The 523,130-nt window shown below is 44.8% G+C and overlaps 1 protein-coding gene, 2 long non-coding RNA genes, 2 other non-coding genes and 1 pseudogene across 8 annotated transcripts; 3 read left to right on the forward strand and 3 right to left on the reverse strand.

The window, feature by feature from the left end:
• Positions 1-14,043: 14,043 nt before the first annotated feature.
• Positions 14,044-451,951, reverse strand: CAMK1D (calcium/calmodulin dependent protein kinase ID). Of its 4 annotated transcripts, none has more exons than XM_086714936.1 (11): positions 451,482-451,951; positions 288,502-288,633; positions 180,775-180,849; positions 81,042-81,180; positions 73,506-73,632; positions 56,388-56,463; positions 33,783-33,895; positions 32,422-32,500; positions 23,093-23,180; positions 21,821-21,942; positions 14,044-20,322 (listed from the first exon to the last, which is right to left on the reverse strand). In XM_086714936.1, the coding sequence occupies exons 1-11, from the start codon at positions 451,571-451,573 to the stop codon at positions 20,298-20,300; spliced, it is 1,068 nt and encodes a 355-aa protein (XP_086571062.1). In that variant the 5' UTR covers positions 451,574-451,951; the 3' UTR covers positions 14,044-20,297. The 4 variants fall into 4 exon arrangements, with proteins under 4 accessions (XP_086571062.1, XP_025785894.1, XP_086571060.1 ...); XM_025930109.2 differs by having other exon boundaries at positions 21,825-21,942; positions 451,482-451,950; XM_086714934.1 differs by lacking the exon at positions 451,482-451,951 and adding an exon at positions 450,643-450,864 and having other exon boundaries at positions 21,825-21,942.
• TRNAK-UUU (transfer RNA lysine (anticodon UUU)) lies at positions 364,959-365,031 on the forward strand. Its single transcript has one exon. It is a non-coding gene; the product is annotated as a tRNA-Lys (tRNA).
• Positions 369,922-370,051, reverse strand: LOC112868044 (U6atac minor spliceosomal RNA). Its single transcript, XR_003224239.1, has one exon. It is a non-coding gene; the product is annotated as a U6atac minor spliceosomal RNA (small nuclear RNA).
• Positions 417,644-418,576, forward strand: LOC112867437 (small ribosomal subunit protein RACK1 pseudogene; annotated as a pseudogene).
• LOC147579514 (uncharacterized) lies at positions 429,306-435,711 on the reverse strand. The gene is made up of 2 exons (XR_015254029.1): positions 433,945-435,711; positions 429,306-433,888 (listed from the first exon to the last, which is right to left on the reverse strand). It is a non-coding gene; the product is annotated as an uncharacterized LOC147579514 (long non-coding RNA).
• Positions 450,916-454,254, forward strand: LOC147579515 (uncharacterized). Its single transcript, XR_015254028.1, has 2 exons — positions 450,916-451,112; positions 453,375-454,254. It is a non-coding gene; the product is annotated as an uncharacterized LOC147579515 (long non-coding RNA).
• The last annotated feature ends 68,876 nt before the right edge of the window (positions 454,255-523,130 follow it).

Consider the following 523,130-nt stretch of genomic DNA (forward strand, 5'->3'; position numbering starts at 1 on the left):
CCCAGCCTTGACTGTGGTCTGCTCCGGAACGAATAAAGCATCGGAGAGGACAAGTTTCCTGCCAACACGCAGTTCAGTGCATGTGCCCAGAGCAAAGATAAACCACATTCTCAAGCTGAGGGAGGGAGGGGCAGGCGCAGCAGGTTGGGGGCAAGGTGCCCGAGATGAGCTTCTGTGATAACAACAGCATTTCTTTCCTGCCCCTTTCCCACTCTCAACCCACCCTTCAGGTAAAGGTCTGCCTGAGCACAGCCCTGCCAGCTCTGGGTTCTAGTTTATGGCTCTCTATTCCTGTACCTCATTCTCACAGGAGAACTTCCTCAGAATCACAGAAGACACCTGGGGAGAGGGCTCCTCAACTACCCCCAAGTCTGCCTCACCCAGTTTTTCACCTGCCAACATGGTCAACCCTATCATACCCTTACACCCTTAAGGGAGGAAATCAGGTGTATTCTCTAAGACCTTATTTGCTAGAGCAGTTTTAGGTCTGCAGCAAAATTGAGAGCAAAATACAGAGATTTCCCACACATCTCTTGCCCCCACACGTGCACAGTCTCCCTCCTTAACCAACATCCCCTGTCAGAGAGGAACATTTGATACAACTGACGATCCCACATGGACACATCATCATCACCCAAAGTCCAAAGCAGACACTAGGTTCAGTCTTGGCATTGCACACCCTGGGGGTTTGGACAAATATATGACATGTATCCATCATTATAGTATCACAGAGTATTTTCACTGCTCTGAAAAAAGTCCTCTCTGTCCACCTGTTCATTCCTCCCTCCCAGCTAATCCTTGGCAATCACTGCCTGGCCATGTCTATTCTTAATTAGGTCCTCAAAGCCCCTGGCATCTTTCTAGCCATCCTGAATGCATCAGATACACCCAATTGGCCAACTGAAAGGAAACATCTGGAACTGTCTCTGATTAAATTGACTTGGAACACAGCCTCTTCTGGCTGTTATGAATATCACCAGGGGGCCAGGCATGGTTAAAACTGAATACTGGGTCAACATCCATCCTAGTGGTGGGATGACATTATGTTGACCCTAAGATGACACTTTGCTGACACTGGGCAAAGTCCAGGGCAGGCTAGTGGACTCATGTCCCTAGTGGCTCCAAGCAGGCTCTGGCCATTTCCCAGAAGTCATTTCTGCCCTTCTATGCCAAGCTGGGATGCTCAGTTCTTAACCAATACCTTTCAAGTTTTTAATGTTTGTTTATTTTTTTGAGAGAGAGAGACAGAATGAGAGCAGGGGAGGGACAGAGAGAGAGGGAGACACAGAATCCGAAGCAGGATCCAGGCTCCGAGCTGTCAACTGAGTACAACAGGGAGCTCAAACCCATGAACCATGAAATCATGACCTGAGCCAAAGTCAGATGCTTAACCGACTGAGCCACCCAGTTGCCCCTACTTTTCAAGTTTTAAAGCCGTTCTTCCTGGACACAAGAGGAAAGACAAACAGGATAAAGCAGTACAAGGAGGGTTCTGAACCCTACCGCAGCTGGGCCTCAAGGTAAATGTGGAAAAGCCCTACCTTCCAGGAACCCCGCCTCTCACAGCCTTCATGAGCAGGTTCATGCAGACACGGGGCTGGTGACACATGCTTAGTGAGAGATCTGTGACAAGTCTCCTCCTGCCTGTCCTCTGTAAGCAGGGAAGCAGACCAAGTGTCCAGGCAGTTCCTAAGAGGGACCTAAATCTGGCAGGCCAATGACCAGCCAGAGGGAGAACGGAGTGTGGACAAAGGGAAACAGAACCAGGACAGCAGAGACTAGCAATGCCCAAACATGTGTGCTCCAGGGAGTGCCCTGAGGTGAGCGGCATTATGGGAGTGCGGGCATTCATCCAGCACACGCAATTGGCAGAGAGGCTGACCCGCTAGGAGACACAGAAGGCGTCCCATTGGCTGGCCCGGTAATTTGGTGATTCATTAACTCATCCAACAAACAGCTGTATGGTGCTGCCCGGTGTGTGCTGGGGATAACAGGGTGAGTGGAAAAGTCACAGCCCTTGCCCTCATTCATTCATATCCACCCTCTGCTATTGCCATTTGTAACCAAATAGGGGGTAGGTAGGGAGAGACAAGGGGCTCCCAGAGCTCACCCTCAACAGGGAAATTAACCTGGCAGCTTCCTCAAGTGATTCATCAGTAAGTCTGCTCAAAGTGTGAATCTGTGGGAGGATGTTTTTAAGAGCATTGCAAGAATTCACTGTCACTTTAAAACTGTTCAAAACCATCTCACTTCCTGTGATAAAAAGAGGATTGCACACATTCACATTTCCCTAGGGGCCGGGATGGTCAGGGTGCTTTGGTTCCCTTTAGCCAGGTTTAACAGTTTTTCTCACTGTAGAGGGGACACCCCCCACCCCCACCGGAGCACAGATTAATCTTTCATCTTCTCTGCTTTTAAAGACAATAGAAGTTTCCAGTTATTTCATAGTAATGTGGGGGCCTGGGTATCACGGTGGAATCACAGAAGGTAGTTTCTTTTAGGAAATGAGACGATGGGGAGAGCCATGTAGTCTTGAGAGAGATAGAAATGGCTGATCCCTGTGGCCCCTGAGTCTTCAAGTTCAGGGTGCTGGAATCAGCCCTGCCCTGCAGTCCAGAGCCAACTTATTTCTCCTGGGGCTGTGACATGGGTGGCTCAGGTGACAGAGGACTTTCTATGAAGAGCAGCAGTGGAAGGGTTGTGGGCTGACACTCAAGGGCTTCATTCGCCTGTAGCCTTCAACTTCAGACACTCAGCCGCTGGCTCTTCTCTAAAGCGTGGCTGGGCTCCCGTTGGGGTTCCTTCCAAGAAGCAGGGCTCCTTCTTGGCTTTACTGCTACATCTGCTCTTTGGAGGCGATGGAATTGGAAGTTAAAGAGGTTTAGCCCAAAGATGCCATCTGATTTGGCTGGAGGCAATGCTGAGGAGCTGTGACTTGTGTGGGCAGCCACCCTCCTGATCACGAGCTTCTATACTTCATAGGCAGCTGCCCCGGGCCAGCCGCTATAGGATTCCCACCTGTTGGCTGCTGCCAGCAAATTGAGAGAGACTCAAGAAAGACTGTCAAAGACACATATTCTAGGGCCTGGTCATTCATGGTATAGTCTTCAACCAGCAGCACCTGTGTCTCTTGGGAGCTTGTTAGCAATGCAGATGATCAGCCCATCCAGGTCCTGTTGAATCATAGCCTGCAGCTCAACAAGGCACCTGGGTGTTCCCTGTGACCAGTTCAGTTTGAGGACTACTGCACAAGGGGACATCTTTGCATCTCAATTCTAGCACAGATGGTTCTTATTCCGTGCAAGTGTTTTATCTGTGTCCGTCTCTCTTTTCTTTCTTCATTTTCCTTTTGGCTCCACGAGGTCACAAGTATCAATCAGCACAATGCCTGCTTTACTCTAAGGTCCTTTGGTTAGAAGGTTTGACTCAACGTAATACGTTTGAGTTTTCAAGACAACCACTCAGAAGTCTGGATATTTATTCCTAAGTAATTGCCCTCCCACTAGGGGATGTGATCAAGGGGTCTTGGCTATGGTCAAGGATAGCAGACTGGTTGCAAGGGTTACTTAATTCCTATATCCTCCAAGCTTTGCCTATAGATTGATGAAATAGGTCTCCTACATGTATTTATTATTGCTTAACAGACACAGGTGCCTCTGAGGAGTAAAACACAAACTCAATTTTTACAGCTTTATTGGGGTAGGATTGATACACAAAGGATGGTACATACTGAGTGTGTACAATGTGATGAGTCTGGACTTCTATAAACACCTGTGATACTGGGGCGCCTGGGTGGCTCAGTCGGTTAAGCATCCGACTTCAGCTCAGGTCATGATCTCATGGTCCGGGAGTTCGAGCCCCACGTCGGGCTCTGTGCTGACAGCTCAGAGCCTGGAGCCTGTTTCAGATTCTGTGTCTCCCTCTCTCTCTGACCCTCCCCCGTTCATACTCTGTCTCTCTCTGTCTCAAAAATAAATAAACGTTAAAAAAAAATTTTTAACACCTATGATACTACCACCATGATCAAAGAACAGACATTAAACACCTCCCAGAGTCCCTTTGGGGTTCTTTTTTGTTATTTTATCTTTGTTTTGGTAATAACACTTAGTATGAGATCTACTCTCTTAGCAGCACAATGTTGCACAACAGGTCTCTAGAATATATTCATCTTGCTTGACTTAAAGTTTATACTCATTGAATAACTTGCCATTCCCCCCAGGCCCTGCCAACCGTGACCATATTTTCTGCTTCTGTGAATTTGTCTATTTCAGATCCCTCATATAGGTAGAATCCTGTGGTATCTGTCCTTCTATGACTGATTCATTTCACTTAGCATAATGTCCTCCATGTTGTCACAAATGGTGGGATTTTTTAAGACTGGGTAATATTTCATCGAATGTATATATCACCTTTTCTTTACACATTCATTTTTTTTTTTTAATTTGAGAGAGAGGGAGAGAGAGGGAGCGAGCACAGGCACGAGTGGGGGAGGAGAAGAGAGAGCGGGAGAGAGAGAGAGAATCTTAAGCAGGCTCCCCACTCAGCTTAGAGCCCAATGTGGGGCTCTATCCCACAACCTTGAGATCATGATCTAAGCCAGAATCAAGGGTCAGATGCTCAACCGACTGAGACACCAAGGTGCCCCTATACATTCATTTTTTTTTTAAGTTTTTTTCATTGTGTCTTTTCTTAGCCAATTCTATTTGCTAATGTGCTGAGTTCCATGAAAAGAGGCCACATTCTTCAAGGGTTTGAGGACCATTGCTCTAAACAGTCTGAATCCCCAAGCTCCCTGGAATGCTTTAATTAAGAGACAGGCATTAGTACATATTTTTATTCACTTATGACTTTTCAAAAAATTTAAGTGTTTATTACAAGTTAAAATATATAGGGGCACCTGGGTGACTCAGTCAGTTAAGCGTCTGACTTAGGCTCAGGTCATGATCTTGTGGTTCGTGGGTTCGAGTCCCATATCAGGCTGTGTTGACAGCTCAGAGCCTGGATCCTGCTTTGGATTCTGTGTGTTCTCTTTCTCTGCCCCTCCCCTACTCATGCTCTGTCTCTCTCTCTGAATTAAATAAACATTAAAAAAATTTTTTAAGTTAAAATATAAACACTGACCCATCATTTTACCTTAGAAATAAAGTCTTTAAGGAACTTTTTGCACCTGGATTATAGTGATGGTTGTGTAACATGACCTAGAGGGGTTCAAGGGTCATTGGCAGGAAGGGTAGAAGGCCGATTGGCTGTATTGTCATTACTTGGGGTCATGTAAGTTTCCAGTTTGGATTTGGCCAAGTCCCCAATAACAACCACCCCAACAATAATTCTCTCCCATTTAGATCTATGTATTTTTGCTTTGCAACTTTTCAGTTACAACAATGCTTAGAAGCCAAGGATGTGGATAAACTAGACTTAAAATCAGATTTTCATACTGTGTTACAAAAATAGTAGCCTGCTAAATCACATTGATCTAACAAAGATAAAACTTTCTTCTGTGAAAGTGTTTCTTTTGTTTTGATCTTGCCTTTTTGATTTTTCCCTTTGTGTAGGTTTTATAGGTTCATAGGTACATATGATACTACATGCCTATAATTTCCAAATATATAAATATTCATATGTTTGGAGCGCTTGCATGCTCAAACAAATTTATCAGAAGGGTGCACTATCAAACCTGTTTAGAGATCACAGAACTAGATTAATGATACCTTACTGTCTTTTGTCAACCAATGGATCAGAAAAGTTCTTTTGCTGCAATTAGTTAAAGCCAGTGTCATGCTACCACATTCTCCAGGCCTGAGTCATCCTTGTTAACATTCATATTTGAGCTTGTTAATTTAACACCAGACTTGGAAAGAAATTACAGTAAATGTGGGTTTCATAAGTCCTAGAAACAATTCTACCTCACGCTCTTCCTTGCCTCTGGGCTGGGATCCAAGTTTGGAAAAGCCTGAAATTCACAGGTTCATCTGAGATCCTTCTCCACGTTTCTCGGGAAGCAAATGGGATACACTTGACATGGCAACAACCTTTTCCAGGCAAAGAGCAAAACCCAAAGAGAGGCACCAGAATCCAGTGCAATCATGACATGAAGATTCAGAGGTGTCTGAGTGTCAGAGAGTTCCAGAGCTTGAAGCTGCCTTTGGGATCCATCACTGTATAATTGAGGACACAGAAGGCCAAAGATTCACCCAAGATTATACAGCTTGTTAGTGGCATGTCTGAGACCATGACCAAGTCTTTGGGCTCCACTTGAGGGGACATCAGAGGGTTTGAGAGCTCAGCGTTAATGCGGGGTAGTGGCACCATGAGAAACATGGGGAATTGTTGGCTTATGATGCCAGATAATGTCTGGTATTCCCTGATCCCAGCTGGTGATTTGATAGCAATCTTCCACACACACTAGCTCAGTGCCTCTATGTGGGATCCATTACAAGGGAGTCATGGAGCCCACCTGCCTGGGAAAGGTTGCTTGGCATAGCCTGGCCTCTGGAGAGTAGGAAAGTTGCTTGCTACCTCTTCAACCCTGGGTGACAGACACACACTCCAGCTCTCTGATCACACCTGCAGCTCCAGTACACACTGAAGGGCTGACAAGACAGCAATGAAAGGGGGTGGGGGAGCACGACGCTCAGGGAGGACTGAGGTCTGTGGGTATGTTGCTCACTGCCACACCCTAGTGCCTAGAATGGTGCCTAGCACACAGGAGGTGCTCAGGAAATTTTTGTTGAGTGAAAAAGGCCTCACCCAAGAAGGTGGGACAAGTGCAGAGGACCATGTTTTCAGCCCTCATCGTGCTGGGCTTGTGGGTGGCCATAGAAGCAAGAATGTAAGTCCAACCAAGAGAGTAGGCCAGGAAGGACCCAAGCAACAGTCCGGTAGTGACCCACTCGGGGGCTGCGTTATATCAACTGTTGGCCCAGGAGGGCTTGGTGAAAACTATTCTTATTTTTATTCTAAAGCCATTACCCTCTGCTTAGCTATTGTCTTTCCTAATTTGCTCAGACGAGGGAGAGAGAAACTGGGCTGGGATCTGTGGAGAGCAGGTCTGCGCCCCAGGCCCGCCTCTGGCCCTTGTGCAAGTAAGTCACTTCCTCTCTCCGACACTCAGTTTTCTCATATACAAAGCAGAAATAATGATGTACACCATTTCCACTCACCTCATGGCTGTGTGAAGAGTGAATGAAAATTATCTTCAGACACTGGAAACCCCTCTGCACATGTGTGTTGGTTCTAGAAGAAGGGGCCACATCTGCTGGATCCAGTGGTGAATTTTCGCCTGGGAGCTTGTTGCTGTTCCTCTACAGGTACAGGGATCCATGTTTAACTGGCCCGGGAGAAAACCTCCTTCCAGCCAGTCTCAGCGCATGGGTTTAATCTTAGCTAGCTAGGAGGACCAGCTGCTTCAGGGCACGACTTCATTTCCTGTCTCCCTGTGGAGCATCAGAACTCATGAGTTCTTTAAAAAGGAACTTGTTGGGGCGCCTGGGTGGCGCAGTCAGTTAAGCGTCCGACTTCAGCCAGGTCCCGATCTCGCGGTCCGTGAGTTCGAGCCCCGCGTCGGGCTCTGGGCTGATGGCTCAGAGCCTGGAGCCTGTTTCCGATTCTGTGTCTCTCTCTCTGCCCCTCCCCCGTTCATGCTCTGTCTCTCTCTGTCCCAAAAATAAATAAACGTTGAAAAAAAAAAAAATTTAAAAAGGAACTTGTTGACATCATTTGGTAGATAGCGTTTGCCTGTGGATTTGAGGTGTTTGGCCAAAGCTTATTTTCCTTCCGAGGAATTAAAAGCTCCTTGTTAGCACAAGTAGGAAATGCTGTGTCTTATAGGTTGAAGCTTCTCCTCAGGGCAGTTTGCTAATACTTTGGTATGTTGTCCTATATATATATTTTTTTTACAACAAATAAAAGACTTTAAAGACATTACTTGTAGGTATATAGTTTGAGAACACCGTGGTTCTTTCCAACACCAAGTGAGTCTGTCCCCATACTGACTGTCTCTTACTGCTCATACTTGTACCCCAAATCTGAGTCCAGATCCCACCCCCTCTCCCAGTCAGCAAGGGTGACTGAGTGGTTGTTGAGTGGACCCCCAGAGGGAGTATGGTATGGCAGGCAGCCTTCTAGAGGCCCCAGTGATCCCCACATCCTGTCACTCACACCCTTGGGTAATCCTTCTTCTAATGAATAGAATATGGCAGAAGCAGTGGGGTATCATGTCCAAGATTAGGTTATAAGAAGACTGGTTTCCATCCTGGGTACTTGCCCTCTCTCTGTCCTCCTTGGATCACTCATGTTATAGGTGGTCCAATGAAGAGACCCACATGGTATGACGAGGAGGGAGGCCCCCAACCCAATAGTCTATGCAGCATCAAACCTGTCACAACCACATGAGTGAGCTTCAAAGCAGATCCCTCAGTCCCAGCCAGGACCTGAGATGTCCCAGCGCCAGCTGACAGCAGCTGGACAACATCTCATTAGCAACCTGGAGCCACAGCAACCAGCTAGGCCGTACCCCAACTCCTGAAGCACAAACACTGTGAGATAGCCAGTGTTTGCTACTGTAGGTCTCCCTTTGCACTATTTTGTTGCATAGCCAATAGATAACTAACACATGTGGAAAGAATTAAAAGCAGAAATGGTACAGCTAGAGAAAGTAAAGAGAAGAGGGAGAGATAAGAGAACAAAGGAAGAAAGACGAAGAGTGGCTATGTCTCTGCAGGACAGAACACCCCCAACCACCACCATGCAGAGTGGTAAGAGCCTGGGTTCTGGCACCAGATGGCCTGCGTTTAAATCCTGGTTCTGTCACTGTATGAGTCTCCTTGAGCTGACGTAACAAAGTCCCACACGCTAGGTGACTTCAACCACAGAAATCGATTGTCTCACAGTTCCAGAGGCAAGAAGTCTGAGATGAAGGTGTTGGTATGGTTGGTTCCTTCTGAGGGTTGTGAGGTCAAAAATCTGCTCATGCCTCTTCCCTAACTTCTGGGGATTTCTGGAAATCCTTGGAATCCTTGCCTTGTAGACCTCTATTTTCATCTTTACATTGCATTCTTCCTGTGTGTTTGTCTGTCACTGTTCAAATTTCCCTTTTAAAAAGATAAAAACGTCAGTCATACTGGATTAGGGCCCACCCTAAAATCCTATTTTTAAATCAGGTCATGCTTTGAGGTACTGAGGGTTAGTACTTCAGTATATGAATTTGGGGGCGGGGAGGACACAATTCATCCCATAACAGCCATTTGCTAGAGGTATGTCTGGGAGAAGTCACCTAAGCTACCTCAGTCTCCTCTTCTATAACATTTAGATAATTATAGTACCCATACAATAAAGTTGTTATAAGGATGGAACAAGTTAATATTTGACAAGTGTTTGAAACAGTGGCTGGCACGCAGTACTATAAGTGTTTGTTGCATGAGTTACTCAATCTCTTATATCATGTGATACTAGGCACGAGAAATGGGGGGCTATCTAGTTTACAGCAGTTCCTTCAATGGCCAGGTCTGTGGGTGTCTTTCTGCTGTGTGTAGAAATGGTTCCTTGTCCCTCTCCACCTACATGTAGAATATAAGGGATTTTGCTGATGAGAGACAGTGAGTTCTGGAAAGCACAGTGGGAATGCCTCAGAGTGATGGGAAGAACAGAGGTTGGTTCAGATAAGAGGAGGCACCACGTGCTTGTTGAAGCTGTACCTGAAGGCCGGGGCTAGAGTTGACCCTGGGCCCTCAGAGGAAGGTGGGTTATCACTTATGGTCCAGATGTGTTTCGTTGCAAGCTATGAAGTGTCTCAGCTCAAGGTGGCAGGATGACTAGGCTGTCATGGTTTTGCACTTGACCATCACGAAGTGCACCTTTCCCCCACATATCCTGGTTCAGTTGACCTGGGCATCATTATTTTCAAATGGTCCCCAAGGTGATTCGAATACACAGGTAGGCATGAGAACCTTGAAGAGGCTCCTTCAGATCCCTCACTCCTTAAAGTGGGGTCCAGGGATCAGCGGCAGTAGGAACTTATTAGAAATGCAGATGCTCCAGCCCCAGCCTAGACCTGCTGGATAGGAGTCTGCATCTTGGCAAGATTCCCCAAGAAAACGAGTGAGAAGTGCTGGGATGTGGCTTTTTGAGCAGTGGCAGGCTGGAGGTCTCTAGCCAGAAGGATAGCTGAAGAGGAGAGGCTCTCCTCTAGGACAGTCTGACTCACCTGAGCCAGAAGTGATGCCAAGTTTCCCCCCACTTGCTGTGCCCTTGAGACATTCTTTCCTGGTGGGGATTACTGTCCAGATACAAGACAATTAATTTTAAAGACTTACTCTCTGAGTAAGCTTCTTTTCTCCCTCAAGGGTGCCATGTGACAAGCACCTTGGGCCAGGTGAGTACAGAAGTCAGCTGTTCTCCAGGTCCGTGCTGGGGAACAGCTGGCCCTCATTAGAGGGGTCTGTAGGTACGCTCTTCTATGTGAATGCTGGTGGCTCAGCATCCCGAGTGAATTTCTCCATGAGCTGACAGAAACAGTATGGCCCACATAAATAGATCTTGATGCACTCAAGAAAGAAGATGGAGTGTTGAAGCTAAGGCCATGTTATAGAGAGAGGAGAAGAGGGACAAAGAGGTAGGCAAGAGGAAAAGGGTTAATAAATTGGCCACGAGCGGCATTTTCCTGGCCCACTGTCTTTCTGGAAAGAGTCCCCTTGCTGATGGAAACATATTAGGTGGATGAGCTCATGCTAAATACAGTTCCTCTCAAGGGAGGCTGGAAGAAAACAAGAGATCTGAGACACTTTCTTGAAAATAAATCAGGAGCTTTGAAGATGGTCTGCAGGAAAACAGCAGATGACAGGGAAGTCTGCATGTCAGGGATGAAACTCTATGTGTATGAACAGAACTTTCCAGAGATAATAATCAGAGCAGGAGGATAGACTAATTTAAAAAAATCCAGCAGTGTTATGATTATTGTTTACATCTCTCACTCTAGATCAAATCCAGCTTCTGTGACATTTGTCCTTGAGACATGGAACAACAGAACAGCAGAAAACATATGGGCTGCTTACACAGTGACGCCTATGTCCCTTCTCTGGTTCCTCATTTGTTGGATGACATGTAGCACCAAGCGGAGCTATTAAAGATGAATTTCTCTTGGAGATGTGGAATGGACCCTAATAATGGTGATGTAATGTTAACTGATTTGATTGTGTCAATCCCCAACTCAATAACTGTCAGTGGTCCCCAGTTACCTACTAAATAAAGTCCAGATTTCATGGTTTGGAATTCAGTGGCCTGGACAAAATCATGAGAGGCGATGTGGCAGGATAGCCTTTGATCTTAGTCCCAGCTGAGTTGAATCAGCTGACCTTGGGAAAATCACTGAAAATTTCTGAACCCAACTGTGTACTAAGCACACCTTCTTTGTCAGGATCATGGTTAAATGAGATGTCAAATGGAGTGTGCTTAGCACTATTCTACAGCTCAGTAAATGATGGATACATGACATCATCATTACTATTCATTATTGTTCATGATACTAACAACAAGCCTCCTCCAACCTGCCTTTCTCTCCCTGTGGCTTGCCCACACCTAAGGCTCCTGCCCAGGGAGATATGTACGATTCCAGCCACATAGTGTGTGTCCAGCTTCCATGCTCTTGCTCATGCCATTCCTATTAACTTCTTCCCATCAAACACTACCCTTCCTTCCAGGCTCGTTCCAGAACTCCGTTTGTCATGCAACCTTTGAGGGTAGGGTCCATGTCAGGTTTACCTTGTTTTTTTCAGTATACATAAAAATCCTTGAAGATAGCAGGTGCTCAAAACATGTTGAATGAATGAATGAATGAATGAATGAATGAATGAATGAAAGCTTATCACAGGGTCCACCTAAAAGGCCTTGCAGGGAATGGGTGAGGGAGAGTTTGAGGGTTCTGTAGGCACTGCAGTCTAATTTCTCTGCTCAAGGAGGTAAACTCTCCTTGAGACCCTTGCATGTGACAAAGGAGGCTAACACGTTTTCCTACAGCTATGAAGCCACCTCATGTCTGTAAAGTGTTTTTATATGTACCAACTCTCTGCAATAGCCTCTTGAAGGCTCATGCTCCTCTCCTCCTCTCACATCTCTGGATGAACCCTCCCCCCATCCCCCAAGAGCCCGTGCCAGGTCCTGAGCTCTCAGCTGGCAGCTCTCCTCAGCCTTGGAAACCTGATAAAAGTTCTGGGTTGTCCCACCACTCAGTCCGATGCCCCATGGTCTGCTGGGAACATGCAAGCCAGCAGGCACCGGATGGCACCCTTGTGTGGACTGGGCAGAAAAACAAGCACCCTTTTCCCTGCGCCAGGGTGCAGGGCCTGGTGTGGAGGGTGTAGACCAGCAATCGGCCCCCACTACTTACTCCCTCAACTGGAAGACCCTGTATGGTGGGTTCAAGAGCGTGTGTGTGTGCCCACACAGACACTCTTCATGAACAGCTAATATGACAGGGGAAATTATACACTCTAGGGGCTCAGCATAGACTTTGCAACCAAATATGTTAAAAAAAAAAAAAAGGAACTAATCACAACTTCTCTTTCTTGGTCTTTCTCAACTAGAGAGTGCTGGCATAGCCAAGTACATACATGCCCCCAAGACCACAACTAGCCCAGCCAGACGGCTCAGCACGCGTGTGAACTGAAGACATCCTGTTTTCAGAAGCTTTCTCTATGAAGTAGTTTCATTTCAGCCGCTGTTCTTGGGGGCGTGGAGAGTCAGGATTGGGGTGTACACAATCTGTACCCCCTTTTGCCATTAAGCTCTGTGCCTGCTGTGATCAGGCGTAGCTCTTTTCCGAAGGCACAATCCTGTAACTATGTAAGAAGTCTTTCCTTTTTCTTGTACTGTTGGCTCCTAAGTGCATTATGATCAATGATTCACAAGAGAATGTGTAAGACCAAATGTTAGCTGGAAAATATAGGAAATTTGGGGTGAACTTCAGTGCCTGGAGGCTAGGTAAATCTAGGAAGGACAGAGAAACTTGCTTGGTCAATGTGCCTGGAGCCAAGTACAAAAAAAAATTGACCTGAAACATTTCAACTCTAAGGCATTTATAAACACCAGCTTTCTGTCAGGATTCATTTTATACTTCAGCGCATTTGCTTTGGCTAAATTTTCAGTCACACTTGGCAAGTCCTCTCTTTAATAAATCCTTACAAAGAGTTTTCAAAGGTGGTTAGGTTACCAAAGTTCTTTTTGGTCCAAAAATTTGCATCAACAATGTCACCTATGAACCCCCTGAATGATCCGTTTGCTTTCATATGCTTTATAGTTAGGGTCTGGGCTAAGAGATGCCATAATCAAATCAGAAAAGACTAGACGTCCGATGGTGTGCACCATATTTCTTTGGGGCTCACTTAGATCCACAATGGCCCATGCCGTCTCATCTGATATGGCTGCTGGGACAGCGTTAATTCTACATTTCTTTAACACACCTCCGGTTCATTTCCCCCTGCAAATAGCCACTTACCATTTAGATAGAAGGAATTGTCTGGTCATCAGAGCTAGTCCCCACCATATGTTTGGTGACCTATGAAGTGCAGCCTCACCCCCCACACCCCCAAGAAAGAAAGATAGCAGGCAGCCTTCTGCTCAGAATGAATCTTTTTGGGGGCATGGAGAACTCCAAAGCTGTGCTGAGCAAAAATACAGGTATAGGCGTGTGCCCGCTCACCCCCTACTCAGAGAGGGGTTCCCAGAAATCAGATTTCCTCTAAGCAACTCAATATCCAGCTAGTGCGATTTGAGTTAATGGGCGCACACCAGCCATTTTCTGCAGCAGCAATGAAAAGGAGAGCTTTGTAAAGCGGGGACCCTCCCTGGGTCCTGAAGCCAAGATCTGCCCGTCCCTTCCTGTCCCTGGCACTTCGGGCTCATTGGGCGGGTGACATAAAATATTTAGGGAACCCTATGTGTTTCCAGGGGTTCAAACTCCCTTCCCTCCAATCCAAACTCTGCAAAGAGGAGAAGAGAGCTGTTAGCACAACCCCCTCCTGCTCTTTATGAAGAAAACAAACCACGTACATCTGAAGGTGATTAATTGTCTTTATTGGAGGAAAACAAGAAGTCATCAATCTCGTTATCATTATGATAGAAATCTTGATATGTGTACATGATTGTCAAGGCAGAGAATCATTTGCTACATAGGCCCATGAACAATTTTGCAGTGCCGCAAACCTAGGTGGGTTAAACTTCTTGCAGAGTGTTACATGCATGGAATAAATGCACAGTTTCCCTTCTTTGGGACGAACGTGTTTTTTATGGAAAAATTGAACCAATCACAAGCCTCATAATAATAGACGCAGGGACATTCCTGGATTCGTCGCTGTAAGCTTTTGGAAAACATGCTCGCTCGCTGGTGGGAGGGCTCCGAGAAGGGCAGTGACATTATGTGTAGTTGACTACAGCCAATTTAGAAATTGTTCCAAATTTTATTCTGGACGGAACGTGTCTTTTATGTTGTCCAACTTGAATGTGGCACTCAGCTAAATGTTCTCTGAAACAAGCCACCCGTCTTTTGAAACAAAGATGCTGTAGTCTCTCTGCTGTCATTGGATGGCATGTCATAACTCTGATGCCAGGGCCCCGGAAGGAGGGGACAGGCCTCTGTGTGTATGACCAATGTCCAAACAAGCGATGCGCTCCAGTTCCTTCCTTCTCTCTCTGCAAAGCCCGGCTGCCTGCCCTGCCCCGTCCCCTGCCTGTCAAGTGCAAGGCTGGAAGGACGGCCTGACAATCTCAGTCTGTCCAGATGAAGGTTTCCCTTTGAGGAGTAATTTACTTAGTGTTTGGGGCTTTGGGGTCCCTGGTGGTGACTCATCTCTATGACCGAAGCCTCACACACTCCTCTTTTTTTTTTTCCTGTCCATAAGAAAATAAAATCACCTCTAAGTAAAATAATTCAGTAAATAATCAGAAGACATAATCACTGTATGAGAAGTTCCCTGGGGACCAAAAGGTTAAAAGTAGATCTGGCAAATGCAGAAGCAGCATTAGTACAAAGGGTGAACGGAACAGTTTGTCCCTTTGGTGTAGAAAGATACAGACACCGAGAAGCCATTCCACACTTTGTCCACGAAACCAGACCTGGCAGCCACATGCAGTGGGCTTGGCTGCTGAATGCACAGCCTTTGGGTTTGCAGAAGCGGAGCCCCCCACCCCCCCACCCCGGAGCCAAAAGCCGAGCCGCTGCAGCCGCAGCCGCAGGTGGTGGGGAAGGCCGGCCTGGAAGGGCTGCTGCTCCTTCAGGTCGGGGTCAGCACGGAGCAGGCGGCGGGCCGGGCCTTGGCCGGCATGCGGGGCCGACTTCACAGTGGGGCCGGGCTCTTGCGCCCTGGCCCAGGCTGCGGACCGTGATGCACTTGGGGCCACAAGGACGGTAGGGGCGGAAGGGGGCCTGGGCTTCTGTCTTCCTCCTTCTCCTCCCTGCCCGCCGTCCACAGGAGAGCTCTTCAGGCTAGCTCATCTGCAGGCTGCCTTTCTTGGGGTCTTCAGGAAATAAGCCCCCTCCCCCTTTTCGGACTTTGTCCAATTCACCTTTGCTATCTCAACATTTTCAACTCTGAAAACCAAAGGGTTGGAACCCTTGTGTGCAAATGTCAGGTACGTTTGCAGCCGGGTGCCCCCTCCCCACAAAAAATGGTGGGTTCCATACAGGTATACACTTTTTCTTTTTTTTTGAAACAAACTGAACAGTGTTTGGTCTGGAATGTGTTTAAGGAAAAGGCAAACTCTGCCGAGGGAGGGGGGACAGAACGCGGAATAGTACTGGTTCAGAAGAACATGCAAAGGTTTCGTGCATCGGTTGAATCAGAGGGCCTTCGTTTCATTTGCCAGAAGTGAGCGTGTGACCCTGGGAAAGAGTACATCTTAGTTCTGCTTATGAAATGGGAGGACCTGCCCTTTGCTGGCCCTTGCTTTCCTTTTGCACAGCCAAAGGAAACCCTGGGAGTCACACAGAGGAGGGGGTGTTGCTGGCTGTAACACAGAGGCAGTCACCCTAGCTCTCCTGTCTCCAGCTCTGGGGCCATGGTTCCTGCCTGGCTTCTCCAGTGCAAGGAAGCAACCCTACCTAAAGCTCTGGGTGGGCCGCAGAGCCCTGGTGTCCAGAGCCTTAACATGCTGAGTCATCCCCACTGGATATAGTCTTTTCTTTCTGTTGAAAATTACTCATAGAATGTCAAATCCCAATGGGTAAATCAGATGAAGCTGTCACTCCTCGAGAGAGAGATGGTCAACCCCCTTTCAGGAGGGGTCAGTTGGGCTCCCTCCCCTTTGTCCCTGGTGTTCTTGACCTTTGTTCTAAAGGGGAGTTCCCCTCTCCCACCCACAACCCATCCAGGATAGGCTGGACACCAAGGTAGGTAAATGAACAGGATGAGGTCAGTGCTGGGCAGGTAAATGAGTTTGAGGGTCATATGCCAAGTCCCTGCCATCAGATGGCCAATGCTTCCTAAGTGCCAGAGTCTTGCCCATTGAGCCAAAGCCATCTTGCTTTGCCCCACGGTGGACTACTGAGTTCCTTGGACATTGTGCTGACAGCTAGTTGGAGAGTGGGACCCTCTCAAAGGAGATAAGCTCTTGTGTGGGGATATGAAACTGCTCCCTGCTTGTGAGGTGGGATTTTAGAAGTGACCAGAATCATTGCCATAGTCAACAACACTAAGCCACACATGCTTTTTGGTTTTTTGTTTGTTTGTTCATTTGTTTTTTGGTATGCTTTCTACATGGCTCTTATCTTTAAAAAGGAGACATGAAGGGGAACATTATCCTGCTGTTCTCTTACGGGGTCAGAGGCAGTAGGAGATGGTAAGCCCTGCTGCCACAATGGCCATGCGCTGTCCTGGACTAGTTGTCAATCTATCTGGGCACCTTCTTCTTTTCCCAAGGGCTTTAAGTGGCCCTGTGTGCTCCCTGTAGGCATTCCCTGCCCTCTCAGATCCAGCTGCCTTTACCCCATCTCAACCCAATACCCCAGGCCGCAGTGTACTCGCCGAGGGAAAGCAGTGAGCAGTCCAGACCCCAGGGTACCCTGCTTAAGAGCAGAAAGCAGCTGGTCATGTGGGGGCTCCGTGTGGGTGAGCACTCACTGCTCATTTCAGACCAGTGATGGCTTTGCCTATTGCCTCACTGATGAGATGAAAAGTGGGGAAGAGGAGGAGGGACAGACAGGGCAGCTGAGAGAAAGACCACTCAAGGATAGTTCAAAATGTCATATTCAAATGAAAAAAAATAATCCACTAGCTCTGAGAAGCTGAGGAGACCAATGGTTGGGGGAGGGGCTGGGGTTGAAAGGAAGCCTGTGATGGAGCTGGTGGCCATCTGTTAGCCTCGGCCACATGCTGGCTTCCACAGTGAGTGGAAGCTGTGGGCACGTATGAAAGGCTCAGTTACGACTGGTGGGACCTGACTTCAGCGAGGGTCCTGGGATTTAGCCACCCCACTCGGCAGGTCTTAACAAAAGGCACATTCTGGGTTTATTTTCCTCTCTTCCTAAAACGATAGGAAATAACCTAAGTCCAGTGGCACTGAGACAGAATGGATTTGCCTGATGTCAAGTTCAACAGAGTTGGCTTTTGAGCTAAAACCAGTCCCTACACATCACACTGCGTTGTTGACACATTCCAGGCCAAGTGCAGCCACAGGCTCATCTGAACCACAAAGAGGACGCTGGCCACAGGGCCTCATCTCCTGCCTGTTCTGCACTTCTTGGTGAGACATACCTTCAAACTAATTGAATAGAAGGTACACCCCAAATATCAGCTCTAGGAAATAATCTAATCACCCATGAGAGAATTTGCCTTCAGAAGTTGCCCTCCAAATGCAACTGACTGCACCTAGTACAAGGTGCAAAGAACTGATAGCCAGTCAGGCACACATCACAGGTACCAGATTTGGGCACATTATCACCCCGTTACATCTAATTCCTTGTTTTCTTGTACTGTAGAAACAAGAATGTTCCATTATACTTGTTCGTAAGCAACACCCTTAATAAAGCCCCTGGAGAGAGACCACAGTTTTCTGATACTCTGTAATATTCATGCCATTTTCCTTCTGCGGGCATGGCATTGACACTTATCCAACTCACACAACACCTGCTTCTCAACTCGGTCTGTGGTCATTTTATAGACTTTTTTAGTTTTTTTTTTTTATTAATCGTGAAGAGCGACGGCCTGATTTTCACTCTGGATGCATGTGTGGCAGATGCCAAGTGGGATTCCTGCCAAGGGGCTGGGGGCATATGATGCATGTTGGGAACAGGGTAGACCAGCTGTCTGTCTTCCTGTCTGCTCTTATACGTACCTGCACTGCCATACTAATGGAGGCAGAATGGAGCTGCTGAGCCTAGAAACATGGTGTGTATGTGTGTGTGTGTGTGGGGGGGGGGGGGTGACTATCACTAAACATTTGGCCTGGACATAGGCATAGGTGTGGCTTGACCACAAGACGGCTTGACCAACAGGACCTGCTGAATGTGGCTAGCTATAGGAGAAGGGCAGGAGGACCACAGCCAGTAGAGTTGTTGGGCCATCAGGCAGACCTACAGGGACTCATGGCAGGCTTGAGGCTGACGGTGTGAAATGCAGACTCATGGTATTATGGTGGGCAGGGGGTCAAGGGAGGGCTTTTGCAAACCTAGCATTTGGAGCCACCTGCAAGCCTCTGCAAGACAGCATCCTCAAAGCCCCCTTGGGAAGTGGTTTGCCCTGGGTTTCACGCCATGCTCTACCCTGCACACCTATGCATCACGTGGGTAAACAACGCTGCCGCTTTGCCTGGGACATTGCCAGTTTTAGAAATGAAAGTTCTACTTCCCAAGAAGTTCTTAAATCCCAGGCAACTGGCACCTTTGGTGACACCACCACTACGGGTCTTTGGTTTTCAGACTGCCCCGGTCAGAGGGAGGGCTGCGAGTGCTGGCTGGCCATCACCACGCTGGCCAGTGTCCTGCTTGCCTGGCAGGTCACCTCTCCTTACCACCCCAGATAAATGGACTCTTTTCCAAGGCCACTTCCCTCTCCTCGCCTGGGTAACATTCATAGAAGAACAGGGTAAAAATCTGCAGAAACAACTTGTGTGAGTTGGAGGCCATTTTAAGTGTAAGATTAGAAATGCATTTTTAAAAAACAGAGAGAGAGAGAGCGCGAGACAGATTAACTTTAAAACTGCATAGCTGAGAGCAGACTTTTCTGTGTTACCCTCGTGAGAAATATAAGCTGTGTGAGACATTCCCTTTAACCAAAATGGCGTCTGGTTCCTTCTGGAAGGGAGGCTCTTATATCTTTGCTGGGTGGGCAACTCCTTCACAGCAAGTGAAGCCTCTGAAGTTTAGCCTTAGTCTTGGGGGAGCAGGCTTCTTTATTTCTGACCACTGACGGTGAAGGCCCCTAGGGTCTCTGGTTGGCCAGGGGCATGCTGGAGGGGGTGTTGGAAAAGGTCTTCTGCAGGTTCCCTCCCCAGGTGGCCCTGGAGACAAGGCAGCCTCACTGGACTGCTGAGTTGTTTTCTTAAAGAGCTGCCTCTCCAGGGAAGGGGAGAGAAAGAGGAAAAAATAGAAGTAAAGTGCACTCTTCGCCTTGGAGACAGATTCTCGATCCTCTTATTAGAATTTTTAAAAATACCTTTACATTCCCCTTGGAGGGAAAAAAAAACAAAACTAAACACCTCTCTTAAAGGTTAACATAAAACTCAACTACTGATAAGCAAAAGATACAGGTCATGTGACTAAGAAGTAAAGATCAGAAGGGCATATTTCTTAAAGGGTAAAAAATAAAACCCTAATGCGCAATATTTACCAAGACTTAAATAATCCAGTTGAAACCTTTTTTGTCATTAATGAAAAAATACAACATAGACGGTTCCCCACACCTAGAAGAGCAGAAGTGACGACGGTTGGGAAAGAGGACGAGGGAGGTCCGTTCTATCAGAGCTTTGCAAGATTCGTATGTACAGCACCAGATCCTATCACGTCAGCTCCCTTGAGTCAGTACAGTTTGTGAGAAACGAACACTTCAGAATTGCAGTATAAAATATGGCCATAAAAAACTTCTGTCTTCCAGTCCTGTGCAGGAAGGCGCACCATGCAAGGTGGGATCACTCTGGAGCGGCTGGTGGTGCTGGCGGCCCCGCGGGGGCGGTGGGGGCCCCCTTCCCCGGCCCCGCCCTTGGGCCCCACCTCCAGAGCCAGTCACTTGCTCCCGGAGTGCACTGTGGTCACAGTGGCGGGCCTCGGTCTCCGCTCCGCCCCCACTCCTGAGACCCCGGATGAAGAAGAAATGAAACTACAGAGCGTGGAGGGTGCCAGACCTGCAAGGGGGACAGTGGACACAAGGGGGTCGAAGCTTCAGAAGAAAGTATTCGCTCCCCTTTCCCACTCCAGGGTTTGGGGGGACGGCGAACTCTTACACTCCTGTCTCTAAATGTTCACCTACCTGTAGGAAAACCTTTGCAATGTGTCCTTGAAATGCTTTCTTCCTAGACACAACTCTTCCCTCCTGTTCTAGCTCTGACGCTGCTGACTGCTTTGTATTTGAACATGACATGGTTTGGCATCCGTAACAGGGTAGGTACCACTCACCGAGCACTCACTATGTACTAGGCTGCAGGCTAGGTGTTGAATACATACTGTTGTTTGTAACAGCCCCATGAGTAGAAGCTTGAGGAGTGAAGACAGAATGTGATCCCCCTGCCGACCCATTTCGTGTGTGGTCTGTACTCCTGGCTAAGGACCATCTGTGACACAGAGCACATCGAAATGGGGCCGTTTGCCTCTTCCTCCAATTCCAGCAGCCCCGGCCTAGAAATACTGCTCACACACCGCCCTACTATGCTCCCTGAGAGTATGCGGTGGCATCAGAAAACCCTGATGTGGGACGAATGTCCTGGAGCTCAGCTCCGGTAGCATAGTTCCCGGTGACCTTTATAGGCTCCGACGCAGGGAGATCCATTAAATGTGGGTCTACCACAGCGTGCGGTTGGGTCAGGGGACGCGCATGGAGATTTCCAGGCAAAACGGCCGGGCTCACATTCCCAAATGAGATGGGATGACTATTTAGAGAGGGAGGAAACCCTTTTCTGAGGGTCATGGGATGGAATGTGATGCCCAGAGGGGGACCAAGCTGAAGGGTTCCGGTGATCAGGGAGATGAGGGCCAACAGGGACCATCAAGGCAACTGGCCTGAGGGGGACAGAAGCCCCTGAGATGGCCTACTATGGGATTAAGATAAATAGACCGGGGAGCAGTGGGGAGTAGGGGAGAGAAATAGAGTATGTTACATGCCCTCAATGATGTAACAGCCTAACACAAAGATGAAAGTGAAATATTCTTACTATCACTCTGACTGCAAAGCCAGTGCACATCATATAATTCAGCTCCAAGCATCATCCTCCTCATCAAAAAGTAGGTATTAAAAGCCAATGAGATCAGGCTGTCACGAGTCTCTGCCACCCCTTCCTCAACCCCTGAGAATGACACGCGGTGACAAGTGAGTCTCGGGGGAAGGAGACGGATCCGAAAGTGTCTGGGCTCTTGTCCAGACAGGTATGGCTGTGCAGCGCGTGAGCCACAGATTTCCCATCTAAAAATGGAACTCATCATACCTACGGTTGTGTGTGTATCGAATAATTAAACGTTTCGAAAACATTCTTTAAAATTAAATAACGTCCCAGGGTTGCTGGGGGACATGCAACGAGAGGAATTAAATCAGAAGTGCCTGACACCAGGAGCTCACAAAGGACCGTGCTCGCCTCCCCACCCCAGATCTGTCTGACACGCCAGTTGGAAAGTTCTGTCTTTGCTACATACGCACAATCTTTTTGGCTGGCCAAACTGAGGCTGCTTGAAACGCTTGCATTTGAACTGTCCAGGCTGCTGCCGAGATGGAGTTTCCTCATATGTCTCACAACGGCCGTGGCATTAAATGCTTGCTGAAATTTAAGAAAGGGGAAAAAGGCAGACACAATAGTCCAGCTAATTAGAAAAGACTCAGACTGTGTCTGGTTGTTTCTTCTTACTTACCCCAACCATTTCCAGCTTCTTAAAACGTTCTCATGATACTTTAGAAAGGAAGCTTGTCTTGCCCCTTCTTCCAAAATGATGCTAATGTTTTGCACCCCTCGCCCCCACCGAAATGTTTTTTGGAGATTTAAACAAATACTCCTCTTTAGACATAGTAAACGTAGAGGATAAATGTAAACCAATACTCTCCGTCATTTAAGGGAAGTGACTTTTAGAATAAAACGTGTATTCTAGTAAGATGGTCTCTTAAAAGGTGATGCTTTAAGGTAGTTTTAATTTTCCTATTATGAGTGCTTGTGTCCTAACTAATAGCATTTCCTCTGAATAAAGCGGGTCAGTGGAATTAATTTTGTTTCCCCGCACTGATTAGAACATAGGGTTTAGGTAACCAGTTGATGACCAGGAAAGCTCAGTGGTATAACTCCATCACATTTTTAGCTGAAAATATCGATGAGTTCAACTCAGATTCCCTGTCTTTCCCCACCCCCCTTTCCTATCACTTTCATAAAAGTCAGCTAGTCAAAGTTCCAGCAGCAGAAAGGAAGACAACAGGAATTATGTTCTTAAGAAACAGCAAATGAGTAAGGGCTGACACTATTGCTATTTTTGAATCACAGAAGGGAAATATTAAAGCCATACTTCATCCCTCCCACACCATGACATCCCCTTTGAGTCTTAATGGTTATCAGTTAAAATTAGCAAGATTATTTGGGTGAGGCTCTGGGGACTTTCATCAAACTCGGGTGATAGTAACCTTGAGAAATAATAAATGCTCCAACTGTAGGGCAAGTTTCATGGGGGTGGTTCAATTCATCGCAAAACAATTTTTTTTGAGGTGGGGGAAGGGCAGAGGGGGAAGAGAGAGAGACACACACAGAGTGAGAGAGCGAGAGAGAGAGAATCCTAAGCAGTCTCCAGTGCTGTCAGCTCAGAGCCCGACGCAGGGTTCGATCCTATGCCCTTGGGATCATGACCTAAGCTGAACTCAAGAGTTGGACGCTTAACTGACTGAGCCACCCAGGTACCCTTCATTGTAAATGTAATGAGCCCAAGACTTACTCTCCATTTGCTTTTTGCGAAGTTCTTCCGGATCTGGGCACTGACAGACTCGTGGATGTTTTTGTTGAGGGCTGTGTCACCAGCGATCCTGAAACAGAGGCAAAGATGCTTCTTCAAAAGGGTTTCTTGAGGGGGGCAGGGTGCTCTGACACCGGGTCGCACGCTGCTTTCCCAGGGAAGCCCCAACTCTGTCCCTGTCCTGAGGTTCACTGAGAGGGTGGCTTCCCGCTGCCCTTCCAGGCTGTGTGGCTCTTGTCTTACATGCACACCATCTGCCACCACCGCCAAGTCCTGTCCCCCTTCTATACTCAGCACCCTCCCAGAGATTCGTTGACCTCTCTGCCTGGTTCCCACTTCTTCCCTTTCGGCCCCAATTCCTGCGACATCAGAAGCCACAAGGCAACTTGAATCCAGTTTTCCCTTTCCCTCTGTCTCCATCTCACCAGCTCTCCACCTGCAGTTCTGAGGTCCCACATGTGTTTCCTGCCTGGTCTGACCACCAGATCCCTGCCCAGGGCCGTCTTCCCAGCTTTCTCCTGCTAGAGGCCCCTTCCTTCTGCCCTTTCCAGGCCCTCTGCATCACGGACCTGCTCACATCCCGGGCCCAGAGCAGCCTTCTGGTCCTTTCCAGCAGAGTTAAGCTCTGCCATGTTCTCGCCTATACTTCCTCCATGCTCAGGGAGAGGGTGCCCAGCCTCAGCTCAGCCCTGCTTGCCAAATCTTCCCTTGCATTTCCCATAAGAATTCTCTGAACTGCTGGGACTGGATCCACTCTGCATTCAGCTGGGTCCCTGATGTTACTGGGCATTAGTTCTTGCTTGCTCCATAGCCTTCCACCAGCAGGGAAGAGGGTGGGTCTGCTCTTCACCTCTGTCCTTAGAAACTACCTAGGAATTCTCCTCCTGTCCTGTGACTTCCTCCTCCTGCTTTACCACCTCTCCTTCCCTCCCTCCCTCCTCTCTCTCGGCTTACAATCTCCAGGCTCATTTGGTCACCTGGAGGTCACTTGCAGCTCATTCTTCTCCCACACACTCCCCTCAACCTCGACACCACCCCTGCTCTACATTTAATCACCTGGCCTTCTCCCCTAGTTTCAGAGGAAGCTGTGTTTTGCTCTCATTCTTTTTTGCACTTAGAACCTCCCGTATCTTCTCTTTCATTTTTTAAAAAGTTTTTAATGTTTATTTTTGGAGGAGAGAGAGACAGAGCATGAGTGGGGAAGGGGAAGAAAGAGAGAGGGAGACACAGAATCCAAAATAGGCTCCAGGCTCTGAGCTGTCAGCACAGAGCCCGACGCAAGGCTTGAACTCACGAAGCGTGAGATCATGACCTGAGCCGAAGTCGGACGCTTAACCCACTGAGCCACCCAGGCGCCCCATCTTCCCTTTCATTTAACACCAAACTGTTAAATTCTAGGCTGGTATCTGTTACCTATGAAATCATTTTTTGCATCTGAAAAGTTAAGGGGCAGAGAGAGAGATGCCAGGAACACTGACCATCCTTTCTGGCTGGAAGGTGACTGGTTAGTGAGGAAGTGAGGAAACCTGTCATCTCCCAGACCCAGATGGCCCTGAACCCCAAACAGCCTAGATGCCACAGTATTATGTCCAACTGTTTTGGGGACATGAAAAGAATAAGCTTAGGACTTCTTCAGACAGATTACCCCCGAGGAAAAATCTGTCCCCACTCACCCAGCCTTTCACTTTAAAATTGAAAACATGGTTGATGGATGTGATGTTTAGTCTGTGCCAGGCAGGGCCCAACTTTGGAATGTGGTCTGATATTCCCGCTCCTCCAACCATAGACTCTGTCTTTTTCCCAGCGGGGCTGCAAATCCTTAGTCAAGGGGACACTCAGAAACTGACTCAAGAGAACCAAGTTTCCAATTCCAATGACTGCTAGTCGCCACCTGTCCCCAGACACACATCAATGACACAGAAACAGACTAGCGGGCAAATCCAAGGAACAAGGTTAGCGGACTGCAGACATCTTTATTAAGCTCTTCCTGCTAGACGATTCATGTGAGTGTTTCCTCCTGCACCGTTTTTAAATGCTACATCCTCAGAAAAGAAGGCCAATTCCAACTCATTGGTGGCCAGTGCTTTCTTGGAAACTAGCAGGCAGAAGTGGTAGGAATACGGGGTTCCTTGGGCTGAGCACCACCGCAGGGCAGAGCGACGCTCCAAACCAAACAGACCCGCGAGGGGGTCAGGGAAACTCCGTTCTCTGTGGGCTAGCATGGGCCGAGATGTAAGGAAAATGCAAACTTCCAATTATTTTAGGAATGTTCCATGCTCGCTTCCCACAGTCCCGGGGTGTGCTGTAGCTGAGTAAGACCAGGCAGGGCAGATGTGGCCCAGAGGCCCCCATTGGGGCACTCTCCTTGGGGAAGCGAGGCCACCTTGGCCCATGACCGCACACGATCTTCCTCAAATGGGCACCACCATGGAAATGGTTACTGCTGCTCACAAGCCAGCGACATTACAATGACAATATATGACATTCACAATGCTCGGTGCTCCTGGCTTTAGCATGATTCATCAGCAACACCAGAGGCACAGAATCCTAGAATTTAGAATTGGAAGGGACTCTAGTACCTTGATGGTCCTAGGAATTGAATGATGCCTCTGACACAGAGGAATCTTCTTATAAATCTGTGCGCGCGCGCACACACACACACACACACACACACACACACAAAGCTATGGCGCCCACATTCCATTCCTATCTCCCTTGTTTCTACTTTTTTAAATATTTGATTTTTTAGTAATCTCTACACACAGCATGGGGCTTGAACTCACACACCCAAGATCGAGAGTTGCGTGCTCTACCGACTGAGCCGGCCAGGCACCCCACCTTGCTTTCCAGTTTTAACCTCATGCTAACAATGCAGATGGCATTCGTATAAATCGCACTTTGTGAGGTCTCTCTTGCTCTCTTTCTCCACACCCAAATCATCAAACTCCCCTCTCCTTGCCTTCTGGTGTTTTTGTGTTCTGTACGTGGTCTGCTGTACCTCCATAGGTCTGATTTTGCATTTTTCTAGCCACTTTCTCAGGACAGGCTTGGTGATGCTGCTGTGTACCCCCAGAGACCAGTTTCCCAGACTCCTGGGCTGCTTCCCAATTCCTACGGTCAACCAGAGCTCGGCTGGCTGGAGCCCAGAAGAGGGGAGGGGACCCAGGAACACTGAGGAGAGGGCTGCAGATGCCACCCTGGCCTGGCCAACACACGATGTCCCCTCCCAGGTGGACACATTGCCAAGTGTTGCCTGGGGCATGGATGCCCAAGAGTCACCACTTTGGTTTCCTTGTCAACGCAACTAGAGACAGAGGTTCAGAACTCTCCGAACCAGATGAACAAACCCCATCAAGATGCCTCCCTGTAAGAAGGAACGGCTCCCATCCTGCCACTTGCCAGTTCCTACCTTCGGCCAGCAGCTGCAGGCTGCTGGTTCCTCACCATGTGCCGCCACGAGAAAGCCGCAGCCTCTCATGGCCGGGGCTTGGGAGGGGACCTGGGTGGCTCAGTCGGTTAAGCGTCCAATTTCAGCTCAGGTCATAATCTCCTGGCTCGTGAGTTCCAGCCACATGTCAGGCTCTGTGCTGACAGCTCAGAGCCTGGAGTCTGCTTCGGATTCTGTGTCTCCCTCTCTCTCTCTGCCCCTCCCCCACTCACAAAAGCAGATGTCTCCCTCTCTCAAAAATGAACAAACATTTAAAATTTTTAAAAGACCAGGGGGGCACAGGAAAGACCTGGCAAGATGGGCCGACCACCCTACCCACAGACAGCTCTGAAAGGAACCCTGTCCTGCCTGGCACGGTCTGTTTTGAGTCTGAGGAAGGGGGTCTGGGACTTCCAGAGCCCCTCCTGGCTCTTGGTAGCCTTGGTTCAGCCGGAAGAGTGAGTGCAGAATAAGAGATCATGTTCTCTGGATATAATCGATGTGCCAAGAGCACAGCTTCTAGAATGGTAGTGTTGATAAAGCTGTGCTCCCTGGAATAATTACCCCACTTTCTGCCAGCTCTCGGTTGAATCAGGTGCTCTCAGCCCGAGCAATTTTACATAAAAGAAACAGGCATATCATAAATGCAGGCAGTGGGGCATTTCAATGATGTCTGAGTCAAGTGCATTCATTGGTACCATTTTCTAATGTTTGACTTCCTGGGATTTTTGAAATGCACATAAAAAAAATTGTAAAGCGTTGGCAAAAACCCAGCTCTACAGTACAAAGGCATTAATTTGTGCAGTTTACACGTGGATACGCGGATACATCGTACCGTGACCCAGGCAGACAACTGTGAAGTCTCTGTCTCTAGCCCGACCCCCTTCCTGGGCTCCAGACTCACTCGGCAAAGGGCCCCCACCTTCAGCACCGGGACAGAGGGCTCCTGGGCCCTCCCTCCTGCTCCTCACAGTGGAGGCATCTCACCCGCCCAGGCCCTCCCCCTGGCACCTCGGGAAGGACTTCAGACCCCTCTGTCCCAGCAGCGCTCTGCCCCAAGCTGCGGCTCCCCACCCCTCAGTGTGTTCTCCATCCTGCTTCCTCCCTGTGGCTCCGGACAGGCCCCCTCCACCCTTCTCTGGGCCATCCCCCACTCCGCCTCCACTCTGCACCTCCCCGCCAGCCTCCCTTGCCCCGTGGCCAGCAATTCGGCCTCTCTTCTGCAACCGGTGGAGCTTTCTGAGACACAAATCTCATCACCTGGCTTAAAACCTGTGAGGGGCCCCCACCGCCCAAAGGGAAAATACAAATTACTTCCTACAGTCGTAAATTAAGGGCAACTCCTATAGATCAGAGATCTGTTAGGTGCTAGGTCCTCTTCTTATTTGTATTATTTGTATGTCACGAATCCCTTGAAAAGCCCTGCAGGATATACACTGCTGTCATTTATGATTTCAGTCCGACACAGGGGCCCACAGAGCTCAGGAGCCCGCAGATGCAGTAACACATATTCTACCATTCCTGGTCTTTGGGAGGGGGGTAGCTGGGACCTGCCCTCGAGCAGGCTACCCCAGAGAACTCTGCCGGCCATGTCTTCCTTCTCGTGCCCTCCCGCCTCGCTCCTGTGCCCACGCCCCCTCCAGGAACCTGAGAGTGGTGGCTCCAGGACAGAGGTGGGTTTAGGCTCCTGAGTGAGGCCCAGGCCGCTTGCCCCGCCTGGAACACCTCCCCTCCCTGGACAGTCTGGGAAGGCCTTCTCTCAGGGAGACTCGGCCCCTCTGGAAGGCCTCTGCCAGACCCTCTCCCTTCTTTTGTTCGTCAAAAACACCTGGTGAAGGAGAGACCAGGTCTCAGCGGGGATCCTTCCTGTCTTCCACACAGCGAGGCCAGATTAGTGGACAAGTCCTAGGAAGGAAATTGCTTCCCTTCTTTAGAGGTTCTCTTTCCTCTTCTGTCAGATCATCTCCAACGTCTTGTATGTACAAAATAAGCACGCGCTGGGGTGTCATGTACAACACGATGGCTATGGTTCTAAGAGAGTAACTCCTAAAAGGTCTCATCACAGGGAAAAGAAACTGGGGGGGGGTACCTATGTAAGCGGATGGATGTTAAACTTATCGTGGTAATCACTTGACAATACATAGAAATGCCAAATCCTTACGCTATATGATAGACACTTTCCTTAAACTTATACAGTGTCCGTCAACTATATCTCAACAAAACTGGGAGAAAACGGAGTTTCATACAGCTTTAAAGGCCGTATGACTTCAGGAGAAATTCCCCTTAACAGCACGCAAGAAAACTGCCCTGCCCCCTACTCTCATCCCAAGCATTTCCTCCAATTGTTGATAAAGTAAGAAAAAGCTTTACTAACTTTATTGCCTCATACTTTAACCTGCTGTCCAATGTAACTTATTAAAAACTATCATTTATATAAGCTGATTAAAATATGTACAATCAAATCTACCTCCTTATTCAGAAACATCTTCTCCTTCCCTGCGGCCCTTCCTGTCTTCCTTTTACTGGTCTTTACAGGGTGGTGGTGAAGAACACTTATTTTGAAGTCAGTTCTGGCCGGAAACCATTCTGGCTTCACCACTAGGTAGTGGTTGTGCAGTCTTGGCTAAGGATAAGTTAGTTACCTTGTCTCTCTAAATTGATTCTCTTATCTCTGAAATGGAGATAAAACCTACCTTACGGAGCCATTATAAAGAAAAACATGAGATGATATGTTAACGCAATGAGAACAGTACCTGAACCAGAACTCATGCTCCATAAATGACAACTGTTGTTATACATTAAGTTCAGATCTTCCTTGACTTACAGTGGGGCCAAGTCCCAATAAATCCATCAGATGTTGAAAATACCATGTATTGAATGTGCATTTTAAGACACCTCACCTACCAAACATCAGAGCTCAGCCCAGCCTACCCTAACCGTACTCAGACCACTCACTTTAGCTTATAGTACAGCTTCTACTGAATGTGTATCTCTTTCACACCATCGTAAAGTCAAAAAAATCATCGGGTTGGGGACCGTCTGTGAAACCAGGTCATGAAGCTCCCCTGAGCAGGTCCCCTTTGGAAGACTAACCAGCGTGTGAGACTCTGGAGGAAATGCTACAGGGTAGAATAGACAAGGGGGCAGTTTTCTCGAACGCTTTTTAGGGGAATTTCTCCTGAAGTCGAAGTCTGCTTGTTTTCATCAGACCATATATTCTGCCATTCCTGGTCTTTGTTGTCAGATGGCTGCTCCTGGCAGTTTAATGAAAATATCTTAATGAAACATTTACTATGTGCCAGACATTGTGTTAAACCCTTCACAGGCACAATCTCAATTATTTCTTACATCAGCCCCGTAAACTGGGTATCGCTGTTCTCATTGTAAGGTAAAGAAAATGGAGGCTCAGAGAAGTAAAGTATAAATGCAGAGTAACACCTAGGGGATCGTGAAGCTGGGTTCAAACCTGGTAAGTGGCTTCAAGGGCACTGCGGAGAAATGTAGTCATACACAACACCATGCACTAGCGATAAATGCCTCTGGGGTTGAAGGCACATGAAGATGAAAAGCATCTTACGAGGAGAAGAATAACATCAATTCACTTCCCTATTGAACGGTAAGCTCAAGGAATCAAACTCCAATCTGAATGACTCCTTGAAGAATGACCTTCAATAAAAATGATCCTAAAATACTTGATGTAAAATGAAAACCCTAAAGCTACTTTTTGTACGCTTCGCTTGTCCCCCATGCATTCAGAAGACTGTGGCCTGAGGGAACAGAGTAGCTCAAGTGTTGCCACGAGGACAGGGTGAAAGCCACTGGTTGGAGATGAAATCATTCCACAATTAAGAGCAGCTAAGAGGGACATGATATTATACATGGAAAATCCGATAGACTCCACCAGAAGCCTGCCAGAACTGATACATGAATTCAGCAAAGTCGCAGGATACAAAATCAACGTACAGAAATCAGTTGCATTCTTATACACTAATAATGAAGCAACAGAAAGATAAATAAAGAAACTGATCCCATTCACAATTGCACCAAGAAGCATAAAATACCTAGGAATAAATCTAACCAAAGATGTACAAGATCTGTATGCTGAAAACTCTAGAAAGCTTATGAAGGAAATTGAAGAAGACATAAAGAAATGGAAAAACATTCGGTGCTCATGGATTGGAAGAATAAATATTGTCAAAATGTCAATACTACCCAAAGCTATCTACACATTCAATGCAATCCCAATCAAAATTGCACCAGCATTCTTCTCGAAACTAGAACAAGCAATCCTAAAATTCATATGGAACCACAAAAGGCCCCAAATAGCCAAAGTAATTTTGAAGAAGACCAAAGCAGGAGGCATCACAATCCCAGACTTTAGCCTCTACTGCAAAGCTGTAATCATCAAGACAGCATGGTATTGGCACAAAAACAGACACATAGACCAATGGAATAGAATAGAAACCCCAGAACTAGACACACAAACGTATGGCCAACTAATCTTTGACAAAGTAGGAAAGACTATCCAATGGAAAAAAGTCTCTTTAACAAATGGTGCTGGGAGAACTGGACAGCAACATGCAGAAGATTGAAACTAGACCACTTTCTCACACCATTCACAAAAATAAACTCAAAATGGATAAAGGACCTGAATGTGAGATAGGAAACCATCGAAACCCTAGCGGAGAAAGCAGGAAAAGACCTCTCTGACCTCAGCTGTAGCAATTTCTTACTAGACACATCCCCAAAGGCAAGGGAATTAAAAGCAAAAATGAACTATTGGGACCTCATCAAGATAAAAAGCTTCTGCACAGCAAAGGAAACAACCAACAAAACAAAAACGCAACCAATGGAATGGTAAAAGATATTTGCAAATGACATATAGGACAAAGGGCTAGTATCCAAAATCTATAAAGAGCTCACCAAACTCCACACCCGAAAAACAAATAATCCAGTGAAGAAATGGCAGAAAACATGAATAGACACTTCTCTAAAGAAGACATCCAGATGGCCAACAGGCACATGAAAAGATGCTCAACATCGTTCCTCATCAGGGAAATACAAATCAAAACCACACTCAGATATCACCTCACGCCAGTCAGAGTGGCCAAAATGAACAAATCAGGAGACTATAGATGCTGGAGAGGATGTGGAGAAACGGGAACCCTCTTGCACTGTTGGTGGGAATGCAAATTGGTGCAGCCACTCTGGAAAACAGTGTGGAGGTTCCTCAAAAAATTAAAAATAGACCTACCCTATGACCCAGCAAAAGCACTGCTAGGAATTTACCCAAGGGATACAGGAGTACTGACACATAGGGGCATTTGTACCCCAATGTTTATAGCAGCATTCTCAACAATAGACAAATTATGGAAAGAGCCTAAATGACTATCAACTGATGAATGGATAAAGAAATTGTGGTTTATATACACAATGGAGTACTACGTGGCAATGAGAAAGAATGAAATATGGCCCTTTGTAGCAACGTGGATGGAACTGGAGAGTGTTACGCTAAGTGAAATAAGTCATACAGAGAAAGACAGATACCATATGGTTTCACTCTTATGTGGGTCCTAAGAAACTAACAGAAACCCATGGGGGAGGGGAAGGAAAAACAAAAAGGTTAGAGAGGAAGAGAGCCAAAGCATAAGAGACTCTTAAAAACTGAGAACAAACTGAGGGTTGATGGGGGGTGGGAGGGAGGGGAGGGTGGGAGATGGGTATTGAGGAGGGCACCTTTTGGGATGAGCACTGGGTGTTGTATGGAAACCAATTTGACAATAAACTTCAGATACTGAAAAAAAAAAAAGAGCAGCTAAGAGGGACTTTACTCTGAGAAGCCATCAGATGGCATTAGGTCCTTCTACTGGGTCATTTTTCTTACCATGGGTGCCGAGCGGCTTGCTCACAGGTGTATCTTTTATTTGGATCTTTCTCCATCAGATTCCGAATGAAATCTTTTGCTGTTCAAAAAGAAAGCACAAGGGGTGGAATCAGTCTGTGGCTTGTGATGTGACAATCTGATGCCACCAGGCCTTCAGGAACATTGTGTGGCACATGAAAAACAGACCAGCCCCTCCCATGCCCCCCAACCCTCTTGGGTACCTGGACATGGGAGGCGGGCGGGAATCAGTGTTTGGGGGAAAGGGAAGCCAAGACTTGGCACTCTTAAGGGGTGACAGTGCGAACGAGGAGGCAGCCAAGCCAGGCGTCGGACCCAGCCTTCCCAAGTCAAAGCCCTTCTCTTTGGCAGCTGGTGACCTCTTCGGTTCAGAGATCAAACGTCTTTGTTATCATATGCCTCTCCCTGAGCTCATTGCTGCCAAGAGAGCTGCCTTGTTGACGTCCTCTCTGTGTTTCAGACATCACTGATTCAACAAAATCCCCAAGGCCTCTACCAAGGCCACCAGGTCCTGGGCAGGCCCTGCGGATACACAGCCCTCAAGGAGCCCCCTCGCGGCCCACTTAGCCGATCACGATGAACACGCGATTTTGCTGAGGAATAAAGCAGGTGTTTCCAGTTAGGAGGAAATAACTCAAATAATAAAATGCCGTATCTGAACAGCTCACCGGTAAGTGCAGGGCTCTGCCCTATTTATTATTTCATTTAATCCTTGCACCACCCACTTTGGTAGGGAGGAGTATTATTATCATCCTGACCTCCTCAGGAAGACACTGAGGCTCGAGAGATTCGTCAGTTTACGTGAGCCTTGGTTTTGATCTTTATCCCTGAGGAGGAAATGGTGAACGGCTCTGGGAACGTTTCAGTGTGGCACAGGAGCTGAGACGTGGGCTATGGCATGAGGGCTTGGGTTCAAATCCCAGATCTGCCACTTACTAGCTGTGTGGTTTCAGTCAAGGCATTTTACCTTCTGGGGCGTCAGTTAATTCACCTGTCAAGTGGGGATAATAGTAACACCTATGGGATAGGTTGTCCTGAGGACCAAGTAAGCTAGCAGGTGGGCACAATAAGCACTCAATAAACGTTAGCTGATACGGGTTCAGTCCTGGAGCGCCCAGATCAGGGCACGGCTAAGAGTGGTGGAGGAGTCAGTCCCGTCCCTCAATCTGGCTCGGGTCAGACGTCCCCAGCGTATCTTCCACGTGGCAGGTCAAGTCCAAGTACGAAGCTAAGGAAACGTCCTTGGGAGCCTCAGGACCGCTCCGAACCCCCCAGGCCTGTCACAGTCAGGTGGTCTGGACGTAGGGTCCCAGGGGCCACCCATGGGGAGTGGAGATACCTACCAGAGTCAGAGATGTCGTCCCAATAGGGCGAGTCAAACTCATATTCCGCCTTGAGGATCTGCTCAAAGAGCTTGGAGTCATTTTCATCGTAAAAGGGAGGGTAGCCGCAGAGCCTGGAAGACAAGACAGTGTAAGGATCTGTAGTGGCTGCACGTCCATGGCGGCGGCTGGACATTCTGCACGGAAGGAAGAGCCATTTCCACCCAAACTGAGAAAACCTGCTGTGTGTATGTTACAAGTACCATGTGAGCAAAGAAATCACACATTCTATGGGCAGAGGCGGCACAGAGCTAAAACTGTGATTTGATAAGTGGCAAAGAGGTGATGATCTAAAGTAAACACGCATGTAAATCCACCTTTCCATGTTATTAACCAGAGCCCCGTATACTCCCAAACCAACCCTCAAACCTTCTGTGTGCAAGTGCTTCTCATCTTATTGTCTGTAATACTATCCCCAGCAGATGATGGGTTGGTAACCAATTTGCCACAAGTTCCCCTAAAATGCACATTACCAACCTACCATGCCCAAACTGGGTATTTGGAAGGTCACAGTTTGGGCCATTAATATACAACAAATATAAAAGCAGAAGTTGGCACAAATCATAATGCTATCACCCCTCTTCCTCCGAACCCTTTCAAAATTGATCTTTACGAGATTATATTAGGGTGTTGGTGCAAGCCACATACAGTTCTGGAGGTACCAACAGTCAGCTGACCAACCTAACAGGAGTGAAAATGTTTCTTAGATGCTCCAAATACAATTCATCCCATAAGACCATGGGTTCTCAGGCAGTCCTGCTTTCTGCTCTGATGTGCATTACCAGGCCATGATGCATTTTGTGGACCAAGATTTCCTCATTTGAACATGAGGAGGCCAGACTAGAAATTCCTAATGTTCTTCCTGGCTTTAAGATGCTGTGGCTCTATGATCCCCCCCCCGTTTCAACTTGTTTGCATGGCTAGGACACCTAGGGAAGGATCCAGTACATGCTTGAGACCCACATGGGGCAGGGGCAGGCTCTGGTCGGGACTGGACATCCAGGAAGGGGTAAGATAGAGTCTGGAGCTGCAAGGGATGGGCAGAGCAGGAGGCAGGGCTGGATTCTAGAAGTCCCGGACACAGAGCCGCATGGCTGGTTCTGGGCCCACATCAGCCTGGCGGGTGACAGCTGCAGTGGGAGTTCTGCCCCCAGACGAGCCCTGAACCTCCCCACATAGCTGAACTTTGTTCAAAACACGGCTCCAGCATAGAGATCCATTTAATGAGAACAAATGAACAGGAATCAACAGGCCTATGAGGGATTAGGCTGTCGGCAAAGAAGAAACTTAATAAAGGTTCAAAACGCTGGGTTGGTACATTCATTTTCAGCTGCTCGGGCTGTGACACAGGGTGTCACCGGCCACACTACCCAGGGGGAAGGCTGATGACATTTTTAAAGGCTGTGAGACATTTTGTGGGCCGATAAGTTTCAAACTCATCTATCCCCACAAGGTTGATTTAGGGGCTAAGTGCCTGGAAAATTTCATTTTTAAAGATTTGCTGCTTTTGGCAAAATGAGTAAGAACCAGGGTTCTGAAACCACGGAGCACATATTTCACTGCCCAGGAAATGCTGGAGCCGCGAGATGGATATGTAAATGTTTCCCATAATGAGGATTTGGGCTAAATGAAATGTGCATAGTAGGAAAAACAGACAGAGCAAATGTTAGTTCGTCTTGGAAAATAACTGAATTTTAGATATGATAGGTTTTTGTTTATTAACAGCTGAGTGTGTTTTACTTTACAGTTTGGCTTTCTTTCCAAGGGAAAAAAAAACCTTTAAGAAAATTCCAGGAAAGATTTATTCTTCTTATGCCAATTTTGTTAATGTATATCCCAATTTCTTGTATTTCTTCTGGTTTTTAAGCTCTTTTGGGCAGGGGATAGAATACCGCTTATGTGGGTATACTGAGGATATAAGGAAAGGACGCAGATCTAGCTTGGAGATGGAGTTAACATTAAGAAAGAGGATTTTAAAATAAGGATTGTAAAGGAAGAGAAGGACAAATAGAAGTTGTCGAATCTTCCTCAGATCTAGAAATTTCACAGAGCTCCCTGGCCAGGCTATTTCATTAGTAGGTTTGTGTGGAGGGTCCAAATAGGAGAACAAACAACTCTGAGTGGTTTATCTATAAACACTGACTTCTGCAGTCTAGACCTACTGGCAAGTGGAATCTTTGTGTTCTTATTTTATATATCATACCATTTAAATAATGTACAAGTTATCTCACCATGCATAGTCAAAGACAATAAAGCCATTCCCAATGTTCTAGACCTAAAAGTCTGTGGTTCAGAATGAACATCTGGGGCGCCTGCGTGGTTCAGTCCATTAAGAGTCCAACTCTTGGTTTCAGCTCAGGTCATGATCTCATGGCTCCTGGGATCGAGCCCCACATTGGGTTCTACACTGACAGCACAGAGACTGCTTGGGATTTTCTCTCTCCCTCCCTCTCTTTCTGGCCCTTTCCTGCTCACTCATGCCCCCTCTCTCTCCCCCTCTCTCTCTCAAAATAAAAAAATAAATAAACTGAAAAAAGAAAAAAAAATGGGAATGACATCTAAACTTACCAACCCAACGACTGATGGTCATGCCCAATTATAGGCAACACACAATTATAGGCAACACACCGTCCTGAGGCTGGGATGGAGGAAATCGATGAGCCCCGGGCTCATCGATTTCCTCCATCCCAGCCTCAGGACGGTCATCCAAGGGGAACCCTTATATCTTCAGTCTTTCTTACTATGCCGTCTTGTCTACCTGTGGCACCTTCATGCAAATGTACTGCTAGATTCTACTTTAGTCTTGACTGAGCACTTGTTTTAGGTAAAAAATGCCTCTAAGAGCTTTGCTGTATGATCTCATTCAAACTTCAACTCCCCCAGGAGGTGTGGGTCCCCAACACCTCTGTTCACCCTTTAGAGCCACTTTCCACTCTGCTGTGTGCCCTGGGAGGCTGACCTGTATGGATACTTGAACGAGGGGTGAACTCTGACATCTGATAGGAGGTGGCCAATGGGGCCTCCAGGGGAGATGGTGAAGGAAGGGGGGGGGGTCAGGGATGGGATATGTGTTGGCCTGGTTGCTCTCATCCAACACTCAGGCTGGCTACACCTGCTGACTGAGGGCCACTGCTCCCTCTCAGGGAGCAGACTCTACCAGGCACTCCGCCTCGGATTCTGGAAACTGTTCCCCATCTCCCTTCGTCACCTTGGATCTAGGGGTGTTTACGTCTCAGTCGCTAAGAAGCCTGGGGTCACAGTCCCCTGCACAATTGTCATTTTAAAGGCAAAGAAACTAATATGCAGCAAAGTCAGGACTCGAGGCCTATCCATCTGATTCCAGCTTTGTGTTCTTAAATATTTTGCTTTTTCACTCAAGGGAAGAGAACTGAGAATTGAACCGTATGCTGCAGCCTTGACTTTGAATCCTCTCTGTAGGTCATTTAGTTTGCCCACCTGCCCCTTCATCTGCAAGTAGAACCCAGTGATTGGACCCTACCTTTCCAACCCCCTTTCCTATGCTCTGGGTCTTGTGTGCTAAGGTGTTCAGAGTTGGCTCCCCACTGGGAACTTTTTATTTCTGGACCAAGGTAAAGGCATGTACTTTAACTGGGCTACCCTCCCCCTTCACTTGCCTCTGGTACACCCTTGAAGACCAGTGGAGCTATTACTAGGAAGACCTAGCCCCTTTCTGCCAGGTGGGGTAGGTGCTCTGCTCTGTGCCCCAGTGACAGTGGGCAACACCCCCAGTGACACCTCCTACACTGCACACTGCCCTGACCTGTCCTGAAGGTAGGACCATGTCTTAGGTCTCACTCTTGTCTTTGGATTCCCAGTGGCCAGCCCCGAGTCCACTCATAGCAGATGCCGAGTAAATGCTTGGATGAACAAATGTGCTCTGGAAGAAGAGGCTGCACCGTTGGCTGTTGAGCCCCCTGGTTGGGCTTTGAAACAGAGATAAGGATCTAAGATGTAGGACAGCCCCCCACGCCCCCAGCCCAGAGAGTCCTCGAAGATCCCACCTACCCTGACTCCTGTCTCCTTTACCTTCCCCTGCAGGAGGCAGTATGCTCTGCATCATTCCAGAAGAACTCAGTGTGCAAGGCCCGGTGTTGGGAGCAACCTGGACTGTCTTTGTAGAGAGAATGCAATGTGGTTTGGTTGACCTAAAATGCCCCTGTTGGGCGTGGACACAGCTCATCGGGGAGATGATTTTCCATGAAGGAGAAGGCTTTTAGCATAAACGAATGTGAAAATTGGCGATGCCCAACCATGGCTGATTCGGCAGTGCACAATTTTTCTTGGAAACCGAAATCCTGTAATAGCTTGAGAGCTCCTGCTAAGAGGCCCTGTGGGTTTAATGGCGTAATCATGTTACATATATGGTCCTCTTGATTGTCTGCCCTTGGCCATGTATCTGTGTCCCTCTGCAAATGGGTGCTTGCTTAAAAGGATTCCCATGCAATAATCAGTTGCTACCTCTTTACCCTTTTGTGTAATTTTATTTCCAAAATTCACCTCAACATATTGGGGGGAAACAGTATGGAGGTTCCTCAAAAAATTAAAAATGGGACAACCATATTATCTAGCAACATGTCTCCTGGATATATTCCCAAAGGAAATGAAGTCAGTACCTTGAAGAGTGATATACGTTCTCATGTTCACTGCAGCGTTACTCACAAGAGTCAAGACATGGAAATGACCCCAGTGCCCACTGACAGATAATGGATAAAGACATTGTGGCATATGTATAAAATGATATATTTTCAAGCCAAAAAATAAGGTGATCCTGTCATTTGCAACAACATGAATGAAATTGGAGGACATGATGCTAAGTGAAATAAGCCAGGCACAGAAATTTTAAAAACCTGCATGACCCCACCTATACAGGGAATCTAAAAAAGTCAAATACGCAGAAGCACAGAATGGTGGCTGCCAGGGGTCAGGGGGGAGTGGTGAGGGAAATGGGGAGATGGTGGTCAAAGGTCAAAATCACAGATCTGTAGGGCAAGTAAGTTAGAGATTAAGGTACAGTGTGAAAGCAATAGTTAACACAGCACTGAATACTGGACATTGGTTAAGAGAGTAGATCTCAGGTACTCTCATCACAAGAAAACATGGTAACATGTCAGAATATATGTTAACTAGCTTGACTAGCAATCATTTCACTACGTATAGTAAATCATCATGTTTCATACCTTAAATATATACAATTTCTACTGAAAAAAGAGAAAGGATCAGCCACGTTTAACATAAGGCAGTGACTTTGAAAAAGGTCACTTCTTGAAGCTTAAAAGAAAACTTAACATGAGATCTACTCTTTTAACAAGCTGTAAGTGTAGAGTCAAGTACTGTTGACTACAGGCACGATGTCGCACAGATCTCCCGAGTTTACTCATTTTATGTAACCGAAACGTTACATCCATTGCTTCCCCATTTCTCCCTCCTTCCAGCCCCTGTCAGTCACCATTCCACTCTTTGATTCTATGAATTTGACTATTTTAGACACTTCATGTGAGTAGAATCATGCAGTATTTCTCTTGCTGTGACTGACTTCATTTCACTTCGTGTAATGTCCTAAAGGTTTATCTGTGTTGTCGCATATTGCAGAATTCCCATCTTTCAAAAGGCTGAATAATATTCCATTTCTACATATTCTACATTGCTTTTAAAATTTTTTTAATGTTTATTTATTTTTGAGAGAGAGAGAGAGAGAGAGCAAGTGGGGGAGGGGCAGAGAGCAAGGGAGCCACAGAATCCGAAGCAGCCTCCAGGCTCCAAGCTGTCAGCCCCAATGCGGGGCTTGAACTCATTAACGGTGAGATCATGACCTGGGCCGAAGTCAGACGCTTCACCAACTGAGCCACCCAGGCGCCCCTACATTTTCTTTATCCAGTCATCTATTGATGGACATTTACACTGTCGCCATGTCTTGACTCCTGTGAGTTATGCTGCAGTGAACATGAGAGAGCTAATAACTCTTTGAGATCCTAATTTCAATTCTTTTGGATATACACCCAGAAGTGGGATTGCTAACTTTCTGAGGAACCTCCATTTTTTTCCACTGTTTTCCACGGTGGCTGCGCCATTTTGCATTCCCACCAACAGCACATGAGGGTTCCCTTTTCTCCACAGTCCCACCAACACTTTCTCTTGTTTTTTGTTTTTTTTCTTTTGTTTTTTCCTCCAAAGAAGAGACACACATGGCTGACAGGTACTCACCATTTCTAATCATCAGGGAAATGCAAATCAAAACCACAATGAGATATCACCTCACACCTGTCAGGGTGGCTATCATCAGGCAGCGACTTCGACAAAGTACTTCCATGTGGACGTTATCGTAATTCACTGTCAGTTTTAATCAGCCAACATACACATACTCACTTAGCGTCTTACGTATACCGAGCACTCATGCATTCATCAAATACTGATTTTGGACCTACTGCATATCAGGTCCTGGGTTTGATACTGAAGATAGGATGATACATAAGAACACGGACATCGTCTCCAAACTCTTCTGGGGAGGCAGAAACAGCAGATGTCTACGCTTTATCTCAGAGGATGAGCAGGAGTTTTACAGGAGACACAGGGGCTACTGGTGGGGGTGGCTAACCGGGAATAAAGACGTGGGGACAGAAAAGAATCGTGTGTTCCAAAGCCTCGGAGCAGTTTGCTGCTGCTGCAGTGTGAAATGGAAGCCCATGGGCAGTGGGAGATGAAGCTGGCAGAATGCACAGTGGCCAGACCCCATGCTGCTGGGCTCCCCCACTAAGGCAGGTAGGCTATGGGAAGTCCCCCCAAAAGGCCCAGCCACAGGAGCCACAAGGGCAAGTGGCTTTGCAGCTGGAGTGGGGTGGATTTGAGGCAGGAAGACAAGTTGGTATTTAGGCAAAGGAAAAGCAGGAGGGCGCGGGCAGTGGAGTTCGATCAGTGGGGGATTCCACTGATCAGGTGGAATCTGATTCCACTGATCACTGATTCCACTTTGGTCAGGTAGATTCCAAAAGGAGTTGAGAGATAGGATTGGGGGGGTCTGGAGTCTGGGACCGTGGCCCATGCAGGCCAGCACGATGCCCAGCCCTGCAACAGGATGCCTGGAGCTGCTGTGTGGACCGTGACGGTGGCAAAGAGTGCAAGGGAGGGGAGCAGGCCCGGGAGGCAGCCCGACACCAGTGCACCCCGGGTCTCACCTCCGTTTGGGATGAAGACTAAGAGGCTAGCAAGAGGGAGGCTGACGGTGTGGACGTGGAGAGAGAAGCAGAGATGCTGGGAGGGAAGGACCAGCTCAGTAGGCAGGGCTGCCTTCCCTGAGTACCCCACTCGGGTCCCCCACTGAGGACAGCGGATAAAAAACCACCCATCAGGTCCTCCTCTGACTGTCCCCAAATACTGACTGGGCATCGGCCGTGTCCTAGGCCTGGGGATATAGTGTACAAGGAGACGGTGAGTCCTACTCTCATGATGTTTACATTCTATCTGGGGGATGGGGGAAAGAGACACTCAACACTAAGCTTCCAAATAAACAGGAAATTTTAAAAAGAAACAGGATGTATAAAAATAGACAGGAAAGATAATGGGAAGGTTTGCAAGTATTCCTTGTCATACACTGTTCCCTGCGCCAGGAATGCTCTTCTTCCTGGGTGCACTGTTGTGGCTCCTCCTTTCTCCCAGAGCTCTGTGTGTGTGGCCTTATTCCATGATATCTCTCCTGACCCCCACCCTGGCCAGGCAGAACCCTTCCTCTGAGCTCCCCAGCCTCTAAGATACAGTCATCATGGTGCACGTACGGGTTGATATCTGTGTCCCACCATCTCCTCCGTTAGACTCTGAGCTCCCTGAGGGAGGTGACAGTGCCTCATTCACTTTTGTGATCCCAGTACCCAGCCCAGTATGTGTTCCACAAAAATCTGCCAGATGAATGAGCCCATAAACACCTCCCGATGTTTCTGGGACTACCACCCCATGCACTCAACCCCTCTCTGAACACTCGCCATTCTTCCTACTCTACTTCAATCCCGTCTCTTTCTTGGGTCCTCTCAAAGAATTTCGAAAGGATCTCTTCGTGGCTATTGCATGTGTCTTACCACCTTGATTGTGAGTTCTTAGAGGAGAGAAGACTTTGTCATATATTGTATTTCCTTTGTATGTTTCATTAGCATTCAGTAACAATCAATACATATTTGTTGGCTGATTATTCTTTGATAAGTGGGAAATATTTACATGAAAAATGCTTGTGCATGTTTGTGTGCACAGTGGCACACACTCCAGTTGACTTACAAAGTAGTGTTGATCATCCTGAAATGGATGAATAGTTTCCGGAGAAAATAATTCAACTAAACTTTCTCATGTGTTACAATTTTTCAGTCATTTTTACAGTGAAACCTCCTAATGCCCAGTAGCATCTTCAAAGCAGACTGGAATAAGCACAACTAATCATCAACAACCATTTAGCTCACATTTATCCTGTGCCCTGAAGGTTTCCTCCATGTAATGTCTCCCAGGTCTGTCTGCCCTCCAACCAGGAAATGCCCATAAGAGGACATAACCCATAGACTATACCCCCTGCTTATTCCCAGTATGAATCCTCAAACCAGAAGCTGAAATGTATGACTGGAGAAGGACTTTACATAGTAGGGGGATTGGCACAGAATCAAATTTTATTCTGGGGTCCAGCAGTCATCGCCTGGCCTAGCGCCTCAGTTAGGAGCCTGGGAAAGTGGGCCCCAGTGGGAGAGGTGGTCTCAACCACAGCAAGTGGCAGGCCCGGGCATCTATCTGCCCAGGGCTCTTGTTTAGAGAAACAAAAGCAACTTCAGTCCAATTCTACGGAGATTTATGGAGCACCAATGTTTGAGCCAAACGCTGATCACATGGTCGTGAAGACCAGCCCTGTTCCTGTTCCTCAGATTTCAGAGTCCGGCCATATGTGAGTGAGACAAGTAGGGCCCTGACTCTTCTATAGAAGAGGGACTTCGTTGTGTGTGTCCTGTAAACTTAAAATCAATGGCCACTATGTGTTGAGTATTTACTGTGTATCAGACACTAGGCTATGCAATTTACACGTTCTGTCTCATTTATGAGCCATGTGTACTTAGGACGTAAGCGTGTTCATCTTCCATTTCCAGGTGAGGAAATGCATGTGAGATTAGGCAACTTTCTCACACTTAAGGGGCAGAACAGAATTTTAACTTTACTCATCCAATTCCAGAGCCAAGTCATCTTAACCTTTAATAGGAGCCCTGCAGCTGGATAGGTCAAGGCAAAGACGAGGAAATGCCACACACGTCCTCTTCCTAAACCTGTCTCTGAAGTCAGGGTGCTGTGTTTTTGTACATGATGAAACAGAGCCAGAAACAAGGCTATATGACCTGCCAAAGAGATAAAGAACAGCTCCGAGTCCTTGCACTCAGAAAATCAACACCTACCCTTCTACTCAGCCTGCTTTCTGGAAAGACAGAAGGAGGGGAACAGCTGGGACTATTATGGCCTGTCCATGGGAGACAGGGATTGGAGAAAAATGAACCTGAGTCTATATTGAACCGGATTCCAATATGATCATGTCCAGTAGCCTTGTTGAGTGCTTTGCTCCCACATGGAGCCTAGAAAGGAAGTAAAGTTTAGAAACCCTTCTGTCAAGACATCATGGAGCCCGGCAGGACTGGGAAAGAGTTCAGGCATCCCTCACTGACCCAGAGCAGGTGGGAAATCAAATAACATACATAAGTGAATTTTCTAAGCACTTGAAATGTGCTTAAGTGCCAAAACTTATTTTCAATATTTTATGCAAAAAGCATTTGGGGTGCAACAGTCCATACTGACAATTGAATTGTCATCAGAAAATAGCAACCCAGAATTTGCTGTTTAGTTTAACTGGATAAAAGGGCTCTGAAGGAGAATGGAGAAGTGACTTTTCAAGGAAAGGTTGGTATTGTCCTCTGAGAGCCAACCACCATTCGCTTTGTTTTCAGAGAGGTTTCATGGTGTAGTTTCCTCAGCCTGGGATTTAGAGAAACAAAGACACAGATTTCAGGGGCACCTGGGTGGCTCAGTCGGTTAAGTGTCCGACTTCAGCTCAGGTCATGATCTCGTGGTTTGTGGGTTCCGGCCCTGTGTCGGGCTCTGTGCTGACAGCTCAGAGCCTGGAGCCTGCTTCTGATTCTGTGTCTCCCTCTCTCTCCATCCCTCCCCTTCTTGCACTCGGTCTGTCTCTCTCTCTCAAAAATAAATTAAAAAAAAAAAAACATTAAAAAAAAAAAAAGGACACAAAATCCAATCTTGGCTCCAACAAGTACTGGTTGAGTGACCTTGGGAAAATGACATATCCTCTCTGAGGCTCAGTTTCTTCTGTGAAATGGGAATAATAACACCCACCTTATAGAGGGATATGACATGTATAGCACATACTATATAATAATATGCATTATATACAAACACACACAAAGATGGATAGACAGATGGATGCAGAGACATGAAGGTAACAGGTATACCACCGGAAAGTGCTGTCACACAGTGATCACTAAATGTAAGCTCCCTCTCCTTTATCCTGTCTTGTCTTTTCCATCCCACCAATGCTCTGTAATCCCTTTCAGGCTCCTTCAGCTGAAGCACCGACGTGGATCGTTGCTCACCACCAGGAAGAACAATGGGGCGGGGGGAGGAGGGCTGGGGGCAGAGGAGCAGACGTGGCCCGAGGGACTCAGTCCAGTGGCCTCAACGTGAAAATGAAGCGACATACCCTTAAACTTTGTGCAAAGTCTCAGAATCATCCACGAAGGCCCATCCCTCCTGACCTAAACTATAAAGCTTGCTACAGAAAAGGAGGAAGAGCCATGATCGAATTCTGGTCATAACTTCGTGCCCTGTGTGGTGAAGATAAGGGTAGAGTGTACCAGAGATCAGGTTTTCACTCTGCTCTTTGTATCCCACTGTTTCCAAGCATTTAGCCCGGGAGCCCTCAATTCCAGGAAGAGCTCAAGATTTCCAGAGAACATTTACGCAAAGGCATTATTTGTGAAGAAGAATATTTTGATGGAGTTAGGCCAAGGTGCCATGGAAATGGCGAAAACAACAAACCCCTATGTATATTATTGCAAACTAGGTAAGCCACATAAGGTCAACCCAGGCCCAAAGAGTCTCTGGAAAACATTCACAAAACCAATCAAATCTGGGTATCCTCCATTGGAAACCAGGGTCTGTCTGATATGCAATAACTCTGGTAAGCCCCCGTTTGCCTTTTTGTCTCGGCACTTGGTGTGTATTTATGAATGTCTGGGTCCGGTGCTAAGGAATCTGAGTTTTATTCATCTTACTCTGGGTAATATAACTTTCATAAAATAAAGCAAAGCTTTTTAAGCTGATAAACCTCTTGTACTTAGCTGCAAGGCCCACTTAGTGAACAAAACAGGTTTCAGCGTATCATGCGGATTTACAAAACAGAATGACCAATGAGACCTGAATCATTACAGAGATGTAATCCAATGATTTCAGCGACCATATGTTTGACCATGCACACTCCAGAACTTTCTCCTCACAAACTTGGAAGAGATCAGGCTGGAGAAAGCAGGAATGGTTTCACGTATTAAAACCATGTGCAGGCTGACTTCGGCAAAACACTGTTGATGAAAATGTAACAGACAAGTGTCCCATGTCATCCCCGGAGATTTGGATAAGGCCTTGAAAGCTGAGAATGTGTAAGCAGATCAGGGAAAGATCTAGGGGAGAAAGGAAACACATTTCTTGGACAGTTTATATACAACTGGGGCTGAAGACTGGGAACCGCCGGGAAGGGTCGGGGGGAAGGAGATTCAGCACTTCTCCAAGCGTGAGAAGAGAGTAGCATACTCCATTTGGAGTAAAAGAGTTTGTAAAGGAGCGGACCAGACAATGCAGCATCCACAGCTGTTGGATCGTGATCCACAGTGCCGCTTCCAAGTGTATCACTTTTTGATTCTTGCGTTAGCCACATGGACAGCACCTTGAGGCTGTCTGGGGGACGGACACAGAGGCACTGAGCCCCCTGCTGCAGGTGAAACACAGCCAAAGGAAGCCCAGACTAAGCCACTTTGCACTCCGCTCGCGCTGACCACGGAAGGGAGGGCAGGCGGGGAGGAAGATGAGCAGGGAGAGCTTCAAACAGCCAGGACTGTTGTGTTAGGAAAAACCCAGCGAAACTTCCAGCAGCTAAAATTAGTTCTCACGAGTAATGAATTTCATCCCGAAGCTCTGAGGGGTGCAGACATCCAGTCTGGAGGTGATTAACACCAGCGCTAACTGATGATTCTGAACCCGGGCGGATTTCCAATTCGACTTTTGCATCTTGACTTTTTTTTTTTTTTTGGTTGCAGGGCTCTTGCTTCCTCCCTCTCGGCTTGTTTCCTTCCTTTTCTCTCTCCTGTTCTGATGGGCATGCAGTTACGATTCTGCAGGTGAAAAGCAGACCAGCTGCTGCACCTGGGAAGTGTCAGTACAGCCACGCCATGGGCTGTCCACTTGTCCCCTGGCCTCTGCTTACTCGCGTACGAAGCGCTGCTGAGAATGCCTAGCCGGCAAGCCCTCGGAGCACAGCAAGGGGATTAGAGGGCTGAAGACGGTCCCCGGGTGCTGTCTCGCCAACGCATAGTGCAGTGTTCGGTGCAGAGTCACGGGCTTTGGCGTGTCCTTCCGTGGGTCCCCTTACCACCTCCACGAGCGTTTCCTCACTTGCTCGTGGAAATCAGGGACTGTCCCCTTCTCACTTTCATCATCTGCACCTCCTGGTCACAAACCCAGCTCAGAGTAAGTGGTCCAAACTCATGACTTGCTCCTACACCCCCCATGCACTTTCTATAGCTTTACGCTATAGCTGTGTGCTGCCTCCTTCCTGCCTCTGGGCTGCTGTGCTACGTTCCAGACGGTAAACATGGTAAAACATAATAAGGGCCTCTTTTGAGTCTTCCGTTTGCTCAGTATGGTGATAGGTGAGTTAAAAATCCCGATTCAGGGGCGCCTGGGTGGCTCACTCGGTTAAACATCCAACTCGTGGTTTTGGCTCAGGTCATGATCTCATGGTTCCTGAGTTTGAGCCCCCCACCAGGCTCCGTGCTGACAGTGTAGAGCCTGCTTGGGATTCTCTCTCTCTCCCTCTCTCTCTCTGCCCCTCCCCCACTTATACACTCACTCTCTCTCTCTCTCAAAATAAATAAACTTGGAAAAAATCCTGATAATTCAAAGATTATATTTTCCCCATCATCAAGTTTTAGACATCAGAAGGTCAAAGCTGGATCACATCTTTCAAGTTCTATTTCAAAAATTATGTTTCAGACAGAATAGTACATCTTCTCTCCAACACAGTAAGCACATCGTTATCTTCAGATAATTGGTCTTGAAGGATAAACCATCAATCTCCCTGCATGATGGCCCTGCCAATATTTGAAGACAGTCTGTCCAAACCCAGATCACCATCACCTTGTGGAGACTTCCTCAAGGCCAGGACAGGGTTTACAGCTCTGCCCTGGGAACTCTTGCCTCTCATTTCGGTGACAGCCACCAAGACTGGATTTTAACTGATCTGTTTACTATCTGTCCCCTCCAGCAGACAGTGAGCACCCCCAAGTCCGAGTTGGTAACGAATCCATCTCTGCAACCCCGTCGTATTGCCTGACACATATTCCGCTCAATAAATGTTAGTTAAGTGAATGCATGTCAATCCTCTGCCTTCTGTTCTCCAGGAGAAATATCCTGAAGCGTTAAATGACAGTTTCCAGGAGAGGATACTGATGATGCTGACGTGAACAGAAGAGAGCAGAGGAAGTGAAATGTTTTTCCATCTGGCCTGAAGCCCTGCCATTGAGTGTAAAGGTGATGTAGGTGAGACATTCCCTATGAGCTTCTCCCTGAGGTGTCCTTTCTACCCCAGGGCCTTTGCGAGACAAAGACATTAGTGGATTCCACCTTCCCTGAAATGACTGGCAGGAAGTTGCTCTCCCTCCCCCAACTAAAGTGCAGAATTTCTTGACCTCCATTGCGCTGCTTGTAAAATTTCCTCCATCACCTCCGTGCATACCCCTCCACCCACTTTCTGAAACCAGACAATATTTGTTTGACTATTTCCTAAGGGTTGAGAAGTGAACCAACCATCAACAGACAACCAATAAAGTCTTTCCCCAGAAGCAGCAGGGAGAGGGTCACAGGCCCACAGCAAAGCAGGAATATGGTCAAGCAGTACTTGTGTCTGAGACTAAAGGTAACCAAAAGGCATTTAGCCACATGCAGAATCCACTCAGTGTAGACTATGGAGGGGAGATGAAGCACCTTTCTGGAAATCCTTGGAAAGCACCATAGTGAAATGCAGTCAGTGAAATAAAGTCAGTAAGTCTGAGAATTATGACAACCAAAGCCTGCTCAAACACCGATAATAATGCCTGAATGATAGAAGATAGAGAAGGCTGGAGGCTGATCTTTAGGGCAGGAGGGAGGAGAGGGAGGCGTAAGCCCTGGCCAGTCTGTGGCCACTCTGACCAGCCACCAGGGACAGCTGTGTCACAGAGGGACAGAAATACCCTTGGATATAGAGAAGAACCCTGGAGAGGACTCTAGGCTTTGGGAAAACATGTAAGGCCATCCAGCTTTAGGCTCTGATTCCTTGTTTGTAAAGGCAACTTCTGCTTTTAATCTGCTTTCTCATGGAGCATTTCCTCTTGTGGGGAGAACATGCTAGTTTGATGACATGTGTATCCAATTACCCTGCAGGGCACGGATCTCATGATTTAGTAAACTGACACTCCAGGTTGTTTTTTTTTTTTTTTTAATCTCTTTTGAGTCTGGCTAGTGTGAACCAATTCACTGGGACTGTCTGAGCAAGATGAATAAATAGATTAATTTAGTTCCTGAACTTCGAAAGCCAAAGGGCAGCCCATGGGCCCAAGGCAGCCTAAACAAGGCAATGTGTCCCATCCCACAAAGTTTATGAATATAACAAGATGATTGCTGCCTGCTGGCAATGCCAGTTAATTATTCTTATTAGTGCTAACACTTTTCATACTAATGGTAGTAACCACCATCATAATGCCCCATGCTTGGCTCTTTCCCTGGGGCTGAGTAATTACACCACATTCTCTCCTACTGGAGCTTGGGTTCCGGGGCTCTCTCCCTGGGACATGTGTATCCACAAAGCCGCATCTGTCAATGGTTTAAAATGATGATGACTACCTTGACAAGGAACATTCTTTGTCTCCAAAAATGGACCTACCATACAGATTAGGCACTCTTATCACCACTCTTTACAAAGCCAATTACACTGAGTACCAGCTGGCCGATAGATATTTATGTGACCTCGTTTTAAAGACTGAACCATGTAGGAGGCCAGTCAAAAAGTAAGGGGATTACTGTAAGTATTTTGCCTGGAGTTTCTGCTAGGCAGAGAGGTCAAAGGCCACAACAAGGGTAGGGGCCCTCCCCACCCACAGCAGACCCACCCTAACTCTCTGGCCTTCCCAAACGTTCTCATGCCCAAACTCCGTAAGGCCTTGCTCGATTCTTAGACTGACATACATCCACTGTGTTTCTCCATAGTACAGAGCATGCTGTATCCCTGAGCATAAGTGAGGCAAGCCATCATTAACTCATCTCCTTGAAATTTCGAGAAAGAAAGGCAGTGTGCACATGATGGCAAAATTCAGTCTTGTCAATGAAATGCTGATTCTCATCTCCAGTGGGCACATTTATTTCCTTGGAACTTGCGGGATCTTGGCTGACCACACCTCCAGGCTGGACACTGACATGCCCACCAGGGTGTCCCTCACATTCTCCTCATTCTTCTCAGTAGCTTAAGTGATGCAGGCAAAGATGTTTTTCCTAAGTCCAGATCCCTAGAGGGACTCCTGATAAGGACCCATTAAATGTGTTTTTAAAAATGAGTACCCTTCATAGGAAAAAATATTTCTCCTTCCAACATGATGGATAACATAGAAATGAGTGCAGAGATCAAAAGAGAAGGAATACATCAAGTATCTGCACTGACAAAATACAGAATGTCTGCATGCAGAGGGGATGTTTGGTACATGGCCGGTCACAGCCGCTTTTGCTGTGATCTGATTTCTCAGTGTGACAGGTTTAGCAAATGAAAATAACGCTGCACTTCAAAAAACTGCAGAGGCTAACCTTTTTTCCATTACAGGTGATATGAAGAACAGGGGTTCAGCACAGACCCCCGCAGGACAGCTGCCTTCCCCTGTGCGCTGCCTGTGCGTCATGACCCGCTCAACAGCCTTGCTCACTGGTCTCCCGACAAAAGATGAAAGCAGGGAGTCGGGGTGCAGTAGGAAGGTCAAAAGTCCCAACATGGGTAGGGGCCCTCCCCACCTACGGCAGACCCACCCTAACCCTCCAGCCGGTCAGCAGGAAGTAGCAAGAGTCTGAGACTGAGATCCATGAGTTCTAACTGCTAACCCTAGTTCAACATGGAGCCAGCCTTGCACCAGGAACCCCAACCAAGGCCAGGGGCCTTTTACTGAGTATTTTCATCAGCGCTCGAATGTGCCTCAGGCAACCTTGATCCTGTGCCTGCAAGCATCCCTCTCCCCTCTCTGAAATGCTAGTCTTATCCAGCCTCCTAGACATACCTGGCATGGTGCCTCCTCCTTCCCGAACACCCTTGTCCCCATTGGTGGCTTCAGCCCAGGAATTCCTACAGCTGCACACAAGCCCCTCCACATGTCACTTAATCTACTTTATGAACCTTCTTGTCCCACCATATACACTGTTAATATTCTCATGGGAGGCAACATGCTTTTGTCATCTTGGCATCTTTAGCACCTAACACAGTGCCTGGAATAGAGAAAGTACTCAAGAAATGCTAGTTGTTGGCACTAATAATGATAAATTTGAAGTGAGTGGTTCTCCAAGCATAGCCATATTATGTAGAAAAATTTTATCTAGAATGTGGCCTATCAGCCATAAAGATCTGAACATCTTGGAAGGTATAAGAGAGAGGCTCACAGTCTCCATTTATTCTCTGCTTGAGACTCTCAGAGCTCTGGAAGGCACCAAGGAAAACAGGCACCCTAGCTGCCATTTTGAAATATGACACAGCTGATAAATCAACCGGAGACTAATCCCTGGAGCAAAACTAGTGGTGACCAGGTGACCACCAAGTTTGAGCTTATCAATTTATACTTAAAGTAGAAATAAAGAAATACAGTATTGCTTTACTTAATACTATATTTTAACCCAGACAAGTATTGTATTGTATACTGTAATTATAAGGCTTTGGATATACTACATTCAAACGATACCCAGATATATATGCCAAGCATCTCTATCCCAGACTTCTGACCTCCACATGTGCATACACAATTACATGAATATCTCAAAGTTTATCTCAAATTTAACATGCCCCAAATGAAATTCTTGATCTCACTGATCCCCCTAGACTTGCTCCTTCACCACCCTCTATCCTTTTTTCTTAGCCATCTACATGAATGCTTATGCCAAAAACTTGGATTTACACCTGAAACTTCTCTCTCCTTTAACCCCATATCCAAAATACACCTGCCACTCGATCACCATCACTGCCTCCCTGGTGGAAGCAACTGTCACTGCTCACCTGACAAAGCCTCCCAACAGTCACCACCCTCCACTCCTGCTTTGTCTAACCCCCGTTCACAGAGTAGCTGGAATAATACTTGAGTGAAAATCAGATCAGTTCATATCTTTGGCCAAAATCCTTCTTTGGCTTCCCACTACATTTGTTAAACCTAAACTTTCTGCCACGTCTCTCCTTCCCCAGGCTCTTGCATATAACTTTCTGATATCCTGTCTTGATATCATACTCTAACCATGTTGGACTTAAAAAAAATTTTTTTTTAACATTTATTTATTTTTGAGAGAGAGACAGACAGACAGACAGACAAAGGGCGAGCGGGGAAGAGGCAGAGAGAGAGGGAGACACAGAATCCGAAGCAGGCTCCAGGCTTTGGGCTGTCAGCACCGTGCCCGGTGCAGGGCTCGATCCCATGAACCGTGAGATCATGACCTAACCCAAGTCATACATTTAACCAACTGAGCCACCTGGGTGCCCCCTTGCTGTCCTTCCTGGTGTTCTCCTACCTATTGGGCCATGGCAGACATGTTCTTTACCTACTGCAAATCCATTTCCTGCTTTCCTCTTCACCAGCAGAGGTCACCTGCTTCATTTGGCCAACCAGCGATAATCCCATCTTCTCTGCCTGGGACTCCTTTAGAAACGAGCATGGGAGGCATTTCTGGCCAATCAGACATGAGGGAAAGTTGCCTGAGGGGCTTCTGGGGAAGATATTCTAGCTCTTCCAGGAACGTGGGGATAAACATCACCTCTTCTTCCACCAGTCAATGCTGTGTCTGTCCAAGATGCCCGACGCTGCGGTGGCCATCTTGTGTGGTTGTGGGGGGTGGGGGGGGCGGTCGCAAGGAAAGATTAACGTAGTAAGGATGGTGAAGAGCAGTACCATCCCAGATGGATACCATCTGGGAGTGACATTCTGACCTAGGCAGTCTTGTGGCTCCCCTAGATCCACACTTGTTATTATGTGAGGTATGACTTGTTTTCTTGTTTTAAATGCTTAAGCCAGAATTTTCTGTTACTTGCAGCTGAAAGCCTCCTCTGTGCATGCTATTCACTCTGCCTGGAACACTTTCTCCTCACTCTATCTGCTGAACACTCACACATCATTTAGGTTTTGTTTTAAGGCCCCTTTTTCAAAGAAGTCCTCCTCAGCCATTTACCCCAGTGGAAACGAGGCAACCTCTGTTCCACTTTACTAGGGCACCTCATGCTCTTCCTTTAAGGCACTCTGCACGTTTTGAAATGTGTTGCACATGTTGCACATGTTTAAATGTTCATTTATGAGGTTTCTCTGAATGCGTGTCTCTTCCATGAGACTGAGAGCCAGCTTCACAAACCCAGGGACTGTGTATGTTTTGTTTAACGCTCATTCCCAGGATCTAGCATAGTGACAGGTGCATGGTACGTACTCAGTAAACATTTGCAGAAAGAAAGAAACAAACACAAGCTGGATGTCACAGGGAAAGAAACATCCTGTCTTCTCTCACTGACATGGCCACGTCTGCATGTGGAGGGCATGTGGCGTAGCAGAAAGAGCTGGACTGGAAGTCAGAGCTGGGCTTGGGTTCAAATGTCAATTCTGACACCAAGTTATATTACTTAATGTCCTTGAACTGAAGTTTCATCTTCTCTCAGTGGGTTTAATAATAACTACACCTATCTTGTAGGATTGCAGGGAGGTGAAGGGAGATAAAACCTGTGAGAATATTTATATCCTTGCACTGTTAAACAGATGTTTGATGTAATATATATGTGTATATGTAATATATATGTGTATATATAATATAGATATATACGTATTTATTATATATACATCATTGATATTATAAAGTAGGTACTATGTCTATCCTGAAATGTCCATGTTTTGAGGAGATTCTGCTATAAGAATTTTATCAAGCACAACACAACCAAATCAGTTACTATGGACTGAATAGCATCCCCCTCAAATTCGTATGTTGAAGCCCTAACCCCCACTGTGATGGTGTTTGAAAATTGGGCCTTTGAGAGGTAATTAGGTTGGGATGAGGTCATGAGGATGGGGTCTCCATAATGGGATTAGTGCCTTTATGAGAAGAGACAGGAGACACGAGAGAGCTTGAACATTCCCCTTCTGCCTTGTGAGGACACAATAGGAAGGTGGCAACCTAGGCAGAAAGAAGGTCCTCACCAGGAACTGAATCAGCAGGCACCTAGATCTTGGACTTCCCAGCCTTCTAAACTGTGAGAAATGAATGTCTGCCTATTAAGTCACCCAGTCCATAGTGTTTTGTTATAGCAGCCAGAGCTAAGACACCAATGCCCATCCCAGTAAAGCTGTATGTACCTCCTTCTAGCTGTGCAGATATCCTACCCCAATGCCAAGACCATTATACATACAAAGGGAATCTATAGACATTAGTGTAGACCAGACTGTTGGGTCAAGATTCAGAAGAAGTGTGAAGGCACAAACAAGCAGAAGCCCAGATGAAGGGACACTTGTGCCTAGTCTCAGATTTCTCGAGATGATGCCAGCTTTGGTCCTCTGCAGGAAGAACAGTGGCCCATCATTCATTTCTTCTCATCTTTCATGTCAAGTTTGTCAAGGCATGACTTCTGATGTGAATTTCAGCTGAGAGTTTAGGGGGCCAGAGTAAATAACACACGGCCTGTGTCTGATATCTACCTACACAGGAAGCCCCCTAATGAGGTATGCTAAAGTGTGGTGTGTGTGTGTGTGTGTGTGTGTGTGTGTGTGTGTGTGTGAATTTATTAGGGGACAGGGTCCAGAGCTTCCACCAGATTCTCAAAAGGGTCTGTAACTCCCCCCGACACACACACTAAAAAGGATGAAACTACTATAGAAGATGGTCAAGATGCTTTAAAAGTAAAACCACTATGTAAATGCAATGTTAGTTTTATAGCTCAGATGAATCTGCCCTTTACCTATTTCCATAAGTGGGAGTCCTACGGGCCAAGGATATCAGAATGGATAAATCCTGTGATAATGGCAGGAATCTACAGGAGCTGTCAACTAAATCCACTTTAAATTACAAAAGCTGCCCGGTTGAATGTATGCTGTAGAAAGACCGCTTGCTTTCCAGATAATGAGACAATGCCAATACAGGGAGGATGTTTCCAGCAGTCCCTGAGGATGCCACATACTGTCAGACCTTTCTCTGATCACAATCCCCCACGGTCTTTCATTGTGTGTAGCAGACTCTGTCTGCTAGAAAGCCTTCCCTTCCTTGGGAAGAAATTCATTTCCTATCAATTACAGACACCAGTTGGCCTAAACCCAGCCTAGCAGTGTGCTCCATTTTAAGTGTTTGAAAGTATCACTGCCAAAAGAAATTGTAATTAAAAAACAACTTTACAGTGGACTGAAGCAAAACAAACAATAATAACCAAAACTGATCACCGTGAAAACAACTGCAACAACCCTATGCCTATGACAGCCCTTCCTGGGTTGTGGAGATGAGGCACCTGAGAAGAAATGAGGTACCTAAAGGCTAAAGTTTGGTTTTCACCATATTTTTCTCATTTTGATTTCTTTTGAAGATGTCCTAATATTTTCATAGTCATCTGTATCCCCAGGAAAGCCAAGGTGGCACATGAAGAATGCTCAACATCATTAGCCATAAGATAAATGCACTGAGGCATTATTCATAACAGCCAAGATATGAGAACAATCCAAGTGTCCATTGATAAAGAAGAGGTGATACACACATGCACACACGCATGCATACACATACACACACACTGGAATATTACTCAGCTATAAAAAGGATGGGATGTTGTCATTTGCAACAACAGGGATGGACTTAGAGGGTATTATGCAATGTGAAATAAATCAGACCTAGAAAGACAAATACTATATGATCTCACTCGTATGTGGAATCTAAAAAAACAAATGAATAAATAAACAAAAAGCAGAACTGGACCTATAAATACAGAGAACAGATTGATGGTTTGCCAGAAGGGAGGGTGGAGGGGTAAAATGGGTGAAGAGGAGTGGGAGGTACAGGCCTCCAGTGATGGAATGAATATGTCACAGGAGTAAAAGGTACAGCATGGGGAAAAGAGCCAACAGTATTGGAATAGCGTCGTATGGTGACAGAGGGTAAGCTACACTTGCTGTGAGCACAACCTAACGTATAGAATTATGAAATCACTATGTTGTATGCCTGAATCGAATGTAACATTGTGTGTCAACTGCACTCAAAAACGTTAGAAATACATTTTAAGAAAGAGAAACGCAAATCACACGCACGACAAAAGCACTTCATACCAATTAGGACGGCTGTTATGAAAAGTCGGGAAGGATGTGGTGAGACTGGAACGTTTGTGCATTGCTTTTGGGAATGTAAAGTGGGGGTGCTGCTATGGAAAACAGCGTGGAGCTTCCTCCAAACGTTAAAACGTAGAATTACCGTATGATCCAGCCATCCCACATCCCGGTAGACACCCAAAGGCAGACATCTGAACACCCATGTTCACAGCAACATTATGTATAACGGCCACAAGGTAGAAATCGCCAGGTGTCCACTGAGGGATGAATGGATAAACAAAATGTGTCATATGCATATAACGGACTGTTCGTCAGCCTTAAAAAGAATGAAATTCCGGCACCTGCTCCCACATGGATGAACGCTGAGGACGTTATAAGCGAGAAAGCCAGTCACGAAAGCACAAATGCCATATGACTCCACTTACGTGAGGAACCTAGAATGGCCGACTTCACAGAGATAGAAGGAAGAATGGAGTGTATCTGGGACTACAGGGAGGGGACAACAGGAGTCAGAGTTTAATGGGGACAGAATTTCAGTTTGGGGAAGATGAAAACATTCTGGAGATGGGTGGTGGTGACTGCACGACAGGGTGAATGAACTGGACGCCACTGACCTGTGCATTTAAAAAGGGTTAAGATGGTAAATCCTGTGTTAAGTATATTTCATGACAATAAAAAAGAAAGAAAGAAAAAAGAAGCCAAGGTAGCGAGCAATACTCACAAGATATAGGCAATCACCCCGATGGACCAGCAGTCCACAGCTTTGCTGTACGGTTTCTGGGCCAGGACCTCAGGAGCTGTGAAATGACAAAGGAGAGACACAAGCCTGACAACTCAAAAGCTGAAGACATAAAACATTTCTTAGATTTTTCTTTTCTTTTTCTCTTTGCGCCTCAGGATGAACTTTCTGTCATTCTAAAAACTGAGTAGAGATAGAGGACCTATTTCGGGTGTTGGCTTTCTTAACCAGAAAAAAGTGACAGCATTTGTGCGTGCGTGTGTGTGTGTGTGTGTGTGTGTGTGTGTGTGTGTGTGTGTGTAACTGGAGATTATCAGTCAAATTCAATCAGTCAATCAACAAATAGGAATAGGTAGCTCTCTTATGTCAGTGCTGTGTTAAGTACTACAGCTCAGCTGAGACTGAGTCGGGGACAGGTACACTTCACGGGAGCCTGGGGTGTGACTCCACCTAAAATTAACTCAGGGAAGCCTCTCTGGGCCCAGCACAGGGCCTCCCTGGGTGCCGTAGGGCATGAACAGGAAGCCTCTTCCTAATGCCTTCACAGAGCTCACAATCCAGGGCAGTGAAGACCTGAAATCTGGCCCCTGGGGGGCCTGGCCCAGGCCCGCTCTCAGCTCATTCTCTAAGGTTTGGGGTGGGTCTCCCGTCAATACAGACAGTTCAGCCTCTCCCCTGTCAAACAGCAAAAACGCTCCTTAATCTCAACTCCTCGCTTCTAACCCGAGGGTCCTCTAGCCCAGGGGTCTCAGCTTATTCTGTCCCTGTTCTCACACTTGCTATTCCAGGCCTTGCGTGCTTTCCTAAGCAGGACTAGGAACGCATACAAACTATTGTTGAATGTTTCTGGTTACGACGGTAAGAAATACCAACCACAGACAATCCCCAAATCTGCTTGTAGGTTTCGGCCCCAATTCCTCCAAACTTCTGATGAGACTTTATTTTTTTCCTTTTTTCCCAAGAGCAAAATAAATAGGTCGGTATGTCTTTTATTGGCTACATTCAGCCTCAACATGATAGCAGAAGGAGACCCAGAACTGTAACGCTGGGCAGCTCACAAACTGGAGAAGCGGTCCCTGGATACTTGGGAGCTGGCTGCATCTTCCTTGTCCCCACTTGTCCCCACTTCCTTGTCCCCGTGCCTACTAAGAGCAGATTTCTCAGATGCTTCTATTATGGCAACTGACGAAAGGGAGCCGTTTACCACAGTAAGTTTCTCGCTGATTTAGGAGGCATGCTCTCCATGAGCTGATGTTTTGGTATGAGTGGCTACAAGACAACAGATGGAAACATCTGCAAGGAGCTTAGTTCTAAGCCTCCAGGGCCATCCACGTGGGCTGGTGGAAAGTTCAAAGGAGACAGAGAAGGCTCACTGGTGACGCCTGACCCAGTGTCATTCCCCCAGCAGAACAGACGGCAGAATATCCTGAGCCCACAGCCAGGCTGGCAGGCAGGAGCCCTGGCTTCCACGTCACAGGGTCCGCAGGGCTCTTTAGGAAGACGGCAAGCCAGCCCGGCCCAGCCACTCCATGACACCAGATGTCAAACAGTGATGCAGGGGCAGCTAGAGCTCAGGGCAGGATTGGGGGCACAAGCTCTTGTGTCACACCAGGTATGACATGGCGACAGACATGCGGAAGGAGCCCTGAGAAGGTGCGAAGGCACCTCCAACAGCTGATTCCACAGTTTATAAGCAAAGATTGAGACGATCCCCTGAGCCACGGTGTGTGGAGGGTAAGCGTCACAGCACCTGCAAAGCAGGCTTCACTCCTGGGAAGAGCTGATACTGTCTGTGTTCTTTTGCACACCCCATCCTCAGTTCTCTAGCGCTGTGGGTGTGGGAGGGAGGACTCCTTAGAGCACCCCCTCCTCCCTCCTTCTCCTCCTTCCTCCTCCTCCTTCTCCTTCCTCTCTTCCCGCCCCCCGCCCACCCTCCCTGACTGTTAGAAAGAAATTCTGGTCGCCATCCATTACTCAGAAAACAAAAGAATAAAGAACACGATGGCCCTCCAGGAATCTGTACATCCGAAGGCACCTGCACATTCAGCAGATCTACCTTCAGCCCGGCAAACAGACCTACGTTTTGGAGAACCGTGCGAGACATGGCACGCGCTTGAAAAGCAACTGGCTGATTTTTAGGCAGCTTGGAACCGGGATGTTCCTTCCGATGTTTAGATTCTTGAAGCCACAGATGACATATACACAATTTTCAAAACCAGAGATTTTGTTTAAATGGTAAAGTTTATAACATCAAACATACGGTTTAAAAAAAAAAGATAGGGGCGCCTGGGTGGCGCAGTCGGTTGAGCGTCCGACTTCAGCCAGGTCACGATCTCGCGGTCCGTGAGTTTGAGCCCCGCGTCGGGCTCTGGGCTGATGGCTCGGAGCCTGGAGCCTGTTTCCGATTCTGTGTCTCCCTCTCTCTCTGCCCCTCCCCCGTTCATGCTCTGTCTCTCTCTGTCCGAAAAATAAATAAACGTTGAAAAAAAAAAATTAAAAAAAAAAAAAAAAAAAAAAAAAAAAAAGATAAAGAAACGGTGTCTGGATCGTTCTCAGATGCTTCTATTCTCGCAACGGACAAAAGGGAGCCACTGACGGAGAGATGCCAGATCAGTAGCATGGGTGTTGGGGGGAAGTTCTCAATGGTTAACAAGCAAATATCAAGGTAGCGATACTGGGGTACTGGGGGTGGAGGTCTGTCTACCTGTGCCAAACATTTCTTGTTCTTCCTGGTGTTGTGTCTTACCTAGGTCCTATCAGCAACACAATAAACATTGTTTAACCAACTGTTGGCAGGTAAATCACTTGCCTTGGGGGTGAAGTTCTGAACTGCACTTGAAACACACAGAGAGTGAAAGTCCTTGGATGTGTAATGTGACAATAAACAAGAGAAAGTAGATTGATTTGGAAATGATATTCTCACCAACCTAAAATAATTAAAGAATTACGCAATGGCAAACCACACTAATGTGTGTTGATTCCAACTGCTCTTTTGATTTGATTCGTGAAACCAAATGTTCTCAGGACATTGAACAAGCCTGCCTACATCCCTATAAATAGCTACTTTTCATCTCGCAGTGATTCTTGGAAAACACCGATTCTCAGGCAATATTCAAAACCCTCCTGACGATTTGAAACGGCCACCCAAATCGTGACGAACCTCTGGGATCTGCTGGGATATTTTCTCTCCTGCTCTCCTCTGGGTCCTACAGTGGGCTCCCCTTGTTTGGCCAACCTGTTGAATTCTCCTCACCTCCTACCCTCTCCCCGATCCTTTCAGCCTGGGGCCTGCAGCCTGTAGTTCTGCAAGAGGCCACTCTCGCTCTGATCTTGGGAGAGGCCAGGTTTCACTTTGAGAACTGGCCACACTCCCTTGTATTATGTTATTAATCTTATACCACTGGCAAGAATTTGGTTGTATTTCTTTTTTGTTAATGTTTATTTATTTTAGAGAGAGAGAGAGAGAGAGAGAGAGAGCAAGCACAAGTGGTGGAGGGGCAGAGAGAGGGGGAGACACAGAATCCGAAGCAGGCTCCAGGCCCCGAGCTGTCAGCACAGAGCCCGACATGGGGCTTGAACTCACGAACCGTGAGATCATGACCTGAGCCAAAGTTGGATGCTTAACCGACTGAGCCACCCAGGCGCCCCTCGGCTGTAATTCTAAAATGTCACAGCCTCCAAGGTACAAACTCTCAGACAACAAATGCACACAGTCCCCGCGGGGCCTCGGAGAGAGAGTGGGAAGGGTTCTCAGTCACACCCACCACAAATCCATTTCTCCCCCCAACACCAGTCAGATGCCGAAGAACTTCCTAATGAAGGAGAAACAATTTTCTCTCCTGACTGTACCCAGCACAACTCACGTGCAGTGGGAGGGTGACAATGACTCTCGCCACCCCCACACCTCCTCACAGAGGGAGGCTCTGCACGGAAATAACTTAATTGGTGTTACTGACACTTGACAAAGAGAGCCGTCATTAACGGGCACTGCGGCTCGTTCGAGATGCCATCAGCGCCCAGGCAGAGCGGGAAAGGGCTCAGTCTCCTGGTACAGCGGAGACAGAAGGACAAGACTCCAGGCCGGAGGACACAGACGTTCCTCTAGTGCATCTCAAGGCACAGTCCTGGGGGCCGTGAGCGGCAACAGACCGACCCGGAGGCGCCGAAAAGGACACACACAAGATAGGTAGCAGCCGAGTGGGAACAGCTCTACCTGGGTGACACGTGTCGGTTTCCCAGGTTTCATCACCAAACTCCCGTGACACGCCAGCCTCCTGGACCTCCTCCCCTCCCCTCTGTATCTCCTCCCTACTGTGTGAATCACACTGCCGACCACCACACTTGGTACCGCTGGACAGCGGGGACGTATCTCTGGTCTGGATATTCAGGGCTTAGCACATTCTGTTTGGTTAACCAATGGTTACTCCTGACACGAAGTGAGGGGACGAAACGGGCAGAATTAGCCCTATGCCTCTGTCTGTGGCTGACTGTGTAGTTCATGCCACTTTCCTTTTAAGACCTTTTCTCAAAGGGATTTCGGAATCACTACTTCTAGGGCTAATGGACAGGAAAGACCTTCGGGGAAGTGATCTCTCAGAACCTCCTTCTCGGTCAGACCTTGGGGGTTAACGATTCCGTTTTCTTAGCTCTCCCTGGTAGAAAGAGCATTCCATTGGCCGGGTCGGTTTACTCCAGCAAATAGAAGTCAATCACGTGAACCACGCTGTCTCAGCAGGGCAGCCCGAGCTGCTGGAGATCTGTGTGGACAGACGGGGCCCTCCTTCTGAGCCCCACGCTCGTCTCATGCTGTTCAGCGAAACAGTTGGTTCAAAATTTGAAATAATTGAATTTACTGCTGTGAGACTCACGACCAACCCACTGTGGAAAATTCCACTTGGTGGGAAGCGTCCTCCAGGCCAAGCTGTTTTATATTGGTTGAAAGCAAGGGTTCCTGGTAAAGGAATTCACAGATTCCAAGAGGAAAAAAAAAAAAAAAATTCAGAAACCTTTCATCTTGTTTTTGAAACAATTAAATTGCCCATTTTCCTTCCGGAAAGAGAGAGGAGCAAAAGGCTTAACCAAGTCCCAAGTCTAACTGGGAGCAGGAAGAGGGGCTCTGTTGAAGCAGGGGCGGCACTCAACCCCCAGGCTCACAGAAACCAGAAAAAGAATTTTCCCTTTCCCTGTGCTCTCAAGGGAGTGCCGAAGAGCAGTTTCTACAGAGGGAGAGGAGGAGATTGAGAATATCTCCCCCTGTTACCAGGTTCACGGTCAAGGCCGTCTGTTCTCCTCCATGGAAGTCTAAGTACCACTGTACTCAGTACCTCAAAGTTGACCACCTCCAGTGGGTGAAGCAGAGGACACGCAGGAGGGGTGGCCTGGGGTGGGGAGCAGCCCTCCATGCCAGAAAGCGGCAGCCCGGGACCCAGAACCATGGGACCCAGGCAGTGTTTCTTGCGTTCCTCAGTTATTTAACAGCTTGGGTTCCATTTCAGGCACTGGCTTTGTGGTGTGAGGGAAGCAGACGTGGGCCCTATGCCACGGAGCACCTGTTCTCCTGGGGGCTCCGGCTGGGTGGACACAGCTGCAGAAGTGACGCCAGCCACGGCTGCCTTCTTAAGGAGACGATCAGACTAAGCCAGACAAGAGTGTGGCAAGATGGCACAGGTGTTGATCTTTAACCCTGAATACAGCCCTGAAAATATTGAACCTACTCTAAATAAAACCCCAAGTATCCAGGAAAGGCTATATTACCTCCAACAGTCAAACAGTGGAGAAGGTGCAAATAAAAAGACTAGAGAACAGGAAAGACACGGGGTGGAGAAGAAAGGCTGTGGCTAGTACGTTTTGAGCATATGCCCTTGTGTTGTGCTCTAAGAAGAAATTAACAGGCTTAAAGACGAAAGAGTGGGAAAGGTAAGAAGGACTGTTTTGTCATTAAATGGCAGGTAAAGATGTGAAATGGTTTCCTTTAAATGTGAAATGGATTTAGGTGGTTGTAACTTGAAACAACTTTAGCTGTCCGGAGTTAAGAATTTTTTTTAAGCGTATTTATTTATTTTGAGAGAGCTGGAGAGAGGGCATGTGCTTAGGGGAGGGGCAGAGAGAGAGGATCTCAAGCAGGCTCCTTGTTGTCAGTACAGAGCCCTATGCAGGGCTCAAGTCGCACGAACCAGGAGATCATGATGATCACGACCTGAGCCGGCAGCAAGAGTCAGATACTCAACTGACTGAGCCACCCAGGTGCCGCTGGATTTAAGAAGTTTTATTTATTTTTTAGGTTTTTTTTTTCTTTTAATGCTATTTTATTTTATTTTTGAGAGAGAGAATCTGAAGCAGGCTCCAGGCTCTGAGTTGTCAGCACAGAGCCCAATGCAGGGCTTGAACTCATGAACCATGAGATTGTGACCCGAGCCAAAGTCGGACACTTCACCGAGCCACCCAGGTGCCCCGGATTTAAGAAGTTTTAAATAGCCATGCACACTGGCTTTGCAGTGAAAGAAATCTAGGATCTCCCACTTACTACACCTGTGGATTTGGGCCAGTCATTTAATTTTGTTAAGCCTCCATTTTGTTCATCTGTAAAATGGGAACATTAACAGAGCCCAACCTTCAGGACTGTAATGAGGCTTAATGGAAACAATAAACATAATAAGGTATAGTCAGAGCTAGTAGTAGTTATTATGTAAGGATGAAGGGTTGAGAGAACCATAGGATAAAAACAGAATGCAGGTTTTATTATTTGTTAGAGTGAAGGATGGACAGTTCCTTGACATCACTTGGTACTTTCCCTTCATTCTTGCTTTACATAATGGAAATGATTCGTAAATGGAGATTTCCACCCTTTTGATCAGAGCCTTTGGAAATCAGAATTGAACTGGGTCCACAAGTGATGGGAGGGCATGTCTGAGTATTTGAATCTTGGAGTCGGAAGGAGACTTACAACCCCCATACCAACCTCCTGCGCACTTGGGTCCCTTTGTTCACCGAGGTGTCGATCCTTTTATTCGCTTATTCACCGACACAGTCATACATCCCCTCTAGGTCCAGGCACCGTTCTAGACACCACAACCCAGGAACTGCCTGTTGATCATTACTGACGGTGCCCGGGCATGGGAACAGTCCACCATAATATCAAAGATTCCCGGGATGGCTGACGAACACTGGCTGGCCGTGGTACCTTCATGGTTCTGCATTTATTGAGAGAAGAGAGTGACTGTACTCCTTCTATATTCTCTCTCCCTGGCCCTCTGCCTCCCCCCACAGCATCCCACCCTCTCCTACCTCCAGGCCAGGTGTATCAAGATTACCTTCCCCATCACCCTAAGCTCTTTCCAATCTTTTAACCAGCAGCAAGGGGGCACTGCCCAGATCCAATCAATTCTTTCCATTGGCCCCAATTATAATTCTTTTTTAAAGGGGAGTTAGAAAAATGTGTTCCAGAAGACTACTTATAAAAATGGGCATATCCTAATTTTTTCCCTAATTCTTTGCAGTGTATGAAACTCCTGCCTTCCCCCTATCTGCAGAGACAGAGCCGATGGGACACTAAGATTAGCGGCACTCTACCTTTCCTCGAATGTGCTTCTGTCTTTGGAAATGTGTCGGAAATGTCCAACCTGCCTGTGACATCAGCAAGAAGAGGCTGGCAGACAGGCTGCTTGCCATCCTGTGACCTAGTCCAAGGTTCCTTTGTGCCTCTTGCTGGCTGACCTCACCTCTCTGTGGAGGTCAAGGAGAAAGGCCCTCGACTTGAACTTCGTGTGTGTCACGACGAAAAGGCCCTAAGAGATGGGAGTCAGTCGTGGTCAGAGGTAGTGGAGACTTCTTTTACTATCACGGCTTTCCCCCAAGTGGCTCGTGGAAGGAGATGGGAGGGCCTGGATTCAAGTTCGGCTGTGCTAGCCAGGTTAGGCAATGTGATAGGGTCTTTACAGGGAGGAGCTTAACAGAGAAGTAGTGAGAAGAGTGATCTTCTAGCAGAGGGCTTTTAAAATCATTAGATTGCACACACAGAGTGGTGCCACATCTCTGCCATCTCAGGTCCAGCAGTGAGTTAGAGGACAGAATTACAGGCTGAGCCCTGAGCCAATGTATCTCAAAGAATTTGTTATCTTTCTTTTTTCTTTTCTTTTTTTTTTTTTTCAACGTTTATTTATTTTTGGGACAGAGAGAGACAGAGCATGAACGGGGGAGGGGCAGAGAGAGAGGGAGACACAGAATCAGAAACAGGCTCCAGGCTCTGAGCCATCAGCCCAGAGCCCGACGCGGGGCTCGAACTCACGGACCGCGAGATCGTGACCTGGCTGAAGTCGGACGCTTAACCGACTGCGCCACCCAGGCGCCCCTCTTTTTTCTTTTAAAGTTTATTGTTATTTTGAGAGAGAGAGAGAGAGAGAGAGAAAGAGAGAGAGAGAGAGAGAGAGAAGGGGCAGAGAGAGGGAGAGAGAGAATCCCAAGCAGGCTCCACGCTGCCAGTGTAGAGCCCAACTTGGGGCTTGAACTCACCAACCATGAGCTCATGACCCAAGCCGAAATCAAGAGTCAAACGCTCAACCAACGGAGCCACTCAGGCACTCCAGATGTGTTATCTTTCTATGCCTCAGTCTCTTGTCCTGAAGGTCACCTGCTATTTTGTCCTGAAGTTACGCCTTTGTGGAAAATAATCTGAGCTCAAGTGAAGAGCTGCATGGGACTCTGCGTTTTAGGGAATTTCCACAGGTGGGGAGAAGGAATCCGTGCAGCACCAATTCATGTGGTGGATTAGTACAGAAGGCCTTAAATTGAACTGTAATCCAGTTGCAACGAGTTGGAGAAGTTGCATGTTGGAGAAGTGGTGAGAAGGCTTTCTTTTAATTTTTTTCTTGATGTTTATTTATCTTGGGGAGAGAGACAGAGGATGAGCAGGGGAGGGGTAGAGAGAGAGGGAGACGGAATCCAAAGCAGGCTCCAGGCTCTGAACTGTCAGCACAGAGCCCGACGCGGGGCTCAAACTCATGAACCGCAAGATCATGACCTGAGCCGAAGTCGAAAGCTTAACCGACTGAGTCACCCACACACCCCGAGAAGGCTTTCTTTGAAACACTGGGAGAGAAAAATGACATTTCTGCCCAGCGGCTGCCTGTTCGGAGATGATAAATAAAATTCTACACATCAAGGAAAAGAAAATTCGGGCATCCATTTCAGGGTGGAGTTTGGCTTCAGGAAGAACTGATTACAACAGGCAATATGAGCAACCATGCTTAGTCACAACTCTTTCTGTAAGCGGACTCTGCAGCAGGTGGGATTAGACAAGAAAAAACCAGTTAATGAGGGGCTTTACTACAAGCCTCTCCATAAACCGTGTGGCTTCACCAAGGTTTGGAGAACTGTAGCCTGGATTGCCGGCAATTAAAAATTCAGCTGAAACACAGACTCATTCTTTGCCTGTGGTTTGCCTTCAACCCAAAGTCACGGAAGTTAAGAGGAGTAGGGCTCTCTTTGGCTAGCTCTGTCCTCGGCCGGACAAGTTCCCTTGGAAAGCTTTCTCATCCTTCCCTCAGAGTTGTAATTTACTAAAAATGCATCGCAAAACAGTGGCTTGCTCTGATTTTCCTAGTAGCCTCTTGAATTTTACCACAGGCATGAAAAGTCCCCACGAAAGCGCCGTCCTGGTTTATAATTACCGTTCCGATCTGAGCTGGAGTACTATTCAAATGCTACCAAAGCCAGAATGTGGCCAGTGGGTGGAGGGGTGAGGCTAAGGAATGGGAAGGGAGTGGAAAATGGGAGGGCAGCTGGTGTTCTAAAATGTGGGAGAGACCTGGAATTCAGTGGGAGGGAGGAAAGGAAATGTTCGGAGTTAAGGCAATTCAGGGCAACGTGGCAAGAAATAACCCTGTGATGTCGCCCTCAAAGGTCGTCCTGAGATCCGGCCTCTGCCCTCATGGGTTTGTGACCACAGTGGGATGGCTACTTCGCTCCTCCTGAAGGCTGACAAGCTTCACTTCAAGATTAAGAGGACCTTTACAGGCATTCCAGTGTTTTGGGTTTTAGTCATTAAAAGAAAAAAAAAAAAAAAAGAGTAAGTTCCAAAATGCTGCAAGGTTTCTTTCCCTCCTTGACACCACAGTGAAGTTTAGAAACCATGATACTCCATCACAGTATCCAGTATTTAGAGAGGAGCCGTTCAGAAACTGCAGAAGGGTGGAGGCCCCTGGGTGGCTCAATCGGTTGAGCATCTGACTCTTGGTCCGAGTCCTTGTTTGGGCAAGCCCCCTCTCCAAGCCAAACGAGTCTGCATATTTCTTCCACACTCGATAAGAAGCAGCTGGGGACTCTGAGCCTTTGTTCTTCTGCTTGCCCACATCCATTACTCTCCTTGTCTTGGCCTGGTATTCTACTCTTCCTGCAAATCATGCCTCCTCCAAGAGTTTTTCCCTGGTCGTTCCAGGCCTTGTTGATTCCTCTCTCACCTGTATTTGTAATGTTGCTTCTGAAATATGTCGGTTACTTCATACTGCACACATGCTACCAAATATGGGTCTGTATCACCACTGGTCATACACCATTGGAGGGGCCCTCGGTGTTGGAGCGGCTCTAAGAGATGCCTGCAGTGGGACCCCCATACACAGGGATGGAGCGAGGCCCACATTCTCCTGCCATCAGTGATGTGATGTTCTGCAAGGACCCTTGTTCTTTTAAAGGACATGTAACATCAGGGCAGCTGTTCAGGGTAAAGGATGAATTCAAGGGTGATCAGATCCCTTTGCCTTTTCAGGCACCGTGTGTGTGCTGGGATACATGGGATAAACAGCCCTTTTTTCACTATTTATTCATAGCTAGAGAGCTGATTTAAATTGAAGTAATCTTGGGGCGCCTGGGTGGCTCAGTCGGTTAAGCATCCGACCTAGGTCATGATCTCACAGTTAGTGGAATCAAGCTCCACATTGGACTCTGTGCTGACAGCCCAAGGCCTGCTTGGGATTCTCTGTCCCCCTTTCTCTGACCCTCCCCACTTGCATATATTCTCTCTCTCTCAAAATAAATAGATAAATAAAATAAATAAATAAATAAATAAATAAACTAAAAAAAAAAACTGAAGTCATTTTGACATTGCCAAAGTTCACTATTTAGCTGAACAGTCATTTAGGCAACAGCCGTAAGAACAACAAAAACAAAACAACAGTGCCCGTAAATTGAAATCAATACTTCTACCGAGAAGGGGTCTGAAGTCTGAACTATGGCTAAAAGCAGACAGCAACACTCTGCACCTGGCTGGGGCTCCTGGACAGCATGGCCCCCAGAATCAGAGGAGTGCTGACTGGGACTGGGCTCTGCCCTGTTTAGGTCGAGACCGGCCAGTAGGGATGAGGCCACGGTTTTTTTGTCCAAGATCCCAACAGCATCCTGATCTTGCAGAGATAAGCCAGTGTTGGGGGACGGGTGGGGGGGGGTGGTGTCCAACCCCAGGGTTGACAGCACGCTGGGGTCCTCTTACAAAAAGCCACTTCACAGCATTACTCTGGCTGTCGGGCTCCCACTGGCTTAATTAATTAATGGTTCAATTAATCCATAATTCAAGGCCCCAAAGCCAACGATCAACACCCAGTCAGCATCTTACTTGACTTAATAGCAACTGACACAAGGTACTTTCTCCAACTCAAAGTGCTTCCCAGGATACCACACCACTCTGGTTCCCTTCCTGTTTCACATGCTGCCTCTTCAGAGTCCCCGGGGCTCCAGGACTCAGCCCTGGGACCTTTCTTCTCCTCCATCCTTCCCTGTCTCCCCCTTAGCCACTTCATCCAGGTTCACAGCTTCAAAATACCTCAGCCTCTTGGGGCGCCTGGGTGGCTCAATCAGTTGAGTGTCCGACTCCTGATTTTAGCTCAGATCATGATCTCATGGTTTGTGAGGTTGAGCCCCGTGTCAGGCTCTGTGCTGACAATGTGTAGCCTGCTTGGATTCTCTCTCTCCCTCTCTCTCTGCCCCTCCCCTGCTCTCTCTTTCTCTCTCTCCCTAAAAATAAATAAACATTTAAAAAAAAATACATCAGCCTCCAAATATGGTCCATCCTCATTACTCACAGATTCTGCACTTTTAATTCGCCTACTCACTAAAATTTATTTGTAGCCCCCAAATCAATACTTGCCGTGCTTTTGTGGTCACGTGTGGACATGAGCAGAGAGGCTCAAACTGAGTTTCCAAAGCTCACGTTCCCTGCTTAGAGGTCAGACAAGGTGACACTCTGCCCTCCTGTTTCGGCTCTCACACTACAAACAAGTATCATTTTCATGGTCTAGCTGCTGTCATGTTTTTTACATTTTTGTGCATTTTGTAGATTCATGGTTTAAAACAGCCCCCAAGTGCAGCGATGAAGTGCCGTCTAGTGTTCCTGGCACAAGAAAGTGGAAATGTGCCTACAGAGAAAATGTGTGGCTAGACCAGCTTCACTTAGGTGTAAGTTATGGTGCTGTTAGCCATGAGTTCATCGTTCACGAATCAAGAATATATATTAGGGGCGCCTGGGTGGCTCAGTCACTTAAGCATCTGACTCCAGCTCAGGTCATGATCTCGCAGTTCGTGAGTTTAAGCCCTGCATCGGGCTCTGTGCTGATGGCTTGGAGCCTGGAGCCTGCTTTGGATGCTGTGTCTCCCTCTCTCTCGGCCCCTCCTCTGCTCATGCTCGGTCTCTCTCTCAAAAATAAAATCAACATTAAAAAAATAATATATGGTAAATAAGATGTCGTTAAATAGAAATACGTATAAAACAAGGTCATGTATCCATCAGTAGATGACAATGCTGTGACCAGAGACTCACAAGGACCCTAAACCTCTATTTCCCGGGTAACAGTAGGTCAGTATTTACTAGTTCAGCGCTGGTGGTGACGTTACAGAGCATAACTACTACGTGTGATGAGAATCAACTATATCTTGTTGCAGACAGGACCTCTTGAGAGAACTCCAGACTTACAGTCCAACCGCCTTCTGGACCTTGCAAACTTTAACAAATTAAAATCCGAACCCCTGGTGATACTTCTGTAGCCTGCTCTTTCCACAGACTTTGACATCTAAAGTAAAGGTAACAGCCTCCTTTCAGAGGCTCAGGCCAAAAAGTAACTTAGAACTATCATTGGCTTCTCTCTCTCAAGCCCTACTTTTAATTTTTCAGAAAATCTTCATGAAATTACCTTCAAATTTTTTTCTGGAATCTGATACTTTCTTACCACTTCCACTCTGCCAACCTAGCCCAGCTCCCACCATTTCTCACTTGAATAATTCCAGAGCCTTCTAACTGGTCTCCCTTCTTCCACCCTGGCCCTGCACCCTGGCATCTCTCCTAATCCCCACCTGTCTCCTAGAGGGATCCTGGTACAGGTCAGATCATGCCATGCCTTGTCTCAGAACCCTCCAATGGCTCCCCACCACCCTGAGTAAAAGTCAGGGTCTTGACAATGACTTCTAAGTCCTGGTCTGCACATGCTCTGCCTATTAGTTCTCTGACTTCATCTTCTACTGCTCTTCTCTTTGTTCACCCCACTCCTGTTGTTCTCCCACATACCCCTGCCTCAGGGCCTTTGCACCATCCTTGGAATGCTTTTCCTCCAAATAATAACATGGCCAGCTCCTTCACTTCTATCAAACCTTGACCCCACTGTCACCCTCTCAGTGAGGGCTGCCTTGATTACTACATTTAAAATTGCCACCCCCTACACACACACACACACACACAACTATTCTCTTTCCTGCTTTATTTTTCTTCATAGCACTTGTCAACCTAAGATATTAACAGACTTAGCTGTTTGCATACAGTCTGTCTCCTTCTCGCTCAAATATAAGTACCTTGATTGAGGGCAGGGACTTTTATCTGTTTTTCTTTTCTTGTTTTTTTAATGTTTTATTTATTTTTGAGGGAGAAAGAGCATGAGCAGGGGAGTGGCAGAAAGAGGGAGACAGAGGATCCGAAATGGGCTCTGTGCCCAATGTGGGGCTCGAACTCATGGACCACGAGATCACGACCTGACCTGAAGTCAGAAGCTCAACTGACCAGGCCACCCAGGTGCCCCCTGTGTTTCTTTTCCTTTCTACTGATGCATCCCCAGTCTCTAGAACAGCAGGTAGGCACTAAATACATAATCCTTGAATGATGAATAACGTAGCACTTACCAGACATTATTCAATTTACTGGTTTTTCCCTCTTTTTCTCACAACACTGTGAGCATTTTAAAGTCTGAAACTCTGGCCCTACACATTCATATTCTTAACACCAAACCACTGAGCACAGCACATAAACTTAATAAATGCATGCTGAATGAATGGGAAAAGAGGAGACAGAGAGAAATGCTAATTTCTGCAAACCTTGGGTTTTTACCAGTTTAACAAGCATCTGTGCAAAGATGAGTAAGATAGTCCCTGCCCGAGAAAAACGTGTGGTGCGGTGGGAAAGGGACCCCGATGCAATGATGTAAAAAGGGTCAGGAAAAGAAGTAGGATGACAAAAGAGAGAATGGGTGTTGGGAAAGCAACCAAAAGGGGGCAACATGTAAGTTGGGCTTTGATGGCTGAATATCAGGAGTTGGCCATGCAGACTGAGGGGGCAGGGGAGGAAACAGCCCGATCTCTGTTGCTCACTGCCCGAGGTACGTCTACAGGTCATAAGCTCCCCCAGTGTCGCCCCTTCCTTGCTCTAAGAGGCCTTCCTAGGCAGCTCGGTGCTCAACACACATGAATGAGCAGAACCACTACATTCGCACCCCTCCCCACTCAGAGAAAACTCCGTATCTGACAACAGCGTTACCTGATGGCCCCACTGGCCACCATTTAGGGTAGAAAGAGCAAGGGCCACATCTAAACATGCTTCCCAGTTCCAAGACTCGTCAGTGTCTGACATCTAAGCAGAACCAGACCACTCGAATGACAGCCACTTAGAAACCCAGAGAAAGTGCCATTCCTGGGTTCTGCCAAGACGCAAAGAAGCAAAAATCCATTTAGAAAGTGCTGGAGCTTTCCAACATCAGAGCCAAATATGAGAACAGTGCGATGCATATGTAAATACGGACACTTCTGCCGGAACATTTGAACTGCAGCCCGAGAGTCGGCCTCCTGCAGGGGGGAAGCGGGGCGGCCACAGAGCCCTCAGCTTCTCGGCCGCAGTGGCCAGGGCAGCGGACCGCACAGAAGGTGGCAAAGCCATCCTGGCAAGGAGCGTGGACAGCGCGCCCTCACAGTCCTTTTCATTTTCTGGGGTCTGGGAATTGCCACTGTTGGAACGGGCCTTCTCCCTCCCCATCTTTGAGGACAAACGAGAAGAAGCACATCTTCACTTTTATCTGCCACCCGCCTGGCGGCCGGGACTGACCCGGAGAGAGTCCACATACCTGCCGCACACGCTCCTGCTCCCGTCACACCCCCACGCCCCTGGGGCACACACGTGCGCTCTCGCGTGCATCTCCCACCACGGCCGTGATTCCGAGTCCCCCCGACGGGGTCCACTCCGCTGGCCCAGAGCCGAGAGCACTCAGGGTACTGCTAATCTCATCAAAGCCTGTGCCACACCGGCTCCTCTGCCATCAGAAGAACCTCCCCGGCTCTGCCCAGCGCACACACCCGCCAGGGACATGATCCCCGCCTGTGCCGGTCACACCATGGCCACCTCCTCCCCCGGCCCCCGCCCCCGAGTCCATGGCTTCCCTTCCTGTTATTCTCCGTTCCCCTCAGCCTGCTCTTCTCCCTTCTCCTTTGAGCACCTTTGCAAATGAACCGGCTGCGACATAACACCCGTGTTATGCCAGCACCTGAAGGGCCAGGAAGGGCCCCAAAGGGCGTTTGGAGTTTCCCACAATGCTCTGGGGCCCAGGCTCATCAGGTGGGAGGACTGCTTTCCTCAGCCTGCCTGGGGGGATCACGCGGTTGCACCTAATACCAAACAGGAATGATGCCAGTCACAGAACATTCCCTCTCCTCTTTCAGGGCGAGGTTCCTGTTCTCATTAGGAAAAGCCATCATGGTTTGTACATTGAGAATTCAGCCTCGGTCTCTGTTTTCCAGAAGTCTTTTCCAACCCCATTTTTTTCCTGCCCTCAGACATTCCCGTTTTATACCCTTTTCCCAGGATTTTCCCACTTGAGTGCTTTAGCACAAATGGATGCTTCTGCCTGGAACACTCTGTCCCCTAACATTCCCAAGGCTGTCTGCTTCTCCACATTCAAGCCAATACCCAGGTCTCATTCCTGTGCCCTTAACCGTCCTAGTCCCCCACCCCGCCATCACCTTGCTGCTCTGTGGCATGTCCTCATTTGAGTTTCTCCATAGCACTTACCGTGGCCTGAAACAACCCTGTTCTTTGTCTGTTGTCTGTGACTCCCGACTACAACATAAGCTTCATGAGGGCAGGCCTGCTGTCTGACTCATGCACAGCCTTCACCCCAGTGCCCATAACAGCAGCTGGTCCATAGCATGCGCTTCAGTACACATTTGCTGAGTGAATGAATACATTCATGTAAGTCAACGTCTCGAAAACACAAACGGCACTGATGGCCTTTCTCCAGGTCCCCAGAAGACACAAGATGATTCTCAGTATGCGAGTGTTCAGTTCTTGTAGCATTTTCTGCTCTCTGTATGTTTGGTACGAGGGCCCTGGGGTTCTGATTTTAGGAAAGACTTTAATTCTTGGCTTCTCCAGTACAGATCAGGACTGGCTACTTCAAGAGAGTGACTTCGACAAGGCATGAACCAGATTCCTCCTATCGATACTCTCTTTCTGGCCGCTTCTATCTCAACATTTTACATGTTCTGTTTGTGTCTGCACTTCATGGTTATCTCAGTGTCTCACTGTAAATCATTTGAAAACACAGATATGGAGGCACTATTTCTGGCATCAGAACGTGGGAATTCATCCAATCAACTCCTGGCTTCCACCCAGGCCCACACCCCAATGAGACAGGATTTCTGCCCGACTATTAAAAGGTTTCAGGGGAAATCGCCTCTCTTCTAACTCGTTCCAATGTCTCTTGGCCTTTTTATTCTCCCCTTAAGGGGAATGAAGGCAGCTGCGATCATGCGCCAGGGCTGAAGTGCTTAAGACCAAAGAAGCTGATACGACACCCACGCTGTGCTTACCAACATAGCCCGGGGTGCCACAGGCTGTGGACATCACATCTCCTTTGCCCTCCATTTTTGACAGTCCAAAGTCACTGATCATTATTTTCGATTCCTCATCTTGACTGTAGTACAAGAGGTTTTCAGGCTAGAAAGAAAAAAAGAAAAAAAAACACTGACAAAGTGTGTTTAAATATGGGTTAATTGTGGGAGAGTCACGAAGCCACAAAGCCTAATCACAATTTAAGGATACGCTTGACTCGGGACACAGAGAATGCAGTAAGAAAAGCCGTGTTTAATAGGAGTGATGAAGGGGACACTGCACAGTTTGGGGAGCTTAGAGGTTTTCAAGAAAAGTGAGTCCCTTTGTCTACTTTCAAAAAGTGAACCATAAATTGGGGCCGCCTAGAGAGCCCCTAAGACTTGTCAATTTATTTCCTGGGTCAGGGGAAAGGGAGTTCCCAGAAATGAAGTCACTTCTGTAGGTGCTCTTCCATTTCCTTGTTCTTTCTTTCTTTTTTTAACGTTTATTTCTGAGAGAGACAGAGACAGAGACAGAGCGCCAGTGGGGGAGGGACAGAGAGAGAGGGAGACACAGAATCTGAAGCAGGCTCCAGGCTCCGAGCTGTCAGCACAGAGTCCAATGTGGGGCTTGAACTCATGAACCCTGAGATCATGACCTGAGCAGAAGTTGGATGCTTCACCAACTGAGCCACCCAGGCGTCCCCCACCCCTGCCCCATTCCTTTTTCCTGACCCCTTTAGCAACCTTTCTCGAACCCAGGGTCTCTCTCCCTGCCCTCCATAACGGCCCGTGTCCTGCGGCTCTGGCAGATGCGTTGCGTTTTCCCCTTTACTGAGCCAGCTGACCCCTGCTCGCTGGGCTCCCTGGGAAACAGAGGGATGTCATCATGGATGAATCGTGTCCAGAGATCCAGCCCTTTGTAGCCACGTGTCCTTAAGTGCCCTGAGCTTCTGGTTGCCTTTTCGGGAAAACATGGGTCGTGGTGGTTCCTCGTTTGCTTCCCTGAATGGGGAAGCTGGAGCTGGATGGAATGGGGAATGCTGGAGCCCAGACGGTAGTAACTCAGGACACATGGCTGAGGCCTGACCACAGCTCCTGTCTCTGCTACAGTCCTGCACAGCAGGGGCACCTCCATGGCAGCTATACAGGAGGGGTAAGGGGAGGCAGACGGGTGGAGCGTGGAGCGGGGAGACAATGAAGCTTTATTTGCATAGTGTTTTATGAAAAGTCAAGGTATCATTCTTAGGAAAAAAAAGGGGGGGGGGTGGAGCTCGTGGAGACCAAGGGAGATGTCCCAGCCTCAGGGCTGCACCTGTCCTGCCCAGGCAGAGCCTGACCACAGAAAGCCTGCCTCAATTAACGATGCTGTCCCTGAGAGACACAATGTTGAGGACGGACACCACTCCTTCCCCCGACTCAGGAAATTCCAAAGATTTGCCCAGTGAAGAAGCAATCACTTCTCTGATTTATGTTCAACCTTAAAAGAAACACAACAGGGGGCACCTGGGGGGTGGCTCAGTTGGTTAAGCATCTAACTCTTGATTTCGGCTCAGGTCATGATCTCGGGGTCAGTGGGATGGAGTCCTGCATGGGGCTCTGTGCTGACAGTGGGGTCTGTTTGGGATTCTCTCTATCTCTGTCTCTCTCTGCCCCTTCCCCACTCACTCACTCTCTCTCTCTCTGTCCCCCAAAATAAATAAATACACACATACACACATGTAACACACCAGGAGGAATCTGAACTGGGCAAGCCACTTCCCCACAGTTTCCTGTCTGGCTCTCCTCCCATCCCCAAGAGTGATTGAAGCAAGAGTGTCTCTTGTCAGTGGTTTGCGGTAGATCTTTGGTTTCTGAGTTATTGAATTTTACCAACTCTTCTCTCATTCTCTCATCTGGTGGCGAGGGCTATTTAGATTTGAGATGGGCCTGGAACTTCTGGATTTTAGAATTCACGGGGCAATTCTGAGCTGTAGCCATTTCTGTGAGGACATTCTGAGAAGTGTTCAAGACCCATCCCCCTGCCCCGCCTTGACCAAACTATAGTCGGGCTCCCCTGAGCCCTCTTCTAGGCCTCGGTTTTGGCCTTCTGTGTCCCTCCTGTCTTGCTGGGGCTGCAGAGTCCAGTCTTAGCAAGAAACCTGTAAGTCAGAATAGAGAGAACCCCTCACTCTTGATATCTGGCCAAGCTCTTTACCTTCCACCTTGGATGTTGTTAAAGAAAATGTATTCACACACTTGGTAAAGACAGTAAGGAAGACTTTATTCGGGGGGGGGGGGGGGGACCACTGCAATGGGATTCTGCAGTAGGAGAGGAAGAGTGGACTCAAGACCTAATACAACAAGGAAAAGTGGAGATTTATAGCCCAGGATCAGGGTGAGGGTCAGTGAACAGAAAATTACTAAGAGGTGGGGCGCCTGGGTGGCTCAGTGGGTTAAGTGCCAACTTCAGCTCAGGTCATGATCTCACGGTTTGGGAGTTCAAGCCCTGTGCTGACAGCTCAGAGTCTGGAGCCTGCTTCAGATCCTGTGTCTCCCTCTCTCTCTCTGCCCCTCTCCCACTCATACTCGGTCTCTCTTAAAAATAAAATAAACATTTTACAAAAATTAAAAAAAAAAAGAAAATTACTAAGAGGGAACGTCAAGGGTGGGGGGATCCTGGCTATGCCAATTTCAGAGGATCCTTGCTGAAGGCAGGCCAGGGTGGGCAGATATGAAAGGTGGAAGATAAAGAATTTGATCAGATATCAAGGGTGGGGGATGTTCACCAAAGTGGCTCAGTGGGATTCTTTTTTTTTTTTTAATATTTGTTTATTTTTGAGAAAGCGCAAGCGGGGACAGGCAGAGAGCAGAGACAGAAGATGTGAAGTGGGCTCTGTGCTGACGGCAGTTAGCCCAATATGGGGCTTGAACTCACTAACTGAGAGATCATGACCTGAGCTGAAGTCAGATGCTCAACCCACTGAGCCACCCAGGTGCCCTGGCTCAGTAGGATTCTTGGTCAGCCTGGACTACATGGGCAGAGCCAGTGCACTAAGGACAGAGCCCAGGGATGGAACCTGGTCAGAAGGAAGAGAACCTGGTCAATGGAGAGAGACTGCCAATGTCTAAGTTCTTGGCCAGGCTTTAGGAAGGATCCCTCCATCCTTGATATCCCCTCTTAGTAGGTTTCTATCCACAACCCTCATTCTGGTCAATGGCTATAAGTCCTCACATGCCCTTGATGATTTTGGAGTTGAACCCAATTCTCTCCCCTATTGTGATACCCTTCTTGCAGTAGTCTTAAATAAAGTCTTGTCTTAACAAGTGTCAAAATAACTTTAACAGAACCCAAAAGAAAAAAAAAATACTACCCTTCTCCTAAAATCATAACACAAAAAGGAATGACACTTTACATTCACAGTGACGTCGATCCTGTGGATGAAGCATGAGATTAGAAGAAAATCAAATGCACACTTGAAGGTGCTTTAATGAGTTTGAAAAGAGAATAAAATGGCCCAATCAATAATCAAAATAAGAATATGCTTAAAAAGCAGGCCAAAATAATCTAATCAAAAGGTGCCTGTGGTTCATGATTTGTCTGAATGTTGAGATCATCCTTTGATGAACAGTAAGGATCTGATCATGGGGGCAGAGAGGACTTTTCTTAAGTTTCTGATTTTTTTTTCAAGTTTATTTATCTTGAGAGAGGAAGAGCACACACACGTGTGTGCATGTGCATGTGAGTGGGAGGTGGGGTAGAGAGAAAGGGAGAGAGAGAACCCAAGCAGCCTCCACAATGTCAGCATGGGACTCCTCTCATGAACCATGAGATCATGACCCGAACCCAAATCAAGAATCGGATGCTTAGCTAACTGGGCCACCCAGACGCTCCTTAAGTTTCTGACTTTTAATCTTCCTGTCCCAATGATCTCATGCTCTTAAACAAGGTTGCATCTAGGCAAGAGACTGCATGGAATCAAATATCCCTCCTTTGGGTCAATTACCAAGGAGGGTTAAATCGGCTGGTCATTCACAACTTAGATAGATACTTGTCTACAACCATCTCAAGACTCAGTCAAGGCAGCAGGGCTTTTCTTGAGGGGAGTCAGGCAACAGGAAAGTGGGAGAGAAGACAGGCTCAAGGGCAATCCAGATGGAGGCCCCCAGCTGGCAGTAGGAGTGCTCGGTCAGGTGGGAGGCACAGAGGGCATCTCACAATTCTGCCTGAGGTCCCAAGAGGCCCAGGACGCACCTGAAAAAATATTATTCTTTATTTTGTGACATCGTTGCAAGACAACTGATGGACAATACTGGAATTGGGAGGTCAATACCAACCCGTTAACAGTTCGCATAATAAGAGGGGCACCTGGGCGACTCAGTTGGTTAAGTATCTGACTCTTGGTTTTGTGTCAGGTCATGATCTCAAGGTTCATAAGTTCAAGCTCCACATCAGACTCCATGCTGACAGTGCATAGCCTGCTTGGGATTCTCTCTCTCCCTTCCTCTCTCTCTGACCCTCCCTTGCTGCGCTCTCTCTCTCTCTTAAAATAAATAAACTTTTGGGGCGCCTGGGTGGCGCAGTCGGTTAAGCGTCCGACTTCAGCCAGGTCACGATCTCACGGTCCGTTGAGTTCGAGCCCCGCGTCAGGCTCTGGGCTGATGGCTCGGAGCCTGGAGCCTGTTTCCGATTCTGTGTCTCCCTCTCTCTCTGCCCCTCCCCTGTTCATGCTCTGTCTCTGTCCCATAAATAAATAAAAACGTTGAAAAAAAATTAAAAAAAAAAAATAAATAAACTTTTTTAAAAGTTCACATAACAATCTTTAATTAAAAAAAATTTTTTTTAATGTTTATTCATTTTTGAGAGAGACAGAGTGCAAGCGGGGATGGAGCAGAGAGAGAGAGGAACACAGAATCTGAACCAGGCTCCAGGTTCTGAGCTGTCAGCACAGAGCCTGACATGGGTGGGGCTCAATCTCCAGAACTGTGAGATCATGACCTAAGCCGAAGTTGGACGCTTAACCAACTGAGCCACCCAGGTGCCCCAACAGGCTTTTAAAAGATCTGAATCAACACTTCCTATAAAGTTTATATTATACATAATCACCCTCCTAATCCAGTGATTCTCAACTGGGGGCAATTTGGCATCCCAGGGGGACATTTGGCAATGTCTTTGGTTGTCACAACTGCAGGAGTCTATGGGCATCTAGTGGGTAGCAGTCAGGGATGCGGCTACACATCCAACAATGCATAGAACAGCCCCCCCGCGGCAAAGGACACACTGCAGGGGCTGAGAAGCCCTGTCCTAATCTGAGGGGTCAGTTAGTGGGCACTTCCTGTCCGTCTCTCATTATCTCTAGTAGCTTCCTGGGGCAAGATGACACAAGAGTACCTTGCTGGAGGGAGGTGGAGGTGTATTTGCAGGGGCATGGCGGTATCCCAGACTGCGACCTAATCTTATATTAGTCTGATCATGTTCTCTATTGCTCTGACCTGGATCATACAGTTTGTTTTCATTTTCTAAGATATTTGTGAAAATTTACTATCCCAACCCCAACTCCTGCCACGTAGGTCAAACTCCCTTGTGCCTCTGAAAAGCAATGACGAACAGTCCTAACATGGCAATGTTCTCTCTGCGGGGACAAGCCTGGCGTTCTCACAGCTGCACCAGCTGGGAGCTACAAGCACTTCTCTGAAAGTGCCATGTGGGCGTAGACAGCTATAACTCCTGCACAGCCCATCTGCCTTTCGAAGGGGGAATAAACACAGTCACGCATAACATGGCCCCTCTAGGAATGTCATCTGCATGGGAATTATTTCTATCAAGTACACACAGCCAGCGCATCGCATCACACCTCTGTGGTCATCGCACTAACTTGTTCAGAGACCTGCCTCCTGTGTTCTGGAAGCAGAGAATCGGCATTTGGTGAGGGCACAGGAGAGCAGAGCAGGCACAGAGGCGCCAAGTGGGCTTAGTGAGCCCTTACTTAGCCCGGGAAAGGACCTCCGGGTCCTGAAGATTAGCTAATTTGTGCCCACAGCCATTTCAGCCATCAAGAAGCCTGCAAAGGGCAAAGTCTGTAAGGACCCCATCGACATTCACAAACACCCTTGTCCGGAAGTTCTCCACGAGTAATCCCAGGGCAACATCAGGATCACCCAGAAATCCCTTAGAAATGCACATTCCCAGGCCCACTGCAGACCTATAGAATCGGAACCTCTGGGGTGGGGCAAGCAATGGCCCTCCAGACAATTCTTATGCAGGCTAACATTTGGGAGCCACTATTCTGGTTGCTGGAAAATAATATAGAGAAGACAAAACTTCACAGTGAGACCTTATGAAGAGAAAAGCTACACCATGTTATACCTTCACACCCAGTACTAGATAACGGGCAGATGCCGAAATTCTGTTTTAACAAATGTTTATGGTTTGTTCTTTAAATTGATTTAGATTTCACACAGTCACGCATAGCATGGCTTCAGTACATTATAATCCCTGTGTTTTTGATGTGAGCAGCAGGTATGTGGGCTGGGGTGGAGTTTCTATCTTGACAGGTGCAGGGAGCCCTGGGGCCTGGACCTGTGTCCGCTGTCGCATGAAGCCACATTACAGCCTTGGTGAACAATGTTGCCTTTTGCTGTTCTTCAAATCAATGTGTTCGATATCTACTCTTGATAGCATATGTTGGATATCTGCCCTTTGGTATCTATACTGATCCGGGGAGGGATGTGATGCCAAGATGCCCAAGTAAGGCCCAGGTCCTTCAGTGCTATTGGGTGAAGGGTCAGTATGCCAACACCTCATCAAGGACAAGTAAGACTGGGGCGCCTGGGTGGCTCGGTGGGTTAAGCATCCAACTTCGGCTCAGGTCATGATCTCCCAGTTTGTGAGTTTGAGGCCCGCATCGGGCTCTCTGCTATCAGCATAGAGGCCACTTCAGATCCTCTGTTCCCTCCCCACTCTCTGCCCCTCCTCTGTTCTACCTCTCTCTAAAATAAATAAACGTTAAAACAATCTTTTATACAAAAAAAAAAAAAAAAAAGAACAGGTAAGCCTGTGACCTACAGGACGCTGGGGGATGGCTGTGATTGTAGGTCGTTTAACCCATCTTTCCCAATAACCTTCCATTTCCTTTCTCGTGTTATGCCCTCCACTTACTTGCTCCCTTTCTTTCACACAGTGTACTGTGCTGAAATGGGGCCAGAACTGGGAGAACACTGTGAAAAATAGTATTGGGAGAAGGGTTATCATGGCCTCTGTGTCTTGAACAAAATTACCCTTCAGGTGGGCTTGAAGCAATACACAACCTATCTCCCTGTGGCCCTTTGGCTGCATAGCAGTTATAAAATCTCCCAAATGGTGGCCAGCCCCTCATCATCTTTCAAGCTACCTCTGGCTCCCAATGGCCCTGACAACTAACAACACAAATGCCTCCCATTCATTCCACCCACATCTCCATCAAGGCAACCTCAGCCATCTTCTGGAGCCAATCCCCTTGGACAGGTGTACTGTGGGTAGAAGAGCTGCTGGAGGATGTTGCTAGGCGACCGCCTTACCTTGAGGTCCCTGTGGACAATGCCCATTCTATGGAGATAGTAGACAGCATCCAAGACCTGGCGGATGAGGGTGCTGGCATCTTTCTCTGTGTAAAATCCTTTCTCCACTATCCGATCAAACAGCTCTCCACCGGATACGCTGTTGTTGTTTAAAAAAAAAAAAAAAAGGAATAAGAAGTTTGAGAGGACCTGTTGAATTGTTCAGGGAAAGCCATCATTAAGAGATGTCAATATGACAGAAGAACCAAATTGGCTTCCAAAAATATTCATTTTCAGATTTAGGTTTTGCCCCATCTATGCCCCAGAAGCCATACCAGGGAAGTGTTTCTATTTCACGATGGTATAAGCATCCAGAATGAAATAAAGAGAATAAAAATAAACCAGGACCCATGGACTAGCCCGGCCTGAGAAGTCTTCTGGTCTTTGCATCCATCCTGCTATGACAATGTAAAGTCAGAATAACTTTCTAGAATATTGGCATCATCAGATATAGGGGGATGATGGATAGGATGCCTCCTTTGCATAAGAGAATATCCTTAAAGGTCTGGAAGAATAGGGGGTATGGGGGCAGTGTTGTGGGCAAAGCAGTAAACAGCCAACAGGATGTTTGGGCTCTTGACCAAGTTCCGCCCCTAATATGCTGAAGGCATAGGCATTCCTTGAATCTTTGGACCTCAGTCTTTTTATCTGTAAAATAAGGGGGTTAACTTAGTCAACCATATCCAACACTAAGCTAATTGTCATTTACAAAAAAAAGAAAGAAGAATGACACCCCATTACATCATCTGCACTGGTTTTTTTGGTGACAATATTTAATTTTAATTTGCTTTGAGTTTCACATTGCACTTAACATTTTCTTCGTGTTTATTATTTATTGCCTAGGTTGTCAAAAGTCAAAATGCCCTGGAGGGCAACCCTTATAGCCCCCTTCAGCTCTGATAGCTAATGCTGCTCTGGGTTTAACAAAGTAACAGAATCGTGCAATTCTGAATAGGAACAATTGAACACTTTAGCCTTCAAATTCTTAGAACATATACTTCTCTAAGAAAAACAGTGCTTCTTTCAGATAATTACGCCATCTTGAATATTAGCTTCAAGAGATATATTAATACTATTCTCTTTTATAAAAAGAAACAATTTCCAAAAACAAAATGAAGACTTATTTGAAATATTAAACTCATAAAACAGTTTCACAAACCACTCTTTCAGCTTTAAGAGATGTAGTATAAGCCATGCCCTAGCAGTAACACACCCACACATACACAAACACATGAAGCTAGGATTCATTTTCTGCAATTCATGACAATTAATGTGCAATATCTGATCCATCAAAACCTTCCTCTTAAAAAGCCAACAAAGAAAACCAATTATAGCCATAAAAGGCCTAGGTGTTCGAGTCTCTCCCATTACCTAGAGTCATTCTAAGCGATGTTGTGCTTGAATAATGTCTCGTTTCCAAAGCAAACAGCAATCGAAATAAGAAAAGGAAAGATGCTCAGGAGAAATAAGAAGCAATTCAAAGAGTGAAAAGAAATGGAAACATCAGGGGAGAAATTACCTTTTGATGACCGGGTTGTCCAAATGGTGCATCCTTAAGGAAACCAAAATCCCAAGACATCCCCTCTTGGCAGCTATACATCAAGCCCTCCCCAGTCTTCGTGTTTCTAGACCCTTCATGCAATGAGTTTCAGTGGAAGAACTCTGGAGACCTTGAGGATGTACTCTGGAAGACGCCCAGCTGCCAGGGCAAGGGGGAACCTGTGCACATTCACCTGGAGGCATTCACTTCAGGTGATGATCTGTTCGAGCATTCATTTAAGATTTACTGGGTGCCCACTATGTGCCACCTACCATGAACCACAGGTGCCAATCAAGGCAGCAGCAGCTGTGAAGAAGGAAAGGTCTGTTTTGATCGTGCCCCTCCTCATTCTCCACCATTGGCCCACCTTCCAATAATGGCTCCCCTTCTGAGTGTTCCAGTGCTTTCTTACCACTGGTTCTGCTCACACCCTCTGCTCTGCAGGCTACCAGAAGACCTCAGGCAAGAATGCGCACCCCTTCCTCTACCCCTGCCTCCCGCCCTTGTTACCCTATGACCCACCTTTACCAGATTCCCTCCTTCAAAACTGATCTTTCCTGCTTCCCATTCTCTCAAAGTCCTCTTTTCTCCAATGTGATAAGTAAGGTATTAACAGAGGCTATTGAATCAAATACTTGTACCCTGATAGGGCAGCCATGCAGTAAGAATGGAAGCATCAGAGTTGAAGGGTAAGGTCCAGCTATGGCATGTACTGTCACAGCCTCAATGCTCCGCACATTTGCTATTTCACTTCTGAAAGTTCAAACGGCACCAGGGTTTCATCGTTCTGAACACTGCTCAGAAAGTATTTGGTTTCCTTAGAAACCAAGGCACAGGAGAGAAGTCTAAACACTTGCCAAAACATAACAATACTCATAAAAATGCCTTAAAACTTGCAAATCGCTTTATACTCTTCAAAAATCTCCTTAAGCATACACTTCGAATGGCTACTGTTACAGACTGAATGCTTATGCCCACCCCACCCCCCATATTCATATGTCAAAGCCCTACCCCCCAGTGTGATGGTATTTGAAGACGGGGGCCTTTGGCAGGTATTTAGTTTAAATTTTTTTTAATGTTTATTTATTTTTGAGACAGAGAGAGACAGAGAATGAGTATGGGAGGGGCAGACAGAGAAGGAGACACAGAATCCGAAGCAGGCTCCAGGCTCTGAGCTGTCAGCACAGAGCCTGATGCAGGGCTCAAACTCACGAACCACGAGATCATGACCTGAGTCAAAGTCAGACGCTTAACTGACTGAGCCACCCAGGCGCCCCGGCAGGTATTTAGTTTAGATGAGGTCACGAGAGTGGGGTCCCCATGAAGGGATCAGCGTTGTTATGAGAAGAGAAATCAGAAAGCCCAGTCCAGTTCTCTCCCCTCTTCTCCCTCTATCCCTCTCTCCCTCCTCTGTTCTCCCACCCCCCCTCTCTCTGCCATGTGAGGACACAGCAAGGAGAAGGCCATCTGCAAGTCAGGAAGAGAGTCCTTAAAAGGAACCACATCAGTTGGCACCTTGAGCTTGGATATGTCAGACTCCAGAACTGTGAGAAATACATGTCTGTCATTTATGCTGCCCTGTTTCCAGTATTTTGTTATGGCAGCCTGAGCTAAGACACCTGCTTATTTTGAAAGCCATTTGTGAACAACCAGAATCCCAGACTCGCTGATGGGGAAATAAGTTTGGAAGAGTGGCAAGGGGGGTGTCTCATTTTCAGGCCCCTGGATCATGAGGAGGTGGGTTGACAGGCTGCTGAGCTGACAGGCTGCTTTCTTGAATCAAAACCCTTCTCTGGCAAGTTTCCCAAGTGCAAGGGTTAAAGCTCCATGTTAGAAATGGAGTTCGCCAATGACAGCCTGCCAGGCATCAGAATGGAGTTAGAAGGGGAGCAGTCAGGTGACTGGGGAAAGGGAGGAGAACCATCATGACAGATCCACAAGTAAAATTAATTAATGGTGGCTCTGGGAGAGAGGTTCACTGGGGGATGTCCATGTAGAAAGAGACTGGCTATTCAAGATTAAGGGAGAGGACAGAGATCATCAAAAAATCTCTACTCTTCTCAATTTAAACTTTGACATTAATTAATTTTTAGTATTTTAAGGTTTATTTATTTATTTTGAGAGAGAGAGAGAGGCAGAGAGGAGACACAGAGAGACAGAGAACCCCAAGCAGGTTCCATGCTGTCAGCACGGAGCCTGACGTGGGTCTCGATTTCTTGATTTCATGAACTGTGAGATCACAACCTGAGCTGAAATCAAGAGTCTTACACTGAACCGACTGAGCCACCCAGGCACCCCATAAATTTTGACATTAATTTACAGCAACCTGCCTTTGCGTTGAACTTGGGTTTGCTCAGTCTCTGATCTTCCTCGCTTATCACATTGTATGGCTATCACTGCATGTGAATTTTAAATACGCAAATACGAAATATTTTGATGTCACAGCCTCAACAAAATTCAGGTTATTTGCAAAATTTTAAGTAATGCGAATCTCCTCACATTAAAAAATCATTGTCAAGAAACAATTTCAAAGTCGCTGGATCAAGTACACTGCAAGTTCTGATTCCACTGTGGCGCACACACCCATACAGCAACGGGACCTGGTCAGCGTATCATGCTCTATTGTTAGTACCGGGTAGACTGCGCTGTTCTTTCCATGCACTTGAACTTCTCCATGTAGTTTCCACAGATGTTATCCCGTTGTTTTAAAATTCACTGCTAATTATAATTTAAAATGTTTTCTTATCTTATAACAATATATACACGTTTGTTAAAAGACAGCACTTGTGCTAATGCTGACACATGGGCTCCAAAAACCTATTCCTCTAGAAGTTAGGTATAATAAAATATGAAGAAGGCTGAAGGAAACCAGAATATGTCACCCCAAAACATGCCTCCTTGCCATAAAATATATTCTGAGCTGAGAGCAATTAAGCAGTAGTTGTAGGAAAAAGTTCCCCCTTTTTGGTCTAAAGGCAAGAAATATGTTCTCCTTTTACTGGAGACATACTCTATCAGCCCACAGACTGCACCAGAGGAATATGGCAACAATCCTCATTCAACTTCTCCCAAGTCTCTCTACCATTTACTGCCCCCGACCCAAACTCCTTTGTTCCTGTCAAATCTTCACAAATACTGTTTGTGTAAAAGGTTACAAAGGCTTCAGGCTCTGATCACTTCCCCGGGTGAAGGATGTCAAGTACCTGCAAAAGTTCATTAGCAGGTGTTGGCTTTCCTCCCACTCATCTGTCTTTGTCAGGTTCATCTACAGAGCTGGCCAGGGACCCTACCAGGGTCAAGGAAAACTTTTTCTCCCTCTCAAAAGCCAAACAGTATAGGGCTGTGCTGTTAATTTTAGCGAGGGGTCTGAGAAATCTTCACAGTAATGCTAGGATCATTAAAAAGCAGTGTTATAGCTAATATGCCTTGAAATTCACAAAGACTGTCACATAACTAGGCAGTGACCGTGGAAAAGAGCCAGGGCCATGGTTACAAAGCAAGATGGCCTTTGTGTGCTCCAGAGCAGGGCTGGTTATAAACGTGTTTCTCCAGAACCATCTCCCCCATTCACATTTAGTCCTAAGGAGAAGACAGTCTTGAAATAAGCAGGCTGTAATTGAGTGAGGCCAGAAGTGAAGCATTTTTCGACTGTGAGACCCCAAGGTCCAGATGGCAGATGTGTGTGTTTTTTCACCCAGCCTGGAGAAAGAAAGGCCTATCTTCCCGGCCCTTTCCTCAATTAAGTCCCGGCTTGGCGGTGCCTGGGATTTCCCTCCTCCCACACAGGGCAGCCGTCCGGCTCCTGGGCCTGCGCTCTTAATTCTCACCGCTTCCCTTGGCTTTGGTACCCACACATCCTGCTCCTGGGGGCAGTCTCCCAGCCACTCTGGGAAGATTAAGGGTTTATTTCATGCAACCTCTTTTCTCTGTATTTCCTCTTTTGACAAATCCTACTCTAATAATAAAAACATCTTTTTTTCATAGAATTCAGTTTCCCAATATCTTCCTGGCTCAATCTGTTCAGAAAATTCCAAAACACAAACACATGCCTCTCCACCTTCACGGACTGGATCAGTGTAACTCCTTAGGTGCCATTATCCTTTGATTCTGGCCATTTCGCCTTCTCAATGTCAGGGTGTTATGGACTGGCTTGTATTCCACAGCCCAACTTCAGATGTGCAAGTCCTAATCCCCAGTATATATCTCAGAGGTGACTGTACTTGGAGATGGGGTCTTTAAAGAGATAAAAGTTAAATAAGGTCATATGGTTCCAATATGACTGGTGTCCTTATGAGAGAGAGAGAGAGAGAGCGCAGCATATGAGCACACAGTGACAAGACTATGAGGACACATGGTAAGAAGGTGGCTGTAAGCCAAGGAGAGAGGCCTCTGGAAAAACCGAATCTGCCAAGACCCTGATCTCAGGCTCCCAGCCTCCAAAAGTGTGAGAAAATTAGTTTTTGCTGTTTAAGCTCCCTAGTCTGTGGTATTTTTGTTACAGCATCCCTAGCAAACTAAAGACTGGGGAATATAAAGGGTATCCCATAACCATGTGGGGTATCTCTGAATTAGATTCCCTTCAAATTGTTTTCAAGATTAATGGGCGGGGGGGGGGGGACAGTTTCTTCTACTGTATTTGCATTCTATGCTTTCTTTATTCACCAAATCATCAAATAATCTTGCATCAAACCAGATGATATGTTGCCCCTGTTTCCAAGGGGCACAGAGGGCAGTGTGGCCCGGGGTGGGGTGGGGACTAAGGTACACAGACAAGTAAAGCACAGTGTAGACAGTTCCGACATTGTGGGGTAGGGGGCAATGAAGGTGCTTTGGAAAACCACAGAAAGACATGTAGAAGGGCCCAGGGGCAGGGCAGAAAGAGGAGAATCTGAGCTGTCTTAAAGAAGGGGTGATATTTAGTCCAGTGGAGAAAAGCCCAGGGGGCAGGAAGAGCCCAGTAACTTGAATTATCATGAAAGGAGTCTTTGGTGAACTAAGTATCTTCCGGGGAATACAGTCAGTGAAAGAAGTGTTGACTGAGCACCTCCGATAAGCCCAGCACTTGGCAGCAGTGTTAGTCTGTATCTGGGCAGCTACAGAAGCCCAGGTTGACAAGTCAGACCACTAGCGAGCAAGGACTTGCCAAGCCCCGACCCTGGCTGGATGACCACAGGACATTGCGGAGGGGAGAGATCCGTGATCACAGGAGGTGGCCTGCAGAACAGGTCCTAACTTCCCTTCTGCCTCCTGAGGCCAGCACAATGTTGTCTGCACTGCAGAAAAAAGGATTCCTGGAGGCAGGGCAGACAGGAGAGACCCGGAGTCAAGAGCAAGGGCCTGGCAGGCAGAAGAAAAGGGTAGAGGCAGGAAGGAACCATGTCCATGAAGAAGCCTCACTTATCTAGAAAATGCAACTGGTGAGGATGAAGTCAAACCATAAAGGATTCTGAAAATCAAGCAGTGGACCTGGAAGGGCTGCACGGGAAGACAGCAAATTCTTAGCTGCCTGGGATCTAAGGTAACCCACTTCTGAAAGGGATGCTACTGAGGGAGTTACCATCTGTGGATGTGGGTGTGGGGTGAGGGGCATCTTGGGACAAGGGCCCTTCCTAAGGCGTGCATACTGTCTTCCAACGAAGGTCTGCTTCTAGATTCTCAGTCCAGCAGGCTTCCTGCCACCATCCTCCAAATCCATGTTGTGCTGTGCTCACAAGAGCAAACCCATCCTCCAAGTCCATGTTGGCCCGGTTCTGCAGTGTGCACTGATTTCCCACCCACCCAGGCAACAACTTCCATTGTTTTCCAAGGGGCCTCAGGGATTCCTTGGAATCATCTTCCTCTGTTTCCAACTAGCCCCTTTGGTTCCCAGCTGGCTCCCCCTCAAGGCAGGCCAGGGAAAGTGTAGTTATAGCCAAAACCATAGATAAGAAACAATTGGAGGCATTTTGATTTTGTATGGGAAACTCATTTGCTGAGACCCTGATAAAGAAATTCTACTTTTGCATTACTCATGAGAAAAGGACAAAAGGATTTCTTAAGAAATTATTAGCATGTTCAAGTTTTCAAGAGAAAATAATTCATCTGTTTTAACTCGAAGCACCTGCTCACATTTCAAAAAAGATAAAAGATAATTACAAATCATTTTTAGTTTTTTTGTATTCTGAGAGGGCAAAGCATGTCTCATTCCACTTGAGTCCCCAGTATCTTGGACTATTATATTCCAGCGGGGGAAGAAGAGAAAGAAAAATAAATAAATCAACAACTAAACAAATATTAACCATTCACAGAGTCCATAATGGTGTGCAGAGAAATGAAAGCAGCCTGAGATGAGCGGTGTAGACACTTGTGAGTGGGCTCCAGCATGGACGGCAGGAAACAGCCGGCCAAGTGACCATGTAGGGGAAGAGCTTCTGGGCAAAGAGCAAAGAGCTTCTGAGCCATTCCTGAGATCTTAGGACAGGAAAGGTCTTACAATATTTGGGGACCAAAATGGAGGTCAGCAGTGTAGCAGAGACCAGAATCTGGTGGGCAATGGGTAGAATGATTGAGATAGAGGAAGGCCCAGATCATGTGGGGCCATGTGTTATGGATTGAATGCTTGTGCCCCTCCTCTCCTCAATTCACATGTTGAAATCCAATACCCAATGTGATGGTATTTGGGAGGTGGGGCCTGTGGGAGATAATTAGGCTATGAGGGTGGAGCCCACACAAATGGGATTAGTGCCCTTATAAGAGAGCCCCAGAGAGGTAGTTTGCCCTATCTCTGCCATGTGAGGATCCAACAAGAAGCTGGCAGTCTACAATCTGGAATAGGGCTCTCACTAGCACCGGACCATGCTGGCTTTCCGATCTGGGTCTTCCAGGCTCACAAATGGTGAGACATAAGTTTCTGTTATTTATAAGCCACCTGTCTATGGTACTTTGTAATGGCAGCCCAAATGGACTAAGGCACCATTCAAACTAATATTCAAATGGGGTGTGTTTATTCTAGGTTTAGTAAGAAATCATTAGAAGGTTTTCCGTTGAGGGAGAGGTGAATCTATATTTTTTAATGATCACTCCGGCTGCTATGTGGACAATGGGTTGTAGAGGTAAGAGTAGAGCTGGCAGATCACTGAGGAGCTGCTGCAAGCATCCAGATGAGAGAGGACAGTGGCTCAGCCTGGGGAACATTGGAAATGGACAGAAGTGGACACATGTGGGGTATGTTCTGGAAACACAGTAGCCAAGACTCACTGATGAGGTTGATGTGGGGCATGCAGGAAGGACACGGATCAAGAATGCCTCCTAGGGGCGCCTGGGTGGGTCAACTGGTTAAGCAGCCGACTTTGGCTCAGGTCTTGATCTCACAGTTTGTGAGTGCAAGTCCCAACATCAGGCCCTTTGCTGACAGCTCAGAGCCTGGAGCCTGCTTCGGATCTGTGTCTCCCCCTCTCTCTGCCCCTCCCTAGCTCGCACTCTGTCTGTCTCTCTCAAAAACAAATAAATGTTTAAAAAATTAAAAAAAAAGAATGCCTCCTAGATTTTTGACTTGAGGAACATCTAGATGGTACTGCCATTATTTGAAATGGGGGACCCTGGTGAAAGAAAAGGTTTGGAAGGGTAAGAACAACTAGGGCAGCAATGACCACCAGATCTTCCCACAATGCTGGAAGGCTCTTTCCCTGCAATATCCAATATGGTAGCCACTAGTTCCAGGAGGCTATTGTGCATTTGAAATATTGCTAGCACACTTGAAGAACTGCCTTTTACATTTAACTTTAGTTAATGTAAATAGCCACATGGCCCTACCACATTGGATAGCTTGGACCTAGAGCCTTGAGTACAATATGTGACGCCTTGAGTACAAATCTGAGGCGCCTTTTGGAGGAAGATGTCAAGCAGATAGCCGTGGATACAAGTCTGAAGTTCGGGGGAAAAGATCAAGGCTAGAGTTTAAGATTAACAAGTCATCAGCACGGAGATGGTCCCCAAAGCCAAGAGGCTAGATGTGACCAACCCCGGAGAGACTGCAGTTGGATAAGAGAAGGATGTCTGAGCACTGGGAATACAGACATCCAGATAAAGCAGAGCCAGCAAAGGACCAGACAGAGATGTAGGAAGCAAAGGAGGAGAGTGTGGTACCATGGAAATCAAAGAGGAGGGTCTGAGAGATCAAGCACCATGAAGACATAGAAATACTCGTTGCACTACGCAAGATGAAGGCCAGGGAAGGAGGCGGAGAGCCGAGGGTCACGGGCGTATGAGGCAGCCTCCAGACTACGGGACTGGAGATGTCGGAGACACGGAGAAGAGAAGGTACCCGGGACTGGGCTCTCTGAGCCTCGTTTTTCTCCTTTATAAAAGGGGGAACTATGTTTGCTTTGAGAAGTGAGACAATGCAAGGAAATCCCAAGGGAGACTCTTGGCATGCTTCACTGTCTTGTAAATGTCACTGCCTTCTCCCCTCCCACTGAGGACCTCGGGCAGGTGCAAGCCAGTGGCTGCCAATGCCATCCACATGTGGCAGCTGCCAGGAGCAGAGCTGCCACCAGAGGAAGGTGGCACAGGGCCCTTGGTTCTCTGGACAGAAGAACACTTGCTCCCCACAGATGCGTGGGGGATTTGGGGAAATACCCATGACCTTGATTAGGATGGAAACTTGTGAAAATTTAAGCCTGATTACATAATCTCACAGTTTAGTATTGTGGCTCCTTCTGCATTAGTTATCTTCCTCTAACCTTATATAAAGAGGATACTCAAGGGGACGGTCAGAATGCTACCAACCTAGCATGGCATAATTCCTGAGACGTTCAAGGTTAGTCGAGCACTAACTGACATGCGGTAGCTCCACATAGTGACCTTCTGGTAGAACACGCACACGCAGCACGAGCTTTGTATTAACAGATATTCTTGAATGTTTTAATTACAGTTTTTTAGAAAAATTCTGCCATGAATTGTTTGACTATTACACACTGGCTTTCCAGAATTAGCTCCAATTAGGAAGATTTTACTTGGCAATGCATTTTTCTGTTATAATTTTTCTAGTATTAAAATAGCTTTGCATTCCTGGAGCAGTAAAGTCTGAAAGAGGCAGATGATGGCTCTGGAATAGGTCTAGGAACACAGCTTGGTTACAGATAGTCCATAAATTGCTAAGTCCCGTGTAGGGAGTGGCCACTGGGCTGTAGGCACATCTTTGTCTATCTTGGATAAGGGACTATGTTCAAAGCCAATGGAGAGCAACTATGTACTTTCATACACGCTTAGAGATTCAGAATCTGAAGGCAACTGGGTAAGACCCTGATTTTATGACAAGCCTAAGTGCATTTCATTCATTCATTTAGAGAGAGAGAGAGAGAGAGAGAGAGAGAGAGAGAGAGAGAGAGAGGCAGGGAGGGACAGAAAGAGGGAGAGAGAGAATCCCAAGCAGGCCTCTGCACTGCCAGTGCAGAGCTCCATGCAGGGCTTGAATCCACCAACCATGAGATCATGACCTGAACTGAAGTCAAGAGTCAGATGCTTAACTGACTGGGCCATCCAGGTGCCCCTAAAGATGGTATCTGAAATTCTTTTTTTTGTTTTTCTACTTCTCATGAAGTTCATTATATATATTTATATTAGTTCTAGTGTTTCTCAGCCAATGAGGATCTCTACTGAAAAGCTTATAGCAGATGTGTGGGAGAGCACATGGGTTCAGGGAATGTGAGAAAGGTCTAACAATGTCTTCAAAAAGCAAAAACAAATTAAAAATTTCCCATTGCTCAGACCTGCAATATCTTCCATGTCTTTGTTGAGGAGCTCTGTGGAGTTCCCAAGTTTCCTTTCTATCAAGAGCACTGACAAAGGTCATAGTCACAGCTGCCCACTGCAGCGTGCCTGGCTCCAGGCCACCTCTGTATCTGTTGAACCCGCGCATATTTTTTAAATCTAATTCCTACTCATTGTTTGGGTCCTAGCTTGAATGTCATTACTTCAGAAAAGCCTTTCCTGACCCCCAGACCAGATTAGGCCCCCTCCCATTACATTGTCTCTTAGACCCTGTATTTTGACACGACACTCTCCTGATAGAGTTAATTATTGGTATATTCTTCTGTGTAACGTTTTGTCCTCCTACCCTGCCCCCACCTACCCCAGACGGTGAACTCCATGTGGGCAGAGGCAGCATCAGCCTCTTTGCTGCCTCTATCCAGGCCCTTGAATGGTACCCCCCACAGATGAAAAGCTAACTAAATATTTGCTGAATAAAGAAAAGATTCTGTACAAGAAACGCACAGCGAGTGGGGTCTGGATCTTGCTGCGCATGGCATCCTTAAGCAATCATGCAAATCCCCAAAGCGTCTGCCGCAGAGTGCCCCACGGAAGGGCTCTGGAGCCTCCTCCATTCAGCAGGCCGGCGGCTGAACCGATTTTCTCTCCATCTCACACATTCCCTTCCCTTATTCATTCACTTCTTCCTGGCTCTCTCAGCCACCTAAACTTGCTGCTGGTTTGCATGCTAGAGCTTTGCCTCACCCATCTTATCTTACTGGGGCCTCCTCTGCTCCGGGTCTTGACTTTTTGCTTGGAGTAGGCACCCACACTCTGAAGAATGTCCTAGCTTTGCCCAGGGACCCTGAGCAGACAAGACCTTGTGACTTCCCCTCAATAGAAGGTCATACCTACAGGTGTCTAAATAAGAGAACCCTTCATCATAGTTGTATAATCACTCATTTAAAAAATTATGCCAACAACAGACACGTGAAAAGATGCTCAACATCACTAATCCTCAGGGAAATGCAAATCAAGACCACAGTGAGATATCACCTCAGACCTATCAGAATGGCTAAAATGAAAAACACAAGAAACAACAAGCGTTGGCGAGGATGTGGAGAAAAACGAAGCCTCATGCACAGTTGGGCTGAATACAAACTGGTGGAGCCACTGTGGAAGACAGTATGGAGATTCCTTGAACAATTAAAATAGAACTGTCCTATGATCTAGTGTTCAGTACCAGATGTTTCCCCAAAGAATAAAAAAACACTAATTCGAAAGGATACATGCACCCCTATGTTTATTGCATCATTATTTACCATAGCCAAATTATGGAATCAGCCCAAGTGGCCATCAATAGATGAATAGATAAAGAAGATGTTGTATGTATATACATTTATATAATGGAACACTACTCAGCCATAAAAAAAGAATGAAATCTTGTCATTTGCAGCAGCATGGGTGGATCTAGAGGGTATGATGCTAAGTGAAATGAGTCAGTCAGGGAAAGACAAATACCATACGATTTCACTCCTATGTGGAATTTAAGAAACAAAACAAAGTGTGTGTTGTGTGTGGGGGGAAAGAGATAAGCCAAAAAAAGACCCTCAGTTATAGAGAGTATACTGATGGTTACCAGAGGGGAAGTGGGGTAGAGGGGGAACGGGTGAAATAGGTGATGGGGATTAAGGAATGCACTTGCCATGATGAGTACCGGGTGGAGTATAGAAGTGTTGAATCGCTGTATTGTACACCAGAAACTAATACAACACTGTATGCTAACTGGAATTAAAACTTTTAAAAATGCAAAAACAAACACAAAATTATGTCCCAAACCTATTTCAGATGATCTGCTAAAGGGTAAGTTAGTGAGTGATATAAAGCAGTGCATGGGGACAGCGTGATCCCCAGGGTGTGAGTGACTGGCTGGCAATGACACAGCCCCATCTGTGCACATGGACTGGACAGGGCAGATTAAAATAGACCAAAACAGGCTGCAGACAAAAGCGGTTAAGCCATGGGAGCTTGCTGTCATTTATATATTTTGATGGATAAATATCTGAAAGCATTCCCTTGTAATTGCACAAACACGCATTACATATGCACCGAAATGTCTTCTTCGATTAATGTGCTCTTTTAGGAGGAAGGTAATAAAATGAGGCAGGTGCCAGACATCCCAGGTAAGCCAGCCACTGCACTTGCTCTTTCACTCCGCTCAAAGTGCTCTAAGCTCGAGGATATAACAAAACCTTCACTCTTGGCTATGATGCCAGCGGCTTCTAGAACATAGTATTTCCTATGAGTCCTACTCCCCCACAGTGGGCAAAAATAATGCTTGCTGGTGGATTTCTTCTTTTTTTTTTTCTTTCTAGCATCCGCACACTGACCTTCCACACTTAGCACAGAGGGAAATAAGAAGCAGTAGGACACTGAAGGTAATCACTGCGACATGTTCAAGGACAACATTTAACAACCTAGAAAGCCATATTATGTTTGCATTCAGCATAAAAAAAGTGACACAGAAAGGTTTCTTCAAAGTTGAGAAGGTCCATTAAGAATGGACACCACTAACCCCAAAGAGTGGACAGCAACCTTGTGAAAATTACCATCTTGAGATTGGGGTGATAATTTAGAATTACTATATTCCAAGAGTCATGCCCGAAATTTAGAAGCAGCCTTTGGGCAAAGACTGTTGGTCAAGGCATGAATCGCTGGTAAGACCTCAAGTTCACACTGTTACAACTGAAACTGTCTCTCTGTAAAAACGTTCTGTCTCTGTCTCTTTCAAAAGTAAATAAACATAAAAAACCCCAAATTGTTAAAATAAGAGTGTAAAACCTCCTTAGTGACCATCAAATTTAATAGAGAAACAGAAGACCTGGAAAGAATCTGAACCTTTGTAGCCCACACCTTGCTCATTATCAATCACTGCTGAGGAACATTGCGGGCCTCACCTGGCCACGCCCACTGCCAGCAGGAGTTTGGGGTCACAGCACAGTAAAGAGCCCCTTCTGACAGACCGTGTAAGTAGGTGCTGTCCTTAAAGACAGAAGAGTCACTCTGGTCTGCAGATGAGCCCCAGACCAGAAGCTCAGAGCAACTTTCAGTGGCTTTTCAGATTCCAAAAAGAAAGCTCTTGCCAGAAGTGCTTTTCTTTTCCTCAAGTTCTAAAATTGTCCTAAAGGAGAACTCTGAGCCCTGTCCACCTGGTCCCTCTTCCAACACCGAGCATTCCCTCCAGCACCCAAGGTCCGGGGCTCACATGGGTTCCATGCATCCTTACTCCATTCCTTCTTCCCAATGTTCTATTTCTTTTTTAATTTTTAATTTATTTTTAGAGAGAGAGAGCATGCGAGCAGGGGAGAGGAGGAGGAGGAGGAGGAGGAGAGAGAGAGAGAGAGAGAGAGAGAGAGAGAGAGAGAGAGAGAGAGAGAGAGAGAAGAGAGAATCTTAAGCAGGCTCCACACTCAGCAAACAGCCCAACTCGGGGCTTGATCCCACGATCCTTGATCATGACCCGAGTGGAAATCAATAGTCAGAGGCTCAAGCAACTGAGCCACCCAGGCGCCCCTCCTCCCCATGTTCTAAGCACTGTATGGTTCTTCACTACTCCAGTTCCACACGAGGACTTTGAAGGAAATATTTCTTACTCAAGATTTTTCTGAAACACACATAAAGCATGCTTGCTTTTGAACCATTTTTAAATACATAGATTTTAACAAATAACAACTGTTAAATGTTAAATACCATGAGCTGCTGGGGGCTGAGGGTGAAGAGTAGGGGAGTCCCAGCAAACTAGACAGCAGGATAGTTCCTTAGCTTCTCTTTGCTGCATCTCCAACTGGCGCTGTGACAGTTCATTTTGTGTTTCAACTTGACTGGAACACATGATACTCAGATACTTGGTCAAACATTATTCTGGGTGTGTCTGTGAGGGTGGTATCTGTTTTGGCAAGATTAACATATGACCAGATACAGAGTAAAGCAGATGTCTTCCCTAATGCGGATGGGCCCCATCCAATCAGGTGAAGGCCTGGACAGAAACTCTTCCTGCCTGAGTGCCTCAGAGCTGAGACATCTGTTTTTTCTTGCCTTTTGAACTTGAACCAAAACATCAGCTCCTTCTGGGTCTTGAGCCGACTGGTCTTTCAATGAGGACTACACCATCAGCAGTCCTGTGTCTCCAGCTTGCGACTCACCCAGCAGATCTTAGGACTTGTGAGGCTCCCCAAAAGTGTGAGCCAATTCCTTACAATAAATCTCTTTATATATATTTTATAGATGTATATATTTATATAAAACATATAAAATATCATGTGTACACATATCCTGTTGGCTCTGTTCCTCTGGAGAACCCTGACTAATGCATGACTCAGACAGGGACTTTCAGCTTCCCGGTTTCTGAAGCTTCTAGAACTCCTTGGCTCAACCCCAATTAATGGCATCATCTGTGGTATTCAGAAAAATAAATGTCTGGCCTCCAAAACATAGGCACTTTCAAGGCCCTCTGGTTGAGCTCCTCGTTCTGTTGACGAGGAAAGTGGTGCCCCTGGGCTGCGGTGTGACTTATCTACGGTCACATAGTTCTCCATGGCAGGGCATTGCCTCATGTTGCCTTCTGGGAGATGCTTTTCTCTGCAACTCTACTCATGATTCTAGAAGAGAAACCAGACAGCAAAAAAAAACAATGTGGCAAAGGAAGAGGAAAGCAGTAAGAGTGGAACAGAAGAGGCAGCAAGGAACACAAAAAGAGGAAGTGTTTTCAGGAGCTGTCTGCTCAGAGACCCCCGAAATGTTCTCCAGAACAGAACGGGAGTATACACCCTGGAAAATTCACATTTATAAATAATATCCCCACAATTTCTGGTAAGCTCTTCTAAGGTACTTGAGCCCCAAGCAGACGTCTCTAAGACTCCATAACTTGTGTTCTACAGGTTAATTGTAGACATCAAGCCAAATATTAAATGTACCTTTGATGACAAAAACCCTTCAAGGACAACTACAGTCTAACAGGCCGTCCAAATGCAAAAGGGGCTCAGGACACACTTTCAGCAAAGCCACTGTCCTTGACTCACAGTTTTCTAGAAGGAGGTTCTTAGACTGTCCTCTCTTATATTTGGAAAAGCAAAAAGACAAATAAAAAATCCATATATAGAAATACCTTAAAAACCCACAAAAATCATCGTAGGCAGCGATACACTTTCTTCAGTGGGACCGGAAGTATTTACCTTTCCTATTCTCTTCAGCACATTCTGTTTCTAGTGTTTTAGTTACGGCTGAGTGTTGACAAAGACATTTATTTGAAAATAACCGTGAGCTCTGATCATTCTGGGTGTTATAAGAGAGCAGCCTCTGTTTAACGAGTGAGGCTGGAAGGGACATCCTCACAGTCCTGCAAGTGACAGGGCTCTCAGCACCAATGGCCACCAGACCTACTCACTGAGTACAAAGAATGAAGCTTTATGGGCACAGAATTGAGAGCCCCAAGCATAGAGCTTATGTTTCTAGCATTCACCATTTTTTTTTTTTTCTGCCAGAGTCTTTTGAAATGTGCCTTTCCACTTCATGCAAGCTAGGATGACTATAATTTAAATAGTTTTTAATGTTTACTTATTTTTGAGAGAGAGAGAGCGCAAGAGGGGGAGGGGCAGAGAGAGAGGGAGACAGAGACTCTGAACCAGGCTCCCGGCTCTGAGCTGTCAACACGGAACCTGACGAGGGGCTGAACCCACGAACCAGGAGATCATGACCTGAGGCAAAGTTGGTCACTTAACTTTTTTTTTAGTGTTCATTTATTTTTGAAAGAGAGAGAGAAACAGAGGATGGCTAAAACTTAAAAACAAAGCAAAACAAAACAACCAGAATGACAAGTGTTGGTGGGAATGTGGTCATACTGGAATCCACACATTGCTGGCGGGGAGGGGGGGTGGGTGGCGGAATGTAAAATGGCGCAGCCCCTCTGGGGAAAACAGTATGGCAGTTCCTGAAAATGTAAACATAGGGTTACACTAGGACCCAGCAATTGCATTGCTAGGTGCAGTAAACAAAATTGTCTATAAAAACTGGTATGTGAAGTACATACCAAAATTACTCATATTAGCCAAAAAGTGGAAACAACCTAAATGGCCGCCAATTGATGGATGGATTAACAATATGTGGTATATCTACATAATTCATACAAGGAATATTATTCAGCCATAAAAAGGAATTCAGTATTGGTACACACTACGACACTGCAACATATTGAAAACATACTAAGGGAAAGAAATGAGACATAGGGTACATGTTGCATGATTCCATTTATATGAAATATGCAGAATAGGCAAATCTATAGAGATTTGTGGTTGCCAAAGGCTGGGGGGTGGGGTGGAGATGCAAGGGTGGGTAAACACTGATGAGTATAGAGTTTATTTGGGGGGTGATGAAAAGTTTCTGGAATTATATAGTGGTGATGTTTCCACAATCTAGTGAATAAACTAAAACCACTGGATGTTATACCTTCAAAAGGTGGCTTTATGGTAGCGAATTATATTTTATCTTTAAAAAATCTTGTCTTTTGTTTTTCTAGACCCCTTATTTTATCAACAGGATGACAAATGTGCAAAGGATTTTATACAAACTCTAGAAAATGCCTTGTTTTCTACCTTGGCCACTCAACAAATGGAATTTTCCCCCTTTGTCGTGGTTTATCATTTCTGTCTTCTCCATATCCATCCCTTCTTTCTGATGCTGTACAAAGGTGGTCTCTCATTGGAACCACTATTTCCTTTTTTTAGAAAGCCCTCTCTCACTGCCTGCTGTCTCGTACACACTTAACTTGAACAGCTCCCGGTCTCTGACACAAGTTCTCTTCAGGAACGCAGTAGAACTATATGCACAGAGCCATCTGTCAGATGTGATATTCTCAGATGACCTCTGGGAATAACTCACTTAAAGGGAGTGAGAGTCATTCTCTCTGGAAAAAGCCTTCGTGACATCTCCCAAGGTCTTACATGCTGTGACCTCAAATAACTGTTAAATGGCACCTCACTCATATAAATGTGAGTCTTTTCTTTTTCCTATCAACAGATGCCTTCAGTTAAGAACTTAATTGCATTAAAACTTCACTAAAATGATTTGCTTCAAACTATACCAGGAATAATTTAAAAAAGGGAGTGTGCTGTTACAGTGATAAAGAGATTCTAAAACTGGATTGCGGGTAGGGTTACATAACTTGGTGAATTTACTGAAAATCATTGAGTTGTACACTTAAGATGAGTGAATTTTATGGTATATAAGTTACATCTTAATAAGTTGTCAAAAAAAAACCACAAAAAATAAAGAAACCATGGGGCTGAAAGGGGCACAAGTGGGTGGAGGTAGACAAAAACCAAGATGGGCTCTAGGCTAACAATCATGGAAGCTGAGTGATGGGTGAATGGAGTGGATACTGTCATGCGATGCTCTGTGCTCCCCTCCAGGCCACCCTGGATGAGGGACTGGTGGCTCTTGGCTGGGTTGCCGTAAAGGCATTTCCCTTAGCAGAAGAGTGTTTCTTGTCCAAGGCTGTGCCTCCCTCTCTGAGCCGAGACCACATGCAAAGACCAGACCCTTGCTTCAAGGAAGGAGAGATCCTTTAAGGGCCATGCCCATCCAGAGGCCCCAGAGTTGGCTGAGGCTTTTGCTGAGACCACCTTGCGGTTCAGCATCTCCCTCCACCCTGTCCTGCTTCCCTTACTCCCTGCAGATGCTAATCACAGCAGCTTTCCCCAGAAAACCACCCACACCCAAACGGGTGCTTCAGAGTCTGTTTCCAGGGAACCCGATCTAAGACTGAGGCTCATTATATATTCTTTCTATGTATGCAAACATTCAAAAATTTTTATAATAAGGAGTAAAATAAACCCTGATATTCCCCAAACGAAAATACCACAAACTCCAGGAACACTAGATTTGATGCTTCAAAGACTGTGTAGCCAATACTAAATTTATCGTTCGATGCATCCTACATCAGAACCCTGGCTCATCTTTACCAGCACTTTCCTTGCTCTTTCTTAAGGACTGAATTGCATTTACCCATCTGGGTAGACAGGGTTGTTGAATTCAGAAGGTCTTGCCCTAACTGTCTGCAATCGTTTTTAAGACTATGCAATCTCTGCCAAGCATGAAGAAAGGAAAACAAGGAATCTGAGAGTAATGAGACTCTCGGAAAGGCAATGAGATGCCAAGTAAGTCTGTACCCACACTTGAATTTAGAGTCCTACATTTATTTCCTACATTTAATATAATTGCATTCTCTGCTAGAGAGCCCACAGGCAGGAGGATAATAAGATTTCAGTGGTTAAATTATTTAAAGTCACCGATAGTCTAACATTTTACAGAACATTCCACATATTCTGTCTGTTACATCAAAAGGATCATCTGGAAAATCTCCTTTCCTTAGGGAGCCCAGGAACCAATTATCTGAAATTGCCTTGCTTAAAAGAAAAAAAAATTGCAAATCTTATTAGAAACCTCTGGTTATCTTATTGTCACTAACTCCTACTGCCCCATTTCATGAATGCTGGTACTCTACCAAGTGTCTTCAACCAAACAGATATAAATTATTGATTTTGTTATGTTAGGTCCAACTCAGTACCCAGCACTATGGAATGTGTTGTCCTATGTGAAAACAGATCTCCCCAGCGGAGGCATTGCCTTCCAAGTTCTTACAAATTGCCGCAGAACTGCCACAGTCTACCTTTTTCTGCCTTGCTCAGTCTCTTAGTTTCTCCAGTTGTAAGCCCACCTATGTTTATCCATCTGTCCTGCTTACCTTTCTGAATCCATCTCCTCCTTCCCACCTTGTCTTTCTCCCTTGATGTGGCATCTCCATGAATGAATCACTTACTCATACCACAAAGTCCTCTCCTACTTGTAAATTTCCCCCATAGGCTGCTATCTGTGTATGCCTTGCCAAAACCCCAAACCAGCTTCAGGGAACACTGCCCAAGTGGAGAACAGGGGATTTCTCGGGCACAGGCAGGGAAGTACACAGTGAGAAATCAGGAAAATTAAACCCCAGATAATGAGAAGAAATAGCAAACAGCACTACTCCTTTACCATATGCTATTTTTAAAATTGTTTATGTTTGTCTTATTTTATTTTACTTTTACCTTTTGACCCCCTTCACTCATTTTTCCACCTCCCAACCCCCTGCTCCTGCCTCTGGCAACCACCGATCTATTCCCCACACCTATGAGCTTTTTTTTTTAATTAGTCATTTTTAGATTTTACATATAAGAGAGATCATATGGTATCTGTCTTTCTCTGACCATGTTACCTATTATATAATATTCTTACAAGTTAGGAAACATTTGGCACAAATAGTACCAGGTTTCAACTCATAACTGTTGTCTTTTACTTTTTGAAAATATCTGTGAGATAAAAATGGCAAAATAGGAGTTTTCTATTATCTTCCTCCAATGAACACATATTTTGATAATCACCCACAGTGAGAATGCCTTTGTGGAAGTCTACAAGTACAGAGAAGATGTTCCAGCATACAACTGGAGCTTAAAAAAAATCTGAGATGGGACCCATTGAATAGGGTATTGGACCCATTGAAGAGGAATAGTTTAGCTTTACCAGTGTCATCCCTCTCCCAAGGTGGCACATCTCAGGGCCAAGGGAGACCTTTTGGCCCATGATTTCTCCCATTTGGGGAAATGAGAACATATGAGCAAGCATCTGGCTTCCCTAGATGTGCACGATACCACCAAAGAGACCAATTTCTTTTTTACCCTACCAGAAAACTGTGGTATGCTGTATGGCTGGAAGGCAAGAAGATGCTAGCAGACAAGTAGTCAGGGTTCTTTGATGCCCTCCAAGGGACACAGATCCTATTAACTGCTTCACCGACTCTATCAGAAGTCCACCATGAGCCTTTGGGGATGCCTTTCCTGCAGATCCTGCCAAGTGGTCAAGGGGTACCCCTAATGCTCCATGTACCTGAGCCCTCCAACTTGTGGCCAGTTCCCTATGCACATCCTGAACGGTAGCAAGAGTAAGCCTTTGCAGATGGCTAGTGAGCACATGTGAAAAGCTGGGCCAACTCTATGAAACTGAGATAGAGACCATAAACTTGAGCATTTTCACCACTGCCTGAGGGGGAAACAAACAAACGGGAGGCTGTCAGCACCTGGTATGACTTTGCAGAATTGAGAGAAGGCATACAATCTTAAGAATTCCTTCCCGGGGCGCCTGGGTGGCGCAGTCGGTTAAGCGTCCGACTTCAGCCAGGTCACGATCTCGCGGTCCATGAGTTCGAGCCCCGCGTCAGGCTCTGGGCTGATGGCTCGGAGCCTGGAGCCTGTTTCCGATTCTGTGTCTCCCTCTCTCTCTGCCCCTCCCCCGTTCATGCTCTGTCTCTCTCTGTCCCAAAAATAAAATAAAATAAAACGTTGAAAAAAAAAAATTAAAAAAAAAAAAAAAAAAAGAATTCCTTCCCAAAAAGGAACAGAAATGGGGAGCAAAAGGATCCAGAGAAAAGGTCTGGAAAAGCCTCAGAAGCTCTAGCAGGACCAGTGGAATGTTTTTCTCTCTGAAGCCAGCCAGTAAACACTGGATGAGGTAACTTCACTTCAAATGTGAAGACAGCAAAGCAAGACTTTAAGAAATACGAAAAATAAAGGAAACATGATACCCTCATAAGAAAAACAATAATTCTCCATCAACTAACCCCTAAGAAATGAAGATCTATGATTCCAAAATAGTTGTTTTAAGGAAGCTCAGTGAGCTACAAGGAAACATAGAAGGACAATTCAACAAAATTAGGAAGACAATATGCAAACACAATGAGAAGTTTAACAGCCAGAAATCATCATAAAAAAGAAACAAATTCTAGAGCCAAGGAATACAGTGAATGAAATTAAAAAATGCAATAGAAAGTATCAACATCAGACTAGATCAAGTAGAAGAAAGAATCTGTGAAGTAAAAGACAGGCCATTTTAAATGATCCAGTCAGAGGACAACAAAGGAAAAAAAAATGAAAAACAGTGAAGAAAGTCTTTGTGAACTATTGAATGGCATTAAGAGACATAATATATATGTATCATCAGAGAGCCACAAAAAGAAGTGAGGGAGAAAGGGGCAGAAAGCTTATTTGAAGGAACAGTGATGGAGAACTTCCTAAATCTGGAGAGACATTTAGATATCCAAGTTCATGATGCTTTTAAGTCTTCCCAAAATTTCAACCCAAAGTGATATTCTCCAAGATATGTTCTAATAAAACTATTTAAAATCAAAGACAAAGAGAATTTTAAAGCAGCAAAAACAAAAAAAAAAAAATCCTCTCATAGAAGCAAACTTCCATATGGCTATCAGGGGGTTTCTCTTCAGAGACTTTACAGGCCAGGAGAGAGTGATAGATTCAATACATTCTTCTAGAAAGAAAATCAATACAGAAACATTAGACTTAAACTATACTTTAGACCAAATGGACCTAACAGACATACACAGACATTCCATTCTACAGCAGCAGAATACACATTTTTCTCAAGAGCATATAAAATATTCTCCAGGATAGATCATATATTAGGTCACAAAGCAAGTCTTAGCAGATTTAAGAAGACTGAAATCATATCATCATACCAAATACCTTTTCCAATTACAGTGGTGTGAAATTAGAAAAACAGAAGGAAAACTGGAATATTCACAAATTACTGGACATTAAACAAAACATTCCTGAACAACCAATGGGTCAAAGTAAAGCCAAAACAGAAATTTAAAAAAATTTTTGAAACAAATGAAAAGTAGAAATACAATATACCAAAAGTTCTGGAACACAGTAAAAACAGTTCTGAAGGGAAGTTTTAGAAATATAGAAATAAATGCATAATTAAGAAAAAAAGAAAGGACAATACAAGAAACAAAAGACATTGGCAAGGATGTGGAGAAAGGGGAACCTTCTGGTACTGTTGGTGAGGATGCAAACTGGTGCAGCCATTCTGGAAAACAGTATGGAATTTCCTCAGAAAATTAAAAATAGGGGCACCTGAGTGGCTCAGTTGGTTAAGTGACCAACCTTTGATTTCAGCTCAGGTCATGATCTCATGGTCATGAGATTGAGCCCACATTGGGCTCCACACTGAGCTTGGGATTCTCTCTCCTTTCTCTGCCCCTCCTCCATTAGCACTTTCTCTCTCTCTCTCTCTCTCTCTCTCTCTCTCTTTCTCTCTGTCTCTGTCTCTCAAAATACATAAACATATTTTTTAGGAAAAAGTTAAAAATATAACTACCTATGCCCTTGCAATTGTACTACTAGGTATTTACCCAAATGATACAAAAATACTGAGTTGAAGGGGCACACACACCCCAATGTTCATCATGGAATTATCAACAATAGCCAAATTATGGAAAGAGTTCAAATATCCATGAACTGATGAATGGATAAAGAAGTTGTGGTATGTGTGTGTATATATACATATACATGCATACATACATACAATGGAATATTACTCAGCCATAAAACAGAATGAAATCTTGCTATTTGCAACAATGTGGATGGACCTAGACAGCATACTGCTAAGGGAAATAAGTCAGTCAGAGAAAGACAGATACCATATGATGTTACTCATATGTGGAATTTAAGAAACAAAACAGATGAACATAGGGAAACAACGGGACAGGCAAACCATAAAACAACCTTCTAACTACAGAGAACAAATTGAGTTTTGAGGGTTGATGGAGGATGGTGGGCAGGGGATGGGTGATGGGCATTGAGGAGAGCACTTGTGATGAGCAGTGGGTGTTGTATATAAGTGATGAGTCACAAAATTCTACTACTGAAACTAATATTACACTATATGCAAATTAACTGGAATTTAAATAAAACTTAAAATAAAAGAAATAGAAAAGAAATATCTTAAATAAACAAGCTAACTTCACACTTCAAGGAACAAGAGAAAAACCACAAAATTTAGCAGAAGGAAGGAAATAAAGATGATAGCAGAAATAACTGAAATAGAGCTCAGGAAAACAGTAGAAAAATTCAATGAAAACCTGAGCTGTTATTTGAAAAGATAAATGAAATTGATAAACCTTTAGTTACGCTAACTATAATAAAGGAAAAAAATCAAACAAAATCAGAAATAAAAAGAGCAGACATTACAACTGTCACCACAGAAATGAAAAGGATCATATGAGACTACTATGAACCAATATACACCAACTGATTGGATAATCTAAAAGAAATAGATAAATTCCTTGAAACACACAACCTACCAAGACTAATTCAAGAGGAAATGGAAAATCTGAACAAATAACAAGTATGGAGATTAAATTAGTGGCTAAAAACATCCTAACAAAGAAAAGCTCATAGCAGATAGTTTCCCTGGTGATTTCTATCAAACATTTAAAGAAGGGGCCGCCTGGGTGGTTCGGTCGGTTAAGTGTCTGACTTCAGCTCAGGTCATGATCTCACGGATTGTGGGCTTGAGCCCTGCGTCGGGCTTTGTGCTGACAGCTCAGAGCCTGGAGCCTGCTTCAGATTCTGTGTCTCCCTCTTTCTCTGTTCCTCCCTCGCTCTCTCTCTCTCTCTCAAAAATAAATAAACATTAAAAAAATATTTTAAAAAACATTTAAAGAAGGATTAATGTCAAGCCTTCTCGCCTTCTCAATCTCTTCCAAAATAACTGAAGAGGAGAGAACACTACCAAGTTCATTTTATGTGGTCAGTCTTACCCTGATACCAAAGCCAAAAAAGAACACAATAAGATAACTACAAGCCAACCTGATGAACATAGATGCAAAAATCCTCAACAAAATACTAGCAAACTGAATTCAAAAGCACATTAAAATGATCATACACCATGATCAAATAGAATTTATCCATGGCATGCAAGGATGGTTCAACATACACCAATGTGACATGCTACATTAACAAAATGGTAGATAAAAATCATATGATCTTCTCAATAGATGGGGAAAAAAATCATTTGACAATTTCAGCATCTTTTCATGATAAAAACTTTCAATAAACTGGGAATAGAAGGAATATACCTGAACATTATAAAAGTCATATTTGACAAGCCTACAGAAATCACATATTCAAAAAGCTTTCCCTTTAAGATAAGGATCAAGATAAAGGTGCTCACTCCTAACACTTGCCTTCAACCTAGTCCTGGGAGCCCTAGCAAGAGCTGTTAGGCAAGAAAGAGAAATAAAAGGCATTCAAATAGGTAAGGAAGAAGTAAATTTTTCTCTGTTTACAGATAATATGATCTTATGTAAATAAAACCCTAAAGACTTCACCAGAAAACTGTTACAACTAATAAAAGAATGCAGTAAAGTTGCAAATACAAATACAAAAGTCTGTTGTAGTTCAATACACTAACAATGAGCTATCCAAAAGGAAATTAAAATATTCCCATTTAAAATATCCAAAAAAATGAAATAAAATATTTAGGAACATATTTAACCTAGAAGGCAAAAGATCTGTACACTAAAACTATAAGAAATTGATAAAAGGAATTGGAGATGACACAAATAAATGGAAAGATATCCCATGTTCATGAAGCAGAAGAATTAATGTCGTTAAAATATCTATACTACCTAAAGCAATTGAATAGATTCAATACAATTCCAACCAAGGAGTACCTGGGTGGCTCAATAGGTTAAGCATCTGACTTTAGCTCAGGTCATCATCTTGCAGTTCGTAGGTTTGAGCCCCAAGTTGGGGTCTGTGCTGACAGCTCAGAGCCTGGAGCCTGCTTCAGATTCTGTGTCATTCTCTCTTCCCCTCCACTACTCATGCTCTGTCTGACTGTCTCTCTCTCTCAAAAGTAAATAAACATTTAAAAAAATTTTAAGTACAATTCCCTTCAAAATTCCCACTGATATTTTCATAGAAATAGAAAAAGCAATCTTAAAACTCATATGAAACCACAAAAGATCCCATACAACCAAAGTAATGCTGGGAAGGAAAAACAAAGCTGAAGGCATCACACTCCGCACTTTGAACCATACTGCAAAGCTACAGTAATCCAAACAGAATGGCACCAGCATCTTTTAGAATGGCTGTCAACAAAAAGATAAGCGATAATAAGTATTGGTGAGGATGTGAGAGAAGGGGACCCTAGAACACTGCTGTCAGAAATTAAATTGGTGTGGCCACTATGGAAAATAATATGGAGGGTGCCTTGAAAAATTAAAAATAGAAATACCCTATGATCCAGGAATCCCACTTCTGGATATATCTATCTGGAAGAAAAGAAATCACTTTCTCAAAGTGATATTGGCACCCCCATATTCACTGCAGCATTATTCACAACAGCCAAGAGATAGAAACAACCTACGTGTCCATGGAGAGATGAGTGGATGAAGAAAATGTGGTATATATACATAAAATGGGATATTACTGAACCATAAAGAAGAAGGAAATCCTCCCATTTGTGACAATATGGATCATCCTTGAAGGCATTAGGCTAAGTGAAATAAGTGAGACAGAGAAAGAGAATACTGTATGTTCTCACCCATGTAATCTACAAAAGCCAAACTCACAGAAATAAGAGAGTGGAATCGTGGTTTTCAGGTGCTGAGGTGTGAGGGAAATGGGCAAATGTTGGTCAAAGGGTACAAATTTCCACTGGTAAGATAAATAAGTTCTGGGGATTTAATGTACAGTGTGGTGATTACAGTTAACAATATTGTATTATACACTTGAAAGCTTCTAAGAGAGTAGATCTTAAGTGTTCTCACCACACAAAAATAAATGATAATTATGTGAGGTGAAGAATGTGTTAACTAACCTCATTCTAATCATTTCACAATACATTTTCATGTATCAAGTCACATTGTACACCTTGGATTTATACAATATCATGTGTCCATTATATTTCAAAAGCTGGGGAAAAAAGAATTTGTGCAAACATATAAATTTCATTTGCTTCTCACAAGGCCAGCTATTACCGGTGTTGTTTTAAGGGTGAAGTCCCTGGGTTACAGAAGGGATAAATGATTCGGTGGGTTAGTAGGCAAGCTGAAATGAACACAAAGTCAGAGAGTATCATACAGTTAGAGGCCTTTCAAATTTTCTGATTGCAAATAATACATGCTCATTAGAGACAATACGGAATGCACACAAAACATACAATACTTTAAAATATCACCCAAAACTACACCCTGGGGCAGCCACAATAAACACTTTGCCTTTAACCTCTCAATCTGTTATTTAAGTTATACTGAGATCAAATCACACACACACACACACACACACACACACACACACACACACACACACACGTTTTATTGACCTTTTCAAATAATATTATATAACAAATGTTTCATAAAGATATTTCATAAAATATTTTGGAGGTTTTTCACAAAACCAAGTGTGATTAAAAATATTTTAACAATATACTCCTTGGGGATATTTTGGTTATAAAAATGAGAATATCTTGGTATAAATATCTTTGTTTACATTTTTGATGATGCCTTTGGGTTCCATTCCTAGAAAGAACCAAAGCTCTTGGACAAGACACTAGGAGGAAAGAAAGTGCTCATTTTCACTCATACCAACAGTCTCCTATTGAATGCCTGATTCCTTGTCAAAATTATTTTTTTTTCATTTTATAGGTCACACACATACTCACACATGCTGCTGTAATTTGTATGTCTTTAATTGCTAGCGAGTTGGAACATTTTACATGTTTATTAGCCACGCCTCACTCATCTATGCGACTATATTTTTGTTTAGTCATTTCATGAGGTTGAGCATCTTGTGGTAGAAATTAGTGTGAACTCTTAGTATGGCAAGGATATTAACCCTGGGGTCTGTCAACTTTTGAAGTATTCTTTACAGTTTACCCTTTGACTTTTAATTTTGTCCTCATGCCTTGTCTCCTACAGGTGCTTTCAATTTGATTAGGTTTTTCAATCTGTCCACATATTCTCCATTTCTTTCACGGACGAAACGTCTTCCCTCTTTCAGAGATGTCACAAATAATTCTTCCCAGAGATTTTTGTGATTTGATTTGCTGTTCTATACGATTTATTCCATCTAGAGTTTGTTTTGGTGTGGTAGCTCAGCCTTGTGTTATATAACTGGCACATGAGGTCAATAAATCTAAAGGAGCAGTATTTTTATTTTAGGTACTATAACACCCATTCTTTATTTCTTAATTATTTGTGCTGATCTCATAGCTCATATACCCTACAAGTGAGCAGAAAGCTATAGAATCTAGGATGTGGTAATAAGTGACAATTATTGATAATTTTCAATAAATTGTACTCCATACTCAGGACTATATAAATAAACATTCACAATATAAAGCGCTGATGATAGAAATGTTATCCATCATCATAGATCTTAGTGGCGTGGCCAAATAAATCACAGAGAGAAGGCCTTGGGACTTTATTCTACTGGTGTTAGAGACAGTGTGCTAAGCACAGAGATCTCATGTCTAGGCTTATGTTCTGGGATGAGCATTCTAGTGCTGAGACTTGCCAGAAACCATCAAAAGGCTACTGCAACAAGTCAGAAGGATGAGGGAAGATGTCTAAAGGGGCAACAGGGAGCGGAGGGAAGAAAGGAGTCTGAGAGCTCGCTGGGAAAGAGGACTGTCGGTGCTCAATTGGATGTTGGGGGGACGGAAGGATGGGAGCCAGGGAGGTTTGAGAGAGTGGGGTGTGTGTCTAGCAGCCTTTCCACCAATAAGATAACACTGTAACCTCGTGTAATTCGTGAGCAAGAGATACAAAGAATCACATAGGTCACTTAGAAACAGCTAATAAGCATTTAAAATGTTCAAACTCAAAATTTACAGAACGCAGCTTTAGGCTTTGTGAGTGTCCTGTGACTTAGACTAAGCCAGGGCATGTCTTTCTGGAAGCTGCATCTCCTGAAGTTGTTCAAGGATGCTCGCTGCTGTCTTGGGCTGGTAACCCAGAAGGAGTCAAACCTGCAGCCATGGGCCCCACTGCGGGGGCAAAGCTCCTCCATGGCAGCGACAGTGAACCGACATCCCGAGAGACTGGGAGAGCAGAGATAGTGAGAGCGGCCAGGAGAGAGAATGAATGAACACGAGAGAATCAACAGTGGCTAAAGAGGCGCCATTCTGGAGCTCAGTTCTGCTTGAGGTTCCTGTCAGTGGCGAGCAAAGGAGTCTTTAACTAAACACAAATGTCATGCCGGCTTTTGGCATGAGCAACCAGGCAGACGATGGGGCCATGCATCTAGAGAAGCAATTTGCGAGGTGGAAAAAAAGGACTAGAAGGGAAAAGAAAGTCTGAAATTAAAGCATATGGATAGATCCAAGTAGCCACATACAGCCGCTCTTATACATAAGCGTATGGACTTGGCTTTCTCATTATTCACTGTCATATAGTCTTTGAGTTTTGGAAGTTACATGAACAAAACTACCCGGTCTAACCCATGGTTCTCTACTCAAACGTTAGAGACCCGGGTCTCTTGGGTCGAGGCCACTCACACACGTGCTCGTCTTGTACCCTCCATGAGGACACAGAGGGGAGGGTAGTAGCAGGAGAAAGGGCTCAGGGGCGGGGCTGGGGCATTAAGGGAGGAGAGAAGGTGAGAGGGAAGGAGGAGAGGAGGAAGGAGACAGCATGGCCTCTCTTCTCTCCATCAAGGAAGAAACTTGTAGGCTGCTTGAAGCAATAGAGGCTCCGCGGAAGTTTTGGCTTCTGGCACCATGATCTCTAGATGAAAAATGGCACATTTTGGGACTTGCTGCAGGTCTGGCTGTCCTCCGCATTAGGCCCCTCTGCCAGCACTGCCTTCTAGCCAGTGCCAGAGCTAAACAAAAGGATCCCACAGCATTCACTGGCTCAGAGATTCTTGAAAATTCCTCAAGGTGCCTTCAGTGGAATTTCAATCAAAATCAGCTTATCCTTCTTTTTCCCTTGTGATCTCAGCACCTGCCAGCCACCTACAGCAGTGGAGGATGGGGGTCAGAGGTACAGGAGTACAGCTTTTTTCTAAACACACTTTTTTTAAGAGCAGTTTTAGGTTCACAGCAACATTGAGAGGAAGGGACAGAGATTTCCCATACACCCTTAGCCTGCCCCCACACATGTAGAGCACTCTCCTCATCAACACCCCCCCACCACGGTGGGACATTTGTTACACTTGGTGAGCCTGCACAGACACAGCCTTCTCTTTCAAAGCCCACAGTTTACACTGGGGTCAGTCTTGGTGGTGTATGTTCCATGGGTTTGGAAAAATGTACAATGACATGGGCAACCACCATGTTGGCATCATGCAGAGTACCTTCACCACCCTAAAAATCCTCTTTGGGCTCCACCTATTCACCCCTCCCTCCTCAGTAACCCCTGCCAACCACCATTCCTTTCATTGTCTTCAGAGTTTTGCCTTTTCCAGAAGGTCATAGAGCTGGAAAGATACGGTATGTCACGTTTTCAGATTGACTTCCTTCACTTACTAATACGTATTTAAGTTTCGCCATGTCTTTTCGTGGTAAATGCAGCTTTCTCATTTCTTTGTTTCTTTAAACAAAAAATTTTTTAACGTTTCTTTACTTTCAGAGACAGACAGACCGAGTGTGAGCAGGGGAGGGGCAGAGAGAGAGAGAGGGAGACACAGAAACTGAAGCAGCTCCAGGCTCTGAGCTGTCAGCACAGAGCCTGATGGGGGGCGTGAACTCATGAACTGCAAGATCATGACCGGAACTGAAGGCAGACACTTAACCAACTAATCCACCCAGGGCCCCATCATTTCTTTGTTTCTTTAAAAAAAATGAAACTAAAAAACACTGACTGACTCTCCCATCCCGTGACTCTGCTGGGATTAGCACTTGCTGGGCCAGCAGCCCCGCGTGTCAGACTGCTGTTCTTGGCTCAGGCAGGGCGATCCACGTGGGGTTTGGTGACCTGAACCAAAGAGCACATTGAGGGCTGGTCCCACAGACTGGTGAGCGTCCAGCTCTATGACGTGCTTCTCCCACACCACCGAGCAATCCTCAGACACCAGCTGGATATCCTACAATTTAACTTAATTTTGACACTGTCTACCTGCAGACCATGTCATATCTCACAGGTTAACGGCCCTGTCCTACAAGACCGTGTCCTCCCCCACTCGAGATGCCAATTCCAAGTTCAGATTGTCACCTGTGCTTCTGACCAAATGACTCAAAATCAGACAGTCCCACGACCCCCTCCTTGGGTATGATGTTCGTCACTAGATCACTGGTTTATTATACATGGATATGACTCAGAAATGGCCAGATGGAAGAGACGCATAGGGCAAGGTACAGGGACAAGGGCATGGAGCTTTCTTGCGCCACTCACCCCAAATCTTCCCAAATCTCCCCGTGTTCACCAACCTGGAAGCTACTGAGCCTCATCCTTTTGGGGTTTTTGGAGGCATCATCACACAGGCATGAGTGATGAAATCATTGGCCGCTGGTGACTGAAAGTGACTGAAAGTCTCGGACCCTCTTCCCTTCCTGGAAAGTCTGGCAGGTAGAACTGAAGGCTGCAAAGCTCTCACTGCCTGGTTGGCTCCCCCTCCCCCCAGCTTTCCAAAAGTTGCCTCATTAACATAATAAAAACACTTTTGTGGCTGCTCTTGTCACTTAGAAAATTCCAATGGTTTTAGGAGCTCTGTGCCATGGGACAAAAGGCAAATATCTATTTCCTGCCTTCTATTATAAACCATAGTATTACAAAGTTCCGTCTAGGGAAACATGCTTTGGCCAGTTTATTGTGTGGATGGTGTATTGCAGGGTGGTGGTAGGATTCTGGGTGCCGGAGGCTCAATCCTTGCTCCCCTACTTCTAGCTCCCTGAATTTGGATAAGATACTTTCCACTCTGGAACTCACATCTGTAAAATGGGCACAATAATTGTGCTGGTCTCACAGGACCATTAGGATGAAGGTACTCTGAAAAACAATTAGACACAGAGAGAGCACTCTGTAAATACCAGCCATTGTCCTTCTCCTCCTTCTCCTCCTCCTCCTCCTCCCCCTCCCCCTCCTCCTCTCCTTCTAAGGCACTTCATGCTAGGCAAACACTTGAGATCATATCTCCATCACACAGATGGGATCCAGTAAACCTTCACTGATCTAGCAAATGTTTACTGAGTACATGTTTTGTGACAGCACTCTGCTAGGAGTGGGGAGGGACCAGCCCAAAGGCCCAAATCCATCAAAAGGAACTACTGTTTATGCCCAACCCTGTCCCAAAGAGCAGGCTGGGAAGAATGCCGGCAATTCAAAAAACAAAAGCATATGTAATATAAGACAAACAAAGTTAAGGAACAGAATACAGCTAAGACGGGGTGAGGGAGAGGTGAGCGCACAGACCCGTGAGGTTCTCTGTACCTGGTGGAAGCAGGTCACAATGCGGCTGTAACATTTTCTTACAGCCAAGTCCAAGAGGTGTGTGCCTATAATTGACCACAGATCAATTGCTCGCGGGAATCACGAGACATGAGGATCTGAATGGAAGCCACTGCAGGAGACTTAATCACACGCAGTCTTGGCAAGGCTCAAGGTCTGATTTTCTCACTTTTGAACCTCTGGCTTTTCAAAAACTTTAAAATAATTTATTTTTTAAATGTTCATTTATTTATTTTTGAGAGAGAGAGAGAGAATGCAAGAGGGAGGAGGGCAGAGAGAGAGGGAGACAGAGAATTGCAAGCAGGCTCCACATTGTCAGTGCAGAGCCCAAGAGTCAGACGCTTAACTGACTGAGCCACCCAAGAGCCCCTTTAAAATAATTTAGAAAGTGAGCATATGTACAATGAGTACATTTATAATAGATACGTACGGTTTTACAAGTCACAATAAAATGAATGTCTGTTTTGAACTCATTGGCTAAAGGAACAAGTTCAATTCCAGAACCATGAAACCATTTGGGCCATATGGCTCAAAGAATACTAGCATATATGATCATTACAAACCAATCGGACTGGGTCTGTGGCAGAACATAAGGAAATGTACTGAGTAAAGAGACACTGGTTAGCATTTTAATTGTGATGTTTCTAAAACACTACCCTGTGTATAATTCTTCTGTGGCTGTCTACAGTGAGGAAGTTAATTCCCAATGTGCTGAGGATTGCAGAAATGGGTCCATGCCCTGATTATTGTCAAATCTGATGGAAACTCACTCAAGTCAATGAAGCAGCTATGTGCCAGGAAGTGTTAAAAGCTCCCTTCCAAGCTTTTCTTCTCATCTGCATGGTCACCACAGCCAGAAACCTGGGAGACCATCTCTGACTCTCCATCCATCATTAATTCAGGTTTCAAATTCTGCCTACTTTTGGTCTTAATATATTTCTTTTTTTTTTTTTTTTCAACGTTTATTTATTTTTGGGACAGAGAGAGACAGAGCATGAACGGGCGAGGGGCAGAGAGAGAGGGAGACACAGAATCGGAAACAGGCTCCAGGCTCTGAGCCATCAGCCCAGAGCCCGATGCGGGGCTCGAACCCACGGACCGCGAGATCGTGACCTGGCTGAAGTCGGACGCTTAACCGACTGCGCCACCCAGGCGCCCCAGGTCTTAATATATTTCTAATCTCTCCCCTCGTCTTCATCGTCTCTCCTGCTAAGAAAGATGGCTTCTTCACCTCTCTCAGCTATTCGATATATTCTAGTGCACTCCTTTTCTTGCTGGCAGATCCTTCTCAAATCTGCCCTCCATACACCATTATGGAACAGAAACTACGAAACAAAGGCAAAGGAACCATGTTTAGCAAACAGCTGCCGCTACATAAAAATAGAAAGATAAACTGTCACTATGCTCGAAACCGGAGGCACAGGGTCTCACATGAAGATTCAAAGCAGGAGAGGGACATCACAGTGATATCTTCAGTAATTACTATATACCAGGCACTGTACGTATTAACATTTTATATACATTGTCTTATTTAACCGTCATGAATTGCCCAGCCTTTGGGGTATGTACTATTATTGTGTCCACTGAGCAGATGAAGAGACCAGGAATGAGAGGGGTTAGTACTCGCCTGGCAGTAGTGGTGGAACAAAGACCTGAGATGAGGTCCACTGTGGCACCAATGCCAATGCCTGTCAATCATATGACATAGGTGATCCCGCCCCCATGAGCTAGCACCACTGCCCCTCACTGCTGTCGTTGACTCTTGACTCCAGATCACTTTCTCTCATTTGTCAATGATTTGAGCTCCTCGTTCATGGTCACGCACTTCAAAATCATTAGTACTTAGTCATTTCAATACGCATGGAAATTACACTACCCATACATGGGACTCTTGGGTCTTAAATGGAGGTCCTCTCAGAGCATCCAAGGATTTAGGTCTCCACCCCACCTCATCATCCATTCATGCTCCCGGTTGTAACTGAGACCTTGCTTGGCATCACCGATAACACTAACCCCTTCCATAATCTCAACACCAGGCGTCCAGCCTCCTTTTTCATCTCCACCTTCAATCTTTCCAGCCCATTCTTTCTCGTACCCAGACTCCAATAATCCTTCAACCCATTGGGCTTCCTATCCATCTTTTCAATCTGCCATCTTTTCACTGTCCTTAACCAATTCCATGCTCTCTCTTGCTTCTTTAAGTAGCTTAAATTCCACAGCCACTCATTAAAATCACCCCTTCTATATGCCCTTGCTCCTCTCCTTGTCTCATTTACCCGGAAAAGTCATGACCCTGGTTAGAGCCAACCCTCTACATACTCTGTGTCTGCACCTGTGCAGCTGAACACAGAGGCAGAAAGACACCCAAGTCCATTGATGGGTCCACTTCAAATTCCTGACCATGCTGACCTTTGACAATGCCTGGCAGTCATATTCTATGTCCCTAGTCCATTTACTTTCTGAGTCCTTCTGCAGACAGTCATTTCACAACTTTTCTCCTCTCCCAATCTCTAGTTTCCAAGACTCTCAGACAAGGACCTGGTTTCCTTCTTCCTTAAGTAAATCAGAGAAGAATGTCCACAGACTCTCACCACCTAAATAAAGCATCTGCACCAAGTTATTCTGTCTTCTTCCCCTTTCATGGACAACTACATCTATCTTTCTAATACCAGCCCTTTTGCCTTTGCACCACACCTCATGCCCTCTCCACCATACAAGAGACCCATTTGAATGATTCTCCTTATTTTCCCCTATAGTACCAGCCTTCCCCTCTCTCTGCTGAATCATTGTCATTGGAACATGAATATACAGTCCTTTTTCCATTAAGACAAACACACAAACCCTCCAACTTGACCTCGCTTCCCCTCTAGCTACTCCCCTATTTCTCTATTCTCCTTGGCAGCAAAGCAGCTCAAACACACATTCTATGATTACATTGAAATCTTTTCCCCACAATTCTCTCTAAAACCTTCGCCTCCCGTCAGTCTTTTGCCCTAACACTTCACTGGAAGGCTTTCACCAGAGTCACCAATATAGCAGCCAAGACTTGGTCCTCAACCTACCTGACCCACCAGCAGCATCATGTATCAATGGCCATACCTTCCCTCCAGAAAAATTTTTCTTGACTTACCCTCCAAGATATGGATCTCATTTCCTGACTCCCTCACCAGTCACTCCTTCTCAATCTCATTTCTGACTCTTCCTCTTCTCCCAGCCCCGCCATGTCGGGGAGTCCCAGGGCTCAGTCCTCCATCCTCCTCTGTATCTATCTTCACTACTTCGGTGAGCTCATCCTGGGTTATAGATAAAAATTTAGCTGGCAATGCCAGTTCTATCTACAGCCCAGACCTCTAGCCTGAATGCACAGAACTGCTTACTCAAACTCTCCACTTGGATAGGTCTCAGGCATTTCAGACTCAGCATCTCTAAGAGTGAATTTCTGATCTTTCCCTCACATCTTCTCTAACCCCCCTCTGCCTGATCTCAGTTGATGGCAAATCCATCCTTTCCCGTTGCTCAGCTCAGAAATCCTGGCATCACTCTTGAGTCCTCTCTTTCCCTTACTGGTCCACAACCAACCTGCCAGAGAGTATTACTGACCCTCCAAATATATCCAGATTCCTATCACATCTGCCTATCTCCCTTGCAACCACCCTGGTCCAAAACACATCCTAAGTGGATCACTACAGTAGCCTTGTGATGGTCTCCCGGTGTCCACCACTGCCCCCTACAGTCTATTCTCAACATAGCAGGGCAGCCAGAGTGATTCTTTTATAAAGAAACATCACAATTCGCCTAGGCTAAAAATCTTCCAATAGCCCTGCATTCTCCTCAGCCCCAACCCAAAGTCCTATAGTCCACATAGGGCTACAAGGTCCTATAGAAGTGGTCCTACTGTTGCAGCTGGAGCCTTATGTTTGTCCATCTTTCCCTTCCCTTGCCCTGCCCCAGCCACATTAGCCTCTCCACTGTCCCTTGGCCACACTAGGCATATTCCTGCCTCAGACCTTTTTTTATTTTCCCTTCTGCCTGCAATGCTCTTGTCTTCAATATCCACTCTATTTTCTCCCTCAGCTCCTGAAGTCTCTGCTCAGATGTCACCTGCTCAATGAGGTTCATACCTGACCACCCATCTCCTCCTGGAACCCTCATCAATCCACACCACTTAATTTTCTCTAGAGTACTTACCACCTTCCACCATACTATAGACTGTATTTGCTGATTATTTTTATTGGTACTGCCCATCTCCCCTTCTCTAAAGAGGCAGAGATTTTGTCCGTTTTGAAACCTATAACCATCCCTGGCCCTCACTGCATACACAATATACACAATTTGTTGAATGAAAAATACACCCAGAACTGCCCTGTCCCATGTTCCAAAGCTCCATTATGCTGGGAATTCTTTTATACCCAACTGCAGTGACATGACAGCATGAAGGACGGCATCAGTCAAAATACCGAACCTTAGGAAGAAAGAATGATTTCGGTTACTTTTTAGTTTTTTTTATGTGTTGGAGTACCTTTTACTTTTTTTTCCCTTGTCACAGAATTTGTAGTAGTTACAATGACTTCTTTTCGGAAAAGCTGCTGCAAATGATCATCTCCAGGACTGTCATCTCTTCTAGACTTTTCTATAAGCAGGCACCTGACCAAAGAGTGAGCGAAGGCAGAAACACACACACACATATACCAAAAGCCAAACAACAGTAGGGACCTCTATGGAATCATTGACTTTGGCAGCCAACGTCTGCACCTCTGTAGCACAGGTCAGTGAGGGGAAGAAGGGAGAGTTAGAGGGCAGGTGGAAAACCCAGGCTGCCCCATCTCCTGCAACCATCAAGAGCACAGAGATAGCATCTCTTTTATAGTGATTGTACAAACAAAGTATTCTGCTTGGTCTTGTTACCACACCAGCAAGGCGACACTGGAGCACTTCTTCCAAAAGACCGTAACTCCTAGCCTACAGTTCTTAGAAAGCGGGTTGTGTTAAGCCACTTATCGCTGCTCTGATGCCAGTTCACCGTCACACACTATCTCAGCCCTGCAATGGCTATTAGCCTCAGACAGGAGCCCAGCTAATGGACTAAGATCGTCACACCTCTCAAATGCTTGCAGCCCAAGCTGCAAAGCCGTCCAGCCCAAGGATCCATACCAGCAGCCAACTGGGATCATGAAGCAGACAGGGCTGTCCCTGCGAGATGCTGGCACAAAATGGTTGCTAGAAAAGCAGGCAGTATTTCCTTAGATCTTTAATTTTAAAAATTGTCAACCTGCTGCATTTATTAAGAAACGCAACACCACGACTCTGTCAGCCCTCCGATGCACCGCGCAAGTCTGGAAACGTAACTCAGCCCTACGGAGGTGGCCTCTCTGCTTGGTTCGCAGGGAGGCATTGGAGCACATTTTCGGGGTTAAATGGCTATGATCTACTCGGAAATGCACTATGTTTGACAAAGTCTGTGGCTTTTAGATGCACACTATGATATACCGAGATGCACCAGAATCTGACCTTGAGAATAACCAATTTTTTTTTTAATTTCTTTGATGTTGGCAGTTGCATTTAAGACCGTATGCCAGGGGTCACTGCCTGGTATGGAAGAGGGCCCAAAGACACCCTCATCGCAGTGTATGTACCCTACACCTCTGGATGATGTATCATCCCAATACAGTATACACAATCCCAGGACACAAATTCCTTAGGCATTCACACACTCTGTCAGTAAAAATGCTGCCTGAAGCAAGACATCAAGAAACATTGCGAATAAGCACAGCCCCCTGATTATTTAACCTCGGCTCACAAATCACCCTGGCTTGATGGTTTTGAGTCATAACCTCTCTCATATTTCTGGACTTGAAAGGGATTGTTTAAAGTCTGCAGAGGGCTTTATGTTGTAGCCTACTCTAATCAAAACGAGCCTTATTTTTGCTTCCCTCACCTGGGTAATGAGTTTTCACACAGCGGCAAAGCCTCGGCCGCCGGCTCTTTGGTCCCGCCGCCCACGAGCCCCATGCACCTGCCAGGCGCCTGGGCCGAACAGCTGGGGACTATACAGGTGGGTCTCCATGTGGTCACAGGCTCAGCCACCAGCCGCACGGGCCTTTACTACCGGGCCTGGGTGTGCAGCTCAGAGGAAACTTGGTTCCAATGACCGCTTAGCCAGATGCACAAAGAAACGCAAAGAGTTTGAGAGAAAAAGCCCGAAAGCAACGGAGGGATATTCTGGTGGAAACAAAGGTAGGGACTCAACATCCTGCCATCTGTTTGGAAACCACAGTCGTCACAGGTACAGCTTGGGAACTGGGAGACGGGACAACAAATCCAAGCTGTGTCACTTCGGCAAGTCCCTTCTTTCTCCAACTCTCTGCACCTCAACCAGCACAGAGAGGGTGTGAGTACTTAGTAAACAATACCAAGTGTTCAGCATGGTTTGCTCTATGGACTGGAGGTCTAAAATTACTAATACCAACAGTAACATGTTCTTTAAATTTTTTTTAATGTTTATTTTTGAGAGAGAGAGACAGACAGACAGAGCATGAATGGGGAAGGGGCAGAGAGAGAGGGAGCAACAGAATCCTTGAAGCAGGCTCCAGGCTCCGAGCTGTCAGCACAGAGTTCAACGTGAGGTTCGAACCCAGGAACCATGACACCATGACCTGAGCCGAAGTCGGACGCTTAACCGACTGAGCCACCCAGGTTCCCCAACAGCAACATGTTCTGATTGTAGCTGCCATAGAACATTTTCTGGAACATGGCTCTCTTCATGCTGTGGCAGAGAAGGATCTAATTAAAGTTGATGAGATGCTGTTGATGAGAGTCTGTTTTTTATTTGACTTCAGTATTCTCTTCATAATATTAAATGTCACCAATTCTATTTTATAAGCTAGGTACGAATCCTGATGAAGTATGCAATAGCTAGAAAAAGAATTTGGCGTGTGCATAGTGGTGAAATACTGGGAAGTTCAGCCACAGAATTCTTTTCCAATGTGTTTGTTATGTGTGGGGAGAGTAATTAGTATTCATTTGATTTTGAGAAATTTAAGTGCTGCCTGTAAATCCATTATGTAAACAATGGGACTTAAAGAAAAACAAATGATAAACCATTCTGGGGGGGGGTGAGCACATCCATTTTAATTTTTTTAATGTTTATTTATTTATTTTTGAGAGAAGAGAGAAAGCACATGTGCGAGTGGGGGAGGAGCAAAGAGAGGAGGAGACAGAGAATCCCAGGCAGGTTCCACATTCAGCACAGAGCCTGACGTGGAACTCAACCCCACAAACTGTGAGATCATGACCTGAGCTGAAATCAAGAGTCAGACATTTAATAACTGAGCCACCCAGGCGCCCCAACATCGATTTAAAATATATGCAGTATCGAATATCAAAATTTCATTCTGTGATGGTCATTGATGGTAGAACAAAACTGGAAATCTTCCACAGCAAATGTTATTTTGAGTATACGTCTGACACTTAAGGAACTCAGGAGCACGTTAAAATGGCTTTCACCTCAAGTAAATAAAGAAAAAGAAAAGACTTGTTTTGACCTGCAGCATGTATGAAGAAAAGAAAAAAACTTGTTTTGACCTGAAGCATGTATGAATTAGAAATATTCGCTAAAAAGAGAAATCATCTATACAAATAAATGCACACCATACCATTCAGTAGTGTCTAATCTCCCAGGAAAACGTGACCCATTTTGGAATCCTTGACATTCTTTCCTTTTCAGGAACAGGTGTAGACGTGACTTATGCTATTAATCTCACCTGCCAGATTCCAAGATGAGAGATGGACGTTGAGAAAATAAAGCATCACTTGACATTTCCTGTGGCTACTTAGCACTTTTTAAGGGAGCTGTTAGCAGCTATATGCTTAGTCACAATTCCGGCTGAATATGCACTCTCTGAAAGAATTTTTAAAAATCCTGTTTGGATTAATATTTCTGAGAGGAGGTTACATTTTACTTTCTCTTTAAAAGGACTATTTTCACGTTCTTTTTGTTTAGGAAAAAAACACCCTATTTTCAAGTTTAGATGTCAAGGAGCTTTGCAATCCATTCACACATAGAAATATACTAACGGCTCACGTTGGTGACAATTTCCAAAGTTGTGACCACCCAGTGCTTTCACGTGCATTTTCTTATTCAAGCCCATGCTGATCTGCTGGGGACCCAGGACAGGGGTCTGCAAGCTGATTTCAGAGACAGTGGATCATGGCTCTGGGGGTGCTCCCCAGGTTCCCCCAAAACCATGTAGCTAAAGAGGAACACAGCCGGGACTCTCTTCTGTTGCAGACTACTAGACAGACATGCTTAGTTATTATCTGAGACATTTAAGTTTTTGAACCAGTTGGGTGGAAGGAAATGTGCCTTTAATACTTCCACAGTTACATCAAACATCTCTGGTGGCAGAAATCTGGACAAGAGAGCATATTATGTCACCTGGTTAGACCCGAGGGAAGGTCCAGAGAAGTATGACTGGGCAGGGCTTTATTCCAACACAGAAGGAACATCTCCTTCCAATTAGATCCCTGCCTGGGATCAAGCTCTAAACTATGAACACTTCCACAAAGAGCCTTTTATTTATTTATTTTTTATTAAAAAATTTTTAATGTTTATTTATTTTTGAGAGAGAGAGAGAGAGCAAGCAGGGGAGGGGCAGAGACAGACAGAGACACAGAATCCAAAGCAGGAGCCAAGCTCCGAGCTGTCAGCACAGAGCCCGACGTGGGGCTCAAAACCACGAACTGTGAGATCATGACTTGAGCCGAAGTCGGACCCTAAACTGACTGAGCCACCCAGGCACCCCACAACAGTGTTCTTCAAAGCCGATTTATAAAATTTTGGTTTTGTCTAACAACCACCAGAAGATACAGAGTTACAACCATAAGAAATCTGAGGCAGTGACAAGCACCGGCAATGAGAGGACTCCTACCCTTAGTTACTACAGGACACTCTCAGGGGAATAAAAGTCCCTGAGTACAAACATCAGACCTTCTCTCTTTGTACCGATGCCATTTTCCTTACACTTTTAAGATAACAGACAACCAAAGATAAAAAGATCCAGATCCAGAAATACATCTTAAAAACCTGCTCATGCATATTAAAACTACTGCAAGAACACGACCATGATAATTTGTGTATGTGAATCGAAAAAGAAAAATTACGCTGGGTTTACAGAAAAAAACGTGCTGCCTCCTGGAGGTCCTGCTAGCATTTGAGCGAGGAGCTCAAAGCGACAGAAGATGCACGTCCACCTGTGTCAGGCTGCAATTCGGCATGCTTTTGTGTAACTGATACGCCCAGGGTATTTTTAATAATTTGTTTCCTTAAGTAGAGAACCCTCCCCTTCTTTCTGAGCTAAGATGAGATGCCCTGAACATGATGCCAGGAAGGATAGGCTTGCTTTAATTCTGGGTCTTTCGTTGACCAGCTGTGTTAGGTTAGGAAAGCTACTTAACCTCTCTGAGCTGCGGACACCTCACCTTTTCCTTTTGGAGCTGAAATTCTCCAATTCTCCTGCTGAGGGTGTTCAAAAAGTGAAGAGATCTCCATCCTCCCAAACGGTGGACTGTCTCCTTTCAAATAATCGTAAGTTAAAATTGTAAATGGTAACTCTAAGTTAAGTACGACTCAATGAGATTTTGCCTGATTAACGTGTGGGCTCACACATGGGCACCCACAACAACGCAGTGTCATGGAGGCTTTGGTCTCTGCATATGCACACTTATTCTTGCCTTCATACCTGTGCCTACGTTGTTTCCCTCCTGCTATGGACTCTAGATCACCCTTCTACCTTTTGCCCCAATCTCCACTCTACCATAGCTCCAGTCCACACAGCTTCCCATGCTACTTACTGCCGTGCGAGGTGGGCTAATTAACACTTTCAGTATCCTGTCACTTATTTATTAGATAGTATCTGTGAAGGGTTTACTTTGTTTCCTCATTTTTCACTCTTGTTTCAAGTGGTCCTAATTAGACGGCATTCGTTTCAGTGATTATGTTTCTTTCGCTCCTGCCGTAAGACTGGAAACTCAGCGAGGACAGAGATTTTTATCGGAGAGGTACTGTATGGTTTCTTCAAATTTAAATGGTAAGGCCCTTAGAGGGACCTGATCCAAATGCCCCAGGAGGCTGTGGGAGAGGAGGTAACATTTGTTGAATGGGATGGTACCATCTTAGCTCAGGCTGCCATAACAAATTACCATAGACTGGGTGGCTTTAACAACAAACACTTATTTCCCACAGTTCCTGAAGTCCAAGTTCACAGTGCTGGCAGTTCTGGGTCTGGTAAGAGCCAGTTTCCTGGTTTTCATGGTTGTGCCCTCACGTGGTGAGAGCAGACAGAGGTGAAGGAAGTCCTCAGGTGCCTGTTCTTACAAGGGCACGGATTCCACTCCCGTGACCTAACTATCCCCCAAAAGACACACCTCCTAATACCATCACATTAGAGGCTAGGATTCCAATATGAATTTGGGGAGCACACATTTAGTCCATAACAGCTACAATGTGCCAAGCACTTGGGGATATATTCTTCACAACACCTCCACAGAGAATAATTTTCTCCACCGTCTATAGGAGGATACTGAAGGACATGTTTCTATTACCTCCAGGGGATGACGTACGATTTGTGCTCATTCCAGACCTCTCTGGAATGGTTTTGAAGTGTAGCCTGACGATCTTCCAGTGCCCGTGTCCCCCGATCAGAATTTGTCATCCCTGACGCCAGCCCAGACACACAACTCAGCCCTGCTTTGAATTCACCAAAAATGATCCAGCCACTGAATAGCATTAACAAGCAACGCAGACCCTGCTGAAGTCTGAGGGCACCTGGAGGATGGAGGTCACCTCTTGCTCTGCACAGACAACAAAGGAGACACACGGTCTCACAAGATAGCTCCGTTCTTGCTCCAGCGTCCTTCCTCGCCCAAGCTCTCAGCAGAGGCTTTAGTTTTCCCCCAGCTCTGCCTGCCCTTGGCCTGCCCAGATTCAGGGTTCTCTCCCCCGAATCACTTCCATTTCTCACTCCTTCCACGTACAGAGCAACTCACTCTGCCCTGAGACCCCTTCTCTACTCACGCTCCCTCATGCGCCTCTGTGATCAGTAAAATAGGGGCTGCCCGGGTTACAGAGCCCACTGCTCTTAGGAACCAAACCGGCAAGGGGTTTAAATAGCTCCTCCCAAACTTCTGTTACCGAGTATTACCGGCAGTTTTGGCCTCTAGAGAGTAGCACTGTGTCCCTAGCTGGTAGTGGTCTGCAGGACAGAAACCAACCAAAACTTTCTCCCACCATTTATTTCCCACTCAACCCAAACCTACTATTTCCCACCAGTGATCTTCCATCAGATCTTCACGGTGTTACCTCACCTGGAAGAACCTTGATCATTTATGTGTTTACCTATTACTATGAGTTTCCCTCTACTAGGCAATGGGCTCTGTGAGCACAGGGTCCTTGACTGTTTTGTTCACTGCTATATCCCTCTTGCCTAGAAAGGGCCTATCACTTAGCAGATGTTGAGTAAATATTTTTTGAATGAATGAACAAATACATGAATTTGTCCAGAGAAAGCAACATTGAATTTTGAAGCCCTGAGCTATGTAACACCAGAATCCCAGATTCGGACGTGCCACAAACAGTGCAAAATGGAGTGATAAATGATCTCCCTAACACATCTCTTCTAGAGAAATTTCCTTGTTTTTATATGGAGTTCTACAAGGTGTTTTCATAAGCTGAATGCGGAGGGAGCCAGAAGCAGAGATGCCGCTCTCATTAAGGCTGTCTACTCTGTAAGAACATGTATTGCAATCAGTCTCAAAATACTTATTGAGGGACTGAAATATCCCAGAAGCTGGGGGTGGCCAATGAGACTACATGAGTTGCAACATGGTCCCTGTCCCCATTTCATATGTTCATGTGTCCATGCTTTTCCAGACTCCCAATCCCTTGGCCTTCAAGATCCTGGTTCTGCCTGGGAAAGCCTCCTTCCTCAAGGCTGTACCCGCCTGCACCTCCCCATACCAGTCCTTCCATCCCTGATGCTGCCCAAGCACCCTGGGGATGGCTCAATGTCTGCTACTCATGTGGTGTAAATTAACCCATCTATAGTTATTCACATATAAACATCTATACCTCACCCAAAGGCAACAAGTCCACGGGCCAGGGCCTGTGTTATATCATCTCACACAGAGTCTTTGCCAAAGGTGTCTGTTGAGTGAATCGGTAAACTCCAGAAGCTAGGCACCCTATTGTTGGCTTCTGAGAACTACTCACATGCTTGGTTCGATGTATGTCTTTGGGCTGCAATTAATTCTAAGGCTGAAAGGGCTCAGGGATGATAGCACACACAATAGGTTCCTCAGCATAACCTGCCAAGAGCAGCCTCCTTTCCATGGATTTGAAAAGCCTTAGATATGAATCCTTATTGATTCTGCAGGGTCATTGAAGAGAAAAACTTTTTTTCTCCAGGGATGCAGTTTCATTCTCAAAAAAGGCTTGAAAGGCTATTTCATATCAAAATTCTGTTAAGAGAATCAGGGCTTTGTACCAGCCACTGGCTTGGGACAATGGATCTCTGTTTACTTGGCTTGAGATTAGAGAATCCGTCAGCAGTCATCTTATCTAAGATGTCACCTTTGGGTTTCATTGCCCGGAAGCAGTGTTTGGGTTGAAAGATCGGTAAGAATGCCCTGCAGTGACTTGTTGGAGGAGGCTGGTCACAGACTTGGCACGTTTCTCATCACTCGTCATGTCTCCTCACGTTCAGCAACAGGCATCAATTCTTCTGTGTTATTAATGGGATGATGTCTTGAGATGTATCTCAGTCATCTCCTTCTAGATGTAACTGAAGACATAAAACCAAGAAGGAACATTCTCTAGGATGTTCCGATGTCCTTTCTCTATCCCAAAAGTGCTCTTTGCTAGAAATTCTGGAGATGGACCAAATTAGGCTTCTTTACACCCTAATGAAATCATGAGTCCCAAGTCACATAAAATCATGCGTGGTTCAGACTGCAAATGGTTTGATGTGGCTGCACCTGTTGTTTACCTACAAAGGCACTCCTCCCTACAGGTGACAAAAACTGAGAATGAAAAGCCTATGTTCACAGGTCTTTCTGCCTAGAGGCTAGTTCCTGGACCCTCAGCATCACCTGGGAGCCCATTTGAAATGCAAATGTATACCCCCTTTCCCAACTAGATCTACTGAATGATGCAGGAAGTAGAAACATCTTGGTGACCTTGTATAGTAACCCCCTGCCAGCTCTAAACCCATAAATTCAGTTTGAAGAGCAGTTTGATTTATCTTCAGTTTTGAAGATCTGCTCACATTACCACTTTAGGGCATTATTCAAAATTTACCCAAGTAATTTTTTCAGAGAAAGCCAACTTATTTATCCAAATGGAGATTCAAAAAACTGAGGGAGCCATCTGGTGGCTTGTGTGCCTACTAACTAACACTCTTCTCTTGGGCACAAGATTGCTGTCCTGGGAGCACTGTCATTGGCACAAGCAAATGGCACAAGACAAAAGAGAGTTGACAAAAAGCATTTTGATGGTCAACGAAAACCAATTTAGAAACAATCAAACCATGGGGCACCTGGGTGGCTCGGTCGGTTAAGTGTCTGACTTTGGCTCAGGTCATGATCTCACTGCTCTTGAGTTCCAGCCCCACGTCATCATCGGGCTGTCCTGACAGCTCGAAGCCTGAAGCCTGTTTTGGATTCTGTCTCTGTCTCTCTGCCCCTCCCCGGCTCGTTCTCTCTCTCTCTCTCTAACATAAAACATAAAAAAAAAAAAAAAGTTAATAAAAAAAAGAAACAATCAAACCAAAATTAAAGCTGAATATGATTAAGAGTAATTCTGATATTATTGTCCCCACCTGCTCTGAAAAAGAAACCAAATAATGGTTATGAATAACAAAAATTGTGTTTTAACTCTATTTCAAGATAGCATTTTTCACATCGAATACAGAGACAAAAGTAGAAATCAAACCAAAAAACATCAATCAATGGCTCAGTGAAATGATGCATAGGTTTACTTAGCTTTGTATCTTTATATCTTGCTCCTACTTTGTAAGAGAAGCAGTTGAGTGGGGGCGGGAGGAGATATAGTTCCTACTCAGAAAAATTTTTTTAATTCAGATTCTGAGCACTGTAATTAAAAATACCTTAATATTTAATGCATACTTTCTTTCAGGTCTATAATGTCACACTGAAATTGTTAGTGGTTTCAAGTCAGTATCTGTTTCATCAAATACTCTTGCTCTATATTTTTTTCATGTTGAAAAATGTCTATGTATCATTTTTATTATGGAGGCAAGATCACTTCAAATTTCAGATAATTGCCTTGAATAAGAGATGGGTCTTCTATAACAATATACTTGATAAACTTTTCTTCTAAAGCTTCTATCACTCCAACCTGCCCAGTCCCAAATAAGTTACTGGAAGTGATTTTTTGCATGAGCAAAACCCAGTTCCTAACATGAAAGCCTAATTATATCAATTTTACTGGCAACCATGAAGAACAAGCAGTTAAGGGTTCCTATTATTGCCTTTATACCTCATTGTTAAAATATAAATTGGCTATAAAAATGTACTTGAAAATCAGTGTAAATGTTAAAAATCAAAATGTAATTTTCTTTTTTTTTTTTTTTCCAACGTTTATTTATTTTTGGGACAGAGAGAGACAGAGCATGAACGGGGGAGGGACAGAGAGAGAGGGAGACACAGAATAGGAAACAGGCTCCAGGCTCTGAGCCATCAGCCCAGAGCCCGACACGGGGCTCGAACTCACGGACCACGAGATCGTGACCTGGCTGAAGTCGGACGCTTAACCGACTGCGCCACCCAGGCGCCCCACAAAATGTAATTTTCAAAATGACCTACAAAACCAATACAAAGATCACTTTAAAAAAAGAGATATGTCTCCTAAACTATATTTTAAACCACATATAATATTAAAACCGTGAAATGTACTATGAAATGTACATTGTCACTGGACTATTCCAAAATTGATGGCATTCTGGGTTCTTAACATTCTGGGTTGCTTAACATTTTTGTTTATTTATTATTGTGGTTGTCTTGGATAAACTAAACATGAAGTTCATGACTAGAAGTATGTAAATTATGTATCTGTTAGTTTCACACACTCTAATTACTTTAATTGTATGTTCCACATTTTAAAAAAAATTTTTAATATTTATTTTTGAGAGAGAGCGAGAGACAGTATGAGTAGGGGAAGGGCAGAGAGAGAGGGAGACACAGAATCCAAAGCAGGCTCCAGGCTCTGAACTGTCAACACAGAGCCCGACGTGGGGCTCGAACTCACAGACCATGAGATCATGACCTGAGCTGAAGTTGGATGCTTAACTGACTGAGCCACCCAGGCGCCCCTGTATGTTCTACCTTTAATTGAATTGTTTTCTTTAAATCAGTTTTAACTCTGTTATTGCCATATATGTTTATTTCTTATGGGTATTAAAGTATAACTTGTTTCAACTTTTATTTTTAGTTTATATTCATCTTTCTGTTGTATTCAATAGGAAACTTATAATTCAGTTTTTAAAACTCAAATGATTCCTTCATATTTAAATCACAAATTCATTATTTTAAGTTTAATGAAATCCAGCCATTTTTGCTACAGCACCTGTTTTGAAAATGTGAACTTGGGAGCACCTGGGTGGCTCAGTAGGTTGAGAGACTGACTTCCGCTCAGGTCATGATCTTGCAGTTTGTGACTAAAAGCCCTACATGGGGTTGCCGTGCTGAAGCTACTGTCAGGAGGGAGACTGCTTTGAATCCTCTGTCCCCCTCTCTCTGCCCATCTCCTGCTTGCTCTTTCTCTCTCTCTCTCAAAAATAAACATTAACAAAAATTTTAAGAAAGAAATTGTGAACTTGTTCCAATGTGATTGATATATTATAGGGAATAATATACCACAAAATTTCACATTTGCCTATATGCCATTTTGTCTGTCAGAAATGCTAGATCAATTCCAAATCTGGGTGTTTTTGCCCCGTCAGAGGTCATCTGGCAATGTCAAGAGGCATCCGTGCTATGACTGAGGGGTTTGCTACCAGCATCTAGTGGGCAGAAGCCAAGGATGATAACAAACATACAATGTCCAAGACAGACCCCACAACATGAAATTATGTGGTACAAAATGTCAGCAGTGAAAAGGGTGCGAGACGTTGCCCTAGGTGGACACAGACAACTGAGCTGAGCAGGAATCTACAACACACACGCGCGCGCACGCACGCAAGCACTCACACGCACACATACACGCACATACCCAAGTACACGCACACCAACTTTTCCAGCGTATACCAGCCTCCCCCGATTACTTTGTGCTGTGAGCCCCGCCCAGCCACGTCCTCCATCACAACTTATCTCATTTCAGGTAACCTGACTTCCACCCCTTCAGGGTAACTGGCAAGCTCCACCCCTCTTTACGCCCGCTCCCACAGATCTCCGGTAGGTTTTAAGGGAATGGTTCATTTTTTCATCATTTAACATGCATAAAATTGTGCTTTCATTAGGTTCCTACCTTCCCATTTTAACGTCACTGATGAATTTACTGAGTGTTGTGTGTCTAATACCATTTTCCCCCATAAGCTCTGTGTTTGTTTGCATGCTTTCGCATCATGCTGTCTTAGAAATACACTTGATGTATTACAGAACGGAAGGCATGGTTTTGTTTCTGTGTTAAACACACTCCTTCTCTTCTCTGATTAAATTCCTTACTTTGAAAATGTTTTCCAAAACATGCTCAAAAAGCCTTCACTGTTACTTGAATTTTCAGAAGTTCAAAAGATCTAAAAAATGTACAGAGAGCACTGTAACAGGCATTCTAGGATCCACCACTGACTGAACAAATTTAACATTCTCCTTCAGATTTCCTTCTAATGAAATAGATAGAACACAACAGAGGAAACTCAAGTTCCCTCGTCCCCCTCTTCAATCCTGTTCGCAGGCTCAGTCTTGTTCTCCCTCTTCCCTAGAAACAAACATTATGATGGATGCGGTTAGCTTTTCAGTTCCTGTTTTTAATTTTCTACTACACATATGTATCCACACATAAATATGTGGTACTGCTTTGTCTTTTATGGACAAGTGCTCTCTTATACGGCAGCTTGCATTTTTCATTCGACATCTTCAAATCTGCATATTTTGTTATATACAGAACTGATTTATTTTTATTTTGTATAGAGTTTCCTTCTCTGAATAGATATGTTTAACCCATTTTCTCCACTGGCCATTTGTTTTCACTTCTGTGACGTGCCTGCTTTTTTTTGTTGCCTACATTTTTATTAGGCCACCTGTGCTTTCATTTCTAGGACAGTTTCATTTCCTCATATAACCTGTGTATTGATTATTGGTGGACTACATTAGGTTACGAATACTCTCTCCTAGTCTGTGATTTATCTTTTAATCTATGGTGTCTTACGGGAGTTTTCAATTTTGATGCAAATGTACTGACCTCTTCTTGGGTCATTTTGCTTTTTGCATTTTAAGAAATTCTTTTCTACCTTGAGGCTACAAAAATTTTCTACATTTTCTTCCAAAACGCTGAAGGTTTGCTTTTCGTGTTTGGGAATTTAATATAGCATGAATGTGGTTTTTTGATAGTAGACACTAGTGATCTACCTTCATGTTTGTTTGGTTTTTTTCCAAACAGAAAAGTCAATTGTCCCAACACCACTTTTGAAGGTTTGTGTATTAGATTCCTAGGACTGCTTAACAAACTGCCCCAAACTGGGTGGCTTAAAACACCCAGGGTATTCTCTGCCAGTCTTGGTGGCCAGAAGTCTGAAATCAAGATGTCAGCAAGGCCACGGTCCGTCTGAAGGCTGGAGGGCAGGATCCGTTCCATGCCTTTCTTTCAGCTGCTGGTGGTGGCTGTCGATCCTTGAAGCTTCCTGACTTGCAGCTGTGTAACTCCTGTGCTGTCATATGGGTTCTCCCTTCGTGTGTCTGCCTCTCTCTCTCTCTCTCTCTCTCCTTTGGAGTCAGCTCCTCTGCTGCCCTTTGAGGTCTCTCCTGGCCCTGTCCCAGCAACACTGGGCATCCTTGGTGGCTCTGCTGGGTCTTCCCTGCCATCCACTGCCCAGACCCTCAAGCCAAGTCCAACTGCCTAACCCCCAATGGGTTTTTATAATGTGTATTTTTTTTAATTGAAGTATAGTTAGTTAACATACAGTGTTGTGTTAGTGTGGGGGCACAACCTAATGATCCAATAATTCTATATACATTATTCAGGGTTCACAATAAGTATACTCCTTATCTCCTTTATCTGTTTCACCCATCCCCCACCCTCCAACTCCCCTCTGGCAACCATGAGCTTGTTCTTTGTATTTAAGAGTCTGGGTTTTTTTTGGTTTGTTTCTATTTGTTTTATTTCTTAAATTCCGCATAGGAGTGAAATCGCATGGTGTTTATCTTTCTCTGACTTATTTCATTTAGCATAATACCCTCTAGGTGTCTCCATGTCATTGCAGATGTCAAGATTTTATTTTTTTTTCATGGCTGAGAAATATTCAATTGTGTGTGTATATATGTGTGTGTGTGTATATATATGTGTGTGTGTGTCGGTCTGTATATTTATGTGTGTATATATATGTGTGTGTGTGTATGTACATATATATATCTATCTATCTTCTTTGGATGGAGTGGATGTCTTCTTTATCCATTCACCTATGGATGGACACTTGGGTGCTTCTATACCTTTTCTATTATAAAAAATGCTGCAATAAACATAAGTGTGCTTGTAGCTTTTCAAATTAGTGTTTTAATTTTATTTGGGTAAATACCCATTACTGAAATGACTGGATCATATGGTAATTCTATTTTCAATTTTTTTGAGGAAATTCTATACTGTTTTCCATAGTGGCTGAACCAATTCAAATCCCCACCAACAGTGCATAGGGATTCCTTTTTCTCCACATCCTCACCAACACCTGTTATTCCTTGTGTTTTTTATTCTGGCCTTTCTGACAGGTGTGAGGTAACATCTTGTGGTTATGATTTTCATTTCCCTGATGATGAATGATGTTGAGCACTTTTCATGTGTCCGTTGGGCATCTGTATGTCTTCTTGGGGAAAATGTCTATTCAGGTCCCCTACCCATTGGATTATTTGTTTTTATGATGTTGAGTTGTATGAATTCTTTATATATTTTGGCTATTAACCCCTTATTGAATATATCATTTGTAGATATCTTCTCCCATTCAGTAGGTTGCCTTGTTTTGTTGATGACTCCCTTTCCTGTGCAAAAGCTTTTTATGTTGGTGTCATCCCAATAGTTTAATTTTGCTTTGGTTTCCCTTGCCTTAGGAGACATATCTAGAGAAATGTTTCTATAGCCAATGTCAAAGAAATTACTGCTTTTTTTTTCTCTAGGACTTTTATGGTTTCAGGTCTCACATTTAGGTCTTTAATCTGTTTTGAGTTTATTTTTGTGTATTGTGTAAGCAAGTGGCCCAGTTTCATTCTTTTGTGTGTGACTGTCCAGTTTTCCTGGCATCATTTGTTGAAGAGATGGTATTTTCCCCATTGTATATTCTTGCCTCCTTTGTCATAGATTAATTGGCCACATAATCATGGGTTATTTTGGGGCTCTCTATTCTGTTCCAGTGATCAATCTGTCTATTTTTGTGATTGGCATTTTTTAAAAAATGTTAACCAATACACTTAACGTGAGAAATTATCAGTGCAGTCCCAGTGGATATATACCCTGGTAACTTCTGTGGTCAGAAGCACTGTTTATGGCATCTAGTGTCTGAAAGGGGGTGGAGATCGCTGCTACTCCACTCTCCCTGTCCTCTGCTCTCCTTACTCCAATAAGAGAGTCCCAAAGCTGGGGTGAGGGTGAGTGACAGTGGTGACCTGTCCTCTAATCAGTTTTGACTTGCTGCTCACTGTTGACTAATGGGATCCTGCTCTGACCAAAAGACCCGATCTTGGTATGTCAACATATCAGCTGAGGCCAAGACCTTGGACTGTGGGGAATTAAATGATCCAAGTAAAGGCCACACCTTGGGGGCTGCCTATGTGTGCAGTTGACCTTCCCAGGTCTTCCACAATCCTAATAATCCCCCTGCAGCTGAATGAATTTCAAGCTTGGGGATGGCCGGACCATCCTCTCTTCCTCTCTTTCTACTCTGGATTCTACAAACGCGATCACAGTCTGCGTTTGGGTTTTATAAAACCAAGTCTCTCCTTGGTTTTATTTTTTCACCAAGAAGCAGCAGATAAGTGAGTATCTGCTGTGCCAACACAGCACATCCAGGTGTTAATGTCACCGCTGCAAAAAAAGTCATTAGCACTTAGCACCCTGGGAATTCTTGAGAGCCACCCTTCAACCAACCTCTGGATAAAAGGCAATTCATGGAAACCCCAATGCCCAAATGAGACCCACAGTATACCTGAGGTGGCTCCCACAAGTCCCCTGTGGTTTGATTTCTTGCAGGAGGCACCCACTTGGCACCCACTTAGCAGAAGCCCTAAAAAGATCTGAAATAGGTCCGATGCCTCCAGGAATCTTAAAAGGACCTTTTCTGCACAGAAATGTATTTTTCCATGTGATGAGGCTTTTTGTTCCTTTCACAGAGAGTGGTCTTTGAAGCTCCTCAAAGTGTCAGACTGACAAGGTGGCCGGCTGCCGTTAAGCTCTGTGCCCTCTGCACTTTAGTCCTCTTGTCACTAAAGGTGTGTTTGTGCGCTGGGCAGGGAGAAAGGGATCTTAGATTCGAATAACCCCACGGCTGAATCTTCCCCTCCTTTGCCTTGCGTACCTCAATCCATGGCACTTGGTGAGCCTGGCTGTCAGTGATGGCTAGATGCATGACTATCCCAGCCCCTCTCCTGCACTGGATTCTAAGCATTCTGGAAGTAAGGGCTGCATCTTAACACCTCTGAATTCTCCACAATGACCGCTACAATGTGCCGCTTCATTAAGTGCCGGCCCTTAGCGGCTGTTGTTGCCATCTACGGTTCGAAGAGCTTCATGTGGAGAAGAGTGAGTCTTCCATTGGAGGCACCTAAACTCTGACTCCTGAGAGCTTCATGGTGAAACTCTTAAAAGTACCTTCTGCACCTGCTGTGTCCCCTGTCCCGGGCACAACAGCAGATGCTTCACAGATACTGACAAAATGTCTAAATCTGCGAATCAACCCCACTTGGCCCCTTGAAATAAACAAAACTAAACAGCTGATTCGTGGCTGAGCCTATGGGGAACATGATCAGATTGCACGGCACATAGAATATTTGAAATTAGTTTTGTCCAAGAAAAACGTGCTACCTTTATGGAAGCATGCATTTAAACAGAAGAATTCTGGTGGAAACTTGTCTTGGACCAGGTTGTTTTCCATGGCATACAGAAAAACTGATGTTTGACAATCTTCATTACCAATGTTCCCTTCATTCTCGACTAGTGCTGTTGTTTCTGTGGAATAGGTGGGTGGGTGCAGGGGGACAAGATAGTTAGGGCTCTGGAAAGGAGAGATACCAAAACAGTGTGGGGGCAGTGGGTTGAGGGCCAGTGTCCTTCCCTAACGCATCCTAACAGAGTTTGCGATAACATTCACTTTATCTTATCAAAACAAAGAATGCTTTGCTTTTTGTTAAAACATCAGCCAGCAGCAGCATGAAGCAGCAAGTTCTATGAAGGAAAATTTTAGTTTCTCCCCACGCTAAAAAAGAAAAACAAAAGGAAAGAAAATACAGGAGCGAAGGGGATTTGGCAGAACTTTTGCAAGGATGTGTCGTCACACATATTTATCGGCAAGTGATCCTGCTGAGTTCTTTGCTTTCTTTGGCTTCTTTGCCATTCTTTTTATGTTTCCTGCCTTTCCTGTAAAGCAAGGTTTGGATTCGGTTTTTTTTGTTTGTTTGGGTTTTTTTTTTCCCCATGGTGTTTTTCTCCCCTAGGCCTGCAGGTGGCGCCTCTGCTCCAGTGCGTTCAAACCGCCCAGCTATAAATAGATCTTGATTCCTCAGAAGTACTTGGCCACATCACCTTATGTAACTAAAACAGGCGGTTTTCTGTTTTGCTTTTAGCCAGAAACCAACTGTTCTGGGAATCACAGGGCCATTAGACCTTATTAAGCGGAAATTAACACAAAGGGGCCGCGAAGAAGAAAAAGAACAGGCATCCATGACTGGGAATTCTATATGACAGGTGTATGTGGGGGATGGATTTTGACTTCCTGATGAATCAGAGAAGCTAAACATACAAAAGCATATTCTGCCAAACAGAAATCCGTGTTACAGTCTGAACAAGCTGATGAAAATCCCAACTACGATTGACCAAAACACGACAGGGATTGGTGTAACTTTTTGCCTGCTGAGTGTGCTCAGGGATGCCTCAATGTACGCTTGGGGGGACATTGTCTGTGATAGGGTTCGGATCACCTCGGTTTTCTCTGTTGTCCTGGAAGTATGATGTGTGATTGTTATTTGCTCTTAATGGGATGTAGTCTGTTCTTTACAAAATCTCCCTCTGCCTGGGGCCTGTCTCTTAAAGTACTGCATTTTCACTGGCTGAGGTTGGAGAGTGTTCTGGGCTGCAGCAGGTAGATTAATCCAAGCACTGCTGGCCACACGTCACCCCACAATCTGCAGGATCTGAGCCCTAAAGAAGCCTACTGCCCTGGTCTTCCCAGTCATTGTCCAGAGTGCTAACAACTGTTATATACAAAATCAAAAGCTGGGTATCAAGAAGGATTTGGTTGCTTCTCTGTCTTTCCCACTAGTCTGCAAGCTCTTTATTTTCCTTCTGGGTATCTTCCATAGCTGCTGTTGTTCCTAGTACAGAATAGGTGCTCAGGAAACATGTGTGGAATGGCTCAAGTGTTCTGGTGAAGGTGGCATAGCACTTATTTATAAACCAGTGACATTCCATCTGGACCCAGCTACTGCACCAGTTGGCAGAAATATACCTCGAGTTCTAAGTGAGAAAACTAAGGAACAATCTGAGTGTCTTTGAATCAGTTAGCTACAAGTGATACTAGTTGGTATTTCTTTGAAAAATTATGTGACACTGTTTAAGCACTTACATACTATCTCGTTTAGTGCTCACGACAATCTGTGAAATAAGGTATTATTATCATATTTTAAAGAGAGGAGGGGCACCTGGGTGGCTCAGTTGGTTAAGTGTCCAACTTCGGTTCAGGTCATGATCTCATGGTTCATGGGTTCGAGCCCCGCATCGGGCTCTGTGCTGACATCTCAGAGCCTGGAGCCTGCTTCAGATTCTGTGTCTCCCTCTCTCTCTGCCCCTCCCCTGCTTGCACTGTCTCTCTATCTCTCTCAAATATAAATAAACATAAAAAAAAGAAAAATATTAAAGAGAGGAAACTAAGGAATGGAGAAATTGAGTGATTTGCTTAAATCACACAGTAAATTGCTGAGTCAGGGTGCAAACCCGTGCAGTCTGACTTGAGAGCTGTTTCTCTGAATCACTATGTGTCCTGCCTCCCCATACTGTGTGGGTATCTCCAGTTCCATTAATGGAAAGTCTTAAGCAGCACCCACACTAATACCAGTAGCTTCTCGCAGGGAGGTGAGGGCCTGGGGGAGGAAGTTCTTTGCAAATCTGACCTTACTCAACCCTATCAGTAGATGGTCAACCATGTTCTCTGACACATTCATCACCATCCACTAAGGGAGGTTTCTAGCACTTGGGTTCAGGATTTCTGTTGTTCTCGGAACTTTCAAGTGCTTCTTGGAGATCCTGTTTGCTCATCAGGATGAATGAAATTAACTAACGAAATTCTGATGGCAAGCTCTGTTGGGAGAAACAAACCCCAAAATGTACAATGGCTCCAATGCAGTAGAAATTTACTTCTCATGCACACAGCTCATATGTCCTCGATTATTGCTCTCCTCCCAAGAGTGACTCTAGGACCCAAGATCCCTCCTTCAGATTGATCCATATTCAGCACAAAGGGTGCGCCTCTCCATCAACCCAGCAGAAGGAGAAAGGGCACAAGGAATTCTGAAACGGTGGGCTCGATGGGCGGGGCCAAGAGGTGGCGCACATCACTTCCACTCACATACCACTGGGCAGAACACACTCCTGGGGCTGAATCTAGCTGCAGGATTAACTGGAAAAATGCAATGCAGCACTGTGCCCAGGAAGGAAAGGAAATGGGTTTGATAAGTAGCTAGCCAGCTTCTGCCACACAGGCTAATCTTAGAATTAACAGAAGATGCAATCAATAGGAGAATTTCAAACCCCTTCATTATTACAGTACATCACTTTTTTTTTTTTCAGGGAGAGAACCATGACATTGGAACTTCCAGGTTCTTTATTTTACATTAGGACTTCAAGGTTGGTTTCCGCCACGCTCTCCAAACAGGCTGTGTGTAGTCTGTGAGAGGTTATACAAAATAAAACAAAGGGAGAACCTGGAGCTTCTCGGTTGCTAATGTGTCTTCTTCCGCACAAGGGGACCAAGGCTGATCTCCTTCCACTGCCTCTCGGTCATGGCTGCTCCAGCTCCAGGAGGCTGCCCTCAGCAGTCACCGCAGGGAACACAACCACAGCCAGTATTTCATTCCATCCCCTGACGCAAGTGCCCCCACAAGTGACAGATGGCAGAGGCAAAAGTGCTGATGGTGTCAGAAATCACAAAAAAGGTGAACCTGTTCTGGGGGAAGGGAGGTTGGGGGATGGGAGCGACGCACTGGGCTCCTCCCATGTTTCCTCTCTGGACCCCACTCCCTGCATACCTTAGGACTCCGGGGTGTCAAGTCTGAAAACTTCTGCTCAGAAGCCCCATCAGCTACAGTCTGGAGCTACAGACAGACTGAAAAATAATTCTGGGCTACTGTCTTGGGAGTCAGTATTTCCACAACTACCTTCTACAGCTGTGCTTTTCTAATTAATAGACACTTTGTGATGCTCAGGTGCCCCTTTTCTAAGGATAAATGCTCTTGAATGAAAAATGATGGATGGATCCCTGTCTGTTCCTGTCGTCAGATCATCTTTCTATGCAACGCTGGAGTCTTTCAGGGGCTTAGGCTCAGAGAGCTCACAAGCCTCCACCAGCCTGGCGACCACCAGGTGCTAACCGCTGTGCCACTGCAGACAACGGAGGGTATCACACCACCTCCAGCAGCAGTCCTGAGATGAGGATTCTATTTTGGCCCCTGCCCCCACTGCTTTCTAACTGACCAAATCAACTAAGCAAGTAGGACCCCAAATTAGTTCCTGTCTAAAACTGAACACAGAGTGACTGGTAATATAAGGCAGCAAAGATATTCAACCAGGGCATTTCAATCCCTCATAAGCCTTTCTGATGAGTTATCTACCTTAAGGATTTACCTTTCAGACAATACACATAATTCTAATTCCAGAAGATAGAACAACATTGCACTGATTTGGTTTTCTCCCCTCTTTCATATTATAAGAAGGACAATGATGCTATCATGATTATATTTCATTCATATTTATATCATGATTATAAATTCATTCATTAGTTCCTTTCTCCCACAGCTATTTGTGAAATACCTCTGCCAACCACTGTGAAATTATATATATATGTATATGTATATAATATAATTATATATTATATATATATAATTTCACACATTTAACAAACATACATTTGTGTGTATATATATACATTATATATATATATATATATATATATAAAATTTCATAGATTTAACAAATAGCTGTGGAAGGAAGGAACTAATGAATGAATTTACAAACAAGGGAGGGAGAGAGGAGACCACTGTGATACAATCTAAAATACTCTCTTTTTTTTAAGTTTAATTTATTTTGAAAGAGAGAGCCCGAGCACATACGTGTGTATGCAAGTGGGGGCGGGGCAGAGAGACAGAGAGAGAACAGAGAGAGAGAATCCCAAGCAGGCTCCACAATGTGAGCGCAGAACCTGCCATGGGGCTTGATCCCATGAACCATGAGATCGTGACTTGAGCTGAAATTGAGAGTTAGATGCTTAACCGACTGAGCCACCCGGGCCCCTCACATCTGAAATACTCTTAAAGCCGTGTTAGATTTTCAAAAGAAGATACTGTAATCAGATGAGACATCCCTTTGCCCTTGACCCACAGATAAAATGAAAGTGAGTCCAAGCCCTGCAGACAGTTGGTTCCCTAGGCCTGGTTTAATGGCCTAAATCCCTGGTTAGGAACCAGGAGATCTGGAATGGGAATTTATCTTCTTTGCTAAATAGCTGATGAGTTACAATTTGGATGGAATAATGCACATCTCTTCTGGGCCTCACTGTCAGCATTTTGAAATGAAAATGATACTTCCTGGTCTTTCTCGCAGATGGTGGTGGGGGGCGGGGGGAGGGCAGGCAGGCAGGGGAGGGGCCGTGAGCAGGCTGTGGGACAACAGAAGGGTCAGCTGCTGGGAGAAGATACAAGGTCTCCGTAGATGCAAAGTGTGGCTGATGCAAATTCAGATTTTTGAAGACCACATCCATTACATTTTCATTTTCAAGTTTCAAAGTGTATTATCACCTGCATGTTCCAGGTTTTATTAAACCAAGTAACAAAGGAGTGTGCTTTTGCACTGGGGATGAGACCTCGCAAATAACAAAAACCAAGATCAGGAAACTGAAGGACTGCACAAAAATCTGCTTTTTGCCCCTTTTTCTGTTTCTGTTCTTGCTAGGACCTGCACCCCCACTCTACACATGCCTCAGAATGCAAACAGTGTCTGTCTTCCTTGTAAGGGACAAGGAGTAAATGATTTCTCTAGAAGAGGTAACATCGAAGGTAGGACCAGGTGAGAATGCCCTGATGAAGCCATCACACGCATATCCCGGACCACCCACAACAGATGTCTCAATGCCAAGACCCCCTGGCTCCAAGGAAGAACGCCTGGACCAAGGAAGAACGCCTGGACCCTGGTCTTTGTTCTAACCGGTTCCTGGATGCCTTAGGGGACACATGCACCAGACCAGCAGCCTCAGTAAAAACTCCAGGCCCTGAGCAAAGAGGAGACTCCCTCCTTTCCTGTGTCTCCCAGACACTCTGTCCGCACCTGTACTCTCTCCCTATGCCTTCAGTGAACTCTGCTTTCACCTCCTGCTGGCTCGTGTTTGATTTCTACCCCACTCTCTTCGCTGGTCCTGCGGGACCTCCTCTGGGTCCTTGGACCTGGCCTGCCTGCATTAGAACCACTGAGGACCCTGTAATAGGGGCAGATGGTTTCATGGCGGGGGCAGGGGCGGGGGGGAGCAAAACCAGTTTATAACACAGTTTGGCCGGCATCACACAGGATCAAGTAAACGGCTCTAGAAAATAATGAAAATCTCAACCGCCACGCAAGCAGTACCCATCATATAGCATTTTTTTTTTCCCATCAGGTAATGCGAAATCATCTGTGTATCCAAAATGATTAATCAATGAGTGGACTCTAAATAGAGACCACACGGTCCCAACCAGATCTTACCTTATGCCCGAGTCATTTGGAGGTGCTCCCCTTAATTCTACTCAACAGACTATCAGTGCTTTTGTTTTATTTTTTGGAAGTGCCCTAAGTGGTCTCCAGGTAAGACAAGCTTACAAACAAAAGCAAATTCAAAAAAAAAATGTTTTTTAATTATGGTCAACAGTACTTAAAGCAAGAAATTCTGGGCAGCTAATCCACTGCGTTTAATTCATTTCCTATTGGCTTCCTATCAAAATAACCTTTCCTTTGAAATGTCCCACCTGGGGCGCCTGGGTGGCGCAGTCGGTTAAGCGTCCGACTTCAGCCAGGTCACGATCTCGCGGTCCGTGAGTTCGATGAGTTCGAGCCCCGCGTCAGGCTCTGGGCTGATGGCTCAGAGCCTGGAGCCTGTTTCCGATTCTGTGTCTCCCTCTCTCTCTGCCCCTCCCCCGTTCATGCTCTGTCTCTCTCTGTCCCAAAAATAAATAAACGTTGAAATGTCCCACCTATTAAATATGCCTAAAGTCCACCAGCTACTAAAAAATTCAAAATTAATTAAAGTGAGAAAACTCTACAGAAATATTTTATTTTATTTTTTTTAACGTTTATTTATTTTTGAGACAGAGAGAGACAGAGCATGAACGGGGGAGGGGCAGAGAGGGAGACACAGAACCGGAAGCAGGCTCCAGGCTCTGAGCCATCAGCCCAGAGCCTGACGCGGGGCTCGAACTCACGGACCGTGAGATAGTGACCTGAGCTAAGTCGGCCGCTTAACCGCTTAACCGACTGAGCCACCCAGGCACCCCTCTACAGAAATATTTTAAAACCCACTGAATCATACATTCTTCTAATGTCCTCCCAAGGCAGTGGGTGAAACATATTCTCTTGGATGCTGTGTAGAGAGGACAGGGAATGACCCAATCCTGCAGCAACTGAACAATAACATGCTTCTTGCTGTTTCAGAGTTAGCAGACTCTTAGCCTCCGTTCTAGATATTTTTATCCCCCTAAAATGTAGGAATGCATTCAATTCTTTATATTCCCCATTCTTTCACTTTGCCTCCCCAGACTCCTAATTGCATTGCAAAGTCTTCTTTTCCATTTGTCTGTTTGTTTCCACAATGGCAAAGGGGTGGGGCCAGCTGGCCCCTTTCTGGGCCAGCAACAACAAAAACCCTCCAACAAAGGCCCTAGCGCTCACCCCACATTTTCTCAGCCAAGAATTTTCTTAGCTACATGTATTCCATCATTACAAACCCTCAGTGTCTTTTTTTTTTTCTCTCTCTCTTTTTACTTTCCATTTATATCATTGTGGAGGCTCCAGGCTTCACGTGGGCTTTCCCCTGAGCCTCCACAATCAGGTTCTCACCCGGCCCCCAGACAGGGTGACTCACCCAGGAGGGAGGTCTAACAATGTGCTGGGCTGCCACCACGTCCCAATATAGCCCTCCCCTCCCCCGCCACTATCCAAGCCCCCAGAGAGTCAGGGCTGCAACCTTGGCAATGTGTGGGCTGATGCTGAGAGGGGACACCTCCCCCACACCCCCACTCCCAGCTCACAGGTTCTTCCCAAAGGTCAGCGCCCCCTCACTCCTCCCCACCACCCTCCCCCACCATCTCTTAAAGGCCCTTGTGTGGCTTCTGGCTTTCAAATCTCTTAATGACAGAAGACCTGGTATTTAAATCCTGGATCACTTTAAATCTCCCATGTCTTAAGCATCACCCACAGGAACACCCAAGCTCCATATACTTTCATACTATCTAGGGTTTCTGACAACAGCTTCAAAATTGCAATTAAGTTTCAAAACTAATCATCTCCCCCCCCCCCCCCTTTCCTTAGCTCACCGGGCTCCTGAATGGCAACAAAAGAAATGCCATCCATTAGCCTAAGTCCCTCAAAGCCTGCAATTTGTGCAGCCACAAGGTGGCCCCAGTGAGGCCATGGGGGGAGGCCTGAGCAGCTCTAGCCTTTAGAGATTTTTTTGACCATGGTATTTTGAACTAATTACGTGATACAAGTTGTTACTCACCTTCTGCCTCTAAGTGTTCAGTTCGCTTCCTGAGGAGAGGAACTCGGTTTAAGTATCTCGCAGAAGCCTAGAGCCATGAACATCCATTACACTTCTCCCCCTGCAATTACTAAGCCTTCCTCCAAATCAGCATCTTAACCGGACATCAAGGCCCCATTCACTTTAATTTTACAAAGCAAAAGAATGTGCCTCTGTATGTAGTTGTATACAGAATACAGCGGTCTGTGTTGTGTATTTCCAAATATCAAACATCTGGGGGTTAACGCTGCCTAAGAAAGACCCATGGGAACCGGGAAGGGCCTGAGAAAACGAACGCTGAAGGGGAAGGTAGATTCCAGCTCAGCTTCTCACTGTGCACCTGACAGCTTCAGGACCCTGACATCTAAGTGGGGTCATTTAAAATACGCCCCAGCACATCAAACAAGTGGCCCGTAGTTAATACCCGACAATATCCTAGATCAGTAAAATTACATGTAGACTCACTACATAACAAAAATGAAAAGAAGTAAACAGGCTCCATAATCATGCAAGGCTGTTATGATTACACTAGCTTGGGAGTGGATATATATAAAATGATTCAAGGAAATCCATGCTGTTAAAGAGCACAGAGACACGCAAAATGTTTTCAAATTACGGGCAAAGGAAAAGAGCCCCAATTCTTTTGCTGAGGTCATCCAAAGATTTTATAGAAACAAGTAACGAAAGTATATCACAGAGTTTAACAAAAACCCGGTTTGCGACGATGCTGCCTTGACCACCGTTATTCTATATTTAGATCTGACTGGGATTAGGAATCAGAAAAGCAGGGAAGTAAATATATAGGCCATATTGGCCATGCTTCCTATGGTTTTTCAATCTCTATATGGAGTTAAATAAATATCTCCCTACACACCCCCAAGTCCATTATCTTTCAATGAGTGTGTAAGCACATCCAAACACCCCTGGAACTGAAGCTCCAGGCTTCCTCCAGGGGGCGCACCGCCAGCTTGACTGGAGCCTGAGTCACAAGAGGCAGAAGGCTGGCTGTGTACACATAAAACTATGGGGTAGGCCATTAAGGTCGAAGCTAAAACCATGGTACTATGTGTGCACCTCTGAAATTTACTCTGTTGTAGAAACTCATTCTGCATTTTAGACAGAAAAAGCTAAACTAAATACAACGTGTGCCCTGGTCATTGCAGTGACAATGTCACCTTAATAATTCCTAGAGAGGCTAACAGGATTACACGTTGAGGTGAGGGGTGGAGGAGGAAAACCATTTCAGGAGCACCTCCAGTGCCCCAGGCTTTGTGCTAAACACATACAAATCTTTAGGAATCTCCACCGAGCAATGGCTTGAAGGGAGTTGGTTTAGGGCTGATTTTAAACTAAGGAAGTAGGCTCAGAGAGGTTCTAGTCCTGGACTTTGAAAGCAGGTCTTCTAGAACCCAGGCTCTTTCTACTAGCCCTCATCACACTCAAAGAACAAGGGAATCCATCCCTGAGAGGCCAGAGGGAGGAAACTATGTTGAATCAATGGAACTGACCTTTGCCCTCTATGTTCTGGATTCCCCTGCTGGTCTTCACCTCTGTCGTCTGTTTTCTGATCATGCCCAGCAGACATACCCCGCTTCTTCACTGGATTTGGCCACCTTCCCTGCTGTCCACGCTTCAGTCCACCTTCTCTCTCTCTCTTCCCTTTTCAATAAACACTACAAAGTCTCGTTGGGGACAGGATATGGATGACACATTGGATTTGTAAGGGAGAACTCAAAATCAAAATGGCACAGACCAATTTCTATCCCATCCCAAACAAGCAAAAACAATAAAAAATACCTCTAGAAACAAGGAAAGTGAAACACATTATTATAATCCTGCGTTCACAGTGAACCCTTAAGTAGCCAGCCCTCCACTAACGTCTACTCTGAATAACTAGAATTACTTTTCTCTGAATTCAATTTTTAAGAGAAAGATAATCAATGCTCAAAGTTCATCATGTGCTAACTAAGCAAAACAAATTCTGGGCTGTGTTCTGGAGTCAGGGCATGCCCCACCCCTTTCTGACACCTATCTTTCTGTAGCTAGAAAACCCTTATTTGCCTGTTGGGTTTTCTTTCTATGATTTTGTGACAAGTAATGTCTTCCCACACCCCACACTTACTCCTTCTTTCTTTAAAATCCCAGATAACTTGGGGTGCCTGGGTGGCTCAGTAGGTTAAGTGTCCGACTTCGGCTCAGGTCATGATCTCGTGGTTGTTGAGTTCGAACCTTGAGTTGGGCTCTGAGCTGACAGCTCAGAGCCTGGAGCCTGCTTCAGATTCTGTGTCTCCCTCTCTCTCTGCCCCTCCCCCACTCGTGCTGTCTCTCCCTCAAAAATAAATAAGCATTAAAAATATTTTAATAAAATCCCAGGTAACTTTACACATCTTTCTGTCTCTACTCAAGCACTTACTATCCTGAATTGCCCCTGTGGATCTACACCTATGCTTCTGCCTCTGGACCAAGGGCCAAGGTGATCATCTTTGTTCTACCAAAATGCTTGTATTAAAGAACAAATGAAACTGAGAACTAACTGAGGGTTGATGGGGGGTGAGAGGGAGGGGAGAGTGGGTGATGGGTATTGAGGAGGGCACCTGTTGGGATGAGCCCTGGGTGTTGTATGGAAACCAATTTGACAATAAACTTCATATATTGAAAAATAAATAAATACATAAATTAATTAATTAAAAAAAAAAGAACAAATGAGGGAATGAAGGAAAAAGCAATCTTTTCTGCCTTTGATCTCCGCAGCTACATTGCTACACCAAGGTTCCTCATTTCGGAATGACGATGGTGTAATTTACCAAATCGGTAAGGACGAAATGACTTTAGTACAATTAAATGCTAAATAAGGAGGCTGAAGTATGATAATGTGTCTCATAAAGATGCTCAACCACTGCTGGAATCATGAAAACACGAGTTTCTAGTTAATGTCACTTTAGTTAATCCCACTGTTCAATTCACGGAAGCATTCCTGTCCTCCAGTTAGTCCAGGGAAGGGAGAGATGGCTGTTCTTAGAGCAGCACACACCATACGTCAGTGACACTTACAGATACTACGTCTCCATCCTGGGCACCAGAGCCGAAGAGACGTAGTGGTCCAAATGGACATGGACTGCCATACTCACAAGCAAAGACCAGGCTAGTCTTCTTAAACCAGCATCCATTTTACACACCCCCATGGGCAGGTTAGTGAAATAAAAGTTGCAAAAAAGAATCTTTTCTTGTCCTTACTATGTATAGTATACAGTTATTGTCTATTCTGTTCTGTTTTCTTTTTTCAAAGCCAGTTGAAATCCACCAAAATGGTTTTAGTATCCCATGGTGCGTCAAGACCAGAGTATAAAGAAATCTAAACTGCATCCAAAACCCACCAATTTAGCTGTGCACCCGTCAGCTGCCTGATCCCCTCCCCTCAACACTGCTCAGGAAAAATGGCTGTGAGCAACAGCACACCCACTACCTCTGTACTTCAGTTCTGTCCAACAGCTTTTACCAGGTCTCATTTCATGCCTCTGAAACCAAAATCACTACCAACACCACCACTTGAAGGCAGTAATTTACTAGACCAGGAAGAGAAAGAAGTACTACTTAACTCATGTTATAAAGACACACGACGGGGGATGCATGGAATGAATGCCATCCAACGTAAAGGAATTACACAAACAGTGCTTTACATCTAATGATCACCATGTCCTGCCCCACCACCAACTCACAAAGTTGGACGGAAGCCATTTTATTCCCAACTGTCATCTTGTAAATTATCAGTCATCCAGAATATTCACTTCACCTGAGTTTCGATACTTGCTGACTCATTCGCGGGGAAGTCTCTCTTCTTTTTGAGTGTTAGCAAAATAAGAGATTCTTGAAAATGTGACATCTTCTGGGAGGACTGTCTCTGGCAGACAGAGGTCTTAACTCAAAACTCCAATGGCCAGATGCAGGGTCTACGGACTTGCACCCTGCCCACATTTCCATTTGTCCCGAGCCATTATTACTCAGCGTTTCATACAAAACTAAGGTAATAGTGTACTTGTTATAATGAGCTCGTGTTTATAATCCAGCAATAGTGGGAGGCTGCTGACTGTAATCAGCTACATTTATATGAAATAATGATACCAGCAAGGGGTTTTACATAAATAATGGGTCTATTTTTTAACTTTGCCTAATGAGGCTACTTCTTAAAATTATATTTAAAAGACTAAAAATGGAGGAATAGAGTACGGCAGTGGACACGGCTGCAGGAGGAGCTCATTAATACAACGAATTGGAGGGTCAGTTAAAGTACTTATTTTGCACACATCTACACACGCTTGTGCACACTTCAAAAAAGCTAGGAAATCATTCAGAAAACAGTAGTGGTTTAATTTCTGGTTCACCGAGAAGAGTTAATCAAGTGCCAAACGTTAGATGATTCATCTATGGAATTTATACCTTTGAATAAATATAAGAACTTACTTTGTGACAGCTTTTCACTTAACTGAACTCAAACTCGGCTCAAAAGGGATCTGGGCAATGTATAAAAAGGCTGCTGTTTGACAAAGCAGCTAAATATGGATCATTTCCAGGTTGGTGCTGTGGAAGGGCCTTTCTTACAGTGTGAGCAGTTGACTTAAGTCACCAGGAGACAAGACAACCTGGGGACCCCACGTCCACCACCCGCGGGTCCTATGTCTTCCACACAGGCTGTCCCGAGCGCCACCAGCGGGACCCTTTGAGCCACTGCCACCTGCAGCATGTGACCCACCAACTTCCAGCACCACATCCCTTACCTGGCCTGATTCTGGGGCTGAGCACGTAGGTCCGAGAGGGTTAGTGTTTGTGTCCGTTCCAACTCTGGAAAGACTGAGGCATTGCTACTGACTAAAATTGCTTGTGATGTGGACAGCTATTTACCAAATGATAGATTTATTATTTTTTTTAATGGCTAACCTTGGGGATCGCACTTCTTGTAATGAGCACTGGGTGATGTATGGAATTGTTGAATCACTATACTGCACACCTGAAACTAATATTACACTATTCAAAAAAAAATTTTTAAGTGAATATGGCTAAACTTCAGGAAAATCTCAGGTTTATTTTACAACTGGTTATCTTTTTTGATGGTGATAAGCTATTGCTTAGAAGGAACCCCCAAAAATCAGATGAACTTTTTGCGAGACAGCTCTGACCTATCATGTAACTGTGGGCGAGGCATTTACTTACTGAACCTCAGTTTCTCTGTCTGTAAAGTGGGGATTATGTAACTGTAACATCCCCATTGGGCTTAGTCTCTGGCATTGTGATCCGAAAGGAACAACGGTACCTCACTGGTAGGGAATCTAAAATAACACCCAGTTCGACGACCTTCAGTCACTAGGGTGCACACTATGTGAAACCCTCGGGAAGTACCAAAGAGGGGTGATACGTCACTCTTGTTCATTCCCAGCACTGCTCATTTTCTTCATCCAGCCTCCCTCACCCTCCACAAGTGGTCTGGGTTCAAATCCTAGCTCTGCTATTCCCAGGCTATGTGCTGTGCGCAGGTTACATGTCTTGGTGCCACACGATTTCCTCTGCTGTAAAATTGGGGTCATACTAACAGAAGCTGCCTCGTAATGGTGATCTAGAGATTAAATGAGATAACAGATGTTAAGTGCTCAGCACAGGGTCTGGCCCACGGGAAAGCATGGTACACATTTTTCTAGTGTTATGTAGGGCCTCAAAAAAACCTCTTGCCTGCTTTCCTATTCATTTTCTTTTCCCTGCTACTGGCTGGATATATATATCTACTAGTCTCTGCCTGCCCGGGGGTCTGAATGACAGCTGGAGGGGAACCCCTGGCCCCCGGCTGGGCTCCCAACTGGGTATTACATGAATGAGTAATACGCTTCTATCCTATTTGGCCTCTAAGATCCGGGATTTATCCACTCGAGCAGAAAAGAACCCTAGTTTTCCTTCCTAGGAGCAGGTGAACAGGCACCATGTGTTTGGAGAAAAAGAAAACTTCCTTCATTTATACAGGGCTCCTGCAGTAAATAAATACAGGGCTTCCTTCATTTATACAGGGCTCCCCAGTAAATACTGGGGAATGACCTAAGGTTCGCGGGAAGATGGACACTTAAGAAACATCTTACAATGCAAAGCACATGGTGGTTTATCACAGAGATGTCACCTAAGAAGCCACACGATCCTAAACAAAATTAAGCTGACACAGAAGAGGCCATGCAGCTGGCCAGAAAGATCTGGCATAGCCTTCCATTCCTCTCCTGATCCCCAGCTCAGCTCTTACTGGAAGAAGTCTAAAGCCGGTTCAGGGCATACTTAAAAACAGGGACATGATGATAATTAATTGCAATTCATTTATTAGTTAAAATCCCTACACAGGATTTTTATTTTGGTGGGGTTTTAATTTGTTTTCTTTTTCTTTTTGCAAATCGGAAGTAAAAATCCTTTGGACACTAAAGACAAAGCTATTGTCACTACAACGTGGAAATGTCAGCTTTTAAATGACAGTGTATTTACCCAAGGAGGTAATCATACTGAACCTAATATAATTTATAGTTTAAAAAAAGCAAAAAGCTAACCTAGGAGTAGTGTAAGGTGAAATCCATAATACACGGATTCACCCAGTTTTAGAAAAACAGTGAAATCAGACTTGGGCTAAACTGTCCTAAAAACTCTCAAAACGATTCTTCCTTTCATGTGTTTGAGAACCAGAACTAGATTTTAGGAGTCTCCAGGCACTGTAAAATGCTTCTCTACTTTTATCTGCTAGCTTGCTTGCTACTCTATTGCTAAATGTAAAGCAGGGGAGATTGAGAGTAGAAATCTGGGCTCAACTTCCACAGTGTTGCCAAGTTTTCTGAGAATGCAATGGTGGTTTTCAAAATCAAGAACAAGGGAAAGACCCTTGATCTGGACGTACTTCCTGTATTTCCACTGATGTTACAGGGCCTCCAGCTCTGGTTTGGATTTTGGCCAGTATCAGAAAGGGGAAATGCCTAATTTTTATAAATTTGTAGAAATATGTGTAGTAAACTAAATTAAAATGCGGGTACAGTCAGTCCTCATTCTTTGTGGATTCCATATTTGTAAATTCCACCACTTGCTGAAATTTCTTTCTAACACCAAAATCAATCCTCGTGGCCCTTTTGTGGTCATCGGTGGACATGGGCAGAGGGGAGAAAACTTGAGTCCCGACTCACAGGACGCCAGGGTGGGTCAACCGAGGTGACATGTTGCCTTCTTGTTTCGGCCCTCATACTATAAATGAGTTTCTTTTTGAAATCGATTTAGTGCCAGTGTTTTCTGCTGGTGACTGTGTTGTTCAAATGGCTCCCAAGCTCCGTACTGAAATGCTGGCTAGTGTTCTTGACTACAAAAAAGATGGAATGTGTCTTCTGGCAAAAATACATGTGCTAGAGAAGCTTTGTTGAGGCATGAACTGTAGTGCTGTACTGGCCATGAGTCCAATGGCAATGCATCAGTAATACATATTGAACAGAAACACAAATAAATAAGGTTATGTCCTGATGGGTTGATGAAAAAGGTGTGACCAGAGGCTCGCAGGCACCTAACCCTGTTTTCCCCTAGGAGCAATGGCCAGGATTTGCCAATTGGGTGTTCAAGGTGACTATATATGCCTGAGAATTCCAGCAAGTAAACGGCAGAAGCATCTATTTTGCATGACACATCACGCTAAACATTTCACAAACGTGTTCGCAATTTAGGCATACTTAAAAAACTGTACCAGGCCTGACAATAGAGTAGTTCTTACAGAGTCAATATCTGGAGGAAACGAGTATCACAATTTCAATAAATAGCAGCCATTCCAGGGCCAATACAAGCTTTCCTGTCAAACAATTCTTGCCAAGTCAACCGAACAGACTTTGTGAGATTTAGTAGTTTTGGAAACTACCAGAGCCATTTCCTATGGACTGTCTACAAAGCCCTCTGACCCTTCATGCCACATGGCTGCTAAAATGAACACAGCCCACTGCCTCTATCCCAAACCCTGAGCGATGCCTGGCCGAAACCCAGACCAGAGCCAGAGGCCCGGTAACATAAGTAGAAACACAGGAAGTACGTCCAGGTCAAGGGTCTTTCCCTCGTGATTTTGAAAACCAACATTGCATTCGCCAAAAATTTGGCAACACTGAAGAAGTTGAGCCCAGGTTCTTAATCTTCTCTGCTTTACATTGAACAACAGAACAGCAAGCCAGGAGGTCAGAGTAGAGAAACATTTTCTGGTGCCTAGAGAATCCCAAATTCTAGTTCTCTGACATACGAAAAGTTAAGAACCATTTTGAGAGTTTTTAGCACAACTTAACCCAAATCCGAATCCATTGTTTCCTCTAAATTCTGGGTGAATTCAAGTATTATTCCTATAGCCTGCTTTGGGCTTATCTTCCCTTGCCCCTAAGGCAGCCTACTTTTTTCACTGTAAATTATATTGAATTCGGTATTATTTCTTTTTTCCTAAATTCAGTGAAAAGTACCATCAGTGTGACAGCAAACTGCTTAGCTGGGAACTCTGATCTACTTTCAAAGGATCCAGGCAGATAAATATTCTAGAATATCAAACGAGACTGCCAAAATGGAGCCATTTCGAACCCCAAACTGTGTATTTATAGAAAACTGACACAGCTTCATAAGCTGTTTTCTTCGAAAGTCTCATTTTCCCATGAAAGCAAGAATTTGAAATCTATTACCAGAACTACTTGTTCAACTGAGTAGAAAATTCTTACATTCCCAAATATAATGAAGAACATCATCAAGAATTATAAGTAGAATTTAGTCAGTAAATGACAGCTTTTAGAGAATGACATTTTCGTCTATTAAGACAATTACTGTTGAACATGAATATGAATGTATAACTTAAGTAGATGGATATTTCTGCAGGCATTCAGATTCCTGGGATAATTTTAAAGCTGCAGTTTTCAAGCTTTCTCACCCCAGGACAATTATTGAAAAAGTCTGGAAAACATTCCAGCTCCACATGTCTCTTTTATAAGGCAAAGCTATGGCAGGATTTCCAAAGAGATAAAATATTCCTTTATTTTTTTTAATTGACTACATTGTTACACGGATTACCTTGTAAAACTGTTCGATTTTAGAGTCGGGAACAAACTCAGTGCCTCTACTGGAGGCACAAATGGAAACCATGGCAGGTGCTCTGTCCCAGTGCCTGGACATTCAAGACCGTGGCCGAGGGGCCATAGGCAGCGACTTCACCTGCCCTGGTTTCTGCTGGAACTTTTGGGAACAAAAGGAGAATTCTTTGTGCAGGGTGGAGGGGCTGTCAGCCGGAAAAACTACCTAAAAATAAAGAACCGAAGAGGATGCGGAACTAAAAGATGAAAACAGATCTGGACTGGAATCCAACTGTGTCAAACGCTTGCTTTCCCCCCGCTGACTTTCAATTTTGAAGCAATACTTTTTGCTTAAGCCAAGGTGAATTGGGTTGCTAATACTGTAACTGAATGAGCCCTGAATCATACACCATCATTGTGAAACTTCTCTTTCTTCTTCAAATAAAAACACCCGCTCGCTGACATTTTAAAGCAGGCAAATAAATTTGGGGAGTAGGGAGGTTAGGAGAGAACAATAAAGTCCAGAATACACTAGCCATGTTCTGCCAGCCCAACAGTTTAAAAAATCTCCTCAAATAGTCTTTAAAAATTAAACAAATAATACATGGTAGTTGTATAAAACTATAAACATAGAAGAAAATACATCACTTATTATCCCACTAACATAAGACAACCTCTGTTGATGCTTTAATATATACACTTCCAAAATCTGGGGGGAGATCTATTTCTATTTATTTATTTGTTTGCTTGTTTGTTTATTTATTTATTTTAGAGGGAAAGAGCTTGAGTATGAGAGAGGGGCCGAGGGAGAGAAAGGGAGAATCTTAAGCAGGCTCCATGCTCAGTGCAGAGCTCAATGTGGGACTTGATCCCATGACGCTGGGATCGTGACCTGAGCCAAAATCAAGAGTCAGATGTTCAACTGACTGAGCCACCCTGGCACCCCAGGAAAAATCCACTTTTTAGATAAACTTTTTATTTCAGAAGTTTTAGATTTCCAGAAAAATTGCAAAGATGGTACAGCACACTCCTGTGTATCTCACAATTTCCCCCTAATATTATTCCCTGCAACTAGTCCAGAGGTTTCCCTCATCACCATCCCACTCCTTATCATCAGCCAAAGATGTTTCTTATGGGAGTTAAAAGTTACTGCACGTCCGTCCTAAACAACAGATTTGCCCTCTTCTCCCTAAAAAGGGTATATGTATGTGTGAGTCTATGTGTATCATATGATCAATAAATACATACGTAAACAAATATAACATAAGAATAATAGATAATTTTTCATATCAGTACATATCCATCCAAATACTACTGTTGTATTCAAGTTCCATAATTTATTCACCTAATCTCTAATAGCTTATTTCCACTTCTGTTTGTTCTGTTTTTTTTTTTTTTTTTTTTTTTAATCACAAATGAGGCAATAAATTGATTTGCTGGACAAATTTCTAGACTTGAAATTTTAGGGTTAAGAGAAGTATGTGCATTTATATATAAAGAACTGATACAACTCAACACCAAAAACCCCAAACAATCCAATTAAAAAATGGGCAGAGGACCTGAACAGATATTTCTCCAAAGAAGATGTACAGATGGCCAGCAGGCACATGAAAATATGTTCAACATCACTCATCATCAGGGAAATGCAAATCAAAACCAAAATGAGATGCCACCTCACACCTGTCAGAATAAGTGGCATCAAAAAGACAAGAAATAACTAGTGTTGGGGAGGGTGTGCAGAAAAGAGAACAGTTGTGCACTGTTGGTGGGAATGCAGACTGGTGCAGCCACTGTGGAAGAGTATGGAGGCTCCTCAAAAAATTAAAAATAGAAATACCAAATGACCCAATGATTTATCCCCCCCCAAGCCCAAAAATACTAATTTGAAAAGATTTATGCACCCCATGTTTATTGCAACATTTGTAATAGCCAAGATATGGAAGTGACCTAAATGTCCATCGATACATGAATGGATAAAGAAGATGTAACTGACATATATATTATATATATCTATATATGCCACATCTTTTTTAAGTTTATTTATTTATTCTAGGAGAGAGAGAGTGTGAGCAGGGGAGGGGCAGAGAGAGAGGGAGAAAATCCCAAGCAGGCTGTGCTGTCAGCTTGAGCTCAAAAACTGTGAGATCATGACCTGAGCCGAAGCTAAGAGTCAAATGCTTAACCGACAGAGCCACCCAGGAGCCCCTATATGCCATATCTTCTTATTTCATATATATATGTATATATATATACATATATATATGAAACATATATATGAAACATATATATATGAGACACATATATATGAAACATATATATATGAAACATATATATACATTCATATATATGAAACATATATATATACATATGAAACATATATATATGAAACATATATATGAAACATATATGAAACATATATATACATTCATATATATGAAACATATATACACATATGAAACATATATATGAGACATATATATATGAAACATATATATATGAAACATATATATGAAACATATATATGAAACATATATGAAACATATATATGAAACATATATGAAACATATATATATGAAACTAATATAACACTGTGTGTCAGCTATATGACATATATATAATATATTTAGTATACTATATTTAGTATACTATTATATATAGTATACTAATATATATATTTATATATACTATATATTTTATATCTATATAAAAGCAGCCATAAAAGGATAAGATCTTGCCATTTGCAACAACATGGATTGACCTAGCAGGTATTATGATAAGTAAAATAAGACCAAGAAAGATAAATATCATATGGTTTCACTCCTGGGTGGAATCTAAAAAGCAAACAAGTGAACCAACAAAATGCAGAATCAGACCTATAAACCCAGAAAACAAACTGATGGTTGCCATAGGGAAGGGAGGGAGGGGAGGGGTAAAAGGCGTGCAGGGGACTGCGAGGCACAGGCTTCCAGTGATGGGATGAATAAGCCACAGGAATCAAAGGTACAGTGCAGGGAATAGAGTCAATGGTATTGGAACAGCACTGTAAGGTAAAAGATGGGAGCTATACTTGCGCTGAGTGCAGCATAAGAGATGGTGAAACCTTATTGTACTCGTGAAACTAATGAGCCGTTGTGTGCTAGCTATACCAAGTAAAAAAAAAAAAAATTTATAGAGCATGTGTATTTAAAACCCTGAGCGATACAGCCAAACTGTCCTCCATAAAGACTGTACAAACGTCTGATCTCACTGCTAGTGCACAAGAATGTTTCCTACCCTACACTCTGTGCTCCGTGGGTATTATCAACCTTTAACATCTTTACCATGTGATCGGTTTTTTTTTGTAAGCCATTTTGTTGATTTCATCTGCAGGTCCCTGCCTGCCTCTCCAACTTCATATCTTAACATTCTTTCCAGCTCCGATTCTGCATCAAGCATACCCTCCACAGGACCTTTGCAGAAGTTCCTTCCTCTGCCTGGAATGCACTTTCCCCAGTTCTTGGCCCAGCAGGCCCCTCCTTGTCTTAAAGATCTTTATGTGAATGTCATCTCTCCCAGGAAGCCTTCTCCGATCAACAAGCCTAAGGAAACTCCAAGCCACTCTTGTGTTTTGAAATGTAGGTTTTAGGGGTGTCTGGGTGGCTCAGTCGGTTGAGCGTCCGACTTCCGCTCAGGTCATGATCTCACAGTCTGTACGGACAGCTCAGAGCCTGGAGCTTGCTTCCAATCCTGTGTCTCCCTCTCTCTCTGCCCCTCCCCCACCCTCACTTTGTTTCACTCTGTCTCTCAAAAATTAAAAAAAAAAAAAAATTTAATGTAGGTTTTAATTTTATTTAGCAAAGTGAGGCCAACAGACCAGGGGATGGTTGGCACTGAAAAGGCAGATTGCTACTGAGGATTTCCGAGAGAAGGAGGCACATGGTACCATTCGGGGGCCACGTAAGGAAAGCACCCGGAACAGTTGGGAGGCAGAAAGAGTGGGGAAATACGGACAAGAGCCTTTATTGTAGTTTCCAGGAAGAAACTGGCAAGGCAGGGCAAGGGGGTTTATGATTGGCTAGTCTGTTTTCAAGCACATTTTTTAAGTGTATTTATTTTGAGAGAGAGTGCATGCACAAGCAGGGCAGGGGTGGGGAGAGAGAGAGAGAGAGAATATCTCAAGCAGGCTCCTCACTGTCAGCACAGAGCCTGATGCGGGTCTTGAACTCAAGAACTGCAAGATCACGACCTGAGCTGAATTTGGATTCAACCGACTGAGCCACCCAGGTGCCCTACGATTAGCTAGTTTTAATCATTTCAGTCTGAATAATTTCTAGGGTACAAGGGTTGCCCTAAATTGTCTGGTACCTGGCCCTGGGGGGTTAAGCATGGGAGGAACAGCGTTCCTGAGTGTAAGAGCCCAATGGAGGAGATAGTTAGGTTGTGGCCTCTAGACTGGTTGGTGTGCATGTGCGATCACAGGTGAGTCATTTACTCTCTCTAGAAAGTGGCTAACCTGGAAGGGGCAGTCTCTCGAAGGCTATCAAGTCCCCAAGATGTCAAAACATCAGAAACACATGGTTAATACACTGTCATATTATCCCACAACACTTTATCAACTTGCTACTTCTTTGCTAATGTATTCATGTACTGTTTGCTCTCTGTTAGCTCCAACAGAATGTAAGCTCCTTTTGGGGTGCTTGGGTGGCTCAGTTGGTTAAGCATCCGACTTTCGCTCACGGTTTGTGAGTTGGAGCCTCACATCGGTCTCTGTGCTGACAGCTCAGAGCCTGGAGCCTGCTTTACAGTCTGTGTCTCCTTCTCTCTACCCCTCACCTGCCAACACTCTCTCTCTCCCTCTCCCTTTTAAATAACCATTAAAAATTAAAAAAAACACACACACAAAAGAATATAAGCTCTTTGGGCAGGATCAATGCATGTCGACTGCTAATTCCCAGCCCTACTAAAACCTACAGCAGTAGAAAACACTCATCCATGTGTGTTGAATGAATGAATGGCCATCTCTTCCCAGAATTACTTATGTATATTATTTGCCCATTTTTAAAATTTAAATGCCTTGGACTTTTCCTGTTGATTTGCACTTTGACTAACACAAAAATTTAAGTTTGGTTTGGTCAGTTACATGTTTTGCAAATATTTTTCCTTTTCCCTTCACTTTTTTAATTGCTTTTAGCTGTAAAGAAGTCCTTATTTTTATTTTCCTGTAGTCAAAGATATCATTATTTATTAAGGTTTCTTAGTTTTATGTCGAGCTCAGAAATTTTTTGCAACTCAGCATGATAAAAAGCAGTATGGGGCACCGAGGTGGCTCAGCTGGTTGACCGTGCAACTCTTGATTTTGGCTCAGGTCATGATCCCAGGGTCATGAGATCATGCTCGGCACTGAGTGTAGAGCCTGCTTATGATTCTCTCTCTGTCTTCCTCTGCCACTCTCCCCCACCCACACGCTCTCTCTCTAAAAATAAAAACATGAGGGGCGCCTGGGTGGCGCAGTCGGTTAAGCGTCCGACTTCAGCCAGGTCACGATCTCGCGGTCCGTGAGTTCGAGCCCCGCGTCAGGCTCTGGGCTGATGGCTCGGAGCCTGGAGCCTGTTTCCGATTCTGTGTCTCCCTCTCTCTCTGCCCCTCCCCCGTTCATGCTCTGTCTCTCTCTGTCCCAAAAATAAATAAACGTTGAAAAAAAAAATTTTAAAAAAAATAAATAAAAATAAAAAATGAATAAGTAAAAAGCAGTATGACATTTAGTATTTTATTATTTCAGTATTTTACAGTTTTATCTTTGGTACAACTAGAGTTTATTTTGTATGAGTTACTAAGGTAGAGATCCAAATTACTAGCAGGATTTATTAAATAATCTATCTTCCCCATTGGCCTGAAATATTTTCTTTACCATATAAATCGTGTGTGTGTGTGTGTGTGTGTGAGAGAGAGAGAGAGAGAGAGAGAGTATAATTGTGGGGGTCTATTTTCTGAACTCTCTCCTCTGTCCCTTTATCTGTCTTGCACCAATATCACATATTAAGGAAATCACTCAGTACCAATGAGCTCTACTCTATCAGCAAGAAACAGGCCACAGTCTATTATCAGATTACTGAAGGGGCTAGTTTTGCAGCTAAATTGAAAAGCTGTATCAAAATCCAGAAATACCTGTGAAGGAGAAATAAAATTAACAATGTGTGCAATAAAGTAGGTGCGTTGTTAATACAGCCCTTTGTGACAGAGGCAAAAAGTTCACGTGGTTTAGCTAACTCTGCCTTTTATAGCAAGATAGAAGTGCCAGGTCTGTATCATCTCCCTTTGGAATCAAAGGGGACGCTAACTGTCAGTTGTAGGAGCCAAAGTGAACTAGGCTCCCTGCCAGAGGTGGTCCCGCAGCTACGATGTAACTGGCGCCACTCTCCCTCCTTGTCGCTGGCAATTTCAACATCTACAGCCACACCGTGTAAATGTTGGATTGGTTATGCAAGGCCTCCCTCTCCTCTTCATTTTATTCACAGAACAGATGCACTACGTATGTTGCATATTACAATACTGAGGAACGGAGCCCATGTCAGTTCTCCCTCTTTTGCCCAAGATCCTCGAACCCCACGCTCAAGTGCCAGCCCATACCGCCACTAGACTGCCTTCCTATCTGTTCAGCTTCTCTGCTTCTCACACTGTGATAACCATGTATCAGTCCAATCTCTAGAAGGCCCTGCCTACCTTGGCTCTTCTTCTATTTCAAGCATCACTTCAGAGACAGTCTTCAAGAATTTGGAGACAAGGAAGAGGAAGTCTCTAGAGACCCTCTTTGTTATCCCAGGGAACCCTGGTTCAGCCAGACATGTGTGATCATGTGCATTACAAAGCAATGGGTCAGCCTACTGTCAGTAGAAAATATGACTTGAGTTAACTTCAGTAGGCACTGAAATATTAAAAGAGTCAAGGCACAAACAGTGCATGGACAGTGGCCGGCACAGCAAGGGCTCAATAAATGGTAACTCTTCTATATTTTTGCCAGTTCTCTCTGACTCTCTGCAAGTCTATGGTCACGTGGCATAAATGGTCAAAGCCTGAGTGAAGCTCACAGGTCCACATGGAGATCATAGGACCAACCAGTCCTCAACACACGGCATGGTGCTCAGATTAGAGGGTGAGGCTCCTGTCAAATTATAAAATACATCCATGATCTCTGCACTTTGAAGAGATCTCTGTATGTTAATGCCTTGTTCACTCTGTACACTTTACAATGAAACTGTGAATCAGAATGAACCATAAAAATGAAATGACCAAATGTCAACCTTATTTTGTTTTCCACTTAATGATAAACTGCATATAAATAGAAACTTAAATATAACTTTTCAAGTAATAAATTGCAGACTCAGCTCAGTTCAAACCGATTCCTAGTATCTACGCTTTTGTGAGAAAACCTCTTTACCCACTGCCTTTAAGTGGGTTTTCTGTTCAGAAGGATTTTAAATTTTAGATGAGGGGCAGTGAAAGAGAAGCAAAATCTCTTCATGAAGCCGGCTGTCAAGCCGCCATAAGGAAAAATAGGGTATTAGAGAGTATACTTTGTTTAGCTAATGAGTATACTTAACCAGTTAATAGAGATTACGAGGTGTTTGGAAGCCGAGAGGGTGGGAGGAGAGAAACAAATAAGTTATTCAACTAGTTGCTAAGGAACCCTTCTAAGTGCAAAAATGCAGTCACAGCTTATGGTGGTCATATCCCCCTTCCAGCTGCTTAATCCAGGTTGCACGGAAGAGGAAGTCCAAGGGGGACGCTCTCCCCCTTCCAGAGTGCATATGGGACCACTGAGAAATGGACTCCCTGCTCCGTTTCTCAGAACTGTAAACAGCCTTCCAAAACACCTTAAAGGACAAACCGAAGCTGTGAGTGTTCTGGAAATCTGAAAGTGGTGAAGGATCCTCGCCATTTCAATGACCTCTGAATCTAAAGGCTTCTGGATGAGTTTTCTACCCACATGTGGCAGGGAAAAACTGCCAAGATTATACTAAAATTGTAACATTAAGGCACCAAATTCTGTTGAGTGGTTTGTATTTCTTTAAATCTTTCTCCTCATTATTCCTCCTTGAGAACAGAGGTTAGTCATTAGGGATAGGGTTGTAACCATTCTTATTTCAATAAATTATTTATTTTTCTAAGATAAAAGCAGACACCATGACACTATGGTTCAGTCATCCATGGACAAACAGAGCTTGGCATCGCCATAAGCCACTTGTTCCCCTGGTGGCTGAGAGAGATGTCAGCCCTGGAAAGAACCAAACAGCCCTGAAGAGATATTGTGGAAGATGAGAGGGCTCAGATCACCATAGTATTTTCTCACCTTGGAAAACTAAATGAGAACTTGGGGATACCTTCCAAGCAGAGCCTGGATGAAAATGAGCTGTGCCTTATTCCCCTTCTGCTTTTCGTCATGTCCATTTATGGTGGGCAGGGACTCTTTGTTTTCAACTAATTTTTATAATCAGATGAAGGGCCCACATGTATGAAGGTCATTCATCAGCCGAATTTAGCGCCATTCTCAAAGCCAGTTGGTCACAAACACTGCAACACAACTGGTTTTGAGCTTACGTGCCACGATGTTCTTGAGAAATCGTGAGGGAAGAACATGGGATAATTGGCAAGGAAACACAACTTATTACAGCCATATAGCTCTTTGGCGGGGAAGCCAAGCTTCCCTGCTACTGCAGCACTTGGCAGCTGTCCCCTTTGGCGTTCCCCTTTTTTATTTATCCCCAGAGTTGGAAGAAGTGGCCTTTATTTCAGTCAATGGCTCTCTTGCTTGCACTGTGGCAAATGTTGCCTCCTGTCCTAGCCTGGTGCCTACACCCTTTGGTTCAGACACTGCTACGCTGTACACACAGAGGCCTTTGGTTTAGTTGAGTGATTTGATCGTGAGAAAATGTAGTTTTGTTAGCATATAGCCACCATTCACGATCATCCATCAACCACTGCACATCACCACAAAATGCGAAGCTCATAAACTCACAAAGATTCCACAATCATATATTAAAGTCATAATAAAAATTAAACAGCATCTTTAATCTACTACAAATGTAAAACCCAGTAGGGAGAGAACAGATATAAAGATTTCTGACACACAGTCGCTGGGGCACAACATAGGAGGCAACGTGTTAAAAGGCTCTTTGTCAAAACACACCGTGAAATATTTTTTTTTTCCCTGAGCACAGAATCAATAAATCAGAAAGAAAGGCTGGTCTCGAATCAACAGGAGTTGCTCAGTGAGATAATTAAAGACCCAAATCATTAAGGGCTCAGTACAAAGGCTGACATTAAAAATGAATCTGTTCTGAAAATGCATCACATCAGACTTTTTCCCATTTAGAGTCTGTTATTACCCATCAATCTCTTCCCTCCCTCTTTCAATCCCATCCCCACACAGGAAGACTTGGGCTCTGATTGTGCCAGCGAAATGAAATTGTTTGTCATGTGGACAACTGATTCTCATGTCAGAATTATTGGCAGCGGTGAAATCACTACTATTCAAAATTGGTAGTGAGAGCTCCAGTCTGCTTAAGTAACCCATGGTTCTTAAAGATCTGGTAAGCAATTTTCACAATACAGTCTTAAAGCCCTGGGAATAAAGACAGATGGGGGCTCTTTAAAGGAAATGTTTGTAGTACGGCAAAATAAGAAATTTTATTTGTACAAAAGGGTACAAAACAGGTTTTCTTGGTATTCTAAACACCCAATCTTTCCTCTGAGAATCAACCCCTATCAATTTTCAAAACATGCTTCCGGACACTTCCTGCACAGCTAAGCCTACATGTGTCTACATAACCGTATTTGAAAACAGAAATAAGAGAGTACACTACACAATGTTAGTGTTTAGTGCTTCTTCATTAATATCACATCTTTGCCACCATCCCGTATCAGTACATATAAAGTAACCTCATTCGGGACATAATATTTCCACACATGCATATGGAACTTTCAAAGTGTAAATAACGTTAACTTCGGAATAGGCTAAATGGAGAATCAATGAATCTTAGGAACGAACCGTCCCCAGGAGCTCCTGCTGTTCCAACTCGCGTCTGCCATTTGATGGGACTCACTGCTGACACCATTACTCCAATCTGGGAAACAGTGTCTCTTTCTCAGCTCTCCGGCCAGACGTGTAGTTGGGGGAATGATGGAACAGCTTAAGGTACACCTGACGGGCAGAGGCAGGCAAGGCAGGGTCCTACCTAAGCCTCATCGTCTCCTGCAAAACTTCAAGAGTCTAAAATTCCCATTACGGTCCACTCACCTGTTCTCAAGGTGTGAGTCTACCCATCCCCGGGCACTCACCTGTGCTCAATCGTCCATGACTTTCTGCCACTCAAAACTGCCATCCCCTCTCTCCCTATCAAGCCCAGGATAATTGAGAACAGGGAGAGAGTGAATCACTGCCCAGAGGGGCCTGGAGTGACTTTTCTGAATAAAAATATGTATAATTCAGTGGCTGAAGAACTATTCCTGGAGATGATGAACAACTCAGTCTTTTCACAAGGGGCCCCGGTCAAGTTGCCGTCAGTTAAACAAGCTGCACTTCGTGAGAAGGCAGGTGCTTGAGCAAAGTGAATACTGTACTTATTAGTGACTTGTGGTGGCTCTTCCAACATGGGAGGGACAGTCCCTCGGCACTGAGTCCTTGTAAAAGATGCTAAAACTCAGGCATGTTTCTTAGTTCTAACACGTCTATAGTCAAGATCACAGTTCCGGTACAGTGGAGTTAAACATGACTATTTTTAGGTAACCTTCAGAAGACAAGGCTTAGCCTTCAGGAACCCTTGGAAAACATCCCTCAGTTACAGACCCTGCTGGGATATCAGGAGGTAGTCACTCTGTTTCCATTTCCATCTGGAGTATTTCCTATGAACTACTCTACATAAAGGTTTCTCTGTTTCCCACAGTGAAAGCTAACCTATTCCAGGTTCGCTGTATTTCCTGAGTTTAGAGATCTCGACACCAAAAATATAAATAAAAATCCCAGTGACAGAAAAGGACTTTGCCCAACTCCCAACATCTTCTGGATATAATCTCTTAAGGTTATTTTTCATTATAGGGATTACCAATGAGATATATAATATATATTTACACAAGAAGGTGACAGACCACATTATCTTTAAATGCTGTGGCTATAGGAAGTTGTTCAATCCATACAGTGATGCAATTTTTTAATTAAGCAGTCATTTAAAAATATTTTAAAATAACTCCATTATTTGCATGTTTTTTGTTTAGTATTTAGACACACGAATCAATAATCTAGGATACTCAGAGATGTCTTTTAAAAATTCAGTTATCTCCCTCAAGGACTCTTACAACAAGGGCTCATAACTTAACATGGCTGGAGTCCTTTCTTCCAAAGAACTTGGCATAAATCTGTGGGAAATACCCTGGCTAGGACTGTTTCTGAGATCCTCACTTCTCTAACGCACTCACCTCATGTCTGACCCAACACACTTTCTCTGCTACCCCGATCCCATCTGACACCCTCCAGAGACGCAGTGGGAGGTCACTGATCCTTTGAAAGCGCCCAGTAACTCAAAGTACTCCACTCTCCCAGGGGGCATGATGGCTTCTTAAAATACCAAGATGGTAGCAAACTTCCTGCTGCAGCTGACTCCCTACACAGGAGCTCTCTGCCGTACTGGGAGCCACACAAACGGGCCCCTGGGCTCCGAGGTGCGTGTACTAAGGGTGTCTGTGCACATCACTCCCTTCACAGAACAAGAAATTGCTCTCCCTTCAGGTCCTGTCTTCCCTATGGCTTGCTTTGTTTGTTTTAAAGGCATCAGATGCCCCATCTGTATGCAATGCATAGGCAGCACGCCCTATGCATCCATTATGAGGGAAAACACCAGGTTTAGTTGCTTTGAAATACTTCAGTCTCATTTGCTCAGTCACTAAGAGTCTGAATAAATGGTTATCGCAGGGGTAATGAAAACAGAGGTGTAGTGCTGAAAACAAATACTTGCTGATAGTTTAATTTATTAGGGAGCTATACAAAAAATAAAACAAAACAAAAACGAAAAACAAAAAAACAAACAACAACAACAACAACCCTAGATCCGTAAATTCATTTACTTAATAATCTTATGACAGACTTATTATGTTCTGGGCATTGGCAAATGCAAAAACAAAAAAAGAAAAAGAAAAAAAGACAATGATCTTCTTCTCAAAGAGCTTAGGTAGATGAACATGTATGAGCAAATAAAGCAGAAAAAGCACGATAAAATCATATACGGTAACAGGTGGAACAGCCAGGAAGGACGGGCTTCATTCCCAGAGAGAAGGCAGGTCAGAAACAGCATTACAAAGAGAAGTGCTGTATGATTTCGTATCCAATAAGTCCATTTTGAGAGTCAACAGAACCACATAATGTCTGAAATTTTCATTTATGGACTGACAAACTGGTTTATCACATTGGTAGGCCCACAAAAGGAATTCTGTTTAAAAACTATTTTTTTTAAATAAAATTATTTCCAAAAAATTAAAATACTTTCTATCAATGTATGTGAAAACAAGAAAAAATTTAACTTCTTTCTGTTCATTGTCTGAATATCAGAAAATAATTTCAGCATCATTAATTACTCTCAGCACATATTCACATATTATAATCAATTTTTATTTCTAGCGTATCTGAAGAATTTACTTTTTTCCAATGTGGATTTATTATTTTGTATTTTTTCACAAGATTGTTTACAATCATCTTCAAAGTTGTATTTTATGATCACTGCGTTTGCACCTGTCAGCACCTTCAATGGATTCTTCTCGAGTGGCCATGATGTTTTAAACTTGGAAAACACTGTCATTTTGCTACCTTCCTTCAACAAATAATACCTTTCGTCAGTAAATCTCAAAAGATAAACCTTGTCAAAGAACATGTCTCTATTAATGGATTTTTAAATGCTTCTCCAAATTTGGGGGCTGCGAAATAGTCAGCCTTCCCAATCTCATTCCACTGCAGTATAGACATAAAATTACCCAATTCAAAATAGGGGTTCCACCAAGACACTTCCCACAGATTGAGTTATGCCAAAGCACAATTCTAGAATTTCCAAACACACTCTTATACACCATCAAGCTCTCCTCACCAAATTGGTTCCATTTCTTTCTTCCTCTCATAGGGAGACAATGCAAGTTTTGTTTTCAATAACTGCGATTTGCAAAAAGCTTCAAAGTGGCTGTTGTTTGCACTTCACTCATCGAATACTTCGACTACAGATTTCCGACTGTCTTTTAACCAACGCACCAAACTACGGGGGATTTATTTACAAAGAAGTGTGATGCTGTTTTAGTACACGTAAATTGATTTACAAAGTTCCTCCCTCAAAGGCTCATCGGGTTCTAATAGGCAACCGATGGAGCTGGCAGCTTAGGACAAACGATAAATGTGTGGAGTAAACAGAATACAAGAGAACGGGAAAGGAATCTAACCAGAATCACGTGAAAGGAGAGCTGAGCGGTGCCGGGGACTGAGAATACGTGGTCGTGGCAGAGGTAATAAAACGGGCCATCATTTCTGAGATGAGCACCATTTAATTTTCAGCAGCTCTGAGCCACCGGGCCACGTGCTGTCCTCCAGCGGTCCCCAGCAGCCCCACGTAGGAGCTGAAGATGCAGACTGCTACACTCATGTCCAGCTCTGCACCTGCAGGGTGGAGGTGGCGGGCGCAGAGGGAAGGATTCTGGCCTGGCAGGACCAGTGCCCTGGCCCGTGCCAGGGGTGAGGCTGGGTAGGGGGGGTAGGGTAGGTAGGTAGGGGTGCCCAGGGAGGGAGGCACTGGGGGGTTCTCAGCAACGTCAAAGAACCGGCAAGAAAGAAAACATTGAGCGACTGTTGTCAGCTGGGCTGAAGGCAGGTACGGAGTGGTGGAGGTTATGTCTACAGAGCTTTGGTGGCTCTGGGAGCACCTTTGTAGAGGGCAGCCAAGGGTAGGAGAAGAGCAAGGAAGGCTGGTGGGAGCACAGCTTGAGAACCTGAGCTACAAAGGAAGCAGGGCGTTTTACTTCCAGATGTAAAATTAACCATCTAGATGTGGCAACGGGGGATCCAGCAGAATTCTGAAGGCCTGCTTCAGAACAGGAACCAGAGACCCTCTGCTTAACCCAGCCATTACAGAGAGGCCCTCCTCCCATCATGTGAAATATCAAATTGCATACGGTCATCAGGGCTGCGAAGCCAGCTTCAGCACCAACGTGCCTTATGTATAAAGCCATGGATTCAAAGAGGTAAGACATGCTTTTAGAAACATCATCATGGGAAATGGAGAACCTTGGCTAGCAAAAGCAGAAAATCCAACGGCTTTCTAACATCTGTGATTATTCCACGGGGATTTACCCTGAGGAAATGGAGACAGCAAAAGACACACGAGACCACAGGACTTTAGACCAGAGGCCTTAGGCTCATCTTGAACAAATGAACAAACAACACTAAGAACTCCTCCACGTTACAGACAGACCAAGAAGACCAGGCGCTGAGCTGTCAGGGGCAGAAGGGAGCCTGGAACCCACAGCTTCTGAGTCCAATCCATGTTCTTCCCATTTCACAGCATTCCTAAGTAAATTTCTTAAATAATCCCTGTGACATCTCCCCCCCCCCCCACCCAGATCTCTTCCAGATGCCTGACAACATCTCCCAAATGGAAACATGAGAGATTTACCCCTAATAATCCCATATTTTCTCATGAAACAATCTGAAAACCATTTGAATTTCCATGATTCTAATCAAGGAGCAGTGATTCCCTCAAAAGGACAGAAGTTAGGGTGGGATTAGATCATTTCCATGCTCATGGATTGGAAGAATAAATATTGTTAAATGTCTGTACTACCCAAAACAATGTACACATTTAATACAATCACTATCAAAATGCCAACAGCATTTTTCAGAGAAGTAGAACAAATAAGCCTGAAGTTTATATGGAACCATGAAAGACCCTGAATAGCCAAAGCAATCCTGAAAAAGAAAAGCAAACTGGAGACATCAGAATTCTGGATTTCTGGGGCACCTGCGTGGCTCGGTTGAGTGTCCGACTCTTGCTTTTGGCTCGGGTCGTGATCCCACACTACTGGGATCGAGCCCCACATTGGCCTCTGCGCTGACAGTGTGGAACCTGCTTGGGATTCTCTCTCTCCCTCTCTCTCTCTGCCCCTCTCCCACTCATATTCTCTCTCTCTCTCTCTCTCTCTCTCAATAAATAAATAAACATTAAAAAAAAAGAATTCTGGATTTCAAGTTATGTACAAAGCTGTAGTAATCAAAACAGGATGGTACTGGCACAAAAACAGACACATAGACCAACAGATCAGAATAGAAAACCCAGAAATAAGCCCACAGTTATATGGTCAATTCATCTTGACAAGCTAGGAAAGAATATCCAATGAGAAAAATTCTCTACAACAAATGGTATTGGGAAAACTGGACAGCCACATGCAAAACAATTAAACAGGACCACTTTCTTACACCATACACAAAAATAAATTCAGAATGGATTGAATACTTAATGTGAGACCTAAAACCATAAAAATCTTAGAAGAGAACCCAGGCAGCAACCTCTTTGATATCAGCTGTCGCAACTGCTTTCTAGATGTCTCCTGAGACAAGGGAAGCAAAAGCAAAAATAAACTACTTGATTACATCAAAACAAAAAGCTTCTGCACAGAAAACAATCAATAAAACTAAAAGGCAGCCTATGGAATAGCAGACAATATATGCAAATGACATATCTGATAAAGGGTCACTATCCAAAATATATCAAGAACTTATACAACTCAAAACCCAAAAAACAAATAATCCAATTAGAAATGGACAGAAGACACAAACAGACACTTCTCCAAAGAAGACAGCCAGATGGCCAACACACAGGAAAAGATGCTCATCACCGTTCATCATCAGGGAAATGCAAATCAAAACTACAATGAGATATCACCTCACACCTGTCAGAATGGCTAAAATCAAAAACACAAGAAACAACAGGTGTCATATATTATTGGTAGGAATACAAACTGGTATAGCCATTGTGGAAAACAGTGTGGAAGTTCCTCAAAAAGTTAAAAATAGGGGCGCCTGGGTGGCTCAGTTGGTTAAGCGGCCGACTTTGGCTCAGGTCATGATCTCGCGGTCCGTGAGTTCGAGCCCCGCGTCGGGCTCTGTGCTGACAGCTCAGAGCCTGGAGCCTGTTTCAGACTCTGTGTCTCCCTCTCTCTGACCCTTCCCCATTCATGCTCTGTCTCTCTCTGTCTCAAAAATAAATAAACATTAAAAAAAAAATTTAAAAAAAAGAAGTTAAAAATAGAACTACCTTATGATCCAGCAATCACGCTACTGGGTATTTACCCAGTAGTCCCCTAGAGGGGAAGGGAGTCCATTTTTTTCATGACTGGATCCCTACTGGCTGACAATGACAGACACATGGAAGGGGCTCTCCCATAAGTACTTGTTGAGTAAATGAATGAATGGTTATCATGATGCATAATGATCAGTAGAGACAAAAAATTTTAGGAAAGAGTGAAATTACCCCTGGGGTCACAGAGGGCACAGCATACATTTTAGAGGGGAGCAATTAAAGCCCACAAATGCATTCTTCGAGGTTTATGCAGGTTTCTCTGGGTCACAGGGAAGGCCTCAGTGGAGGAGACACCCTCAGGGGGACAGTGAAGAGGACTTAAATGATGGGTGTGCTGGGCATGCGTGGGGTGCGGACAGTGCTCCGGGATGAAGGGCTGGTACAAAGACAGGCATTATGAGGAGCCTGGGTGTGATGATGAGGGATTTACTCTGATGCTGTGAAAGGAAAGGAAGGATCTAGAGGCCTGACAAGAGTCAAAAGAGCATTATCGAACTTGGAAAAACACGAGAGCAAACCTGAGGTTGGAAGGTACACATCCTATTTGCAGGGCATGAGGAAATTGGTTTTGCTGGAGTAGGGAGCCTGTTTGTTTTCATAAGTCATCAGAACTGTAATTCAGGAGCATCTCAGGCCAAAATGTGTATTCTGATATAGTCAGAAATGTATTACTGCGTAGGCATGTTTTTTATAAGCCCTGTTTTTTTAAAAAAATATTTATTTTTTAGAGAGAGAGAGAGAAAGCATGAGTGGGGGAGGGTGCAGAGAGAGAGGGAGACACAGAATCCAAAGCAGGCTCCAGGTTCCAAGCTGTCAGCACAGAGCCCAAAGCAGGGCTCGAACTCACAAACTGTGAGATCGTGACCCAAGCCAAAGTCAGACACTTAACCAACTGAGCCACCCAGGTGCCCCACAAGCCCTGTTTTTTATCAACTAAGGATATCAGAAACAATGAAGTCCATGGCGATACCTTCTAGATTTTTAACTTTACAAGCCTGAGATTGCTGACTTTAGAGATGTTTCCTTAAGTCAAATAAATATGGGTATAACATATAACTTAATAAATGGATAATTTCTGAAATTGATGTTTTATGTTCTAAACATGACTCTACTCTTCCATGTACTTTTATGGTTCTCAAATTTGAGTATTAATAACCAGTTGTTACTTACCAAAATTTTTATAACTGTAGGAGAGTGGGGGGGGGGGGGTAAAACAGGTGAAGGGGATTGTGATGAGCAATGAGTAATGCACAGAATTGTTAAATCACTATATTTATAGTACACCTGGAACTAATATACCACTGTATGGTAACTATACTGGAATTAAAATATAAAACTTTAAAAACAACATTTTTTGATAGTTCTATAATGTATGGGATACTTAAAGTGTGCATACTTTAAAGAACTCATTGGAAACTTAATGAGGGGCACCTCAGTGGCTCAGTCAGTTAAGTGTCCGACTTCAGCTCAGGTCATGATCTCATGGTTCATGAGTTCGAGCCCCATGTTGGGCTCTGTACTGACAGCTCAGAGCCTAGAGCCTGCTTCAGATTCTGTGTCTCCCTCTATCTCTCTAACACTACCCCACTCGTGCTCACTCGCTCTCCCTCTCTCAAAAATAAATAATAAACACTAAAAAATTAAAAAAAAAGAAATTTAATGAAAGGTGTTAAATTTCATTCAAATTGGATAGAACAGATAAGACAATATTTAGAAAAGTACTGCGAAAATATTTAAGTCAATGATTATATTAAAAGCATGGTTATAAAAAGTAAAAGCTGTTAGCAGAGATAAAGGAGGACATCATAAAATGATGGGAGGGTCAATTCACCAAGAAGATAAAAGCACCAAATATGCACGGAACATGAGATTTCCCAAATACACGAAGCAAACATTGACAGGAGTGCAGGGAGAAAAGGACAGCTCTATAAAAATAGTAGAAGACTTCCACACCCTACTCTCCATAACAGAACAACCAGGAGGAACATCAGTTAGGAAACCGAGGACTTGAACAACACCAAAGACCAGACAGACATACACAGAATGCCAACCAACAACAGCAAAGTACACATTTTTCTCAAGTTCACACAGAACATTCTCCACCATATGTTAGGAAACAAAACAAAACAAAACAAAAAAAAAAAACAAGGCTTAATACATTTTAAAAGACTGAAATCATACAAAGTATCTTTTCCAACCACAGTGGAAGGAAACTAGAAAATCAACAGCAGAAAGAACACCAGAATATTCATAAAAATGTAGAAATTAAGCAACACATTCTTAAGCAGCCATGGGGACAAAGAAGAAATCACAGGGAAATGAGAAAATATCTTGGACAAATGAAAATGAAAACATAGCATAGCAAAACTTAGAGGCTGCAGCAAAAGCAATGCTAAAAGGAAAATTAATAGTCACACATGCTTACATTAAAAGAGAAGAAAGTTCTCAGAAAACATGATTGTATATTCGAAATTTCATAGACTTGAACCTGGGTGGTTCATGATTACATTGGACCTTGGTTTTCTTTACCTTCTAAGCAATCTAAACCCTGTACATCTCAGTGGGTTTTCCAGGGGCAGGAGGGAAAAAAATAACAACATATATTAAATTACTAGCCTGGAGGATGAAAAACTAGCAGTCACAGCAGCAGCAGAGCCCAGAGTACTAAACCCGCTGCCCCCCCCCCCCCCCCACAGGCTGGACTGCTCCCAAAGACTGGACTGACCCCACACACACGGACTAAGCCCTCATAGACCGGAACCAGCCACCAACAGACTGGACCCCTTACAGTTTGGACCCCCATAGACTGGACTACCCACAGATTAAATCTTTATAGATTAGACTCACCCCATATGAGACCCGACAGACTGAACCCCCTCCCAGACTGGATCCCCAGCCCACAGACTAAACCCTCATAGACTGGAACCCATCCCCCCCTACCAGACTGGACCTCTCACAGTCTGGACCCTCACCCCACAGACTAAACCCTCATAGACTGGGCCCCCTACATATAGACTAGACCCCTTATAAACTGACCTCCCTCACAGACTGAACCCCCTCATAGAATGGACCCCCTCATAGACTGAACCCCTCATGTCTCACCCAGGCTCCTTAAAACTTCTTATATCAGCTCTTCAGCCTGGAACACAGGTCCCACTCCACCCACACCCAACACATCCATCTGGCTTGTCCTAATCACTTCCACCCAAGGGTATCTCCTCCATATAGCCTTCCCTGTGACCCAGAGTCCCTGCATGATCCCCAAGAGATGCAGTGGTTTTGCGTCATGATGGCTCTTCCACAAAGAGAACCAATGGAGGGACCAACCACGTGCCCAACCCCTTCCCGCCCACCCAGCACTCAACAAAAGTCACCCACCCCTAGGTTCTCAATGAGTGTCTGTTGTGAACAAAGGTGAGATTTTGGAAATTTATATGTAAATATATTACGGTGTCATATGCAGAAACACTTTCGTCTTCATTATTATGCTTGGCTACTTAAAAAGACTTTCTGTTGGGAGTAGTAATTTGTGTTCTAATTAAAACTGTTTCTGGGAACACACTGTATGAATTATGAGGACAATATCCACATGAAGCTAACACTGGCAAACCCCCCAAAACGGAACAGTTCAAACAGCTTCACGCACAAGCCAAGAGAGTAGATAAACCATATTTTCTCCTGGAAGCTGTATATATTTTCATGTCTTAGGCCACTCAGGAATCTACTATTCTTTAAAGAAAGTGCATTTAATCATTAGTGTTTCAAGTTCAGCAAATAACTTGTACATATCTTAATGCTACCATGAAATGAAAGAGATACTAGAAATGTTTGTATCTTACATGAAATACATGTAGTGCAACATATCATCATATCAGTAAAACACACTCATCTACTCCTTCATTAATTGACAGAATTATTTAAGAAAGAAACATGATCTTTGCTGTGTATGTTGAGATTACTTTAGTGATTTCCCGTGATATGCATCAGTAAACTTTTTCTCCTCACAAACCATGACAAAATACAGGGCATTTTCTAGTCAGCTCTGCTTTTAAAATACTTATTGAATCATAAGCAGTAATCTTTTCCAAGTAAACCAAACTGTTCACATTAGTATTACCTACAAGATTTTTTCCTAGAAAATATCATCAGTGTATTGCATCACACTGGTTAAGGGCATTCACTGGGTCACTCGCTGGCTTGGGTAAATGATTCAACATTTCTGCTCAGCTTCTTCCTGTAAAATTGGGATTAAAGTGGTTCCTAAGTGTTTTGGTTTTTGTTTTTTGTAAGGGTTAAATAAGTGAATAAATACATGTTAGCCATTAGTCTTTTTATATGTAATTATATTAATCGGACAAATATGTATTAAATGCCTATCATACTGTGCAAGCACTGTTCTAGCAGAGAACAAAGCAGGGAGACATTTTCTGATGGCAACAGGTGCTATAGAGGAAAGCGAAGTTGGGGAAGGGGGGAGGGGATAAACGTGAGCGTGGCAGGAGGTGGTTGGGGGAGAGGATATCTGATACGGGAGATCTGGGGGAATGGCTCAGTGACAAGATGCTACCTGGCAACATTTCTAATTTTTACTTCATTCTACAATAGCATTAAGATATCTATGGGAAAGTATTCCAAGCAGAGAGAACAGCAGGAACAAAGGCCCCAGTGGTGCAGGCTTGGCATCTTTGAGGAACAGCAAGGAGGCCAGTATGGTTGCGGATGAATGACATCATGAGGGAGAAGTGAAAGATGAGATCAGGGAGGTAACCAGGGGCTGGGGACACACAGTGCCCTGAAGGTGGTTCTGAGGACTTGGTCTTTTATCCTGAGATGAAAAGCCAATGGAAGTTTTCAAAAGAGGTATAAGCAAAGTCTGGCCGATCTGCTAAGAAAGAACAGTGAAGTAGAGAAGGCTGGGGGAAGAAAGATAAGTTTTATATATGATGGGGACTTTGATCAGGGTGGTGGCTGTGGAGATGGTGGGCAAGTGGTGGGATGGTCAACTGTCCCAAGTTGGGACCAGAGGATTTGCCAATGGATAGGACTGTGGGGCGTAAGAGCAAAAGACGAGTCAAGCATGACTGTGGCTTTTGGCCTGAATAAGTAGAAGAACAGAGTTGCCATTTGCTAAGATGAGGTAGACAGCAGGAGAAGCAGATTTTGTGTAAAAATCAGGAGTTTATTTTGGATCTGGTAAGTGAGTGATGCTTATTACACAGCCAAGTGGAACTCTTAAGCAGAAAATTGGATACACATCCATGGTTTCAGGGGAGGAGTCCAGGCTGATCATATAAATTCAGGAGTGACCCATATAGAAATTTAAGTCCTACTGAAAATATAATTCATTAGGGAATATAATATCTTTTTAGGGAAAAGAAGTCATTCTGATATGTCCTTTGAATTGTATCAGCCTGAAATACAGTTTACATCCCACGCTGGTACAGGCACCAAAGGGGAGGAGTTGAGGGGGCGTCCCTTATCATCTCCAAACGTATGGACGGATATTCCACAACCAAAGTCAGATGAGGAATTAACTCTAAACAAACTGACTTCTCACCTGTAACTTATCTCAGTGTCACTGACCTTATACTATCTATAGAAGAATGGTCTAAAAGAATAGCATTCTGAAAAAAAAGATAATTCTTCAAAAACCCCAAATAAAATTTTACATATAGACCAATATAAAAAATCAAGTCTCTTCTGCTGTAGCAGCAAAGGAGCAAATATGCTACAGAACTCAGACCTGATATTTCAGATATTAGCAGTTAGCTAAGTAATAAAACTAGGGTGCTGACTGCTAGGAATTTACCCAAGGGATACAGGAGTACTGATGCATAGGGGCACTTGTACCCCAATGTCTATAGCAGCACTCTCAACAATAGCCAAATTGTGGAAAGAGCCTAAATGTCCATCAACTGATGAATGGATAAAGAAGATGTGGTTTATATACACAATGGAATACTACGTGGCAATGAGAAAGAATGAAATATGGCCCTCTGTAGCAATGTGGATGGAACTGGAGAGTGTTATGCTAAGTGAAATAAGTCATACAGAAGAAGACAGATACCATATGTTTTCACTTTTATGTGGATCCTGAGAAACTTAACAGAAACCCATGGGGGAGGGGAAGGAAAAAAAAAAAAAAAAGAGGTTAGAGTGGAAGAGAGCCAAAGCATAAGAGACTCTCAAAAACTGAGAACAAACTGAGGGTTGATGGGGGGGGGGGGGGAAGGGAGGGGAGGGTAGGTGATGGGCATTGAAGAGGGCATCTTTTGGGATGAGCACTGGGTTTTGTATGGAAACCAATTTGACAATAAATTTCATATATTAAAAAAAAAAATGAGGGTGCTGAGCATCCCATTATATATGAGCATAAGTGCCCAAGATGATGTTTCCTAGGACACCAGAAACCTCCCAAGCACAAATATTATGAAACAAGTCCCCCCAAATGTTGTGTTCTAGATACTCCCCAAGTGTTTAGAAACAAAATCAAATCAAACCAGTTAAAAAAAAGAAAATATTTCAGAATAAATTCAACAAAGATATAGAAAATTTATACACGGAAAACTATATAACACTAAGAGAAATGAAAGATCTAAATAAATGAGAAATTGGTCATGTTTATGGATTGAAACACTTGAGTTTTTTAAGTTATCAGTTGTTTCCAAACTAATTTACAGATTCAATGCCATCCCAAACCAATTCCCACAAGGCTTTCTGCAAAATAAACACACATGCCGATTCTAATATTCGTATGAAAATGCAAACAATCTATAATACCCAAAGCAATTTGGAGAAAAGAATAATAAAGTTAGAGGACTCTAATACCTGATTTCAAGACTTACCAGAAAGCTACAGTAAGCAAGATGGTGTGGTATGGGCAAAAGACAGATATATAAAGTAATGGAATAGAATGAGTCCAGAAATTAAGTCAGCTGTGTAAAGGTCAATTGATTTTTGACAAAGATACAAAGGCAATTAATCGAGAAAAGAAAAGTCTTTTTAGCAAATGATGCTGAAAATGGTATATCCCAATGGAAAAATAAAAGAATATCATCCTTACCTTGCACCATACATTAAAATTAACCTGCAGGTGACCTTATATTAGACCTAAGTGGAAAACCCAAAACTATACAACTTATAGAAGAAAGAAACATTTGCAAACTTAGGGTAGGCAAAGACTTCTCATACACGACACCAAAAGCACAAACCATAAGAGAAAATAAACTGATGAGTTGAACTTTATCACCATTAAAACGTTTCCTATTCGGGGCGCCTGGGTGGCGCAGTCGGTTAAGCGTCCGACTTCAGCCAGGTCACGATCTCGCGGTCCGTGAGTTCGAGCCCCGCGTCGGGCTCTGGGCTGACAGCTCCGAGCCTGGAGCCTGTTTCAGATTCTGTGTCTCCCTCTCTCTCTGACCCTCCACCATTCATGCTCTGTCTCTCTCTGTCTCAAAAATAAATAAAACATTAAAAAAAAAAAAATTAAAAAAAAAAAAAAAAACGTTTCCTATTCAAAAGGTGTCATGAAGAATTAGGTGTTGGTTTTTTGGGTATGACACAGAACGCATAAATGACAAAAGAAAAAAATAAGCTGAACTGTGTCAACATTAAAAACTTTGGTGCTACGAGTGATGGCACCGAGAAAATAAAAGGACAGCGCTTAGGATAGGAGAAAACATTTGTAAATAATATGTCTAATAAAGGACTTATATTAGAATATATAAGGCAGTTTTATAGCTCAAAAACAAAAACCAAATGACCCAATTTTAAACTGTGTGAGGTATTTGAACAGATGTTTCTCTAAATGAGATATACAAGTGTCCAAGAAGTGCATGAAAAGATGATCAACATCACTAGTCATCAGAGAAATGTAAATCAAAACTGCACTGAGATATCACTCCACACCCACGAGCATGGCTATGAACAAAAAGACAAATAATAAACAAGTACAGGAGAGGATGTGGAGACACTGGAATCCTGACATAGTACTCATGGGATTGTAAAATGGGGCAGTCACTTTGGATCACAGTTCAGAAGTTCCTCAAAATGGTAAACACAGAGTTACCATTTGACCCAGCCATCCCACTCCTAGGTATATACCCAGGGGAAATGAAAACATATGGTCACACAAAAATTTGTACGTGGAAATGTCTAGCGTCTTTATTTATAATAGCTGAAAGTATAAACAACCTAAATGTCCATCAACCGATGAATAAATAAAATGGGATATATCCATATAATGGAATATTATTTGGCCATAAAAAGGAATTGAACTATCGACACATGCTACAACATGGATAAATCCTGAAAACATTAAGCCACATGAAAGAAGCTAGTCACAAAAGACCACACATTGTATGATCCCATTGATGTGAAATATCGAGAATAGGCAATTCTAAAGAAACAAAGTGAGAGGTTGGGAAGGGAAGACCTGAGAGTAACCGCTAATGGGTATGGATCTCTTTTAGGTGTTCTCCTTAATATTTATTTCTTTAGTTTGAGAGAGAGAGAGCGCACGAGCAGGGCAGGGACAGAGAAAGAGAGAGAGAGAGAATCCGAAGCAGGTTCCTCACTGTCAGCATGGAGCCCGATGCAGGGCTCGACACGAACCATGAGATCATGATGTGAGCTGAAATCAAGAGTCTGATGTTTAACTGACCGAGCCACCCAGGCACCCCTTACATGTTCTCCTTTAGAACATAAGATGTTCTAAAATTAGATTGTGTGATGGTTGTACAACCTTGTGACTAAAACAAAACCACTGTATACTTTAAATGCATGAATTGTTCGGTATGTGAATTATATCTCAGTAAAGCTAGTTTTTAAAAAGGCACCATTAAGAAAACGACAAAAAAAAAAAAAAAAGGCAAGCTATAGAATGGGAGAAAAATTTGTATGACATATATCTGACAAAAGACAGAATATATAAAGAACACTTAGAACCCAATAATATCATGATAAACAAGCCAATAAAAAGTGAGCAAAAGATTTGAAGAGGCAGTTTACTCAAGAAGATAAGCAAACGGCCAATCAGGATACAAAAAGATGATCATCATAATTCATCAGCAGGGAAATGCACACACCCATGGGTGTCTACCCATAAGAATGGCTAAAATTGAAAAACCAAAGTAGCAAATATTGATAAGAATGTAGAGTAACGAGAACTTACATACACTGTTGATAAAAATGTAAAAAGGTAAACCCACTTTAGAGAATGGGCAGTTTCTCAAAAAAGTTCAATCTAACACCTACTATATGGCCCACTCATTCTGCTCCTAGGTCCTCACCCAAACATATATCCACACCAAGGCTGTGTCTATAATAATCCAAGTGTCTAGCAATAATAAATGGATAAAATGTGGAACATCTGTGATGACAGAATGCTACTCAGCAGTGAAAAGGAACAAAGTACTGACCACGCTACCATATGAACGAATGTCAAGAGGTACGATGAGTGAAATAAGCCAGACACAAGATGCACCGCTGTATAATTTCATTGACATAATATTTTAGAAAATGCAAAATAATCTCTAATGAGTGTTAGTGGTTGCCTCTAGGGTTGGGGCTAAGGAAGGGAGCCCATCAAAGGGATATCTGGGGTAACGGAAATTTTCCGTTCTTGATGGTGGTGGTGGTTTCAGGAGTACGATTCACTCTCACATTCATCACTGAATTGTTCAGTTTAAATGGGTGCAGTTGATTAGGTGTAAGTTCTGTCTCAACAAAGTTGACCTTCAAAAAGTAATGAGAACCAATGGGAACAGAATTTATATACAAGTAAACAGCTCACAACCAGCAAATCCAATGTTTGTATAAATAGCGCCTCTAAACCTCTCAGTGGTGCATGTGCACATAAATAGTGTTCTCCTTAGGCACTTCAAACATCCCTTCCCACTGATTCTGTAACAAATTTGCCTGACAAACCTCATATGGTACCCCCAACAGTTAAGTCTAGGCCACCTTCTCTGTCTAATTACAAATTCTGAACAAATGGGATCCATGTCAAAGATGTTTTAGGACGATTGCAAAAGAGAGGATAAATCCCTGATGGCAAAGCTCAGTGAAGGGGTGGGACAGCTGTGTCCCCAGGAAGACTTCCAAACTTTGTTCTAAGGTTCATTCCCCTTGCAGACACTTTTATGCTCTCATGCCAACCTATCTACATAAACTTCTGCTGGTAAGCATACAGTCAAGTTGCTTCGAAAGTTAGAACTTAAATCTACTTGAACTTCATCTCATAAAATGAAAGACCATCTGTAGAGATACAGATGAAATGATACAGATGTCCACAAAGAAAGAGTCTGTATGGAGGCCCTGCTATTTATGGCACTATTTATTTCCCACACATTTTTCTCATTCAGGACTCGCTATAGCCTTCCAATGTAAATATTGTTGTTATTATGTAAATATTACTATTTCTCCCCACTAAGGAAATGGATACTCAGAGAGGCCCAGGTATTTGCCCAAACGCACCCAGCTAGGAAGAGGCAGAACTGAGATTTACATAAGGGGGACACTTTCAACCGATTTATTTAGTGACAGATCCATAGAGAACTTAAAGCAAGTGAACACATATAGCTTTGGTTTCAAGTATTAATGCCTTTTCTTTTTCTTCTTTTGCATCACTGATAAAAAAAGCACACATTGAAATATACTACTGACATTTTGTGGGCCTTAATCTTGTCACTAAAATGTCATATTCTTTCTACCGGGAAGTCAATATTTGGTGGAAAAGTGGTTCACCTGCTTTTGTAAGAACAGCCTGTATTGGTAAAAAAAGAAAACCACAGCCCCAAAATGGGCCCACTTAGGTTAAAGCCCCAAGTCAACAAACTAAGACTTAAGACCTAAACTCACCACAGTTTCAGCCTCCTAGAAGCGTAACTTTTAATTAGTCAATATAGGATTTCCTGGTCAATTCTAGGAAATTTACTGATGGATCCCTTTTACTCCCCTTAAGAGGGCAACCTTGCCTATACAATGCATTCCTTGTTAAGAAATTTCTTTCTTGCTCTCTTTTAGTGCCCTCCCTCTGCCTTCAAAAACCTTCCTTCTGTTCAGCTCAGCGGAGCTTCCCTTTACTTGCTTGATGGGACGCTGCCCAACTCACGAATCATTTGATAAAGCCAACCAGATCTTCAAATTTGCTCAGGTGAATTTTGTTTTTGAACACTCTACCAAACACAGTCACATGAGCTTCTAGGGAGTACCCCGAATCTGGGGAGAGCCATTGCTCTCAAGGAAGAACCAGAATGTGGCAAATTATAAAGCCAACGGAACAGCAAGGAACCAGGAAAGAGTGCATTTAGGTAATTGGGAATTAATGAGGAACCAGCAGTCAGAGCTGCTTAAACCGCCAGCCTCGTGGCTGACTGTAAAACTTCTGGTAACCATGCAGGACGGTCACTGGACAGAGAAAAATCGTCCATATGCTTCCAGTCTGGATACTTCAAAAAATGTCCTCCAATGTCCTATAAAAACGTTCATACAAAAAAAAAAAAAAGAAAAGAAAAAAAGAAAAAAAGCCTACTGGTCGGGAGACTAATTTCATTTAACAGTTTACATGTTAACTTTTACACAGGGCTTACATGCATGAGTCAAGTTTCAGCCCGAATATTCGGCTTTCTGATTTCTTCCCTCTTCTGGTAATCTCAAGCGTTACTGGAATGCAGAAATAATCTGCTGGGGGTGACAACGTTGCAGTCTGACCCCACTGTACTTGTCTTAACGCCTGGCAGGAGGCCAGTTCAGTCACATGTGCATTTATCTGCCGGCAGTGTAGATGGAGGAACGGAGCCCACATCTACCATCTGCTGCCCTCCCCCAGCATCCCTCGAAATGAAGACAAGGTGGGAGTTTCTCCTAGAGACGGGAGCAGAGTGTACTTCGTGGTGCACCCACTGGAGTGTTTCCAGGAAGCAACATTTGGACCCCGCACGTTAAAAAGCAAAAGAGACATCCTGAGTATGGCTTCCCCTGTGAGGATGAGAGGTCGTCGGTCTGGCGCAGATAAGACCCAGTGAGGCCCGCAGACCCCTGTCTAGATGGGTCACACACCTCCCCCGTGTGCCTGTTCCCACTCCCACGGCTCAGCTGGCCTGCCACCTCCGTTTCTTTCACCACCCCGTGGCCCCTCGGACATCTGAGTTGGCGATCCCCACTCCCAGTCCCTTCTGCGCTCCTCAGGCGGATACGGTACTTACAGCTGCATGACCAAGTACAAGTGATTTGGGCTTTCGTAAATGTCTTCCAGGGCAACGATGTTTTCATGCTTGATCCTGAAAGAGAAAAAAGCACACACACATACACACACACACACACACAGAAGAGTGAGTATAATTAGACACGAAAACTTTAAAAAACAGACATCATTAGAGCAAAAACTTCTAAGACCGAATCCAAATTCCATAAAGTGACTTTTGAGACTCTTCACAATCTTGTCCCCAAGCTTCCTTCCAGACCTATTTCCCGATATGGCTCTCCTGCTCTCTGCTCCCCTTCATCCCTGAGGTGCTATTTACAAGGTGGTGACTGCGGATTTACGGTTGTTTCGGCATGTACATCCCAGTCTCCCTGCATTCCTTCATGTGAATCCCAGCAATGGGCCAAACCTGTAAACATCCCCTTACCTTTCAGGGCCCACCTCATCCGGCTGAGCCCCCATGGGGCGTGTAACCGCTCCCTCTTCCACAGTCCCACAGCGGCCCTCACACACTGGCCTCAACAGGTCACTGTGCGCAAACCAAACCCATCCCCCTCACAGGCTAGATGTGCCGGGGAACAGATCCACTGTCAAGTTCATGACTCCAGTGCAGGCAAAGGAACACCAGACTGACCCCTCCTTGGGGTGGGTTCTAGTCACCGCCATCACCAAAGGTCAACCCAGCACCCCAAGCTAACTAGACTGGTGCTAATCAAAATAATGTTCCCAAGCACGGCAACCAGCATCTCCTGGAAGTCTGTTAGAAATGCAAATTCTCAGGCTTCACCCTGGTCCCAACAGATTCAGAATCCCTGAGGGCAGAGGCCAGGAAGTGTTTTTAGTAAGATCCTTAGATGATCTGTATACCCAAAGCAGAAATTCTGCAGTCAACCAGTGCTTCTCAAGCTTCAGTGAATCACCTGGGATTCTGGCTACACTGCGCATTCTGATTCGGTGGGTGCGGGGCGGGCCTGTGGGTCTGCATTTCTGACAAGTCCCTGGTCCGGGTAGCAAAGTCCTAACCACAGAACCAAGAGAGAAGGAAACAGCCTAAGGCCAGTCCCTGGAAATATCCATTAAGAGTAGCTGTTGCTCAGACTATAAGGCTTGCTATTTACTTAAAGCATTTGAGAGAAGAATCATTTCATTATTCTATGAGCTAATGAACTCTTACCACAAGCCTTTCACTTAAATGACTGCCGAGCCATTTAAAAGCAAGCATTTCATGTGCAGATTCCCCTGAGCCCCTGAAAGCAGGGACCACGTCTCACTTATTTTGTTCCCCCCTCATACCTAGCATCGTCTGCTTAATAAACGTCTTCTGGATGAATGACCAATACATGAAGGTTGTCCCTACTAACCAGCGAGAATCATTATTAACTTAGGGGAAATGGAGGCCATTTTCCTAAGTGTGAGATGACTTTCCCTCAAGAAGAAGCTTATTAGGTGGAACAAACCAGAATATGATCTTCCCTCTGAGCAGATGAACAAAGAGAACAAAAAAGTTAACTGAGGGTGGCAATGTTTTGCTTTGATTTCTACAGCTCTGCTTAGTCAACGCAGTTGCTCGTTCGCAGAAGCCAAGACGGCAATGCACGAAATTCACATTTCATCCGCATACAGCGCATAGAGCTCCAGCCTGCTATTTATTTCTTAGCAGTGGCTACTTTGATACCTGAGCACAATAAGATCACAGTATATTATAGGAACCAAGTAAACTATGCTACCAAGGAAACCACAACACATTAAGTGAGGACTGCTGAGATCCCAGATGTTTGTGGAATTATCATTAATGGGTCTTCTGAAAGAATTATGACCACAAAAAAAGTATACAGCATATGAGTTTTTCCCAATTTTTAAATTTTTAAAAATTCGCAGTTAGAATCATTCACAGGGGCACAAACATTGTCTTTCAGTGAAGTTAACTGGGGGGGCGGGGGGTTAAGTAAGAGCTCAGACCAATGAGAAAATGAAATAATAGGGTTCATGTGAAAGGGTGCCAGACAAAATTCAGGGTATCCTGTATGTCTAATTCTAGATAAACAACAACCACCTTTTTAGTGAAAGTCTGTCCCGAATATCGCATTGTTGTTTATCTGAAATTCAAATGTGATCGGGCACCCTCCATTTTCATGTGCTAAATCTGGCCACCCTAGTTACATGAATCACAGTCAATGAGCCTCTAAACTGAGCTTAGAGATTTGTACCTGCCGTTCTACCCTCTCTCAGAGGTTGAGCCAAGGAGGCTGTTTGAGTCCTGGAGTACAGCCATTAATACAAATTCAACTATATACAAAGGATCAACTATGCACAAAGTGCTTGCCCCGCCAGAATAGAAGACTCTCATAAATTAAGAATATAATCCCTTCTTTGGAGGCAAGGGATGGAGAAATTAAAGTGTACTTAACCTGCCATGTCTTACATGAGCTCTTGCAGTGGCCGGAATGATACGGGTCCTGGCTATCCCCCCTCAACTAATGAATCAAGTAGTCAAGCAAATGTCATTTACTGAGTTGCTTCTATGTTCCTGGAAGAACACAAGAAAAATACAAAATGAGATTTTGCTCTCAAAAACTTATCACCTAGCTGGAGACACCCACGAAAGCAGTGAGAAAAAAATTAAGAGGCAAACTCTATAGTATCACCATTAGGTTCAGAAAAAGCGAGGCCCTGGAGGGGCCAGAATTACAGAGAAGGCCTCAGAATGGACGGGCACTGGGCTGGATGGATGATGTTTGAATAAACATACTTCAGAAATTTCAAAGAAATCCTCGAATGGCCTCTTAAATGTCTCTTAAGAAAGTGGTTTAACTAACTTGTAGATATGAAGACATGATAGAAGAAAACATTCTGGCTCCCAACAGTTGTGCTTAGGTATTTTATGCCACCCTCAGACTCTTAAAATCTACAAAAATTGAGCTCAAGATTTTAAGGCTGGGGCACCTGGGTGGCTCAGTCAGTTAAGTATCTGACTCTTGGTTTTGGCTCAGGTCATGATCTCACAGTTCGTGGGTTCGAGTACCATGTCGGGCTCTGCACTGACAGCATGGAGCCTCCTTGAGATTCTCTCTCTTTCTCTCTCTGCCCCTCCCCTACTTGTGCATTCTCTATCTCTCTCTCTCTCAAAATAAATAGATTTTAACATTGTTTTAGGACTAGGTGGCCTTCGCAAATGCCATAGGAACATCCATGCACACATGTCTGGGTACCCACCAGGGACCAGGTGCAGCATGAGGAGTCCCAAGAATGCCAGGTCAGCCTGCATGGAGCTCACACGGGCGGGCTTCCAGCTGCAGCAAGGACACTTCACAGGCAACCTTCCTTATATTTACCAGAAACCAGCCTCCTTGTAATTACTAGGGACTCCTGGGAGCAACAGAGAACAAGCTTAGACCCTTGTCTCCTACTCCTACAAATATCTGAGGGATAGAACATCTGCCTACTGTTCTCTTCCTATGGCCGACCAATCATCCTCCAACGTGGTTTATTTTCCAATCATCATGCTATGGCCACTCTCACTTTTCCAGACCTGAGAGCAGTCATCCCAGTGTAAATTCTAGCACCAAGAACACGGTATTAAGTAAGAGATGTGAACTAGTAACCATTGAGAGTGGATGTTATACTTTTGCAAATAAAGCCTAATATTAGGTTCATTACAATTTTTTAACGTTTATTTACTTACTTTTGAGAGAGAAAGAGAGAGCACAAGCAAGGGAGAGACAGAGAGAGAGAGGAGACATAGAATCCGAAGCAGGCTCCAGGCTCTAAGCTGTCAGCACAGAGCCCAATGCAGGGTTCAAACTCACGGACCACGAGATTATGACCTGAGCCAAAGTGGGATGCTTCACCCACTGAGCCACCTAGGCTCTCCGGGTTCTGTTTTTTTTTTTTTTTAAGCAGCTGCACAACTGTTGGCATATAAAGAATATACGCTCCACAGGGGTAGGGATTTTTAACTGCTTTGTTCACTACCATCTCCCTAATGCCAAGAAAAGTAAACAGCAGGTAGTATTTTCAATATGTATTTGTTGAATGAATCAATGAATGAATGAATAAATATTAAGTGTTGGGTCAATTAAATGACCAGATCAGTTTTATCTGAACTTCTACCAAACAAAATCTCCTTTCTTACTCAATCTTGAGCTTTTGAGCTTAAAGTTTTCACCTTCAGCTTCATTAAATTCAATCTTTTGAGGTTCAATGGAGTGCTTCAAATGATCAAGAATATTCTGAATTTGTATCCTCTCGTCTATTATGTTTACTACCCTCCTCAACTTCGGGCGATCTACATATTTGCTTGGTACACATCCATCCCGATATGTCTGGATCCAAACTCCTAAAGTCTTAAGTGGGAAGGTTGCAAGTCAGAGCTGGGCTCTGATATCACGCCAGAGACCCTCATCAAGATAACCCATGACATGAATCAGCTGGCTTTGACTGCTGTCATGCTGTAAAAGCCCAGCAGGGCTATCATCTAGCCTATGTTTTACAACCTATCCATAAGGAAACAATTAGATTCCTTGCTGAAATGACATTCCTCAGTTTTACACACCACGTAATACTATTTAAAAGGGAAATGGAACGTTTGGGAAGATTTGTTCTTAGTAAACCCATGGTGGCTCCTAGCAACCACTACGGTCTTTACTAAACGATCACAAACCATCTGCTTAATTTACTGTTCCCGAATTGTGCTGTGCCTTGAAGCCAGACTTCCCAATCTACACATCTCATAGCCTACCTGGTTTATGTTTGGAAAACTTGCCAACACCTCTTACATTCTTTTCTTGAGCATTTCAACCGTGACTCTTTTGTGATAGTGGAATCTGCTCAGTCTCCTGGGATGTGAGACATCTAAATCTAGGGACGAATGAATATTATCACTTTCATTAGGCCCTGCTTACACAGCTGTTTGATATAGACCATTTACTGAGTGTTTACTACAGGCACACCTTGGCAGGTTGCTGGATTGGTTCCAGACCACCACAATAAAGGGCATTTCACAACAGAGAGCATCAAATAAATTTTTTGGTTTCCCAGTACATATAAAAGTCAAGTTTACACTATACTGCAGTCCAGTAAATGTGTCATACCGTTATGTCCAAAAAAAAAAAAAAAAAAAAAAACCCACCAAAAAACAATGTGCATACATTAGTAGAAAAAAATAACTTATTGCTGGGGCACGCACTGGCGCTGGCTCAGTCACTACTGCATGCAACTTTTGACAGTGGGGTCATGAGTTCAAGCCCCACGTTGGGCATAGGGCTTACTTCAAAAAGTACTTTCTTGCCAAAAAGTGCTGACCAACCATCATCTCAGCTTTCAGTGAGTCATCATCTCTTTGCTGGTGGAGGGTCCCCCCTCAATGTTAATGGCTGCTGACTGATCAGGGTGGTGGTTGCTGAAGGTTGGGGTGGCCATGGCAATTTCTTCAAATAAAACAATGAAGTTTGCTGCAAATGACTTTTCCCTTCATGAAGGATCTCTTGGTAGAAGGTGATGCTGTTTGATAGATTGTACTTCTTTCACAATCGGGAGTTCGCTCAAACGCCACTGCTGTTCTCTCAACTGGGTTCTTTCGTACAGTCTTCTAAATCCTCTGGTGTGGTTTCAACAGTCTTCACAGCATCTTCACTGGGACTAGATTCCATCTCAAGGAACTATTTTCTTCACTCGTCCAGGAGAAGCAATTCCTCGTCCATGAACATTTTATCACAAAATTGAGGTGATTCAATTCCATCTTCGGGCTTCACATCAAATTCTAGTTCTCGTGCTGTTTCCACCACATCTGCGGATACTTCCTTCACAGAAGTCTTGAGCCCCTCAAAGCCCTTTGAGACACTTAAAATCACTTTTGCCAAACTCTTGTGAATGTTGATGTTTTGACCTCTTTCCAGAATCACAAATGTTCTTCATGGCATTTACAATGGTGAATCCTTTCCAGGTTTTTCAATTTACTTTGCCCAGATCCATCAGGTGAATCACTATGGAAGCTCTAGTCTTACAAAATGTTTTTCTTAAGTAATAAAACTTGAAAGTCAAAATGCTCCTTGATCCATGGGCTGCAGAATGGATGTTGTATTAACAGGCATGAAAACACCATTAACCTCACCGTACATTTCTATTAAAGCTCTTGGGTGATCAGATGCATTGTCAATGAGCAGTCATAGTTTGAAGGAAATCCATTTTTTAGGCCTCAACAGTGGGATCAAAATATTCAATAAACCATGTTGTAAACAAATGTGCTGTCATCCAGGCTTTGTTGTTCCATTGAAAGAACACAGAGTAGACTTAGGGTAATTCTTAAAGGCCCTAGATTTTCGGAATTGTAAGGGAGCTTCATGTTAAAGTTACCAAATGCATGAGCCCCTAACAAAAGAGTCAGGCTGTCCTTTGAAGCCAGGCACTGATTTCTCCCCTGTAGCTATGACAGTCCTAGATGCACCTTCTTCCAATAGAAGGCTGTTTCATCTACATTGAAAATCGGTTGTTTAGTGTAGCCACTTTCTTTAATTATCTCAGCTAGACTTTCTGGATCACTTGCTGCAGCTTCTACGTCAGCACCTGCTGCTTCACCTTATGCTCTGATGTTATAGAGACAGCTTCTTACCTTACACTTGATCTTAGGCAAAAGGCCGAGAAGCGAGGTTTCTTACCTTAAACATCATGAAGCTATCTCTACTAGCTTCACACTTTTCTTCTGCAGGTTCCTCACCTCTCTCAGCCTTCACAGAATTGAAAAGAGTAAGGATCTTGCTCTGGGTGAAGGCTTGGCTTAAGGGACTGTTGCGGCTGATTTGATCTTCTGTCCAAACCACACAAACTTTCTCCACATCAGCAATAAGGCTGTTTTGCTTTCTTAGCATTTGTGTGTTCACTGGAGTAGCACTTTTAATTTCCTTCAAGAACTTTTACTTTTCATTTACAACTTGGCTAATTGTTTGGCACAAGAGACCTAGCTTTCAGACTATCTCGGCTTTCAGCATGCTTTCCTGACTCAGTTTAATCATGTCTAGCTTTCGATTTACAGTGAGAGATGTGTGATTCTTCTTTTCACTTTGAACACTTAGAAGCCATTCTGTGGTTATTAAGTGACCTAATTTCAACACTGTTGTGTCTCATGGAATAGGGAGGCCCGTGGAAAAGGAGAGAGGTGCAGGAAAGGCAAATCAAGAACAGACCAGTCAGAACACACACAACAGTTATCAATGAAGTCTGCCATCTTGCATGGTATGATTTGTGGGGCCCCCAAACAATTACAATAGTAACATCCAAGATCACTAGTCACAGGTCACCATAACAAATATAATAATAATGAAAAAGTTTGAAATGTTGCAGGAATTACCAAACTGTGACACAGAGACACGAAGTAGGTAAATGCTGTTGGAAAAAAATGGCACCAACAGACTTTCTCAACACAGGGTTGCCACAGCCTTCAATGTGTTAAAACCAAACAAAATCCCTCCAAAACACACACACACACACACACACACACACACACACACACACACACACCCCACAATAAATGCAAAGTGCAAATAAAATGAGGTATGCCTATATGTATCAAGACCATAGTAAGTATTTTTCATTAGTTTATTTAATACACCAATCCTATGAAGCCGCTACTGTGAGATAATGAAAATATATATTGGCCTCTGCCCCTGGTTCCTGGCACAGAGTGGTAAGAAAACTAGGAGCATCTCTTATGTTAATATTTGGCCTCTGATGCCATCCCTGACATAGGGCTTCTAAAACTTACAAATTTCTGGGTGATAGGAGTGTCTTTTTGTTTAAGTTTATTTATTTTTTGAGAGAGAGAGAGAGAGAGAGAGAGCGCACGCACATGAGTGGGGGAGGAGCAGACAGGAAGAGAGAGAACTTCAAGCAGGTTCCATGCTGTCAGCACAGAGCCCAAGGTGGGAATTCAATGTCGCGAACTGTGAGATCACGACCCGAGCCCAAATCAAGAGTTGGATGCTTAACCGACTGAGCCACCTAGGCACCCCTGGAGTGTCTTTTGTTCTAATGAAACTATCTGAGTGGGTTCCTGGATGACTCCTTGGTGAGGGCTGGTCACTGAAAAAAACCAAGTCATCATTGGAATTTTCATCCCTGTCCCCCACTTCCCTGGGGAGGGGAGAAGGGCTTAAAACAGAGTTAATGATCCATCCTACCTACATGATGAAGCTTCCACAATATCTCAAAAGTACAGGGTTCAGAGTTTCCAGGTGGGCAAACACATCCATACCAGGAGGGTGACATGCCCCCAATCCACAAAGATAAAAGGCTCTATGCTCGGGAATCTCCCAGACCTCGCCCTGCGTATCTCTTCATCTGGCTATTCATCTGTATTTTTCATCGTACCCTCTAATAAATTGGTAAACATAGTGTTTCCCGGAGTTCTGTGAGCTGCTCTAGCAAATTAATTGAACCCAAAGAGGGGGTCATTGGAACCTCTACTCTTGAGCCAGTTGGTCAGAAACACAGGTGACAACTTGGGCTTGAGACTGGCATCTGATATGCTGGGGCTGGGAGCAGTCTTGGGCTGAGCCCTTAACCTGTGGGATGTGACACTATCTGTGGGTTAGAATTGAGTTAAGTTATAGGACACCCTGCTGGTGTCCAGAGAATTGCTTGGATGTGGGAGACACCCACACATTTAGTGATCAGAAGTGAACTTTTGCAGTGTTCTGTGTTAAGTAGTAAAGGAGATACATAGGGAAGAAACACACAATAGGGAAGAACTGGGTTTTTTCCCACATATGAGATAGTAAAATGGGAAAAATTAGTTCAATATATCATTCCCCCCATTTTTAAAAGAGGAAAACTAAGACACCAAGACATTAAGTAAGTATTCCAAGGTCATACAACTGGTAACTGGAATTGCCAAGAGTCTAACTCCCAAGTCCATGTTAAAGCACTTATACTATAACTTTCTGTAAACTAAGTTATAATGAGAATATGGAAGAACTCATATAAATTCAGTTATTTGTATGAAATCATAACACCTAAAGTCAGGACATTACATTTCCTAACTAATGATACAATACCCACTTCTGGGGGTACAGAGATTTGAACTATCCTGAAATCTAATGGAAGCTCTCAAGATCCTTAGAAACATCCTGACACATGAAATCCCAGTGGGTCAAAATGAGCCCAAAGAAGAGATATTCAGAAGCAGAAGGAATAGTTAGGAGTCTAGAAATTGAAACTAGAAAGGGACTTGCATCAGTCCACATCTGCTAGTGTCATCATAAGGAACAACAGGGGCACCTGGGTGGCTCAGTTGGTTAAGTGTCCAACTCTTGATCTTGGCTAGGGTCATGATCTCATGGTTCATGAGTTCAAGCCCTGCATCGGGCTCTGCACTGACCATGCAGAGCCTGCTTGGGATTCTCTCTGTGTGTGTGTATGTGTGTGTATATGGAAAATAAATTTTTAAAAAAAGAATAAAGTGGACAAAGAGTTGGGGATGTCAGCTACAAGCAAATGGCAAACCAAGGTGCCACTAACCTTGCATAGCTTATATAGCTAAATCCTATAGTTCATCATTGTCTTTCTAAAGGCCAAACAGACCTTCATACATAAGGAACATTCATCCCCAAAAAACGTACCTTTCTAAAATGCTCATGTTTCAAAGGAACAATGTCACTAAAAGCAGCTTTAGGTGAAGATAACCTGACTTAGTTTTAATCACTTGGCATCTACCAGGCCCAAAGTAAACATCAGCTGATACATCCATGAAAGTAAATGCTTTGCATGGCAATCTATGCTAAAGTTTCCATAATCACCAATGAAAGACAGATGAGCTGGACAGAGGGAAGTGGACTCAGGCACAGAGAGAGAGCGAGAGAGAGAGAGTGAAAAAGAGAGAAACTGACTGGGAGCACAGCATACATGGGCATTGATGCAGAGGCCTGCACATGTGGTAACTGACAGCCAAGCAAGAAATCCCTAAAAAGAGCCAGGAAAACATTTGAAAGTTAATTCATGCAAAAAATTGTACCAAATGCACAAGTAGGCCCTGTTCCAAAGCCCCCAAGCTGGAGGGAGCATCGGGACCCAGAGAACAGGCACTCTATGGAACGCGCATGCGTCTTTGAAACAGCCGCACCATTTCTCCCTCCCGTTAATTCTCCACAGGTCAAAGATTCACAAATTTTGAACTCTATGTTAAAACAAGGAATGTTAGGAAAACAGAGAAGAGGAGAGAAAGGAAAGTTCCGTATATTTTCCTTTCCTTATCCTATCATGGATCGTTGATCTGGAGCGGGAGGAATGGTGGCAGCAATTATGAGTATTGCTATAATTATCAGAAGAAGGAAAAGGCAAAAAAACACCTTTCCATTGTGTGATCACTGGAAATGGTCAATCATCTACTCTGGTTAAAGGGGCCACTGGAACAGAAGAGACAGGAGACAAGGTGGTTATTAACTGAGACAGAGCAGAGGATGGTGAGGAACAGATCTCCACATGGGAGCTCAAGATGAGGAAGTTACGTCAATGAGTGGAGACAGGCTTCCTGTCCTCGTGTCTCAAACACTTACGGGTTAATTGTCCAGTCAGGAAAAGTCCCTTCTCCGGGGGAAAAGCAAGCGCCTCTTTTCAGATAAAGACCATAAAAGACTAGGTCTTTCACTACCCACCACCCCCTTTTTTCTAAACCACCTGGAAAATTTAAATGCCAGTCACAAAAAAGATCCTATAGTTCTCAGGCATGGCAAATTGCCTCAAAAACATTTGGAGAATATTGTGATGTCTTGGAAAACACTCTGGTTTGTCTAAGTAAACACAATGCTTTCAGGAAATAAAGAAAATAATTTCCTCCTTTCCTAGGTCAGATTATCTCCACCCTCACCCCCACCCCCTCCAGTTATAAGCAGCACAGGAAATAATGCTGAGAAAATCAGGATACTGTCAGTCACAAGGGAAAGTGGTAGAGTTGAAATATTTGCCAGATGGCATTAAAAAAGAATACCTTCCCTTTTTATAACTTACCAGGCACATTCACAGATGGTACTTCATTTCATTCTCACAATTCCACAAAGTAGGCATTATTTTTCTTATTTTGCAGATGATCGCTCCCAGTTTATAACCACTTAATTGTTCTCTCTCCCTCCCTTGCTCTTGCTAACCATTCTCCAGGCTGTCTCCTGAACCATCAGCCCACAAAATAAAAGTGATTAAACCTCTCAGCTTGAAATCCTTCCATAGCTCCTCATAGCGCAGGATGAAGTCCAAATGACTAGACACAACTTACGACGTCCCATGTTGCTTGGTCCTTACCTGCCCTCCCATCTCCACCATTGCACCAAAACTTTACTGGCCTCGGGCAGCTCTCACATACCTACGTACACCTTCTCTGGCCACATAGGTGGGCTCATTCCCTTTCGTATCTTCTCACCAACCGATGCATCCTCCTAGACGGGATTCGTTCTACATCATCCAATGAGGACCCTTTGCTATTCCTCACCTCATGCAGGATGGATCCTCTCTCTTCTGGACCAGCCCAGTTCTTTGATCACTTTGTTGCTGTACTGCATTGCATCCATCTGTCTGTATGTATATGTGTATCCACATTTAAATGGTTTTATGTGCAGAAAAAATGTCTAAAAGGATACACATCAACCAGCTACTAATAACCTCAGAAAGTGTGCTAAGGTAGTAGGGGATTTTCACCTTGTAGTTTTTCTGTGCCAGGATTCTTCATCTGAACCAAAGAACAGAGAAAAAGGATTCGAGGGACCATTTTCTCACTTCTCCGGAGGAAGGTACCATTCTAGCTGCATAGGAGAGAAAGTTAATTCAGAACATACCATGAACTCCTTGGGGCATTTGAGCTTGATTCTCTCACTGAACACAAGTAGAAAAACGCTCCAAGACCGCTACGCTGCCAGACTTTCACAAAGAGGTGCTTTTTCAAAAGTTCTTGATCAAAATCATTAACACCTGGTTCACCAAAATATATCCAAAATGCCGGACACAAAGAAATACATACTAATTAGTCTAACTGCTCAAGAAACCAAGAGATTAGGTTGTATCTCAGCTCTGACACATCTAACTGCAAGATTTCAGACAAGCCATTAAATACTTTCTGTCTTGATTTCCTCATTTGTTAAATGAACATTAAAGTATATGGTCTCAGGGCGCCTGGGTGGCCCAGTCGGTTCAGTGTCTGACTTCAGCTCAGGTCACGATCTCATGGCTCGTGAGTTCGAGCCCTGTGTCGGGCTCTGTGCTGACAGCTCAGAGCCTGAAGGCTGCTTCAGATTCTGTGTCTCCCTCTCTCTCTGCCCCTGCCCTGCTCACACTGTCTCCCTCTCTCTCAAAAACAAACATTAAAAAAAATTTAAAACATATGGTCTCATTTTTTTATCTGTTTACACATACATATCTATGTGTAGAGGTAAAATATGCTATGTATACACATGTATGTATCATATTACATATACGGTGAGATCTTGTCTGTTGAGAATATGGGCGGCCACAGGAAAGACCAGAATTCAAAATCCAAAGCTTCAAATCATCTCTTTGCCACCAGCAGATGGAGCTGTAATCAATGGGAGACTAAAGAGCAAAGATGGGTAAGTATATCAACTACATCTTAAGAATGCAAGGCAGTTTTATTGTTGTTGTTTTTAAGGAGTAAGTACCACATGTGATACTCTCTCATTGTGAAATAAGTTTTGCTTTGAATTCTTAAAAACAAACAAACAACAATTAAAATCCTTGTGTGCAGCTGACCACGTTTTCAAAAAAGGCATCTCCGGCATCCTTCGCACCATGTAGAATACACAGGGTGGGGGCCTGGCCAGCATTCCCTGACAGCCTTGGGAGGCAAGGCTAGCGCCTGTAACGGTACCCTGGGGTGGGGGTCAGGGCACTACCTTGACTGGCTCTGTCTCTATGGGACCCTATTCTGGTGATGTCACTTCCCAGAGTGTCAGTTTTCTCATCTAGAAATTAACTTGTCGAACAGGATCCTCTCTGAGGGCCTCTCTAGTAATCAATGAGTTTAAAATGATAATGAGGCAGAGTGAAGCAAAGTATATAGGAGCCCCCAAAGCTTGACTCTAAACTGATATTTAGGGTTCTCTAGGATAGTGCTTGCTGCACAGAAGCCTGGATGACAACTCTTGTTTCAACAGGCTCTTCTGTGTGGGTAAGTTCATCAGTTAGCCATGGAATAGAATTTCTTAAGGTAGGAAGCCATTTACATGGAAAAGACCTCCTTTTCCCTCCTCCCATAGTCAGCCTCTGCAATGCAGTGCACCAAGTGAGAAATGGCTAATTAATTTGCTCATGTCTAGAAGAGCTCCAGGAGACCCAGCTGATGCCTGGTGGTCTTTAGTATGAAAGAGAAAGAAGTTGGGTCCAAATCAGTGTGAAAAACCCAACACATACCAACATTCACTGAATGTTCTAAACAATGAATAAATGAATGCACAACGAATTCTGGCCTTCCTAAAGTCTTACAGACCAAAGATAATCAAAATCTGGATACCTGAATGGAAAACAAAACAAACCACACACACACACACACACACACACACAAACAAAAAATCATTAAAAGGTTTAACTTTATGCTTCTTTCCTACTCCTATGACCACCCAGGAGAAATTACAGTGGGTCTCAAAATCGGCTGTATGTTTGAATTACCTGAGGAGTTTGAAAGCGTACTGACTCCCAGGTCCATCCCTGGAGATTAGGATTTAATCAGCATGGGATGGGGCCTGGGCATCAGGATTTTTTAAGCCTCTCAATCGATTCAGATGCAAAGGTTGAGATCCAGTGGTAAATTACTGAGTTCGCTACAAAAACCCTGGAACACGGCACAAGAACTCCCCACGAGATACTTGGGAGGTTGGCAGTGCCACAGCTGAGGTGTCCACTTGCAGCTGTCTTGGCCGAATACACTTACTTCACAACAGGTCTGATTTAAAGGTAAGGTGTCCTGAGGATAAAGGAGCAAGTCTACCTGTAGCCAACTCAGTCCCCTCAGGAAGAGAGTATGAAAAATTAGCCGATGTCAACTGGTCAACTACGACACCAGCTTCTAATATTTCTCAGTCAGACCTTGAAACTCTAAGACATTTAGGGGAATGTTGTCCTTTCTTTCTTCTGATTTTTTGGTAACCTTTGGTCAAAGTAATATATATTTTCTGGATGTTTCAATACGAGAAGAGATGCCTGGAATCCGGGAGAACATCGAGAGGCTCGCCTGTCTCGGAACAGAGATGAGGCCTTGTAACTTTGATTTACTAGCTCCACTGATATGAAAATACAGCATCCAAAGGTGTTCCGGGTTCACTGCAGATAATTACAATGCGAACTTAGAGGCCATGCCCGTATGAAATACTGCTGACATATAAGCAGGCTCCGCCTGCCTGCACCGCATCCTGTGGCTTCATTAGACACAATTTGCACCCCAGACTGAAGACCCTGGGCTGGAATTCAAGAAGCATCTTAGATGCTTCTAGCTCTGAACACTTGGATTTATGTGAGCAAAAAGGAAAGGGGACCAAAACAGTGCATTGGAATCCTCGGGAAAGACATCATTTCCTTTTTCTTTCCGACCATAAAATCCCCATGCTTTTCCCTGCGCTGATCCCCACAGTGAGCACCCTGGGTTTCACGACTTGAACCCAAGACCATGCTGAGCCAACAGGTGCTCCGACTGACAGGTTTAGCCACTTGATCCTGGCACAGGCACAGCCTTCACACTGACAGAGAGACCCAGGGGTGAGGGCAAAGAGGCATGGGACTGTGGCCTATGCTCCCTCCAGATAATGAAGCATCTGGGGCCAGGTGAGCATCTGCCTAAGTCTGCTAGAATAGTGTGCCACTTATTTATATAGTGAGAAGCAAAATGTTAAAAAAAAAAAAAAAAAAAAAAAAGATGGGGTGGAAAAGAGTAAGAAGAAGAATAGAAAAGGAGCAAAGTCTTCTTTGGAAAACCATCTAGCATCAGTCCATTTCAGACTTCAGAGGGTTGAACATGCACCCTAAAGCATTCCTTGCTGTTCTAGGAAAGCACCCACGTTCAGAGATAGTTTTTGCACATCAGTAATTAATGCTGCCACACGGTCTGTTCAGGTCAGACCCAGGCCTTCATATCATCAGGGGCATTCAAATGGAAAACATTACTTTTTTCAAGCACTCACATGTTGGGAATTCATAAGGGTGCTTGTGGTTGGTTGTGTATAATATATACATTTCAAAAACACAGAGATCACCTCTGTTAGTGTGTATCATAAGGGCAACTCTATACTCTTTCTCGAAAAGAGCGACCTCTTCATAACTGCTACTGACTGGGGTCATGATTAGAAAGAACAGTGTGTTTCCCTTTGTTGACGATTTTTTAAAAGGTGTGTGATATACACATCATCTTTCCAAATTACAGTTTCAGGGGAGATGGATGTTAAACACCGAGGCAGTTCTGAGTTTGTAGTTTTATTATGTCCTGCTAATAAAAGATCATGATAACCCATGGGGAAATCAGTTCTCAAGAAACTTGCCAGGGTGAGCTCCAGGGCTATGTGCAATTCTCAGGAATGATAATACTAATTAACTACGGTGAATAAACCAGTTGCTAATCACCCAGCTCTCGAGTCCTGAGTTTGCAAGGGAATTAGGAAGGCAATTGTGCCATGAGGGACGACGGGGTAGGAGAAATCCAGCCACGTGGATCCAGCCGTCAGAGCCCTGACAATGACACAAAGGTAGCCAGAAAGGGGAGGATGGCAGTTGCCGAATTCCTGTGTCCCAGTGGTGTCTATGGTCTCCAAGCCAAAGAACAGGGGGGACTGGCCCAGGCTGAGGTCGGACACAGGCTACTGGGTACATCTTCGGTGATTCTGCTTTTTGCAGAACAAGGTTTAGAGATATTTATTCTCTGAGCATCAGAGCATATTGTCCACTGGCTAGACTCCACTGAGGTCACTTTTGGCCGGTGCTTCTCAATCCGGTTTCCCCCAAAGCCCCCAGGTTCTCAATAAATATTTTAGGAATTGTAATGAAATACAACTGCACAGACCCAACTGCAAGAGATACCAGATGTGAACACACAGTGGAGACCCCCAACATGTTCACCGGCAGCCTCCTTGCCAGGATCTGTAATAAAGTCATAAAACTGAACTTGCAAATTCACTCTGGTAAAATACCACACTTCTTACCTGCTTATGTTTCGGGGTTCTGTAGAAGAATTTATTTTTTACAAGGGTTCTGCTACTAAAAAATGAAGAAGGAAGGAAAACAACAGAGCAGAGTGGGGGGAAAAGGGAAGGAGACAGGAAACCAGTACAATCAAGAATTCAGAAGTAAAGAATAAAGTTTCTTCCCTAGAAGAGGACTATTAGTATATTTTCAGATACAAGGAGAAGTGCTGTCCCTCAGAAAGTTATTCCCGAAGATGCTAATGTACTTCTTCTTCCTCAATCCTTGACCTCTTTGGAGTCTTTTTAAGTTATGTTAAAATCAGGAAGAAACTAACAACGTAACAATAGGGACAGGCAGGGTGGTGAGGAGATAAAAACACAGACACATATACACACACGTGTGCATGCATGCACACACAGACACGTGCACACACATACACATACATACATACATATATACAGTCTGGAGGCCACTGTCCTTAAGCCCAGTCTCAAGTCACACTGCTGGGTCCACAGCCTTGGAGCTGCTATTTCACCAGAGGCCGGGAACAGCCCGCACCATGTAATACACTCTGTACACAGAGAACCTAGCAGAATGATTTATCTTAGGGAAAGGGTGCCAAGAACATTTGAGGAGCAAAGAAACAGAGAGAAAAAGGGCGTGTGTGGAGGAAGGAGCAAAGCGTGTGCCTCCTGAAAAGCACACACAATCCTGACTCAGGATTATTTCCCAGTCTCACTATGCAAAAGCAGAAGGCAGCCGAAGGCCCCGTGTGGCCGTGCGCTGGTGGATTTCAGGAGCTTTAGGGGGAAGCGAGCTCTACTTCCGGGAATGAAGACGGACAGTTCTAGGCTCTTGCAGTAAGGAGGTGGAGTTAGAAGAACCATCTGGCAGCTTTTCCTCTTTTCCCTTTTTTCTCTCCCTCATTTTTTCTTGGGGGGTGAGGAATGGGGCTGGCGGTAGAGGTAGCATTTGGAGATCTAACATGGTTTGATGATGAATAAATGCAGAGAAGTTCTGCTTGACAAGACAGCCATGCGATGTCACGACAGAGCACTGTGCATGACAGCCACCACTGTGCTGCAGGGTGAAGTGTGTGCGGGGAGAAGGGGAAGGGAGGGCAGAAGTGCGACTTCTGCTGTCACCACGGTCCTGTCCCAAGCTCACTGCATCCCTTATTTGCAGATAGCACGCATAAAACTCACAGACCTAGACTTCATAAAACAGTGAGAGAGTACCTACAAGAACCAGACATGGGGCTAAGTAAGCAGTGGGGAATAAAGACTAATGAGACAGTCCCTAAAGCCAAGCAACGCCCAATACAGCGTGGGAAGACAGATGTGCTTATAACCATCATGATACATCACGGCCCATGTCCTGCCAGGAAGCCAGCCAAGGGTGGGGGGGGTGGGGGAGGTGGTGAAACACAGCCAGGTTCCACGTCTTCCATGAGCTCTGGGTGCCAGCAAGTTTATCACGTAGAGGAAGACAAGGAAAAGAGCCCACCAGAGGCAGGGAACAGCATTTGCAAAGACACAGAAGAGTAGTGTGCTGTATTGGGACAGAAGAGTGCTCGGGTGGGTAGGGGTCAGGGGAGACCAGTGGATGAAGATACACTGGGGAACCTCATGAGGGGCTTTGGTGCCAAGTTCAACAGTGGGGGTTTTATGCTAAAGGAATGAAGAAGCAATTTGCAAAAGACCCAGCTCTGAAGAAAGGAAATGGAGTGTTTTGTGTTGCAGAAATTTTTAAATTGAGCAGGGTGAAAAAGCTCTTTAAAAACCATGCTTGAAGACCTACCCTATCTCTCCTGCAGACGGGGTAACTTTGAACATGAAATTCACTTTACTCCAGTCCATGTTTAATTTCCCAAGTGGAAAGTTCATATGTACATTTCTCTTTCATCATGAGCAAGTATAAAACGTCAATCTGACAACAGTGTAAATGTCTAGACTTCTTTGGGGATCGAGGCTAACTGGGAACTCTTAATAGGCAGTGATGGGAAGACTAGAGTCTTGTGAAATGTCAAGTTCATGATTCTTTCCGCTGTTTGGTTTTGTTTTGTTTTGTTTTGTTTTCTCTAAAGGAAAGGGGGGTTGTGAGAAAGAAAACGTATCTGTCATTATCTGGGGTTTTGTTCTTCAGTTTTCCTGTATCTCCAGAATTGGAATGTCATTGACTGTTGTCTCCAGAAAACACACTGTACATATTGGAAAGACTTTTTTATCTTTGACAACCACAAACACGTTGAATAGAGAACATTCGAGTTACTTAATGGAATTTCTGGTAATTCAGAAACCCGCCTAACCTTCCATGGGCTCCCAGCAAACAGCCTCGGACCATTTACCAGTTTGGCCTCTTTCCTTTCAGAGACTATCTGTTCTTTTTCTTCTTAACTGTCTTTCAAACTTGGTACCTAATAAAAACACAGACTGAAAGTCAAGGCAGTAGACCTCACAGCTGCCTCTCTGTATTAGTGTGTGTTCAAACTCGGCACAGCACAGATCTTAAGAGATACCAAATAAATAAAGCGTCTCCCAATGAGCACATGGCCCCTGATCTCCACATATATTGGAAAATAATCTTTGAAGTGGAGAATAAATAAACAGAATAACCCTAAAGTCTGTCTAGTGCAGTGGCAGAGATCAACTGATCATCAAGCTCCCCCAAGTAACAGAGAAAAAAACAACAACATACATTTGCACCTCATACCAGATTCTACTAAAACACCATTGCCAGGGACCTGGGTGGGACCTGGAAATCATGTATATTTTTTAAAGTCTCTGACAATTCTGGGATGCCTGGGTGGCTCAGTTGGGTAAGCATCTGACTTCAGCTCAGGTCATGATCTCATGATTTGTGAGTTCGAGCCCCGCGTCAGGCTCTGTGCTGACAGCTCAGAACCTGGAGCCTGCTTCGGATTCTGTGTCTCCCTCTCTCTCTGCCCCTCCCCAGCTCACCCTCTCTCCCTCAAAAATAAATAAATGCTAAAAATTTTTTAAAATAAATAAATAAATAAAGTCTCTGGCAATTCAGATGATTAGTCAAATTTGGGAACCAGTTTGTTGTAGCCAGCCCTCCATTTACAGATGGAAAAATGAGATGACTGTCCAATAAACTCTCAGCTACTTATGACAATATGTCCCGGTATATCATTTCTTTATATTCTATGAATAAACAGTTGTTGTAGAAATGAAGTGATAAATGAAGACAACAAGGTAGTAAGTAAAACACGTTCTACCTCCTACCCAGTCTGAATTTGGGGTTCTCCGATTCCTCTCAAGGTGATGGAATGGGGAGGGTCTCTGGGGGCAGAGCGGAGGGCACATGTACTGGGTGGGAATTATCTCCCTGGGCCTGCATTCCCTGCAGACACCTCACCCAGGAGAAGGGCATGGCTGGCACAGGGGCTGGAAGGGACCCGTGAGCCAGGGTTCTTCTTGCCGGGGATCAGGACAGAACCTTCCCCAGATGAAAGCCAGCCTCTTCCCCTCTCCGTATACATTCACACATGGAACTGTGTATATAAACTTCACAATGACAGCTTCTCTACTAAGTCCTGGCATACAGAACATTTTGAAGGCAATTATTATGTTTCTAAAGAAAAAGAATCCAACATGACAAAGGACAGAGAATTTGTAAAGCTTTAAAGCAGTAGAATAATTTCTGCAATTCAGTTGGATGTTGGTAGTCTCATATTTTTTTTAATCACTACCATGTACGTAGAGCTTTCTATGTGCAGGACACTGGGTTAATCACCCCTCATTTCAATGTCTTATTAGAACAACTGAGGGGTGCCTGGGTGGCTCAGTCAGTTAAGCATCCAACTTTGGCTCAGGTCATGATCTCATGGTTCATGGGTTCGAGCCCCACAACAGGCCCTGTGCTGACAACTCGGAGTCTGGAGGCTGCTTCTGATTCCGTGTCCCCCTCTCCCCTTCACACTCTGTCTCTGTCTCTCAAAAATGAATAATAAACGTTAAAAGTTAAAAAAAAATAACTGAAATGCTTGGGGAGGGGCCTATTATCCTTACGCTACAAGAAAAGAAACACATTTCAAGGGATTTAGCAATCAGCGCGGGTTACTTATGTGGCACATTCTGGATTCCAACCCATGACTCATTCCTAAACAGACTTCTTTCTACCACAGGAATTGCCTTTGAAACAAAAGCATGGATGTATCTCTCCGTATTTCTTTGAGAAAAGTTAATTTTTCCAGAGAAAGAGAACTTTGACTATTTCTGTAATAGCATGACAGTATTGGTTATATAACAAGATTTTTTTCACTTTTCTACTCTATCTATAATTGTGGTCAGAGAGGGTTCTTGAAAGCTACACAAGTCAGCTGGGCAGAAACTATGAACTATTAAAATCAAAGAATATTAAAAAGTCTCACTGACAGTTCAGGAAATTACTATCTTAACATCCTTGAAAAAACTATTTTAAAATCAATTACAAGAATGCTTTACTTCAGGGGTGCCTGGGTGGCTCAGTCAGTTAAGTGTCTGACTCTGGCTTAGGGCATGATCTCACCATTTGTGAGTTCAAGCCCCACATTGGGCTCTGTGCTGACAGCTCGGAGCCTGGAGCCTGCTTCAGATTCTGTGTCTCCCTCTCTCTCTGCTCTCTCTGTCTCTCAAAAATAAATAAACATTAAAAAAATTATTTTTAAATAAAAAAATTTAAAGAAAGACTGTTTTACTTCAGAAATCACCTTTCATACAAAGATTCAAGGTTTTACCTAGTTTCTGGATAAAAATACTTAACAGAAGAGAAAGGAATAGTAAGTCATTCTTCTTACATTTATTTTCTATTTTAGAGGAAGATCCTCAACAGAAGCTATTTATGACGTTTCAATTACTTAAAAAAAACAAAAAACAAAAAACTAAGCATGTGTGATGAATTACAGAAATTCTTCAAACAGTATGAAAATAATTTAAATAAAGCCAGGTAGCCTCATAATGAAAATGGACACATTAACTGTAACATATCCTTAGTCTTATTTACAACATAGGGAGTATTTTTAGATGAACTGTCCATAGGCTATTTTCACATGGTTGTGGCAGGCACTAGGTTGCCTCTCATTGGCCATGAAGCTCTTCCTTCATTAAGTTCTTGATTTTCACTGGGTCCACATTGCTGACTCACAGCTTGTGCTTTGGGGAAAATCACCTCTACCTCTGGCAGTAAGACTGTGTGAGGCATCTGGCTCAGGCCTGGAGCAAGGACACAACTGTTCTAGAAGATGCTGGCAGCCATCTTGTGAGCAAAGAAGAAACTCTAGAATGAAGCTGTGGACCGCACAGCAAAAAAAAAAAGGGGGGGGGCAGAAGCCAAGGTCTTGATCTCAAGTATTGTTTTACTGAATCAAACCAAATGTAACCCATCCTGTCTTTGGAGGGTCAAACACACCAACCAATCTCCCTCCTTGGTTGCTTGAGTCAATTTCAGCTTTGTTTTTTGTTGGTTACAATCAAAGGCATCCCAATTGATACAGACGGTCCAATAACTGAAGAAGTTTGCATTATTCTGAGTTGTTCCCTAAGTTTGAACAAAAATAGAAGTATAGTTCATATCTAGCTTTAGAAATCCAGTTGAAAACCATAGGGTTAGTGTAATGACAAATATGTCATTATTATGGATCCTGGCTAAAAACAGTAGGGGGTAAATGGTTGCTCCTGTCCAATAGAAAGTGTGGGGAAAGTGTTAACTGCTCCCCATACCCTTCAAGGAAGTGTTCAGCCACCGAGACTTGTGAAAATAACAAGACGGAAGATGATATCTGAGAGACATGATAAAGGTGAGATGCTAAAAGTCTGCTCTATAGAAGAAGGAAATGGATTTAAACCATTTGTGAAATTATCTAACCTTCAAACAATCCCACTTAGATTTCTGCATATCAGAAACCAAATCCTGGGCGCCGGGGTGGCTCAGTCTGTTGGGCCTCTGACTTCGGCCCAGGTCATGATCTCACAGTTCATGAGTTTAAGCCACACATCGGGCTCGGAGCCTGGCGCCTGCTTCACATTCTGTGTCTCCTCTCTCTCTGCCCCTCCCTGACTCGCTCGCTCTCTCTCTCTCTCTCAAAACTAAACATAAAAAAAAAAAAAAAGAAGTCAAATCCTAACATATGAAACTTCTATGTGAGCAACCTGACACCTATTTCCACTTTCGTCACAGATAAAGAAAAGATCCACTGAACACAGCCTTTTGGAATATTAACGTGAAATTCATAGGAACTTGTAATGGCTTATGAAAAAATAATGTAGAAAGTGATTTCTCTGCAGAGTTACAGAAGATAGGAATCAGAGCTTGCACAACCAGTAGGGAAAATACATAATTTAGTACAAAAGGCCTGGTGCTCCTTCAGAATCGGCGGAGAGCCTCCACGTCTGAGGTTACTGAGATTCTACGGGGAAAGTTCCAAAGCCCAGATGGCTGGGAAGCGCCAGGAGCTCTGAGGAAAAGGTGAAGGCAAGCCAAATGCTGAGGCAGGAGCGACAACCCGGGAGAAGAATGAAGATGAGCCAGCTTCTGAGGAGAAAGGTCATGGAGGTTTCCAGTGATGAGGCAAAAGCTTTAGGTAAGGAAATATTGAATTTGATGGCGTTGTGAGATGTTGGGTTATCTGATCTGTCACAGACATGAAAGGAATTGAATTTTGGTGTTAAAGGTTTAGTCCCTTGGCATAATCCTTGGGTCTGGCTTGCATTTATGTTTTGGACTCACACGAGTGGAAAAAAGAGACATTTATTTTTGTTGAGACATTCAAAGAGGTAACTCTGTCCTGTTTGTTTTACTCAGGCAGCTCTGGGGGAAGGGGCAATGGGTGAGAGGCCTGGGGGACAGGGGACTTTTACACCCAAAGAAGGCTGGCTTGCACAGACCACATGAAAAGAAAGCGTTGCTTGCCAAGGAGAATAAATAAGTTACCCTAGTTTTTACAGTCATTTGGGGGGAAAAAGAGAAAGAAAGAAAAGTTATGTAACTCACTCTTCCAAGACTACTTTTGACTCATTTTTTTTTAACCTCAAATATACTAGGAAAAACTCTGAAATTTTCTTCATAGAACACTCCCCTATACTCACTGGAAACGACTACAGAGCATTCTATATCCTTCTGTATTGTCAAGACCCAATCATAACTAGAAACCCTAAAATAAAGAGAGTGGGTGGAAAATCAAATTAAAAGCATACAAAACATGCAAAAAAAAAAAAAAAAAAAGAAAAGAAAAGAGACCAGTATTAGGGTAAATTTAATTTATTGTGTCATCTATTACTGGTAGAATTATTTTTGAATCTAGCCTCTGGCCATATGTAAATTTAATAAGTATGCTATTGGAAAAAATATGTTCTGAGGCAGCCCTGGGGAAAATCCCTAGAAATTTCCTTTCAGGTTCCTGCTGTCCACTGATCAACAGCGTTTGGGCATGACTGCTCAACCAAACATCCATCCATTTAAGTGTGACATTGTGTGTGTGTGTGTGTGAGTGAGAGAGAGAGAGAGAGAGAGAGAGAGAGAGAGAGAGAGAGATTCCTATCTCACCTCCAAGGATATTCACTAATTCATTCAACAATCATCTACTGAAACTTACTACACACCAGCTCATGTCAGGGCTGCACTCAATGACTCTCGGCCCATGCCTCAAGGAAATCACAGCCTAGTCCATTGATAGGTCAATAAATAATTACAACACACGGTGACAGGTACAGCATTGCCGGCACATGAAATTTCATCCAGGTCAAAATTTTGCTGAAAACTCACTGCTGCCTCAAAGTTTTTCCTGCTTCCTTTTTTTCAGGTGCTCGCAACACAGCTCTCTTCCATGACGAGTTTCACAGTCTATAAAGAATCAACTTTGTAGCTATAGATTTAGCTGTTTCTATCGTTTAAATATTCAGTCATTTTTAAGTCAAAATAATTTACGAAAACTGTATTTTAAGCCAAAGGATATCAATGATAACTGATAGCATAGTCTTTATTTTTTTTATCTTCTGTTTATTTATTTTATTTTTAAGTAAGCTCTACCCACAATGTGGGGCTTGAACTCATGACCCAGAGGTCAAGAGTCACATGATCTACTGACTGAGCCAGCCAGGCAACCCTGATAAAGCAAGCATTCTTTAAAATCGACTTGAGGGGCGCCTGGGTGGCGCAGTCGGTTGAGTGTCCGACTTCAACCAGGTCACGATCTCGCGGTCCGTGAGTTCGAGCCCCGCATCGGGCTCTGGGCTGATGGCTCAGAGCCTGGAGCCTGTTTCCGATTCTGTGTCTCCCTCTCTCTCTGCCCCTCCCCCGTTCATGCTCTGTCTCTCTCTGTCCCAAAAATAAATAAACGTTGAAAAAAAAAAAATTTAAAAAAAAAAATAAAATAAAATCGACTTGAAAGAGGGGTGTCTGGGTGGCTCAGTCAGTTAAGAGTTCGACTTTGGCTCGGGTCATGATCTCATGGTTTGTGAGTTCGGGTCATGATCTCATGGTTTGTGAGTTCCAGCCACTCGTCAGACTCTGTGCTGTCAGTTCAGAGCCTGGAGCCTGCTTCGCATTCTGTGTCAACCTCTCTCTCTGCCCCTCCCCCACTCATGATCTGTCCCTCAAAAAACGAATAAACATTAAAAAAAATTTTTTTTAATCAACTTGCAAGAATTTACCCAGAATACACAGTTAAGAGAGAGATTCCAATCTTTTTCATGTCACCACACCGAAAAAGATCCCATTTGTGGAGCACTGCAGTAAAAACAGAGCTAGGCCACGCCCAGCAAACTCAGGAGCAACACAGAGCAACACAGGAGAGCTTTGGTCAGGAATATTCTCTGAGAATGTGTAAAAAGTGTGCTCAATCTTTTTTTTTTTTTTTTAATTTTTTTAACGTTTATTTATTTTTGAGACAGAGAGAGACAGAGCATGAACGGGGGAGGGTCACAGAGAGAGGGAGGCACAGAATCTGAAACAGGCTCCAGGCTCTGAGCTGTCAGCACAGAGCCCGACGCGGGGCTCGAACCCACGGACCGTGAGATCATGACCTGAGCCGAAGTCGGACGCTTAACCGACCGAGCCACCCAGGCGCGCCTCAATCTTCTTTTCACTGAACTGCAGACAGATGCAAATAGCCCGATTTTATCTCACTTAACAACAACAACAACAACAAAAAAATGCTTTAGGTTCGTCCATTACTAACATCCTCGTGGTTTCCACAGAGAAAATAAAGTACCAACTGCCGCTGAGCTGTTGTAGCTGGTCTGTCCAATAGGTTTGCAAAGAATAAGCTCCCCAAGCCAGGTTCAATGCCGTTGATACAACACACCTTCACGAAGCACTCACACGTGGAAAGCTGTGCTAGCACGTGGGGTTGCCACGTGTGACACAGAAAGCACAACGCCCATCTCTACAGGGAGGGGGCCTGGGAACGGAGAGGCTCCCAGGTGTGCCAGATATAAAATCATTTTACTTTCTACCGCCCCCTGCTGGCAAAACCTGTAACTGACACAGAGCCTCACCTAATTGAATCGGATGGGGAGGCAAGCTGACAGCAACCAAAATCCCAAATCAGGAAAAACATACTCCCAAGCAGAGTGAACGGGAAGAGTTTTCTAGGAGCAGAAATTACTGCGTCTAGGAACACAGATTCTCCTTGGTGAGAGGAAGGAGCTGTTCTGTGGAATAATAATAAGGACATCTGTCGGTTTCTATCATTCAATACAGTTTTTTTCCCTCATTAAAGTCACAGAGTTTGAGGGACTAGTGCTATCAGAAATCATCAATGATTCCGGCACATCCACCGAGGGAGTTTTCATGTAAAATTTCAGGTGCAGGGAAGTCTCCAGGTGAACACCAGGGATGCAGACAGAATCTCCAATTAAGGAATATATATCCACGAGTCATTGGATTGTTACATAATAATCCTTTCCCACAGAGCACTGTAATGAGAACCACCTAAGGGCTTAAAGGATCTGGTAATGAGTGCAGTAATATGCAAATCAATGTAGCTAAACACATAATAAACAGATGGACAGTGAAAAACAAAATGTTAATTAAAAAGTAAATAAACATTAGATCTCTTTTAAAGCAAGTTTTCACATGAGAGTGTCCTAGAAAAAATGGAGAAGCACATTCTCCTGGGGTCTCCTGGGAGTCGGGGTGAGCAGAACAGAACAACCCCCAAAGCCCTTCCTGATTTTGATCCTACTTCTTGAAAAACTTTTTCTCCCTATTTGTAAGGCAAATAAAGGAAGAGCTGTTTTTTTCCTTCTGATGCTGAGAGTCCTGTACTTTACTGCCACCAGATGAATTAATGTGCACATTCGGCACAAGATACTGAACACCTGTGTGTCACAGGAAAAAACTGAGGGATGAGGCCCCCACCCCAGAAGAGAACGAGACAGGTGAGACCGACTGTTGTACTAAACACTGGGAGGCAACTGGCAGAGACAGAGACAGTGATGGAGACAACAGTGGCCAGAGAAGGTGTCTCTGAGAGGCTTTCCCCACCACAGTGGAGAGAAGGTACAGTCTCACCTTCCCCCTTCCACACTTCCACCACATTTAAGGATCTGATGATACAGGGGCACCTGGGGGGCTCAGTCGGGTGAGCGTCCGACTTCGGCTCGGGTCATGATCTCACGGTCTGTGGGTTTGAGCCCCGCGTCGGACTCTGTGCTGACAGTTCGGAGCCTGGAGCCTGCTTCAGATTCTGTGTCTCCCTCTCTCTCTGCCCCTCTCCCACCCGTGCTCTGTCTGTCTCTCAAAAGCAAATAAACATTAAAAAAAAAAAAAAAAAGAGGATCTGATGATAGAAAATGAGGCACGGGCAGGGAGGTCTGCACAGGCAGTGCCAGAGGGGGTAAGCCTATTCCTTCAGCAGACATTCACTGAATCTGAGGACAGAGCTATGAGCAATCCCCCTAGGTTGTCTCAGAGGACACGGAGACTGGAGTGGACAGGCTATGCTGTGAGTGGCATGTCAACTTGGGGTTGTGGGATCAAGCGGGGGTCGGGGGGGGAGCCTGAGCAGCTGCAGGGGCTTGGAAAAGACTTCCTGATGGAAATGAATGAGACAGATGAAGGACCAGTAGGCTTTACTCAAGCAAAGTGAGCTGGGCTGGGCTGGGAATAAGGCAGACAGTGTCCTCCAGGCCGAGAAGAGGCTTTGCAAAATGGGGGCCGGGGTGGGGGGGAGCAAAGAGCACTGCACGTCAAGAACAGCACGGAGGACTTGGATTATAAAGCACTGGGGGTGGGGATGGGGAAGGATGGTGGAGGTGCAGGGGTGAAGCCAAGAACGAGGGCTAGAGCATGGAGAACAGCCAGGCCAGGAGGTTGGACTTTATCCAGATGGCAACGCAGAGCCATTAAAAGTCAACTTGAGGAGGGTCATAGGATGAAAACTACGGATCTGCAAATGGGAAAAACTGAAAAATCAGCTGGGACCTTGACCTCTGTCAATCCCCAGCCCTTCACACTGACCTTCGGGTCAGTGGATGAGGAAAGCCCTACCGTGTGTGTCAGAGAAGGGAGAAGGGGAGGCGAGGCAGAGATGGAGGGTGGAGACAGAGGAGGAGGGGGCTCCTTCCATTCCCTGAGGGTTTCTCACCACAAGGATCTCGGGAGCCCCACCCACCTCCCCCCATCATTCTGCTGCCTGTGGTCACTGGAGGCACCGGCCAGCAGGAGGGGTGGTAGTGGGGGGTGAGGAGGGGATGTCACGGGGCTCCCGGTCGGGGTGCTGGGTGGCCTTCCCCTGCTCTCTAATATTAGAAGCCAGCTTCTGCCTTTGCAGTGTTTTCCCTCTTATTTGCATGTCAAACTAGAGAAAGCACATGTTTCTTTCCCTCTTCTACCATATGTTTGATGTTACCATCTGAGTGATATGCCTTAATATAGCACCACAGCCTCATAACGGGGAAGGAGCTGAGGATGCTTTACTGCTAATTCCTAACCATGTTCTCTAACAGACTGTTTCTTCCAAGAATAAAAAAGATGGCTAACATTTGCACGATTTTATGCAACTGACTTGGACCCCCCACCCCCAAAAAACGAGGGCACCTGTACATTAGCAAGTCTGGTACCAGCACCATGGGGATCTTCCCTGGACCTTCCATAGTATCAACATTTCTACCACCTACCACCGCACGCATCCCAGCCAAGGATGAGGCTAAGAAGGAAATCCTATGTCATACTTCCACGTGTTGTCACAAAAGAAAGACACAGATGCCATCGTCAACGGGCAGAAAGATACATGTAACGGGGAAGATATTTGCTGCCTCGCGTTACTTAAAAAAACCACCGCGTGACTTTTTAGAGGGGGGAATTATTCTCAGCAGAGGTACATGGTCGTCACATTTTAGGGATACGGTTCCACATCGTCTTCCAAAAGAAAGCATGGTTTTAATTTTTAGCCGTCTTTGCAGATGCCTGTTGTGTTGGCGCTCACGTTTATCCATTAGGAAAATCTGAGCACAAGAGAAACATGCCGAGCATTCTGAGAAAAATGTGAACAGTGCTCTTGTCTGTGTTGAAGACAGTGACTGCGGGGAGGCAAGATGCCAGAATCCGAACTGCAAGCTGAAAATCACCACGGAACAAGTGGGGGGGGGGGGGGGGGGGGGGAAGGCCATGTCTTTGGAGGAGCTGAGTACAAATTCCCATCCCAACCTCTACTGGCTGGGTACCCTTCAGCAGGGTAACCCCTCTCAGCCTCTTTTCTCATCATAGTGTGTATAATGTCCCCTTATAGGGGTGCCTGGGTGGCTCAGTTGGTTGAGCGTCCGACTTCGGCTCAGGTCATGATCTCGCGAAATCTCGTGTGATCTCGCGTGAGTTCGAGCCCCGCATCGGGCTCTGTGCTGACAGCTCAAAGCCTGGAGTCTGCTTCCAATTCTGTGTCTCCCTCTCTTTCTGCCCCTCCCCTGCCGGCACTCTGTCTCTGTCTCTCAAAAATAAATAAAAATGTTAATTAAAAAAAAGTCCCCTTAAAGGATTATGGTGACAATTAAATTAGACAACATATAAAATACCTGGTACCTAGGCTAAACAAAACATGCCTACTAGCAAAGGAGGCTGTACGAACATACTCCAAGGTCTTGAGCTCAAGATGGAAAGACTTTGCAGGTGATGAGTGAGAAGCAATGTGATGTATTTCATGCCACTGGGCTGTACACTTAAAAATGGCTAAGATGGTAAATTTTATGTGTACTTTACCACACACACACACACACACACACACACACACCCTCCAAGGACAATTCAGAAAGTATTTAAAATGTCTGGATGGAGGGGTGTCTGGGGGGCTCAGTCGGTTAAGCATCCAACTTCAGCTCAGGTCATGATATCACAGTTCGTAGGCTCGAGCCCCACATCAGGCTCTGCGTTGACAGCTCAGATTGTGTGTCTCCCTCTCTCTGCCCCTCCCCTACTCTCTCTATCTGTGTCTCTCTCTCAAAAATAAACATTTGAAAAATAATAAAATAAACAAAGAAATACAATGTCTGGATGGAGAAACTCACAGTAATCAAGGGAGAGATTTCTTCCACTTTAAATAGCTTGGTTTTCTTTCCAGCCTAGTAGGCTACTTATCACTAGTGAAATATGCATTTTAAATAGTGAATTGGAGGGCATCAGGGCGGAGCCCCGATGCAGTAGGATTAGTGCCATCGTGAGAGGACACACAAGACAGCCCTCTGTCTTGGCCACGTGTGGACCCTAGAAGGAGGCCATCTGCAAGCTGAGAAGAGAGCCCTCGCCAGAAACCGAACCGGCTGGCAACTTGATCATGGACTTCCAGCCTCCAGAACTGTGAGAAATAAATTTCTGTTCTAAAAATAAATAAAAATAAAAATAAAAAATTAAATAGCATATCCGCACTCATAAAGTGCTCAACGGAGCGTCACTTAACTATAAGATGAAAATGCTGGGTTTTATCAGGAATCACCCATTGTAAGAAAGAAGGAAGAAAATAATTAATCGTGATGAGATAAAAGCCTTAGTTCAGGGGCGCCTGGGTGGCGCAGTCCGTTAAGCGTCCAACTTCAGCCAGGTCACGATCTCGCGGTCCGTGAGTTCGAGCCCCGCGTCGGGCTCTGGGCTGATGGCTCAGAGCCTGGAGCCTGTTTCCGATTCTGTGTCTCCCTCTCTCTCTGCCCCTCCCCCATTCATGCTCTGTCTCTCTCTGTCCCAAAAATAAATAAAAAACGTTGAAGAAAAAAAAAAAAAAAAAAAAAAGCCTTAGTTCAACAGATCCTTGCTCCGGCTCTGAACTTCAGTTTAACATTTAAAAATAAAACCAGTTGCTGCCGCCTCATTTCTACGGACTGTGGACATTTGCAGCGCCGGGTACCAACAGACCTGAAATGCAGATGGGCCTCTTCCGGCCCCGGGAAGATCCCCTGGGCCCTCCTGCCTTTGAGAGGTGTCTACCCCTGCACCCACCCCCAGACTGGAGCTCCTGAGGGCAGGACCTCCTCGCCATCCCTCCGCGGGACACCATGGGCTCGGAGGGCGCTCGGGAAACGACTGGTGAGTGAAGACGTCACATTTACTCTAAATGGTGAAGTCTGAACAGTTTTGCACTCAGATGTTTCAGTGATTATATTTATTAAACCAACAGAGGGGGGAAAGGGGGGAAGCATCTGTGGGCTGGACATCACAGGAGATGGCACTTGTCCGTGCGGCTGTCCCCACGAGCAGATGGTGCTGGGACATCGGGCTCTCGGTGCACGGTCCACAGAGGGGCCTCCCAGCCCCCAAGCCCTCGTCCTCCACCACTGACCCCCACAGCATCCTCTCATAGCCTTCACAGCACACATCAACTTCTGAAATTATATGGTATATTGTTACCTCCCCCCCCCCCATGTGACCCCCATCAAAATGAAGACTGTCTTAGTTACTGTTGTATCTTATCTCCTTAGCTCTGTACTGGCACATGTGGAATGAATGAATGAATGAATGAATGAACGAACGGAGGATTGACCAGACCAAATCCTAATCTCCTCTTTACGCTGTCACCCACGCCCCACTGAACATGGCCACCAAAATTACCTCCAAATGCCTGGCTCATGCTATGAGGCCCCCTTCCTCCCCTGGGAACCCTGACACATTGCCTCTCAGTGGCAGGGAAGGTGACAGGGAACGGGCTGGTAGGGAGAACAGCTGCACCAGACTCTAGGTGCAAGCATGTGGCACATCGGCATCACAGAAAAGTCTAGAATCATGCTGACACTCAGTGGGGAAGGCAGCTCAAGCAGTCCCAGAGGCCCGGGCAGAGTGTCTCCTGATCACAAGGTACACAGAAGGAAACACAGAAGGAAAAGGATGTGCCGTACCAGCTGGACAGGGGACAAGAGTTCCTTGGTCCCTCATGCCACTCAGTTATGTGATGAGCCTCAAAACCTTCCATCCCGTGTCTATCCCTGTAGAACCATGCCTGAAGGACAATGGGTGGGACGACAGGCTGGCCATGTGGGGGCTATCTGATGGCTGAACACAGCTGCCAGAGGGACCCCTGGAGGCCTCTGTTTGGAGGTGTCTCCTGACAAAGCAGATGGTGGGTTCTGCGGTTATGTTTTATTTATTTTTTTCTTTTCCAAATGAATCACTGCACATTCTACGTTGTGCGGGATGAGAATAAGGTGCCTGGGAGAAAGGAGTGGGTGCCTACCCATGAGAACCTGCCAAAGAACTGGTCGAGCCCCACGGAAAACAATGGTTTTTAACCATGATGAGGTTGAAAGTCATTCCCGAAGAAACAAAACAAAAAGCTCCTCTGAGCGGATACAGCGCAAGCGAAGGCCCTCGGCAGGAGGCTGGCTCAGCCCATAGTCACGGCACCCCTGTGAGGCCGGAGGTCCGGGATCTTCTGTCCCAGGGCAGGTGGTGCCAAACCTGAAAATTCTTCTTTCCGTGTGAACATCAAACTTACCGGGATCACAGCCTCAGAGAGTCCAGCAATTGCAAAAGGTCAGAGCGTCACTGGGCCTCCCCTTTCCAGAAGAATGGCTCGGTGATTTCCATGGGACCAAGTTTCTACAACAGCCCTTGAGTAGGCCGCTTAACGATGCTCATTGCTATGAAGCTCATTATGCCTGATTGCTCCACAGTGTTACACTTGAAGTTGACCTTCTCCAATATAATCTTGTGTGGAGATGGAAGTCACTGGCCAGAAACGTCAGTTATTTGAAGATCACTGTTGCCACTCTTGCTTCTCAGGGCAAAAATGACAAACTCTTCCATTCCATTCACCTCTTCCCGTAAGACCAACAATACACTCTGTTGTCTACTTTCCTGTTGCCCCCTGGCATCTCTCCCAATCCCCTGCTTTCTCTCCCAGAATTGAATATGCCACTCTAGGGAGAGAACCAAAGAAGAAAAAAGGAGTGGCTTCTCAGATCGTAGCACACACATCACAGCCTATCTCCCTATCGGAGTGGCTCACGACCCACGCACTGCAGGTCAGCCTCGTGGGGCCTCACGGTGGGGCCTCACGATGGGGCCTACAAACCGATGCTCCCCCTTCTAGGCCAGGCTTGAGAGAGCAAACAGCGACAAGTCTCACGGGCCATCGGAAGTTCTGGGTTCCAGCCTCTGAACTTCTCAGACCCCAATTTCCTTCATCTCTACAATGGGAATAACTACCTCTGACGGACTTATTTCAGGTTGCTGTGAGGTTCAAATACACGTGGAGACCGTTACATCGGGTGCTAGCCTACAGTAGTGTCCCACGCAATTAGGATACGATCCACTCTCCCTGGGATGGCCCACAAAGCTCAACCAGCCCGGTCCCACGAGCCTTTCGGACCACTCAACCTCATTGTGCATCAGCCAGGGCTCTTCCTGTTGACCACTAACCTCCAAGGATACAGCACCCCCCACCCCCGCCACGTGAGGCTTTCACACTCCAATTTCCCCCTGAATCCGCATCCCCACATTCTTAGCTGGCTTCTCACACTTAGCGATTCTGCTCAAAAACATGACATTCTCTGATCCCCTACCCCAAACAGTCACATGGGAAATGGGGAAGGGACTGGGGCCAGGTACTTTCTGGAGGGAGGTGAATCTTAAGCTACAACATCTGCAAATCTCAGAGAAGGCTGAAATAGAGTTTGGTGTGGCCTTAATCAAATAGAGACCTCAACCATCAACCAGGGGGCAGGGGCATCATTCAGGCCAGAGACGGATCAGTTCCGCTACACTGGTGACCACCAACCTTGGCGTTGTGCTTCTGAGGGTTCTTTCATTTACTCATTCGTTCAACAAATATTTCCTGAGAACCTCCTGCATGTGGGGATAGAGACGGAGAGTTTCTGCTCTCAAGGCGCTTGTATCCTACTGGATAAAACTCTCAGAGAGTGGCAAATGCATAACCTCAAGCAGCTCTATGCCATCATATCCATTTGTCTCCTTCCTACCCCATGATCTGAACTGTTCCCTGTTGTGAACAATGATGGACAATGTCTTGATTTTTTTTTTTTACCACATTCAATAGAACAAAACCCGTTTTACTAAGATTCACCACCGCCCTTCAAATACCGACTCTCAAAACTCCTTTACTGACAAATTATTTTGCACGTGTAAAAATTGCTGTGAGATCAGCAAGAGAGAGCTTCAAGGGGTCTGTGCTGACCTCTGGAGATTTAAATCATGACACACTTTCAAAATAAAGTCTTTTTTTAAAGTGTATTTATTATTTTGAGAGAGAGAGAGAGAGAATGTGAGCAGGGACGGGCAGAGAGAGAGGAGGGACAGAGAATCCCAAGTAAGCTCTGCACTGCCAGAGCAGACCCCGACACAGGGCTCAATCCCACGAACCAGGAGGTCATGACCTGAGCTGAAATCAAGAGTCGGATGCTTGGCCGACTGAGCCACCCAGGCGCCCCTGAAAATAAAGTCCTGAATGCAACCTCAGAACAGTTCCTCTTGCGTCACAAGATAATGAACCATCAAGGACCAAGAAGGATCCTAAGAGTACAAGGCATAGTTTCAGCTCTTAGGGAATGTTCACTTGAAGGCGAGACATGCCGCAGGGGCTGCTTTATCCCCAGTGGTGCATCTTCTTGGTCCCCCCGCTTCTTCATCCACCCGTCCTCACGTGTAAACTCGGAAGGCTCTACCAACTCTCACCCTAAAGACAGCAGTTACAAAGTGCCACAGACTGTGCTATGCGGGAAGGTGGTGCAACGGGGTCTCAAAGAAGGGAGATTTGGAGGAAGCTTAGGTCATGAGGGAAAGCTCACCGGCAAGACGAAGAAAGTTGATCTCGCCGGGCAGAACGTACACAAGGAAAGAAGAGAAGCAGGGTCCTAGCCATGGTCACGGTGGGGGTGTTCATGAGGAAAAGCAAGACAGAAGGTCCAGAGGTACGCTTGCCAGTGAGGAAAAGGTGTGGGGAAGAAAAAGGGGTGTGACAGTGATGGAACGGAAAGCCAGGGGATAAATGGCTCCAAATATCAAGGTGAGGAATCTGGGCTTTGTTGTTCAAATCCTGTATCCTTAGGGTTGGAAAGGACTTCAGAGACCATTCGTCCGAAAGATACCCAAAAGCAAGAGAAAAGCCCACTTTTGGGAGCTGTCCTGGGGTCCCTGCGAGCTCACTGTCTAAGGAGCAGGTAATCAGTACACAGTGAAACAGTCCTGCCTCTGTGTCCCCTTGCTCTGGGATGGGATGTGTCCCCAACCATCCAAGCTAGGGAGCCCCTAACAGGGTCGTGGGCACCCACCTCCTCCTGTACCTGGGGTCCCTCACTTTAGATGACACTCCCAACCAACACTGGTATGAGCCCCAGAGAAATGGAACATCACAACAAAATCAGGAACCCGAATATTTCCCCAAAGAACACCTCAGATATCACTAAGAGTCACCGTTTGGCACTTTTCTGCAAGATACTGTGGAGGTTGAAACAAAACCAGAGGTAGAGAATATGTCCCCATCTGTAATGACTATAATCAAGATCTTCCCACACAATGAGCTCTTTACTTAACAGCCACACAGAAGGCCTCTAACTTCTCTCCGTGTGATGTTCTGACAGCCTCAACGTGGGAACAGCACACAAGAGTTCTGGAAGAAGGGACAAGCCTTTAGCTCTGTTTCTTTACTGGTTTTACTTCATATATAAATATGTTTATTGTCATCTTGGGCTTTCAATGCCTTGGAACAAGATGTTTCCACGACATCAAGTGGAGTGCAAAGTTTATTGCATAAAGTTACGGTTTTTGAAATCACAATAAAATAAATCCCCTGGTAAATTAAGTGGAAAGGCAGTATTTGTTGTGTGCTTTCTTTGTTTTAACTAACAAATGAGAACTCAGCATCTAATAAAAATATCCCCTTTTGAGTGCAGACCACTAACGCTCTGTTGTTTTATTTTTGTTCTATAGATCCAGAACAAATGAATTATTGTGAGGCCAAGAAAGTCTACTGGACCCTTGAATATGTTGTGGAACATTTTACCTCTTCCAAGGTTCTGCACATTTCAGAGCAACATCCTAACCCCAGGGTGCTCAAATGGGGGGAATACATCAGAACCAAGTAGAGAGAGCTTTTATTAATGCAAATTCCAGGACCCCACCCCAGACTTAATGAGGCAGGATCTCTGAAGGGGGGCCCACAGGTTTTCCTCAGTGACACCTACAGTTCAGAAGTATTGCTCAAGACACAGAAGTTATTTTCTAACTGTGAATTTTAGCCTTTAATGCGCTCTATGAAGAAAATGCAAAATATGGAAACATCCTAGTATTCCTGGAAAGAAACCAGCATAGGTTTTTGGATGTGAAGCTCTCATTTCTTAACAGAAAGGCTCCATCGGTTCACTCCAAAGGAGAAGAAAGGGCCCAGACTCTCGGAGAGAAGGCAGAGGACTGGGACAGTAAGGGGCTTTCCACAAGGGTCTAGAAGAGTCTACACTAGTTAAACTGTGCTCATTTCTTCCAACGCAAGTGGCTCAGGGCTGTGCCTCCACTAATTCTGTAACAGCAGGTGGTGAGGCCAGTCCTCAGCACGCCCTGAATAATCCGCTGCACATGCCCTGAATCAAAAACGCAAGAGGAGCCTCAAGCTATTGGAGCCCAAACCCTGGTGATAAATGTTGCGGGACAGACGAGGGGCAAGCAAGGGCTGCGATTAAGGCTGTTTCCTGGACGTGAGGCAGGATAAAGTACACTGGAGACTAATTCTGAAGGGCTCTGAAGGGCGGAGCAAAGGGTCTGAACACCTCCCAATTAACAAGCATGCAGCTACCAAGGGGTTTTGCCTGCACAGAGGCTGATGTCAAGCGGCAGAGCAGTCGTGAGGGGCACGGACTCTGGAGCCAGGCTGCCCGGAAGTGAACCCCAGCTCTACAAATGCCAGCTGTGGGCTCTCGGGCAAGTGGCTCACCCTCTCTGTGCCTGGCCTTCCCACCTACAACATGGGGATAATAGGAGTACCTACCCCCTCGGGCTGCTCTGATGACCAACTGAGCTTGTATATGTGAAGAATCTGGAACATAGTAACACAGGGGAAGCTGAGTCTGTTTAATGGCATTCAGCTTGTTCCACCGATTGATACATCAACTCATGTTATCCTGATTACACTATCCAGGAGAAGCCTCTCAGGGGGAAAGGATGTGATGGCGGCACTGGCCGAGAGAACAAGGACCTGTCGCGTATGAAGGGGAAGAGCTCAGCTGTGCATCCAGAGGCCTGGGTTTGAATCCCAGCTGGGGGCGGGGGGCGGGGGGTGGGGGGGGGTGTGGCGCTGGGCTTTACTTAACCTCTCTCTGTTCTGCTTCCCTCCACCGTCAAAACGGGGGCACTCTCAGGACACGCCATGCTGCCAGGAGGATCAAATGCATGAGCCGTACAATATAAGGTTATGTAACACAATAAAATTATATAATAATAACACAATACATATTGTTGTCCATATCACAGCAATGTCAAGTGCTCAGAGGGGTTTCTGGCCAGGAGTGAACAGTCAGCACCACTGAGGTCCTTGTTACACTGATAATGGAAGTCAGGTGTTCTGTGGTTTTTAAAAAGTCACAGAGGCGTCCAGTGTGGTTCGGTCAGTTAAGCGTCCTACTCAATCTCTGCTCATGTCATGATCTCCCGGTTCGTGAATTCGAGCCCCACGTCGCACTTGGCTGTTAGCGCAGAGCCTGCTTGGGGACCTCTTCTCTCCCTCTCTCTGCCCCTTCCCAGTTTGCACTCTCTCTGTCTCTCTCTCAAAATAAATAAATACACTTAAAGAAAAAAAAAAGTAAAAAGTCACAGAGGGAGAGGGACGCCTGAGTGGCTCAGTCGGTTAAGTGCCTGACTTCAGCTCAGGTCATGATCTCACGGTTCATGGGTTCGAGTCCCATGTCGGGCTCTGTGCTGACAGCTCTGAGCCTGCTTAGGATTCTCTCTCCCTCTCTCTCTCTCTCTTCCCCTCCCCAATTTGTGCTTTCTCTCTCTCTCAAAATAAATAAACTTAAAAAAAAAAGTCGCAGAGGGTGAGAGGGAGCTAGCTACCTGTGTTGTTTACTAACCCCCTCCTCACTCAGGAAATGCTGTAGGTGCTAGTGACCCTGTGGTGAGTCAAGGGCAGCCTGGCTTCACCACTTGGGTCTCCCCACTGAGCACAGCAGGAAGGGCATCACTGAGCTGGGGAGGAGTCATGGGGAGGATGGCCCAGGGCCCCAAGCTAGCGCATGGCTTTACTGTCACAGACATCACCTGACACCCTCCCTCCCACCTGCTGCAGAAGACAGGCTGTCCTCACTGCTCTGGGGAGGACCCGTTCACCTCTGGCGAAGCTGGGCCGCCCGTGGCCAGGATGTCAGAGAGCTCTGTGCTGCACCTAGAACCCAGTTCTGACGCTCAGCCCTCCTGCACCTCTGCCCACTGCAGGCTAAGGCCTACTTGGGATTCTCTCTCCCACCCTCTCTCTCTGCCCCTGTCCCCTGCTCTCTAAAATTAATCATCATCATAATTGTCATCATCATCCAGCAGTATGTATCAAAGCTTACTATTGAAAAAATAAAAAGTCATCTTCTAATCACAAATACACTGCTTAAAATCATACAGCGTGCTCCGCCCTCCCGGGACCCTAATTTTCTCACTTGGAAAATGAAAGGGTCTCCAGTGCTGGTGGGAGTATAAAGCGCAACCAACTTTTAGAAAATGAATCTGACGACGTCTATTCACATGCAAGACATACACACCTTGGATCCTATAATCCCATGCAGGAAAATCTTTCTGGAAATTAAAGAGCCCAGTAAGAAAGGACAGGAGTAAGAATGCAGGAGGATGTTTATCCAAGTGTTATGTGGAGAGGCTAAAACAAAAATAAAAATCAGAAGCCAACCTGAAAGTCCATCCACAAGGAAATGGTTGAATAACTGATGGTATGTTCGTTTGCAGTACACGATGCAGATCTCATTAAGGAAGATGAGTTGGGGGCTTTCATTAGGCGCAGCAAAAAGAGGAGAGGAAGAAATTACCTATTGAGACAGGTCAACAAAACTGAGGCAGCAGAAGCAGATGGTCAAGGTGCAACTGATTTGACAGACCAGCAGACCCAAACCTAAGCCCAAGGCTGGGACGGGGAGGGAGGCGTGGAAAATTAACACAATCGGGGCTGGTTTGCAACCCTGAACCCCAGAAGGCTCAGGAATTGAAGGCGCCGGGTGCCTCGAAAGGTTGGTTTAAAACCAAGGGGATGGATCCGTCTTCAGAAGGACCATATAGACCCCCGGACTGTCTCCCTTGAGCAAGCCCAGGAGGTAAAGCCGAAGGTTCGCTCTCCAGAGAGGCTGACGAGGCAGACTCGGATGTGGCTGAGGGGACACCGAGAAGACAGGAGACTGAATAAAAGTCCCAGCCTCACTCAGGTTGGCTGGGAGCCAACCTCCATCTCCGCCAAACAAAGACACGGGATGTGTATAGCAGCTTCGTTCATAACTGCCCAAACCAGAGAGCAACGAAGGTGTCCTTGAGCAGATGAATGGATAAGCCAACTGTGGTACATCCAGACAGTAGAACGTCATTCAGCACTAACAAGAAATGAGCCATCAAACCACAGAAAAGTCATGGAGAAGGCTTAACTGCATATTGCTACGTGCAGGAAGGCAATCTGCAGAGCCTGCATGCTGTGTGATTCCAACTATATGATGTTCTGGAAAAGGCAAAACTATTCTGGCAATAAAAAGATCAGTGATAGGGGATGGGTAGGGAAAGAGAGGAAGGGGGAGGAAGAGAGAACTAGAGAGATGGAGGACAGGGGACTTTTAAGGCTGTGAAACTATTCTCTGTGATGTTGTAACAGCAGATACAAGTCATTACACATTTATTAAAAATCCATAAAATACAACAGGAAGCGTTACCCCTAATGTAAACTATAGACTTTGGCTAATAATAATGTATCAATATTGACTTATCAATTGTAACAAACGTATCACACTAATGCAAGACGTTAAAAATAAGAGATACTGTCACCTGAAATTAATGTAACATTGTGTGTCGACGTTAAAAATAAGAGATACTGTCACCTGAAATTAATGTAACATTGTGTGTCAACTATACTCAAATAAAAATTTATTTTATTTTTCTAAATTTTTTTTTTAATGCTTATTTATTTTTGAGACAGAGAGAGACAGAGCATGAACGGGGGAGGGTCAGAGAGAGGGAGACACAGAATCCGAAACAGGCTCCAGGCTCCGAGCTGTCAGCACAGAGCCCGATGCAGGGCTCGAACTCACAGAGTGCGAGATAGTGACCTGAGCCGAAGTCGGCTGCTCAACCGACTGAGCCACCCAGGCGCCCCAAAATTTATTTAAAAAAAAAAAAGGGGGGGGTGCTGGGTGGTTCAGTCAGTGAAGTGTCTGACTTTATTTAGCTCAGGTCATGATCTCACGGGTTCATCGGTTGGAGCCCCGCTTTGGGCTCTCTGCTGTCAGTAGAGCCCACTTCAGATCCTCTGTCCCTCTCTCTCTCTGTCCCCGGTCTCCAAAATAAACATTTAGAAAAATAGAGTAAACCGAGGGTGAGGGTTTACGAAACTCTGTACTTTGCACTCAATTTTTCTGAAAACCAGTAACGGCTGAAACAAATAGTCTATAGATTTTTTTTTTTAACTCACAATGAGTCATGACTACACATGCACTAAAAGGGCTAAAATTAAAAATACAGACAGCACCAAATATTGATGAACAACTAGACTTCCCTTAGCTACTGGAGGCAATGAAAATGGTTCAACCACTTTGGAAAACAAACACACAACCTACCAAGTTACCCAGTCTTGCCCCTCCGAACGATTTGCCCCAGAGATGTGAAAACACATCTACACAGAGACTTGAATACAAATGTTCTATAACAGCTTTAACATAAAAGCCCCAAACTGGAAAGAACCAAACGTTCATTGACAAGTGAACAGATAAACACCCTATGGTATGTTTATACAGTGGAACACTAGCCAGCAGAAAAGAACAAATACAGTAGCATGTAATTCAGTATCATTAACATTATACTGAAGGAAAGACACCAAACAAAAAAAGCACATGCTGTTCTAGAATAGGCAAAAATAATTTATAGTGGGGGTGCCTGGCTAACTCAGCTGGTAGAGCATGTGATCTTGGGGTCATGAGTTCGAGCCCCGTGCTGGGCACAGAGCCTACTTAAAAATAATAATAATACTTTATAGTGAAAACAAAATCAAGACAAAAAACCCCCTGAGATCAATGGGTGCCTGAGACAGAAGGATTAACTGGGAAGGGACACAGCACTTTTTTTTTTTTGAGGCTATGGAAATATTCTATATTTTGATGGGGCTGGTGATTATCTGGATGTACACAATAGTCAAAAGCTCACAGAACCATATGCTTTATATGGATGCATTTTATTGTACATAAATTAAACTCCAATAGAGTTCATTAAAATGAGAAAGATAAACAAGGTAATTATTAAGTCCACAGGAAACAAACAAAAAACAAACCACAAGAAAGAAAATGTAATCCTAATGTACCTCTATGATTTTGCTGTACTATTTATGTAGTCACATAATGTAAACACTAATCTTAGATTTAATCATTTAAGACGTGTGTGTGTGTGTGTGTGTGTGTGTGTGTGTGTGTGTGAGAGAGAGAGCGAGAGAGAGAGCGAGAGAGAGAGCGCATATCTGTATTTGTGTGGTTAGGTAAAAAAGCTAAATCCTGTTCTATAAACGGATGAGTCAAGGAAAAATAGTAGAAACATGTTGCTTAGAGATTTGGGGAAAAATACCGGAAGAAACAGTTTAAAGAGTTCAAAGTGTGTTTCTCTGGGGACAGAGAATCCAACAGAAGGGGACACTGGGACAAAGGGTTGCTATTACTCATTTTTAGTCTATTGTTACTATCGATTTTCAAAACTATGTACAAGTGTCTTGCTTTGACAGAAGTAAAGTTAAATTTTAAAATAATGCAGGGGCGCCTGGGTGTTTCAGTCAGTTAAGCATCTGACTTTGGCCCAGGTCATGATCTCGAGGTTCACGAGTTCGAGCCCCACGTTGGGCTCTGTGCTGACACCTCAGAGCCTGGAGCCTGCTTCAGATCCCGTGTCTCCCTCTCTCTCTCTCTGCCCCTCGCTCACTCACACTCTTTTTCTCTCAAAAATAAAATAAATATTTTTTAAAAATGTTTAATAACGTAGAGGCCCACAAGAATGTTCGTGACATACTGTGAAATGCAGAAAGCTGATTTTGGTGTAAACAGGAGAATGACACAGCTTTCACTTAAAAACTAACAACAGAGGTAGATGAATTTAGGCGTATAAAGAAAAGAATGGTGAACAACAAAATGTTAACATTAGCTACCTCAGAGGGAAGAAATTAAAGATTACAGAGGCAGTGTGGTAGATTATTAACTTTTTCCATATACACTTCTGCATTACCCGATGTGTTATAATAAATGTATGTTAGTTTTCCTATCAAAAACTCAACAACAGCAGCAAAGCTTGAATAAAAAGGATTGAACTGGCTGATCTCTAAGAGTCATACAGGTGTAATATGATAAAAATATGGGACCCCAGCCTAATCTCTACTAAAAGTCCAGACTTACTGTAATGTGACTTTTATCCCAGACAGGTCCACGTGTAATCTTAGCAAATCGTTTAAAGCCTCCAGTGAATCCACAGATGGCTTCTACTATACTCTGACATACCAAATCCGAGCAACTGGAAAGCCAGCCCGTCACAGATTTCCAGGAGGCGTCAGACAGTTGAAGCAGAGCGTGTGTCTGCACACAGGGAGTTCTGGGTGAGGGGAAGGAAGGTTCTGGCAACCAAGGTCATGCGTCCATGGAGGCATAGTCCTGGATACTTTACCTGATATGCCATTTAATTCTCGCAACAACCATCAAAGGAGTATGATGAAGAAATTAAGGCTTAGGGGGTTCCAGATAAATGGGAAGAAACCACGTGCCACTGTCACCTCTCAGCAGAATTCACGACCAGCTGAACGAGCCTCACCTGGACCAGGAGATTTGTTTTCCCTTTTCTTTTCTTTTTTTTTTTTTTTTTTAATGTTTTACTTACTTTTGAGAGACAGAAAGAGAGAGAGGGAGAGAACACGTAGGGGAGGGGCAGAAAGAGAGAGAGACAGAATGTGAAGCAGGTTCCAGGCTCTGAGCTATGAGCACAGAGCCCAATGCGGGGCTCGAACTCGTGAACTGCAAGATCATGACCTGAGCCGAAGTCAGATGCTTAACCAACTGAGCCACCCAGGCACCTGGGGATTTGTTTCTCTAAGTGAGACAGGACCCCCTGTATAAAAGGAAGGGAGGAAGGGGGGAAGCACATTTTGGTTACTGCCATCTTTTTTTTTTTTAATTTATTTTTTTAATGTTTATTTATTTTTGAGAGAGCGAGAGAGCGTGAGGGAGGGAGGGGCAGAGAGACAGGGGGACAGATGATCCGAAGCAGGCTCCAGGCTCTGCGCTGACAGCGGTGAGCCCAATGTTGGGCTCGAACTCAGGAACCTCGAGATCACGACCTGAGCCGAAGTCAGATGCTTAACCCACTGAGCCACCCGGGCACCCCGGCTACTACTCATCTTGAGTTTGTCATCTCTAAAGCAAGGAACATTCCAGCCTAATGGGAGCACCCTGATGTCCCCACACAGCCCTCACTGCTGTGGGCCAGGTTCTTTCCTACTTTTCAAACACAACTCAGTCCTTCCTCCCTACTACTCAGGCTATTTCAGGAAGAAAAATGGACTTTGACCTTACTTCTCAAAACCCGTTTCCGGACCAACTCAAATACCTCCCTGACCAGTGCAGCCATGCTTCTCTCCTTTCCCTAGAGCGAACTGGTGAGGCACAAGGGCCCAGGTGCCAAACTGACAGGTTTTGAAACCCAGCTGTCCACCTCCGCCCCCACCCAACCCTTGCAGGAGGAAGCAGTAGACCTATTTCTTCTGCTAAGTACAAGTGAAAACCCTGGGCGTTAGATATGAAACAAACATAAAAAGATGCTGCTGGGTGGAGGGAAAAAGGCAGACTGGCTAGTCACCTCAGGATCTGAGGCACAACATGGTGGTGACCTCCCCGGGTTTTCTCTGTGCCTCATGTATCCCAGATTCAGAACTGGGAAAAGTGGCAACCCAGAAACATCAATGGGTACAGACTGAAAAAGCCCAACAAAGCCCGCTTTCTCTCTAGCCAAAGGACTAGGCTGGCAGCAAGCTAGCCAGACAAAACTTTTAGACAGTAACCACTTGACAACAGCTAAGTAGCACAGAAAAAACATGTGGCCCATCATCGCCCATACCAGCAAAGGCCGAGTAGGGAACCTAGACTTCTAACCTTGTGAGGCTATACCAAGGTGCCTCACCCACTGGCTAGTAATAAGGGCTGCTCCCATCCCCTGCCCCTATCTTCCATGCAGTGTCAGTGGAAACCATACAGATAGGCTAAACTTTCCCCCTTACCCAGCAGTAATGGTAGCCACCCTCCCAGTAAGGAAACCTAGTGGTGAACTGGGACCTCTATCTACCTCCACCTGGCAGTAATCAGGTAGCACCCACCCCCTGCACCTGCTAAAGTAGTGCCAGCAAAGCCATCTAAAATAGAAGGTTTTAGGGGCGCCTGGGTGGCTCAGTCGGTTAAGCGGTCGACTTTGGCTCAGGTCATGATCTCGCGGTCTGTGAGTTCGAGCCCCGCGTCGGGCTCTGTGCTGCCAGCTCAGAGCCTGGAGCCTGTTTCAGATTTTGTGTCTCCCTCTCTCTGACTCTCCCCCGTTCATGCTCTGTCTCAAAAATAAACAAACGTTAAAAAAAAATTTTTTTAATAAAAAAATAAAAAATAAATAAAATAGAAGGTTTTAATAATATCTAAAGCCTCATAAGACAATACAAAACTGTCCAGGAATCACCAAAAAAACAACTTTTAGAACTAAAAAGTGAGTTCAGCAAGATCTCAGGATGCAAGAAAAACTTGCAAAAGTCAATTGTACTAGCAGTGAACACATGGACACCAGTTGAAAATACAATATCATCTACAACCCCTCAGAAAAAAAATACTGAGGTAAAAATCCAACAAAACATGTGGAGGACTGGTATAATGAAAAGGACACAGTTCTGACTAAAGAAATGGAGAGACATACCATGTTCATGGAATAGCAAATTCAACATGGCAAAGATGTCAATTCTCCCCAGATCAATATACCAAATTAACACAGTGCCTATCAAAATCACAGCATGATTTCTGTCAATGTAAACAAGATTATTCTAATATTTACACGTAAAACAGCCAAAAAAAAAAAAAAAAACCTAGGATACAGCTAACTAGTAATTTTGGAAAAGGAGGATTTCTCAAGAGAAGTGGGAGGAATAATACGACTTGAAAGACTTACTATCTAGCTACACTATCAAAACAGTGTGGTACTAACAGGGCAGTAGACACACAGCCCAATGAAACAGAACAGAGAATGCTGAAATAAACCCACCTATATATACCCAATTGATTTTTGGTAAAGGTGCAAAAGCAATTCAGTGAAGAAAGCCTTTTTAACACATAGTGCTGGGGCAAATGGAGCAAAAGGCAAAAGAAGAAAATATGGAAGCAATCAATAGGCAAGAACAGCAAAAACCGTGACCAAAGTCTCAGGCCTTATACAAAAATGAACCCAAAATGGATCATGAGGTTACATGTAAAAGTTAAAAGTATAAAACTTTTAGAAAAAAAAAAGGTAAAATAAAATTTTTAGGATTTAAGTGTAGGCAAGGAGTTTTTAGATTGGACACCAAAAGCATGACAGATTTACTATATATATATTATATATATACTATATATATATTAGACTTTATTAAAATTAAAAACTTTTGCTTTGTAAAAAAAACCTTGTTAGGAGGAAGAATGACAAGCTACAGAGCGGAAAGACTATTTGTGAACCACATACCCAACAAAGGACTGTCCACCCCCTCAGTCCTATATACTGTATACAGTGTATATATATATACACACACAATATACACACAGTATATACTATATATATACAGTATATATACCCAGGCTATATACTGTCATATACTCAGAGTGTATAAAGACCTTTCAAACTCGACACTAAAAAAGCAACCAATCCAAATAGAACATGGGCACGAAGAAACATCTCATCAAAGAAGATAAATAGATGGCAAAAATACACATGACAAGATGTTCAACGGTACTGGTCATGAGAGAAATACAAATTGAAACTATAAGAGACCACTGCACACCTATCAGGATGGTTAAAATAAAAAATAGTAACATCACCGAATGCTGGTAACCCAAAGGAGGTGGATCCCTCGCTCACTGCTAGTGGGAATGCAAAATGGTACAGCTACGCAGGGAAAACAGTTTGGCAATTTCTTAAAAACCAAACATGTAACCACTATATAACCCAGCAGTTGAACTTGTGGGCATTTATCCCAGAGAAATAAAAAATTATGTTCACTCAAAAACCTGTACACTGAAGTTTATAAGCAGTTTTATTTTTAATAGTCTAAAAAATGGAAACAACCCAGATGTCCTTCAGGTGGTGGGTGGCATAAACAGACTATGGCCCACCTACTCCGTGTAGTACTTTTCAGCAATAACATGGAATGAACTACTGATACGTGTGACAACCCGGAAGAACCTCCAGAGAAGATTAAATGACAAAGAAAATCCCAAAAGTTTATATATGCAGGCATAACATTATGAAGCTAATTTATGTACATCTATACATGTTAATTACACATATAATTTCATAACATTCTTGAAAAAGTAAAACTATAAAAATGGAGAACAGATTACAGGTTGCCAGAAGTTAAGGAGAGAGAGGAAACAGAGAGAAGTGGGTATGTTACAAAAGGGTACCATAAGGGATGCTGGAACCTTCTGTATCTTGTCCGTAGCCATGTCAATATCCTGGTTGTGACACTGTAGTACAGTTTTGCAAGATGTTACCACTGGCAGAAACTGGACAAAAAGTTTCATAGGATCACTCCGTATTATTTTTTTGCAATTGCATATGAATCTATAATCGTCTCAAAATAAAATGTTTGAGGTTTATTTTTTTTACAAATCTAGCTGTGTGCATTTGGTCAAGTTATTCTAGGCCTTTCTATGCTTTTTTTCCTCGGGAGTAAAACAGAGGTAATAGAAATAACACCAGCCTCATGAAATTATTGTGATTTGTAAAAGTTCCCTAGACATTAAATATTTAAACAGAGCTTAGCAGATATTACTCAAAAAATACGAAACACTATCATTTAATCAATAATTCACAAGTATTTATTGACCACCTGCTATATGCCAAGACTCAATAATTTCTTTAAAAATGGGGATCTTCGGGCACCTCAGTTAAGTGTCCAACTTCGGCTCAGCTCATGATCTCATGGTTTGTGAGTTCCAGAACCGTGCTGGGCTCTGTGCTGACAGCTCAGAGCCTGGAGCCTGCTTCGGAGTCTGTGTCTCCTTCTCTTTCTGCCCCTCTCCTGCTTGCACTCTGTCTCTTTCTCTCTCTCTCTCTCAAAAATAAATAACATTAAAAAAATAATGAAAAATAATAAAAATGGGCATCTCATCTTGACAGGTAGTGCTACACAGTAGTGAAAGCATAGGCTTTGGCATAAGCAAGTGACCTGGATTTAGAACCCCAGCACTATCATCACTCTTGCTGTGCATCCTTGGGCAATTTACTTAACCACGCTGAACTGCTTTTTCTTTAACAGTAAAATGGAGTGAATAACACACACTCATAAGGTTATGAGGACTGACATGATGCATGTAAATGCCTGCCACATTGCAAATCATCAATAAATGGTAACTATTTGCATGATGACTCATAAAGTCTCTTTACTGTTACTTTCTTCTCGCATGCATTTTAAGATTGAGAATATATCCCTGTTTTTTTTGTCATGCATCCCTCCTGACACCTAGGATAATGTGATACACACATAAAGTGCTCAATAAGTACTTATTTAAAAAAATAGAATAAACATTGAAAATTATTAATATATGTGGTAGTAATATAATTATCAATTAATAACATAATTTATTTAAAATAATATATATTATTTTAATATGCAATACAATATATTTTATATTATATATTTCATATATAACTATTATTAATTAATAATATAAAATGATACATTATTAGAAATTAAAAACTGGCAATCCTTAATGAAATTAAGTATACGTATGCCTTCTCCTGAATATAAGACCCAAGGAAGTTCCCCCACAAGCCCACGAAGGGGCTTATACAAGGTTGAGCATTGTGATATTCCTCAAGGACGCAGGACACCAGGGCAACCCAGACATCCACCACTAGGAAGATGGAGAGTAAAATGGAGCGAAAGCAGCTGAAAATCAATGAACTAGAGGGAAATATAGTCACATGGCCAGATGTTAGAAACAGTGTGAATTAAAAATAGTAAGAGACATGGGGCGCCTGGGTGGCGCAGTCGGTTAAGCGTCCGACTTCAGCCAGGTCACGATCTTGCGGTCTGTGAGTTCGAGCCCCGCGTCAGGCTCTGGGCTGACGGCTCAGAGCCTGGAGCCTGTTTCCGATTCTGTGTCTCCCTCTCTCTCTGCCCCTCGCCCGTTCATGCTCTGTCTCTCTCTGTCCCAAAAATAAATAAACGTTGAAAAAAAAAATTAAAAAAAAAATAGTAAGAGACAGAATGGAGTTTCTTTGAGAATACCACTCATGAAAATAAAAACACAAACTCGGGGCACACTGGGCTGGCTCCATCGGAAAAGCGTGTGACTCTTGACCTCGGGGTCGTGAGTTTGAGCCCCACGTTAGATGCAGAGACTACTAAAAAATGAATAAACTTTAAAAAAAATAAACAATGAAAACACAAATTCATTCACACACACACCACAAAATGACAAATTTTAGGAGGATGCACATGTTTTAAAGAGATACATTAAATCCATCATGGTGGCTATCAGGGGATAGGAAGAACAGAGATCAAAGACGATGAAGATTTTTAAAAATCATTAACACAGAGAAGAGCCTAGAATCTGCTGCTAACGACAAGCTAGAGACTGGATGAAATACTTAAGCCACCTCTCAATATTTGGGTCCAAAACAACATGAATCCATATGAAACAAATAAATATAAACTGCTCTGTTCCAATTATTGATGTTATGCAACAAAACCAGTGGTTTGAAAAGCACATCGCTCCCTCTTCCAACTTTGAAAAGTCACTATGAGGATTTCAAGAATTTTGCCTGTGGATACAGCATTTCAGGGACACTGGTATTTTCTTCTCATTTCTGTCTTTTGCGACCATCCAATATTTTCGTCACTGGTGAATCAGAGACCTGCAATCTGGAGGAGCGAAAATGATGTCCAGGGGTCTCAGCATCTGGAAAAGCTGAAGGAAGGGTATGTGCACCACTCAGGGTCCTTTGCATTTGGTTTCAGGGTCAGAACCCAGATGCAGGTGGGACAGAAAATTACTTTTTTCCTCAAAGTTAATATACAGCTCTCCAAGAAGCAGGAGATACAAGTTGCCCGGCCATGGTTTCCTCAATTGCTGGCCATCAGCACACTTACATTTGTCTATCAACACAGTGGCTCATTCTCTCACCCCAAGGAAAGGCTGAGGCTAATTAATACATTCCAGGAGGAAAACGTGATGATTGGTAATACCTACCATAAATGATGCCAATGTGAACAGTGGGAATTTCTGGAATGTGGGATTCTGAATGTTTTTCCTCTTTCTCCCTATACCCTTATCCTAATTGGAAACACGCCTACAAAACATGCCTTGCTTTGGTCATTGTGGGAAAATTTTTTTCCAAAAAGAAATAATAGCATCAGTTTATCAGTCAGAAGGCTTAAAAGAGTCATGTTTCCTTGGCACCCTAGAACTATATTGCAAAACATAAATGCATTTTCAACCAATAACTATTCTAAATAGTTACTTAGGCCACGTGTGTCCTGAGGGAAAAAAGTCCACTACTCACCCTGCTTATGAGATGCCCATGGTGTAAAGGGCTTGGATGATTAGAAGATGCCTTGAGCTCCTGTGACGGGACACAGCCAGAAGCAATCCCAAGGTAAATCTCTGGCCACCAAGTCTCCCTGCCCTGCCCCCAAAACACACAGGTGATTGATTTAAAAATACCACCAAGTGGGTGTCATGTGACTTAGTGGTGAAGTGTGTGGACGTGGGAGGCACATTTTCCTGGGTCCCCACTCTGGGTCTCCACTCTCTCATTGTAAAGCTTTAGTCAAGATATTGGCCCGGTCTGTCCTTTGGGTTTTACTGTGATGGGTAGGTAAAAACCGTACCTATCTGAGAGGCTGATTTGAAAATTAAATGACGTAACGCATAGAAAGGATTTAGAACAGTCTGGAGAATGGGAAAATCACTGAATGTTAATTTCCATAATAACTTATCAAGACCATTTAAGTTTCATTATTCACTCAATTTCACAATATTATGTAAGAAACATAGGGGCGCCTGGGTGGCTCAGTCGGTTAAGTGTCCGACTTCAGCTCAAGCCATCTTCTCACGGTTCGTGAGTTCGAGCCCCACGCAGGACTCTGTACTGACAGCTCAGAGGCTGGAGCCTGCTTCAGTTTCTGTGTCTCCCTCTCTCTCTGCCCCTCCCTTGCTCATGCTCTGTCTCCCTCTCTCTCAAAAAATAAACATTAAAAAAAAATCAAATAAACATTTAAAAACAAAGGAATATTTGTTTGCCCATAATCCTACTTCCCAAACATGAGAACTAATTTCATTTCTTTGCATTCCCTTCCCAATTTTTAATTCTATATCAAACACACATGCAGAAAGACAGTCCTTCCCTCAGTTCCATTTCCGAAGAGGGGGAAAGAACTTGAATAATTCTCTCCTAGAAATTACACTTGATGGATTAATTACTCAAATGTATTTCTATATTTAGATTGAAAAGGAATACAAAACCCAAAAAACCTTATCCAGAGTCAAAAGCAGTGACTTGAGCTTCTTCTGAGTTTAACTATCAGTGACACTGAGTCACCCGAGGGCATCTTGCCTGTCCCATTCTGCTTCTTCCTTCCCACCCTCCAGTCACAGGCTCCTGGCTCATCCCAAATACCCTTCTAGGCTCTCGGGCTTCCTATGCGCCACTCCTCAATCCTCCCTCTCAGCTGCTTCTACCAACCCTTAAAACTGACCTCAAACGCTACATCCCCGGAGAACACCCATTGCCTTGATGATTAGTCACCAAATGAGTTTCCCTCACCACATTGTGTCGTAATTATTAGGGCACAGGCTTTCTTTTAAGATTGGAGACTTTCAGCTGACTCTTCCTGGTCAGCAGTGTTTAACACAATAGTGGTCTGGCTGCTACTCCAAGAAGCAGAGGACAAGAGATACCGCTGTCTTCTTGTATTTTTGACAGCCTGGAGCCTTAGACCACTTCCACGTGGGTTTCCGCACGGCCGATGGGCTGTGTGGGGCAGGAGCACACAAATGCGGAATCAGTCACCTTCAGGAAGGCAGGATGGAGTGTCCCGGGGGTCTCTCACAGACCCCTCTCCGTAGGCTCACTTACAACTTACAAAGCAGCCAGGCTCTCAAGTCAGCCAGAAAGGCAAAAATTATGTACATGATAGTCAAAATTTCCCTCGAAAATTCTTTCCATTGCCCATAAAGTAGGATGCACACATTTTTCTATATTCAGCCCATTAAACTAATACATATTTAGAACTCAGTAATATAGAAAACTACAGATATTGCATAATAGAGAGCACACGCTACGTGCAAAAAATAACTTCACAGTACTTTTAATCACATGAAAGAGAGATGCATATGGTTGAATTTGCTTTAGTTGAACGTGTACATAATGTAAATCCACAGTTTAGTATTTTCATCAGTGATCTCAGAGCAAGAGCAACTAAGTTTGGGCGAAACAAAAATGACATTCGTTGAGCGCCTGCTCCATGCCAAGCTCTGTGCTAAGTGCCTGTAAGTATTAACGAATGCCAGCGTCACCACCCAGTGAGGTCACAAGCACTATTATGATGCCATTTTATAGACGAGCAAACTGAGACATAGAGAGGGTCAGACAAGTGGTCAAGGGGACCCGGCTGCTATGTGGTCTGAGAACCCGGCAGTCTGGCTCCCTGGCCACGCCCTACGCTGACTGCCTCCCTTAGCGGCTGTACGTTGACGGAGACCGTGTGCGTGTGGTGGTGGTGGTGATGGAGATCCTGGGGATTTCAGTTGAAAACAAACTCAAGTAGAGCAAAAATGTGACGTGCCTGCCAAAAAAGCGTGATTCTTGGACCACTTCAACACTTGCTCCAGAAATGGCAAGAAGAGGTCCTATTGTACGTCCACTGGAAAGATCGGCTCACATCTGAAGTGCTGGGAGTCAACTCCAATGATATCTCTAAACCAAATACTGGGGAGACGAGCAGGGGTATGGAAATAATACTTGATGGGGGAAGGAAGGGACGAAGGGGGGGCGGTGTGAAATGTGGGAGAGAAACCCCAAGAAGCAGAAGAACTCAGAGTTCCAGCATACATTCTGGAATCAGCCTCCCGCACTCATTGGGCAGGACACATTTTCCTTTTTACCACTCGGTTTTCTCCCCTGTAAAATAGGGGTATTATTGCTTACTTTGAAAAATTCTTACCAAGATGGAATGAGGTGATACACTAAGTCCCACGCAGAGCACTTGACCCACAGTAAGGACTCAAAAAAATTATCCATCGCTGTCAGCATTATGACATAGTAACAATGGGAAAAGTCTGTGAAGCCAGGGATTTGAGCCTAAGAATGAATTTCCTCATAGTTAAACTGTCCCAAAATAAAGGATGCTGCCTTAGAAGATAGTAACTTCTCCGTCACTGGCCGTCCTGTCCACAACTTGGCAAGTTACACCCCGACACTGGGGGGTGTTACTCAGATGGTGGTCTAGGAACTCCTCACCTGACATTTTTATGCACGAATGATTCCACAGCATCCCAAGTACGGTTACATATCCCAACCAAAAATAGAATCAACAGAGGCATAAAATATGTAAAATTTATGCCTTTAGCTTCAGTTTGGTTTAGGTAAATACCCTCAAATCTTACCATTCTTCTAATGGTTTTTCACTTTATTTTTTATTCTTAAAAAAAAAAAAAAGACATAGCCAGTCGATTTGGAAGAAAGGGAGTTAACAAAGCTAAGTGGTCACTGTCAACAAGAAAAAAATCCCTCTGACCCTCCACAACCATATGGTTAGAAGCACTAAAGGAGATTCTAAAGTTTCAAAACAAAGTTCACAGTTTCCAAGGCCACACTTCACACATTTTAGATGATGGAAATGGGCATGAGGATTCTGATCAACACTGCCCTGTGTTCTCTGTGGCTACGGCTGTGACATTCCCGCTAAGCGGGGTGCTGTCAGGAGCACCAGCCACCCAGTTTCAGGAGCCACCTGTCACACCTAGAGACCAGTTTGGAAGGGAGACTTTACTGCATATGGATTCCCAAACCCCTGTCTGCAGAAAGAGCTTTTTAAAAGTTCCTCAAAGCCCTGAAGTTGCTAGAGGAAGGGCTTATTAAGGAGACTGAAATCTGAGCCCTTGGAGAAGGCTCGGATGAATTATGTAGAACCTATAGGGGAAAGTGGGTGTTCAGCCTCCGGCTTTATTCACCCTTATTCCTGCCATCAAGGACACAGGCACCCACACCACACCATCTAGTCAAGTCTTGGGACAGAAGTGGGGTCATTCATTCTATCTGGTAAACTTAGCCCCTAAAGATATTACCTCCAAAATGAATTATCATCATGTATTTACCTTATAGGATTCAGGCATGCGCCCTGAGTAGACTGATCTGAATTTTATAAGTACAACAATGCTAACAATAAAAGTCTCTATAAGAATTTTCCCCTGTCAACAAAATCATGAAAATTCTAAGTGTAGCGGTGTTTCGGAAGCAAAGAGCTCCAGCCTTTCGTTGTATATAGGTGACAACACTAAATGCACAAAGGACAGTGACTCACCCAGACTGCACCAGGGAATACGTGACCTCCATGAGGAGAACCACCCCCTTTCTCTCTCTGCCAAGGTCTTCCTCCACCAGAACAACTGGGGGGAAATCCGGCTGTCCCTTGTCCCTGCTCCAGAGCCTCCTGCTACAGCCAGGACACCATCAAACGCACAGGACTAAAACTAGACTTGAGTCCACAGATGTAGGGAAATGCCAAGGGACAGCATTCCTTCCCTCTGCCTTGAGAGTCACCCTGTTCTTCAGTGAGGCCTCTCCATAACCCCTGAAGGGGCCTTGTCATCTTTTTTCCAGCTCAGAGTTTTGAAGCTCACTAAGCACAGCTCCCAGGGGCATCTGTGTGAGGCCCGAGGAGGAGGGATGATGGAAGGCACAAGCCTGTCACCTTCTCCTAAGGTACTGAAGAGCCCAAGAAAGTCTTAAGAGGAGTAACTTTTTAGCTCCTGCACCCCAGATCCCTTTCTATTAGCCTCTTAGTGGTCTAGCCTCAGACACAAAGTGCCCAGGGAAGTGCGGAAACAAGGCATTCTCAGGAGAATGTGGGGCAAAGAGAAACTCCGGTGACGTTCTCCTGGAGTATCCAGGGGATTAGGGGCACAGGAAGGGTAGGGCCCATTAGTTGGGCAGGCACCTAGAGATGTGATCTCAGGGCCGAGGTTGAGCCTCCTCACCAGGAAGCAGATATCTGTGGCCAGAATAATCGCAGAAGTCTCCAGAAACCAAAGGAACCAGGGGAGGGCAGTGCAGCTGCAGGAGTGGGAACAGTAGAGCTCCCATGAAGCAAAGAGGCTCTTACGGGCCCTAGGATGGCCTCTGCTCCACCCCTTCCAAGGACAACAGAGATCTTGCATTCTCCATAGTGTAAATGGAATCTTTCTTCCAGGTTCTCTGCATCTGAATGGGGCCCCACAGTTCAGGGTCTCCCTCTGTTCTGGAACTCACCATTAGGAGCCAGCATATGGTAGTGGTTAGAACACTGGGAACCAAATACTTACATTCAAATCTTGGTTCTAGTACTCGTGTGACCCTGGACAGATTACTAAATATGTCTGTGCCTTAGGTTCCTCATCGGTAAAATGGAGTCCTCATAGGGTTCTTTCTTGTTTGGATTTAAACAAAAGGACTTATGGGGCACCTTGGTGGCTCAGTTGTTAAACGTCCAACTTCAACTGATCTCATGGTTCGTGGGTTTGAGCCCTGCATTGGGTTCTGTTGCTGACAGCTCACAGCCTGGAGCCTGCTTCAGATACTGTGTCTCCCTCTCTCTCTCTCTGCCCCTCCCCTGCTCACACTCTGTCTCTGTCTCTTGAAAATAAATGCCAAAAAAAAATTTTTTTTAAAAGGACTCATAAGAGTGCCTTGTATGTATTAAGTACTATATAAGCGTTTGCTATTATTATCTTTCCCCCCTGGAGTTTTCAGGTCTTGAATGCTATTAACCAAACTCAAAGGAAAGTCTAAATGCACCAGATGGAAAGTCTAAATCGAGGCTTGCAACCACCGAGTAGATAGAAAAAAGTCTGGTCAGTTGGACAGTCTCTTTCCATTCAAGTAAGAGAAGTCTACTTGAGAAACTAGATAAAGATCAAAAGATTGCTTTCTGAGCCCAGAGTCAGATCATCATCCCTCTGGGTTGCCACACAGAGAAGGACAGTGTCCTCTTTCCACTCCTGATCGTCCCTGCCAAGTGGACCTGAAGACTTGTGTCGGTGGGTCAGGACATACTCTGCCCCAAAAAGTGTTAGAGACAAATGGACCAACTCATGCTCAAACTCTTCCATTTTCAATGATATGTTTCGTATTGGCAAAGAGGTTTTTCTGAGAGGCAGATGACAGAATGGGGTCTGAGAACGCAGGGAGAAGGTACCCTAGAATCGGGGGGTGTGCCCCAAGAGAAGGGATCAGGCCACATGTCAGCAGTACGATTCACTGAAGGCAGCTGCACCGAGGCAGCATATGGATTATCACCTTATTCATATCCATCTACAGAAAGCTTATGAACGTGACACTTAAAGCCATCTGCTGCCCATTTCTGCCGTATCACCTGCTGTGATGCAGAGGTCAAGATCTTGAGCATCTCTTTCCAGGCCTGATCCAGTGACCTTCAGCTTTAGATCAGCCAGGTTGGGAGTCTTTGTCCCATGGAAGTGGGCTGAAGCTACAAGAGAGCCCATTGTTAAACATTTACCAGCACACCACAGGGCTGCTTCCTCACCACTTCACTGAAATGGCCCTTAGGGAGCCAAATGACTTCACTGTCACTCAATCCAACTGGCACTGTTTGGTTTGTATTTTTCTCGAGCTCTCCAGAGCGTCTGATGGGTGATCATTTCCTCCCCCTTGAACCTCCTTTCCTGCCTAGCTGCTGGGGCCCTCTGCTGACTCTTCTTTTGTTTCTAAGCACGTTTACTCAGGTGCTACAAGATTCACGTCTCCTACAAGGCCCTGAAATGTTGGGTGTTTCCCACAGCTCTCGCCCTGATCCTCGCAATACGGCCTTTAAGACACAGCTGGGTTGCTTCCTCCAGGAAGACCGCCTGACCTCACCTCCACCACAGATGAATGCCTGTCTCCTCATGTGTCCCCTCTGCTAGAGGGCAAGGACTTGGAAGACCAGGACATGGAATGACAGAAACAAGAAAAAAAACATTAATGATCAACAGCCGCTACTGGCACTTACGCTCTACCAGGCATTGTCCCAAGTGTCTCGCACGGATGATTCCATTTTGCTGTTTACACCAACCCCATGAGTTCTCCCACGAGTCACTTGACACTTTCAGAGCTGAAATAACTTGCCCAAGATTACACACTGGTAGCAACTCCAAAGGGCAGGCGCTGAAGCCAACACGTGTAACCGTCACGGCCCCACCATGTCTTTTTCAGTTGGTGGAGCCCAAAAACGTGATTGCACCTATGTTTGAGGGGAAAAAAACCAGAGGGATGGAGAGGCAGGGGCATCCTGTCCAAGTGAATGTTCTGCAATCTCAATGCAAGCTCTTGTTGATGACATTGTTGAAAGAAATGGAATGGTTCTTAACTGTGATCTACTTGGTTCTTTACAAGTACCAATTTTCAGGCTCGTGGGGCTGGATTTTTGTTGTAAAACACAACTTATGGTTCCTTCTTATCACTGGTTTCATGAAAATATTAATGCAGCATGAAAGGAGAAAAAATGTTACCTAAAGCCTGACGATCTTCAATCTCTCCACATAAACAGCAAAACACTTGACATAAATCTGCTCTTAGTTCCATGGATTCATTGGTATCTATATATTATCTCTGGGGGATCTGTTTTGTTCTGTTATGAAATTTCAGGTTCCCCCCACCCATCCCAAATAAAATAAAAAGTGTCCTCTGGGTTTGAACTCCTGCTGGTTGTAAAAGCAAAGGTATCTCTGCGTTTGGGTAGGAAAGTGCCATGATACATCTGAGCAAGTCTGCAAAGCTGTGTCTGGCTCCGGATCCTCAGGGTAATTAGAGCTTGCCAGGAATTTGCTGGAAGGTTTATGCTTTTGTGTCTGTGGTGGAGGTGGTGCACGCTCAGGGATGCTCAGTCAACGTGAACAGTGCAGGGGAGACATTCCTGGGAAATTAACACGTCACTAAGTGGCCTAGGAGGTTTTCTGAATTCCTCTCATTACAAAATCCACAATTCTCAACAACAGTTTACCATTTACAGTGATGTTGTGGGATAGTTTATTAGAAGGTTCTTGAACAGTCAGCACTGGAGTATCCTCACTAATGAGGGAATGGGACACGCAGGTGGTAAATTTGTATTTAGCTTCAAAGCCCCATAGGAAAGAAAAAGAGAGAGGGAGGGAGGGAAGAGAGAAAGACAAGAGAGGAAAGGAAAGGAGGGGAGGAGAGGAAGGAAGGAAGGAAGGAAGGAAGGAAGGAAGGAAGGAAGGAAGGAAGGAAGAAGGGTAGAAGGAAGGAGGGAAAGAAGGGAAGGGAAGGGAAGGGAAGGGAAGGGAAGGGAAGGGAAGGGAAGGGAAGGGAAGGGAAGGGAAGGGAAGGGAAGGGAAGGGAAGGGAGAGACAGAGGGAGGGAGGGAGGGAGGGAGGGAGGGAAAGGAAAGAAATGGCATTTGTTGGAAACCTGTTCTGCCCAGTCTGAAGATGTTCCCACACCAATCTGGTGCTGGGAGTCCAAGAATGGAATCCCTGATATGACCCCCAGAGTGCCATTCACAAGAGATTTGACTCCATTTCCTTAAGAGGAGAGTGCATACACATTTTCTCACTCAATACTACTCATGGGCTGAAGTCAATTCCTTCGCTGAGTGTTCACTGAGAGGTGGAGTTTGTCTATTCCCCCATCTAAATAGGAAGACCCAGCTCACAGGGATAATGACAAAATAAATGCCAAAATGGAAAATACTGGGCCTCAGGGGCCATGTCTGTGACGTGATGGAGGATGTGCTTTGTATGGAAGGCGCCTCTAAGAACCAGATTCTCTGATTCCAAGTTCAGGTGTCCATCACCACTGCTATCTGAGTGTTAACCACTGTGTGCCAGGTGCTCCCTAAGCACTCCTGGGTTTTAGAGAACAACAGAAAATTGAGTCAGAGAAGACATACGCCAAGGATGGAGGTGAAAATGTGAGTTTTGTTCCTGAGGACTGGTGTTCACTGACCCCTGAACTTTTTGTTTTTATTTGTTTTGTTTATTTTTGTTTTGTTTTGTTTTTAATTCCAATATAGCTGACATACTATACTTATGTTAGTTTGTTATGTTACGTCAGTTTCAGGTGTACAATATCGTGATTCAACACTTCCGTACATCACCCAGCGCTCATCACAAGTGCACTCCTTAATCCCCATTACCTATTTCACCAGCCCCCAACCCCCTCCCCTCTGGAAACCAGCAGTTTGTTCTCTATAGTTAAGAGTCTATTTCTTAGTTTGTCTCTTTTTTGTTTTCCTTTGTCCATTCGTCTTATTTGTTAAATTCCACATGAGTAAAAATCATATGGTATGTGTCTTTCTCTGGCTGACTTATTTCACTTAGCATTATACTCTAGCTCCATCTATGTTGTTGTAAATGGCAAGATTTAAATCTTTTTCATGAAAGAATAATATTCCATTGATAATTATACCACATCCTTTTTATCCATTCATCTGTTGATGAACACCTGGGCTGCTTCCATAATTCGACTATTGTAAATAACGCTGCTATAAACATTGGGGTGCATGTATCTTCCAGAATTAGTGTTGCTGTATTCTTTGGGTAAATACCCACTACTGTAATTACTGGATTGTAGGACATTTCTATTTTTAATTTGGGGGGGGGACCTCCATACTGTTTTCCACAATGGCTATTCCAGTTTGCATTCCCACCAACAGTATACAAGGGTTCCTTTTTCTCCACATCCTCATCAATACCTAAACGCTAAAATGTTGACTTTAGCCTTCTGACAGGTGCGAGGTGGTATCTCATTGTGATTTTGATTTTCATTTCCCTGATGATGAGTGATGATGAGCACCTTTTCATGTGTCTGTTGGCCATTTGTGTGTCTTCTTTAGAGAAATGTCTTTCTGTGTCTTCTGCCCACTTTTTCATTGAATTATTGGGTTTGGGGGTGTTGAGTTTTCTAAGTTCTTTATATATTTTGGGTACTAACCCTTTACCAGGTATGTTGTTTGCAAATATCTTCTCCTATTTGGTAGGTTTTCTGTTGGTTTTGGTGATTGTTTTGCACAGCTTTGTTGTGCAGAAGCTTTTTATTTCAACGTAATCCCATTTTCTGTTAGTTTTGGTGATTGTTTCCCTTGCTGTGCAGAAGCTTTTTATTTTGACATAGTCCCAATAGTTTATTTTTGCTTTTGTTCCCCTTGCCTCTGGAGACATATCTAGAAAAATGTTTCAAAGGCCAATGTTGGAGAAATTACTACCTGTGTTCTCCTCTAGGATTTTTATGGTTTCAAGTCTCACATTTATGTCTTTAATCCATTTTGAGTTTCTTTTTGCGTATGGTGTAAGAAAGTGGTCCACGTTCATTCTTTTGCATGTAGCTGTCTCATTTTTCCGACACCATTTGTTAAAGAGACTGTTTTTTTTCCCATTGCATATCCTTGCCCAGTTTGTCAAAGATTAACTGACCATATAAATGTGGGTTTATTTCTGGGTTTTCTATTCTGTTCCACTGATCTTTGCGTCTGTTTTTGTGTCAGTACCATACTGTTTTGATTACTATATTTTTATAGTATCACTTGAAATCTAGAATTAGATTTCAAGTTTTCCTTTTCTTTTTCAAGGGCCTTTTGTGGTGCCATACAAATTTTAGGATTCTTTGTTCTGTGAAAAAATGCTGGTGGTATTTTGATGCAATTGCATTAAATGTGTAGATTGCTTTGGATAGCAGAGGCATTTTTACAAGTCTTTTACCCTCCTGGTTAAGTTTCCTCCTAGATATTATATTATCTTGGGTACAATTGTAAATGAGACTGTTTTTGTAATTTCCGTCTCTGCTGCTTCATTACTAGCATATAGAAATGCAACAAATTTCTGTACGTTGATTTTATATCCTGTGACCTTAATGAAGTCATTTATCAGTTCTAGTAGTTTTTCTGGTTGATCCCCAGATTCCGTAGCCCAATCTGCAACCCTTGGCCCCGAAGGACAGCTGCAGGTCTCTGCTGCAGAAGGATCAGAATGTACTTGCCAAGGAATCAAGAGGCCCCTCTGGGGCCAAACTGTGCACTCAGGCCAGTCTCCCAGGCTCTCCATTGCTGCGTGGCTGTTCCTTGAACTGGGCAGGGGTGTGAAGGAGGCCAACGAGGCCAATGAGGAGCCTCTACTGACGAGCTGCCGGAAGTCTGAAGCCCAGGAAATGCAGGTTTTACTCTGAGCGCATGTTCTCATGTCAGTTTCACAGCATCTCTGAGGCAGGATGCCCAGATCTCCACTGTACTGAGCACAGGAAAGTGAGGCTCACCAAGGTGGGGACAATGGACCAAGGTCAACCCAAGCAGGAAGGACAGCGGGATTGGTACCAAATGTGCCAGGCGCTCCAGCCTGTGCTGTCAGCCCTGCCCTAGAGGCACAGTGGGAGCCCTGGAAGGTGAGTGATTTGGCCCAAGTGCCACACGTGGCAGTGGTTGGGAGAGACTAAACAGAGCACTATTTTCTGATCAATCACATAGACCTCATCACTAGGATAATAGCTTCATGTCTGTAATCCACTATCCTCCAAGGGTGAAAATGAACCTTGATTATACCATTGAAGATTTCATTTGCAAAATGATTCTTCTGACCTTAGAACCCATTGCAAATAGCTGTCTATGACCTCCAGGCACATCTTCTGCCCCAGAGGTCAGAGATTAGAGTGGTCTAGGCCACAAAATAGTGAAAGAACTCCTACAGGTCCAACCACAGCACAGAACTTTCGGATTCCTCATTTTAAACTCATTCTCCCCGAAGAACATCTGTTCACGATATTTCACACTGCTGGCTCCACTGGTACAGGATGTTAGCAGAAGAACTAGTGATTTTCTAGAACTATTTAAAGGAGTACTAGGGGGACTGCTGGGTGGATCAGTCAGTTGGGTATCCGACTCCTGATTTCGGCTTGGGTCATGATCTCCGCACTCCTTAACAGTTCATGAGTTCAAGCCCCATGTCAAGCTCTGCACTCTGTCAGTGCAGAGTGAGATTCCCTCTCTCTCTCTCTCTCTCTCTCTCTCTTAGCCCCTGTGCCCCCCAAAATAAATAAATAAATAAATATTTTTAACAAAAGAAGTATTGGAGCACAGAAACATGGAAAAGAAACAAGAAAGAATAATACACAAAAAATGCCAACTAATACAAGTAGGTAACATTTATTGAGCACATATAAGTCAAGCACTGTTCCTAGTATTTTATGGGATTTAATTCATTTAATTTCACGCTAACCTTCAAGATAAGCACCGCCATCAGCCTCTTTGTACAGATGGAGAAACTGAGGCACAGAGATGAGAACGAACCTCATGACTCAATTTGTACACCCAGTGAGACCTCAGACCCTCCCTGCGACCCCCAAGTTACATCGCCTGACCACCAAACATGGGCACCACACTAGCCTTTAATGGGAAGATGACTTCCTCCCTCAACCAATTCCCCTGCTTTGTTTCAAGGAAAGGAAAACAAGTCAAATATAAATTAACTTCTCGTCGAGGAGTGGACAGCAAGGCTCCAGCTTATTGCTGAGTCTCAGACATTTCTCCTCTTCATCAGTGGTCAGCTGGACAATCAAGAATGGCCTGGCCAACAGGTGCACGAAATGGTGCTTCCTATCACTGATCATCAGGGAAATGCAAGTCAAAACCACAATGAGATATTGCCTCTCGCCTGGGCTATAATCAAAAACACAAGAAACGTCAAGTGTGGGCAAGAATGTGGATAAAAGGGAGCCCTCATGCGCTGTTGGTGGGACAGCCCTGTGGAGGAACAGTATGGAGGTTCCTCAAAGAATTAAAACTAGATTCCCATATAATCCAGCAGTCCTATTTCCGAAGATATACCCAAAGAAAATGAGATCGGGAGCCTAAAGAAATATCTGCACCCCCAAGTTCACTGTGGCCTTGTTCACAGTAGCCGAGACATGGAGACAACCTAAGGGTCCATCGGTGGGTGAATGGATAAAAGAAATTATGTTGTATGTGTATAGTAGAATATTATTCGGCCACGAAAAAGGTATAGAAATGCTGCCATTTGCAACAACATAGATGGAATCTCCAAGAGCCAAATTCACAGAAACAGAGAGTAGAATGGGGGTTGGCAGGGGCTAGAGGGAAAAACGGAAAGGAGTCGGTCAGGGCACACCGGCTTCTAGTTATAAGGTGAGTAAGGCATGGTGACAATATAGTTAGCAAGTACTATATACTTGAAAGAGTAGTTCTTGAGTGTTCTCACCACCATCACCACCACATCATGGTAATTCCAGGAGGTGACAGAGGTATTCACAAGTCTTACTGTGGTCATCATCTCATTTTATGTATGTATGCATGTATGTGTGTATATACATATATATATGTATATATATATAAAATCATCAAGGGTACACCTTCAACTTCCAGAATGTTATATGTCACTTACACCTCCAGAAAGCTAAAAAAAAAGAATTAGCCCATTCTAAGAGTAGAAGGGCGTTTGCTCTACAGACAGGTAGGTTTGAGTCTGGGCTACAGGGACACCACTTCCTTGCTGGGGGACCACTGGCAAGATGAGCCTTGGGTCCCTCTTCTATGAATTGAGTATGATAATATGTAACTCCCAGCATCCTTATGGTGGTTCAAAAAGCTCATATAGACAAAGTGCTTGGCACGGTGTTTGACATGCTGTAGGGAATCAGTAAACAGAAGCTGCTACCACACAAACTGCAACCGTGAAACACAACCTGTGTGTCCTCTGGACTGGCTCAGGACTAGGAGTAGAGCAGAGATCTGCTAGGGGAGGGTGTTTCCAGCAAACTCATCAGGAAAGGGGCGCCTGTGTGGCTCAGTCAGTCAAGTGTCTGCTGACAGTGCAGAGCCTACTTGGGACTCTCTCTCTCCCTCTCTCTCTGCCCCTCCCCTGCTCACTCAACTCTCCCTTTCTCTCTCAAAATAAATTTAAAAACTTAAAAAGCAGCAACAACAATGAAATCATCAGCAAGCCATGAGTTAAAACCCCTGCCTTCAATCAGGAGCCCCACCCTGCGAGGACCACCCACGGTTCCCACAACTACCCAGTAGATCTCGGAGTGAAGCCCTGATCTACTGATGTTTGTGGCCTCTAGAACCTCAGGGCAAGCTCAGCCGCGCATGTGAAGTGTGGAGAAGATCTCGGCCTGCTCATAATTAGCCAGAGTCCTCATCTCTCTGAGACCTAGATACTCTGTCTCTGGATGTGGCTGCGTCTGTGCAGGCGCGTGGAGGAGAAAGGAGGCAGCACGCGGGGCAGAGGGTCCCGGGGCCGAGGTTTAGCGGACCCTCAGGAGAGGGACCCGCAGGATGCTGGCCAGTCCCAGCCCCTCTGCTCAGGTAGATATGGGGACGGAGCTCCTGTTTTCACTCAAAGAGCTATTCTGGTTGCTCTGGACTCCAAGGCGTGTGGCTGAGAAACAAGCAGAGCAAGAGCACCTGAGTTCGCCTTCTTCTCTGACCTCAACTGGCCCCCAGCAGTCAGGACACGGGTGACCCTGGCAATGCCCGACTCTGCCCTGTGGCTCCCGGCCCCTGCGTCGACCCAGAGCCCCGCAGACTGTCTGGGCACGGCTGCTGGCACAGCCCCCGCCCCCAGTCCCGGGGCCTCGGGGGGAGGCTAGGCTGCTGACTTTTGTTTCCCAATAACTCCCGTTTCCAAGAGCTCCCTGCCAACGAGAGAGGGAGGGAGTTGGCCACAAACAGCCATGTTCAAGGGCAGCCCAGGGCTGAGGCAGGAGTGCAGGCCACACAGGCCGTGGGCTCTGACCAACTGCCCACAGTACACCTGCCCCAAGGGCATCCACTCCCTCGTGCCCTCCTTCACCAGCTGACTCCTGACAACACCCCTCCTCTGGACCATTCCTCCGAAAGCAGCAAACGGGAATTATACTGTACAAGTCCTGTTGGGCCACAGAAAAGAGGATGGAGAAGAGCCACCAGGGGTCACCGTGGACCCCTGAGTGGCCCGAAGTGGTCCCAAGGTGCTGGAAGTGTGGGTAGCTGGGGGCAAAATGCCACTGATAGGTGGGCAGGGTGAGCAGACACCAGCACAAACACTACACACACAGACACACACAGACACACACACATACACACACACACACACACACACACACACACACACACACACAGCTCCTTCCACCCTCCAACCCTATGTTAGAAGCCATGTGATTCACAGGGAGGTGACCGGAACTAGGTGCTGTGAGTTGTGGGTCTGGTCCCAGCTTTCTTGCTTCCTAGTCTCATGGCCTTCATCTATCCAGGCCTCACTTATTCTCTCTGTAAAATGAAAACATCGCACCGGGTCAGGACTTCCCAAAGCATGGTTCTACGGTACGCTAGTGTCCGGGAAGAGGGATTCTGTCATCAATAAGTCTGGACACGCTGGGCACTACCACCACAGGCACACTTCTCTCCCATTCTTGGGGCTTCACACTGCACCTAGGGCTCACACGCTTCACCTTTTCGGTACCTCTAGATACCTAAGAGACCAACAGTACACATTCTGACACTTCAGTGGAAGCTGAAACATTGGAAGCAATCCCTAGAAATGCTCCACGTATCACTTGCAAGTAACAGGTGACAAATTATTACTAATCTCAGGAATGAGTCAACCTGAGATCATTAAGACTGACCCTCAAATTCCAGAAACCCTTTGAATCGCATCAAATAATAGCTTCCAGAAAGTTCTCCAGAGAAGCCAAGCGCACTGATTACATCTTGGATGAGGCAGAAATCCAGTATCCTGTCTGCCAATGCTGTATAAGCACTTTTGCTAACGCGTCAAAGACTTACTGTGTATGTTTCATCTCATTACTGATTAATGTCCATCACCATCAAAGATGCTGGCACTTGTACTACTTCCTGTGCCCAATTTCCACCAGCCTCGGGATTTTTGCCCGACTTGTTCGCACACATTCATCTCATCGCATTGCCTCTGCTGCTACATTCGTTCGCCCTGAGAAATGCTTCTGCACCAGACACTGGCCTGGTTGGGTGCTAAGAATTTGAAAATATATGAGAAATAATCCCAGGCTCTGGGAGGTGCCCCTCCAACCTGAGAAGGCGAGGATGGTTGTGGGGCAGGAAGAGACCCTGCAGGCAGGTGAGAGCATTCTAGGCACCAGAAAGTAATGCAAAGTCCCAGAGGCCCCCAGGTGCACAGCGTTTCGGGAATGGAAGTGCAGGTAAGTCACGGCAAGAATGTGTTTGTGGGCTGGAGGGGTATACAGTAGGGCTGGAAAGGTAGTTTGGGCCACGTTATAACCAGTCTGGCATGCAAAAGTAAGGAGCCTGATCTTTATCCTGGAGATGGAGGGGAAGCCCACCAAGACTGCGTATAGAAGGGACTAGTGTGATCAGGTCTGAGTTTGAGAAGAATCAAGTCGAAAAGACATGAGAATGAGCTCAGACAGGTGTAGCCCACTCATCAGCTGGGCTCCCAGGGAAAGTTCCACTTGGGTGAAAACATGAAGGATGAATTGGAAGGGAGACGCAAGGCCAGCCAGGGGACCTCTTCCAATCGTTCAAGTAAGAGAGGATGAGGGCACTGAATGGGGAAAGTCTCATGACAAACCTAAGACATTTCAGAGGCTGAAGCGAGGTGCCCAAAGGATCAAGTAAATGGGGGCACAGCTGGGTGGGAGGCAGTGCTGTGCCTTTTTCCCTTGGAAATGTCAAATGTGATTCCTGGGTTTTTCTGGCTTTGACAGCTCCGTAACCAGCAGGAAACTCGGACATGGCAGGAAAAGCCAGTCTGGGTGGGGGATAAGGAATCTGGACACGTTAAGCTTCAGGCAACTGCAGGAAATTTATAGGGGAATATCAAGCAAGCAGTTAGAAACGCACAGGTGCAGTTTCCAGGCGAAATCCGGGCTGGAGCTGCAGCGCGAGCCTGTACTCAGATGTCCTCAACTTAGAAATTTCCACCCAGCGGAGTGTGCACATTGGACAGTCCCCTCTGCGGGCTCTGGGGACTGAGCCCGCCCACCGGTCACAGAGCCTGAGACAGGCGACACAGGGGCCCCACAAATAAGTGCTTACTAAGTGTTCAAAAACTATGCATCGCTCTTTATCTTCACTTACATTTATTTTTTTTAATTTCTTTAATGTTTATTTCTTTTTGATAGAGACCGAGTGTGAATGGGGGAGGGGCAGAGAGAGAGGGAGACACAGAATCCGAAGCAGGCTCCAGGCTCCGAGCCATCAGCACAGAGCCCAACACGGGACTCGAACTCATTAACTGTGAGATCGTGACCTGGGCCAAAATCGGACGCTTAAATGACTGAGCCTCCCAGGTGCCTCTATCTTGACTTACATTTAAATAGAGGTGTTTCTGGTGTTCTGGGAATTCATCATGTAAGATGGGCCTGCTACCCAGGAGGGTGAAGCTCTAATCTAATCTAAGTCAGAGGGTCCCCATGGACCCATGAACTCACTCTGTTCGAAAGGCCACTCTCTCTTGCCTAATATAAAGAGTTTCTGTCACCCGGGGATCTTCTTGTCACTGAGGCTGTTTTCACACATTCTCTGGCTTGGAAAAGTAATTGGCTGAAGAGATTCCTGTTACCTTGGACTGCTTTTGAAAGTGAAGTAAACAAGAGGCTGTGAATAAAGATGACAAGTGAGCTCATAATGAGCTTTCCAATTATTTCACTGTAATCAGACTTTCTTTTGGATAAAGAACCGGTCACATGAAACAAGAGTTTCACGCAAGTATGGGAAGGCAGACGGAATCACAGGGGATGTTTTTCAAATCATGAGTAGGCATTCCCCTACTTCTGGAAGATTCCGAAGTCCTAACCTCCTAAGGGAGGTCCCATTCTTCCGGCAGGGCTCATGGGTAGGAGGGGACTTCTGTTCTCTCCTGACAGCTGAGCTCCTAGTCCACAGATGTCTGACGCACACCAAGTAAGCTGAAATGAGCCAAAAGGTTGTGAGAAGAAAGCCCTTCTAACGCATGAAGTCATGGGGCGCCAGGATGACTGTCGGTTGAGTGTCCAACTTCACCTCAGATCATGATCTCATGGTTCGTGAGATTGAGCCCCGCGACGGGCTCTGTGCTGACAGCTCAGAGCCTGGAGCTTGCTTCACATTCTGTCTCCCTCTCTCTCTGTCCCTCCCACACTCACACTCTCACTAAAATGTTAAACAAAAACAAAAACAACAGACATGAAGTCGTGTTCACATCCTGCATCTTCAAGAACTGAATTGAGACTCCCATGTAAGAAGCCCTCCACATACCTGCCAGGTCAGGGACTGTGTGAGACTCAGAGAGTGTTAAAGCCTGTGCATTCCCATGTGTTTTCATATAAGAATCGGCCAGAACAAAATGGAACAAGATTGGTCATAAAAGAAAAACTTGCTTGCGCTATTTACAGGCCATAGGGTATTTGTGGGTGGAAGTTCATGCCACAAAATACTGATAAAAGACTTAAAGATTTCTGGGCAAACAGCTTGTATAGTTGAGTAAATTAGAGGGAAAATTCTTTCATTATCACACACTGTGGTCACTAAAAGGGAGAGACTACCACATTTCACCAGATCAGCATTTGCTCAACAAAGGAGCTTGGAATTTCCTTGGAATCAAAACATAGGTTCATTGACCCCTCTATATTTTGTTTAAAAAAACTGAAAACAAAATGTGAATGGATTACAGAGTAGACACTCTTTCTAGGTTTTGCCTTGAGTGACATAAAGCAGCTGAGTTAAAGTGTAGGATCCATGGTTTGTAATGTCACTCTGGAGTTGAATTCGTCCCAAAGGGAACATTTAACCAAACTTGGGGGCACCTTCCTCGCTTCCCACTTACTAGGCAGCTGGAAACTAGAATTAAATCTACTTTAGTATTTCTCTCTTTTTATTTTCCAGAGTCAGTGTTTTTACAACCTTCTATTGTTCTCTGTTTTCTTAGAAAATAAGGCCACTTGTTGATAACAGGCTTGTTAACCTTAATGTGTGTGTTCAAGCCTCTTCTGGTTGATAATGAGGCATTTATACAATGTTGACATTCTTCTCATCTCCAGAGACTGACACTGGGGATCTCCCTGGAGGGACTCTGCTGCCTTCCTCCTGGAGCCCATGTGGAAGCTTTATTAATACTTATGGGCAGGACGCCATATCTCAAATGCAAGAGCTCACAGGGCTCACTAAATAGGAACATCTCTAATTGGAGACACAAAGCCAGAGCAGGAGGATTGCCTCACCTCTTCTATTCTTGTTCCCGTCTACCATGGAATGACCCCGTCTTTACCAGGGAATGGGCTTGTTAGGAAAGGGACTCAGCAGGGAAGAAACACTGAAGCATTGCAGAGCATATGCTTCCTTCTCATTTTGTATGTGCTTTGGTCAGAGGATTTCTCCTACTCCTGTGATGCCAGTTGGGTACAATGAAGTCATGAAATCCCCCTAGGATCCAGTAAGCCAGACGCTTGTGTCTTCTCTGTCCCCACACCACACCCTCCGGGCTCTAGGAGACCAGTTATTGAACAAGAAACTAGGGCAGCAGAGCCTTGCCTGAATTGACTAAATCTTCCCTACTTGAATTTTAAAAACAGGGCAAGGACAGGAAAGCCCTTCTATTTCTAACACTCTAACCCAAAATTTGACCCATAATCTTGCAGCTCAAGAAAATGGAATGTTTGGTCCAACTAATCCAAGAAAGATACTAAGTCACCGCTATTGCTCAATAAATAATGACGATAAACATTTATTATCAGCCATAAGACTATGTGGATCCAGAGAAACCCCAGACACATCTATTGCTTCTCTAATTTATGGGGAGTTGGCATCCCCCTTCTCAATTCTATGAATATTTGTACATTCCTCTGCTGATTCCAAAGTAGTTGTCTTGGGGTGCCTGGGTGGCTCAATTGGTTAAGTGTCCGACTTCAGCTCAGGTCATGATCTTGTGGTTTGTGGGTTCAAGCCCTGCATCAGGCTCTGTGCAGACAGCTCAGAGCCTGGAGCCTGTTTTGGATTCTGTGTCTCCCTCTCTCTCTGCCTCTCCCCCACTCATGCCCCATCCTTCCCTCCCTCCCTCTCTCTCTCTCAAAAATAAATAAACATTAAAAAAATAAAAAAAAAAAAACAAACAAAGTAGTTGTTTTGTCTATACTCTCCTTATTCAACTCCTACCCCAAATACAGGGATTACATCACATCACACATATTGAGATATTTTGGTCTTTGTAGACCTAATAAAAATAGATTTGCTGTATCTAGTCACTGCACATACAGCAGACAGTATGTCATTTACAGGCCCCTCATTCAAACATTAATCTGCCTTGGTTTAATTTTGTTTCTGTCCAGGGGCAGTCCCTGGATTGCAGAGGTTTCAACGGACAACCAAAAGCGAGGAAAGTTTCAGGAACCTGTCAGTATAGATCCTCTCTCCTCCCTTCAGTCCTTCCATCTTGCCTTCATCCCTACAACACAGCCAGTGTTCCAAAGACCATTTGCTCTCAGTGTTGCTCTATGACACAAGCAATTCTCGGACTTTGGCAACCTCAAAAAGAAGCCCAGGGATTTGACTTCTCAGTGGGCTGTTCTAAATCTGGGCTAGGTAGACTAGCCCAAAACATACTCCATTTTCTTTTTTTGTTAATGTTTATTTATTTTGAGAGAGACAGAGAGAGCCGAGCAGGGGAGGAGCAGAGAGAGAGGGAGAAAATCCCAAGTAGGCTCTGCACTGTCAGCACAGTGCCTGAAGCAGAGCTTGATCTCAAGAACCATGAACCGGTGACCTGAGCCGAAACCAAGAGCTGGAGGCTCAACTGACTGAGCGACCCAGAGGCCCCAATCCATTTTCTTTTGAAAGTTTGCTCCCTCAGACATGTAAAATGTTGCCTGGCACATAGTAGGTACTCAACAAATATGAGTTAAAACTCCTCAGTTTCTCTACGTCCTCCTTGGGTCCTCTCTTTGCATGGAGCCCAAACTGATGCATCTTGGGAGCACTTTAGGGGCAGAATGTCTGCATCATTCACATTTTATCATGCTGGAGAACAGCTGGAGGAAATGAAACCATCTCAGCTGAAGCGGGAAGCCACACATAATCACGTGCTCCGACCAGATGTGCTACCATGATGGTCCACCACGGATGCGCATGAATAATGGAAAAGCAATCAAATATCCTCGAGTATTTTCATTTTCACAGCAGGGACCCTGGTTCAGCTATTGCTTTCATGTGGCAACACTGCAAATCAAGGCAGGAAAGAGGTCTTTCTGGAGCTCAGAAGCGATCATCCTTCGCCCAGGAAATGTGACCGCAGGGCTTGCACAGAAAGACCTTGCGTAACTTACAAACCCACGTGCTCTATGGTGCTGTCTTCCTTGATGTGAGCTCTTCAAGGACTGGACTGGGCGTATGTTTCTCCCTTATGGCATCCAGCGTGGTAACAAACGCACCGGGGGCTGGCAAATGTTTATTGCTGTTGCTCGATAATGATCCCAGCACCGACTTTATTGTCCAGGTCACCGTCTCAGGTGTTTTGACAGAATACAGCACACCTCATTTTATTGCACTTCTCTTTATAATGCTTTGCAGATGTTGCTTTTTTTATTTCATTTCATTTCATTTCATTTCATTTCATTTCATTTTATTTTTTTGCATATTGAAGGTTTGTGGCAACTTTGCATCGAGCAAGTCTGTCGGCATCATTTTTCCAACAGCATTGACTCACTTCATGTCTCTGTGTTACATTTTAATAATCCTCACAATGCTTCACTTTTCATTGTTATTATATTTGTTACGGGGATCCGTGATCAGACAATACGACTCGCTGAAAGCTCAGATGCTGGTTAACCTTTTTTGGCAATAAAGTGTTTCTTAATTAAGGCATGAATATTGTTATTTTAGACATAATGCTGTTGCACAATTAACAGACTACAGTACGGTGTAAGCTTCACCGCTCTATGCTCTGGGAAACCAAAACATTCTTTTGACTCACTGTACTGCAAAATTTGCTTTACTGTCATGCTCTGGGACCAAACCCACAATATCTTTAAGGTCTGCCTGTACAGATCCTGGAGATCTGGTTAAGCACAAATAAAGCTACCCCAGCTAGCACCAGCAAACATCTAGCTTCCTGCATCTTTGAAAAGAGAGTCAAGAGCTGACCATAGATGTGGACACCCTCTGATGGCCGTCCAGGAGAACTGGGAAGTGGATACAGAACTGGCCAAGGATGTGACTGAAGCCAGGATTTAAAGCTGGAATGGCTACCATTTACAAGGAGCTGGCTCTCTCCACATGCCATCAATTAGGGAACACCTGGGCCACGACATGCCTCTCCATCACCAGAAGGACACCTGCCTCTATTCAGAGTGTAGGTCACAGCCACCCTCTTCTGTGGCCGTTACTTCAGAACCACCCCCTCATTTACTGAAGTACCTCCCAGAAAGGGAAATCCTGTTCGGTCCAGATGGTAAACGCATCTGTGGGAGGAGACTTTCAACCCAGAAGGCCAATGACCTTGAGTCAGTGGGGCCGTGAACTGGGAGAATGCTCCTGGCCTCAATTCCTGGAAGTTCAAAGTGAAATCTCCTGAGCTGGAACAGCTGGACGGTCACAGCTGAGTTCAGTTCTCGGCGGGGAGGGATTGACAGATGTTCCATCAACCATCGAGGGACGTTATTACAGATTCAGCCCAACCCCTTGCATTCAGGAAATTAAGGGCAGTCACCACAGAACCCAAGTGTGAGCTGCAAAAGGGTTTTGTTTTTCTCCAAACAGATACTGTTTCCCCCCACCCACCCCCCGCTGCTTGAACCAAGCAAGGGGATAAGTGCTAAGCTTCCCTTCAAGGCTGCAAATTCCTACAAAGAGCTGCATATTTATGACTCAACATCCCCACTAATTGGGACCTTGTAGGGGCTTAATAAATATGGAATGAATTCAACCCCCAACTCCACAGACCGCTTCAATGCTTCATCTCCATTTATCTTTAATGCACTAAGTTTGCTAGAGCACTCACAGGAAAGAATATGCTCTGCTTTCCTTTACCGATGAGGAAGTTCACAAAGACAAATAAAACGGCCATGAGGAAAATATGAGTCTGAAAACAATGTGGACGGGACAGGTGGCCTGGAGGCCTGGAAGATGGGGTACTGGTGATCCGTCTGAACCACATCTCAGGGTCTCCAGAGAACCCCTCCCCCCCGATTCAATTCTGAGATGCACCACAGGATTTCAGTATCACAATCTTTGGGGTTAAGGATTCATACACTTTCATTTTTTAAACTTTTTTATAATGTTTATTTATTTTTGGGAGACAGAGAGACAGTGGGGGAGAGGCAGAGAGAGAAGGAGACACAGAATCCAAAGCAGGCTCCGGGCTCTGAGCTGTCAGCGCAGAGCCCGACATGGGGCTCAAACCCACGAAGCGTGGGATCATGACCAGGGCTAAAGTCGGATGCCCAACCGACTGAGCCACCCAGGTGCCCCGTACACCTTCATTTTTAAACACACTCCCCTACTGCTTTGTCAGTTTGAGCAACACTAATCTTCAGACCACAGAAGGAAGCTTTGGGGATCGCTTCAACCCCTCCCCCAAATTTCCCTACACCCTCCTCACTCCCTCTCCCCCCCCCCCCCCCCGTTCCCCCACCCCAAGCCTGGGGTCTGACTGGGTCATCTCCCTTTTTAAGACTGCCTGCTCCCTCGTCTCAGCCCTGCACAGGTGGCCAAGGAGGAGCCCTACCCAGACTACATTTCCCAGACTGCCCCACGGCTGGTTCTACCCCACAGGTACTGAGTCCTACAGAGCAAGGAAGGTCGACGTGAGGCAGAGGCTGCTACTCACAGTCATGCAGGTATCAGATTTATCCAGGGCCAGCTGCAAAATAAACATGCAGGGCCTCTTGTTCCAACAGCAGGGGGGAATGTTTTCCTTCCTCCCCAGGCTCTTTCTCAATCTGCCACAGTAGCTGTCCTTTGCTTCTTAATGTCACAAAGATGCAAGGCCAGTGACCCCTTCTCCTCCCCTTCCTGCAGGCCCTGACCCTCCCCACACCCATGCCCGTGCCAGCACTGGGGGCAGGGGGAGCAGCAGAGGGTGACGGGAGGGGGCAGAACCCACCAGGTGGTAGAGGGCAGAGACCCACATGAGCCCGGGGAACAAAGCCCCCAGAGCATGCTGATCCGACTCAACGTGCAAAACACAACTGCAAAGATGAAGTGATTTCAGAATTTGAAGACAGTCCTGAATGTACTGCTCACCGTGGTTGCAGAGTCCTGGGAAGCAGAGCCTAGTTTGTAAGCGGGGGTGGGGGTGGGGGGGCTGATCCCACAGCCTCAGCACCTTAGCAATTCCCCAGATATGGATCACTCTCTGTACTGTTGATCCCTCCCCGCCTCCTGGCCATGGCAAACAGGGACTCTCCCTGGAATCATCCCGAGGATCATTCCTGGCCGGCTCTGCTTCCCGAACACTTCCAGCAAGGCCAAGACCTGCGCCTCTCTGTTACGGGCTCACCGGGCCCCCCAAATACACTTGCTGAAGCCTGACACCTGATGTGATGGTGTTGGAGGTGGGGCCTTTGAGAGGTGAGCAGGTAGAGAGAAGGCCATCAGGGTAGCGCCCTCGTGATGGGATTCGGGCCCTTACAACAAGAGGAAGAGACCAGAGCTCTCTCTGATGCTCTCCCACTCATGCACGCTCCATCTCGCTTGCTCACTCTCTCTCTCTCTCTCCCCACCATGTGAGGACACAAGAAGGTCCACAAGCCAGAAAGCTCTCCTAGACACTGAATCTGCTGACCTTGATCTTTTTTTTAATTGCTCTTAAAAGTTTATTTTTGGGGGGGGGAGGGGGCGGAGAGAGATAGTGCGAGCGGGGGAGGGGCAAGGGTGGGGGACAGAGGATCCAAAGCAGGCTCTGTGCTGACAGCAGAGAGCCCGATGTGGGGCTCACACTCACAAACCTCAAGATCATGACCTGAGTCAAAGTTGGATGCTCAACTGACTGAGCCACCCAGGTGCCCCTGCTGACTTTGATCTTGGACTTCCAGCCCCTACAACTGTGAGAAATAAATGTGTGTTGTGTAAGCGCCCCCAGACTGTGGCATCTCCTCACAGCAGCACTAGCTGACTCAGACACCCTGTATTACTCACTCTGGGCTTAGCCAGGGGCTTGCGCTCTCTGCAGCGGAACCCTGGCCGGTAGCATCTCCTCCCGGGCCCCTGGGCCCCAGGGCATGGCTATGACTGGCTGCCTGTTCAGGTCAACCACTCTCTGGGACCCCCCCCTCCCCCGCGAACACGGAGCAGGCTGGCGCAGATGCGGACCGCAGGATCAACCTCCTGGAAACTGTTTTTGACCAGGACGGCGAGTGTCTGAAAAACTACGCATTTCCCAAGTAGACAAACTGCTTGTAAGCTAGAGTAGCCTTTAATCTCCTGATCATAGATAGGGAACATTTCTACATCTGAGACATGGAAAAATGTCCCAGCTCATGGACTCCCTGCAAAGGGCAGGCAAAGAAACAGGCAGAAAGTGCAGAGTCCGTCATCATTGGCCCTGGTGGTGGGTGATTCCATGCTCCCCCAACTCTTGGCTCTGTGGACACTGAGGAGTGTTGATGGCCTCAGCTACAAGGCATTTATAAGGCAAGAAAATTACAACTAAGATCAGCACATCCCAAAATGTCACTTTGAAATTAGTTGCCTATAAAAATAAAGATCACACCTATAGACTCAAGCACAGTTGAGCAAAACAAACTCGTCTGGTATAAAAGAAATCATGACATCTTGAAATGCTTGGCATCGAGTATGATAGGTGGTGGCTATTTTTTTTTCCTTCCCCCAAATCATATTAATGACAAATTTGACTCAGCCAAGCGTTCTTCCCCGTAGTGTGGGTGCCATCAGGCTCTTAAGATGAACTCATCTCTCATAATGACACACACATAACTTCACTCTCAGGTTTTAATTAGAGAAGAAGGGATCAGAGATTCCCATCTGGCCCTACAACTGCCTGACCAGAGGTAATTACCAATGGAGTGGCGCCAGCTTGGGAAGACAGAGAAGTCCAGAAGGATCTAGGCTTGGGGGAGAGGAATAAAGTCCAAAGACCAAGAAGGATTTTAGTTTCAAGAAATATTCAGAGCTAGAAGATATAGAAAAGGTTTGGCAAACAGATGGAGGACAGTGCTATATTGTTGACAGATAGGAAACAGAAGGCAGACCTCGATGCCTAATGCACTCCTACCTCATTCATTCATTCATTCATTCATTCATTCAATACATGTTATGAAGTGCCTGCCATGTGCCCAGCACTATGCTGGTCCTACAGATGCAGAAATGGACATCAGTCAGTCCTTGTATTTAACCAGCTCCAGTCCACAGAGAGGGGGATAATAAGCAGATAATCACATGATCCTACTGTGCAGAAAAATTATATCGTGCCCTTACACAAGTTCTGGTAAACTACAGCCAGCCACCTACTACTTGTCTCTATAAATAAAGTTTTATTGGAACGCAGCCCACCTACTCATTTGCATATTGCCTACATAGCCCCTGTGCTACCGCAGAGTCGAGCGGTTGCCTGTATGGCCCGCACAGTTCAACATTTACTATTGGGTCCTTTTCGGAAAACATCTACTGACTCCTGGTCTAAGAGAATAAAAAAGGGCCCTAATTTAGACTGGAGTTTAGGAAGACTTCCTGGAGGAAGTGGCATTTCTGAGACATCTGATCCAGGAAGTGGCATTTCAGAGACATCTAAGGGATGAGGAAGAATGAGCCAGCCAGAAAGTGAGTGAGGCCTCAAGCAGAGGAACTGTGTGGGTGAAGGCGAGGGGCAGAAAAGAGCTTAGCACGTTTGAGAAGTGTGAAGGGCAAAGCAAACAGGACTGAGGCAAAGCAGTCCCAGGACTTCTATGTGACAGCAGCACCAGCAGCCCAGGACTTCTATGTGACAGCAGCACCAGCAGCAGTGGCTGCAGAAGTGACAGCAGCAGCCAGAGGATACTGAGTGACTGCCACAGTCCAGCCCGTGTGCCAGGCACCTTACACACATGAACGCTTTATCCCTGTCATAGGGGCTCATGGCATCAACAGTTTAAAACTGAGAGGCTGGCCACTGCATGTGCCCAGCACTTTGCTCCATGTGCAGAAAATGCCACCTGGTCACAGCAGACGACTGGAGGGTAGGGCTGGGCTGACAGACACCTGGGGGGACCAATTCCTGTCCCCCAACCCTGGTCAAGTACCGATAACTTTATCTCTTTTATCATTGACATTCAATTTGTTTTTAATGTTTATGTATTTCGAGGGGAGGGGCAGAGAGAGAGAGACACACACACAGAATCCAAAGCAGGCTCCAGGCTCCAAGCTGTCAGCACAGGTTCCCACTAGGGGCTTGAACTCACAAACCGAGCGATCATGACTTGATCATGATCAAGTCAGATGCTTAACCGACTGAGCCACCCAGGTGCTCCAATTACTGACACTCAAAACAAAGATGCCACCAGCTGGTAAATTATGAACCTTATTGAGGCGCCTGGGTGGCTCGGTCAGTTAGGTGTCCGACTCTTGATTTTGGCTCAGGTCATGATCTCAAGGTCATGAGATCGAGACCCGTGTTGGGCTCCTTGTTGAGTGTGCAGCCTGCTTAAAAGTCTTTCCCCCGCCACTCCCTCTGCCCCTCCCCCATGCACATGCTTTCTTTCAAAACAATTATGAACCTTACCTGTAACTTCAGACTTTATCTATCATCTATCTATCTATCTATCTATCTATCTATCTATCTACCTATCTATCTATTTTTGGAGAGAGAGAATCTAAAGCAGGTTCCATGTTCAGCACAGAGCCCGACATGGGGCTTGAGCTAATGATCCTAGGATCATGACTTGAGCTGAAATGTGATTAGAGACCTTAAATCTATACTGAGAAATACAGGAGAATAAGAAAAGTCCTGATTTTCAAAATAAGAGAAAAAGGATAGATTCCAGGAAAAAAAAGGATCAATGATGCCTGACATCACCTTCCTTGAGTATTCCAGAAAGATTACTAAATGCAAATTTTCTGAGCATCCAGAAGACACTGCGGTGCGAACTCTAAGCCACACCAACCTCCTTTCCTATCTTGGCACAGTCCCCAGGTCGACAGGTCAGAAGAATGCCACAGGTAGAGCACATGCTAACTTTTCCATATATCCTTTTGATAAAGGAAGAGACAAACAGACTTTAAAGAAACCCTATTCCACAGCTAACATCATCCTCAACGGGGAAAAACTGAGAGCTTTTTCCCTGAGATCAGGAACACGACAGGGATGCCCACTGTCACCGCTGTTGTTTAACATAGTGCTGGAAGTTCTAGCATCAGCAATCAGACAACAAAAGGAAATCAAAGGCGTCAAAATTGGCAAAGATGAAGTCAAGCTTTCGCTCTTTGCAGATGACATGATATTATACATGGAAAATCCGATAGACTCCACCAAAAGTCTGCTAGAACTGATACATGAATTCAGCAAAGTTGCAGGATACAAAATCAATGTACAGAAATCAGTTGCATTCTTATACACTAACAATGAAGCAACAGAAAGACAAATCAAGAAACTGATCCCATTCACAATTGCACCAAGAAGCATAAAATACCTAGGAATCAATCTAACCAAAGATGTAAAGGATCTGTATGCTGAAAACTATAGAAAGCTTATGAAGGTAATTGAAGAAGATTTAAAGAAATGGAAAGACATTCCCTGCTCATGGATTGGAAGAATAAATATTGTCAAAATGTCAATACTACCCAAAGCTATCTACACATTCAATGCAATCCCAATCAAAATTGCACCAGCATTCTTCTCGAAACTAGAACAAGCAATCCTAAAATTCATATGGAACCACAAAAGGCCCCGAATAGCCAAAGTAATTTTGAAGAAGAAGACCAAAGCAGGAGGCATCACAATCCCAGACTTTAGCCTCTACTACAAAGCTGTCATCATCAAGACAGCATGGTATTGGCACCAAAACAGACACATAGACCAATGGAATAGAATAGAAACCCCGGAACTAGACCCACAAACGTACGGCCAACTCATCTTTGACAAAGCAGGAAAGAACATCCAATGGAAAAAAGACAGTCTCTTTAACAAATGGTGCTGGGAGAACTGGACAGCAACATGCAGAAGGTTGAAACTAGACCACTTTCTCACACCATTCACAAAAACAAACTCAAAATGGATAAAGGACCTGAATGTGAGACAGGAAACCATCAAAACCTTAGAGGAGAAAGCAGGAAAAGACCTCTCTGACCTCAGCCGTAGCAATCTCTTCCTCGACACATCCCCAAAGGCAAGGGAATTCAAAGCAAAAGTGAATTACTGGGACCTTATGAAGATAAAAAGCTTCTGCACAGCAAAGGAAACAACCAACAAAACTAAAAGGCAACCAACGGAATGGGAAAAGATATTTGCAAATGACATATCGGACAAAGGGCTAGTATCCAAAATCTATAAAGAGCTCACCAAACTCCACACCCGAAAAGCAAATAACCCAGTGAAGAAATGGGCAGAAAACATGAATAGACACTTCTCTAAAGAAGACATCCGGATGGCCAACAGGCACATGAAAAGATGTTCAGCGTCGCTCCTTATCAGGGAAATACAAATCAAAACCACACTCAGATATCACCTCACGCCAGTCAGAGTGGCCAAAATGAACAAATCAGGAGACTATAGATGCTGGAGAGGATGTGGAGAAACGGGAACCCTGTTGCACTGTTGGTGGGAATGCAAATTGGTGCAGCCGCTCTGGAAAGCAGTGTGGAGGTTCCTCAGAAAATTAAAAATAGACCTACCCTATGACCCAGCAATAGCACTGCTAGGAATTTATCCAAGGGACACAGGAGTACTGATGCATAGGGGCACTTGTACCCCAATGTTCATAGCAGCACTCTCAACAATAGCCAAATTATGGAAAGAGCCTAAATGTCCATCAACTGATGAATGGATAAAGAAATTGTGGTTTATATACACAATGGAGTACTACGTGGCAATGAGAAAAAATGAAATATGGCCTTTTGTAGCAACGTGGATGGAACTGGAGAGTGTGATGCTAAGTGAAATAAGCCATACAGAGAAAGACAGATACCATATGGTTTCACTCTTAAGTGGATCCTGAGAAACTTAAGAGAAACCCATGGGGGAGGGGAACAAAAAAAAAAAAAAAAAAGAGGTTAGAGTGGGAGAGAGCCAAAGCATAAGAGACTGTTGAGAACTGAGAACAAACTAAGGGTTGATGGGGGGTGGGAGGGAGGAGAGGGTGGGTGATGGGTACTGAGGAGGGCACCTTTTGGGATGAGCACTGGGTGTTGTATGGAAACCAATTTGACAATAAATTTCATATATAAATAAAAAAAAAAAAACACTGAAAGAAATATGTAAGGTTAGTAGCATTAGAAGTTATGCATTCCACACATTTTTACTATAATATTCATTGATTACTTTGTTCTTTTGGCAAATTTGATTGAAGAAACTATGTTGAGCTCTAAAACTTTAGAAATAAAGACAAAATCTTAAAAAATTAAAAAAAAAAAAAAAAAAGAAACCCTATTACGCAGATGTACTGGCCGCATAATCATAACCAGAGAGAACGATGAAGTAGGCTGGTCTTTTTCTTGGTCTTTCTCCATGTGCATGAAGCCCCCCAAATGAGAAAAGCAAAGGTTACTTCTTCAGAGCTTGTCAGAGCAAGGGACTCAGCCACCAGCATTTGTGTCTGGCAGAGACACAAAGGCAGACAGAGGAGTGGGAGAGCTTTATAGTGACAAAAGGGAGGCCCTGATTGTCAGGCTAAATAGAAACACGGCATCTTCAGTGGTTGGTCAGGGGAGTATACTGGGCTGTGTCAGGCTGGTCCTACCCTGGAAACAAAGACAAAAGTTAGGGACGTGCCAGTAACTAATCAAGCCTTGGCCATTTAGAGCCAATTGCCAGAGGAGTTACTGTTTCACTCCCCGGACTGTTTGCTGCCGATCAGAAGTCAGAGTCCTAGTGTTACCTATGGTCTGGCCGCTGTCTACCTGCATAGTGTCCCTATCCAGCACCGCCCTGTATCTAACGTGGGGAGAACACACTGCTGGGGCTGGTTTCCTGGAGAGTAGCATGAAGACGGTTTACTCAGCAAAGAAAACAAGCAATTCATTAGCCCCAAATTTAGAAGAGATAAAATTAAAAATCAATTAAGTATCTTCCCTAAGGAAAATCAGGGTCGCGTAAAGATTGATGACATTTAAACGCACTACAAGAGTAGCTAAAACAATCCCCTGTAATGTCGGTTTATATATCAATGTCTGAGTAAAGCAGGTGGCTGATTCGCCGACTGCTTGTTCTATGACCCTGGGCAAGTCACTGGGTCTCTATCAGCCACAGTTGCTCAACTGTAAAATAAATAGGCTGAATGAAAATCGCTCAGGTCCTTTAAGGTTGCAACATTTTATGGTTCTATGATTCCCGTCACTTGGAGAGTTCTTTTATTCTACAAATGGCAGCTTTGTGTCTGCCTGGCTAGATATATTAATTCATTAGCAGCTGAAGTTGAAAAAAACAAAACAAATCACACCCATGTTTTGTAAAAGTGCATTCATTCAACAATAATTATGGAACAGTAACTCTGAATAAAGCACTCTCCTTGGTGCCTTGGGAGAAACAAAGAGAAAAGACCCAGCACCAAAGGACTATAGTTGAGAAGTTAAATATGCACGTAATTAACTCTAAGCAAGAAACAAAGTATTCAGTGCCCCCAAAATGATACAGAAAGTGCTGCAGAAAATGACAAATACTCTGTACAAGCTGAGAGGCTTCCCTAAAGGTGGTAAGAAGAATCAGCTAGTAACTGTGTTTTGCAGCCTATTGTAATTTGCAGTGAATTTTTATTTGCTCCCATCCTCCCCCTCAAGCCCTCCACCCTCCCCTCACCCCTGGCCTTGGGGTTTGGCACATCAGAGTCACACTGGCAGATCTCTACCGTAAAGGGCATTTAAAAAGACGGTTTATGCCAGAATATTGGCCACTCTACATTTTACAGGACGTTGTGGCCAGAAAAAAAAAAGTCTCAGAAATTACTAAATAACTGGAATGAAGGGGCACAAATGTTCCCATGCAGCTGATTTTCCTTAGTCTCTGTTCCTAAGAAGTGGTAAAAGTTGCAAATTGCCATTTCCTGCTGCCCTCCACCCCTCTCTGAAGTATTGGAGGGGTGGATTTTTTTTTTTTTTAATGTAGCTTCATAACACTAGAATGCCTTCCATTTCCACTGGCAAAAGGAGTTAGGGGAGATTTTTCACTTGCCCCCACCTGCCTGCGGAAGCCTGATCTTTAATGTCTGCAGCTCTGCCGCAACTACCCCAAAATGCTTCTTCCATTTTCTCCAATTTAAGAGAAACACATGCAAATCACAAAACGTAGGTAGTGTGCTCTCGGCTCAGGCAGCACAGACGCTACCTGCAGGCACGCTTTTCAGACTGCCTCCAGCCACAGTCAACAGCCCGTCTTAAAAAAACAAACAATTCTGGGTCACATTTTACACAGTCCCTCTCCCATGACAAAAAGGATACATAAGAGGTATCTTAAACTGATACCACTGTCTCTTGTTTAACACAGAGCAGAAGTTACTGCTTGAGCAGCCCTTGCTAAGGGCAAATTGACTGTCCTGTTTGGGGCGGAAGGGGGAGGGGATGTCCAGTCCAATGGAAAGGCTTTCTTTCTCTATTACTTCCTTCCCAAGGTGAAGGAGGTTCAGCAGGTGCACTGTGGCGGGTAGAAAAGACCTGCATGCAGGAAACAGGAAGTTCTCAGAGACCAAGGGCTCCTGGTTTTTCAATTACTAAAAAACAAGCACCCAAATACTGACTCAATATTTACTAAACCCCGCAAGGGATTTGGAGGTCCCGCCTGACGTTCGCATATTTTCACAAATCTCCAAACAATTAGCAGGTGCTTTTTGAGAGCAGGGTTTCTCTTTGTTTCCCTGCAAACTCTCATGGGTGTGTCTATTTAAATTCTGTGACTAAAAGCCCTTGGGGATGATGCTAACTACACAGTCAGGGTGCATAATCACTGTTCTTAACAAGTTCGCCTTCTTTCTGTGGCCAAACCAGCTATGGGACTCCCCCCACCCAGTCACTAGCATTCACATCTGGCTGAGCTCTGTGCTTTACAAGCTGTCACCCATGTGAGATACCAAGGGACCAAGAGCAGCTGAGGTCCCCAAATGCCCTGCCAATTACATTAAGTACTGCACCACCCAGATTTTTTTTTTTGAATATTCACTCATTTTATACTGATTTGCTACAACTAACTCATTTCAACGGTACATAGATATGAATTCTTCTACTTAATATTGAGGCTCTCCTGCAAAGCTGTATGTAAATACATCCTTAAAAACAACAACAACAACAAAAACAACAACAAAGAAAATCACTGTTGTAAAAAGCTTGAAGGCAAGATCTTTGATAACTCAGTACCTCCTTTTACAGCCAGCCAGTCATTCCTCATTTATCTCTTGGGCTTACTGGTGGCAGGTTCCTACATCTACAAAGCAATGTACACACATGCAAAAGCAAACCCAAATACTCTCTCTTGAGCACTGACTAAGAAAAGGAGGGTGAGAATAGTTTTCTAAACTATGGAAAGATGAATTATTTTCTTACAAGAAGAAAAGGAATTCCGTGGCAACCTGCAAGAGTGGTTACACCTGCACATTCCTGTGGGACCCTCCCTGCTTTTCATCCTTCCTGCTGTGGATTCTCAACCCTGGCACCACATGGGAGCCCCCTGGGAGTCTTTTAAAAAATACACATGTCCTGACCCCAGTCCCGGAGCTTCTGATCTAATTGATGTGGAATGGATGGTTTTAACATGCTGCCAGAGTCCAGAACCACAGGCTGTAATCAAAGCCGATAAATCACTGCAATCCATTGCCTGACCCTGAATAAATGTAGACAGCTAGAAAGCCAATATGCTGCTAGCTCCAGATCTCCCAGGATTTTGTACACAGGATGTGATTAGAGGGGCTACACACCGTTGTTCGCGCCTACTCACATTGGAGGTCGGAGTGTGTTTCAGGACAGGGGTCGGGGGACAGCTACTCTTGAGTAGCTCTTTAATTTCAGGTTATGTACCATCACACCCTCTCTCAACGCTGCAGGAAAGCCTGTTTTCCTTTAAAAGGAAAGGAGACTATCAAATCAGAGCATGGTACTCAGGGATGCTGTCTAACTAGACAATTTACAGAGCAGGAAACTGAAGCCAAGAAAAAAAAAAAAAATCAAATGAGAACTACGACAGGAAAGTTGCCCCAGGTGGGAGGAAACCAAGAATAGTAGACGGCAGTGCAAATCTTCTTGTAGGAGATGACGCTGAAGACTAGTCTCCACCACTAGGTAGCTAGCTAGCGGCCTCCCGGGGGCTCGTTGCTCAGCAGTAAAACAAGAGCACTGACTTACGACAGCAGTTCCCAAAAGCTGCTCTCAGTACCCGTGCCAGACAGGTTCTGATCCGTCAGTCACGGCATCGGGAAAACCAGTCCAGGAAAAGGAGGGTTTGGAGATGGGGTTTCTTTTTCTTTTCATTTTTTTCATTTAGAGGTTGTTCTTTATGCCAAGATCCCCTCTTTCCTATATTTTTTCATAATGTTAAGTGTATTTCTTCTGTGACATGACTTTCATGGTAATTCAGTTGGTTTGGATGTGTGGATACAAAATAGTTGCTCAATAAACATTTCCTGAACAACAGAAAGGAAAGCTCTTGTACAGGGAAGTACGTGCATCCTGTGTGAGGCACGGGTCCATTTTTTAACCATCAAGAACATAGACAATGCCCTTTGGCAACCAGAAATTGATTAGTACTTCACAGAAGATAGATACCTTGGCTTCATCCACAATATATTTCAGTGGTTGTATCGGATCAATGAGTCAAACTAAGGCCATCGTGAAGGTGAGTGAGGGGAAGGGCACCTTTCCCGCTCTGTGTGTCGATCTCTTTAATGTTCTGATACAGGCACATCTGTTGAAGGCCAGGAGGAAAAGGCAGAGGTAACAGATCTTGCCCAAACAGTGAGGTTATTTTTGGTGTCTATCACCTGGGGCATGGGATGGGGCCCTCGAGAGACAGGAAAGGGAGGTTATAGGAGGGAACAAGAGAAGGCAGAGGGGAAACCAGATCTTCTCTCTTGGCCAAGGTGTTAAGGGGTCCATAAATTCAGCATTTTGCTTCTAGATGGCAGGTGAGAGAGAGTAGAAGCAACCTGGGAACTAGGAAGGCAGGTTCCCAGACAGACATACATGGACCGGACAGAACCCTTGGGCTACAGATAGCAAAATACATCCCTTGAAGAAAGGTCTTGAGTTATGGGAGCCTCCACGTTTAATTTTGCCTTTGTCATCATACCCCAGCACTGGGTGTCCTCAGAAAAGCCAGAGGGACCCAAAGGAAGAGAGACTGAACACAGCTTGTTTGCCTGTGTCTGGGCCTGTGTGCAAAGCAATGGGTAACCATGTTCCCCGGTAGGAAACACAAAGCAGAAGGTTACTTGTGGGGCCTGGGTCAGGTTCTCTCTCTCTCCCTCTCTCTCTCTCTCTCTCTGGTGGGGTCTTCCCTCAGAACCTGCTGTGAAGCACAGGTGTTGTTTTTAAAAAAGGAAGTCAGCCTTCCCAACCACTGAAGTGAGCCTCTGCTGCCTCCCTTGTTACTCGGTCCATTTGCTAGCATACATAAACATGCTGACTTTTCAGACATATAGTTGGTCTTATTTTAATCATCTTGGGCTCTTTCCTCTACCAGTTGGTGTCCTAGAAGATGACACTGATCAGGGGCACTTACCCTGACCCACTGTTTCCCTCCCTTGCAAAGGAAGGACCTACACAATGGCTTCCTCAACTCGAGGTCAGCCTCTGGCCTCAAGGAAGTCCCTGGCCCAGAGAACGGCTCTTAGGGAGTCAGGAGCCAGGTGGGAAGTGAGGGCTCTGTGCGAGGGCAGAAAGGGAACCCCCTGGAGCCCTGAGTCCATGTTCTCAGCCGCTGCCATGTACGGCTCCAGGTAACTCCGGTGGGACCAGGCTTCAGGAGGAAATGTCAGTGCCCCAGCGTCCAGGACGTGAGACTCATGTGTTTACATGCGTATTGAACTCTGCTGGATCCAAAACTACCTGAGCTTTTGGAGGATTCAAAACAGAAATGAAAGCAAATCTTTCTTGCTAAAAGTCAGCCATCAGGATGTTCTGCGTCTCTCCTTACAAGGCATCCTGTAAGGGTGGTAGTGGGTAGGGAATCTGACTGCAAGCGGGGCATACCTCTGCGATGGTAAGAGAGACGTTCCTCTGAAGAGGAACACATCTATGCGTTTTTAATTGCCTGATTCCCATTTAAGTGTGAGCACACCGTGGACAACTCTTGGTGGGGTGCTGGGTTCACACCACGGCCCCTATTTTTCTGGGCACAGCTCTTAAAACACCAAGAGGAGCCACCGTGGGCCACAGTTACGACGTGTGAGCCTGGCCCTATCTGCTTGATCCAAGGATAACTCTTTTTTTTTTTTTTTTAATGTTTTATTTATTTTTAAGAGACAGAGTGCAAGCAGGGGAGGGGCAGAGAGAGAGGGAGACAGAGAATCTGAATGAGACTCCAGGCTCCGAGCTGTCTGCACAGAACCCAACACAGGGCTCGAACCCATGAACATGAGATCATGACCTGAGCCGAAGTCGGAAGCTGAACCGACTAAGCCACACAGGTACCCCAATCCAAGGATAGCTCTTAAGCCAAGACAAGTCTATGCTGTCCCAGGATTCTTAAGTTTGGAAAAGGAGAGAGGTAGAGAGGGGGTGGGGGCTGGGAGGGGAGGAAGGGAGGGGAGAGAATTAGGTTGAGTTTTACCCCCGATTACGCCCTACAAAGAGGATTGTGAATTCCCAAAATGACATTCCAGCAACAGACCTGAGTGCCCTTCCTGAGGGTCTTGCTTGCTTGTTTTTCTCCTTGATTAGCTAAGATAAACCAGCATTCTCCTAATAAACATCTTTTACTTAAGGTAACTGGCGTTGGTTTTTTTCTTTAATACAAAAATCCTGTAGGTCTATGTTAGGCTGCTAATACTTAAAAAACACAGTAGAAACAATTTAAATATACTGAAGATGCTCTCCAAACTGTTGTGAAAGACTTTATATAGGTTTGCTGGGAGAAAGCCACTGTGTTATTCATCTACACCGGGCCTTCCACAGCGTCAGGGTCTACGAATACTCAAGAACACTCAGGTTCCAAAGTGCTGGATCCAATAGGCCCAGAGCAGTTTCCCTAGCAAACCTCTAGTTTCACAAGGCTGAAAGAAGCTGGCAGTGTCAGTGGCTTACCCGCCACAGAGGACCCTCGGTGAAAACTTAATGCCAGGCATGCTTCAGAGTGCTCCACTGACTGAGGGGAAGTGCTCTCTAGAGCAGGGCAGATGTTGCTGTCTGGAAGCCTCCAGGAGGCCTCAGGGAGCCAGATGGCAAGTCACTGAAGACCAGCCCTAACGGTCCAGGCTGACCCTCGAGGCCCTCACACGCTCTTGCACTTGGTCACCGCATTGGAGAAACAGCTGTAGAAGCAGACAGGAGACCTTGGGCTGTGACGGCTGAGTCCGTGCTTTGCAAAGTGTGGTCTCTGGACCCGTGAAAATGCAGCACCTGGAGCCAGAATCTGGGGCTGGGCCCAGCATTCGGTAGTGTCACCGTCCCTCCAGGTGATTCTGATAACCTCATAAATTGGGGGAACCACCAGCTTAAACCTCAATGAGTTCCAAGAAAGACTGGCTGAGGGGCGCCTGGGTGGCTCAGTCGGTTGGGCGTCTGACTTCAGCTCAGGTCGTGATCTCACGGTCCGTGAGTTCGAGCCCCGCGTCGGGCCCTGTGCCGACAGCTCAGAGCCTGGAGCCTATTTCGGATTCTGTGTCTCCCTCTCTCTGACCCTCCCCCGTTCATGCTCTGACTCTCTCTGTCTCAAAAATAAATAAACATTAAAAAAAAAGAAAGAAAGAAAGACTGGCTGACCTGTGAAAGACAGCTCAGCAAGGACTTTACCTCTTTACTACACTTTACCTCTCTGTAGGGAAGGCAGACCATGTGGTCCGAACAGAGCTCCTAGCCTACTTACTACTGGGCTGTCCCTAAAACTGATCGGTAGCCTTTCCAGGCTGTGTGTGATTTCCCTTATTTCCAGTTAGCTTTTTTAAATCCCCAAATTATTATATATGTCTGTATTAGGAGCAGTATCTCTCTCTCTCTCTCTCTCTCTCTCTCTCACACACACACACACACACACACACACACACACACACACAGATACAAGGGCTTAGATCTGAGAGGCGCCTTGATTGTTTTAATTTATTTATGGTTGAGAGACAGGCACAAAGACAGGGAGAGAGAACCCCAAGCAGGCTCTGTATCGTCAGCATGGAGCCCAATGTGGGGCTCAAACTCACAAACCGTGAGATCATGACCTGAGCCGAAATCAAGAGTTGGACTATTAACCAACTGAGCCCCCCAGGCGCCCCAAGAGACACCTAGGTTTTAACCTCTGTTTGGACAAGCTACTGACCTCCCCGAGCTCCCTCATGGGTAACATGGAGACTCAACACCTGCCTTACGGTGGTGTTACACAATCTGGAGACAAATAACACAGTACCAGGATATATGTGTTGGACAACAGAGGTGTGACCGGCAGCACCACCAGCCTCCTCCTCCTCCTCCTCGTCTCTTCTCCACCTAATCATATGTATAGCCTCCTTCTTAGACAGTGGCCTATATGGTTTTGGAGAAGGAAGTCCACTTTTTTGTTGTTTCCTGGCAAATCACATGCTACTTTCCTTACTTATCACTTAAAATGTATTGCCACTCTTCCAAGTAAGAGCAATATACCCGTATAAGCCCCTGCACCTTGCCAGCTTTTTATTTACTTACTGGCGCAAGTCTTAGGGTTCAGGCATCATTTCAAGGATCTCTACTCACATTCCCCAGAAGCTGCTCTCCAAGCATGCAAAGGCAAAAAGAAAAACAGGTGTTCCCAGGACGGCGGAAATTGTTTCCGCTGAATACTGTGCCCTCACGCCGACAGCCACTTTGCCATCATAATGTTCTGATTACTCCAGCTCTGCTTAGTACAAAATCACACTCATGCAGCCCTTGAAAAGATAAGAACTCAAAATGGAAACGCCACCTGAATGAGAAAGCCCCAAACACGGAATTTATTTTGAATATGGAGACGTGCAAACCGACTCAGGGGGCAACGTCAGATAAAAACTAAGGGTCCTATTAGAAAACAGCATCACCCTTGCTGTTTGTCTTAAAACATACCTGGCTGAAAATAGGATATTAAAAATGCTATCTTGAGGCCCCTGAGTGGCTCAATTGGTTAAGCATATGACTCTTTATTTCAGCTCAGGCCATGATCTCAAAGTTCGTGAGTTCAAGCCCCGCGTCGGACTCTGCGTGTGCCGATGGTGCGGAGCCGGCTTGGGATTCGCGGTCTCCCCCCACTCTCTGCCCCTCTCCTGCTCATTTGTGTGCTCTGTCTCTCAAAATAAATAAATAAACTTTAAAAAATGCTATCTTAGCAAACGAACAAAGAAAATGAGACAAACCAAAAAACAGACTCTTAAGCAGACTCTTAACTACAGAGGACAAACTGGTGGTTATCAGAGTGGAAGTGGGGGGGGGGGTGGATGAAACAGGTGAAGGGGATTTAGAGCACACTACCTTGATGAGCACTGAGTAATGTATACAATTGTTGAATCTCTATACTGTGCACCTAAAACATAACCTGTAGGTTAACTCTATTGGCATTAAATTTTTTTAAATACTATTTTAACAGTGGCAAATTCCAAACTATATGTTTGCCAAGATAATTTCTCTTACACACACACCAAGGAAAAACTGACTCATATAACTGGAGCCATCACACTCAAGAGACACTGGGAAATCAGCTCACCCTTTCCTCCTCTCGTAGAACTCTAACTGTCCCTGTAGACACTGCGTTCTCTAAATTCTCCAGATAAAATACTCTAGTCTCCCTCATTCCAATGTTACATCATCTTCCCTCACAGGGGATTGTTTCCATCTACCCTAAATTTCAGCTGTGTCTTCTGAAGGAGTTCAAAACATGCCACCCCCAAATCTGCCGTGCCGACATACTGAATGTTTTGAGTTAAGAACAGCAAACATACAAAAAACACTCCTGACCTTCCTTCCTTTTCTCAAAAGCAGGAGATGAGATTCCCACGTGAAAGATGGCCTTTCTCTACCAGAAGGAAAGTAACACTCCTGTCATCAAGGTCGAGAAGTTGAGAACAAGAGAATTCTGCACAGACCTTATTAAAGTAATTCCCATCTACCTTTAAACTCCCCCATAGATTTTAGTCACCATCCACAAGCCTCTCTTTGCTTCATCTAACGCAGAAGTTGGCTTCCCTATCTCCTTGTGTCTTCATTCCTCACGAAGGCTTCCGTACCCTGTAAAACTGATGTTCACTGCCTTTATACGCTTTTCTCCTACTGATCTGTCTTCTGCCAATTCAATTCTCACAGCCAGCCTAAAAGACTCCTTAGGAGGGTAAAGGAAAAGTGTGCCCCTACATTTCTGTATCCTCAGGTCCCACATTCTGACCCTCACCCCGCCCACGACAAATGGTGAACTGCCTGATTTAATTGGTGTAGCGCTCTCCTCGCTCTAAAAGAAGAGATGAATTATCATGTCTACATGTTATGGTTCTAAATCTCCAAGGACTTTTAAAAAAAGCATAGTGCCCCCACAAAATGCTGGCCACTCAAATACAATCATAAATATATGTTAACTGATGCCAGTTGTCACACTTCTCCAGGTTAAACATGACCAGTTGCTTCTGGCTCTCGTCCCAGAACCTGATTTCCCACCTTTGGCCCTTCTTGTGGCTCCTCATGAAACCTCCAGAAGTGCTCGCCTATTCTTAGGCTGGTTTCAGAACACTGGGAGACAGTATTCCATGACTCTTGCTTTTTTTTTTTTCTCTCTCTTTCTAATGTGGCTTCAATAATATGTCATTTAGTTATGATTTATGTTCTAATTTTCAAATACAAAGTGGAACTTGAGCTGGTTAACAAGCCCTGTTTGAACAGTAAGGTTGTGCATACAAAATATATTTCCCACGGTCATCTGAAGCCGAGTCTCAGAGGAGGTAATCTCTAGCCAGTTCGACACTCAGAGTCACTGGCTTTGGACAGAGAGTCCTATGACCCAGCCCAAGCAGTCTCCAATCTTCCAGGGAAGTTAGGGAGGGAGGGAGGGAGGAAAGGAGGGAGGTTGGAAGGAAGGAAGGGGAGGGGAGGGAGGGAGGGAAGAAGGAAGGGAGGGAGGGAGGGTGGAAGGAAGGGAGGGAGGGAGGGAGGGAGGAAAGGAGGGAGGTTGGAAGGAAGGAAGGGGAGGGGAGGGAGGGAGGGAAGAAGGAAAGGAGGGAGGGAGGGTGGAAGGAAGGGAGGGAGGGAGGGAGGGAAGGAGGTTGGAAGAGAAGGGAGGGAGGGAGGGAGGGTGGAAGGAAGGGAGGGAGGGAGGTTGGAAGGAGGGGAGGGGAGGGGAGGGAGGGAGGGAGGTTGGAAGGAAGGAAAGAAAGAGAAAAGCAGGAAGGAGAAAAGAAGGGGCATCCTAAAGTCATCAGTGGTGACAAACACAGACCTGAAGTCAAAACTTCACAAGATGAATCCTCCCACTATGTACTACCAATAACAGTAAGTGTTCGTTCCATTTGGCCCATCCTATAAATCCAGGCTATAGTCGCGGCTCCACAGGTCTGAATGTCCACCCTCCCGAGTACAATGCATCTCGACAGTGTGAACCTTAATACGCCACGACGTGCAACCTCTCCACCTGTGTCTGGCATGCCAGTCCCGCACACGGGGAAAAACGACCCATCCCCAGCACGCCCCCTCTCCCCTCCCCCACACAACGCGCCCGCCACATCACCCCCCTACAGCCGCCACATCACCCCCCTACAGCCGAAACAAACACGGTGATGTCATGGAGGGCTGCGGGTTTGGGGCTGATGGCTCTCTCAGCCTGTCTCATTTCTCTCAGGCCTATGGGGTCTTGCGAATTAATTCTGTCAGACCTCCCCTTGGAAGGAGAGAAAAACGTCCAAAGGTACAGCCCTGTGTCTGGCCATTGGCTTGGCTTCTCTGCTTCTGGCCGTGCTCCAGCACATCCCCAAATACTCAGATTTCAAAACACGCTTCCCTCAAGGCTTACCTCCCTATATACCCAGAGCTATACCGATCCTTCCTCCTTATGTCCCGGGGGAAGTCCGTGGGGCCGCAGCCCTGGCCAGGTCTCCCCCTGATCATACACATACACATAGAGGTCACAGCCTCTACCTCCCCTGCGCAGCTCTGGGGGACCTTCATCTCGCACACCATCTCGGGGAGCCATCTTCATCTCCCCAACATCCCCCCCAGTACCAACCCCCCTATGCAAAATGCTGCAGAGGCTACCCCTCCTGCCCCTGGAGGAGGTAACAAACCCTTTAGCCTCACCGGCGGGTACCTCTGTGCTCTGACCCGGCTTCCCTGCGCCTGCTCACATTAACCTTCTCCATCATTCCAGCCCCTCTTCCAGACTCAGCCCGCACACGATGTCTCTCTCTGTCTAGAGGTGTTCCAGCTGTTCCATCCCCTGAGACCTCCCTCCCCTGCCGCCTTTCCGGAAAAGTCTGCCTTCCTTCAAGGTCTCTCCGATGCCGCTTTCTTCTGACTCACCAGGTGGCTATGATCGGTGCCTCTCCTCAACCCCGTCTGCCAGGCGTCTGTGCCCCTCCTGCAGTGTGTCCCAGCCACCTTACACACACTTGATGGACGTTCCAGGAAAGCTTCCTCTCTCACCATCTCAGTTCCTCGAAGACTACTGCATTTGACTTGCTTTTGAAAGCGTGTGTACTGGGATCACTAAGGCTCAAGAAATGAAATCTAGGGGGGGTACCTGGGTGGCTCAGTTGGTTGAGCGTCCAACTTCAGCTCATGATTTCACAGTTCGTGAGTTTGAGCCCAGGGATCCTTTGTGTGTGTCTCTCTCTCTGCCTCTCTCTCTCTCAAAAATAAAATAAACATTTAAAAACTGAAATGAAATCTAGGAATTCAGGGACGCCTGGGTGGCTCTGTCGGTTGAGCCTCCAACTCTTGACTTGGGCTCAAGTCATGATCTCACAGTTTGTGGGTTCAAGCCCCACATCAGGCTCTGCACTGATGGCATGGAACCTGCTTGGGTTTCTGTTTCCCTCTCTCTTTGCCGCCCCCTCCCCACCGCCCCACTTGCTTTCTATCTCTCTCTCAAAAAATAAAACTAAGGAAGGAAGGAAGGAAGGAAGCAAGGAAGGAAGGAAGGAAGGAAGGAAGGAAGGAAGGAAGAGAGGAAGATCGATGGATCTAGGAATCCGGCTCGAATTAATGCCAATATCTTTCCAGAAGGTAGTTTTCTCACTGGAACTTTAGAGCCATTAATAGAGGCCTTTTCATATTTAAAATGCTGGACAAGCTGTAAACAGGAGAGGCAAATCTCAACCAGAATTGTTTTAAACTATAGGGGTCTGCCTTTGGGGCACCATTCACACATTTCCCTCAGTCTACATTTTAAAAGAGAGTATTAAGTGTCCCATCAGAGAAGAACTGGCAACCAAAGGGGGAATTCTCACCTTGTTCTGATGGGGATTTAATGTATCATGCTGAAACTATTTTTTGTTACTTTTTAGTGTCAATTTCTCTCTTTGAAATGAATGTAGATTTGTCACTCTCAAACATTTTGTTAAGAGACAACTAGTTACGTTTTCAAAGTACCTTAAGATTCTATTCTCTGAAAGAAATAAAGCTTATAGAAATTTTTTAGAGGGAAGGGAATACATATCACCTTTCTCAATCTTTCCTGGTGGGAAATTGGTTTACTCCAATGCAAAGGGCCTGCCTGCTGTGTCCCAGGGACCTTGCCAGGTACTACAAATACATTTGGATCTCAGTTATCACCCCTGTCCTCATGGACCTTTCAATGCAGTGGAAAAGAAAGACAAAGGAAATGGTTAATTACTCTATATTGTGGTGAGTGGTTCAAGGGAGAAAAGTACCAGATGCTGCTGGATGTCACAGAAGGGGCAGCTAAATCATCTGGCTTCCTGCAGGGAAGTTTCCTAGATCAGAGCGTCTCAAGGGTAAAGGAGCCAACAAATGTCTTGAGGGTCTGGCTACCTGGCATCTTCTAATTCAGAGGCGCCGGGGCGGGGCCTGGGAGTCTGCATTTCTAACAAGCTCTCTGGAAGGGCTGATGCTTTCCACCAGACCACACTCTGGCCAGCAAAGCAACGGAAGACCAGACCCCACCCAAGGCCAGCCCAGCCCGGTGCTGAGGAGAAAGTACATTTAAGCAGAAGAGGTGATGTGAAAACAGCTCAGCCGGAGGGGAGACCACAGAGGGAGCCATTCCTTTTAATCTATCTTAAAGAGGTAAATGAAGGCAGGCAGGAAATAATTGAAGGCTAGGAACATTTCTGCAGTCTTGGAAGTGGGATGCAGCCTTCTTAAGTAGATGTGAGAGCTATCCAATTCAGAGTAATTAGAAGACACATCTACATTAGCTAAAAGTCTGAACTACTAAAAAAAATTGTTAAAGGGACCTGCGTTATTTCAAATACTTGACGGCTCTTGAACCTACCGCCCACCCAGGGTCACTGCCACATCTCTTTAAGTGAAAAGGCAATCGCAGGCATCTAGCACACTGGTTTCAAGACCGTACCACCTTTCATTTTTCCAGGTAGGTTTCTTTTGAGGAGGAAGGACAAATTTCAACTAGATCTGTATCCTGGGAAACCAAATTCTAAAAGAACAAGACTCTGTATAATAAATGTAGCACAGGACACTATTCGAAAAGAGACACAGTGAAAAGAAAAATCTAAATGATATATTGACATTATGGGTTAGTTCGTTCAAAAAGTAGATGCAGGTAAGTAGTGTAAGAGGAGACAAAACTGCACACACGAACTGAACTCCTGAGCTCAGAGACTATAGGATCCGGAGTACGTGTTCTGAAAAGCCTCACTGCCGTCTGTTCGTCTGACTTGGCAACAATATTGTGGAAATATCAGGCGTATTTCTTGCATAAGTAGTTTCTTCAGAACAAAATTTCCATTCAGAACTTTGTACTATACTGCTTGACATTATTGTATTTGTAAAGGAAGAAAAACCACTCATTCGAAATTATTTTTTAAGCAGGAATACTATCTTTTTGGAAAAATCATACCGACAGCATGTTAAGACCAATGGACTTCATAATAACTTACTAACAATTGTCCCCAAACTACCTAAAAGAGCTAAAGCATCCATGCCTGCAGAAAAAAATATTGTGTCACTTCACTAAGTGACTATGTTCTGCAAAGTAAAAACGGCTGGCCATAATGCCCCAGGAAATTACACCAATAAGCAACTTATTCTTTTTTCAGCGTTACTGTGGTATAAGTAACAATGAGCAACTAATTCATGGATACTCTTGGAGGGTCAGGTTAAGGTGCATCCCCTTGCTCACCTATTTCTACAATCTTGAGGTTTAAAAAAAATTTTTTTTTCAACGTTTATTTATTTTTGGGACAGAGAGAGACAGAGCATGAACGGGGGAGGGGCAGAGAGAGAGGGAGACACAGAATCGGAAACAGGCTCCAGGCTCTGAGCCATCAGCCCAGAGCCCGACGCGGGGCTCGAACTCACGGACCGTGAGATCGTGACCTGGCTGAAGTCAGATGCTTAACCGACTGCGCCACCCAGGCGCCCCAATCTTGAGGTTTTAAAAGAGAGGAAGAAAGAAAGGAAGAGGAAGGAAGGAAGGAAGGAAGGAAGGAAGGAAGGAAGGAAGGAAGAGAGAGGAAGGAAGGAAGGAAGGAAGGAAGGAAGGAAGGAAGGAAGGAAGGAAGGAAGGAAGGAAGTTAGTTAGGAAGGAAGAACTGCATTATCCCTTTCTCTCCAGACTGGACACTCATTAAAAGAATAGCCAGGGGTGCCTGGGTGGCGCAGTCGGTTAAGCGTCCGACTTCAGCCAGGTCACGATCTCGTGGTCCGGGAGTTCGAGCCCCGCGTCAGGCTCTGGGCTGATGGCTCGGAGCCTGGAGCCTGTTTCCGATTCTGTGTCTCCCTCTCTCTCTGCCCCTCCCCCGTTCATGCTCTCTCTCTGTCCCAAAAATAAATAAACGTTGAAGAATAGCCAATGCTTGAATGAAAACTTCTTTCTGCAAGACCTAAAAGAAGGTCTGCAAGACCTTTAGATCTAAAAAAAGTTACGTATGGATGTATAAAAATGTTCCATTAATGAAAGTTCTGTGGCTTCCTGAACAGACGGACTTGTCCCACAAACAGCACCTGTGAATCGAGACCCTGCTCAGCGGCTCCCCCTGTCCTGCCTCACCTACCCTGGGCCTCTGTGAGATGACCCAACGTCCCTCAAACCCAGTCTGATGTCCATGTAAGAAGGCTGCTCTCCCCTTGTTTCTAGAACATCCTGGAAAGGTACAGAGACGGCAAAGGATCGGGCAGGCCAAAGAAGGAACAGGAGCTGGGCACAGGTGTTTAGCACATCTCCCTGTCCTGAGGCTGGATGAGGAGAGTGGAGCAGGTTTCCCGGATTACAACCACACCCCCGAGAAGCATTCCATATTTCCCAAATTATTCCCCAGTCTGCAGCTGGCTTCCTCCCACTGCACTTCTGAGAGGTACTATCTTCATTTTCTTGACAAGAAACGGGCACAAAGGACCAACATCATCAAACACACCTGAAATGGGAGCGAAGCCTTCACGTGTTTCATCCGAAACACAGGCTCTGAGGCTGGTCCCTGGGCCTCTTTCTAGTGAATTCCAGAGTACCAGAGGCAGTGTGGGTCAGAACACAAGAACCACAGCAGCCCCGCATCACCACAGAGGCGGGAGCAGAAAGAACAGCACATCTCATTGAAACCACGGGGGAATTTTCCAAACCTGATTCAATATCCTGTACTGGAACCTGGCCGAGCTAGTGGGACAGAGTCCTCAGTGGGCACCGAACATACCAAGGGACTTTTAAAGACAAGGAAGAGTTATGTCTTTCATTCTCCTAAGGGAAGCCCTCCAAGGGAGCCAGTGTGGGTATGTGGAAAGGGCTCTGAATTAGGAGGTCAGAAACCACCACTCTGGATCCACACCTGCTCATGTTAGCTCTGTGATCGTGGGCCAGTCACCGAACCTCGCTGGACCTGTCTCTTTCACCTGAACGTCAGAGAGCTGGACCAAGATCCCTAAGCTCCTTTTCCGGTTCTAAGGCTCGGTGACTAATGTTAGCGGAAGCAGAGTGGAAGACAGACAAGGAGAGCATGGGCTTTCATAGTTATTTTCAGCAAGAAAACCAGCAAAGCTGACAGATTCTCGGTGATTCTGCAACTACACTGGGGATCCGGCCACCTCGTGCTGCTGGCCCTGTTCCTTCTGCCAGCAGGGTTTCCTTGGGCTCCCACAGGGCAACCTTACAGGGCACGCAAACTTGTATGATGTAACTTCTGGAAAGGCATCTTCTCCCACCATCCTATTCCCACTATTCCCAGCATCTAGGAGGATGTCCTCTGCACATGTAATAATCATATCAACAGCAAGTATCTGGAGAGCCCATGCTACATGCCAGGTGCTCTTCTAAGTGCCTTATGCACATTGATTCTTCAATCTCTCCAACAACTATCTGAGCCAAGTACTAATGTCATCCCCATTTTCCTGACAATGGAGGCACAGAGTTGAAATCATCTGCCCAAGGTCACAGAGCTTCTAAGTGATGTCATTGGGTGAAAACTTAGGTAGGCTCATTCCCTCCCAGGTCTTCACCGATATTTTATACTGCCTCTCTAATGACAGCAGAAAGTAGACAATTAGAGGCTCATTCTTTCACCATTAATGAGCACCCCCTACATGCAGCGGGTTGTTGCCTACATCAAGAATATGTGGCTAAGCATCTGACATCAGCTTAGGTCATGATGTTGTGGTTCATGAGTTCAAGCCCCACGTCGGGCTCTGTGCTGACAGCTCAGAGCCTGGAGCCTGCTTCAGATTCTGTGTCTCCCTCTCTCTGCCCCTCCCTCCCTCGCACTCTGTCTCTCTCTCAAAAAAATGAATAAACATTAAAAAAAAAAAAAAAGAACACATAGCCCTGATTAAAAAAAAATTTTTTTTTAACGTTTATTTATTTTGGAGACAGAGAGAGACAGAGCATGAATGGGGGAGGGTCAGAGAGAGAGGGAGACACAGAATCTGAAACACACATAGCCCTGATTTAAAGGGACAACACGCTGACACCAGATGGATCAAATCATAATGGGAAAGCTCTGCCTGGTATTACTTACATGGCCTCTGGAAATTTCATAGGAAGTCCCAGTTCCTCATCTGTAAGATATGGATAACATCTACTTCATAGGATTACATAAAACAGTGCTCGTAGAAGTCCCAGCTAGTTTCTAAATTATGGCAAACTGAGAATAACTATATTTAAAATCTCAAAGGATAGGTATAAATTGCTCTAGACTTCAGTGACCTAGGTTGAGACAAGAGCTGGATTCTGATTTTTGAGTTATCAATTTTTTTAATGTTCATTTATGTTGAGAGAGAGAGGGAGAGAGGGAGGGAGAGAGAGGATCCCAAGCAGGCTCCACGCTATCAGTGCAGAGCCTGACACTGGGCTCGATCTCACAAACCACAAGATCACAACCTGAGCCAAAAGCAAGAGTCAGATCCTTAACCGACTGAGCCACCCAGGGGCCCCGTCAATATCTTACTTGAATTAATTCACATCTATTTCAATTAATCTACTGACACGTGTTGACGTCAATCATCTATTGAAATCTATAGATATTTACTTCTTACTACAAGCACTCAGACTCCTACCTGTTGTTTCTAGAGCATCCAAAGTTCCCATGGTGGTTTCCTAACAGAAGGGAGGGCTGGGCACCCTAAAACATGGAAGGCAGCCCCACTAATGAAAAGCTCTCTGCTGTGCCCCCAGCTCCATCACGCACTCAAATTATACTCTATACCTCAGGCTCTCCTTCCATGAAATGATACAACAGTTTCTGCTCTCACCTCTCCCACAGAGATATTCCGAGCTCTTACTAAAGTAGAATGGGGGTAGTCATGCCTAACATTGCATCATCCCTAACACGTGAACATTTCAAAGCTCCAGAAGGCTTTTATGTATTATTATCTTACTTAGGTACCTACACTCAGAGTTTTAACAGTCTTGAGGGTATATTTACCAAATTCAGCAAGAAGAATGTTCTGCTCTGCAGTAGAAACATATAAAAATACCAAAATGTATTTAAAATGTGTGTGTATCGGGGCACCTGGGTGGCTCAGCCAGTTAAGCTCCCAACTTTGGTTCGGGTCACGATCTCACAGTTTACGAGTTTGAGCCCCGCGTCAGGCTCTGTGCTGACAGCTCAGAGCCTGGAGCCTGCTTCGGATTCTGTGTTTCCCTCCTTCTCTACCCCTCTCCTGCTCATACTTTGTCTCTATCTCAAAAAATAAATAAACATTATGAAAAAATTTTTTAAATGTGTGTATATGTGTATATGTACATGTGTGAACATGTGCATATGTGTATATATATATCCACACAGACGTACATGAATATATGCACACAGGCACATGTATACATGCGTGTATCCAACACATCAGCTCTGACACCAGATCTATCACAACACAGTACTTGTTCACAAATACGCTTGTGTGTGTTTGGAGTCCCCGGTGATACCTACCACATGTCTGAATCATACAGTCAACACTATTTTAAAAATATTTATTAAAAAAATGCAAATGGCTAAAAATTGGATACTGAACCCCATTTATCAAATTCCATGCAACTACTATTTTAGAAATGATTTCTTTTGTTACATACTTCTTGAAAACTTCAGACAGTCACCTAAGACTCTGGCCTCAATTTTAAACTGACTTTGAGAAAAGATGGTCCGTCATACAGCTTTAAAATAGTGCCTGTTTAGGGGCACGTGGGTGGCTCAGTCTGTTGAGGATCCAACTCTTGATTTTGGCTCAGGTCATCTCACAGTCTGTGGGTTCGAGCCCTGTGTGGGGCTCTGTGCTGACAGCACAGAGCCTGCTTAGGATTCTCTGTCTCCACCTTTCTCTCACTCTCTCTCTCTCTCTCAAAAATAAATAAACATTAAAAAAACTAAAATGAAATAAAATAGTGACTGTTTAAACCACCTCAATGATAACCTTGGACTTCAAATATGTAAAGTAAAATTGATTCTCCAAATGACACATAAACTAAATGATCAATCATAAATAAAACCCCACTAAAATAATTTTTCTGACCATATAAATAATGTCCAAACCATGCAGAGAACAGAACTGTCACAAAATCAAAGTTTAACAGAAAAAAAAAAAACAACAACAACAGTAGACCTTTGATGTATATTTATTTATTTGTCTGGATTTGCCATCTTACTCTATCTCGGGACTTCTGAACTTCATTTTTCCTACTGTGTGATCCTCTAATAGAAGCTATTCTGGCTTTTTTAAAGCATTAGGTTACAAAATATATACACACTTCTGTCGGAATCATTTAAGTGAAATCTGTATCAATCGTGAGCTAAGTAAGTTCACAGAAGGAGGAGGAAAGCATTTGCCAAGATATATTGTTAGAGGAACTTCGACCAGCAACCAGCCCACACGAGGCTCACTCCCCAGCCACGGGGTTAGGTGGCAGGGAGCAGGGAGGTAGCACTCTAGATAGGATGGAAACAAGCCTGCAAATAAGGGACACTGCCTCTAAACGTGTGAGGAAACATGTTGTTTCTTCAACGGCTCTAAATACCTGCATTGTCACATACACAGTAGAAAAGGTGGGTAGAACAGCCAGACTGGATTTAAGTGTGCTCCGTGGCCATAGAAGAATCACGTTCCCCTCCTCTTCTAGAATGCCCGCATGGGCTGATACACCTGCCATCCTCTGAGTCACAAGGCCAGAGAGGGCTGTAAATCAGAACAGATTCCTTCCTTACCCTGGTCCCTCTTCCCTTACTCAGTACCCAAGTTCATTCTTCTAACCTCCTTCTTATCCCTAGAGTCCCCCACCTAACCCTGGCCTCCACCCTCACCATCACCTCTTCAGTTCAGGGCTGGGTTCAGAAAGCAGACATCACAGGCAGAAGCAGGAGGGACAGAGGTAAATGCTGTGCCATGGGGTCTCAGAGGGCAAGGCTACCCAGGCAAGGACAATCATGGGAGGATCTTCAAGGAAGGGCATCTCATCTGAGGCATGGCCCGCTGACGCAGGTAGGAGAGGTGGGGAAAGGCAGAGGCTTGAATCGTCTGTTCAGGAATCATCTGTTCCTTTTGGGGAGATCTAAACTACAACACGGGGTGGGGGGGGGGTGGCAGGGAGGTGCACACTAGACGGAAAGATCACCAAGTGGGACGCCTGTTCACAAGTGTTTGGAGTCCATCATGCAGGTGGCTTTGTGGAATCAACATCAGACATGCATTTAAACTCTTATTTCACAGACAGCCTGGGTGGCTGAGTCGGTTGGGCGTCCGAATTCAGCTCAGGTCATGATCTCGCGGTTTATGAGTTCGAGTTCCGCATCGGGCTCTGTGCTGACAGCTCAGAGCCTGGAGCCTGCTTCGGATTCTGTGTCTCCCTCTCTCTCTTTCTTTCAAAAATAAATAAACAATTTTAAAAATTAAAAAATAAAATAAAATAAACTCTTATTTCTAGTGCTGTGGGAGCAGGGACTGATGGAAGGGAGACTGGCCAATCCAGGAAAGCCACACTTAAGGCAGTATTTGGGAAGCAGAAACCGTAGGCTGGAGAGGTCTCAGAGGTTCATGGTCACTGCATGGATGAACCAACATGCCTGCTCAGGCCAGTCTGAGCATCCCTGTTTTGCAGTAAGGGATACCACCAATTCTATTTTCCTTGCATTCCTGGAGGACTGCAAGCAATGCCCAAGGAATTGATAATAAAATAAAATACACTGATGATAACAAATATAATTGACAATAATTTTAAAATCTGCTGATTCTGGATCACAAATCAAATAAAAAAATGGACAGGGTACCACGTGAAGCCACTAGAAAGCATCGAACGTACTCTCTCTGGCTATAAAACTGTATTGGCTTCAGACCATTTTTCATTTCTCACATACACACAAAACGTGAAGATGAAATAAACAGTGGGTATCAACTGTGGGTACAAACGGTGGTCCACACAAAGCTGAGCTGACTGTCTACCCGGCAGGGAAAGACTCCTCACTCAGGAGTCAGACCCACAGGGCCCCCAGAACTAAAGAAGCGTAGGTATAGAGAAAAAAAGGGAGGAAGCACACCAAATCAGGCAAGATCGAGGTCAGGTCTCCGGTAGGGCCATAGGGAAGAGTGTCAGCTCTTCCTTGTCATTCGATGCTTCCCAGAGTCGGGTTTCAACAGGTCCGGGATGGGCTGTTTCCAGGAGGCCTGGGGTCACTGGACAGACACACCCACACATGCGTGCTCCGAGCTCGGCAAGATTGAGACCTTAATCACACAATGACCAAATAAGGGACCCGCATCCCTCAACCTCTGTTTTAAGTGAATGACTTTTTTTTTTTTTTGTCCAAAATTCAGGAACTTTCAGTAAGGGTTTTCTAGGGTAGTCAGGGTTCTAGAATCAAAAACGATAAACCCCCCTATATGTTATCACATGGCCTTTCGCCATGAGTTTTCATACTTCCTGCCAGTGTCCTTAATTCCAAAACTACCTTCCCAAAGAAAGGCCTCCCTGTGTTAGAATACCACCTTCTAGACAGGTCAGACAGACCCTTAAAAAGCTGTGCTGGTGCCCAAGAAACTCAAGCTTTACCAGCTTAGCCATTTTCAGTCATTGGAAAAGTGGTTTTGTTCACCCTGAATCAATGAATTTCTATTGAAGCGTATGTTTCCCTAACACACACAATAAACTGGCGCTTGGCAGTGATTTAAACAGTGAACAGGGCCAGCCGGCCATGAGAACAAAGCCACAGGAACAGAAGCCAGCCAGATTTAAATGAGTTAATCTACGGGGAAGCCTTTCTCTGAAGGCTATTACTTAATACAAAACCAGCTGTCCTCACCTTTTGGTGTTCAAGCCGCCTCCCTTCAAGTTAGTCTGCACCAAGAGAAATGGGTCTGGTCTAAGAAAACCAGAGAATCAAGCTATGGCAAGGAGCATCCAAGCCTCTGGAGCCCTGCTGTGGCCGGTTAAGTGTTGACTCACTCTCTCTCCAGAAGGCCCAGCCCCACCACGCTTCCAGCAATCCACCCTGACCTTGGTCACAGGGGCTCCTAGGTCTTGGCATTTGCCACCTTTAGCAGCCCCCATCCCCTTCCCATACACACCTGTTGCTGAGTTGTGCTGACCTGACCAACTCCTACGCCAGCCTCTTCAGGCCAGGAATGGCCATTAACTGTCCCTCTTCCTTCTGCCACCCTGAAAGAGCCAGGCTCGCCTCTTGCACCCAGCCAGTGGCCAATAGCTGGGCTCCCCACTAATGGGATGGTAGGCTCATGTCAATTCCCCTGGCTTACAATGAAACCCGGCTCTTTGAAAGGGACCACAGTTGAGTGCCGTCCTAAAGTGAAACCTCTCGCCTCAAGGAAACTGCCTGGCAGGTTTGTGCGTGCACATCTTTCCACACTCCTGAACACAGAAGGGCGTTCCCATCCCCTGGGCAGGGAGACTAGGAGGTAAGGACCCGAAACAGCTCTTCTCAACACAGAGAAGTTGGTGTGTTTGAATCATGAGGTGGGAGCAGGGGAGGAACCCCACCATAACCTCCAACACACTTGGTCTAGGATGGGGCCTGGGCATCAGGATGTTTGGAAAAGCATCCCAGGTGATTTTAATCTGCACCCAGGGTAGAAGATCACTGATTTAGGGAGAAAACAATGGAGACGCTCAGCTAGGACTCTCCAATGCACCCAGATGGAGAATATCCAATATCAAAGCAGGTCCTCCCCAGATCCCTCCCCTCAGCAAGATGATCTCTGCAGGTGCAGAGTATCCTTGGGAACAGCACGGTGAACTCTGGTGCCACACCTCATTCACACGGTGCCTCTAAACCAGGCTGAGCCTCGGTTCCCCCAGCTATTAGGAAAGGGGATCTTCTAGATACATTTGTTTTGCTTCTCTTGTCTCCATTTTCCAGCTTCATGTTTCTCCTTCTCTCCTCATCTTGCATTTAAATGCACACTCCTATATATGCCTTTCTGCCTCTCCAAAAATGCACAGGGGGTTCTCGAAATTCGATTTGGGTAATGTCTGCCCTCGAAGTAAATAACACCATAAAAACTATAAGCTCTATAATCCAATCAGGGGATGGAACATTAAGAACGTGATATTCCATAAGGCATAAAACACTCCATTCCTGAGACTATAAAACCAACCATTCTGCTGGAGAAACTCATGCAGGATCATATAGACCCTGCCTCTTAAATGCCAGATGAGATCAGGAGTTCTCTGCTACACAGCAACTGTCTACTGTGATGTTAGTCATTTTTTATTCCTTTTGAGCCTGTTTTAATATCTATTTATCAAGTAGAAAATTCATTTTAGAACCACTTTCAGAGCAAGTATAAAGACATCCTTAAGGATAAATTAGCTACATTACTTTGATTCAATGAAATACATAAATCTCTCACCCTGCATAAGCTCACAGCCCATAAGAGCACAAGCCATCTCTCAGATGGGCCTGCTTAGATCAAAAATGGCGCAGAAACACACAAATGACTAGGGTACAGAGCAGAAGCGGGCAAAAAGTAGGTCTCCTTGGGACCCCATCTACAGTGATATAGCTGTAGAAAGTACCAAAAGATTTTTTTGTTCTACGTCATTTCAGAAAACTTTAACATCCACCAAGCCCAGATCACAACCATGTTCCAGACTGGCTGGTCAACTGGCCATCCCAAGACCCTCAAACTCAGTGAGTCTAAATCAGAACTCACCACCTGCCCTCCAGTGCTTGCATTTCTTTCTTTTAGAAAAAAAAAATTTTTTAATGTTTATTTTGTTTTTGAAAGAGAGACAGAGTGCAAGCAGGGGAGGGGCAGAGAGAGAGGGAGACACAGAATCCGAAGCAGGCTCCAGGTTCCCAGCTGTCAGCACAGAGCCTGACATGGGACTCAAACCCACCAGCCATGAGATCATGACCCGAGCTGAAGTCCGATGCTTAACTCAATAAGCTACCCAGGCAACCTGCTTGCATTTCTGATCTCAGTTAAGGAGCTGCTATCCACCCCAGCTATCCAATCAGAAACGTGGTAGTTATCCTACAACCCTATCTCCTCTCAACCCTCTCTCCACGTCTTCCAAATCCCTATGTCCTGGAGATTCCATTCTGTGCACACCCGCATCTCTGTCTCTTCCATCCTGGCTCACAGCTCCTGTTTCAATGTGTTGCTTCCCAGACTCCTCTGACGACACTGCCCCGGTGCACTGAGGCCCCCCCCGCGTCCAATCTATCCAATGTTCCACCACAATAATCTTAATGAAACAATCCTGATCACGTTGTTCTTGCATTAAAACCCTTCGGTGGCTATTCCATCAACTATGGAATGATGTTCCAAGTCCAAAGCAGGGAATGTGATCCCCTACAGTCCAACCTCTCCAACCCCATGTCCCCATGCCTCACCTTGAACCCTCTGCCCTGGTCAGATGAGCTACGTGCCGTTGCCAGCACACGAGCCTGCCTCCCGTCTGATGGGGTGGCTCCTCCTGGTCAGAATGTCCATGTCCCCCTGCCTCTCTGCACCACCCCAAAATATACTCATTGTGTGAACCCACCTCCTCCAGGAAACGTCTGCTCACACCCCACCCCGAAGGAAGCACCAGACAGCCCTAGCCTTAAGCCTCTGGCCAGTCTTCTCTCACGGTATCTACGACATGATCACACTTACTCAGGAACACAAGGAAGGCAGAAACTATCTCTTATCTCTTCAACCTCGGTGCCTAGCAGTGCCACCTGGTGTGTAGGACTTTAATAAATACTGGTTAAATGTGTGCATGTTTCAACGATCACATTCTAACGGCTCCAGAACTATTTTCCTGACCGCTCGCGTACTTTCAGTCTGGCTGCTTCTGATATGGAACTGCCTCTTATTTCACTTGCAAATCATCTGCGGAAGACCAAAACTACATCAGTACAGGAGATACAGAACCTTCTTATCCCCTGAGGAATCATTTCTCTGTTCTTTGTTCTTCAAAGAAGAATCACACTTCAAGGCCCTCCAACAGCTGGGAGTGAGAAACGATCGAAACGAATCCCTCCAAGTCCCTGCCCTCCCTGCCTCTCAATGCCCTCTCCCTAGAAGTGATTACTGACTCAGGCTCAGGGTTGAGACATTAATTAAAGGAGAATGATCGTGGTGTAAACCAAGACTGGCTCGTGATGTCTGTATCTGTGGGTCCCTTGCCCGTGTAGATGCAGAATAACCCTGAGAATAAAAACTGACTTCCCTGGTTGTGTGGCTTCTAAGCCTATGAGGGAGTTACCTGAAAATAAAGGTGCCATTCTCAATTCAGCAGTGGCAGCCCCTGGGCCCCCGGTGGAGGCTCTGGAAGGCTCTGGGCCCACCCAGAATTCTACCTAACATGTCATATATTCGCGACGTGGCTGCAACTACCCTCTCCCCCAAGTGCTGATTTCATATTGGAAGATAAGCAATTTAAATAAATGTTTCATTAACATAGTGCTTTCCTGCTCGATGCTCATGTACTTAGAGTAATTTGTTTTCCCAAATTCTCTTCCATAGACTCGTTTCATGCAATCCTCCACAGGACAATCTGAAACTCTTTGGGTCCCTAATAGACAATCCAGAGAACCTAGAAACCAACCAAACAACCAAACAAATAAGCAAAAACCCTTACACTGAAAAGCTGTCGAGACCTATTTGTTCTGGAACACATATCACACATGCTGCCGAACAGGACAGACCATCCTGACCACTTTGGTGGCCCTGGGTTCACACTGATGGCAACACAGCATCATTCAACAGACACTACTGGTCCCAGGGAGACAAGTGGGAGAGGTGGGTTACACTGGAAGAATGTGAGTATGTAAGATATTGTTTTGACGCCCTATAAGGCGTGTTCCCATTCTGCTTTGCTTATCTGTACATGCATTCTTGCTGTGTGTGGATTCCAAACCCCCAAAATTTCAAGGATATTTCTAACATCCTTCATTAATAGAAGCTCTTAAAAACTTCATAGCGTAATGCTCAGATACACTCCAAACGTGCAAAAGCAGGTACCATATAAGGGTTTGTTCCCCCAAACCTGTGAGACTCGGGGCAGCAGCATGATCACAGTGATGTGGGCAGCTGGCTGGCCAGCAAAAGACACAGGCATCTGGGTGGATCCAGCCATAGCTTTGTGTATGCTACTATGCTAGAGGCAAGATTTTGGTTCTATTACACATGGGAGCAAAAACCCAATGAAGAGGTGAAGCACTTGAGCAGTGCACTCTGTGGGATGGGCTGGGGGCCATGCACCGTGTGTGTGTGGCAGAAAGCAGAAGACCCATTAAAGAGCATGGAATAACCCTGGTGAATGGAGTTGGCTCTCCAGGCTCTGCCACAGAGGAGCCACAAGGTGTGGGACAAGTGACTCTACTCTGAGCTCCATCTCCTTCTTGTAAAAGAAAAGAAATGATAACAATACGAGCAGCAGGTGGCTACCCTGTGCTAAGCACTCACAACATAGCAGGTGCTGTTGAAAGCACTTTATAAACACTTGTTAGGCACCATCTCACCTACTCCCGAGGACCCCTGTGAGGGAGAGATCATTAATTCCAGTTCATGGAGAAGGGCTCAGAGTTCAGGGACCAGCCCACGGTCACCCAGCTAGGGTGTGTTCAAAACCAAGTCCACCTGACTGCTGTTCTTTGGAAAGACTAGCTCCAATGACTGCCACAAAAGCTGTGAGATTATATATTATATATACATAATATATATAATATTTAATTGAAATGCCTTGGATTGTGAGTAGCTTGTTCTGTGAGTGTTCTGCAAGACGAGCAAACATTTCTAATAAATTTTAACTTGATAAACGAGCAATGTCTTGCAATATGAGTCGTATGTGACTCTGAACGTCACATGATCACAACTGAGCCAATGGTTCTTGAAATTCACTTTGGCATACAAGGGCTTTGGATTGCAAGCATATTTCTGGAACAAATTATACTCGCAAATCAGGATTTTACTGCATACGCAAAATGCTCTGAATGCAACGTAAGAACATCAGTCATCGTTAACACAGCCCACCCCCTCCAGCGCTCGGATCACCCTCTTTGACCGCCGCTGAGCAACTAGCTGCTGGCTGCAGCTCCTTCCCCTGGATTGGGACCCAACAATCCAAAGGTGGCTGGAGAAGGAGGCAGTGCCCCCACCCGGGTCACTTACTTTCTCAGAACTGCTATCTCGTTCTCTATGCTGCTCTCCTTGCCTTTCAGCGCCTTCTTCGGGATGCACTTCACCGCAAAGAGCCTGCCACTCGCCTTCTCTTCGGCTAAGACCACTTCAGAAAATGCCCCGCTGTGAACAAAGAGGGAGAAAAGGAAGCGGCTTAGACGCAGGAGTTGTGGCTCCTCCAATCCTACTACCAAGGTCTAAGGAATAATAACAACAATCGTCCGCATTACTGTTACTTTTTTTAGCGAGCATAGCTCCCTACTGGACATCTTGATGCAAACAAGTACCTTCGTGCAATGGGACATGTGGCTGTCCACGTGGGTTTGGCCACCGCCCGGTGCCACCTGCCACCCCACAGAACACTGCAGCAGTGGCCTTTGAGTGAACAGGGACGCTCCCGGAATGGCTCCTGTGGAGAAAGAGTAGGCCCATCCCCTTGCCAGCCCCCACACCCAAGTAAATGACAAAGTAGTGCCAAAATTTCTAGCTTCCTCACAGGTCCTTCCATCCCAAGAAAATTTCAGAGCACGCTGCAAACATTAATTAATTCTTAGAGGCAGGTAAGGATATCATTGAAGCATGAGCTGGTGCAACGCGTGGTATTGACATGGGGTTAATTAATTGGCAAAAACACACAAGTTTTCAATAAGCGGCTTATTTTTTTTTAAACAAACAAACAAAAGCACACACGATGCCCTGAGTGGGGGAGACTTTTCTGCCTGAAAATGTAAACTGAACTCTGCAAAGGCAGAGCAGCAAAGGACATTCGGGGTTGGAGAGCTCATTTCTCCGAGGAGGCTCTGTGGTCATCGAGCCCCAGAGCCAGCACCTCAGTGGCCACCATGTCACCCACCCTAGGTACCATACTCGGGCTGGGGGGCAGAACTTCCCTAAGGGCTCAAACAGGAATAGGTTCGTCCATTACCCACTCGAGGCCTCAGCAACTTGGGCCCTGTGCACACGGGCCATGGAGAAACCACTGTCCACTGAGTCACTCTCTGTCTTTAGACTTGTCAAGGACCAACTCTTTCTCCTTCAGAGGGACACTACACATGGCTTCTACACAGTTATAATTAGAGACAAACGCTCCTACATCAAAAGAAACCACTAGAAGGACCAATATCAAGCCAATACCAGAGCCTGAGGGTCTGTTCTTCAGTCAACATCAAAAGATGCTTAAGCAAGAATTTCAGACTTTCCTCTCCCTCTGCTTACCCATCTGACAGGGACACACATCCATCCACAGACCAAAGGAAATACAAATATATAGTTTTAAAGTCCCTTCCGGGGAGAAGAATTCACTCTACTTAGCACAGTAAATTGTGAGTCTTCAGACAGTGTTCCTTCTGGAACATAAACTTGAGATAAATATATATTTATAGAATTCTATAAACCCAAGGGGGAGAGGTTGGGGGTTCTACCAAAGAACCAAAGGAAAAATGTCAGAACCAAGATCTTCTGCCCAAATCCACACATCGAGTAGGATTTTCCCTCACAGCACCACATGCCTCTCATCGACAGAAACCTTCCAGAATCAACTAGAACTACGATTATGAAATAGAAACACAAAAAACCCACAACAGATTGATCACAGAGTGATTAATGGAATCAGACGTTCCCAGCGGCGCTTGGTCACTGCCAACGGATTCCGCCTACGGAAACCAATTCTTGGCAACTTTAGGGGATCCCCCGAACCCGGCTGTCTCTTCTCCTCACCTCTGTCTCGGGGACAGACTGACACGGATTCACCGCACAACAAGGGTTCTCAGGTGGAAGGAACCATGCACAATCATGTATATGGTCCCTTCTGCTATCCTCCAGGAGGTGGAACAAGGACGATGTTAGAGATAAGAAGAATCAGTGAGGGAAGACGAGGAGTCTGGCACGATGGGTGACTTTCTACTGGGGAGTCCATGCATTTGTTTTCAGTTTCCCTACTTGCCACTTAGGTCCCTGATGCTGATGACACCACAGTGGTTCCTCTCCTGAGTTTGTTGAACTTACCAGGTCCATTTTCCACAAGGGAGAGAAGCCCTTTAGCAGCAGTGACCACTGCCAGACCTGTTAGACTTCCCCGCTGCCCCCTGCCCCACTCTGCACCCACCACACTCCCTCCTCTTCAGAATCTGCACCAAGAGTAACAGACTATGCCCAACACAGAGGAGGGATTCGCCTTGGGTAGCTATCAAGCGCTCAGAAGAGTAAGCACCTCCTTATTCCATGGACAGTTCTCTCCCTGGAAAACAGAGTGGGAAGTGAGGTTTCTGTGTGAATTGACCCCTGGGGCCATGACAGAAGAGGGAGGGAACTAGGTCCTCCATCAGAGCCAGTACTGGTGGGCTACTGCAAGACACTGAGGTCAAGGTGAGGCACTGGCACTCCTGGATCGAGGGCTCTCTGCCTTCGTCCCTGACTTCAGGAGGGATGGACTATCTGTGACCCTGAGTGAGGGCAGGACAGTGGGACATAGATTTGTAAGGGGCTTCACAGGCTAAGCAGCTGGGGCTTGACCACAAGTCACCTGTGAAAGGGGACAAGGCAGGCCCCTGATGGCCAAGGATGCCCCCAAGACTCCAGACATCTCCATCAACAGTTAACAAGTAGAATCACAAAGCCAAGGTTACGGTCCTATTCTCTCAGGCTGAAATGCAGTCTGCAATCCCATTTCTGGGCATGCTACCAAAAGAATCAATAGCAGGGACTCAGATATTTGTACACCCATGTTCATTGTCACATTATTCACAACAGCCGAAGGGTGGAAATGACCCAGATATGCATCAGTGGATGAATGGATAAACAAAATGTGATCTGTCCGTGCAGTGGACTATTATTCAGCCACAAAAAAAGAATGGAATTCTGACACCTGCTACAACATGGATGAACCCTGAAGACATTATACTAAACGAAATAGGCCAGAATCTAAAGGACAAGTATCATATGATTCCACTTACACAAAGTACCTAGGCTAGTCAAATTCATACCCAGAAAGTAGAACGGAGGTTGCCAGATTTGGGGAAGCAGAGAATGGGGAGTCAGTGTTCAATGGGGACAAAGTTTCCATTTGGGAAGACAAAAGATATCTGGAGATGGATGGTGGTGATGGTTACATAACAATGTGAATTGTCTTAATGCCACTGAACCTCACACTTAAAAATGGCTAATGTGAGGGGCGCCTGGATGGCTCAGTCGGTTGAGCGCCGACTTCGGCTCAGGTCACGATCTCACGGTCCGTGAGTTCGAGCCCCACATCGGGCCCCTGTGCTGACAGCTCAGGGCCCGGAGCCTGTTCCAGATTCTGTGTCTCCCTCTCTCTCTGCCCCTCCCCCATTCATGCTCTGTCTCTCTCTGTCTCAAAAATAAATAAACGTTGAAAAAAAATTTTTTTAAAAAATGGCTAATGTGATACATTTCATGTTATGTTTCACCGCAAGAAAAAATAAAAAGTCTGCCCAGTTCTACTCAATGGCATTACCTGGGGATGGATGCACTGAAAAAAACATGACAAATCTTTTCTCTCGTTACCTCCTCAAGGAAAAAGAAATGAGTAACTACGGGTGTTGGGTACCATGTGACACAAAGCGCTTTGGCGCCTGTCAACTAATCCAATTCTTACAGCATCCCAAAAAGTGTACAGGAGTTAGTTACCTGTAACCCTCTGAGGTGCTTTTCCATACACTCTGCTGGGCCACTGTGTGCTGCTGGCAGAAGGAGCCTGCCTCTCAGGCAGGGAGGATGACAGCCACGGAGGGTCACCCTGCCTCAGCATGAGCTGCCATCCTTCCCTGAGCGTGCAAATCCCCACCTCACTTCCTCATTTAGCCCAACAATGCGCATTTACCTCCTTCCACAGACAAAGCTCTCTGGTCTTCCTAGGGGATATATGATTAGCATACATTGTTACTGTTCCTGCAATAAATAGAAATCGCTTGAAGACACTTACCCCATTGCAGGAAAGCTAATTAAAAACACCAGAAGCAGAAACACATGAATGAAGAGTCTGGGCACTTGCAATGTAATTACATAACAAAGTAATGTGTGTGTCTGGGCTGGGGTGGGGGTTGGGGGGGGGGGCGAGGAGAGAAAAGGGAGGCAGGCTGGGAGGGGGCCCGTGGCAGGAAGGAAGTCAGCAAGAAAAATGATCTGAGTCCATAAAGGCTTCAGGCAACCCAATGAAATAAATTCCTAGGAACACAAGCAGGGACAGAGAGTTACAGAGTTTTAAAAATACAGAGAGGTCAGAGGAGGCTGTACTCCATCAGCTGTGAAATACAAGCACAACACATTTAAAACTGAACGGTGGTTGGGGCGCCTGGGTGGCTCAGTCGGTTGAGCTTCCGACTTCGGCTCAGGTCATGATCTCGCGGTCGACGAGTTCAAGCCCAGCATCCAACTCTGTGCTGATGGCTGGGAGCCTGGAGCCTGCTTCGGATTCTGTGTCTCCTTCTCTCTCTGCCCCTCCCCCCCCCCACTCATACTCTGTCTCCCTCTCTCTCTCAAAAATAAATAAACATTCAAAAAAAAATTTTTTTAACTGAACAGTAGAGACTTCCAGCCAGACTGAACGCACCTGCGTCTTGAAATGGCAGTCTGTGCGGTGGCCTGCTCCTGCCTGGCACCCAGGACCCCATGCTCTCTGCAGTCTGCCTCCCCAACCCCCAACCCGCACCGCCTGCCTGGGATCGGGTGGTCTGGGCCCCCTGAGGAGGGAGGGGGTCTCCCAATAGCTCAGTCCAATGCTTCTTCTTGCTGTTCATCCTAGCAGTTTCCTGTGTGGCCTCCTTCCTAAAACTCACTTCTTCTGGGTTCTACAACACAGTTCTTCCCTCCTCCTCCTCTTCCTCCCCCTCCTCCTATCAAAGGTTAGTGCACCCCCAGGCTGCATCTCCAATCTCCCTTTATCCTACTCCATCCCTTCCCCCTGGAAAATCTGTTATTTCCAGTTTCCACCACCTGTTTCCACATGGCCCCCTAACCTTTATCTAAATTTTAATCTCACTCATGTGCAAATCTCATCTTTCCAGCTGTCTACGAGAGCTTTCTAGCTCAATCTCCCAACCAGCCTCTCGAGAGCAGCGTCACCAAAATTACAGAACAGTATCTTCATCCCAAAACTTCTTCCTGGGTGCTGTCTCTCATTTCTACCAATGAGATACGAATGAATGTCTGCATTTCAACAATGCAGCCAAGAAACCTGTTTCTCTCGTCCATCTCTCGTTCAAGTTCCCTGTCTGTTCTTCTATCCCTGCACCACTGCCCGGGTTCAAGTTCGGGCTATTTCACTCTGGACTACTTCCAGGACCCTCTCCTGGCCCCTCTGCCCCCAGCTGCTTTCTCCAACCTGCTACTGGCATTACTTTTCTAAAGCAAAGATTATGTTGCTGCCCTACCTAAAACTCTGAGGTTTTGTGTCTACAAGGTAAAGTTTCACCTCCTCTGCAAGTTATCGATGGCACTCAAAGCTCTTCTCAACTTGACCCCAGCTTTGCGGGCTCATCTACTCTAGAGCCACCTTCGCCAACACAAACACGCCCCGCTATACACACATCACCCCTACTCCCACACCACATCAGTCAACTGGCAGCTTCCCAAACACTCCCATGCCCTTTCAGACCACTGACCTTGCTTCAAGTCCTGCCCACTTCTCCACTTCCTCGGACATCATTCCTTTTTCTTTCTGCTTGGCGAAATTCCACGTACGTTTTAAAGGACCCAGCTCGTATATTTCCCTCTCTTTGTAGGCTTTCTCAGTTGCCTCGCCACCTGAAGGCCCTCATTCTGAGACTTGTACATTTGGCTTACACCTGCATTATCCCACTTACACATTCCACTGGGGGCCTTTATGTACTTTCCCACGTGACAGCAGGTGTCCTAAGCCACGCTTTCCTGTGTCTCCATCCCTAGCAATACCAGCACCAAACTGGATGATCAGTTTGGACGATCTGAGGCTCTAGTCTGTGTCCCCATCTAGCTTTCTACATTTCCCCTGTGCCATAGACACCCAAGATAAATGATACACTCTACTGACCTTCCTCTCTGTGTTGAGGGAAATAATACAGTCCCTTTCCTCCTTCATAACGCATCCCTCCACATTTGTATGCAAGTCTATGCAGAAAGAACCTCAAAGCTTTCTCTCAAAGCATAAAAATTCTTTGAGACTTTCCCGATACATTTTAAAGCCCCAATGTTTATATAAAGCAGCACTATCAACAATAAGCCAAATTATGGAAAGAGCGCAAATGCCCAACAACTGATGAATGGATTAAGAAGATGTGGTACACACACACACACACACACACGCACACGCACACACATACAATGGAGTATTACTCGGTGATGAAAAAGAATGAAATCTCGTCATATGCAACAATGTGGATGGAACTGGAGGGTATTATGCTAAGTGACATAAGTCAGTCAGAGACAGACAAGATACCATATGATTTCACTCTCATATGTGGAATTTAAAAAACACAACAGATGAACACAAGGGAAGGGAAGGAAAAGTAAGATAAAAACAGAGAGGCAGGCAAACCATGAGAGACTCTTAAATCCAGAGAACAAACTGAGGGTTGCTGGAAGGGAGGCAGGTGGGGGGATGGGCTAAGTGGGCGAGGGGCATTGAGGAGGGCACTTGTTGGGATGAGCCCTGGGTGTCATATGTAAGGGATGAACCACTGGGTTCTACTCCTGAAGCCAAGACTACTGTAGGCTAAATAACTTGAGAATAAATTAATATTAAAAAAAAGTGCACACTTGTGTGCCAGAGTGCTTCAGTAATATTCTACAGTTGCAGAATCCCAAGATCACTCTCTGTCCTGTTAAAAATATAAAATCAGTGACATTGTGAGATGATATTTCTCCCCATAAACCTTCATCCTGGTTAAATAAGTCAAATTTGGGAGGAAAGAGTAGAGGGCAGATTTTTTAGATGTTTGAAAGGACTTTAGAAAATGCATGTTCATGGGAGAAATAAAAATCCCAGTGTTTTAAAAACTGCATTTTTCAAGATGTCACAACATACTTATTTGATTTTTAAAGAACACTAACATTCCATTTTTGAAAAACATACCAAGTCTCCATCTAAATTAAATCTCTGTGACCAATTACTGAAAAGGTCAAACAAAAAATTATTCTTGAAACGCTAAATATTTTCAGCTCCTGAAGATAAGCTGTACAAATTACAAAAGTTGAAACCTTCCCCTTTTTCTTCTACATTTCAAAGAAAATCAAATCTCATCACCTGGAGGCAGCTCGCTCTGATTGCAAGCCAGGCGCCCAGGAGGAAGTAAACAATGTTTTGCTAGCTGAATTTCCAAGACTTGAGGAAATGTCACATTTTCTATATTGACTAAAGAATTCTAAACAACTACTTTTGCTTTTAACTTCATAAATGATGGCTTTGAAAAGGGCCGTTTCTTTTTGCTTTACCTAGTCAGCTGTGAGAAGGAACTCCACCGTGGTAAGGGTGGGCCATCCAGGACTTAGACTGTGTCTGCTATAAAGCCCTCCCCGCCCCTCCCCTGGGCTCTGGGAATATCTTACATACCCGAGTGGCCTGAAAATGCAGCATTTAATGGTTTTGTGAACTACCTGCCTGTTGTTAAAAAGAAATTCCTAGAGCCACTCAGGAAGCCATACCTTACCTCCAGATCTGCTACTATATGCCGTCTTAGCCCTGGTTTCAGCTCCGCAGTTTCATTTACCCACAGTCAGTCAAGTACTAGTACCCTCCTGCCAATATGTAGCCTCATGCTCTGTCACAGTGTTCACCTCGCTTCATCTCATCAGATAGGCGTTTAATCACGTCCTCACAAGAAGGATGAGTACAGCACAAGAAGACATTTTGAGAGAAACTATACCCATGCAACTCTTATTACGGCATATTGTTAAAATTACTCTATTTGATTGTTACTGTTGACCAATCTCTTACCATGCCTAAGTTATTAATTACACTTCATTGTAAGCATGCATGTATAAGAAAAAACATACTATATGTAGTGTTCAGTGTTATCTGCAATTTCAGGCATCTACTGAGGGGGGGCAGGGGCAGGGCACAGATGAGGGGGACCAGAACTCAGAGCTCAGCCATGCCCAGAGCTATGCTGGCTAACCCACCTACTCACTACCAGTTATTAACCATAAAAGCAAAAACAAGATTCGATGAATTCTGCTTTCCAAATTGTTAAAAAATGTTTATTTATTTTTGAAAGAGAGAGACAGACAGACAGACAGAGCACAAGCGGGGGAGGGGCAGAGAGAGAGGGAGACACAGAATCCCAAGCAGGCTCCAGGCTCTGAGCCATCAGCACAAAGCCCGACCCAGGGTTTGAACTCATGAACTGCAGGATCATGACCTGAGCCCAAGCTGGACACTAAACCAACTGAGCCACCCAGGCACCACCCGCTTTCCCAATTTCTAGTGATCTTTACCATGAAGTTGTTCAGAACAAATACCAGAAAGTATTTAGAAAGGGTATTGCATGTGCTGACTGCTTTACGTGCATATATTTTAAAAACAAATTATTTTCTCATACAACAGCAATTTAATCACAAAACAGACATTTAGCCTCCAACAACCTACAGCGACTTGCACACTGTAGATGTTCTACCAACGTCCATCCAACTGAACTGGTGATACCTTAAAAAGACAGATGCCCCTGGGGCGCCTGGGTGGCTCAGTTGGTTAAGTATCCGACTTTGACTCAGGTCACGGTCTCACAGTCCGTGAGTTCGAGCCCCACATCGGGCTCTGTGCTGACAGCTCGGAGCCTGGAGCCTGCTTGGGATTCTGTGTCTCCCTCTCTCTCTGCCCCCCCCCCCCCGACTCGAGCTCTGTCTATCTCTGTCTCTCAAAAATAATAAACAAAAATGTTGAAGAATTTTTAAATATTAAATGACAGATGCCTCTGATTTTCCACAAGAATCAGGAATTCCAGAGCTGTCGTTCTGGTTCACGATAGCTCACTAAACCAATCGCTCAGTAAAATTATATCCATCCCAAATTAGACCAAGAAATAATCAGATGGCACTGAAACGATCTGCCCTATTAGCTTAGAGTCAGCTATTATTGGATCATTGCCTTCTTGTTCTTTTTAGTCATTCGACATACAAATCAGATTGACTGTGTTATTAACTGTATTAACACCGTTGCCGCTAGCCCATTACCATTCCTGTGCCCTGTGACTGGGCAGACAGACGTTACCCCCAGGACTCGGGCCATAAATTAAAATGTTCTTTTCCACTAAGCATACTATTTCCCCCAGTGTTAGGCCAGGACAATATTAAAGGCTGAAGGGAGGAAAAAATGGAAAAGAAACCACACAGTGAAAAATGAAGGTGGTGACCCTTGGCTTCAGAGCATCTAAGAAATAGACAGATGTCTTTTAGACCTATTGTTCCAGACCAGAATCAACTCTTAAAGTAAGAAAACCTATCTGCTAACTCTCACGATAATCTTACTGACCCCAGAGAACCCAAACAGATAAAAACAGTAGTGGGAGTCAGATGGTGTGAGCAACTCTCCAGGCAGAAATGAGACAATTTCAGAAGTGGCAGAAACTCTTTCCAGTTTGATCTCTGATCTACAATCTCCACTAATTCACACACCACTGATGACATGACATTCAGTCCACTGACAAGCAAACAAAGCAAAAACACATTTTGTTTTCACACACAGGCTTCAAGAACACATATGCGTATGAAAATTGGTATCCCACTTAGATAGGACATCTGCTCATTAAAGTGTGCCTTCTGAGCTCCTGGGTGGCTCAGTCAGTTGAGCACCTGATTCTTGGTATCTGCTCAGGTCATGATCCTAGGGATTGAGCCCCGAGTCAGCCTTCACACTGAGTGTGGAGCCTGCTTAGGATTCTCTCTTTCCCCCTGTGGCCCCCTCACCACTCACACTCTCTCTCTCTCTCTAAGATAAAAAAATAAAATAATAATAATAAAGTGTGTCTTCTAAAACCTCTACTTAGCAATTACATAGAAAGCCAGATGTTTGGGGCACCTGGGGAGCTCAGTCCCTTAAGTGTCCAACTTCCGCCTGGGTCATGATCTCACGGTGCATGAATTCAAGCCCCGCGTGGGGCTCTGTGCTGACAGCACAGAGCCCGGAGCCTGCTTCGGATTCTGTGCCTCCCTCTCTCTCTGCCCCTCCCCCACTTGCGCTCTGTCTCTCTCAAAAATAAACATTAAAAAAAAAAGAAAACCATATGTGTATGTGAACGCTTAAACTAAAAGTATCAAAATTCTACTTCTTAAAAAACTAGGCCCTTATGAATTGGTACCTGTGTCTCACCAACCAGTTCAAATTAGAGGCATATCCTTAACCTTAGTAAGTTATGCATACAAATAGGGAGGCTCCTGCTAAAAATAGCCCTTCTTTTTCACTCAAAAAAAAATCCCATTTTCCTCTTCCACTTGGTAAATCCCACAATGACTAGCAAATTCCCCTAATAGCTTTGAGAACCGTGACGAAACGTTCTTAAATATTCATACCACTGGCGTGATTTTTGCCCAGATCAATTCTCATTCTGACTACATCCCTGCATCTAAAACCACGGGCGCAGTTCGCGTTGTGACAATGCTCATCACAGGGGAAGGCATCAAAATGCCAGCACAGTCACTGCGTGTCACAGCTCTGGTTCCTTGAGGTCTTTCCGCGGAGCTAAATCTTCATGCTAATTGCTTCACGGATCCCAATGCAGAAGACAAATACATTCCAAATGAATGCATGCTGCCTGCTTCCTTCAAGAACACAACTTTTTCGCCTTTACCTCTCTGACAGGGTCTCACATTTTATCTCTGCCCTTTTCCAGATGCTTGTGAAAGGTGGATGTGGAGCCTGACGAAGCCAGTCATTTTTTCTTAGCTCACCAACAGGGAGCATTAAAGGAAGCCTGCTTTGGGGAGGCGGGGACAGGACAAAAGATTCAGTTCTTCTGGAATCACAAAGCCTCCTATAGCCACAGCCAAAAAACTACTAACACTGAAAGGCACAGAAAGTGTCCATGTGGGCCGCATATGCACTTGGGGCAAGGGTATATTTCACTTGGATGATAAAGGTTGAAGGGGTTTTGGACAGCCCCCACCCCTCCCAAAATGTGCCCCTTTGGCATGGGGATTATTTTGAGCTAAAGCACTTGATACCTTGCAGGCTCAAGAGAAACTTCTGTCCCTCCCTTAACCACATGGTAAAATCTAAACTGGAGGCATTTCTCAGAATAAAGATTACTAACAGAGACAAATTTTATCTGAGTGACACATCTGTATGGCAGGGCAAACAACGGATTAGCAAACATCTCCTCTTGTCGCCCAGAGAAGTGCATTCTTTTCCTCTGAGGTCCAGACCCCTGCCCCCTTGTCCTTAGCTCAGAGAGACACAGACACCTCATTTTCCCTGTCTTTGCAATTCCCAGGTGTATGTGGATTCCCTGTATGTTTGCCTATTAACATTGCATTTTCTTGGTGCAAAGAATTTTTATTTTCCCTGGTTCTTTTGTCTCGGGTCAATTTGATTCTTAGTCCAGAGAGAAGGACCTTTGAGGGGACAGGAATTCTTGCTCCTCGACAAGGTAATGACTTGGAGGAAAGTGGCGCTCCCAGCGTATTGTCCACCTCTCTTTGTTAACTGTGCAGTGCTCACAGGCGGTGCATCTCGTCGTGGTCTGCAGAGGTCTCCTGTGGGACAAAGCATCTCCATGCCGAAGTGGCTCTTCAGGGTGGTCCTCGTCCTCACTCCCATCCCTTACGGTAAGGAAACCAAAACTAGGGGACACTCAAGTCCTCCTTCTCCTGTGACTGCTACAAAGATCCCATGTCCTCCTAACAGCAGACACATAGCTTTTATAGGGGCCAGTGGACAACATCATCAAATGGTGGGCAAAACCTTAACAGTGAAGCTGGGGTGGCTGCTTATGATAACCCCAGCTGGCCCACCATCACATGGCCACTCCTACTCCGTGGGGCCCTCTGGAAAGCTCTGATTTTAAGTCCTTTTTTATGTTTATTTTAATTCTGGTTAAGGGCAGATGGAACCACAGGTAACTTGAGGGAAAGCCTTTTTTTAAATTTTTTTAAATGTTCATTTTTGAGAGAGAGACAAAGAGCGCGTGAGCACGAGTGGGGAGAAGGGCAGAGAGAGAGGGAGACATAGAATCTGAAGCAGGCTCCAGGCTCTGAGCTGTCAGCACAGAGCCCGACCTGGGTCTCAAACTCACAAACCATGAGCTCATGACTTGAGCCGAATCAGATACTCAACCGACTGAGTCACCCAAGTGCCCCGAAGGAAGTCTTTTAAGTTCCATGCCAGCCAAACTCACATATCAATATCCTTTCTAATTAGTTTTTCAAGATCCCGCATTAAAAAAGAGTCCTTATTGGTATAGTAATTACTACATTAAAAGGACTTTTGGCTATACCTATGTAAGAAAAAAAAAAAAAGTCTATCAGGGCCCCTGGGTGGCTTAGTCAGTTAAGCGGCTGACTTCGGCTCAGGTCATGATCTCGCGGTTCATGAGTCCAAGCCCTGCATCGGGCTCTATGCTGACACCTCAGAGCCTGGAGCCTGCTTCAGATTCTGTTTCCATCTCTCTCTGCCCCATCCCTGCTCACGCTGTGTCTCTCTGTCAAAAATAAATTAAAAATAATTTTTTAAATTAAAAAGTCTATCAATAACCTGATTAAAAAAAAAATCAAAAGCTTGAGGAGTACCTGACTGGTTCAGTCAGTGGAGCATGTGACATTTGATCTCAGGGTCATGAGTTCAAGCCCCACATTTGGTAGAGATTACTTAAAAATAAAATCTTATAAAAAAAAAAAAAGCTTGAAATACCAAAACATTGGAAATATTCAAAATATCTATCTATAATAGGGGACTGGTTAAGTAAATTAGAATCTAAAAATACAGTGGAGTACTACACAGCCATTTAAAATAATTAAGTAAATTTATGTGTGCTGATAAAGAATTATCCCCAAGATATACTGTTAGGTGAAAAAAAAAGAAGGTACAAAGTGCCCACTGTGTTCCCATTTGCAAACACACACACAAAGACAGACACACACGCAGACACACACACACACACAATCTCTGGAAAGAGACAAGAAACAAGTTACACCGTTGCCTCCAGCAAGAGGCCTAAGAATGAGAAGAGTTAGTTATTATCTATTTTACTATGTACATGCACTGTTTTTCCATTAAAAGTTACTTAATGGGGGCGCCTGGGCGGCTCAGTTGGTTAAGCATCTGACTTTGGCTCAGGTCATGAACTCGAGGTTGGTGAATTTGAGCCCCACGTCGGACTCTGTGCTGAACAGCTCAGAGCCTGGAGCCTGCTTCAGATTCTGTGTCTCCCTCTCTCTCTGCCCTTCCCCTGCTTGTACTCTGTCTCTCTCTCTCTCTCTCTCAAAAATAAATGAAACATTAAAAAAAAAATGTAAAGAGTTATTTAATGAACTAGAGAAAATTTTCGAAAGCGACAGTGAGAACAATCGATAATCGTCTATGCAAAATGACTATCCAGGTAATGAAAGCGACGGTGAGAACAATCGATAATCGTCTATGCAAAATGACTATCCAGCTAACGAAAGCCTCTAACTAGATCCATCTAGCTACACCTACTATGAAATGTCAGTAACAACCCCATTAGACAGTGAAGTTTTAACCCTTTGTGAGGTCTGGATATCTAAATAGGGAAAAACACCTGGTATGAATTGGCCTCATGTACCTGGTTCCCAATTAGCCCAGATACCTTCACCAATGAAGATATTCAATAGCTTTTTCACAAGAAAAAGATGGGGGGGGGTGGGTCAAGGGACTTTTCTTCATAGAGATCACTGATACATAACATCAGGGAACTCACTTGTAGGGAAGGGGGAAGCTGACATGGGCCCTGAAGGACGAGTATGTTTCAACAGGTAAAAACAGGAGGGGAGGGGCGCCTGGGTGGCGCAGTCGGTTGAGCGTCCGACTTCAGCCAGGTCACGATCTCGCGGTCCGTGAGTTCGAGCCCCGCGTCGGGCTCTGGGCTGATGGCTCAGAGCCTGGAGCCTGTTTCCGATTCTGTGTCTCCCTCTCTCTCTGCCCCTCCCCCGTTCATGCTCTGTCTCTCTCTGTCCCAAAAATAAATAAACGTTGAAAAAAAAAAATTTATTAAAAAAAAAAAAAAAAAAAAAACAGGAGGGGAGAAGAAAGGAAGGCAAGAAAGGCAGGTTGACAGAACAGAAGCAGAACATAGCCCAGAGCCAGGCCCTCAACAGGGCAGATGCTAAACACACGGGGGCATTGTGGGGAGAGAGAAATATTTTGTGTATGTGTGCAGAGCACATCACGAAAAAACAAACTTTATGTATGTGTGTGTAAAACTACAAAACGCACCATTGATGCTCACAGCACCTAGAATAACGGCCCCCTAGGGCTATCCACACCCTGATCCCTGGGGTCTGTGAATGTTAGTTTATGTGGCAAAAGGGACTTTGCAGCTGTGATTAGATTAAGGGTCTCAAAATGGGGCTGTTGTGCTGGATAACCCTGGTGGCTCAGTGTAATGGCAAGGGTCCTTACAAGAGGCGGGCAGGAGGACAGAATCGGACGAGATGGTGTGCTGGAAACAGTGGTCAGAGAGATGTTGTCGCAGAAGGGGACGAGAGCTAAGGCATGCCAGCAACTTCTAGAAGCTTCAAAAAAGCTAAGAATGGGTTCTCCTTAGATGCCCTAGAAGGGACAGAGTCCTGCCAGCATCTTTATTTTGCCTCTAAGGCCCACTGGAGGACTTCAGACTGGAACGGGAAGACAAAACTGTGAAGTCTTAGTCCACCAAAATCTGTGGCAATTTGTTACAGCAGCAATAAGAATCCAATACAAATACAAGTCTATATTAATAGTATTCATCTCTATTTTACAGATGAGGAAACTGACCTCATCAAGGTTCAACAACTCATCCAAATCTCAAAGACGAGGACTCAAACCCAGGTGTGAAGGCTGGATGGAGTGCTGTCACCGGACCAGTAGCCGGAGACACACTATGGACATTGCAGAGATCAGAGGGAAGAGGGTCAGTGCCACAGGCAGTAACAAGGCATGAGGTTTTGAACAAAAGAGGGAAAGGAACAGAGCTGACTAAAATATGGTATTCTCGGTCTGATCAAACATGTCATAGGCAACTGTGTTCTTTTACATCAGTTTGAACAGAAACAGAGAAGTGTCCTCCCTGACAAAGGGATATGGCTTGGCCATGTAAGAAATCCATTTATGGCAAACATACTCATGCTTATGCTACAGATGCTTTCTACATTTGCAACTTGAAAATTACCTTCCCTTTCTTTTTACCTTAGTAAGTAATAAGTCCATAATTGGCTGAATCTCCCTACACTAACCAATGAAATGCCTTGCACATCTTTTCATAACTGAGCTGTACTGTTTACAGATGGTTCCATAAACAAAGTGGTAAAGAGAACTTGGTCAAGATGCAAGACTAAAGCCTTATTAGATTATTTCTAAAAGCATATGCCGATAATTTTCCAATTCTATCAATAATCCTGCATGATAACATTATGCCTACTTGATAGCTGAGAAAACTTCAAAGAGGTTAAAAATTTTACGAATGAGGTAACAAGTGATGTTCTAACCCTGGCCTGTTGCCAGAATCATGCTTTTTCATTTTTAGCCAATGCCATCTCTTCAGGTATAGTTAATTTCATAACTGAGAAAAGGTAACAAGATTGCAAAGGGTGCAGAGATTTTTTTTGCTATATTTTGCCCCCAAAAAAGAATGTCCAAATTCCCACCCACACTAAATCAATAGCAATCTGGGCTCTGATGGGAAAATTCACTGAAATTTTCTTAGCCAGACAACCCTCTGGCTAATAACTTTGGCTTCTTTCTAAGTTTCTGACAATGTTTGCCCATTTCAATCCCAAGGACTGAAGACAGAAGGTTCCCTTGCCTCCGACTTCCAGGTGCCCACACTCTCTGTTAAAGGACACTGGAAGAATTTTCAGTTTGAACTTTCTGTTCGTGTTCTGAGTCTACTCTTCAGTGTTTTAAAACTGGGCCCCCTCTTTATTGCCTTTCTATGTTAAAATTCTACATGATAATTTGTATTCTTTTCAAAAGTACAAAAACACAATAGACTCAAGATTGACCCTTGTATTTCCTCACCTGCTAAGTCCTCTTTCTAAACTGCCCGCACATCTCATTATCCATTTCCTGATTAATAGAGTGAACTTCATCTTCAAGCACAAGTGACAAGTTCTGCCATCTCCTAAAACATGATCACATTAACACTGTCCCAGCTGAAAGAAAAGTTCATACATCCCTAGGCATTTGTGCCTTGGTACCCAGCTTTATTCACCAATCACACACAACACAAACTACCAAGCAATTTGTGGGGAGGTGCTGATGACGACGTTACTTCTGGATGAAAATGAGAATAAGTCTGCCTAGTGGCTACCCACAAAACCCAAAGGTCATCCCCTGAGATACCACTGCACACAAAACGGAGGCCAGAAGCACGAGGATACTGTCCTTTGAGCTTTTCTCAATGATTCAGCCATGGAAGTGATGACCCATCGCAGAGATGATGGACATGAATGGAAGGTCTGCTCTACCTCTGCCAGCCCTGGCCATTCTCAGATGATAGGAAGGGTGCCCTGAATGCTCTGATCCCTGCAGACACCATCAGCCCTGGCCCCAGGCTGCTTGGCTGCTTCCGTCGAGGCAGAGAAACATGCTGTTGGCACATCACATCCATGTCTTTCCCCGTGCAAGGCAGAAGGCACCCATTACAAACTCCACAGCTCTGCTTCCTGGAAAGTGCACTACTGAGGGGGGCGCTGCTCTGAGGTGTGTGAGATTCCCCAGGGCAGGTGATTTGAGGGGTTCCAAAAGGCTTGCTTGCCCAGAAACATCTCCCCAAATTGGCCCATTGAAGAGCTGGAGACCCTTCTTTGGGTCAGGGACATATCTACAGACATCTCTGCTAAAGCCCAGTGTGTTTCCTGGGAGCCACATGTGCACCTGCTCGGCGTTAAGTGCTGACGACAGTGATTAAGGACCCATACTTCAGTCATTAGTTAGCTCTGGCCCTGGGAAGGTGGACCCCACCATCACAGAAACCTGAACTACAAGCTGGAGCTGACCGCTATACGCGGCACGGTCACCTTGCACTGCTTCCCGCAGGTGGTGAGGCACGGTGGCAATGTCCCCTGGCCCCGCTGCTGCTGCCTCGGCGAGCAGGTCACACATCTGCGAGCTGGCAGGGGAGTAAACAGCACGGGCTGCCCAGTCTGCAAAGGACTAGTGAGCCCTGTGATACGCCAGGCCCTGGGGATATGGAGGCCAATGGAAGGCACATTCTGCCCCACGAAGCTCCCACGCCAGCCAGAGGGGGCCAGACCGTAAACAAACACATGTGCCAGGTGTTGGTAAGAGCTAGAAACAAAGATAAAGTGGTGGGGGTGGGGGGCAGGGGAGACAGAGTGTGCATTGATGGAGGGGGTGGCACTTTGCTGAGGACTGAGCGGCACAAGGAAGAGATCACGGGCAGATCTAGAAGACTTTTCCAGGCCAGGGAACCATGCATGAAGGGCCCACAGCTGTGTGAAGGAGGGACGAGGCAGGATCATGAGATCCACAAGAGAGTTAGCACCCGTGGTTCACGGCAAGGGTTCGGTGGGGTCTGGGGTACTGTTCCTGAAAGATCTCCATTCCACTGATGGTGCGACACATCTTACTTCCGTGTGAGAGCTTTAAAAAAAAGCACAAAGGCTCAAGGCGGGCACTGGCTTCACAGATGCTATCATTCTAGCTAACTTAACAATATTCTCATGCTCCCTAATAAAAAAGCAGAATTGATCATGATTTAGTCAAAGTTCCTCGAGACGGCGAGAAGGCCCTTCGTTCTAGCCTGAGTGATGTCACACAGCTGCTTAAACTCACCCAGGTTTTGCCTCAGTTTGGCCACGTGCAAGGTGGAGACGGTGCCCCACCTTCTGCTTCAGGTAAGGGCCGCTAAGGTACACGCCGGGCCCGCCCTCTGACCCCCTGTGGGCACAGGCTCACACCCCAGGGGCTTGGCCGCCCGCGCTCCTGGTGTGTGTCTTCTGGACTGTGCTGGCCGCGTGGAGAATAATAACGCTACTCTGCATGGAATCGCTAATCTGCTGGATGCCTAACAACTGGTCTGTACCTTTCTGGAACGGGCACTTCGTCCTCATAACGGCTAAAGCCATTTCACATGCCCGTCCACAAAGGAGGCTATGGAAATATATCCAAACCACACACGCACACAAATAGAACACTAACACGATTTAACTTTTTTTTTCTTTTGCCAAATACTTTGATGCTTCTGAAAAGTATGCTTAAAAATAGAAACTGGAACACCAATTGTTTTCACCATTAGATCAGATCTACCTCACCAGCAGCAGCAAAATGAACCCCTTTCTCTACTCACTGCTGCCTGCCTTTCTTCTCTAAGGAAAAAAAAAAAAAAATCACTATGTCTCAACCCTCATAAATGGCAGGAGCTAAAGAGATCCTCTGTCAGTCTCCAGGATGCTCCAGTCCTGGCATCTTTCCTCAGGGTAAACACCAGGGACAATTACAATGACTTTGTTTCTTTACTTGGTTTTTAAACAAATGTACCAGCCCAGGTCTCCCAAGTGTGCACGGCTACCAGCTGGCCATCCCTCTCTCTCACTCTGTGAGCTTCACGGTACTTGAACAGAAAAGATCAAAGTATAAATTTTTAAATGGAAAAGATAAGGGGTGCCTGCGTGGCTCAGTTGGTTAAGCATCTGACTTCAGCTCAGGTCATGATCTCACAGTTTATGAGTTTAAGCTCCATATCGGCTCTGTGCTGACAGTTTGGAGTTTGGAGCCTGGAGCCTGGAGCCTGCTTTGAATTCTGTGTCTCCTGTCTCTCTGCCCCTCCCCCACTCATGCTCTGTCTCTGTCTCAAAAAATAAATGTTAAATGAAAAAGATGAGAATATATGTCACATCCTTGTTCCTCAGCAGAGCATTGGATACTCAGGCAAATAATATGTAGTCAATGATATTTAGTAAATGGTAAATCCTTCGCCATGCTGTAATAACATACCTAGAAAATCTGGGTTCTCTAAAGATGCTGCTTAAATTTCTAAGTAAAAGCTACAGTAAAAATGTTGGAAACATGTTAGGAGAAAAGAATTAAAAGGTATGCATCAGTTAATGTCCATGAGCAAGACACAAAAGCCAAAAATCATGTTGGAAAAGAGAAAATGGTCAAGTCTTACAATTAAGAAATCAAGGCAGGGGCGCCTGGGTGGCGCAGTCGGTTAAGCGTCCGACTTCAGCCAGGTTACGATCTCGCGGTCCGTGAGTTCGAGCCCCGCGTCAGACTCTGGGCTGATGGCTTGGAGCCTGGAGCCTGTTTCCGCTTCTGTGTCTCCCTCTCTCTCTGCCCCTCCCCCGTTCATGCTCTGTCTCTCTCTGTCCCAAAAATAAATAAAAAACGTTGAAAAAAAAAAAAGAAATCAAGGCATAGTAAAAGCACAAGCAAAGTAAAAAGAGTAACAGGCTAGGGCCGGGGTGAAGGAATAATTGCGACCTGTAGGACAAAAACTTAACATCCCAGTGACACCAAGGGCTGTCACAGAGGCTGCCCACCCCCCCCCCCCCACCTCCAGGGAGCACTGATCACAGAAACCACGCCCAGTTGAGATGCTCTGGTCTTGCAATTCAGTGTGGGCAAGGATACAATCACGCAGTTCACAGAATGGCCAATGAACATATTAACTGCTGCCCGACCTTACGAGTAGCCCAGGAAATGAGAAATAAAACCTCAACAGGACAGCTTCCTTCCCATCAGGCTGGAAAAAGGTCACTTTACGGGCTGCCTGTCAATTGCCAAAACATTCTTGGAAACTAACCCGGCTGTACCTGTTAACTTTCATCTTAAGAAACCTACCCTATAGAAATAAAAACATTACATAAGGATGTATGTGTAAAAATGCTTACTGCAGCACTGTAAGTAGTGGAAAATAACCAAAGTACTGTGAATGCTCAGTAATGGGGGAATACTGCATCCATGCCATGGAATATTATACGTCTAATGAAGAATTAGAGCTACATGTATTTACCTAAAGGGGTGCAATATCCCAATTAATCTATAGGGATGTAAATATCCCAAATGACTAAAGTAAGCTATGCTATAGTCATCCAGTGGAATACTCTAGCAATTAAATTAAATGATGAAATCTACGTGTATTAACATAACAATAGGTGAGAAGAAGCAGGTTACTAAGAGATACTGACAGTATAGATTCCATTTAGGTCCTCTACAAGACGCACACACATATACACCGATAATCATAAGGCCCTACAACTGCTGGAACATAAAGTACGGACATATGGAGAAAAAGTCTCAGGGCGCCTGGATGGCTCAGTTGGCTCAGTTGGTTAAGCATCCAACTTTGGTTCAGGTCATGATCTCGCAGTTTGTGAGTTCAAGCCACGCATTGGGCTCTGGGCTGACAGCTCAGAGCCTGGAGCCTGCTTCAGATTCTGTGTCTCCCTCTCTCTTTGCCCCTCCCTTGTGCACTCTCTCTCTGTCTCTCAGAAATAAATAAACCTTAAAAATGTTTTTAAAAAGTCTGAAGACACATAATGAAAATGGATAGCAGCTTCAGGAACAGGTTGACCCTGGGAAGAAAGGGAATGGGGTGTGTCTCCATAACCGGATCCTGTGCCCAAGACATTTTTGAGGGAGAAGTCAGAAGCAAATAAGGCAAAATGTTTATCAACATTTGCTTAATCTGGGTGGGGGTTACCCAGTAATCTGTTCATTTATTTTTCTGTACTTTGTGGGAAATATGAGTATTTCATGATTTTTTAAAAACTTTAACCTGAGGCAGAATAGCCATCGGTGCCTTCACAAAACTGCAGAGCTGGGAGCATGCAAGGAGGGAGGCCCTGGGGCCCAGTTTCCTTGGGACAGGCCCAGTTTATGCATGGCAACACAGCACAGTAACTCACAGACCTGATGTTCATTCATGAGGCACATTCGCTGAACCTCAATGAGCCCATATCCTCCTCAGTACAATGGGGCGAAGTGAGACCACATACCTCATGGGGCTGTTGTAAGGGTTAAATGGAAAGATGGAAATTGTACACTTACTCCTTAGGGTGATCAGGAAATACCAATTATTTTGATGAGGCGATAGGGCCTACAATGAAAATGTTCACAGAACATCATAAGAACACAGAGAAAAGAACAAAACGTGCCTGGCCAAAACTGAGCACTGGACTTTTGCAAAGCAAGGGCATATGAGTACCCTTTTGGGAGCAGAAATTTTCTAGAGTAAACTTTGATCTAGTAAAGGGAAGGCCCCGTCTAGGTTCAAAGCACATGACCAACAGGGTTAGGATGCAACCACAGAAGCCTGGTGCCCCTTCCAATGGCCTCCACATGTTGGCCAAATAGTGTCAACTTTAACTATTTAACTCCTGGCCTCATTATTTCTTTGAGCTGATTTCATCAAGGACTTCGTGGCCATTCTCATGAGATGTACACATCATATTAGTAGGGCACAGTGACCCACTAATGATGACAGAAGAAGAGAATAAAGTCCCCGCTTTCACATGGTTAGAGAACAAAAACCAAGACCCAAGAAACATTGGACAAATAGAAACAAGTCACTGTGGAATCTAGAGCGAAATGTGGCAGCATGGACAAGAAGCTGGAGAGTGGGGAACATGGTAAAGACTAGCATCGCCACACAGACCCAGGAAGGAGGAGGCCCAACCCGGGAGAACCGGCACAGGAAGAGCGTCCGTGGGAAAAATGAGCGGAAGCTGCAGCTAAGACTCATTCCACGTCTCAGTACATTCGAACGTCTTTCCCAGTAACAGAATCCCAACAGCCAGTGGTTGGCTACTCCCAAACCCATTACCCCCTCATTGCAGGCACAGAGCTAACAGCTAGCTATCACCTTTCAGGTACATGTGGCCGTGTGACTGAGTTCTAGCCAATGGAGCATAAGTGGATGATGTGGGCCCTTCCAGGTTGGCCCAGAAACACCTCCCACGCAAGACTCTCCATTCTTGCTCACCATATGTCCACTCAGTTCGAGGACGCAGGTCCTAGAAGAGGGTATTGCCATAGATACACGGAGCCTGGAGCTCTCAGTCCTCATGGGAGAGGCCTACTGGCAAGGAGGGACATCTGTGCTATATTTTTATGAGAAAAAAATAAAGGCCTATTGTGTGAAGCTAGTACATTTGGGGGCTTATTTGTTACAACAGCTAACATTATTCTCATACACCAAACTGCAAAGTTACATTTCTGAACTTCCCCATCAGCTAGAGGTGGCCAGTGAGATTGAAGCCAAAGTCATCATGCGAGGCTTATGTAGCAACTCTTTTAAAGGAGAATTGATTTGGCTGTGAGGCATATTCCTTGGTCCCTTAATGTTTCTTTCCTTCTAGAATAAGGAGATGATGGCTAAATGTCAAGTGGTCAGCCTGTGACCTTGAGGATAGAAGTTCCTTGCTTGTGGCACTGGAATAGAAAAACAGAAAGAACCTAGGCTCCCTGTGTCTTCATAGAGCCACCATATTAGCCCTGGAGTCCCTATTTTAAAAATTCTTTTACCTGAAAATAATAAATGCATAACCTGTTCACACCACGTTAATAGGAACTCCAAATTCACTTCCTTACTAATAAAATGGCCGTAGGAACTACCCAGTTAGAGTGGAGGTTCTGTGTCACACTGAAGAGTTAGGGGCAGGAAAGGCGGATCATGGTGATGATACAGAGCCATTAAAATAATGGCAATGCAGACTGAATAAGCAATGGAAAACTGTATCCAGAAAGCAGAGCATAAAAAAAGTACACAGTGGCCATATAGTAAACATAATTGGAAATTTATGGCATGAAAATCAGGCTTTAAAAAGATCAATTCATGACTAATCAGTCTATGAAGGAGTATTGCATGCCAGTATGAGATGATGACCAGGAGATGGCATGTGGTGTGGTGCATGAGACACTTCCTTCCATTCAGATGATCTCACAACCAGACAAACAACGCAACAGGAAGACGGTTCCAAGCAGCGATGCATTTAGACAGGTCACTCATGAAAATAAAATGAGGAGAATTAAACATGACGCTTTGGGCCGAGTGATCAATCTTCAGTTGTTGAGTGGATGGATGGATGGATGGATGAAGACAACACGTATTTTTTAAAAACAAAAAAGAAAACGGGCAAGGTGCTCTATCAAATTAAGAAAAGGAAACCCGATTAGGAATGGGAAACATGAAGATTTTTTTTCCATTCTAGGAATGATTTAATTGCTCAATAATCTTCCTAGGGGGAGCACTGTCAAGTGGTCAGCTAGCGTGGCCAAAGGTCTCCACTGAGTAGTGTCTGGAATATCCTTTATTGGGAAGAGCTGGATTAGGTCCCTGTTGGAATTGAACTGAGAGAGAGTTCTCAGATTCCTGGATTATAAATCTCTGTAACCAGAGACAGAAAATCTCTCTTGCCTTTACTAGCAATCCCCTGGCCTCTGTAATGATACCCACACTCATCGTTTAACAGTTATTTGCCACATCAACCTCCCCATGGGGAAAACAGCAAAAGTCATTTTTTAGTTTATGACAGAGCTAGCTTGGACATTATGAGAATATTATTGCTAGGAAACAAAGAAAGGGAACACAGTGTCAGGTGACAGCAATTTCAAGGCTTGATTCTCATTTATAATTACTCTGCATTCTCTAATTTATCATTTCAACATGGAAGATGAATCTTGAACGCGTGCCCCCCCCAACCATGCTATTCTGTGCAAGACGCGTTTTGTTTTGTTTTTTTCAATTCTGATGATTCCCTGTAGTCTCCCCTGCTCCATGGAGTGCACAATGACAGACACTGTAGTCATTATGTTTATCATTAGGAACTTGGTTCCAAATAATTGGACTTTGCCTGCAAACAATATGTTTAAGCAAATGTGATGCATACAGATGAGGAAGGGCCAGGGCACAGGATCCTTCTGATGTTGGTAATTTCCATACGTCCCCCGCAGCCATTATCTCATTTCACCACAAGACAGAAAAGGGAATGAAGGCACCCTGGACAAGTTGCTGGGGGGAGCCCTGCTTTTTTGCCTTAACAGGTCCCTAACACATACTACGTGATGGTACATACAGGTACCAGGAGTTCATCATCAGATTGTGATGGTCTCCCCACTAATGTCCAAACAAGAATGCTGATATTAATGTAAACTTCATGTCGCTTCCACACATTTTATTTGCCACAGGGGAAGCCTCACAGTTAGGGTCCTTTAAAGCCTGTGCTCTAATTGTCTTATCCCGGACAATTAGACTTCTGATCCCATTGGCCTCCAGACTAACACTGGAAGAGAAGTAAGGAAACTTGGAATGGTAATGCAGAAAAGACAGAAGGGGTCCACAAAAGTAATACGCAAAAATAGTTCGTGGCAGAATGCACGTGACAACTACAGCCTATGCCATTTATAAACTAGGGATACCATTCCCTTTCTTGGAATTGCAATCAGCGTTATGTGCTTATGTATATTAAGACACATCACCCAGCTTGACAAATCATGACCAGTTGGCTAGATATCTTTTTCATGAGTATGTAAGAGAAAATCCACATTGAACTTGTTCCCCTTTCTAAAGCCTTACTTCCGTGAAGTACATGACAACAGATCTTCCGTCATCTCAGTGTAACAGAGGGGAAAACACATCTATTCTTGTCCATATTTAACCATACTCATCCCAAAAGGTTCATGAGTACCCAGCCCTAGAGGAAAATCTATAAAATAGATATTGGTTTAAGGGCTTTCTTCATGACTTTGCACAACACTCATATTTTAAAATTGTATTTGCTAAAAGGATGTCCTTTCTCGCTCAGCAACAATGAGCAAAATTTGTAATTGACCTTTGTCCACCCCATCAAGGTATACCTAGTTCTGTGTGGTGCATCTCTACCAGACCAACAGATCCATTAAAATAAATACTCATGAACACTGGGCCTTTAGAACATGCTCTATCATCTAAATCAGATACACTAAGGCAAATATAAAGTGTGCAATCTAGAAGTCAAGGCACATAGCCAAGGTGACCCATCATCTCCGTTTGCCAAGGACAGTCCCAGCATAGTAACTACCAGTACCCACCGCCCTTCACTCAGAAAAGTATCTCGATTGGGACAAAATGTTACATGGTAATTACATGCATAATTAGCATATGTACAGGGTACTCAGTAAAGAAGCTGTGAATGGGTCACTGCGGTTGGGCAAGTTACCAATCATCTCTGAGCATCCGTTTCCTTATGCAAAAGACATGGGGATTATAACAGCTATTTTGCAAGGTTATTTTAAACATCAGATAGGTCTCCTACAGAGTGCCTGGGACCTTGGTGTTCTACAGATGTAGCTCCAATGATGGTGATGAAGATGAGGACTTCATTACTCTAGCTCTCGAGAACTGTTTCCTTATCTACAGCAACTAACGGTCACATACCTCTTTACCTTGTATGAGATGCTTCCTGACACATCGTGATATGCGATTTATCAAACTTGGAGGTGGACCTAGACCTTGTGAGTCTCTTCCAGCTCTAACCACCTATGATCCTATTATTCCAAAGTACACTGGCTAGAAATGTCCTGTACCATCCACAGGGGACAGCAAGAGTCACTGCAGAGACCTCCTGTCTATACTAGAGAATCCTACAACCACTTCTCCGGCCAGTCACCTGACTTTTCTCAAATTTCCTACAGGCAGAATGGATATACTTGCTACCTGAGAATAAATGTTATGTGCTCACAAAAACACTTCATTCTGAAGATGATTTGTACATCTATCTCTACACCAAGTTTTCTAGCTAGCATGGGATAGTTAAGTGTTGGATATTATTAGCATTGTCATTATTATATAATTTTTCATTATATATATGGACATTTGAACCAGACAACCTAGGTAGTTCCTCTACTGACTACCTATGTGACACTGGGCAAGTTTCTTAATTTCTCTCATGAGGTATCATCATCTGTAAAATGGTAATAATACTATCTAGCTATCTAAAGGGTTGCTGCAAGGATTTAATGAGTTAATATACGTATAGTGCTCAGAACGGTGCCTAGAACTTAAAGCATTCAAGAACTGCTGTTTTATTGTCACTATTAATAGCATTATTGTAATCTCCAAGATACAGTCTTTTTTTTTTTTTTAATTTTTTTTTTTTTCCAACGTTTATTTATTTTTTGGGACAGAGAGAGACAGAGCATGAACGGGGGAGGGGCAGAGAGAGAGGGAGACACAGAATCGGAAACAGGCTCCAGGCTCTGAGCCATCAGCCCAGAGCCCGACGCGGGGCTCGAACTCACGGACCACGAGATCGTGACCTGGCTGAAGTCGGACGCCCAACCGACTGCGCCACCCAGGCGCCCCCAAGATACAGTCTTAAGTAAAAGAAAAAGAAACAAGTGCTAAACAGTATGCTAAATGGTATACCAAATAGTATGCTACTGCTTATTTCTAAAGAGGAGGATGTAAGGCTTGTGGGACTGGTCAACATGGAGTAAATCCACAAAGCCTCTCTCTCCCACTGATTATAAGTGAAGCGTCTGTACAGAATACAAAACCCAACTTCCTGACGACTCTGAAAAGCAAACAATACCAGACAGATTGACAGAGGAAGTTGAAACTTGAAGAAATATACATGGCTAAATTTCCTGGATTAAGTTTTCCTCTTTGAATTCTTGGCTTTGATCCAAAGAGGAGTCAAATCAAAAACTGTACAGTGGGAGAAGATAACAAAACCTCTGAGAAAAATCTCCCCTTTCTGCCCAGAAAACAGGGAAAATAAGCCCTGGGAAACCAAAGCGTGTGATAGGACATCCCTGGTATTTTTTTCCTTTTTTCTCTGCCCCAATGTAAGGCCAGCCCCAGTCAGGGGGCAGCACTGAGGCTGGGCAATGTGAGAACCTAGGACCCCAAGAGATAACCCATCTCTCTGGCCAAAAGGACTCGAAAAAGGGGATCCTGTGGTCTGAAGAGTGAAAAGAGATGCTGATTATTTTTGTTCTCTTTCTCCTCTCGCTGCTTTGCCTTCTGGGTGTTCCCAGTCCACAGAGCTGAACAAAAGTATTTGTGGTGTGAGGATAAAACTCTGAAATATGTCCACCTGTTTGACAAGAAGAACAGGGGAAATGGGCCCCTGAGAGAGACTGAAGAAAATTCCAGAGAGGGGAGAGTTGGGGAAGGAAATCTTGAAAAACTGTGTATGCATCAAACAAGTTCCAGACTACTCATGAGATATGCATATGTGAAATAGACCCCAAGAAGCAAGAAGTAAATTACAATATAAAGAACCACATAAATCCCAAACTAACTCCAGGTCAGCACATATAAACAACATAGCAAAGGCTATGAAAACTGAATGGACCTTGTTACCACCACCCATGAGAAATGAGACAGACTTGTCATCTGAGCCTAACCTGGTTGGGTCTCAAAAGGAAAGGAAGAGAAGGAGAAATGAGAGGAGAGGAGAGGAAAGGGGAGGGGAGGGGATGAGAAGTTAGGAAACAAACAACAACAACAAAACCATCATTCTCCAGCAGATTTTAATAGAAGCCAGAGTCTCACAACATAATATTCAAAATACCTAGGATACAATCTAAAATTATTCAACATGCCCCCCCAAAAATGGACAAATACAATCAATAGATGCCAACCCCAAGATGATCCAGATATTAGAATTATTAGACAAAAGCTTTAAAGCATGTACTATACCCACGCTCTAGGAGTATGAATACTGCTGAAATTAATGGACAGACAAAAGTTTTCAGAGGAAAATTAAAAATACAGAAAAAAATGGATGGAAATTTTAGACTTGAACAATACAATAATTGAATTCTTTTGACAATTCACTAGATGCATGAAATAACAGGTTCAGGGAAGGGTCCAGAAACTTGAAAATACAGCAATCAAAATTACTGAATCATAAGGGTAGAGAAAAACAAATTGAAAAAAAAAAAATGATCAGAGTCATAGGGACTTGTGAAACAATACCAAAAGGTCGAATATTCTTGTCACTACAGTCCCAGAATGAGAGAAAAAAGCAATTGGTGCAGGAAAAAAAAAATGTTTGAAGAAAGAATGCTAAAAATGTATTAAATATCGTAAAAAGGCATAAATTTACAGATTCAGAAAGTTTATCAAACCCTAAATAAAATAAATTCAAAGAAAAGAATACACACTCAATGATCAAATTGGTGAAAACCAAAGGTAAAGAAAAAATCTTGAAAGCAGCCAAAGAAAATCAGCACATCACATATAGAGAAATCAGCAACCTCTTCAGAAATGCTGGAAGCTAATTCTCCTTTTTAGTGGGATCTTTGTCTGGTTATAGGATCAAGGTAATGGGCTTCATAGAAGGAGTCCGGAAGTATTCCTTCCATTTCTATCTTTGGGAAGAGTATCTTCAACAAATGGTGTTGGGAAAATTGGACAGCAACATGCAGAAGAATGAAACTGGACCACATTCTCATACCATACACATTTGAGTTTGAATAAACTCAAAACGGATGAAAGACATAAATGTGAGACAGGAAACCATTAAACTCCTAGGGCTGAACACAGGCAGCAACCTCTTTGACTTCAGCAGGAGCAACTTCTTACTAGACACGTCACCGAAGGCAAGGGAAAGAAAAGCAAACATGAATTATTGGGACTTCATCAAGATGAAAAGCTTCTGCGCAGTGAAACAATCAACAAAATTAAAAGGCAGCCTACAGAATGGGAGAAGATATCTGCAAATGACACATCTGATAAAGGGTTAGTATCCAAAATCTATAAAGAACTTACCAAACTCAACACCCAAAAAACAAACCCAGTTAAGAAATGGGCAGAAGACGTGAATAGACACTTTTCCCAAAGAAGACATGCAGATGGCTAAGAGACACATGAAAAGATGCTCAGTGTCACTCATCATCAGGGAAATGCAAACCAAAACCACAATGAGATATCATTTCACACCTGTCAGAATGGCTACAGTTAACAACACAAGAAACAACAGGTGTCAGAGAGGATGCAGAGAAAGAGGAACCCTCTTGCACTGCTGGTGGGAATGCAAACTAGTGCAGCCACCCTGGAGAACAGTATGGAGGTTCTCAAAAAACTAAAAATAGAACTACCCTATGACCCAGCAATTGCATGAGTATGTATTTACCCAAAGGAAACAAAACCACAGATTCAAAGGGGTAAATCACTCCAATGTGTATAGCAGCATTATCAACAAAAGCCAAACTACAAATGTCCAACTGATAAATGGATAAAGATGTGGTATATATACATATATATATATGTATATGTATATATACATACATACAATGAAATATTACTCGGCCATCAAAAAATGAAATCTTGTTATTTGCAATGACATGGATAGAGCTAAAATGTATTATGCTAAGTGAAATCAGTTAGTCAGAGAAAGACACATATCATTCAATTTCACTCATATGTGGAATTTAAGAAACACAATAGATAAAAATATGGGAAGGAGGGGAGAGACAAAACAAGCAAACAAACAAAAAAACCACAAGAGACTCTAAAATGACAGAGAACAAACTGAGGGTTGATGGAGAGAGGTGGATGAGGGATGGGCTACATAAGTGATGAGTATTAAGGAGGGCATTTATGATGAGCACTGGGTGTTGTATGTGAGTGATGAATCACTGAATTCTACTTCTTAAACCAACATTGTACTATATATTAACTAAAATATAAAAAACCAAATAAATAGAATTAGCATTTAAAAAGAAATAAATGGGGGCGCCTGGGTGGCTCAGTCGGTTAAGCGGCCAACTTCGGCTCAGGTCATGATCTCGCGGTCCGTGAGTTCGAGCCCCGCGTCGGGCTCTGTGCTGACAGCTCAGAGCCTGGAGCCTGTTTCAGATTCTGTGTCTCCCTCTCGCTGACCCTCCCCTGTTCAAGCTCTGTCTCTTTCTGTCTCAAAAATAAATAAAACGTTAAAAAAATTTTTTTAAAGAAATAAATGATAGAAGTTGGAAGACAATGGAAAATTTTTTAAAGATTTTAAAGTTCCATATACAGCAAAAGTCAATTTCCAAGAAAACACCATTTAGGAATAAAGGTGAGATAAAGACATTATCAGTAAAGTTTAAAAGGGGAAAAATCATCACCCGAAGATGTGGCCTAAAATAAATGCTAAACTAAGCTCTTCAAGCTGAAGGAAAGTAATATTAAAATGACACTTAGAACTTTAAGAATAAAGGGAAAGTTAAAGAAATGGTAAAGATCTGGGTAAATATGATAGATCATTTGTCTCTGCTTAAGGTCTTTATAATTAGGATGACTACTGACAGCAAAAATTGAATTTTTAATGTATGGAGACAACTGTACTATAAAGAGGACACAGTTAAAAAAAAAAAAGTCTATTTGGTTGAAGAGGTTTTAAATTTTATTCAATTAACAAAATTTTATGTCAAAGTAGATTATGAAAAGGTATGTGTGTGGATATATGTGTATATATATATACATATATATGTATATATATATGTATATATATATACATATATATGTATATATATATGTATATATATATACATATATATGTATATATATAAAGTAACCTCCAGAGCAAATACACACACACTCACACACACATACAAAAGACAGATGACCAAAATTCCAAACAAGAGATTTTAATGGACTCTTCAAAAGATCAAGTAATCCAAAAGAATGAGAGGTATCAAAAGAAGAAAAGACAAACAGAAAGCAAATAATAAAATGGTAGACCTAAATCCAACTATATGAATGACTACATTAAATGTAAATGATCCAAACAAACAAATTAAAAAACAGAGATGGTAAGACTGTACCAAAAAAACAGGGCCTAAGTATATGCTGCCTACAAGAAACACCTAAAAATGTAAAGATACAGATATACATAGGGTGAAATTAAAGGGACAGAAAAAGACATACTCTAGAAACATGAAATGAAGGAAGCTATTTATTAATATCAGACAAAATAAACTTCAGAACAAGGACAATAAGGAATAAAGAGGATTGTTACATAAAGATAAATGTGTGTATATCTTTTTTTTAAATTTTAACATTTATTTATTATTGAGAGACAGAACATGAGCATGGGAGGGGCAGAGAGAGGAGGAGACACAGAATCTGAAGCAGGCTCCAGGCTCTGAGCTGTTAGCACAGAGCCCAATGCAGGGCTCGAAGTCACAAGCCACAAGATCATGACCTGAGCTGAAGTCGGATGCTTAAACCGACTGAGCCATCCAGGCGACCCTAACTGTGTGTATATCTTAAAACAGAGCTTCAAAACATATAAAGAAAAAAAAAAGACAAAGAAAAAATAGAACAAATTCAGTATTATACTAGGATAGGTACACAAACAACCCTCTCTAAGCAAGCAACAGAACAAGTAGACAGCAAGGATACAGAAGTGCTGAATAATACTATCAAATATTTTGACCTAACTGATATTTATAGAGCACTGTACCCACCACAGCAGAACACACAGTCTTTTCAAGCACATGGAATATTCACCAAAATACACTACATTGTGGATCGTGAAGCAAACCTTAAAGTTTTTAAAGAACTGAAATCATACAAAGTATATTATCTGACTATAATAGAATTCAATCAGAAATCAATATCAGATTCTCTAGAAAATTCCCAAATATTTGGAAAGTAAACAACATGTTTCTAAATAACCAGGAGTCAAAAAGAAACAAATTAGAAAATGTCTTGAATTGACTGAAAAAAATATACAACATATCAAAAATTTGTGGCATACAGATTAGAGACTAATGTATAGTGTTAAACGATTGTAGGAGAAATAAGAAAATTTTCAAGTCAATAATCTAATACTTGACGTCAAGAAACTAGAAAAAGAAAAACAAATTAAACCCAAATTTAGTGTAAGAAAGAACATATAAGGATAAGAGCAGGAATTGATCAAATTGAAAAGAGGAAACAACAGAGAAAAATCAATCAAACCAAAAGCTGGTTCTTTAAAAAGATCTATAAAATGATACATCTCTAGCCAGGCTGGCCAGGGGGAAAAAAAGAGAGAATACAAATTACTAATATCAAGAGTGAATTGAAGAGATAACACTACAGACTTTATAGACATTAAAGGGCTAATAAAAGAATACTATAAACAACCTAGCCTGTGTATTTGACAACTCAGACAAGGTGTGAGCAAACTTTTTTGTAAATGGACAGACAGTAAATATTTAAAGCTTGTTGGCCATATGGTCTCTGTCATAATTACTCTACTCTGCTATTACAGTGCACAACATTAGGTAAGTAAATGGGCTCTATTCTAATAGAACTTTATTTACAAGAATAAATGGCTGGGGCACCTGGGTGGCTCATTTGGTTAAGCATCCAACTCTTGATATTGGCTCAGGTCATGATCTCATAGTGAGGTTGAGCCGCACATTGGGCTCTGCTCTGGCAGCATGGAGCCTGCTTGGGATTTTTCCTCTCCATTCCTCTCAGCCCCTTCCCCTCTTGCTTTCTCTATCTCTCAAAATAAATAAATAAACATGAAAAAAAAAAGAATAAATGGCTGGTCTGTGGGCCTTATTTTACTGATGACTGGCTTGGATGGAATTGACCAGTTCCTTTTAATAAAAGCTATCACTCAAGAACAAACAGATAACCTAAACACACTCCTAAATCTATTAAAAAATTGGAATTCATAGTTAATATGCTTCCAAAAACTAAAACTAAGGGTCCAGACAGTTTCATTGACGAATTCTACCAAATATCTAAGGAAGAAATAATACCAATTCTACAAAATCCTTTCCAGAAAGATGAAGAAAAGGAAATACTTCCCAACTCATTTTTTGAGTCAGGTATTTCTCTGGTACCAAAGCCAGTTATACACTGTTGGTGGAAATATAAAATGATAACAATAATCTTCATAAACATACACACAAAAACCCTCAACAAACTATCAGCAATTTGAATCTAGCAATATATAATAAGTACAATATACCACAACCAAGTGGTATATATTCCAAGAATGCAAAGCTGCTTCAACATTTGAAAACCAATGTAATCCACGTTTTAACAGACTAAAGCAGGAAAACTACACGATCATCTCAACAGATGCAGAAAAAATATTTGGCAAAATTCAATATCCATTCATGATCAAAAACAACAACTTCAGTTCTTAAAACAGAACTCCCTTAATCTGATAAAGAAGATCTATTAAAACCCTACAGCTAATATCATACTTAAGGTGGAAGCCTAAATGTTTTTTCCATAAGGTCAGGAACAAGTCAAGGATGTCAGATATCACCACTCCTATCTCCCATTAAACATCATACTGAACACCCAACCAAGTGCAATAAGGCAAGACAAAAAAAAAAGAAAGGGGCATAGATGGAAAAGAAAGAAATATATATATCTCCATTTATAGATGACATGATTGTTTATGTAGAAAATCCTAGAGAATCTATTACAAAAAAGTATCAGGATACTAAGCGAATTTAGCAAGATTACATGACACAAGTTCAATATGTAACAAAGCAACTATATTTCTGCAATATCAACAATGAAAACTTGACAATAAAAACTTTAAAAACAGTACCATTTACAAACTGCCAAAAAAATGAAATACTTAGGTGCAAAGACAATAAAATACATACAGGATCTGTATACCGAAAAATATAAAACACTGATGAAAGAAATCAAGAGAATCTAAATAAATGCAGAGATAGACCATGTTCATGGACTGGAAGATTAACATTGCTTAGAAGTTTGTTTTTCCCAAATTAATCTACAGATTCAATGCAATCTTAATCCAAATACCAGTAGGATTTTTTTTGTGGAAATTGACAAAATAATTCTAAAATGCATATAGAAAAGTAAAGGACGGGGCACCTGGATATCTCAGTCAGTTGAGTGCCCGATTGCAACTCAGGTCATGATTTTGCAGCTTGTGGGTTTGAGCCCCACATCAGGCTCTGTGCTGACAACTCGGAGCCTGGAGCCTGCTTCGGATTCGATCTCCATCTTTCTCTGCCCCTCCCCGACTCATTCTCTCTCTCTCTCTCTCTCTCTCTCTCTCTCTCTCTCTCAAATATAAAAATAAACATTAAAAAATTAAAACAAGAAAGAAAAGTAAAGGAAATGTAACAGCTAAAAACATTTTGAAAAATAAACACACAGCTGGGGGACTCACACTACCTGACTTCAAGATTTAGTATAAAACTACAATAATCAAGACAGTGTGGTACTGGCAAAAGGATTAACATGTAAATCAGCGACACGGGATATTTAGTCCATCAATAGACCCACATGAATATGGTCAGTCAACTTTTGACAAAGGTGCAAAGCAGAAAGAATAATCTTCGAAACCCATGTTGCCAGGACAATCTTTCCACACAAAGAAGAATGGCAACGTGCAACTCCTACCTTAATAAAAATTAATTCAAAATGGGTCGTCTGCATTGAGGTAAGCCACGCAGCTGTACAACTTATAGAAGAAAATCTTTGTGACCTTGGTTTAGTCCAAGAGTTGTGAACTATGACATGAGAAGCACAATCCCAGGAACGAAAAAATTGAAATATTAGACTTCATCAAAATTAAAAACTTCTGCTCTTCAAAAAACACTCTTAAGAGGGTGAAAAGAAAACCCACAGACCAAGAGAAAATATTAGAGAATAAAATGTCTGACAAAAGAATTGTATTCAAAACGTATAAAGAACACTTATGCTCAGTGATAAAATTTTTAATTTTTAAATTAAAAAAAAATTTTACATGAGTAAAACATTTACACACACTCCCTCAGAGACATACAGATAACAGATGAGCACATGAAAAGATGCTCAAAATCGTTAGTTATTAGGGAACTGTATATTAAAACTACAGTGAGCTAACTCGACATGACTATTCTTATGGCTACAATTTTTTTTTTTTAACCTGCAAATACCAAGAAGACAGAGCAATTAGAACCATTATACACGGCTAACAGGGCTATGAAATGGTACAGACACTTTGGAAAACAGCTTTGCAGTTTATGATAAAGTTAAAAACATTCTTAACCTTATCACCTAGGGGGAGCCTGGATGGCTCAGTCGTTGAGCATCTCACCTCAGGTCATGATCTCAAGGTTTGTGAGATCAAGCCCAATATCGGGCTCTGTGCTGACAGTGCACAGTCTGCTTGGGATTCTCTATCTCCCTCTTCCTCTGCGCTTCCCCTGCTAGCATGCTGTCTCTCTCTCAAAATAAATAAACATTTAAAAAATTAAAAAAAAAAAACCCTTATCACCCAGCAATCCACTCTCTGGTATTTAACCAAGATAAACGAAAACATGGATCTACACAAAAACCTATAGGCAAATGCATATAACAGCTATATTCATAATTGCCCAGCTTGGAAACAACCCAAAAGCCCGTCAGCTGCTGTATGGTTCACACAAACTGCTGGTTGGACCCCACACAGCAAGCAGTAGGATACTCAGACACAAAAAGGAGCACACTCCTGACACATGAACAACATGGATGATTCTAACGCACTGCACTAAAAGAAAGAAGCCAGACTCAGAAAGGCTACCTACCCGGCGATCCCATGTCTGTTACACTCCCGCAAAGAAAATCTAGAGAGAAAGGACCAGGAGGCCAAAGATGAGGGCCAGAGGGGGGTATCTGATTACAAAGGGGCAGCACACAAGGGGATCTGGAGGTTATGGAAATGGTCTGTATCTTGACTGTAGTGCTAGGTATATGATTCTATGTGTGTGTCAGAACTCACAGAACTACACACGAAAACAGCAATTTTTACTATACAAAAATTAAAAAGCCTTTTTTAAAGAGTGTATAAATGCACACCGATGAATGCATAGCACCGCTGTGTCCCAGGTCCTGCATTAGGCACCTCCTGTTGAGTGGGGGAAAATGAATTAAAGAAGCTCCTTCCCCCCAACCTGCAACTCTGCTTTGACTGAAGCCCAGCTTGGGCTAGTACTCTTTGTTAATCCCATGCTAGGGCACCAACCAAACTAAATTGTTACTAAAACATAATTACAGGGACACCTGGGTGGCGCAGGTCGTGATCTCACGCTCAAGCCCCGCATCGGGCTCTCTGCTGTTAGCGAAGAGCCCTCTTCGGATTCGTGGATCCTCTGTCCCTTCTCTCTGTCCCTCTCTTGTTTGTGGTCTCTTTCTCTCAAAAATAAATAAACGTTTTTAAAAAACAAAAAATCATAATTACAAATAGTACAGACTTGGAAGCAAGGCGGACCTGTGTGTTGCCCCACATACTTCCTATATGACCTAAGTAACGTCAGTTTTCTTATCTATAAAAAGCAAACGACACCCCTACCTCACTGTGTCTGTGTAGGAATTAAATGAGACAGCGGGAGTCTGCATCGCAGTGTCTAGCATATGGGCGGACGAGAACTGAAGAGCTGTCATTATTTTTATCATAACTCTTTACTTATTGATGCAAACGCTCCAGGTGTGGTCAAGGTGGACCTAAACTGGTGCAAAATTTGCATAATCATGAATAGTGTGCTGATATAAGCAATATACGTGTGTATAGGTTTACCCACCCCCCCCAATAACCCATAATCCCCCTCTTGCCTCCTGATGAGAACAGTCTGATCAAATAACTGTTGCAAGTATTTGCATTAATGAAACCTCAATATTTCTGTACCACTCTCCAGCTAAAAAGCACTTGGGATCCATTACGTCCTTACCCCACTGTAACCACCCGGGGAAACTCCGCTCTCTCCAGGACACGCACAAATGCCTGCGTGGAGAAAGCATAATTTATAATGCTATTAGAATCAAGCACAGCCCAGCACTACAAAAGGGCACACCAAGAGATGAACAAATGTTTGATTTAAACAGAGACAAACATGGAGATACGACCCCATCGATCACTTGGGCTTTCACTGCTTTAAGTTTTCACTTTAAATAGAGAATAAGGCATGAATGTTTATGAAGAAGTCACGGGCCCTGCCTTCAAGAAGCTCACAGAGTCCCAACAGGCCTTCCTTTGTGGGCCTGCTGTGCATTTTATGACTTTATCAACTAGCAGCTTGGTGCTGAAAGCCAGAAGGCCCACGCATTTACAATAATGCTGCTTCCTTCTGCAGAGGCTCACGTGATTTGTGCCCCATCCCAAGAACTCAAGAGCCTGACATAATGACTCCCCAAGGCGCCCCGAGTCCAGTGATTCTACCCCGCTGTCCTAACACCTCTTGTGGACAGCCTTCAGAAAGGCCAGGAAAAAGACCCTGCAGAGGGAGGGAGGGAGGGAGGGAGGGATAGATAGATAGATAGATAGATAGATAGATAGATAGATAGATAAATAAATAAATATTAAAGGCCAGTCAACAAAGCCAGCAAAACCCCCAGTTGCAGCCAGAAACACTCAACTGGGGAACAGATGATCACGCGTCCCCATCAGAATTTCCTCTTCTGGTCTGGAGCTGGACTGGGCAGTAAATCCAAACCTTTGCTACTCATGGTGGGTTAACACAATCCTGACTGTATTCTTTGAGGTCAGTGCTATTGATTCTATTCAGGAAAAGAAAAGAGTCAAAGCAGTTAAACAAAGTGTGTCCGCCTTGGTCCTTTTATTATGGGAATTGTCAACATTCACCACATGTGGCTTGTTTGTTTTTCCCCTCGTGCTCTGTGAGCGCACAAAAATCACCTGAACCAGGAAAATTTTTTCCCTCGGAAATAAGCAAAGGCCCATATGAGCTCTGGTGAGCTTTTATAAACACAACCTTTCTCCCGAGTTTCACAAACCACAGACATGGTCTGTCTGCTGCATCACACCCACTTCTAGACTCAAAGATATTCAAAGGGGCAACTGGAAACAAGAACCCACCACAGCGGCAACCAAGGAGTCTAAATCCTGGAAGACAATATGAAGCCAGAGCTATCAAAATAAAGACATGCCATGGTTAATTACAGCTCCAGTAATGAGCCCCAGATCTCCCTACGGGCAGGTGCAAAAAAAAAAAAAAAAATCAGTGGGCTTTTGGTGGAGCAGGCAGTGGAAACGTGAAGACAGTCTCAAATCAGAGGCAGGTTAAGGCACCGGCTTCTTGAGCCTTCACAGATCCCAACGGAATCACAAAAGTATCTAGCTCTTTCCATCCGTGTGCCTCTTGTACAAAGGGTGTTATAAACATTTTGATGAATGGACACATACTGATACTTGCACTCAAGCCATATGCTAAAGCTTTAGACAGAGTTACAGTGCACTGGGCTTTTTATTACACTGAAATATGCCAGGGAATAATGATAGCTTCCTTTAGTATAGTGCTTTATTATATTTCTCAGTGTGCTTTCCCAGACATGAATGATTTCATTAGCTCCTTTCCCACCAGCCCAGTGAGGAACACAGGGTAGCAATCATTATCCCCATTTCACAGATGAGGCAACTGAAAAACACACACACCTCCAGTGAACTCATGCAGCTTGTTAATAGCACAGACTCAGGGATCTTCACACTGGTAGGTTGTATTTGCTGTCCCCACTGCTCAGAGATGCTGCTGGCTTGCTGAGAAATTATGGACAGTCCATTCCTATTATCTGTATGGTGAGATCAAGTGTCTGTGCCCACCCAGGAGTGAGGATCCTTCTGTGTGGCTGTAGGGGTTCTGGATTCCATTGCACATTTGAATCAGCAAAAAAAAAAAAAAAAAAAAAAAAGTTGCTTTTTAAAAATACCGATGCAGGGGCACGTAGGTGGCTCAGCCAGTTAAGCATCCGACTTCGGCTCAGGTCATGATCTCATGGTGTGTGAGTGGGAGCCTCCGATCGGGCTCTGTGCTGATAGCTCAGGGCCTGGAGCTGCTTCGGATTCTGTGTCTCCCTGTCTGTCTGCCCCTCCCCAACTCATGCTCTACCTCTCAAAAAATAAATAAACATTATTATTATTTTTTTTAATACTGGTGTCTCAGCACCACCCAGAGATTCTGATCCAGTTGGATTGGAATAGGGCCCGGGTATCCATATTTTGCAAAAGTTCCCCCAGGAGATTCTAATTTGCACCCACACATGAAAACCACTAGGTCCTGCTGGGTAATAAGTATCTGAACTACCTATAGCATTGCAGCAATAATCCATAAGAGCCAAGCAAAGGAGACATTCAATACCAAAACCTAGATTCACTGCCACCTACACACTGAACTTGGGAGACAGGGCAGATACCAGTGAAGAGGAACTTGAGCCTATTTATGACGAAGCAGATCACCAACTGCACAGTAAAACCAGGCACAGCGTAAGTGCCGGAGAAATGAATCGGGAAGGTCAAACCATCCTGCTTCCCAAGCCAGCTCCTTTGCAAAGCCTAACCGCCAAATCCTTTCCCTCCTTTGCACCCCATTTCTTATCAGAGTGCAGGGACCGCCTTCAAGAATGAGAAAGCAATGGTGTACACGCTGCTGAATTAAGGCTTCTCGCGGCTCGTCAGGGCCGCCGGTCTGCATTCATTTGCATTCATTTCCACTGTCTTCCCTGTAGAATGGAGGCACAGAAATCCAGAAAATGCCACGCTTGTAGATTTGTGTCCCCAATGCATCCTGCAGAAGGCACTCTGATTCATTCAGGGGTGGCCAGAATGAAATTTCATGTCACCGGTGACTCTGAGGGAAGGACTGAATTACTGCGTGTTCCCGGGGCTGCACCAGCAGCTGGCAGAAACAGGACCACAGTCCTCTTGGCAAACGATGTAATTCTGCGTCACTTGTGTGTGTGGCCACCTTGGTTTGTTGGGGTTTTTTAATGTTTATTTTTGAGAAAGAGAGAGAGCAAGCGGGGGAGGGGCAGAGAGAGAGAGAGAGAGACACAGAATCCGAAGCAGGCTCTGGGCTCTGAGCTGTCAGCACAGAGCCCAACATGGGGCTCGAACTCACAAACCGTGAGACCAGGGCCTGAGGCTGAAGTCAGACACTGAGCCATCCAGGAGCCCCGTGGCCACCTTAGTGATAGAACATTCGATTCTCAGACATGCTTGTCAGTGAAGGAGCACTTTGGGGTGGAAAATGGGAAACCACTACACGAGGTCTTAAGACAGCTTTGGAAAAGGTTTCAAAAAGCAGAGGGCTTCCCAAACCATCTAGAGCTGAGTAGCACAGACCTTTGAGCTAAGGCCCCCAGGGCACACTGACCCAGGGCAGGCTAGAGTCTGAATTTACATTCAAGTTTTTATTTGCCCACAAAGAGGTATCTATTTGAAAGTCTAAGAGCATTTCCTCCCTACTGTAATGAAAGCAGGCACCAACACAGAATGTTATTTTCAGCGATCCCAGCCCCCAAAATGGAAATCTGCATCCTAGAAATTGGCCGTGTAACGCAGGCCTTGGTGGAATTCACCTGCTACTGTGTGGCTATTTGTGACCACAGTCACTGACAAAGCCCTATGGGACCCCAGGAAACACTAAAGAGTACTGAGCACAGTGGTGGGGCTTTGCTGGAGCCTGTTTTCAAACAAAGATCACTGAGAAGTCACATTTAGAATGTGACTTCTAAAACCTCAAAGTTCTGAAAGAACCATCACCCTACCCATGTCAAAACGTGCAAATTCACGTCTAAAGGAAGATGAGGATCCATGCTCGGTCACACGATGCTAACACAACACTGGTTTGGTCAAATACTGGTGTCTAAGTCATTATTCCTCCCAGAGCTGGGTTCCAGGTCGGGGAAATGGCTGTCGTGTGCCCTGCTCAGGGTAGTGAGGGCACACGCATTAAAGGCGGGTGATGCCTCTGGCCTGGGGCCCTTCCCATTAGCAGCTGCTGAAAGGAAAGACTTGCAATTATCCAAATGAAGGCTCTCTCTCCAGCCTCTGAATTCTGGCACTGCTGCTTCCTCTTCTGAGATGCCTTCCTGCCTCTCAGAAAATCTAATAAGATGCGATGGTCACAGCCTGTGTCCCCACACCCCCCTCTCACAGATAACTTCGTACATCATCAGGACTTGCCGGCCCCATCCTCTAGGTCGGGGGAGGCAGTTTTCCAGAAGAGTTGATGTTGCTTATGAACTCGTTTTCCTTTACAATCTTAAAGAGAGTCTAAGAACAGAGAAAGCTCCTGTTTTCCTGCTTTGGCTCAAACGGGGAAATTAAGTCAATTGGTAGAGTTGTAGCAACTAAATATGAACCTCAAAACGCGAGTTTAGTAGGGAAGAGGGACGAGAAGGGGACTTGACGTGTTTGCTTTTTCCTACTGCGGCAAAACATATATATCGTAAAAGTTACCGTCATGCCCATTTTTAAGTGTATGCTGCATGGCACTGAGAACATCCACAGGGCTGGGCGGCCATTGCCACCATCCCCCTCCAGAACTCGGTCATCCTCCCAAACTGAAACTCTGTCCCCATGAACACCAGCTCCCTGTTTCCCTCCTCCCTGAAGTTCCTGGCCACAGCCTTTCTACCTCTGTCTGTGAATCTGACGACTCTAGACACCTCATGGAAGTGGAATCATACAGTGTGTGTCCTTTTGTGTCTGCATAACTAAAACTCTACACCCACCGAAAAGAACAATTCTGACGTCCCCCTCCCCCCAGCTCCTGGCCGCGACCATCCTATTCCGTGATTCTTTGAGTCTATTTGGAACATCTCTTGTAAGTGGAATCATGCAGGATTTGTCCATCTGCGACTGGCTTAGCATAACGTCCCTTAGGCTCATCCGTGGTGTTACAAATGGCAGGATTTCCTTCTTTATTAAGGCTGAATCATAGTCCGTAGTATGTATAGACCACATTTTCTTCATCCGTTCATCTGTTGACGGACATCTGGATTGTTTCCACATCCTGGCTATTGTGAACACCACTGCAGTGACCATGGGGTGTAGCTGGGTCTTTGAGATCCCAGTTTCAATTCTTTTGTTAGCCTTAAAATTTTTAATGAGGCGCTCAGCACTGTAACAAACAACCCAATAAATCAATTCCTCAACTAATTAGTGTAGTTCATTTGAAAAATGTTCCCAGCTCTGTGTTTATATAAGGAATATTAAAAAGACCACTTCCTTGCCAAACATTTGCTCAAAAAAACATTTCTTGAGCACTGTGCTAGGAACTCAGGATGCACTGTGACCCGAGGTAGACCGGGTCCCCACCCTAGTGCTCAGCGGTACCAAGCACTGAATGAGCATGAGAGAAAGGACCTGAGTCCTTCCAATTCTTCACAGTATATAGAGAATTGTAAGCTTCCCAACACTCACTCACACATTATCTCTTCTGATGCTCAAAGAAGCCCCCAGGAGCAAGCCAGACAGGCATACTATACCCATTACGAGATGAGAAAATAAGGGCTCGTGGAGTTAAGTGACTCGTCAGTCCTCACACATTTAGCGTGGCCTAGAGCCTGGAACCCACCTGGATTCTCTGTTTCTTCTAATCTATGATTCTCGTACAAAAGAATGAATTCTGGGGGCGCCTGGGTGGCTCAGTCGGTTAAGCGTCTGACTTTGGCTCAGGTCATGATCTCATCGTCCGTGAGTTTGAGCCCCGCGTCGGGCTCTGTGCTGACAGCTCAGAGCCTGGAGCCTGCTTCGGATTCTGTGTCTCCCTCTCTCTCTGCCCCTCTCCCGTTCACACTCTTTCTCTCTCTCTTTCTCTCTCTCTCTCAAAAATAAACATTAAAAAAATGTTTTTTAAAGAATGAATTCTGGGTGGAGGACGCTGCTTGTGGGGGAAATGACAGACTTCTCATATACATGGGATGTGACAGGGGCTGGGGCAGAGGAGAAGAAGAGGAAGGCACCTATCTGAAACCGCTTGTTTGGTCCAAGCAGCCCTCCTCTGCCCCATTTTGTCAGTATTTGGTACACGCCAGAGCACGCAATGCTTGCCTTAATGAAGACCAAACAGCGATAAAGCTACAAAGCAAAGCAAAGATCCAACTTTGCCATGAGAAGCATAATTAAATTCTCATAAAACAGACACTAGTGCTGGCCCATTTGCTTTCACTATTATTTATTCTGGGTTGTGCAATCGTGCTGAATAAGCAATAAAGGAAGGACAGGGCTTGTAAAGAACACAACTTCAGCTCCTTCGGACAAGAGGCGGCAGGATGGACCGCTCAGTTAGGAAAGTACCCCCCCCACCCCCCCCACCGCCGCCACCCCCCAGGAGGTAGAGACTAGTCTTCACTGGCATTGCAACATTTGGAAGCGTTTGATCCACCTTTGAGAAGCTTTCTACACCCCGCTTTTATTGCCTTTAAAATTACAGAACAGCCCTAATGATCTCTGCAGGCCGATCTGCACTGGGTTTTGCAGAAGAATGTCTGTCTCCCCCAGCACCCCTGACAGAAAAGAGGTTCAGAAGAGGTTTCCCCAGAGCTCCGCTGTCACCAAGACACCCGTTACATTCTCACTGCTTTTGTGCCAATCGGGACATGATGGAAGTAATCATGATTCTAAAACCCCTCAAAAATAAACATCTGTCCAGAGACCAAGGGTCCATGGCTGCCCTGGTGGCCATCAGAAGGAGGAGGTGAAAACCTGGGCTTACACGGGCCGCTTTGCCGCTCTCGGCAGAAATGCCCTGCCCTGTGGAGCCGCTACCCTGCCTCCGAGAAACAGGGCCCACCCCTCAGGACAGGGGCAGAGGTAGCCCAAGGCTTGCACAGCAGAGTTGGAGAAAAACCCAGGAGAGCAGCCACCTCCCAGGAGGGATTAAGAGAAGGGGACAGAGTGTCCATCAGGGTCTTTGACAAGACATGTTCCCAGAGGACCGTGCAAACACAGCCTTTCTGACTCCGGGTGATAAAATCCAGGTCTCTGCCAGAGAGCCATGGCTCAGCTAACACAGGAAGCCAGGGACACTTGTGGGATATCTTTCCCTATCAGAACCGGCCAGATGCCCTAAGACAGCAAGTCCAAGTCTTCTGGAGAAACACCGAGTCTCCTCAGGAACCACAGCTTTCACACATGGTGACTTTACCATCACTACAGAGCAGGACCCCAAGAGAAAATATTCCAATATGAGGTTCCATCCTACAGACGACCCCGCAGGGGTCCCCAGACCCAACTCTGAAAGACAGGCACAACAAGAGAGGAAAGGAGATGAGACTGGTTAGGAAGCACAAAACAAAAAATTCAGAGTAAGACATCTCTCTAGGTTAACGCCTCCATCAAATAAATGCACCTGCTCACAAAGGGTAGAGCCAGCCTGGCGAAGGGTGGCTTTGCTTGAGTTTTTCTTTTTTTCTTTTTTAAGTTTACTTATTTATTTTGAGAGAGACAGAGAGAGCACGTGCATGTGAGCAGGGGAGGGGTAGAGAGAGAGAGAATCCCAAGCAGCCTCCGTGCTGTCAGTGCAGAGCCCAACACGGGGTTCAAACTCATGAACCGTGAGATCATGACCTGAGCCAAAACCAAGCATCAGACGCTTCACCAACTGGGCCACCCAAGCGCCCCCTTGAATTTTCTGTCCCACAGCAAGAGATCCATTTGCAAACGTGTCCACACACATGCATATACGTGTTCATACGTGCATGCACACACGTGTTCATATGTGCACGCACACACACACACCCGTCTCCCCATCAGCCCACCGCTGCCAACATCCCTTCTCTCCCCCACGTGCCCCTTCCTCTCCTCTCCCTGCTGCCCAGCCGCCTTCCCTCGCCTGCCCTCTCCTCCACTGTTAAAAGTAGCCCAGGCTGCCAGACGGCTGTGACACACGCAGAGAGGGACCTGCTACTCTGCTGTAAACCGGCTCCCAGGAGTTGTTTTTGGTTCACGCATCTCATTGAATGCATTTAAATATATTATATGCAGCCACCTGGCTACACAGGCAGGGAGAGGAGCTTCTCCAGTGATCCCAGCAGGGCACAGGCGTGCACATACACACATGCACAGACATGTGGGCACACGTGCACACATATGCACATGCACACGCATGCATACCGACACACCTGTGCACACATGTCCACATGTACCACTGCACACATGTATGCACACACACATGCACGCTTACCCACACACATTCATCACATTCATATACAAACACATACGCACAGGCGTGCACACGCGTGCACACGCACGCATTAACACACCGGACGGGCGACGGTGTAGGGCTGATGAAGCCAGCGCCAAGGGCAGGCAGGCGGAGATGCTCGCATTATGAAACAAATAAAGGGCCAGCCAAGCCATTTCCCTCCTGCAGTAAAGATGGGCTCCAAGGAGAAGAGGAGGCAATGCACAGCCCTCGTGGGACCCAGGCACACGCACGTCTCCAGCGTCAGCCAGGCCTGCACCACGCCTGCGGCACGATGCCCTCTCAGTCACTCTGCTCCGTTCCCACCGCCAGCGCCGGGGTCAGGCCGAGTGGCCTCTCCAGCACAGGCTGCCACCGCGTGGGAGCGAGGCCAAAGCTGCTGCGTCAGCTCAGGCGTCCTGGTGTCAGCCCACTCCGATTAAAGCCTGCTCTGCCACTCCCCTGAGAGGGTGTTGGGCCACTGCGGACCCTCTCAGTGTCCCCTTCCCCTCCGTACAATGCAGCTGCAGGACCACCCCGCCTCGTGAGGGTACACGGAGGACCCCGAGTAATGCCCAGGATAGGGCCTGCCCGGGGAAAAGGTTGGCTTGGGTGACGCACACCCTGCCTCACCTCCACTAAGCCGTTGATTAATCAGACGTTCTGCACCCGGTCCTCTTAGGGTAAACTGAGGACCAGGCACGTGACCGCCAGTGCTCCTCCCGCTTTCACAACAGATTACCATCTGTGTGTCCATCTGCTGCAACGGACCCCTCTCTCCCTTTTGGAGTCTCCGTCCTGCAGACCAGCCTTTCTCCCACGAGGCTCACCCACCGTCGGAGAAACCTCCCTCGTCTGCCAGGGCGCTGCTCTGGCCCACCCTCCACCTGCACCTCCTTACCTTATAGTCCTTCTCCCCACTCCTCCCAACACTGAACCGCTGCCCATGCAGGCTGGTCTCCCGCTGCCCTGCCTACTCCTCTCTCACCCCTCCCCCTGAACCCTGGCTGCCCCTGCTGCCCTTCCTTCTTCCAGCAGCCTAAATTCTGCCCCCCTTCCCAGCGAGTGCAGCCTCCTCAGAGCCCTCCCCAGGGCCTTCAGCTCAGGGGGCTCTGGGCCACGACCACCATATTGGTATTGCTCACCTCTGCAACCATCACACGCTGCCCCCCGCAGCACCGCATGGCTTTTGGGAACGCCCCCTGGGGGACCCCAGGGTTTCTCGCTCTCAGCACCACTGACATTGTGGTTGGATCATTCCTCGTTGTGGGGGCCGGCCTGTGCATTATAGGATGCTTAGCGGTATCCCTGGTCTCTACCCACTGAACACCGTGAGCAGCACACACAACCCCCAAATGTCTCCAGGCGTTGCTGAATGTCCCCTGGGGTGGGGGTGGGGGTGGGCAAAACCTTCCTCAGTTGAGAGTGACTGGATACACTTAGCTCTTCAAATAAACCATGACCTGCTGGAGAACAGGGTCCATGTCATTTATTCATTTTTACTTCCGCCCCAGCACCAGGCATAGGGCTGTAAATTCCTGCTGGAATAAATAAGTACATGAGTAGGCACACAGCAAGACCACGGCACAGAAAAGGATTCAGTCCAGGGGAACCTATGTCCCCAAGGAGACCAATGCCTGAACATACATGAGGCCTTTCATGTCCTTTCCTCTCTTGTGACCAAGAACCAGATTTTCTGAATCACCGCATCCCTCGAAGAATTTCAGCCAGGACATAGTGCTTTGAATGTAGCAGGGCTCACGTTGGAAGAATGAGTAATTTTCTCCTCCATCCAGAGCACTATTTATAGGAAAAAAAAATGAACTAAAATAAACAGGAAATTACTACTACCCAGGTAGGATGAGACGACCCTCTTTCTGTTTTCCCTGCATTCCCCTTCATTGCTGTATAAGCAGAATGGCTTTGAGCTGAGGACCCATGGTGACATACAGAAAAGGGCTTGGCACGCAGGTGGGCACAGACCTGGATCACATCAATTATGAGCCCAGACACGGCTGGTGAGCTGCCTCTGCGAGCTCCACTTTCTCATCTGCAAGAGAAAAGGTGTAATGCCAACCACAGAAGGTCACTGTGAGGTTTAACTGAGGCAACTATGTGAAAATCTTTACCTAGGAGGCATTTAACAACAGTACAACTTCGTCTTCTTTGTACTAACCAGAGAATTCAACAACGCGATTTCTACTCAACCAGATGTTTGGTACAGAACATAGCGCTGTGCTTCCCTGATGACCCCCTCACAAAGAATCCATACTGTGGTGACTTCGAAAAGAAACATCCAGGGGCGCCTGGGTGGCTCAGTCTGTTAAGTGTCCCACTCTTGATTTCAGCTCGGGTCATGACCTCATGGTTCATGAGATCAAGCCCCACATAGGGCTCTGTGCAGACAGTGTGGAGCCTGCTTGGGATTCTCTGTCTCCCTCTCTCTCTGACCCTCCCTTGCTCGTGCTCTCTCAAAATAAATAAACATTAAAAAAAAAAAAAAGAAAAGAAACATCGATTAGATGACAAAGTGGCAGAACATCAAAGCCACTTTTGATAGATAATCTTCTCCAAATGGAGATCCAGACAAGTAAAATAATTTCCCCAAAGTCACGAGGCAAAGGGTGATGCCAGGCCTCAAAGCTCTGCTACATACTAACTTTATTCTCAAACAGTAGAAAGGCAGGTCACCCCCGCGGTGGTGGTGAGACCAAGAGTTCCCCCAATCCTACAAGAAAAAGGCTCCTGCTGCTGGTCACCTGTCCCCTCCAGAGTAGATTCACACGGGGTGACGCTGGGCCTCGTCCACCTCTGTCCCCAGTGAGGTCTAAAAGCAGGTGAGTCCAGCCTGGGACAGGTGCGTGCGGTGAACAATTCTGCCCCAGGAGAGCAAGGAAGAAGGTGCGTAGCTTTCTTCCCCTTCTGGATCATGGAACGCTACTGAAAACCACACCCTCTCTGGGCATCACGGCTCTGCCACGGCCTCATTAAATGACCCACAGAGGGTTCCTCTTCCTGTGACTCCTTCTCCCTAAATGGGCCGTGGACAGTGTCAGTCTGCCCCGGTGCCTCTGTCAGGGGTTCTGGAACTGTACACAAGGCCTTGGCGGAGACACCCTGCTACGTAATGAGGCCGCTAACTCCCATCAACATCCCATAAAAGAGCTTCCTCAAAACCTCACAGCTAAGGGGCAGACAGCCCGCCACTGATTCTGTGCTCTGCTCTTCCTGGTCTGCTCGAAAGTGAAAATCCCCACGCCACCCCCCCCTTCCCCCCCCCCCCACCATTTAAAGCCCATCCAGCCAAACCCTATCCTAAAACCCTAAGTATGCCAACCCCCTGACAGTCTCCTGGTGAGAAATTCAGATTCGGAGTTGGGCGGGGGATCAATCCTAACGCCCCAGGGCCAGCTACATGAAAGTGTTTACTTCTGCTTTTGCCCTCCCTTGTCTTTCTTTTTTATTTTTTTCAGAAGCCACTGGAAGGTAAGAAAATCATGAAATATGCATGCAGATATGGATTGTGGGCAGCAAAGATAAAGCAGAGCCGTTCTTATCAGAAACGAGAAAAAAGGTAGTCTCCTGGCAGTGAAACAAGACCCAGAATCATCCACCCCCACCTTAGCTAAGGCTGCTGATTGCCCTACGTGACCTCACCAGGGCAGCTCTAAGGACTGAGACTGGTAAAAAGACAATGTAAGGAAAACCCACCCAGGAGACTTTCATTACCCGATCCCCTTTCCATCCCTCATGCATCTAGCCCATTAATCAATAATATAAATGGTGTTAAAGCCCTAAGTTTGATATGGATCCAAAAAATAAAACAGCACTAGTCCAGAGGCTGAGAAAGTAGACTTCAGGTATGACCCAAGGCAGATAATTCACGATCAGCAGCATCATGTACCCACTGCTAAAAGTGTGGGGCAATACCTGCCACTTAAATTCTATGGAGAGAGCCGGCAGAAACTCTGAACTTTGAGGACATTCCACGGAAGAAAAGGCTTCTGCATGCACAGCTCTGCAACCCCATTATCGCTTCTCTTCATGACTTCTTGAACACTGGACTACTGAGGACTGAAGGCCTAATAAGCCGTAGTGTGAAAAAGTATGTTCAGGGGGCGCCTGGGTGGCTCAGTACGTTGAGCGTCTGACTTCGGATCAGGTCATGATCTTGCTGTTTGTGAGTTTGAGCCCCGCGTGGGGCTCTGTGCTGACAGCTTAAAGCCTGGAGCCTGCTTCGGATTCTGTGTCTGCCTCTCTCTCTGCCCCTCCCCCGTTTGCTCTCGGTCTCTCAAAAATAAACGTTAAAAAAAAAGAAAAGAAAAAATACATTCAGCGACTTTGATGTTTTCTTAGAATCCCAAGACCAGCTTGGAGTGTCAAGATCAGCCAGTTTCTCACCCCCTGTCCATCTCAAAGGTCATCTTTCCCCCTCGTTCCTCACCACCCATCTCCAATCTGGAAGCTGGAGTGTCTTTTCCGTCACCCGGCCTCCCTTGGAGACAGCCAGAGATGAGAATTAACTCAATGCTTCGGAAGTGGTCCCTTGCCTCAGACTACCAGTTGGAAATTGGGTGCATCGGTGGATACGGAGTTTGGCCATATCTTGGCCAACAAGCTGCTGGAGAGCTCTGTTAGCCAAACCTGCCTATCTTGGACTACGGAAGGCCTTCCCTATCTGGATAACTCTTTGTTTCTTCTTCTGTCCTGTTGGTACCAGATGCCAACACTCTAACATCTGGGCCACAGGGCAAATCAGTTCCTTCAGGCCTTCTTGGCACTCAGGCCTGGGTTCCCAGTCATGACCCAAGTCTCCATGTTCTGTCTGGCTCCCCCCTCCCCTGCCCATCACAGCCTCCTCTTATGCCATTTTCTCTCCTGCTTCTGGCCCTTCCCCACCCCCACTCAAACAACTAGGTTCCTGCCACGTCCTCCATCTCTTGCTCCTGGCCTTAGTACTTTCTACTCTCATCACCTAATGCGTACTTTCTTACCAATATGTAGGCTTTAGTTCATTTTCATAAACCAGGCTTTGGTAAACTATTAGGCACTTCTCAGCCCCAGTCATTTGGGGTACGGGTAATTTAAGTTTTAAATAAAACGTATTGAAGTATGAATAAGTGCATTCTGTCATCGTAAACAAAGAATGTTTACCTCAGGTCTTGATATATGGGGGCAAACCAAATCTTAAAGCTAATCGAATGTAAGCCAGAACAACTATAAAAAGAAATTCAACTTGTTTTTAAGTGTCATTAATGGATTGTTTCTACCACACTGTAGGTGAAGTCTGTGACCGCAGCAGAGACCGCTGGCTATGCTATTCTTCTATGGGGAGAACGCCCCCGATTTCCAGCTCGACCACACACCCCACAATGGTGACTTTACCTCCCATCTTCTGTTGCAGTTAGGCATGCCCAGCTGTCTAAGCTCCAGACAGTTCATATGTGCCCTTTTCCCCTCTTTGGTCCCTTCTTCCATTCTGCTGCCTAGAGTAAGGCTGTCCCCTGAGATTAAGGCCACACAAGGCAGAGCAACAAGCTAGATGGAGCCTGGGTCCATGACACCTTGACAGATAATACAATAAACACTCCTGTGCATTCTTTCTGTATTCTGCTACTGTAACATATTGGAGTGTTTACATCCTTTCAAAACTGTTTAAATGTTTATTCCTCAACTTTCCCAAGGACATAAAATCTTGAATGCTCAAGGCTCCTGGGTGGCTAAGTCAGTTAAGAGTCCAGCTCTCAGGGCGCCTGGGTGGCTCAGTGGGTTGGGTGTCTGACTTCGGCTCAGGTCATGATCTCATGGTTCGTGGGTTTGAGCCCCAGGTAGGGCTCTGTGCTGACAGCTCAGAGCCTGGAGCCTGCTTGGGATTCTGTGTCTCCCTTGCTCTCTGCCCCTCCCCCACTTGTGCTCTGTCTCTCTCTGCCTCTCAAAAATAAATAAATGTAAAAAAAAAAAATTGTTTTTTAAAGAGTCCAGCTCTTGATTTTGGCTCAGGTCATGATCTCTGAGTCTTGAGATCAAGCCCCACATCGGACTCTGAGTTGAGCGTGGAGCCTGCTCGAGATGGTCTCTTTCTCTCCCTCTGCCCCTCTGCCTCTCTCTCTCTCTCTCTCTCTCTCTCTCTCTCCAAATGAAACAAAAAACAAAACAAGACTTGAATGAGCAACATACCCAAATGAACCATTCTGGTATTCTGAATTTCTTAGAGAGGTAAACATTTTGCTGTCTTAATGGGAAAAAAAAGTCTTTGAGTTTTAAAATTAAGACAAATAATCTTTTAAAACTTGGAAAGAATGGACTCATTATAAGAAAAGTACCTTGGGTGGGGGGTGCCTGGGTGGTTTAGTCGGTCAAGTGTCTGACTCTGGATTTCAGCTCAGGTCATAATCTCACAGTTCACGGGATGGAGCCTCTCATCAGGCTCTGAGCTGACAGTACAGAGCCTGCATGGGATTCTCTCTCATCCTCGCTCTCTGCCCCTTCCTCCCTCATGCACGCTCTCTCTCAAAAAAAGAAAATTAATTAATTAATTAAATTAAAAAATAACACTCTAGGGGCGCCTGGGTGGCGCAGTCGGTTAAGCGTCCGACTTCAGCCAGGTCACGATCTTGCGGTCCGTGAGTTCGAGCCCCGCGTCGGGCTCTGGGCTGATGGCTCAGAGCCTGGAGCCTGTTTCCGATTCTGTGTCTCCCTCTCTCTCTGCCCCTCCCCCGTTCATGCTCTGTCTCTCTCTGTCCCAAAAAAATAAATAAACGTTGAAAAAAAAAATTAAAAAAAAAAAAAATAACACTCTAAAAATTTTTTTTAATGTTTATTCATTTTTGAGACACAGAGAGCACAAGTGGGGGAGGGGGAGAGAGAGAGAGAAGGAGACACAGAATGTGAAGCAGGTTCCAGGCTCTGAGCTGGCAGCACAGAGCACGATGTGGGGCTCCAAGTCACGGACTGTGAGGTCACGACCTGAGCTGAAGTCGGATGCTCAACTGACTGAGCCACCCAGACACCCCCAAAAATAACACTTTAAAAAAGAAAAGAGTACCTTGGAAACTGCAAAAGGTATATTATTGTTTGAACTAACCAGAAATATTCCTTGATAACATTTGGCTCATTCTACACAGTCACTAAAATTGATGTTATTGTTATGTCCTGCATTATTGGAAAGTTTATGCACACATCACAAAAGAAACGACTACTGGTCCGCATCTGGGAACTCTGAGGCAGTAAATAAGTCAAAGGTATTTTCCTCTCTCATAAACGGCAGGGGCTGTAGCTGGGCCAGCAAATTTTGTGGTACGAAATTCATGAGAGTGAAAAAATGTGCTTGAATATAACCAGAATCTGAAGCTCTCAACCCAGAAGTTCACAGTTTCCTTTAAGTGAAGGATTTTGACAGTGGTGTTTTTGGTTCTAAATAAGATTTTTCACCTGAAATAGAAATTCCACCTACCTCAAAGCTACTCTTACCTGATGGATTTCTAGTTTTTGTTTATAATCCATTTTATTGCCGGATCTCAAATTCAAAACAATGAGAATGTCAGGTCTTAACCAAGCAGACCAATGAAAGTGAAGAGGGACAAGAAACGCCAAGGCAACAGTGAATACGAAAGTGACCACAAAAATCTCCGGCTTTGTCACACACTGGGCAGCGGGGGGGGGGGGGGGGGAAGGAGGCAGCAGATTTTCCTTACTATCTGTGACTTTCCAATATGATGTATGTGCGTGTGACAGAGAGACTCTAATGTGAAAAATTAGCATGTATTCCCTAACACAAACCAGCTAAGAAAGAAAAAATGGCTCAAAAAATAAGCTGCACGCCAAAAATATACAGAGCGAAGCTGGCCTGGGATGCAACATTCCCCATAGATAATCCACCCTAGATCATCTGGTTCTATAACTGAATTTAAGCTGCAAGCTGCTTCTAGTATTTACCTTCATCGGATGTACTGTACTATAAATGGCTGAGATTTGTCTTGTCAGGACTGACTTGACACCTGACAGTCCTGAAATACCCCCATCGTCCTGGGCACTTCATAGCTCCCCCTGGAAACCCACCAGTAGGCTTCTATTGCCCCCTCCAATGTTTATTACCCTAACCCAGGTCTCAAGTCTAACGATAAATCTCCTGTAACGTCCCTTCAATTATTCTCACCACTGCATTTCTCCTCACTGTCCCCAAATTGCAATCCCCATATTTTAAAGCAACATGCATTTTCCTTCAAAAGGTCAGGGGAGGAGGGGCACTTCTACCAAAAACAAAACAAAACAAAACAGAAAAAAAAAAAAAAAAAAACCAGAAACGAAAAAACACAAATATAACCTCACTGTGGCAGCTAAGTTTCAATCCACTTGAACTTACCACACATAAAATGAGTAATTTAAAACAGGTATACAAACAGTTTGGTGTCAGGGCACCTGAGTGGCTCAGTTGGTTGAGCATCCAACTCTTGAATTTGACTCAGGTCATGATCAGTGTTGCGGGATCGAGCCCCCAGACAGGTTCCGTGCTGAGCATGGAACCTGCTTAAGATTCTCTGACTCTCTCCCTGTGCTCCCTCCCTCCCTCACACTTGCCCTCCCTCCTTCTCCCTCCCTCCCTCCCTCCCTCCTCTCTCTCTCTCTCTCTCTCTCTCTCTCTCGCTAAAAAAATTAAAAAAAAAAACAGGTTGGTGTCATAGGCACTATTCTAGACTACAACACATAGTTAATCTTTCTTCCATGAGAATTTATCCTTCTAAATTCCTTATCTATCTATGTTGGTGGTGGTTTCTTTAATCTGATTCTGCATTCATTCTCTGAGAGTGTGATTTCTCCACTATCAAAGGAATTTAATTGACACCATTTATAAAAATACCATTCCAAAGGACAGTTCACTCTCAACGACCATAGTACAACTGGGATTGGGTCTGAGCAGTTAGACATTTAACAACAAGGTATAAGGGGCGCCTGGGTGGCTCAGTTGGGTTTCGTGTCTGACTTCGGCTCGGGTCATGATCTCACAGTTCGTGAGTTCGAGCCTCGTGTCGGCCTCTGGCTGACAGCTGGGAGCCTGGAGCCTGCTTCACATTCTGTGTCTCCCTCTCTCTCTGCCCCTCCCTTGCTCGCATTGTCTCTCAAAAACAAACATTAAAGAAATAAAAATAATTAAACAATAAAACAACAAGATAGGAGATTCTTCCAAACCCAATCCCATTGGCTCAAGCATGAAAATCATAATCGCCTTACGAAGGTGTTCACTGTCCTCCACCCTCACCCCCAAGCAAATTTTACTGACGCAGGGCGGATGTTCAGCATACTTGCCAAGTGGTTCAGTAAAATCAAGATTTTTCCCCAACATTTCAAAAATTTGTCTGGTCACTCTTTACAGGAAGTGGAGTCCAATAAAGCAGATAGGACAGTGTTATGGAAAGCATATTGGACCAGGTCAAGCTGTCTTACCAAGACCTGCCAATGAGGAAATGCCTTCTGTTATGAGTTGAACTGTGTCCCCTCAAAATTCATATGCTGAAGTCCTGACCCCCAGGATTTTGTAACGTAACCTTATTTGGAGACAAAGTCTTTACAGAGCTAATCAAGTTAAAGTGAGGTCACTAGGGTGGGCCCTAATCCTGCATGTCCGGCATCCCTTCAAAATAGGGAAATTTGGAGAGACACACATAGAGGGGAGATGATGTCAAGAGACACAGGGCGGGGGCGCCTGGGTGGCTCAGTCGGTTAAGCATCTGACTTTGGCTCAGGTCATGATCTCCCGGCTCATGAGTTCAAGCCCCGCGTCCTGCTGACAGCTCAGAGCCTGGAGCCTGCTTCAGATTCTGCATCTCCCTCTCTCTCTGGCCCTCCCCTGCTCACATTCTGGCTCTTTCTCTCTCTCAAAAATAAATTAAAAACATTGAAAAAGAATTTTTAGAAAAAAAAAACAACAACAAAGAGACACAGGGAGAAGAGAATCACCTGAAGTCAGAGAGAGAGAGGCCTGGAATAGATCCCTCCCTCACAGCCCTCAGAGAGAAGGATGCCAGCACCTTGATTTGGGACTTGCAGCCTCCGGGACTTTGACATAACACATTTCTATTGTTTAAGCACCTGGTTGGTGGTACCCTGTTAAGGCAGTACACCTTGTCTTCTAAAATGACCTTGTTCTCGGTACCCAAAATACTGCTTTCCAAGAACATCAGGTAAAGTGGGATAGGGAAGGCCCTGCAGCCAGCAAGGATGTTACAAACTCTCCTTTCCAGAACTAGCTCTAAATTCTCAGGTGGGAGGGTGAGGGGGGAGTAAGGAGGCAATCAAGGCTGCTCTCTACTTACCCCCTGGGAAAACAACTGGAATCAACAGTCTGCACAGAGATGCAAAAGGACAGGTCATTTTCACGCGAATGTCACTGAGGTCAGCAAAGGAGGGAAGTTAAGGTGAAAGCATCATAGGGTTATAGAAGGAGCACTGCATAGAGAGTCCAGACAGGGTCTGTGAGCTGTGGGCCCTGACTATGCCGCTAACCAGCTAGGTGGTGGGAAATGAGTCCAGACATCATCTTACCAGTGAACAAAGGAATGGGGGGGGGATCCAGGTATCTGGCTCAGCTGTCCCTTTTCTATGCTCCATGAACACATTTCCAGCAGTCTGTGAACTCCTACAATTGTCTGGAAAACTGCTGGGGTGTATGCCTATGTGCATTTCTCCCAGGGGATGGTACACAGCTCACAGCAGATACTGAAACGGTGTAGAAAGGTTAAGAATTTGCTCAAGGGGTTCTTGGAAGGTTCCTTCTCACTCTAACACTTTGCAGGTGCGGGGGAGGGGTGGCTATGGTTGCTTGCCACACCTTTGCCAGGGCCACCATGCACCCCCAAAGGCATCCACCCATCTCAAGCCTTCAGCCTGAGCGCCTCGATTCTCACGGAATCAATTTGCTGGCCCCACTGCCACTTGCTTCCAGGAGACACAGGCAAATCCTGTTTTCTGGACAACCCAAGGGACAGCCTGGAGACTGCAAAAATCGTTCATAGAGATCGTGTCATAAAAAGATTTACCGACGTGGCAAAACAAAAACCAAATCCGTGTTACAGTGCCCTGTTATTAATAAGAATATATAGAGCAAGGGTTCAAGGGTTTCTTCACACATTGATTAGACCCATCGACCCTGCCAAAGCTGGATATCCATGAAGTGCAGAGGTGGAGCCAAGGGAGCTAAGAATCCGTGCCCAGCCAGAGACAGGAATGGGGCTACAAAATGAGCTGCAGAAGACGAACAACCTGGGGTCAACCACGAGCAGCTGGGCCCTTATGTCCAGCCCAGGGAGCCCCAAGCCCCACCTTGCTGGGCCACTCACACCTACCAGGTGGGCAGGCTGGGGGCCCACAGGCGACTGTAGGAGGAGGGCAGCCAGCTCCCTGGATCAGAAGGTCTCGCCTCTCACCACAGGGCCCTTGCACGAACGTTTACGGCTGCCAATGACGGCAGCTGTGGGTGCTTTTGTGTTGCTCCAGCTTCCTAGTGAATGGGTTCCACCATAAAGGAGTCCTAGGCTCTCTGCCATGAACCTCCCCCCTTGGAGCAGGGGGCACGGGCCCGGGGGCTGTGGCCACAAAGTCCACAGTATCTTATCTCATTTAATCCTGTGACATACTGCACAGGTGAGGATGAAGCAGGGCCTGCCTGGTTCTCAGAACTGGTAAGTGACAAAGAAAGAATCCAGCCAGGACCGCCTCACTTTGCAGTCGGACTTTATCCACTACTCAGTCTCCCGTGGCGGATGTGAGGATCTTCTATTCTGGTGGAATTTTCTTTTAGACACAGGAATTTCCTACCCCCCCTCTCCCCCCACCCCCGCAAACACAGGAGGGGAAATACACCTCCTTATCCTTGCATCAGCTCAAAAAGTAAATTTAAAGTGACCTTTCCTGGGGCACCTGGTGGTTCAGTCAGTTGGGCCTCCAACTTCGGCTCAGGTCAGGGTCTCACGGTTCGTGGGTTTGAGCCCCATGTCAGGCTCTGGGCTGGCAGCTCAGAGCCTGGAGCCTGCTTTGGATTCTGTGTCTCCCTCTCTCTCTGCCCCTCCCCCACTTGTGCTCTGTCGCTCTCTCTCAAGAATAAACATTAAAAACTAATTTAAGGTGGCCTTTCCCCATGAGGCTGGATGAATTTTATAATAAAAACAAGTTAATAAGACAAATATAAGCATTCCTGACAAAAGCAGTATCACTTGATTTAGCCTCTCCCCCAAGTTTGGCGACTGCTCTGTCCAGCCCGATGAGCTCAATTAACCACTGTTGGTCACATACCAGAACAGCACAGCCCAGACACTCCCAGATACTTTCTTTCAAAGCTTGAGACTTAGTCCGTTCAGGCTGCTATAACAAAATACCATGGACTGGCTGGCTTCTAAACCACAGGCATTCATTTCACACAGGCCTCAAGGGTAGGAAGCCCAAGAGCAAGGTCTGCTGAGCACCCCCTTTCACAGGTGCCCCTTTCACGGTTCACAGACCGTGTCCTCATGTGCCAGAAGCAGGGAGAAAGCTCTCGGGGTCTCGCGCCTAAGGGCACTGACCCCATCACGAGGGCTCCCCCCTGTGACCTACTCACCTCCACCTGCAGACACCATCACACTGGGGGGTTAGCATTCAGCATTCAACTTTTGGGGGCAGGGGGCGGGGGACAGCAGATAGCACACGCACACTCATGCCCTCCAGTGACCCGGAGTTATGACCGAACGTGCATGGAGAAGGAGGATTCCTGGAAGAGCAAGGAAATGGGCCGTGGAAATGTGATGTGTCCAACTCAGCATGCATTTATCAATCCCCAGGGTGCACACGGCATTATTTTCCTTGTCATTACATAGCGGGCGACGCACGTCCGCATGGCCCGACTCCAGTATGCTGAGAACGCTCACAACGGAGGGGCAATGGTGGGGGGGCACATTTTTCTGCAACACCATCCTGTCGCCTCCCTCGGTCTATAAACCCTTCTCCCGGCACCACTTCCCTATCTTCTGGGTCCCCAAGTGCCCTTTCCACACCGCAGGAGCCTAACAGCCGCGGGAGGTAGAAGAATGTAGCAAGTCAGAGTGTCCCGGCGCCCTGCGAGCAGCTGGCTTTGATGACAGTTCCAAGGGCAGTATTGCTGTTTCACAACACTTATCACAACTGTAATTAATTTCAAAACAACATCTCTCGAGTCCTGTGCCTCCGCACACCAGGCGGGGAGGGGACAGCCCTCAAGCGCTTTCCCGGGCCAATTACAGCTTCCCAGCAATGGCTGTGGTGCAGAGAGTGCTGCTGTCACGCAGGGCCGACTAGAGATGGCACCCAGAGAAACTTGGAGACATGCCAGCGCGGCACTGGCCTGCGCCCTGCCGTGCCCTGGCCAGGTGTCGCCGACACCATCAGTGCCAGGGGCCTCCTGCAAGGGTGGCTGCCCCCTTCACGGCTGCCCCTGGCGCTGTCTGGAGCACGGGAACACGGTGTCCAACAACCCGTTCCCCTCGTGCTAAGGGCGCCGAGCTCCTGGCCGCTCACGGCTCTGGGCCGAGCTGGTCTTGTAAAAAAGCCACTGGTACAGATGGTCGACCAAAGACAACCCAAGGCAGAAGCTCAGAAGGGAGAGTGGTGGTGGTCACACGGACGGGTACCAAGGGCAGAGGCAGATACCCTGGAAGAGGGCGGTAGGAAAGCATCCTTTCATCCAGGTCGTGCGGATGGTCTATATCGAAATATGGACTCTGGGACCCGCATCGCACAGTCACTACTGTTTACTGATGGTCTGACAAGTCAGCCCCTCCCTTGGGTGCTCAGCAGGGGACTCTCTGAAGATAAACTCATTTTCCCATAGGATGCGTATCCAGGGCACAGGAAGCATCACCAAGTGTGTTTCCCTACGATCACATACATCATGCGGGCACCCACCTCTGCGGTTTCAGGGAGCTTTGGAAGCTTTCTATCCTCAGGAAAAAAAAAAAAATTCTGCACCCTTTCAAGAGTTAACCTTGAAAATCCTACCTCAGACTTGCCACTCTAGGAAGCTTAATACTAGGCTGTTATCAGTCACTTCTACTTTAAGAGTAAATGATGAGGGAAGAATGAGAGCAGAGGATATCTGTGAAGGGAGGGGACATGGGTACGAGAAGGGGTGTGTCCCATGCCTGCGTTCATCAGAAGTCAGCCTGCTGGGGTCCCCAAATGCCCAGATTGTTAAAACAAGAATGGAGCCGCCAGGAACCCAACACGCTCAGATTAGCATTTAACGAGCAGACATTAATAAATATTCTTACGGCACAGGCAATGCACTGACCCAAATTCACACTCTGCATCTCAGATCGCGACATTTGCCGAATACTGCCAAGGGTCTATGCAGAACGTAGTGTCCTGCTGTCAGAACAGAGAAAAATCTCAGTCCCAGTGACTCTTCAGAACTCTTGAGCCTGATACCATCTTTCTGGTGACAGGAGTCCCTTATAAAACCCATCAGAAATGACTGCAGTTACCTGGTGCCTTTCTTGTGGGATACGTGTCATTATGAGGCTGAGCTGAGGCCACGGCAGGCCGGTGAATGTTTACAGAAGGACTCAAGGATTGACTTAGCGTCGACCCAGTGAAATGAAACCCAAATAAACAACACAAGTACAAATCAACCGGTGCAGTCCCTGCCACACAGCCACTCCCAGGGCCACGTCAGTCATTAGAGAACAGGCCGTAACATAAGTCACCAAACAAACCTTGTGAACTGATTAGTAAGTTTGCTCAATGTTATGCAGTAGATGCTGGTAGTACAGGGGTAGTTCATTTGAGGTAATCTGTGCACAAATCAGAATTTTCCAAGTAAAACATACAACTTGTTCGTTAAAGGGACCTTGGAAGAATCCTGTTTCAATGTGGAAAATCAGCCAATTTCTCCTTTTGCACAGATTTAAATTGTGATGCATTGAGTTTCCTAAAAGCAGGGCCCCTGTGGCTCTGAGTCTCTGATCCACTGGTTGCTATACAGACTAAACAATGACAGGCCTCAAGTTCGAATGCTCTGCTCACTCACTGCCTTCTTGTGAAATCTTGCCATAAAGAGGGCATTTTGGGAGGGCCACTGAGAATGACTTTATTTGGCAGATGGTTGTATTTGTTAGGATTCTACAGAGAAACTGAAGCAACAGAACCAGAAACAGAGCCAATAAATAAAGAGATTTATTATACATATAATGGGTGTACATGATTATGGAGGCAGACAAGTCCCAAAATCTACAGGGTGAGTCAGCAAGCCAGAGACCCTGGACAGCCGATGGTGTAGTTCACTGTGAAGGCTGGCAGGCTCGAGCCCCAGGAAGAGCCAATGTTTCAACTCAAAACCAAAGGCAGGAAAAGGCCAATGTCCCAGTAAAAAGGTTGTCAGGCAGGAGGCATTCCCTCCTCCTACTTGGGGAAGGGTCGGCCTTTTGTTCTATTCAGACCTTCAACTGATTGGAAAGGCCCACCCACATTAGGGAGGGCAATCTGCTTTACTCATTCTGATGATTTAAAGGTTAATCTGATCCCAAACACACTCTGAGAAACACCCAGAATAATGTTTGACCAGATATCTGAGCACCCTGTGGCCCAGTCAAGCTGACACAGAAACTTAACCGTTATGGTGGTGATGGCCAATTTCTGCAAGGGAGAATACAGGGTTAGGTGTAGGATCCCCGAGTGAACTTGGCCAACACAGAGAGACCAGACTGCAAGGATGGAGCCCAGCCACGGGACTCCTGGGGTCGGGGAGGAAGCTGCTTTAGCATCAGGCAGATACCAGGAGGACCTGCTTGGGGTTGAACTTTGCCCTATTGTGAGCAGTGCCCTTGCAAGAGGCACAGACGCATACTGCTCTCCAGTGTTAAACCCTAGCTAATCCGCAGGGAAACAAATAATATTACATGTTGGCATTTCGAACAATTTTCTTAAAGTTCCAGCCTTCCCTTCTCTGTGACCTTGTTTGGACTCGCGACTCCCTGAGAAAGTATTAACATTCTCTGTTCGCAGATAGAAACAGTGAATTACAGAGAGTTTGGGGAAGTGTGGGCCTCATAATCTGAGTCCCCACCTTCCCTCCCAGGATTCAGGCAGTGCCCACAGCCCGCCAACCAGTGCCTTGACATCCTCCAGCTTACCCGGCTTTGTGTGACCAGGCCTTCCCTGTCCTCCACCAAGAGAGGTGGGTGGTGCAGCCATGTGTGGGTGGGTGACCCTCCCCCCAGCCTAGCGGGTTACTGCCCCTGGCCCTTCTGGATTCCATCCCTGGGGTCCAGCACAGTCACACTGCTGTCTCTACTTACTGTCCCCACGACAGGCAAAAGCAGGAGCACAGGGGAGTCTAGGGCCAGCAAAGCATCCCCAGGAAGCCCCACCGCCCGGGACCCCAGGTGTCCTCAGTCCTTAGTTCCGGAGGACATCCAGAAGCAGCCATGATCCCTCACCCCAGCTCTATCTCTCACTCACCACAATCATCAGCTTTAGCCATATTTGCCAAAAATACACTTCGCTTCCCCGTTACAGTTACTAATACATGCTATTTCGGGACCGTTTGCGTTCTTACTTAGAAATACCCACACGGTAGCAGCAATAACATGCAGAATGTTATAGCTTTTCCTTCAGGAAGGTTCCCCTCTGCCCTGCCGTGCTCGGCACAGGAATCCCAAAAGCAAACCTTTCCCCAGCTGGATGGGAGCTGGGTATGAAAACTTTCGTCACAGGACGGGAATTAGTGATAGAAAGGAAAAAAGGCTGCCTCGGAGGAGGAAGGAAGGAGCCAGTAAGAGACTCAGCTGGGCACAAATGGAGCTCTGCAGCTCCTTCCTGGCACACCTGCCCTCCACAGGCACACATGCAGCCTCGACCCCCAGAGTCCCTGTTGCCCCAGAAGCAGCTGCGGGTGGCTTCTCCAGTGAAGCCACACAGCACAAGTCAGAAGCCTGGAGAACATCGAAAGAAAGCCACAAACCCGGCTTGAGTTTGTAAGCTAGCCCCTGGAAGCTGTTTTCCACGTCTGAGGCCCAGGGAAGTCATTCTTTCCACTGCACAGTGGTCCCCTTGTATGAGCTCAGCCTCCCCCGAGCCAATGTTCCTGCTGGCTTCCCTCGGCTGTCTTGGAAAAGCTCCCTGACTTTCCTGGCGTTTCCAAGAACTTTGGCTCTCTCCTATAATTACGCGGGGGATAATGACAGCTCTCGGTCTCTGATCTTTGCCTTCCCGGAGGCAAGGAGGTGGAAGTATTGTACGAGCAATTTCCAAAGGCCTTCATTCAGGCATCCTTCTTCCTGTTTTATCCCGGGGTCTCCTTTACTGGCCTTCCTTTCTCCTAACACACACTGAATACATTTTCCTCTAACTGGAGATGAACCACAGAGGGAAACAGTGACTGGGTACTGTCGGCTGGCAGAGCAGGCATGCCAGGGGAGGAGAGAGGGACGGCGGCGCTGGGGCCGGACCAGGGAGGAGGTGGGAGTCTTGGGGGGCAAGCCAGAGCTCAGAACGCAGCTGGTGCAATATTTCTTTCCGACGGCCAAGCTCCTGGGTGACAGACGCATGGCTGAGCACCGAGGGAAGCGTTCAGAGTGCCAACTCCACCCTGCCCTTTTCCGGTCTCAGGACATTGACGGGGTGCACCCGAGTGAACTTGGAGCCACCGCGATTTCCCAGGTATGAAATCACCTCATTAAAACACCACACAAAAAATTATAAAACAAAGCACGAGACTGAATGACAGAGCAGAGTCTCCCCAAGTCTGGAGTCTGGGGTCTTCACCCGGCTCCCACACACACAGGAAGTGGCCAGAAAGAGATGGTTAATGGCAGGTAGGAGAAGCTGATCCAGCCAGACATTATAAAGAAGGATCATGAGATAAGGAACAGGAAGCTCAGGATGAGTATTTCTCTAACTGCATTGTCTCTTTTGCACACTTAGCTAGCCCCATGATCCGGCCAGGGGAATGACTATTGACAACCCCGAAATAGGAGACTGTAATGTCTGGAAATGTCCCAAAGCCAAGCCACAGCAGATCTTATTCATCAGGCTTGATTCTACCCTTAGGAACAGGAAATATTGGTATAAATAGGGACTCCTCCATCACCACCACGGCATCCCATTGGCGAGGTCAGATCATCAAAATAACCCTTATCGCCTCAGTATATCCTCAGGTGCTGCCACTGAATTCAATTACATCCACGTAACAAAAGACAGTCACCAGCGCGGGCTGTTTAGCATGCGTTCCCAGTAGGCTACAGCACCAAGCAGGCATGGATGCAAATATGTGTGTAATATATATGCGCATATGGAAAAAAACCCACTCACACTGAAAAGAACTTTCCCAGACCTCATCCCCTTTCATTTTCTCTGCTACTCCTCCGAATAGCTTGTCTTGAACACTGTAGCTGCCAAGACAGAAGAATTCACTGCTTGAGAAGGTGGGGGGGGGGGGGGGGGATTCTATTATTCAAACTTTCTTTCCCTGAGCGGAAGGAGAAGAGTGAAAAGGGCTGGCGAGCTCTCTATAGCAGGAAAAAAAGGTTATTTCTCCATTAAGCTACCGGGTGGTGCAAAGGAAGTCGGATGCAGGGGAGCTGATCTGAGCCCTCCACGGGGAGCCCCCTCCTCCCCCAGCTCTGATGTGACTCTGAGAAAGGACTTCCTCCTTCCGAACGACCCCCCTTCTTCCCACCTTGAGGCTGAGCTTCTGGAGGTAGGGCAAAGGTGAGGGAACAGGAGCAGGCCATACCAGTTCATTCCTTCTTTTTGGAGATGCTAAGAGGATTAAAGAGGTAATTGTTGCTGCTGAAGCTCTTCAGCTATAAGACGCTCTATAAATACCCACAGCCACCCCATCCCGGGAAAGCACATTTCATTGCAGCGGATGTGAACGCTGTGGTGTCTGTGACAAAGATGTGCGGCATCATGGGGGGATTTCCCACCACCCCGAGTGGACCCAGAGTAGCCACCTTGCAGAAGGGGTGAGCCACACAGCATCCCACCCCAACTGGCATCGCATATGCCTACTCCCGCGTGCACTCAGGAAGCACTGACTGTCTGCCTGAGGGGCACAGGGCACGTGGTGAAGCACACAGCTCTGGAGCTAGGCTGCCCGCTCACTGGCTGTCTGACCTTGGTGAGTGGCTTAACTAACCTCTGTGCGCCTCCGTGTCCTCACCTGTGCCATGGGGGGTGACCAAAGAACCCCCCTCACAAGGTCACTGTGAGAATTCAAAGGGTCCGTCTTGGCCCAGGGGTGAGTCCCTGTCTGATAACCCTGGCAAGGGCCACACGAGGCATTGCTATGAAACCCACCCATCCAACGCAGGCTCTGCAGTCTTTCATTTCTCCCTCAGGCATGTTAAAGGAGGCTATGAGCATGAACACGGAGGTGGAGGAGGAAGGACTGACCAATCGGATGTGGGCTGAGCCCTTCCTCGCGTGGAGAACAGAGGTGGAGATGGGGTCCCTGAGCGTCCCAGAGCCCCAGCAATGAAGGGTGCTTGGGTGTTCTTCTCCTTGGCTGCCGGGCAGTGGCATACAAAGGGAGAGGGCAGCGCAGACACTGCTTAGAAGTCCCGGTTCAGAGTGATACCAAAGCAGACAGACTTGGAGTCGATGTTACTAATGTTCTAAGTTCTATATGGGCGACGCCCTCCACCGGCTCCAGCCCCCAACAGTTCCCTGGGCCTCAGTACACCTGCCATGCCTGCCCAGAGCTCACCTGAAAGAGAACCCCTCACCTGAACCCTCCACTAGGAAGCCCACAGTCTACCTAGGCGGCAAGCAGGCTTCCTTCCTTTAGGTTCCTGGGGTGCACATCCCACAAAGCAGAGAGCACATGGGCAGTCAGGCCCCGCTGGGAAACCCTATCCTGCATTTAGCTGAGTGGCTAAGAGCAGTGGTTCCCAAAGTGTGCTCCTGACCCCAAGAGCTCCTGGATCAGAACCTTGAGGGGTGGGGCCCAGCAGCCTGTGCTTTCACAAACCTTCCAGGGGATTCTGATGTCCACTCAAGTTTGAGAACCACCACTGGCTGCAAGATGTCTTCAATTTTCCTGTGTCACAATTCTCTCATTCAGTCAAGGGGGTTAACAACACTCACCTCATCAGGCTACGGTTTAAGAATTAAACGAGATAGGGGCACGTGGGGGGCTCAGCCAGTTAAGCATCTGACTTCCTCTCAGGTTATGATCTCATGGTTTGTGGGTTCAAGCCCCGCATTAGGCTCTGTGCTGACAGCTCAGAGCCTGGAGCCTGCTTTGGATTCTGTGTCTCTCTCTTTCTCTGCCCCTCCCCCACTCACACCATCTCTCTCTCTCTCTCTCTTTCAAAAATAAATAAACGTTTAAAAGAATTTTTTTAAACAATTAAATAATACGTGTCAAGCACTTGGTACACTGCCCCAAACATGGTCAGCACTCAATACACTGTACCTATTATTACTATTATTCTCACTGGTCAGTGGAACAGCTCCACAAACAGCAGGAACTTGGAAACGGCTAGAGTAAGCTTGGAATCCACGACGGCCCTGATTCTCTGGCACGTGGTTTAAAGGACAGAAGAGAGAAGCTGAAGGAAGCCAGCAGATATTATGACGCATTCACCCAAGGTCCCCCAGGGGCTCGGGGTCACCAAAATTTTACCTGTGATCCATGGAGATTCTTACAATCTCTGGCTCCTCAAGCATCTTGTGGGTTGGGAATCCGGAGAATAAAAATGTCCACTATTCTACTGTTAAAATAAGGATGATATGAATTTGAGGAGATGCCTCCAGAGAGAATTAGATGCATCTGAGTTCAAATGCTGGTATTTAGAATGTGTAGTGGAAGTGTTTAGAATGCATTCTGGACTGCTGAAGAGTATTTTTGGTAAGGAATGGGTGATAAGAAGCATCATGTGCTGACTGACAGAGCATCTGGAATTCAAGAGCTAAGGAGAGAGCACACTGCAAGGGTACCATCTTGGATTAGAAACCATCATTACCTGAAACAACTCGGGAAGGGATTAGGAGGGCCTCCCAACAGCCAAATTCAGGGGACACTTGTCAAGTATCTGGTCTCTCTCAGCATTGAATACTTGGCCTCTCCTGCCTCCCTCAACCTCCTTCCTTTGGCTTCCAGCACACCACCTGCCCTGGTTCACCAATTATTCCCCTGACCCTCTTCCCAGCTTCCTCTGGGGGCTCCTCTCCCCCAGCCCATGTGGCTGCCACACCTCAGCCCATCTGCCCACCATGTCTCCTGAAACCCCCCTCTTCCTCTCTGGAGTCTGCCCACATGAAGACAGAGGAAAGGCACCAGTTTGGATGCCACCTCTGAATCATGGCCTACTGTTCATTCTGTCACCCAAAATGGATACAGGAGTAGACGAAGAAGAGGATGGTCTTTCCCTCTGTGCCTTCTTTCCCTCAGGCAATCTCCTCCCCCTGGGCACTGGGATGGCTTCCATAGCTATGTCCCATTTAGCTCAATCCTGAGCACTGGACATCTACCCGCCTACATGCCTACATGATGGTCTTGAGATCAAGACATCTGAAAGTGAACCCATTATCCTTACCCTACATCCATCCGTTCCTTCTACTGTGTGGTTCCTTCCAATTCTACAGGCACAGGATACATCACAGAGGAAGTGAAGGGCTGGGTGCGCTAGGAACCAGGGCTGGCAAGTCTATGAGGAGGGGCTGACAAGGTCAGACAACAGGGTGCTAGTAAAGGAAAAGTTGTAGCGACATACCCCAAGTTCAAGTTCAAAATAGAGTACAAAAATTCAGGTGGAAATACTAATAGCATTTAATAACAAATTACTTACCTACTTCCATCTGTCACCTTTGAACCAAACCAAGAAAACATTGGCCTTCACAACAGATACCCCAACAAAAAATCCTGACATGACAACAGAAGTTTCTGTAAAGAAATGTAACCATCTTTCAATAAGATGTTGTGGTGTATGTGTATACAATACTCAGCCATAAAAACACAAGGAAGTCTTATCATCTCCAACAACATGGGTGGACCTTGAGGACATTATGCTAAGCAAAGTAAGTCAGACACAGAAAGACAAATACTGTATCATCTCACTTATATATGGAATCTTAAAAAAAAAAACAAAAAAACTCAAAACTCAAAACTCAGGGGAGCCTGGGTGGCTCAGTCGGTTAAGTACCCTACTTTGGCTCAGGTCATGATCTCGCAGTTTGTGAGCTCGAGCCCCGCATCTGGCTCCGTGCTGACAGCTCAGAGCCTGGAGCCTGCTTCAGATTCTGAGTCTCCCTCTCTCTCTACCCCTCCCCTGCTCACGCTCTGTCTCTCTCAAAGTTAAATAAAAACATTAAAAAAAAAGAAAAACCTCAGAAAAAAAAATAATTAGGCTGGTGGCTACCAGAAGCAGAAGGCGGGAAGGGGGAGATAGAGGACAGTGAGCAAAAGGTATACACCTCCAGTTATAAAATACATAAGTACTAGGGATGGAATGAACAGCATGGTGACTGTAACTCACACGGATCACACGGAGGATGGTATACAGGGAAGTTGTTCAGAGAGCAAATTCTAAGAGTTCTCATGACAAGGAAACAACTGTTGCCTTTTTTCTATTCTTTTTTTTTTTTTTTAAGTTTTTGCTGTGACTGCATGAGAAGAAAGATGTTAGCTAAACCTACTGTGGTAATCAGTTCACGATACTTGTACATCAAAATCAAACCATCATGCTGCATGCCTCAAACTTATACAGTGATATATGACAATTGTTTTCAATAAAGCCAGAAAGAAGAAATAAATTCGCATTAATTATACGGTACTGTCACTTCATTTTCCAGCCCCACTATTCGGATGCACTGTAATGACCCTCACCCTGCAGATCGTCGGCAGGCCCATGGAGGTTCTCCCCCTATTTTCAAGGGGTCTGAAACAGGTGCAGGCTCTGTGATCCCCCAGCATCACCCATAATGGTCATCCTAGTTCTGGGGACCATTTAGCCAACTGGGCTAGAAATTTGGGATTCACCCTAGATTCTTCTCTTCCTCATGCCCTCCCATGAAGTGCAACGAATGCCCTAAATTCTTCTCCCTAGACTGGGCCCCAGGTAGCACTACCCTCCCAGCCCCATCCCTCCCTCACCCTGAATCTCTCCTGGTGCTTCCACAGCTCAGGGAGTGGTCACCTCCTGCATGGAGTTTGTCAGTAAATACTTCCTGTTCCATAAAAGTGGGAAGGAGGACCCATTCTAAAATACAACCCCCTCCTGAAACCTACCTCTACTACTATATTAATATGATTCATTTGACATGATAGAAAAGGGAGAGAGAAGAAGGCAGCTTCTATGCCCATGAATGCAACTGTGTTATATATAGTTCCCAAGGTCAGACCGAGGAGAGAGTAAAACTTCATGCAATACCACAAAAGCAGAGACTTGAACAGATACTGATACATTTTCATAGCAGCATTACGCACAAGAGCCAAAAGATGGGGACAATTCAGGTGCCCACTGAGGGCTGAACGGGTAAACAAAATGTGCTGTATCCATACAGTGGAATAGTATCCAGTCTTAAAAAGCAAGTAAATTCTGACACCTGCTACAACATGGATAAACCTTGAGGACATCATCTTTTTTCTTTAAGTTTATTTATTTTTAAAGTGGGGAGGAACAGAGAAGAGAGGGAGAGCGAGAATCCCAAGCAGGCTCCATGCTGTCAGCATAGAGCTTGACACAGGGCTCGATCTCACAAACCATGAGCTCATGAGCTGAGCGGATATGAAGAGTCAGAGTTAACTGACTGAGCCACAGGAGCCCCTGAGAACATTTTTGTAAGGGCAATGAGCCAGACGCAAAAGGTCAGTTACTATAGGATCCCACTTACATGAGATACGAACAGTAGTCAAATTCATAGAGACAGAAAGTGGAATGTGGGTTCTAGGGGCTGGAGGGTGAGGGGCTCTGGGGAGTTTTGTTTACTGGGTCCAGAGTTTTAGCTTCGGAAGATAAAGAGAGTTCTGGAGATGGATGGTGGTAATAATTGCACAACACTGTGAATACACTTAATGCCACTGAACTGTTCACTTAAAAGTGGTTAAAATGGTAAAGTTTATGTTATGTGTATTTTATTACAGTTTAAATAATGGTTAAAAAAAAAAACTTATGGAAGAGGTACCAGTAGGGACACCATATCATAGAGGAGCCAACTACTTCCCCAGAGGTACCGTTAGTGAAAGTGCCTACCTCCCATCAGACCCAGAAGTGGAAGGAAGGTCCAAAGGGACTTACGAAAAGTGTCCAATTTAAAAAACTTACTTTTACTTATAGCAAAATACTTGAAATCACATGAACATATTGATTACTTACTTTGAACATCAAATTCTATCAGCATACAGGGCATGTTTCCTTATAAACTAACGTTCGGTTAAAAATAGGTCCCAGAACTGCCTTTTCAGTATATATAATTCTGAGAAAGCAATTCTAAGAGACTGTTGCACCAAATTCCCACACAAAAACTGCAGGGACTTCTACGCAGCCTTCCTGGATCGAATCTCCATCTGTCTCTAAAGATAAAGAACTCTCTGTACAAATTTCAGATCCTCTTCTCCACCAGTTAACCCCTTTCTGTCATTCCCCAAGGCCAGCATGATGAAGTCCTGCTCTGGAGTGTGAGAGGTGGCCACTGGGCCATTAGGAGAGCTGGCTCTGGGCCATCTGGCCACACACAGCAGATTCCCCAGCTCAAAGCCCAGCTCCACCCTGCTGTCTGGAAGACCTTCTCTAAATCTCAAACTCTCTGGCCTCAGTTTTTTCATCTGTAAAATGGAGAGAATAATGGTCCCTACCTCTTCGAGTCGGTATGAGGATTAAATGAATTGATGATTATAAAATGCTCAGTGGCTGGCACATAACATGGGCCACATACGTGTTAACTGTTGTTTCATTCTGATAAGCACGGGTGTTCCGGGTGGGGCCACAGCCTACTGTCTCCCAGTACACCTTCTGACCTTGATTTCCGCATGGAGCGTTTTCACAAACAGGCCAACTGTTAACGCCTCCAGCCTCTGGACGTCCTGTTCCTTCTACTTGCACGACCTCCTCCCTCTGCCCCACACTCTGGCCTTGCAGACGCTTTAAGGGGTGTCATCTCCCACTGATGGCTTTCCTGACTCCCGCACAGACTTATGTGCGCTTCCCTGTGTTTCTGTCGACCCTCGTGATCCCCAGCAGCTTGGATATGCAGCAGCTTACCTGACTTCCCAGGTGATGAGCAGCAGGCTCCTGGGAGGCAGGAATGTGCTGCACATCACTGTGCACTGAGCTTCAAGCAATGCGCCTGGCACAACAGAAACTGAATGAATGAATGAATGAATGAATGAGTGAATGAGTGAATGAACGAGCAAAAGGACGCTGCACATAAAAAGTGTAAGACTGAGGGGCACCTGGGCGGCTCAGTCGGCTAAGTATCTGACTTCGGCTCAGGTCAAGATCTTACAGTCAGTGGGTTCGAGCCCCGCGTCGGGCTCTGTGCTGACAGCTCAGAGCCTGGAGCCTGCTTCCGATTCTGTGTCTCCCTCTCGCTCTGCCCCTCCCTCACTCACACTCTGTCTCACTCTCTCTCTCAAAAGTAAATAAACATTTAAAAAAAATTTTTTTAAGTGTAAGACTGAGCCCAGGAATGAAGGGAGGCAGGAAGGAGACAGGAGACAGGTGGAACAGAGTTGCATGAGGCCTCCGTGGAGGAAGACAAGTGTGCTCAGGTGAGAGGAGGAGAAGCAAGATTTTTAATCACAGGAAGGAAAGAATCAAAGAACCCAGGAGAGCAAGCCATCAGGGATGTTGTGTACAGACCACTGGGGCTCACGGGTCTCACCGGGGCCTACGCCATCAATGCATGTGACAAATTTAGACACAGAGAGACCAGTGATGGGAAACTGCATGGATAGCATGCCGTCTGTGTTTCAACATGCCCTCACCCCTCAGTGAATTGAGTTACATACCCAAAATATCTGTCCTGACAAAGGAGGGGATGAGAAGGGCTTACGTTAAATGGGGACTTGCAGTCAAGCTCAGAATCGCACCTTTTCAACATGTCTGTCCTTATTTTACACTAGCAATAAAGGAAGAAGTCAGAGACCCGTGCAGCAGGTGGGGAGATGGGTGGAGCACCCAGGACCTTGGGAGCGGTGCTCCAGGCCCCGCCTTGCCTGATTCTCAGGAACCTACAAGCTAAAGGGCCCTTGGCCAGCACCTGGCAGCCAGGTTAGCTCTTGACCCGAGGAGCCTCGGGTTTTGGGTTGCTAAGCTCTGGTCAAAGAGCCAGGGCACGTTTCCCACAGTCACCACCTAGGCCAAGCCAGCCCCACACCAGCCACTGAAATATGGGTTCTCCACCTTCAAGGAGGTGCAGTTTCCAGTAAGCAGTCAACAAGGAGGACACATGATCTCAGGCCCAGAAGGAAACGTGACTGAGAATCCTAAAGGCAGCCGCCCCCGTGTGTACCCCACACACTGATGCAGGGTCTCCCCCCTCCCAGGACGAGCCAGCGGGCTCCCCGCAGCCTGCAGTGGGCATCCTCATGGGCAGAGGACCCATGGTCACAGAGCAGCCACTTAGCCCCCAGCCTCCGATCGATACTGGCAAGTGAGAAAGAACTAAAAATAAACACAGGAAAACACACATGGGGAAAAAGAGGAGAGGGAGCAGAAAGAGAGGAGAGGATTATTATGGCACTTCCATGACTTCCGGAAGGCAAGTGGGACCCCCTCCCTCACACATACCCCGGGGCCCTGGTCAGTATGGAGGTGGTGGCTGTACTGGGCCGTGGCACACACGTGGGATTCTAACGGCATACACAGGATCCGAGGGAAAGACTTACAAATATGAGAAAATGCCCAGGATAGGTCCTTTAATGACAAATGGAAGGAACAATATATGATAGGAAAGTAACTGCGTTAACTCCATGCCTAGAAAAAGCCTGGAAAATACATTTTCAGAGTTTAACAGTGGTTATGTCTGAAGATGAGAGCCAATTTTTATATCCTTCTTCAAATCTTTATAATATAAGGGTTGGGGACGAGGGAGCACGCTTTCTTTAATTTACAAAAGCAAGCCTACATATACTATACAGAAAGTCAAAGTTTTCAAAAGCATTCGAGAAAGTCACCACGAAATCTGGGCGGCAAATGTAGCCTTCAAGGCTAGCTGTGTTTATATAATAATGGACATTCTACGATTATCTGAAAAACCTCATTATCTGGCTATTTCCTAATATGTGAACATTTGGATCCAAAGAAAAATCCAAAGCAATCAAGCAGAAATTCACCATCCTTTCTTCCTGGTATTCATGCATTTACTTAAATATCAGAATATGCCCTGAAGAAAATGTTCAATACTTAAAAAGAAGAATAACTTGGTAAACAACAACAGAAAAAAGTGAGAGCAGAGAAAAAAAAAATCCACCAGGAATAACAAGGTTCTATGAGAACCCATTATATAAAAAGGCTTAAAAGAATAATTGAACACGTGCATTTTCCAAATCCCTTGAAAGGGTCATTTCAACGAAATTGTTCTCCAAGTAAAATATAACATTATTTTCTCCAGAAGCTGCAAATTTAAAAACCGGATTCTTAAAACCTTATTAAATAATATTATAGTACAGGCACATTTGCCAAAGCATTTTATTATATTAGCTTTTCCTGGAAAAGTGCTCAGGGTTCCCACATGGTAAGCAGTTGTTATGCAGTTATTTAAGAACTAGCAATTCCTGCAAAAGGTGTGTCTTTTATTTTCCAGATCTATGGCAGAAGGTGGCAAACCAAATAAAGGAATATTATGCAAATGTTGCCTTTCTTGGCTCTGGCCCCGCAAAAGCAGTAATGATATTGCTAGCAGCCTGCCCACCACCAAGGGAAGGCCTGGCTCAGAGGGAAGAGTTAACTGTGAGTTAGCTACTTATACAGGCTGAACCCAGCTACTTTTAAGCCTGAAAAGGGGAGGTGGGAGAAACTTCTTCGAACCTAGAAGGCTGGATTCATTTCCGGAGTGTAAAAACGCTAGGCAGTTTTTCTCCCCCTAAATAGAAACAAGGCCACAGTCCCAGAAATATAATGGGCACCACCACCTTCTTTTCACCCCTGCCTCCCCCACCCCCCACCCCCCAGCATGGGAGTCACAGGTCTTCATTCCCTGGAAACGTCTCCCTAGGGAGAAACTGACTTCATTCCCATCAGCATTAACGATCCACCTTTCCAGGGCGATGCTGTGCGGGCTTCAAGGGCAGATGAGATTTGGTTAAGAGACGGTGAAATAATGAATCAAAAGAGGGACCATCAGCCCTCCAATACCTCATCATTTGCTTGCCTGAATCCAGTAAGAAAAACAACCACGCGAAAGGAAAGAATGACAAAGACTGAGGCTAATTCTCAAACCTTCTGGAAATTCTGGTTCAGAAGGGGGCGGGTGTGGTCTGGGATTTGGGTGTAGACCAGACTTAGGGCCCCTGTAAGCCTAAACCACAGCACGTGTTCCCGCCTCGTGGCTGGAGCAGGGAAGCCACAGGCGGGAAGGGCACCCACCAGTGGCCACCTCAGCCCTGGAAAATGCAGGACAAGGCTCCCTCCTTCCTCTGGGCTGCCAAATAGACTCTTACTGTGCTGGGCCCCAAGGCTGGAGCCTGGAAAACCTCTCCTCCCTGGGGTACCCCCTAGGCATCCCACAGTGCTCTCCTCTGCAGCTGGAAACCGGCCTCACCCCAACAGATGTTCACAAAGTCCTGGTTGCACCTTTGCCACAAGAGCCTACAACCTGGCTATTTTGGCTCCCCAATCATACTCCATCATTTAAAATCACTTCAGAAAGATAGCTGAACAAAATCAGTAGATCATATGAATGATGTGGGTGGACTGTGTCAACATCAACATCCTGGCTGTGATATGGTGTTATATTTTTATAAAATGTTGCCTTTAGGGTAAACTGACTAAAAAGGACACAGGATCTCTATATTATTCCTTATAACTTCATGTAAAGTGGGGTACCTGGATGGCTCAATCAGTTAAGCATACAACTCTTGATTTCGGCTCCAGTTGTGATCTCGGCTCGGGTCATGATCTCACAGTTCATACATTTGAGCCCCACATCAAGCTCTGAGCAGGCAACGCAGAGCCTGCTTGGGATTCTCTCTCCCTCTCTCTGCCCCTCCCCTGCACGCTCTTTCTCTCTTTCAAAATAAACTTTAAAAAAAACTTCATTTACATTTACCTCTACAATTACCTCTATCAAATTTCCATTAAAAAACCCAAAGAACATATTTTATAAACTTTGAGTGAATAAAGATAAATTAAGAGGTCATCCTACTCACAGATGCTCCTACAAACTGAGCCTGGCTTCTGGTAGATGCTTCTGTAGTTCGTATATTCAACAAATACGCACACACGCGCACACACACACACACACACATATATATATATCATCCCTCGGTGTGCCAGTTACTATACTGGGCATTACAAAGTCTGTCTCAACCAATGTTCTCAGAAAATGAACAGTGATGAGAGAAAAGTCACTGGTAGCCCTTGTGTAACTGACAATTTCATTAGTTTTAACACAGGTAAAAATGTTTAGGCACCACATTAAGTAACTGCACTATTTAGGTTAAGACATTGCTCAAGGAACAATTCATCAACAACCAGAGTTCCAACTGTCAAGAAAACATGAGGGTGGACCCCCAACCACCAGCTCTTACTATCTGCTACATGCTTAAACATGGTGGCCATCTTTCCACTCCTACTCTGCGCATATTTATGTGCAAGTTTCTCAAGGGGCGAAGAGAGAACACAGGACTTGGTTTGCCTTAAAATGAGTTATCAAAACTTTGTGTGCCTTTAGTAGGAAAGTTGCAGAGATCGTCAGCCATAAAATGTGCTCCTGGCCATGACAATCCTCGTTCAATTCGTTGCTTTGTTTGGCAGTTATTTGTCCGGACCACAGAGAAGTCTCAGCTAGAGTACACAGCCCTTCAGAGCTACCATGGCGTCCGTCCTGTGACTCAGGAGGGCCAAGGGTACAGTCCCAGGTACAGATTCTTCTCAAAGGGCAGAGGTTTAATGGATAGTCTTCCTTTGTATATTTAGAGCTAGTTGTACTTACCAAAGTATTTATAAATGTTTTTTAATGTTTATTTTTGAGACAGAGTGCGAGTGGGGGAGGAGCAGAGAGGGGGAGACAGAGACTGTGAAGCAGCATCCAGGCTCTGAGCTGTCAACACAGAGCCTGACACAGGACTCAAACCTACGAACCACGAGATCGTGACCTGAGCTGAAGTCGGACCGCTGAACCGAGTGAGCCACCCAGGCACCCCTTACCAAAGTATTTTTAATCCATTACCTCCTTTGTTCCTTATAAGACTTATTAATACTTTTGCATGAAGAAACCAAAGCTAACTCTCTCAAATATTTGTCAATTCTTGGTTACTCAGGAATTGATGATTCGCGATTATGTCAGCCTTTCTTAGGCCTCCTCCTATCTTTCAGGACATTTTACCATATTTCTACCAGTGGATAGGCAGTAGTTTGAGAGACGGAGAATGAGTCTTGAGTCAGAGAGGTGAAGTTACAGCCCAGCTCCATGACTCAGTGGTCTTGCATTAGCTTTCCTGAACCTCTGTCTCTTCACCTGTAACAATGGGGTAACACCCACATTGCTCAAAATGTTACCTCTTCCGTCAAAATTTGGCTTTAAAATAAGACTGGTTCCATAGAAACAAGAACTAACCACCAAAGTGAAAATTTTCAATTATCAAAGAATTGAAATGATCTACAAGAAATGAAATGAACCCCCGAACTCATGGGCAACTGAGAATCATCTATAATTAGTAGATTCTATAATTCTGCTACAGAAATGCTCGATGAGGAGGGTTTATTTTCATTTATCTGAGTTAGTAAAGAAATGCTGCCCCATTATCTTATTTTTCAGTTGGAAATCCACCATTAAATCTCTGCATGTAACTAAAATCCACAGAATGCTACGTACTTCAAGAGTGTGTCCTCATCAGATTTCTACATTTTCGCTGAACGTGCAAATGCAGAATTTAGGAACAATGATTCCCTGCCCACTGTCCAGGACGGCTGGAGAACGGGTGTGCTGTCGAATCCAACATGCTTAAGGGAATTATCTTATAAACCATATGTAAGTGGCCAAATTGCAAAGCATATCAAACATGACAAAATATATTTGGGGCGAATATACTGACCACTCCCTTCTGCCAGGTTGAACATTAGCCATGAACACTAACCTTCTCAAGTTACAGTATGTGTGCCAGGGAGTAGTGAAGCCACAAGGTTACAAGGGCACATCTTCCTAGAACATTGGTGTTCCTCAATGGGAGTCTGGGAAACATCCAGAGGGGCCTGAGCTCATGTGTCTACTGCTCTCTGCAGTTGAGGATACTCAGGGAAAGGCTGAAAAGCACTACTGAAGGGCATGGCTGGCTCAGTTGGTAGAGCATGTGACTTTTGATCTCAGGGTCATGAGTTCAAGCCCCATGTTGAGTGCAGAGCCTACAAAGAAAGGAAGGAAGGAAGGAAGGAAGGAAGGAAGGAAGGAAGGAAGAAAGAAAGAAAGAAAGAAAGAAAGAAAGAAAGAAAGAAAGAAAGAAAGAAAGAAAGAAAAGACAAGCACTATTGAGGGTGAGGGAAAATACCAATTTACTGAACACCATCTGCCCAGGCCTGTGCTATGGGTATCTACACAGCAATCAGGTTAATTCCTCACTTAGTCATTCAGTAATCATGGGAAGAAGATAGGAAACAGCCAGTGACTTTTATTATTGTTTTGAGATATGTTTTAACTAGGTTTTCAGAGCCCAGCTTGGCATCTGAATCACATACTTCAAGTCATGGGTGAGAAAAAAAAGAAAAAAAGAATACACCAGGAACTTGGTAGCAAAAATGCCAGTAGCAACCTCAGACATGAGAAAATTGGTTGACAGAGATACAAAAGTGATGGCAGATCATGAATTTTATTTACTTAAAAAGGGCAACTTCTGAATATAAACATATGACCAAATTTACTAATAATTACTAATAAGCACCAACACGATACATTTATATATACAAATAATTCACATATATAACATATATAAATAATTCATATATAAATATATTCATAAATAGTATTTATATATTTATATATGATAAACACATACAAGTATTAACAAAATAATACTTTGTTAGAATTTATTTTCTTTCCCTAACCCAATCAGGCAGGAAATAAGTTTGCTGCTGACCTGAATTTCAGCCACCATTTGCTCAACAGAATTTTGCCAAGAGATGGACCTTCTCCGTTGTAATGCTCACCACTTCTTCCCACCCCATTCCGAATGTGCCTTGTCCACACTGGTGTTAAGTGCTGGCCTCTGGGTTATTTTCACCAACATGAAAGGACCCCATTACCTTCGCTGGTTAGACATAAAAGCTCTTTGACTCCAGCTGGCTGGTAGAGCCTGTTAGGTCTGTCCTCCAATCCATCTCCTGTTGACTAACACAAGTGACACAGAAAGTGCATGTCATGAGCTCCAACGCAATATAGAGACATGAGCTCTCCATGTTTGTTGTCCTCGTGACTATCCTATTTTACACCCATTCTGTCGGACTGCCTTGACACTCCCACAAATACGGTTAAAAAAACTCTTGACAGGCTAGATGTACAAACTGTCAATTCAGTAAAATATGCCCATAAAAAAGAATCCATTTATTTTTCATGAAATCAACAGAATGTGGGCTTTGGCAGAATGCTAAAACTGTTGTAACATACACTCGTCTTCTTTCGCTGACTCACCAAAGAGCCAAGGATCGTGCTGTGAGCAGAAGATGTAAGCAGTGTTGGCTGAGAATATTCAGGCAGAGTGGACACCAGAGAATAGTTTACTGTGTGCTTAGAAAACAGGGAGTTGCTTCCAAGAAAAGCTGTTCTTTGGTTTCTGTGATGAGCAACAAACTTCGTCCTCCGCAGTTGCTGTGACAAAGCAACACAATCTCCACTCAATGTGGCTGGGCTTCTATTAGAAGCTTGCAGGGAGGGGCGCCTGGGTGGCTCGGTCGGTTAAGCATCCGACTTCAGCTCAGGTCATGATGTCGTGGTTTGTGAGTCCGAGCCCAGCATTGGGCTCTGTGCTGACAGCTCAGAGACCAGAGCCTGCTTTGGATTCTGTGTCTCCCCTCTCTCTGCTCCTCCCCTGCTCCTGCTCTGTGTCTGTTTCTCAAAAATAAATAAACGTGAAAAAAAAAATTTTTTTTTAAAGAGAAGGTTGGGGGGGCGCCTGGGTGGCTCAGTCGGTTGAGCGGCCGACTTCGGCTCAGGTCATGATCTCGTGGTTTGTGAGTTCAAGCCCAGCGTCGGGCTCTGTGCAGACAGCTCAGAGCCTGGAACCTGTTTCAGATTCTGTGTCTCCCTCTCTCTGACCCTCCCCGTTCATGCTCTGTCTCTCTCTGTCTCAAAAATAAATAAACGTTAAAAAATTTTTTGAAATAAATAAATAAATAAATAAATAAATAAATAAATAAATAAGAGAGAAGGTTGGGGAGGCCACAGTCATGGAGGGAGAACGCCCAAAGATTATGAGAAATTTCACAGGCTGCTGCACAGCATTTGGATATGCTTACTCTACAAACATCTCCCCAAACAGCAAAAGGCATCAGAGCATTGCCTCTGTCATCCTTTCTCACCTTTGCATCCCTGCCGTGTTTATTTCCTCTCCGGAAATGAATTTCAGAAAGAAAACACAACCTAGTGTGAGCACCGGATACATACCCCTACTGTTCCCAGATTCCTTGCATTACCCTGGAGCAAAGCTGCCTAATGCACCTCCTGGCCTTGCTATGCTGGTGATGGACTATGAGAATAGTCACACCATCAGGGAGCAGCTCCGGGGACTCCCACAGCCAAGCCCGGTGACGTCACATATCCCTGTAAGGCCAGGACAGGTGACAGAGCAGAAGAGCTCACGTGGTCACTCCTTCTCCTCTTCTTTACCTACCGAGAAGCAGAGACCACATCCTAGCTAGTTCGCCCTGAGATTCCCAGAGAGAGGAGAACTGGCCAAGTCTCAAAACGGCCAGCCCTCCGAGATGGCCCACGTCTCTCAAGCAATAGGCAACAGGGAAACACGCAGGCAAGCCCCCATCATCATCTTCAGCTTTTTGTGCATCCCCTAGGATGACAGGGGACCCCAGGGACCCCTGAGCTTCTCCTTACGCTTCTGTAGATAGCACTTGGCTGTGCTCCTAAAATAAGGATCTGCATTACTCTCCTTTTTTTTTTTTTTTTTTCACTCTTAAATCTGATCTCTGGTGCTTTCCTAACTAACTCACGAACCTACGACTGTTTGTGAATATGCTGGCTTCAGATAGATCTGCATTTTCGACTTTGGCTGCCAGGAAAATTCCACACTCCCAACTCTGGCTGCCAGTCCGTGTTGTTATTCTGTCAAATCTGAGCAAGGTTTAAGTCACTGGGGAACTGGCGAGGTGAGAAGCACTGTGACCATGACATTTTCCTATGGCCTTTGACCTCTGTTTCTCAAGCTTCACCAAAATGTAATGGAACAGAAAGAAACAGAGAGAAAAAAAATCTCTCCCTTTAAAAAATCACGTCATTGTAAAAACTTTAAAAAATAACCATATTAATATTTCATCTGCTTTAGAAACTCTGAAAGAGAAATATGCCAGTAAAAGACCAGAATGAGAAAAAAATAATAAACAGCAGAGAAATGTTTCAAATGTCTACCTCATCTACTGTGGAAACATCATAGTATTTTCAGAAAATAATTGTCATGAAGATACTAGAACATGAAGACCGTGGTGGGGGAGGGTTCAATTTTCTATAGCTCATATGTCCCCGTATAGGGAAAATTTACATTTAACTGCTTTCTTTTCAAAATTTTTTTTAACGTTTTATTTATTTTTGAGACAGGGAGAGACAGAGCATGAACAGGGGAGGGTCAGAGAGAGGGAGACACAGAATCTGAAACAGGCTCCAGGCTCTGAGCAGTCAGCACAGAGCCCGACGCGGGGCTCGAACTCACAGACCGTGACATCATGACCTGAGCCAAAGTCGGCCGCTTAACCGACTGAGCCACCCAGGCGCCCCTTAACTGCTTTCTGAATGGAAAAATAAATAAATAAATAACAGGCTAGTCAGAGTAATATCTTGTCTGTTCAATAACCTATGGTTATAGTCACAAATCATGGAGATAACATGATCCCCAACATAACCCCACCATTGTGAAAACAAAACTATAATGGTCAAATCAACTTTTTCTTTATTCACCTAAATTCTGGCCTCCTGCCCACACAGTAGTACACTGAGGGACCCATGACTGCTATAATGTGTTTATTTCTTTATTTGAAATTTAACTGAAGAGGTAATGAGACTATGGTAAAATGACATCCTGACTGCTGTAGTGCAAGAATAAAAATGAGAATTTACCCCACTTTCTTATCTTATGTACAAAAATACTGCCCACCAACGAGCCTTGAACATGCAGGAATATAGATCAGCAATCATCCTCCCTTGTGACCCCAACAGAGGCTGCCCTCACCTCCTTCCCTGGGCCTACTAGCGGGAGTCTTCTCTCCCTCACTGGTCATCTCCTTGTTGTCTGCCCCTTCAGGCAGCTCCAGGAAAGCTTGGACCTTAAGGCTCCCACCGACACCACCTAAGATAGTGGCTGGCACATCAGACTGGCAGACCGGTTCAATAAGCACCCGTGACTGACTGGCTGAACTTGAGAGCATCTGAGAAAGGAAATGGAGTGTATGATCTCACCCTTTCGTGATGCATTCAACCAGCTTCACTTTCTGTCACGTGCTCTTGGTCTAATTCAATGTCAAGAGCGTGCCTGATCAGATTCATTTTTGTGGGTGGTTGTCTTCTGCATGATTCCAAAAGTCAACACAAGATAAACAGATCTATGCAGAAGGAGCCATTCCTATGCCTACTCCCAACCCTTACGTATCCCGTTGACTATTACAGATCCCATTTCTATTTATGTCTTGTTTATCTTTCCAGTTTTTCTCTATGCAAATATAAGTAAATTCCCCTATATCTCCACCTTTCTTACATAAAGGTAGCACAGTCTATACGCTGGCCTCCACCTTGTTTCTTTCACATGGCAATGTACCTGGACACCGGTCCACATCAGGACATACGTCATCGCTCTCTTCTAACAACCACACAGCATCCGCTGCACACATACACCACCCTTCGGCCCCTCCCTTATAGACGGACGTACATCTGGTGGCTTCTGGTGTTCTGGTGTTACACACAAAGCTTCAACGCTAACCTTGTACAAGTGTCATCTCAGTACACATGCAGCGGTGTGTGTGTAGGAAAGACTCCCGGAACGGGACATCTGTAATGTTTAACACACCATAGGGTTGTTGAAAAAAATGTTGTTAGGTGCTATGAAGAGGTGGTGATACCTTAAATGTATGCATGTGCTACAGACCATTAGAGTTTTTTGCATTCTTGTCAAGGGGACTGCTAACCTAATTCTTCACTTTCATAAAACACAGACCCTTTTCAATTTTAAATCAATGCAGCATCCCCATTGGTGGCTGGAGTTGTTTGCATGTTCTACTTCCATCCATCAATTTTCTAGGCTAAAAGATTTTCCCTCTAGTAATCTATTAGAGGAAAACAGGCCCTCTGAAAAAGCCTTGAAAGCCTAGTTAATATGGGTGGAATTAAATTTTTATAAGAGTATTCAGGGATTCTAAATCAGCAGCAAATAGTTTATTTTCATCACAATACCCAAAATGACATGGAAAGAAAAACATAAATGAATATTTAAGAATCTTATTCATTCCAATGCAGGGGACACCCCAAAAGTAGTTGATATTCTCAAGAGTTTTTAGTAATCCATGGCTTTTTTCACAATGACAATCTAAAATTAGAGAATGATGCGTACTTGCAGAATTAATGAAAAGGTCCTTTTCCCACTCCTTCTAGAGAAGCCACAAGGAAACAGCATATTTTCACATGAGAATCTCGGCTCCCAGGAAATTGACTCTGTGGCTTAGAATATTTATTATAGTCAAGGAACACAAAAAGCAATGATGTGCTTTTGTTCCAGCACATACTTTACGAGACTATGCTCCTTTGTTTGTATATGTAGTTTTGTATGATCCCTTTAATATACTCTAAAACCGTATGTCATGGAAAATATGATATCCTCTCTGTGTGCATGAATATAAACCAATTCTAGGGACAGTTAGTTACCTTAATCAATAACTCCTACTCCGTCCACCAAAGATATGCACAAGAATGTTTTTAGCTGCCTTATTCACTACAGCCCCAAGCTGGAAGTGATCAAACATCTACCAGGTGTAGAACAGCTATCTACATTTCATACAATGGAATACTACACAGCAGTGAAAGAAAATGAACAATTTACACAGCATGAAGGAATCTCACAAAACTTAAGTAGGATTCCATGCATATGGAATTCAAATCAGGAAAAACTAATTTATGGTGACAGTGGTCAGAAGAGTGATTACCTTGGAGAAGGAGGGGCATTCTTCTCACTGGGGAAAAAGGATACTAGGGAGCCTTGGAGGGTTCTGGAAACATTCTACATCTTGATCTAGGTGGTCCTTACAGGGGCTTAAAAATTCTGAGATTTGTTATTTTTACTATAGGTAAATTATATCTCAGCATCCTGAGCTGATCAGCTAGCATCCAGACCAAACAGTCCTCACTCCAAAAGTGCCCCACTAGAACCCGTTCTGTTACGTACATTTGAGTAAGATCAGATCCTCTACTAACTAGAAGAATGAATGTGAGGAACGATTTTTTTTTTCCTTGATGAAATCGGTGATTTGTTAATTAGCGTGATGTGCATCAAGAACGGGGTAAAATAGTTTAGACAGTCTCTATCCTTGAATAGATAGGGTATAAGGCTCCATCCGACAAGGCCCTTAGCCTGTATCCTTAGACTTGATCCCAAATGGTCCAGCCACTGGTTTCATCCCACCACCCTTCACCCCAAGTGGTGTTCAGAGCACCTAACAGGACACAGAGCTGGGACTTCAGGTGACAGAATAGGACATACGGACTAGACTCTGCCTGATTGCTAATACCCATTTGTTTCAGGGTCCGATGTCGAATTGGTTCTGAAACTGGCTTTCATTATAACCTGCTCGTGAGGCTGTAAGAGAACAGCTCATTCCCCCTCACCTACAACTTGCTGGTGGCTACCATTCCCAAACAACACCAGAGTATGACTGACCAGTCTGGTGTAGTCCCATTCTCAGTAAGTCTGGAGACTGTTACGGCATGAAAATGTGCAGACATACGTGGCGGAGGGGGACATGTTTCCTTACAAACCAGCGGTGAGGAAAGCTGGATAAATGGGTATATGACAGCACAGCAATGCCCAGAGAAAAGCCAACCAGAAGGGAGGCAGGGAGAGGTTTCCAGCAGCACCCAAGACTTGCACAGAGATAGAGGAGATATGATCAGATTTGTGAATGACCCAAAATTAAACTAGATGAAAGACTCAAAATTCTAAAAGGTCATGACAGGCTAAGTTGGGGAACTAGACCTAACAAGATTAAATATACAACTGGGTGCACAAAAACTAACAACTCAGGACAAAAGAGGCACGGCTCAATAATAAAATGCACTACAGTCATACATTTAAAACTTTAGGGGTATTGAATAACAAATTCAGGTTCCAAATGAGTTAGATATGTTTTGCGGTCACCAAAAACATAATGTATATATTGTATTTCTAAAAAAAAAAAAGTTTATTTTGAAAAGATGTAATGCCAATAGATATCTGTACATCAATGTTCATATCAGCATTAATCCCAAAACCCAAAAGGTGGAAACAACACAAGCGTCCATTAACAAATGAATGGATAAACAAAATGGGACATATCCACACAATGGGATATTATTCAGTCTTAAAAAGGAAAGAAATTCTGGGGCGCCTGGGTGACTCAGTAGGTTAAGTGTCCAACTTCGGCTCAGATCATCATCTCACAGTTCGTGGGTTCAAGCCCCACATGGGGCTCCGTGCTGACAGCTCGGAGCCTGGACTCTGCTTCGGATTCTGTGTCTCCTTCTCTCTCTGCCCCTCCCCTGCTCATACTCTGTCTCTGTCTCTCTCTCTCAAAAATAAATAAACATTAAAAAATTTAAAAAAAAGGAAAGAAATTCTGATGCCTGGCACATCATGGATCAACCTTGCAGACATTATGCTGAGCGAAATAAGCCAGTCACAGAAAGACAAGAACTGCATGATTCCACTTATGTGAGGTGCCTAGAGTAGTCTAATTCATAGACAGAAAGTACAGTGGTGGTTTCCCGGGGTGGTTAGTGGATGCAGTTCCAATTGGGAAAGATGAAATTGTCCTGGAGATAGACGGCGGTGGCCCACTGCGAATGTATTTAATGTCACTGAACTGCACACCTAAGTGGCTAAAATAGTAATGTTTTGTTACATATGTTTTATTAAAAATTTTTAAAGTCCGGGGGCGCCTGGGTGGCGCAGTCGGTTGGGCGTCCGACTTCAGCCAGGTCACGATCTCGCGGTCCGTGGGTTCGAGCCCCGCGTCGGGCTCTGGGCTGATGGCTCGGAGCCTGGAGCCTGCTTCCGATTCTGTGTCTCCCTCTCTCTCTGCCCCTCCCCTGTTCATGCTCTGTCTCTCTGTGTCCCAAAAATAAAATAAAAAACGTTGAAAAAAAAAATTAAAAAAAAAAAAAAATTTTTAAAGTCCGTAAAATGTAATGCATTCTTCTTCTCCATTAATTTGAACGAAGGTTGTTGTCCTGCTCCACACTTGGCTCTCGGAACATACCCGACCACAAAGTACGGTTTCCATACCTTGTAAGAGGTACCTTATAAGGTACCTACCCAATCCATCTACCTACCCAATCGACCTGCTCTACCGGCCCCTGGTTCCTCCTTGCCTATCATACTAACTTCTTGGGACCTGGATGGCTCATCTCCCTCCATGAGGGGACTGCTGGTCACTTGGGAAAGAGGGGGCTCCCAAAACAAGTGCTAGGGCAAGTCCCCAATGTCTCAGCCCTGGGACACAGGGGCAGAAGGCTGTCAGTCACAGGAGCTGACTTCTGGGACACTCGGGACACCCTTCAGAGAAGCTTGGAATTCCTGTAGGTAATAAATATTTCAGAAAGCCTTGGCTCTCCAACCCACTTCCTCTCTGCTTCCTTCCCAACACACACACACACACACACACACACACACACACAGCCATCCTGAGTCTCCCAAATGCAAACAAGTGATTGGTGCATTCATTCATGCCACAAATATCCAGAGTTTGGGGGAAATTTTGAAGTTGAATTTTTTTTAAGATTTATCTATTCAGGGAGTGCATATCATATGAATGGAAGTATTTATTGAATAATACTATTATCAGAACTTGTCTCATTTCTCTCTCTCCTCTATTAATTAGCCTGTAGAGCCAAGACAGAGGGAAGGAGCCTACAAGGCACCCATGACAGTCGGCCCCAAGAGGAAGCTAACTGTAAGGGGTGTCCCTTTGTCTGTGGCTGTAGCTCCCTGTATCCCCTCTCGCACCCTCCTCCCCAGGGCAGGAAGAAGGGTTGGATGCTCAGCCCCTTCTCCCTCCATCCCTGGGAGCCTTCTGGAAGCACACCTACAGCTTCTCTCCCTTAGGCCTGGGGAGGAGGCCCGCAGTGGGCGCTGCTGCCTGATTTGCAGGTTCAGAATGAAGCTCTTTATTGGCACACACTGCAGCCAATTCCTCTTTTATCCACAAGAGTTCTCATTCTGGCCTCTACTTGCCTGACCCCTCAACCCTACTTCTCAACTGGTTCAGACCATCGGCCCTCAGAGCTCACACACATAACACAGTGGCCCCAGGGAAGTTTGGGGGGGGGGGGGGCACTAAGAAGCTGAGAAGTGGCTTCACCGGGACACCCACACAATGCAGAGAATGTGCCAACAGGCCAGTGACCCCTGACGCTGCAGCACCTGAGATCTAAGATGGGAGCTAGGCTCTCACTACGTGACTTGTTCACTCTTTTGTTCTGGAACAATGGGACTTTCCCGAGACAGGTAATCTGAGAGATCAGCATTTAGTCTCCCTGAATAAAACACGAGAGTCTCAGGTAACAAAACAAAAGGGAATCAGAAGGACGGCACAAGTCTTCCTCTTACCAGTAAACGGCATTATGAACATTTAGGGAGCACATCAAATGCAAGCCAGTCTGGGGCCGAAAACTCTGTCTCCCCTATGTAACCAGCATGAGGGCTGGGTCTGCCCAACCCAGTGTGACACACCCCTGACCGTCTCCACTGATTCCATGGGCCAAATACTTTCCACATTTCCATCTGGTCATGCTGAGAGCCATAGCTGGTGTCTATACATTGCGAATCCTCCTTCTCCAGGAACAAGAGAGAAATGAACCGAATCGGAGCAGCACTTGGTTAAAGGTATTAAAACCCGAACACCGAGCCTGGAGACCATTTAGTCAGTACCACCCCTCACCCCCCGCCCCCCATATGAAGCGACTGTGATAACATAAATGCAGTGTATGACCTGACCATACCTGGGGAAACCTGAATGTGAACTGATGTTAGCAAATATTAAAGACGTATTATTAATTACATTAGTAATGGCAATATTATTTTGGTTACATGGAGAAATTTCTTTTCTTCCTTTTTTCCTTCCTTTCTTTCCTGGGGGTCTGGGAGGGATGGAAAGCCTTATTCTAGGAGGGGTGGAATGTCAATGTCATATCTTTTTTTTCAATTGAGATATAACTGACCTATGACGCTAAGTTTACGGTGTACAATGTGTTGATTTGGTACACTTAGTTGCTGCAATATGATCACCACCATCCTGTCAGCTGACACCCTCACTGTGTCACATAATTACCCCTGCTTTATGTGCCGAGAACATTTATGACCTAGTCTCTCAGCAACTTTCAAGTACATAATATAGAGCACTCACTCTCATCACCATGCTGTGCGTTAGATTCCCCAGAACTTATTCATCTTCTAAGTGAAAGTTTGAGTCCTTTGACCAACATCTCCCCAATCCTCTCACCCCATGGCCCTGGGAACCACCACACTACGCTCTGCTTCTACAAGTTCGGCTTTTTTAGACTCCATGTGTAAGTCATATCCTACGTTACTTGTCTTTCTCTGTCTGACTTATCTCACTTAGCATAATGCCCTCGAGGTCCTTCCACATTGTTACAAACGGCAGGATTTCCTTCTTTCTCGTGGCTGAATAATAAATACTCCATTGAGCATATATACCGCATCTTATATATCCAATCACATGTTGACAGACATTTAGGTTACTTCCATGTCTTGGTTACTGTGAAATTCTGCAATAAGAGATCTTTAATTTACTTCAAAATATCTTAGCACTATTTACAAATGGAGTGAACTGAATGAATGAACAAATGAATGAACAAACGAACGAATGAACAGCTGGTCTGACCCTGAGCACACACAGCTGGTTAATGGTGGGGCTGGTTAATAGTCAGGTGTCCGTCCCCTAATGCTCCACAAAAGATCATTTGCCATGTTTTATATCCTCTACACCAGAGGAGCTACTCAAGGGCTCTCGGGCTCTGCCCACTCAGCTTTCGAGGGGCTCCGTAGACTCCCGATGAGTGTGGCAAACTGAACTTTCATGAAAAAAGTTGCTACTCTGGCCTTCTTCTCTGATCCAAATGACCAAGTCATGGCCAAATAGTCATTAAATATTGGCCTGGGCGGACATTTGTTCCTAGTTTCTAAGACCACATCACTGTACCAAGAAACTCAATTCTTTCATAATGTAATAATATGACCTAACAGAATTAGTGTATAATCATACATAATAACCATGAACTGCTTACTTACCAAGTTCCAGGGACTGTGGAGCGTCTGGGTGGCTCAGTCGGTTAAGCATCCGACTCTTGATTTCACTCAGGTCATGATCTCACTGTCATGAGATCAAGCTCCAAGTCAGGTATGGAGATTCTTAAGTGCTTAAGATTCATTCTCTCTCTCTTTCTCTCTCTGCCCCTCCCCTACATTCACACACACTCTCTCTCTCAAGAAAAAAAAAAAAAAAAAAAAAAAAAAAAGACCACATACCAGGGACTATTCTAAGCATTTGACAAGAGTGACCTCAGTTTATCACAACATCCAAAGAGATTATTGTCTCCATCATGTAGATGAAGTGAGTGGGGCACAGAGTTTAAGAAAACTGCCAAGCCCATAGAGCCCTGAGGGAGGCAGTCAGCATTTTGGATGATTCTGCCATACCCTGTCCTTATGGCCACATGCCATTTCCTCAGAGTCACAACTAATGTTTTTCACTGAGAGAAAAGGTCCAGGGGTAATTCCTTCTCACTGTTGTCTTTAAAAAATACTACAGAAGAATAAAAACCAAAAGTAAAAGAGAAAAATAACATCTGCCCCAGAGGCAAAAAAAAAAAAAAAAAAAAAAGTCTGATGTCAAAAAAATCTTTGTGTTCTCCTCATGCAAAATTCAAATCATCTACTTGCTGTCTAACTCTCTCCCCCAAACACACCTGGGCAAGAAATCCAGGTAGTTCTGCAATTTCTCATCTAGAAAACTATCTGGAGACTGCCCAGGGGGCATCAGAGGCCTGAGGCTGCCCACTCAGCCTCTCCTCATGACAGGACAGAAAGCTGCCAGTCATTCCCTTTAAGGGATCTGGGTGACCTTCTGCAGAAATGTCCATACACACACACACACACACACACACACACACACAGAAAATAAAGGAGAATGCAGTCAACCTTCCAGTACCTTCACTACTCTCGGTACTGACAACGACGTTGAATGAGACGATAACTTCTTTAATATTGTGCCATCAAAGCTAAAATAAGGCACAAGACCAAAACAACTCAGATTCAAACAACTGATCCCAGAAAAAGGGAGGTGTCTTAGGATGAAGTGGGGAAACGTCCTATTGGGGTGGTGCTCAGCTCTGTCCCAAACCGCCCCCCCAACCCATCCATTCATCCAATTATCCCAACAGGAATCAATTCATTGCAGAAGCCAGAATTCTCAACAGACGCCAAAGTCAAACGAAGATACAGCATACATAGCACCTGAAGGCATGGAGGAAAGGAAGCCTAAAAACCAGATCAATGTGGACTGAGTGGTCTCAATCCAAAGGGTTCGGTGATTACTGGCATGAAGGTTGCCACACAGGGCTTTGATTACAAGAAGAGAAAGGATTTATAACGTGGCTCCTATCCCTACTTGTAAAAGCTGAGGTTCCTCAGGGACAAGCAGGCGGAATGATAAAGGTAACAATGGAGGCAAAGAAGCCATATTTCCTACTGCAACAGAAATGAACACTGCTCTGTATGAAGGACAGGAGCCTCTCCCACAGAGGATCTTCCTTTGACTAGTTGAGAGCTTCTCCTTCCTCCCCCAAATTTATTATCGTTAAAATCAGGATTTGACATTCACCAACTGCCAACATGCCTATATCTGCTCTTATGGCTATACCATTAGTTCACCTCTGAACTGACTTTCAAAACGTTGTTCACTTCGTTCCAGAAAACAACAGGAAAGGAATGAAGACAAAGAAGGCAATTAAAAGTTATACCAACAATAAAATAAAGTGGTGCGAACACTTTCTGCAGTTGTCAAAGGCACAGTTTACGGCTTTTACGTTAAAAAGACTGGGAGTCTTTCTTCTTCTTGTTATTACTGCAGACAGGGCAGATGTGACGACTGTAAACAGCAAGCCAGGAAAAGAAAAGATCTTGGGACAGTCTCCTGTCTAAAAATGTGTGTGACATTGTAAGATGATGATACTTTAAATACCCAAAGGAAAAAGCTGTCAACCCTGCAGCCCAAGCCCATCTTCCCCTTTCTGGCCCAGGTTTCTGAGCTCCGTGTCTCACACTGGGGACAGCAAAGCGGACGTAGGAGCCAGCGGGATAACAGACGAAAGTAAGGTGAAGAAAGGAAGCTGAAACAAAAATGGCAGAATCGAAACTAGGCCTAACCAAACGGGAGTCGTGAAGAGTTCAAACCTCCAGGATGGTTTCATTACAGAACTCACATTACCTTATTTCGAAAATTCCCCTCCTTAAAGTCTCTGAGACCAGGGAATGGATGCTTCCATGGTTGTTCTCACACCCAGTCATGCAGGCGCAACGCGTGGTTCCTGCCTCCGTGAAGGCAATTACAAGACTATACGGTGACTACTAATTTCCATGATTGTCTGCCCCCTCCCCTGCCATTGCAGAGCCCTCAAAACCGTGAGCAACAACATTTATCCATCTGTGTGTTTAACGGCAGCACCTGGCCCACAGTGGGCATCTGTCATCTCTGTCCCATAAATAGTGAACAGATCTTATAAACAGACAATTCCTGAGAAGACTTTCAGTTCATAAGTGCCCCTCCAACCGAAGCCAAAGTTTCACTATTGAGGGTTAATTTCTTTGGATCTGTTGTCCAGAGTCCTTAACAAAATAGATCTCTCTGAAAGGGGTGTCACTTTTTCTAAACTGCTGTGAGCTAATATATAAAGGGAGTAAAAGAAAATGGCTAACAATTGAAGGGAAGGATGAGAAAGGAGAGAAATACTGAAAGAGGAGACTAGGGAAGGAACTGAGAGAAAAAGGGAAGGTGGAAAGGAGGCAAAGAAATACCTCCCCTTCCTCAGAACTCAGCCTAGAATCTGCCATCACCACCTCCTCTCCCAGCAGAATCAGGGGTGCTTGCTTCTAACTTGCTTCTCCTTGTAAATGAAATACAGGGAACAGATTTTCACTTTTCCCAAAATGCTCAACAATGGCTCAATGTTCCTTTTTGATCTTTTTTTTTTTTTTTTTTTTTGCTTTTTTTTTTTTTAATGTTTATTTTTGAGAGAGACAAGTGAGCTCAAGTCGGGGAAGGGCGGAGACAGAGGGGACAGAAGATCCGAAGCAGGCTCTGTGCTGACAGCACATAGCCTGATGCAGAGCTTGAACCCACAGAATGTGACTTCATGACCTAAGCCAAAGTCAGATGTTTAACCAACTGAGCCACCCAGGCGCCCCCTTTTTTTCTTTTCCTTGTTAGAAAAGAAAACAAAAGAAGAGAAAAGCACTCCACGTATAAACTTCCACAGTCTAAAAGAACAGAATGGCGGGGGGGTGGGGGGGGTGGGGGGAGGGATGCGCGGTGCGGTGGGGCCTGGCTGGCTCAGTCAGTGCAGCAAGCAACTCTTGATCTCCAGGTTCTGAGTTTGAACCCCACATTGGGTGTAGAGATTACTTAAAAATAAAATCTTTAAAAATAAATAAATGAAAGAGCAGAATGATTAGACTTTACACAAATGAAAACCCTGACGGTCAATATTCAAGTTCTGGTGGGGCAAACACAAGGTGACTATGACCGGAAGGGCTTTGCAGGTCCAAATGAATTAAGCCATTAGGAAAATGAAGTTCCATTTTTGTATAATGTTTAAGGGGAACCAAAGTTTTAAGAAAGCGAACTCCTAGAATAACCCTTTGAGCCTATGGTTTAAATGGTATTGAGTTTTGGTCCATTCTAATTCATTTATAAGATCGGAAGAATTATTACTGCTGCAATTTTATTTCATCAAAGAGATTCTTTTTTAAATTTTTTTATGTTTTATTATATTTTTGAGAGAGACAGAGCACAAATGGGGAAGGGCCAGAGACAGAGAGAGAGAGACACAGAATCCGAAGTAGGCTCCAGGCTCCAAGCTGTCGGCACAGAGCCTGATGCGGGGCTCAAACTCATGGATGGTGAGATCATGACCGGAGCCAAAGTCAGATGCTTAACTAAGCCACCCAGGAGCCCCCCAAAGAGATTCTTGTTCATAAATTTAAAAATAAATTTGGGATTTCTATTTCTTTTTTATCTTTGTGTGCAAGAAAACTCATTTTATACAATTTCCAATCCATTCTGTGCTCTGGAGACTTTACTGAGACAGACTTTTATCAAGTGCTTCTGAGGTGATGGGAGGGTTTTAGTTACTGTCTTTGAGTAGGATATATAAAGTTTAGACTGGGGCTGGGGGAGGATTTTGGCTCTTGTCACACAAATTAAACAAACCAACCAAAAAAACATATACATACATGTATCCAAAAGGGCTAAGAGAACTATCAACAGGGGCGCCTGGGTGGCTCAGTCGGTTGAGCATCCAACTTCGGCTCAGGTCATGATCTCACACTCCATGAGTTCGAGCCCTGCGTCAGGCTCTGTGCTGACAGCTCGGAGCCTGGAGCCTGCTTCGGATTCTGTGTCTCCCTCTCTTTCTCTGCCTCTCCCCTGTTCATGCTCTGTCTCTGTCTCAAAAATAAATACAAATATTAAAAAATTAAAAAAAAAGAACTATCAACAATAGCTGAATTATGGAAAGAGCTCATATGCCCATCGACTGATGAGTAAAGAAGATGTGGTTTATATATACAATGGATTACTACCTGGCGATCAAAAAGAATGAAATCTTGCCATTGGCAACAACGTGGATGGAAGTAGAGTATGTTAGGCTAAGTGAAATTATTAGGCTAAGTGAAATAAGTCAGAGAAAGATAAATATCATATGATTTCCACTCATATGTGGAAATTAAGAAACACAACAGATGCACATAAGAAAGGGAAGGAAAAATAAGATAAAAACAGAGAGGGAGGCAAACCATGAGAGACTCTTAAATCTAGAGAACAAACTGAGGGGTGCTGGATGGGGGGTGGGGATGGGCATTAGGAAGGCACTTGTTGGGATAAGCACTGATATTGTATGTAAGTGATGAATCACTAAAATCTACTCTTGAAACTATTACTGTATGTTAACTAACTTGGATTTAAGTAAGATTTTTTTTAAATAGAAAAAAATAAATTCAATACAAAGTAGATACTCCTGGTGCTAAGGGCTATTAGACTAAGCTACAAATATATGGAAATGTTCAGCTGCAAAGAGTAAAAGTGCCCTCGGAAAAAAAGGGGGGGGGGCTGAAATATAACAAGAATGACAAGAGGGGGGAGAAAAACATCAAGCAACCGATATACTAGTTTGTAAGTACCACGTGACCAAAGAGCAGCTCTTCTGAGGAGCAGCAGGAGTTTGAACCCCAGGCCAGGGCAGCCCCGGCTCCACGTGTCACCAGATTTAAATTTCTTTTTAATGTTTATTTATTTTTCAGACAGAGACAGAGCATGAGCGGGGGAGGGGCAGAGAGAGAGGGAGACACAGAATCTGAAGCAGGCTCCAGGCTCCGAGCTGTCAGCACAGAGCCTGACATGGGCTCAAACTCACAAACCGTGAGATCATGACCTGAGCTGAAGTCAGGCTCAGGCTTCACCTGAGTTTAATCGACTGAGCCACCCAGGCACCCCAACCTACCACCAGATTTAAAGAGACGCGCTAGAAAGCAACACAGATCAGGCCACCAAATTGTCTTTTTTTTTTTTTTTTTGAAATAAAATTTCATCAGCCTCTCTGGTGACAAAGACACAGCAGAATAAACAAAGTAAGTCCTTGCCCCTCTCAGGGCTTTGGGACCGTCAGGTTCCAGTGCAAACTGCTCAGAAGTCCAGCTCTGAGATGCTCACACTGACCAGGCTAATAGAATGGGGGTGGGGGGGGGGGGGGTGGAGAGAAAGCACCGGAAGAGCAAGCATCTACAGCTGTTATCACAACCAAGCCCTAAAATGCAGGCAAATAAAATGCACAATGTTTCTGTCCTATCAATCCAATCTCCATAGCTCAACTGAATGGTGAGAAAGCTTCCTGCAAACATAAAGGGATGTACATTTCACAGAATAGTTTTGCAAACATGTGGCTCTCACTGTCTGGGCTCCAGTCAACACATGCACCATAGACAAACATGTTCAATAAATATTAAACCACAACAAGCAACCATTCTGATCTCTGCGATACATACAGCGTTTTTAGCTGCAGAAAGCACCTGTCATAATAACTTCAAAAATGAATTGTGGAGAAGAAAAATCACTTTAGCTTGTGGTACACAGAACAATAGTCCTCAGACAGCCAGGCACTGGGATGGGGATAATAGCTCCTGGTAGACACAGACAAGAGTGCCTGACATCTGTCCTGCCCAGACTACCGCCTCCCACACATGGAGAGTGCATGGATCAGTTATAGTAACTGGGAGGGGAAGACAAGAAAGAATCCTGCAGCAGAAGGCTGAGATCTTGGGAAAATTCCGTGGAAAGCCAAAATCAAATAGAAGTATTATGCCTAAAAAAACCCCACAAACGATATAGTGCTATTCAAGGGTGTGGTTTGTATTTGGTGTCCAAAGGCAAGTTTTCTTTACTCGTTGTTGTTAAAGTCAAAACTGTTAACTATTCACTACCTGGTAGAATGGGACAAGGCAGGAAGGAAAGAGGTCCGCTTCATCTATGTTATGGAGACCAAATTGATCACATCTCTGCCACAACGCCTCAACCTTCAGAAGGAATGTTGAGAATTTTAAATCTGAAGGTTAATAATCCCTAGCATAACGCCAAAAATGTAGACCCACTACCCCTGGGTGAGAGGTCCGCAATTGTAGGCCAATTTCATTAAAATGTTTAACTCTGAGGGGCGCCTAGGTGGCTCAGTCGGTTGAGCGTCCAACTCTTGATTTCCGCTCAGGTCACGATCTCACAGTTTGTGCTGACAGTGCAGAGCCTGCTTGGGGATTCTCTGTCTCCCTCTCTCTCTGCCCCTCTGCCACTCATGCTCACTCCCTCTCTCTCTCCTCTCTCTCTCTCTCTCTCTCGCTCTCTCAAAATAAATATATAAACATTTTTTAAAAATGTTTAACTCTCAGATGAGTAAAGTGAATAGAAAAGGGGTCACAGCAGACAGGAATGTGACCATAAGGAAAAGACATGCCTTCGTCATGGAATAACTTTGGCTTAGAAAACAAACTTTTCCAGGAGTGTCTGGTGGCTCAGGGGGGTTGAGTGTCCGACTACAGCTCAGGTCATGATCTCACAGTTTGTGAGTTCAAGCCCCATGCTGGGCTCTGCGCTGACAACACAGAGCCTACTTGGGATTCTCTCTCTCTCTCTCTCTCTCTCTCTGTCCCTCCCCAGCTTGTGCACGTGCGCTCTCTCTCAAAAATAAACTTAGAGGGAAAAACACAGGTTTTTCTTAGAAAAGCATGCCATTTAAGAAAGGAACTGAATTAACAGTTCAGGAATTATACCTTTTCGTCCTTCCAGGTCAGACAGGACAACAGCCATACACAAAGTTTCATTGGGGCAGAGGACGAACAGGTCATTTACCCAATGTGAAGGAGGCACCAGAGGAAGACAGAAGACACCAGGAGTGGCTCAGAGCGAGGATTCTTTCCCCATGCAGATCCGAGAGCAGCGGTCCAAGAGAGAAGAGGATGAGGGGCATTGCTCAGAGCGAAGGGCCAACACCCACAGCCCCTGGAATGGCTCTGTGAAAAGCCAGGCACAGAGAGGGGTGTGTGGGAAAGAGGTCACACAGCAAGAACCAGACTCCTACCCTTGGTGGGAATCTGAGAATTTGGATTCGGAAAGCATTCCCACTGCTTAACTGATAAGACTGGCTCGCTGTGCCTATTTATGCAATCAGTATGGTTCATGGCCAAGTAGAACAAAAAGGCAGAGAAAGGAAGAATGTACTCACTCTGCTGGGAGAGCAAGCTGGGACACTGGCCTTGTCCTCAGACTGAGACACACAGCTTCGGCTCTCCTGGCTCGCAGGTCTTCAGATTGGAATTACGCTGGCCTCCCAATGGCAGATTATGGGGCTTCTCGGTCTCCATAATGACATGAACCAATTCTTTATCCCCAAACCCTATCCAACCATCCATCCATCCATCCACCCACCCACCCATCTCCTATTGGTTCTGTTTCTCTGGAAAATCCTGACACAAGACTATTACTTAATAGGTTTGAGAATATCACAAGGAATTTTTCAACTTTTCAATTATGGGTGGAGATTTGTTAATTTAGGATCTGTTTTGTAGTCCTCAGGCAATCACCTGTTGGAGACTATTATCCCTAAAGCCACCAGCTAATTCCAGGCCAGTACTGAAGGCTCACAACGGGTGAGAAGAACAGACTGGAAAATATAAGCCAGCACCCAGCCTACTTCATAACTTTGACTGGATCCAGGCCTACTCCTGGCCCCTGATAACTACAACAGTGGCCATCTACTGGGCACCCATGATCTGGGCTCAGTGCCAGACCCTTCTCACATATCACTGCAAAACCTCAAATCCTAAAGGACTCTCCCATTTTTGCAGATCAGACTCAGAAAGGCCAAGCAACCGGTCAGAAGTCACCAATCACGGTGGTGCGTCTGATTCCAAAGCCCACACACCCTATACCATCTTCCTGTATCCAGCTATGATTTGAGAAATACCCCCAACAGACTTGGGGTTTTATTTAGTCTTTGGAAGAGAACAAAATTTAGGGCTAGTTATTCAAGGTAAGAAACCAAAAGAGAAAAGAGAGTTTTCCTCTGTTGGCAGATACAAAAATATCCAGTATTACTCTAGACCTTTGGAAATACTAAGAAGAATGGCCCCGAGAAGAATGGCCCCGGGCCAGGTCAGACCCTCAAGGACCTAAGGTAAAGTTACTGAAATTCATGGCCCCACTGACTCCGTGACAGACAACCTAAGTGTCTCATTCTGTTCAAGTTGAAGGGGAAAAAAAAAAACCAAAACTATACTATGCCTGCAAAGTCTTCCACAATGGAAAAAAAAGGGTTTTGCTGAACATCAACTTCCCTTCTGGGATTCTGGAATGTTGATAAATGTCAGGCAGAGGGTGCCCACATGATCAGCCCCCAGTAAAAACTCTGGCCACTGAGTCTCTAACAAGCTCCTCTGTGGACACCACTTCACACGTATTGTCACAACCCACTGCTGTAGGTATGGAGGCTGAGGAGTCCCAGAGTCTGCTGTCTGCAAGCTGAGGGACCAGGAAAGCCGATAGTGTGATTCAATCTGAGTCCGAAAGCTCAAGAACCAGGAGCTCCAACGTCCAAGGGCAGGAGACGACAGACATCCCAGCTCAAGAAGACAGAGGCCAAATTCACCTTTTGCTGCCTTGTTCCATTTGGGCTCGCAGGATTAGAAGAGGCCATCCACACTGGGGAGGACAGTCTGTGTTTACTGTCTACTAGTTCAAGTGCCAATTTCTTCCAGAGACACCCTCACAGACACACCCAGAAATAATGTTTTACCAGCTATCTGGGCATCCCTTAGCCCAACCTACCTGACACATAAAATCACCTATCATAATAGATGACTGCTGCTAAGACTCTCTGAAGAGAGATCTTGTTTTCCTTTCTTTTCCGTGGTTTCCATTCAGCTAATACGCACTAACTTCTGACTTTCTGGATAGCCACATGCACAGCATTTGGGGACGATACCGAATGTCCCAGGTGAAACTTGGAAAAGCATTCTAAAATTCCATGCATTAGAATGATCAGATTCTCATTCTGTTGGCCCAACTTCATCCTTCTGTTGACTAAATCACTAAACAAAATTGGGGGAGAGAAGACCATAAGAAAGCTCAGGCTATTTTGTTTGAAAAAGAAAATATTATCAAACTCCTAAGAACCCAAAGGCACTAATTCAAAAGAATATATGTACTCCTGTGTTTCCAGCAGCACTATTTACAATAGCCAATCCATGGAGGCAGCCTGAGTGACTGATGAATAAAGAAGATGTGATTTGGGGCGCCTGGGTGGCTCAGTCGGTTAAGCGTCTGACTTCGGCTCAGGTCATGATCTCGCAGTCCGTGAGTTTGAGCCCTATGTCGGGCTCTGTGCTGACCGCTCAGGGCCTGGAGCCTGTTTCGGTTTCTGTGTCTCCCTCTCTCTCTGACCCTCCCCCATTCATGCTCTGTCTCTCTCTGTCTCAAAAATAAATAAACGTTAAAAAAAATTTTTTTTTAAAAAGATGTGATTTACACACACACACACACACACACACACACACACACACACAATGAAATATTACTCAGCCATAAAAAAGAGTGAAACCTTGCCATCTGCAACAACATGAATGGAACTACAGAGTACAATGCTAAGTGAAACAAGTCAGAGAAAGACAAATACCATATAATATCACTTACATGCAGAATTTAAGAAACAAAAAAAATGGGCAAAGGGAAAAAAGAGAGACAGGCAAACCAAAAACACTCTTACCACAGAGAACAAACTGATGGTTACTAGAGGAGAAGAGGGTGATGGGGATTATTAAGAGTACACTTATCATGACGAGCACTGAGTCATGTATAGAATTGTTGAATCACCATATTGTACACCTGAAACCAACATAATAACACTGTGTTTATTATACTGGAATTAAAAATTTCTAAATAAAAGAAAAAGTGAAAAAAACATAAATACATAAATAAAATAATGAATAATCAAACCTTTCGATCTGCAAATAAAAAATGCTATGCACCTGGAGAGGGAAATGAGGGCAGAAAGAAAAATATAGTGTTGGTAATTAAATCCTGTGGTCTGCAGAAGGGCACTTGGTAATAATGAGATGAGAACAATCAGCGAATCTCCAGCAAATGGTTTAGGCATAAATGTAGCTGAGACGAGAGAAGGTTTTCAGCTGAGAGACTAGGGGATCTCCATGCCCTTCCTCCCTCAGTCTCTAAAAAAACAGTATAAACAGGGTCATTCTGAGGTTGGCAGACATGAAATCTGACCCAGCACCTGGTGTGTGGTTTGTCAGTTTTTCCCTGGTAAGATGATGTAATTCATGCCACACCGGTCCCCAGGCTCAGAATGCATCTGGGCACAGTCTGTGGTTCTTTTCAGTTAACTAGTGACATAGTTCAGAGATTGTTAAATCACTGTGGAACATGTGTATTTACTTTAATTCTGTGGACCTTGTACAAGACTCTCAGGAAAAAAAAAAAAACAGTCAGGCTGTAAGAAATTGCAAAGGTCTTCAAATCCTCAACAGAAGCAAGGAGGTTATAAATCTTAAAATGTAATATAGAAAAATGGATAATAGCTATGACTTGTAACTTTCCTAGCTAATCCTTCAGGGACTTGGCGGGGGCGGGGGGGGGGGGGGAGGAGAAAAGTCAGACATGGCCACACAGGCAAGATGAGAGTCCTGTAAAGCATGGACATGTCCCCACCCCTATCCCCCAACCTCCCCTGGAGTAAGAGACCAGCGGTCACTTGGCCGCTTCACACTAGTCAGGCTGGCGCTCTGAACAACCCACACTAGTCTTTCTGGATATCAGAGAATCTTTTAAACAAATCATTCCTTGGGGAAGTGAGAGGGTCATTTATTACAACTTGGTAGTGTATGTGATTACTCGGTTCTCTTGCAGGTGTCTGAGAACCAGTGCTGCACCCACTCAGTCTCTTGGTGTCCATTTACCTGCTCTCCCCCAGTTACTGAGTGATCAGAACCTCGGATTCATCCAGACCCAACTGCCTCCCTAGTTCCCTCTAGCAACTGAACCACCTCGTAATCGGTGTGGATGAGCTCAGAGTGGGGCTCAGTTTCCCCTCCCGCTCTCTCTAAGCAGAGATGACAGTACTCCGTGAAAAACAGTTCCCGCCTCCATACGCAGGTGACACATGGGTTTGATCAACTTGGCCACAAACTGCCTTTAACATTTTGGTTTATTGTTTTAATTTTCTTCTTCCTTTCTCTACTCCAACAATAAGGCAATAAGAGCAAGGTGGGGAAAACATAAGGAAATGAGGCAAATCTCCCGATTTGTTATTCAAAACACAATAAAAACACTGAAACATACTAATCACATCTCTTCATAAAAGACATACAGATTCTAGCTCCAGCTCGGTCCCTAAGGAAGCACGGGGTCCTCACAGGCTGGATAAGCCTCAGGTCTGAGTCTCTTCATTGGCAAAATCCACGACGTAAGGCCTCATTCTCAGACAGCACATGGCCTGTATGCAGGATGAGGGGAAGGTTGTGTAATTAACTCCAATGGCCTAGGGTAAAGCTCATTTGATTTAGTGAAAGCTGGAGGGCACTGATCTCTTTCACCCTTGTCAGAAGCAAAAGTTCGGGCTGCAGGGCACTGTCCTCCTACAACCTTGGCATTAGCCACCCGCCAGCAGGGGTGAGTGCCCTAAGGCGGTTTCTTCTCTCCAACAGCCCTGGACAGCTCCCCTCTGGTGTTTATCTATCACAGGGCTTTGCTAAGCCATGCCTCTTTCACGGGAATACAGAGGTCAACATCAGCTTATCCCATCCACACACTCACAAATTCCCCAAGAGCAGGATCCCAAGTGATCAGGGTTTTCGATGATTATCCTGGCTGCTGCCTTCTACCCAAGAGAGAGTGTGTGTCTTCATCATTATGCATGGCAGCGAAAATGAGGCCAGAAAGTCAGAGGTTGGGAAAAACAAGAGGAGAGAACAAGGAGGATAGAATGTGGGAGACAAAACAAAAGAAGCGGCTGACCGGCAGTTATGTAAGGGACGCCCACAATGGGGCGGGGGGGGGGGGCCTGTTCTTCTAAGAGCCGCATTTGCTCAGCCCTGTGGCCCACAGGCTACTAAACCAGTACATTAAATTACATTAATAGGAACCGGCACACAAGCACAGCCCAGGGATTCCCCAGAAGCGGAGCCCCAGGAGGAGCATGGCTTCAGGCGTTCTCTCTGCCCCGGCCGCACAGAGGCACCTTCCGCAGCCTCTATGCCAAGGGTGGGAATAGCTGTGTAGGGTCACAGAGGTTACAGGAGAGACAATGGGGCGGGGGAGGGGCCGAGGGGCCATCCTGACCTTCCGTGGTCAGGAAAGAAGTCCCTGACCGGTGACAGGTTAACTGCTAGCTGAATGATGAGAAGAAGCCAGCCCAGCAGAGAAAGAAGGTGGGGAGGTGGAGGCAGAGGCAGAAAGGAGGAAGCAGGGGCAGAAGGCAAGGTGGGAAGATCCTGGGGAGCTCAGTGTGACTGTGGGGAAGTGAGAAGCACACAGAGGCCCCCACATCTGGCCTCTCGGCCCAGGCAAGGGAGCTGAGGCATACCCCGCCTATGGCAGGAAGGTGATGTGGGCACAGGATGCCCAAACCCACCTGCCCTTTCCCAGGACTGCACTGGCTCCTGTGGAGAGGTCGAACTGAGAGGGAGCAAAATGAGAAGGAAGAAGCCACTAGAAAGCCACTGCATCTGGCAGGAGAGGGAGACAGTGCCTCGGTCTAGGGCGGTGTGTAGATGCAGGGGTGTGGACACCTTGAGGGATGACACAAGGCAGGATTTTGAAGGTGGGATAAGGAAAGAAACCCTGGTGAGAAGAGACTGTGAGGCAAGCATCTTCAACAGGTATGTATCTGCAGCAGGTCAGGCCCAATCCAGCACTTTCTTGTCAAGGAAAGGTAAGTTCCACGAAGCTAGAAAATTATTTACAGTCCTACAACATTTCCCGCAGAGTAAAAGGGCTGAAATCAAATGAAAGAGAACAGTTTTGGCCTCCAGGATGGCCAGGGGGAGGACTCATCAGGGCTGGTTATTCCCTGCCCTCTCAGATCCATCTTTCACCCTCCTATGTCCTGCTCTGTGTCCCGGAGGCCGAGCTGCTGACGGAATCACCCAGGCCCTCTGGCTTTGGGCTGGCCAGTGGGGGCCCCATCAGAAGAGCAGAGAGGCCAAGAGACAGATCAGGGTATTTCCTCCCTGTTCCCTCCATGTTTCAGTCTTGGGTTCCAGCAATGGCTGTGTCCCCAAGCCACAGTTCGCTCTGGCACCATTTCCTGTGGCTCATTGGACCCCTCTCTCTTGTGCCCAGGGATGGCACTAGTCCTGGGTGCCCAAACGGCTATTGCTGATATCTTTCACCCTGCCTGCACTTCTGTCATTAGCCCCTCTAGTAAATTCTCATCACTGGAACCGTCTGGAGTGAGTTCCCTGTCCTGCCAGGACCCCGTCTGAAACACCGGGGCTGTCCAGCTGTCTTGAAAACCCTCTATGGCAAAAATACAGCAGCCCAGCAAGCAATGGGGGGTGCCTTTCTGGTGACAGGGGGCTGACTCTACATCCGGTGCAACTATTCCTGAGCTCACAAATGTCTCATTAAAGAGGAATCGTTGTGCTCAAAATAACAGCTTATCACAAACGGTGTGCTGCAAGGGAAATTGTAAAATAATACCAGGACCAGCTAAAGTTAGCTGAAGAGGCGACACATACCTGGCCTGGCCTGTTCTCCCGCACCATCACCGTGAGCCTGAATTATTCAACAGCAAGATGAGAATTTTCTGATCTGTATGCCCAGTGTTTCCAGGGACACAATCAAAACTGTTCCCAGTTCAGGGTTTTAAAGGCTTCCTTTCACCACATAGGAGTCCGGATGGCTGAGACATTACAGTTTCTTAATTGGGTGGAATCCTACTTTAATCCTGCCTTTTTCTTCAGTGGTGAAACAGTATTTATCAAGGTTTGTTGATACTGGCGGGTGCTGGGCAAACCTGAAGAGAGAGCAAGGACCAACATACAGCCTTTGGCCCTCAAGGAGATGAGAATCCAGCCGCGGGGAGGAGGAAGCACGCACAGTTAAAGGCAAAGCGATAGGCTGTGCACAGGGCTGAGTGCAGGTGCTGGGGGAGCACAAAGGAGGGGACATCCTGTGTAGGGGGCAGGACAGGACAGGGGGTGGGGGTTCCTGGAAGAAATGAAATCTGAGCAGAGGCCAAGGGGAAGTGCGGGGGCCAGCCGGGAGATGGGGGGAGGGGATCAGACTCCAGGCAGACGGAACGACATATGTAAAGGCTAGAGGTGGAAGATAGCACCCAGCATAGCTCTAGGAGTTCAGCACAGCTGACGGGAGAATGTGACCAGGACAGAGGCGAGGAGGCTGGGGGTGGGTGGCACCTCTCAAAAGACCTTATAAAGTTGGGAGACCATACAGTTTATCATCCAAACGGGGGACATGAAGAAAGACATGTCTGCACTGGGAAAGAAGACAGAGCAGACAGTCAGTTCACGCACATCACTTTGTGGGCAGTGGGATGTCCCTGTTGGGGCTGGAGTAGAGGAGTAACCATCAGATCCGTGCTTCGGGAAAATCACTCCGAGACCCTCGTGGACGATAAGCCGGAGAGGAGCCAAATCCGAAGGAGACAGCGAGTAGGGAAGATGTTATTGGAGAAATTCAGGAAAGAGATGCTGAGGATTCCCTGCATATGGGAAGTGGCGGTGAGTCACTGTTAACAGATAAATTCAAGAGGCTGAAATTGAACTTGATGATGAGGGACAAGTGACTGGAAATTGGGGCTGGGAGGGGAGATGAGAGGTAGAAGAAGGAGTGCAAATTTTAACTGGATGCCAGGCAGGGGCAGGTAGAGGAGGATGTTGTCCCCGGGGAGATGAGAGATGAAGGAACCCTGTGGGACGGCAGAGGGATGGAGGGAGAGTGTGCTTGAGATATCGTCATTTAGGAACATCCAGGGAGCCGCTGGATATAGGGGAAACGGCTCAGGAAGGAGACCAGGGCTGGAAACCAGGACATGGGACTTAGTTAGCAGCATTCGTGTGATAATGAAAATGGCCCTGGAGCAGGTGGCAGTGACCTGGAGAAGTCCCCATGGAGGACAGGGATACAGGCTGCAGCGAGTACAGAAGTGAGGGGATGAAGAAGCAAACCGGGCAAGACATGTGGCCTTGGAGGGTGTCATCCAATTGGGGCTGGGGACACTGAACAAGACAGATCAAGACTTTGCACAGGAAGGTACTAGACATATGTGAATAGACACAAATGTCATAACAGACACATAAAGCCACAGCAAAGCCCTTTCTAAATTCAAATATGCACCATTCAGGGTCTTTTTCTTGATTTTGGCTCCACCGAAACCTACCCCTAAAATAACCGAATTAGTCAGGATAAAACATTCATGCCTGTCTGAACAAATCTGCAGGGAAAGGTCTCCTATCCAAATCTGGGACATGCAAGCTACCATTTCGAGCTGGCTTCAATCTAATTGGCAAGAGGAAGACTAAAATTCTGCCACGGACACTTCCAGACAAACAGGGGTGCTGTGCACCTGGGTATTCATGCCAGAACATCTCGCTCAGTGGCCAGACGTAACAGAGTTTGTCACAGGTAGAATTTCAGGGGGCTTTTTTTTTATACAATTAAGTGGTCACACATAATATTAGATGAGGTGCATGGGTAATACAAGAGGAAATTCTCAAGTGCCTAGAAGTACAAGGAAAGCACATAAATCCCCCTTTCCTCCATTGTTCTGAACCATAAACTCACCCTTCCTTTCTAGATATATAGAGCTCCATGTACATAAGCAACATCCCCCTCAAAAGAAACAGATAAGACTGTGTAAATTTTTACAAACAAAATCATTACATACATGTACGTATATATGCTTTCCTAAAGAAAGCTCAGACTGGGAAAACAGAAGCCAGAATACTATCTTCCATTATCTGTTAAGTCCTTTTTTCTTTAATCTCCTAATTTCCCTTCCATTTTGGTTGGACATTCCAATGGCATGCTGGAGCTTGAAATACAGCAGCTGTTCACATCCAGGGAACTGCGTCCCCTCCTAATACCTGTCATTATGCGGTAATTCTCACGGACACGGGCACTTGCTAGTCAGAGCTGCTGAGTTATTTTTTGATCGTTGTGTAATTATCTCATTACCAACAGACGCTGAAAATCAAGAGTAACCAGAGGAAGGAAACACTCCATTCTCTGTCCCTCTTGTTATACACAACTAAAATCCTTCCTGAGAGATTCCTCACCAACAGATTTATTGGCCTCTCAATATCTATCAGTGGTTGGACCAAAGAGAGAATGTTCCTATGGTGGAAATACCAAATAGGAAGAGTAAAAGTGCTTCCTGAATGCCTGGCCTCAAAGGGATTAAAAAAAACACACACACAAAGGCATGATTGGGACTATCAAAAAGAACGCAGACAACGCGGCTCTGCCTTAACAACGGACAGTGAAATGAGGCACAGATCAACTGCAAATGGAGGCAAGGTTTGGCTGTTATACTTGGTTACGTGAAAGGAAGTGGTTATACTTGGTTATACTCTTGGCTGGGGGACACCTGGGTTTCAAGCTCTGACTCTCAGTGTCAGTCATACAAGCAAAGGGCTTTATTAAATAGAATTTTACCGGTCTTGCTAAGCTGAGAGAGCAAAGCCCAGGTCAATTCACATTTGAGAGAAAGTTCTTCCTACACTTGGATGTGCAAGTGGGAAGGACACCAGGCCCACACAAGCTGGAGCCTATACCTGCCCAGCCTTGGAGTTCCAGAGACAGGTGGCTGGGCTGGGGTGGGCTTGGGTTCACTGGAAATCATGACGCTTTTCAGGGCCTCCTGCCTCCTACGAGGCAGAAGACTGGAGACTGTAATATAAAGTCTGCCAGGACCCTGAGTGGGCAGATCGAACCAGCAAGTGGGACCTCTGTAGGCATAAAGGAAAGCAATATGCTTATTTCTTTTAGACGGGCAGACACCATAGTGAGGCAGTAAGGAGCCCGTCTGCACCCCTCTACCCTCTTTCTGGTCTAATGACCAGAGTGCTGGACTCCTCACTTGTCCCAGACACCAAGGTAAATGAGCCCAGAGGAAAGATGACAGGAATGGAAAAAATGTCACCTCTTTATTTTATTAAAGTAGAATTACCTCTGGCAGGCATTGGCTATAACAGTGCTACTGTAACGCACACGGTTTTCTCCAGAAATCTTCAGCCTTCCTAGATAACACGATGACGCTTTGCGAGGGAGAGGCTCTTCGAATAACCAGAAATGCAAACAGTCTGGGACGTTGCATTTTTCCAAACTCAAAAAAATATATTTGACTAAGATTTCCACCAAAACGTTCCAAACAAAGGGTTCATTAGATTAGCAAACCTCAGTTTGAACCACAAAATCATACCTAATCCAGAAAATCCATTGCCAATAAGGCCTCGTTGGAGTTACAAAAACAAATATGATTCATAAATAAAAATAATTATACACATCTGTTCATTTGATGTGGTCCATCAAGGTAAAATATTAAAAGGGCTATTATAGGGGCGCCTGGGTGGCGCAGTCGGTTAAGCGTCCGACTTCAGCCAGGTCACGATCTCGCAGTCCATGAGTTCGAGCCCCGCATCGGGCTCTGGGCTGATGGCTCAGAGCCTGGAGCCTGTTTCCGTTTCTGTGTCTCCCTCTCTCTCTGCCCCTCCCCCGTTCATGCTCTGTCTCTCTCTGTCCCAAAAATAATAAATAAATGTTAAAAAAAAAAAAAAACTTTAAAAAAAAGGGCTATTATGTCACAAATCCACTATCACAAAATCACCATGTTTTGAAAAGTTGCATAGTTGTGATGTTTCACAAAGCCTGAAAAAAAAACTATTATATCCAGTTCTTCATCATTTATTAAAACTTTTTAAAATTCAATTTACTGAAGTCATTTTGAAAGTAGGTTCCATCTGGAGTCATGCTCCAGATGAATAGCTATGATGAAAATCTTACATAAAACCCCAATGTATAAAATGAAATTCTAAGAGGCTGAAAAATCGGTGTTCCCAATATTCATATTTTCTGCAACCTCAAAAGAATGGTAACTCTTTTTGTTTTTTGGCGTCTGTGTGTGTGTGTGTGCGTGCGCACGTGTGTGTGTGTGTGTGTGTGTGTGTGTGTGTGTGTGTGTGTTTTCTCTTTTGATCTAAGGCTAAATCACTTTCTGGCTTCATTCAGAACCCACTGAGGCCCAATGGGGAGCTAGTTCTTTGTGCACAGTGCTTTATGCCCTCGGAAAACCATGGGTCTGACTCATTTCTAATGTGTACCCTGTGTGTTGTTCATAAAGCCTGTGGAAAAGTCAAGAAACAGGACTTGGCTCTGGGTATCTAGCGGATTTTCCCATTTTTCACAGTAACTTGGAAAATGTTCCTGCCCAAAGCCAGTGGGTATTGGAATAACCCAGTTCTATTCTTAGAACCTCCAGTAAGAAGCTTCAGGCTAGCAAACCTCACCTCAATGGGCTTAATTTTCTCAATTTTGCCTTTTTTGTTTTAAGTGGAAGGAGTGTGAAGGGTAGATATTGATGAGATCATGTCTGCCAAGATTTTAAGAAAATACTTTATATGAAAACTGATAATGCTTATAAAATCTGTCCCCAGGGTTTTAAAAAGCAGGATGGATTTCCATTTATTTGAGATGATGAGGTCTGAAATGGACATGCATGATTCTCAGGGACCTTTCTAAATGTTATGTCAAAAAGAGACAGAAAGGGGCGTCTGGATGGCTCAGCTGGTTCAGCATTCGACTTCGGCTCATGTCATGATCTCACAGTTTGTGAGCTCAAGCCCCATGTCAGGCTCTGTGCTGACAGCGTGGAGTCTGGAGCCTGCTTTGGATTCTGTGTCTCCCTCTCTCTCTTTCTCTCTCTGTCCCTCCCCCACTCATGCTTTCTCTCTGTCCCTCAAAAAAATAAACATCAAAAAAATTAAAACATAAAAAATAAGAAGAGAGACAGAGAAGTTCATTCACTCACAAAAGTTGAGCAAAACGGAATCGGGCAATTATTCTAAAGTTTCACGTGAGCAATGCCTTAACCACACCCCAACGACAGTTCAAGTCCTCCATCCACAGTAAACCTGTGGACACCTCTCGGTATGGACTGTCACTCCCCATCTTCTACCCAACCGGGGGTCTGAAACTCCCAGAAAATACAACAATTAGGGTCTTTGCTCAACTGAACATCAAGTGTTGTCTTATAATACCTTGGTTAGTTTCTTAGAAGGCTTCATTTTGGACTTTCAAGTTAGCAGAAAATAAAATAAAAATTAATGATAATTACTCACAAGGATGTGATACGATGGACATGTGCATTAGTAGTAGCAGGAGTGGTAATTAGTAAAAATCTTTCTAAGAACCATGATGGGATCATGTAACCCCTTAAGACAAATATACATCTTTTAATTTCATTTCCCTTCTCAGAATCTATCACAAGACCGATGTTCATTGCAGCACTATTTGCAATAGCCAAGACATGGAAACAGCCTAAATGTCTGTCAATGGAAGAATGGATAAAGAAAATGTGGTTTAAACGTAAAATGGAATATTATTCAGCTCTGAAAAAGAGGGACATCCTGCCGTTTTCAACAACATGGATGGAACTTCAGGACGTTATGCTATGTGAAATAAGTCAGAGAAAGACAAATACTGCATGGTATTACTTCTATGAGGAGTCTTTTTTCAAAAAAAAAAAAAATGAACTCATAGAAACAGAAAACAGAATGGTGGTTACCAGGGCCTGGGGGATAAGTGAAAGAGGGAGAGATTCAGAAAAGGGTCCAAACTTTCAGCTATAAAGTCTCAGGATCTAATGTATAACATGATGATAATAGGTGATAACACGGTATTATATCATTGACATTTTCCAAGAGAATAAAACTTAAATGTTCTCACCAAAAAAATATATATATATCTGTGAAAGATGTGATAATTCACTGGAAGAAGGAAGCTTTCCACAATGTGTACAAACGTCCTATCACCACCATATACACCTTAAATATCTACCCACTTTATCTGTCATCAATAAAACTAAAAAATATATCTCTTGGGGCGCCTGGGTGGCGCAGTCGGTTAAGCGTCCGACTTCAGCCAGGTCACGATCTCGCGGTCCGTGAGTTCGAGCCCCGCATCAGGCTCTGGGCTGATGGCTCGGAGCCTGGAGCCTGTTTCCGATTCTGTGTCTCCCTCTCTCTCTGCCCCTCCCCCGTTCATGCTCTGTCTCTGTCTGTCCCATAAATAAATAAAAACGTTGAAAAAAAAAATTAAAAAAAAAAAATATATCTCAATACTACTATATGTGCTTCCAAAGCAAACACTAAAAAGCATTATAGCAAAACCAGGAGATAAAAAAAAGAAAATAATCAGGATTGTGAAAAAAAAAAAAAAAAAAAAAAGGAAATAAGCCAAATAGTGAACAGGAAAGTAGAAAAATAAAATAAGACATGTCCAGACAAGGAGATATTAAAAAGCCATTGAAAAGCATATTTGCAAACAACTATATAATTCATGGTAGACTGCTCCATATATAATATTGGAAGAAAAAAAATTAGGTTTAAAGTTATATAATAAGTGTGATACCCACTTAGATAAATGCAATTTAGCCAGTGAGAATAATAATTTAGAAGGAGTCCATAAGAAAGCAATTCCCTGTCTAGTGCTAAAGTGCGTTCATTTGCTTCTCTAACCTGTCAACAGTTGGCCAATGTTTCCTCCTCCATAGAGCGTCCTGGTATTGGAACCACAGGTTTCTTCTGATGACGTATCTGTGCCTCACCTGACCCACTAAACTGAGAGCTGTGGTCTACACACTGCTTTGGACACCAAGCAATATACTCTGACATCCTGGGGATGCTTATTCATTCCTGCTCAACTTGCTATGGGTCAGTGAGCATGCAGTGCCCAGTTGGCTGGAAGACGCTTCTTTGAAAGAAAACAGTGATCGCAGTTCACTGCCCAGTGATTGCAGTGCTGGCGTGGGGCCCCCACGTCAGAGATCTCTGGGCAACTCCCTCTCACGCTCCTCAGGGCAGGCCCGCCCAGGTCTGGTTTCCGCAGGAGCCATGAGGCAGAGAAAACATCAGGAGAGGTCTGCAGTTCACTGTGGCTTAACCCTGGCTCCCAGGCTAACTGCCCCCAGCCCCCTTCGCCAGCCCCCACCCCCAGGGTGAATGTTCCCTCCACCCAGCCAGGGCCCCAGGACTGCCTTCTGAGAAACCCCCCTAGCTGAATGCTACCTCCTGATCTGCAAGAGATCCCGCCTCGGTTTGCTTTCTCTGGAACCCGTTTTCTCTGGCACGATGGCATTCCCAAAATATTCCGGGCTCTCTTCAAAGAGGTGACACTGAAACGCCCCCCACAGTCCATAAAGCGGTTGTGCTACCCCTCTCTCTCTCTCTCTCTCTCTCTCTCACACACACACACATACACACACACACACATACACACACACAGAATGGAAGAAAATTCAGAAGATTACGATCCATCATCCTGTTTGGGCAATAATAATAGCTACTATTTTTTGAAAACTTACTCTATGCCTGCACTGTGCCAGTAAGCTCTCTCCATGGACTGTTCTATGAGACCAGTGCTGGTACTATCCTCACTTCACAGATGAGAAAACAGAGGCTTCAAGAGCTCAAGTAAGGGTCCAATGTCACACAACTGAACTAGGACCCACGCCCGAATAGTGTGGCTATGGAGCCCCAACAATGTTGCAGTAACACAGAAGTCCACGGGCTCAGCATCTCCCACACTGGAAGACTTTTAGGGGACCCACCAACACACCACATGGACACACACATGATGAGGCTCATTCCTGGCAGAACGTGGTTGGGAGGCTGGAGCAGGGGTGGATGAAGGAATAAGGAGGGAAAAGAGGTAAGGATCAGGGCCACAAGGGCAGCAGAGTGCACAGGCAGAGAGAACCCCACTCACCCTGGAAAAAACGCAACACTGAGTGGGGCAACGGTTTCCAGCTCTTTCTACTACCAAGTACTAGTCAAAACCTTCCCTCTGGTGCCCAGAGAAATCCCTGCCTCAGAGCCACTCCCACCTGCACACAAAGCCTTTGCACCTTTACTATCTCCCCAACACACAGTCTGTGGGATTCCTCACACGGCGGCTCCGTGTCCTGGGCTGGGATTATCAGGCCGTCCAGACAGTTTAAAAATGAAGCCCTCCAGCCAGAGGGCTGTTAACACAAGGAGAAACAGGACTTGGCAGCCTTGAGTCATTCCACCAACACCCTTCCTCTCTGTGCTACATAATTTTTCCTTCTCTGAATTTTATGTGCAACCAGCAATCAAGACAGGAAAAACAAGCAAAGTCTTACATACACCGCAAAATGCTGATTTGTCTATTCTATTAATAATACAAAATCTCAGCAAATGCAAATGGTATTACATGAATAATTCCATAAAAAGTTAAATCCAAACTAAATGTTTCCATTTTCAAATGACATTTGCAGAGACCTCTCCATTAATATGTTTGATACTGATTTTTTACTATCCTGTATTTCCTAAGGAGAAAACCATGAAGACACAAAAAGCCAAGAAATATTTTTAAACATGAATTGTCAAGCTGTCTGCTCTACTGCACGAGTCTTGGCACAAGAACAGCCACAATCGTATATTAATAAATGCTCTTGCCCCGCAAATGCTGATCTTTCAAAGAAGACTGGAATTTCAATCTGCTCAAACACGGAGGTTATTTCTTAGCACTGAGTTTGGAATCATGAAGCAAAACGTGCAAAGTCAACCAGACCTTGATAAACAGTCATGGACATATAACGCTTAGGAGAAATAGTTTTTAGAAAATATAAATAGTTACAGGATAAATGTGTTTCACCAACATACACTCCAGATACCAAAATAAATGGTTAGCTGACTTACTAAGTAACTTTATTTTTGAAAGGAAAAATCACACATATGTCAAATTATATGAACAGACTAGAAAAGCCTGAGAAGCATGCAGCACCATTCTTTAAGAAAGGGGAAGGTTGGGGCACCTGGGTGGCTCAGTCAGTTAGGTGTCCAACTTCGGCTCAGGTCCTGATCTCGCGGTTCGTGGGTTCGAGCCCCGCATCAGGCTCTGTGCTGACAGCTCAGAGTCTGGAGCCTGCTTCGGATTCTGTGTCTCCCTCTCTCTCTGCCCTTCCCCTGCTCATGCTCTATCCTTCAAGAATAAATAAACATTAAAAAAAATGTTTTAAAAAACAAAGGGGAAGGTAATAAGCTAAAGGTGGTGGTCTTCAGCTTATAATGAGACAGATGAGGATGGCAGGGGAAAATCCAAAAATCAGGGAGGTAATGGGGGCGGCCTGGGTGGCTCAGTCGGTTAAGCATACGACTCTTGATTCCGGCTCAGGTCATGATCTCACGGTCATGAGATTGAGCCCCGAGTTGGGGCTCTGCACTGAGCTTGAAGCCTGCTTGGGATTCTCTCTCCCCCTCTCCTTCTGCTCCTCCCCCACTCATGCCCATGCACGGTGCTCTCTCTCTCAAAACAAATAAACACTTTTTTAAAAATTGGGGCGATAATGTGATCAGAGAAATAAGACATTCACAAGAGAAAATCAAAGAGGGTCAACTAGATTTCTTTTTCCAGTAGAAATTAAAAATTAATATTAAAGGGAATCTTCTGAGCACAAAAAAGAGGGAGAAACTGATTCTCCCTAATTTACTTCCCGAATATGAACTGAATTTGGCCATCAAGCAAGATCTGAAAAGCATCAACTAAGAGCACATCTACACAGGCAAAGCCAAGTACAGAATTAAGGTAATCAAGCATCCAACGAATTGACACAAAACGCTGGGAAACTGTGACCAAGAAAGAGGGTTTTTTTCAAGGAAATTATCCAAATTCAAGTTAATGGGGAAAAGTTGCTAAACTGTCTTCAACACTTTGCCTAAAATACTCCAAAATAATGGTGAGAGCTTATCAGAACATGTCCGGAAAGAAGCCTACAAGTGGGCCTCTGTGTTAGATTTTTTTTTCAATAGTGAGGCTTGAGAAAGCTAGAAAACGTTAAAAAAACGCAAGCTGATTGTACAAAATTTAACATCTCCCACCAACTACGAGACGTTGAGGCACAATAGATAAAAAATGCCAGATAAAAAAGCTCTAGCCAGGGTCCTTGTGGCTGGTCACTCTCCCCAGCTATTTCTGAAATCACAGAGGGAAAAAGAGGGTTTCAGATAAAACACGTCACGACTAATATAGATCACTGTGCACAGGCTGCTGTCTTCTTTGCACAGTGCGTTTGCTTCTAGGCACAGGGTTCTTGCAAAACAGACAAAGTTTATCACAATCATTATCATCAGACAATAAAACAGCTTAAGACTTAGCTGAACTGAAAAACAGTGTCTCTTACTCCATTCCCCCCACCTCCTGTTGAAAAGCAATTTTTCAATTAAGGAACTAAACTACACATTTATTAGAGGATGATCCTCAGACTTTCGGCTTTCAGAGAGCTGTAGGATTTTCCCAAAACTCAAGGAATGGGATTTAGAGTCACCAACTGTGACCTTTTCCACTAAGGTCAATACATCCAAACAGTACCCATTGTTTCATGAAAGGGAGGATAGGGAACATCAGAAAATAGGAAAGACAAGATTTCAAAGAAAAAGAGGGTTATCTTTTCCATGTGATACCTTTGGATTTCTAAAAACCTAAAATATCTAAAAACCCCATATCTTTTCTCCCTCCTGATCCTGCACACCAGGGAAAACTCTGTCATGAACCAGCGTCAAGACTGAGTGGTCCACGCGGTACAGAGCAGTGGTTCGCAAAGCGTGGGGCCTCAGACCAGCAGCACTGGCATCATCTGTGAACTTGTCAGAAATGCAAACTCTCTAGCCCCAAGCAACTCTGGGGCTAATGCCTAGAATTTAGCAAGCCCTCCATGGGATGCTGGTATCAGCTGGAGTTTAAAGACCAGAGTAGAACCCGAATCATATGCATCTCAGGACTGGGAAGGAAGACCAAGAAGCCTGATTCAAAGCTGGTGGAACCAGGTTTCTCATCTCCAAACTCTGTGAAAACAGCATATTTTTCCCAAACAATGGCACAACTTTGATCTGAAACGCGTGGTATGACAATGGAACAGAACATTCGAAATCAGAACTACCCACATGCAGGGATTCAAGATCCGTAAACACCAGCAAATGACCAGCAACTTCCTCAAACACACAGTGCCAGGACCTTCTGGACGGACTCATCATTACCATCACCATCATCATACAACACTTACACCACGTAACATGTCGATAAAGTAACATTCAAATTTGGTTTCATTTTTATTTTGATCAAACCCAGCAGCCCTGTGAAGTTGGCACAGGGACAGATACTATCATCCCACTTGGCAGATGTGGATCCCGAGGCTTTGCAAGGTAAGTTAGCCACCTTGAGCATTGACAGTTTTTTTGTTGTTTTTAAGGGAGGGAACCTCCATTCCTTCCCTTGGAATGCAGCCCAGGAAGACTGCTTACCAGGATATAATCCCCCCAATTTGTTATTTCCCCAGTGGGCTGAGAGTGTGGTCATGACATGCTGCACACACAGAATGTTACAGAGGTTCTTGGTAATTCTCCAGAAGGTCTCCGGAGCAGGTCCTGGACACACCCCAGGGACCTGCCATCTGTCCCCTGTGAGCCTGCCCAGAGGAACCCCAGGGACCATCACGAGCTTCTTTCGATTTTTCTGGGTCGCCCCCTGTTATCTCAGCAAGGCCAGCCCTCACCTCTGCCAAAGCAGGCGGGCCATTTCTCCTCAGCACTTCAATAAACCTTCCAATGCCAAGAGATGCAGGCATTACTCTGGACCATCAAGACCACAAGGCCCCTCAGAGAGGAGGAGGGGCCTGAGCCCATATAAACTGCTACATTCGGTGAAAAGGACTGCGCCCCACCTCGCTGCGGGCTGAACACACCCCTGTAACACAATCCAGAGTGAACAAGGACCCATCGTGAGTCAAGTAGAAAAGAATGGTGAGAAGATGTTCAGGAACTCTTTCCAGGGACAGAAAGAACCCAGGAGGGCCAAACACAGATGAGCAAATGATTTATCTAAGGCAAAGACAAAAAAAAAAAAAAAAAAGAGGCTGGAAAATTCAGTGCTGAACACCCCCTCTTTACCCTGGACCGTTTCTGTGACACTCAACCCAGGCATCTGCTACAACTTATAAGTGGTTTCATTCTTAATAGACACCAGTTTGACTTTTCTTTCTTTTGTGGCTGGGAAGAGGAACAGCGAAACACGTCAGAGCTGGCTGGGGGAAACAGCTTCTTGGTCCTCCCATCCAGAGCCATCCATGCCACAAACTCACCCCACAGGCGGAGCCCCGGGAAATACCAGGGGACGAGGATCATGATGCCAGAAATGCCCCTTTTGTTGTAATCAGGCGGGGAAGGAACATATCTGCACTATTAGCCCTGCAGACTCCGGTCTTGTACTTTGTTTCTCTCACCAAACATCACTGCCTCCAGAGATACCAACCGCTCTGATGGACTCACACCTCAAACAAGACCAATCAAAAGACATCAACAGACATTCTAGCCTTTATTTTGGAGGCACGATTTTGGTTCCTGGCATTGTAGCTATCATCAACAGTAAGCCTAAGAAACCGGGTTGGATGATCCCTACAATTTAGGAAGCATTTACAATATTTTTCTACTCATGGACCCACAGTGTACAAGTCAAGGCTTAGAGGACCCACGGAATAAGAAAACAAGACACAGAGGGCTGGCCGAGGTCATCTTGTCCCAGAGGCGGTTACTCACACCCAGACTGGCCCAAATAAACACTCCATGAGTCAACATTCAATGAGATGGTGTCAGAGGAGCCCATGAGAGAGGCTCAAAGCTTAGTAATGAATGAACACACTGGATTTTTTAGCACATACCTCACAGACGAAGAAGGAACGAGCAAAGTTCACCACGAGCATTCTAGAAATGTCACACACACACTGGCCACTACAACAAATCATTATGATCTGCCACTTTTGGTCATGATCACAAAGCCAAGAAGAGCAAAGGCACTGAGAATATCTGCAAAGATGGGTTAAAAATAATCAATACAAAAGGGCAGAGGAAAGAATATCTTCCAAGGAGAAACTGAGACTCAGCAAAGGCCGTTCCTAATCTGAAATTGCTTTCCCTCAGGCCACCTATTAAACATGTGTCACTCCAGCTGGAGAGAACTAATATCTGTCATCAAACACATTATATATTTGCCCCACTGCCTCATAGTACTCGATGTGTCCTCCTTTGATTTGTGAAACCAACAACAAAAAAGATTTATCAATTCATTTTCCCTGGGGAGCAGCCTGCCAGAGAAGTACATTTTTTTTCTATGTGTTTCTCCAGCCCCGCGAGACACATTTATTATAAGGAGACAGATATAAATCTGTTTTGAGCAGACTGAAAGAGTAAATTGGGATGATATTAAACTTCAGAGGAACTGGGTTTTCTTTTAAATACCTCTGGAGCACAGAGTAGGGGGACTTGCTCCAAGTTTTTGCAATTCTACCCTGACCCCACACGTTATCTTCTCTAGACATGTTTATTAACTGGATGACCTCCCTTATGAGAGACACAGAAATATACACACCCAAGGAAAGACACATAGTTACACGCATCCACACCAGGAAAGGCATTCCTGACTTGTTGCTACCATTACCTTGCTGGAAAATGTTAGTCAACGCAATCGAGAAATATTTACTAGCAATATGGTGGGCGAGTTAATCTGATGAGAATTATGGGGAAGCCCTAAGAAAATACAAAGCATGTGTCACAATTTCAAGTGACATAGATAGACGAAAAAAATGTGGTATATACTTACAACAGACTATTATGCAGCCATAGAAAGGGAAAGTTCTGACACCTGTTATTACACAGATGAAATGTGAAGACATTATGCTGAGTGAAGTAAGTCAGTCACAGAAGGGCAAATACTGTATGATTCCACTAACACGCGGTACATAGAATAGGCAAATTCATAGAGACATTAAGTAGATTAGAGGTTACCAAGAGCTGGGGGAGGGGGTTCTGGAGAATTATGGCTTAATGGTTACAGAGTTTCTGCTTGGGATGATGAAGAAGTTTTGCAACTGGATGGTGACGATTGCATGACATTGTGAATGTAATTAATGCCACTGAATTGTACACTTAAAAATGGTTAAAATGGCCAACTGTGAGATCTGTATCTATATCCACATCCACAACATAAGGAGAATAATATACTAAAAACCACTGAATAGTAGACTTTAAATGGGTGAACTGTATGGCCTGGCCTCTGAATTGTGTTTGTACCTCAATAAGATTGTTTAAAAAAAAAAAAAAGATCTCAAATGTCACAAGAAAGCTTCCTGAACATTCCCTCTTCTTTCCCTTTATTCTCTATCACGGCATCATCAGGAGCGTAACTGTTTTATTTGAGTACACATTCCTAGTCTACAGTCCATTTTCCCTCCTGCCCATGGATGTAAAGACCAAATACAGAGACGCAGGGCCATGGGTGTCTGATTCATTTGACTACCCTGTGCCAGACCAGGAAAGGTGCTGAATACTCATGTATAAATGAGTAAACAAAGTAAATCAGGAGTGAAAACGGCAAGAAAGGGACAAAAATCATAAAAGAGAAAAACGGCCTCTATTACTTGAAAAGAATGAGCACAGAACACCAGTGGTAGAGTATATCATTGGAACATGTACAGTGTGTGACAGGTGAGTCAAGAAAGAGCCCTTCAGAAGACACGAACAGACACTTTTACAAAGAAGACGTACAGACAGCTAACAGACACATGAAAAGATGCTCAACATCACTCATCATCGGGTAAATGCAAATCAAAACCACAATGAGATACCACCTCACACCTGTCAGAATGGCTAAAAAGAACAACTCGGGAAACAACAGACGTTAGTGAGGATGCGGAGAAAGAGGAACCCTTTTGCACTGTTGGTGGGAACACAGACTGGTGCAGCCACTCTGGAAAACAGTTTGGAGCTTCCTCAAAAAATTAAAAATAGAACTACCCTACGACACAGCAATTGCACTACTAGGCATTTATCCATGGGATACGGATGTGCTGTTTCAAAGGGGCACATGCACCCCCATGCTTATAGCAGCACTATCGACAATAGCCAAAGTATGGAAAGAGCCCAAATGGCCATTAACTATACACACACACATACACACACACAATGGAATACACCTTGGCAATGAGAAAGAATGAAATCGTGCCATTTGCAACAACGTGGATGGAACTGGAGTGCATTATACTAAGTGAAATAAGTCAGAGGAAGACAAATATCATATGACTTCACTCACGTGTGGAATTTAAGAAACAAAACAGATGAACATAGGGGAAAGAAAGAAAAATAAGATAAAAACAGGAAGGCAAACCATAAGAGACTCTTAAATCCAGATAACAAACCGAGAGTTGCTGGAGGGGAGGTGGGTGGGGGATGGGCTAAATGGGTGACAGGCATTAAGGAGGCACTTGTTGGGATGAGCACTGGGTGCCAGATGTAGGAGATGAATCACTGGGTCCTACTCCGGAAACCAATACTACGCTGTATGTTAACAAACTTGAATTTAATAAATAAATGTGAAAAAAGCAAGAGGGCTCTTCACACATCTAAGCTCCTGAGTCACCCACGTCTTCCCACATCACCACATGCCACACCCACCTGACCCAGAGCCCCCAGTCTGCCCTGGATATGAACAATTCTCAGGAGAAGACCTGACAGGGCACCTGTCTTTGGTTCAAACGTGTTCACAAGTAAAGGAAGTCGACAATGCCACGTGCAAACCTGGAACAGTGGTGACGGGGTTTCAAACAGGGCATGAGAAAATTAGAGGGTCAGCAAACCATGTCCCTGGGAAAGAAGTCTGTTTTTATTTTCCCCAGAAGATTTGTTTGGGGAAAAGCACTTAGACCATGACTGCTGTAAAATGCTCAAGAAAACCACCTATTTGGACGATTCTGTCAACTTCTACCACAGCTGGAAGCAACGGGTCACATCTCCTCCCAGCCTGGACATTCATTCAACCAACGATTTCTTCACCAACCCCTTGTCACCTCCTGAGGCAGCCTTCTCCTTGCTCAGGAGGCCACTCACAGTCTACTGGGAGGAGCCTGATCCCCACCCCCCAACCGCCAGCCCACTGTGATACAATGTACAGGTGCAGTGATAAGGGGGGAGGGGTCTCCAGCAAACTTCCAGAAGAAAGGCTTACTACAAAATAATAAAGGGGAGTCAACTGTGGGGGCAAGGGGATGGCTGGAGGCAGACAGCCAGTCAGAAAAGACCCAGACAAGCACTAGCAAAGCACACAGGGCTGGGGGCTCTTCCCCCAGGGGTGCAGATGGTACCATCAACAATTCAGTGGGACTGAAATTGGAAGCTGGAGGGAAAGGATGCTGAGAAAAGAAAATGTGCAAAAAGCAGCAAGGCCTTGTATGATTTGCTGAGATTCTCACCCACTGGCAATGGCACGCTCCTGAAGGGGTGCTAGGCTGGGGCACTGACCTGACCCTGCGTCCATTTTAGATCCAGCACTCAAGGTGACCTTTCCTTCCATGGTAGGCATTACTATCCCCATGGAACTCAGGCTCAGAGAAAGCCAAACAGGCTGGCCCCCACCCTGGGCTGCGTCCCTGCAGCACCCATGCCTTTTCCACCACGCTAAGGAGAATTTATTGAGGGGTTTAGACATGAGCCTAAGGACCGAGATAGGCTAGTAGATGGTGGTGCATGAATATGGATGATAAAGACTTACTTTAGAACTAGGGACATCTGAGAAGGTTGACAGGCAGCATGGAAAGAGTGGAGAAGACAAACAGAAAATGCTAGAGACACGGGATGGCCAAAGGGCAGCAAGCCAGGGCAGCGAGGCCCCAGCAGATGGGAGTCTTCCTAAGAAAGGAGGAGGGATTATCAGGTTTGGAGACGTGAGGTGAGGTCGCAACAAGTCACTGTGGGTGGCCTCGGTTCCCTGCAAAGAGGCAGGAAAACTTGAGAACAAGCAGTATGAAAAAGGACTGGAATAACTCACGAGAAAATCTAACAGATAATTAGAGGTAAAAACATGACACGGCGGGGGGAGGCCCAGGTTAGAATTAGAAAGCATGATTTTGCAGAGAACCCAACAGTTTAAATGTTTGAAATATTTTTGTCAGGTATCAACACATTTTCTTCTACTTACATTATCATTTCTTTTTTTACATTGAACTTTCGGATATCTGTAACATATTCTGATGTCTGGGGGGAGGCGGTGGTCCGTAACTAGGGATGGCACCTGCTCCCCCAGGGGGTATCTGGAAGCAAGTGGGGCTTGGTGGTCTGTCTCAGTGGGGTGGGCGCTACTGCCTTTGGTGGATGGATGTCAGGGATGCTCAATGTCCGGAGATGCACCAGGCTGTGCTCAGCAAGAAGAACCATCTCGGCCACGGTACCAACAGCGCACGCCCCACACTGAGAAACACAGCGTGTTACTTTTTCCCAGTTAGCCCACTATCCCAGGGTCACTGTACTGAGTCACACATTCAGTGATACATTTGACAAGTAAGCACTGAGCGACCCTCTGTGCCACGTCCTCTTGGTGGCACTATGAAAACAAGTCAGACACTACTGCTGATGGCCTGTCAGCACAGAGCCTACTTCCGATCCTCTGTCCCCCTCACTCTGCCCCTACCCCACCTGCACTCTTCCCAGAATAAATAAACATTTTTTTAAAAACATCCATGGGGCACCTGGGTGTTTCAGTCGGTTAAGCGTCCAACTTCCGCTCAGGTCATGATCTTGTAGTTCATGGGTTCGAGTCGCATCAGGCTCTGCGCTGACAGCTCAGAGCCTGGAGCCTGCTCTTGATTCTGTGTCTCCCTCTCTCCCTGCCACTCCCCCTGATCGCATGCGCACGCTCTCTCTCTCTCAAAAATAAATAAAGCTTAAAAAAATTTTTTTTAATCTCTAGAGAAATGCAATTTAAATGCTTTGCAATTCATCAACAACTTTTAAAAAGCAGCCAAGTATGGCTACGGCAGGAGTCTTGCTGGTCCCGATAAGAATTACTTATAATGAACACTTAACTACACATGCAAATATTAAAGCTAAGTGGTTAAACAACATGATCGCGTCTGTGTTGATACAATCCATTTGCTTAGCAAACTCCTTTTTCTAGATACTGGTTTGAACAAACTCCTACCTACCGCTGTTGGTTGTGACTTGGTACTCCAAATGGATGGAGGTGTCGATGAATGAGGTTTTACTGGGGGTTCTGACCTGCCAGGGGTTCTGGGGCAAGACAACTGCAGGTGCTCATTGTTCTGTTTCTGTCTGACAGACTGTGACTAATTTGTTTCAGATAGCTGCTCAGGACAGCCCGCTTGAGAGTCGATACACAGACACTCTAAGCAAAGGGGAGCTGCTGCGCCCCCGTTCATTGCCGGCCTTCCTCCTGAACGTGAACGTGGCATGTCCTACAGCTCTCTGGCCATGGTTTTTACAGAGACATTAGGGGTGGCCTCCACAGTTCCCTCGAGCTCTATCCGCACTGGATACAATGTACTACCTTACAAAGTCCCTGTGTTTCTAACCTGGGCAAGCGATTTAAACTCGAGGTCTACAAAACAAGCAGGCTTGACTGTGGGCAGCTGCGGATGTCCCCAAAGGGAAAAATGGGAGCACCAGGGCTAACCTCAGTATTTGGAAAGGTCTGACAGAAAGCACACATGTACCCACAGTGTGATGGCACAGGCTAAAACGTGTTCACTTTGGACTAGAATTATGTCAACTCAGCAGGCAGTGGCCGTGGTGACAGCTCATGGAGGAGAGCTAGGTCTGTCCTTTACTAATAAAAATATAAAGGAAATGAATTAGCACTTCAAAAACACAGTTTCCTTGTTCCTTGTGATTAAAAGGTGATCCTCAAGGTCCCGTGTGTTCTAAAGTTCTATGATTGTTTCACAGGAAGTTATTCATACCAAGAATAACCCATTCTTGGTGTAGCTTTAATACATAATTAACAGTAACAAATAGCTTTCTCTCTTGGCTTCCCTAGACTTATTTATAGCTTTTCAACTAATTAAAGGCATATTTATTTATAAGGGGTGCCATACTTCCAGAAAGAATTAGATGCCACTGTATATTCTCTAAAGGTAATAAGAAATGGTCTGCATTTGCCCAATTAGCAGCTTCTTCCTCAATTTCTACCTCTTCAAAAAGTGTAAGAACTAAATATTCACTTCTTTCCTTTGATCCTTTTCTTTCCAAAGCACAAGAAAGGTTTTTCAGGTGGCTCCAATGCCATCTCCTGAGTGATGCCCCTGGCCTTGGCATCATCACCAGTAACATCCAGCTCTACTGTGAGGCCTATGCCAGACGAGTAGTTGAGATGATGTATGGACAACACTTCAAGGTTCAATGCATTACATAATATAGCTTATTCTCATTTCAATTATTCATTTATGAATACTCATAAATGAATAATTTTGTTATTATTAACAACAGACTAAGACTTTAAAGTATACGGAGCTTTTTTGCAGGTCAAATTTGTTTTTAAGTTTATTTATTTTTGAGAGAGAGTGCACAGGGGAGGGGCAGAGAGAGGGGGGAAAAGAGGATCTCAAGCGGGCTCTGTGCTATCACCACAGAGCCCGATGCGGGGCTCGAACTCGCGAACCGTAAGATCATGACCTGGGCTGAAATCAGATGCTCAACCAACTGAGCCACCCAAGTGCCCCACAGGTCAAATATTTTAAAATACACTAATAGTAAGGTTTTCTATAGGAATTGTACGGTACATCCTTTTGTAACTGAGAAATGAAATCTCTTAGAAAACCAAACCTGAATTCCAGTGTTATGGTTGGTTGTGAATTTAGAGTCGTTATATAAGATCTGTTTGTGTAATTATTTTGAGATACAATCTTTTCAAGGGCTCACTATGCCAGGAACTGGGCTAAGAAAGAGCATCAATTATCTCATTTAATCCTCACAAATGAGGTGGGTTCTGTTATCACCGTGCAAGAAAGAGGTTTAGACACAGAGCAGGTACTTGCCCAAGGCCTAGACTCGCCAGTAATGGGATAAATGAGGTCCACCTGCAACCGGAATTGGTGTGTTTAGCCGCTGTGCGATTCCACAGGGCAGGTGTGAACACAGGAGGGCAAGCAGACGACAGCCTGTCCCAAGTCACTTGAAAAACAGCCCACCGCCTGTCACTGTATCTGGTTTCGTGTGCCCACATTGGTATGTGCGGACCATATCATCAGAGATTTTTTTCTTTCTGCCCAGGGTACATTGACACATTTTGTTCCACACTCTTTTTCCGCCAAAACGCCGATCAACATAAATTATTTAAGTAGATAATGCAGGCAAAAACAAGCAAATAAGACAAAAATAAAATAACATAAACCAAAAACCCGTTTCAAGGATATAACCCCGGAGCTGTATTTATCCCATGATGATGAATCCATTCACCTGTATACTGGCTATCTCCACTCTGAGGTCACAAGGCAATTCTGTGTGTTCAGAACCCCTTCCCTTTCTCCCACAGACCTGCTCCTGTTGGTTTTTCCAGTAGAGGGCACCATCTTTGACCCAGCTGTCCAAACATGAGCCCTCTTAGCCCTTCTTTCTTGGATGGTCCCAAATCTAGAATGACCCCAAAGAACCAGATCTGACCTACCTCAGCGCGCCTTCTGTCCCGTCTTCCCATACCCCCGCCAGTTCCCATACCCTCACCTCTCCCCCAAATCCCCTCCATGAATCCAAGAGCAATCTAGCTGGCCTCCTTGACACCTGCCTTAAACTTCCCAACTACAGCACCAAGGTGGGCTTTCAAATGTACAAAAAGGCTCATCATGTTTCCTCTCCAATTCCCTCACCTTGAAGATAAATTCCAAGCTACGAAGTGTGGCATAAAAAGTCCTGGAAACCACAACTCCCTTTCCAGCATCTTCTCCCACCACTGCCCTATTCTTGCCTGAACCCCCAAACACCCTGTGCTCTTTAATCCTCTGGATAGTAGGACCAGAGTGGGGCCATCTGCTAGGAAGCCCTCCCACCCTTGCTTAGCTGGTAAACTCCTCACCATCCCTCAAGCCTCAGACCGTGCACCACCTCTTCCATGAAGCCTTCCCTGACTCTCCCAGGCAAACTCAGAGACACCTCAACCATGTCCTTCTGAGGCTCATCTCAGGGACGTTCCCTGCCAGCCTTTCCACACTGCAACACAGATTCTTCTCACCAGCAGAAAGTGGGCTCCTTTTCCCTGGGCTGAGGGCTAGTTGTCTTTATACCCCCAGGACCCAGCAGCACAGGCCCAGGCATAAAGTAAGGGCTCTGCAATATCTACTGATTAATTAAACATGAATAAAACAACCTATGCGGGAAGGAAAGAAAACCACTGGCTTCATAGTTTCTTGAGGTGAGAACCAGTCTTGGAATCTGATTTGAGCTTATAAAACATTCCCTTAAGGGGAGAGGTGAGGAGAGGAAAGGTATTCTTGGACCAGAGATCTGTCCCAGATGGAGCACAAGAGATTAAATAAGGAACACATACTTCCCGAATGCCTATGTCATACCCTGGGTGAAGGCTGTGAGTCCCTGTCCACTAAAACGCAAAGCCCTCAAGTGGGGATTCCGGAAAGATGAAGTCACATCTTAAAATACACTCTGTTCCTCAGAATATAAGTTTCTCAAAACCACAACAATTACATCTTATGTACTATTTAGTTGGGATTAGTGCTTGTGGGACAAGCGGCTATTAAAAAAAAAATAGTGTAAGCTTATGTGAAATCAGCGAATAAATGATGGCTCTGAATATAAACTAGGAGGTCGGTGTGGCTTCCAAACTCCAGGCTTCTTCTCTGAGCTCTTTTATCTTCCAGTCACAGAAGCTTCAGTGGAATAATAAAAGAGTAACCCAGATGCTGTTCTCCTCACTTGGCCCTCCGTCTGACTCTCAGACTTCGAGTTCACTGTGCAAACAAGTTCATAGTCAAGTCTAAGTAGCAAAGGCATCTACCAGCATTGGAACATTACCCCTTTCAATGAACCCTAAAGATTCACGAATGAATGCCATCCTGTTAGGGAAAGGCTTTAAAAGACTACTTTGTAAAAATAAAATAGGGGCGCCTGGGTGGCGCAGTCGGTTGAGCATCCGACTTCAGCCAGGTCACGATCTCGCGGTCCGTGAGTTCGAGCCCCGCGTCGGGCTCTGGGCTGATGGCTCAGAGCCTGGAGCCTGTTTCCGATTCTGTGTCCCCCTCTCTCTCTGCCCCTCCCCCGTTCATGCTCTGTTTCTCTCTGTCCCAAAAATAAATAAACGTTGAAAAAAAAAATTTAAAAAAAATAAAATAAAATAAAATAAAATAAAATAAAATAAAATAAAATAAAATAAAATATTTCATATTCTGAATGAAAAACCTGCCAACCTACCCATTACCCTGAAATCTGTACTTAAATTTCTAAAGCCATAATATCCATGTGCAAATGACAGATCTTTCCTGACTGATGATGGGGTTACATCCCAAAAAACCCATTCCCAGATGGAAATGTGGTTAAGTTGAAAATGCATTTAATACACTTAACCTACTGATCATCATGGCTTAGCCTGGGCCAGCCTTCAACATGCCCACAACACTCACACCAGCCTCCAGGTGGGCAAAATCCTCTCACACAAAGCCTATCTGATAATAAGGTGTTGACTATTGTCAAGGTCAACACAACGTGTAATGCATCGAGGACTGTCCTGACAGCGAAGAACAACGTGGGTGATGGGGTGCAGAATGGATGTCGCCAGCTGCCTGTGAGCTGCGGCTCACCACCCCGCATCCAAGAGGGGACCCACCGCATGTCACTAGCCCAGGGCAAGATCCAAGTTCAAAATTCCAACTACGGTTTCTACTGAATGCGTACCACATTTGCACCATTGTCAAGTTGAAAAATTGTGGGTCAGGGACAGTCTGTACCTTCAGGTGATTCTCATTATCCACAGGAATCGTGTCCTATAAAATCACAGCGCACACTGGGTTTGCAAATACTGAGCTATTGCTCCCAGGGGAAATAACAGCACTGGGCTCCTTTGGGCCTCTGGCCACGTCATTTTTGTCAACCAATCCATACACAACCTTGTTTCTGTTTAAAGATGCCCTATTTAATATATATTTCTGGTTCATTAACACAAAACACGATCAACAGCACCATAACTCATGTCTGAACAAGCTTGTCTAGCACATGCCTTTGCTCCTGAAGGCACATCCCAGGCTCCTGTCGTTCAGGAAGACAGCAGGACACCTCAGCAGTGTGCTTGCGGGCCGTTCCCAACAGTGAAATCACTAACAAAACGCACAAAAATGTGAAAAATACGGCACTAAAGAGACCATGAAAAGGACACTTGTTTACAGTGGGATTAGCTGAAACGAGAAGGCAGCACGTGGCCTTGTTCAACCTCAGCAGGGAACATGTGCATTCAGCGACACAAATTTTTCACCGCTCTGCTCATGGCCCCGAATGACCGCAAAGAGCATCTCAACTCTTGTTTTGGGTGGGTAACAAATACATTTTACTAAGTAGATGAATTTGAAAATACAGAAGCTGGGGAGCGCCTGGGTGGCTCAGTCGGTTAAGTGTCCAACTTCAGATCAGGTTAGGACCTCATGGTTTGTGGGTTCAAGCCCCGTGTCGGGTTCTGTGCTGACAGCTCAGAGCCTGGAACCTGCTTCAGATTCTGTGTCTCCCTCTCACTCTCTGCCCCTCCCGTGCTCACATTCTGTCTCTGTCTCTTAAAAAAAAAAAAAAAAAAAAAAAAAAAAAAAAGGAATAAACAGTAAAAATGTTTTTAAAAAATTTTAAAAAAATACAATACAGAAATCTGGGAATCACAAGAACTGGTTGTAGTTTATGTACTTTGAAAACATGACCCAGACTAGGTTGGGTGTTGTAGGAGGACCCCACAGAACTAAGCCATGGTGTGTTCTTCTTCTTATGGAGAGACAGGCTAGAAATGACCTTCATCTCTTATCCTCCAGAATGTACTGGAAGACAACTCCCTCTCTTTCATGCCAGTGAGCCTAGAAGAGACACATGTATGGTTGGAGAGCATCCCACTTGACCCCTATGCCGATTCCAATACACCACGCAGAAAGGCATGCTCCCTGCCTTCCGAAAAGGAAGGAAATAATACCAGCCACTTGCCATCCCGTGGATGCAAGCGGGATGCCAATGTGACATATAACTCGGAAACAGTTCCCAAAAGTGCAGAACTCTTCTAACAAGTCCTGGTCCCATATACTTATTTGGCTTTATATCGTTTCTTTGTGCTTACATCTGTTAAACCACAAAAACAGGAATGAACTAATGTTGAACTTCTTACTCAGCAATAAGCAATATTCATCCATGGATACAGAAAACAATGACAAAAACATGAAGGGCTGTATGCATTTCGTTAGGAGGCGTGTTTCCAAGCAAATTTTGTATTCTCCCATTAATGTATTTACCTAAATTTGTAGCAGATTTATGATTTGTTCAAACGTGTAATAGTAATCACCCACAGTAAGTAAATGCAAGAACTTTTTCATGGTTAGACCCTTACAGCCTAGGAAATTTAATTTAAATGTGTATACGTATTTTTGCAAGGACAAAGATAACACCCAAGAATAACGTTCCATGAGGACAGAATATAAATTCAGAAAAAAGAAAAGAGAATGAAGTAGAAATTCCAATGGTTAAAGAAGAGTCAATTCAAGTACTTTTGAAATGGGTGATGATGGGTATCCAGTGTCTGTGGGATTTAGATTCCACTGGTTATATTTAAAAGAATGATGTAAAGTTTTATTTAAAGATGTCGATATTTACAATAAGCTAGAAATAACATCCTTTGCAGCTCTTAAATTACGATGAAAAATGTTAGCTATCAACGCAGAGTGTGTGAGGGGATAGATGGCTTTACAAAACTATTTTAGGGATGAGGTGAGCCAAAGGCAGAAGACAGGCCAGGACCCTCCAAGGCAAGCTGACCTTTGAGTCCCAGCCCAATGTGGTGGGGCTTAACATTTTGCAAGAGAAGCTGGAAATCTGGATTTTTCTATGTACAGTTTACCTTTTTTAAAACATGTTGGTTCAGAAATTTTTTAAACAGCGTGCAAGTCAAACAAAACACAGCTACAGGCCGCATTTTTTTCTACCTTGACTCTGAGCACTAGCATCTTCTGTCAACTTTTCCACACGGTGATAGGAGAGCCACTCATTCAAAAACACACTCACTGAACACCTCCTGGTGTTCCAGACACTATCCTGGGTCCTGGGGACACAGAGATGGCTGAAACACAACAGTGCCCTCAAGGAAGATGAATGATAGATAGATAACATTTTGCAATCCCATCTGTTACATTCTGTGCTAGTTAGATCCGAGGTGCTGTGGCCATGGAACCTTGGCTTCGGTGGGTCAGGAATGTGTGGTTTGTTTGGGAAAGCTTCGTGGGGGAGGACGAGGCAGGACCAGATGCATCCTGAAGAATAACCAGCATCCTGAATAACCATACCGGTGACTGAAGCAAGGCTACCTGGGGAAGGCTCCTTGGAAGATGGCCAACAAGGCAGATAGGAGCACACATCAGAGCAGGATATCTGACTGCAAAGAACACCCACAGGGAGACAAAAACCAGCCCCACTCCTCATTTTCAGTTCCTCTCTTAAAAACAGGCACATGATGGAAATAAACCATTGAGACAAGATCCAAAAATAATCTTAACTGGGCATAAAAGCTCATATAAAAATTCTTCTCTTAATCACTTCTGGAAGGCAGCTGAAAGGTGCGTACACCCAAACTCGGCTTGCGCAGCAATCAACTTAATCTGTTTCTTTGAAAGATTAATTAAAACTGAGATTACCGATGGCGGCAGATGAGCTGGGTCAGCCGATGGGGCACGGTTAAGAGGAGAGAGAAATTGTCTTAAGATCACACAAACACAGCTGCAGGCCAAACGCGGAGATGTGACGGAAAACCTGCTTCTTCCCGGGCCCTGTAATTCCATTCCTGGGGATGACGCTAGAGTTAAAAGCCCGAATCCCAGGAACAGCAGGCAGCGGGACTCCAATGTGCCAAGCAAGCAGCCCGGCCTGTGGGGAGCCTAAGGAGGCCTTGAACTTCTGAGTCAAGTCAGCAACAGCTGCAGAAGACCAGGGCCAGCCCAGAGGGACCAGCCAAGGGAGCAAGGAGCATGAACACAACTGCTGCTCAGAACTCGAGCAAGTTTTCAAGTGCTCATTTGACACAATGTCAAGGATCTGCTCAAGTCAGGCCCTGATGAGAAGCAGAGGTGATTAGAAACCACCAAAACCGTGAGAAGACACCACCCACATAGCCCTTCCCCCACAGGGAGCCTCTCCGAAAAGGTGTTTTCTCCAATGGAGAGCTGCTCTTATTTTTCCCCCACTGGCAGCAGAGAAGGAGACAAAGCAGGAGATGCTTAAGAAATCCTGGTTTGGGGACCCAGGATTTGAAAACCCTGTCACTGGATGTGAGCTTTGACACTGAAAACGCCTCGGTTCCGGCGGAGGCCTTCTCTGTCTTTTCCTCTGCAGGGCTCTCTGTGCTATCCAGCCCCATCCTCGTCACCACGGCAACACCCGCACTCACTGCCACCATGACTGAGCAGATGACACTTTGTGGCACCCTCAAGGGCCACCATGACTGGGTGACTCAGATGGCCACCACTCCCCAGTTCCTGGACATGATACTGTCCACCTCTTGAGAAAAGACCATCATCAAGTGGGCAGGGATATGTCCAACGATGGCACCCCACAGCATGCTCTTCAGGGCCACTCCTGCTCTGTGAGTGATGTGGTCATCTCCATCTCCTCAGGTGGCCAGTTTGCCCTCTCAGGCTCCTGGGATGGAGTGCTCTGTCTTTGGGATCTCACAATGGGTACCACCACACGCAGATCCACAGGACATACCAAGGATGTGCTGAGCGTGGCTTTCTCCTCCCACAACCACCACATTGTCTCCGGCTCCTGACATAAAACCATCAAGCTGTGGAAGACCCTGAGTGTATGCAACTACACTGTCCAGGATGAGAGCCATTGTGTCTTCTTGTCACCCAATAGCAGCAATCCCATCACTGTCTCCTATGGCTGGGACAAGTTGGTCAAGGTATGGAACCTGGCAAACTACAAGCTGAAGAGCAAGCCACACGGGCTACCTGAACACGGTGACTGTCTCTCCAGATGGATCCCTCTGTGCTTCTGGAGGGGACGATGGCCAGGCCATGCTGTGGACCTCAACAAAGGCAGGCACCTTTGTATACTAGATGGTGGGGTCATCATCAGTGCCCTAACTGATACTGGCTCTGTGCTGCCACGCGCCCCAGCCTCCAGATCTGGGACTTGGAAGGCAAGATCACTGTAGATGAACTGAAGCAGGAAGTTATCAGTACCAGCAGCAAGGCACAGCCACCCCAGTGTACCTCTCTGGCCTGGTCTGCTGATGGCCCAACGCTGTTTGCTGGCTACACGCACAACCTGGTGCTAGCTGATGGTAGGTGACCATCAGCACCCGCTAGAATATACGGCAGAGTTTTAGAAAGAAAATATTGGTTTGCCGAAGGAAGGAAGGAAGGAAGGAAGGAAGGAAGGAAGGAAGGAAAGAAGGAAGGAAGGAAGGAAAAGGAAAAGGAAAAGAAAAATCCTCCATAGCCCTCACCAGAAAAATAATAACTTGGGCAATAGTTCCCAAAGTTCTTAAACCCACAGGAGGAACAGAGGAAGACGATGAAGACAGAGTCAGAATGAGGGGACAGCAGCAGTGGAGGAGGAGCGCCTGTAGGGGCAGAGCCCCTGGGGCTGTGGTGCTGGCCTCCTGCATCCTCTGGGGCTGTAGATCAAAGTCCACTGGGGCCTCCATCTAAGGAGCCTGGAAGGCGGGCTCTTTAGTGAGCCCTCCCCAAGTGCAACAGAACATTCCCGACTGCACCTGACACGGAGCCCTGGACTCCAGCCCAGTCCTGACGGCCCCTGCCAGCCACTGGCCCTCCCCGAATCTTTCTCCCCACGTGTGCGCTGAGGAGGCGGGGCCAGAATTTCATGAGCAGATAGTCTCTTCCGTCATCCTCTCTCGAACAAGTTCTCCTTCTCCTGGGTCAGCAATTCCCATCCAATTTTGTGTAAAAGCCCTCATGACAAATCTCATTCTAGATGCTTCTAATGTGTGGATTACGTATCCAATGGAAACGTAACCATTTTAGGAAGGGAAGAGAGTCAGGATTCAGGGAGAGACACTAAAATCTGAATTGTCAAATGTACCAGTAACACCAAAGTAGTGGTTAAGAGAACAGATCCTAGAGCCAGCCTTGATGGTCTTTTGTGTAAAATGGGAATAATCATCATAGCCTGCCTCATGGGGTAGTCATGAAGAGTAAACATGTGAGCTATAAAGCAGTTAGAACACAAATGTGACACACAGCATTGTGTTTAAATAAACCTCTATAACCATTGTATGTACCATCAACAAGTAACCCCCAGTTACACCCAAGTCAGACTGGAGGGGCACTGTGCTATAGCCAATGGGAAGCTTGCCCGAGGCAATGCCAACACAAGCCTCGCTTCTCCCACCTCCCAGGTGAGACCGCCACTAGGCGCCATAGAGGCTCCCCCACCCCACCCCCTGCTCTGCTCCCACCACCACACTAGCTCAGCCCTCCCATGGGGACCACCACACCAACCTCCCAGCGCTCATCCCAAGAGCTCTTCTCCCCAATCCCCCCACCCAAGACACTGAGGTTGGCTTCTAATATTCTAACTTTAGATTACACTCCAGTAGCTTATATCATCAGCTAAAATTAAAAACAATTTTTCCTGGCCTTCAAAACTCATTATGATCTGGGGCACCTGGGTGGTTCAGTTGGTTAAGCCACTGACTCTTGATTTTGGCTCAGGTCATGATCTCACAGTTAATGGGAATGAGCCCCTCATCAGCTCCATACTGACAGTGCAGAGCCTGCTTGGGATTCTCTCTCTCTCTGCTCCTCCCCTACATGTGCTTGTTCTCTCTCTCAAAATAAAATAAATAAACCTTAAAAAAAAAAAAAAACTAATCATGATCTGACCCTCTACCTACCTTTAAGGGTTTTTTTTTTTAATTTTTTAATGTTTATTTATTCTTGAGAGAGGGAGAGCGAGTGAGCAGGGAAGGGGCAGAAAGAGAGAAAGACAGAGGATCCAAAGTGGACTCTGTGCTGACAGCAGAGAGCCCCATGCAGGGCTCGAACCCACAGTGAGGTCATGACCTGAGGTAAAGTCGGATGCCCAACCAACTGAGCCACCCAGGCACCCCTCCTTTACCCACCTCTGTAACCTTATTTCCTATTGGCTCCTTCCTGTATCCTTCATGACCAGCAAACTGAACCCCACCCTTGACATCCACCCTGCCATCTCCCTCCGCGATGCCTTCGGCCTGGCGTGTTCATCTGGCCTGTGGTTACCACTTCCCAAGTTGGACATCCCCCCATGCTTCAAGGTTGAGCTCATGTTCTAACATTTCCACCATGTCTCCCCAACCAGGCAGAATTACTATCTCTACTTCTGAACTCAAAGAACATTCATCTCTGCCCAGGGAAGGCAGAGGACTGTCTGGTCAGGAAAGGGAGTCTCAGCTCTGCCATGCACTGGCTGAATGTCTCTGGGTCAGAAAATTAAGATCTCTGAACCTATCTCACTGTGGTTATACAGATAAATGGGGATAATATATGCAAAAGGCTTGGATCAAGTTCTCTTTATCTGCCCTCTCTCATGGAATTTACTACTTCTCTAAATTTTATTAGAGTTATTAGGCTGTTAAGTTTTCTTCTTCATGACACTGTAAATTCCTTAAGTGCATATTTTTGTGTTTCTCAAAGAACCTAGCACAAGGTCTTACACTTAGTAAGAGCTAAACTGACAATTTATCAAATGAAGAAAGAGAAGGACAGGATATTTTATACTTACTGTTTATATTATTTTTAATCATTCCTCATTTTCACTTATATTGTTAATGACAGTAACTATCCCATAAATTTCATACAGGTATCCTGATGGTTCTGAGGGGAAAACTGTATTCTGAGTCCTCAATGATTCAATTCCACTCACTCAAGTTTATCTATTTTCTACTGGTCCCTTCATGTACCTTACTACCAGGAAACACTGTACTCAACACTATGTGACCTATAGAAAGACAAGTCCTCTTCCCAAATTTCCCCACTGGCATTGTAAGGACGTTTTAACAGGCCTTATAAATTTAACCAACTGGGTTGTTTTGTTTTTCTTCAAAAAAAAAAAAATTGAAAATCAACATCCTGAAAAGGAATATTTTATTCATGCCAGTTTAAGTAGTGACAGGAAAATATTCAGTACTCAAAATGGAATGAAAAGAAAAAAAAAAAAAAACGGTCAGCATGAATTTCCAAAAGCATCTGGAAAATTGGCAAAAGATTTAAGAATGTAAAAAGCAACCGGCGATCCCAGCTGGGGTGAAGTTGCCTTCATATTATATGGAATACCAACCATAAGACAGCTTTGGGAATTTCCAAAGACAGTACTCTGGAAAGCTCCTTTACACAGTGATTCCCACTTAATCCAAAGAAAGCACACTGCAACTTGTCCCCGGCACCCCAACAGGATTTAAAGTATTCAACTTTGTATGGAGGACAACGTGAATCCAGGTAGAAATCTGACTTAAAATGGAAGGTAAATATTCCCCCTTATATTCCTACACATACCACGACCAGAGAAAAGGGTCTCCTCTCTCTTGGCCGAAGAGAGTGGGAGCTCGACACATCAGCTCTAGAGCTGGCCAAAACTGAACTTGAACCCCACACACCCCCATTCAGTGGCACACTTTGAGTACATTAGTGACCCCAAACTGAATGCCATCAATGTGACTCACAAAGTCAAGATAAAGTACAGACAGCATTCCGTATTTCATGCACAATAGTGGGTCAGAAGGATCGGAATGGAGAAGGATCTGAATGTGGTGGGCCAGAAGGATACCCTTGTGGGGATAAATGGACCTGTATCTTTGACCAAGATCAGCAACTCATTAAGTGTGTGGCCTTGGGCAAGTCCCTCCAACCCTCTGGGCTTCTGGGTCCTAATGTGTCATTTTCACATCAGACTCAATGCTCCAGCTCTCGGCTCCCGTAACACCAGCATAAAAGAACTGAGAGAAGGAAACTTTCAGAAACGCCCCCAGAGGCCATTCTGTGACCCGGCTTTGCTCTCTTATATGGATTTTGCTCTTGCCTCTTGGGTCCCAATGTGTCCCTAACTAGTTATATGGGGCTGAGCAACATGCTTAACCCTTCTCTGCTAGGTTTTTTTGTTTGGTTGGTTTGTTTTTTTGTCTCTGTAAAACATGAGGATAATCTGTATATATCCAAATCCTTCTAGTTCTAGCATTCCACCTATCAGAGGAATTTCTTCCACTAGGGAGTAAATAAATCAGAGACTGAACCACTTTATAGTGTGTCAGCCCCTTGGTGCAAATCGCCAGCAAAAGGACGACAAAAATTCTGCATCAGCTTTGAAAATGAACAGACCACACAGAACAAGTGCTTTACAAAAGGTCAAGTATAGGATAAACATTACAAATTCATTCCTTCAGAGCAGCCAGAGCAGTGGATTGGTCACACTCATGACTCAAAAGGAAATTCCATCCAGGACCACCAGCCACCTCCCAAAGTTAGTCACCCTGCACAGCAGGGGCCAGGAAGGGGGGTGGGGGGAGGGCATCCCATGGCCAGCACAAAAATGACCTATAGGGAAAGTGACCTTTTCACTGGGGCTCTGGGAGATCTACTAAAGGTACTTACACTGAATTCAGCCCCACTCCCTTGGTTGAAATCCATATGGAAGTCACCAAAAAAAACCAAAAAACAAAAAACAAATCAGAAGACCATAGGTGACAGTTCAAAGCCACAGATTTTGTGACCACTTTGTTCTCAGCCTCTTCCCCAAGAAGGAAGGGGCTTCAGACCGATAACAGTTGACAAGGACACCAGGGTCAAGAGAGACCGTTTCTTTATAAATAAAATTTTCAAACTCACGGACATTAACACTCACCCGAAATAACTGGACAAGAGCCAGCCAGGAAAGGGCACGTTACTAAAACTGGCCCTCCGGCCTCCAAGAGGCTCAGCAGAATTATTCTTGCTGTGAGGAGAGGAGGAAGGAAGGGCTGGTTATATTGTGCCAACGTGCCGGGAGGCACATAACTAGGTCACGTTCCCACTCAGGCCTGCCTGCTGCAGGCGGGCATCTCGGTGGTGGCCAGTCCCACACCCCCTCCCATGCCCAGCATCTCTCAAGAGGCCTGAGGGAGGCACCTCTGGCCACACCCCCCACGGGGAGCAGGGCCGGGATGTCTCCATAGCGCGTGACATCCGAAGGAGCCTGTCCCAAGAGCAGTGGTCTAGCACACATCCTGGGCTTGCAACGGCATGAAATACACACCCACAACGCACTGCAACAGCCTCCCGTCCACCCAAACCCTTCAACTCACTCGAGACCACACACAGTCCTTATCTCAGGAGCTGGTGCAGGGAGTCACCCAGAACCTGGACAACAAGCCCCTTGTCTAACCCGATGTGCCTGCGTCTTCCAGGTCCTGTGGAGTGAAACCCTCTCCAGGGCGGTACAGGTGCATCTCCGGTAGCTCCCTGGGATGTAAATCATGTAGCTTTAAGGAAAATATCCTTCACATCTGGAATCGCAAGCCTTACCTTTCTCCAAGGCTCAGAAAGCATTTTCCTCCAAGCACAGAGCTTGTAGAACAACGTGATGTGATTCGGGGAGCTTAGTATCACACTTACATTCATGCCATATCTCGCGACTTCCTCGGGCGGTGATGCTTTTCTTTTCAGAGCAGACAAACCTCCACGTTGGCACAGTTTATCTGAAAAACTGTTGGAGCCTCTAGCCCCAGGCGATCACAGAGCTGTTTATGAATACCTCGGGGGACTCACAACTGTGCATTTTTCACAACTTTTTAATTTAAGAGGCACATTAGAGGAGAGGTGCTCTTAGCCAATAGGAAGCTCTCCTTTTACCTGTCTCTTAACAGCACACAACAGAGACACCAATACTGAGAGCGCCAAAGCATGTCCTGGGGACAGCAGGCACACCAGCACATTCCAGGGCTTGCTTCTTCCCTGCTTTTAACCAGTTTTACTTGACGCCATTTACTTGCACTCATAGGATTTAGAAGCGAGTCTGAGGGGAAAAGCTGAAGGCAAGAAAACCGTGAGTTCGAGGCTAACTCAGGTAAAATTCTACAGATACAAAGGCTTAGAAGTCTCTTCCTCCCAAAGCAGAAGGAAAAACCACCCAGTGCCCCAAAACAGTCTCCCAAAATATCCCTGAAGGAGCCACTGGATACAGACATCACCGGAGAGTGGACATCTCCTGAGAATCACCGCTCTAGGTATCGCCTGAAGCCACGCACAGAACACTAGCTGCACAAGAGATGCTAAGTGGCAGGTGCCTGTATCAGGAGAGAAACATCTGAGGTTTCTTCCCTGCCCCAAGAGGCTCCATTTCCTCGCTGTTTACTCATGAGAGCAACTTGCTACAGGAGGTAGGGGTGGGGGGAGGGCGAGGCAAGGGAAACAGAAGTATTATGGCCCAATTTTTAGAAATGAATAAAATCTTTCAGAACATTCTAAAGCATGCAGCTACTATTAATTGAGCAATTACTATGACATGGTAAGATACATACATATAACTTTTAGTAACAGCTTACAATGTCTTAACATACATATTTTTAAGCTCTCAGTGAAAGTTCGCTATTTTATATTACGTATACATGTGTGTGTGTCAAAGCAAAGAAGAACGTCATCATTCTGAGAATAGTCACAATCGTGAAATAAAGTAGGTGAAGGTCAGGTTATCTTCTTAGTTCCTTATTATTTTATTAAAGTATTAAACCAGTCCATTGTAAACTGTACATAAAACTTCTTTTTCTGATCACTAATCAGAAATGACCAGCATTACAAAAGTCTAGGAAATACAGGAAGGCAAAAAGGAGAAAATTAAAGTTATCTGTCATTTCAATGCCCAAGAGGTGACGACTCTCACTATAATTGATGTACATACTTCCAGCCCTCTGCCTATGCATATAATTACAAATGTTCCTCCACCAAATTGGGATCATGTCATTTGATAACTTATTTTTCACAATAAATGGTTTATCATTTATCCATGCCCTAAGATAATATCCTGCATCATGAGTCAAAGACTACGGAGTGTCACATTCTACTGATGTGCTATATTTTATAAATATTATTAACTGAGTTGTTTCCAACTGCCAATTACTATAGTAAATACTAGTAGATGGATACAGAGATAAACAGATTTCATTTTCTTCATAAAAGCTTCATGGAGATATAATTCACAATTCACTGGTTTAAAGTGTACAACTCGGGGTGCCTGGATGGCTCAGTCGGTTAAGCATCTAACTCTTGATTTTGGCTCAGGTCATGATCTCACAGTTCATGAGATCGAGCCCTGCATGGAGCCTGCTTAGAATTTTCTCTTTCTTTTTTTCTTTCTCTTTCTCTCTCTCTCTCTCCCCCCACAATAAACTATAAAAAATAATAAAGTACATTTGGTGGTTTTAGTATATTCATAGAACTGTGCAACAATCGCCATAATCAATTTTAGTACATTTTCATCATCCCCACCCCCAAAACAACCCAGGACCCTTTTAGCAGCCACTTTCCACTTCCCCTCGAGCCCTTCCCCCCTTGCCCGAGGCAACCACTAATCTGCTTTCTGTCTCCACAGATGTGTCTGTTGTGGAAATTTGACAGGAAGGCAATAACACACTACCTGGCTTTTGGTAATTTATCCTAATGTTTTCAAGGTTCAACCATACTGTGGCACGTATCAGTACTCCATTCCCTCTTATGGCTACATATTACACCACTGTTTGGATAGCCTACGTTCTGTTTATACACTCATCAGTTGATGAACGTTTAGGTCTTTTCCTCTTTTTGGCTAACATGAATAAGGCTGCCCTGAATAGCCACGTACAAGGTGTGGACACACACTGGCAGTTCTCCTGGGTATACACCTAGGAGGAGAATTGCCCGCTCAAATGCCGCTTAAAACTGCATTTTAACCTTTTAAGGAACTGCCAGCCTATTTCCCAAAGCAGCTGCACCATTTTTCATTGCCACCAGTAGTGTGTGAGGGCTCCAATTCTCACACTTTCACCAGCACTGATTACCCATCTTTGCATTACAGCCGTCCCAGCAGGCACGAAGTGACAGCTCACTGTGGCTCTGATACGCATTTCCACGTTGGCCAACAAATGAGCATCTTTTCGAGTGCTTATCTGGCACGTGTTTATCTTCTTTGGAGAAATGTGTATTCGGAGTCCTTGTCTATGTTCAGTTGGATTATATTTTAATTGCTGAGTGGTGTTTTAAAACATATTTGAGGGGCGCCTGGGTGGCGCAGTCGGTTAAGCGTCCGACTTCAGCCAGGTCACGATCTCATGGTCCGTGAGTTCGAGCCCCGTGTCGGGCTCTGGGCTGATGGCTCAGAGCCTGGAGCCTGTTTCCGATTCTGTGTCTCCCTCTATCTCTGCCCCTCCCCCGTTCATGCTCTGTCTCTCTCTGTCCCAAAAATAAATAAAAGTTGAAAAAAAAAATTAAAAATAAATAAATAAATAAATAAATAAATAAATAAAACATATTTGAGATTAGTTCCTGATCAGCTCTACAAAAAAAAAAAAAAAAAAAAATTTCCTCTTCTATGGATGGTCTTTTCATTGTCTTGATGGTATCCTTTGAAGCACAAAACTTATTGGTTTTGATGAAGTATTAATTTACCTATTTTTGTTGTTGCTTCTGCTTTTGGTGTCCTATCTAGGAAACACTTCTTACTCCACATAATGAAGATTTACACCTATCTTTTAAGTGTTTTATAGTTTTAGTTCTGGTATAGAGGTCATGGATCCACCTTCAGTTAATTTTTGTATGTGACACATATGAGCTAACAGCCCAAATTCATTATGTTGGATATCCAGTTGTCCCAGCATCATTTATTAAAAAGACGATTCTTTCCCCCATTACACTGTCTTAGTATCCGTGTCAAAAGTCAGTAGACCATAAATGTAAGGGTTTCTTTCTAGACTCTCAATTCTAGTTCACTGATCTATATATGTCTGCTTTTATGCCAGCACCACACTGTCTGGATTACTGTAGACTTGTAATAAGTTTTGAAGTCAAGAAGTGTGATTTCTCTGGGGCACCTGGGTGACTCAGTCAGGTGAGCGTCCGTCTTTGGCTCAGGTCACGATCTCACAATTCGTGGGTTCGAGCCCCGCATCGGGCTCTGTGCTGATAGCTCAGAGCCTGGAGCCTGCTTCGGATTCTGTCTCCCTCTCTCTCTGCCCCTCCCCCACTCATGCTCTGTCTCTCTCTCCCCAAAGTATGAATAAACATTAAAAAATATATAAAAAAAATAAAAAGAAGTGTGATTTCTCCAGCTCTGTTCTTTTTTTAGGACTGTTTTGGGGTCCTCTGCATTTCCATATGAACTTTAAGACCAGCTTGTCAATGTTTGCAAAAAGGGCAGCTGGGATTTTGACAGCTACTATGTTGACTCTGTAGATATACTTAGGGGCTTTGCTATCTTGACCCTATTAAGTCTCCCAATCCATTAATACAGGATGCCTTTTTTTTTAACACTTTTTTTTAAGGTTTATTTATTTTGGGAGAGAGGGATGGGGAGGGAAGGGCAGAGAGAGGGGAAGAGAGAATCCCAACAGCTCCAAGCCCAATGTGGGGCTTGAACTCACCAATCGTGAGATCATGACCTGAGCCAAAACCAAGAGTCAGACGCTTAACCCACCTGAGCCACCCAGGCCAGGCGCCCCAAGATGTCTTTCCATCTATCTAGGACTTCATTAATTTCTTCCAGTGATATTTTGTAATTTACACTGAAGAAGTCTCGTACTTCTCTGGTAAATTTATTCCACCTTTATTATTTTTGATGCTATTATAAGTGGAATTGTTTTGTTAATTTTGTTATCGGATGGTTCACTGCCAGAATATATGAATACATATCCAATTGATTTTGCATAACATTTATTTAATTCTGTATCCTATAGCTTTGACGAACTCATATTAGGACCAATAGATTTTTACTAGAGATTTTAGTGGAGTTTAGGATTTTCTCTCTATAAGATCAGGTCATCTGCAAATAGAGACATATTACTTCTTATTGCTTTACAATCTGGAGGCCTTTTTTTTTTTTTTTTTTTTTTGTGCCCAACTGTCCAGGCCAGCACCTCCAGTACAATGTTCAACAGAAGTAGTGAGAGCAGACATCTTGCCCTGGTCCTGATCTGAGGAGAAAGCATGCATTCTTTCAACATTCAGTAGGATGTTAGCTCTGGAAGTAGAATTCCTAACTATAATTTTTGTGGGAAGGTAAAAAAGGCTACTTTAGCATTCTGACCATTCATAAAAGTCCTAAGTATGCCTGTTTCCCAATGCACGGTTTCCTCAATATTTACTTCCCTAAGTGAACTTCCACACTCTTTGTACTTATACTAAGTCGTAAAGGGACAGGGATGTGTTAAAGAACACCTCAGGTGACCGCAGTTCAAGAAGACTTGAAAGGGACAGGTTTAATGAAATCCAAAGCCTGTGTCTGGTGAAATAAACACCTGCTAATGTAAAGCCCAAGCAGGGGACGTTACGTTAAAGGCAATTTGACATTTCCCTGGGTTGTCAGTCAATTCACTGCAGAAAGGAAGACTTCATTCTGAGCCCGTCCTGAAATTCTGTGTCAGTTTACCTGTTAGAATGTTCCCTGAATTCTCATTGCCCTACCCACCAAAATTAGTTCTGCCACAAACACTCTTCACAGCGCCTAAAAAAAAACACATTTGGGAAAATCTATTCTAATTGTATTTAAATCTGTAAATCCTAGAACAAAAGGGATTTGACAATTACTTAATTTGATTATTTAGTCACACCAAATACTTCAGATCAAAAACTACACCCTGAAACCTGGATTATCCGGTTTGACCCCTAAACAAATTATATTAGAGCAACATCTTGGATAGCTGGGATACATATTCAGAAGTATAGGGGGGGAAATCTGGACTTGAAAAGACATGGCTTCAAATTCCAGATCTTTCTATTCCTAGCTGTGCATCTTTGGGCAAGTTACTTATCCTCTCTGTGCCAACTGCTAAAAATTTTTATTTTTTTATTGTTTTTTTTAGTATTTATTTTTGAGAGAGAGAGAGAGAGAGAGAGACAAAGAGACAGAGCACGAGCAGGTGAGGGGCAGAGAGAGAAGGAGACACATAATTTGAAGCAGGCTCCAGGCTCCGAGCTGTCAGCACAGAGCCTGATGCGGGGCCTGAACCCACAAACCATGAGATCATGACCTGAGCCAAAATGGGATGCTAAACCGACTGAGCCACCCAGGTGCCCAACTGCTAAAAATTTTTAGAGGATGAAAACTTCTACGCTCCAAGGATGTTGTGAAGATTATACGACACACTATTCATAAAGTGCCTAGAACACAGTAGGTGCTGTTACCACTAAGAACAGAAATATTTCTTAACTCAAGTGTTCAGGAAATGGGGATGTCCGATCCATTATAATTTCTGGTTTTCAAACTTTGGTGGCTGAAAATCCTTCGAAACACTATTTGCATTTTTTGCATCTATATGATGATAAGACAGTTCCATCTTCCATTTCATTTCTGGGTATTTCATAGGCGAGATCCCATGTAAGGTACCGAAAGGCATGTCAGGCTCATCCACAAGTAGTTTATAATCTGGAATAAGTAAGTGTGCCATGCACCATAAGGATTCATGTGTGTTACGATGACACAGTATCGCAGGGACAGACGGTGCAGGAGTTTGGGCTGACCACACAAAGAGGGACTCAGCGCACATTCTAAAACATGCTTTTCACTAATAAATTCCAAGTAAGAGCTAAGGCAACTGCTGTTTGCCTGTTTTCCTTTAAAGGGTAGCGGAAGAAAAAAAGCCAATGTACAGCAAGCTTTACCTCGTATCCCCAAGTCCCCGGAAAGGCCACGTCTGTGCTCTGAAAAACTCATCAGCAATGGCACGGCCAAACTCCTCGCTCCTCCCATTTCAGCATGCTCCTGACACAGGCTAATTGGCACATCTGAAATCGTCCGATTCACATGATGATGAAAACTGCCCAACGCCGTGAAGGTGAACTCGGGCCGGTTCTGCGTGTGCGCCACACCACAGCCTTCCGATCGGACCGTGATTCTAATCAACCCTGAGAGGTCGGCTCCGTCCTCTTTGAAAGCTGGACAATGAGCCTCAAGACAAAAGATTTTCCTCACTGTGAAAACTGGATCCACCTGACACAAGTTCCTGTCTCGGAAAGGTTAGCGCATTGGCAAGCAGGGGAAACCCAAGGGAGCGGAGGTCTAGCTGCTACATAGCAGAGGAGAGGAGCTCCTCCCAGATACCAGCGGGCGCTCCCCCCATAGCTGAGGCAGGACGCCTCCCATGCCCAGGTGCTGGGCTTGGCTGAGCCACTGGCTTTCCAGAAGGCAACACAAAACTTAATTAAGCAGTATCAAGTATCTATTATATGCATAAAACATGCACACGCTCACAGGGCTGTCTGGAAAGCTCATTGAGCGATGACAGAAATCAACCCAACAAAAATTTAGCAGACGGGCTTCTACACTTGGTCTCCCGAAACGAAAGCAGCCCCCTGAGGCAGGCGAGCCAGGCTGCTGGCACCGAGGGACGAAGGCCACGTGGTAATAAGGCCCGCTCCCCTGTGTCCTGTAGCTCTGGACAGTAATGGCTCACGGTGACTGAGCGCTTACTCTGAGGGAGGGCTGTGCTAAGAACTTTACCTCTTGTCAGTTCACTCAGTTCTCACAACAGCTGAGACGGTCTCCAGACTACCACACTCCTAGGCCTCCCTGAGAGCCTGATAAGCAATCAAAAGTAGGACAAGAAGAAGGAAGGTCTCAGTTATGTTTATTCATTTGGAAAGAGAGCCTACATGCATTTCTGTCCCTGAAGACGCTGAGCCTTTGTGGGGTTTTTTAAATTTTCTTAAATGTTTACCTTTCAGAGAGACAGAGCACAAGCAGGGGAGGGGTGGGGGAAGGACACGAATCTGAAATAGGCTCCAGGCTCTGAGCTGCCAGCACAGAGCCCCACACGGGGCTCCAACTCATGAGCTGTGACATCATGACCTGAGCCAACGACGCTTAACCAACTAAGCCACCCAGGTGCCCCAAGGTTGAGCATCTGTGATCCCAGAGCCATCATGGAAAGAGGCCTCTGCACACAAAAGCTCTGTTTACACTGAATCCGCCACCTTTTGCTGTGTGGCCCTGGGGAAGGCCCCCAACCATCCAGGGCCTCTGTTTTCTCAACCCGATCAAAGAACAAGATGTTCTTCACAAGGCCCTCTCCAGAGTCAACATTCTGAACCTTGAAAATCCAAAACGTCCCTACATCTGCTCAAAGGCCACGTGAAGACTGTGTGATACAGACTCGGGCTGAGCCTGGTTACCAGAGGAACCTGACAAATGACATGTTTCATCAAAAACAAAACCAAAAAAAAAAAAACACACACCACAACCACAGCATGTTTTTCACTTCTTCCTACTACCCATTTCAGAAATGCTACCCAGGATTTCTTCTAGAAAGATGCAGGATTGGGGCACCTGGGTGACTCAGTCAGTCAGTTAGCACCCAACTGCGGCTCAGGTCATGATCTCACAGTTCGTGGGTTCAAGCCCCACGTCAGGCTCTGTGCTGGCAGCTCAGAGCCCGGAGCCTGCTTCGGATGCTGTGTCTCTCTGTCCCTCCACCGCTCACGTGCTCTGTCTCTCTCTCAAAATAAATACATAAACATTAAAAACTTAAAGAAAGAGAGATGCAGGATTTTCTCACATTTGTCCAAGTCTGGCTCCAAGCACACCAGGGAGAGGGCAGCATTAATTCTGTGGCTTCATGAGGTGCTGAGCCCATTGTTGGTGTTCCGTGTATGTACAAAAGTGACCTCCTTTGCACAACTGTTTTGAAGGTACAGCTAGTTCTTTTCACTTCCCCCTCCTTTTTATTACCCTAAAGTCTAAAGAAAAGATGAAGGCCTTCAATTAAATCAAAATGGAAGAAATACATAAAATGCACCTGTGACTTCACACGGCACTTACCTTTAATTGTTTTCACCTGAACCTCAAACCGCTCATTTTAAACCAAAAGAAATGGGCAAATGACCAGCTGGTTGATTATATCATTACCAAATACATGAGCCTTACCTTAGCTAAGAAATGCTCTTTAAAAATGCGCTGATTTCGATGCACCATGATAAAAATCAATCCATTTTATGAAAGCAATAATCGCATGAAAAGCCAAAGTGCCATTATGTTATCTGCTTCATAAAAGGAAGGATTCTTCAGGCTTTCTGTTGTCAAACTGAATAATTATGACATAAAACGGGCCACAAGTGTGACTGAAGCTTCGCAGCATTACAAACGCCGATCTCACACTTGAAACCAGGTATCGGCTTAATTGGCAGCTGGAACAGCATTACAATACGTGCTCTGCTGGTTTCGGGGGTGAGGAGAAAAGGGTTTCACCTGATCTGAAATGAGACCTGCCTCCTCACCACCCTGCTCCCAACCCACCCCCACTTACAGTTGTCCAGGCCAAACACTCACTTGTTCCCATTTGGACCCCTCTCCCAGCATTCCTTGCAATGCCAGCCCACAGACACTGCGGGTGCAAGGCCCGTGAACTGTAACATCAGAGAAGAAACCACATGAGCCCATGCCTCCGTTTTTCTCTAGCTCTGCGGGGCCGTGTAGCAAATATCATGAAAGAGTACCTTCTAAGACCTCCTTGAGGAAAGGAGCAGTTGTGACCTTTTCATTTTTGTATCCATATGGCCTATAATATCCTAGGGTGTACGTGTGTGTGTGTGTGTACATGTGCATGTTGCACACTTAACTACATTCTTACTTCTTTTCAGCTTGACACTCCAAATATTATTTCTGGCTACACTTTGATTCATCAATTAACAGGAAACCTAGCAATCCCTGCCTTCATAGGCAAGGACAACATCTCAAAACACCCCTTTTTTTTTTCTTTTTGCCTTTTTTCAAAGTTCTCCTAAAGGATTCACGCTGACCCATTCACTTTATGACACATTTTTGAAAGCTATCAAACTGGGAGTGAAAGGTGTCATACTTGGCCATGAATCTGAGTGGCAAAAATGGGCCCAAAATGAAGTGATTTCAGCTAACATTTATTGAGCACTTACTATACCCTAGGAATTATGCAAAAAAAAAAAACAAAACAAAAACAACTTACATACCTCAGCTCACCAAAACCTCTTAGCAATCTCAGACAATGTGTGCCATTGTTATCTCCATTCTCTGAATTACAGAGACTCCACATTCCACACACATAAGGCTGGTGGGTAGGAGAGCCAGGAATCAGGCCTAGGGAGGGCTGATCCCCATCCACAGACCATGACCTACTTATAAGATCCATTATGTTGTGATGTCAGCACTGGCGGCCAGGAAGCTGGCCACATGAAGATTGAGCTCTTTGCAGACGTTGTGCCTAAGACGGCCAAGAATTTTAGGCAGCTCTGCACTGGAAACTTCGGGAGAGTCCCTTGGCTCAAGTATGCGGTAAATTGGAGAGGCCTATGATTACCTATCCTCATTCCAAATCTCTTTCTTTTGGGTTATAGAAAAGATGGGGCTCTGATGGGATACCAAGGGGAGCACCTTCCCCAGGATCATAAAGGATTTCATGATTCAGGGTGGGGATTTTGTTAATGGAGATGGTACTGGAGTCACCAGTTGTTTGTTTGGAGACAGCACACGTGTGTGCACGCGCACACACAAGTGAGGGCGGGGCAGAGGGAGAGGTAAGGAGAGGATCTTAAGCAGGCTCCACACCCAGCGCAGAGGCTCACGACCGTGAGATCATGACCTGAGCCACAATCAAGGGTCCAATGTTTAACCGACGGAGCACCCTGGAGTGGCCAGTATTCACCGGGGGCCATTTGCAGGTGAAATTTTCAACTTAGACACAGCTCCAGGCCTGCCTTCACGGCAGACAGCGGTCCCAGTACAAATGGCTGCCAGGTCTTCATCACCTGCTCTAATTGTGATTGGCTGGATGGGAAGCAGGTGGTGTTTGGAAACATCATTGGCAGGCTAGTGGTGCGAAAGATTGAGAATGTTCCCACAGGCCCTAACAGTAAGCCCAAGCTGCCCGTGGTGACCTCACAATGCAGGGAAATGAGGTGCAGAACGAAACTGCTCAGGCCTTCCCTTGCTCTCGGTGACGCTCTTGAGTAAGATAATCTGCACTGTCCCCGTTTGCTTCCCTGTCTGCTGCCGCCCCATTTGAGCAAGAGACCTTGGAAGTGTCACAGATTCAGAACCCAAGATTTTCTGTTTAAGTTTTCAACTGTAAATAAAGCTGTTAAAAAAAAAAAATCCATTATAATGCTGAGAAAGCCTGCAGGCCACAGCATTTTAGGAACACCTCAAATTTTTGCAAAGTAGTGCCTCAGAGATTTTTTTGTAAGTTTATTCATTTATTTTGAGAGAGAGAGAGAGAAAGAACATGAGCAGGGGAGGGGCAAAGAAGAGGGAGCAAGAGAACCCCAAGCAGGTTTCACACTGTCTGCACAGAGTTCGATCCTTCGAACTGTGAGATCATGACCTGAGTCAAAATCAAGAGCCAGATGCTTAACCTGACTGAGCCACCCAGGCGCCCTGAGATTTGTTTATATACCCAAAAATATATGCCCGTACCTGAGTAGTGTTTACCACTCAGGATATCACAATACAGCATTTCCCCAAGTATCCGATACCTTTAGTATTCAGTAAATTTTTTTAACCAGTAACCCTAAGAAAAGTTGAATCAATCAGTAAAACCCCTTTGACATCAGGCTGAAAGGGTGGAGGGGAAAATTTTATAATTAAAAGGGGTCAGACTAGCTATGTAACTCGCAGAACCCAGTGCAAAATGAAAATGAGGAGGAAGGGGGAGGGGAGTCCTTGTTCAAAGAATATTGAGAATTTCAAGAGAGAGGGAGAAGCCCACGTAACTGTGTGACTGAAGCTCGCACACCCGGAAGCTGGCCCCAGAAGGCATCGGTGTGCAGGACCACAGAGGTCACTCTGGAGTCCAAAGGAATGAGGCCTCTTCGGCTGCGAAATGGCCTGTGAGCTCAGCTGCGTGTGTCAGATGCCTTCTCCAGAAGGAAACGCATGCAAACTCAGAACCTCAGACTGGAATGTTAAACAGCTTGGCTCCTGCTATCTCTGGATGTGAACTCAATACAAGATAAAGCCTCGCTGCTTCTTTAGGCTGAGATGTTGCCTGTAACAGCGGGAAAAGGTCATCCTGCATATAAATCATTAGAGAAACAGATTTCAAAACATATCCTGAAGAGAAACAATGAGTAACATCGCATAGCACACTGGCACGTCTTCCTTAATACAGCAGGTGTTCAAAACTTTTAATATTTCCATTAAATATTGGCTCCCTCCCGATATTTTCCAACTAGTGAAAATATAAAGAAATCATCTGAGTTACGTCATATATGATGAGGCCTTGAGTGCACAGTGAGAAATGACTTTAAAATTACCAAGCCATGAGGCGCCTGGGTGGTGCAGTCGGTTAAGCGCCCGACTTCAGCCAGGTCACGATCTCGCGGTCCGTGAGTTCGAGCCCCGCGTCGGGCTCTGGGCTGATGGCTCAGAGCCTGGAGCCTGTTTCCGATTCTGTGTCTCCCTCTCTCTCTGCCCCTCCCCCGTTCATGCTCTGTCTCTCTCTGTCCCAAAAATAAATAAAAAACGTTGAAAAAAAAAAAATTTAAAATTACCAAGCCCTGAGAAAAAGTCTCATCTAATAAACTTTTGAAAAGCACTTAGAATACTTTGTAACAAGAAAGGGGAAATAGTTAACATTAGTGGGATCTGAGCAAAAACAATTTTTAAAAAATTTCAGTGAGGAAAGGACACTGAGTTGGGAGTAAACAATGTAACAATATCTGTCCCCTACTAGCTGGACAGCCACTAGGTAACCAGCTCATGTAGGAGGGACAAGGAAAGAGATCATACTGTGCGCATCTTAGCCATTTCAATTAATAAACCAGATTTGATCTGAATTTTGGGATATCTGCCTGAATTTTGCATGACCTTTTGCTAATGGATACCTAAGCTATACATGATGTGTATTTTGTAAGTTCCAGAGAACACTACATTTTGTTTGCCAGAGCCCTGGGGTGAGCACTCTTTTTTTCTTTTGCAAACAGTCTAATTTGAAATCTCAGGGTTTCCTGGGTGTGTTAAAAGTTTTTTTCGGGGTGCCTGGGTGACTCAGTCAGTTGAGCTTCTGACTTTGGCTTGGGTCATGACTTTGCAGTTTGTGAGTTCGAGCCCCACCTGGGCCTACTGCTGTCAGTGTGGGGCCCGCTTCAGATCCTCTGTCCCCTTCTCTCTCTGCCCCTCCTTCTCTCTCTCTCTCTCTCAAAAATAAATAAAACATTGGGGCGCCTGGGTGGCTCAGTCGGTTGGACATCCAACTTTGGCTCAGGTCATGATCTCACAGTCCGTGAGTTCGAGCCCCACATCGGGCTCTGTGCTGACAGCTCAGAGCCTGGAGCCTGTTTCAGATTCTGTCTCCCTCTCTCTCTGACCTTCCCCCATTCATGCTCTGTCTCAAAAATGAATAAACGTTAAAAAAAAAATTAAAAAAAAATAATTATTAAAAATAAATAAAACATTTAAAAAATTATTTTCTTCATTTAACCAGTACAGAAATAGCAGCCCAATGACAAAACGGATCCTTAACCTGTAAATCAGTTATTAGGCCCCATCTTCTCGGTACAGAGGTTCCTGAGGAGCACGAGCCAGGTCACAGATCCCCAAGTCCCTGGCTCCTCACCCACACACTGAACACAATACGACTTCCCAGCTCCAGCACAAAGGCACGGCCTCCAACACATCCCTGAAGTGAGGTGAAGTTCTGGAGACTCAACGGCAACGGTCATGATACACAGGGCACACAAGTCTCCCTGCCAGCACCCCCGGGACCATGCCAAGTGGTGCAGATTCCTAGGACACACCCCGGAGAAGCCTGCTCCACCTCAGTCTGAGCATTTGTGAAGCTTCCAGAAGCTTCTTCAGCCAGAAGAAGTTCAATCTCTGTCCTGTGACGTATGAATCACGTGACCTGGGGCCAGTCAGCTCTCCTCAACTGTCAAACAGTACGTAACACACAGGGTTAGTGACAAATTAAATGGTCAAGTGTCCAGCCAAGTATCCCTTGCCTAGCAGATACTGAAATACGGTAGCCATTATTATTCTTTTTCAAACCACCTCCACACCTTTGCACGAATGCCAGCCTTGGCAACCTCCTCAGAAAATCTAGTACTTTCAGAAAGTAGGTGTTGGCAAAAGAAAAAAAAAAAAAATGCACATTTTTTTCACTCAGGAGGTCTGGCCCAGGTACCGAGAACAAAGAAAACTTTCACCTCAAGAGTCAATAAATCTGGGACATTGAGACAAAGGGTTTGATAGATTCTGAGGGGGGAAACGTCAGGGGAATACTACTGTGCATGCCCAGAAAGTTCTCATCCCATCCTCAGTTCTGCAGACATCACAGCTTCTGAAGAAAAATGATGCAGTTGATTACTACAGCCACGGGTTCGTCTTTGGATTTTAGACACACTGGCCTGCAGGAAAAAAAGTCATAAAGCCCTTAAAGGCCCGATTTGCAAGGGAAACATGAAAAAAGCCAACTACGCCTTGCTTCCATGAGTGATCTCAAGACTACCAACAAGCCATGTCTGAGGCGAGATATCTCAAGAAGGAACAGAAAATAGTATTTAAAAGGACAGCACAGGACACAGCTAATTGTGGTGCCCAACCAACAGAGCGGATAATGATGCAAACATCACTGATATGTAGCATGGGGCCATCCTACCGAGGAAGACTCTGGTTTCGGAGCCTGACAACTCGTTTCCTTTCCCGGAGCGCAGTCCCGATGGCGGCCAACAGAAAGAATCTGCCAACAGGCTAAGGGAGGAAGCCAGGAAAAGCCCCACAGATTAAAAATTCACCCCAGCTAATACACCAGTGAGTAATCCACATGCAGAAAAGTGGTGACCATCTAGAGAGACGAAATCCAGAGGGGGGACAAAATTGGGACAGAACATCCCGAAGAGCTTATCAGTAATGAAAACATTTAGGAAAGCCAGCTTCCTGAGCAAGTACTGAGACAACTTCACGACTCGGGATTTTTAAAACTGAACCAAACACACCCTCCATCTGTTGCTCAGTGTGCAAGGTTACTGTGGGCGATTCAGGGACGTCACATGTGGGAGATGTCCCCTGCTCTCAAAGAGCTGGCAGTTCCAGCAGAGAAAACTCTCGCCAAAGAAAAACCTTGGAACAACGGACCCTTCGCAGTCTAAGCCCAAGACTGAAGAACAGAGACAGAGAAGCCCCCAGTGGGCTGCTTATGTCCAGGGCCTCTCAACGGAAGAGATTGGACTGAAGCAGAACCCTGCGGAACCAACGGGAAGGTGATGGAAGCAGGAGACACCACAGGAGCAGGGCACAGAGACTAGAATACGGCTGCATACATTTAGGACACGGGGGACAGCATCTCACATCTGCCGCCGAAGCCCCAGCTGGTACAGCAGCAGCCACATGTAAGAGCTTAACAGCCGTCTATTAAATCAGTACGTGACAGTGGTGCCTGGGTGGCTCAGTCAGTTAAGCCTCCAACTTTGGCTCAGGTCATGATCTCACAGTCCGTGAGTTTGAGCCCCACGTCGGGCTCCATGCTGACAGCTCAGAGCCTGGAGCAAGCTTCAGATTCTTTGTCTCCCTCTCTCTCTGCCCCTCCCCCATGCGTGCTCAGTCTCAAAAATAAACATTAAAATAAATTTAAATTTAATTTAAATTAAAAAAAAAAGAAAAAAAATCACATGATGGAATTTAACATGTATTCACTTAAAAACCAAGTCAGTGCCCCTTTTCTTATCACCTGTAATATGCAGCATGCCTTGTATCTCCTGTTTTTTTACAACACGACCCCACAGCAAGCTGGAAAGGTAGGTACTGTTATCCCCACTTAAATATGAGAAAACAGAAGCTCAGAAAGATTATACAATTTGCTGAAGTCTCATAACTCGTAAATGGCAGTTAGGATTTGCACTTCCTTAATCTAATCAAAGCCAGGGCTCCATTTACTCCACGTATCCATTCATTTACTCAACAAACACTGATGAAATGTGGGGCATCTCATCTGAGCCAGTGGCCTCCACACAGGCTCCTGATGTGGGGCTTTGCCAGCGAGCCCCTGTAGGGACACAGGAGCCCCCACTCTGCTCTCAGGTCTCTGAATGCAGCTCCCTCTCCCCCACCTGGGGACCCCCATGCCAGGGAGCCACAGCATGGCCAGAGGAAAACCCGCAGAGGCAGCAGCGGTGTTCCCAGCTCTGAATTCTCTCCGGAGCTCACCTTGCACACCTACAAAGTGCATCGCTGAGGCTCCAGGAACATAAACAACGGCTCAAGTGAGAAACCTCTAACGCGGACGGTTTCTTCTCTGGTTACTTTCATCACGTTTATGGGGATGGTACTGTGCCTCTCATGTTCACTGTCACCATCAGCAGGGATAACATGACATCCACACTCTAGATGTGGTCCAGACCAACTGTGGGACCTCAGGCAGCCCACCAATGAGAGCGGCCTGGCCGGTATCCCTTCAAGTTAGAAAGACCTCACCTTCTGACTGCAAGAATGAGTGGACTGTGGGGGTGCCTGGTGGCTCAGTTGGCTGACTCTTGATTTCGATTCATGTCATGATCCCAGGGTCATGGAATCAAGCCCAGCGTCAGGCTCTGCACTGAGCGTGGAGCCTGCTTAAGATTCTCATTCTCTCATTCTCTCTCTCTCTCTCTCTCCCTCCCTCCCTCCTGCCCTCCGCCTGTCCCTCCCCTGTTCTCTATTTAAAAAAAAAAAAAAAAAAATGAGTTCATTGTGAACACACTGTGAACATGTTCTAAAGAGAGGCTTGGCTTGGTTTTGGTGTGAGCCATTTGGCAGAAGGCAGGACTGTGTGTGTAAGGTCTTAGTCCCTTTCAGCTATCATAACAGAATGCCATAGGCTGGGTGGCTTATACACAATAGAAACTTACTTCTCACAGTCCTGGAGACTGGAAGTCCATGACAAGGTCGTGGGCAGACTCTCGGGGTCTGGTGAGAGCCCACTTCCTGGCTTCATAGATGGCCGCCTTCCTGCTGTGCCCTCGAGCGCTGGAAGGGCCACAGAGCCCCCCAGGGTAGGTCTCTTTTACAAGAGACCTAATCCCCTACGAGGGCCTTCCTCCCATGACCTAATCCCTTCCCAAAGGCCCCACCTCCTAGTACCACCACATGGAAGGTTAGGTTTCAACATAAAACTGGGTGGGGAGGAGACAAAAACATCCAGTCTATAGCAAACAGTTTTTATTTTATATCGTGAAGTACCTGAGAAGCCAAGGTTCTTGTGTCCTACCCCAACCAGGAAGCGTCAGCCACACTTGGATATAGTTTTAGCTCTTTCTTCCCACGTGTATAAGCAGCCCACCAGATGTCTGTTGAACAGGGTCTTCTGTGAGCACCAGCACCTGACCCCCTGCAGCCAGCGTACACGTTCAGAGGTGCGGATGAGGGCAGAGATGAGATCGGGACCATAACCCCAGGAACGCCCTTCACCCGCCCCACCCCGCCCTGCACCAACAACAACCTAATGCAAATAATCAGACACCCACAGCACTCAACAAAGACCACCACCCCCATATCCAGACCCAAACTGTGCACAGTGGGTCCACCAGCCCAGCTGGTAAAATAATGAAATATCTTCAACCAATCAGTAAATAACCACAGCCTGACCCTAGCCCCCGCAGCTGACCTCCGGGGCATCTCTTGAGATTTCCTCACCCCATCCAGAGACCGACTACCCAAGACCCATCCACACAATTCTTATGGCCTTCCTTACGACACTCTTCCAGACCCTTCAAATTCTCTACTAGGAAGACATGTTGCTTTTATACTTTTTTTTGAAGTTTTTAAGGTACCAATCAAACACTAAGAATAAAAACAACATGCACCTGAGTAGAGCCAGTTAAACTATACTATGAAACTTCAGTTTTTGTTGACGTTTCCTGAGTCAAGGTTGACATACAGCCCAACTTCTAAGGGAACACTGCCCAAAAGATGATACCTAGGTTTCAAAGACTGTATGTGATACTAACATTTATGAGAAAGGACTATTTTTAAAGCTATAATCCTCATAACATAATAATACATTCTATTTGTATAAGGCCTTACCACACATGCCTTATCTCATTTGGGACTTAACAGATCTGTAATGTAAGCAGGTGTAATTCAGGTTTAATTATCCATTTAACAAACAAGGTAATCAAGACGTAGAGAGGATAATATCATGATTCCGCAGTTCTCTAGTGACAGAGCTAGGACTCACTCCGATCTCCTGACCCCTAGTTCCTTCAGTGGCTTGCTGGAGTCACCTCATACCCACTCGTAAGAGCCTGATTGGAGAATTCTGCAGTAGGTTGTTAAGCCATGGGTAGCTTGAAACTGTTCCATGTGGGAGTATTTACACCATGGAAATCAGCAATTGTCACAAATCAGAGCCTATCTCCTTGCCATTCTATAATGCATCCACAGAAAGGGAGGTTTTTCTTATTAGTTTGTTAATATTCTCTATTCCCGTCAACCCCACCAACTTGTAAATCATGTGACACAGGAGAAAGGGCACTGAACTTGGGAGTCAGAAGACACTTAAATAACCACCTGCCATTCAGCAGCCTTTTCCCATGAGTCATTAAACCTCTCTGCACCTCCATTTTCTTATCTGTAAAATGAAGGCAGTAACTGCTGCCCACGGACCACGCAGGTAAAAACATTTCGCCAACTGTAAAACACCACACAGCTGTGAAAAACAATATGGCGGTACTTCCAAAACTTCAACATCGAGTTACCACACGATCCAGCAATGTTACTTCTGGGTACACACCCAAAAGAATTGAAAGCAGGGACTTGAAGAGATATGTGTACCCCCACGTGCATGCAGCACTACTGATGAGAGCCAAAAGGTGGAAATAACTCCAACTGTCTACCGCCAGATGAATGAATACACACAATGGGGTACAGACACACAATGGAATATTATTCTGCCTTAAAAAGCAAGGGAGGAAAAACCTTTAAGGTTCCAGTTACAGCACCAAATCCAATTCAGTGTGAAGGCAATTACAGTGATGTGTGCTGTGGTCATGAAAGACAGAGAGGTCCTCCCAAAAAGTAGAGATGTCAGGGCATTTACCCCCCTGCTCACCCCATTACAGAGGTCCCAGTATGCTGTCACCCCAGACTTTGGCCATCAAAAAGGCTCAAATGGAAAGGTCAAGACAGAGGATATCGCCCAATCTGGACATCTGCTTCCCAACTGTCACTGACATCCTAAGACCTGGGAAATTAAACATTTGAGATCTTCTCCCACACCCCATCCAACAATCCCCCCAAAGAGATTTTTAAATAAGCTGTTACACATGTCCATGTGGTATATACACATATATGCTGCCATTTCTTAAATATTCTGCCACCAAAATTAACTCAGTGCATATTCATTTTATTAAGTTTAATGTTTTGAGAGAGAGAGAGAGAGCAGGAGGGGCACAGAGAGAGGGAAAGAGAGAGAACCCCAAGCAGGCTCCACACTGCCAGCACAGAGCCCAACGCAGGGCTTGAACTCACAAACTGTGATATCATGACCTGAGCCCAAACCAAGAGTCAGATGCTTAACCGACTGAGCCACCCAGGAGCCCTATTACATATCGATTTTAAACTACTCAACTCCATGATGTGTTGTCATACTGCAAATAAATTACTTAAGTCCTCAAATCAAAACGTGTTTTCAGTAAGAAACAAAGCCCACACACTGAAGCAGTTCTCAGAAAGGAAAAACACATTTAAGCCAAAGCGGGGCCACAGCCGCGCCGAAGCCTATGCGTTGTCTGGGAAGAAGACAGAAGCTGCCGCTGGAAAGCTGTTGCACAAGCTGATGCAGATAGGGACAGGCTAAAACACAACACAAGACGAGACCCAGCTCAGGGTGCAGGGAGAGGTGCAGAGACCAGGCTGATAAGATAACCAGAGGAAGGAAAGAGCCTGTGATATCCAGCAAACTAGGTCACTCCAGCACCCGAGCTGGCCCGGAGGACGTTCCTGGCTGGGTCTCTTGGTTAATGCCAGCACTCTATGAACTCATCACCCTCCTTTGGGAAGCAAATGTTGAATGGCTCCATGGACCCTCCAACTTCGTGCACACGGCCTCTGAGGAGCACTGTTCCGGCACCCCAGGGGCTAATGACAGGGAATGAGCACTTACCAAGACAGATCCATAGGCCATGCCCTGCACTAAGTGGTTTTCATGCACCTTCATGTAATCCTCACGACAGCCCTGGGACTATGTGCTGGTCTTATCCCATTTTACGGGAGAGGACAGGAGTCTGAGAATGGCCAAACAATTTGCCCAAAACCAGATGGCTAGGAAGCAGAGGACCAAGATCTGCACTCGTGGCCCAGTGACCTCAGAGCCTACCTACTTAGCTACTCACTACTGTGCTGTGCAAAACAACCAGCAATTGTTCTTCCTGACTGATGGAAGACTTGTTGGTAGTTTCTTAAATCAACTTGGAACGGGGGAGGGGAGTAGGTCAAGTATGCACCATTGCGCATATTCGCAACAAGAGCTTCCAAAAATCAATTTCCAACAGATACGGACATGTTCTTCCCCAAGGTACCCAGAATTGCCACTGGCAGTCCCCCTCAACCACAGCTGCTGATGGCGACCAGAACTGATGACAGCTACCATTTACTTAATCCCAATTATGTGCCAGGCACCTCATGTACATCACTGAATCCTTACAAGTATCCCACAAGGCAACAACATCCAACTCCATGTTAACTCGGGAAGATTAAGGAACCTCTCCAGAGGCGTACAGCTAGGAACGGCTGGGCTGGAGCCACCCTTCCATTATGGCTCATGGCCTCCCACTGCCTCCCCTACCTGACCTCACCAAGGATGCTGTTTTAAAAGCTGATCCTCGGGGTGCCTGGGTGGCTCAGTCGGTTGAGCATCTGACTTCGGATCAGATCATGATCTCACAGTCCATGAGTTCAAGCCCCGCGTCGGGCTCTGTGCTGACAGCTCAGAGCCTGGAGCCTGCTTCAGATTCTGTGTCTCCCTCTCTCTGACCCTCCCCCGTTCATGCTCTTTCTCTATCTCAAAAATAAATAATTTTAAAAATAAATAAATAAATAAATAAGTAAGTAAGTAAGTAAGTAATAAAAGCTGATCCTCAAGATTTGGTGTTATCCAAAAGACAGAATCCCTCGGTTTCTGAATCCTTCTGAAATAACTAGGAAAAATAGCACAAGACACATAGCTGATCACTGGGGATGTGGAAGGAACTTGGTGTGCCATCACATGAACTTGGCCTGTGCCATCCATTTGAAGGTTACCTTTGGTCTGAATGGAGCCCGAATAATACATATACTGCATAATAAACATCTTTTTAATCAAGCAGGATCTAATGAAAGCTAGCCCAGGGAAAAAGTGGTTTCCTGCACCAGAGAAAGTCAAAGGGATACAAGCAACATGAACTGAGAAAGATCAGGACAGCATCTTTCCCAGAGCCCACAGATCCTCCCCTTTTAGCTACATATGCATTGGGCTGACCATCTTGGGCCAGAAAAGAAACTTAAGGCAACTGACCAGGATACCAGTCTTCCTGCTGGTCACCCAGAAGCAGTTCCTTCTTCAATTAAAAATAAGGGTCCTCAGGGGGGTCTGGCTCCCTGACGATTCCTGTGAAATGGGAGGCATGAGGGTGGAGGTCTGCCACTGTGAGTGCAAGCTGATCAGAAATGTGACAATCCCCCACTGGATCAATGCCTAAGCCGTCCCAGAGGAGAGAGGAGGAGAAGGAAAGAGATTGAAGGGGATTAAGGAGATTTATTTGGGGAAAGGAAAGATTAAAGGGATTTATGGAGACCCAGCCAAAGAAAAACTCAACAAATTAACCCCTAAAATCCTCCCCTGAGGGGACACAAATGTCCACCTACCAAGCCTAATTATTGTCCATTCAGTGGCCAAGTTCAAACCAGAAAGTTCTACTTGAGACACAGTCCTTACAAGCCCCTCTGGAATGAGCTCTCTGCCCAAAGGAGCAATTTCCCAAATCCCACTACACTAATCAATAAGGACACTAGCGTTGTTACCTTTTTTCCAATCAAGAAAAATGTCTGGCTTTTCCCCTCCAAATATAAAACATCCTGCCAAAAAAAGGAGTAGAAAAGAGTCTTGTGTTTATTATTTTTCATGGAATGTTTGGGCTTTAAATGGCCAAATCGAGTGGGAGAGTTATAGTGCATAGGCCCACCTGTGCAGGTGAGCTAGCTCTTCCTACTGATAACTCTACAGGCAACACCCAGCATTTCCCCAGAAAGTTAAGCAGTTCTCCCAGCTGCTAAAATGTCCAGCTTGCCACAATTTTCCGTGACTGAGGAGGAAGCCCTTCAAAAGCCCTTTCCACACAAGCTCAGAGGGAAGGAAACTCACCTGGGGATGCAGGAGTCCCTCACGGGGAGGGCCCAGAAGCCCAAAGGACGTGAGCTTACCTGCTAAACTGTTTCCTGGAGCTTCCCAGAGCAGGCACTCAGAAAACCCTTGGATAAACTGACCCAAACCACCCAATGGCACCATTTTTCCAACCCCATATCCTTGGAGAATCTCATATCCAACCACAGCAATTCCTTTCTGCTTGTCCCTTCCAAAAATATCGAGGACCCAACCACTTCTGATGAGAAGTGGAGCCTGTGTAGCCCCTTCTAAACCACCTCTGTCTCTCACCTGGATCATTGCAATGGCCTCCAAGCTGGTCCCCCCCATCTCTGCCCTGGAGACCACCAGACGGTCCTCAACACGGCACACAGATCACTCTGTGATGGAAACACCTAAGTCACTTCAAGGTGCTCCTCTGCTCAAAACCCTCCAATGTCCCCCATTTCTCTCAGAGCAAAAGCAAAGTTTCTACTATGGCCTGCAAAGGCCCTTCCATGCCTCTCTTACCTCAGCTCCCGCTTCCTTCCCCCAACCACCAACTTCCAGCCACACGGACCTCTCTGAACACTGGACAAGCTCCCCGGCAAGCCCTCAGCCCTCGCTGTTCCCTCTGATGGGAACATTCTGCCTTCAGCCGTCCCACGTTAGCTTCTTAGTGAGGCCATCCCTGGCTACTCAGCCTCACTCAGCCATCATTATGGCTCCTTGCTGGGGCACCTGAGACACCTGGGTGGCTCAGTCCGTTAAACGTTAAGCGTCCGACTTCAGCTCAGGTCATGATCTCACGGTCCAGGAGTTCAGCCCGCATCGGGCTCTGTGCTGATGGCTCAGAGCCTGGAGCCTGCTTCGGATTCTGTGTCTCCCTCTCTCTCTGCCCCTCCCCCACTTGTGCTCTGTCTCTCTATCAAAAATGAATAAGCATTTAAAGTTCTAAATAAATAAATAAAACCCTTCCTTGGTTGGCTTTTTTCCCTCACATGTGTACTACGCATCACACTCTACATTTTACTTACTTATCTTTTTCACTCCCAGGCCCCCTCACCAGAAGGTAAGTTCCGAGAGGGCAGGCATTTTTCGTTGTTGTTGTTTGCAGCGATGTGCCACCACCCCCCACACACACAGAGCCCAGACTAGATCAGATGCTCAACAGAAATCTTTAAGCAAACGAGCAGCTGAATGTATATCCTTCCTCACAACAAAACGGAGCTGAGAAATACAAACTCCTAGTGAACACAGCAGCTGGGACACCCTCAGGGAGAAATCTAGGGACTTCCACCTCTGTTTCCCTCTTGCTAATATTCTTCCAAATGCTTCTCCCAGACTCTAAAATTCTGAGTAATCCCAGAATAAATACTACAAAATCAGCCAAATACACGAACCACCTGAAGCCGCTTTGCCTTTCTACCCCTCCCCCGCAACACACACATCCCAAAAAAGAACCATTGAATGTGGTTCCCACTGGGGCTTTCAGATAAGTCAATCACCTGTGTCCTCAACAGGTGTATTTACTGAGCAATTTCAGAATAAGGAATGTAAGTATGATACTAGTGGGAAAAGACAGTGGTTGCCCCACGGAAATTTCTATTTATACTCTTCCTAAAGCAGCACCCAGCAGGCACTCGTTTGATGGAAAAGGGAACACGCTATGCTATTGACATGAAGTGGGATAAGACTTCCTGTCCTGAGCTGTTTTCACTTTGCTACGAGCCTGGGCATAAAAATGCCGCTCCAAACAGAAATGAGTTGCACTAGCCATGCAGGAAGGCTCGTAAAGAACCACGCAAGTACCTTCCTGATTCAGGTGAGCCATAAAATCTCAGGGTTGGAAGGGCACTTGAAAACCATCTTGTCTTCCCTGCCCCTGTGACTTTAGAGACAAGGAAGCTGAGACAGGGAGAGAGTGGTGTGGACAAATGACCAAGCAGCCCACAGGCCACACAACCTATTAGTGGCTGAGCCATACCTGAAAGCCAGGCTCCAATCCTCCATGATGGCCAGTTCCAGCCCCCTACAGACAGCAATCACTTCACCGTAAAATGTTCAGTCTATAAGAAAAGCATGTATTCACACCCTGCAGAGATGAAGATCTATTTTCTAGGACAGGCCATTTCCTATACTCCAGAGGAAAGGAGGAAATTGGGACAATCATTCTGTGTCATGCCAAGGACTCAGACCTTCTCTGTCCAGATGGCTTCCATAGCATCAAAATTAGAGGAGTGATTTCCATGAGTCTGGGGTACTTCCTGGACACCACACCAAAGATTTCTTGCCATCCATATACTTCTCCGAATGGCACAGCATCATTTTTTTCACTTCAGAAGTCGTTGAAGGACATCTCTGCTAGAGATGGTCTGGAGGGCCTCAGCAAATGCGCTGACAGAAATGCTCACTATCCCTGATTTGCTGTTACACAACACTTATTTGCTCCCACAGTGTGCCAAGGACCTGAAAACACATCTATGATTCATAAATAGTGCTTAGGTCTTCCATCTCAGGTTCTGGAGTTCCTTTCAAAGGAAGCTACAGGCAGCCCACGAGTTGCAGGTTTTTCCTGAGGCCTGACTCAGAGGCACATCAGGTAACCCAGGCCCAAATCCCAAAGGCAGGTCCCTTCACCCAGGCCGTCCCTGGCTTCCCTAATCTCTTTCCCACCCTCCTGAGCCAGTCTTCACTCCCATTTGGCCCCCAGTCCCCATCAAGGCCCCTCTGACCACATGAACTAAATGGCTTGACCCTTTGGCTTCAACAGTAAGTGTTCTACTCTCACAGAAAGTTACCTGAATCAGGCAGCCAGGTATCGGATTACAAAGTTTGGCCAAGTGTGTTCCTCTGGCCTTTACATCGCTTTATTTTAAAAGCATTTTAACACTCTAAGATGACAGTCTGGCTCCTGCCAGGGCTTTCCTGCCTTAGGATCTTGAAGACATATGGGGAAGGTGCGACAAACAAAATGACTGGAGCTGTAGAATACCTTGGAAATGAATCCAAACCGTGATCAGTGATGCCTCCGACTGACAGTAGGTTTCATTACAAACAGGAGAGGGGTCCAGACTCAACATCTACCCAGACAGGACTGGAAGCAACCTCCCTATTTAGACTCAGACCAAGGTCACTGGAGCTGGCCCAGCGTGAAACAGGCATCCTAAACTTCACATGACTGCTAGAAAGTCCAAAGAGACAAAATAATGCTGATTATCCAAGAGCTTTGAAATGTTACTGTATTTAGATAACAGGTTACCCCATAATTATGTTTTCCTTGCATTAATACTAAAGCTAGCTTTCCAAATACTGAAGTTAAATCAAATTATTAGTAAACATTTGCTGTTACATAACCCACAAAGTGACTCAATGCCATAGTGATTGTAATGAGTTATTCTGCCTAGGTTCCACACTTAATACCTAGCTCATGCTTGGCAAGTCACTTAATCGTTCTGTTGCCTCAGTTTTCCCATCTGCCAATTGGGGATAATACCAAATACCTACCTTATAAGGTTATTATGAGGGTAAAATACAAGTAAGACACTTAGAATAATACCTGATACACGGTATTCATTTAAGAAAGTCACTTACGATGACTACTATTATGTCATTGAACAAAAACATTTTGACCATTTTCTTATTTGTGTTAGACTCTTCTAGAACCCACGCCTGCACCACAGGCCTCACTGGGAAGCTTCTTTCCAAAGAATTATTTCCAAGGCAGGAGGCAAAGCTTTGGGACCCCAATAGAAACCCATGCCCAAGTTCACCGGGCACCTGACCACAGTCCAAGAGACTGTTCCACAGCAGCTCTACTGGTCTCTCTGGCACCAGAAGGCAAACCCCCATCCTTCACGGAGGAAAAACCACCCACAGTCACCCCCCCAAACAGCGCCTGCTACAGCAGGAGCCACTCAATAAAGCCACAGCTCACTGAGCTTCAGCGCCCCCCCCCCCAACACCAGGCTGCTGCAAAGGTGCGGCTGCAGGGCTCTCCTGAAAAGCAGGAGTCAGGGGGAAATGCCTCTGTCCCCGTGGAGGCTGTGGGCAGGGGGGGCCAGAGCAAGGGGTTCAGGTGGGGATACGCCATGCAAAGGAAGGCATTCCCACATGATGAGACTCCGCGCTCTGGCGTCCCCTCATCCGCAGCCACATAACCGGTCTCAGGATGACAAGCAAGGGCATGCTTCTGGTTTCTCCATAATCTGAGCATCTCCGTGTCCAAACCCCAAATCCCAATAAGCCTCAGTAGCAATTTTCAAAAGTTCTGACCAAAACTCACTCCTTAACTGGCCGGGCTGAGAGAAGCAGTCCCAAGCCCCTCCTTATGAAAAAGTCTAAGTCCTTTCTGTTTTCATCCCAACAAAGATAGACCGTCTGTACCCACAGGTGCCCTCCCTAACGTGCAGCACAGCAGCTGGGAGACCCTATTCTCGGCCTTGCCAGAGTGCTTTCCTGGGAATCAGAAGCAAGGCTGGGAATGCTGCCTTCACAACTTCGATCTGGGGGACCCACTGCAAAGGTGAGGGGGAGGGCAAATGACTGAGCAACCGTGGGGCACCCTAAGGAGGGGGCAGGAGACCACCTGGGTTTGAAAAATGTGGTTCTGGAAAGCAAACCAACCACAAAAGCAAGTAAAGGGGGGGCGGGAGGAAGGAAAGAAGGAAGAACAGTGGTTTATCTCACCTAACACCTCCTCTTTCTCTTCCCAGCCTAATCAACACCTCCATGAACCCCTGCAAAATGTTCCGTTCATATAGCACATGTGTGTGTGAGAGAATATATATACTGACAGATACTGATCATCAACAGATACTGATCACATGAGGGGAGAACATAACTTGAACTTCAGACTCACCCCAGCAGTGCCTGATTCTCTTTCACTATCAGCCTCCTTACCTATTCTGAGGCGCTTCAAAACAAAACAAACAAAAACCAACTCCTGGGCAGAAAGGGAACAGCAGCTGAACTGAGCGGCACATGCTTGGAGCATTCCCGCCATGGACTTCGGAGTATTTCTGCTTTCTTGACCCACAGCCACCAGCACTGGACTACAGAACAGCCCTGGAGAGAAATCGCCTGTAGGGAGACACTCACAGACCCTCCCTGGAGCCACGCACCCCAGCGTGTGCAGCTGAGTCTCTGTGAAATGGACATACGCTCAGGTAAGGCTCTACCCACACGTGACCCAGAACACTGCGAAATTCTTCCCTTCCATAATCGCGTGGCATCCAAAGTCTTGCCTACACCTAGTACGTGCAGATGTCGATTCCGTAAGAACACATGATGGAAGGGCAGAAATGGGAATGGCCAAAGCCCCATTTTCTCGTGACCACATCTCTCCTCTCCACGGTGCGCCCACACACACGGTGAGTAAACGCACACGACCGGTAGATAAACGTTAATATCCACCATGCTCAGCCCACAGTCACGCGTGGGGAGAAAGAAGTCGAGAGGGCGGCGGTGTCAGGGGAAGTGGAAAGTCGCCTGCCAGTGACTGTCCTCCCCAAAGCTCGGAGCTCCTCCCGCCCCCGCCCGGGAGCGGTGCCCACCCGCGCCCCGGGGACGCAGACCCACGCGTTGGACACGCGGGGGGCTCCGCGGAGCCGAGAACCGGACAATGAGGACGCGGCCACCAGCCTGTTCCTGCCGCGGTGGCAGTGGCGGTGGCGGCAGGAGCCGCCTGTGCACCCGTGGCCGCTGGCACCTCCACCCTTTTCTCCCCGAGCCCCACTTACGTCCCGAGGGTTTCCTTGAACTCGAAAATTTTCTTGATGTCTTCAGCTTGCTTTTTCCAGGAGGAGCTGCTCTCGCCGTTCTCCCGGGCCATGGCAGACGAGGACGGCGTGTGCGGAGGGCGGCGAGGCGGCGCGGCCGGGCGCGTGGGGCCGGGGTGGGCGCGCTGAGGAAGGGGCGCCCGGCGACCGGGGCGCAGGGGGCGGCGGCGAGCCTGTCCGGTAGGGCTGGGGCGCGCGCGTGGGGATGCTCGGCGCGGGAGCCGGAGACTTTGTGCTGCGGCAAGAGCTTCCTCTTCTGCAGTTTCCTCTTTCACTCTCGCCGCCGCCGCGGTCCCTCCCTGGCTCTTATTTCTGCTGGTCTCGGGCACAGACTTCCTGCCGCCGCCGCCGCTCGCCGGGCTCCTTTGCAGCCGGCTGCCAGCCTCACTTTCTGCTACTTTCTTGCCTCCCTTCTCCTCCCTCCCCGCCGCCCGCCCTGCTCCCTCCTCCTCCTCCCCCTCCTCCTCCTCCCGCGGGCTCCCCGCCCTCCCCGCGCGCCCCGGCCGCCTCCCGCCTCCGGCGCGCTGCCGCCTTCGGGGATGTCCTGCTCCCCGGGAGCGCCGTGCCCCGGGCGCGGGGCACCGCCGTGGGCTGGCGGCCTCGCGCGCCCTGGAGCCCCGGAGAGGGCAGGTGCAGGGGACCCGGGCAGGTGCAGGGTGCCGGGGAGCGCGCGAGAGGACTCCAGCCCCTTGGGGAGCTTTATTAATTCTGCAGTCAAGTCCCAGGGGCACGAGGGCTTTCCTCCCTGGCGGCCGGAGGGGGCGCCTCTGCGTAGCGCTCCGCAGCGGCGCGGTGGGGGCGGGAGTGCGTGGCCGCCTGGATCCCCGGCGCCGAGGGCGGGGGCGCTTTCCCCGCGCGCCGGGGGCCGCGGCGGGTGCGTCCCCGGGCCGCGCGGGGCTGGCGGGCGGGGGCCGGTTGTTATGGCGACGGGAGGCTGCGGTGGGGATGCGTGTGGCGGTGGGCGTTGACTCGCGGCCCGCAGCGCCGGCCCGCTTCTGGCGCTCCCGGAGCCTGCCGGTCCCTCCCGACTAGGCGACTGGAGCTAATTCGCATTGCACCAAAATCGGCGCTCGCGTCAAATTCTGGCCGGGGGAGGGGGCCTCGTGGCGAAGAGAAAGCCTGGGAGCCTCGGGGCCGGGGATGCGCAGGACGCGCCAGGCGCCGCCTCGTGTTCCCTTAGAGAGCTAGACTCCCGGAGTTACCGGGCGCCCGGGCTGAGGGTGGATTCGGGGACCGCCCGGCGCGGGCTCTGTGCTCCCCGCGGGCTGCCCCGGCCCCCGGGCTGGAACTGCCAGCGGGTCTGGGCCGGCCTGGCTGGCCTGCGCTCCTCTTTGGCCCCTCCTGGCTTCTCCCTTTCTCCTCCCGCCGAAACCCAGAGACTTCGTGTAAAGTGAACGTCTGCCCCACACCCTCCTGGAGCGGAGGGCTGCCCCTCCTAGCCCTACCTGCGGCGGGCTTAGTAGGGTACCCTGAGGTGGGGCTTGTCCCTCGAAACATCTTTCCTACTGGCTGAGAAACGAACTCAAGAGTTCCCTCTGGCCTCCCATCTCCGAGATTCTCTTCTAACTGCCCACCCTTCTCCCATGTCCACCTGTCAGCGGGGGAGCCGCGTGCGTATCCCCGTCCCCGACCTGAAGGGACTACCTCTTCTTCCAGAAAATAGTAGTTTTCCTGGTATCCAGGTTATCGCTCCCGTAGGGCCCCTCGGCTGAGTTGTGTAAACAGCCTTGTCTCTTGATTGTTGACACCTGCCCCATTTCCCCAGGACTGTTCCAATTTCACTTTGGGGGGGGGGGGGGAATGTACTCCCTGGAAAGGAAACTTAATCCAGCACCTTCTTCCTGGGTCTGACAGGGTGGATGCAGGCCCAGAACTCTCCCAGAAGCCATCAGGACCCCGCCAGCCCTTCACTCCTGCTCTGACCCGGAGGAGGTCAGAAGATACCCTGGCTTCCCCCATCCCTCCACACCTCCATGCTGGTTTCCTGTCTTTCTGGGGCTGTTAGCTCCAGGCTCTCCAGGCTGGGGACAGCAAATTTGGTCTCGCTTGGCTGTTAGAAACACAGATTAAAGGGACAAACACAACTTCCAGGACAGACTTCCAAGGAAACAAGAAGATGGGGCATATAACCAAAATGCAAGGCAAACAGCACCTCTTTCAACAAGAACTGGATTTGAGCAACTAGAATATCTTTTATTTCTGTCAAATGTTCAGTAATATGAAGAGTTGGACCCAGGCATTACCTTCCCATGCTCTACTGTGAGCATTTTCTCTTCTTCCCCTCCTTCCCTTCCACTCTCCTTCTTCTTACTCAGTTCTTTATTCTCTGTTTCACCCTTGCTCCTTGCCTAAGGATCAGCCTCCAGAGCTCTTGAAAACCATTCTCAGTCTCTGCTCTTGTCCCCAAAACTAAAGAAATGCTGATGTTCTCTCTCTTTCTCCCTATGGAAAAGAGGCTGCTGTCCAGAAGGAGCAAAAGTGAAGGGAAAGAAAGCAGGGAGTATGGCACATGGCTCTGTGGCCGTGACTTTCTCTACCAGCCTGTTAGGTCTATGAGGTCAAGGAACACGTTGCCTTTTGCACCACTGTATGCCCAGCACCTAGCATGGTAACTTACACCTAGTAACTGATGGATGAATGGGTGTTAGGTGGATAAAGAAAACGAATTAGGACAGCTATTTGACATTTGTTGTACTGGTCGAAAGGCTATTGAGAATTTTCTTTCTCTTCCAAACTTCGTAATGATGTTCATTCAGCATTATCAAGTCATAGTCAGCTGGACCAGGTCCCAGAGAAAAGATGCAGACATTTAATGCGGAACTGAGGAGGCCAGACCCAGAGGAATGGATCCCAAAGGAGGTAGAAATGCCAAAGACAACTTGCGTGGCTTTAGTACGGTCACTTCTCCCTTACTGGACTCCATGTGAAATAAAAGATCTTGATCTGGAAATTGCCATAGAAAACAAAACCCACCATTTCCTAAGAATGGTTATGCCTTAGACTATACACGGCCTAATTCTGTTCACCCGAGGGCTCTCATGTGGACTGTTATCCAGTAACTGACCATTTCCTTCAGCCTGCCGTGTTTTTCTAGAGGAAAAGGTGATGGCTGCCAGGCTCATCATTCTATCCCACTTCCATGGTTAATCAGTTATTATCTATCCTTCAAAATCTCTCTGTTCCCCCCAACAATTCCACTCTAGAAAGCCCTGCCACATATTCTGGATTACTAAAGTTAGGTCCTAAGTCTTTATATTTTCTTAAAGCTCTTATAATTTTCATTAAAGGACCCAAAGAAGAGGTGCTTTTAATAACACATCATTAAAGAGTTACTAATACTGTTCCCATCAAACTTTTCTCCCACCAACCCTCCTGCCAATAGTTCAGGTTTGTGTGGCCCAAGTTCAGACCTGGGCAGATGGTGTAAGGGAAATAAAGAACTAGAAATCTAGAAAGCTAGACTTAAGTCCCAGGTCACAAAATCTGTAAAAACACTTGGCCTCTCTGGACATATAAAATACGTGTTGTAGCAGGTTTAATAGTATGTAAACTCGGTAATTTTTAGGACTTGTAAATCAATGATTTTTCTTCATTTTATGAAAAGCTCATCAAGAATATCATTAATCTTTGAAAATTTAAGAAACCTTTGGTCCAAAAATGTATTGATCAAAAATATTTTATTAGATAAACTCCTATAGATACATTCTACGTGGAAAAACTTAAATCTCAACAAGAAATATTGCAGGGAAAAACATTTCTTTCTTAAAAGGTGGGTGATATCCTCTCCATCAAATGGATTATTTGACAACACTTTGATGTTAGAGCCTCTTCTCATAAATGCTGCAAAAGTTTTAGTGTCTTAAATTGTGTACTTAGTTCTTAGAAATCGGTAAAAGAGTTACTAGAGTATGTTTTATATACTGATGATTAACCTAAGTCATGGACAGTTTACAGGACAATGACATCTAGGAAAAGCATAACTGAGGAATCACAAAGAAGGGCTTCCTTTGCGAAAAGAAGAGAGGCATAGTCAAGAAGAAGGACTCAATATTACGACCTGGGTCATAAACTGAGTGTGATCCAAGGAAAATTCCAGCTAGCCTGCAAAATGTCTAAGGCCCACTCCTTAACATGAACCTCTTACAAATAGCTACTCATGGAGGAACTCATCTCGTTCACATGATGAAAAGTCAAGATGGAACCAGCACAAAATCATTACAAAATTCCTCTAACTAAAACCTAAAACAAAAAAATTAGGGGGGCGGGGCAGAATAGGAAAAACAAGTGGCAGTGAAGACTCAACAGCAGAAAAAAAATTGCTATAGAAAAGATAAAGTCTGTGATCAAACATCATAATTTAAAAAAAAATACTATAAAACAAGGAAAGATGCATTTGCTCAGGAAAGATAGGGCAAGTCAACAGGAGAAATTAAAACATGAGCTGGAGAGCTCAGGAAGGAAGTAGGAAACAGTAAAACCACCATAGATACACAAGACTATCTTGGAAACAGCACAAGGGAAATTGCTAAAAACCCTTTTTAGTGAGCTAGAGGACAAATCAAGAATAGTGGGGAAAATAAAATAGAACAAAGATTAGCTAGAAAATTATATGAAACACAAAGGAAGAGCAACATATCCATAAATGGTATCCCTTCTGAAGAAACTGAAATAATGAAACAAAAAATATTTAAAGATGTTATTCAAGAAAACTTTTCAGAAATGAGGAAAGACTTTAATCGACAGACTGAAGGAGCACATCATGTACCAGAAAATGTATGGATGATCGATATGAAGATGTATCCTAGTAAAATTTACCTCTAAAGAAATAATGTTTTGATTTTTGAAAATAATTTATTGTTGGGGCACCTGGGTGGCTCAGCAGGTTAAGCGTCAGACTTCAGCTCAGGCCATGATCTCACAGTTTGTGAGTTTGAGCCCCGCATCAGGGTCTGTGCTGGCAGCTCAGCCTGGAGCCTGCTTCAGATTCTGTGTCTCCTCTCTCTCTGCCCCTCCCCTGCTCACACTCGGTCTGTCTCTCTCTCAAAAATAAATAAACATTAAAAATAATAATAAATTGGGGTGCCTGGGTGGCTTAGTCGGTTGAGCATCTGACTTCGGCTCAGGTCATGATCTCGCGGTCCGTGAGTTCGAGCCCCACGTCAGGCTCTGTGCTGACAGCCCAGAGCCTGGAGCCTGTTTCAGATTCTGTGTCTCCCTCTCTCTCTGACCCTCCCCCATTCATGCTCTGTCTCTCTCTGTCTCAAAAATAAACGTTAAAAAAAATTTTTTTTTAGTAATCATATTTTATTTATTTGTTTGTTTGTTAATTGTCAAGTTAACAATTTTCAAAGAAAAAATAATCAAGTGACATACATTGAAGAACAAAACCATATCAGTCTGTTACAGACTTCTATAGCCACAGCCAGTGATAGAAGACATGTTTACAGTAAAGTCCCTAAGGAAAGTAATTGTCACATAAGAATTTCATGAGCTAACATTTACTGCATTCATATTATGCATCAGCCCTGTTCTAAATGCTTTACCATATTTATTTATTAATCTTCACATCAATTCTATGATGCAGGTAATATCCTTCTCCCCATTTCATAGTGGAGCAGACCAAGATTATAAAGGTTAAATAACACACCCCAGATCACACCACACGAGTGAATAAAACCCAAGCAGCCTGGCTCCAGAACCCTGCTTGTAACTATGGCAGTATCACATAATGGACCTCAGACGAACACTGAGAAAGTATTACTAGAAGGAGGAATGGATGTTGAGCAAGCAAACAGGAGAGATGTCCACTACAACGTAAAAAAGAGAGAGAGAGAATTGATAGTTGTTTAAAACCAAACTAGCAGAATCAAATGGCTGCTGAATCCACAAAAGTATCTTTTTGTTTTTTCACTTTTTTCAAACCTTTAAGGGACTTTTAAACAAACACACACCTTGGATACTACCTAGTATGGACATAACCTTTATCTTTCTACCTTAGACCCGAGACAAGGGTGAGACCTTGCCTGACATTCTCCTGGACCTGGATTTTGCCTCTTCTACAAGTGACATTGAGTCACAATCTTGTCAGTTCATATTAGAATTAAGAGTCTGTTCTTAACTTACTGAAGTGCATTTGGCAATATGCACAGGTGCATTTATAAAATTAAGTAAACTACAAGCAGTAAATATGCTGCCTCGTCTAAACAAAATGGCACCTCCCCTGATTTTCTACCCAGAATGGAATCTACCGCAGACATTGAAACTTCCTCAGTTTATATTGGAACTAATTCCGCACAACTAAGGGAAGTACATTTGATGATGTACATAAATGCATTTACATAAATGCGTTTACAAAAACTGAGGGCATTGAGTCAATAAATACGCTGTTTCATATAAGCAGAGCTAGACCTAAACACCCAACTACAACAGCTTCAAAAAACTGCCCATAAAGGTTGATTTTCTCCAAAACCTCCTATCTTTTAAAAAATCGTTTCCTCTAAAGATCATTGTCAAAAGATGGGAGCCTGATTGTACAATATTTTCTTCCTTTTAGCTATTTGAACCACAAACATGTTTGAAATATAACAGTTACTTAAATAGTGTTGAAAAAAGAAAGGAATCAACCTTTAAAAATGTCTTCCAATACTTGGTAAATTATCAGTTCTGGTATATCTGGGAGCATTGGGACAATGAATTATAACACCTTATAGTGGGTTGACCTTAATTACATCTATAAATTATTTGGAGTGTGTTATTTTCTCGGTGAGATGTTTGTTGAGCTTGTACTTTGAAATAAGACACTTTGGATAGAAAAATTAAGCACAGTTCCTACCCACAAGATGGTCAGCATCTATTAAGACATGTAAACAGATAGCAAGAATAAAATGTGATTAAGGCCATCATGGAAGTTTGCACAGTGACTAGTGGGGAAGCACAGAATAGAGAGGATCCACCTTCCTGAAGATGTCAAAAGAAGCTTCACAGAAAGGAACTTTTGAACTGGGTCTGGAAGGATCTGGAAGAATCTGCCAAGCAGAGAAGGAACAGTGCAGATTTCAAGCAGAAGAAGCAGCACATTTTAAGGTATGAAAATCAAACAAAGTTGTATCCATCTGAAAAGCCTGGTGTCCATCCCAGAATCGTAGTGACTCATAATGACCAAGTTTGTTTCTCCCATCCATCATAAATTGGTTGGGGGCTGACAGAGCAGCCGCCATCTTAAGCTTTGCCAGTTGCTATGATGGAAGGAAATCCAGCCAGGTCTTGAACCAGCAGTTAACTGTCCTGTCCTGGAACTGATACACATCACTTCCACTCCAAGTATTGGCCAGAACTATTGACACAGTCTCTCCCAACCAAAAATGGGCCAGGAAGTGCCATCTTGTCAGGGACCCAGAAGCCCAAAGGAGATTTGGCAAAAGCACTCATGGTTGCCACAAAGGCTGTGCATTCTGGAACTGGTTCTGTGCATATGGGGACACAGTGCAGCAAGCTGAGAGGGGAACACAGACAAAGCTGGAGGAAATCTAAGGACCTGTTTGTGAAAGCCCTAACTTGCTCTTCCTTTGAGCCACCAAATAAATTTTTTAAGTGCTTCAACGAGTATGACAACCAGGGTTGAAAACCTAGCAACACCCCACCCTGCATCTCAGTAATGGCTCTGTCACCCACACAAAGAACACGGGCTTGTGGTGGCTTTTCTAATCCTGGCCAACCACAGCCTTAACCACAATGGAACCCGGTACACCTCTGAAGGAATTCGGGCCAACAGCTCCAGAGAAAATTGCAATATTGCTTCCTGCATTCCTACTTTTGATGTTAATAATAAATTTCAATTTCTAGTCATTAAGGAATCTTGAAGTCTGGGTGAAGTGCTAGGATGTGCCAAAGATGGACTGATTAGCCAGGATTCTAAAATGCAATCTCCCATTGGGGTATCTCTGCAGGTGTTAGTCTCAGGTAGTCAGAAGCAATTCACTGAATCTTAACTCCAATAGAGCTGTGGCCCTGGAATCACGTTACTGATACACCATGCTAGTGACTTTGCAAACAGCTGATGCAGGAAACAAGCCAAGAAGCAACTGGGTGTGTCCATGGGTCTGGCAAGAGTCCTTTGCATGTTCAGTGTTTTTGCCGTGGGGCCATAGGGAGACAGCCGAGGGGGTGCAGTGAGGGGCTGTCTAAAACAAGACTCTGGTTAAAGACAGCTAGCTTGTGTTCCAACCCTGGTGCACTGAATACAGAGTGCAAACCAGAACAAGGCGTGGTGCAAGATGCAAGAACCCAGTCTCATCTGATGTCTAACACACTCCCTGACTTCAGGCATTTTCCAGTCCTTTCTTCAAATGAGGATAACATATGGGGATGGAGGAGATAACATCTGCAAAGCACTTTGAACTTCTCAGAAGAAAGGCACTAGATAAACATAAGGTATTCATAGTATGCATCTTTTTCTCTTAATAGCTGTCACATCTGGCTCTTTGTTGTTGTTGCTGCTGCTGTTGTTGTTGTTGTTGTTTGCCTCAGTTATAAATGAAAGAAAGGCCAAAAAGAAAACGTATCCCCACCAAAAATATATCTACCCACAAGACTTCTACTATTGTTGCATTTTATATTAGATGTAAATAATCTTGGAATGTCACAAGATTATTGTTTCCCCCAGGGGGTTTCTAGCTGAAGGAAACCTATCAATTAACTACATCCTGCCAATACATTATTCCCTGAGAGTGTCTTGGCACTGTGGCATTAACTCTTCGGAACCAAGACTTTAAGAATCTATAACCGGAAACATATCAGTTTTTATATTTAAACTTACAAGTGGAGACAAATATTTGTATAAAAGCAAATGTCTTGTTGCTTAAAGAAAAAAAAAAGATATGCTCCTTCAAGCTGACAAAGTGTCCCGGTCGCCCACCATGGAGCTATTTCCCCAAGTGTTTCTGAAAACAGGAAAAGGGGAAGGGGAAATAAATATCCAGCCAAAAGTGACAGGTCAAAAAAAATCAGCTAAAGGCTTCTCAGCATTCCTGGTCCAAATGCTTTTCCCAGGGCTCACAGAAGGAGGCATCCATGGAATTTACACCTTCAGTGGACATAAACCAGCCCGTGGGATTGCTGGGGTGTTAACTACACCCGTGACAAAATGTAGGCACTCTACCGAGAGCAACCACCTGCCTTAAACGGATGCACTTAGGAAGGAGGTTTACACGGCCGGCCTCGAGAAGAGTCTTTCTGCGGATAAAATGTACATGGGAGCTCAGGGAGGGCTGCTGAAGCCTAGGCCAGGGGAGTCTGAGAAGCAACTCATCTTCTTCTCTCATTCTCCTCCCTGGAGAGGCCAGGCCTCCCAAATCTTAGTCCCCTCAAGGTTAACAATGCTGTTTCCCGCTGAACCAGCCAGAAACAACACTGGAAGTGGGTTTATTTTTACCCCGGGCTTTGTCATCTATCATTACGGAAAAACTAAGAGACAGGTTTTGGCTGAGTATCCTACAGAATATTCAAGATCTCCAGGCAGGATTTGGCCCTCCCTCTGCCGCATTTATCTTATTTGGAATGGCCTTCTTCTCCCTGCCAATGCGCCTCATTAGCAAGGGTATTTGTATTCAAGAGGCGGTCTCCCTGGTCAGGCACCTAAGGGATCCTGCCATGATATCAAGATGCAGCCCTTGTGAGGTCATAGCTTCTTTCCTGGAAACAAATTATTGGCACCTGGGATGACGTGGTATATTTAACTGAAGGGGAGTGGGGAGGCAAGTTTAGAAATCTCTTGCAGATTTCTTCAGCACACATACATAACTGGCTTTTCTCTCTGGATTCAGGTATATTTCACTTCAGGAGGTCTGCAAGATGGAAACTATATTACCTACTGATTTGATGCCTTCTCAAACCTCGAGACCCAGTTGTGCGAGGCACTTCTTATCTCCTACATTATATTCAAACTATTCGTTTTTGGTTCCAGAGTCCTCTGTTCATGGCGCTAGGCATGTATCTCCTTTCTCACCTTCCTTTCCAATCAAGCAAATTTGACGGGAGCCTCTCAGAGCAAATCCAGAATGACTTAGGAATTGGTGACCACATGCCCAACACTATTGCTGAGCCCAGACAGAGTCCTTTGCTCTCTCTCGTTTCCATATCTAATTCCAAGCTCCTTCCTATTTCCAGTTGATTTTCCCCACGCACCACACTACGGCCCACTCTTCTCAAACTCAACAAAGACTTCTTTTGACAGATGAGGAAACTGAGCCATCAAACTTGCCCAAAGTCACACATCTGCACAGAAAGGAATGGGGCCTACAGCAAAGTTCTAACTGAAAGAAAACCCACTAGGATATATCACCTCCAAGAGGAAAATAAATGGAGAAGACAGCTTTGGGTGAAAGCCAAGTGTAACCATCCACTCGTGACCTTTACATCTCGAATTCCAATTCTCAAGCAAAAATCCTTATGGCAAAACCTATGTTTCTCAAATAAATACATTTATTTATAAATAAGAACTAAAGCCAAGTTCAGAAACAAAAGACAGGTTTCCCCACGCTGTGCAAAAGCAGAGCATTCCTATGAAAACTTTCATAAGCCAAAATGATGTAAAGCAAAGAAACAATTACCATTAATTTATGTGGAAAATTTTTTGAGCATTCCCAGACCCAAAAAATAACCTCTGTTAGGCTTTTCTGATACCCTAGGACATATCTTAATGAACAGATGCACAAAATAAATCAAGATAAAGTATAGGTGCTCACAGATATGGTATATTTTTTTCAATAATTTTTTTAATGTTTATTTTTGAGAGAGAGAGAGAGAAAGAGATACAGAATGTGAGTGGGGGAGGGGCCGAGACAGAGGGAGACACAGAATCCAAAACAGGCTCCAGGCTCTGAGCTGTCAGCACAGAGCCCAATGAGGGGGCCCGACCCCACAAATGGTGAGATCATGACCTGAGTCAAGTCCGAGGCTTAACCAACTGAGCCACCCAGGCACCCCTAGACGTGGTCTAACTCTGAGGCAATAGATGATGAAATACAGAGTGTAGTTCCTCAGGAAGGGGCTTGGCAGCCCCCCCCCCCCCCCCCCCCACTGCTAAGGTGCACGCTGGCTCTGTGGTGGCCGACTGCAAACAAATGCTGAGCCCCATTTTTGTTTCCCACCTTTTTCTCAAATTTTCAAACAGCAGAGGATACCTGTACCCTGGTAAAAGTTTAAGGCCTATATAGATCACTCCCTGGTCCTGAGAATGGCACTGCTAGCTCAGCTGTCTGCCTTGTGTTGAGAAAGTGGGGTTTCCCCAGCACTCCTTTGAGCACTGACCCCTCAGGTCTCTCTAGGACACTTTTGCTCTAGGCATTTCCAGGAGGGGGGGGGAGGGGAGGGTAAGTCACTGGGTAATTTTATTTATTTATTTATTTATTTATTTATTTATTTATTTATTTATTTTAACGTTTATTTATTTTTGAGACAGAGAGAGACAGAGCATGAACGGGGGAGGGGCAGAGAGAGAGGGAAACAGAATCGGAAGCAGGCTCCAGGCTCTGAGCCATCAACCCAGAGCCCGACGCGGGACTCGAACTCACGGACCGCGAGATCGTGACCTCAGCTGAAGTCCGACACTTAACTGACTGAGCCACCCAGTTACCCCAGTCACTGGGTAATTAAAGCCCAAGAAGCTGGGCGTGTGGCTCTGATTTTGAATCAAGGCAGCCTTCACAATGTCCAGTTACAACTCAGAAAGCCGGCACTTGCTCTGGAATCCGTGAATTTTGCTCCGAGATGCCCCCTGCATGACCAAGCACCAAGCTTTGATTTCTTCTTCATTCCCATACCAGCATCTTTCCCATCAAGTAAACAATCATAATGTAAGAATTCTATCATCCTAAACCCTCCTCCAGATCCCTGGCAGAAGGTCAGTGGGGGTTTTTCCTCTGTTGCTTGGCTGACTCAGATCTCTCCTCTCCGTGTTGCTGCCTGAGGAGGCCGAGGTTCCAGGTTTTCTGGTTTCAAAATAAATTGGCAGAAATCTGAAGCCATGCCAATACCGCCCTCCTGCCCGCAGGCAGCTGGGTCCCAGTGGGAGGTCTCTTAGCAACCAGGCTCAAATCAAATATTTGGGCGTCTGGACACATTCTGATTGGAATGAGCTCATGAACAAAAACTTCTCTCTTTCCCTCAACGCAGCTACTGAGAGTTATGAAAAGATGCTGAGTCCCTCGGTTGCCTCCCGGTACTGGATGAATCTGTGACTCACGCAGAACGTTAAATTAGAGGCAGCCCCAGACTGGCAGGCCAGAGATCCGACTTCTATTTCTGGGTTGATATGTATCCTTGGACAAGACACTTGAACTTTTTGTTGCTGTGCCTACACAGAGCCCAGAGTTTTAATTTGACCTTCTGCATGCTGCCTGTTCACCAGAAATCAGAATATTCACAGGCTCACAAAGGGCCTGAGCTCCAGTTCCATTCAGAAGGGAACCAGGAGGAAGGAGGGTGTCAGACCCCTCTTCCTCCATCTGCTACCTTGTCCTATCCCACCTCAGCCTTCCCCCAAAATGCCAAATGGCCAATGGAAGGGAGAAGGGGGCCAGTAGGTGCTAGCCAAGAGCTTCACATCTGTTCCTTTCTAACCCCAAATCCCAGGTTCACACTATTCCTGTGTACTCAGGAAAAGACTAAATACTTCGCATTTGGCTTTGGATGATAATTCAAATCAATATCCTCATGCACCAGGGGAGGCTTTATCTCAGCTTTTGCATCTATGAACTAGAGCCTTTAAACCCTAGTCTCCTGATCTTCTGAGAGATGGCTGGTCAGGGCTTCCCCCTCCTCAGCCAGCACACCCACCCTTCCTGCCTCTGGAAACCCATCATAATTACTGATGGTACCACCCCGCTGGCCCCGGTTGTTGCTTCTTTCTGTGGGCAAAGATGCCTACCCTCTCCATTGAGCCTCCAAAGGCAGATGCCATGCCTTATACCCCCTTATCACTTTTTTTTTAATGCTTTTTTTTTTCTTGAGAGAGAGAGAGAGCGAGCGTGAGCGGGGGATGGGCAGAGAGAGAGGGAGACAGAATCCAAAGCAGGCTCCAGGCTTTGAGCTGTCAGCACAGAACCCGATGTGGGGCTTAAACTCATGAATTGTGAGATCATGACCTGAGCCGAAGTCAGATGCTTAACTGACTGAGTCACCCAGGTGCCCCGCCCCCCGTCACCTTTTAAGTCAGCTTCCCCATGGGGGCAAATGTGGCTAGTCCTAAAGAAACACTTAATGAATTTAATGCACACCCAAATTTCATGGGCCTGAGGATGCTCAAACAGGGCGACATGAAGAGCTGTCCCCAACAGGAAATGTCCTGTTTCCTTTCCAAAGAAATGAGAAGTCAGAGGGCAGCGAAAAGAGTGTGTGGCTCTTAACTGGTACCACGGGTTCACCTCAGCCACGACTGTAGCTGTGTGGCCTTGGGCACGTTGCATAATCTCGGCCTGCATTTCCTTGCCTGGAAAATGGAAATAACAGTAATATCTAATTTGCTGGATGGTTGCAAGCAAATTAAATGATGAGTAACTGTAAAGCTTCTACCACAAAGGTAGTCAATAAAGGAAGTTCTTATTGTTGTCATAACTTGTCCCCCAATCATTTGATCATTAAGTAAAAGCATACTAGGGTTACTTAGTTGTTCTGGTTGCAAAATTATTTTAACTGTTTATCTAAAAAGCTGCAGAAGAGTATGATTGAGGGAGTCAAGTGCCCCAGCTTCTCTGGCTTCAAGTAAATGGCATTATTGTTTTTAAATCACTCCTTGGTTTAAAAAAAAAAAAAAAAAAAAAAGGCATCTGTGGCAACAATGATTGATAGAGCATTTATTAAAATAATTTTTGTCCAAGGAAACACACAAGTTAGTCATTAGGATTCAACAGAGACCCTGAATCCCATATTTCACGGCCTCCTTCCTTGATCTGTCTTGGAAGCAGCTTGAACTTTCCTCTGGGGAGAGTCAGAGATCAATTTTTGTTGATTTTGTTTATACTATAGAAGATGCCAGACCTCAAGCACTAAAAAGCATTCTCCTTCTGAAATGAGTCTGAACAAGTCTTGACAATGGACACATTTTATCCATTTCACTTTCTTATTTTTTTATTTTTAAATTTTTTTAAACATTTATTCATTTTTGAAAGAGAGACAGAGACAGAGCACCAGCAGGGGAGGGGCAAAGAGAGAGGGAGACCTGGAATCTGAAGCAGGTTCCAGGCTCTGAGCTGTCAGCACAGAGCCCTATGTGGGGCCTGAAGCCACAGACCACAAGATCATGACCTGACATGAAGTCAGATGCTTAACTGACTGAGCCATCCAGGCACCCCTTATCCATTTCACTTTCATCGGCAAAGAAGCCAGCATTATGTATCATAGCCCAAACTGGAAACCGCCCAAGTGACCAACAGGTGGAGACCCTGTTTTCACAAAGCAATGGAATAGAATACTTTCACTGAAGGTGGAGAGTCTAGTCAAAATAATATCAAGTGAAGAAGCTAAAACAAAGTAACAGTGGTTATATTGATTTAATAACCAGGTTTATAAAATCACAAAGAGGAATAGGACCCTCTTTTTTTTTTTTTTAATGTTTATTTTTGAGAGAGAGCTTGAGAGCTGGGGAGAGGTAGGGAGAGGGGGGACAGAGAATCCGAAGCAGGCTTTGTGTGACAACAGAGAGCCTGATGCAGGGCTTGAACCCACGAACCGTGAGATCATGACCTGAGCCGAAGTTGGACACTTAACCCACTGACCCACCCAGGTGCCCCAAGAGGAATGTGATCTTCTAAATAGTAGAAGCTGTTATGAAGATTTGAGCTTGACCCCCCACCCCACAAGAGTACACTTTTCCAATAGGTTTTCATTTTAAAATACACACAGCAACCCTTTCTCCTAGTCAGTGTTTACCGAGTATCTACTATGCATCAGGAATTTTTAGGGAAACAACAGTGAAAAATAAATTTGCCATCCTTACAGCTCTTCCATTCTAGTGTGGGACACAGGTAATAAACAAACATGTTATTGTACCACTTAACAAAAAACTGTCACATTTTAATTCTACAGCCATACCATCAAGTAGCTAGGGTTTCATGAACACATGTGCTAAATGTGGGAGCAAACCTGGCCAACATCAGCTAGCTGGTGAGTGTCAGACCTGGGATTTATTTATTTTTTTTTTCAAAGTTTATTCATTTTTGGGACAGAGAGAGAGCATGAATGGGGGAGGGGCAGAGAGAGAGGGAGACACAGAATCAGAAACAGGCTCCAGGCTCTGAGCCATCAGCCCAGAGCCCGACGCGGGGCTCGAACTCACGGACCGCGAGATCGTGACCTGGCTGAAGTCGGACGCTTAACCGACTGCGCCACCCAGGCGCCCAGACCTGGGATTTAAAGCTACATCATCTGGTACTTGCGCTTCTGGCAATGGTGGACTAAGTAATTAAGAGCAACCCTCCTACCAAAGGCAACTTAAAAAGTTGGATGAAATATTTGCTTAATTTTCTTAAAAGCAACAATGCAATAATAAGGTAGTGAAGATACACCTGCCAAAAACTAGAGAGGACAAAACCCAGAGAGCTTTGCCAGGCCCACAAAGCTTTTATCCTAAGGCATTTGTCAATCTGGAAAAAAGAAAAAAAAACAACTTTGAGAATGAGGTCTTATTCTGATAGCCTCACAAGGCTGAAGCCCAGAGACTACCAAAGCTGAGGGTTCACATCAACCACTTGCCATTTTAAGCTGGGTTGCCAGGGTGAGGGAGCAAGGGAAGGCTACAGCCCTCAGTCTCATAGACAAGTTCCCAGCATCATTGGGTCAAGGGAATCTCCAGCTTTGCACTTCGATTCAGGTAGCTTCAGACAGGAAGTGCTCTCGGTGCCTGGCAGACACAGGGAAAGCCTCTCCAGAAGAAGATTCCACAATTATTCATATTTTTTTTCAATGCCTAATGTATTTGTTTCAATGTCAGGACATTGTGAGTAAAAACAGCAGAAACCGCCCAGAATGCCAACAGGCCCACAAAGACTTCAGAAATGGGTATTCTTTGATACGGACCACTAAACAACTCCACCTACTATAGTCAGAAATATAAATGCCACACTTGAACATTTTTACAGGCAACTGGAAACTAGAAAATTATGTAAAAGATTTTTTTAAAAGAACCAGACACTCTTAAACGGAGAAACTCCCAAACGACCACCAAAGTCAAAAACCCCAGTGGCTGAGTTAACAGCAGATTATCACAGCTAAAGTGAGGATTAGTGAGCCAGAATATAGGTCAGAGATAACTTCCAGAATACAGCTAAAGGGGGGGGGGGGGCGGGGAACAAAAGGGAAAATATGGAAAAAAAAAAAAAGCAGGAGACATTGAAAACATGGAACATACATTGAACTGGCAGGTGGAAAGGAAGGAAATGTTGGAACAAAGGCAGCATTTCCAGAACTGATGGCAGACATCAATTTACGGTTTCAAGATTCCAACTAATCCCAAGCAACCTGATTTTTTTTTTTTAATCCACACCTAGATGCAACGAAAGAAACCGTAAACAACCCAAACCGGAGCAGTCTTGAACCTGATCACCTGAGGCCGAGTTCAGCTTTCTTCCCATCCCATCAAGGCCCTTTCCCACGGAGGTCTTGCTTCTCTTCCACTGGCCCCACTCCCCCTGAGCAAGTGGCAATCCACTTCAGTTTCTAAGTGGCCCTCTTTTCACATGAGCAGAAACGCTACTGGTCTCTAGAACATTTCTAACTGCTGCACCTAGTGAGCAGTAATCAGAAGAATGGAACGTGCTTGTAAGCCAGCAGGCCCGGAAGGGGATCAGAATGCAACTACTGGGGCAGCTTTCTCACCAATCTGAGCTCGCAGCAGAGGGACGCCCGCAGGGCTGTGACTGGCCATCCTTGTTCCCAACAGTCCTCTCTCTCTCCCTATCTGTCCTACAGCCCTTACTGCCATGTTCTGCCTCAAACTCCAGCCTATGGCCCCATACGATGTGCCCTCTCACACCAGAAGGATTTCTAATATCCCATAAAAGCACAGGAATCAGCAGGTGCCAGGTGGAAATGGGATGAGCACAATAAAACCATTTCAGTCTTTCTCAGTGCCCAGTTACCCATGTGATCCAATGACCCCATAGCCACTAATATAAAGTAGAGCTCAAGACAGTGGGGGTGGGGTGGGGGGATCTCAGGAAGGTTTCAGACACACAGACTGTAACTCCCTAGAGAAATGAATGCTTTCCATCCAGTTTCTGTCAACTTCTTCTATCACACATTATCTGCTGTACTTTCTAAAAATATAAAGAAATTTTCTGGGGCGCCTGGGTGGCTCAGTTGGTTAAGCATCCGACTTTGGCTCAGGTCATGATCTCACGGTTTGTGGGTTCGAGCTTCACATTGGGCTCTGAGCTGACAGTAACCAGAGGCTGCCTCAGATTTTGTGTCTCCCTCTCTCTCTGTTCCTCCCCTGCTCACACTCTGTCTCTGTCTCTCATAAATAAACATTAAAATAAATAGGTAAATAAATAAATAAATATAAAGATTTTTTTTAACTTTATTTATTTTGAAAGAAAGAGAAAACGCAGGGGAGGGGCAGAGGTAGAGGGAGAGAGAGAGAGAATCCCAAGCAGAGCCTGACATGGGTCTCGATCTCATGAACTGTGAGATCATGGCCTGAGCCGAAATCAAGAGTCGGACGCTTAACCGACTGAGCCACCCAGGCGCCCCTCAAAAAATATAAAGATTTTTAACATTTAGGGTGAAAATGGACTTCTATGCTTTTGCAGTGTACTGAGTCCTTTTAAAAGTACTAAGCACCGGGGCGCCTGGGTGGCGCAGTCGGTTGAGCATCCGACTTCAGCCAGGTCACGATCTCGCGGTCCGTGAGTTCGAGCCCCGCGTCGGGCTCTGGGCTGACGGCTCAGAGCCTGGAGCCTGTTTCCGATTCTGTGTCTCCCTCTCTCTCTGCCCCTCCCCCGTTCATGCTCTGTCTCTCTCTGTCCCAAAAAGAAATAAACGTTGAAAAAAAAAAATTTAAAAAAAAAAAAAAAAAAAAAAAAAAAGTACTAAGCACCATCACTGTCGGGCCATGGTCCTGAAGTAGTGCTAGTGCTTTGGCTGAGCCTACACTGTCCCCAAATCGCCTTACTGGGCTCTCTGGCGCTTGTCCCCAGCTAACTCTAGAAGTCCTACCATCCTGCACAGGGTGGGGTAGGACATAGTTGAAAGGGTACTAGGCCAGAAGTTGGGATATGAGGCCACCTGTGCGCTGTGGGCAAATCACTTGCACACCCGGGACCCAGGGTCTCAGTGGCAAGAGCTTATGGCAGAACGGCTGTAGGGGGAGCCCAGGAGGGGTGGGATGGGTGTGTTCTGCCCAAATCTCTAGGTAGTGTGAGTGTGTAGGTCCCCCACGGCCCCAGGCAGCTCCAACAGGCACTCTCCCAGAAGTGGCCACTGCTCGCTGCTCGAGAGGATGTTTCCTTCATGTCCGAGTAGGAGTGAATGCTCTGCACTTGTCCCGTGTGCCCTCCTCATTCTGCCTGGGCCTCCCTTCTGCTTCCATCTCTGTTAGAATCAGGAGTGGTGGTTTCTACAGCAGACCCCTCTGGCTCTGGCCCCATGCCTGACACTCTTAGTTACTGCAACACATGAGCTGAAGCCACATTGCAGCCCCCAAAGCCATTCTGTGGCAAAGCAGATCCCGCAACCAGCTAATCAGCAATCAAAATGCAACCACTGGAGACAACTTTATCGCCAATCTGAGCTGACAGTGGAGGGACACCCCACCCCGGGGTTGTCACTGGCCATCCTTGTCCCCAACTGTCCTCTCTATCTCCCTCCCTCTCTCTCTCTGTCTCTCCTACAGCCCTTACTGCCATGTTCTGCCTCAAATTCCAGCCTGTGAATGTCCCCTGTCACCCCAGAAGCTTTGTAAGAAACCTCATATTCTGCACAGGAAATGGTACCCAGAAGTCATTCATTTAGGGGGCCCTTTATGGCTTTTAAAGAGTGTTCATACTGTGGAAAGGCTGTAGTTATGAAATGTTGGGTTGCTTCGCTTCAGGAGGATCTGGGGATTACAGAGAAGTGGCTTGCTTTCCACGTATAAATCTTTCCTGAAATCCTTGGTTGCAGCCCTACCGAGGAACACAAAACACATACCCTCGCCCACCTCCAAGACTAATTCGTGCCGGGGAAGAATAATAGTCACCCTTGTTGGTCTTCAGATGTTCACAAGGTGGCTTTGCTGCCACATCACTCTCCAAGGGACATGTGCTTCTGTTGGATGGCTTTGCCAGTTTTGAGGACATTTATGCCAACTCTTCCATCCACACCCTCGTCAGCTCCCTGCCCTGTGACCAGCGTTCGACACTTAGAGAATGTCTGGCCGCTGGCTGAAGCCCTGGAAAAGAGCAAAGCTCCCTGGTTTAGGTGTGGCCAGACCTTCCTAATGAGCAGAGGACAAGGAGAGCAGCGGGCCCTGACACAGAGCCGTCCTAGTATTTGACAATTCTGTAACTGTTATGGGCTCAAATAACCAGAAGTCATTGCCAGAGAGGGTTGGGTTTTGGGGGGTTTTGTTTGTATAAGTTGCCAACACTTAAAATCTAGGAGATTTCATACAAAAATCTGGACTCCTTGCTGCTCTTGAAAAATCAGAAGCTCTAAGAATGCTTCTGATCAGCTGTCAGCACTTGGGAGATGAATAATCCTACTTGTTTAGACAGGGTACCCCAGTCACCAAGCTACACTGGAGCCAGGTTTTGTGGGGCCTGAAGCTTATGTAATGTGGGGTGACCTCTCTAAGAAAAATAAAATTCTACGGGCGCCTGGGTGGCTCAGTTGGTCAAGCAACCAACTCTTGGTTTCAGGTCAGGTCGTGATCTTGTGGTTTGTAGGTTTGAGCTCCATGCTGGGCTTTGCACGGACAGTGTGGAGCCTGCTTGGTATTCTCTCTCTCTCTCCTTTTGTCTCTGTTTCTTCCCTGCTTGTGCCCTCTCTCTCTGTGTCTGTCTCAAAATAAATGAATAAACTTTTAAAAAAAAGAGAGAGAGAGAAAAGAAAAATAAAATTCTAACTAGAAACTTTCTAGGGCCCCTCCAAGGGCCTGAGCAAGCAGTGGGCCATAAAGCTTAAACACCATGAGCCCCCAGCCTCTCCTTTCACCCTCAGCCAGGGCCTGCGTGCTGCCCGTGTAGGTGTCAGAGTCCGCGGTGACCCCTTGCTTATCCTCCACATCTTGCTCACCAGCCCCTGCCACCACTCCGTTCCAGCCCCAATGTCCAGTATAAACACAGCCCTGTAAAGTAGGCCCCACTTTCCCTAAAACTCCAGTAACTAAAGGACGCATGACTTCATTTATTTTAAAAGGCAATAAAAAGAAGTTTTCATGCTTTATACCTCCCTCTCCTTTGCGAGGTTAGGAGGAGAGGACCCACCAAGTGTCTGCCCGGAATTAACATAGAAAGGGACTCCTTCCAGCATGGAGATCTAAGAACTGCAACAAAGGCAAGGAAGGTCCTAAATGTCTGATGGGTCTATAGCCTGATTTCCATTCCCTGGGGGATGCTCACTGAGATCGTCTGTCGCCTCTAAATGACTTTGTTTCAGAGTCGGGTGGAGGGGAAATGCGCCAAAAAAATGTTTTCCAAATGGTTGGTGGACTGCACTGCCACAGACACATCAGGCATGAGACCATCAGCAGTATTTATCGAGTGCCTACTGTGTACTAACTCTACCTCTTGTACCTGCAGAAGTGTACTAGGAGGCACATGGTGGCTCCCAGTGGGAACCTGCAGTCTAGTTGAGGAAAAGGACACCCATAGAAAGACTAGGATAACACGGAAATGCAATAAGAGTTTGTAGGAATCCAAAGCCCAGACTGGGAAGATGATCCCAGAGCAGAGGTGAATGCCGGGAACCTTGGAAATGCAGGTAGTGGCGCGGAGAACATTCCAGATGGTGAGAAGGGTTTGGGGTACCAGGAGGTCTGGGTCTGGAGAGCCAGAGGGTGGGCTGGGAACAAAGAAATAAAAGAAAAGTAGATAGGGAACCTATCAGGAAGAGATCTGAATTGAAGATAAAGGTCTCTGGATCGTGTGACTCAGTGACAAAGTACAAGAAGTATAATAAAACTGCATGTGGGTGGTGATTTTCAGTTTACTGAAAATAAGCATTGTGACTTATTCCCATTTGATTTTTACTTATGCTCTGCATTATACATGTTTTTGTAGAAAATGTGAAAAATGGCAAAACTTCAAAACTGTAATTCTATCAACTAGCAATCACCACTGTTAACATTTTGGCATATTTTCTTCCTGTTTTATTTCCAAAGATAATTTTTTTTCAAAAATGGGGTAAACGGATCTGTTTTCACTAAACACTATAAGACTTTCCCCATGTCACTGAATATTCTTTGAAAACGAGATGTTTACTAGCTGCATAATAATTCCATTTTTTTTGATGTACCATAATGCTATTAATCACTCACTGTTGAACATTTAAATTGCTTCCAAAATTTCATTTATTTTATTATAAATCATACTCTGCATTGAACATTCCTGTACATAAATATTGATCCACACCTCTTCAATTGCTTTGTGATATGTAATTATTAGAGCAAAGGGCATAAGTATTTTTAGGACTCTTAAGATAGATTTTCAAATTGTTTTCAAAAAAAGTTTTTACCAATTTACACATTCATCTAGAGTACATGAAAGGGCTTGTTTCCTGCAGATGTACCCTAGAATTATGTAATATTTTTCTAATCTTCGCTAATTTGATAAATTAAAAATGGAATCACATAATTGCATCTGAATAATCATTTTTGTTACTCATGAATTTGCATTTTTTACATGTATTTTTCATCCATTTTTCATTCACGTGTATTATGCAAATTATCTGTACTTTCACTCATTTTTCTACTGGTACAAAGCATTTATCATTTTATTTTACTTTTTTTAAATGTTTACTTATTTTTGAGACAGAGAGAGACAGTGCACAAGCAGGGAAGGGGCAGAGAGGGAGAGAGACACAGAATCTGAAGCAGGCTCCAGGCTCTGAGCTGTCAGCACAGAGCCTGACTCGGGACTCATACTCACAAACCGCGAGATCATGACCTGAGCCAAAGTAGGACGTTTAACCAACTGAGCCACCAAGGCACCCCAGCATTTATCATTCATTTAAAAAGCCTCCATATATCTGATTGCCTATATCTGATTGCCATTTGTTGTCATGTGTGTTTTAATTTTGCTTGATATTTTGACTGAAAACTGGTTTATATTTTATATCATTCAATCTGTGGATCTTTCCCTTTTTAATTTCTTTTGCTGATTTTTTTTTATTATAATGTCCTTCTCTACTCTGAGACCACTTATATTTTCCTCTCATTTTTTGTATGCTTCATCTTCACATCTCACTCTTAACCATCTGGAATTCATTTGCATATGCCTTTACCTCCAATGGTAAAAGTAAGTATAACCTGACAATCCCCAGATAGTCTGTCTTCCCATCAACATTTTTCATTGAATAATTCATTAAATAAATTCATCCCTTTAGCACATGATTTGTAAAGCTTTTTTGTCATATACTCTCTATTATGTGTTCTGGGATTGGTTTCACGGCTGTCTGTTTATCTGTGTTTTATTCTTTACACCAATAACATACTGCTTTAATTACTGTGATCTTCAATGCACATAGAACTTTCCATAGTTTCATAGATCTTTTATGCATGTGCTTTCATTAATAATTCTGTTTGAAAATAAAGACAATCTTTTCCTCTCATTTCTTTTTTTTTTACTTTCTTTTAACATTTACTTATTTTGAGAGACGGAGAAAGAGCATGAAGCGGAGAGGGGCAGAGAGAGAGGAAGACACAGAATCCGAAGCAGGCTCCAGGCTCTGCGCTGTCGGCACAAAGCCCGACACAGGGTTCGAACCCATGAACTGTGAGATCGTGACCTGAGCCGAGGTCGGATGCTTACCTGACTGAGCCACCCAGGCACCCCTCCTCTCATTCTTTATTATTACTCATGTAAAAGACAAATAGTCGCATAAAAGACAAACGTTCTGAGATACAGATGTCTGGACTTAACCTAAGAAAGGGTCTTGCAGTTCTATGCCTCTTCTTTGGTGAAAAAAAAAAAAAAACCCATAAAATAAAAAGCACTGTCTTGTTATTAAAATGGAACATTTACTGAATTGGAAAAATCAAAGCAAAACAGGAATGAAATCTAAACCTGTGCTTGCTTTGTTTTTTTGTTTTGTTTTGTTTTGTTTGAGAATGGGAAACCTGAACTTGTACAAAGAAAGCCAAGCCTTGAAGATGGAAAGTTATAATCCTCTGATCTTTACTTTCCTACACAGAAACCTTTAGGGAGGAGCAGAGAAATCCACAGAAGTAGAAATGAATGAATTTGTCCTGCTCTTTAGAAGTGATGCATGAATCACTGGCTTTACATTGAACTTTCTCTAGGAGAGTTCAAATTCTTCTCTAAAAATGATCTACAGTGATGGTGTCTCCACCCTACACAGCACCCTCAGTATAGGATCAACGGCTGAGCATTTAGGGATAGCTGGTTCATCTGGGCATAAAACTTTGCAAATCAGTTGACTTGCAGCCTTTGCCATCATCACGAGACACGTCACAGCTGAGTCTTGCCAGCTTACTTGACCAGAACACGGTGCGAGTGGGGCTGGGGTCACCAAGCCTCCCTACACTCTGAGTCTTCCCTGCACCCCCAGCTCAGCTAGCCTTGGGAAACGAGTGCTCTGGTTCACAAGTGAATTCTCAGTAAGCTATGAGTCAGTACAACCCACTGCCATCCCTAGAAAAGAATGAAGGTACCCACCCCCTCAGGTAGGTAAGTCAGCCTGTCTTACCTACTGATTGTGAGCTCCCACAGGATGAGGTCCCTGCTTTGTTTATTACTCTTCTATAGCTAGAAGGCATCTGACAACCATGGCATGTTTCTCGAATGAATGAATGAGTGAATAAATGAACTGCAACATTCAAAAGATAGTCTGTTACCAGGGACTTGAGCTAAACAGTAGTCACTATGAGTTAAACTCATGATCTTAGCAAATTGGACGTTTTTACATGGTCTGAATATGTATGTGATTTCTTTTATCTACATATTTTGAACAACCCAAAAAGAATGTCAAAAAAGGCACGTATGATGAACAGCATCGAATGTAATCTTCCTGGAGCTTGAGAGCCAGCCTTGCATTTTTTTCTGTAGGTAGGTAATTAAGAACCAGATGAGAGAGAGAGAGACCTGTGCATGGCAGCAGATATGCTGATGCCTCCATTACAAACAAACCCTGCTCCAGGAAGGGAGACCCATGAGGCGTCTGATTTTCCTCGAATTGTCTGTGGGTTGTGTTTTCAAGGAAATAGATGTTCCTGAGGAATGTCTGAAAATGATGGAGTTGGCTACCTCGAAGCTCCTGTCTAGCCCTAAAATGCTATGAATCTGGGACAGCTCGTCTTTTGCAGAAATGGCCACGAGAAGAAATGTGGAAGCAACGCCCTTCTCCTGGGATTAGTTCAGTTTTCCTTCGTGCACATCGGTTTCCTCACGGCTCTGTGTGCGTGATAAGTGTGTATATGACAGCACTGCCTACCAGACACTGACCATCGCCAAAGTATTGTGGGGACATAAATGCAAATTTTCAGGGAGAAGCCACCTCATTAAATGAGAAGGAGGACTGCTCACAGTCTGAAACAATCTTGATCCCAGAATTGTATAGAAAAGTGTGACACCCTTGGCTAACGAGGCTGCCTAAGGAGAGGGTCACATTCTTTAGTGGAGGGAATCGATGGGGCCACTTTAATAATCTGGGAATAGGACACGTACCTAATATTTACTGTCATCTGGGAAGAAATGTGCCTAAGGCGCTGAAACTCACCCCAAACCGTTTACCTTTAACAGCCCCAGTTCTTGTTTACCTTAATCATTTCCTCGATCTTTAAAGGAATTGTTTTGCTAAGTACACACAGGAAAGCTTCAACTCAGCTGCTGTTCAGCGGCTGTGAATTCCAAATTAGAAGTGTCTGAATTTACTGAAACTGCATTACAGATTGAATTTCGTCATTTTGTAACATACCATAAAACCTGGGCACAAAACCCACCCTTGGTTACCCACTTCTATAGCCACCAATTGTTGATTCTATGAGGCTAATTTCTAACCTCAGCGTGATTTTGACCTTTGATTCCCAGGCTCTCCAGCTGCAGTCTTATCTTCCCAAACCCTGAGCTGCTGTAAACTCACAGAACGCACATTAATTTCAATATTAGCCTAAATAAAACAAGTAAATCCCATAAATAATGGATTCCAGAAGCAAACAGGAATATTTTCAAGTTTCCTGTTGTTTGGATTAGCCTCACAGGCACCCCCTTTATCCTCATAGGGGACTACAAGGCAGCTAGAGGCAGGACAGCCTGGTGGTTAGGAAAACAGGCTTTGGAACTAGACCAAACTGGGTTTCTTTTTTTTTTTTTTTTTTTTTTGTAGGAGAGAGAGGGCGTGAGCAGGGTAGGGGCAGAGAGACAGAGGGAGACACAGAATCCAAAGCAGGCTCCAGGCTTCGCGCTGTCAGCACAGAGCCCAATGCGGGGCCCAAACCCACAAACCGTGAGATCGTGACCTGAGCCGAAGTCAGATGCTTAACCAACTGAGCCACCCAGGTGCCCCATTTTTTTTTAATATAATTTAATATATTATAATATATTTTAATATAATATTATAATATAATATAATATAATATAATATAATATAATATAATATAATATAATATAATATAATTATTGTCGTTAGCTAACATACAGTGTATACAGTGTGCTCTTGGCTTCGGGAGTAGATTCCTATGATTCATCAACACCCAGTACTCCTCCCAACAAGTGCTCTCCTCAGTGCCCATTGCCCATTTTCCCATCCCCCTCTCCCCCGCCATCAACCTTCAGTTTGTTCTCTGTATTTAAGAATCTCTTACGGTTTGCCTCTCTCTCTGTTTATAACTATTTTTTCCCCTTCCCTTCCCCATGGTCCTCTGTTAAGTTTCTCAAATTCCACATATGAGTGAAAACATAGATACCTGTCTTCTCTGACTGATTTATTTCACGTAACATAATACCTTCCAGTTTCATCCACGTTGTTGCAAATGGCAAGATTTCATTTTTTCTCATTGCCAAGAAGTATTCCATTGCATATATAAACCACATCATCTTTATGCATTCGTCAGTTGATGGACATTTGGGCTCTTTCCATAATTTGGCTATTGTTGATAGCACTGCTATAAACATTGGGGTACATGTGCCCCTATGAATCAGCACTCCTGTATCCTTTGGATAAATAGTAGTACAATTGCTGCGTCATAAGGGTAGCTCTATTTTTAATTTTTTGAAGAACTTCCACACTGTTTTCCAGAGTGGCTGCACCAGTTTGCATTCCTACCAACAGAGCAAGAGGGTTCCTGTTTCTCCACATTCTCGCCAACATCTGTTGTTTCCTGAGTTGTTAATTTTATCCACTCTGACCGGTGTGAGGTGGTATCTCAGTGTGGCTTTGATTTGTATTTCTCTGATGAGGAGTGATGTTGAGCATCTTTTCATGTGTCTGTTGGCCATCTAGGTGTCTTCTTTGGAAAAATGTCTTTTCATGTCTTCTACCCATTTCTTCACTGGATTATTTGTTTTTTTGGGTGTTGAGTTGGTAAGTTCTTCATAGATTTTGGATACTAACCCTTTATCTGATATGTCATTTGCAAATATCTTCTCCCATTCCATCAGTTGCCTTTTAGTTTTGTTTAGTTTCCTCTGCTGTGCAGAAGCTTCTTATCTTGATGAGGCCCCAGTAGTTCATTTTTGCTTTTGTTTCCCTTGCCTTCAGAGATGTGTTGAGTAAGATGTTGCTGTGGCTGAGGTCAAAGAGGTTGTTGCCTAAACTGGGTTTCAACCTCAGCTCTACCTATAGTTTTAACTCCTCTGAGCCTCAGTTTCCTCATCTGTGAAATTGGTGACAATGCATATAAAGAACAGACTCATGAAATAATAGCTATTTAATCATCATTAATAAAGAATTCCTTACAAGCAGGCACTAAATACCTCCCTTACATTAACAAGGGACAGAAAAGATGACACTGTGGGAGTCTGGGTGGCTCAGTCGGTTATGCGTCCACTTCAGCTCAGGTCATGATCTCGCAGTTCTTGGGTTCGAGCCCTGCATCAGGCTCCGTGCTGACAGCTCAGAGCCTGGAGCCTGCTTAGGATTCTGTGTCTCCCTCACTCTCTGCCCCTCCCCTACTCACGCTGTCTCCCTCTCTCTCAAAAATACATTAACATTTTAAAAAAAAGAAAGAAAAGATGACAGTGCTATTCCATCTCCCTGCTGCTAATATGTGAAAAGAGCATGGAAAATGCTTTCATAAAAGTGACAAGTAATAGTTAAAATATTTGATAACCCCAAGACCCATTCTGTAAATTAGACCTCCCATGTGGCAGCCAGCACTTGAAACAGCGCGGCTGTCTCTGGAGGGTTATGTGTAGGAAGCCACTGAAAACTAGGCCACTCCAAGTGGAGGGTCCAAAAGCATAAAGTAGTTGCTGAAAGCCTGCCAGGCCCACTGACTCCCAACAATGACACCCCAGATGTGTGGAAGATGAACATCTGAGTCCCAGCCCTGTGTGAGGGTGACCAGTTTATAACACAGCTTCAGCCCAAACATACACTTAGGAGCCCCACTCCCCACCCATTTCCATCAGCCTTGATTTGACAGAGGAACACCGTTCCAGATACACTGGCTTTTGGAACTCAAAATACACTTTCCTCCAAAAGGTGTTACAAATAGTTGTTAGATTTTTTTTTTTTTTTTTTATGGTTAGGTCCACAAAAGACTCCACAGTTAAAGGTGTCACTGAAGGGGTAGCCCTGAGCCTGAACCCTGGGGCCAGTGACTTTCTTAATTGCAACAGCTAGGCAGCAAGTTAAAGCATCCCTGTGCCTCAGTTTCCTTATATATAAATTAGAAATAATAATACTTCTATCTCGTTGCATTTTTGCAAGGACTGAGTTAACGTATAGAAAGCATTTCGATAGTGCCCAGCACACAGTAGGTACTGGATAAATATTGGTTGTCATTACATTTCTTGTGAAGTCAATGAGGTCACATGGTAGGACCTTCAGGAGGACCACAGCAGGGAATTTCAGCCTCCAAGGAGAGTGAGGAATTACACAAGAACCCTGTGGCCAAGGAGAAGGACTTGGGGGATCCAGCCCCGCAAGGCATCTATCTATCAAGCACTTGGTGCATCCCGGGCAGAGTGTTGACAGTGTCCCATGCACCATCCCTTACTCCTCCAAACAAAGCTTTAAGGGAATTTTTACAGCGATCGCTATCACCTCATTTGTTCACGGGGACACTAGGGCCCTAACAGGCAGAGGGACTCATCTACCACTGAGTTCCAGTCTTCCCTTCCATGAAATAGTTTCAGCTGCCTGTCTTCAGGTCTATGGCCAGAAATGAAGAGCTGCCTTTGTAAACAGAATGTTGCTCAGTAACTTCCATGTTAAGAAAAATACCAGCAAACCTTCATGCGCCACAAAAGCAAAAGGTTGAAAATATGAGCCCCCAGTGATAATTCCCTCTTGCTTTCTAAGAAATGTTTATTCCCTAAAGCATTCAGGCAACATGCACTGGGAAGGGGCCTATTTTGCCCTCTTCTTCACTAGAACATTCTCTGCATACTGCCTCTCTATGTTGTTAGTTCCTGGATCCATTTCCAGTACCAAAAGCAGCGGGAACTATGCCAAGGGCACAGGTGGGGCAGCCTCTGTGGTGTTGGATGGGAAACTGGCACTGAAATGTCTGTTGTTTGTGAAAATTGGGTCTGCTTCAACTTATAATGACAATTCAGAAAGGAAGAAACTTTCATTGCTCAAGAATTTTCAGAGGAATGGTCATCAATTATTCCTGTACTAAGAGACAAGGAATAGGGGTGCCTGGGTGGCTGAGTTGGTTAAGCGTCCAACTTCGGCTCAGGTCATGATCTCACAGTTTGTGAGTTCGAGCTCCATGTCGGGCTCTGTGCTGTCAGCTCAGAGCCTGGATCCTGCTTCAGATTCTGTGTCTCCCCCTCTCTCTGCCCCCTCCCCTGCTCACACTCTGTGTCTCTCTCTCAATAATAAATAAACGTTAAAAAAAATTTTTTAAGAGACAAGGAATAAACCAGCTAAATGCTGGGGGGAAGATGGGAGCAAGGGGGCTCCTATGGGTGTTCATCATGATTTTTTTAGCAATCATAAACTCGAAAGTTCAGCCAAGAGAAGCTTAATAGAATTGGGGTGTTGAGATGGGGAATATCACCTGAATGTGAAGGAAAACCTCATCATCTACAGGGAAAGTAGATGGCCCTCCCCTTGATGGTTTAATGTTAGCAAAAACCTCACTGATCAAAGATGAGAAAGAGGGTAAAGACAGAGAAGTAGCAGATCCACTGAGGACTAAAATGCATCGATAGCTGGTTGGAACCTAAAAATTCAAGAAAGCAAAAAATCCTAGCTTTTTGGTGTCACACAGGACATCTGGTTTACCTGAGTTAGCAAATATTTGTTGAACATCTACCACTGACCCAGCACTTGGAGTGTTTTTATTGTCCATAAACATTGTGATTCATCAAAATTCTTCATCCTGGAGACACAGAATCTTCTTCACTGGACAGAACAACTCATCTCACTTAAAGTCAAATTCTGCTTGGAGACAGAGAGGTAGGTCCTCTCTAGTCAAAGCTTCTCCAAAGTCAAAGACTCTGCTGTGGGGGTTGAAGTCTCAAAACTACAGACTGTGAAGGGATTCAAATGTTGATAATTGGATATAGTATTTTGCTTCTAATAGATATATTATTACTCTTCTCATGGTTTCATTTGCCTTTTAATAGTTTCCAGTTTTGTACATTGTCATGGTTGCAAAGAAAACATTTCAAATCCGTGTGAATCAAATTAAAGTCAAGTCAGGAAACTTTTTCCTCTTAATATTATAAGAACATTTGTCAGGAAAGTGCCCTGGCACTCAGTCAGAACTCCCCCTTATAAACTGGAGAATTTTCTTGAGACAGATTACCATATGTTGGGCAATGAATCTCTAGGTCTTGTAGGCTGTTTCTTTTCTTTAATAGGAAATTCTCGTTCTTGGATGCACTTTATAAAACTACAGCTGGTTTGCAGGCATAAGTGCACCTAAAGTCCCATGTATAATACTAACAAAAGTTATGGTTTTTGTTTTGTTTTTCCCTAGTAAAAAGAGTATTTCAAATATGTACCCAGTTCATTTCAGATCATTTCTATTGGCAAAATATTCTATTCTGATTGTAATATAATTAATGGAGAAAATATTTTCTGATGCTTGCCTCTTTTTTTAACTAATCCCCATGCCCAACATGGGAATTGAACTCACGATTCCCGAGATCAAGACTCACATGGTCCACCGACTGAGCCAGCCAGATGCTCCAATTGAGAAAATCTTTTATTGAAGAAAATTGTATTTAAATATTTGACATCTCAAGGTTGCTTTATCAAATCACCACAAAGCAGCATCGGCTAACATTTTGGTGAAGATGGGTCAAAAATAAGGTGTAATCCTTGCACTCAAGGATCTAGATTCTGTATTTGTAACCCAAACTATTCTAATGAATACCGTAAAATAATACGTACCTTAAAAAAAATACATCTTAGAATTAGTCTTATTGATAAAACAAATGGGAGGCTTACTTGGCTTAAAATTATATTTGATTTGATCTTTCAAGCAACTGCCCAAGCTGGGCATTTTGTTTGATTGAATTGTTGAGTAGATAATTCATCCATTTATCTACTCAACATTCATTCAGTGTTTATGATGGGCCAGGCACCACACCAAGTGTGGAAGATTTAGCAGTGAACAGATAATCTTACGGCTTCTTCTGCTGGCTGGGTTTACCAGCCTTCTTTGTAACGGGAGTGAACAGAACAATGCTAGGACAGTCTCTCTTCTCCCCATCTTAGAGTCAACTGCGAACCTCAAATGTCTGAGGTGAGACAGAAATGAGCCTCTTTTCTTTCTTATCAGCTTTGCCCAGGGTTACTTTGACTGAACCTCTTTGTACTGAAAAGATCTGGTCCTACTTTTTACTTTTAAAAGCTACAAGTTCCTTCCTGATGTTTCTGCTCAACAATCCCTCTTTGAAGGCCAAATGCCAGTCAATGAAGTCTGATGCAGACCAAGTTTAGGATTTTGCAGTTTGGAGCCTTCCACAGAGGAGACTCATGTTGATCCTTTGGGAGGGTGGAAATATCCTGAAGGAGCAGTCCACCGACATGGTAGTCTGCCTTGGTTCAGGATGGTGTTTCTACCTCCTGGTGTCCACTGCTGTGGTCCTCTTAGTCATTAAAACCTGTTAGCACAGGAACATTCTAGAGCACATTGAATTTATGAGACCTCTCTTCTAAAAGTGAATTGGCTCCTTGTTATCCTTCAAGAGCAGTGACAGATGGCTCCTGCTTGGAGCCTGTACGGATAAACTACGGAACCTCCCTTGAGAGGCCTCTCCGTTACCATTCTCCCACTGGAGCTTTCATCCGAAGATCTAAGCTACATATCACCAATTCCTCGCAAGCCGATAGTAGTGAGCACCCACTGTATGCAGGAAGTGTGTTAGGGGGTTGACAGATACAGAGCCCCCAATTAGGAGTGGGAGAAACAAAAGGGGAAACAACCAAGTGACGTTTTGACAGGTTCTGTGATATGAGTGTATGCTGAGTTCCATGGGAGGGCAAAGAAGTGAGTGGTTACCTTCTGAATGGGTCTTAAAGGGTAAGTGACAATCTGTAGGTGGGGGTTGGGGTTGCAACACTTCTGGCAGAGGGAACATCAAGAGCAAAGAACAAAAATGGGAATGAGCATGATATTGGAGAGGAGGAACCTGAAACATCTATCGTGTCTTAGTTCATTCTGTTGTTACAGAATACCAGAGAAACTTCGCATGGTTTTGGAGGCTAGAAGTCCAAGATCACAGAACCAGCAGGTTCAGTGTCTAGTGGGGGTCCACTTCCTGGTTCATAGGTGGCTATCTTCTCCCTGTGTCATTACCTGATGGGTGGGGCGAGGGAGCTCTCTGGAGTCTCTTTTACAAGGGCACTAGTCCCATCCATGAGGCCTCCACCCTCAAAGCCTATCTAATCCTCTCCCAAAGGACCTACCTCCTAACACCATCACACTGGGGGTTAGGCTGCAGCACATAAATTTGGGGGGAACGCATTCAGTCTGTAGCTTACTATGACCATGTGTCATGTGCATCAGGGGATGTTGTAAGAGATGAGGGTAACAGAGATGGTGACAGAGTCAAAGACTCTGCGTGTGTCATGCTAAGGAAAGATTACATGTCTATTACAAATAGGGAAACTGAGGTTTGTAGTCACTACACTTGTCACCTAAGGTCACGCTCACAAGAACATGATTTGGGGAAGAAATCTACCTTGCTCCTTCCTGCTAGGGCAGGAAGGAGGAAAGAGTAAGAACCCAGAGGTGGAGAAGATCTAAGTCTTTGGTGATCAGCTACATTATTGCCTCTTGTCCCCTCAGCCTGCCCCTTGCTCAGCAGACTGAGAGCATAACTGCCTCTGGGAAGTTCTTATTCACACACATCCTGGCTACCTCACAGGACGGCCTGGAAACCCAACCATGAACCCTACGCAGCTGAGCTAGTTCACAGGTTAAAGCCCACCCTCGTTGTCTACATCACCCACTTCTGCCTTGGGACCCAGAAGGCCCCTACCCAGGGGATAGCTGGCAGCATGTGCTGCAAGATTTTCAGCCTGGGACCTGAAAGAACCACTCCCCCTGTGCTCGCCCTCATTCTGGGAAAAAGACCGAATGCTTATCAGAATTACAGAAATTACCCTTAAGTCCTTAGGAGTTCAACCACCTTCACCTCTGAGTTGATAGTAGCCCAGGAGGCCTCCTAGAGCCTTGAGAACAGTCGAGCATAATGGACCAGTGGGGTCAGACAAGAAATCAGAACTCAAGGGGGTTCCCATGCAGGTCCCTTCCATAAGCAAAATGTTCCTTGGTTTTACTAATATGTGCTGCCAGCCTCTGTGACCACGAAGCCACCTCCTGTGCTGGGCTGTGGAAGGCACCCTGTTCAAATCCTAGCTCCATCCCTGTTTCTGTAGCTCTAGACAGTCTACAAACTACAGGCTTCTGGGAAAGTACTTCTCCTTTCTGAACTTTCCTATCCTATCTGAACTATCCTTTCTGGGGAGCGGGGAGCTAGGACTCACCTCCAATGTCTTTTGCCAGGACCCCATGAGAGGATTCAGATAGAAGGGGCTTGTAAAATGTCAACCTAATATAAAATGTTAGTTATGACCATTAACCATTATTGCCTATGGTTAATCTCATTAGTACTCAGTGTTTTCAGTCTCCTATGAAGGAAGAGACACATTCTCATGCTCATGGCTGGAGTCCAGAAACATTATAGAGAAGTTTCTCATTTCCAGTTAATGGTCCCAATCTCACATCGGATGGCATTGTCACAGGGTTGTTTGTTTATTTATTTATTTATTTATTTATTTATTTATTGGCAGAACTTCTGAGTCCAAAGCACAACTCAGCATAAACAAAGGCCTGGCTTGGACCCAACATATTAATCAATGAATTAATTCTTTCCCCCATCCATTAACCTTGCTAAGCAATGACTTAGCATTGGAGAATCAGGAATTCTTGAGCTCTTTTTAAAATTTTTTTTTTTTCAACGTTTTTTATTTATTTTTGGGACAAGAGAAACAGAGCATGAACGGGGGAGGGGCAGAGAGAGAGGGAGACACAGCATCGGAAACAGGCTCCAGGCTCCGAGCCATCAGCCCAGAGCCTGACGCGGGGCTCGAACTCACGGACCGCGAGATCGTGACCTGGCTGAAGTCGGACGCTTAACCGACTGCGCCACCCAGGCGCCCCTCTTGAGCTCTTTTAAATATCTTGAGGACTAGGGGGAAAAAAAGGAAGCAGTCCTCAGTCTCCTGAGAAAGGAGTGGCCAAAATGACCTGTGACCTCCCTGCTCTCAGGCCACCTTAGTTTTGCCTAGTCTTCCAGCAGGTTCTACCAAAAAAAAAAAAAAAAAAAAAAATCAAATGAGAGAGAGAGCTATGTTCTTGCTACCAGTTATATGCTAGGTCTAGGTGTCTCTATTACAAGGTTTATTTTAAGCATTCACTTTCCAGATAGGTTTCCCCCTCCCCCACCCTTCCTGCCTTAGCTCAGACTTCGTTTTTGTAATGGGGGGCGGGGGAAGACACACCTAACATGAAATTTACCATCTTAACCATTTTAAATGTACTCTTCAGTAGTGTTCGCATTATTGAGCAGCATAGCTCCAGAACTTTTTCATCTTGCAAGACTGAGACTCTATACCTACTAAACAACTACCTCTCTCCCCTCCCCCCTTTCACAGACTTTTAAATCTTTACCACTTTGTTCTTCACAATATCTCCCACTAGTAGACTGCCCCGGCCTTTTTTTAGATATTGTAGTTGGTGTTGTTGCCACTGCCTTATAAGTTCTAGAATCATCTCTGTTTGACTTTAAAGAAGCAACAACAAGCATTTCTTCAGTGGTGAAGCCTGTCTCAGGGCAGCCTGGGGGGCAGCCGACATTGGTGTGGGCATCTCCTCAGAGAGGAGAGGGCAACCGTTGGTACTCATTGGAGCCAGGTCTTGAGCACAACCCCCTATCTGCTAGTATCATTACTGAAAACGAAAAGGGAGGGGTCTTAAGGTCAAATCATTGGAGGAAGCTTGGATGACTCCAGGTTGAAAAGAACTCTTTCCTGTGTGATGGCGCCAAGCCGTGGCCAGGCCACTGAGGCACGCAGCGCTCTGCAGAGCACCTGGCTGAGCACCGTCGACCTGCTAGCGGTCTCCAGAGGCGCTTGCCCAGCGCCATGAGAGAGCCCAGAGGTGGCCGGCGGAGCTCAAGGGTCACACTTCCTCCTGGGACAGTTGCATATCCAGGAAGTTGTGTTTATCAGAAAAAGTCACAGAGAACAGTCCGTCTGAGGGAAGGGAATGTAAAGGTTAGACTTGTCCAATTTTAGAAATCTGCACTGTCTCTCCCCTTTTCCAAAAGGGATCAGCCAAAACAGAGTACTAGGCACAAAGCAGGCACCCATGAATGCTGTTTGCCTTAGCCAGCTCAGGTGGCCATGATGAAATACCACAGGCTGGGTGGCTCGGTTTATTTCTCACAGTTCTGGAGGCTGGGACTCCAAGGTCAAGGTGTGGGCCACTTAGGTGGCTGGTTGGCAGACAGCCCCCTTCTTGCTATGACTTCAATGACCTTTCCTCAGTGTGTGTACTCAGAGCGCCTTCCCTCTCCCTCTCATGAGGATCCCACTTACATGACCTAATCTAACCCACTCTTATGACCTAATCTACTTACCTCCCAAAGGCCTCATCTCCAAGTAACATCACATTGGGAGTTAGGGCTTCAACATATGAATCTGGGGGCAAATGAACTTTCAGTCCATAGCACTGTTGATGGCTTTATGGAAAGTAGAGCCAAACACACTGTATGCTTCCAAAGAGGATTTAAGCCATCTTAAAATAAAAGCTGAGACATCAGGAACTAGGGAGAAGAAGGTACCGTCATTACACCAGGAACCAGGGGTGGGCAGGTATTGTTATTGAACACTAAATTTAGTTCATTCTGAGCATCTTGGGGGCTAAAAAAAAATGTGATGGCTCCCTATTCAGACAAGTAAAAAGTATTTTCCCCACTGAATTAAACATTAAAAGGAATTTATTATTAAATCTAAACCAGTATGAAATTGTACATTTACTTCATGTGGCTGGTTCTTGTGTTGACCTTTGATAAAAGCCCAAGGGTCTCCTAAGCATTCTCTTCCTAATGCATATTGTCTGCATTGCTGGAGAGAAAGCACTCACTGTCCCTTAGTTACCCGATGCCATCTACAGGAATTGATAGACTGTTGTGACAATTGAGAGGTCTGACATGTATTCCCTTTCTGAAAGGAAGACCACTGTTCCCAAAGCAGCAGGACCCAAGTTTTTCTCAACCAAGGACTAGAACCCCACCTAAAGCCTCTCATGAACATCTAGATGTAGCCCAATGTCATGCACCACAAGTACAGAACTGGTAAGTTCACCTCAAGTTTCAGACAGGTGTTAGCAGTCAACTCCCGTGATCACCAAATGGTATCTTGTGGTTCCTAACATATATGTAATATTGACAAACAATCCCTTCACTGCACCCATCAGGTGAGACAGCTGTGGTCCCTAAATATCAGATTTAAAAGAAGATTCTATTGTACACTTGACAAAGGAGAGTACTATTTAATAGTCAAGGATATAGTGAGCCAGCTGGTAAACTATCAGTAGCTTGAAATCTGCCACATGTGAGCATTTATACCACAGAAATCAGCAAATGCTACAAATCAGGGCTCAATTTCTCCCCTCAGAGAGCTGGTTCAGCAGGGCACCACTAGTGTGGACTGAGGACTAAATCTGAAAGGCGGGGAACAGTCACCTTCCTGCATCCCATGACAGAGAGACTCCCTCTTCTTCCCACACGAACGCTCTCTCTCATCCTGTGCCCAGTGTTAACTTGGGTGATGATCAGTGTGGGAGATCGTGATTCCCCAGCTAGTCAGCTACACTTAATTCTATTTAGATAGGCTCCAGGTAGTTGACATAGAAGGGTTGCTACAACAAACAACAATAAAAACCCTTTAGCTGATACATTTTTTTCATTAAGAACTATGCTCTTTTGAGGAGCTCCTGGTGGCTCAGTCGGTTGAGCGTCTGTCTTCTGCTCAGGTCATGATCTCGTGGTTCGTGGGTTCGAGCCCCACGTTGGGCTCAGGGCTGACAACTAGGAGCCTGGCATCTGCTTCAGATTCTGTGTCTCCCTCTCGCTCTCTGCTCCTCCTCCACTCACTTTCTTTCTCTATCCTTCTCTCTCTCTCTCTCAAAAATAAATAAACATTTAAAAACTTAAAAAAAAAAAAAAAAGAACTATGCTCTTTTGTACCACTGGGGGTAAATTCTAAGTGTAAACAACTAGAAAAATGAGCTCGTTGATTTACATTCATACCCAGGTGGGAATGACTGACACCAGATCTTTCCTGAGTACAGGTTAGGGGAAAGGATAGAAAAGCAGCAACATTTTGAACCTGAAGAAAGTGAGAAGAATAGACAGCGGGGCGTGAAAGAGCCGCCAAGCAGGGTGGCTGGGATATGCACAAAATGTAGCTGACGGCTTCATTAAGTCCAGAGAAGGTCCTATCAAGAAGCTTGTCTTTAGGGCACAAAAGCAGGAATTGGACACTGATTTGCACAAAGCTCTGCAGAGTTTTACACGAACATCTCCAGGGCAGGGCCTGCCCACAGCACTTCTCTCGGAACTGCAGACCAGATCTGGGCTACTCTGTACATGTTGTACTAGCGTCGTTACTACTACAAAAACGCTAGTTCACTTCAAAACCAGTAGAATGTATCTGATTAAAGACAAAAAATAGTGTGTGTTGTTGGCAAGAATCTTAGGAATGGACACTTACGGAGAACATTTTGGCTATTTGGAGCCTGAGTCTTAAAAGAAATGTATACTCTGACCTAGTAAGTCCATTTGTAAGGATTTCTCTTAATATCATCAGACTAGTCTCCAAAGACGTATGTGAAGCATGTTCATTGACGTCTTATTTATAGAAAAAAATTTTTAAGTCCTAAACATCGACCAATGGAAAATAGTTAAAACATTATGGTACAGAGGAATTACTAGACATTAAAAATGATGTGGGTGACTAATGATGTGAAAATATGATTAAAATATACTGACGAGTGAAAAACTTTATAACGATATGTTTATTGTGACACCACTCTTAAAAAGTTTACATGCTTCTTATATACACTCATGGGGAAAAAAGACCAGAATGCATTGGGGAAAATGGTTATGTCTGGATAATGTGATTTCAAGTGAATGCTTTCTTTTTGTTATCTATGTTTCTAAATTCATGAATTTATCATATATTATTTGCATAGCAAAAGTAATAACAGTTTTTTAAAAGTTTTTTTTTCTTAATTTAAGTAATCTCCACTGCCAATGTGGGGCTTGAACTCACAACCCCGAAGTGAAGAGTCACATGCTCTCCCAACTGAGCCAGACAGGCACCCCAAAGGTAATGCAGTTTTGAAAAGGAACTTCATCAGTGCAACAGAGAGGAGGGACAGGCCTAGTCTCCATTTACGACTGATTGTGTTTGTCAGCTTTGTCTGCAGTGAACAAAGGAAATTTAAATGTGTGTGTGTGTGGATGTGCAGACAGCAAAGTTGGTAGAGAAAGAGCAGTGATTGCTGGGGATACACTGATTTTTAATGCTGGGCCGAGTCTGGTTTCTATTTGTGTCTCATCCATCTGCCCATACGCCCTCTACATTGGTGAGATCTAGTCATTCCAATTTCATTAATATCTAAGGCAATGTTATTGGAAGAACTTTTTCCTAAAATTTTACAGCCACTGTGTTTTTAGGGGGAAATGCCTGGGGCCACTTCTCGTAAAACTGAAAACCTCCCCCACAGACTATCAGCAAAATACACAGAACAATTATGGGCAGCAGCTATGGGCCAAATGAATGGACCAGAAATGGTCAAGTGAAAGAAATTGGCCCTTGTTTTTAATCCGTCCTCTTTGAACTTGAGCCCGTTGTCTTTAACTTAGAATAACACGGGTAACATGAAGACACTGCTGCCACTGGGGAGAGGTGCTCCCAGTCTAAGATGTTAAGAGGCATTCTATATGTGGACAGAACCACTATCACTGTACCCAGCTCACAGTCCTTAGAACATAGCTGGGAATGCCTTGATTCCATTCATTAATACCCAGTATACCAAATCTCTGCTCTACCAAACAATGATCAGGTATTTTCATTTTCCCTGTCCCCAACTCTATGCCAGCTCTTATGGAAAATCCAAAGGAGATTGACTTCAAGCTTCTTTCTTCCATGAATGACCGGCTAAAGGGCCAATCAGTTTCAAAAGGCAAGACAGTATACACTAGCCCACATTAGGCATTAAATTGGTGGTTGAGCCTACAAATGTCAGAGTTAGGGCAATAGAGTCTAATGTGGGCTCTCATGATCAGGGAGGGGGTGCTGTGTCATGAAAGATGCTGAGTTGGCTTGGGGAAAGCAAACAGACTGAGGAAAGGCATGACGGCATGAAAATAGGTACTGTGAACAAGAGGGAGACGTTCATCCAGAAACTGCTGGAAGGAGGCAGCGGTTGGTATTGGTAGGAATTCAGAGACGAAGTTAGAAAGGTGAGATTGGGCCAAATTAGTGGAGGCTGAAAGTCTGGGAAAGAGTCCAAGGCAGAGGCTGTAGCATTAGGCTGCCTTTGCATGGTAGGCAGGGGTTGAGGTCTTGAGCAAGAGGGTGATGTGTTGGAAGCAATCCTCTACCAGACAGCAGAAATTTCTTAACAGGATTTTAAGTATGGTAATCCCTACAAAACCAGCAAACATATGAGAGTATGTTCTCCCTCTTTTGGATAAGCCTACATTCCTTGTTTTTGCAAACCTATTGTAAGTTTAAACCATCTAAAACAAAGACTCTTTCTTACCCCAATCATTAACCAAGTTTCCTTCTTGTTCTTTTTTTTTTTTTTTTAAGATTTTATTTTTAAGTAATCTCTATACCCAACACGGAGCTTGAAGCCACAACCCTGACATCAAGAGCCGCACGCTCCACTGACTGAACCAGCCAGGAGCCCTTTGTTTTTTATTTTATTTTTATTTTTTTAATGTTTATTTATTTATTTATTTTTGAGAGAGAGACAGAGAGAGTGAGGGGGGGAGGGGCAGAGAGAGAGTAGAGAGAATCCCAAGCAGGCTCTGCAACATCAGCAGGGAGCCCAATGTGAGGCTCGAACTCACAAACTGTGAGATCAGGACCTGAACCAAAACCAAGTCAGATGCTTAACCGACTGAGCCACCCAGGCACCCCAATGCTTATTTATTTTTGAGAGAGTGATCGAGCACTCGAGTGAGCGGGGGAGGGACAGAGAGAGGGAGGCAGAGGATCTGAAGCGGGCTCTGCACTGAGAGTAGTGAGCCCGATGCGGGGCTTGAACTCACGAACTGTGAGATCATGACCTGAGCCGAAGTCCAGACACTTAATTGCCTGTGCCACCCAGGCACCCCTCTTTGTTCTCTTTTTTTAATCCACTTATATAGTTGCAGTTTCTCCACAGAAGTTGGCTCCCTTATCCCTCCAGCTAGAGAAATCCCTCCATCTTTCCCTGTTTGGAAACAAAACCAGAGGCTCTGGTGTGTTCCCAGGATAACACATGCTGTGTGCTCGCCAGGTCAGCCAACCCTCCACCCTGCTCCTAGGACTACTAACCTGGACCCACCTGAAGGCTGGGTGACCGTGTCTGAGCCACCAAAGGAGCCAAGGCAGTGGGCCCCGTGAGAGGCTAAGGGACAGCCCAAGATCCCCCACAAGAAAAAGCAACACCACACCTCCGTCTACACGAGAATCAGAGTGATTGCAGGGCCGGCTCTCTCAGATGCTTCTGACCTCAGAAGACCAAAGAAGCTGGTTTGCAGTGAAACAACCTGGAGAAAATCCTACCCTGGCTCCTAGGTGACCTGGTTTCTGCCTCAATCGTCGACTTCTCAAAACAGCCTAAATATCATCCAAAGAAATGCCACCCATTCTTTTGAGTGATCACTTTCCAAAGGCCAAAACAGCCTGTGGTTTCTATTTTAAAGAGTAAAAGTGAAAAGAAATCTATGTGATTTACTGTTGTAGCCACCCCTCCCCGCCACCCCAAGACCCTCTTCCAGATTCCGGCTCTGTTTTGCCATAGTCCCCAGTACCAGTGGTTCTCAACCTTGAGTGTGCACTCTAAGTCACCTGGACCTGGAGAGCATGTTAAACACCCAGGGCTGGGCCCACCCCCAGAGCTTCTGATTCAGTATATTCAGGCTGGAGCCACACTTGGCATTGGTGATGAATTTCTAGTGACAACAAATTTCTCTGTTGCATGATGCTCTCCATCCATACTTATCCACACAGATGCTCCTTCCAGTTCAAAGGTAGCTTTCTCGTGAAGAGAGATGTGGGGGGGAAAGGGACATCGACAATGACGACCTTGTGGGTGGGGTACTTGCAGTTGGGTGGCTGCATTAGCAAAGGAAATCACCCAGGCAGAACTGCTCAGAGGTAAAGGGGGTATTCAATCAGCAGAACCTTCTGAGGTGAATGAGTTAAAAATTTGGTCCCCACACCTATGCTTGAGTCCGAGCACCCACTATAAACCGCAGAATCTTAGAGCTAGGTGACATCTCTTCTAATTTTCTCATTTTATTGTTTACATTTTTTAAAGTTTATTTATCTTTATTTTGAGAGAGACAGAGAAAGTGTGAACAGGGGAGGGGCAGAGAGAGAGAGACGATCCCAAGCAGACTCTGAGCTGTCAGCGCAGAGCCTGACGCAGGGCTCGAAGTCATGAAACTGTGAGATCATGACCTGAACCAAAACCAAGAGTCGGATGCTCACCCGGGTGCTTCATCCCTCATTTTAAATATGAGGAAATTTGATGTTCAGAAAAATTAGGTAACTTGCCCAAGATCTGAGAGATAACAAGCAGCAGGAATGGGATTAGAACCTAAGTTTTATAACTTTTGAAAATCATTTTGACTTAATATAAAAACGAAAGGAAAGGAAGAGTTCTGCTACCAGTAACTTACTGTTAATTAACCTTTGTGCCAATAACAATTAGAAACTCAGAAAAGTTGGGGCATCTGGGTGGCTCAGTCAGTTGAGCATCTGACTTCAGCTCAGGTCATGATCTCGCAGTTCGTGAGTTCCAGCCCCACATCGGGCTCTCTGCTGACAGCTCAGAGCCTGGAGCCTGCTTAGGATTCTGTGTCTCCCTCTCTCTCAGCCCCTAACCCACTTGCACTCTGTGTCTTTCTCTCTAAAAAAATAAATAAACATTAAAAAAAAAGAAAAGAAAAGAAAAGAAACTTAGAAAAGTTACCAGACAGGAAACAATGCAGGGAAAAAGTATACCCAAAGGCAAAAAGATGAAAAACAGCTAAAAAAAAGCAGACTCAGAGGTGATCTGTTTGTTGTTGCAAGCAAATATGGTAAAATTGTGAAGGAAAAGATAGATAAAAGGGGGAAATAAATGATGAATTTAAAAGCAATAAACAAAAAAAAAAAAAAAAAGAGCTAAATGGAAATCCCAGAAGAGAAAAAATATCTGAAATAAAATTCAACACATGGGATTAACAGGAGATTGTTCACTGCAGAAGAAAGAATCAGTGAACCCAGACAGATGAACAGAAATATTCTAAACTAAACAATGAAGAAAGAGGAGACTGGGAGCAGGGGAGCCAAGACTCATTGAGCTGTAGACTGCAACAAATAGTCCAAAGCAAATCTCCTTAAGTAGCCTGACAAGCATTACAAAGTAAAAGAAAAACACAGACCAATGTCCCTCAGGAACAAGATGCAAATATTGACAAGATACTAGCAAAGCAAGCAATATATGCAATAATATATCATAGCCTAGCGGAGTTTATTACAAGAATGCAAAGTTGGTTTACCACTTGAAAATCAATGAATATATTTCACCACATTAGCAGAATAAATAAGAAAACTCACAGCTATCTCTGGGGATGCAGAAAAAGCATTTGACAGATTTCATCACCCATTCATGATAAAAAAACATCCATACTTAAAGTTGAAATATTGAATGTATTTTAAGGTTGAGAATGAGGCAAGGATGTCTGCTTTTACTATTTCAACACTGTGCCATAAGGCAAAAATTAATTCATCAATCAGTTAATTAGTGGTATAGAGAATGAAAACGGAGAGGTAAAACTGTCATTATTTGCTGATGGCATTACTGTCAAAATAGAAAAGCCAAGGAATCTGGAAAAACAAACTGCAACAAAAACCACTAAAAGAACTAATAAATGAGTTTAGTAAGATTACAGAATTTAAGGTAAATAAACAGAAGTCAATTATATTTCTATATATTAGCAATAAATAAAATTTAAATCACTATATTGTATACCTGAAACTAATATAACCTTATATGTTAACTATACTGGAATTAACATAAAAGTCAATAAATAAATAAAATGTTAAAATTATACTATTATAATAGCATCAAATTATAACATACTTAGGAATACATAACATATGTGTAAGAGCTCTACATTAAAAAGTGCAAAGAGGTATTGAGAAGAACTTTTTAAATGCCTAAACAAACAGAGAGATGTCATATTCACGTCATATTCATGTCATATTCAACTCATTCATGAGTTGAAAGACTTAATTTTTTAAGATGTTAGTTCTCTTCAAAGTGATCTATAGATTCAGCATGATCCCAATCAAAATCCCAACAGATATTTTGTAGAAATTTTCAGAGTGATTCTAAGATATAGATACTTAGAATAAACAAATTAATCTTGGAAAAAAGGAGTACCAGATTGGAAGTGTACACTACCTGATTTTAACACTTAATATAAAACTACAAAATGATTTGATATTGGGGCAAAGACAGATAAAAAGGTCAATGGAATAGAATAGGGAGTCCAGAAAGTGTGTGTGTATGAGTGTGTGTAAAATGTGATCAATTGATTTTCAACAGAGATACACAGGTGATTTAGAGGGGATATTCATTTCAACAAATCACGCTGGAACTATTGAATATCCATATTGAAATAACAATGTACTTTGACCCCTGCCTCACACCACACACAAAAATTTATTTAAGCTCGATCTTGGACTTAAAAGTAAAAGCTAAAACTATAAGGCTCCTACAAAAAAACATAGGGGAATATTTTCATGACCTTGGGATAGGCAACAATTTCTTAGAACACAAAAAGTATTAACCATAAAATAAAAGATTGATAAACTGGAAATAATCAAATTTAAAACAATTCTGTTCAAAGAACACCATTAAGAAAATTGAAAAGGGAAGTCCCAAGTTGAGAGAAATATGCCATACATATATAGATATAGATATAGATATAGATATAGATATAGATATAGATATAGATATAGATATAGACATAGACATAGATATAGATATAGACATCTAGATATATATACATATATGACAGAGGTCTTACACCCAGAATATGTAAATGATTTCTACTAGTCAAAAATAAAAAGACAAACCCAACTTTCAAATGGACAAAAGACTTCAAAAGACATTTCACAAAAGACAATACACAAATCACCAGTGAGCTCAAAATCGTTAGTCGTTATGAAAAGGCAAATTACAGACAGACAAGCCACTTTACACCCATTATCAGCTAAAATTTAAAAGACTGACAATGTTAAGTGCTGCCAAGGAGACGAAGCACCTGGAATTTTCTTACAGTGTTAGTAGGACTTTAAAATAGTACAACCACTAGGGTGCCTGGGTGGCTTAGTTGGTTGAGCACCTGACTCCTGATTTCGGCTCAGGTCTCGATCTCACGGTTTGTGGGTTTGAGCCCTGCATGCGGCTCTGCACCAACATTGCAGAGCCTGCTTGGGATTTCCACTCTCTCTCTCTCTGCCCCTCCCCCATTTGTATGTGCACTCTCTCCTCTCTCTCTCAAATAAGTAAACATTAAAAAAAAAAATTTTTAGGGGCGCCTGGGTGGCTCAGTCGGTTAAGCGTCCGACTTCAGCTCAGGTCACGATCTCGCAGTCTGTGAGTTCGAGCCCCGCATCGGGCTCTGAGCTGATGGCTCAGAGCCTGGGGCCTGCTTCCGATTCTGTGTCTCCCTCTCTCTCTGCCCCTCCCCCGTTCATGCTCTGTCTCTCTCTGTCTCAAAAATAAAAAAACGTTAAAAAATTTTTTGTAATAAAAATAAAATGGCACAACTATTTTGGATAAGAGCTTAGCAGTTTTTTTAACCAGGTTGTACATGTAACTACCATAGGATCTGCCAGCTCAGTTCCTAGCAATTGGCCCAACAGAATGAAAGCATAGGTCAACTGGTGAGCTGGGTGAGAGGAGAGAGATGCTGTTGGTGTGATTGAGATGGAATCCAAACCAGAGTGGGTGGAGGTGTAAGTGGGAGGGGAGGAAGTGAGGAAAGAATGGTAGCTGGGCAGGGACCTGGGTGTGTGCAGGTTGGGGTTAAGGATTTTTTTGTTTGTTGTGAAACAGCCTTGAACTGTCATATCCATCACAGCAAAAATCAATATAAATTCCAAATAGTCTTGCTTAACCAAATAGACTATAGGAAAATAAGATCTTTTTGAAATATTTGGAGAAGTTGGAGGAGATAATTTTGTCTAGAAGCAGTAAGTTAAACAAAAGTTTAAAATGGCTGTATCTGACTACATGAACTTTTGAAAATATGTCAAAATGAGAAAAACAACTGAAATGCAAACAGACCAGGAGAGATATTTGCACCAATTCTAACAAAGTGTTAATAATGTCATTACTAAGAGAAAGTCCTTACAATTGACTTTTTAAAATGTCTCCAATGGATGGGGGCCTGGGTGGCTCAGTGGGTTAAGCGGTTAAGTGTCTGACTTTGGCTCAGGTCATGACCTCACGATTCGTGAGTTTGAGCCCTGTGTCGGGCTCAGAGCCTGGAGCCTGCTTGGGATTCTGTGTCTCCCTCTCTCTCTGTTCCTCCCCTGTTCACACTCTGCCTCTTGCTCTCTCTCTCTCAAAAATAAATAAAGATTAAAAAAAAATTTTTTTAATAAGTAAAATGTCTCCAATGGATAGATGGGAAAAGGACATAAAGCTACAATCCAAAGAACTATAGCCAGTGGACAAATATAGGAAATAATATTTAACTGCTCTAATTACAAATATTAAATACTACATTTTCATTTTGCTACTAAATTAGCAAAACAAAATTTTAAACTAGCATAACTAATGCTGGCAGGATGTAATTCATGATAGATGTACAAAGAAGGTGATATTTATTTAGATACCATTTATATATCATAAATGGGCATAATTTTCAAAGTCATTTTGGCACAATGCATCAACTGTCATTAAATTTTTCACACTCTGACTCTGTTATTTAGAGAAACAGCGTTACATTGCAGATGGCCTATGGATAAAGATGTTCCTTTTAGGGTTCATTGCAATAACAAAAGAAAGAAAGGAAGTAATTTAAATGTCCAAATAGAAAGGAAATGATCAGCACCCTGGTTAAAAACTCAGGGCCTGGAATCAGACCTGGGCAGACCCAGTCCTGCCACTCCTTGGCTGTGTTATCAGTCCTTCATCTGGAAAAAAAAAAAAAAAAAAAAAAAAAGCTGCTATCCTAAAGCTGTGAGAAGTAAATGAGATAAACATGGAAAGCTGACTATAATAAACATTGTGCATGTTAGATATTCTTATTGTTTCTGCTTGACAAAATACCACTTAGCCATAAGAAGCTAAACATGTAAAACAAAAGTTGAAAGTATTTAGTAAAATGCATATATTAGGTAGAGAAAAAATTGGAAAATGTTCCAATTATAAACATTATATTGGCATTATATTTGTAATAACTCATCTATGTGTAATAAACTATATATGGCCGCAGGGAGCCTGGAATGGATTTTTGCATCTTCCTATATACTTGTAATATTATTTTCATACATAAAAATAAATTCAAAAAGCAGGAAACGCCCTCTCTCAGACCACGAGTTCTGATTTTTGATTCAGAAATGAAGCGAGGTGAGAGCAGTCTGTCCGGGCCACCAGTTTCTGTCCTCGCTTGTTTCCTGTCAGCCAGGCCATAAGGGCATAGACGCTTCTCCGTGTTGACTTCGTTGTACTCCTTTTGGGTGGCTTCTCTGGATCCTAGCTGAAAGGCTCCATCTTTTCAAGCTTTCTAACTGAATGAACGGACAACATCAACTGTGTCTCTGTTGTCCCCACCCTTATAGATTCTGTCCCTAATCACACTGCACAAGTAGGAACCGCAGGAGACAGGCCATGCTCTGGAATGCCTTCTTCAACCCTCACAGACAAGCAAAGCTGTATTTTCCAGGTCCGGTGTTGCCTGGAAGCTTCTTTCCTATTATTCAAAAGCCCTTCAGTCTGTGCCTAATCCACATGATTAAGTAGGGCTTTGCGGTTTAACTCTTCGTGCCCTGTACGTCTGGGTTCTGTCCATTCAACACCACGTTGTGGGTAGTACAGGTCCCCAGATCAAACTTAGCTACTGTTTGTGGAAGAGACTACTCTATTAACTTTTCAATGTAAGTAGCTGATGGTAGTTGCAACTAAAACCTACTTACTATAAACTTGAATTATAGCAAGTGAAAACAGTGATGCCATTCAACTCAGCAGCTGCATGGCAAACGAGTCCACAAACATTTTATTTAGCATATATGGCGCACCTACTGTGCGCTGGGTGCCACACTATGTACTGCAAACATAAGTTCTTGTGGTTGAAAAAGAACTTAAAGATCACATCTTCCAACCGTCCAATAAGTTCTTGGATCTGATTTACAATATCTCCACCAAGACTCACTCTTATCATGAGGAACTCAAAGATTCCCAAGGCAGTCCATCCCACTTTGGGCCAGCTCTGAGATTTAGCAAGTTCTCTCTTGGATTAATTCATAATTCATAATAATCAGTTACTCTAGAGACTATAACCAGTTGTCACCTCTTGCTAAAAACATTAATTACTCCTGTCCCTTGCACTGGCATCCAAGTGTCCTAGCTATCTCTCACCCTGTGACTCAGCAAAAGTTGCAGATGTTTTTAGAGCAGGAAGTTGACAATTACCAAACAGGTGTTCTGTAGTCTGGCACCCACTCAGAAATAGATAGTTCCCAGGTTAGTTAAAAATTAGGCATCTCGCTGGCGTTCAGCCCAAAGCAATTAGGAGCCCAACAACAGCAAATTAATCTTTCAGCCTCTTGAATGATGAGTCGCAAATTCCATAAAAGGTCCAACTTTCAGCCCCTAGCACTGAAGATTAATGACTTTTCACCCTGAGTATAAGTGCTTAATCCTCTTGCGGCAGATGCATTCTCAGAAGGAGTTCTGACCAAAAGTTATTACCCCACCCTGGTTATGAGGAAATGCTTTGCCCAAGAAGCAGAAGTTAATAGGGGCAGAGAGGCTTGATGGCTGACAGAAAGGGCCTGAAAGAAAGCTCTCAATTAAATTTTTAAAACTTAATTCTTCTAGTAGAAAATGAAGCAATGTGTTCAAATTTTTTATGGGAAATGACTTTGAATTTAGAGTTCTCTGTCCACTCAAATTATCAATCAGATTTGAAGGAAACAAAAAACACTGTAGAATGTGCATGCAAGAACTCAGAAGGTTAACTGCCCATGTACCCACCATGAAAAGGTTACTTGAGAGACTATTTGGAAAAATAAAGGAGGAATTCAGGGAAGGGAAAGAAATGGGGTACAAAAAAGGATCACTAAATATGACCTGGAATACGTGCCAAGAGGCTGGACAATTCGAAGAGCCTTCTATCAGCAGTGAAATTCTAGAGCCAGGAGACTGGATTGCTGTTTCTATAGGTCCATTCACACTTCAAGAGGGCCATTCTTGAATAACTCAAAACTCTCTTTAAATATTTCTCTCCATTAAGCTGGTCCTTAATTGGTCTCATCTCCTTTCACAGTGACCAATTTATTTCAGCATCAATAATAGCATTCCATAAAAGACAAGGATGTCCACTTTCACCACTTTTATTCAACACGGTACTGGAAGTCCTAGCCACAGCAATCAGACAAGAAAAAGAAATAAGATGCATCCATATTGGTAAAGAAGAAGTTAAACTGTCACTATTTGTAGATAACATGATACTATACATACAAAATCCTAAAGATTCCACCAAAAAACTACTTGAAGTAATAAATTAGTTCAGTAAAGTTGAAGGATACAAAAGTAATACTCATAAACTGGTAGCATTTTTATATACTAATAATGAAATAGTAGAAAGAGAATTTAAGAAAACAGCACCATTTACAGTTGCACCAAATAGAATAAAATACTTAAAAATAAACTTGACCCAAGAGGTGAAAGACCTGTACTCTGAAAACTATAAAACACTGATGAAAGAAATTAAGGATTCCACAAATGAATGGATATTCCATGCTCATGAATTAGAAGAATATTATTAAAATGCCCATATTACCCAAAGCAATCTACAGATTCAATGCAATCCTTATCAAAATACCACCAGCATTTCCCACAAAGCTAGAACAAATGATATGAAAATTTGTATGGAACCACAAAAGACCCCAATTAGCCAAAGCAATCTTGAGAAAGAAAAACAGAGTTGAAGACGCATAATGCCAGATTTCAAGATACACTGCAAAGATGTAGTAACCAAAACAGTATGGTATGGGAACAAAAACAGACATGTAGATCAATAGAACAGAAGAGAGAGCCCAGAAACAAAGCCACGATCATATGGTCAATCTATGACAAAGAAGGCAAGAATACATAATGGGAAAAAGTCTCTCCCACAAATGGTGCTGGGAAAACTGGAGAGCTACTTGCAAAAGAATGAACCTGGACCACTTTCTTACACCATACACAAACATAAACTCAAAATGGATTAAAGACCTAAATGTGAGACCTGAAACCATCAAATTCCTAGAAGAAAACACAAGCAGTAATTTCTCTGACATCCACCATAGCAACATTTTTCTCAATATGTCTTCTGAGGCAAGGGAAATAAAGGAAAATAAACAATTGGGACTACATCAAAATAAAAAGCTTTTGCACAGCAAAGGAAGCCATCAACAAAACAAAAAGGCAACCAAGTGAATGGGAAAAGATATTTATTTGCAAATGATATATCTGATAAGGGGCTAATATCTAAAATATATAAAGAATTTATACAACTCAATACCAAAAACACAAACGATTCAATTAAAAAAATGGGCAGAATAGACATTTTTCCAAAGAATATATCCAGTAGCCAACAGACACATGAAAAGATGCTCAATATCACTTATCATCAGGGAAATTTAAATCAAAACCACAATGAGATATAACCCCATACTTGTCAGAATGGCTAAAATCAAAAACACAAGAAATAGGAAATGTTGGTGAGGATGTGGACAAAAAAGAACCCTCATACACTGTGGGACTATAAATTGGTACAGCCACTGTGGAAAACAGTATGGACACTCGTCAAAAAGTTAAAAATAGAACTAGCATATGATCCAATAATTCCACTATTTTTACCCAAAGAAAATGAAAACACGTAAGTATGCCTATGTTTATTGCAGCATTATTTACAATAGCCAAGATACAGAAACAACCTACCCTTTGATAGACAAATGGATAAGGAAGATGTGGTGTGGATGGACACACACACACACACACACACACACACACACACACACACTGGAATATTACTTGCCCATAAAAAGATGATTTATTGTGCCATTTGAGACAACATAGATAGACCTAGAGGGTATTATGCTGAAAAAAAAAATCAGACTGTGAAAGACAAATACCATATGATTTCACTCATGTAGAATCTAAACAAAGCAGAAGAAACAACCACAACAAGTGAAAAACAAACAAAAAGCAAAACCAGACTCATTAAATGCAAGAACAAACTGATGACTTCCCAGAAGGAAAGGGGGAGGGAGGCTGGGAGAGATAGGCTTCCAGGGATAGAATGGATAGGTCACAGGAATAAAAGGCATAGCATGAGGAATATAATCAATGACATTGTAACAGCACTGTATGGTGACAGGTGGCAGACACACTTGTGGTGAGCATAGTGCATAAACCTGTTGAACCACTATGTTGTACACCTGAAACGAATGTAACATTGTGTGTCAATGTTTAATTTGAAATGTTTAATTTGAAAAATTAAAAAAAAAAAGTGGACACCTGGGTGGCTCGGGCAGTTGAGCCTCCAACTTCGGCTCAGGTCATGATCTTGCAGTTGGCAAGTTCAAGCCCCACACCGGGCTCTCTGCTGTCGGCAAAGAACCCACTTCAGATCGTCTGTCTCCTTCTTTCTCTTTCCCTCCCCCACTCACTCTCTCTCTCTCAAAATAAATAAACTTAAAAGCATTAAGCCCCAATATTGCCCACAGGGACTGACACAAGCAATGCCCAGGCAGTTTCCCAAGTGGTCCATATCTGATTGTCTGGTAGGGGGCTTCCTACTGCAAGAAAGAACTTTTGAATGCAAAGTTCTTGAGTGTGTGGTGACTAATTTTCTGAGCCAAAAGTCAGGATGTGAGACCTTACCATCAAGTTAAAATACACTTGGCTGAACAAATTGGACAGAATATTTCAAGCCAGACTGTTCTTGAAAATTCAGTCTCTGTGGCTATCATTGCCCCGAGAAGCGTGGGCTAGAGGGACAACAAAGAAGGTGTGAAAAGCAGAGGCCCTTGCCCAGTGAGCATTCAGATAATAACCGTTTCACATGAAGCTCTTCTTACACTTCTCTGTGAGGAGTCCTCCCAGGCACTGGGCAGGGTAAAGACAGGCTTATAACTGGGCACTCCTTTAAATCTGTAGTCTTAATGGAAAAACATTCCGTGCTCATGGATTGGAAGAATAAATATTGTTAAAATGTCAATACTACCCAAAGCTATCTACACATTCAATGCAATCCCAATCAAAATTGAACCAGCATTCTTCTCGAAGCTAGAATATGCAATCCTAAAATTTGTATGGAACAACAAAAGGCCCCGAATAGCCAAAGTAATTTTGAAGAAGAAGACCAAAGCAGGAGGCATCACAATCCCAGACTTTTAGCCTCTACTACAAAGCTGTAATCATCAAGACAGCATGGTATTGGCGCAAAAACAGACACATAGACCAATGGAATAGAATAGAGACTCCAGAAGTGGACCCACAAATGTATGGCCAACTAATCTTAGATCAGTGTACTCTTAATTCCCTTCACCTACTTCATGCATCCCCCACTGGTAAAACCATGCCCCACTGGTAAAACCAGTTTTTACAAGTGGTAAAAACTGGTTACCACTAGTTTCTTCTTTAATAGTCTTGTTTTTTGTGTGTCTTTTTCTTTTGTTTCTATTTGGGGTTTCTATAGAAACCCCAGAATTAGACCCACACAAGTATGGCCAACTAATCTTTGACAAAGCAGGAAAGAACATCCAATGGAAAAAAGACAGTCTCTTTAACAAATGGTGCTGGGAGAACTGGACAGCAACATGCAGAAGGATGAAACTAGACCACTTTCTTACACCATTCACTAAAATAAACTCAAAATGGATAAAGGACCTGAATGTGAGACAGGAAACCATCAAAACCCTAGAGGAGAAAGCAGGGAAAAACCTCTCTGACCTCAGCTGCAGCAATTTCTTACTTGACACATCCCCAAAGTCAAGGGAATTAAAAGCAAAAATGAACTATTGGGACCTCATCAAGATAAAAAGCTTCTGCACAGCAAAGAAAACAATCAACAAAACTAAAAGGCAACCAAGGGAACGGGAAAAGATACTTGCAAATGACATATCGGACAAAGGGCTACTATCCAAAATCTATAAAGAGCTCACCAAACTCCACACCCGAAAAACAAATAATCCAGTGAAGAAATGGGCAGAAAACATGAATAGACACTACTCTAAAGAAGACATCCGGATGGCCAACAGGCACATGAAAAGATGCTCAACATCGCTCCTCATGAGGGAAATACAAATCAAAACAACACTCAGATACCACCTCATGTCAGTCAGAGTGGCCAAAATGAACAAATCAGGAGACTATAGATGCTGGAGAGGATGTGGAGAAACGGGAACCCTCTTGCACTGTTGGTGGGAATGCAAACTGGTGCAGCCGCTCTGGAAAACAGTGTGGAGGTTCCTCAAAAAATTAAAAATAGACCTACCCTATGACCCAGCAGGGGGATGAGCACTGGGTGTTGTATGGAAACCAATTTGACAATAAATTTCACATTAAAAAAAAAAAAAAACTATAGTCTTTGGGGATGTTTTTTAATGATCATGAGAGTTTGTTTGGAGTTAAGGGATGGGGAGACAGAGAAAAAGAAAGTGTCAGACAACTCAGCCTCTTCTCTTTGTCCCTACGAATGTAGCTCAGGCTGTATCCCAGAAGGCTGCTGCACAGCTTGTCGTGACTCCTGAGCAAGCCCTCAGAAGTATGGCAGAGTGGGGGTGCGATCTTACCCTGGCCTTAAGCCGCTCATCAAAGTACTTCTTCCTACCCCTTAAAATATTCTACCTCAGAAGAATTCTGGAAGATACGATTTTCCATCTCATTACATCTCCACAATATTTTAGTGTTTCTTACAGATCAATGCTCCTAGCACCCATAGGGCTAAGTGGTCTCCTCAAAGGCCCTGGGAAATACTACCGCTTCAGGAACGTATATTCAGAAGGTGAACATCTGGGCCTATGCTTCTCTCCAAGGCTCCTGCAGATGACCCGTTGGCCTTGACCACCAGAACTCCCCTGTGCTGGCTGAAAGGGAAAGATAAGACGGCAGGCATCCCTTCTCTTTGGAGTGTGTGTCGTTCCGTGAACTCTGCCACAAGAGAGAGATAAGGGCTGGGTAGGCTCACTTCCCACAGAGATTGTTTCATACCCAGTAGACACGTGCCTCAAAGCCAGAGAAGAAGTAGGAGTTTTGCAAATATTTACCTAGCTACTTGGCAACAGGGCAGTACCACTTAGAAAACTATTTAACGTCAAGGACACACGCCCTGCACCCCATTCTCTCCACACACATAAAAAAGGAGGGGCGCCTGGGTGGCTTAGTTGCTTAAGAGGCCTTCTCTTGATTTTGGCTCTGGTCATGATCTCATAATTGGTGGCATTGAGCCCCATGGCAGGTTCTGCGCTGACAGCCTGGGGCCTGCTTGGGATTCTCTCCCTTTATCTCTGCTCCTTCACCCCTCCCCCCCCCAAAATAAATACATAAACATTTAAAAAAGAAAAAGCTACATCCTTTCCTCTGGGTACTTTCTAAGTGCTAAAAGCCATGTGAATGTCAGGCCCCTTTAATCCCCAAATCATCCAGTTATCCAGGATCTGAATATCCAATGGAGAAAATACCAGGTTTGCTTCCATGTGTGAAATGAATGGCTATCACTGAGCCTTGGAATTCAGACTCATCCTTACATTCTCAAAAATGAGAATCACAAGCACTTCGGACTTTTCTAGTTCTACTGCTGATCTTCCACAGATAAATTAAGGAAACCGAGTGTTTGGTGCTTTGGCAAATCCACAACAAACACAATAGAGAGAGGACCCAGAACATGACCTTCCCATACTTTCCATCACTTGCAAAGGGAAAAACTTAACAAATGCCTTCAGAGACCAACCTAACTAAGCCACCTTCTCCTCAAAATATGTAAGTAACTGTTGACTCCATGCCGTCACGATAATAGCATGTTACCAGAAAGGCTTGGTTGAGGGTGGAGCACATATAAAGAACAAACACAAGAGGAAGACTTTAGTCACTAAAACCCACACAGCAAGACAGACATTTGTCTCTGTATGCATAGCATTATCAGATTACCATATGCCACTGCTCTTGAAGTACGAGGGCCTAAAGTAAGATAAACAACATGCACAGGGTACGCCTTTGTATTAACTACTACTTGCATGGTGCCATCTTGTGGTGAGTCCCTTTAGCAACTTGCAAGAAACAAGACCACTTTTACAGAATTATAAAATTTTGAAACTATATACAAAATTAAAGTGTACAAAATTATGAATTTTATGAAGTGCAGTATTTAGACTATTTTCGACCAGTTTAAGAACAGTTTGAGCTCCCACTTCCTAATTTTTTTTTTAAAAAAGAGTCCTTGATATAATATCCATTGGGTCTAAAAATTAATGAGTACTGAGATTTCCCCACACCAGTATCAATAATCATAAAATTGAGGAAGGAATTTGACTGCTTCATAGAAAAAGATGTTTTTAATCACAATTACCTTTTCTTATTTGAGGGGAAAAAAGTTCAAGCTTTAGACTACGTTGTACTATCTCATGTCCGAATGGTTTAAAAGGTAAGGGAATTTTTCCAGATGGCCATTGATAGATTCATTTCAGACAACCTGAAAGGAACTTAAGATCTGGGCACATGGACTCTGGATTTTCCTTTTTTTTTTTTTTTTTTATCTCGAGAAAAGGTTAACCAATGGTGTCTCCCTGGAACTCACATGTCAAGGGTACAGAACAACCTGTACACTATGAAAACTTCACAGGATTGAATGTGCACCTGCAGAACCAGAACTGAACAAAGGTTTCCTCATTTCTAGTCTTTGCTATAAATCTGAGTTCTCAGTGTAGATAGTGAGCCCACACTGGCTAGGAGCGGTGTGAAGTTGTACATTTTGGGTGGTTATGAAATCAGAGTGGCAGACCTGTGGTTGGGTAGTCAAGGGAAGTCACCTGAGAAATATGCCCAGACCTGCCAAGATGGGGACTGGAGATGGCCCAGGCCACATTCAGGCCTCTTTATGTTGCCTGACTAGCCTTATAGCAAACAGACCCCCAAATTCACCAACCTGTCCAACACCCCAGCCCCCAAAACTTCCCAAGTCCTTCTCTTCATGGTGATACCACACCATGTGCCAAGTTCACAGGAAGTGCTCAGTGGATGCTCTTTCCTGGTTGACTGCGTGATGTATCTCATCGCAGTGAACATCGTAGAACCCAATGCCTGGAACATAATGGCCACTATACCTGTAATTTTTTTTTTTTTTAATTGTAAAAACCTACCAATAAATACCTGGAATTTTTTTTTAAGTTTATTTTATGTAATTTTTTTAAAATGTAAATCAGAGTTCTCTCTTGCTCAAACTCTGATTTCTTTTGTTCAGATTAAGATAAACCAAACATTTGTTGAATGCCCACTGGTATGTTCCAGGCACAGTCACATATATCTTCACTTGTGGCTAAATGTATATACAGCCGGCCTGGCTGACTGAGACCATCCTTCGGTAAACATGTATCTTTGTGTTGGGAAGTCACTCCACCACCAGAAATAATCAGTGATGGACAAGATGTTTCACAATTGATTTTCAGGGAATAGAGTGAGAAGGGTGTGACTGAAAATCATTTTCCGGGTCAGGAGGGCATCTGAGTTCAGCTCTCAGAAAGCCAGGTGCAGGACATAGCTTAAGTGGGGGGGGGGGGGGGGTGGGGGGGGGAAGAGAAAGCCACAGATGATGCCATCAGTCAGAGACAGACAGAGCAGGATGTGACTGGAGAAAAAGGAAAAGATGAAAAGCGATGTGGTTGGAAGTTCATCATCAGGTTCTGAGGAAAAGAGGATCACCAAAGGAGGCCCAATGGCAGAAATTATTTTGGGGACAATCTTCAGGTGGAACAAAGGCTCAAAGTGTGTTGATGGGAGATCAACTAGATGAACGAGTCTGAGAATTTTGTATCTCCCCAATTTCACTGCTCACTGTCATTTCATGGAAGGGAGAAATCAAGGGCCTAAAATGAGGAACAGTCATTTTTTTTTGTTGGTCTTCACAGCCCACAGAAAATGTTAGAAAGGAAAGAAAATGAACACAAATGACTAAGAGTAGCGAGGGAATGGTGGCGACAAAGTGAGGATTTGGGGTGTCCATTTTCTCCTTGTTCCATTACTGGAATACTCCAGGGACATATGTGTGAGGCACCAACTTGGAAGGAAGGGTAGAGGCCCCAGAAGATAAGGTACAGATGGAAGGATTATGCCTAGGGCATAATTAGACAGTGGGAGGCAGGTTGGAGAAGAGAAAACAGTCTTGGGAGAAGCAATGGAAATAGTTGCAAGGCCCCAGAGAGGAGCTGAAAGTAGCACTTAGGAAGTCATCCTGGGGGAGGCAGGGGACAGCCGTGCCCAGAACAGGCAAGTAGCGAAGAGGCGGGTGGAGGGAGGGCAGACAGGCACAGAGCTTATGGTGGGAGGGCATCATCACACCCTTGAGTGAATCCTGCTGCTCTGAGGAGACCCACTCCAGCTGCTCCCTGCCCCAAAGGCCGCTGCCCTTGCCCCCATCATCAGACCAATGATTAAGTCACAAACTCAGCCCGGTGGGGGTAACTGCAGCTAAAACAATGATGCGCTATAAGGGGAGATGTAAAAGGACTCTATTCTCTTCTCTCCCATCTCTCCATCTCCCAAAGAGAATGTCCATTATCATGGGGCCATCTTGAATAACAAACTCCAAGGGAAAGGGGAAGAACGGAAGCAATGCAGAAGTTTTTCTAAGAGCAGAATTTTCTAAGAGACAGCAGCAGCTCCATTCTCTGCTTTTCACGGCCCACTGTGCATAAAGCATTGCCTGATGGTCTGGTGGCAGGAAAGCCCCTGGGGGTGGAGGGTTGTTTCTCCCTGTCTGTTGAGGTCAAGGCCACTGGGTGTGAGCATCCTTTGGGAAGTTACCTCTCTGTGGGCTCCATGCTTCCTCCACCCAACCAAGCCAGTTACTTAGTCTCTTTGTGCCTCAGTGTTCTTATCCATAAAATGGGATAATAATGTATTTACTTTACATGTTCCTATGAAGATTAAATTAATTGACAGAAAGTGTTTAGAACAAGGCTGGGCACACAGTATTATGTTTGTTAACCACTATTGTAAGTGCTCAAAAATTGCTAAATAGTTTTCCATAGCCTACCTGATATATCATCAGCCTTGGATTTCATACCTAACAATTATTCAAGGATTAAGCTAATCTCAAAATAAATCCTATTCAGCTTGTGTTCTTATAGCATCCTTATCAAAACATTTTAAAACTCAGAGTGATCAAGAGTGTTCTTTTGGAAAAAAAAAAAAAAAAACAACACCAAATCTCAATTGTAAACGGTGTAAAACAGAACATAAATTGACATGTTTTTGCAAATTAGTATCAAGGTGCCACCTGCCACCTGTTAAATAAAGCTTAATCGTGTCCCTTCATTCAACTAAACAGAACATTTTTATCACAGATTCTCACTGGATACCTCAATTAGAACTTTTTGTTAACCAGTCCTTACCGTGAACTTTCTCAGGATGGTTATTTAAAATAGATTCACAAAGACAGAGGTGTCCATTTACATTTCCAGGAAATTTAAACTTGGATTCCTCTGTCAAGTTACATCACCAGAAACTTACTCATTTAAATCCCCCATAGAAATCCGTTCAAAAATTTTATTTTGATGATGTCTTTGGTGTTTAGTCAGAGGTTGATATAAGAAATGGGCGTTGATTTCCAGCCTGGGCCCAGGAGAATGGCTCTCACACAGAAGGCTGGCAGGAAGAAGGAAGGGCCTTTCTGCCATCAGTGAGGTAGTGACCAGAGGGCATACCATTAGCCTTCACAAGCACATCCAGGGAGTGGGTTTCAAGAAGCATGTCCCCCGGGCACTCAGAGAGAGAGATCCAGAAATTTGCCACGAAGGAGACGCGAACTCCAGATGTTTACACTGACACCAGGCTCAACAAAACTGGGCCAAAAGAATAAGGAATATCCCATATTGTATCTGTGTGCAGTTGTCCAGAAATGTAATGAAGATAAAGATTCACAAAACAAGTTCTATACGTTGGTTACCTATGTACCTGTCACCACTTTCAAAAATCTACAGATAGTTCATGGATGAAAACTAACAGCTGCTTGTCAAATAAAGGTATAAAATTGCAAAAGAGAAAGAGAGAGAGAGGCATAGACAGAGGATGTGAATAGACATTTTTCCAAAGAAGACATACAGATGGCCAAGAGACACATGAAAAAATGCTCAATGTCACTCATCATCAGGGAAAAGCAAATCAAATGCAAATGCAATGAGATATTACCTTACACCTGTCAGAATGGCTACAATCAGAAAGACAAGAAATAACAAGTGTTGGCAAGGATGTGGAGAAAAAGGAACCCGTGCACTGTTGGTGGGAATGTAAAATGGTGCAGCCACTGTGGAAAACAGTATGGAGGTTCCTCGAAAAATTAAAAATAGGACTACCACATGATCTAATAATTCCACTACTGGGTATTTACCCAAAGAAAATAAAAAGCACTAATTCAAAAAGGTATATGCACCCCTCTGTTTATTGTAGCATTATTCACAATAGCCAAGATATAGAAGCAATCTAAGTGTTCATCAATAAATGAATGGATAAAGATGTGACATACATATCTTTTATTTCGTTATATATACATAATGGAATATTACTCAGCCACAAAAAGGGATGAGATCCTGCCATCTGCGATATGGATGGACCTAGAGGGTATTATGCTAAGTGAAATAAGTCAGAAAAAGATAAGTACCGTATCATTTCCTCCTTTGTGGAATCTAAAAAACAAATGAATAAACAAACAAAAAGCAGAACCAGACTCATAAATACGGAGAACAAACTGATGGTTGCCAGAGACAAGGGGGAAGTGGGGGATGGGCAAAATGGATGAAGGGGAGTGGGTGATACAGGCCTCCAGTGACCAGGATCAAAAGCACAGCTTAGAGAACATAGTGGTACCGTGTTAGCATTGTATGGTGATGGGGGAGGAGGGTAGCTACACTTGTGGTGAGCACAGCATCGTATACAGAGATGTTGAATCACCATTTTGTATACTTGAACTAATGTAACCTTGTCTATCAACTATACTCAAATAAAAACTTTTTTAAAAGAAAGGACCATATAAATGTCTTTGCATTTTCTGCAAAACTACTTAAGCATAAAGGTATAAAGACATTCTCCATTGGGGCGCCTGGGTGGCTCAGTCGGTTAAGCGGCCGACTTCGGCTCAGGTCATGATCTCGCGGTCCGTGAGTTCGAGCCCCGAGTCGGGCTCTGTGCTGACAGCTCAGAGCCTGGAGCCTGTTTCGGATTCTGTGTCTCCCTCTCTCTGACCCTCCCCCGTTCATGCTCTGTCTCTCTCTGTCTCAAAAATAAATAAACGTTAAAAAAAAAAAAAGACATTCTCCATTATACAAGTTTCACAAAATAAAATCCCAAAAGATAATGTATCTCTCCTAACGAATCAGGATGTTTGATAATAAAAATAACATTTTGGTGGTTCATCACCAAGGCTGCATATTAGAATCACCTGGGGCAGCTCGAATGGCTCTTGGGACTCAGTCTTCATGCTGTACCAATTAAGTCAGAATCTTTGTGCACAGGACTCAGGCATTAATGGTTTTTAAAAACTTCTCCAAGGGATTCCAATGTACACCTAGGTCTGAGAAACCCTGCTGTAGTTTATCATTTTACCTCTTTAAAAATATCTTGACTTCTTTTTAATTTTTTAATGTTTATTTATATTTGAGAGAGAGAAAGAGAGCATGAATGGGGGAGGGGCAGAGAGAGAGCAAGAAAGAGACAGAATCTGAAGCAGGCTCCAGGCTTTCAGCACAGAGCCTGACATGGGGCTTGAACCCACTAACTGGTAGATCATGATCTGAGCCAAAGTCAGACACTTAACTGACTGAGCCACCCAGGTTCCTCCAAAAGTATCTTGACTTCTAAGAAGTTCAAAGCTAAAGTTCTTACAATACTTGGCCAAGATTTTTCATGCTGTCCATTCCTCATCCTCCATGGTTTATTATTTTCTATTTGTCTCTTTAATTATCATTAAACAAGCCCTACAAAAATCACCTCAATCATTTTTGGAAGCAGGTAGAGAATAAGCTGTCATTTTTTAAAAAGGTCATCCATGATCTCCTGGAAATCCTTCTAAGACCTATTTGTTGTTTTGACTCTACGGGTTCTTTGGATAACTGGTTCCATAAATTTATTCTCTGGCATACAAAGCCATGTTAAATTTTAGTTGTTTAAAAACTAAACAACTTTGAGCTTTCAAACCTTCCAGGATTTAGTAACTAAGTTCTGTATCAGCTCTCTTTTTTTTTTTCTTTTAATGTTTATTTATTTCTGAGAGACAGAGTGCGAGTGAGGAAGGGGCAGACAGAGAGGGAGGCACAGAATCCGAAGCAGGCTCCAGGCTCTGAGCTGTCAGCACAGAGCCCAACACGGGCCTCCAACTCACGAACCGTGAGATCATGCTCTGAGCCAAAGTCGGACCCTTAACTGACTGAGCCACCCAGAAGCCCTGGTTTTCTATTGCCGTGTAAAAAATATCCACAAATTAATGGTTTAAAACAACACACAGTTATTTCATGTCACAGTTTCTGGAGGTCAGATGCATGGACTTATCTGGCCTCTCTCTGCTCAAGGCCTCACGAAGCTGAAATCCAGGCATTGACTGAAGAAGGATTCGCTTCCAGGTGGCTGCATGGTGGCATGCCTCTTCAAAGCCAGCGACACAGATAAAACTCCTGCTGCTTTGAGTCTCTTACTTGAGGAAAGACCTCACCTGAATTGCACACACAGCCTCCCAGGTGCAGACATTTCTCTGCTGGGTGTGTTTCTAGTACCCTTTGTGAAGACGTTCCTACATTTAGTGATGACTGCATCGGGCTGTGGCCTCGGAGGGCAGCCCGCAGTGGTGTCTGATTCTGTTAATGGGTGGTGTCTGACAGCTCAGAGCTTATAAGTATAATTTAGAATATCTTCCCCAAACACATTATTTTAATTTCCCCACCCCCTTATTTCATCCATGTGTCTGCTAGGGCTGCCGTAACAAAATACCACAGACTGGGGGGCTTACACACTAGAAAGTCATCTTCTTCCAGTTCTGAAGCTGGAAGTCCCAGATCAGAAGGTTTGGTTTCTTCTGAGGCCTCTCTGGTTTGTAGATTATCTTCTTCTCCCTGTGTCCTCAGTTGGTCCTTCCTGTGTGTGTGTGTGTGTGTGTGTGTGTGTGTGTGCGCGTGTGTGTGTGTGTGTGTCTATGTATGTCCACATTTCTTCTTCTTCTAAGAATGCCAGTTAGAGTACATCAGGGCCCACCCTAACCACCTCATTTTAACTTAATGACCTCTTTAAAAAGCCTGATCGCCAAACTCAATCCTATTCGGATGTACCTGGGGTTAGGGAGTCAACATATGAATTTGGCAGGGACAGAATTCAGCCCATTACACTTCACTGTCCACTCACGGTCATCTGAAACATTCTTGGATTGACCTCCATCTATTTGATATTTCACTATCTGGGAGAGCTTACTAATTGCCTAAGCCTTTTATTCCTTCCCTCAAAGAGCTTATGATATAAACAAACACCAGAGACAACCAGGAAAAAAATATAATCAGTGAAGTAGGGATGTAGCTACTGCTTTGGACAAAGTGGACTGTAGTTTTCTAGAAGTTCAGAGAAAGACTGGGAACAAAGGCACAGTGGCTGCAGTGTTAGGAGGGCTTCAGGAGCAGGACTGGTTTGTGGACACTGGGCAGTGGGCCTGCATTTCAACTAGTCATTCTAAAGTCTAGCAGTACCTTAGAAGTATCTGGCCAATCTAGCTGGGTCCTATGCATTGGTATTAAAAAACAAAAACAAAAGGGTGCCTGGGTGGCTCAGTTGATTTAGCATCTGACTTCAGCTCAGGTCATGATTTTATGGTTCATGAGTTGGAGCCCTGCATCAGGCTCTGTGCTGACAGCTCAGAGCCTGGAGCCTGTTTTGGATTCTGTGTCTCCCTCTCTCTCTCTCTGCCCCTCTCCTGCTCATGTTCTGTCTATCTCTCTCTCAAAAAGAAACATTAAAATGAATTTTTAAAAATAAATAAAATAAAAAACAAAAACAAAGCAAAACAAGCAGAAACAACCCTCTCCGGGGGATTAGAATGCGTGGCTGGGCTGTGAACTGATGATTTGAACAGGTGGATGAATAAAGGAGGGTGGTGTAGGTGAGGAGGAGGAGATGAGCAGGGGCAGGAAAGCAGTAACCTGGAATATCCAAAGGACAAGGAGAAGACCCACCTGCCTGGAAGGGTGTGAGTGTGCTGGGAATAGTGGAAAATAAGTTTGCATGGATGGGTCAGAGAGAAGTTCCTGGAGGTAAGCGCTTACGGAACCTGTGTACAGACCAGAAAGGTGGGAGGAAGGCAGACACCAAGTTAGCCAACTCAGCCAGTTGGTTATTCCAGAAAAATGGGTGTAAGAGAAGGAGGGCTTTGCACTGGCACCAACCCAGAAACGCACACAGGGCTGTGAGGTCAGGAAGGACGCATTGGTAGGACTGGCTAAGTGGGTAAACTGACAAGTGATTATAAATACGAGAGATTAAGACAACGGTGGAGTTGTAAATGTTCCCAAGGTTTCGAGGCTGATGTTCTGGGCATATGCTATTAACAAAAAAAATAGATGCATAAAAGAAATTGTTGGTGTGGACTAATAAGCATAAATTTGGCTAAAATGTATGCTTCCCTCTATGAGATTTTAAGTCAGGGGTAATGTCTTATTTATTCACGCTTAGCATGACGTCTCGTATGTAACAACTGCTCCACATGCTGTGGTAAAATCGGAACATGGAAGCAGACATCAGGTAAGAAACCACACACGACAGAGAAGAGAAATGAGCAGAGAATAGGGAAGAATAGAGGCTTTGATGCAGCCGAGGCCCCGGAGTGCTGCCCCCCCACCTCCAACAAGGATTGGTAAGAATCTCAAGAGATGCCTCCGTGCAGCGCCCTTTCTCTTCCCCATCGCCCGCACACGTGGAATGAGTGGGCCTCTGCTGTTTTGTCACCCTGCAACCCCGTCCCTTTGCCGGTTCCTATTTTGTCTTGAGGAACTTCCCTTCCCCCAGAGCATGCAGTCTTGCTGGGCCTATCAATCAAAGGGCTCTGTCCCACCCTGACTTGGGGTTCCAACCACTGCTTAAACGTTGGGCCTTGTGCCTTCTCTTCCCCGAGAGCTTCCCAAGACCTCAGTGCCTTCCATCTCCCTCGTCCTTTCAGTTTCTGGAGAGCTATTGTCCACACTGTTCCAATCAATAGCATTCATTTCCCCTTGACCTAATAAGCTTGGCCCGTCAGACTCTCTGTCCTGGGATTCTGGGTCTAGAGCAGACTAACAGCAGGACAGAAGCCACAATCTCTTTGGTGGCTGAGTCCTGGTGACACTCCCCACTAGATCTCTGAGACTGCTTGGGTCCCTGTTTATTCAGCTTTGCTGTGAAGTCTCTGAGGTACCTCAAATCCTTCCAGTACATCCTCCTTCCTATGGTTAATCAGTACTAGTTTCTGTCGCTTGCAACCGAAGCTTCTTTACTGATTGACCACATTTCTTCCCATTATTCAAATTATGCCACCATAGCTTTATTTTGCGTTCAAAATCCTGGGATCTTTATCTTTTTTTTTTTTTTTTTTTTTTAAAGAAAGTTCTAATGTGGAGCTTGAACTCATAACCCTGAGGTCGAGAGTCAAATGCTCTACCAACTGAGCCAGCCAGGTACCCCTATCTCTTGTTTTCTAAAGGTGCTCACCCCAGGAACTCTCATTTCCATTTCAAACAACAGATGGTGATGGTGACAGCCTTGCACCCTTTCATTTCTCATACCTACTAACTTATTGGAAGAGGTCCTCATGATCCTTTTGCTCTGGACTGGATTTTAAGTCATCTGTTTAAAAATGTTGTGTCTCTTCCCACTCATTTCTCCAACCCTAAATCCCCTGGCAGTTCAGACGCCACTGAAGAGTATTTGAGAATATGCCTTTCCATCCCTTCTTTCCCATGTCCCTACCTAATGTCCTCTTTTTTGGGGTGACCACTTTATTTTAAAAACTAAGCGCAACGATGCTCTCAGCGTCTCCAATGCATGTGCTCTGCGTCTCTTGTACGTGACAGAAACAGATATGAATTCTGGCTGGGGAAGTGTGGGCTTCCAGTGGGCCTAGAGATAAATGCCCTTGGCCACCCTGACAACAAACACCCCTAAAAGCAATAATGTTACTTGGCATCGATGCAACAACACTTTTCATCTAACAAAGCAATTTGTAGCCATTAAAGAGCAAGCTGTCAGTTCCTTCCTCAAGAATCAATGTATAATGCTGGGTATAGTCCTGTCCAGTTCCTCAGACTCCAACAATGGGCCATGCTTGTAAACTGTGGCTGTACAAGATGACTTCTTGGGAGGAAAAAGGGGGAACAAATGTGGGGGAACAGAAAGAGGAAGAAAGAAGAAAAAGACCTATAATTTATTGAGTGAATGTTGTGAGTCTGGCATGATGGTTTGGAGAAAAACCCTCCAGTGTTCTGCCCTGGCTCCACTGCTGTTTATTCTACTTTGTGACCCACTGAAAAGTTTCCACAGAGATTAGGTTGTTCCCAGTCATCTGTCAAGCTGTAGTATCCTATCTTTTGATGATTCTTCCTTCATGTTCTCAGCGCATGTCCTTATTCCCAACTCACGACCTACCTAGCACACCGAAGCAAATCAACTTAACAGTTGTGAGTTCATGTGTCCATAGACATGTACATATACAACCTCTGTGCTCTTTCTTGCCCCACTGCTCCCTTCCCCCTCCCTTCTCATTTGGGGCTGGGAGCTGGGGAGGAAGGTAAATAACGAACCATGTCTGTTAGCCCAATGTTTTGCAATGATGTGACTGGAAAGAACTCAATGAGATTAAGGATGGGCTTACTTCTTAAGAAATCTATCCCATCAAAAGAAAGACGAGCCTCTACCTGCTCAGAGAAATGGTTGGCTGAACTTCTTAGCAGTCAGACACCCTGTGAACTGCAAATAAATGCAGGCAGGAAGGTAGTGTGCCAAAGCCTTTCAATGCTTTTCACACAAATCTTCCATGAAGACCACTGTATATCAGAGTTTAGGCACCCACACAGTATCCTCTTGTGCCCTGATTCTCCAATCACAACCAATAATCATTTATATCCTAGTCAGGGAAGTCTGACACAGAAAGTACAATTCCTTCAACAAGCCCTATCTCCCTTCTCAAACGCCATCATAGTATGCATAAGGAGATGTGTGGCATTAAAGAAAACAGATATGCAACAAACCACATTTAGGACTGATCATTTGATGAATAGGTATCTGCATAATGAGACATATTGGGAGGACTTTTTTTTATGTTTATTTATTTTTGAGACAATGCGAGAGACAGAGTGCAAGCAGCAGAGGGGCAGATGCAGGGAGGCACAGAATCTGAAGCAGGCTCCAGGCTCTGAGCTGTCAGCCCAGAGCCCGACATGGGGCTCAAACTCACCAACCGTGAGATCATGACCTGAGCCAAAGTCGGACACTTAACTGACTGAGCCACTCAGGTGCCCCAGGAGGACTTATTTTTTTAACTACAGAGTCCTGTTCTCATAAACTCAATAAATTATATTAAACCAACCTTTAATTTATAAAACTTCACTTTCCACACCTTATAAAACCAACTATAAATCAAAGCACATCTTCAATTACTGCTCTTTGGCTGTTAACACATATGTGTATCTACCTATCTTTTCTTGGACATTCTGTGTGTCCCTATTTCACCACTGGACTGTAAACCTCCTCGAGGTCAGGGACTATCACCTCCTACCAGTCCAGGGGAATCAGAATAAAAGGGAAATCAGCAGGGAAAAAATATACAGTAACCTAAGACCTAGAAACAAGTGAAAATTCTAAAATATTGCACCGGCCCTGATGCTTATTCCCAGCAGCCACACAGGTGCATCATGCTTACACTCTAAAGTGCTGAAGAGCAAGAAGAAAGTGCCCAGTATCAACACATAAGCCTTCAGATTTGTAGGTGTGCCACTGTTTTCTTCCAAATGTAATGAAAGGTGAACTATGTATTCAATCACAATTTATTTAGAACAAGAACACACGGGTACAACACCCAGTTGTGTAATGTGTAGCTTTACTACTGTTTTAGGAGAAGGGATGGCATTAAGCCAAAAGCTTAACTGAGAGCACACAATAAAAATATACAAATGGAGCCATGAGTACTGACACTAAATTACAGAACCAAGACAAAGCTGAGGGAGCTCGTCAGGTCCAGAGGACAGAGCACATGCTCTCTGGAAGGGCTGTCGCCCCGGCCTCCGGGAGGAACGGTGGGCCTCTTGGAATTTCACTGTGGAAGTACAGTGAACCAACCTGATTTAAGTGGGCAGTGATTGGTATGCTGAGAGAATCATTAACTCTTGAAACAGAACAATGAAAGCAGTCTGTCCCAGAAGTACAGAGGAGATTCAAGTTTCTTTCTGTATGCTTCCAAATTTGTTCTGTACTTGGTGTCTAGCTTGTGAGAGTAGGAGACATTTCTATCAATGGCCTCCGTCAGGATTTTCTAAGAACGCTCTATATACTCTACTTGTAGAGGAAAATTAAAAGGGCCACAGATTAAAGACAGTCTGGATAAACCCGCACAGACTCCAGGTTATTCTTCTGTGAGTTTTGAAGTAGTAGAACATAGAGTGAATCACGGAGGCTTTAGTCTAAAGCATATGTGGGTTTGAATCGTATGTCTAACATACTGCTTGTTATCTAGACCAAACCCTACAGATTCATCTTCTGTAAAATGGGAGAAATTATTGCTTAATTCATATAGCTATAGACTTAAAAATTAGGTAATGTCCACAAAGCACTTGGCATTCCTTTATCCTAGAATTTTTTATTTCCAGGTTGGTCATTTCTTGTGTCTCCTGAATGGGTGCATTTGTTTCAGTCACTACTCTGTTGCATTAATATAATTATATCTGAAGCATTTCTGATATATCTGTTCTATTCTCAACTAAATGTTTACCCCGCATGCTGCTTCTTCCTTGTCCAAGGCCAAATGGAGTGGCTCCAGAAATGCACACATTGACACTCAGGAAACCAGAGTCTTGGGAAGCTGTGTGAATGTTGGTTCCACTGAAGGCAATGCTGTGGAAGGGCAAAGGCTGGGTATGCAGGTAGGATGGAGAAAATAAACACAGCGGGATCTCTCATTAGAACCCTTCCCACAAACAAAGAAAGGCAGAAAGCAGAAAATATTATTGGATTATTATAATATAGAAGTTAACAGCTCACTGAAATCACACGACAGTGATGTAATATAGCAAGTAAGAGCTTGTGTATACTGAACATGGGCTATGATGCCAAGAACTGTCCTACAATGACGTCTAGAAACAACCCTGAGAGGTAGGTGCTATTGCCATCTCTGTTTTGCAGACTGGGAACCAGAGGGCCAGAGAGATTCAGTACTTTGCCCTGGACCGCGCTGTCAGCAGGTAACAAAGCCAATTCTAAACCAGGCAGTCTGGTTCCTAGGGCTGTGGTGACATTCAACAACCCACAATCATGATTTTTCACTTCAATGTAAAACAAAACAAAAACAGAACTACCTTCTAAGAGGTTATTGTTCTGAATGACTTTTAAACATATGGAAGGTATAGCCCCCCCAGACAGTGGCTACAGTTCTGTCTGTGCCTGCCTCATACTGAGACAGTGCTTGTTAGTGCTAGGGATGGGGACTAGAAAGGGGTACAAATGTCTGAAAGATGAAGAGCAAGCAAGCATAGAATATACTAAAATTCTACAGAATTTTTTTTAGAATAGGCAGAAATACTCAGAGTTTATCCACAGTTTAAGGGCCAGCACATGCTCTATCATGAATACTATGGCTTGAGATATCAGCAATAGGTTTTGATGATCTGGTTCAGTTAAGGGAAGACAAGAACTCTAGTAACTTTTTGGAGCAGTGATTCTATAAGGTGAATAAAAAAGATGAACATACATAATTGAGTGTTGCATTATTCAAACTGTCGACCTTGAGAGTGATGCATTAGCTTGGGTGATGCTCTTGTTGTGGAAAGTGTTTAGGGAACTCATTTTAATTGCATCTAAGTCAGATCACCTTCAATGATGTTAAGTCACATTCCATTTGGCCAAGACAGAGTACCAGACCACTGGGAGACAACAAAGCAAGGATTCCATTCTTGCCCTAAGTTTATAATAAGTAGAAAGATCATGATAGCTACATCCTACAAATACTGCATCAGGTTCTAAATGTAAGAGGAACAGTAATATCAGAGTGCCTTGAAAATTCCAGCACAGAAGAAACCCTCTGGATAATTTCATGAGGAACATACCACTTGAGCCAGTCTGTGAAGGCTGGCTTTTAATAACCAGAAGACTGGGCAGGAGGTGAGTGGGGGTAAGGGGGGGAGGCACAGCAGAGGGAGCAGATGAGAAAGATAAGGACATCCTCAGCTATATCAAGTAATCTAGGTTGGCTGGAGAACAGTATGTGCTGGTGAGGATGAAATTAGCCCATAAAGACAGATTGAGGCAACACTGCACAGGGCTTTGGATGCCCACCGAGGCCTGTACTTTAACTTGCAAGCAATGGGAAGCCGAGAGGCTGTAAGTGTTAGAATGACTGGAATTGTGTTTCAGGAAGGTTAATGTCCTAGTGGCGCATAAAATGGATTAAGGCTTCTTGAGGATGACATGTGAATTTTGGAAAAATTCTGAACCATTTCTGATGAATAAGAAAGAAAAGTGATATGGAACTGTGTAACATTTTTGGTCAAAAAAACAAGGTATTGAATGAAACAGTAAGGTAGATTTTCTTCTGTGGCTTATAAATGGATCTGATGGAACTTCCCCAAAAAATTTAAGGAAAGGCTTTTGGAGTGGTGGTGGCATCACAAAATAAGTATATAGTCTTCTCTAAACCACCTGCTTCCAAGGATAACACCTATTCCAGTGAATAATCAGTTGCTCCTTTATTTATATACTTATTTATTTAATGTTTATTTTTGAGAGAGAGAGACAGAGTGTGGGTGGGGGAGAGGCAGAGGGAGAGGGAGAGACAGAATCCAAAGGGAGGCTCCAGGCTTTGAGCTGTCAGCACAGAGCCCAATGTGGGTTTTCCACAGACCATGAGATCATGACCTGAGCCAAAGTCGGACATTTAACTGACTGAGCCACCCAGGTGCCCCAGTCATTCTTTTAAACACAATCAGAATTATTACTTAAGTCACACAGTATACTCTTGAAATACATCTATTATAAGCCATCACCAGAATTAGCTTCTAAAGTACAATGCAACCTTCTTATCCAGTCTGCGATGACTCTCCAGCGTTACTCAAACATTAACCTAGGTTCTGCTGTGAAGCGATTTTTGCAGAACTAACTAAAATCCCTATCTGTTCATTTTAAATAAGGAAGAATATCATGGTGGGCCTGACTTAACCAGTTGGAGGGTGTTAAAAGCAGGGCTGAGGCTTTCCTGGGAGGAGGAAATGAAAATCTACCTGTGGACAAGAGCTTCCACTCATGCTCACAGAGTTCCAGCCTGGCCTACAGATTTCAGACTTGCATGGCCAGCGCACCTCAACTGCATAAATCAATCCCTTGTAATAAAATATTTTATTGTATTTACACACACACATATGCATATATTTATATATGTGTGTATATGATGTGTGTACATATAAACACACATGCAGTAAGGAGATTTTACATATGCATATGAATGCATGTACATATGTATTTCATACTGGTTCTTTTTCACTGGTTGAATTTTTTTTTAAATTTTTTTAATGTTTATTTTTGAGAGACAGAGAGACAGAGCATGAGCAGGGGAGGAGCAGAGAGAGAGGGAGACACAGAATCTGAAGCAGGCTCCAGGTTCCGAGCCATCAGCATAGAGCCCGACATGGGGCTCAAACCCACGAACTGTGAGATCATGACCTGAGCCGAAGTTGGATGCTCAACCGACTGAGCCACCCAGGGGCCATTCTCTGGTTGAATTCTTTTTTTTTTTTTTTTTTTTTTTTTTTAAATTTTTTTTTTTCAACGTTTTTATTTATTTATGGGACAGACAGAGACAGAGCATGAACGGGGGAGGGGCAGAGAGAGAGGGAGACACAGAATCGGAAACAGGCTCCAGGCTCCGAGCCATCAGCCCAGAGCCTGACGCGGGGCTCGAACTCACAGACCGTGAGATCGTGACCTGGCTGAAGTCGGACGCTTAACCGACTGCGCCACCCAGGCGTCCCTCTCTGGTTGAATTCTAACACACAGTTTACTTTATGAGAACTGACAATCTGAAGGGGATGCACTATAAATGAATTAATTACATAAACACCATTGTTAGAAACTAGTAAAGTTAGAAACTCTTAAAAGTGCAGGTACACTACACATTATGAAATGGTCCCATTCTTACAACTACAGAAGCCTTGGCTTCCAGTCTGATCCTACGTGGCTTCAAACCAGGGATTCTTAATCTGGGGTCTAAGACCACCTCAGGCAAGCCCATAGCTTCCACCAGATTCTCAGAGAAATCCATTTCTCCTCAAATTATGAAGCATCGCGGTAGCTCATTTAGAAGGTTGTAAGGTTATTTACACTCAATTTCCCAATGATTGCTTGTATATACAACTATGAATGGGTAGTTGACTCCTCAGCTGCTTGCCTGGTTCCAAAGTCAGTGCTGACATTTTATAGACGTTTTTTCAAGAATCGAGGGCAGGCCACTTGTAATTCGCAGGAGAAATCCATTTAAGTCTTTACTTGACTAAAAGTCCATGAATAACACATGGGGAGATAATCCACCTAAGAACTCGACATATTAAACACGAGTCTCAAAGAGTCAAGAAAATCAGTGATGCATGGGAATGCAAGCTGGTACAGCCACTGTGGAAAACAGTAAGGAGTTTCCTCAAAAAATTAAAAATAGAACTACCCTATGACCCAGCAATCACAGTACTAAGTATTTATCCAAGGGATACGGGTGTGCTGTTTTGAAGGGGTACATG

Source organism: Puma concolor, chromosome B4, assembly GCF_028749965.1.
Source record: "Puma concolor isolate L17-30 chromosome B4, mPumCon1.1.hap2, whole genome shotgun sequence".
NCBI classification, from domain to species: Eukaryota; Metazoa; Chordata; class Mammalia; order Carnivora; family Felidae; genus Puma; species Puma concolor.

Coding starts and splice junctions, on each gene's coding strand:
- CAMK1D (XM_025930109.2), bottom strand. CDS start 451,573: ATGGCCCGGGAGAACGGCGAGAGCAGCTCCTCCTGGAAAAAGCAAGCT. Junction 73,633..81,041: donor TTGTCCACAGGGACCTCAAG/GTAAGGCGGTCG, acceptor TTTTCTTTCTAG/CCTGAAAACCTCTTGTACTA. Junction 33,896..56,387: donor GGGGTGATTGCCTATATCTT/GTGAGTATTGCT, acceptor CTTGTCTTCCAG/GCTCTGCGGCTACCCTCCCT.